This window comes from Bos taurus, chromosome 8 (genome assembly GCF_002263795.3).
Source record: "Bos taurus isolate L1 Dominette 01449 registration number 42190680 breed Hereford chromosome 8, ARS-UCD2.0, whole genome shotgun sequence".
Lineage (NCBI taxonomy): Eukaryota > Metazoa > Chordata > Mammalia > Artiodactyla > Bovidae > Bos > Bos taurus.
Genome location: NC_037335.1, coordinates 44,799,847 through 45,249,051, shown reverse-complemented (window position 1 = coordinate 45,249,051; position 449,205 = coordinate 44,799,847). Strand labels below are relative to the sequence as shown.

Genomic DNA, 449,205 nt, shown 5'->3' with positions numbered 1-449,205 from the left:
TGTGTATATAATATCAAGCCATCTGCAAATAGTGACAGTTTTACTTCTTCTTTTCTGATTCAGGTGCCTTTTGTTTTTTCTTGCCTAATTGTTTTGACTAGGACTTCTAATATTATGTTGAATTAAAGTGGTGAGAGTGGGCATCCTTCCCTTGATCCTTATCTTAAGGAAAAGCTCTCATGCATATGTTAGCTGTGGGCTTGTCATATATGGCCTTTATTATGTTGAGGTACATTTACCCTACCCCCAGTTTGTTGAAAGTTAAAACATTTTATCTTAATATATCCAGAGGAAATGGATCATGTGAGCTCAGATTGTTTCTGGAGCAAACATCAGGATATACGTGAGGTCAGTTTTTCAACTTCCCGAGGGGCCATTAGTTGGGATCTTTAAAATGTCATGACTAGGTAAAACCAAAAATTTGAAGCCATTTCTTACTTTAACAGTAGCTATATGCTGAAAGACAGTCATGAAGTCATAGTTTTGAATAGCAAGGAGAATTTATATGAAATTTCATACCTGTGCCTCTCCTTCCTCTTCTGGTATGTAGCTATTTTCATTTTCAAAAGATAAATCCATGCCAAGAATTCAACTGGATAAGACCTAAAATTACTTTAATCTCGGTGTGTACCGGAAGGTATGCTTTCTTTGGCAACCTTGTAGAGCCAAACCGTACAAACTTTACATTCATGAACAAGGTTCTATCATAAGAAACAGAAATGAGGCTTTTTAGAACATGGGGTCAAGTGTAGCTTGAGAAACATATTGTAAACCTATTATTTAATACAAACTATCAGACATAGGATGGCTTATTGGTTTTAGAAGCTATGCAGAAGATGGAGTGAAATATAAGTCCTATAGGGGTCAAGAAAAACTGTTCCAGGCAATTCAGAATCCATCACCAACATAACCAAAATAAGTGTTTTAACTGAGGTTGAGAGGAGGACTTTGGAGAAAAATCTCAAATTTATTATCTTTTAATTTTTATTTCTGGAATTTTTATTATTTTAAAAAATGAGTTAATTAATTTGGCTGAACTGGGTCTTAGTTGCCACATGTGGAATATTCAGTCTTCATAGTGGCATGTGAAATCTTTGGTTGCAACATGCAGGATTTTTTGTTGCGGCATTTAAATGCTCAGTTGCAGCATAGGGGGCCTGTTTCCCTGACCGGGGATCACACCGCAGGCCCTCTGCAGTGGAAGCGCAGAGTCTTAGCCACTGGGCCACCAGGGAAGTCTGGGACAAGCTCACATTTACATATACGATTCTGTTGTGTCATATGTTTGTCATATGTTTGCTTTGCATGTGGTCCAGGTGTCACAGGTTCGAGTCCCCATTTTACAGACCAGAAAACTGAGGCTCGTGTCAACAAACTAATAAGTGGCGGACTTTGGATAAAATTTTTTAAACTTTGATTAAAAAAAATTTCTTTTACATACCCCCATGCATCTCTGTATCTTCAGAAAGAGGTAAATAAATCATTCTGGATAGTTTTATTTTCCGGTGGCAAAGGGTCTCTTCACTCAGGAAGAGAGACATAAGAAAAAGCTTTCTAAAATTATGTAATATATTCTCCCCCCCCGCCCCGAACTTATACTGAACATTTACAATGTGTTCCTGAGAATCCATCCTTAATTTTTTAAAACATTTTTATTATCTATTTATTTTTGGTTGTGCTGGGTCTTGGTTGCTGCACGTGGGCTTTCTCTAGTAGCAAAGGTCAGGGGCCGCTCTAGCTACAGTGCATGGGCTTCTCATTGTGGTAGCCTCTCTTGATGCAAAGAGCTGACTCACTAGAAAAGACCCTGATGCTGGGCAAGACTGAAGGCAGGAGGAAAAGAGAACGACAGAGGATGAGATGGTTGGATGGCATCACCTACTCAGTGGACATGAGTTTGAGCAAACTCAGGGAGATGGTGAAGGACAGGGATGCCTGGTGTGCTGCAGTCCATGGGGCCGCAGAGTCAGACACGACTGAGCAACTGAATGACGACTCTTGTGGAGCACTTGCCCTAGGGAGCTTGAGCTTTAGGAATTCTGCCTTGTGGGTTTAGTTGCCCTGAGGCATATGGAATCTTCCATAGCCACAGATCTTCCTACATTGGCAGGAAGATTCTTAACCACTGGGCCACCAGGGAAGTCCAGAATCCGTCTTTAGTATGGGTGATGCAATAGATGAGATGGTGCTCCCAGGGTCTGAGGTATGAGGGGCACTGGCCCCATGTCCTGGTGCTTTTCCAGTTTGCTGGTCAGAGTGATTTTTATTCCTGTCCCCATTCTGTTCTTGTGCTTGCCGTCTTTTCACTGCCTTAAATGGCAATCTGCAAGAGTCTTAGGATCTAAATAATTAAACCAGGTAGAATTGTACATAAAGTAAAAGTAAATAGGCCTGAAACGATGTGCAAGGAAAAGCATTAAGAGCACAGTCCTCAATTTCTATTTTCCTGTTACCTCAGCCCAATTAAATACATCTTTAAATTTTATATTGTTTCCCAGGTAGGAGAGGGCACAACTTAACTGAGTTCCAGGTAAGTGAAGGACAATGAAACTTTCATTAGAAGCAAGAAACAGATACAAGTGTATACACAGACACACACAGACACACGATTTTATTTATTTTTTCACTGGCACTGACTTACCCGACTTAAAAATTTTCACTGGACTAAAAAATAACTGATTTTTAAAAAATGACTGTATTTTAAATACTCATTTAGCATTTGTCTGTATTGTTCTATTGTTGAGTTCTTTTTTCCCCCCACAAAGAATGTTTTTCGTTTTCCCTGTGCAAAAAGTCTTTGCTACATATTTGCATAAACTAGTCACTAATAAGTCTTTCTTTAGTAAGGGAGTAGCAGAACAAGAGCCTAACTTTGAGTTTTAATGTTCCCATGCCCTGGTTTCTGCATGTGTAAAATGCAAGGCTGTAACATTCAGATGGTGTAGCAGGCTGTCTGAGTCCACTAAGGCTGGGCAATAATACCAGAGACTCGATGGCTTATGAACATTTATTTCATAGTTCTGGCTGCCAGGAAGTCCATGATCAAGAGCAGACTGGGTGGCAGCTGAAGGCCTGCTTCCTGGTTCACAGACAGCTGTCTTCTCCCTGTGTCTGCACATGTTGCAAGGGACAAGGCAGCTCCCTGGTCTCTTGTAAAAGAGCACTAATCTCATTCATGAGGCCTGTGATTGGGGGTCAGGATCAACACCTAAACATGCTGCCTTCAGCATAGGCTTAGCCACTAATGGCACAATAAAAGATCATTATCTGAACATGAATTCAACTGAAATTCAAGTGGACCTAAACCCAAAACCATATACTCACTCTGCAGCTTATAAAAAGTGTCCACTGTCATCTCCTCTGCTAGAGGGAATTAAAGCTAGCCTGGAAAGCTGCCTGATGGGACTACTGCGTGTCTGACTTGGAAATCAACTCTGTTCTACCCAGTTTCATCCTCTCTGTTAAGGCGGGGACACAGAGGTCCAGAGAGTTTGAGAAACTTGCCCAGAGACAGACAACCTCTTTTGGGGCTGAGCCAAGTCTCAGCAACTAAACAAGGTGTAGGACCAGGGTTCCTTTCATTAACACCAAGATATTTTTGTTTGTTTGTTTTTAAAGAAAAGAAAGGTGCTTTAATTAGAAGAGCTGGCATTTAATTAGTAGATCTGTGTCCAGAGATCAAGTCCCAAGATTCTGCTCAGCCAGGACAGTTTTAATGGGAAAAATGGAGGGGGAAGCAGCTCAGTGAATCACCGAGGCAGGAGGCTCTGCATCTCCACTCAGTGCAGACTGCCTGGCTTTCTTGTCAGAGTTATCTTGTCTGAGTGATCTGCCTGCAGGATTGCTTTGGGGGAACTTTTGGGTGTAGAGAGCTAGTCTGACTTCTTTTTATCTAAGAAAAGAATCAACAGGTTAGACAAAGCATGGTGTACATTCAGGAGAGCAAAGCTCAGGAGTTATTTTCATTTGCTTAATGATCACATTCTTACAATTAGGTTCTTTTAAGGTAGGAGGGGAATAGAAATGGGGAAATAGGACAAGGGTGTGGAATTAAAAATTATTGACAACCTAAAAGTTGAGAGTTAAGTTTTATTTTGCTACACCAACATCTTTTCATTTGTGTGGGCTTTCACAGTTTGCCAAGCACCTCCTTAGCTCCATTGACCTCGTTTATTATACTATATCCAGGAGATTAGGGAGATGTTCCCTGCCCCCTGGTCTTTGGGAGACTTTTTGCATACTCAGACCTATGTTTCAATAGCTTATTCTATACCGATCCTTAAAAAATATGTATACACACATGTAAATGTGTATGTACATCTATATGCGCATATGGAAGACACTTCGTGTGTTGCCCCATCACACCCTGGGTCACAAAGCACAAAGAGAAAATAGTCTTCATTTGACAGTTCCCGAGTTGCCACTGATGCTTCAGTACTAAAGGGCTTAGATGTGTTTACACTTTCAAGAGGAGGAGGAACATTTTAGGCTTCCCTTTAATAAGTCTCATTTTGAGATAGTATGATGAGGTTGGCCAAATATTCTTCATGCAGTTTTTGTGGTAAGTCCTTCAAAGAATGAATGGTCAAGCCCATTTATTTCTCCTCCTAGAATTTATCCTTCCTGTTTTTCTTAGTTGTGAGGTTATATATAAAGGTATGGGCATACAGACATTATGAAACATAAGGCTATCACGTGAGGCAGGAAATCAGACAAAACATTCAAAAAAACTCCATGGAAATTAAAAATCTAAACTCAGGGGGCAGGGTGGAAGGCGACACAGTCTTTTCACAGAGCTGTTACATACAATGCAACTGTCCTCAAATGCAGGAATGGAAAAAGCTAGCCATTCAGCTGCAGAACAAGGCTGGGGTCTTGGCTTTAGAGCTTTTCACGTCTTTAGCACTGGGCTGGGCAGCAAGTGTCTTTTCCAGAGTAGGCCAGAGCAGATAAGTCCAGCTTGGTCTTTAAGGCTTGAGTCAGCTCTGTGGCCAGCAACTCGTGGAGGGACACGCCATCGTGGGAATATACCCAGTTTCTCCCAGTCCAGTCGTAACGCTTGGGGCCGCTACAAGACGAAACACAGAGTAAGTTCACAGCAACTGCGCTTCCAAAGAAACTGTCACCAAGAAGCTGACTGTAGTGAAGAACTAAAAAGTAATAAACAAGACATGTATTTGACTTCTTGTCTTAGGCTTGATTTAATATATCTGAGTCATTTTGCCGTACACCTGAAACGAACACAACATTGTGAAACCAACTCTAATTTTAAAAAAAGCAGAATTACATCATTATCCTCAAGAACAATTCATAGAACAATGCTCAAGACCTGAAAACATTTCAACCCTATTGACGAGTCTCCGTTTATCATATTCTGATCTTTTGCTTTTCCTATGATATGATATGCTATGATATCACATATGATAACCTGAAATGTCACTGACAGTTCGACAGTTCAGTCGCTCAGTTGTGTCCGACGACCCCATGAACCGCAGCATGTCAGGCCTCCCTGTCCAACACCAACTCCCGGAGTCCACCCAAACCCATGTCCATCAAGTCGTCCCCTTCTCCAACACCACAGTTCAAAAGCATCAATTCTTCAGCACTCAGCTGTCTTTATAGTCCAACTCTCACATCCATACATGGCTATGGAAAACCATAGCCTTGACTAGACGGACCTTTGTTGGCAAAGTAACGTCTCTGCTTTTTAATATGCTATCTAGGTTGGTCATAACTTTCCTTCCAAGGAGGAAGCGTCTTTTAATTTCACAGGCTGCAATCACCATCTGTGGTGATTTTGGAGCCCAGAAAAATAAAGTGAGCCACTGTTTCCACATCTATCTGCCATGAAATGATGGGACCGGATCTGAGTTCTCTGAATGTTGAGCTTTAAACCAACTTTTTCACTCTCCTCTTTCACTTTAATCAAGAGGCTCTTTAGTTCCTCTACACTTTCTGCCATAAGGGTGGTGTCATCTGCATATCTGAGGTTATTGATATTTCTCCCAGCAATCTTGATTCCAGCTTGTGCTTCCTGCAGCCCAGCATTTCTCATGATGTACTCTGCATATAAGTTAAATACGCAGGGTGACAATATACAGCCTTGACGTACTCCTTATCCTGTTTGGAACCAGTCTGTTGTTCCATGTCCAGTTCTAACTGTTGCTTCCTGACCTGCATACAGGTTTCTCAGGAGGCAGGTGAGGTGGTCTGGTATTCCCATCTCTTTCAGAATTTTCCTCAGTTTACTGTGATCCACACAGTCAAAGGCTTTGACATAGTCAATAAAGCAGAAATAGATGTTTTTCTGGAACTCTCTTGCTTTTTCGGTGATCCATTGGATGTTGGCAATCTGATCTCTGGTTCCTCTGCCTTTTCTAAAACCAGCTTGAACATCTGGAAGTTCACGGTTCACAAATTGCTGAAGCCTGGCTTGGAGAATTTTAAGCATTACTTTACTAGCATGTGAGATGAGTGCAATTGTGTGGTAGTTTGAGCATTCTTTGGCATTGCCTTTCTTTGGGACTGGACTGAAAACTGACCTTTTCCAGTCCTGTGGCCACTGCTGAGTTTTCCATATTTGCTGGCATATTGAGTGCAGCACTTTCACAGTGTCATCTTTCAGGATCTGAAATAGCTTAACTGGAATTCCATCACCTCCACTAGCTTTGTTTGTAGTGATGCTTCCTAAGGCCCACTTGACTTCACGTTCCAGGATGTCTGGCTCTAGGTGAGTGATCACACCATCGTGATTATCTGGGTCATGAAGATCTTCTTTGTACAGTTCTTCTGTGTATTCTTGTCACCTCTTCTTAATATCTTCTGCTTCTGTTAGGTCCATACCATTTCTGTCCTTTATTGAGTGCATCTTTGCATGAAATGTTCCCTTGGTATCTCTAATCTTTCCCATTCTATTGTTTTCCTCGATTTCTTTACATTTATCGCTGAGGAAGGCTTTCTTATCTCTCCTTGCTATTCTTTGGAACTCTGCATTCAAATGGGTATATCTTTCCTTTTCTCCTTTGCTTTTCACTTCCCGTCTTTTCACAGCTATTTGTAAGGCCTCCTCAGACAGCCATTTTGCTTTTTTGCATTTCTTTTTCTTGGGGATGGTCTTGATTCCTATCTGCTATACAATGTCACGAACCTCTATCCGTAGTTCATCAGGCATTCTGTCTATCAGATCTAGTCTCTTAAATCTATTTCTCACTTCCACTGTATAGTCATTAGGGATTTGATTTAGGTCATACCTGAATGGTCTAGTGGTTTTCTCCACTTTCTTCAATTTCAATCTGAATTTGGCAATAAGGAGTTCATGATCTGAGCCACAGTCAGCTTCTGGTCTTGTTTTTGCTGACTGTATAGCGCTTCTCCGTCTTTGGCTGCAGAGGATATAATCAATCTGATTTCGGTGTCGACCATCTGGTGATATCCATGTGTATAGTCTGGTGATGTCCATGTGAAATATCAGGGCGGTGTCTTTTGGATGATGGCCATTCATGCACTACTGGCATGATCTGCCCCTTACCTATGTTATTATCATCATTTCAGTACATTTCATAACATTGGGCATCCACTATCTCTATCTAGTTTCAAAACATTTTCATCACCCAAAGGAAATTCCACATCCATTAAGCAGTTACTCCCTATTCACTCCTCTTCCCAGCTCCTGGTAACCGTCTCTACTGGTATTTTTAAGCAAAAACAATTTGCTTAATTCAATTTGAAATCCATGAAGGTGAGAGTCTGATGGGCTAGTTCATCCGTCTCAAGCTCATCTAGTGAACAAGAACAGCACATGCACTTCACGCTGGGAACACTGTGTCCGAGTGGCCCGTGTGACTAGGTTTCGCAGTGTCTGATTATTCCAGACCAACACAACCTGTGCCCATTAATTCCACTTCCTCCGGGTCTAGTGGAGGAGGGGACGTGCCCGCAACTGATGGCACTGCAGGGTGACACCTTGATGGAGGAAGGAGCAGAGGACACTGCAAGCCCACAGGAAGCAAGGGGCTGCCAAGTCCAGCTGCGCTCACGGGAGCTTCTCCAAAGTGCAGGACTGGGACAGCTTTGCCAGGGAGGAGGAAAGTTCAGAAGGGAAGTATGTTTTGAAGGTTACGAAAACATCAAGGATTTCTGTATTATCAACCAAAGGCACTTTCTTAATGGGATAAAAGGGACAAACCAAAAGCACTGGGCTTTTACCATGTACAAACAGCCAAACACACAGAGGCATAATAACCTGGACCAAAGCCAGAGAGCGTTTCCTTGGCTCTGGACTCTGATTTGCTGCCAGGATACCAGGCAAGCATGAGAACGCCCAGGCCCCTCCACACTGCCCAGGGCTCTGTGCTCAGCCAGGGACACCCAGCTGTCCACCCAGACCTCTCCTTTATTCCATCCTTTAACGTCTTCAAGCAAGGTACTGAGGCAAAGCCAGTGTTTCTTCTGACCTGAAACGTTGTCAGTTAAAAAGCCCCAGGACTTCCCTGGCAGTTCAGGGGTTAAGACTCTGTGCTTCTAATGCAGGGGGCATGGGTTTGATCCCTGGTCGGGGAACTAAGATCCCCCATGCCATAAAATAAAATAAAAAGCCCTATAATATCAGAAAAGCAGCCCTAGGAAAGGTTATTTTGGGCCAATGTGAAAAATTGAGTGGAAAATAACTTTTTTTTTTGAGGAACACAGTATTTTCATGATAGTAAAAGGCTATGTGGCATATTTTCTTTCCAGATTCTCATCGTGAATTAAAAAAAAAAAAAACAACTTAGGATTTCTCAAAATTTGTTATCATCCAGAAGTATATTTTTCTAAACATGCCTGAGGTAGGATCCTGTTGCTGGTAGGTGTGTCCAAATACGATAAGGACTTTTCAGTCTCAAGATACAACAAGAGGGAATTCTTTTAGTGGAGCCAGCACAGTTGGTTCTGGTGCTCTGCCTGCTATTTTCAAAGCCACTGATCCCCAAATCTGATGGCTGGATTTGTGGTCCACCCAGTTTCTCATCCTGATTCCTCTGGAGATGAAGGATAAGGCTGCAGCCCTCATGCATGGCCACAGGAAGGGTCGAGGTGGCTGTTTGAGACCAAAGAGAACAGGCTAATTGGCCCACACAGGGTAAAATCTCCCTCAACTTCAACTAAGTTAGATCTAAAAGCAAGACAGTCTGTGAATAAGCACCTGGCTAGAAATGAGTGATTCCTTGGAATTGGTTTTTCTTGAATGATAACATTCTTCCTAGATGAGGCTGGGATGAAGGAAGCCTAATGCTTGATTTAGTTTGAACAAAGAATCACACATTACAGCACCATAAACAGTACAATATTAACTACCTAAAAGTGATGTCAATGCTGAGGCAGGGAAGGAGTTAAACACTTTTCTTCAAAAAAATGGAAACACTGTGAGGCTTTCAAAGAATTCCAGGCTAGTTGTATCTGGGCCTTTCCCAATTCACAGTCTGAGTGTTCTCTTTGGAAGTGCTAATGAAGGAAGGACCAGGAAGGTTGTTCCGAGAGCTCTTTGTGGGCGTCTCTCCCTTCACTTTCTTACAACCACTTCAACAGCAGCTAGAGGGATGAGGGACCCTCTCTCCCTGCACATTCTCAGGCCTTGAAACGCAGCACAGAAGGTCTCCAAAACAATCTTTTATTCTGCTAGATTGAAAGCACATCAATGAAAAAGGTAGGAGGCATGGAATGCCCTGGAAGTACAGTTTAAAACACTCTCCAACCTCCACAGAGCACACAGCCCAGTTCTGCAAGTGGAATTCAACTAACTTTTAATTGAGGTGCTCAAAACAGACCAGAGGTCAAACTTTAACGTGCTTTGAAGACAAACTGCAACTTGTTCACATGCTGTAATAGCAAAGGTGGCTTTTTCATGGAGAAAAAATGGCAAGGTGGGTTCCGAAAATTCTTCACTTCCAATCTTGTTAATATCCTGATACCTGCTTATAGCAGCCACATAATCATCAGAGTAAACCTTCCTACTGAGCCTGAGACATGCTGAAGAACCTCAGGAAAGGTTGCCTTACATAGGTGCTAATACACGAGGGTGACCCTTCTTAAACAGTCTACCAGGTCATGTTTCAAACAAGCTAAACCCTGAGAGACTTTGACTTCCGGACTTACCTGGATGGTGAAGATAACCAGATTTGCTTGTTTGGAGTCTGCTTGTTGATCACGTAGGTTCCTAGATCTCCACCCAGTTTAACTGTTAGAACACCACTCTGGTGCATCAGGTGGAAAAAAGCATGAGGAAGTAAAACAAGACAGGGTTAATACTGTGTCATAGTTGCCTCCTCTTTTGTTATATCTCAATTCTGCATTTATACCAGGGCACAACATATGCCAAAAAGGAACTGTCTTTAATTTAGTTTTTGGAATTAGATCACGCAGAAAGAGCACTGCTCTTGGAATCAGATGATGATTAATCACAATGACACATATGTCAGAGTGTTTTCCCTCATTCCCTTTGAGGTGGACAAGGCAAAGAATATCCTTATTCCCCTCCTGAGGTAAGAAGACAGGAGTGTTCAGTGGCTCTACTGCAGCCGACAAATGAAAGGATCAGCATCCTGACTGCTGCCTTAGTTTCTCAACGACGGGCCAGAACATATTAGAGACATTAAAAGACATAGGCACCAACTCTACTGCAGTCCCAGTCAGCACAAACGTCGGGCAGACCAAGTTCATGACCGAAGAAAGGAAGAAAAGGCAAGAGAGAAGGAAGCCATCCAGCCACCAGCTTTGCTGGTCTCAGAGCAGCAGCCTGAGCTCCGTTGGCAGAAGGCAGACCCTCTGCGCACCAGGGCTCTTATCCACTGCCCCCAACCCCCTCACGCCCCACCAAAGCAGCTCACAAGTTTCTCAGATGCCCCTCTCCAGCTTTATATTCCTCTCCGGAGCCTTGAATTCTTCAAAAGGCCGGTTGGTCTTATCTTTGCCCAATAAATGCTCATTTAAATTTGAAAACCCTCTTTCAACAAAGGAGCCTCTTACTCCTCAGGCCTGAGATCTCTCTAGACTGCACAGGATATTCAGGAAACAGCTCCACGGCTAAGCCTTGCTGCTCCCCAACCCCTGCAAGGCCCTCAGACAGGCAGCCTTTCAGAGTCCCTGTCCACCAACGGGTCCCCAGTGGTTCTTAGAATGTTTTGTGTTTGGTTTGCAAACACAAAGCGCTATTGAAAAGGTGGAGAGAGTGCCAATAATAATATAACTGATAGGCAGGGGATGGGGAGGACACTAGTGGGTTATATTTTTAATGATCTTTTTCCAATGAAAAAGAAATAAGCAAAATTATGGAGACGTTGGAAATATAAATGTTATAAACAAAATGAAGACATCCACAAAAATAGCATCTATTATTTTTCAGTACCTGCTCTGCACCAGGCACTGCTGGGCACTCTGTGTAAAACTGTTTACTCTACGATCACGATCATAACCATCGGGAGGTGGAAATCATTATCCCAGTTTTACAGATGAGGACAACAAAGGGAAAGGGTAACAAAGGAAACTTAGAAACTGGGAAAGCTGATCTCAAATCCAGGTCTGCTCCAGCCCAGAAGATGCTGTTCTTCCCACAACACGAAGTGCTCTCTCAGTCCTGTTAATCAGCGATATCAGCTCAGGTATCTGCTGCCAGTTCTTTTGTTTGTTTTTAATTTAGCTGTACTAGGTCTTCGTTATGGCATGCAGGGTCTAGTTCCCTGACCAGGGATCAAACCAGGCTCCTGCACTGGGAATGCAGAGTGCTGACCGGTGGGCCACCAGGGTGGTGTTCAGCTGCCAGTTTTAAAATGCAGGGCTATGATCACGCAAGTTTGCTTTAAATTTTCTTTTTTTTCCTTTGAAACCTATCTGTGTTATTTTGTTAGGACTATCTTTCACTTATATTTCAGTTTCTTACAACTGTATAATTTGGTAGTTTTTAGCATGTCACAGTGTTTTCATAAAGTGTGCAAACATCCTCACTGTGTAATTCCAGGCTATTTCTATCACCTCAAAAAGAAGGTCTGTACCCATCACAGTCACTCATTTCCCCGTCCATATATATAGTTTATGGCTTATTTTCCCATATAATAGACTCAAGGAATCAAGACATAATTTCTCCTGATTTTACCTATTTGCGGCCCTTAAATGCCCTGTTGTGACCCTACACCCAGGCGGTACATGATACAGCAGGAAAGGCAGGGGCTGGGTCTAGGAGTGCACAGTCTCACCAGCTTCCTTAGGACAACAGCTGCTCCGCCCCCTTCAGAGACAGTTCGCGGAGCGGGGGCTGATAGGAGAACTGAGGCGATTCTGGGAAGGTTACCCTGGCACCCCTCAGCTGGGACTATGGCCTGTGTGTTTTCCTCACTGTATCTGAGCTGCCAGCTTGCTCCTCACCTGCTCCTTCCCTCCACTACTTTAAGTCCCCTGAGGGCAGATTTGTCTTTTCATCCTAGCATTTTCAATATCTGTGCAAAAAACTGATGGATTTTTAAAAACCCAATGAGAGAACCAAGTGGATGATAATCAGGCGCTGTGATAACCCCTGGAACGTGAAGGGCAAGGTCACACAAGGCAACGCTCAACTACGCCCCCTCCTGTTCATTGTGCGCAATTAGAGTTTTCTACTGAGGTTTTTGAGTTGCCAAGTCGTGTCTGACTCTTTGCAACCCCATGAACTACAGCACGCCAGGCTTCCTTGTCCTTCACTATCTCCCAGAGCTTGCTCAAACTCATGTCCATCTAGTTGGTGATGCCATCCAACGATCTCATCCTCTGTCGCCTCTTTCTCCTCTTGCCCTCAATCTTTCCCATCATCAGGGTCTTTTTCCAAAGAGTTGGCTCTTTGCATCAGTTGGCCAAAGTACTGGAGCTTCAGCATCAGTTCTTCCAATAAATATTCAGGGTTGAGTTCCTTTAGGATTAACTGGTTCGATCTCCTTGCAGTCCAAGGGACTGTTAAGAGTCTTCTCCAACACCACAGTTGGAAAGCATCAATTCTTTGGCACTTAACCTTCTTTATGGTCCAACTCTCACATCCATATGTGACTACTGGAAAAACCATAGCTTTGACTAGATGGACCTTTATTAGCAAAGTGATGTCTTTGCTTTTTAATACGCTGACCAGATTTGTTATAACTTCTTCCATTTCCAAAGGAAACTAGCTGCATTACTGGTTCCCCAGGAATTCTTAATGCTTTTGGAACCGTCTACAAGTAACCCAGATAAAAGAGAGCTTTTTTTTGTACATTAATGTTATTCCTTAAGGAGCAATCTGAGTGTCTACTTAGGGAGAATGGGCAGATATCAATATGGGGCAATGGGGGAGAGAGGCAGTATTTAGCTCCTGACATCCAGACACTGACCAGTGGAAGCAGCCTCCAGTCATAAGAGGTGAGGCTTGATTCCGACTGGCAGCGTCAGTGGAAGCAAAAATAGTCATTTCCGTTGTTATAAGCTCATTTGTAGAAACAGACACATATGGGAATGGCATGTTGCATTAGGGGATTTCATCTATATGAATAGGCTTCCGTGGTGGCTCAGGGAAGCAGTAAAGAATCTGACTGCAATGTGGGAGACCCGGGTTTGATACCTGGGAGAAGGGAACGGCAACCCCCTCCAGTAGGCTTGCCTGGAGAATCCCATGGACAGAGGAGCCTGGCAGGCTACAGCCCATGGGGTCGCAAAGAGATGGACATGACTGAATGACTAACACACACCTATATGCGTGTGACTTCCCCCACTCCTAAAATGTACACTGACTTCCCCTTAAGGAATAAGAATAATGAATATACAGCGCTTTTACCTACATTGTTTCACTTAATCCTAAAATACACCTGGAGAAGAGGAGGTTACTGTTACTCACTTTACAGCTAAAGGACCTGTCCTCATGGTTAGATAATTCACTTAAGCATTCTAGGAAAAAAGTACAAATGCAGGATGCTAGGCCAGGCCCTCTGTCACCATATCCAATAAAGTGCTACCTCCGAGCAGGGGTGCATGACCTAGGACCCAGAGGTGGTCTTCAAGGCTCTGCAAACAGCACAGCCCTGGAAGCAGAAACTCCTAGGCATACACAGAAGTTTTTCTCAGGAGAGGATCCAGAGCAGTCAGATTCTCACAGGGTGTCCTGATCCCCAAATGGTTAAGAAGCCTCTGTCTATGGCAATAATATGCAGAAAACTCAGTGAATGAAGGGCATGGCAACCGGTAAATTCTATTTAAAGTGACTAAGAAGCTAGGGCTCCACCTGGAAAGAAAACAAAGGCAGCTTGGAGGTAACTCTAAATAGCATGGTGCTTGTCACAGTTTCCAGGGTCAAGTGCAGCGACTCCATGGTTACCTAGCCATGGGTGGGGCTTTGGCTCCTGCAGGCAGTTCCCTCTGATAACCATAACCAGTAAAGGATGAGGCCTGGACCCAGATACTGACAACCACATGACCTGCCCCACCCGGACAACACAAGAGCCACGAAGCTGCCCATGTCTCCCAGTCCACAGAAGGGAACAGAAGGGAACGGGTTTATCTAGAGTATTGCTTTCATTTGCCTATTTGGCCAGTAGCAAGTTGATAAAACAGTTCTATGTGCTGAGTGCCATCACTGAAAGTATGTAAAAGTAGGTGAGTCTCATTTCATTTATACAGTGAATCGACATTTCTTAAGTCCCTGCTATGTACCTGGCAATGTTCTAGGCATTGGGAGACCAGGAGTGGACAGTGTCCCAGCTGCCAAGGAGCTCACTGTAGCCATGGGAGCTGGTGTGTAAAGAGACAGTTACAGCAGAGGGTGTCAGTATCAAACTCAAGAGTGCTGGGCAAGGAGGGCTGGTGGTGTCTGCCTGGAGCATCTACGAGGCCTGCAGAGGAGGTGACATCTGACTCAGGGCAGGGAAAGGCTGTGCTCCAACCAACTAATGGTGTTACAGGTGCTCTACCATCTATAATGTAATGTCAACTAACTTATCTTATATGTGAAATACATAAGTTAGCACCTGGAGGACTCTGATCAGAAATTCACACCTGAGGTAGCCCAACAACAGAGGGAGCTACTAAATCTCTAGTATAGAGTGCATCTACACTAGAGATTTTCCTAATTAGCACATGATTTACTAGATATACTTCTTCCCTAGTGAGGAGAATGATACTCAAGACGCAGTGTATGGATCGGGTGGAAAAACTCAGGTGCCTCTTCCCTTGCACGAATGGGCAAGTGCAGCAGCTGAGCACTCTTCAGAGAGACCCTGTGAAGATAGGGAAGGCCCTGACCCCGCACTGAGCACAAGCTTTTGTTGCCTGCCTCGTGAGGGAAGCAGAATCCAGCTGCTACAATACTGGCACCTTCGCTTCTAATGAAACTGTCAAATAAAGTATTTGAGTCAAGCAGGGACATGCTTCACTAATCCTATAGGAACAGGTGGGGCGACTGCTTCTGTGGTGTCTCCAAGTGTGGCAGAACTTAGCCTGAGACTTGGTTTCCCTATAGTTACCGCACCTAGGAAGGAGGCTGGGGGAGATGAGACCTGTAGCTTCCCCTAGCTCTAATCATCCCACAGATGGGCAGGTTGGAGGGACCAGTCTGTAAGGGTTCCCTGGTATCTCTCCCTTCTGAGGCTGCCTGCATAAGCACGTCCACAGCCCAGCCTGAGCACTGCTGCATTTTCTGGTGCTGACAGCTTCCAACGAATCCACCTGGAAGGCATTTAATCCTTTCCTGCCCTGCCCCATTACCACCAAGTCCCTTACTGTCCTTACAACCAGGCTTGACACCTGCTCCATTTGATGGAGTCCTTTTTCTAGCCAGTACCCCCAACAGTAATATCCAATACCATTTCTATCACTTTAGCCTGACAGCTGGTTGTCCTAAATAATCCCATGATTTAATCCCAAATGCACACTTCATGACATTTCCTGGTATTAATTAATTGCTGTCAAGAGGATTAACTTCTGCAGGGGATTTGCTCCCACTGGTCAAAAAGAGCTGCTCCCTACGGCCTAGGCAATAATTCTCCATAAATCCAAAGGCTGACCCTAACTCAAGTCTGCCACCTGGTGGCCAGCTGATTCACACCAGCACTACCTGGGCTTCTAGGATCTGTTTAAGTTTCATCCAGCCCTGGATGAAGCATCTGGGGAGTTACTCTAAAAACTTCAAAAACCTCAATGCCTGGCTTGGGCCACAACCTAGACCAATCAAATATTCCTAGAGGTGGGACCCAAAGGTGCTCTTTAGAATCTCAGGTGAGCTTTTCAAAAACAGGCTTCCTAGGACTGCAGCCTGAATTTCCAGGAAGCGAGGCACATGTCTAGTCTGAATGCATCTTAGGCAATCTCTCACCCGGCTTAAGAACTAGCAGTCTAGCTCAGTGTTCTCCGTGCCTGCATGAGGAGGGCTGTCTTGCTACACAAACACATATGCCTGGCTTCCTTCCTGATTTACCTTCATAGGTATTGAGTGAAGGTTCAAAGTCTGTATTTTCAGGAAAAATGAGGGCTCAGAGAGGCTGAGTGACTTGCCTGAGGTCACAAGACTGGTGCAGCTGAAACCAGAACTCCAGTCTTTTGGCCCCATCCATAACTGCATGCTACTGGAAAGGAATTCTCTATCTCAGTGAGCTAAAATTCTTAGGGAGGATACAGAAGAATGAAGAGAAGAAAAGAGGTACCCCAAAGGAGACATCATAGTCTTCAAACGTGTATGGTTTGTCTGCAAGATCTTCAAAAAACTCTGCTAAGGAGTCCAGTGTCTCCTCGGCCAGTCTTTCATAGGTGGTATCGTCCAAAGTGCTGCAGGGGGAAGAGAAACAACGCCAATCATGCGATCACCAAACTGCTGCATTTTATTAGCATCAATTGATATTTATTTTTTACTTAAATTTTTTAAATAGATGGAAAATATCTAACATATACAGAGTAAAAATTTAAAGAGCATGAAAGAATTTAGAGAAGTCAGTCTTTCTTCCCAAACAGGCTAAACTATGATGAGCAATCTTCTGTATCCTTTTAGTCACCCCCTACACTGTAGCCCACCAGGCTCCACTGTACATGGAATTCTCCAGGCAAGAGTACGGTAGTGGGTTGCCATTCTCTTCTCCAGGGGATCTCTCTGACCCAGGGATTGAACTCCTGCACTGCACACCAATTCTTTACCATCTGAGTCACCAGGGAAGCCCAACATATACAGAGTAAAAATTTAAAAAGCATGAAAAAAGTAAGCCTTTCTTCCCAGACAGGCAATCTGTGTATGAGCAAGCTCTTCTGTATCCTTCTAGAATTTTTATATATTTTTTAATATACAAATGAAGCACCTTGCAGTTTTCATTTCATATGTCTTAGACATTGTTCCATATTAGCACGTATGGGTTTTCACAGTATTTTATCTTATGTTATTCATTCAGCTTGTCCCTTTCAACTGGCCATTGAGGTTGTTTCCATTGCTTTTGTTATTAACATTTGTTGGGCAAATCACAAAGTGGGAGAAAATACTTGCATTCCATATATCTGAAAAAGGACTTATTTCCAGGACATGTAAAGAACTCTTACAAATCAATAAGAAAACCCAACAGGAAAATACGCAAAATATTTGAACAGGTTTCATTAAAAAAAAAAAAAGATATCCAAATGGTCAATGAACATATGCAAAGGTGCTCAACCTTGCTAATCTTCAGGAAAATGAAAATTAAAAAACCACAATGAGATATCACCAGAACGGTTAAAACGAAAGAGAGAATATGAAGAGTCGGTCAGGAAGTGCAGTAACCAGAGCGTTCAGATACTGCTGATGGGCAAATAAATTAGACAAGCATTTTGGAAAACTATTGATACTTCTACAAGAGTTGAATACATTCAGGTGCTGTGACCATCAATTCCACTCTTGGGTATATACTCAACAGAAATGCATACCCAGGTTCATCAAGAGACACGCACCACGCTAGAATGTTCACAGCAGAACTATCCATTAGCCCAAATTAGAGGCTGCCCAAGTATCCAGACATAATACAGTAGATAAATAAACTGTGATACCTTCAAACCATGAAACACTACAGTGCAAGACAGAATTGTCTACAAAAATAACAATATGGATGAATCCCACAATAAATGGTGACTGAAAGAAGCCACACACAGACATACTTATTCTTAATACCATTTATATAAATTTAAAAGGCAGGCAAAACTAATCCATGTTATTTGAAATCAGAATGGTAGCTACTCTGGGACAAAGAGGGGTTAATAATTAGAAGTGAGCAGAAGGCCTGCTCTCAAGGGGTTGGTAACATTCTATTTCTTGAGCTAGTTCTTGAGTTACATGGTATGTTCAGTTTTTAAAAATTTATCAAGCTGAATACTTGAAGATATTCTATATAGATATTATTTTTTAATTAAAAAAATGCTATAAATCTATAGACACAGAAAGTGGTTGTCTGGGGCAAGGAGGAATGAGGAGTGATTACTAATGGCTATGGAGTCTCTTTTTGGAGTGATGAAATTGTTCTGGAATTAGATAGTGGTAAAAATTGCATAATTTTGTGAGGATACTAAAAACCACTGAACGGTACATTTTACTTTATATATATATTGGTTGGCTGGGTTTTTGTTTTGTTTCTGGCTGTACCAGGTCTTAGCTGCATCACAAGGGGGATCTTCATCGCCTCGTGCGGGCTTAGTTGTGGCGTGGTGGGATTCTAGTTCCTTGACCAGGGATCAAATCTGAGCTCTCTGCATTGGGCACAGAGAGTCTTAACTACTGGACTATAAGGGAAGTCCCAGTGGTACATTTTTAAATGGTGAATTTTATGGTATGTAAATTATGACAATGAAAACTGCCAGAAACCTCCCTGTATAGAATGTATCTATAGGTTACAAGAGGTGTCTTGGAAAACTCCATCACTGGAGAGTTTCTAGGAGGCCCAAAGTAAGACATTCCATGGACTGTAGCCCATCAAGCTCCTCTGTCCATGGGATTCTCCAGGCAAGAATACTGGAGTGGGTTGTCATTCCCTTCTCCAGGGGATCTTCCCAACCCAGGAATTGGACCCGGGTCTTCCACATTGCAGTCAGATCCTTTACTGTCTGAGCCACCAGGGAAGCCTGTGCATATAGGTGAAATCCCCTAACTCAACATGTCATTCCTGTGTGTGTCTGTTTCACCCACCTCAAGGGCACAATGTGCGGAAGGCTACGGGGCTGAGTGGTGGGCCTGGGGGGCGGGTGTTGGGCATTTCCCTCTCCCCCTCCTCAGTTAACGCTGATCAAGGGACATCTGAAGAGAAGCAGGACAGACTGATAGGTGCCCAGAGGAGCTTGGGGAACATAAAGACACACCTGACTCAGGCATAAAGCCCAAAGTCAAGAGCTTAGCAGGTGTTATCTGGCAGTGGCAGGTGGGTCATGGCAAAAGCGGGCTGCCCTACACATGGCAGGTCAAGGTACGCTTCCCAGAGGCCAGAAGTAGACCCTGAAGAAGGGAGCTAGGCATGGAGCGTCTGCCAAGGTCCCACCCAACCTCAGAGGGCTGTCTGGAGGGATGGGGGGACAGTAGCAGAGAGTATGTGCAAGGAGGGGCTGGAAATGGTGCCCCCGAGGCGAAAACCTAACCCATGCAGACGTAGCACTTGTTCAGAGGCTGCAGGGAGGGCCCAACGACACAGACATGGGAGCCCGGAGCCTGGAGGTCCCTGTCAGCTGCTGCCTGTGATAACCTGGAAGGCCCATACTGTCCTGCAGAGCTGGAGCTCTGGTGACAGTTTAGGATGTTCCTGCGTGTGGGTGGCTCCCTGCTGCCGTTAGCTGATGAACACAGAAATGGTGAGCCAGGAGAAGACCAGCCGGTCTACGCTGGGGAGCTGGAAGCAGTGCCGAGATGGATGAGCCAAGGGGAGAAGCTAAAGCCTCTCATTAAGCCAAAATAGGGGACCTAATTCTGTTGCAAAAAGCAGGTTAAGAGTAGTCTTTAGTGTTATGACCTCAAGGAAAATGCTCTTAGGTTGAGACAGGTGGCTGTGGGAGTGAGGATGCCAAAAATAAGTCAGTTGGAGACTCCCATTCCAGGTGGGACTAGTGGAAAAGGACCCGCCTGCCAATGCAGGAGACGTAAGAGACGCAGGTTCAATCCCTGGGTCGGGAAGATCCCCTGGAGGAGGGCATGGCAACCCACTCCAGTATTCTTGCCTGGAGAATCCATGGACAGAGGAGCCTGGTGGGCTACAGTCCATAGGGTCGCAGAGTTGGACATGACTGAAGTGACTTAGCACATACAGGAGGCTCCAGGTGGCTGGTATGTGAGACTGACTAGGTCTTAAGAGATCAGATGCCTACTAGGTTTCTGAGAAAATCCTGTTATCAAAGAAAAATCAGTCTGGCCGAGTGGAGCCTTAGGACAGCCTGCAGAAACTGTTACTATCAGCAGGGAGAGGGCTGTGAAGACTGCTCACCCCCAGGAAGGACACGTTCCACTGCCTGTGTCCCCTGAGGCCATGGGGAGGGACAGCCAGTGAGGAGCCTTCTGGGGGCAGAACTGGGGTTTCTTAGAGGAATGTCCCCCACAACCAGGGTAGAGCTTGTCCCAGGGCAGCCCAGGGGGCTCCATTGCTGCCCTCTTCAAATAAAATGTCATCTTTTACTTGAACACGAGCTACTGATGTACTGGTTATCTTGCCCCTCTCCGTGTGTGTTTGTGTGTAGGTCGGAGAAGCCATTCCTAGACCTGGAGACAGGACTGCATGTCATCTGGCCATCTCGGCCTTCGAGGCAGATGAGGGACTGTGGGCCTGTGGTTGCGGCCCCAGGATGTGTGTAGAAGGTTACAGGGGCCGGGGCAGGGGTGGTGTCATGCAGATTCATAGAGGGCTGGGCTGCAGCAGCGCCCAGCAGCTTTCCCCCAGAACCCATCACCTCTTCCCTCCAGGACACCCACTAGACTACCTTACTGGCCTCCCCTCCTCTTAGCTGGGGCCCTGGGACCAAGTCCTTCCCACTAAAATGTGAGTGAGGGACAAACACCACTGCTGGGCCTGCCATGCTCTCGTCCATTTCTGTGGAGTGTACCGTGGATGGGATGACCCAGGCTTGACCGGCAGAGGGCAGATGGTGCAGATAGGAGACAGGAAGGTGGAGGGAGTCCGGCTCTCTGAACCATTTCACAGAGGTACGGCCACCCTGCTCCCACAGAGAAGGGGGCCTGCTTGGAGCCATTTCAATTTGGGGTCTACTTGTTACTGAAACTTGGCCGGCCCTAAAGACTAAGATATCAAAGAGAATAACAAAACTCTGGGAACAACCTCAATGTCCAGCAATAGGGAATGCGTTAAATGAATCATGGCACATCCATACAACTTAGAACTATTTCACTAAACATAGTACAGTGGATAGTTAGTGATGTGGGAAGATGCTTATGAGCGCTACTTCTTAGGGAGAAGACAGGTTTTCTGTGGGATGGGTTTTGAGGTTTTTGTTGTTAAAAAAAAGTGAAAGGAAAGAAAAAGACAAGTATATGTATGTGTGCATATGTTATACATGGAGGGGTGGTGGAAGGAAGAAGTGATCTCTGACATGCAAGATGCTTTGTCTTACCCAGCATCACCCAAAGTTCCCGCTGTCCTCAAATTTATCCAGCAGACACTTTGCTTTTTGACATCCAGGGTCTGGTTGAGGCAGCGGAGGCTCAAGCTCTAAAAGCCAAAGTGAAGAACATTACCATTTTCCAATACATTACAGTCCATTAATGCGCAGTTTAAATATTATTATGGGTACACTCAGGAGTAACCAGGTTAAAGTTTTTCAGACTATTTCTTCCTCGGCAATTTTTTTGTCTTCTTTTGGTGCAATACACTGCACTAGCCCAGGCTCTCTCCCCAACGCAGGCTGTGCTCCCCAACGCAGTAGCCACTCACTACATGCACCTATTCAAATGTAAATTTACTGAAGTAAGATCAAAATTGCAAAGTCAATTCCCCGGTCTCATTAGCTACCTGTGGGGTGTCGTGTGGCACAGACTCAGGACATACCTACCATCACCGGAAGTGCTGCTGGCTGGGATGGGGTGGTGAACAAAGACGGGGTGAGGAGTGTCAGCAAAGTCTTAGAATGTGACTAAAAGGAGCAAGCACAAATGGCTGGATGGCCAGGATGTAGCTGCAGACTGCTGCCTGACAGATCTTAATAACACCATCTGCAGGGGACACTGTGACACACTGATTTCTTTCAATACCTAACTACTTCCTCTGAGCAGTGGGGTCTGAGCTATGACCAGCCGGAGAGCTGTCAGAGGGGATGGAGGCTCGAAAGGAGAGAGAAGTGGTCCAGCAGAATGGAGAGGCGGCAGGGGAGTGATGGAGAGGCGGGCTGCAGGGCTTCATCTGGGGGAGACGCCGAGGGGCCTGCAGAGCTTGGCGGCAAGGTTCACCTTCTCCAAAGGGCACCGTGGCTGCCACCAAGAGGAGGGGACAGAGGCTGTGGTTACTCTCTTGGGCCATCGGGGCCCTGGGCAAGCTGGGAAAGACTAAGGCTGAGACGTGAGGGGAGGAGGAGGAGGAAATGGGGGTGTAGGACACAGATGGCCATTTAAAAACATTGGCTTTGAAGAAGTGAGAGAGTGGCTGTGAAAAGCACAGTGTCCCACAGCATGTTCTGGAGTGTTCACCATCAACTGGGTGGTGATCCCAGACTTTAGAGAAGGGACTCATTTAGTCCTCATTGCCCGCCTAGGAGGAAAGTGTTGTACTGTGACAGTCGTCATTCATGATAGAGATGCCCTGTAAAGTTGGTGGATGAGCGAGTTGCTCCTGAGGGAAATACGGAGAGGTTCCTGTGAGCCTCTGGACTCGTTTTCACCAAATGATCAAGGCACAACCTGGTTTTACACGTGTTTCTGTTTAAAGACGCCTCTATCATATATGTTGTCGATTCACTGACCCTGGACTCACAGCCAACAGCACTAAAACTCACGTTTTGAACAAAGCTTACCCAGCCCGCCTGTTTCCTCCCTAAGGTCCCTCACAGCCTTCCTGCACAGAGCAACCAGACAGCACTATGCTTGGGGCCACTTTAAACAGTGAAATCAACCAGGAAAAAAAAAAAAAGCACAAAACTGTGCCACAAAACTAAACCATGAAGAACATGCCCAGACAGACTGTGCAAAAGACCCTCGTTTCCAGTGTGGGAGCTGAAACAAGAGGGCAGGGCCTGCTGTGACCTCAGCCAGGGTCATGCGAGTGTGGGTGACTCAGGCTTTCTGCTGCTCTGCGCACATCCTAGCATGACCCTGAAAGGGCCTTGAGTATTGATTTTGGGGTTACAGATACACCACAGTGAGGAGGTGGGTGCACAAGTACAGGATCCAGGAATGAGGAGGGTCGACTGTACTTGTATTTTACAGACGAGGAATTTGAGGCACGGCAGGGTCACTTGCCTAAGTCACACAAACACACAGATACAAAGCAGGGGAGCTGGGATCTGAACCCATGCTGTCTGGCCCCAAGGTCCTGGCCCCAAAGGCAAGAATCGCATCCTGGGAACGATACAGGGCTCGAAACACAGAGGGGAGGGCTTTGAGAACTCGGGGCTCACGTCAGTCAGTTTTCCCTTCTCTCGTGGATCTCGGCCTCTCAAATCCTAGCTGTCTTAGTCCGTCTGCTACCTTCACACACAGTGTTTCTCTTTTGTCCTTTAATTGTATATCTTCGATGGTTCTGATTGGAGAGCTAGTCTCAAGCAAGGTACTCATTCACAGCCAGAATAGAAGACTTTATTCAGCTGTTTTTTTTTAAGTTTCTTTTTTTTTTAAATGAATGAATTAAAATTTGGCGATGTCAGGTCTTAGTTGCAGCATGTGGAGCCTTCGTGTTGTGTCACACAAGATCTTTCGTTGTAGCACGCGGGCTCTCTAGTTGTGGCAAGTAGGCTCAGTTGCTCCACAGCATGTGGGATCTTAGTTCCGTCACCAAGGATTGAACCCATGTCCCCTCCATTGCAAGGCGGATTCTTAACCAATGGACCGCCAGGGAAGTCCCTATTCAGCTGATTGTAATCACAAGGGAACAGTTGCCAAAGACCCCCTCCATCATCTCCTACCTGCTTCTCCCTAATCTAACATTCTCTGTGGTGGTGGTGGTGTAGTCACTAATTTGTGTCCAATAGTCCGCCAGGCTCCTCTGTCCATGGGATTTTCCAGGAAAGAAGACTGGACGAGGTAGCCATTTCCTTCTCCAAGGGTTCTTCCCGACCCAGGGATCAAACCCAGGTCTCCTGCATTGCAGATTCTTTACCGAATGAGCGATCAGGGAAGCCCGACATTCCCTGGATAACTGCTTAACCTTTCAGACCTCTACTTCCTCCTCTGAAGGCAGCAGTCATGGACTGCAATACCCCAAACTTGGGGCCTGATGGTGATCAATCAGTTTGTTTTGAAGCATGTCAGGACAGTGTGGAGAGAGAGGACCTCAGGGGAGAAATCTGGCCTTTGCTAAGGAAGAAGCTGCCCCACTCTGATTGTGGGCTGCAGATGGACTTCAGGGTGGGCAGGGCTCTGTTATAAGAGCGCCCCCTTAAGCCCCCCGAGGCCAACCCTCCTGCTGCCAAGGTTACCTGGAGCCCCTGGACTGTGTGTCTGTGGCAGGTCTGCCCACTCGAGTGTCCAGGGCTCAGTGACTTCGTGAGCTCGGTACAAGGCCGGCTAAGGGGAGACGCTGCAGGAAATACTAGGTAGTTCCACAGGCTCCAGCTCAGACCCTGGACATGACCCAACCTAGGCCACTCTGGTGAGGCTTGGCCTGATGGCCAGCAGGGAGGCTAGCCCAGGGTCCCCTTGTCACCCTGGGCTATGGCAAACCGAAAGCTTGAAGAGTGAGTCAGTTCTCATCCACTTCTGGGAGGACAAACGGGCACAACCACTCTTGGCATCAAATGAGTTGAGTATCTGCTGGCTCCTCACTCAGCAAGGCCAGCCTGAGGACTTCACCCAAGACAAGACTCTGTTCACACACACAGAAACGCCCACTGCAGCACCATGCCAGGCAAGAGCAGCACAGAAGGAACAGGGTGATGAACATGTGCATTCTGTAGAAGGGGCACCTGTGACCAGCGTGGTCCTGACTGCCTGGTTTTCCTGAGAAGAGAAGTCAGTGATTCCAACTTTGAGCGTAGGCAACCAATCCCAGGGATATCTCCAACACAGTCAAATAGCACACCTCAGTGGAAGGGTTAAGCCTAAAGTCAACTTCCAGAGCTCCATGAACAATTTGAATTGGATTTCACCTGCCCTTTCACTACCCACAGTCCATCCAGTGGACCAGCCACTCAGAGCTGATCTCTGCCTGCCTGCCTTCCCGCCTTTGCCCATTCAGTTCTCTCCTGAAGGCCGCTCACCACCTCCTGCTATCTGCAGACCCTGATTAAACATCACCTCTATCCTCCCGTGTAACCTCCTTAATCCCATAGTCCTTTGGGCTTCCAAGTCGTGGAGTAACTGGGTCAGGCATTTCTTTGTAACCCGGGGGAGAGAAGTGAAATTAAGTGCTTAAGACTTTATATATGTTAATTAAACCTATGCCAGCGGTAATCTCTTCCCAGAAAAACAAGCCAGGCCTCAGAGGGGTTCCGCCATCCCTCGAGGTACCTCTGCTGAGTCCAGGAGCCAGAATTTGGAACCCAGGCCCGATCCAAAAAGCCCTGCTGCTCTAGCTGCAGTGCTCCGCAACTCTGACATCTTCACCTCGCTAGATGAAAGCATTTCGTTCATAAAAGCCCATGCTTGAAAGCATCGCTCTGATAGTACACATTTATATCATTATATTGATATATACACTATTTGACTTAAGTAGTTCTATATTCATAGCATGCTAATATTATACATAGAATACTTATATGTATATTATAGTACCTAGCATATATTATTACTTAAATTTAAGTTCTCGAAAAGAGCAGTGACAAGCTTAGAACTATCACTGGCCCCTAAGAGTCAGTCCCCGCCCACCTTTCCTGCTTTTCCCGCAATTGCACCGCAGGATACAATCGCCCTTTTTCTCAAGAAAGCGGAAAACAGTGCAAAAGTAACCGGGAGAAACGGAGACTGGGCACTGCTCAGCCGCGCGCCGCCGCACTTTCCCCGCCCAAGCGCGGCCCCGCCGGAGCTGGGGCGAGTGCGCTTGTCCGGCGCGTCCTCGGCGTGCGCGGCCTCCCTCCCGGCGTGCGGCCTGCGCAGCTGCCGGCGCGGATACTTACGGACTGGCTACGCGCCGGGGCCTTGGCGGTTCCGATTCGCAGGCCCGGGAGGCCGGAGAGCGAGAGGTCCTTCGCCGGCCGCGGGGCCCCGGCACGGGTAGGGGCAAAGCCCGGGAGCGCGGAGCGGGGCAGGAAACTGGCAACCGAGCGGCGCCCGAGCGTCCACATGCTCTTTGTGATCTGCGGCGGCTCCGCCCTCCTGCTCGGGAAATGGCGAGCGCCACCTGGTGGTCACGGATTGCAGCCGCAGATTCCCCTTTTCTGTTGGCTTGGGAAATGACTAGAAGTTAGACTTTAGGAAGAACTTCCCTGCATTGCTCTATCTCTGCTTTTAACAGAAATAGAAAGCTTGTTTAATGCAAAGCACGAGGCTTAACCCTTGGGCAACGTAGTGAATGCATAACCCAGGTCCCTGACATCGGAGACTTCAGCTTAGTGACCCGTTGGTGGAGAATTCTATACAGAAAGGCTTTGGGAGCTGCAGTTCTGCTGTGAACTGAGTGGGATGCAGGTCTTGAGGTTGCTTGAAAGCCAGTATAGATTAAAGCAGCTAGGAGAGTACAGACAGGAGACTGCCTCCCTGGTTTAAAAATCTGACCTCTGCCCACTTCATAGACCAGTGAGTGCTAAGTCGCTTCATTCATGTCCGACTCTTTGCGATCTGCTGGAGTGTAGCCCTCCAGGTTTCTCTGTCCATGGGATTCTTCAGGCAAGAATACTGGAGTGGGCTGTCATTCCCTTCTCTAGGGGATCTTTGCCACCCAGGGATTGAAGCTGGGTCTCCTTCATTGCAAGCAAATTCTTTACCGTTGAGCCAGCCGGGAAGTTAATTAACCTCTCTGTGCCTTCTCTATGGGGGTAGAAATGTTTCTACTTCACAGGGTTGTTGTAAGGATAAAATGAGTTAATCTGGAAAGTTTTTTCTCGGACAGGCCCTGGATCCTGTTAAGCCTACAAGAAATATTGTTAATACATTTTAAAATAAAATTTTACTTTGGTAGTATATTTCAAAGGAATACAAATTGTGAAAGTTCTTTCAATTTTGTATATGCTTCAGAAAATGTCAAATATGCATGCTAGAGAACATCATTTTTATGGGTAAGATAGTGGCCACCTTGGTACTTTGTGAATAGTGGGGATAAGACACATATATAAATACTTAGGACAATGACAAATGTTAAAGAGTGGCAGAGTTGCATGGGAGAGTATTTATAACTAGAAGTGGGGGCAATCAAGGAAGTCTTCGTGGAGGAAGTGGCATTTGCACAGGACCTGGAAAAATAGGGTAGAGGAGATGGGATCTGACTGGCTATCTGACAGGGCGTTTTTCTGGATGAGAGATGTTCTCCTGCATTCAGTTAATTCTAAGCAGCCATTTATAGAGTACCTGCTGCATATATGCCGGGGAATGCTGTTAGACATCCTATTATGAACAGGAAGGCCACCCACAACGCAGAATCATCCAGTCCAAAATGGCAGTGATGCTACATCAGAGAAGCACTCATGAAGCCACACTGGAAGAATCCATTTGAGGCAAAGGGAATTGTGTTGGTTGGTGACCTTTGCCCTGACCCCGCTGCACTGACAGTGAGGCCCTTCCTCACACACTCAGAATGCAGTTATACACTTAGAGAGCTGCAGCCTTATCAACCAGTGTGCTTAGCGTGTTCCGGCATAGAAGGGTGCCTGCTCCAACTCCCAACAAAGCTGGTATCCCTGCCCTATCTTTTGAGTCAAGGAAACAGACTCAGCATAGCAGAACAGAAAATACTAAGGTCTCCCAGAAATTTGTCCTTCTCCAGGTCCTGGGAGGTGGTAAAAGAGAATTGGGCACACCAGGTTAGAGATGATTTTCATGTTTAAGTCATAAACATGACTTAAGCTCCCACCCCAGCTAGTGCTTTCTGCTTTGCACAGAAAGCAGTGTGATTTCTCTTTACAAAGCAGTGATTTAATGTTTTGCACAAATACTATATACTTTATAAAATGTTAGGAAATTTGAAAAAATACACTCAAAAGAGAGCAAGAAATCACCCCTTGGAATAACCACAGTAAACCTGTAGTGAGCATTCTTCCAGACAACGCAGTAGGTGTATTTATTTGGTCTGTAGAACAAGGATGCAAGATGAAACTAACCTCATTCTTTTTTAAATACACAAGTCTTCCCAACTAGAATATGAGTTACCTGAGAGGAAGCAGCTTGCCTTTGTTCCCTGATATGTCCCCAGAGCCAGATAAGGGTCTGGCATAGAAAAGGTCCTCAATAAATATTTGTTGAATAAATTATTACTATGCAAATATTATCCATGGCACAATCTTTTTTTTTTTTTAAGGTTTACATTGTCTTATTTGTGTGGCTGCATCAGCTCTCAGTTGCAGTACACTGGATCTTTGTTACGTCACGTGGGAGCTTTTCCTGGGGGCACACCAACTTTCTAGGTCGTGGTGGCCAGGCTCCAGACTGCACAGGCTCAGTACTTGTGGCACAAGGACTTAGTTGCCCTGTAGCATGTGGGAGCTTAGTTCCCTGATCAGGGATTGAGCCCACGTCCCCTACTTCCCACGGTAGATTCTCAACCACTTTATCACAGGGCAAGTCCCACAACCAGTTTTTATATTTGATACATTGTATTTCATGGAGAGTTAAGTGTGTTTTTTCATGGATTTTTAACTGCCTCCCCTTCACTTGTGTTGTCTGCTTTGACTGTATTCGTCCCTTCCTCAGCTTCCCCAGCATTGTGTGAAATCCCTGGAACATTCTGTCTCCCAGAAACCCCTCTCAGGGAGGTTCCTCCCTCCTGCTTCAACCTGGAATGATTCTCTTTAGGCTTAAGGGGCTGGGGCACACAATTCCATCCTGAAATTCCCCATCTGAATTCCATGCCTTCCTTTCTCTGGGGTTATTTCCTTGTTTGGATAGAGAACAAGCTCCAGAAACATCCTAAGAAAGTGTTGGGAGAGGGAAAGCATCCCTAGGTTTTCCTGGGGAAAGGGAGCTGACCTTTGGCTGTCCGTGAAACTCAGCCCAGGCCCCCTCTTCACCATTCTGTCTGCTCCCTTCCTGGTCCTTCCACTCGCCATGCCCTTCTGTCCCTCAGGCCTTTGCACTTGCTCTTCTTTCTGAATGCTCTTCCTCAGGCTCATCGCAGGGGTACCCTTCTCATCCTTCAGTCCTCAGTCTACATGTTCCCTTCTTAAAAAGCCCTTCTCAGACCACTCTACCCAACAGAGACCTTTCCCTCTACCCCGTCTCTCTCTGTCACCTCCCTCCATTGACTTCCTTTGTAGAATGTATTCTAACTGGCGAGTACATTGTCAGTCTGGGTCTTGCTGGCTGATTGGATGTCGCCCACCTTAGAATATCAGCTCCATGTCTCTCCTGTTCACTACTATATCCCCCATGCTGGATATGGGGCCAGGTAAATAGCAGACACTTAGTAACTGTTTGCCAAATGGATGGATGAACACTGCTGCTCTGTGACCTGTTGGATAAGCTTTCTGTAGAATGAGGATGACAGTGGTAGCCACCACATAATGTGTGGTAAGAGATGAAGTAAGGAATACATTTAAAGAAATGGTTATCTGCACATAGTAAGACTCAACAATTATTCTTTTCTTTCTTTGTTTCTGGGTTCTAGGCTTAACTCTGACCCTGCTTGGGCAAACTTGAGCTAATCACAGAACCTCTTGGGCTGTCAGAGTTTGTTGAGTGCCTACACACTGTTCTAGTGCTGGAAATATGGTGATAAGCAAAATATAAATCCCTGCTCTCCTGGGACTTACATTCCAAGATGTCTGATGGTCTAAACACTTTCTCTGATATCCTTTGTCACTTAGGAACTGGAATTACCTGGCTAGGTTTTGCCTGGAGGAGGGGATGAGGACTGGCTTTCCCTGATGGTTTGGCAGATCTCCTCCAACTGGGCATGTTTGAAAGTGAATTTGCTAGCTACAGCATAGGATCTCAAGTTATCCCCTCTGAGAGCACAACAGAACTGGAGGAGTTGGCTGACTTCCAGCAGAGCCTTCTGCCCAGAGGGCCTTGAGAGGGGCTGGGGGGAGGGGAGAGGCACAGGTGGAAAAAACATCCAGGGGCCCCACCTGCCTGGGGACAGCGTTTCTTCTGATTTGCAGACCTATCTCTATCCTTCCAAAAATGAGTGCTGTCCCAGTTCACACAGGTGATAAAAACTGATATCTCCACATTCTCACTCATTCTTGCTGGGCCTTTGGTTTCAGCTCAGTGCCCTGATCCAGAGCCTAACACTTAACTTCTGGCCAGGAGGTGACTTCAGCTCTGGGGAAAAGCAAGCCCATTGTGTTTGCTTGGATCGATTGATAAGAGAAATTACTGAGGATATTCTTCTTTGACATTTGCCAGGGGCAAAGTTTCATGTAAGTAGGGTGCGTGGGTGGATGTGAAATAGCAGTTTGTCCCAGGAGACTGATTATGGGGCCAGAATCCTAATCCCAGGTCTGGAATGCAATCTAATACGTGACTTTGTATATTATGTAGATTGAGTTCATAAGATACTCAGCAAATATATCAATCAGTAATTCTAAAGTGTTTTTGACAATAAACACAAAACATGGGAATTATTTAAGTAATATGGTAAATAGTGAAACTTCCAGTGGACAGAACAAAAGAGGTTGGATCTATTTGCTGAGGAAGAGTCCCTGCAGGATCCCTCGGGGACAAGTGTGATAGTGTTTGGTTCTTGATCTGACAGATGTGGAAAGCCTCAGGCAGAGGACTCTCACTCTACAAAAAATTCCTAAGGGAGTCTGGTTGAGAGGATGAGAGGAGAGAAGCATAGAATAGATCTGAAATATCACTCTGAGACAGTTGTTCTTGTTGAATTTGTGTTAGGGCTTCCCAAGCAGCTCAATGGGTAAAGAATCTGCCTGCAATGCAGGAGGCACAGGAGATGGAGGTTCGATCCCTGGGTCAGGAGGATCCCCTGCAGAGGGGCAACCTACTTCAGTATTCTTGCCTGGAGAATCCCATGGACAGAGCTACATCCCTGGCAGGCTACAGTTACAGGGTCACAGAGTCGGACACAACTGAGCGATTGAGCATGCATGCAACAACAGCCCTTAAAGGCTACTCCTAATATAGTAGAAACATGTAAACTGTGGACTTAGATACGTTTTCAAAGAATAATTAAAAAAAAAAGCTAAAGTCATAATTCTCATACAAATATATGCTGAGTATCTGTTAAAGATTAATTAGAGAGGTGGGGTCCTAATGCAATATAACTGATGTCTTTATAAGAAGAAAAAGGAATACCAGGGGTACATACACACAGAGAAAAGACCATGTGAGGTGGCAAGAGGACTGTCGTCTACAAGGCATGGAGGAAACCACCCCACTGGCACCGTGATCTTGGACTTCTGGCCTCTAGAACTGTGAGAAAATAAATTTCTGTCATTTAAGTACCCAGTGTATGGTCTGTTATGGCAGTCCTAGAGAAATATAAGAGAGAACATGCAGGAAGGCAAAGCTGGTTTCAAAGAGGATGAAAGAGATGATCAGTGACCATGAGAGTACCAGGGCCCAGCAGTTGATCTGGGTGCCTCCCCTCACAACTGCAGGCAGGGCAGAGGAGTGGGCTGTCTTTTCTTTTTCTTTTTTTTTTTAATAATTTTACTTATTTTTGGCTGTGCTGGGTCTTCGTTGCTATGGGGGGCTACTCTCTAGTTGCGGTGCACGGGCTTCTCACTGCGGCGGTTTCTCTTGTGGGGCACAGGCTCTCGGGCATGTAGGCTTCAGTAGTTGTATCTCCTGGGCTCTAAACAGGCTCAGTAGTTTTGCTGCACAGGCTTAGTTGCTCTGCAGCACATGCGATCCTCCTGGATCAGGGATCAAACCCGTATCTCCCGCATCTGCAGATGGATTCTTTACCGCTGAGCCACCAGGGAGGCCCCAGGAGTGGGTAGTCTTGACAAGACTTAGCTGGAGAGGGGCGGGGAGCAGCTGGCTACCCACCCTTCTTTACCCTTGGCCATCACGATATTGCCCTCTGTTTGCCCTCTAACCCGATGCTGTTGTCAACCCCTCACTGCTTTCCGTGAGGACTTCGGCTCTGCTGTACTCCTCTCTCTCCTCTGCCTTTTCAGTCAAGAGTACATAGCTCAGTTGGTAAAGATTTTGTCTGCAATGCAGGAGACCCCGGTTCAATTCCTGGGTTGGGAAGATCCCCTGGAGAAGGGAAAGGCTACCCACTCCAGTATTCGTGGGTTTCCCTTGTGACTCAGCTGGTAAAGATTCTGCCTGCAATGTGGGAGACCTGGGTTCGATCCCTGGGTTGGGAAGATCCCCTGGAGAAGGGAAAGGCTACCCACTCCAGTAATCTGGCCTGGAGAGTTCCATGGACTGTATAGTCCATGGGGTTGCAAAGAGTCGGACACAATTGAGTGACTTTCACTTTCACTAGAGTAGGGGGTAGGAATTCCATATGGACCTGTAACTGGCATCTTTGTTGCTGTCCTTCCATTGGTTTTCAGAGGTGAGGTGGTTGATCAACTGAATTGAACGTATGTGTGTGTATTGGTGTTTTTTTTTTTTAATTTTTAAAAATTTTTATTGGAGTCTAGTTAATTTATAGTGTTGTGTTTCCGGCATATAGCAAAGTAAATCAGTTATACATATATCCACTCTTTTTTGGATTATTTTCCCATTTAGGCCATTAAGGAGTATTAAGTAGAGTTCCCTGTGTTATATAGTTGGTCTTATTAGTTATCTATTTTATATATAGTGGCATATACATGTCAATCCCAGTCTTCCAGTCCCACATGCATATGTATGTATTGTTAACATATTTTAATACTTTGGTAGGAGTTGAGGGGAAAGGGGCTTTTATGGTCCCAGGCCTGAAGGAAGAGACAGACGATTACCTAGGAAGCCATTCTAAGATTAGCCCAAGTCCCTCCGTGGGACGCTGTGTGCTCACTCAGTCATGTCTGACTCTTTGCAACCCCGTGGACTATAGCCCACCAGGCTCCTCTGTCCATGGCATTCTCCAGGCAAGAGTACTGGAGTGGGTTGCCATTTCCTTCTACAGGACACCTTAGGACTCTGTTGTCCAGCACAGGGAGCTCGGAGCCCTGGGACTGGGGTTACAATGGGGTTTCTTTTTTCTTTTTCAAGCTGCTAAATGCTTGGTAATATTTTTTTGGTGGGGGAGGGGATAGTGCTTCAGAACTGGTTCATCCTGAAGTGTCCCATCTGTGGGGACAACTGCTCCCCATTACCTGAGTATAAAGCACCAGCAGGGGCAGCCTGGGCCTGAGGCTCTCTTTGGAGTGAAATGAAACAGCCTCTCTAGGAAAGGAGAATTGAGTCAGAGCGTTTGGGTGGTGCCTTTCCTCCAGGCCCTTCAGTTCCATCTTTCATTCCGCAATGCTTGGCTGCCTGGGTGAAAGCCATACAAACTATTAATAATGTAAACAGGCTGTTAATTATAGGAAGTATTGTGAATTATGAGTGAAGCACCCTGTGTGGACTGTGACTTATCCGTAAGGTTATATGCTGCACAGGTCTGTAGGGAGGCCCTGGAAGATGAAGTGTGCAGGTCAAGGGCACAGTGACCAGTCCTTGATCCATGGCACCATTTGCTGACCCCAGGCAAGAAGACCCTTAATCTTCCTGGATTTCATTTTCCTCACAAGTAAAATGGTAAGAATCATGTACTAGAATGTTTTTTAAGGAGTGAGAGTGGGGAGAAGGAAATAGCCACCCACTCCAGTGTTCTTGCCTGGGAAATCCTAAGGACAGAAGAGCCTGGTGGGCGGCAGTCCATGGCTCGCAAAGAGTTGGACATGACTTCGTTACTAAACGGCAGCAGCAGTTGCTTTACAGTGTTGTGTTAGTTTCTGCTGTATAGCAAAGTGAATTGGCTATATATATATATATATATCCCCTCTTTTTTGGATTTTCTTCCAAGTTGGGTCACCACAGAGCACTGAGTAGAGTTCCCTGTATTACACAGTAGGTTCTCATTAGTTATCTATTTTATACATATCTATAGTGTATATGTGTCAATCCGAACCTCCCGATTCCTTCCACCTTGCCCTTCCCCTTTTGCTATCCATACATTTGTTCTCTACATCTGTCTCTACTTCTGCTTTGCAAATAAAATCATCTATACCATAAAAAATAAAAAAAGTGAAAATCCACATGAGCAGTGATTTTCTAGCAAGGGATTCAGGCTCATTTCTTGTAAAAACGGTGCAGCTGGGTGGCCCACTATACACCATTGAATGAAGCCCCACTACTCACCATTGAATGTATGCCAGCACTGTTCTAGGGGCTGATGATATAACAGCGAGCAAAACAAGCAGAAGTCTCTATCATCTTGTATTCTATTGTGTTGAGACTGATGATAAGCGAGATAAGGTAATGATGTGTTAGTTGGTGATAGGTGGTATGGAGAAAAATAAAGCAAGGAAGAAGGAGGGGAAATGTAGTGGCCAGGCCCAAAGGCCCCACAAGAATCCCCTCAGGCATTCATACTCTTGTGTGGTTCCCTCCACAGTGTACTGCATTGTCCAGGGATTAGTCTGTGTGACCAATAGGATATGGTAAAGGTGATGGAATGTCATGTCTGAGATTAGGTTTTAGAAGATGGTAGCTTCCTTCTTGGGCTTGCTTTCTGGTCTCTCCCTCTAGGGGAAACTGGTTGCCATACTGTGGGGATAGTCAGGCAGCCTATGATGAGGTCCACATGTAAGGAGCTGAGGTACCCCGTCAGAAGCTGGTGAGGAAAGGGGCTTGCCAACAGACTGCAACCTCATGAGAGACTCTGAACCAGAGCTTGGAGGAAGCCTTGTCTTCAGTGTTCTGGAGTTGAGGATGTATTTTCTGCATGGCTACCATCACTAGGGCCTGTGCTAAGTGCTTTGTTAGCACTTATAATTATCACACCTAATTCTCCTAGCAGCCTTATGTGGTATGCTATTATTACATCCATTTTACAGATCAAGGCTCAGGGGCTAATTCATTAGTGCACAAATCCTTCAGCTAAGACATGCCTGAGCTGGGACTCACACTTGGGCCTCTAAGCTGCCATGATATCCCTCCCCTCCTTTGCTCTTTTCAGACAAGGCTTGTGATGTAACACTGATGCACTTTCCCCTCCCTTGTCCTCCAAGTCATTCCTAAATATCGACATTTATTGAGCTCTGTGATCCCCAGGCCATACTTGTCCCTCTATTTCACCTCTGGAATATAAAAGGCAGCTCCAGTATTCACAAGGATGATAGTCTATCCCACTCCAGGTTCATGGTTCTGGAATCTTGTAAGAACATTTAACTGGAGATGTACCCTCTTGACAAAGTTTAAGTACGTGATGGTGGTGGTTTAGTCGCTAAGTTGTGTCCAACTCTTGGGACTCCATGGACTGTAGTCTGCAAGGTTCCTCTGTCCCTGGGATTTTCTAGGCAAGAATACTGGAGTGGGTTGTCATTTCCTTCTCCAGAGGATTTTCCTAACCCAGGGATCAAACCCGGGTCTCCTCAAGTACAGGCATATTCTTTACCAACTGAGCTACCAGGGAAGTGCAGGATACAATATTGTTAATTACAATCACAGCAGGTCTCTAGAACTTATTTATCTTGCTTAGCTGGCACTATATACCTGTTGAATAGTGACTCCCCACTTCCACCTTACAGGTCAGGTTTGTCTCTAGCCTCCTTTGTCCCCTACAAAGGATACAAACTTCTTGTTTTGTGTTGTTTAATTTCTAAGTCGTGTCCAATTGTTTTGCGACCCTGTGGACTGTAGCCCACCAGGCTCTTCTGTCCGTGGATTTCCCAAGCAAGAATACTAGAGTGGGTTGCCATTTTCTTCTCCAGAGGGTCTTCCCAACCCAGGGATCAAACCAAATCTCTTGCATTGACAGGCAGATTCTTTTACTGCTGAACCACCAGGGAAGCCCACAAACTTCCAGCATTGCCTTAATTCTGGAACTCGATCTGTGGTGCCATTGGTTGCCTCTTATTTCTTACTGTTTTTATGTAGTTTTCTTTTGTATGAGATGTAACTAATTATTAAGATAACGAGAGGTGGGATCTCTCACGTCTCAGGTCTTTGATCCACAGGTTATGGGGCATATTGGTCTTCCTGTTGGGAAAACAGATTTCAATCTAGGACACATACCCAAATGCTGTTAAGAGCCAGGCAGTCACTGGAAACGAGCAGCAGGCCCCGTGGAGCGCACAGCCCACTTGGACTGCCTTTCTATTTCCTGTTTCGCTGGAGACACAAAGATAAGTGCTATTTCACGTCTTTCAACACTGATGTGAAAGTCCCACAATACAAGCAGGATGATAAGCAGCAACAGTCATGGGCTCTGTGCCTTGGTGATAGTGGGGTGGGCCAGGGAGGGCTGTGGAATGCTGAGAAAATGCTTGCAAGAGGTATGGCTGCAACTCAGAACTACTGAATATTGTCCCATGGAGTGCAGGTCTACTGTGCACAGATATTCCAACAGACGACAGCAGTCTGGGTGATTTGGGTATATGAAATTGACTATCTTTCTTGTGTTTTGAAGTATTGCTGATTTACAATATTGTGTTGTTAGTTTCAGGTGTACCGCAAAGTGATTCAATTATATATGTAGTTTTTCAGATTGTTTTCCATTATAGGTTATTACAAGATATTGAATATGGTTCCCTGTGCTATACAGTAAATCCTTGTTGTTTATGTATAGTAGTGTGTATCTGTTAATCCTATACTCCTAATGTATCCCCACTGCCCTTTCTCCTTTGGTAATCACAGGTTTGTTTTCCATGAAAATTGACTGATCTTTTATTATTGAAAAATAATTAAAAAATACTTTTCAGGCCGGTATAGTGCAAGTCAAACAAAACATCTGTGGGCTCATTTGGGGTCTTAAACCTTGGCTGTACATTAGGATCATGTGGGGAGCCTTTAAAAGTGCTGATACCAAATCACACTCTTGAGTCAATTAAGTCAGCCTCTTGGGAGGCAGGATGAGTCATCAGTATGTTTTAAAATGCCCCAGGTGATTTCAAAGTGCAGTTAAGACAGAGCTACCAGGCCTGATGACCATCGGTATGTGACCTCTGGTTTCTAAGGGCCTGTTTCAGCAGGAGCTGTGGGTTCTCTACTCTACCCGGGCTTTTTCTGATGTTAATTGGCAGGGGTGCCAGGTCACCAGGTGTCAGGTACCCTGGGTGAGGCCTCCAAAGGAAGACATCAAGTGCTCTCCCTGTCTGTTTCTCTTGAGGTCTCCAACTCTGTCATGAAATGTGGGTTTTCATGGTGATGGCAGTTCCTGAGAAACTCACATGTTGTTTCACCTTAAATGGTAGCAAAGGCTTGTTTCATAGCGCACACTATCTGATTTAGCATCTTGTCCTGGATACAAGGGCTTCCCTGGTGGCTCAGACAGTAAAGAATCCACCTGCAACTGAGATCCAGGTTCAATTCCTGGTTTGGGAAGGTCCCCTGGAGAAGGGAATGGCAACCCACTCCACTCAGTATTCTTGCCTGGAGAATTCCATGGACAGAGGAGCCTGTGGGCTACAGCCCATGGAGTCACAAAGAGTCAAATATGACTGAGTGTCTAACACACGCACACACACACACCTAGATAGAATTGCTTTCTTTTTGTTTGCTCTTTTTCTTTTGGCCACACTGTGTAGCATGTGGGATCTTAGTTCCCAGACCAGGGATCCAACTGCCTCCTGAACTGGAAGGCAGCATCTTAACTCCTGGACTACTGGAGAAGTCTCACGGGTGCAATTTCTTATTCAGTCACCTGGCCACACTGTCTCTATGTTATATGTTAATGACTAGACATCATGTACCTTCCGTCACCTTGCAACTATGTGACAATGCCCTTTGGGTAGGTATACACACAAAATCATCTTCAAGGTCTTAAGACTGACTACAGCAGGTCTCCCCAGGTACCATGGCCTGATGGTGGTGTTAACCACGGTGGGCAAATAGCAGTGTCTGATATTCCTTCCCCATTCTCGGGTGGTGGTAGTTCTCACAGTCACATCCTTGACTCTGTTGTCTCATCTCTCTTGGATCACACACTTTGGCTTGCACTCTCATACCTCTTAAATCTGTGCCAGCAATTCTTAGTCTTTGCTGAGTTCCAAGCCCTTATTTTCAACAGTCTATTAGACGGTTTCACCTGAATGTCTTATAGGAACCGTGGACTCAAGGTGATCGATCCTGAATTTATTATTATTTTCAATAAATGTGTTACTCTTTCTCTCTCCATTTGCTTTTTCCGAGATCAGACGAGATCGGGCGCGTTCAGGGTGGTATGGCCGTAGACCATTTGCTTTTTTCTAAAGGAATTTACTGAAAGGACACACAAGAGAAGACCTGATAAACCAGAACTAAGGAGAGGAGCCCAGGACACTTGTGGATTCAGAGCCTCAGATACACATGGACAGCCTTTCAAGAAGCTGCCTTTGGATGACTCATTCACAGCCACCTCCAGTACACATGTGTTTCTGCTCAGATTCAGATTCCTGAGCAAGATGAACTGATTGGTGTTTCTTTGGTCATGTGACACCCCTGACTTTAACCCCTGTGGTTGAAAACCCACCAGAATCAGACAAAACAGGCTGGGTGCTGTTACTAGAAGGGGAAGAACTTCCAAGGAGCAGAAAAAGGATTTTATAAAAATCGTCCTCATCTTATTGATTTAAACATTATGCAGGTAGCAAGTAAGCAAATGCATTTGTGAAAAACCAAATAATGAAGAGTATAGAATAATACCTTACTTCTTACCTTACTCTCACCCCCAGAGGTAAGTACTATCAATTTATGGTGTCTCTTTATAGATTTTTTTGGTACATTTAGCGATTGTAAATTTGTCTGTAAACTTACATGTAAACTTACACAATAATATAACTATTTTAAAATGAATATGATGTACTGCTGCTGCTAAGTCACTTCAGTCGTGTCCGACTCTGTGTGACCCGGTAGACGGAAGCCCACCAGGCTCCCCTGTCCCTGGGATTCTCCAGGCAAGAGTACTGGAGTGGGTTGCCATTTCCTGCTCCAATGTATGAAAGTGAAAAGTCAAAGTGAAGTCGCTCAGTCGTGCCTGACCCTCAGCAACCCCATGGACTGCAGCCTTCCAGGCTCCTCCATCCATGGGATTCTCCAGGCAAGAGTTCTGGAGTGGGGTGCCATTGCCTTCTCTGATATGATGTACTGCCTTCACTTAATTTACAGACCTTTACCATTTTAAAACTTACAGCTCTAATATCTATTTTAACAAGTAATTCATGGTTAACGTTAATTTAAACAGTTCAGAAGTTAATAAAATGAAAAGTAAAAATTTCCTTTCTTCGAATCCACATTTTCATAAATTCCTAGTGCTATTCCCCAGAAGTTACCACTGGCAAGTTTCTTTTATATCAGAAGAAATACTGTAAGGTAAACAAGTAAGCAGGGCCTCCTAGGACTGCTCCCTTGCTATAGACCAACGTTATAATGTCAATTATCAGCCCATTTCCATAAATAAAGCAAAATCAATAGTATCAATGGATGGATGATTGCCAACATTTTTGTTACAAAATGTAGTATTTGTTAAGTTACTGTCAGTAAACTTTCTCCCTCTTCTAACTTCCTGACTCCCCAAATACATCTTTTTTGTGTAACAGGGCCCATGCCAATTTTTAAATCAACATTTTATAGATATCCTTGCTGCTTATAAATCTGACATAGAAACCGGTGTTCAACCCGACTCTGTGCGACCCCATAGACGGCAGCCCACCAGGCTCCCTTGTCCCCGGGATTCTCCAGGCAAGAATACTGGAGTGGGTTGCTAGAAATAAACTAGAACTTGTTTGTCAAAATCCAATTAGATAAGTATCTCTCTTTGGACCAGAACATGCAGTATTACATGAACATATCTTAGGGAGAAAGACATTTGCAAGTTTTTTTCTGTTTGAATTCTGGGGTAATTTTTTGTTCTCATAAAATATTTTACAGATAGAGGGGACGTTAGGTTTGATTGCTACAACCTTCTTATACCGTCGACCATTTGGAAACAGCTACATCAGCTGTAAAGAGGAGCGTCAGCTGGTGTGATGGCTGGTAAGCAATTTTGGGAGCGAACGCTTGTGTTGATTGTCGTCAGCTGGGCACACGAGGCAGGGCAGTTCTTACCTCTTCACTGAGCTCCACGCAGGACATTCTGGACACACTGTGGCCTGCTTCTCGGATCTTTTTCAATCTAACGAAAGGAATTCTGAGAATGCAGAGGGATCCCCATTCCCCTAGGCATGCTAAGAACTCCTTTGCTTCCTGAGATCATGAGAAGCGGAAGGAAAGTGGAGAGAAGTAAAAAGTGTAATTATCCTTTTAAAAACTTTAATTAATCTGTGGCTGCGCTGGGTCTCCATTGCTGTGCACAGACTGTCTCTAGCTGTGGCGCGCAGGCGTCTCACTGCAGTGGCTTCTTTTGTTGAGGAGCACATGGGCTTCAGCAGTCTTTCATTGTGGTATGTAGGCTCTAGAGCACAGGCTCAGTAGTTGTGGCACACAGGCTGGGTTGCCTCTTGGAGTATAGGATCTTAGTTCCCTGACCAGGGATCAAACCCTCATTCCCTGCAGGTGGATTCTTAACCACTGCACCAACAGGGAAGTCCAAGAGTATAATTATTCTGTGCTGGCTCTGGGACAGCTAAATACCCTTGCTATGTTGTTCTTGAGGGAATTTGGGTTTCCCTTTTGTGGAAGTTGGGCTCCTCTTGTTATCAACACTAGGTCTTTCGTCCTTCACCTCCCTTCCAATCAGACCCTCTCTGTATATGTGGTAAATCCCCATTCATTGGCCCACAATTAAAACATAAGCATTGCACACAGTATACACTTGCTTAACCATTTGCTGAATTAACTAAGAAGAATTCACAGTTAATGGTAGAAACCCTCTACTTGGAGTCAAGCAATTGGGAATTCCTCTTTATTTTGTTTGGTTCCAGCCTGCAGGGCTGGGTGAAAGGGTGTTGTGTTTACTTGTAGTAGCTCAAAGTGATGTAGCCAAGGTGTAAAATCAGAACCGCAGGTACACAGAACTGACCATCAAACTTAAGGGCAGGATGAAGAGAAATCGGGAGGGTAAATGCATATGTCTCTAGCTAGGCATTTGTGATGGGGGATACAGTCTGTTGTAAGGAATTGAGAGGGGCGGACAGTCAGGACTCTCTTTTGGTGGGTGTTCTGACATGGTGGCCTGAGGGAGTCCTGAAGGGCCCATCACTTACACACTGACTTCTCATAAATTTCTATGGTATGTTTTTTAATAATTCATAGAATATATAGAAAATAAGAATACTGAAGCCCTGAACAATACTATCAACCAGCCAGACCGAATTGACATTTGTAGAACATTCTACCCAACAACAGCAGAATAAACATTCTCAAGTGCACATGGAACATCCACCAAGATGGACCATATTCTGGGCCATGAAACGAGTCCCAGTAAATTTGAAAGAATTCATGTTATACAAAGTATATTCTCTGATCACAGTGGAATTAAATTAGAATTCAACTACAGGAAAATTCTGAAAGTCCTCAAACATTTGCAAACTAAATAATACATTTTAAAGTATGGATCAAAGAAGAAATCAAAAGGGAACAGAAAATATTTTGAAATGAATTAAAATGAAATCACTCCATATCAAAATTTATGGGATGCTATTAAAGCAATATCTAGAAAAAAATTTATAGTACTAAGAGTCTATATTAGAAAAAATTTCAAATCAAGGACCTTAGTTTCTACCTTAAGAAACCAAAAGAAGAGCACATTAAACCTAAAGCAAGCAGAAAAAACAAATTAATACGCGTTTTAAAATTTTTTATTTTTTATTGAGATGTAATTAACATGTAGCATTTTTGTTTTAGGTATCCAACATAGTTTGATATATATTAATATTGTGAAATAATTACCACTATATGTTGATTTGATACCTATCACTCACAGAGTTACCATTTTTTCCCTTTTGATAGAAGTTTTAAATCTTATTTCTTTGCAACTTTCAAATGTACTGTATAGTATTGTAAACTGCAGTCACCATGCTGCACATTACATCCTCAGATAGTGTGATAGTTTTTATCTTATAACAGGAAGTTTATACCTTTTGACACCCTCTACCCATTTCACCAATAGCCTGCCCTCACCCCTCTTTTCCCCATCCTCTAGCAACCACCAATGTTCCTTATCTATGATTTGTTAAAATACCACATAAGGTGAGCTCATACAGTTATTTGTGTTTCTGTGTCTGACTTATTTCACTTAGCATAATGCTCTCAGATTTCATCCATGTTGTTGCAAATGGCAGGGTTTCCTTTTTCATGGCTGAATAATGTTCTGTGTGTGTGTGTACCACATTTCCTGTACCCATTTATCCATCAGTGGATACGTAGGTTGTTTCCATATCTTACAATGATGATGCAATGAATACAACAGTACAGATATCTTGTCAAAATAGTGATTTTGTTTCCTTTGGATAAAAACCCAGAAATGAAATGGCTGCATCATATAGTAGTTTTATTTTTAATTTTTGAAAAATCTTCATTCTGTTTTCCCTAGTACCTATAGCAATTTATATTCACACCACCAGTGTAAAAGCATTCCTTTTTCTTTCTTTTTATCCATATTCTCTCATGATCAGAATAATTTTGTTATTCCTATCACAAGTTTATTTAAAATTTATGTACTTCAAAATTTTTTTTCTAATTCTATAAAGTATATTTTGTTAAGGTGTAAAATAATGATACTGATCAAAATACTTTTATGAAATCCTGAGTCTATTCTAGATCATTGTATCATTTTTTTAATTGGATAAATTTAACATGTAACATTATATAAATTTAATCATGTTACTTTGATGCATTTACATATTGTAATATGGTTTCATTGTAATAATACTTACCAGATTGTCAACTTATAGCGCAATATTATTATGTTTCAGTTCAGTTCAGTCCCTCAGTGGTGTCTGACTCTTTGCGACCCCATGAATCACAGCACGCCAGGCCTCCCTGTCCATCACCAACTCCTGGAGTTCACCAAGACTCACGTCCATCGAGTCAGTGATGCCATCCAGCCATCCCATCCTCTGTCATCCCCTTCTCCTCCTGCCCCCAATCCCTTCCAGCATCAGAGTCTTTTCCAATGAGTCAACTCTTCGCATGAGGTGGCCAAAATACTGGAGTTTCAGCTTTAGCATCATTCCTTCCAAAGAAATCCCAGGGCTGATCTCCTTCAGAGTGGACTGGTTGGATCTCCTTGCAGTCCAAGGGACTCTCAAGGGTCTTCTCCAACACCACAGTTCAAAAGCATCAATTCTTTGGTGCTCAGCCTTCTTCACAGTCCAACTCTCACATCCATACATGAGCACAGGAAAAACCATAGCCTTGACTAGATGAACCTTTGTTGGCAAAGTAATGTCTCTGCTTTTGAATATGCTGTCTAGGTTGGTCATAACTTTCCTTCCAATGAGTAAGCGTCTTTTAATTTCATGGCTGCAGTCACCATCTGTAGTGATTTTGGAGCCCCCCAAAATAAAGTCTGACACTGTTTCCACTGTTTCCCCATCTATTTCCCATGAAGTGATGGGACCAGATGCCATGATCTTCGTTTTCTGAATGTTGAGCTTTAAGCCAACTTTTCACTCTCCACTTTCACTTTCATCAAGAGGCTTTTGAGTTCCTCTTCACTTTCTGCCATAAGGGTGGTGTCATCTGCATATCTGAGGTTATTGATATTTCTCCCGGCAATCTTGATTCCAGCTTGTGTGTCTTCCAGTCCAGTGTTTCTCATGATGTACTCTGCATATAAGTTAAATAAGCAGGGTGACAATATACAGCCTTGACGTACTCCTTATCCAATTTGGAACCAGTCTGTTGTGTACTGTAATTTAAATCTCTATGACTACATTAGTACTCATTACAAGTTTGTACCCTTAAACATCCTAAATTCTATTCCACTACCCTCTGATCCCCTGGTAGCTACTGTTTTACTCTCTTTTTTTTTAAATATTTGTTTTTTTTTTTTTCACATTCCACATGTATGTGATATTATATAATATGTACTTGTCTTTCTCTGTCTGGCTTATCTCACTTAACAAAATGTGGTCAAAGTCCATCTATGTAGTCACAAAAAGCAGGATATCCTTCTTTTTCATGGCTAAATAATACTACATTGTATATACATCTCATCTTTTTTAATCCATTCATCCACTGATGGGTATTTGTATTGTTTCCATATGTTTCACAATGAGATATTGTAAATAAGGCTGCAATACGCCAGGATGTGGACACATCTCTTGAAATTGCTTTGGGTTTTCATTTCCCTTGGGTATATTCCCAGAAGTGGAATTGCTGGATTGTGTGGTTGCTGCTGCTGCTGCTGCTAAGTCGCTTCAGTCGTGTCCGACTCTGTGCGACTCCAGAGACGGCAGCCCACCAGGCTCCCCCATCCCTGGGACTCTCCAGGCAAGAACACCGGAGTGGGTTGCCATTTCCTTCTCCAATGCATGAAAGTGAAAAGTGAAAGTGAAGTCACTCAGTCGTGTCCGACTCGTAGCGACCCCATGGACTGCAGATCACCAGGCTCCTCCATCCATGGGATTTTCCAGGCAAGAGTACTGGAGTGGAGTGCCATTGCCTTCTCCGTTGTGTGGTTGATCAGTTTTTAATTTCTTGAGGAACTTCCATCTTGTTTTCCTTAGTGTTGGGACCAATTTACATTCCCATCAACAGTGTATAAGAGTTTCCTTTTCACCACATCTTCCCCAGCAATCGTGGTCACTTGTCTTCTTCATGTTAACCATTCTACCAAGCGTGAGGTGATATCTTATAGTTGTTTTGAATTACATTTCTTGATGCTAATTGTTGTTGAACACCTCATGGCGTTCATGGCCATTTTGGCCTGATGGTCATTTTGATGGCCTCTTTGGAAAAATGACGATTTAGTTCTTCTGCCCAATTTTTAAATAAAATAGTTTTATTATTTGTTATTAAGTTGTGTTCTTTATATATTTTGGATATTAACCCTTACCCAATATATGATTTGCAAAAATTTTCTCGTATTCAGAAGACTGCCTGTTCATTTTGTTAACAGTGTCTTTGGTATGCAAAGTTTTGCTTTTGATGTGGTCCCATTTGTTAATTTTTGCTTTTGATGTTCGTGCTTTTGGTGTCATGTTAAAAAAATCCTCATCAAGAACAGCATTGATGAGCTTCTTCCCTATATTTTCTTCCTGGAGTTATATGGGATTTGGTCTTATGTTTATATTTTTGATCCATTTTGAGTTAATTTTTGTGAGTTGTATTAGGGGTTCAATTTCATTGTTCTGCATATGTTTCTGCAGTTTTTCTAGCACCGTTTGTTCAAGACCCTATCCTTTCCCCACTGGGAATTCTTGGCTCCCTTGTTGAACATTATGTGACCATACAGGCCAGGATTAAATTCTGAGCTCTTTATTCTGTTCCATGGGTCTATCTGGCTACTTTAGTGTCAGTGCATCTTATACTGTTTTATTATTATGACTTTGTAGTGTGGTTTGTGGTTTTATCTTTTTGTTTTTTTCCTCAGCATTGCTCTGGTTTTTCAAGGTCTTTGTGGTTCCACACAATTTAGGATTGTCTCTTCTATGTCTGTGAAGAATGCCTTTGTTATTTTGATGGGGTTTGTGTTGAAGCTGTTGGAGAAGGCAATGGCACCCCACTCCAGCATTCTTGCCTGGAAAATCCCATGGATGGAGGAGCCTGGTGGGCTGCAGTCCATGGGGTCGCTAAGAGTCGGACACACTGAGCAACTTCACTTTGACTTTTCACTTTCATGCATTGGAGAAGGAAATGGCAACCCACTCAATGTTCTTGCCTGGAGAATCCCAGGGACGGCAGAGCCTGGTGGGCTTCCATCTCTGGGATCGCACAGTCGGACACGACTGAAGCGACTTAGCAGCAGCAGCAGCAGCAGTGTTGAAGCTGTAGATGGCTTTGGTAGTATGGCTATTTTAACAATATTAATTCTGCTATCTGTGAACAGAAGTTCCATTTTTTATATATCTTCAACAGTATTTGTTATCGTTTGTCTTTTTGAGACTAGCCATTCCAAGATATGAGGTGATACTTCATTGTAGTTTTGATTTTCATTTTCCTGATCACTGATATTTGTGCACATTTTCAAGTTCCTGTTGGCCATTTGTATATTTGGTTCTTCCACCCATTTTTAAAATCAGATTTAAGAAAATTCAATTATAGTGTTCCTTATTTATTTGGGTTATTAATCCCTTAAGATATGTGGTTTGCAAATATCTTCTCACATTCTGTACGTTGCTTTTTCATACTATTAATGGTTTCCTTTGCTGTACACAAGCTTTTCATTTTTATTATTTTAATTGAGATTATGTAAATTTAAGGTATAAAAAATGTTGACTTGGTACAATGGTAATCATATTGCAATACATAAGTTTAACATTAGCTAACACCTTTATTATATCACATAATTATCTTTTCTGTGGTGAGTATACTTAAGATCTAGTCTCTTATCAAGTTTGATATCTATAATATAATATTATCTTAATATCATTGTCTATAATCACTGTATTGTACATTAGATCTCCAGGATTTATTTATATATGAGTTTGTACACCTAAACAACATCTCTCCTTTTCCCTGACACCACCCCATCCCCACCCCTCAGCCTCTGGTAAGCATCATTCTATGCTGTTTTTTCAACTTTGGCTTTAAAATATATATATAGGTTGGTGATGGACAGGGAGGCCTGGCGTGCTGCAATTCATGGGGTCGCAAAGAGTCAGACACGACTGAGCAACTGAACTGAACTGATAATTGTCTGTGCTGGGCTTATTTGCAGCATGCAGCATCTTCGATTTTTAACTGTGGCATGTGGGATCTTTAGTTGAAGCATGCAGGATCTAATTCAACGACCAGGGATTGAGCCCTGGCCCCCTGCATTTGGGGCCAGGGCTCAATCCCTGGTCGTTGAATTAGATTGGGAGTTCAGAGTCAGCGCCTGGACCACCAAGAAGTCCCTAGTTTAGCTTTTTTTAGATTCCACATGCTAGTGATATATCATACAGTATTTGTATTTCTCTGACTTAATTCACTTAGCGTGATTATGTGATTTTTTTTTCTTTGATTCTATTATTGTGATGTATCTCATTGATTTTGTGCATGTTGAACCATCTTTGCATCCCGTGAATAAATCTGTCTTGATCATTGTGTATGATCCTTTCAATAAGCTACTGAATTCAGTTTGTTAGTATTTTGTTGAGACTATTTGCATCTATATTCACCATGGATACTGGCCTGTGGTTTTCTGGTAGTGTCCTTTCCTGGCTTTAGTATTAGAATGATGTTTACCTCGTTAACTGGGTTTGGGAGTATTTCCACCTCATTGATTTTGTGGGGAAAGTTTGGAAGTATTAGGATTAATTTTAAATGTTGGTAAAATATGCCAATGAAGTCATCTGGGCTTTTCTTCATCATGAAATTTTTGATTACTGATTCAATCTCCTTGCTAATAGTTGGTCTGTTTTATAGTTGTTAGTTGTTTTTTCCTTCCTGCGTTTTATTTATTTTTGCTTTAATCTCTATTATTTATTGCCTTCTGTTAACTTTGGGCTTAATTTGTGTTTTTTCTAGTTCCTTAAGGTGTAGTTAGGTTGTTTGGGATCTTGTTTCTTCATGTGGATGTTTATTGGTATACTTTTTTTCTCCTTGAACTGTTCTGGCTACATATGTAAGTTTTGTTTTTCCATGTTTATTTACCTCAAGATACTTATGTATTTTCCCTTTAATTACTCCTTTGATTCATTTGTTGTTCAGGAAAAGTTCTTTAATTTCCACGTATTCACAAATCATCCAGTTGTACTCTTGCTCCTGATATCTAGCTTTATATTTTTGTGATCAGAGAAGATACTTTGTATGGTTTCAGTCTTCCTGAATTTGTTAAGACTTCTTTTGTGGCCTAAAATAAGGTCTCTATCTTATAAAATATCCCAGATGAGCTTGACGTGAATGTGTATTTTGCTGTTATCAGAATGTTCTATGTAAGTGTGTTAAGCTCATCAGTCTGTAGTGCTGAAATTCATTATTTCATTATTGATTCTCTGGATGATGTATTCATTGTTGAAAGTAGGGTATTAAGGTCCCCAATTATTACTGTATTGCTGCTTATTTCTACTTTTAGCTCTGTTAGTTTTTGCTTTATCGATTTGGGTGCTCCCAATGGCAGCCCACTCCAGTACTCTTGCCTGGCAAATCCCATGGACAGAGGAGCCTGGTAGGCTGCAGTCCATGGGGTCGCTAGGAGTTGGACATGACTGAGCGACTTCACTTTCACTTTTCACTTTCATGCATTGGAGAAGGAAATGGCAACCCACTCCAGCGTTCTTGCCTGGAGAATCCCAGGGACAGGGGAGCCTGGTGGGAGGCCGTCTATGGGGTCGCACAGAGTTGGACACGACTGAAGCGATGCAGCAGCAGCAGCAGCAGCGTGTTGGATACACACAATTTACGATTGTTAAATCTTCTTGATGAATTGGCACCTTTATCATCATACAGTGACCATCTTTGTCTCTTTCCCATTTTTTAAAGCCTGTTTTGTCTAATAAAAGTATACCTAGCAACCTCTGTTTTCATTTGGGATGGTTACCATTTCTTTGCAATATCTTTTTTTATCCCTTCATTCTCAGTTTATTTATGTCTTTAAGGTTAAAGTGAGTCTGTTGTTGGCAATGTATCATTGGATCTTGTTTTTTGTTTTTGTGTTTATATACATTCAGACATTCTGTGTCTTTTGATCAGAGTTTAAACCATTTACATTTCAAGTAAATATTGATAAAGAACTATTAATACTATTGTCATTTTGTTAATTGTTCACTTGCTATTTTGTAAATCCATTTTTTCTTAGTTTCTTATTCTGCTTTTTTAAAAAATACATTTTGAGGTCTTTTGGTATCAGTCTGCTTTTACTTCTTTATCATGTTCTTTTGTGTAATTATTACGGTTTTTCCCTTGTTATCATGAAACTTGCATGGAATATCTTAAAATTCTCCTATTTTCCTAATATCCTATTTTAAACTGATAAAAACTTTACTTGAATAGAGTTCCTAAACTTTACAGTTTTATTTCTCCCCATCACATTTTCAGTCATTAATATGATATATTTTTTGTATTGTATGCTGCTGTTGCTGCTAAGTTGCTTCAGTCGTGTCCGACTCTCTGCAACCCCATAGACGGCAGCCCACCAGGCTCCCCTGTCCCTGGGATTCTCCAAGAGTGGGTTGCCATTTCCTTCTCCAATGCATGAAAGTGAAAAGTGAAAGTGAAGTCACTCAGTTGTGCACAACTCTTAGCGACCCCATGGACTGCAGCCTACCAGGCTCCTCCGTCCATGGGATTCTCCAGGCAAGAGTGCTGGAGTACAGTGCCATCGCCTTCTCCTTTGTATTGTATAGTATAGTAATTGCAAATTGTTGTAGCTGTGGTCATCTTTACATTTGTTTTTAACTTTTAAATTAGAGTAGTAAATGAATTATGTACCACCATTACCATATTATAGAATCTAACTTTGACTATATATTTGCTGTACCAGTGAGCCTTAGGCTGCTAGAAAATTTTTATGATGTTAATTTTTCAGTTTAACTTCCACTCAAAAAAGTCCCTTTAGCTTTTCTTGTAAGACAGGTATAATAAGGATAATGTCCCTCAGCTTTTATTTATTTGGGGAAGTCTTTATATCTCCTTCATTTCTGAAGGACAGTTTTACTGGGTATAGATTTTTGTTGACAGTTTTTTCCTTCAATATTTTGAATCTGTCATCCCACTATTTCCTAGTAAGAAAAGCTTTTGTGGAGAAATCTGCCAGTAGTCTTATTGGGATTCCCTTGTATGTAACTTCTCTTTTCAAAATTCTTTCATTGTCTTTGATTTTTAATAATTGAAGCATAGTTGCTTTAAACTTCAGGGTTGGTTTCAGGTGTATAGCATAGCAATTCAATATTTTAGCAGGTTATATTCCATTAAAAGTTATTACAGTTAATGGGAAAATTTTATTACAGATAACTTCCTGTGCTACACAGAAAATCCTTTTTTTCTTATTATTTTATAAATAGCATTTTGTATCTATTTATCTCCCATCTGTAGTTTGTCCCTCCCCACTCTTTGATAACCACAGTTTGTCTTCTCTGTCTGTGAGTCTGTTTTGTATGTACATTCATTTGTGTTATTTTTTAGATACTACATATAAGGAATATCATATAGTATTTGTCTTTTTCTATATAATTTATTTCACTAAGCATACTTTCTAGTTCCCTTCATGTTGCTACAAATGGCAGTACTTCATTCTTTTTTATGGCATATATATATATACACACACACACACACACTTATGGGCTTCCCTGGTAGCTCAGCTGGTGAAGAATCCTCCTGCAATGCAGCAGACCCTGGTTTGATTCATGGGTCAGGAAGATCCACTGGAGAAGGGATAGGCTACCCACTCCAGTATTCTTGGGCTTCCCTGGTGGCTCAGCTGGTAAAGAATCTGCCTGCAATGAGGGAGACCTGGGTTTGATCCCTGGGTTGAGAAGATACCCTGGAGAAGGGAAAGGCTACCCACTCCAGTATTCTGGCCTGGAAAATTCCATGGATTGTATAGTCCATGGGGTCTCAATGTGTCAGACATGACTGAGCAACTTTCACTTTCACATCTTTTTAACCCAATCATATATTGATAAGTCCTTGGGGTGCTTTCATAGCTCGGCTATTATAAATAATGCTTCTGTGAACATTGGGATGTATGCATTATTAGGGGAGGCATGTTTTTGATTTTCTGAAGATACACTCAGGATTGGAGTTGCTGGATCACATAGGAATTCAATTTTTGGTTTTCTGAGAAACCTCCATACTGTTTTCTTTTTAATTTTTTTTTTTAAATGATTTTATCTTTTTGATTGCACTGGGTTTTTGCTGTTTGCAGGCTTTCTCCAGTTGTGGTGGGTGGGGGCTACTCTTCGTTGTGGGGCGTGGGCTTCTCATTGTTGGGCCTTCTCTTGTTGTGAAGTACAGGCTCTAGGCACCCAGGCTTCAGCTGCAGCATGTGGGCTCAGTAGTCGTGGTACATGGTTTAGATGCTCTGTAGCATGTGGAACCTTTCTGGGCCAGGGATTGAACCTGTGTCCTCTGCCTTGGCATACGGATCTCTATCCCCTATAACAACAGGAAAGTCCCATACTGTTTTCCATAGTGGCTGCACCAATTTACATTCCCAGTGGTAGTGTTCAAGAGTTCCCTTTTCTTCACATCTCTGCCAACATTTGTTATTTTAGACTTTTTGATACAGTCATTCTAATAGGTGTGAGATGACATCTTGTTGTTTTGAATTGCATTTCTCTAATAATTAGTGATGTTAAGCATCTTCTCATATGCTTATTAGCCAACTATATGTCTTCCTTAGAAAAATGTCTATTCATTTCTTCTGTTCATCTTTTGATTGGATTGATTTTTTTGGATACTGAGTTGTATGAGTTATCTATCTATCTTGAATTAAAGCCTTGTTACTTGCATTGTTTGAAAATGCATCCCCCCATTTCTTAGGTTGTCTTTTCATCTTGTCATTTGTCTCCTTTGCTTTGTAAAAGCCTTTAAGTTTAATTCAGTCCTATTTGTTTATTTTTGCTTTTGTTTATTTTGCTGTGGGGAAGAAATCCAAGAAAATATTGCTCCAATTTATGTTGAAGAGTGTTTCATATATGTTCTCTTCCAGGAGTTTTATGGTTTCATGTCTTATATTTTAGTCTTTTAAACCATTTTGAGTTTATTTTTGTATATGGTATGAAGGGATTTTCTAATTTCATTGTTTTACATGAGATTGTCCAGTTTTCCTAGCACTACTTGTTAAAGAGAGTATCTTTTTTTGATTGTATATTCTTGCCTCCATGGTCATAGATTAATTGACTGTAGGTGGAGTTGATTTATTTTTGGTTCTCTATTCTGTTCCATTGACCTATGAGTCTTTTCTGTGCCAGTGCCATGCTGTTTTGATTACTGTAACTTTGTAGTATAGTCTGAAGTTTGGGAGGGTTATACCTCTAGCTTTATTTTTTTTTCTTCCTGCAGGATTGCTTTGGCAGTTTGGGGTCTTTTATGGGTCCATATAAGTTTTAGGATTATTTGTTCTAGGTCAGTGAAAAATGACATGGGTAATTTGATAGGGATTGCATTAAGTCTGTAGGTTGCTTTGGGTAGTATGGCCATTTAAAAATATTACTTCTTCCCATCCAAGGATGTCAAATATATTTCTATTTTTTGAATCATTTGTACTTTTTTAAATTAATGTTTTGTAGTTCTCAGTGTATAAGTATTTCACCTCCTTGGTCAGGAGTTTATTCCTAAGTATTTTATTTTGGGGGTTGCAATTTTGAAAGTGTTGCTTTATTTGCTTTGTTGTTTATTTGTTTAACTTCACTGAACTAATCTTGCTAAGTCTATTTCTCCACAGTGTGTAGCCTCTTATGTTCCTGCTCAGATTTTCTCTTTTTTAAAAAAATGTATATATTTGCTTATTTTTGCATGTGCTTGGTCTTTGTTGCTACACGGGCTTTTCTCTAGTTGCAGTGGGGGCTGCTCTTCACTGCAGTATGTGGGCTTCTCATTGCAGTGGCTTCTTGTGTTGTGAAGCATGTGCTCTGGGGTGTGCAGGCTTCAGTAGTTGTGGTGCACGGGTTCAATAGTTGCAGTTCCTGGGCTCTATAGCACAGGCTCAATAGTTGTACATGGGCTTAGTTGCTCTGCAGCATGTGGAATCTTCTGGACTAGGGATCAAACGTGTGTGTCCTGCATTGGCAGGCAAATTCTTTACTGCTGAGCCACCAGCGAAGCTTTGAAAGGTATTGTTTTTTATATGCCCTTTCTAATATTTCATTGTTAGTGTAAAGAAATGCAACAAATTTCTATATATTAATCTTGTTTCTTGATACTTTGCTGAATTCATGTATCAGTTCTAGTATTTTTTGTGTGGAGTGTTTATGGTTTTCTGTGTATGGAATCACATCATCTGCATATAATGACATTTTTACATCTTCCCTTCCAGTATGGATACCTTTTATTTCCTTTCTTTATCTGATTGCTGTGGCTAGGACTTTCAAGACTATGTTGAATAGAAAAGGTGAAAGTCTTGTTCCAGATTTAGAGGGAAGGCTTTCAGCCTCTCACTGTTGAGTATTATATTGGCTGTGGGTTTGTCATACATGGCTTTTTATTATGTTGAGATACATTCCTTTTTTACCCACTTCAGTAAGACTTTTTGTCTTGTGGATATTGAATTTTGTCAAATGTTTTTTCTGCCTCTATTGAGATGATCATGCATTTTTGTCTTTTCTTTTGTTTATGTGGTGATTGATTGATTTTGCATATGTTGAACCATCCTTGTTAACTTCGGATGAATCCCATTTGGTTGTGGTGCATGATCTTTTTTATCTGTTGTTGGATTCAGTTTGCTAATATTTTGTTCAGAATTTTTGTACTTGCATTCATCAAAGATATTGGTCTATAATTTTCTTTTTTGGTTGTATCTTTGTCTGGTTTTGGTATCAGGGTGATAGTGGCTTCATAAAATATCTTTTGGAGTGCTTCCTCCTGTTCAGTTTTTGGGAAGAGTTTGAGAAGGATTGGTATAAGTTCTTTGTGTATTTGATAGAAATCTCCTGTGAAGCTCTCTGGGCCTGGACTTTTATTTGCAGGGAGTTTTAAAATTACAGATTCTATTTCACCTCTAATGATCCATCTATTCAAATTATCTGTTTCTTTTTGATTGAATTTTAGTGGGCTGTCTGTCTCTAGAAGCTTGTCTACTTCTATGTTGTCAAATTTGTTGACAAATAATTGTTCATAGCATTCCCTTATGGTGTTTCGTTTTTGCACAGAATTGGTTGTTGTGTCTCTTTTTTCATTTCTTATTTTGTTTATTTGGGTTCTCGCTCTTTCCTTCTTGGTGAGCCTGGCCAGAGGTTTGTCAGTATTGTTAACCCTTTTAAAGAACTAGCTCTTGGTTTTATTGATTTTTTTCTATATTAAAAAAAAATTCTCTATTTTATTTATTTACTTTCTGATCTTTATTATTTTCCTTCTTCTGCTGACTTTAGGTTTTATTTGTTCTTCCTTTTCTAATTTTTTAAAATTGTACGTTAGGTTGTTTATAAGAGATTTTTTTTTATTTTTTGAAGAAAATCTGTATTGTTATGAACTTTCTCTAATAAGTGCTTTTATTGACTTCCATGGATTTTGTATGGTTGTGTTTTCATTGCTATTTGTCTCAAGGCATTTTTATTTTATTTTTACCAAAGAGCATCCTTTTATTACATTTATGATAATTGTGTGGAGACAGAGATTTCAGGAAGTTTCCAGTTCAAAAACCTCAGGCTCTCATCCAGTATAACAAAGTGTGTGTGTTATTTGCTTAATCATGTCCAACTCTGCAACACCATGGACAGTAGCCTTCCAGGCTTCTGTCTATGGGATTTCCCAGGCAATACTATTGCAGTGGGTTACCATTCCCTTCTCCATCAAGGTATTTTTAAATTTCCTCTGATTTCATTGTTGAGTCATTGGTTTTTTAATAGCATGTTATTTAATCTCCATGTAGTAATTTTATTTTTCCTCATTTCTTTTTCTGTGTCTGATTTCTAGCTTCATGCCAATATGTCAGAAAAGATGCTTGAGATAATTTCTATACTCTTAAATACATTGAGTCTTATTTTATGTCCTAGTATGTAGTCAGTCCTAGAGACCATGTCATGTGTGCTTGAAAAGAATGTGTGTTCTGGGTGTTTTTTTTTTTTTTATGTAATGTCCTGAAAATACCAATTAAGTTTAACTGTTTTATTGTATCATTTAGGATCTCTTTTGCCTTGCATAGGAAAAAAGGCTGTAATGGTGAGTCCCACTGCTCCCCTTGCACACTGTTCACCCAATTGTGCCTGACCTCTAAGGAGGCCCAGGCTTCCTCTGCATACACTCTCAGGTGTGGTCACACCAGACTCCAGCTACTTCAGGCTCTTTCTGTGCATCCTGCTCCAGTCCTCTCCCTGGGTCTGATTTTCAAAGCCTGATCTCCTACACCCAGCCCCTGCCCTTCAGTTCAGTTCAGTTCAGTTCAGTTGCTCAGTCGGCTGAATTGAGCTGACTGTGTCCAGCTGACTGTGTCTGACTCTTTGCGACCCCATGAATCGCAGCATGCCAGGCCTCCCTGTTCGTCCCCAACTCCCGAAGTTCACTCAGACTCACGTCCATCGAGTCAATGATGCCATCCAGCCATCTCATCCTCTGTCGTCCCCTTCTCCTCCTGCCCCCAATCCCTCCCAGCATCAGAGTCTTTTCCAGTGAGTCAACTCGTGGCCTTAAGGGCTGCTTTTATGTGGGAGTATCGTATCCCTGTATCGGGGCTTCCTTTCTGGCTCAGCTGGTAAAGAACCTGCCTGCAATGCCAGAGACCTGGGTTCAATTGTGTGTCCAGTATTTGGTGTGAAGGCTGGATTTGATGTGGACACCAGCCACGTCTTTTCTCAAGGTGTGCTGACCATGGTCACTTTGGTAGGGGGTGTGGTTGGTGTTGGTAGAGTTAAAGCCTATGCAGGATGTGAGGCAGGCCTTCCTTCTCTGCATGGCTGTTGCTGCCCTGTCAGGGATGAGGTCTGCTCCCCAGATGCTAGAGTCTGGGGAGGGGTGTCAGGTTATCCAGATTATGCTCTCTTTGAGTGTGTGTTATTCCTTCTCCCTACACTGGGGCCTTTAGCCCAAAAGAGAGGAGTGCTGAAGTCAGCAGGGCTGGTGTACTTGAAGAGGTCTGATGTGCTGCCTGCATAGGCATCTGTGGTTCCACTTAGATGCAGCCCAAAGCCACACCCTTTCCCCTGTTGTGAGCATCGAAAATCTAGTGCAAGGCTATGGTATAGAGTGAGCAGGCCCAGAACATTTGCTGTACTGGGGCCAGGGTTTGGGGCTTCTGGTTATAGGAATTGAAGTGGTTGTACTGGTGTCAAAGCTCTGGGCTGCTTTTGGGGCACTATTTGAGCAAGTGCCAAGAGAAGCTGCTGCTGCCCACCTGGATCACACCCCAGGCTTCTCAGCTGCTCCTGTGTCCCTAGATTGAGTCTTCTTCCAGGACCTAGAAGCCCTAGATCCAGTGGCAAGCAGTAATGTGGGAGTGTGCACTTGGCTGGGAGTGGAGATTGTGGTGTGTTGGTCACGGGCTTGGACTGTGTTGCCGCCAGAGATCTGGTCTAACTCAGTGGTGCTATTTGACTATTCACCAACAGTGGCCACCACTGCCTCACCTGGAGTACTCCCCAGGCCCCTTGGCCATCTCTGTGTTGCTCAATCAAGTCTTTTTTAAGAACGTGGCTTCCCTAGATCCCATGCCAAGCTGTGGTGTAGAGTGAGAAGGGCCAGGATGTTTGTTCAACTTGGACTGGGGGGCATGAGGAGGTGGCGGCTGCTAGTGCAGAGCTCTCTCAGCCCTGACGGTTGCCAAGCCAGCACCCATGCGTCCTCATGAGTAGAGCATCAGCTTCTCTAGCCCTTCTGTTTGTCCTAGTGGTTCTCCAAGCGGGTGGCTTGTCTCTTTCATGTAGGATTCCAGGGCTAGGAATAGTTTGTGTGTTCACTCCCCAGGGTAAGAGTCCACCCATCTCATCTTTCTTTTCTTCTTAGGTGCCTCCCAGGTGTCCCGACCTAATGCTTTTTTCCCCATTCTATATAGTTATGCAGGAATCTTTCTTGTAGACTTGGTTCTACAGGAGTTCTGCCACTTTCCAATTAGCTTTCCAAGAGAATTGTTCTACATGTAGATGCATTTTTTATATATTTGTTGGGGCGGGGCCGGTGAGCTCCATGTTCCCTTACTCTGCCATCTTGATCCTGCTGCCAGAGAGGTTCTTTATCTTTGTCTTTTGACAACCTGATTACAATGTGTCTTGGTGCATCCCTGTTCTAGTTCAAGTTCAATCTATTTGGGATCCTTTGGACTTCATGGATTTGGATGTTCATTTCTTTCCCCAGGTTTGGGAAGTTACTGCAGTTTGTTACTGCTTTAAAAATACTTTCTTGTCCCATTCTTGTTCTTCTAAGATTCTCATAATATGACTATTATTTTTAAAGTGTTTTCCATTGGTTTTTTTTGTAAAGAATTTTTATTGGAGTATAGCTGCCTTACAATGTTATGTTAGTTTCTGCTGTATAGCAAAGTGAATCAGCCATATGTATACACATATCCCCTCCTTTTTGGATTTCCTTCCCATTTAGGTCACCATGAACATGTCAGCAAATTTGGAAAACTCAGCAGTGGCCACAGGACTGGAAAAGGTCAGTTTTCATTCCAATCCTAAAGAATGGCAATGCCAAAGAATGCTCAAACTACTGCACAATTGCACTCATCTCACATGCTAGTAAAGTAATGCTCAAAATTCTCCAAGCCAGGCTTCAACAGTAAATGAACCGTGAACTTTAGATATTTAAGCTGGATTTAGAAAAGGCCTGCTGCTGCTAAGTCACTTCAGTCGTGTCCACTCTATGCGACCCCATAGACGGCAGCCCACCAGGCTCCCCTGTCCCTGGGATTCTCCAGGCAAGAACACTGTAGTGGGTTGCCATTTCCTTCTCCAAATGCATGAAAGTGAAAAGTGAAAGTGAAGTCGCTCAGTCACGTCCGACTGGTAGCGACCCCATGGACTGCAGCCTACCAGGCTCCTCCATCCATGGGATTTTCTAGGCAAGAGTACTGGAGTGGGATGCCATTGCCTTCTCCGAGAAAAGGCCTAGGAACCAGAGATCAAATTGCCAACATCCACTGGATCATCGTAAAAGCAAGAGAGTTCCAGAAAAACATCTACTTCTGCTTTATTGACTATGCCAAAGCCTTTGACTGTGTAGATCACAATAAACCGTGGAAAATTCTGAAAGAGATGGGAATACCAGACCACTTTACCTGCCTCCTGAGAAATCTGTTTGCAGGTCAAGAAGCAACAGTTAGAACTGGACGTGAATCAGACTGGTTCCAAATTGGGAAAGGAGTATGTCAAGGCTGTATATTGTCACCCTGCTTATTTAACTTATATGCAGAGTACATCATGAGAAATGCTGGGCTGGAAGAAGCACAAGCTGGAATCAAGATTGCCAGGAGAAATATCAATAACCTCAGATATGCAGATGACACTACCCTTATGGCAGAAAGCAAAGAACTAAAGAGCCTCTTGATGAAAGTGAAAGAGGAGAGTGAAAAAGTTGGCTTGAAACTCAGCATTCAGAAAACTAAGATCATGGCATCTGGTCTCATCAGTTCATGGCAAATAAATGGGGAAACAGTAGAAACAGTGGCTGACTTTATTTTTTGGGGCTCCAGAATCACTGCAGATGGTGACTGTAGCCATGAAATTAAAAGATGCTTGCTCCTTGGAAGAAAAACTATGACTAATCTTGACAGCATATTAAAAAGCAGAGACATTACTTTGCCAATAAAGGTCTGTCTAGTCAAAGCTATGGTTTTTCCAGTAGTCATGTATGGATGAGAGAGTCGGATTATAAAGAAAGCTGAGTGCCAAAGAACTGATGCTTTTGAACTGTGGTGTTGGAGAAGACTCTTGCGAGTCCCTTGGACTGCAAGGAGATCCAATCAGTCCATCCTAAAGGAAATCAGTCCTGAATGTTCATTGGAAGGACTGATGTTGAAGCTGAAACTCCAAAACTTTGGCCACCTGATATGAAGAGCTGACTGATTTGAAAAGACCCTAATGCTGGGAAAGATAAGAAGGCAGGAGGAGAAGGGGACAACAGAGGATGAGATGGTTGGATGGCATCACCGACTTAATGGATATGAGTTTAAGTAAGCTTGGTGAGTTGGTGATGGACAGGGAGGCCTGGTGTGCTGCAGTCCATGGGGTCACAAAGAGTTGGACATGACTGAGCAACTGAACTGAACATTCAGTAGAGCTCCTGTGCTATAGTATGTTCTCCTTAGTTATCTATTTTATACATAGGCGTGTATATAAAAAAAGGAAGTTCCACAGTTGTGTCCAATTCTTTGTGATCCCATGGACTGTAGCCTGCCTGGCTTCTCTGTCCATAGAATTCTTCAGGCAAAAGTACTGGAGTGGGTTGCCATTTCCTTCTCCAGGGGATCTTTCCAACCCAGGAATTGAACCCAAGTCTCCTTCGTTGCAGGCAGATTCTTTACCAACTGAGCCACTAGGGAACCCCAGTGTATATGTGTCAGTCCCATTTATCCCAGTTTATCCCATCCCCCTTTTTCTCTTTACTCTTCATTCTTTTTTGTTTTGCCCCTCTGATTGGTAATTTCAAATATCCTTGTCTTCTAGGTTATTAATTCTCACCTACACGTAGTTGAGTGTACTTTTTTTTTTTTTAAGTTTTTAAAAAAAATATTTATTCCTGGCTGTGCTGGGTCTTTGTTGCTGCAAACAGGCTTTCTCCAGTTGTTGCAAGAAACTCTAGTTGCAGTACACGGGCTCCTCATTGCGCTGGCTTCTTTTGGTATAGTGAGCAGGCTTAGGGTGCAGTGGGCTGCAGCGGCTGCAGCCCATGGGCTCGATAGTTGTGGCTCTCGGGCTGTAGAGCACAGGTTTAGTTGCCCCACAGCATGTGGAATCTTCCCAGGGATCAGACCCATGTCCCCTGCCTGGAAGGTGGATTCTTAACCACTGGATCACTAGGGAAGTATGGTTGAGTCTGCTTTTGAAGCTTTCTATTTTTCAACTATTGGATTTCAATTTTTTATGGCTTCTATTTCTTTGTCAACCTTCTTTTGTTCATGCATGTTTTTCCCAATTTTCTTTAGTTGTCTGTGTGTTCCTGCAGTTCACTAAACTTCTTTTAAGGGTATTACTTTTAAGAGTATCCCTAGCACGGGTGGTTAAGATTCTTTGCTTGCCACTGCAGGAGGCACAGGTTCCATCCCTGGCTGGGGAACTAAGATCCCACATGCTGTGTGTGTGGCCAAATATTTTTTCTTAAATTAGTAAAATAAAAAATTTTTATGAAGAGTAGTACTCTGAATTCTTTATCTGACAGTTCACAGATGTCCATTTCTTCAGGGTCAGTTATTGGAGATTTATGAGTTTTTCTTGGTGACATGTTTCCCTAATTTTTCGTGATCCTTGTTTCCTTATGTTGGTATCTGTGTATTTGAGTAAGTGGTCTCCTCTTCCAGACTTAACAGGTTCATTTTGGCCCAGCAGTCGGCTGAGTTTCAGTAGCTGGACGTGTCTGCTAGTAACATCCTTCAGTAGGTGGGGAATTACTCTCTGGGGCTCCTCTTGGTTGGGGCTTGTGCCTGAACTCCGAAGTGGTACGAGGTGGCTGAGAGCAGCTGGCTAGGACTGCTGGCTTGGCCCCCTACCCTAGCCAGGCTGTAAGGTGGACTCTGCAGTTTCCTGATTTCTCTGGTCATACTTACTATGTCGCTGGGACCGGGTACTATGCTCAGCCCGTAGATGGGACTGTGAATGAACTTCTGTGCCCTGGCAGGACAGGGCCCAGGGTGTGTGCAGCTCAATGGGACCTAAATTAGGTAAGGCTGTTGTTTTGCCAAGAGTTTTTACTTTTGAGTCAGGTTCAAAGGATTTGTTAACAAGATAAGGAGTAGATTCTCTAGCTTTCTTCTTGTTGATTTCTTGTTTCATACCATTGTGGTCAGAAAATATACTTGGTATGATTTCCATCCTCTTAAATTTGCTGAAACTTTTTTGTGTCTGTCACGTGATCTGTACTGGTGAATATTCTGGGTACACTTGAGAAAGTGTGTTCTGCTCTTGTTAGATGGGATGTTGTATATATGTCTATTAGGTTTATTTGGTCTAACATATGGCTCAAGTCCTCCTCGTTGGTTCTCTTTCTTGGTTCATTTTTGGGTTATTTTTTGGCTGCACTGGGGCTTTCTCTAGTTGCAGCACACGAGCTTCTCAACGTGCTGGCTTCTCTTGTGGAGTGTGGGCTCCAGGGCACAGTGGGCTTCAGTAGTTGTGGTGCATGCCTTAGGTACCCCCCGAAATATGGAATCTTCCTGCACCAGGAATTGAACCCTTATCTTCTGCATTGGCTGGTGGATTCTTAACCCCTGGACCACCCAGCAAGTCCTTGTTGGGTTTTTATATTTTTTGAGTGATCTATTCATTGCTAAAAGCGAGGGTATTGAAGTAGCCTACGATTGCTCTCTTTAGATTGTTAATATTTGCTTAATATATTTGTTTGCTCCCATTTCAGGTATATATATATATTTTAAAAATATATCATTTTGATGAATTGATCCCTTTATCATTGTATAGTGACCTTTTTGTCTTTTTAAACTTTTGAATAAAAGTCTGTTTTGTTTGATATAAATATAGTAATCCTTCTTTTTCTTGGTTTCCACTTGCATGGAATATCTTCATTCATTCCTATATACTTGGAACATATGCTGCTGCTACTGCTGCTGCTGCTGCTAAGTTGATTCAGTCGTGTCCGACTCTGTGCGATCCCATAGAAGGCAGCCCACCAGGCTCCCCCATCTCTGGGATCCTCCAGGCAAGAACACTGGAGTGGGTTGCCATTTCCTTCTCCAAATGCATGAAAGTGAAAAGTGAAAGTGAAGTCGCTCAGTCACGTCCGACTGGTAGCGACCCCATGGACTGCAGCCTACCAGGCTCCTCCATCCATGGGATTTTCTAGGCAAGAGTACTGGAGTGGGATGCCATTGCCTTCTCCGAGAAAAGGCCTAGGAACCAGAGATCAAATTGCCAACATCCACTGGATCATCGTAAAAGCAAGAGAGTTCCAGAAAAACATCTACTTCTGCTTTATTGACTATGCCAAAGCCTTTGACTGTGTAGATCACAATAAACCGTGGAAAATTCTGAAAGAGATGGGAATACCAGACCACTTTACCTGCCTCCTGAGAAATCTGTTTGCAGGTCAAGAAGCAACAGTTAGAACTGGACGTGAATCAGACTGGTTCCAAATTGGGAAAGGAGTATGTCAAGGCTGTATATTGTCACCCTGCTTATTTAACTTATATGCAGAGTACATCATGAGAAATGCTGGGCTGGAAGAAGCACAAGCTGGAATCAAGATTGCCAGGAGAAATATCAATAACCTCAGATATGCAGATGACACTACCCTTATGGCAGAAAGCAAAGAACTAAAGAGCCTCTTGATGAAAGTGAAAGAGGAGAGTGAAAAAGTTGGCTTGAAACTCAGCATTCAGAAAACTAAGATCATGGCATCTGGTCTCATCAGTTCATGGCAAATAAATGGGGAAACAGTAGAAACAGTGGCTGACTTTATTTTTTGGGGCTCCAGAATCACTGCAGATGGTGACTGTAGCCATGAAATTAAAAGATGCTTGCTCCTTGGAAGAAAAACTATGACTAATCTTGACAGCATATTAAAAAGCAGAGACATTACTTTGCCAATAAAGGTCTGTCTAGTCAAAGCTATGGTTTTTCCAGTAGTCATGTATGGATGAGAGAGTCGGATTATAAAGAAAGCTGAGTGCCAAAGAACTGATGCTTTTGAACTGTGGTGTTGGAGAAGACTCTTGCGAGTCCCTTGGACTGCAAGGAGATCCAATCAGTCCATCCTAAAGGAAATCAGTCCTGAATGTTCATTGGAAGGACTGATGTTGAAGCTGAAACTCCAAAACTTTGGCCACCTGATATGAAGAGCTGACTGATTTGAAAAGACCCTAATGCTGGGAAAGATAAGAAGGCAGGAGGAGAAGGGGACAACAGAGGATGAGATGGTTGGATGGCATCACCGACTTAATGGATATGAGTTTAAGTAAGCTTGGTGAGTTGGTGATGGACAGGGAGGCCTGGTGTGCTGCAGTCCATGGGGTCACAAAGAGTTGGACATGACTGAGCAACTGAACTGAACATTCAGTAGAGCTCCTGTGCTATAGTATGTTCTCCTTAGTTATCTATTTTATACATAGGCGTGTATATAAAAAAAGGAAGTTCCACAGTTGTGTCCAATTCTTTGTGATCCCATGGACTGTAGCCTGCCTGGCTTCTCTGTCCATAGAATTCTTCAGGCAAAAGTACTGGAGTGGGTTGCCATTTCCTTCTCCAGGGGATCTTTCCAACCCAGGAATTGAACCCAAGTCTCCTTCGTTGCAGGCAGATTCTTTACCAACTGAGCCACTAGGGAACCCCAGTGTATATGTGTCAGTCCCATTTATCCCAGTTTATCCCATCCCCCTTTTTCTCTTTACTCTTCATTCTTTTTTGTTTTGCCCCTCTGATTGGTAATTTCAAATATCCTTGTCTTCTAGGTTATTAATTCTCACCTACACGTAGTTGAGTGTACTTTTTTTTTTTTAAGTTTTTAAAAAAAATATTTATTCCTGGCTGTGCTGGGTCTTTGTTGCTGCAAACAGGCTTTCTCCAGTTGTTGCAAGAAACTCTAGTTGCAGTACACGGGCTCCTCATTGCGCTGGCTTCTTTTGGTATAGTGAGCAGGCTTAGGGTGCAGTGGGCTGCAGCGGCTGCAGCCCATGGGCTCGATAGTTGTGGCTCTCGGGCTGTAGAGCACAGGTTTAGTTGCCCCACAGCATGTGGAATCTTCCCAGGGATCAGACCCATGTCCCCTGCCTGGAAGGTGGATTCTTAACCACTGGATCACTAGGGAAGTATGGTTGAGTCTGCTTTTGAAGCTTTCTATTTTTCAACTATTGGATTTCAATTTTTTATGGCTTCTATTTCTTTGTCAACCTTCTTTTGTTCATGCATGTTTTTCCCAATTTTCTTTAGTTGTCTGTGTGTTCCTGCAGTTCACTAAACTTCTTTTAAGGGTATTACTTTTAAGAGTATCCCTAGCACGGGTGGTTAAGATTCTTTGCTTGCCACTGCAGGAGGCACAGGTTCCATCCCTGGCTGGGGAACTAAGATCCCACATGCTGTGTGTGTGGCCAAATATTTTTTCTTAAATTAGTAAAATAAAAAATTTTTATGAAGAGTAGTACTCTGAATTCTTTATCTGACAGTTCACAGATGTCCATTTCTTCAGGGTCAGTTATTGGAGATTTATGAGTTTTTCTTGGTGACATGTTTCCCTAATTTTTCGTGATCCTTGTTTCCTTATGTTGGTATCTGTGTATTTGAGTAAGTGGTCTCCTCTTCCAGACTTAACAGGTTCATTTTGGCCCAGCAGTCGGCTGAGTTTCAGTAGCTGGACGTGTCTGCTAGTAACATCCTTCAGTAGGTGGGGAATTACTCTCTGGGGCTCCTCTTGGTTGGGGCTTGTGCCTGAACTCCGAAGTGGTACGAGGTGGCTGAGAGCAGCTGGCTAGGACTGCTGGCTTGGCCCCCTACCCTAGCCAGGCTGTAAGGTGGACTCTGCAGTTTCCTGATTTCTCTGGTCATACTTACTATGTCGCTGGGACCGGGTACTATGCTCAGCCCGTAGATGGGACTGTGAATGAACTTCTGTGCCCTGGCAGGACAGGGCCCAGGGTGTGTGCAGCTCAATGGGACCTAAATTAGGTAAGGCTGTTGTTTTGCCAAGAGTTTTTACTTTTGAGTCAGGTTCAAAGGATTTGTTAACAAGATAAGGAGTAGATTCTCTAGCTTTCTTCTTGTTGATTTCTTGTTTCATACCATTGTGGTCAGAAAATATACTTGGTATGATTTCCATCCTCTTAAATTTGCTGAAACTTTTTTGTGTCTGTCACGTGATCTGTACTGGTGAATATTCTGGGTACACTTGAGAAAGTGTGTTCTGCTCTTGTTAGATGGGATGTTGTATATATGTCTATTAGGTTTATTTGGTCTAACATATGGCTCAAGTCCTCCTCGTTGGTTCTCTTTCTTGGTTCATTTTTGGGTTATTTTTTGGCTGCACTGGGGCTTTCTCTAGTTGCAGCACACGAGCTTCTCAACGTGCTGGCTTCTCTTGTGGAGTGTGGGCTCCAGGGCACAGTGGGCTTCAGTAGTTGTGGTGCATGCCTTAGGTACCCCCCGAAATATGGAATCTTCCTGCACCAGGAATTGAACCCTTATCTTCTGCATTGGCTGGTGGATTCTTAACCCCTGGACCACCCAGCAAGTCCTTGTTGGGTTTTTATATTTTTTGAGTGATCTATTCATTGCTAAAAGCGAGGGTATTGAAGTAGCCTACGATTGCTCTCTTTAGATTGTTAATATTTGCTTAATATATTTGTTTGCTCCCATTTCAGGTATATATATATATTTTAAAAATATATCATTTTGATGAATTGATCCCTTTATCATTGTATAGTGACCTTTTTGTCTTTTTAAACTTTTGAATAAAAGTCTGTTTTGTTTGATATAAATATAGTAATCCTTCTTTTTCTTGGTTTCCACTTGCATGGAATATCTTCATTCATTCCTATATACTTGGAACATATGCTGCTGCTACTGCTGCTGCTGCTGCTAAGTTGATTCAGTCGTGTCCGACTCTGTGCGATCCCATAGAAGGCAGCCCACCAGGCTCCCCCATCTCTGGGATCCTCCAGGCAAGAACACTGGAGTGGGTTGCCATTTCCTTCTCCAAATGCATGAAAGTGAAAAGTGAAAGTGAAGTCGCTCAGTCACGTCCGACTGGTAGCGACCCCATGGACTGCAGCCTACCAGGCTCCTCCATCCATGGGATTTTCTAGGCAAGAGTACTGGAGTGGGATGCCATTGCCTTCTCCGAGAAAAGGCCTAGGAACCAGAGATCAAATTGCCAACATCCACTGGATCATCGTAAAAGCAAGAGAGTTCCAGAAAAACATCTACTTCTGCTTTATTGACTATGCCAAAGCCTTTGACTGTGTAGATCACAATAAACCGTGGAAAATTCTGAAAGAGATGGGAATACCAGACCACTTTACCTGCCTCCTGAGAAATCTGTTTGCAGGTCAAGAAGCAACAGTTAGAACTGGACGTGAATCAGACTGGTTCCAAATTGGGAAAGGAGTATGTCAAGGCTGTATATTGTCACCCTGCTTATTTAACTTATATGCAGAGTACATCATGAGAAATGCTGGGCTGGAAGAAGCACAAGCTGGAATCAAGATTGCCAGGAGAAATATCAATAACCTCAGATATGCAGATGACACTACCCTTATGGCAGAAAGCAAAGAACTAAAGAGCCTCTTGATGAAAGTGAAAGAGGAGAGTGAAAAAGTTGGCTTGAAACTCAGCATTCAGAAAACTAAGATCATGGCATCTGGTCTCATCAGTTCATGGCAAATAAATGGGGAAACAGTAGAAACAGTGGCTGACTTTATTTTTTGGGGCTCCAGAATCACTGCAGATGGTGACTGTAGCCATGAAATTAAAAGATGCTTGCTCCTTGGAAGAAAAACTATGACTAATCTTGACAGCATATTAAAAAGCAGAGACATTACTTTGCCAATAAAGGTCTGTCTAGTCAAAGCTATGGTTTTTCCAGTAGTCATGTATGGATGAGAGAGTCGGATTATAAAGAAAGCTGAGTGCCAAAGAACTGATGCTTTTGAACTGTGGTGTTGGAGAAGACTCTTGCGAGTCCCTTGGACTGCAAGGAGATCCAATCAGTCCATCCTAAAGGAAATCAGTCCTGAATGTTCATTGGAAGGACTGATGTTGAAGCTGAAACTCCAAAACTTTGGCCACCTGATATGAAGAGCTGACTGATTTGAAAAGACCCTAATGCTGGGAAAGATAAGAAGGCAGGAGGAGAAGGGGACAACAGAGGATGAGATGGTTGGATGGCATCACCGACTTAATGGATATGAGTTTAAGTAAGCTTGGTGAGTTGGTGATGGACAGGGAGGCCTGGTGTGCTGCAGTCCATGGGGTCACAAAGAGTTGGACATGACTGAGCAACTGAACTGAACATTCAGTAGAGCTCCTGTGCTATAGTATGTTCTCCTTAGTTATCTATTTTATACATAGGCGTGTATATAAAAAAAGGAAGTTCCACAGTTGTGTCCAATTCTTTGTGATCCCATGGACTGTAGCCTGCCTGGCTTCTCTGTCCATAGAATTCTTCAGGCAAAAGTACTGGAGTGGGTTGCCATTTCCTTCTCCAGGGGATCTTTCCAACCCAGGAATTGAACCCAAGTCTCCTTCGTTGCAGGCAGATTCTTTACCAACTGAGCCACTAGGGAACCCCAGTGTATATGTGTCAGTCCCATTTATCCCAGTTTATCCCATCCCCCTTTTTCTCTTTACTCTTCATTCTTTTTTGTTTTGCCCCTCTGATTGGTAATTTCAAATATCCTTGTCTTCTAGGTTATTAATTCTCACCTACACGTAGTTGAGTGTACTTTTTTTTTTTTTAAGTTTTTAAAAAAAATATTTATTCCTGGCTGTGCTGGGTCTTTGTTGCTGCAAACAGGCTTTCTCCAGTTGTTGCAAGAAACTCTAGTTGCAGTACACGGGCTCCTCATTGCGCTGGCTTCTTTTGGTATAGTGAGCAGGCTTAGGGTGCAGTGGGCTGCAGCGGCTGCAGCCCATGGGCTCGATAGTTGTGGCTCTCGGGCTGTAGAGCACAGGTTTAGTTGCCCCACAGCATGTGGAATCTTCCCAGGGATCAGACCCATGTCCCCTGCCTGGAAGGTGGATTCTTAACCACTGGATCACTAGGGAAGTATGGTTGAGTCTGCTTTTGAAGCTTTCTATTTTTCAACTATTGGATTTCAATTTTTTATGGCTTCTATTTCTTTGTCAACCTTCTTTTGTTCATGCATGTTTTTCCCAATTTTCTTTAGTTGTCTGTGTGTTCCTGCAGTTCACTAAACTTCTTTTAAGGGTATTACTTTTAAGAGTATCCCTAGCACGGGTGGTTAAGATTCTTTGCTTGCCACTGCAGGAGGCACAGGTTCCATCCCTGGCTGGGGAACTAAGATCCCACATGCTGTGTGTGTGGCCAAATATTTTTTCTTAAATTAGTAAAATAAAAAATTTTTATGAAGAGTAGTACTCTGAATTCTTTATCTGACAGTTCACAGATGTCCATTTCTTCAGGGTCAGTTATTGGAGATTTATGAGTTTTTCTTGGTGACATGTTTCCCTAATTTTTCGTGATCCTTGTTTCCTTATGTTGGTATCTGTGTATTTGAGTAAGTGGTCTCCTCTTCCAGACTTAACAGGTTCATTTTGGCCCAGCAGTCGGCTGAGTTTCAGTAGCTGGACGTGTCTGCTAGTAACATCCTTCAGTAGGTGGGGAATTACTCTCTGGGGCTCCTCTTGGTTGGGGCTTGTGCCTGAACTCCGAAGTGGTACGAGGTGGCTGAGAGCAGCTGGCTAGGACTGCTGGCTTGGCCCCCTACCCTAGCCAGGCTGTAAGGTGGACTCTGCAGTTTCCTGATTTCTCTGGTCATACTTACTATGTCGCTGGGACCGGGTACTATGCTCAGCCCGTAGATGGGACTGTGAATGAACTTCTGTGCCCTGGCAGGACAGGGCCCAGGGTGTGTGCAGCTCAATGGGACCTAAATTAGGTAAGGCTGTTGTTTTGCCAAGAGTTTTTACTTTTGAGTCAGGTTCAAAGGATTTGTTAACAAGATAAGGAGTAGATTCTCTAGCTTTCTTCTTGCTGATTTCTTGTTTCATACCATTGTGGTCAGAAAATATACTTGGTATGATTTCCATCCTCTTAAATTTGCTGAAACTTTTTTGTGTCTGTCACGTGATCTGTACTGGTGAATATTCTGGGTACACTTGAGAAAGTGTGTTCTGCTCTTGTTAGATGGGATGTTGTATATATGTCTATTAGGTTTATTTGGTCTAACATATGGCTCAAGTCCTCCTCGTTGGTTCTCTTTCTTGGTTCATTTTTGGGTTATTTTTTGGCTGCACTGGGGCTTTCTCTAGTTGCAGCACACGAGCTTCTCAACGTGCTGGCTTCTCTTGTGGAGTGTGGGCTCCAGGGCACAGTGGGCTTCAGTAGTTGTGGTGCATGCCTTAGGTACCCCCCGAAATATGGAATCTTCCTGCACCAGGAATTGAACCCTTATCTTCTGCATTGGCTGGTGGATTCTTAACCCCTGGACCACCCAGCAAGTCCTTGTTGGGTTTTTATATTTTTTGAGTGATCTATTCATTGCTAAAAGCGAGGGTATTGAAGTAGCCTACGATTGCTCTCTTTAGATTGTTAATATTTGCTTAATATATTTGTTTGCTCCCATTTCAGGTATATATATATATTTTAAAAATATATCATTTTGATGAATTGATCCCTTTATCATTGTATAGTGACCTTTTTGTCTTTTTAAACTTTTGAATAAAAGTCTGTTTTGTTTGATATAAATATAGTAATCCTTCTTTTTCTTGGTTTCCACTTGCATGGAATATCTTCATTCATTCCTATATACTTGGAACATATGCTGCTGCTACTGCTGCTGCTGCTGCTAAGTTGATTCAGTCGTGTCCGACTCTGTGCGATCCCATAGAAGGCAGCCCACCAGGCTCCCCCATCTCTGGGATCCTCCAGGCAAGAACACTGGAGTGGGTTGCCATTTCCTTCTCCTTAGAACATATACATGTCCTTAAAACTGAAGTGAGTAGCTCTTGTAGGTGGTACATAGTTGGGTCTTTCTTTTTTTTTTTTTTGATCCACCTAGCCATATGTGTCTTTTGAGGTGAATTCAGTTTCACTTCTATTTAGAATAATTATTAATATGTAAGGATTTAATAGTGGTACTTTATTGATTGCATTCTGGTTGCTTTGTATTTCTTTTTTTTTCCTGCTGTTTCTGCCTATGTTTGTAAGTTGCTGATTTTTTATGATGGTATGCTTTGTTCCCCTCCCCACAAATCCTTTCTCCTGTTGTGAATCTACTCTAGATTTTTGTTGTGTGGTTATTATGAGGCTTACATAACAGATCTTCTAGATAAAACAGCCATTTTCTAATGACAGCAATTTGTCTTTGATCACCTACAAAAATGATACACCCTTTTACTCTCTCCCTTTATATTTTTGATGTCATAGTTGCCTCGTTTTACATCATATATTCACTAACCAGGTATAGTATATTTTTGATACTCTTTAACTTATAGTTAAGCTGTTAACATTTTAGTTTAAATGGTTCATCATCCTATTATAGAATTAGAATTTTCTAAATCTGTATATTCACCTTTCCCCATGTATTTTCTTCTTTTTTATTTTAATGTTACTGATTACTGTAGTCATTTCATTTCAGTCTGAAGAACTCCTATACCATTTCCTGCACAGCAGGTCTAGCAGTAACTCTATCAGCTTTTGTTTGTATGAGAAAATCTATTTCTTCTTCATATCTAAGGAATAACTTTGCCAAATAGAGGATTTTTGACTGGTATTTTTTCTTTCAACACTTTGAATATATTATTTCATTCTCTCCTGGCTTGTAAAATTTCTGCTGAGAGATTTGTTGATAACCCAAAGGGGACTTCTTTGTGCATTACTACTTTCCCTACCCCACCCCACCCCTGACTGCCATTAGGGTTCTTTATTGATAGTTTCATTAAGATGTGTCTTGGAGAAAGTCTTTGGCGTTGAGGTAACAGGGTGATTTATTAGCTTTATGAACTTGTGTGTTGCCAGGTTTCCGAGTTCTCAGCCACTGTTTTTTAAGGAAGCTATCTATACACTATTTCCTCTCTTCTTCTGGAACCCCAATTATTCTGATTTTTTTGACAGATTCCCATAGATTATGCAGGCTTTTTTCAATGTGTACTATTCTTTTTTCTGTTTTGTATTATTTCAAACTTATTTATCCTCTGAGTCACTTATTCTGTCTTCCATCTGCTTTACTGCAGATGCTCTCTACTGCATTTTGTATCTCATTCACTAAATTATGCAACTCCACAATTTCTGTTTGGTTCCTTTTTAAACATTTCTCTCTCTTTGGTAAAGAACTCATTGTGATCCACTTTTTTTTTTTTCAGACTTTACTGAGTTGTCATTATGAGATTTCTTGTAGCTCATTGAATTGCTTCAAAACAGCTGTTTGGAATTCTTTATCAGCTAGATTATGATGTTTGTTCCTTTGAGCTTTGTTGTTGCAGAATGATTGATATCTTGGGGGATAAAACATTTCTTTTATTTTATGTTCCTTGCTGTTTTCAGGTTTGAAGTAGCAGACACCTCCTCAAGTCTGTATTGGTTGCCTTCAGATGGGGTACTGTTCATTGGTGGTGGTATGCCTGGTGTTTCCTCTGCTTTTGAATGGGTAGGCTTGCCCCGCTGTCCTTGCTCCCTCTTGTGGCAGAATTCTTATGTTTCCCCAGGCTGCCTGCAGAAAACCTCTCTTGTTTTCCAGGAGAAGGTACTGTAACTCTAGCTTGTTTTCTCACTAGCCCACAGACCCTTGTCTGCTTTTCTGAGAGCAGTCCAATTACTGGACCTACTCTCGTGGCCTCACATGGGAGGATGCACAAGCATCTGACAACAGAGTGGGTGGAGGCATAGGCTTAGCACTTAGGGTGTTGGGAACACCATGGACCCAGTGGGGAGATCTTCAGGTTGGGGTACTCCCAGAGCTTACAGGTGGACTTCATGCTGAAGTTCTGAAGCAGAAGGAGGAACTATGTCCCCTTGACATTCTTCTCAGTTTCTTAAACTTTGTCCTTACTCCCTCCAGTTATGGAGGTCCCACCTCAGAACTCTATTACTGGAGAGAAAAGGGTTTCTCCATCCATGACCCACACAACTGAGATAGCTGAGCATGCACTGACCACTTTGCACCTCCATCAGAGGAGAGGTCTCCATTATTGCCAGACAGTTATCCCTATATGGTGTTGCTGTTGAGGAGGAAGGTTTGGCAGAGGTGCTTCTCCTCTCCATTATGTTCACATTTGTAACCTTCACACTCCAGCTGTGGTTGTTCAGTTGCTAAGTCTTTTCTGACTCTTTGGGACCCCGTGGGCTACAACCCTGTGCCAGAGTCCTCTGTCCTCCGTTATCTCCCAGAGTTTGCTCAAATTCATGTCCATTGAGTCGCTGATGTTATCTAATCATCTCATCCTCTGCCACCCCCTTCTCCTTTTGCCTTTGATTTTTCCCAGAATCAGGGTATTTTCCAATGAGTTGGCTCTTCATATCAGGTAGCCAAAGTATTGGAGCTTCAGCTTCAGCATCAGTCCTTCCAGTGAACATTCAGGGTTGATTTTGTTTAGGATTGACTGGTTTGACCTACTTATAGTCCAAGGGACTCTCAAGAGTGTTCTGCAGCACCACAATTGTAAAGCATCAATTCCTCAGTGCTCAGCTTTCTTTATGGCCCAACTCACATTTGTACATGATTTCCCTGGTGGCTCAGATGGTAAAGCGTCTGCCTACAATGCGGGAGACCTGGGATCGATCCCTGGGTTGAGAACATCCTCTGGAGAAGGAAATGGTAACTTACTCCAGTACTCTTGCCTGGAAAATCCCATGGATGGAGGCGTGTGGTATACTACAGTCCATGGGGTCACAAAGAGTTGGACATGACTGAGCGACTTCACTTTCACTAGAAAAACCAGACCTTTGTTGGCAAAATGATGTCTCTGCTTTTTAATATACTGTCTAGTTTTGTCATAGCTTTTCTTTCAAGGAGCAAGCATCTTTTAATTTCTTGGCTGCTGTCACCATCAACAGTGAGTTTGGAGCCCAAGATAATAAAATCAGTCACTGCTTCCACTTTTTCCCCTTCTGTTTGCCATGAAGTGATAGGACCAGATGCCATAATTTTAGTTTTCTTTTTTCATATTGAGTTTTAAGCCAGCTTTTTCAGTCTTCTCTTTCACCTTCATCAAGAGGCTCTTTAGTTCCTCTTTACTTTCTGCCATTAGCGTGATATGATCTGTATATGTGAGGTTGTTGGTATTTCTCCTTGCAATCTTTATTTCAGGTTGTGATTCATCCAGACTGGCATTTCACATGATGTACTCTGCATATAACTTAAGCAGGGTAACAATATACATCCTTGTTATACTCCTTTCCCAATTTTGAACCAGTCTGTTGTTCCATGTCTGGTTCTGTTGCTTCTTGACATGCATACAGGTTTCTCAGGAGACAGGTAAGGTGGTCTGGTATTCCCATCTATTTTAGGAATTTTCCACAGTTTGTTGTGAACCATATAGTAAAGGCTTTAACATGGTCAATGAAGCAGAAATAGATGTTTTTGTGGAATTCCCTTGCTTTTTATATGATCCAGCAGATGTTGGCAATTTGATCTCTGGTTCCTCTCCCTTTTCTAAATCCACCTTGTACATTTGGAAGTTCTTGGTTCACATACTGTTGAAGCCTAGCTTGAAGGATTTTAAGTATAACCTTGCTAGCATGTGAAATGAGTACAACTGTACAATAGTTTGAACATTCTTTGGAATTTCCCTTCTTTGGGATTGGAATGAAAATGGAGCTTTTCCAATCCTGTGGCCACTGCTGAGTTTTCCAAATTTTTTGGCCTATTGAGTGCAGCCCTTTTTTAGCAGCATCTGTTAGGATTTTAAATAGGTCAGCTGGAATTCCATCACCTCCACTAGCATTGTTCATAGTAATGTTTGTAAGGCCCACATCACACTCCAGCATGTCTGGCTGTGGTTATTCAGGTCATTAAGAGTTTTTTTTTTTTTATAGATCCTCTTGGAAGAAAAGTTATGACCAACCTAGATAGCATATTGAAAAGCAGAGACATTACTTTGCCAACAAAGGTCCATCTAGTCAAGGCTGTGGTTTTTCCAGTGGTCATGTATAGATGCGAGAGTTGGACTGTGAAGAAAGCTGAACACCGAAGAATTGATGCTTTTGAACTGTGGTGTTGGAGAAGACTCTGGCAAGTCCCTTGGACTGCAAGGAGATCCAACCAGTCCTTTCTGAAGGAAATCAGCCCTGGGTGTTCTTTGGAAGAACTGATGCTAAAGCTGAAACTCCAGTACTTTGGCCACCTCATGTGAAGAGTTGACTCATTGGAAAAGACTCTGATGCTGGGAGGGATTGGGGGCAGGAGGAAAAGGGAACAACAGAGGATGAGGTGGCTGGATGGCATCACTGACTCGATGGACGTGAGTTTGAGTGAACTCAGGGAGATGGTGATGGACAGGGAGGCCTGGCGTGCTGCAATTCATGGGGTTGCAAAGAGTCGAACACGACTGAGCGACTGAACTGAACTGAACAGTATATACTTGCAACCTCTTTTTAATCTCTTATTCTTCTCTTTGATTTGGTCCTTACCATTTCTGTTCTTTATCGTATGCATTCTTGCATGAAATGTTCCCTTTCAATTTTATTGAAGAGATCTCTAGTCGTTCCCATTCTCTTATTCTCCATTTCTTTGCATTGTTCACTTAAGGAGGCCTTCTTATTTCTCCTTGCTCTTCTCTGGAACTCTGAATTCACCTGGGTATATCTTTCCCTTTCTCCCTTACCTTTCACTTCTCTTCTTTCCCCTGCTATTTGTACAGTGTCCTCAGACAACCACCTTGCCTTCTTGCATTTCTTTGGGATGGTTTTGGTCACTGCCTCCTGTATAATGTTACAAACTTCTGTCCATAGTTCTTCAGGCACTCTGTCTACCAGATCTAATCCCTCGAATCTATTCATAATCTCCATTGTATAATCATGAAGGATTTGATTTAGGTCATACTTGAATGGCCTAGTGGTTTTCCCTACTTCAATTTAAACCTGAATTTTGCAATAAGGAGCTCATGATCTGAGCCACAATCAGCTCCAGGTCTTGTTTTTCCTGAAAGTATAGAGCTTCTCCATCTTTGGCTGCAAAGAACATAGTCTGATTTTGGTATTGACCATCTGGTGATGTCTGTGTGTAGAGTCATCTCTTGGGTTGTTGGAAAAGGGTGTTTGCTATGACCAGCACGTTCTCTTGACAAATCTCTGTTAGCCTTTTCCCTACTTCATTTTGTACTCCTATGCCAACCTGCCTGTTATTCCAGGTATTTCTTGACTTATTACTTTTGCAATCCAATCCCCTATGATGAGAAGGACATCTTTATTTTGGTGTTAGTTCTAGAAGGTCTTCTAGGTCTTCATAGAACCAGTCAACTTCAGTTGCTTCAGCATCAGTGGTTGGGGCATAGACTTGGTTTACTGTGATGTTGAATGGTTTTCCTTGGAAATGAACCAAGATCATTCTGTTGTTTTGAGGTTGCACCCAAGTACTGTATTTTGGATTCTTTTGTTGACTATGAGGGTTACTCCATTTCTGCTAAGGGATTTTTGCCCACAGGAATAGATATAATGGTTATCTGAATTAAATTCACCCAGTCCTGTCCATTTAAGTTCACTGATTCCTAATATTTTTATTTTCAATCTTGCCTTTTCCTGCTTGACCTCATCCAAGTCCTTGATTCATGGACCAAACATTTCAGGTTCCTATGCAGTGTTGTTCTTTACAGCATTGGACTTTACTTTCACCACCAGACACATCCACAACTGAGCGTCATTTTTGCTTTGGCCCGACCACTTCATTCTTTCTGGAGCTATTAGTAATTGCCCTCCATTCTTCCCCAGTCTCATATTAGACACCTACTGGCCTGTGGGGCTCGTCTTCCAGTGTCATATCTTTCTGCCTTTCATAGGGTTCATGGGGTTCTTGTAGCAAGAATACTGGAGTGGTTTGCCATTTCCTCCTCCAGGGGGCCACGTTTTGTCAGAACTCTTCACTATGACCTGTCTATCTTTGGTGGCCCTGCAGGGCATGGCCCATAGATTCATTGAGTTGTGCAAGCCCCTTCACCATGATAAGGCTGTGATCCATGTGACCCACTCCAATAGTGTGCTGGAATCTCTCCTCAGGCAGACTGGAATTCTATGAATTCTTTTGCCTGTGGAAATTTTCCCTGTGCTGTGCTTAGTCGCTCAGTCGTGTCTGACTCTTTGCAACCCCATGGACTGTAGCCTGCCAGGCTCCTCTGTCCATTGGATTCTCCAGGCAAGCATACTGGAGTGGGTTGCCATGCCTTCCTCCAGAGGCTCTTCCATCCCAGGAATTGAACCCAGGTCTCCCATATTGCAGGAAGATTCTTTACAGTCTGAGCCACCAGGGACAGCATATTATAGATATTTTTTCCCCCACTGCACTGAGAGGAAGTAAGGCAGGTTTACCCACTCCACAGCCTTTTCCATGATTGTTCTATCTATTTTTGAATACACCAGTGTGTGAGAGTCCTCCTGGATCCTTGGCATATGACAGATACTGTGTCCCACACTCTCCACCAAGGTACTTTTGTTCCTGGATGGATTTATAATTAGTTGTTTAAGAAAGGAAGAGCATCTTATGCTGTCACAATGCTGACATAACCCCAAGAAATTTTTAAATTTGATGTAGTCCCACATGTTTGTTTTTGTTGCCTTTGCTTTTAGTGTGAAATCCAAAAAAAAAAAATGTTGCCAAGACTGATGTCACGGAGCTTACCTGCTTTGTTTTTTTCTAGGTGTTTTCTGGCTTCAGGTCTTACATTCAAGTCTTTAATCCAAATGACTTGGTTTTTGTGTATTTGATGTTAAGAGAGTAGTCCAGTTTCATTCTTTGGCATGTGGCTGTCTGGTTTTCTCAAAACCATTTATTGAAGAGACTATTTCCCCCACACTGTGTGTTTTTGACTACTTTGTCATAAATGAATTGAACATGTATACATAGACTTATGCCTGGGCCCTCAATTTTGTCCCATTGGTCTATGTGTTAATTTTATGCAAATACTATACTGTTTCGATTACTATATCTTTGTAATAAAGTTTGAAATCAAGAAGTGTGATACCTCCAGCTATGTCCTTCTTTCTCAAGAGTGCTTTGGCTGTTTGTGGTCTTTTGTCATTCTATACTTTTAGAATTGTTTGTTCTAGTCCTGTTTTAAAAATGCCATTAGCACTTCAGCAGAGATTGCATTGATTCTGTAGATTGCTCTGCACGGTATAACAATGCATGGTCTACCTTTTTTTGTTTGTGTCTTCTTCAGTTTCTTTCATCAGTGTCTTATAGTTTTCAGTGTACATGTCTTTCATCTCCTGGGTTAAATTGATTCCTAGGTATTTTTTCTCTTTATTACAATTGTGAGTGGGGTTATTTTCTTTTTTTCTTTTCCCTTGATAGTTCCTTGTTAGTGTGTAGAAATGCAACTGTATTTGTATATTGATTTTCTAATGACCCAGATAACCACAATTGTGTGGTCACTCACCTAGAGCCAGACATCCTGGAGTGTGACATCAAGTGGACCTTAGGAAGCATTACTATGAACAAAGCTGGTGGAGGTGATGGAATTCTAGCTGAGCTATTTAAAATCCTAAAAGGTACTGGTGCAAAAGTGCTGCACTCAATATACCAGCAAATTTGGAAAACTCAGCAGTGGCCACAGGACTGGAAAAGGTTAGTTTTCATTCCAATCCCAAAGAAAGGTAATGGCAAAGAATGTTCAAACTACTGTACAACTGCACTCATTTCACATGCTAGCAAGGTTATGCTCAAAATCCTTCAAGCTAAGCTTCAGCAGTTCATGAACCAAGAACTTCCAGATGGTACAAGCTGGATTTAGAAAAGACAGAGGAACCAAAGATCAAATTGCCAACATCTGCTGGATCATAGAAAAAGCAAGGAATTCCACAAAAAAAATCTGTTTCATTGACTACTCTAAAGCCTGTGACTGTGGCTCACAACAAACTGTGGAAAATTCTTAAAATGAAGGGAATACCACACCACCTTACCTGTCTTCTGAGAAACCTGTATGTGGATCAAGAAGCAACAGTTAGAACTGGACATGGAACAACAAACTGATTCAAAATTGGGAAAGGAGTACAATAAGGTTGTATATTGTCACTCTGCTTATTTAACTTATATGCAGAGTATATCATGCAAGATGCTGGGCTGGATGACTCACAAGTTAGAATAAAGATTGCAAGGAGAAATATCAACAACTTCAGATATGCAGATGATACCACTTTAATGGTAGGAAGAGAAAAGGAACTAAGGAGTCTCTTGGTGAATGTGAAAGAGGAGAGTGAAAAGCTGGCTTAAAACTTCATTCAGAAAACTAAGATCATGGCAATCACTTCATGGCAAATGGATGGGGAAACAATGGAAACAGTGACAGATTTTATTTTCTTGGCCTCCAAAGTCGCTGCAGACAGTGACTGCAGCTATGAAATTAAAAGATGCTTGCTCCTTGGAAGAAAAGCTATGACATTAACTTAGACACCATATTGAAAAGCAGAGACATCACTTTGCTGACAAAGGTCTGTCTAGTCAAAGCTATGGTTTTTCCAGTAGTCATGTGCAGATGTGAGAGTTGGACCATAAAGAAGGCTGAGCGCTGAAGAATTGATGCTTTTGAACTGTGGTACTGGAAAAGACTCTTGAGAGTCCCATGGACTGCAAGGAGATCCAACCAGTCCATCCTAAAGGAAATCAACACTGAATATTTATTGGAAGGAACAATGCTGAAGCAGAAGCTCCAATACATTGGCCACCTGATGCGAAGAACTGACTCATTGGAAAAGACTCTGATGCTGGGAAAGACTGAAGGCAGGAGGAGGAGGGGATGACAGAGGATGAAGCGGTTGGATGGCATCACCGACTTGATGGACATGAGTTTGAGCAAGCTCCGGGAGTTGGTGATGGACAAGGAAGCCTGGTGTGCTGCAGTCCATAGGGTAGCAAAGAGTTGGACATGACTGAGCAACTGAATTGAACTGAACTGTAGGATCTTGCAGCTTTCCTGAATTCGTAAAAAAATTTTTTTGGTGGAGTCATTAGGGTTTTCTATATATAATATTCTATCAGCTTTACTTCTTCCTTTCCATTTTAGATGTCTTTTTTTCTTTTTCTTGCATAATTGCCCTGGTTAGGACTTTCAATATTATGTTGAATAAAAGTGGTGAGAATGGGCATTCTTGTCCAGTTCCTGGTCTTAGAGGAAAACTTTTCAGCTTATCACCATTTGAGTTAACTGTGGGCTTGTCATATATGACCTTTAATACATTGAGTTAAGTATTGGAGATGGTTGTTGAGAAGATGACTGTGGCTGACCTGTGGACTGGATCTAGGCAATTGGAGGCTCCTCTCTTCCCCCATCCTTGAAACGTACACTGTCAATTGTTTCTACACTAAGATCCATTTAAAGAATGGAGCCTTGAGACAATAATGTGTTGTTGAGAACATCTGGGCTGTATACGTGACTAAACTCCTTGAAGGCCTGAATATAAACTTTTTGAGTCCTGGCATGCAGGTGTGGAGATCAACTCATCTTGTGACTGTCCAAGACAAGCACAGTATGTAAGTTCCCTTGCTTATTAAAGCTTCAGCCAACAATCTTGTCTCTTTCCTTATTTCTCCTTTCCCTCTATGAATGGAAGATTGTTTTGAATTTTACCTGGAAAACTCCTATGGCTACAAACCAACAGTAACGTCCCTGTATATTCACTTTGTTGAGAGCTCTTATCATAAATGGATATTGAAGTTTTCATTTGAAAAAAGAAAAATATTTGCTTCTTCTGTACTTCTTGAGATCATATCATCTTTATGCTTTATTTTGTTAATGTAGTATATGATATCAGTTTGTGAATGTCAAACCATTTTTGCATCATCAGGATAAATCCCACTTGACCATGGTATTATGATACTTTCAATATACTGCTGAATTTGGTTTGCTAATATTTTGTTGAGGATTTTTGCTCTTTGTTCATCAGGGATATTGCCTGTAATTTGCTTGTAGAGTCCTTGACTGGTTTTGGTATCAGGCTAAAGTTGACGTCATAAAATAAATGTGTTTTTCTTCCTCTTATATATATTGGGAAGAGTTTGTGAAGGATTGGTATAAATTTTTCTTTAAGTTTTTGGTCAAATTCATTAGTAAAGCCAGTGAACAAAAGCTTGGAATTTTGTTATGTTGGGGGGTTTTTTGGATACTGATAGAATCTCCTTACTAGTAATTGATCTGTTTAGATTTTCTGTTTCTTAATGATTCAGTATTGGTAGGTTGTAAGTTTCTAGGAATTTATCCATTTTTTCTAGGTTGTCTAATTTGTTGGCATACAATTATATATACTAGTGTGTTATGATCCTTTGCATTTCCATGGTATTAGTTGTAATACCTCTTTTATTTCCTATTTTATCTTTTTTTTTTTTTTTTGACTCTTCTTTTTCTTTTCTTGGAAAAATTGAACTAAAGGTTTGTCTGTTTCATTCGTTGTTTCAAAAAACTACCTTTGGTTTCATTGATCTTTTCTATCGTCTTTCTCGTCTCTATTTCATTCATTTTTGTTCTGATCTTTGTTATTGCCTTCCTATTACTAACTTTGGGCTTAGTTTTTAATTTTCTAGTTCCTTAACATATAAAGTTAGGCTGTTTAAGATCTTTTTTGTTTCGTAATGTAGGCACTTATCACTGTGAATGTCTGGCTTGGAATTGCTTTTGCTGCATGCCATAAGCGTGGATATGTTTTATTTTCATTTTCATTTGTCTTAAGATATTTTTTGATTTCTCTTCATTTCTTCTTTGATCCATTGGTTGTTTAGGAGCATATTGTTTCATCTCCATGTTTTTGAGAATTTTCCAGTTTTCTTTTCATTGATTTCTAATTTCATACCACTGTGGTTGGAAAAGATGCATGACAGTTTTTCAGTCTTAAAATTATTGAATTGTTTTATGGCCTCAGTACAGTTCATTCGCTCAGTTGTGTCTGACTCTTTGCGACCCCATGGACTGCAGAATGCCAGGCCTCCCTGTCCATCACTAACTCCCAGAGTTTACTCAAACTCATGTCCATTGAGTTGGTGATGCCATCCAACCGTCTTATCCTCTGTCGTCCCCTTCTCCTCCTGCCTTCAACCTTTCCCAGCAGCAGGGTCTTTTCAAATGAGTCAGCTCTTTGCATCAGGTGGCCAAAGTATTGGAGTTTCAACTTAAACATCAGTCCTTCCAATGAACATTCAGGACTGATTTCCTTTAGGATGGACTGGTTGGATCTCCTTGCAGTCCAAGGGACTCTCAGGAGTCTTCTCCAACACCACAGTTCAAAAGCATTAATTCTTCGGTGCTCAGCTTTCTTTAAAGTTCAACTCTCACATCCATACATGACTAATGGAAAAAACATAGCCTTGACTAGACGGACGTTTGTTGGCAAAGTAATGTCTCTGCTTTTTAATATGCTGTCAAGGTTGTTCATAGCTTTTCTTCCACGGAGTAAGTGTCCTTTTATTTCATGGCTGCAGTCACCATCTGCAGTGATTTTGGAGCCCCTCAAAATAAAGTCTGTCACTGTTTCCACTGTTTCTCCATCTATTTGCCATGAAGTGATGGGACTGAATGCCATGATCCTAGTTTTCTGAATATTGAGCTTTAAGCCAACTTTTTCACTCTCCTCTTTCACTTTCATCAAGAGGCTCTTTAGTTCTTCTTCACTTTCTGCCATAAGGGTGGTGTCATCTGCGTATCTGAGGTTATTGATATTTCTCCTGGCAATCTTGATTTCAGCTTGTGCTTCCTCCAGCCCAGCGTTTCTCATGATGTACTCTGCATATAAGTTAAATAAGCAGTATGACAATATACAGCCTTGACGTACTCCTTTTCCTATTTGGAACCAGTCTGTTGTTCCATGTCCAGTTCTAACTGTTGCTTCCTGACCTGCATCCAGATTTCTTAAGAGGCAGGTCAGGTGGTCTGGTATGCCCATCTCTTTCAGAATTTTCCACAGTTTATTGTGATCCACACAGTCAAAGGCTTTGGCAGAGTCAAGAAAGCAGAAATAACTCTTTTTCTGGAACTCTCTTGCTTTTTCGATGATCCAGCAGATGTTGGCCATTTGATCTCTGGTTCCTCTGCCTTTTCTAAAGCCAGCTTGAACATCTGGAAGTTCACAGTTCACATATTGCTGAAGCCTGGCTTGGAGAATTTTAAGCATTACTTTACTAGCGTGTGAGATGAGTGCAATTGTGTGATAGTCTGAGCATTCTTTGGCATTGCCCTTCTTTGTGATTGGAATGGAAACTGACCTTTTCCGGTCCTGTGGCCACTGCTGAGTTTTCCAAATTTGCTGGCATATTGAGTGTAGCACTTTCACAGCATCATCTTTCAGGATTTGAAGTAACTCAACTGGAATTCCATGACCTCCACTGCTTTGTTCATAGTGATGCTTCCTAAGGCCCATTTGACTTCACATTCCAGGTTATCTGGCTCTAGGTGAGTGATCACACCATTGTGATTATCTGTGTTGTAAAGATCTTTTTTGTACAGTTCTTCTGTGTATTCTTGCCACTTCTTAATATCTTCTGCTTCTGTTAGGTCCATACCATTTCTGTCCTTTATTGAGCCCATCTTTGCATGAAATGTTCCCTTGGTATCTCTAATTTTCTTGAAGAGATCTCTGTTACTGCTAAGTTGCTTCAGTCGTGTCCGACTCTGTGCAACCCCATAGACGGCAGCCCACCAGGCTCCCCCGTCCCTGGGATTCTCCAGGCAAGAACACTGGAGTGGGTTGCCATTTCCTTCTCCAGTGCATGAAAGTGAAAAGTGAAAGTGAAGTCGCTCAGTCGTGTCCGACTCTTAGCGACCCCATGGACTGCAGCCCACCAGGCTTCTCCGTCCACGGGACTTTCCAGGCAAGAGTACTGGAGTGGGGTGCCATTGCCTTCTCCGGAAGAGATCTCTAGTTTTTCCCATTCTATTGTTTTCTGCAATTTCTTTGCATTGATCGCTGAGAAAGGCTTTCTTATCTCTCCTTGCTATTCTTTGGAACTCTGCATTCAAATGAGTGTATCTTTCCTTTTCTCCTTTGCTTTTCACTTCTCTTCTTTTCAAAGCTATTTGTAAGGCCTCCTCAGACAGCCATTTTGCTTTTTTGCATTTCTTTTTCTTGGGGATGGTATTGATCCCTGTCTCCTGTACAATGTCTCGAACCTCCATCCATAGTTCTTCAGGCAATCTATCAGATCTAGTCCCTTAAATCTATTTCTCACTTCCATTGTATCGGAGAAGGCAATGGCACCCCACTCCAGTACTCTTGCCTGGAAAATCCCGTGGATGGAGGATCCTGGAAGGCTGCAGTCCAGGGGGTCCCTGAGGGTCGGACATGATTAAACGACTTCCCTTTCACTTTTCACTTTGATGCATTGGAGAAAGAGATGGCAACCTACTCCAGTGTTCTTGCCTGGAGAATCCTAGGGATGGGGGAGCCTGGTGGGCTGCCATCTATGGGGTTGCACAGAGTCGGACACAACTGAAGTGACTTAGCAGTATAGTCATAAGGGATTTGATTTAGGTCATACCTGAATGGTCTAGTGGTTTTCCCTACTTTCTTCAATTTCAGTCTGAATTTGGCAATAAGGAGTTCATGATCTGAGCCACAATCAGCTCCCAGTCTTGTTTTACTGACTGTATAGAACTTCTCCATTTTTGGCTGCAAAGAATACAATCAGTCTGATTTCGGTGTCAACCATCTGGTGATGTCCATGTGTAGAGTCTTCTCTTGTGTTGTTGCAAGAGGGTGTTTGCTATGACCAGTGCATTCTCTTGGCAGAACTCTATTAGTCTTTGCCCTGCTTCATTCCATATTCCAAGGCCAAATTTGCCTGTTACTCCAGGTGTTTCTTGACTTCCTACTTTTGCATTCCAGCCCCCTATAATGAAAAGGACATCTCTTTTGGGTGTTAATTCTAGAAGGTCTTGTAGGTCTTCATAGTACTGTTTAACTTCAGTCTCTTCAGCGTTTTGGGGCATAGACTTGGGTTACCATGATATTGAATGGTTTGCCTTGGAAACGAACAGAGATCATTCTGTTGTTTTTGAGGTTGCATCCAAGTACTGCATTTCGGACTCTTTTGTTGACCATGATGGCTACTCCATTTCATCTAAGGGATTCCTGCCCACAGTAGTAGATATAATGGTCATCTGAGTTAAATTCACCCATTCCAGTCCATTTTAGTTCACTGATTCCTAGAATGTCAATGTTCACTCTTGCCATCTTCTGTTTGACCACTTCCAATTTGCCTTGATTCATGGACCTAACATTCCAGGTTCCTATGCAATATTGCTCTTTACAGTATTTAACCTTGCTTCTATCACCAGTGCTATCAATACTATTAACTAAATTCCAGATTTTATTCATATTTTTACTATTAACTAAATTCCACATTTTAACCAGTTTTTTTTCTGTTAATAACCTTCCCTTGCTCCCTGTTCCAGGCCTAGATCCAGGATACCTAGAATTAATTTTCTGGTCTTTTTAAATAAGTCTTTGGGTATTTTCACCTTCTTGGAGAAGTTGTGTCTGGAGCCATCTCACCCGCTCCCATCTGGAATGATATATTTATAGATCTCCTCCATTGTTGCCATGTTGGGATTTCCCTTTACATTTATCCTGGGGATTCCTTTCACCTCGCTTTGAGTTTGACCTCTTTTTTTTTGGATCCAGTGATTTCTCTAGTTCATGCCTTTCTTTTTCTTTATTTACTATCTCATTTTGGTTGAACATATCTTTTGGAAGTCTTTAGATAAAGGGAAGATGGAAAAGATTTTTGCATAGATAACTTATTCTACTTTCACTTTTAATTGGTTTTCCAGGGAGTGATGATTAATTTTATGTATCAACTGGGCTAGTGGTAGAACACCTATTTATTTAACCAAAGATTAATATTTGAAACACTGAAAATATCTTGTGGCTATAATTAAGATCTTTATTATTTTTTAATCTGTCTCTCTTTTTTTTTTAGCCACCCCAAGAGGCATGTGGGATCTTAGTTCCCCAACCAGGGATCAAACCCACACCCACTGCATTGGAAGCATGGACTCTTAACCACTAGACTGACAGGGAAGTCCCATAGTTAAGATCTTTAATCAGCTGATTTTAAAGGAGATTACCCTTTCAAGGTAAAGGGTAGCTAGATAAGGATTTCAATATGTATTTTAGTTTTGAAGTGACTAAATCAAGTTAAGGCCTTATAGCAAAAACTGAAGTTTCCTGGAAAAGAAGAGATTTTGTCTCAGGATTGCTCCATCAACCCTTGCTGTGTTTCCAGCCTGGAAATCTGCCCTATGAATTTCAGAATTGCCTTTCCCCACAGTTGTGTGAGCCAGTTTCTGAAAATAGCCTGTCATCTATGTCTACGTCCCCCCCATCCTATCTCTCTAGAGAACACTGGCCAGTATACAGGCCATATAGAATTATAAGTGAAAGTTGCTCAGTCCTGTCTGACTCTTTGTGACCCCATGGACTATACAGTCCATAGAATTCTCCAGGCCAGAATACTGCAGTGGCTTGCCTTTCCCTTCTCCAGGGGATCTTCCCAACCCAGGTTGGGAAGACCTGGGATCGAACCCAGGTCTCCCACGTTGTAGGTGGATTCTTTACCAGCTGAACCACAGGGAAGCCCATATAGAATTATAGGTTGGCAATTAATTTCTCTCAGAATTTTAAAGGCATAGTTCCATTAGTTTCTAGCTATCAGAATGCTATTGAGAAATTTTATACAATTTTGAGACTTGAGCTTTTATATAAAATTAATTTTACTGTCTGAAATTATAGAATCTAGTCATCATCCTTGGTGGTCTGAAGTTGCATGGTCAGGTTCATTTTCATCCATTGTGCTGGGCACTCAGAGTCCCTTTCAGTCTGGAAACAAACTCGTATCCTTTAGCTCTAGAAATTTTTCTTGACTTATTTGTTTGAGGGTTTTCTGACATCCATTGTCTCTATTTTCTCTTTCCGGAAGTCCTGTTGTTTTGATATCGGATCTAATGGTCTTCAAGTTTTCTTATTCCATTTTACCTATTTTTAATCTTTTGGGGATATTTCTTCAACCTTATCTCCTAATAACTCTCTCTCTCTTAGTTTCTAATTTATACAATTATGCTTTTAATTTCCAAGAGCTCTTTTATGTTCCCAGAATATTCATTCTTTTTCCATATATTTATTTACTCACTTAAAAACTAAAATATATATTGAAATCTTTATCTATATGCCCCAAACAATGAGTATTATAAATTACCATTTTCTTTGTTATAAATCTAAAAACTGAAAGTTAAATTTGCATGGTTTCTAGAATATTTGGTCTATAAAATTTAGTAATGCATAGATATTTGTTTTGATGCTGTTATGCATCATAAGCTGTTTGTAATTTTTGGAGAATAATTCTTTATATGTCACTTGCAAACATTTTCTCCCAATCTGTGGGTTGTGTTTTCATTTTGTTTATTATTTCCTTTGGTATGCAAAAACTGTTGAGTTTAAGTAGGTCCCATTTATTTTTGTTTTTATTTCCATTATTCTGGGAGATGGATCAAAAAAGAAGTTGCCATGATTTATGTCAGAGTGTTCTGTCTATGCTTTCCTCTAGGAGATTTATAGTGTCTGGTCTCACGTTATGTCTTTATTCCATTCTAAGATTATTTTTGTTTATGAAGTTAAAGAATGATCTTTTTTTTTTTTTTTTTTTAAACATGTGGCTGTCCAGTTTTCATGATAGGCAGACTACATAAACAGACATTTTTCCAAAGAAGACATACAGATGGCTAACCGGTACATGAAAAGATGTTCAACATCCCTAATTATTAGGGAAATGCAAATCAAAACTACAATGAGATATCACCTCACACCAGCCAGAGTGGCTATCATCAAAAAATCCACAAATAATAAATGCTGGAGAGAGTGTGGAGAGAAGGGAACCCTCGTACACTGTTGGTGGGAATGTAGATTGGTACAGCTGCTATGGAAAACGGTATGGAGGTTCCTTAAATAACTGAAAACAGAACTACCACATGACCCTGCAATCCCACTCCTGGATGTATATCTGGAGAGAAACATGATCCATAAGGATACATGCACCCCAGTAGTCATTGCAGCACTGTTTACAATATCCATGACGTGGAAGCAACCTAAATGTCCATGGACAGAGGAGTGGATAGAGAATATGTGGTGTATATATAAATAAACAATGGAATATTATTCAGCCATTAAAAGAATGAAATAATGCCATTTGCTGTAACATGGATGGCCTAGAGAGTGTCATACTGAGTGAAATAAGTCAGAGAAAGAGAAATTTTGGATGATAGTCCTTATATGTGGAATCTAAAAAGAAATGATACAAATGAACTTACAAAACAGAAGGAGACTCACAGACCTATAAAATGAACTTAGAGTTGCTGGGGGAAAGAGACGGGGAATTTGGGATCAACATTTATACACTGCTGTATTTAAAATGGATAACCAACAAAGACCTATTGTATAGCACATGGAACTCTGCTCAGTGTTGTGTGGCAGCTTGGATGGGAGGAGGGTTTTGGGGAGAATGGATACATGTATATGTATGGCTGAATTCCTTCACTATTCATCTGAAATTATCACAATATTGTTAATTGGCTATACCCCAATACAAAATAAAAAGTTTAAAAGAAAAAAAAATTTAGCAATGCAAATGCATGGCACAGAAGTTTGAATGTTACCATTTGTTTCACATATTAGAAACTTAAAAGAAAATTCTGTAAGTATTGATATCCTTAGTTAGTATTTAATAACAGTTTAAATAAATGTTTATATGATGCTCACATTATGGAAATGCCTTGTTTTATTTGAAATATAACGCATGTCCTTGAATGTGTTTCCAATGCATAGATGCTATTTTTACTGATTATTTTTGCATTTAATTTCATCTCTTTATGCAAACGTTTGGGTATGCTATCTCATTTTTCTTAACTGTTACACTAATCCTAGTTAACCCTAAAATATAACACAGGTCTATTTCCCTGGTTATACTAACATGCCAAGATGTTTCAGTTCAGTATGTAACCTTGTAATTTTAACATCTACTGTTTTCATACTTTCTTATTCTCATTTAACACATGCAGCTCTTAAGTTCTTATACAAAATCCAACTATCTTTTTTTTGTTTCCTACTTTTTCCCTGCATAAATCTCTTCCTTTGTCACTGCATTTTTCGTCTGTATAGAGCCTTCATATATGAGGTTGTATAACACATACAGGTTATATACATATGTAGGTGGTTATATAGCATAAGGGGTTAGAAGTGTGGGCTCTTTAAGTTGGCTAGCCTCCCTACATTTATTTATTTAACTTAAAAATTTTATTGAAATATAGTGATTTACAATGTTGTGTTAGTTTCAGGTACATAGCAAAGTGAGTCAGCCATACATATACACATATTCAAAAGGGCTTCCCTAGTAGCTCAGATGGCAAAGCATTCACCTGCAATGCAGGAGACCAGGTTCGCTCCTTGGGTCAGGAAGATCCCTTGGAGAGGGAAATGGCTACCCACTCCAGTATTCTTGTCTGGAGAATTCCGTGGCCAGAGGAGCCTGGCAGGTTACAGTCCATGGGGTTGCAAAGAGTTGGACACAACTGAGCGACTAACGCACATATTCACTTTAATTTTTTTTGAAGTTTTTATTTTGTATTGGAGCATAGCTGATTAACAATATTATGATAATTTCAGGTGAACAGTGAAGGGACTCAGCTATACATATACATGTATCCATTCTCCCCCCAACCCTCCTCCCATCCAGGCTGCCACATAACATTGAGCAGAGTTCCATGTGCTATACAGTAGGTCCTTGTTGGTTATCCATTTTAAATACAGAAGTGTGTACACGTTGACCCCAAACTCCCTAACCATCTCTTCCCCAGGGCAACCATGAGTTTGTATTCTAAGTCTGTGAGTCTCTTTCTGTTTTGTAAGTAAGTTCATTTGTATCATTTCTTTCTAGAGTCCACATATAAGGGATGTCAAACGATTTTTCTCCTTCTCTGTCTGACTTACTTCACTCAATAAGACACTCTCTCGGTCTAGGTTTTAGAGAAATTTGGAGGCTTTATACATTTTATTATTCATATATAATATAGGTTATTAGATTATGTTTGCTCAAGACTACCATGCCTATTTACTAAGTCTAACATGATACAAAGGGTATCCACTCTGTTTTTGGATTCTTTCCCATAGAGGCCATTACAGAGTATTGCGTAGAGTTCCCTGTGCTGTACAGTAAGTCCTTATTAGTTATCTGTTTTATATATAGTAGTATGTATATGTCAATTCCAATTGCCCAATTTATACTCCCTCCCTTACTCCCTGGTAACCATAAGTTTGTTTTCTACATCTGTGACTCTGTTTTGTAAATAAGTTCATATTTGTACCCTTTTTCTCAGATTCCACATATAAGCATTATCTTACAGTATTTGTCTTTCTCCATCTGCCTTCACTCAGTATGACAATCTCTAGGTCCACTCATGCAAATAGCATTATTTGGTTCTTTTTTATGGTTGGGTAATATTCCATTGTATATACATGTACCACATCTTCTTTATCCACTCCTCTGTTGATGGACGTTTTGGTTGCTTCCATGTCCTGGCTATTGTAAATAGTGCTGCAGTGAACACTGGGGTGCATGTAGTTTAGAGTTGCATTTCTTTAATAATTAGTGATGTTGATCATCTTTTCATATGCTTTTTGGCCATCTGTAAGAATGTTCATTTTCGTCACAGCATTCTGGTTGTGTTTCATGGGTGCCATATAATTTATTATCTTTGAAGATGTGTGGGAAATTAAAATTTTTTTATTGTGGTAAAAGTCTCATAATATGAAAACATACTATTTTAACTGTATTTAACTATACAGTTAAGTAGCACTATGTATGTTCACATTGTTATGCAACTCTCACCATCATCCATTTCCTGAATTTTTCACCTTCCTAAACTGAACCTCTGTTCCCATTAAACACTTAAGTTCCCATCGCCCTTCCCCACCACTCGGCCCCTGGCATCTACCAGTGTACCTTATGACTTTCTGAATTTGACTATTCTAGGCACCTCATATAAGTGGGATCAAACAGTATATTTCTGCACCTAATGTATATTGGAATGGATTTTTAAGGTTAACTTAATATAGCCTACAAACAGATTGTATATTCTATTTTTTTCTTCCCTGTGCTATACGGTAGGCCCTCACCAGCCATCTACTTCATACACAGTAGTGTAAAAACATCAATCCCAATTTTCCAACCCATCCTACCCACCCTTTGGTGTCCATATGTTTATTCTCTATGTCTCTGTCTATAATTCTGCTTTGCAAACAGGTTCCTCTGTACAATTTTTCTAGATTCCACATATATGCATTAATATATGATATTTGTTTTTCTGACTTACTTCACTCTGTATAACAGTCTCTAGGTCCATCCATGCCTCTGCAAATGTTACTGTTTTGTACCTTTTGCTTCCCTGGTGGCTCAGAATCTGCCTGCAATGCAAGAAACCCAGGTTTGATCCCTGGATTGGGAAGATCCCCTGGAGAAGGAAATGGCAACCCACTCCAGTATTCTTGCCTGGAAAAGTCCCTAGAGGAGCCTGGTGGGCTACAGTCCACGGGGTCGCAAAGAGTCAGACACAACTGAGCGACTAATACTGTACTATGGCTAAGTAATACTTAATTGTATATATGTGCCACATTTTCATCCATTCATCTGACAGTGGACATTTAGGGTGCTTCCATGTCTTGGCTATTGTCAACAGGGCTGCAGTGAACATTGGAGTGCATGTATCCTTTCAAATTATGGTTTTGTCTGATACATGTTTAGGAGTGGGATTGCTGGGTCATAGGGTAGCTCTATTTTTAGCTTTTTAAGGAACCTCCATACTGTTTTCCGTAGTGGCTGTGCCAATTTACATTACCACCCACAGTGTAGAGGGGTTCCCTTTTCTCCACACCCTCTGCAGCATTTATTGTTTATAGATTTTGTGATGATGGCCATTCCAACCAATATAAGGTGATACCTCATTGTAGTTTTGATTTGCATTTTCTAATAATTATCTATGTTTACCAACTTTTCTTGCATCTCTTGGCCATCTGTATGTCTTTTTAAATTTTTTTTTATTTTACATTGGAATATAGCTGATTAACAGTGTTGTGATAGTTTCAGTTGGACAGCAAAGGGACTGAACCATACATATATATGTATCCATCTCTCCTAAGCACCCCTCTGATTTAGGCTGCCATATAACAGTGAGCAGAGTTCCCTGTGTTATAGAGTAGGACCTTGTTGGTTATCCATTTTAAATATAGTAGTGTGTACACATTGATCCCAAACTTCCTAGCTATCTTTCACCCCATTCTACCCACCTTGGCAACCATAATTTTATTCTCTATGAGTCTCTTTCTGTTTTGTAAGTCAGTTCATTTGTATCGTTTCTTTTTAGATTCCACATATGAGGAATGTCATATAAGATCTCTCCTTTTCTCTCTGACTTACTTCACCCACTATGGTCCTCTCTAGATCCATACATGTTGCTGCAGATGGCACTATTTCATTCTTTTTAACGGCTGAGCAATATTCCATTATATATATGTATCATATCTTCTTTATCCATTCCTCTGTTGATGGACATTTAGGTGCTTCCGTGTCTTGGCTATTATAAACAGTGCTGCAGTGAGTGAACGTCAGAGTGCAGGTATCCTTTATTCTCTGGGTATATGCCCAGGAGTGGGATTGCTGGGTCATATGATAGTTCTATTTGTAATTTTTTAAGGACCCTCCATACCGTTCTCCATAGTAGCTGTACCAATTTATATTCCCACCAACAATGTATGAGGGTTCCCATCTCTCCACATACTCTCTAGCATTTATTGTTTGTGGATTTTTAATAATAATCATTTTGACTGGTATGAAGTGATATCTCATTGTAGTTTTGATTTTTATGTCTCTAATAATTAGCTTTACTGAGCAGCTTTTCATGTGCCTCTTGGGCATTTGTATGTTTTCTTTGGAGAAATGTCTATTTAGGTCTTTTGCTTATTTTTTAATTGGGTTGTCTTTTTGATAATGAGTTGCATGAGCTGTCTGTATTTTGGAGGTTACTCCCTTGTTGCTTCATTTGTAAACATTTTCACCCATTCTGAAATTGTCTTTGTTTTGTTTATGGTTTCCTTTGCTCTTCAAAAGCTTTTAAATTTAACTAGGTCCCATTTGTTTTTTTGTTTTTATTTTCATTAGGAGGTGGGTGAAAAATGATCTTGCTGCAATTTATTTGAATGAGTGTTCTGCCTTTGTTTTCCTCTAAGAGTTTTATAGTATCAGGCCTTACATTTAGGTCTTTAATCCATTTTGATTTTATTTTTGTGTACAGTGTTAGAGTGTTCTAATTTTATTCTTTTATATGTGACTATCCAGTTTCCCAGCACCACTTATTAAGAGATTATCTTTTCTCCATTGTATATTCTTGTTTCCTTTGTCATAGATTAGGTGGCCTTAGAAGCATGAGTTTGTCTCTGGGCTTTCTATCTTGTTCCATTGATTTTTCTGTTTTTGTGCCAGTACCATATTGTCTTACTGTAGTTTTGTAATATAGTCTGAAATCAGGGAGCCTGACTCCTCCTGATTCATTTTTCTTTCTCAAGATTGCTTTAGCTATTCAGAGTCTTTTCTGTCTTCATACAAATTAAATTTTTTTTGTTCTAATTCTGTGAAAAATGCCATTGGTAATTTGATAGAGATTGAGGGTGCATTTATATGTAAAAATTCACTGAACTATGCAATTAGTAGCTGTATACTTTATTATATTTAAGTTATACTTCCAACATTGAAAAAAGGTACAAAGTGTTGAGATTTTCTGAGACAAGTGAGATGCCCACAGGCTGACCAAGGGTGATGATGGTGGGGGAGGGAGCTGGGGATCATAGACAGCTTTATGGCACTGAAGTAGTATTTGAGTTAAGCCTCAAAATAGTGCTTCCTAACAGTTCTTGGATCTGTCACTGTAAATTTGATGGAAATTATAGCCTTTATCTTCATGGAAAAAGCCCCCATATACACAAAGGCATACTCGACTTGTGCATATTATTTCATGGTCCTAATAATATACATCTATGACCCTTATACAATCAATGGGTTGTGCGCTCAAGGACCCATGCTTAGATAAATGGGTAGATTTACAAATAGGAGGGGATAAGAGTGGGATTCCAGTTAAGAAAAACCCTGTAGGAAGAATGGGCATCTGCTAGCACACGTGGATACTAGAGACAGCAAGGCAAGAGACAGCAAGAATCCTCCACAGTCCATTTCAGTAGAATTTCCCATTGACAACTCGACCCAGGACTGAGTCCCAGCACCAGCTCTGCAAGTGAAATTACTACTTATACCATGGCTCCAAGATGTAGTTACAAAAGCTAATACCATGCTTGCTTATGAGAATCAGTTTGCCACTCCAGTACTCTTGCCTGGAAAATCCCATGGGCAGAGGAGCCTGGTAGGCTGCATGCAGTCCATGGGGTGGAGAAGAGTCAGACACAACTGAGCAACTTCCCTTTCACTTTTCACTTTCATGCATTGGAGAAGGAAATGGCAACCCACTCCAGTGTTCTTGCCTGGAGAATCCCAGGGACGGGGGAGTCTGGTGGGCTGCCGTCTGTGGGGTCGCACAGAGTTGGACATGACTGAAGTGACTTAGCAGTAGCAGCATTAATACTTTACATTGAGTATTTACCAGGAATGTCTTTTTGCTTTCTAATGATTTTTTCCATAGTGTATGAGTACACAGCCTCTTAAGCTTCTGCTGCTTGGGACACTCAAGAGACGTTTTGGATGTTTTTTGTTTTTTTTTTTAATCATTGTTGTTCTTCTGTCAGTATTGTGTCTGACTTTTTGTGACCCTATGAACTGCAGCACACCAGGCTTTCTGTCCTTCACTATCTCCTGGATTTTGCTCAAACTCATGTCCATTGAGTTAGTGATGCCATCGAACCATCTCATCCTCTGTCGCCCCCTTCTCCTGCCCTCAATCTTTCCCAGCATCAGGTTCTTTTTCAGTGAGTTGGCTCTTTGCATCAGGTAGCCTAAGTATGGAGCTTCAGCTTCAGCATCAGTCCTTCCAGTGAATATTTAAAAAAAATAATTTTCTTTATATTTGGCTGTGCTGGGTCTTTGTTGCTGCAGGGCTACTCTCTCGTTATGGTGCACAGGCTTCTCACTGCCATGGCTTCTCTTGTTATGGAGCACGGGTTCTAGAGCACGGGCTCAATAGATGCAGTGCGTGGGCTTAGTTGCTCCATGGCATGTGGGATCTTCCCGGACCAGGGTTTGAACCCGTGTCTCTTGCAGGTGGATTCTTTACCACTGAGTCACCAGGGAAGCCCCTACAGATGTATTAACTGCTTAAAATATTCATTGTCCCCCTCTGCTGTGTCTATTCCTATATGAAAAGTATATTTCCCAATTCTTTGACATCAGACTTGTCAGTGTCTTTTGCTTTGACCAGTGGGATGTGAGCAGAAGTTCTATAAACCATATTTAAGCACTAGCTTTCTGAGCTCCATGGTTCCATGATCACTTTCTTCTGCCATAAAAGTGGCATGTCCTAGAGGATACTCTGGATCCCCAATCCAGAGATTTGGGGATTGTTACCACAATATAACACAGTGAAAGCTGACTAACACCAGGACATTTGGGAAAAAATCTTGAGCAAATGGAGCAGGATCTGTTATTGAGTCTTTTCTCAGGGCCTGGAGAATTTTCTCTCAATTTTCATCTATCATGAGAGTCAGTTTATTTAGCAGTCTAGAATATGTAAAAATGAGGAATGTCAAAGTTACTTCTTTTTTATTAACGAAAGGAAAAAATATAAAGACCATAAACCACAATTGAGAACAAAATATTTTATTTCTCTCAATAAAACTATAGTTTACAATAGTATTTACTAAATAAATTATATAATTTCTCTTTTACAAGCAATAAACTAAATCACAAATATTTCAAAGACAATGTATGTACACGACATAAGGCCTTTTATAAATAGCTTTGCTTATCTCATTTCACTAGTAAACAGTGAAAAAATCTTTATAGAAGCTAATTTTCTATAAAGTATATGCAGACCTATTACACTGATCTTTATATGAAACCAATTTAAACTTTTAATGACATGGGCTATGATTATAACTTTGCAAAAAAGAATAGAATTTAGACTTTATTTACCATTTTGCATGGATGGATCTTTAAAAAATATATGCGCAGATTACATATGTTGCTTATGGATAATCACTGGATGCATGCAAAATGAAATAATGCAAGTGTCAATAGGAAAATAGCACTTCCAAGTCCAAAAAGGTGATTGGCAATGGTATAGAAAGCAGCTTAAACAGAGTTCATGCAGTTCTTCACAGTTCAGCAAGCAACAGCAAATGCCAGAAGAGTGTGGTATTTTTCACATCTGCTCATCAGCCTTTCCGCCAAGGCTCCCCTGACATCTTGCAGACTCCAAGTCCAGTTGATTATGATTCTGTGCGTAGTGGGGTTCAGCCGTTTCCTTTGGGTAATTCTGGAGTGGAGAAACTTCTTTACCACGACTGTGTTCATGTCTCCTCCATCTGCCAAGGTGGTCACCATTTTCACTTACTGGGTGGGGAAAAGGGGAAGGAGATGTAAGGCTAAGTTTTGGCATTGATTTATAATGGTGCCTGATGAGTAGGAACACAAGTTCATTCATTCTCTCAATGACTGGTACCTGAGAAACATGCAGGTAGAAGTGGGAGGGCAATAGGCCTGGGATGGATTCTTTTTTTTTAAGATATTTTAATTAATTAATTTGTCTGCACTTGGTTTCAGTTGAGGCACGTGGGATCTTTCAGCTGCGGCATGTGCTATCTATCTAGTTCCCTGACTAGGGATCGAACCTGGTCCCCTGCACTGGGAGGGTGGTGTTTTAGCCCCTGGACCACCAGGGAAGTCCCTGCGATTGATTCTTTTGCAATGATAAGCATCTAACTTCTGCAATATCTAAATTCCACCAAGATTTATCAAGTTCTACCACATCACAGCTCAGGGCTAGGGACTTGGAAGGAAATAACGCTGACTAAGCCCTCCAAGGGCACAGTGCTTTGGGGTTGTGCTGTGGTATATCGGTCCTGAAGTATATCAGAGCAACCTGAACATGGTCTGGAACTCATGGACCCTGTGCTCATTTTCACACACTGTCCCTGTGGTTGGGGAATAAAAAATACGTCCAGCAAATATCAGACCTAAAACGGTAGCTGCTTAAGATCAGAGGCAGCTAATTCAGCCTCTGACAGTTGTACTAGGCTATATTTATGAGAAGTGGTACCATGTTCAGGAAGATGTAACTGTATATATCTATTGATCCTCTAATTATTACAGGACAGTATCCAAGTTACCATCTTTGTACTTCATTTGTTCTATCTGTAAAATGAGAGTAATAAATCCTGCTTTATAAGTGATAAACTTTTTTTTATAGGAAAATAGTGTCTGGGTACAAATATACATACAGGGTACACACAATTATATACATATCATTTAGTGCCTGGCATATGTTAGTGTCCCCAACATAATGGTTAAGAAGGTTGTAGCTGGGACCACAGACATTGTGTGGCCCAACACAGTCATCTGGAGACTGAAAAAACTTGAGTCCAAAGTTTGAAATGACTGAAAATTATTAGGAAAGAAACTGTGTCAAACAGGATTTTGTTTAAAAGTGAGTATTTCCTCTTGTAATTTGAGACTTTTGAGTTGTAACTTTTATTTACCACTTTGTTTAATAGTTGAGACTGCTCCCTCTTATTAATCAAAATTGGAAAGGTTCACCTGCCTAAGTGTACAACATGTTCACACTACTACTCAAGCTGTATCTGAAAGATTATTTGAGTATTAAGCGGTGTGTGCTCTAGCAGTGGGCAAAGAGGAAGTTGCTCCATTTCTCAGGACAGATGCCTGTAAGGTCGACTTCATTTAGGCTTGACCAGTGGCATAAAAACACCCACATAAAACTACAAGTTTCTTCTAATTAGATTTGAGTCCTGCTTTCTTTAAAACCAAAAGGAGGTGATAGTTCAGCTCTACTTATCCAGTAGATCCCAGCTGGGGTTCCGTGTCTGGTTTCCAGTGCCAAACTGAGGCGGACACTGACCAATCTGAGCCCTGCCTGAAAGAACCATCAGCTGAAGGTCTCCAAACCCAGGACCCCATGGAATTGGTTAAAACCTGGGCTTTGGGGTCTAGAAAATAAAGAGATTTAAAGACAGAACGTAACAGTTGTCTTTGAATATCTGAAGACTCACTTTGGGGAAGAAAGAGGTACTCGCTGAGCTGTCACTGCAAGTGTGACACCGTCACCAACAGTAGTGGCACAGGCGGCCGTGATCCTCGGGGCAGGCAGGAGCACCAGAACATGTGAAGTGAGCAGGCTGGGAAAAGGGTCACCCTCTCAATCTCCTTCCATCAAGTGTTGTGATACTCACAGTGCCCCCCGCCCTAGGAGCCCATCTGTCATCTGTTGAGACTCAAGTGAATGTGTCAGTCACTCAGTCACATCTGGCTCTTTGAGACCCTATGGACTGTAGCCCTCCAGGCTCCTCTGTCCATGGAATTCTCCAGGCAAGAATACTGGAGTGGGTAGCCATTCCCTTCTCCAGGGGAGCTTTCTGACCCAGAAATCGAACCTGGGGCTCCTGCATTACAGGCAGATTCTTTACCATCTGAGCCACCAGGGAAGCCAAGGGTGAGAAAAAATGACTCCAAGACCAGAACTGGGACAAATTTGTAGAAGCCAGTTTTGCTTCAATGTGGAAATGTTTTCTAACTAAAGAAATGAGTGGTCTCTGAGGGAGGAGGCCAGGTGAACTGGCCTCTGGGTGGAGCTGAGGCAGTGGACCCAGGGTGGCAGGGAGGCACTCGATGACTGGTGGCCAGTGACAAGGGCTCGGGCAGTCGTGGGGGGTGGTCCTGGGTCAGATGATCACAAAGTTCCATTACAACCACAAGATTCTATTAAATACTGCTTGTAAAATAACTTAGAATATTGAAAATAGTTACTGGTTTATATAATAAAAACTACATGAAAAGAAATGTAATATTGTGTTTAACCAATTTTATGAGAAATTTGTAATTCAGTAAAAAAATCAAACAGTATTATAATGAAATATAATTTCCTTAGTATTAAAAATAATGAATTATTTCCAGCTCTGGTCATTAAAACTCCTGTATGTTCACTAAATTTTTAATTTTTAAATGTATTTAAAATTTTTTCTAGCTTATGAAGGGGCTTCCCAGGTGGTGCTAGTGGTAAAGAATATACCTGCCAATGTAGTAGATACAAGAGATGCTGGTTCAATCCCCGGGTCAGGAAGATCCCCTGGAGGAGGAAATAGCAACCCAATCCAGTAGTCTTGCCTGGAGAATTCCATGGACAGAGGAGCCTGGTGGACTAAAGTCCATGGGTCGCAGTCGGACATGACTGAGCACACACGTACATGAATAGTTTAGATTTACAATGCTGTGTTAGCTTCAGGTATACAGCAGAGTGACCCAGTTATACATTTATCTGTTCTTTTTCAGATTCTTTTCCCAAATAGGTTTTTACAGATTGTTGAGTAGAGGAGCTCCCTGTAGTATATAGTAGGTCCTTGTGGATTTTCTATATAGTAGTATGTATATGTTAATCCAAAACCCCTAACTTATCCTTTCCCCTTTGGTAACCATTAGGTTGTTTTCAAACCCTGGCATCTGTTTGTATTTTGTAAGTAAGTTCATTAGTTTCATTTAATATTCCATATATATGTGGTATATTTGTCTCTTTCTGATTTATTTCACTTAGTATGATAATCTATAGAATTGCCTTTGTGGCTGCAAATGGCATTATTTCTTTTTTATGACTGAGCAATATTCCATTATAATCTATACTACAATATTCCATTGTATATTGTACTCCGTCTTCTTTATCCATTCATCTGTCAGTGAACACTTAGGCTGCCTCCTTGTCTTGGTTACTGTAATTACAGCTGCAGTGAACATTGGGGTGTATGTATGTTTTTGAATTACAGTTTTCTCTAGATATATGCCCAGGACTAGGATGACTGGGTCATATGATAGTTTTATTTTTAGTTTTTTTGAGGAAACTCCATACTGTTCTCCATAATGGTTGTCCCAATTTACATTCCCACCAACAGTGTAGGAGGGTTCCCTATTCTTCACACCCTCTCTAGAATTTAGTTTTGATGGTCAGAAAGGTGATACCTCATTGTAGTTTTGATTTGCATTTCTCTAACAATTAGTGATGTTGAGCATCTTTTCATGTGCTTTTTTGCCATCTGTATATCTTCTTTGGAGAAATGTCTATGTAGATCTTCTGCCCATTTGTTGATTGGGTTTTTATTGATTGATTGACATTGAGCTACATCAGCTGTTTGTATAATGTGGAGATTAATTCCTTGTATGTCTTTTTTCCCATTCTGTGCATTGTCTCTTCATATTGTTTATGGTTTCCTTTGCTATGCAAAAGCTTTTAAGCTTAATTAGGTCTCATCTGTTTATTTTTGTTTTTATTTTCATTACACTAGGAGGTGATTCCAAAAGGAGTGTAGCAATTTACATCAAAGAATGTTCTTCCTATATTTTCCTCTAAGACTAGAGATCTTTTCAAGAAAATTAAGAGATACCAGGGGAACATTTCATGGAAAGATGGGCACAATAAAAGACAGAAATGGTATGGACCTAACAGAAGCAGAAGATAATAAGAAGTGGTGACAAGAATACACAGAGGAACTATACAAAAAAGATCTTCACGACCCAGATAATCATGATGGTATGATCACTCTCCTAGACCCAGACATCCTGGCATGCAAAGTCAAGTGGGTCTTACAAAGCATCACTATGAATAAAGCTAGTGGAGGTGATGGAATTGCAGTTGAGCTATTTCAAATGCTAAAAGATGATGCTGTGAAAATGCTGCATTCAAATGCCAGCAAATTTGGAAAACTCAGCAGTGGCCACAACGCTGGGAAAGGTCAGTTTTCATTCCAATCCTAAAGAAAGGCAATGCCAAAGAATGCTCAAACTATCGCACAATTGCACTCATCTTACATGCTTGTAAAGTAATGCTCAAAATTCTCCAAGCCAGGCTTAAACAGTATGTGAACCATGAAATTCCAGATGTTCAAGCTGGATTTAGAAAAGGCAGAGGAACCAGAGATCAAATAGCCAACATCCATTGGATCATGAAAAATGGAGAGTTCCAGAAAAACATCTACTTCTGCTTTATTGACTATGCCAAAGCCTTTGACTGTATGTGATCACAACGAACTGTGGAAAATTCTTCAAAAGATGGGAACACCAGACCACCTGACCTGCCTCCTGAGACATCTGTATGCAGGTCAAGAAGCAACAGTTAGAACTGGACATGGAACAACAGACTGTTCCAAATTGGGAAAGGACTATGTCCAGGCTGTATCCTTTCACCCTGCTTATTTAACTTATATGCAGAGTATATCATGAGAAATGCTGGACTGGATAAAGCACAAGCTGGAATCAAGATTGCTGGAGAAATATCAAAACCTCATATATGCAGATGACACCACCCTTATGGGAGGAAGCAAAGAAGAACTAAAGAGCCTCTTGATGAAAGTGAAAGAGGAGAGTGAAAAAGTTGGCTTAAAACTCAACATTCAGAAAACTAAGATCATGGCATCTGGTCCGATCACTTCATGGAGAATAGATGGGGAAACAATGGAAAGAGTAACAGACTTTATTTTTTTGGGTTCCAAAATCACTGCAGATAGTGAGTGCTGCCATGAAATTAAAAGATGCTTGCTCCTTGGAAGAAAAGTTATGACCAACCTTGACAGCATATTAAAAAGCAGAGACATTACTTTGCCAACAAAGGTCCATCTAGTCAAGGCTATGGTTTTTCCAGTAGTCATGTATGGATGTGAGAGTTGGACTATGTAAAGAAAGCTGAGCACCAAAGAATTGATGCTTTTGAACTGTGGTGTTGGAGAAGACTCTTGAGAGTCCCCTGGACAGCAAGGAGATCCAACCAGTCTTATCCTAAAGGAAATCAACCCTGAATATTCATTGGAAGGACTGATGCTGAAGCTGAAACTCCAATACGTTGGCCACCTGATGCGAAGAACTGATTCATTGGAAAAGACCCTGATGCTGGAAAAGATTGAAGGTAGGAGGAGAAGGGGGTGACAAAGGATGAGATGGTTGGATAGCATCATCGACTAGATGGACATGAGTTTTAGTAAACTCTGGGAGTTGATGATGGACAGGGAAGCCTGGCATGCTTCAGTCCATGGGGTCACAAAGAGTTGGACACAACTGAGTGATTGAACTGTATTGAACCGAAGAGCTTTATAGTAGCTTGTTTTACTTTAGGTCTAAGCCATTTTGGGTTTACTTTTGTGTATGGGGACAGATAATGTTCTAGTTTCATTCTTTTACATGTTGTTGTTCGTGTTCACCAAGTCATGTCCAACTCTTCATAACTCCATGGACTGCAGCACTCCAGTCTTCCCTATCCCTCACCATCTCCTGGCGTTTGCTCAAGTTCATGTCCACTGAATCAGTGATGCCATCCAACCATCTCATCCTCTGTCTCCCTCTTCTCCTTATGCCTTCAATCTTTCCCAGCAGTAGGGTATTTTCCAGTGAGTCAGCTATTCACATCAGCTGGTCAAAGTATTGGAGCTTCAGCTTCAGTCTAAGTCATTCCAAAGAGTATTCAGGGTTGATTTCCTTTAGGACTGGCTGATTTGATCTTGCTTTCCAAGAGACTCTCAAGAGTCTTCTCCAGCATCACAGTTTAAAAGCATCAATTCTTCAGTGCTCTGCCTTCTTTATTGTCCACATCTCACATCCATACATGACTACTGGAAAGACCATAACCTTGACTAAATGGACCTTTGTTGGCAAAGTGATGTCTCTGCTTTTCAACACTCTGTCTAGGTTTGTCATCGCTCTCCTGCCAAGAAGCAATCATCTGCTAATTTCATGGCTGCAGTCACCATCACAGTGATTTTAGAGCCCAAGAAAAGGAAATCTGTCCCTGCTTCTACCTTCTTCCCTTCTATTTGTCATGAAGTGATGGAACTGGATGCTACGATCTTAATTTTTTTACCATTGAGTTTTAAGCCAGCTTTTTCACTTTCTTCTATCACTCTCATCAAGAGGCTCTTTAGTTCCTCTTCACTTTCTGCCAGGAGGGTGGTATCATCTGTATATCTGAGGTTGTTGATATTTTTCCCAGCAATCTTGATTCCAGTTTGTAACTCATCCATGCAGCATTTCATATGATGTGCTCTGTGTATAAGTTAAATAAACAGGGTGACAATAAACAGCTTTGTCATACTCCTTTCTCAATTCTGAACCAGTCAGTTGTTCCATACAGGGTTCTAACTGTTGCTTCTTGACCCACATAAAGGTTTCTCAGAAAACAGGTATTCCCATCTCTTTAAGAGTTTTCCACAGTTTGTTATGATCCACACTGTCAAAGGCTTTAGCATAGTCAGTGAAACAGAGGTTGATGTTTTTCTGGAATTCCCTTGCTTTCTCTATGATCCAGTGAATGTTGGCAATGTTATTGGTGGTTCCTCTGCCTTTTCTAAGCCCAGCTTGAATATCTGGAAGTTCTAGGTTCACATAATGATGAAGCCTAGCTTGGAGGACTTCGAGCATAACCTTACTAGCATGGGAAATGAGTGCAACTGTCTGGTACTAAACGTTCTTTAGTATTGCTCTTCTTGGGAATTGGGATGAGGAATGACCTTTTCCAGTCCTGTGGCCACTGCTGGGCTTTCCAAATTTGCTGACATATTGAGTGTCTCACTTTAATAGCATCATCTTTTTAAGATTTTTAAATAGCTCAGCTGGAATTCCGTCACCTCCACTAGCTTTATTGGCAGCAGTGCTTCCTAAGGCCCACTTGACTTCGCACTCCAGAATGTCTAGCTCTGAGAGAGAGGCTACACCATTGCGGTTATCCAGGTCATTAAGATCTTTTTTGTACAGTTCTTCTATGTATTCTTTCCATCTCTTCTTGATCTCTCTGCCTCTATTAAGTCTTTACTATTTTTGTCCTTTATTGTGTCCATCTTTGGCAGAAAGGTTTCTTTGATATTGATATTCTTTGATATTCTTGAAGAGCTATGTAGTCTTACCCTTTCTGTTGTTTTCATTTCTTTGCATTGTTCATTGAAGGCCTTTTCTCTCTCTCGCTATTCTCTGGAACTCTGCATTTAGTTGGGTGTAACTTTCATTTTCTCCCTTGCTTTTTGCTTCTCTTCTTTCCTCTATCATGTGTAACACCTCCTCAAACAACCACTTTGCCTTCTTAATTTCTTTTTCTTTGGGATGATTTGGTTTGCTGCCTGCTGTACAATATTACGGACCTTTGTCCACAGTTCTTCAGGCACAGTTTACTAGCTCGAATCCCTTGAATCTATTTGTGACCTCCACTGTATATTCCTAGGGGAATTGATTTAAGTTGTACCTGATGGCCTAATAGCTTTCCTTGCTTTCTTTAGTTTAAGCCTGAATTTTGCTATGAGGAGCTGATGATCTGAGCCACAGTCAGCACCAGTATTGTTTTTGCTGACTGTATACAGCTTTCCCATCTTTGGCTACAAAGAATATAATCAATCTGATTTTGGTATTGGCCACTGGGTGATGTCCAGGTGTAAAGTTGGCTCTTATGTTGTTGAAAATGGGAATTTGCTATGACCAGTGCATTCTGTTGACAGAATTCTGTTAGCCTTTGCCCTGATGCATTTTATACTCCAAGGCCAAACTTGCCTGTTATTCCAGGTATCTCTTGACTTCCTACTTTTGCATTCCAATTCCCTATGATAAGTAGGACATGTTTTTTGGTGTTAGTTCTAGGTCCTGTAGATCTTCGTAGAACTGATCAGCTTCTTCAGCATCAGTGGTTGGGGAATAGCCTTGGATTACTGTGATGTTGAATGGTTTTCGTTGGAAATGAACCAAGATCATTCTTTCATTTTTAAGGTTACACCCATGTGCTGCAATGTTCCCAGCACCATTTATTGAAGAGTCTGTCTCTACTCTATTGTATAGTTTTTCCTCCTTTGTCATAGATTAATTGACATGGGTACAAGGGTTTATTTCTGGCCTTTCTATCTTGTTCCATTGATCTATTAATATATTTCTGTCTTTGTGCCAGTACTATACTTCTTTGATTATTGTAGCCTTAATAGTATAGTCTGAAGTCAGGGAGCCTGATTCCTCCAGCTCCGTTTTTCTTTCTCAAGATTGCTTTGGCTATTCAGGATCTTTTGTATTTGCATAAAACTTTAAAAATTTGTTTCAGTTCTGTGAAAAATGTCATTGGTAATTTGATTGGGATTCCACTGAACCTGTAGGTTGCCTGGCGTATTATAGTCATTTTGACAATATTGATTCTTCCAATTCAAGAACATGGTATATCTTCCCATCTGTTTGTGTCATCTTATGAGATGGTCGGATGGCATCACCAACTCAATAGACATGAGTTTGAGCAAACTCAGGGAGATCATAAAGGACAGGGAAGTCTGGTGTGCTGCAGTCCATGGGGTCGCAAAGAGTCGGACACAACTAAGTGACTGAACAACAACAACAATTTCTTTCATCAGCATCTTAGTTTTCAGAGAACAGGTCTTTTGCCTCCTTAGATAGGTTTATTCCTAGGTATTTTTTTCTTTTTGATGCTATGGTAAACGGGATTATTTCCTTAATTTCTCTTTCTGACCTTTCATTGTAAGTGTATAGAAATGGAACAAATATTTAAAGTTAATTTTTATTGGAGTATAATTGCTATCCCTGGTGGCTCAGATAGTAAAGAATCTACCTACAATACAGGAGACCCCGGGTTCGATCTCTGGGTCAGAAAGATCCCCTGGAGAAGGAAATAGCAACCCACTCTGGTATTCTTGCCTGGAGAATTCCATGGACAGAGGAGCCTGATGGACTATAGTCCTTGGGGTTGCAAAGAATTGGACATGACTGAGTGACTAACACACAATTACTTTATGATGTTTTGTTAATTTCTTGCTGTACAGCAAAATGAATTATCCTATGTATACATATACTCCCTCTTTTTTAGATTTTGTTCCCATATAGGTCACCACAGACCATGAGTGGAGTTCCCTGTGCTATACGGTAGAGTCTCATTAGTTCTGTATTTTATAAATCAAAGTGTATATATGTCAGTTCCAATCTCTGAATTCATCCCACCCACCTTCCCCTCTTGGTAACCATAAATTTGTTCTCTTCATCTGTGACTCTACTTCTGCTTTGCAAATAAGTTCATCTCTACTATTTTTCTAGATTCCACATATAAGTGATATTATACAGTATTTGTGCTTCATTTTCTGACTTCCTTTACTCTGTATGACAGCTCCAGGTCCATCCACATCTCTGTAAATGTATTTCATTCTTTTTAATGGTAAGTACTATTCCATTGTGTATATGCATCACATTTTTATCCATTCCTGTCAATGGACTTTTAGGTTGCTTCCATGTCCTGGCTATTGTAAATAGTGCTGCAATGAACATCACAGTGAACATAAACCTTTCGGATTATGGTTTTCTCTGGATATATGCCCAGGAGTGGGATTGCTGGGTTATATGGTAGCTCTATTTTTAGTTTTGTAAGGAACCTCCATACTGTTCTCCAAAGTGACAGTACCAATTTACATTCCTATCAAAAGTGTAGGAGGGTTCCCTTTTCTCCATACCCTCTCCAGCATTTATTGTTGATGATGATGGCTATTATCAACAATTATATCACCTCACTGGTATGAGGTGATATGTCATTTTTTTTATTTGAAAATGCAACAGGTTTCTGTATATTAATTTTGTATCTGCAGCCTTATGAAATTACTGATGAACTCTCATAGTTATCTGGTACCATCTTTTGGATTTTCTGTGTATAGCATCATTTTATGTTAACTTCTTTTCCAATTTGGATTCCTTTTTTCTTCTCTGATTGCCATGGCTAGGACTTTCAAAACTGTTCAATAAAAGAGGTAAGAGTGGACGTTCTTCTCTTATTCCTGATCTTAGAGGAAACTGCTTTCAGCTTTTCACTGTTGAGTATGATGTTAGCTGTGGTTCTGTCATATATGACCTTTATTATATTGATGTAGGTTCCCTCTATGCCCACTTTCTGGAGAGTTTTTATCATAAATGAGCATACAATTTTGTCAAAAGCTTTTTTTTTCATCTATTGAGATGATCGTATGGTTTTTATTCTTCAATTTGTTAATGTGTATCACACTGATTAATTTGTGGATATTGAAGAATCTCTGCATCCCTGGGATAAATCCCACTTGATCATGGTGTATGATCCTTTTAATGTATTGTTGTATTCTTTTTGCTAGTATTTTGTTGAGAATTTCTGCATCTACATTCATCAGTGATATTGGTCTGTAATTTTCTTTTTTGTGGTGTCTCTGTCTGATTTTGGTATCAGGGTGATGGTGACCTCCTAGAATGAGTTTGGGAGTGTTTCTTCCTCTTCAGTTTTTTGGAATAGTTTCAGAAGGATAGGTGTTACATCATCTCTAAATGTCTGATAGAATTCACTTGTTAAGCCATCTGGTCCTGGACTTTTGTCTGTTGAAAGTTTTTACTTGTGACTGGTCTGTTCATATTTCCTATTTCTTCCCGGTTCAGTCTGGAAGATTGTACCTTTCTAATAAGAATTTTTCCATTTTGTCTAGGTTATCTATTTTATTGGCATATAGTCACTTGTAGTGGTCTTGTATGATCATCTGTATTTGTGGTATCAGATTTAATTTTTTTTATTTCTAATTTTATTGATTTGAGCTCTTTTTTTTTTTTGATGAGTCTAACTAAAGGTTTATCAATTTATCTTTCCAAAGAACCAGCTTTTAGTTTCATTGATGTTTTCTATTTTGTCTCTATTTCTTTTATTTCTGCTGTAATCTTTATAATATTTTCCTTCTAATTAATTTGGATTTTGTTTATTCTTTCTCTAGTTGCTTTATATGTAAGGTTAGGTTGTTTGAGGTGCTTTTCCTTGTTTCCTGAGGTAAGACTGTGTGGCCATAAACTTCCTCTTAGAACTGCTTTTGCTGCCCAAGAGCTCACACTAATGAGTATTCCCTGGGGCCTCCACCAGTGTCCTTGCCCCCAAAGTGAGTCACAGCTGACCCCCAGGCCCTGAGGAGACCCTCCAAGACCCACAAGTAGGTCCGGCCTAGGCGCTTATGGACTCACTGCTTTGCCCGGGGTCCCAGTTCATGTGAAACCTGTGTGCATCCTTCAAGAGCGGAGTCTCTGTTTCCCTCAGCCCTCTGGAGATCCCGCACTCAAGCCCCACCGGCCTTCAAAGACAAATGCCCTGGGAGCGCCTCCTCCTGCTGCCAGAACCTCAGGCAGGGGAGCCTGATGTGGGGCTTAGAGCTCTCACTCCTGTGGGAGAACCTCTATGATACATTTATTTTCCAGGCTGTGGATCACCCACTGGTATGTGATTTGATTTTGTTGCTAATGTGCCCCTCCTACTATCTCACAGTGGCTTCTTCTTTATCTCTTGGTGTAGAGTATCTTTTTTGGTAGATTCAAGTCTTTTTTGTCAATGGTTGTTGTCCTGCAGTTAGTTGTGATTTTGGTGTTTTCATGAGCAAAGGTGAGCAAGTCCTTCTACTCTGCCATCTTCTCGAATCATTCCACTGGAATTTTTTTTTTAAACTGGAGGGTCTTGTTGTAATTTCCATAAACTTCATTAAACACCCACTCTCACCCTCCAGGTACAAGGATGTCAAAGTTGGTGAGAACTGCCAATTCTATACCCATGTTCTAATGTAATCCTGGAATGACATGTTTGGTTACCTGAAAGTATGCATTATAGGTCTTTAGGTCTTAAGCAGTATCTCCCTGATTATAAACTTGGCCACAATGAGAAGAAGGTGATTTGATTATCTCATATTTAGTATAAAGTGTTCAACAATTTTCCTTTCTCCAAGTTATAATCCACAAATCCTTTATTAACCATCAGTGAAGAGACAAAGTATCAGCTGTCTATCTACACTGGGAAGAAACTCATAGCTTGAGTTTATTCTTCAAAATATGGTACATGTAGGACCCCCTCCAGCTCTCCAACACAGAGATGGGCTCTTCAGGTATTACTTCCACAAACACTAGCAACTTCTTCTGAGGTACTGAAACTCAACCCTCTGCTCACCTGATGGCTTTGGAAGTAGAAACAGGAACTGGTGCTTTGGTGGGAGAACCCAGCCATATCTCAGGGAAGCATGGACAGACAGAATGACATTTGAGCTCTTGTCATCAACTGCTCTTGTATGTACATGTACATAATCATCTGTCCACACAGATGCCAGGGTTCCCTAAGCATGTGATGCTCTGCGAAACTGCGATATGTTTTAAATTCTGAGACCTGAAGGAAAAGGTGTGACAACGGTTGGTGTGAAAGGAGTATTTAGGTATTTCTGTGGCCTAAATCCTTAGCATTATTTATCCACATATGTTGGTTTGTGGGTGTGTGAGAGGTTCATATGTTTATTTCCACTTAAACTCAGGTACTTCTATGACTGAAACTGTACAATGCACACAAAGGAACACAGCAAAACAAAAGTAGTCTGTTTGCTAAAATCAAAGCCCTTTCTGAGGGTGGACCCCACTGTGGGGCAGCCAGGTTACCCCAGGGGTCCCCCTGAAGTAGATCACTTCATGATGGGCCAAGTTTTTGGAGGGTGACTTTTTAGAGTGCTGTGCCGAGGGTGTCAGGGGTGAGACGTTCCTCTTCTGAGGCCTCACTTCTAGGCTCATTTCCATCCCTCCCTTTTTTCCTGAAAGAAACACATACACACCCTCAGCCTACTGTTTAAAAGGCATATTTAGCCAATAGAATTTCATAAGATCTGGAACGTGCTGTGAGGGGATTTAAGGGCAGAGCTGAAACAAGGCAGAGTTTCAGGACTAAGATAAAAGATGATGATGTGGCTAAGATGACCACACTAAATAGTCCCTGAGGCCTCATTGTTCTGTGAGCGCCTGACCTTCATGGGTGACGTTCTTTTTTAACTATAGTTGCCTCACAGTTCAGCCCCAGGGTCCCACGGAAGCATGATCTTTTCCTCTCTGGGGTCCAAGGGCAGCCCCATTCTGATTTTAAGTTGAAATTCTTTGCCAAAATACCCCTGAGGAAGAAACTGATTCCTCTCCAGGCTATCATAGGTGGCAAGTCCCTTATTTCCTTTTCCTGTTCCAAGCCCCTCTTCCCCAGCCCTGTTTCCTTGGCCAATGTTCTCTCTGTTGCCATGAGAGCACCTACCAATGCATTCTGCCTCACGCTCGTCATTTTAGTCCAAACTGCATTGCCACAAACACGCAAGCAGCTCCACAGGGTCTCACCCCTGTCATCCCCTGGGGCCCGGTGTCCCCTCCTTCTCTGGGTTCACGAGATTGCCTTCTCAAAGACCCTTGAGTTTCTGAGGAGCCACCATGTACTCTGGAATTTTTCTTCAAACATCAGGCTCTGTGTTTTCATTTTATCATATTCATATCTGCCCCGTATTAGGATACTTCACAAGGCATGATCACTTGGAAATAGATTGGAGTAGGAGATTTCTCTTTGAAGAACAGTAGTGGGTGTCCAAAAGCTCAGCATTTTTTTAAGGAGGTGAACAAGTACAGACACTAATGCTACGGGAATCGGGACACAGTCTATGTATGGAGTCCAGTCACACTGGTATGGGCTTTTTATAGGTAGGAAGCTTTCTCCCAGCTAAGTTTCTTACCTTAGTACTTAAAAAAAAAAAAAATTTAGACTCAGACTCAGGGGTGAAATTATTCTTTCCCAAGAACCAGGGACGAAAGGGCCTTCATTGAGAAGCCTTGAGGCAAAAAGTGGACCTGGAATGACCTTGGAGGGTACGTACAATTTGGAAGAAAACTAGCACATTGTGCCGATCATGTAGAATGTTTGTTGAATCCTGAATGCTGGCAGCACACGGAGTCCCAGGCCTTCTGCCAGCCTTCCAATGCCCTATCAAAGTGTTCCACACCAACCAGCAGATAGATTACTGATAAGATGAGAACAGACCCAAGAAAAACCTGGCACTGATTCTGGATGTCTCGAGGGATGGATTTAGGATTATGGCCTCTCATTTCAAAACTGTTAGTATAGCAGCAATATTTTAACACAGTTCCGGGCCTGATTGATTTGTTTTCCAAAGACCTAAGAGAAGCTGGAGGGCATCAGTGATTTATGTGGCTGACAGTTCTACATTGGACTTTACAGTGACTGTTGCTAATTGTAAATCGAAATGGTTACCTTATTATCTAATGTATCACATAGCCCTGGGGCTGCAACTGAGTTCACTCTGGAGAATGTGGGGAGGGTAATATGGTACTGCTGCTGCTGCTGCTAAGTGGCTTCAGTCGTGTCCGACTCTGTGCGACCCCATAGATGGCAGCCCACAGGGCTCCCCCATCCCTGGGATTCTCCAAGCAAGAACACTGGAGTGGGTTGCCATTTCCTTCTCCAATGCATGAAAGTAAAAAGTGAAAGTGAAGCCACTCAGTCGTGTTCGACTCTTAGCGACCCCATGGACTGCAGCCCACCAGGCTCCTCCATCCATGGGATTTTCCAGGTAAGAATACTGGAGTGGGGTGCCATTGCCTTCTCCTAGCTTCATTCAAAAGGTAGCACTGCCTTGGGATGAGGCCACTGGTTTTTCTCCCTGTGCAGAAGGAAAGGGTGAGCTGCCAGAGACCCCCTAGCCATAGCCAGAGGCTGCAGCCCTATCAGGCCTTTCCCTTCCATCACTTTTCTTGGTACCATTTTTTTCTTCACAAAAACACAGTAGCCGGCATGGATTGCATTGTGCCTCCCAGTTCCCCTTGGCCCATTCATGTGTTCAAGCTTTAACCCCCAGTACTACGGGAGTAAGGGAGTTAAAGTCAGGTCATTAGGACTGGCCCTGATCAGATATAACTGAGATGCTTATAAAAAGGAGAAATTTGAACACAGAGATAGGCACACAGAAGGAAGACACAGGGAGAAAATGGCCATCCACAAGCCAAGAAGGGAAGCCAGAAAGAGATCCTCCTCTTACAGCCCTCAGAAGGGATGAACCCTGCCAACACCTTGACCTTGAACTTCTAGCTTCCAGAACTGTGAAACAATACATGCAATTCTGTTGTTTATGCCACCCAGTTTATAGCACTTCATTATGGCAGCCCTAGGAAACAGATACAGTACTATTACTGGGGTTTACAGAGTTGTTGTTGTTGTTTTTTTTTAAATAAGGACCTATATTTGAATTTTATTATGGTGGTGCTAGTGGTAAAGAACCTGCCTGCCAATGCAGGAGACTCACAAGAGACACGAGTTCAATCCCTGGGTTGGGAAGATCCCCTGGAGGAGGAAATGGCAATCCACTCCAGTATTCTTGGAGAATTCCATGGACAGAGGAGCCTGGCGGGTTACAGTCCATAAGGTCGAAAAGAGTCGGACACGACTAAAGTGACTTAGCACGCACACATACTTAACCGTATATTCTATTGGGAGCTACCACAAAAGCTTTAGTCCCCTGCAGGTAGAATGGCTGTAAAGAACAGGCTGTCAAAGACTGAAAATGAAAAAAAGGCTTTTTCACCCTATGTTTGTTGATACTTCATTAAAGATGCTGACTAAGCAGTAAAAAGGATTTTTCTGTGTTTAACCCCCAAATTGCCATAGGGCTTACAAAGAGGCTCAAGTGTATCTGGCCTTGATGGATGAGAAGGGCATGCTAGGATCCTAGGGAAAATTAGCACCTTCATTTTTATGTCTGATTGTAATTGCAGCCTCCACTCCAACTTGAAAGGTGGTAGATGTCTGTCAGAGGGAACTGCCTTTGCTGTTTGAAGGATGTACCCCAGCCAAACGTGGGTTCACAGCACCAAGAGGCTACCATAAAGTAAGTACATGGAGTGGAGACAGTCCTCCGAGCCTCACACTCGCACTTAGATTTCAATTCCAGGACCTCAATCAATCCTTATCCAGGTTGGTCAGAGGCACCTTCTTACCACGAGGTGGCAGTAGTGCCTGCTGTAGGAACCCAGTCCCATATCCAGTTGATAAATGAAGGTGGTAAGGTTCACCTTAGAATCAAATGCATTTTTCCTAACTGGCCAACCATCTTAGGCGCTCTTAGGGGAGAGCTTTCCCTTCCGTTTAGCACAGAAGGATTATAGGGTGTTCAGAGCTGAAGGACCCTGTCGACAAGCTGACTGGGTCTCAGCCTTGGATGTGTGGGGAGCTTTTAAAAATACCAGTGCCCTGCTCCACCCTCAGGGATTTTCTCTCTAACACACAGTATGTCCCCAACATATGACTGTATCTGTTAATACATTCATTCACCTGATACTTTTTTGCGAGGAGACCACAATAATTTGGGAACATATATCCAACCTCATGTCCCTGGTGGCTCAGATGGTAAAGAATCTGCCTGCAGGGCAGGAGACCTGGGTTTGATTGCTGAGTTGGGAAGATCCCCTGGACAACGGAATGGCAACCCACTCCAGTATTCTTGCCTGGAGAATTCCATGGACAGAGAAGCCTGGTGGGCTACATTCCATGGGGTCATGGAGAGTCAGACACGGCTCTGATGAGCGACTGATACACACACACACACACACACGCTAAAGAGCGTCTGTGTGCCCTTTCACATGTCCTCAGTAAGGTGCTGTAGTTGGTTGACTAGTGTCCCCTGAAAATTCACATCTACCTGGGGCCTTGAAATGTGATCGTATTCAGAAATACGGTCTTAGCAGATATAACCTAGTTAAGATAAGGTCATCTGGTATTAGCTGCTACTGCTACTACTAAGTCGCTTCAGTTGTGTCCGACTCTGTGCGACCCCATAGACAGCAGCCCACCAGGCTCCCCCGTCCCTGGGATTCTCCAGGCAAGAACACTGGAGTGGGTTGCCATTTCCTTCTCCAGTGCATGAAAGTGAAAAATGAAAGGGAAGTCTCTCAGTGGTGTCCGACTCTTCGTGACCTCATGGACTGCAGCCTACCAGGCTCCTCCATCCATGGGATTTTCCAGGCAAGAGTGCTGGAGTGGGTTGCCATTGCCTTCTCCTCTGGTATTAGGGTGGGCCCTAAATCCAGTGACAGGTGTTATCACAAGAAGAGAGGACACACAGAGAGTCCCAGGGTGGCAGTGTGAAGACTGGGGAAGAGATTATAGAGTATTGCAAGTGGAACAATGCTCAGGACCACTTGACCAGAAGCCAGAAGAAGCCAGGAAGCATCCTTTCCTAGATCCTTCACAGGTAGCAGGGCCCTGCCAACATCTTGACCTTGGACTTCTTTGACTTGGAGACACATTTCTGTTGTTTAAGCCTCCCAGTCTGTGGCACTTTGTCGTGGCAGCCCTGGGAGCACAGGCAGAGAAAAAGGGAAGCTGGGCGCTCGTCTCATCCGCATGCCATCTGTCACGTCAGAGGGGCCTTATTTTTTACTAAGTGGACAGTACGTAGGCATCCTCCCTTCTACTCACTTTTCCCATTCTTCCTCAGGTCCCCAGAGTGCGAATGGTATGAGGGACAGCCAGCTCATGAGGTCCCACAGGTATGATTTAAACTTACTTTCCCTAAAGTTTTCATTTCCCTAAATTCTTTTGAATTTGCTTTTTTTGTTTCCAGAAGGCTCAGGGCCTGGTAGTCCCCAGGTTCATACCATTAGAATCTGTTCTTCCACAAACACACTCTTCCCAAGAGTTGAAAAGGCTTATTAGGAGACTAGCAAACACTGGTTTCCTATGATGAGGGAGAAGATGGAAATCGAAAGCAGAGAAGCGACAAGAAGATTCTGGAGGGAGTGGGGAAGGAGAGAGAGCCTGGTGTTGAGAGGTAAAGACAAAGAATAACAGGGGCCCCCAACGAGGGCCTGGATGAATAGGAATCTTAGGCGAGCTTGAGAGCAAAACCAGCCTTGAGAAAGGTGGAAATCAAGCTGGCCTGTGAGGCCACGATTCACTATAAAGCCAGGACAGAAAGAAAAGAACTACCATAGCTCTGCAAATCTGTCATCCAATTAACTGTGGGCCTAATTTAACTGAAAAGCCAGTATGCCTTTATAACTCCAATTCTCTAAGCTAATCCTTAAACAGCAGTTTAATGCTGTTTGTTAAAAAAAAAAAATCCCACAGAGACCTAATCCAGACTGATGGGTTGCCTCATTAATTTGAAGCTGGCGTCACTCTTGTTTGAGGATGAATCCTTTCTAGGTGCCGTGGGGTGCAGGCAGTCAGATCCATTTTGTCAGCTTTTCCACCTGTCTCAGAAATGTTATTTGGTCAGTGACTTAAAAGGATCAAACCCTCTTTGAAAAGCGCCCTATTTTTTGCCCTTTCTGAAATCTCTTCCTTTCTCAACCATGTGGTCAGACAGTGGAAGAAACTGGCATTCTGGTGAAACTTCTAAACCAAAGGCAGCTACTGCCTCTCTCTTCCTATTTCGATCACACTAAGACCTACCAGAAACATGAGCAGCATCTCTGGTTGGTGGGGATGTTAGCTCTCTGCGGAGAAGCAACAGAATTGCCACTGTTTCAAATAAACATCCTTTGCAGCCAGTGCTGGCTCAGGCAAGGAATGATTCCAGAGACCGACACTTCACATACAAGTCATTAACGTCAATGTCAGGAAAGTCAAGTCCAGAAATGCATTGCCAAAAAGTTCCACTGAGTTTTCTAGGACCCCCATGACCTAATTTAAAGTGTCTTTCTTTTTCTCTCAAGCTTTTTTTTCATAGATAATAGTATGATAAGCTGTTAATTCAATCATTTTCGCTTCTCTGCCACCCTTCATCCCATGATCAGAGAGTATTATTAACCACCCTGAAGACACATTAAATAACCAAGCTGTCTGACAGCTGCATATCAGAACACTAATAGCCAATACTGGCTTGGCTAAAAAAAAAAATGGCTTAACTGTTTCTTTGCCCACAGCTGTTTTTGCACTTCAGCCATCGTGCAGAAACACATCTGGATGATCGGATATATTATTGGGAGGCTGCTAATACGTAAAGTGTAAAGCAAAAAGGGCATGCCTTCAAGACTAAATAACAGAAGCAAGAAAACTGTTATTTTGTGGCAGCCCTCTTTCACTTCTCTATTATTTAATAAAGCAGTTCCATTATCTCTTACCTGCCCACCCATTCCCAGTTAGTCATAAAAAAGGACACTCCCACCCACATTTTTCAGCTGCACTGCCATCGTTGCTTGTTCCTCTTTGCACTAACACCAAATGACAGCTACCGTGATCAGTGCCTTAGAATATCGGATGATTCAAAAAGCGGAATCCGGCCCTATTATGAAGACGGCATGATTGGCCATTTAAAATCAAGAGCCTGCTCATCTCTGCTGTATTCTTTTAAATACTCCAATCTGTGTCATCAACTCAATATTCAGTGGAAAACATCTCTTTGGTTATTGGACAGAATCTTAAAAAACCCGATGATGTGAGTATTTGAAACTGAATCAGATAGCCTGGAACGACAGCGTGAGGGTGAACAGCCTTTTTCCAAGAAATAACTAGGAACATGGAACCTGAAGCAAATGCTTGAATAAGGACAATGGAACAACTAGCAGCCATTTAAGGTAACCTATCCTTTTAATTTTATGTCAAACTACTGGAAAAGGCAGAATAGCTAGCCTAATTTACATGCACATAATGGGAAGAATCTTATTTTTTAATTAGAGGATAATTGCTTTACAGTGTTGTGGTGGGCTCTGCGGTACAACAACGTGAATCAGCCGTAAGTATACATATATCCCCTCCCTCTTGAGCCTCCCTCCAACCCTGCCCCCATCCTACCCGGGTAGGTTGTCCCAGAGCACCGATCTCAACTCCCTGTGCGATACAGCTGCTTCCCGCTACCTTTCTACACATGGTGGTGTATACGTCAACGTCAGCGCTACTCTCAATTCACCCCACCCTCTTCCCCCCATCCCAAGTCTGTTCTCTCTGTCTGCATGTCTCTTCCTGCCCTGCAAATAGGTTCATTACTATCATTTTTCTAGATTCCGTATATATGTGTTAATATACATTTTTCTCTTTCTGACTTAACTTCACTCTGTATTACAGGCTCTACATTCATCTACCTCACCACAACTCACTCAAATTCATTCCTTTTAATGATTAATATTCAACTGTGTATATGTACCACATCTTCTTTATCCATTCATTTATTGATAGACATCTAGGTTGCTTCCGTGTCCTAACTATTGCAAATAGTGCTGCAATGAACACTGGCTTACATGTGTCTTTGAATTATGGTTTTCTCAGGGTATATGCTCAATATTGGTATTGCAGGGTCATATGGTAGTTTTATTCCTAATTTTTTAAGGAACCGCCATAGTATTCTCCATAGTGGCTGTATCAACTTACATTCCCACCAACAGTGCAAGAGGGTTCCCTTTTCTCCACACCCTCTCTAGCATTTATTGTTTGTATATTTTTTCGATCATGGCCATTCTGACCAATGTCAGGTGATACCTCATTGTAGTTTTGATTTGCATTTCTCTAATAATGAGTGATATTTATAAATGCATCTTTAAAAAGAAATTTCTTATGCTGTCTGGTGTGCATAAATCAAGTTTATATTTTAAAGAGATATAAACAATATTGTCCATTAGTATATAAATAGTAGCACTAGCAATTGGTAGCACAACCAACAATTCTTAAAGGAGGAGAAACATTATAAGAAAAATTTGTGTTTGGTTACAACACCTAGTATAATATCACCACAGAAACTTTCAACTGCCCTTTCAGTAAAGATGGCTATGATTAAGAGGATTCTAATCAGGTCAAGAGGAAGGAGAGACAACGATGCTGGCAAGATTGGTTTTCCTTTCTGATGCTTTTCTTTGCTATCCATTCTTTCATAGTGTGGAGGCAAATGAAAATATTGAAGGGAGGGCAGTGAGTTGCGTCCTCTCAGATTGGAAGAGCATGCAAAATAATCTCCAGAGTGAAAACACACCCTAGAAATATAAGTTAATGGTGCAGAATTTTCTGAATGTGTTGCCACAAAAGTTGAAATACTGTGAAGGTTGATGGTAGAATGTGTGATGAAACTGCAATACGAAAAAACAGCTTATAGCTATTCTGAGGGGGAAAAAAACACCTTATTTCTGGAACTCCTTGTAGTTTAGAATAGGCCATGGCCAGTCAGAGCTGGAAGGGGTCTTAAGAGGTGATTTAATGATCCATTTCATAGATGAGAAAACTAAGGAGCAAAAAGGGTGATTAATTGACCATCAGTGATTAATGAGAGGCAGAGACAAGCATAGAATCTCAGTGCCTATTTCTAATTAGTCCCTGTCTCATTTGGTTCTGCACAAGTAGAAGGGAATAAGTTAAAGTACTAGAACAATGGTGTGGGAGACCAGTTCTGGGGATCCATGAGGTCACCCTATTTTCCTATTAATACTAAGATGTTATTTGCCTTTCTCATTCCCTCTCATGGGTGCACAGTGGAGTACAGTCACATGCTGGATCATGCCAGATGAATGTGGAAGCAGACACCCAGCTTCTTACAAGAGGGATTGCAAAAACGTAAAATAATGCCATTCTTTTCACTAAGCTTATTTTCATTCTGAAAAATCGAAATTTTCATAAAAATATATTTAACATTTTAATAGTTGTTTCAAATCAATATTTTTGAAATTTCTCATTTTAATTTTAAAAATACAAAATGTTGATAGATATAATCCACATATACAAAAGCTATTTGGGATCCTCAACTTTTAGAATATGAAGGGATCCAGTCCACATATACAAAAGCTATTTGGGATCCTCAACTTTTAGAATATGAAGGGATCCAGAGATCAAAAGGTTTAAGAACTGAGGCAACAAAAACTTGAAAAAATAGAAAGGATGAAAGAGGAATTTTATAAAAACTAAAAATCCTCACTCCTTCCTTTTTGGATCCACTTCTTGCCTTCGTTAGGAGCATGATTCCAGTGAGATGGATACATCAATCAGGAACAACTACAGTGATGGGGGCTTCATGGGCAATATTACAGTGATGGGGGCTTAGGTAGGAGCTGGATTTGAATTTTGGCTCTGCCACTTGAAAGCTCTGAGAACTGATCAGTTAAGCCCCAGGTTCCTCGTCTGCATGAATGGAGGCAAGTAGAACACCTACCTTATGAAAGGGTTAGTGTAAGAAAAGCATTGGTATAGTGCCTGCCTATGGTATGTACCCAGTTTGGCCATTATAATTATTGTTCAAAATACTATGCTACGAAAACCTACTGAATGGGAGAAGGCATCTGCAAATGATATGTCTGATGATGGTTTAATATCCAAAATATATAAAGAAGTCATACAACTCAATTTATATATATATATATATATATATGAAACCTGTTTGTTTATATATATATTATGTTATACGTGTATATACATATAAAAAACCTGATATATAGATTATGTTGTTTATATATATATACAACCAGGTTAAAAAATAGGCAGAGGACCTGAATAAGCATTTTTCCAAAGACTTATAGATGGCCAACAGGCATATGAAAAGAGGCTCAACATCACTAATCGTCAGGAGAATGCAAATCAAAACCACACACCTGTCAGAATGGCTGTTATCAAGCAGCCTTGTAAGGTAGGTGTTAATTCCCTCTTTTGGTCAATAAGAACACAAAGAGTTGCCAGAGCTACACCAAGTCCTTACTCAAAACCCGCCAACCCTTTCCTTCAGTAGGAGTTAACATAAATCCTTTAAGTCACAGGATCCAGAGATAAGAAAGGAAGTTATAAGGAGAGAAGTAAAACCCAAAAACCCAGATGGAACCAGCAGGGACCAAATGGTGATAAATCTGACCTCAAACAGACCCTGATTCTCATTAAACACTGATTTTACTACATTAGTGAATTAAATGACATACCCACTGGTGGTCACAACTGGAAATTAAGGACCAAAAAAGGATAAAAAGAGTGGCACCCTACTCCCTCAAACATCCCAGTCCCTTCCCACATAGACTACTGCACATGCCTCCACTTAGCTTCATCTCATCCCTCCTCCTCTTGTCTTTACTCTTTAAAATCAAACCCTTCTCACCACATGGGTGAGAAGCTGACTTGTGAACTATATATATTCTCACCTCTCCATTCTTCGGCCATTGAACAAGGCTTGCACTGCACTGATCTCAGCTTTGGCTTCATTATTTGGCTACACGAACCCACACGTCCCCCACACAAGTGGATACAATTGAGTCAAAATAGATGTTAGTTTGTGAAGAATGACACCAAGGTGCCCCAGTTGGCTTCAACAACAGGGGATTTGCTCTCATTACATATGATGATTTAGGATTTTATCCTCAATATTCTTCTGTGTGCTGTTCTATAAGAACTATGGGATGACATAATTTGTGAAAAGACACACTGTTTGTAGAAGTGATGGGGTGCCATTGTTTAAAACTCAGATATGCCTTACCTTACAGAACTTGTTCTTGTATGAGCTATGGCTTGGATCCATTTGTTAACGAGGAGGAAAAGAAGGGGAAGAAACCAGATCTTACTTACTAAATAGACATCAAGCACGGAGGCATCATCTTGCATTTCCAGAGCATCTGGCTCAGAAGTCAAGTAGATGGTCCCCTCTTCCAAGGTAAAGGTGGAACTGGAAGGTAACCCTTTACTGGAAAAATAAGGAAGAATGATGAGCATGTGGCCTTCAGAACAAAATCCAAGGACCCCTCCCAAGTGGTGGCTGAAGTGGGTGAGCTTTGGGGGAAAGAAAAATGTGGGGTGTTTGAAGGAGATACGGTCACACCTAGAGGTATGTGCACTTATGTCTGAAGAATCTGGCTTTATTGGCAGTGCCTTTTCTCTGTCAACTTCAGTGCATGAGACACTTTGTATTTCTGAGAGGTGATCTGTTGGCCCCACGCCTTGTGAGGGTGGACTTCTGGCAATCTAGAGGCCCATCTCCAGCTCTGAATAGTTAGCTCTCACTGCTTAAATCCTTTTCTCAACAGTATTGATGTTTTTCTAGCTTATAGACGATAACCTGATCCCTCATTAGCATTGATTTCTTTCTTTCTTCAAACCTAAAAGTGCAGCAGAATCCCCTTGCGGGCTTGTGAAAGCCCAGACTCCTGGGCTCCACCCCCAGAGTTTGATTGGGTCTGACATGGAGCCCATGGTAACAAGCTCCCAGGTGATGCTCTTGCTGCTGATTCAAGGCCGACATTTGGAGTGATAATGAATTACATAAATACAGAGCTCTGTTATCATGTGCTTTGTGAGGACAGTTGAGATAGACCCTTCCTAACAAGGATAACAACAAAAGCCAAGGGAACCCAGGTAGACAGCACTGGAGTCCTTTATGGAAGGGAAGCCACCTTGTTTGGTCATGATATGACAACCAGTGTTAAGGAAATGGTCCAATAGTGTAAAGAACCTGCCTGCCTACGCAGGAGATGCAAGAGACACCGGTTCCAGTGCTGGGTCGGGAAGATCCCCTGGAGTAGGAAATGGAAACCCACTCCAGTATTCTCGCCTGGAGAATTCCATGAACAGAGGAGCCTGCTGGGCTAAGTCCACGGGGTCCTGAAGAGTTGGAAACGACTAAGCGCGCGCACACACTAACATTCAGTTCAGTTCAGTCATTCAGTCGCGTCTGACTCTTTGCGACCCCATGGCCTACAGCTAACATTGACAATGTTTAAATTGGGAATTTAGTAGCTCAGGAATGTACAGTCTTCCCCCCTACTGAAATAAAAGTTAGTTATATTTGTAACCTGTGGAGATTTTCCATGTGGTTTTCAGGAACAAAATATCTACACACAATGGTGGAAGAGTCTGATGTTAGTGTTAGAAGAGGGTGGGCTAGGGGGCTGGCTGGCAGCCACGTGGGACAGACCTGGCTGGGGCTTTGCCTGGGCACTAGGGCAGAGAGCAGGAGAGGAGAAGTCTGGCCTCCCCACTCACCTCCCCATCACCAGGACCCATCACCCCCGGGGGCTGAGCTCTCAGCTCGCTCCATTGAAAACTCCCACCTAAAGTCACCCCCTGGGCTTCTTGTCTGAGCTTCCCAGATAGATAGGTGACTTACTGAGGACATTATACCCCTCAGTCCTCCATCTTCTGCGCACGACACATAATTCTACTTCTGTACATACCTATTAATTGAAGATACATGAAATAGAAGTTCTGAGCTCTTCAGTATTAAAAAAATTTCTCAAAAGAATTATATGGATCTTATGAAATCAGATTCATTTGTAGAACACATAACACAAAATTGTGAGAATCCAGACTAGTAGTAAGAGGAAAGGGAAGCAGGGAATCTCCCATAGGTTTTCCATTTGGTGATATTTGAGAATTTGGAAACTCAGGGATGAAAGCCACTTCACTTTGGCTTGATATAATTTCTCTTTAAATTCTAGACACAGGGAAAAAAAAGTCCTCTTGCTTTTCAAAAACCCAAGATGGGTTATACGAGGTGGCAAACTGTGTGTTTTGATTGATTTTTAAAGATCAAGGTGAATGTGGCTTCTCTCCACTGAGCTGTGGACTTTATATTGTAAACCTTTACAGATTTTTGGGTTAAATAAACCATCAGGTTTCAAGGGATGCTGTTTGGAGAGGCACTGCATGATAATGAATGTTGCTCAGGTTATTTTCTGGATCAAGAGCAAGGATGCTGTAATGGGCTTTAATTGGCTTTTGCCTTTTGACTACTAAGATGCCACTCACTAATCCCATGGGTAGGGAGCAGTCCTGCCTGGTTAAGCCTTATGAGAAAGATGAATGCTTTATCTACTTAAACATCAAAGCAGGAAACAAAGGGGTTGCAAAATATGTATAGTTCACATTTAATATAATTCAAAAATCTCTACTGGCTTCTGGGTTATTTTGTAACCATAATTTACTTGATGAGGTTCAAATCTAAGCTTCTCTCATCTTGCTTGAGTTTTTGGTCATGATTTCAAATTATTTCCATCCTAAGATTAGGGGTATAACCAAGATATTCTAGAAGTGCTTTTTCTTTTTAAAATTTAATTTTTTAATAGCATACCACCTGTAGTATAAAATATAGCAAAAAGTAATCCTCCTCCCTTTTTTTTTTTTTGGTCCTTCTGTGATTCAGAGTTCACCTCCCTAGGAGTAAATCCTTTTTGTAAGTATTTTTAAACCTAATATTTGTTTTACTTTTGGAAACTATGAATGAGTCACTAGCATGGTTAAAACCAAATACAAATAGAAAAACAATTCATTTTCTTTGGGGTTTAACAAGTACATTTATCAGCTTATGGTCAGTTGCTCAGTTGTGTCTGACTCTTTGCAGCCCTATGGACTGTAGCTCACCAGATTCCTCTGTCTATGGGATTTCCCCAGCAAGAATACTGGATGGGTTGCCATTTCCTTCTGCAGCTATTTTAGCTAAAATATAATAGATTACAGAGAAAGTACTATATTTCCTTAATACCATATGGTCAAATTTAATAACATCCTTCAAGCATATTAAAAGAAAAGACCTTCTGTTAATTTACCCTGTTTTGCACATGTTAGAATAATATCCTATCTTAGTAAGAAGAATATTCTGAGCATCCTTAAATTTGGGGGACAAAAATGAGATATCCAGAGTATATAAAAAACTCTTGTAGTACAACAGTAAAAAGACAACGCAATCAAAAATGGTCATAGGATATGAATAGACATTTCTCCAAAGAAGATACACAAGTGGCCAATAAATGCATGTCAAGATGCTCAACGTGATTAGTCATTAGGAAAATGCAAATCAAAAGCACAATGAGATACCACCACTTCACAGCTACTAGGATGGCTATAATAAAAAAGAGAGATGATATGGAAAAACTGGAGCCCTCCTACTTTGCTGATAGGCATGTAAAATGATGAAGCTAGTTTGGAAAACATTTTGGTGAATCTTCAAAACCATACAGCTCAGCAATTCCACTCCTTGATATATATGTAAGGAAAATGGAAAAATATATGCCCACACAAAGAACTGCCCGTGAACGGACACAGCAGCATTACTCATAACAGCCAACAAGTGGAAATAACCCAGAAGGCCACCAGTTGATGCATGGATAAGTAGTTCATACAATGCAATATTATTTGGCAATAAATATAGTAAAGTATTATCTATGCAGCAATACAGGTGGATCCTGGTAAGTGAAAAAAAGCTGGTCATAAAGGAACTCATACAGAATGGTGGAGAGATGCTATGCTGCAGGCTGGGGAAGCTGGGGACCATCTGCAGAGTCCCAGGGCCAGCGCTGCTGGTGCAGGAGCAGAGGTAAGGGGGCCTCTATCCTGGAGGATGGTCTGCCTAGAAAATGCAGACTGCTGGCCCATGGACCCAGGCCGGCTGCGAGAAGTAGGTTTTGGGCCCAAAGAGATTTTTTTAAAAATTTGAATGATTGCTAAATTAAGTAACAGGAAATTCCTATAAAATCCAGTCGTCCACAGATTCTAATGAGAAATGAGATGGGCAGGCAACTCCAAGCCCACATTTGTGAGTAGCGATGAGGCTGAGGCACGTCCTCTCCATTGTTCCAGGGTCCCTACTGCTGCTTCTGCGTCACACACCGGGCCTGTTCTCACCATTGGCATCATCTCTGCCTGGTCCCTCTGTGTGCATGTCAGCCCAACATCCTCACTGCACTGTATGAAGAAGCTGAGGCTTGAGAGGCATAGTAACTTGCTCAAGGTCACACTAGAGTTGAATAGAGCTAGAATATGAACTTTGTTTTCCAATTAAACACCTTTTCTATGGTCACCCCTGATGAAATTTTATAAATTTGTTACTGCAGAAATTGAGGGAGCTGAGACCAATGTGCCTAGAAGCTTGAGGATCATCCCATAAGCCAGCAAAAACAAATGCAGATTTGATGCTTGATGTGAGCTGTGGAGATCTTTTGTTTGAGAAGAGTTATGGCCAGAGAGGTTTGAGGAAAAGTAAGTAGGCAAAATATGCTGTACAAAGCAACATATTTATCTTTCTCAAAAAAGTTAAAATAGAATTACCACTCGAGCCAGCTATCTCATATATATCCCAAAGAATGGAAAACAGGGTCTCAGATATTTGTTCCCTCAGTGTTATGGGCTGAACTGTGGGCTTCCCTCCAGCCTCCATTTATATCTTTAAGTCCTAACCCCAGTACTTTAGTATGTGTTGGTATTTGGAGATAGGCTCCTTAAAGAGGTATAATTAAGGTTAAGTGACATAAATGGGATGGCTCTAATTCAATATGATTTGTGTCCTTATGAGAAGAGGGGGAGGAGATTAGGACTTGGATACACAGAGGAAAGACCATGTGAAGAGGAAGAAGATGGCCATCTACAAGCCAAGGAGAGCCGCCTCAGAGAAAACCAACCTTGGTAACACCTTGATCTTGGACCTCTAGCCTCTAGAACTGTGAGAAAATAAATTTCTGTTGTTTAAGCCACTTAAGTCTGTGGTACTTTGTTATGGCAGCCCTAAAATTAATACATCAATTTCACAGCAGCCTTATTCACAGTAGCCAACAGATGGTATAATTTCACCGACTTCCTCTTGTAAGTAGTCAAATTCAAAGAAGAACGTAGAAGGGAGGTTGCCAGGGGCTGAAGGGAGGGGGAAATGGGGAGTTGTTTAGTGGGCAAAGAGTTTCATGTTTTCAAGATGAAAAAGTTCTGGAGACTGGTTGCACAACAATGTGAATGTACTTTGAATGTTGAACTGTTCACTTAAAAATGGTTAAGATGGTAAGTTTTGTGTTATGGGTATGTTACCACAATTTTTAAAAAGTAACATATTAAAAATGAATATCTGATAGTTAACAAGAATAGAGGTATATAAGCTTCTAATGTTTTAACACTTAAAAAAGACATGTAAACATTTAGCCCTGTGTAAACAATTGGGCATTTATAAAGTCGCATTAAATGCTCTTGGAATAATCTGACATTAAATAGCAAAAGCTATGTAACCAATTAATCTTTTAAAAAATATCTGTTATCTTCATTATTCAGTATGTACTGAGTGATATCCAAGTATAGAACTGGCATTTTGCTTCCCTAAAAATCTTAGATTAGGTCCTATCTGCTGCCCAAGAAAGGATGAGAATACACTTCAGGGAAACAGATACCTCAGCTGATAAGGCATTACAGGCATGGCTCAGCTGGGAAAATATCTGCCTGCAATGCAGGAGACCTGGGTTCGATCCCTGGGTTGGGGAGATCCCCTGGAGAAGGGAAAGGCTACCCACTCCAGTATTCTGGCCTGGAGAATTCTGGGTCGCAGAGTCAGACACGACTGAGCGACTTTCACTTTCACCATCTTTGCTTTGAATTCTGGCTTTTCCTCTTAGCTGTATATGCAATACTGGATGTGTTTCTTAACCCCTCCAGTTACTGGAAACTCCAGGTTCCTATATGTAAAATGAGAACAACAACACTGAACATGCAGGATTACTGGAGTAACAGCAAACGCCCAACACAAATACCCATTTTTGCACATTGTATTCTAGGCGCCAGGATGCAGTAGAGATTAAACAGAGATCTCTGACTCATGGAACTTACACAGCATTGAGGAAAACAGGTAATGAGAGGAAAATACTTAAAATATATAGTATGTTGGTCAAAAGCACTAAGGAGAAAAATAAGGAGAGAGAGAGGTGAGTGAGCAGCACAGACCATTCCCAAGCAGCACAGTTTCCCTGCTCTGCCACTGGAGTTTTCAGGGCCTTAGGCATGAGTCAGAAACCAGGGGACACATCCAGGTCCCCTATGTCCCATGAGGCACTATCAAGGTCTCTGAAGCCTCACTGAAGCCCCTTTCCCTGGGTAGGGACAGGCACAGGCACCCCGACTCCCTTAGAGCTCTCTCTAAAGATCACATTCAAACTGCCAACTCTTCCTGGCTTCTCTAACTTTGCTCAAAGACTGTAGGTAGTCAGCTAAATGGTTTCTGACCACTTCCTTTGCATGTCCTGCAGTCTCACACCTTGCTTTTGTTTTGGGTTTCTGCTGAAACTGATAATCAAAATACTTCATTTTAACATTCTGCTGCTGTTTTTAGCAAAGAGGTTAGTAAAGGTTATACATGAAAATGCTTCATACAAGGACATAAAGTATTATCTGGGCTTTAAGAATCTTTATACTTGAATGTGGATGTGTTTGTCCATTGCTACTTAAAAAATTAATGAAGTACAATCCATAAAAGAGTAGGGAGATAATGCAAGAATAAACCATCCAATGTAAATAAACGCATCCACAGCCTACAGCAAATTCCTCTTCCCTTGAAGATGCCCCAAGTAGAAAGGTAAAATATGTTCTAAAAGGGATTTTCACTTAAATGTTTATGTCACTGATCGATTTCATGTTTGTTTCTCTCCAGTTCTGACACTGGTAATAGTCTTGCTATTGCTCGGTTTCCTTACTTTACTGTTGACTTCTTGGGCACAAGCCTGTTTGGAATTGGTTTCTAATGTCCCAGGCTGAGTTTTCCAGATTCCATTTCAGGGGTCACTTTCTCTTGGGAGGAGTGCCTTCAAAACTGAACAATCTACTCAGAAGGCCTGCCATTTTTCAGCCTCGCAGCTTGGGAAGATCCATTTTCTAGAAGCAATTTTATGTGAACAGGTTTGAGTCTGGCTGGCTGCCTGGGTTCTGCACCATCAAGTTTTGCCACAGTTCCCTCAATTTAGATGGTCTGAGGGCTAATTGCACCTAATTTGCAGCAAGGTACTCAGGAAACTGTTAATCTATCTAGTTTTCTTCCTCCCTCGTAAAAGCAGAGGCGCTGCCAACATTCTTCGGCTGCTCTGGTCTCTGCACACGTCACAAACTTGTCACAGGTTAAGCAGGATAAGGAGGGGGAATTTTATGTCCTCCTAGCTCCCTCTGGGAGCTGACGTTAGTGGCTCTCTGATGCCGCTCAGGCCTCTCTGTCATTTACAAAAATGTTCCTTTCTTTTACCAGCAACATTAGTTTGGCTTCACTGGAGAACATTAGCCTGGCTGGACTGCTGAAAACAGGAATAGGTAATTTTATAGCCTGGAACACTCTGATTTCTGTTTGCAGACCTAATGAGTGTTTTATAGCTGATTCTCATGGGGGCACTTGCTCAGAGAACATATGGTACAAAGCACAGTTTTTGTCTTTCAAAAGTTATCCCCTCACTGCCTTTTTTGTCAAAGTAATAACATAATATATCATATGATAGAGATGACTAATGATAAAATAAACAACCTCCTGCTCCCGCCTGTACCCCAGTCATCTCCCCAAGGGCAGTGCCTTTCACTATTTCTCTTTTTAGCCCTTCTGGTGGTTTCCTTCATATCTTTTGATGAATCAGGGAATAAAATATATTATCAACTCAAGGCAGCATCTATTGATTCAATACAAAGGATGTTTGCCTCCTCCTACTTTGCACTTCCTCCCAACATTTGCTATTTATATTTTATTTATTGTGTAACTGTAAATCATATACTTAATAACCTTTTCTATTCCATCAACCATATACCATATATCTTTAATTTCCCACATTATTTAATCTTTGTCCTTGTCTTCCCACTTTGTCATAGCTATTAATATTTATATTCCTTTATTCTTATCTTATAGCTATAACCAATTTTTCTGTGCTTTGTCCATGGATTGATTCTAAAAATAGAAAATCGCTCCATACAGTTTATTATTATGACTATTGAAAATCTTGTTAATGCCTAGGCAACACTGAGTTAGGTTTACATTTTCCTCTCTAGATTCAAAATCATGATTGCTGGGCCATGCGAAGAAACATGTTTCCAACATCAAGGTTAAATGGAGTCTTTTAAAATCTTTGCTTAAATTTATACCATGTTTAGGCTGCTTCATGTTTGGAGGTTTTTGCCCTTTAGAAATGGACTGAGTACCATGGGGGTAAAGCTAGGGAGCATCTGGACTAAGGGTGGAGGCCTGAATACAAGCCCTGCTTCTTTGATTATTAGTTACAATACTGGGCAAGCATGACCCTGAGCTCCCAGTTCCTCCTCTTCAAGTGAGAATGCAGTCCCCACCAAGCCCACCTCCCAGGGCCATCAATCAAGAGGACCAAGTCAGACCCTGCAAGTGAGAGAAAGGCCAACAGAGGGTAATGCTCTTCTGTCTAAACGACCCAGGGTGTCACTATGACTTCTACCTCTGGGACTCTGCTTGTTTCCTGGTGGACGGTAGGTGTTTCTGAGGAGTTTGGCTTTATTGTAACACTTGGGGAAGAAGTCTTTTTCTGCTAGTCTAAGTTTAGCTACCTACCGGAATACTGACTGATGATAAGAAATGTGGACAGGAAAGTTCTTCTCGCAGAGAAAACCCACAAGTACAGCCTAGTCTCATGTAAAGGCTACAAATACTTGTTCAGTCCTAGAGACACATGTGCTTATGAGCAGGTCCCTCCCTGCAGGACTCAGGCACTTCTGATGTGATGGTCAAGCCAAGGTCACGTGTGTGTCTTAGAAAAGCTCACTCTGGCTCGCGTGGCTCAGGGGTGGAGGCTGCTCCAGGGTATAGAGTTCTGAAGCCCTGGCACAGGGGTTCCCAGCTACAGCCAGGAGAGTGTCAGCCTGCAGCAAATCTCATGCCCTTGCCAGGATGAGCGTCTCCTTCACACGAGCTCCTGGGTTGATTGTATAGGCACATCTGCAAGACCCCTGGTGTGAACCCAGAGCACTGGGAAGCCCTTGGCCATGGCTACTGCATACAGACCACCACCCACCTTCCTAACCTACCCTGCCAGGCTTTCAGCAGGATCTGCTGCTTTCTGTCTTTTCTCCTTTTCAGCCATGAGCATGGCTGCTGCTCTTCCACGCTCTCCCACTTTGGCTATTTTTAGACAGGGAGGCTGCCTGTATCTAATGAAGGCAAGCAGAGTGGCAGGCTCTCTCTCTGGAATCGAATGACAGCTACCTATGGGTCTAGTGCTGGGGTTTAACTCTGCTCTCTCCCTGCATTAAGTGTCGCCCGAGGCACAAAGACCGCTGGAGACCCAGTGCAGAAAGCTGCTCTTTGAACTGGCAGGGGAAGAGAGCAGCAAACAGCGTGCTGCCAGGGCTATTAGTTCTGGGGACAGGAAGCCACAGCTGCTGAGAGAGCTAAAGCAACTGAGCTCCTGCCACCAGCAGCCTCAGAAGCAGGCAGAGGAAGGAAGCAGGGCCCTCCCTTTGGGGAAAGCGTGTGCATCTGTGGGTGGTGGCTGGAGGGAGAACGCTTTCAAGAAAGAACCCCCATCCAAGTTCAAGGAACTTTTCCACTATCTCTAGGAGATTTTATTTTTCTTTTCAATATCCTCCCACATACATTTTAAAGCTAGCAGTCCTCCTCAGATATTATTTCATTTAATCATCAGAGATCACCCTGTTAGGCTGGGTCTTATCCTAGTTATTTTGTACATGTGAGTTTTAAGGCTAACGTGTCTAACCACAGTTAATAAATGGTGGTACTGGATTTGAACCAGGCCTGATTGGGGAGCTATGCCGTATCCTATACATGCTGTCTAAGCACTGAGGAGAATTAGTCCTTTGCTGCGCTCCTAAGCTATCCCCAGCAATAATGATTCAGTTATAAAAGAGATATATATTTCTGTTTCCAAATGACAAATCTATTATCATAAATCAGTCTCGATTATCTGACTTGAGAGGCAGGATAGATATGAAAGAAGAGCAAAAAGAATTTTTGATACCCTCCCCATGGGCTCAGTCACTTCAGTCATGTCCAACTCGTTGCAACCCCATGGACTGTAGCCCACCAGGCTCCTGTGTCCATGGGGTTCTCCAGGTAAGAATTCTGGAGTGGGTAGTCATGCCCTCCTGCAGGGGATCTTCCGAACCCAGGGATCGCACCCACGTCTCCTGCACTGCAGGTGGATTTTTTTTTTTTTTTTTTTACCACTTAGCTACTGGGGAAGCCCCTGGATACCTTATACACAGAAATTAATTTGAGATGGACCACAGACAAAATGTGAAAGCTAATGCTTCCCTGGTGGCTCAGTGGTCAAGAATCTGCCTGCCAGTGTAGGAGACAGGTTTGATCCCTGATCCAGGAAGATTCCACATGCTGCATGGGACAACTAAGCCCATGGGCCACAACTACGGAGTCCACGTGCCGTAACTACTGAAGCCTGTGTGCCTACAGCCTGTGCTCCTCGACAAGGGAAGCCACATAATAAGAAGCCAATAAACCACAGCTGGAGAGTAGCCAGTGTTTGACACAACTAGAGAAAAACTCGCACAGCAATGAAGACTCAGCACAGCCAAAAATAAAAATAAATGTGAAGGCTAACACCAGTAAGCTTCTAGAATAAAACAAAGGGGAATGTTGCCTTGACCTTGGGTGGTCATGACTAGGAAGGGGCAGAAGGGAACTTCTGGTAGGACAGGAATATTCTTTATCTAGATCTGGGTGATGGTTACTGCAACATACACATTTGTCAAAATTTGTGGAACTGCATACTTAAGATCTGTGCATTTTGCTATATACAAATCATATTTCAACAGTAAACTGTCCACATCAAAAAGCTATCTGCTTTTCTATTCACAAAACTATAAATCATCCATTCAAATGTACACCAAGTGCTGACTTCACCCACTTACTGTGCTAAAAGTGAAAAGTTGGTAAACAGTTCACACATGGCTGAATCAACTGACTTAAGGAGCTTTCAAGAAAGTTGGTGAGATGATAAATATTAAAAAGAAAATGACTTATATGTATCATTATCAAAAATGCAAAAAAATCCCCAGTCAAAACAACAAAAAATGAAAAACCTTGACAAAGTAATTTCTAGTGGACTTCATAAAACTGAACAGTTTCTATTCTTGTAAGACGTCTTTTCCTGTTCATATTTGGTAGAGTCTAAAACTAGATTTGGTTCTCTCCCCAGAGCTCTTTTCTATGAAGTTGAGAGATAATATAGTTAAGTAGGTCCCAGAGGTAAGGCTTAGGGCTTCCTTGGTGGCTCAGATGGTAAAGAATCTGCCTGCAATGTGGAGATCCAGGTTCAATCCCTGGGTTGGGAAGATCCCCTGGAGAAGGAATTGGCAACCCACTCCAGTATTCTTACCTGGAGAATCCCATGGACAGAGGAGCCTGGAGGGCTACAGTCCATGGGATCCAAAGAGTCAGACATGACTGAGCCACTAACACATACAGAGGGAAGGCTTAGGGGGATATAAAAGACTCTAATATGAGTAGTCCACAAAAACCCATAGAGAAGTGGCTTGCACTGAACAGTGCTCTCTAGCTAGAGAAACACACCACAAAGGTAGCAGGAACTGAGACTTATGGCCTCCATGGAATGTGGAAGAATAAGCTAGAACAGGAGGCAGGGCAGATGAATTCCAGTACTAACTCAGCAATAAGTGTGGTGTGTGCTCTCTTTGGGTAAGCTGTTAAGCCGCCCGGAGTCCCAGTTTCCTCCTCTGTAAAACTCAGGGCTTTGAACTTGGTGAGGTCCTTCCAGCTTTCAAAAGCTTTGATCCTTAGCCTAGTTGGCCCTTGTTCAACTTCCCCAGAAAACCAAGCCTGAGGTCACAGCAGTCTATCAGGAATACAGTATGCAGAAATGGAGATGCCCATGCTGTATAAGCTAATGGAACCACTAAGGGTTTAAGATAAAGTGAACAAATAATTCTCAACCACAGCACCCTTAACCTCTACACTGCACCTCAATGACATAACTTCCACAGATGGGGTCTGTAGTCAGATATTCTGCAATCTCTTTCCACTTGCTTCCTATCAGGATTGGAAAAAACAAATCCAGAAGAAGTAAGCCTTATTCAGAGATGATACTACAGGTTAAATTGTGTCCCTCTAAAATTTGTATGTTGACAACCTTGCCCCCAGTACCTCAGAATGTGACCTTATTTGGGAAAAGGGCAATTGCAGATGTAATTAGTTAAGATGAGGTCATAAGAGGAGATCCGAACAGACATGCACACAGGGAGAAGGACATGTGAAGATGAAGGCAGAGATCAGGTGATGCCTCTTTAAGCTAAGGAATGTCAAAGACTCACAGGAAGTCACCAGAAGCCAGGTGACAAGCATGAAACAGATTCATCCCCATGGTCCTCAGAAGCAAGCAGCACTGTGAACATCTCAGGCTCCTGGCCTCCACCACGGTGAGAAAACACACTTCTGTTGTTTAAGCCACATGGTGTATGGTGTTAGCAAACTAGTACAGGTGTTATAAATGCTTAAAGGACAACCCTGCCTGGCCAGGGGGCTGGCTCACTAGCTTTCTCTCCCTTTCCTTAGCCCATAGCACAGCAGAGCAAGGTTACTGGTGATAAGTTGCTTCAGTCATGTCTGACTCTTTGCAACCCCATGGACCACAGCCAGCCAGGCTCCTCTGTCCATGGAATTCTCCAGGCAAGAATACTGGAGTGGGTTGCCATGCCCTCCTCCAGGGGATCTTCCCGACCCAGGGATCGAACCCGAGTCTCTTACACCTCCTGCATTGGCAGGTGGGTTCTTTACCACTAGCGCCACCTGGGAAGAACCACCAGTAACTTCAACCTTCAGGAAATTTATGATTTGGGTACCTGAAAAGAGTATTTACCATTCCCATTCTTTTCTAAACACCACATTTCCTGTTTTTAAAAAGCAAGTAACCAAATATTTGTTAAGCCTTTTATTATCTAACCAGGAATCTTTAGATAGCATTTGTGACTTAGCTATCAGACTTCACTCAGGGCCTCCTTGTGTCAGTATGCTAAACATGTACAGGGTGGAAATGACCACCGTCAGCAAGTGGCATCATTTAGTCCAAACCCATATTACTACCAGTCTGCAGAAGCTACTGGAAAGAATATGAGAAAATATTACAAGGCAGCTTTACCATCACAGATGTACACTGTAATTAGCACTGTTCAGGGCTATTGGAAAACCATAAGCACCATTGATTTTTAGTGGGCCTCCTAGCTTCAGCGAGGTGCAGAATGACTGGAAGTTTTCTCATACATGGCCAGGCCAATGCCAAATTAATTATAAGCTCTGACTTGAATAATCAGAAAATGTCACAGAAACTACTGGCCTCTGCCGGACAGGTCAGTACCCTGTCTTGAGTTGTTAGATACATAAGCAGTTTAGGGAGAGAGAAGAGCCCTAGTTTGTGAAAGATGGGAGGTGGCTGGCTGAGATGGGGGAGGTAAAAGAGTACTGGCATCTCTGAGAACTGGGACTCATTCTACTTAAAATCATGGCTCAGGTTTAATTATTTCTGACAGCGGTCTTTTCATACACTGAACCCCTTCCTGTAAGTTAAGGAATAAACTAGGTGCTTTAGAATCAAAGGTCAGGACACCCCGGTAGTTACAACAGTGGCTCTCCAATGACCAGGCACTAGAAAGTACAGGACCAGGAAGCTGCTGTTTTACCAACCCGGTGTTCCTGAAGCAGTTGCTCCAAGAACCTATAGTTTAAGAAATACTGCCTTACAGACACAGGAAGAAATATACGGCACGATCTCACTTACCTGGGACGATTTCAGGTGCTCTCACCACACACACACACACACACACACACACACACACCCACACACACCCACACCCACACACACCCACACCCACACCCACCCACCCACCCACCTCTTCCAGTTATAAGATAAATAAGTCCTGGGGATGGGGTGGATGGCATGGTGACTGGAGATAATGAAGGACAGGGAAGCCTGTTGTGCTGCAGTTCACGGGGTTGCAAAGAGTGTAATACAACTTAGCAACTGAACAACAACAAAACTGTTATGCCTTAAAGTTGCAAAGAGAGTAGATCTTAAAAACAAATCAAATCAAACTAACCAAAGCAAAGAGAGGCAAAACATACTCCCTACCTTTAGTAAATAAAACCAACTTTTAACCTCAAAAACAAAACAAAACAAAAAGTAACTATGTGAAGTGACAAATATATTCATTAGCTTGATACAGTAATCATTTCACTATGTACAGCAAATTATTATGTTGTATGCCTTAAATATATGCCATTTTTATTAAAGATATATACTGTAAAAACAGTTCTAGGGGAGAACAATTTGTAATCACCCATGCAAAACAGGAAATATGTAAGTTCCAAATATATTTAGCATGATAAAACTTTGATGAATTGGATGTGTATCATTTCCTATTTAAGTCTTGGGAAACTACTATTTTAGAGAAATTGGTCATCGGCATTCAAATTAATGTATCAGATGGTCATAAAATACTAAAATCCCCCAGAAAAGAAAACAAAAAGGAAAAAACAAACCCAAACTGGCTTAACAGAATGGTAAGGCAGTGGGAAGTACAGTCCAGACGTGGTGTGGTGCGTGTCTGCGAATGACTGGACAAGAATGGCCCATTCTGGGCAGCCTAGCAAAGCATGAGGAGGATGTAGGTCACTGCTGAAGGGCCTTACCCACACCTTCAAGGACTGACACTGGCATTGCCCTGCAGCTGGTATTGAGAGTGCCTGGAAGGGTTGGCATCCAGCTGTGTAGGCTGGACCTAATTGATGTTCAGGGGCTCTGAATATGACTGACTTTACTGAATCAGATATGAGGCATTTACCACGTGTCACACACAAGAAATCCTACCTTCGAGAAAGCACACATAAGTCAACTAATAAACGATTGGGCACTTTGCAAAACATCATAGAAAGGTAACCCATTATTTCACACTGTTCATAGACCTGACTCTTTGTTATGTGTAAATGTGCTTTGCAATCTGCAAATGCAAACAATAATGTTTAAAAGCTGTCACTGAACTTACACCCTTTCCAATTTATTCTTCCTACTGGAGAAGTCTATATTATCCACTTTAGGGGTTTGATTTAAGCTCTAGTTATTTTGGATAATGCCCATCTTTCATATGGCATGTCTACATCCCATTAAACATGAAATTTCTCAATGGCTATTAATAAAAATGCTCTCAAACTACTTACCATTTCCTTAGATGATGTAGTTATACGACATGTGAGTTGATTTAGGAAGACGTACCTGAAAGCTTTGATTCTCCCCCTGTGGTTTCCCTTTCTAACCAGTGTCACTTAGCTGCAACTTGGGCATTTATTCCATCTGAAATTATTCTTTATCCATATAATAACTTTCCTTATTTATCACAGGTTTACATGAATAATTTATATGCAAGTGTCTACTATGCCCCTTGCCCTTGGAAGGTCCTCTGCTCCAGTAAAGCTGGAGGGGCCTAAATATACTTCCTCATGTCCCCCTGTCTCTAACAATAAAACCATTTCTGAGAATTGAGTCTCAGAAATTATAAAGTCTGTCACTTGTGTTGAATACATGTTAGCTGTTATTAATATGATCACTAAAGATAATTATAATATGTATTTTTATGGACTTCATAAGGAATGGTGTACTGGTAAATGTTTAACAACTAGAATTTTGGGGAAAAGTGTGTGTGTATATATGTTTATATTAAACTTTACTGACAAAAAATGTGTAACACAGACTGTAAAAATAATAATAAAATATGCAGTAGTCTTTACTGTAAGTTCCACCAATTGATGGTCACATAATGCTTTTGTTGATTTTGGTAGAACTTCTACATCCATAGTTACTTTGTGACTGCAACTGATGACCATGTATTTTTAACATGATGTTGGTTGGTATTTTCCTTTACATTAATAAGACAAAAATGAAATAAAGACATCTGTAAGAAGTTGACTCATTTGTCAATGATATGAGCTACTTCTCTGATGAATGGAAAAACAGTTTTCAAATAATGGAAGACTACTTCCTCAATTTTTTATGCTACTGACAATGCAACTGTTGTAGATATGACACACTTTGAAGGTTTAAAAGGAGATAATCAAAATCTAGTCCTAACTTACACTGCTTGAAAACTGCTGTGGAATAAATCTACTTCAGTTTACCAATGTGATGTCACTGAATGAGGAGCTGGAATGAAATGCACTGTAGGTGACTACCTAGCATCCCACCACACAGATCCAACCTGCATAAACAACCTTAAGGTTAAATAACAATAGGCACATAGCAATTAGAAGGGGATCACTTTTGAGTATTACCTTTTGAAAAATACAACTTGATTTAGTTGTAAATTTGTCTAATTTAATTTCTAAATTAAATTTACTACTGTGGTCAAGAATCCCTTAGAAGAAATGGAGTAGCCATCATAGTCAACAAGAGAGTCTGAAATGCAGTACTTGGATGCAGTCTCAAAAACGACAGAATGATCTCTGTTCATTTCCAAGGCAAACCATTCAATATCATGGTAATCCAAGTCTATGCCCCCACCGGTAATGCTGAAGAAGCTGAAGTTGAACGGTTCTATGAAGACCTACAAGACCTTCTAGAATTAACACCCAAAAAAGATGTCCTTTTCATTATAGTGGACTGGAATGCAAAGTAGGAAATCAAGAAACACCTGGAGTAACAGGCAAATTTGGCCTTGGAATATGGAATGAAGCAGGGCAAAGGCTAAAGAGTTCTGCCAAGAGAACGCACTGGTCATAGCAAACACCCTCTTCCAACAACACAATAGAAGACTCTACACATGGACATCACCAGATGGACAACACTGAAATCAGACTGATTATATTCTTTGCAGCCAAAGATGGAGAAGCTCTATACAGTCAGCAAAAACAAGACCGGGAGCTGACTGTGGCTCAGATTATGAACTCCTTATTGCCAAATTCAGACTTAAATTGAAGAAAGTAGGGAAAACCACTAGACCATTCAGGTATGACCTAAATCAAATCCCTTATGATTATACAGTGGAAGTGAGAAATAGATTTAACGGACGTGATCTGATAGAGTGCCTGAAGAACTATGGATGGAGGTTCGTGACATTGTACAGGAGATAGGGATCAAGACCATCCCCAAGAAAAAGAAATGCAAAAAAGCAAAATGGCTGTCTGAGGAGGTCTTACAAATAGCTATGAAAAGAAGAGAAGTGAAAAGCAAAGGAGAAAAGGAAAGATATACCCATTTGAATGCAGAGTTCCAAAAAATAGCAAGGAAAGATAAGAAACCCTTCCTCGGCAATCAGTGCAAAGAAATCGAGGAAAGCAGTAGAATGGGAAAGACTAGAGATCTCTTGAAGAAAATTAGAGATACAAAGGGAACATTTCATGCAAAGATGGGCTCAATAAAGGACAGAAATGGCATGGGCCTAACATACCATACTTTATATTATGGGGCTCCAAAATCACTTCAGGTGGTGACTGCAGCCATGAAATAAAAAGACGCTTACTCCTTGGAGGTAAAGTTATGACTACCCAGACAGCATATTCAAAAGCAGAGACATCCATACATTACCATGCATGGATGTGAGAGTTGGACTATAAAGAAAGATGTGAGAGTTGGACTATAAAGAAAGCCGAGCACTGAAGAATTGATGCTTTTGAACTGTGGTGTTGGAGAAGACTCTTGAGAGTCCCTTGGACTGCAAGGAGATCTAACCAGTCCATCCAAAAGGAAATAAGTTCTGGGTGTTCATTAGAAGGACTGATGTTGAAGCTGAAACGCTAATACTTTGGCCACCTGATGTGAAGAGCTGACTCATTTGAAAAGACCCTGATGCTCGGAAATATTGAGGGCAGGAGGAAAAGGGGACAACAGAGGATGAGATGGTTGGATGGCATCACCAACTCAATGGACATGAGGTTGAGTAAACTTCGGGAGTTGGTAATGGACAGGGAGGCCTGGTGTGCTGCAGTCCATGGGTTGCAGAGTCGGACACAACTGAGTGACTGAACAGAACTGAACTAATTTCTAAAAATGGCTGTGCTTAACAACTGGCTCCCAAAATTTGACAAGTGAATCTCAAAAGCTACAAAGAGTGGGCTCCAGGACACCACTGGACAAACACTTAAAGAAAAATCTTAGGAGATATTTTGGACACAGCTTATCAGAGTTCCTGCTTCCATTGGAATCATAGTGATTCCATGACTGCTGGCAAAATATTACCAGTGAACAATAGAGGCTGGTGGGATTTCCAAATAATTTCTATCCATGCATCCATATGCAATTTCTTAATCAACAGACATTGAAAACACAATTACATCAACTTTAGACTTCGAAGAGTTCAAGCCCACTTCTTTCAGTTCAAAAAGTACAGACTAAAAAAGTCTACTACCTTCTTGAATGAAAAATCATATATATTAAGGGAATAAAATCTATAATGCTTGGATAGACAAAAGTTCGTTTATCTTGGTACTAATGACCTACTTTGTTTTACCAGCACTTTCCCTCACATTGTGGAAAAGATGATCTCAGATGATCCCCTGATGCAATCTACTGCTTTCCTACCAATTGCCAGGAACAACCAAACACCAGCAGTAATTGTCAAAGCTCAGTCCTGTCCCATTACAAGTACATAATGAATAAGCATCTAAAAGACGTGCACAGTGCCTGCTGTTGACAACCTGTAATTAACCCTGGCTATAATTCTAGATGTCACAGAGTTTCAGTGAAAAACAATTTCAGGGAAAACAAATGCTCCTTAAACAAATTTAGACTTCACTGTCTAAATTTGTTTATGATTTTAGAAAGTCAGCCTCATCCCTTATAATCAATGGAAAAGATCAATGGAAAGGTCAGTGGATTCAGAGTTGAAGGGCCTAGATTCTGGTCTTGATTCTGCTACTGCCTATCTCGAGTGATGCTAAGTAATGTGACCTCTATTTATCTTAGTTTGCTAATTTTTAAACTAAAAGTGTTGGGCTAAATAATGGCCAATTTTTAAAAATGAGGAAATCAACCTCCATAATCAAAAGCATTTCCTACTGCTTAAAAAACCCATATGAATTAAAAATGCAACAAATATATCCTCCATGTAACTCTCTTGAACAACTATTAAGCCCTTCTTGCAGATTTTCAATGTCACACTCCTCGTCATTCTTGCAAAAACACACACTGTGATTCCTCTAGTTTCTAAATGTACATTTGACCTTCTTTCAAATGTGTATTCTCAGTTTTCCCTATTGAAATTTGTTTACTTGTGAGAACAAGGCTCTCTTTTTCCAGTAGATCAGCAAGCAATTCCCAGAAAGGGCTAGGGTGTGAGGTGTCGGACATACCCAGGTACAAAAGATATCATGTCAATGTATTAAGAAGACAAGGTGTGGTGGTCTCAGCCCCTGGGCTGGGGGGTGTTGTTCTATCGTCTCTCACTGCAGTTCTTAAAAATGGCTAAACCTTAATTTAAAAATTCTGAGTCTGTGGTCTTTTCTCAGAACTGTCCAATTAAAAATTTTTGTAGTTTTAAGCATGTTGTGCCTGAGACTAAACAAAGACTGTAACCATCACACCTGAGAACAGTAATACTTGCCCCTTATTGAGGCACTGAACTTGGTGCTTTACATATATTATCTCACTTACAATTTTACCAACCCATCAAAGTGGGTATTATCAAGTTTCATACATGAAGCAAATGAAGCCCCAAGAAGCTACGTATTGTGGCAGGTTTAGCAGGCAAGTAAGTGTATGACAAGAATACACAGTGTACGGCAAGAATACACAGAAGAACTGTACAAAAAAGGTCTTAGTGACTCAGATAACCACAATGGCGTGGTCACCCACCTAGAGCCAGACATCCTGGAGTGTGAAGTCAAGTGGGCCTCAGGAAGCATTGCTGCCAGTGAAGCCAGTGTAAGTGATGGAATTCCAGCTGAGCTATGTAAAATCTGAAAACATGATACTGTTAAAGTTTTACACTCAACATATCAGCAAATTTGGAAAACGCAGAACTGGCCACAGGGCTAGAAAAGGTCAATCTTCATCCCAATTCCCAAGAAGGGCAGTACTAAACAATGTTCAAACTGCCGAACAGTTGCACATGCTAGTAAGGTTATTCTCAAAATCCTTCAAGCTAGTCTTCAGCAGTACTTGAATTAAGAACTTTTCAGATGTATGAGCTGGATTTAGAAAAGGCAGAGGAACCAGAGATCAAATTGCCAACATTCACTGGATCATAAAGAAATCAAGGGAATTCCAGAAAGACAGCTACTTCTGTTTCATTGACTGTACTAAAGCCTTTGACTGTGTGGATCACAACGAAATGTGGAAAACTCTCGAGATGAGAATACCAGACCACCTTACCTATCTGCTGAGAAACCTGGAGTCAAGAAGTATGAGGGTCAAGAAGCAACACTTAGAACCTTATATGGAACAACTGACTGGTTCAGAACTGAGAAAGGAGTATGACAAGGCTGCATACTGTCACCCTGTTTAACTTATATGCAGAGTACATCATGAGAGATGCTGGGGTAGATGAGTTATAAGCTGGAATCAAGATTGCCGGGAGAAATATCAACAACCTCAGATATGCAGATGATACTATGGTAGAATGGTAGAAAGCAGAGAGGAACTAAAAGAGCCTCTTGATAGCGGAGAAAGAGGAGGGTGAAAAGGCTAGCTTAAAACTCAACATTCAAAAAACTAAGATCTTGGCATACAATCTCATCACTTTACGGCAAATAGAAGGGGAGAAGGTGGAAGCAGTGACAGATTTTCTCTGCTTAGGCTCTAAAATCACTGTGATGGTGACTCAGTCAGTTAAGTTGCTCAGTCGTGTCTGACTCTTTGTGACCCCATGAACTGCAGTATGCCAGGCCTCCCGGAGTTTACTCAAACTTATGTCCATTGAGTCGGTGATGCCATCCAACCATCTCATCCTCTGTTGTCCCCTTCTCCTCCCACCAATCTTTCCCAGTATCAGGGTCTTTTTAAATGAGTCAGCTCTTCGCATCAGGTGGCCAAAGTATTGGAGTTTCAGTTTCAACATCAGTCCTTCCAATGAACACCCAGGACTGATCTCCTTTAGGATGGACCAGTTGGATCTCCTTGCAGTCCAAGGGACTCTCAAGAGTCTTCTCCAACACCACAGTTCAAAAGCATCAATTCTTCGGTGCTCAGCTTTCTTTATAGTCCAACTCTCACATCTATACATAACTAGTGGAAAAACCATAGCTTTGACTAAACGGACCTTTGTTGGCAACTGCTTTTTAATATGCTGTCTAGGTTGGTCATAACTTTCCTTCTCAGGAGTAAGTGTCTTTTAATTTCATGGCTGAAGTCACCATCTGCAGTGATTCTGGAGCCCCAGAAAATAAAGTCAGCCACTGTTTCCCTATCTATTTGCCATGAAGTGATGGGACTGGATGTCGTGATCTTAGTTTTCTGAATGTTAAGCTTTAAGCCAACTTTTTCACTCTCCTCTTTCACTTTCATCAAGAGGCTCTTTAGTTCATCTTCACTTTCTGCCATAATGCTGGTGTTATCTGCATATCTGAGGTTATTGATATTTTTCCTGGCTATCTTGATTTCATCTTGTGCTTCCTCCAGCCCAGCGTTTCTCATGATGTACTCTGCATATAAGTTAAATAAGCAGGGTGACAGTACACAGCCTTGACGTACTCCTTTTCCTATTTGGAACCAGTCTGTTGTTCCATGTCCAGTTCTAACTGTTGCTTCCTGACCTGCATACAGATTTCTCAAGAGGCAGGTCAGGTGGTCTGGTATTCCCATCTCTTTCAGAATTTTCCACAGTTTATTGTGATCCACACAGTCAAAGGCTTTGGCATAGTCAATAAAGCAGAAATAGATGTTTTTCTGGAACTCTCTTGCTTTTTCCATGATCCATCAGATGTTGGCCATTTGATCTCTGGTTCCTCTGCCTTTTCTAAAGCCAGCTTGAACATCTGGAAGTTCACGGTTCACATATTGCTGAAGCCTGGCTTGGAGAATTTTGAGCATTTGCTAGAGTGTGAGATGAGTGCAATTGTGCGGTAGTTTGAGCATTCTATGGCATTGCCTTTCTTAGGGATTGGAATGAAAACTGCACTTTTCCAGGCCTGTGGGCACTGCTGAGTTTTCCAATTTGCTGACATATTGAGTCCAGCACTTTCACAGCATCATCTTTTAGGGTTTGAAATAGCTCAACTGGAATTCCATCACCTCCACTAGCTTTGTTCATAGTGATGCTTCCTAAGGCCCACTGACTTCACTTTCCAGGATATCTGGCTCTAGGTGAGTGATCACACCATTGTGATTATCTTGGTCCTGAAGATCTTTTTTGTATAGATGGAGGAGCGTGGTAAGCTACAGCCCATGGGGTGGCAAAGAGTCGAACACGACTGAGCAACTTCATTTTCACTTTCTGTGTATTGTTGCTTAATTGTATATATGTTACTGTGTATTGTATTCTTAATATCTTCTGCTTCTGTTAGGTCCATACCATTTCTGTCCTTCATCGAGCCCATCTGTGCAAGAAATGTTTCCTTGGTATCTCTAATTTTCTTCAAGAGATCTCTAGTCTTTCCCATTCTGTTGTCTTCCTCGATTTCTTTGCATTGATCGCTGAGGAAGGCTTTCTTATGTCTCCTTGCTATTCTTTGGAACTCTGCATTCAAATGGGTATATCTTTCCTTTTCTCCTTTGTTTTTCGCTTCTCTTCTTTTCATAGCTATTTGTAAGGCCTCCTCAGACAGCCATTTTGCTTTTTTGCATTTCTTTTTCTTGGGGATGGTCTTGATCCCTGTCTCCTGTACAATGTCATGAACCACCATCCATAGTTCTTCAGGCACTCTATCAGATCTAGTCACTTAAATCTATTTCTCACTTCCACTGTATAATCGTAAGGGATTTAATTTAGGTCATACCTGAATGGTCTAGTTTTCCCTACTTTCTTCAATTTAAGTCTGAATTTTGCAATAAGGGGTTCATAATCTGAGCCACAGTCAGCTCCCGGTCTTGTTTTTGCTGACTGTATAGAGCTTCTCCATCTTTGGCTGCAAAGAATATAATCAATCTGATTTTGGTGTTGTCCATCTGGTGATGTCCATGTGTAGAGTCGTTCTTATGTTGTTGGAAGAGGGTGTTTGCTATGACTAGTGCATTCTCTTGGATTAGCCTTTGCCCTGCTTCATTCTGTACTCCAAGGCCAAATTTGTCTGTTACTCCAGGTGTTTCTGGACTTTTACTTTTGCATTCCAGTCCACTATAGTGAAAAGGACATCTTTTTTGGGTGTTAATTCTAGAAGGTCTTGTAGGTCTTTGTAGAATCGTTCAACTTCAGCTTCTTCAGCATTACTGGTAGGGGCATAGACTTTTACCATGATATTGAATGGTTTGCCTTGGAAACGAACAGAGATCATTCTATCATTTTTGAGATTGCATCCAAGTACTGCGTTTCAGACTCTCTTGTTGACTATGATGGCTACTCCATTTCTTCTAAGGGATTCCTGCCAAAGTAGTAGATATAATGGTCATCTGAGTTAAATTCACCCATTCCAATCCATCTTAGTTTGGTGATTCATAGAATGTTGATGTTCACTCTTGCCATCTCCTCTTTGACCACTTCCAATTTGCCTTGATTCATGGGCCTAACATTCCAGGTTCCTATGCAATATTGCTCTTTACAGAATTGGATCTTGCTTCTATCACCAGTCACATCCACGGCTGGGTTTTGTTTTTGCTTTGGCTCCATCCCTTCATTCTTTCTGATGTTATTTGTCTACCAATTTCCAGTAGCATATTGGGCACCTACCGACCTGGGGAGTTCATCTTTCAGTGTCCTATCTTTTTGCCTCTTCATAGTGTTCATGGGGTTCTCAAGGCAAGAATACTGAAGTGGTTTGCCATTCCCTTCTCCAGTGGACCACATTCTGTCAGACCTCTCCACTATGACCTGTCCATCTTGGGTGGCCCCACAGGGCATGGCTTAGTTTCATTGAGTTAGATTATGCTTTGGTCTGTGTGATCAGATTGGCTAGTTGTCTGTGATTGGCAATGGTGACTGCAGTCATGAAATTAGAAGGCAATTGCTTTGTGGAAGGAAAGCTATGACAAACATAGACAGTGTGTTAAAAACCAAAGACATCACTTTGCTGACAAAGGTCTATATAGTCAAATCTATGGTCTTTCCAGTAGTGATGTAAGGATGTGAGATCTGGACAATGAAGAAAGCAGAGTGCCAAAGAACTGATGTGTTTGAGAAGACTCTTGGGAGTCCCTTGGACTGCAAGGAGTTCAAACTATTCAATCCTAAAAGAAATAAACCTTGAATACTCACTGAATGACTGATGCTGAAGCTCCAAAGCTTTGGCCACCTGACATGAAGAGATAAAGACCCTGATGCTGGGAAAGATTGAAGGCAGAAGGAGAAGAGGGCAACAGAGGATGAGATGGTTGGATGGCATCACCGATTCAGTGGACATGAACTTGGGCAAACTCGGAGATGGTGAGGGACAGGGAGGCCTGGTTGCTGCAATCCATCGGGGTTGCAAAGAGTCGGACATGACTTAGTGACCAAATGAAAGTGTATGACCTCCCTCACAGTACCTGCCACTGCAAATTAAAACTCCAGCATGACCCAAGTAGGACTGATGCCTGTCTTGGTTTTGAATGGGGAAGACAGCAGTGGAACAGCTCTATGAGATTTTGTGCTTGGCAATTTCACTATTAATGGGATAGAATGCCCATTTTGAAGTGAATGTGACACTTTTCCGAGCAAAGCTTTTACTTCAACACTTGCAAAAAAAGGTCCATTAAGGACTATCCAACATATTGTGCAATCCTGTAAGGTCTTTTCAATGCTAAGCTAAAAGCCATACTTGCAAATGTACTGAAATATCTTTTGTTAGAAAAGCATGGGGAAATTATATACATGCTATGTATATATCACGACGCCATGGGAATACAACTAACTTTATTACTCAACTATCACAAGTTGATACTTGTGGTTACTAAATGTGATCCAGATGTAAACATCAACATGATTTTATGATGATGCCAAGCACTGGCAAGGTGGTGACACAATGAAGACTGCTGTACATTGCTGGGGTCAATGCATGTTGAAAACTACTCTGAAGAAAAGCATCCTCACTGACCCAGCAATACCAATCCTAGGTACACACCCCGCAGAAATGCATTCACAGGACACCAAAGTCATGTATAAGAATGCCTTTAGAAGCTTTATATAGTAGCCCTAAACCAAAAGCAACACAAATGTCCATTATCAATAGAACAAATGAAGAAATACTGATATACAGTGGATACTATTTAGCAAAGAGAATCAATAAATATAGCCACACAACATGGATGAGCCCCACAAACATAATATGGAGCTAGGTACAAGAGTATACAGTGATTCTGTTTATGGAATGTTCGAAATCAGGTGAAACTAATATACAGTGTTAGAAGTCTGGAGGGTGGAGGCATTTGGGAAGGAGAAGAGGGGGAGTGGTTGCAAAGGGCCTGGAGAGGGCATCTGAGAAAAACAGAAACAACAAACACAATTCTATTAATATCAGGTAGGGATTATTATTCTTACTTTATACAGATGAAAAAGGGACTTTTAGAGAGGTTATGAAAACACAGCCTACATTATACTTATTTAGTTATAAGTGGCTTTAGCCAGAATTCTAAGCCAGATCTGAGTCTCCTCATTCTTTTCTTCACAATATTAGTATTAAATATAGTGACTTCTTTTTCTTTTGCCCACTCAGCACCCCTTTCCACTGATGGTAAGAGCATCCCACTTAGCCGCCCCTCATTCCATGTGGTCCTATGGGGAATGCCCGTGACAGCACCTCACCCGGTGAGGGGGGCCTTTGACTCGCCTGTTCTCACTGGACACTGTAAGGGACCTGAGTCTTGGACTGTGTGATGAATAATTGATGAAGACTAGAGGAGCTCAGTAATAATACCAGAGGCAGCCAAATGTGAAGCTGTCTGTAGGTTTGATATCCCCTGAAAGCAAGCTCAATGGAAGCACAAGCATGACAGATTCCACACACTGCTGTATCCTCACCCTGGACACAGTGCCTGTGATGTCACAGACTCTCAGTAAATACTAAATGTATGAATGAATATTCAATGTATGAATGAATCCTCTGAACTGTTGCATTTCATGTTCTTCCCTTGGCTGGACAGTTTAGCCTTTTCTTTATATTATGTAAACTAATTGCTATTTTCCCAGTGCAATGCCAGATTTCCCTTTCTTTTGCAATGCCAGCTTCTCATGTTTGCAAAGAACCCTATCAGAGTATTATTTCCAGCATCGTTACATGTGCCATAATATTTGAGAATACAGCCCTATGCTAATCTGTCTTCTATAGCGATGTCTTTTCTGTTCTATTGTCACCCCCAAATAAGGACGCAGACAGAAAATTCTTCAATTGCAGCATCAAGGAACTATACAGTATCACAGGAGAGATAGTTTATTAAGTAGCATACAGATCCATGTGAAAAAGACCACCTACAATACGTGAGGAAGTAGTTTATTTCTACACTGCATTTGATTCATCCTAAACTTGGACCGGGAGAAATAGCAATAACCTCAGATATACAGATGACACAACCCTTGTGGCAGAAAGTGAAGAGGAACTAAAAAGCCTCTTGATGAAAGTGAAAGAAAAGAGTGAAAAAGTTCGCTTAAAGCTCAACATTCAGACAACTAAGGTCATGGCATCTGGTCCCATCACTTCATGGGAAATAGATGGGGAAACAGTGGAAACAGTGGCTGACTTTATTTTGGGGGGCTCCAAAATCACTGCAGATGGTGATTGCAGCCATGAAATTAAAAGACGCTTACTCCTTGGAAGGAAAGTTATGACCAACCTAGACAGCATATTAAAAAGCAGAGACATTACTTTGCCAACAAAAGTCCATCTAGTCAAGGCTATGGTTTTTCCTGTGGTCATGTATGCATGTGAGAGTTGGACTGTGAAGAAAGCTAAGTGCCGAAGAATTGATGCTTTTGAACTGTGGTGTTAGAGAAGACTCTTGAGAGTCCCTTGGACTGCAAGGAGATCCAACCAGTCCATCCTAAAGGAAATCAGTCCTGGATGTTCATTGAAAGGACTGATGTTGAAGCTGAAACTCCAATACTTTGGCCACTTGATGAAAAGAGTTGACTCATTAGAAAAGACCCTGATGCTGGGAAGGACTGGGGGCAGGAGGAGAACGGGACAACAGAGGATGAGATGGCTGGATGGCATCACCAACTCAATGGACATGAGTTTGGGTAGGCTTCGGGAGTTGGTGATGGACAGAGAGGCCTGGTGTGCTGCGATTCATGGGGTCGCAAAGTCGGACATGACTGAACGACTGAACTGAAACTTGGACCATCTTCCATTTATTTATCCAGGTACAGTTATGAAAAGGAAATCAATGCAAACAGCATATGAATTCATAGGAAATATTAACATCTTCTCAGGAAGAGATGGGTTGATTGGTTTTGAGCAATGATAATAAAATATAAAAACCAATAATGTGCATAGTAGCCTTTTCAAAGAAATCATATGCCTTTTTGCTTTGATTTTCATCTTCTTCACAGTGGAAAGGGCTGGAGTTGATGTAAAAAGAGTGCATTAGAGTAATGATGATGGCAATTGTTGCAAAGTCCACAATCTCTGAGTAAAGTCCCTAAGCCTGCAGTGAATGGGACATAGTCTGACTACACGTACCTTTCCATAGGAGAGACACAGCCTGGTTTTCTGTATTTGGGACATAAAGAAATTATGGTTGTCTGTATGTCCAATAAGGGCAGCTAAATATAAGCAAGAAACTTTTCCTTACCCTGGACACATACACATGGAAAACTTTTTGATTCAACCCCAAATTTTGGAAACTGGCAAATTTGAGCTATAAGGGCCAAAGTTATCCACAGCAGCCTTGTATGGGTCAAGGTTCCATGGCAGATTAAAATATAATCTATGTAATACATTAATCATGGTTAGGCCTGGCTGCAAAAAGTCCTATACTACTCAGCAGGTTACTTGTGTCCCTGTGTGTATAACACATATATTGAATACACCTAATTTCAACTAAAGCCTCAGAGGTAGTTTTAAAAGATGATCCTCGGAGCTTCCCTGGTGGCTCAGTGGTAAAGAATCCACCTGCCAATGCAGGAGACACAGGTTCAACCCCTCATCTGGGAAGATCCCATGTCTTGGAGCAGCTAAGCACATGTGCCACGTTTAGTCATCACATTTCCCTGGATTCCTAGAGACTGTGATGGTTTCTTAAACTTTTCTTAGTTTTGAAGACCTTGATAATTTTCAGGAGTATTTATTAGATATTTTGTAGAATGTTCCACTATTTTGGTTATTGAGCCTGTGCTCTAGAGCCTGGGAGCTGCAACTATTGAGCTCATGGGCTCCAACTACTGAAGCCCATGACCTAGAGCCTATGCTCTGCAACAGGAGAAGCCACGGCAATGAGAAGCACGTGCACCGCAACTAGAGAGTAGCCCCACTCTCCATAACTAGAGAAAAGCCCATGTAGCAATGAAGATCCAGCACAGACAAAAGTAAATACATCAAATTTAAAACCACCATTCAATATGCTAAGGCATGATTACTGTGTAGATTACTGTGTCACTGTGAGGGAATAAATGCCAATCATTTAAAAAAAAGAAAATGAAACTTCACACAATAGTTGGATTTTGTAGGTTTTCCCTAATGCTCTTTTTCTGTTCCCCGTCAGGCTATCACATTGCATTTAGTCATCATATTTCCCTGGATTCCTAGAGACTGTAATTGTTTCTTAAACTTTTCTTATTGTTGAAGACTTTGATAATTTTCAGGAGTATTTATTAGATATTTTGTAGAATGTCCCACTATTTTGGTTTGGCTGATGTTTTTCTCATTGTTAGACAGTATTTTGGGAGGAAGATCATAGAGGTAAAGTACCATTCTCATCACATCATATCAAGGGTATACAGTATTATTAACATGAGTGATCACTATGATGGTAACCTTGATAACCTGGTCAAGGTGGTGGCTATCAGGCTGCTCCACTGTAAAGTTACCCTGACTTCCCTTCCCGTCCTGTGTTCTTTGGAAGCAAGCCACTAGGTATAACCCACACTTAAGGGTCTATGGGGTCGCACAGAGTCGGACATGGCTGAAGTGACTTAGCCACAGCAGCAGGTATGGGGAGTTATGGTCCACCTCTTTGAGGGCAGAGTAGCCACATAAATTATTTGAAATTCTTCAGATGGGAGATTTGTTTCTTCTCCCGCATTTACATTTTTATTCAGTCATATAGTAATCTCTGGAGAAGGAAATGGCAACCCATTCCTGTATTCTTGTATAAAGAATTTCATGGGCAGAGGAGTCAGGCAGGCTACAGTCCATGGGGTCACGAAGAGTCAGCTGCGACTGAGCACAGCATATAGTAATATCAGTATGGACTTGTATGTTTATTTATTCTTTGACTTATAATTCAATACTGTGCTTGAACTGTTCCAGTTTTACCCACTGAGATTTCTTTCAGTTGGCTCCCATGCCCTCTGACATGTCCCCGTTGTTTTGCTCTTTGAACACCAATTACTTTTTCTTTTTTAATAGGGAAGGATAGGCATCTGTATTTTTGGATGGCTTATATATGGAACCACTGAGAGACTAGGCTCAATCTTTTAATCCTTAGTAAATACTGAGTTCTAGTATCACTTTCCAGTTAATTCAAAGGGTTAAGACTGACCTCAATACTTCATCGTTCATTTACGGGACAAACTTTGTACAGGGGTTCAGAAGGTTAGTCTCCTTAAATCATTCCCAGTGCATGACTGGTATTAATTCACGTTGAGAGGCTAGGTCTTTCAGAACTAGGCTGTCCATCAGAGGTGGTGAAGTAAACTGTACTGGAACTTCAGCCTTTCCTGAGAGATCCTCTGCTCCTTTGTACTTCATCTTGTACTTTCAAATTAAATCACATCTTCACAGTCACTGGTTAGGACCAGCCTACTGGTTATCACCAGTTAGAAGCAGTCCACTGCTATCACAGGTTGGAACCAGTTTCCCCGTTGGAGGTCCTGCAGTAATGTGGACAGAATGTGGAATAATTTACCCCTGGGGACCCAGGTGTCCTCTAATTACGCTAGTTGGGCATAGTCCTGAGCATGCAGTATGTCTACAAAAATGTCTGAAGGGCTATCTTACTAAAAAACTGGATATTTGAGAATATGTTAGATTCTAGGCACTAGATAGTCATACATATTTTCTCAACTTCTCCTCATAATTATCTTGTAGGAAGATATCATTATTCTCTTGTTACAGAGATTGGGGCCTGGGAGCTTAAGTCATAGAACTGGTGAATGGCAGAGTGGCATTCTAATTCAAAAGTCTCTATGCTACCTTCCCCTTCAGACTGGAAACTATGGCCATATAATCTTACAGTTTCCTCAAAGGAAGCCTGCTGTGCCAAGCGTGGGCAGTGTAAGCCTCAGGTCTATTTAAGGCCACATTCTTGCTGGTTTGGTTTCGCTCTGTTCATAAAAAAGGGCAAAGAGGGGTTAGATTTCCTCTCACAAGGCTCTGTATTGGTTGAAATCAAGCATTCTTCTCTTGGGAGTTACCTTAAGAGGAACCCAGAACTGCAAGGTTAGAAGGAAACCGAAAGGCATTCTCGCTAAAAATGCCATGCGACGTTTCTCTCCCCTCCCCAGCACCTCTCCCAGATGGTGGTTCAGCTTCACTGAAAGGCTCAGCGTTTTCTGAGGTAGGCTATTTCTTCTTTAACCACACTATTAAACTCCTCATTCTACAGAACAATCATTTCTTTGTAACTTCTAGGCTGGGTTTCCGACCCCACCTTGGGAAGAAGAGCTCTCAGTTGGCTTCCACATGCCAGCACCATCAGCTTCCTGGACTGTGTAGGGAGTTGGGTTAGCCCCAGGTCAGGCACTGCTTATTTTGTGGTGGATCCAAGGGAGCATCCTTCAAAGAAAGACAATCATAGACCCAAGATGCCAATTTATCCCAAGTTACTGTATTAATATATGCCCCTCTTCTGAGATAGCAAAGACTGGCTGTCACTCATGATGAATAAATATTAGCTCTGTACTTCCCTTAGGACCTTCACTTCTCTTAATGGGATCACAATCATCCCTTGGCAAACTCTTAAGAGACATTTAGTCCACTGTGTTCATGTAAAGTGCCTTTACGGGTGAGGTGCAACCACATGCATTTCTAAGTGTCTATCAGATTCACAGTTCAAAACAAACAAGGAAATCTTGGACGTGCCTGAATATAAAAGCAATCTCAAAGAACAATGATGGCTTAATGGCAAAAGAGAAGGAAGTTTCAAGAATGCCACTGGGAAAGAAAAATGTGACTTATTTCATTTCCTTCTAATATGAATAGCAGGTGCTCAGACACACTGAGCTGAAAAACAAGTGAGATGCGGAAAAATAAGTATTCTACCAACTGCCAGGAGCTGAGAAACAGAAAATATATTTTTATTCAAGTTCTTTTCCCCTTGGGGATCAAATCTCATGTTTTAATTTAATTTAGCTTGAAGAACTTGACGCACTGAAAGCTACTGTCAGAGCAGGAAGAAAGCACCTGAAAATTACCACCACCAGTTACTGAACACCCATGGTGGAAAGCGTGCAGCCTAAGGAACGGAAGTCTGAGCTGTAACAGCTGGGTGACTGAACTCCAGTATATGCCTGAAATGCAGAGTTTTAGGCAAAGACTATATAATGAAAGCTCCAACTGCTTTCATAGTAAAGCTCCCTGACAAGAGGAATGTCAGCCCTGTAATAACTGAACCAAAATAAATGATTATTGGGGTCTTTAAGGCAAGTATCACTTTGCTGACAGAGGTACAAAAGTCAAAGTTATGGTTTTTCCAGTAGTCATGTACAGATGTGAGAATCGGACCATAAAGAAGGCTGAGTGCCAAAGAATTTATGCTTTCAAACTGTGGTGATAGAGAAGACTTGAGAGTCCCTTGGATAGAAAGGAGATCAAACCAATCAATCCTAAATGAAATCAACCCAGAATATTCATTGGAAGGACTGATGCTGAAGCTCCAATATTTTGGCCACCTGAGGCAAACAGCTGATTCAGATAATAATACTGGAAAAGACCCTGAGCTGAGAAAGATTGAGGGCAGGAGGAGAAAGTGGAGACAGAAGATGAGATGGTTGGATGGCATCATCAACTCAATGGACATAAGTCTGTGCAAACTCTGGGAGATAGTAAAGGACAGGGAAGCCTGGCATGCTGCAGTTCAGGGGTTACAAAGAGTTGGACATGACTGAGTGACTAAACAAAAACAACAAAGCCAAGTATGTGGTGGGGGGCAACTAAGATCAGAACATTTGCCTGCAAGTCTGATTAAGAAGCAGGCAGAGCATCTCTCCCACTTCATATCATGGGGCAATTGCCCTTTCTCAATCTTGGTGCATGCGTGTGCACACACACACACACACACATACAGACAAATGGAGATTCATTCTCTACAGTGAAGAGAAGAGAAGGTCTCAGGACTGGGGTCCACCAAGTACCATGGAAGGCTAAGAGGCCTGGAAATGAGAAGATTAGGTGGGCATTAGCTTTCTGGATTCAGAACCAGCTTTCTTACCTCAGTCAAGTTCCAGAATGCTGGTAGCTAGCTTTTATTTTTCAGCCTGGAGAGACTGAGAGAGTCTTTCCTGGGGAATCTAATCAACTAGGAAGAAAAAGACACCCCAGCCAGACCACTGTACAGTAAAACCCACAGATGATAATCACCAGCCACATACATGGAGCTTTTAATTATCTTGCTAGCATCCCACTGGAGATGGCAATGGCACCCCACTCCAGTACTTTTGCCTGGAAAATCCCATGGACGGAGGAGCCTGGTGGGCTGCAGTTCATGGGGTCGAGAAGAGTCAGACACGACTGAGCAACTTCACTTTCGGTTTTCACTTTCATGCATTAGAGAAGGAAATGGAAACCCACTCCAGTGTTCTTGCCTGGAGAATCCCAGGGATGGGGGAGCCTGGTGGGCTGCCGTCTATGGGGTCGCACAGAGTCGGACGCGACTGAAGAGACTTAGCAGCAGCAGCAGCAGCAGCATCCCATTTGTCTGAAATGGTTTTATTGTGGTATTATACATATCCCATACAATTAATCCATCTAAAGTGTATAATCCAATGTTTTTAGTATATTTAGAGTTGTGTAACTATCACCACAACCAATTTTAGTGAGAAACCCCAAAAAGAAAATTCTACTTATGAGCAGGATACCCTCTAATTCCTCAGCACTAGGTGACTACTAATCAACTTTCTGTTTCCATAGATTTGTAGTGGTACCCTTTTAAGTATGAAGAGACAAGCAAAGACTACTGTAAGCCTGAGAAAAGTCACTATTTTAAACACAGAGTTGGAAAATACACAAAAAACTAATTAGACGGAAGCTGAGGTTATGCAGGGAGAAGAAAATGCCAAGATAGCCACATTAACTATCTTTCATATCCTCAGATAAGTAACTGTAACTATGAAACAAAAAATATGATACTTTAAAAATAATAAAGACAAGAAAGAGGTCCAGGAAAGCAAAAATATAATAGTAGAAATGACTCAATAATAAGGTTGGATGAAAATCTGAGGAACTCTCACACATAAAAGCAGAGCCCAGAAACAATGAAACCCAAGGGGAAACATGCTAAGACACATGTTAATCAATCTAACAAAAATTAAACACAAAGAGCAAACATTAAAAGCAGCAAGGGAAAAGCAATAAACAACATACACTGGGATCCCGATAAGGATAACAGCTGATCTTTCAACAGAAACTGCAGGCCAGAAAGGAATAGCAGGATATACTTAAAGTGATGAAAGGGAAAAACCTACAATCAAGATTACTCTACCCAGCAAGGATCTCATTCAGATTCAATGGAGAAATCAAAAGCTTTACAGACAAGCAAAAGCTGAGAGAATTCAGTACCACCAAACTAGCTTTTCAACAAATGTTAAAGGATCTTCTCTAGACAGAAAAGGTTTATAAAAACTGACCCAAAATAATATGGTAAATGGTAACAGGATCAGACTCATCAATAATTACCTTAAATGGGCTAAATGCTCCAACCAAATGACAAAGATGGGCAGAACGGATACAAAAACAAAATCCCAGTAAATGCTGTCTACAAGAAGATCACCTCAAACCTAGGAACACATACAGACTGAAAGTAAAGGGCTAGAAAAAGATATTTCATGCATATAGACACCAAAAGAAAGCAGGAGTAGCAATACTCAGATAAAATAGACTTTAAAATAAAGACCATTATAAGAGACAAAGGACACTACATAATGATCAAGGGATCAATCCAAGAAGATACAATAATTATAAATATATAGGCACCCAACATAGACGCACCTCAATACATAAGGCAAATGGTAATAACTGTTAAAGGGGAAATTGACAGTGACACAATTAATAATAGGGACTTTAATACCACACTCACACCAATGAACGTATCATCCAGACAGAAAATTAACAAGGAAACACAGCTTTAAATGATACATTGGACTAGTTAGACCTGCTGCTGCTGCTAAGTTGCTTTAGTTGTGTCCGACTCTGTGTGACCACAGAGACAGCAGCCCACCAGCCTCCCCCGTCCCTGGGATTCTCCAGGCAAGAACACTGGAGTGGGTTGCCATTTCCTTCTCCAATGCAGGAAAGTGAAAAGTGAAAGTGTCCGACTCTTCGAGATCCCATGGACTGCAGCCCACCAGGCTCCTCCGTCTAGACCTAATTGATATCTATAGGGCATTTCATCCCAAAACAATGGATTTCACCTTTTTTCTCAAGTGCACATGGAATATTCTCCAGGACAGATCACATCCTGAGCCACAAATTTAGCCTTGGTAACTTTAAAATAATTAAAATCATTTCAAGCATCTTTTCTGATCACAATGCTGTAAGATTAGATATCAACCACAGGAAAAAAAAAAAAAAAACTATAAAAAACACAAACATTTGGAGGCTGAAAAACACACTTCTGAATAACCAACAGATCACTAGAGAAATCAAAATATACATAGACACAAATGACAATGAAAACATGACAACCCAAAACCTATGGGATTCAGTAAAAGCAGTGCTAAGAGGGAAGTTCATCACAATACAGGCTGACCTCAAGATACAAGAGAGACATCAAATAAACAACCTAACTTTACACCTAAAGCAACTAGAAAAAGAACAAAAAACTCCCAAAGTTAGTAGAAGGAAAGAAATCATAAAAATCAGAGCAGAAATACAAGAAATAGAAGTGAAAGAGACTATAGCAAAGATCAATAAAGCTAAAAGCTGGTTCTTTCAGAGCATAAACAAAATAGACAAACTGTTAGCCAGACTCATCAAGAAAAAAAATGGAGAAGACTCAAATTAATAAAATTAGAGATGAAAATGTAGAAATTACAATAGACAACATAGAAATACAAAGGATCATAAGAGACTATTATGAGCAACTATATGCCCCAAAAATGGACAACTTGGAACAAATGGACAAATTCTTAGAAAAGTATAACCTTCCAAAACTGAACCAGGAAGAAATAGAAAATTTGAACAGACCAATCAAAAGCATGGAAATCGAAACTAATCAAAAATCTCCCAACAAACAAAAGCCCAGGACCAGATGGCTTTAAAGGTGAATTCTACCACAAATTTAGAGAAGAGCTAACATCAATTCCACTCAAACTCTCACAGAAAATTGCAGAGGAAAGAAAACTTCCAAACTCATTCTATTGAGGCCACCATCACCCTGATACCAAAACCAGAAAAAAATGCCACAAAAAAAGAGACTGCAGGTCAATATCACTGATGAACATAGATAGATGCAAAAATCCTCAACAAAATTGTAGCAAACAGAATCCAACAACATATTAAAAAGATCATACATCATGATCAAGTGGGCTTTATTCCAGGGATGAAAGGATTCTTCAATAGTCACAAATCAATCAATGTGATACACCATATTAACAAATTGAAAGATTAAAAGCCATATGATTCTTTCAATAGATGCAGAGAAAGCCTTTGACAAAATTTAACACCCATTTATGACAAAAACTCTCCAGAAAGTAGGCACAGAAGGAACATACCTCAACATAATAAAAGCTATTTTAAATGCTATTTCAAATCCTAAAAGATGATCCTGTTAAAGTGCTACACTCAATATGCCAGCAAATTTGGAAAACTCAGTAGTAGCCACAGGACTGTGGCCTGTGGAAAGGTCAGTTTCCATTTCAATCCCAAAAAAGGCAATGCCAAAGAATACTCAAACTACCACACAATTGCACTCATCTCACATGCTAGCAAAGTAATGCTCAAAATTCTCCAAGCCAGGCTTCAACATTACATGAACCGTGAACTTTCAGATGTTCAGGATGGATTTCAGAAAAGGCAAAGGAACCAGAGATCAAATTGCCAACATCCGCTGGATCATCAAAAAAGCAAGAGAGTTCCAGAAAACATCTTCTGCTTTATTGACTACACCAAAGCCTTTAACTGTGTGGATCACCACAAACTGTGGAAAATTCTGAAAGAGATGGGAATACCAGACCACCTGACCCGCCTCCTGAGAAATCTGTATGCAGGTCAAGAACCAACAAGTTAGAAATGGACATGGAAACAGACTTGTTCCAAACCGGGAAAGGAGTTCCAAATCACCCTGCTTATTTAACTTATACGCAGAGTACATCATGAGAAATGCTGGGCTGGATGAAGCACACACTGGAATTAAGATTCTGGGAGAAATATCAATAACCTCAGATATGCAGATGACACCACCCTTATGGCAGAAAGTGAAGAGGAACTAAAAAGCCTCTTGATGGAAGTGAAAAAGGAGAGTGAAAAAGTTGGCTTAAAACTCAACATTCAGAAAATGAAGATCACAGCAGCCAGTCCTATCACTTCATGGCAAATAGATGGGGAAACAGTGGAAAGAGTGTCAGACTTTATTTTTGGGGGCTCCAAAATCACTGCAGATGGTGATTGCAGATATGAAATTAAAGGACAGTTGCTCCTTGGAAGAAAAGTTATGACCAATGTAGACAGCATAATAAAAAGCAGAAACATTCCTTTGCCGACAAAGGTCCATCTAGTCAAAGCGATGGTTTTTTTTTTTCCAGTAGTCATGTATGGATGTGAGAGTGGGCCTGTAAAGAAAGCTGAGCACTGAAGAACTGAGGCTTTGTTGGAGAAGACTCTTGAGAGTCCCTTGGACTGCAAGGAGATCCAACCAGTCCATCCTAAAGGAAATCAGTCCTGGGTGTTCATTGGAAGGATTGATGCTGAAGCTGAAACTCCAATACTTTGGCCACCTAATGTGAAGAACTGACTCACTGGAAAAGACCCTGATGTTGGGAAAGATTGAAGGTGGGAGGAGAAGGGGATGACAGAGGAGGAGATTGTTGGATGGCATCACCGACTTGATGGACATCATTTTGAGTAAACTCTGGGAGTAGGTGATGGACAGGGAAGCCTGGAGTGCTGCAGTCCATGGGGTCACAAAGAGTCAGACATGGCTGAGAGACTGAACTGAACTGAATAAAAGCCATATATGACAAACCCACAGCAAACATCCTCAATGGTGAAAAACTGAAAACATTTCCTCTGAAATCAGGGACAAGACAAGGATGGCCATTCTCACCACTGCTATTCAATATAATTTTGGAAGTCCTAGCCACAGCAGTCAGAGAAGAAAAAGAAGTAAAAGGAATCCAGAATGTAAAAGAAGAAGTATAATTCTTACTGTTTGCAGATGACATGATGCTCTACATAGAAAACCTTAAAGATGCCACTACAAAATTACTAGGCCTAATCAATTAATATAGTAAAGTTTTGGGATATAAAATTAATACAAAGAAATCCCTTGCATTCCTATATACTAACAATGAGAAAATAGAGACATTAAGGAAACAATTCCATTCACCATTGCAATGAAAATAATAAAATACTTAGGAATATATCTACCTAAAGAAACAAAAGACCTATATATAGAAAACTATAAAACACTGATGAAAGAAATCAAATATGACACAAATAGATGGAGAAATATACCATGTTCATGGATTGGAAGAATCAATATAGTGAAAATGACTATACTACTCAAAGCAATCTATAGATTCAATGCTATCCCTATCAAGCTACCAACGGTCTTTTTCAGAGAACTAGAACAAATAATGCCACTATGGAGAACAGTGTGGAGATTCCTTAAAAAACTGGAAATAGAACTGCCATATGACCCAGCAATCCCACTGCTGGGCATCCACACCGAGGAAACCAGAATTGAAAGAGACATGTGTACCCCAGTGTTCATCGCAGCACTGTTTATAATAGCCAGGACATGAAAGCAATCTAGATGTCCATTGGCAGATGAATAGATAAGAAAGCTGTGGTATATATACACAATGGAGTATTACTCAGCCATTAAAAAGAATGCATTTGAATCAGTTCTAATGAGGTAGATGAAACTAGAGCCTATTATACAGAGTGAAGTAAGCCAGAAAGAAAAACACCAATACAGTACACTAATGCATATATATGGAATTTAGAAAGATGGTAACGATGATCCTATATGCGAGACAGCAAAACAGATACAGATGTAAAGAACAGTTTTTTGGACTCTGGGAGAAGGCGAGGGTGGGAGGATTTGAGAGAATAGCATTAAAACATGTATATTATCATATGTGAAACAGATCGCCAGTCCAGGTTCGATGCATGAAACAGGGTGCTCAGGGCTGGTGCACTGGGATGACCCTGAGGGATGGGATGGGGAGGGAAGTAGGAGGGGGGTTCAGGATGGGGAACACATGTACAACTATGGCTGATTCATGTCAATGTATGGCAAAAACCACTACAATATTGGAAAGTAATCAGCCTCCAATTAAATAAGTTAATATTAAAAAAAAGAAATCTCCTGCATTCCTATACACTAACAATGAAAAATAAGAAAGGGAAATTAAGGAAACAATTCCATTCACCATTGTAATGAAAAGAATAAACTACTTAGGAATAAATTTACCTAAAGAAACAAAAGACCTGTATACAGAAAATTATAAAACACTGATGAAAAAAATCAAATATGACACAAGTAGATGGAGAAATACAACATGTTCTTGGATTGGAAGAATCAATATAGTAAAAATGAGTGAACTACCCAAAGCTACCTATAGATTCCATGCAATCATTATCAAATTACCAATGGTATTGTTCACAGAACTAGAACAAATAATTTCACAATTTGTATGGAAACACAGAAGACTCTGAACAGCTAAAGCAATTGAGAAAGAAGAATGGAACTGGAAGAATGAACCTTCCTGACTTCATATTACACTACAAATCTACAGTCATCAAGATAGTATGGTACTGGCATAAAGACAGAAATATAGATCAATGGAACAAAACAGAGAGTCCAGATTAAATCCATGCGCCTATAGACACCTTATCTTTGACAAAGGATGCAAAAATATACAATGGACAAAAGACAGTTTATTCAAAAAGTGGTGCTGGGAAAACTGGTCAACTATGTGTAAAAAATTGAAACTAGAACACTTTCTAACACCACACAAAAAATAAACTCAAAATGGATTAAAGACCTAAATATAAGACCAGAAACCAGGTATAAAACTCCAAGGAAAACATAGGCAGAACACACTACGGCATAAATCATAGCAGGATCTGCTATGACCCACCTCCCAGAGTAATGGAAATAAAAACAAAAATAAACAAATGGGACCTAATTAAAAGCTTTTGAACAATAAAGGAAACTGTAAGAAAGGTGAAAAGACAGCCCTCAGAATAGGAGAAAATAATAGCAAATGAGACTGACAAAGAATTAATCTCTAAAATATATAAGCAGCTCAATACCAGAAAAACAAACAACCCAATTAAAAAGAGAGCAAGAGACCTAAACAGACATTTCTCCAAAGACATACAGATGGATAATAAAAACAAGAAAAGATGCTCAACACTGCTCATTATTCGAGAAATGTAAATCAAACCACAATGAGGTATCATCTCATGCTGATCAGAATGGCACTCATCAAAAAGTCTACAAACAATAACTACTGGAGAGGGTGTGGAGAAAAGGAACCCTCTTACACTGTTGGTAAGAATGCAAACTTACACAGTCACTATGGAGAACATGTGATATTCCTTTAAAAACTAGGAGTAGAACTGCCATATGACCTAGCAATCCCACTGCTTGGCATACACCCTGAAGAAGCCAGAACTGAAAGACACACATGTACCCCAATATTCACTGAAGCACTATTTACAATAGCTAGGGCATGGAATGTCCATCGACAGATGAATGGATAAGAAAGGTGTGGTACATATATACAATGGAATATTACTCAGCTATAAAAAGGAACACATTTGAGTCAGTCCTAATGAGGTGGATGAACCTGGAGCCTATTATACAGAGTGAAGTAAGTCAGAAAGAGAAAGACAAATACTGTATATTAATACATACATATGGAATTTAGAAACATGGTACCAATGATCATACATATAGGGCAGCAAAGGAGACACAGATATAAAGAACAGACTTTTGGATTCAGTGGGAGAAGGAGAGGGTGGGATAATTTGATAGAATGCCATTGAAACATGTACATTACCATATGTAAAACAGATGACCAGTGCAAGTTTGATGCATGAAGCAGGGCACCCAAAGCTGGTGCTCTGAGACAACCCAGAGGGATAGGGTGGGGAGGGAAGTGGGAGGGGGTTTCAGGATGGTGGTGGGACACAAGTATACCTGTGGCTGATTCATGCTGACGTATGTCAAAAGCCATCACAGTATTGTAAAGTATTTATTCTCCAATTAAAATTAACTAATTAATCAAAAAAAGAAACAAAGAGATGTGAGACAGAGAAAATAAGAGAAACACAGAAGGCCAGTCCAGCAGTTCTGATTTTCAAATGAAGAAATACAGAGAGAAAAGAGAAAACAGAGGCAAAGAAGTCATCAAAAAAAGTCCTAGAAATGAAACTCTCCTACACTGTTGTTAGAAATGTAAAATGGTACAGCTACTATGGCAAACAGTATGGAGGTTCCTTGAAAAACTAAAACTAGAGTTGCCACATGATCCAGTAATCCCACTCCTGGCATATATCTGGAAAAGACAAAACCCATAATTTAAAAACACACATGTACCCCAATGTTCACAGCAGCACTATTTACAACAGCCAACACATGGAAGCAACCAAAGTGTTCACTGACAGGTGAATGAATAAACAAGATTGGTGTATATGTGAACATACTGGAGTAGGCTGCCATTCCTTCTCCAGGGAAGTTTTCTGACCCAGGGATCAAACTCATATCTCCTGCACTGGCAAACAGACCCACTCCAGTATTCTTGCCTGGGAAATCCCATGGACAGAGGAGCCTGGTGGGCTATAGTCCCTGGGGTTGCAAAAGAATCAGATACGTCTTAGGGACTAAACAACAACAAAAAATCAACTATACTTCAATAAAAAAAGAAAATGTCCCAGGTCAAAAAACAAAGTAAAAAAGGAAAAAAGAAAATTTCCTATATCTGAAAGACATGAGTGTACAGACTGAAAAGATCTATTGAATAGACTATGCTGCTGCTGCTAAGTCGCTTCAGTCGTGTCTGACTCTGTGCGACCCCATGGACTGCAGCCTACCAGGCTTCTCCTTCCATGGGATTCTCCAGGCAAGAACACTGGAGTGGGTTGCCATTTCCTTTTCCAGAATAGCTGGTAGCTCAGCTGGTAAAGAATCCACTTGCAGTGGAGGAGACCCCAGTTCAATTCCTGGGTCAGGAAGATCCCCTGGAGAAGGGATAGGCTACCCACTCTCAGTATTCTTGAGCTTCCCTGGTGGCTCAGATGGTAAAGAATCTGCCTGCAATGCAGGAGACCTGGGTTCAATCCCTAGGTTGGGAATATCCCCTGGAGGAGGGCATGGCAACCCACTCCAGTATTCTTGTCTGGAGAATGGATAAAATAAGACCCACTCCAGTGTACTTTATAAGAAGAAAGTGAAGATCTTTAAACTTTCATATAGTGAAAACAAACAGGTAACATGTAAAGGATCAGGAAGCAGGACGGCTTTGAACTTCTCAACAAAACCTGGGAAGCCTGAAACAATGGAATAAAGCCTTTAAGAACCTAAAGGAAATTATTCCCAGAATAAAATCTTACATCCTGCCAAACTATTACTTGTGAGTGAACTTAGCATAAAGATATTTTCAGACATGCATGACCTCAAAAAAAAAAAGAAAGCTCTCTACAAGTCTTTTTTCTCAAAAAGATACCAGAGGATATGCACCACAAAAACAAGGGAACAATCCCTTGAAGAAGAAGATTTGAGAACTATGAAGCAGGGGAGCCACTATCAGAAACAAAGGTGAAGCAAGTTCTCAGTATGACGGCTGTGCACCAGGCTTAGAGGGCAGACTGAGTCAGATCAGAAGGTTCATGGGAGAGAGAATTCAGGTGATGATAGTGATGCAACGTCTGATGTATCTGAACAAATTAACACAAGGTGAACAGCTCTATATTCAATTAGAAGTATTACACAACTAAGTAAACAAACAAAAAAACAAACAGAACATCATTTATTTGGGGGGGGGGGTGGAAATACAAGGAAAGGTAATGAGATTTTACAATAAGGCACAGTTGTGAATAGGGCTTCCCAGGTGGTGCTAGTGGTAAGGAACCTGCCTTTACCACTGGAGACCTTTACCTGCCTCCAATGCAGGAGACATAAGAGGTGCACGTTTGATCCCTGGGTCGGGAAGATCCCGTGCAGGAGGGCATGCTAACCCACTTCAGTATTCTTGCCTGGAGAATCCCATGGACAGAAGAGGCTGGCTGGCTACAGTTCATGGGGTTGCAAAGGGTCAGACATGACTGAAGCAACTTAGAACACAATGCACGCACAGTTATGAATAGTCGTGATGACATAATAAGGTAAAAAATTATGATGCATTTCCACTAGGGGGACAGCGGTGTAGAGAAGAGTTAGTGAAGAGGTAGGGGTAATAAAAAAGAGCTATATTATCCTTTTCCAAAATGACAACATGAAGTAGCAACGCAAACATTTTATATAGAGAGAGGAGCTGCTGCTGCTGCTGCTGCTAACTCGCTTCAGTCATGTCCAACTCTGTGCGACCCCAGAGATGGCAGCTCACCAGGCTCCCCCATCCCTGGGATTCTCCAGGCAAGAACACTGGAGTGGGTTGCCATTTCCTTCTCCAATGCATGTAAGTGAAAAGTGAAAGTGAAGTCGCTCAGTCGTGTATGACTCCTAGCGACCAGGCTCCTCCATCCATGGGATTTTCCAGGCAAGAGTACTGGAGTGGGGTGCCATTGCCTTCTCTGATATAGAGAGGAGAGAAACAGCCAAAAGATCAGACAAAAATGGTGAAAGTGATTGCCTGTGGGAAGGAGGAAAGGAGGGTGAGGGGCAGGTGGGTGAGTGGTATAACTATTTGATTCTGAAATATATCTTTGATAAAAATAAAACTTAAATATGAAAACAAGTATGACAACAGTGCCACAGAATGTATGATATGTATGAATTATATGTATGATACAAAGTAGCATTCATGCTCTGATTACAATCATATAACAAATCTGAAAAGAGCTTGACTGGGATTTACAAAGGTATTAACAATTGTATTATGGTGGTAGGATTAAGAATAACTGCTTTCTTTTCTAAATTCCTGACACTATAAAGTGCTTACATAACTTGATAATCAGAAAGTGAGTTCATAAAGCTGAAAATGTATATTCCTTATCATGGACTGAAAATTGGTTCAGAATTACTTCTACTTTCCAAATCCAAGATCAAGTTACCAAGGAGAGATCCTGGGTGGCTGGTGTTTTCTCTTTCTTATTCTTTTTTCCTTCCAAGTCAGTATCGGGAATATTATGAACCAACTTTCTAAAAATTATCAATTAATCAGAAGTAATGTTTGTATTTAGCTTCTCCACTCAATGCCATGTGTCTCAGCTATAGCGTTTGCAACACAATGAAAACAATTGCTCTGTCAATTCTTAGGGAATGAGGCAAAAAGTATCTTCAAATATCCAGTTAATACTGCTTGAATAAAGAAAAGTTAATGTTTTAAAATTTGTGGTGTGAGACTTTTGCATTACAATGACATTTAATTTTAATGTTTAAGAAATGAAACAAAAGCAGCCCTGTGGTCTAACTATGAAGACACCTCATACAACATCTTGAAGATCCCATCGGATTTAACAAGTAATTAAAAACACTAATGCCTTTTCGTTGCAAATGTGACACACAATGAAATTTAGTAAGCTATCAAACAGGAGAAAAAAGTATAAAAATCATACCTAGTTCCACAACTTAAAGCTACAAAATCATAAATGCTGCTTGGATGTCTCTGAATGAAAATGAACACTGAGAATTTATTTGACTAGTATTTGTACAAACCCTTCTCTTATCTGCAGGATGCTCTGTTTACAACTTACTTCCATAGAGGAAGTTTTTAGTTTCAGGGGTAAATGATCCTGTGGGTAGTTTTTTGGTTGAAACAGTCTAACAGTTACTTAAGAAGCAGGAAATCTATCTCATTTAAAAAAAAAGAAAATCTTTAGCTTTTTCCTTATAGGCTGTGTTTGGCACTACCATTGGTGCCTTACACAACTGCCATAGCTCTCTGTCTTTGCGAACAGAACCCTCAAATTTTGAGTTTAGGTAGTGGATGGAGAACAGTAGTCACAAGGTAAGTAAAGTTCTTCCCAGAGTCCTCTGCAACAAGAAGTGGTCACATGATCTACTTCTGGCCATGAGTTATTAAGAAGATGCTGCTGGAGGCATGACTGGGAAAGCTCCCCCCAGTTCCCCCACCCACTGGATAAAAGAACAGACCATTGCAATATGAAACACCCTCACTTTTTTTTCTTTGCTCTTTTTGTTTCCTTCTGGAATGCATTCCCTGGAGTGAGGACACAAGGTCTAAGGCTGTGGCAGTCACTTTGTGACTCTGGGGCAACAATATGGCAAGAGCCTGTATCCTGAGACTGTCACTGGGCAGTGCAACCATCCTGGACTGTACACTTTCAGACTTTCTTCAAATAAATGACAAATATTCTTTTTTATATTTTAAAGCAGTATTGCTCAACCATTTTTTAGTGTCATGACATTCATAGGACATGATAATATTTGTACTGCTTGTGGGGAACATGGAGGAGATTGCTGGCACCTGAGGTGAATAGCCCTGGATTTCTTTCGCTTTGGCTGCCCTGAATCCCCTTCACCACCCTGAAGACCGAGGAGATAAATATCTCGGCTCATCTTTTTGTGGTTCACCAGTGGGCCTCACTACACAAGTTAGATCATTCTATATTCTGTTGCTTGGGCTGAAAGCACTTCCAACTAATACTGGGCTCACTTTTACTTCTTAATGCAAAGTGACAAAATTTCATAAGATAGCTTCTATATTCTCTAGCAACATATAATGCATAAGAAACAATGATTCAAGCCTAAATCACATCACAAGCTTCCACTGACTGGACTACGTGTTATTTAACTTGCGTTCTTTTTTGTCAGTTATGGGGCCACTTCGTAACTGACAAAGGTCATGTTTCATGAGATTTTCAAATAGGAAGGGCTTCCCTTGTGGCTCAGTTGGTAAAGAATCTGCCTGCAATGCTGGGTTTGACCGCTGGGTTAGGAAGATCCCCTAGAGAAGGGAAAGGCTACCTACTCCAGTATTCTGACTTGGAGAATTCCATGGACTGTATAGTCCATGGGGTTGTGAAGAGTCGGACACAACTGAGCAACTTTCACTTTTCACTTCAAATAGGAAAGCTTTCAAACAACGCAATTGAAAATATAGTCATGATTGAAGAACTGTCAATCTTAGAGGAATAAAATTCATTAGTATCTAGAAGTCCATTTATGGGTCAAGTTATTATATTTTTTTAATACAGTTTTAGGTTTGGGTACACAGGGCCTTGATAATAACTGACTTTTCTATATTCCTGTCATGTATGTTTCTAACTCTCTTTAACCAATTCCACTAGCTTACCCTATAGGGCTGACAGAAGCATTAAATAAAACAATACCTGTACAGTATCTAGCAGAATACATGGTATAGAGTAGGCATCCAATACATGTTCTTAAGATTATTATCATAACAAGAAATGTTAAAATTGTGCCTTAATTAATTGTCATGGGCTTCCCAGGTGGCTCAGTGGTAAAGAACCCGAATGCCAAGCAGGAGATACTGGTTCAATCCTTGGGTTGGGAAGGATCCTTGGGTTGGCAGAGGAAATGGCAACCCACTCCAGTATTATTGCTTGGCAAATCCTATGGACTGAGGAGCCTAGCATGCTACAGTCCATGGGGTCACAAAGAGTCGGACATGACTTAGTGACTAAACAACAATGGTAGCCATACAACTCATCAGTTTTCAAAAATTATCTTCCATATTTAGCAGAAGACTTTATAAATATTATTAGATAAGTGCTATAAAATATGCAGCTCTCACCATCCCCAGAATTCATGTAATTACTTCAGTCTTGGGCCAGCTCCCAGGTGCCCTGCCTTCCCGTCTTGGCAAACAGGTATCATGCTTCAGTTATGGCTGAGAGATGTGTGCTCTTCAAAAAAAATATCCAGTTCCCCAGTTCTCTAGAGAACAGACTGAAGGGGCTTTATGTGGGAGCCCCTTGTTTATTAAGAATTGCTTTTATGTCACGAAGGCAAGGAAATGACTTTTAAATCTGTCTCAGCCATAGAATGACACATGGGACTGAATGACAATCAGGGGCAAACTGGGGAACTCTGCTGTCTCTCAGTGTCTGGGGTGATGAGCTGAAGGCATCTGTCTGTACTTGAAAAGGTAGATGTATTAATTATTGTTACAAATATGGCCAGAAGCAAGTGATCGGTACACATCTTCCTGGAATCAAGCTTTTTAATAAAATGGCATTTCCCTTTTGGAGATTCCTTCTTAGTTCAACTAAGACTATGCACCTCAAATATTGCATTTGGATAATGAAGAAATATTTTCTGAGCCAGAGAAACAGACACTACCATTAGGGACATGGAGTTTTTACTCTAGCACATTTCCTTTGCTGTAGGCATCACAGATAGTTCTTGACAAGTCATCTTTCCTAACTTCCTTTTCCTAACTCACTTTGCATAGATCTTTCACTGAACTTCTGAATACTGCTTCTATTTTATCTATTCATGCAAATATGATGGTATGATGGTTTCTTAAGAGTAAAGATTTTCCATCTTTTCACCCTCCTTAGAATCTTATATAATAATATCCTGTGACTAGAAGGTCCTTCCCAAATGTTGGGAGATACTGAATTAAAGTATGTAAGAATGTGTATTATCTATGTTAATAGATGTGGTAAGATACTAGCCTGAGACACTGAGATGGGGCAATGTCCATTTTTAGGATCTAGATCTGATAGACTACTGCGACAGGCCCAGTGCAAGTCTATTTGCTAAGGGTTGAGGGAGATCTAATAAAGCAGATGAACTGAATTGTGTCTTAAATATCAGAGGGTATGTCTAGTTAGTGGTAGGCTAACCCTAAGGACTCATGCTTTATTCCCAGGGCTAGAGACACAGAGAAAGTCAGAGAGTGGGGTTTGCTTCCCGATTTCCAACATGTTGATAAGCTATAATTCAAAGCAAAAATACAAAGTACTCATGGCAAAACAGACTCTGAAACTCATGCACACCCAAACAGACACACACTTGTTATGGATAATCCATTATTGATGGTTTTCTCTGTTTTGAAAAAGGATGCCCTGAACAAGGAGTCAGAGAGTACAGGTCCGAGTACCAGTTTTGCTATTAAGTTACGTTGCAACCTCAGAATTCTCACTTGGCAACTCTCTGGGCCTCTATTAACATATAGACAGAGAAGCAGAGCCAGACAGAACTCATCCTATCTAATTGTACTGTCACCTCAAGCCCCTTAAAATGACAACAAAGGGTTAAAAAAGACATAAGCTTAAAAAAGAGCAGAAGATGGGGAGAGGGTAACAGACACGATATTTTGGAGCCTAGAAGGCATGTAGACAGGTAGTAACTGATTGCAAGCCCAAGAGAGCTGAATCCTAAGTCACCAGTGGGAAAGCAGAGACACACACACAGCCAGCCAAATACTCAGGCCCATTTTGGCAGAAAACTGGAAGACTTTTCCCCCAACTGATGAGCACATAGAACAGGGGACATATAGACCCAGAGACACCAGAGGCAGTTGAAGGAAAACAGTGTAATGAGGTTGAATGTGTGCCTATTATAATAGACGCTGAGACACCCAGAGCTCTTCCCAGTCACAGGTCCTACAAAGCTTACAGCCAGGCTTTTCTCTATCAAGCAGGAAACTAGAAGAATCTTTCTGTAAGGAATCAAACCAGGTCAAAGTACAGACTGGTGGTGACAAACACTGGCTTCACATCAAAGAATCCAACTGATGCCTTTTAGTGAAGCTTGGGCAACTCAAATACTGAAGCTTCCAGCCAGACTTTTAATTTCCCATTCAAACATGTGGTTGAGCAACAAGCAAGGTTTTTCAGAAATTTGAGGAAAACTGTGAACATGAAAGATGAAGACCAAAATAAACAGAAAAAGACAACCCACGTAAAAATTGAGACCAAAAGACAAGAAGAGACAAGAATCAGAGCAAAACAAAAAAAGTTCTGATCTCTTCAGAAAGAAAAGAGAAGAAATTTCAACTGTGAAATAAGGAAAGAGTCCTAAAAAAGATTCTCACAAAATATGGCAACAGAAATGAAAAACTCAGTGGAAGGATTAGGAGATAAAGTAGAGGAACTCCCTCAGAGGGTAAAATAGGAAGACAAATAGAAGGAAATAAAGAGAGGAAAGGAAACTGGAGGACAAATCCAGAAGATTTCATATGCACAAAAGGAGCTGTAAGAAGAAAAAAAGTGGAGGAAGGAAATTAAAAAAAAAAAAAAATTACAAAAATTTCCCCAAACTCAAAAGCATGAATTTGCAGATCAAAAAGGCCCTCTGAGTGTTCAACATAATGGTGGAAAATAGACCTGCAGTAAGGCAACCCACTCCAATGTTCTTGCCTGGAGAATCCCAGGGACGGCGGGGCCTGGTGGGCTGCCGTCTATGGGGTCGCACAGAACGGACACGACTGAAGCGACTTAGCAGCAGCAGCAGCAAAGCCTATCACCATGAACCACTGAGATACAAGGGGGAAGCTGAAGAGATAATAAGCTTCTAGGAAAAAACACAGGCCATATACAGAAGATCAGGAATCCGAATAGCACTGCATTTCTCAACAGTAACCGGAAATTAGAAGATAACAGAGCAAAGACTTCACAATTGAAAACAAGAAAGATGTACAGTGCAGAGTTCTATATCAGCTAATCTATCAATCAAGTGTTAGGGTTAAGAATAAAGATTTGTTTGGACATACAAGGCCTTGAATATTTTACCTGTGATGAATCCTGAGGAAGACACTAGAGGATGTGCTCCACAAAAATGAGGGAGTAAACCAAAAAAGAGGCAGATACAGGACATGATAAACAGGGGAATCAACACAGACCAGAGGTGATTAGGATCCCAGGATGGTAGAGAAGGGAAACTCCACGGTAACATATGAACTTCAGGCCCCAGAGGGCAGTCCAACCCAGATGGGAACAGGTCAGAAGACTTTGGGGACACTTCTGTAAAACAATGAAACGAACAGAACTGGATGCATGTAAATAGTGTGGGAAGCAATTAAGACAACTGGTGAAGAGTTTAGGCTTCTGTTAAATACAAATACATAGAAAGCTAAGCAAATAAAAGGACAAGATGATTATTTATTCCAGAGAAAACAAAAAGTCATACAGAAAAGGAAACCAAAGCTCAATATTTACATAGTTATAATAAAACACTCGATATAGATCTAAGCACAGTCATGATGTAACTATACTGGCAGACTAGAAGGGCGGGTGGGAAGGGTGCATGTATGGGGCAAAAAGACAGCTAAATATTCATCTTCTATAGTGGGAAATTATTAGTTAATGTCCAAACCTAATGTCGAGAAACAGCAATACAAGCATGCTGTTTAGAAATACGGAATTAATTACCAAATGAATCAGGTAGAAGAGCTGAAAGTGGTTACATCTGGGGACAGTAAAGTGTAAGGGGAGGTGAACAAGGACCGGCTCTTTTTCCTAATTAACTTTATACAACCATTTGACCATTTAACTCAGTGTATAGAATTTTGATATAAAAGAATTAAAGAATTGGAGGATATGATGTCAAAGTGTGTGTGTTAGTCACTCAGTCGTGTCTGACTCTCTGTGATCCCATGGACTCTAGCCCACCAGGTTCCTCTGCCCATGGGATTCTCCAGGCAAGAATACTGGAGTGGGTTGCCGTTTTCTTTTCCTATGATGTCAAAATACTCTTCTATTTCCAAAGCTCCATGATTCTTTTAGGGAAAGTTTAGCTACTAGGATTGGAAACACATCAGGAAGGTGAGCAGGAAAACTCACTTATTAACACGTCTGACCTCTCCTGTCACAACCCAGTGACGACAAAGAAAACGGCCAGTAATGGCAGTTAGAATTATTAGGAAATGAACCCAGATGCACTTACATATAAATAAAAGATGAAACACTTCTGCCCAGACTATGAGTACATAGAAATATTCTTCCAATGTGATGAGAAACAACAAAAGACAGAGAAATTAACCCATATTTTATCAAGTAGCCATCATGATGAATTTTCATTTTAGCCAAATCCTTAGTTGAGAAAACAAGTCTGGTTGTTTTTAAGTTCTTTTGTGACCTTCCAAACGCTAATTCTTAATATGGCTGGCCAGAAAATTAACTAATAAACTCCTTTATATCATTATATTTCATCTTTATTACTTTATCCTTGAAAGCAGGTGATTAAATAATTACATTTTGGATTAGTATTATTCTGATTTGAGATTTTATTGATGCCTCCTAATTCCCTCATTAGACTTACCTAACTCTCCTGACACCCAGACTATCATGAGCTTCAAGCAAAAGGCTGTTGTGTAGGTGTGTTTAGTTGGCCTGTGGGCTGGAGGTGGAGCGGGGGAGTCTGTCAAGTTTCTCTGAAATTAATGAGTCCTCAGTAGCAGGTTTATACTTGTGGATTTCCACAGTGAAATTGTACCCTCAAAGATCACCAACTCGTCTAAATTACAAGGAGATAAAGCTGGCTACTTGGGAGATAATTCCATAGATAACAAGATTAAACAGAGGATGTTGAGAATCAACTTCCTTCTAGAGCCTTGGAAGAAATGATGTTTGTTACTTTGTGTATATTCAGTATGTCAGAATTGCAAAATCAAACTTGGGATTCTGGCAGAGCCTGGCACCTGGGGGTCCCTGGATGGAGGAGGAAGGGAGGGAGCTAGTAGAGAGAACCTAGAAGGAGTTCACACATCATAGTCTCAGGCCCTGGCAGTCATCATTACTTTGTATTGTGGTTATCAGAACTAGATGAGAAGGCAAATGGGAACACAGGAGATGCACTAAAAGAGGGTACCCCAAAGAGAGGCTGTTGACAGCTGAAGTGATAAGGACAAGCCCACGGCGCTGCCCTGTATGGGGTCACTTGGACAGGAGTCGTCTAGGGGAAGATACTAACTTCATAAGGCTGGCTAAACTGAAGGGTGGAATTAGAGTGTGATGCAGACAAGTCAAACAGGCAGAGGGCGATGGTCAGGGTCGAGAGGGTGACTTCTAGGGGCCCAGAAGGATCAAACTGATCTCTAAGTAGACCAGGAGAGTCAACAAGCTCATGGGATCTCAAACAGATGGCTTTGCTTGGCCACTGAGTCAAGGGTCTCTGTAGACTTAGTCAAGTCCAGAAGAGCAGAAATGTAGTTTGGCCAAAGGTCACAGAGGCTGAGCTGAGAAGCCAGTCTAGGGCAGGCTGGAGTCTTCCAGAGGTATCGTTAACCTAAAATTTCTTTAAGGCAAGGGAATCTTTGCTTAGGATATGTCCAGGTAGAGCTGAAGTACAAGAAAGGCATTGAGGTCCTGTCTTCCCACTATCATCTGAAACCCCTTCCACTTTGCATGGCAGGCATTACATATTATATCCTCTTAAGTCCTTGAATGAGCCCATCTGTGTATTAGCTTAACCACAAGGCAAAGAAATTGTTTCATATCTCAGAAAAAATACAGAAGGAGAGGAATATCTTTCAAAAAACTTTTTTCTTCAACTCCACCATGAGTTGAAGAATTCCTTGAGCAGTGTGGAAAACCTAGATGGAGGAATCAATCACATTCTGAGATGCATTTCTCTAGAGGTTCAGTGAAGAAGGGCAGGGGTTTGGGGAGGGTCTACAGAGGTACATCCACCACCAGCAAGACATTCTTCCAGAGACTGCATTAGTGGCCGAAGTCAAGCAAATAGACATGATGGTTTGGTCCCAGAACTACAATGTAGAAAATAGACTGAAGAGGTTATTTTTGACCAGTTAAGATATCCAAAGGCTGGCCAACATTTTTCCACATTTTTTCCCCCTCATATGGCTTACTCATCAATTGGATCCATTAAAAATTTTTAATAATGCACGAAAAGCACCTAGAAATATTACCATGTAACAATTCATCAAAAAATGTGAGTGTTCTTTGAATTAATGCTGAATCCTAAATTATTCTTCATAAATGTCAGATATCTGAAAAGTTCACTTCAATTTCCTGCCTAGGCTGAAACATATGAGGGATCATTTGAAAAGCTAATCACTTCAGAAGTAATTTTATAATTTGTCAAAAAAAAACCAGTGTCATCTAACAAAATCCAGGCATAGAGTATATGATGTAAATCTGGGTTTCTTTTGGCCTGGGTTTGTGGAGAGGAAGCTAAACTAACAGGCATACTGTGATGCTGAATCAGGCTCCAATTTTCTCTGCAGGGGCCCCAATCACAACTGGAAAAGGATATGAACATGGCTCTTAGATTCGCCTGAAACACAGCATGCCTAAAAAGGTCCTAATTTCTAAAATAAGACATTCTTCTCTTGGGAGGCTGGGTAACAAAGCAGGCTTTGCCTCAGGATTCTCAGGACTGCTATTCTCCCCAAACATGTATCATCATTTGCTTGGTGACCTGCTTTCCTGACACTAAACCCTTCTCTTAACTCTAAGGAGAATGGAAATGACATTACATCTCTCCACTGCCTCAAATGTGTTTGCTTTAAACTGAGTTATAGCCAGTTGATAAGATGGGGTGGACTGGGGTCTTGGCAATAAAGTGCATTGTCTAGGGCAGGGGTGATGGCTACCTTGTCTATCGCCTGCTCTATCAGCTGGATTCCCCAGGTTTACAAACCTCTTTGTGGAATTCTTGAGCTCAAGAACCTTTCTTATCTAACCCATGTACCTGGAATTAGCTAAGACATTTCTTTGAGTATTTAAAACCAGCATCTACTCTAGTATAGTATCAGGGAAAGCATTATTGGCTATCAGACTTATTGGTAAATACTGAAGTCTCTAATTACCCACATTATTAAAAAAATTATAGCTACCTTACATTCTATTATTACCTTGGCACAGTAATAAATTGGCTCTGATTCCCTTTAAAAGAGTCTAAATTGATTTTTGTTCTTGCACACACTCAATCTTTATAAAACTTTGATTTTTATAATTCTTTTGTGTGAAGGATTTTATATCTATCTCAGTTTTCCCTTTGTGTGCTGAGGCTATTATTAATATTCTGTCTCAACTCTCCTTTGCAAAGCTGGGGCCAAGAGTTGGCAAACCACGTACCTCAGGCTCCTTGGCCAGGTTCTGCCAGTTGAGGACACTGCCAGGAAATGAGGCAAGAGGAAGAGAGAAGGCTTGGGTCTCTTCCTACATTTTTCTTTCTTTCTTCTTTGGTGATGTCTTTGGAGCTGGCCGTGTCCCTGCCACTCTCCCAGCTCTGTAGGTGACATCCTTTTCTATTGTCCCTGTTCCTCAGGGGGCATCTGGTCCCCAGGTGTGGCCTCCTTCCTGAGTTTGAGGTTCTGGTGACATGGCAGGGCTCCTGCTAGGAGCAGTTTCCTGCAGTTATTTAGTTGGGTTTCTGCAACTCCCTGCTTTCACTCTTTCAGCCTCCCACACTCTGTAACCCTTTCCTAAATTCTCTCTGAAATTTCAAGTGTGTTTTCTGTTTCCTTGACAGGACTCTGACTAACAGAGTACTCCATGAGGGCTTTTTGCCAAAAATAACTATATCTTGCCCCTTAGAGTGGGACTTATGGGGAAACTGCAATGTGTCAGGGTCTGGAATCACTTATTTTAACGAGTATTTTGAGGCTGCTTACTATATGCCAAGAGGCATAAGTGCTCTCCAAAGATTATTACATTTAATCTCTGTAACAATGCTCTGGTGGGTAGCATAATAATCCACATTTTATAAATGAGGAACTGAGGCACACAAAGTTAAGGTGACCTGCCCAATGTTCGAGAGGTGGAAGTGGCAGCTGGAGGACTAATGCCCTAACTGATGATTTATAATACTGAAAGTGAAAGAGAAAAACCTGACTGGGGCTGATGGTGGCAAGAAGGTCCATCTGCAGGCAGGAGTACTGAGATGAAGATGCATAAAAGCACAAGAGTCTGTCGAGGTCAGGTTCAAAATCTAGCATCAACAGAAGGGCTACAGAGACCTTCTGATGGGCTGGCAGAGCCCCCAGCTGGCATCTAGGTACAGCAAGGAGCTGCCATGGCCACAGCAGATACTGCAGGCATGCACTGTCCCTCTCTGGAGGTTATGGTTACAGAACTGGAATTACTAGCAAGTTTGTGCCCCCAACTTTTTCTCCCTTTGTTTTGTAAGTAATAAAGATTCCTTTGAACCTTACTATGTCAACAGAGGATTCAGGGTTTTCTAAATCAAGCAGAAACATACCTAACAAGTCTCTTCTCAGTGAACTTCTGCCATTTATGACCATGTGACGGCGGAGCCTGGTGGGCTGCCTTCTATGGGGTCACACAGAATCGGACACGACTGAAGCGACTTAGCAGCAGCAGCAGCAATGAGTATTATGTACAGGGTTATTATGCTTAGCAAAAAGTCAGAGAAAGGCAAAAACTGTATATTAACACGTATATGTGAAATCTAAAAAATAAATGAATGAATATGACAAGTATAGCAACAGATTCACAGATACAGAGAACAAACTAGTGATTCCCAGTGTGGGGAGAGAGCATGGGAGGGGCAAGTTAGGGGCAGGAGAGTAAGCGATACAAACTACCATGTACAAAACAAATAAAAGCAACAAGGTTACAGGGAATCTGACCAATATTTTGTAATAACTTTCAGTGTAGTATAATCTACTAAAGTATTGAATCACTATGTAATACACATAAAATTAATATTATAAATCAACTATAATTCAATTTAAAAAGTCTCTCAATGATCATGTACCAATTTGAAGTGTATCTGGAGAATTGAAAATAAAAACGTAAGGAAACAGCTATTTTAAGTTTCTTGTGAATTTAAACTAATATGTCATATTTTTAGTGTTTGAAAACCAAAACTAACATTTTTGAAAGTGAAAACCCTTACTCAAAATCACATGGAAAAAGAAAAGGCAAAACAGATAGGGAAGAAGAGAATGTGTGTGGATATTACTGAATTTCCATTAAAAGCATCATCTAAAAGCCATCTTGTCTGAGACAACTGTCCTTGTCTAAGGACAACTGTTGACTAGCTGAGGCTGTGCCTTAATACACTCCCTGTCAGTGCTGTGTGTGGATAACATGGCTCTATTTTTTTGCCACTTGACCTCAGGAAAGTTAGCTAAATTGCTAAGCATCCCTCATCTGTAAACTGGAGATCAGATAGGGTTGCTGTGAGAATTACTAAAGGAAATCAGCCCTGATTATTCATTGGAAGGACTGATGCTGAAGCTCCAATACTTTGGCCACCTGATGTGAAGAGCCAATTCACTAGAAAAGACCCTGATGCTGGGAAAGATTGAAGGCAGGAGGAGAAGGGGACGACAGCGGATGAGACGGGTGGATGGCATTGCTGACTCAATGGACATGCATTTGGGTGGGCTCTGGGAGATGGTGAGGGAGGGGAAACCTGGGGTGCTGTAGTCCATGGGGTCGCAAAGAGTAGGACATGACTGAGCGAATGAACGACAATGAGAATGAAGTGACTTGAGTCAAGAACACAGATCCTTAATAAGGCCCCATAACTAGCTATTTTGTAGTTATTATTGGATTATTAATGATGGTTTGAAGTATAACTAGTACTATGATAGAAAAGTTCCCATAACTATCATGTTTTTAGTAAGCAAACTTAGCTCAGTGACTTCTAGAATAAACATCATAGGTAGATATTAACATAAGCCCACTACTTTGCCAACTGGAAATACTTTAGTTATTAAATAGTGAAAATAAAAAATGCTCAGAGGGCCAGAATTCACATTAAGGAAAAAAACCCCAACTGACCATCTGTGCATAACATACACATCAAGGATAAGACCAGAGGTCTTCGGAGACCATGATGAGAAAGGTGGCACAGTGGAAAGACCGCGAGGCTTGGACCCCAGAGACCTGTGTTCCGATTTAAATCCTGTTAGCAGGCTCTGTGACTTTGGATATGTCATATAATGCATGTCTCTGCATTTCTCTTCCTTTATCTTTTAGACAACATCTGTAAAATAATGGGTCTCTAACATTCTTTGGGATGGCTCTACTTATATGTCTTTAAATTTGAACGATGAGCAATTTGTGGGGAGGAGCTTGTAGATAGAGGCAACTGTTCTACCCTCTCTGAGGTTTACCATTCTCTACTGGCAGGAAGAAAGGGCCAGAACTGTGCTTGGAACCACTGAGTCAGCCTTTGAGGTCTCAAATGTTGGACTCCACATTTAGGGAGCCTTTGCCAGCTGTCTCTCCGTGGACGAATGACCAGTGGTTTTCCTCTGACCTATCCGTCCTTTTCTCAATATTTCAAATGTCTTCAGTCTGAGCCAACTATTAGAAATAGCCACTGGCAAAACATGAGACTAGACAGAGTGGTGATGTTGGTAAAGACATCTTTGGTGGGGAAAAGATAAACATACTGGAATGCAGTAGGGCTTTCTGTCCTTATGCATTATAAGAGCTTCATGTTTGCTACCAACTGTGCAGGAAATCACAAAAAGAATTAAGATTCATGCGTGCATCCAATTTCCACAACACTAAACTCTTTTTAACTTCGAGGTAAAACACATTTGCCTCTGTATTCCTTAATGCTCAATTTATATAGATAAAAACAGAATTCTTATTAGGAAAGAAGAATTCAAGAATCAAAACTTCAGAATTAAAATCCCACCATTTGACTGGGAAGCAAGAACTTATAACAGTTCCTTTGTAATCTTATGAATTCCATGCTCTAACATAGGACTGTTGAGTAGAACTTGAAAATATATACTCCCAGTAATCAAGTCAAATATATACTTTAAAAATGATAGTATTTTTTTGTTTCCTAGTCAAATTTTGGAATGCACTGGAAAAAAAGAATAAATTGCTACTGGAATTTTTGAAGTCACAAAGAATAATCTTTTAAAAAAAAAGGAGTAATTCTAAGAGACAGCAGCAGCCCACTACAGTATATAATTCAGGAGTGGAAACACCTAGGCTCTAACTGACACTCTTCAAACTTAAAAGATTCTGAAAGGATGGACACAATGACAACTGCTAGTTGGAATATTCACAGCATATCTAAGTACAGTTATGTATAGTATGATGTGGAAGTGGGAAAACAGACCACTCTGCCTTAACATAAAAGTGATTCATAAAGAAAAGGGAAAACCTAACATGAATTATAACACCAATTTTCTTTACAGGCTGTCTGGATTAGGTTTTAAACTTTAGCGGGCCTGAAGAGAATTAGAATATTGTCTATGTATCGCCTCAAGAGACATCATGTAGGACTTGGAGGACTCTAAAGGAAAAAAATGATAGGAACAAAATATGACAACTTCTTTTCAATTGGCTGGTAAGGCTTCCCTGCTGAGTAATTAGGGGTGGGCATGGTGGGTGGGGAAGTAGGCATATTGATTCCCTGGGGTTGAATCACCATTATTTCTCTTCAGGGTTCTTTAGCACCTCTGTGCCTTTTTTGCACCTTTTCCTTATGACTTCCCTACGGCAGTCTTAAGATCTGAGGCATGTCTTTGACTTCTCTTACACATCATGGGTGAAGAGCAGAAATGCCCACAGGAGCAGGCAGGCCAGAGCAGAGGTGACCACAGCAGAGGGTGCTGACCCAGAGCGTCCATGTGCTCCTCTCCAGTGTGAAGCAAGGGAGCCCAGTGATGCCACAACTAGTGGGTTTTCAAAAGAATATGGGCATTTTAGTGAAATATGATATGATTACTTAGTGATGATTTAGTGATATGATTTTAAAATGTTGGTTTATTTAAAAAATATTCTCAGTTCACAACATGCTTTTCTCTGGCTTGCATCCCTTAGGCAGGACCTCCACTTGATTGTGGCAAAGGTTGCAAGGCTACTGGTGGGCCAGCTCGGGGGTGTGTACCTGGAGTGGATTTTCTAATGTCCCACCCACAGCACAACGCACCCCCAAACCTTTAAGACTTTGCGGATTCTCTGTATCAAATCCCTTTCTGCTTAAGACTGAGTGGTTTCTTGTTCTTGCAACTGAACCCAGATGGATAGCTAAATATATCAAATTGTAACTTGGGAGATACAATGCCACAGAAGATTTATTTCAAATAATTCACTTAAAAAAAGAGAAAGGGGAAAATATCATAGACAACACTGATGCTTTTCCCATCTAAATGATAACCTGTATCAGCATAAATAAAGGTATCAAGAGTTGTATACCACAGCCCTGGAACAGGCAAGGTATCTCCCAAGCTGGCCAGAAAGGATTGGGAGTTAGAAGGAACTCCGATTCAGATCCTCAAGGAACCTTATAAATACCCAAGAGTTAAATACCTCTGGTCAAGAGACTGAACCACAACCACTGCCACCAAAAACAAACATACGAAACCCTTGTATTTTTGTGCTGAAAATTCTAGTATGTAATTTAACAGCACATCCAACTATCCAATGGTAAAGAAACCACCACAGCTTCACATGAGAATTGATTTTGACCTTTCAAAGAACTTCCTGTGACTTTCCATCTTTTGAGCTGCTATTTACATTTGAGAGCAAAAGAACAGTTTTTCACAGCTGTACCATATGAACAGGAAAAACTGTTGCTTGACTAATTTACATAACAAATTTGAACTTTCAAGGTACATGTTCATGGTATAAATTACTTTGAATTTTTCTAATCTGAGGAAGCTACCCAAATTACTTTTACAGTTCAGATGAGTTGAATAAGTTACAACAGAGCCTTATTTGTTGGTCCTAGAGTAGAGTGATCCAAATGGAAGTCCAGGCAAGATTTGTGAATCACCTTGTCCTTCCTTCCTCTTTTTCAGACTGTCTCACCTGCTACCACCTAACCTGTATCTAGCTGACAGAGAAGGGAGCAGCAACAAAAAGGAATTTCTACAGAAGCTTCAACTGCCAAATCTTAACCTGCTGAAGACCAAGCTAGGATTTACAAGGATGCACACATTAAAAATGAATCTATCATATTGAGTCCTCTTTCTGGAGGTGAACCAAGCTGCTAGGTTGGAGGGGGAAAATAACTTACTGTATAAAAAGCACTTGTACAAATTTGATCTTGATTCTTGAGAGCTAAATTTTAATAAGAACCAGTTCAACATTTAACAGATAATTACTGAGAAGGTATACACAGTATTCCCTACCCTGTAATTGAAGCTAGTTACAAAAATGCCTATATAAAAGTAGAAAAAATAGCTAATCTCACAATGTTGTGATCTTTTGGTAAAGATATTTTCTATTACTAGAACCAGTGTTTGAAAACATTTTATTTACCTAATTTTTTATTAGAAAAATATCTAACAAAAATTAACTTTCTATCCAAGAAAGTTCAGTAACCCACCCCAACATTCAGATTCACAGTAAATGTTTGAGAGTCACTGTATTGGTTTCCTATTGCTTCTGTGGCAAACTGTCATAAACTTCATGGCTTAAAATAAGACAGATTTATTATTTTATACCTCTAGCAGTCAAAGTCCTAACATTCAAAGGGTTGGAAGTACTGTGTTCCTCTGTGGATGCTCTAAGGCAGACTGTTTCCTTGTCTGTTCTGACATTTAGACTCTGCCTGCATTCCTTGGCTCATGCCCCTTTGTATACCTTCAAAGCCAACAATGTAGCATCTTCAAATCTTTCTCCCTCTCTTATCTCTGCTTCTGCCATCACAGCTCCTTGTCTGACTCTAATCTTTCCTGATTTCCTCTTATGTGGACCCTGTGATTGTGCTGGGTCTATCTGGATAATTCAGGATACTCTTCCCATTTCCGGATCTTTAGCTTAGTCATATTGGCAAAGCCCCTTTCACTATATAAGGGAAGAGCATCAGAGGTGCCGGGGATTAGGACATAGACAGGAGGGCTGTTATTCTGTTTATCGTGGCTACTAAGATCACTCATACAAAAAGAAAATATTCAAATATCTTTGCAACTATTTGTGAAAATATTAACCAAGAGTGCTTGCTTTACAAAAATTCATAAGATTATTAAAACAAAAATGATGAAAGATTCACATTTCCCCCCCCATAGAATCAAGTATATATACTTTCTACAGGACACAATGATTAACTGTGAATAAAAATCATAAGGATTTTCCCTCCTACCACGGTAAAAATGCAGATTTTCTGTTTTTCTTACAGGGCAGGCAATGGTCACAACCTGGTTGTCAGGGATGACTGGATGACTCATTCAGAGACGCTGGTCTAGCTGTGACATTAACATGGTAGTAGCTGGTTGGTAATTTGATTGTACTAAGTATTACCTGTTTGAATAAAGCGTAGTCCTGTCATGTGGATAATGTTCATTGACATACAAGGAAGAAGATGAAATTGTGGTCGCCAAGGAAGCGGCTTCAAACAGCGATGGAGTACTAGGCACCAGATCTGGCCTGTGTCGGGATCCCAGTGCTGGTGACAAAAAGCAAAACAAGCCCTCATGAATCTCACTAATAAATGTTGTTTCAGTGTCTATGATAATCTAAATGAGTCAAAAGCGTTCATTTTACATATCAGGCTGCAAATTAAATTGTGAATTAATTGTGCTCCTCTGAACTGCAGCAGAAATGTAAATAGCTTCTTGGAAACAGGTTAAACAGAAAGGAAATTGCACTAATTTACAAAATGGCTAATGGAAATGACATTATGAATGTTCTTTTTCAAACCTAATAAAGTGATTTACTGTTTCAAAAGATGACATAAAAAACTCCTAGGAGCTTGAAGAGATAATTCAACAGAGATTAAAAGGATGATTGGCAAATGTATAAACAGTGAACCTGATCCCCCTTGTGAGGCTGTGCTCACATCTGCGATTCTCAGTGCAGATCTAAGAACTCAGATTTGCTAAGAGCCAGGAAACAAATGCTTCAGAGACTAACAGCCAGCTAGACCTTAACCTTGTTTGAGCCCACATGCATCTGTGAATATTATTCACAGCTCTCCTTGATATTATATTTTAACAAGCAAGTCTGCTTTTTTTTTTTCTTAATGAGAACTCATTTTTATTTAAAATGTAGGTACCTATGGAAGTACTCATGCAAGAGTATCCCCCATCAGGAAAGTAGAACAGTCAAGGCTATGCTCACTCTGAGTCTACATGGATTTTTTTTTTTTTGGACAGTTGAATCTGGATCATTTTAAATCATCCTCTCCCAATGGACAAATTCACACCAATTACTGGTCAGTCTGTCAGAGATAGTGTTTTGCTTAAGGGACCAACAGCAAAGATCAGAGTTCCTTTAAAAAGAAACATAAATTCCCAGAGATAGAATATTGTGAACGAATCTTGTTTTTATCATTCCATAGTTGGACCTTTATTCCCCTCATGGAGATACTTTATTTTTTAATTTTATGGAACTACAGCCGACACATATTCAATAACACTGGATCAGGTTGAGGTATATAACATAGTGATTTGATATGTTTATTGGATTGGCCAAAAAGTTCGTTTGGGTTTTTTCTGTAAGATGGTATGAAAAACCCGAGTGAACTTTTTGGCTAACCCCATATATATTGTGAAATGATCATCACAATAAGTTGAGCTAACATCCCATCACCACACACACTTTTAGCATTTTTTTCTGGTGATGAGCATTTTTAAGATCTCCTCTCTTAGCAACTTTCAAATATGCAATACAGTTATTATTAACTTGAGTCACTATGCTGTACTGTGGATTCTTTTTAATCCTTTCCCCAAAGCAAGCTAAAACAGATGATAATAAATACAATGTAGCCTTAAGGTGTTTGTAGTATTCTTTTACAGGCTCAGAATTATGTACTGTCATGAAGTGTATGAATGGAAATTGACCCTAATTGGCATAACAACATGTGAGGTTTTGGACTTTGGATTTGGAGGGATATAGATGGAGATGTGGGGTGAGTAATGGAGGGAAAAGGGGGAAGGCATAGAAGGCCTGGACTCTGGACTAGGAGACTAGACACACATTAAAGTGTAGGAGACGGTGCAGTTTTGCCTCTGAGTCAGATCAAAATAAAGAATTGCCATGATGACTAATAGATGATGAGCATATAAAATTACACAAGTACTCAACATTCAAAAATCAACAAGTCTAGCAGTTGACAAATGGCTGGCAATCTTCAACATACTTGATTCCACCTTCTCATTAAATACACAGAAAAATATGAAAACTCTCAAGAATATAGAAAAGTGGATCTGAAACACAAGCTCACATCAGATTCCAATGAATTGCTATTAAATATAAGGTGGATGGAGCTGGACTGAGAACAACTACTACAGACTTGGGTCTTGGGCATACTCAGCTTGACTTCATAAACCAGAGGCTCCCTGAGTGATAGATTATAGAAAAACACTACCTGTCCAGTGACTTGGGCCTGGGTCAGAGAGCACCCAAACACCAGATAGCTGACTCTTAGGAGCAGCTCCATGAACCAGAGCACTGTTTCCTTATGTGCCCATACCCTTCAGTTTTAAAAAAAACTAACTAGTATGGTGGGAAGAATTCTAGAATGTTCCCCAGTGACCTGCACCCTTATATAATCTCCCTTTGAGTGTGGGTAGAAGCTGTGAGAATGATGAGATATTATTCTTGTTATTATTTTATCTTATGTGGCAAAAGGAATCTTGCAGATTTAATTAAGGCTACTAATCAGTTAACCCTGAGTTAGTCAGAGGGTTTACCCTTTATTCAGGTAGGCCTGGCCTAATCATGTGAACCCTTTAACTATATTAAAGGGTCAGACACCGTCATGGCAGAGATTCCAAGTGTGAGGGGCACTGACTTGCAGGAAAGTCTCTGTCTGAAGATGGAGGGGGCTGCATGGCAAGGAACAAGGATGGTCTCTAGGGGTGAACCCGGCCCACACCTGTCAGATAGCAAAGACATGAGTACTTCAGCCCTACGACTGCGAGGAAGTGAATTCTGCCAACAACAGGAAGTGCTTGGAGGAGGGGGTCTTCTCCAGAACCTCCAGATGAGAACTCAGCCTAGCCGACACCTTGATGACCCGTTTCTGAGGTGACCCTGATAAAGTTGTGTTCAGAGGACCAGGTAAACCTTGCTAGTCTTCTGACTTACAGAACTGGAGATGATAAGTGGAGGTAAGCTGCTAACCTTCTGGTCATTTGTCACATGGCAGAAGAAAACGAATACAACCCAGACATACTGAGAATGACAGAGAACACATGATTAAACACCGGAGGGGCGTTCGGTGATGAGTTGGCGCACTCTGAAAGGGAAGTCCCCAAATGCAGAGCATTATAAAAAGACTGAAGCTTGCAGCAAACTTTGTAGATGCAGAGAATTGTCCAGATAAATTCATTTAAAAATAATACATCAACAGTTTCAAAGAATACGCTCAACAGGTTCTTCTTCAACCTTCTGAGACCTTTTCTGGTGAAATGCCTTTAGATTCAAAGCAGTAGATCCAGTAGTGCATTTGAAAAAAAGCACGATTTGTGCACTGCTTCCTATGTTTCCAGACTTTCTAAATGCTATGTAGTGTATTTATTATACTTATCCCCTTAGATTAACAACTGGACTCATAGCTTACACTTGAGAAGCAATATATACATGTTTAAATGAGTATAGCTGACAGAAGCCATATTGAGCACACTATCTGAAAGTTTGTCACAGTTTAAAAATGAGTTAATTCTAGAGAATTAAGCAGTGTGGTAGGGAGATACCAACACAGGGAAGCTAGGGAAAGAGCATGGATGTCAGAAACTGGAGCCATTAACTCAGAGTGAGGAGCAAGGGCAATTCAGTAACTCTTGTCGAAATTGCTAAATCTGGGTAAAAGTTAAAGAAATCCAACTTGGCACATATGGATAAGTGCTGCAAAAGGGCCAAGGATGAACACGCTATTTTAAAGACTCTTGAGGAAAATAAAACCCCAAGGAGAGATCTAATATTCTACAGGAAGTAAAAGAAACTTTCAGGAAATGCTGGGATTCCCAAAAGAATAAACTGATAATAAAATCTAAAATGTTACTTCCTCTTATAGGATTAGAAGAGAAAATCCAAATGATTAACTCAATAGATAGAGAAAAACATTTGATAAAATGCAACACTCATTCTTGATAAAAATTTTAGAAACCAGGAATAAAAAGGAACTTCCTTGACTTGGCTATGGGTATCTGATACATCAAACTACTTTCTCAGAAGTGAAACATTAGAATTCCCTTTAAAATCAGGATGAGGCAAGGCTGCCCACAAGCACTACTTCTATTTATCATTGTACCAGAAGCCCTAGTCAGCAAGTAAGAAAGATGTGAGGTCTATGCAGTAGCAACAAATAGCCAGAAAAACCAAATCTTAAAGATACATTATCTGAAAAGACAGAAAACACATATCTGTCTTTATCTCTACAACGATTTGAGAAATAAATCTAACAAAAGGTAGGAACATGACATGCCAGGAGAAAATTATAAAACTTCTATTAAACTCATTAAAAAGGACCAAAATAAATTGGTCATTCACTGCTATGCTGTTGGTCAGTTCAGTTGCGCAGTCGTGTCTGACTCTTTGCAACCCCATGTACTGTGGCACGCCAGGCTTCCCTGTCCATCACCAACTCCCGGAGCTTGCTCAAACTCATGTCCATAGAGTCTGTGATGCCATCCAATCATCTGATCCTCTGTTGTCCCCTTTTCTTCCTGCCTCATATATGTATATAATGTCTATGTGTGTTTGAAAAAAAAAATATATATATAAAAGCACAGACCAAGGTCTACTAGTGAAAATATCAAAACCTTCAGATTTGGTACCTTCAGGTAGTGGGATTATAGATCTTTGTTTCTGAATATTTTAGTATGTTCTAATTATTATTATTTTTTTTACCATAAACCAATACGGGATTGTTTATGTGTTTCAAAAATTTTACGTTAACTGTGTCATACTATAAATATCTTTTAAAAAATCAGTTAAGAAGATCCTTTTGTAGTTTATGAGTGTGATGATTGGGTGTTCATGATGCTGCGTGACATGTGCCTCCCTGCAAACCTTGTTAAGACACCTGCACAGTACTTCTCTGATGTAAAAAAAAAAAAAAATGTCAGTTAAGAGACTTTGTTTCTTAGAGAAACTATTTTCTAATTTTTCTACTGTGAGTTTACAATACTTGTATGAATAAAAAAAACAAGAAAAGAAAGAAAAAATTCTTGTGGTTTAAGTTCTGTGTCTTTACCTTCTTCATCAAGGCTGCTAAAACTCTGCCCTTCAGTCAGCAAATCATGCTTCTCATCCTTCCATTCCTGGCTAATTGAGGACACAATCTCCTGTGAGGTTGCCTTCAGGGCGGCGATGGAGTTGCACCGTTTCTTAGAAGGTGACGCCTTCAAAGCTAGAAAAAGAAAAAAATAGATAATTATTGTAAAACCACATTAATAATATTTTTAATTAAAATTTTACTCATGACTTATTAACATTTTAGTCATTATCTGAGTAGGATGCAAGGAGCTTTGTTTTACATACACATGGAAAGGGAGACAATATTATTTATCCAAAGTGACTTAAATCAAAATGTCTTAGAATAAATCCGGGTTGAGCTGTCTTTTCAGATTTTGAAATGTAGTCTTACTTGAGGTGAAATTCAAATGTTTATTGCTAAAGAATTATTTTTCCTCCTCTGAGCAATGTTTTTCTAGTGCTGAGGAGGCTGAGTGGGTTGATAAACGCAGATGGTAAAGTAAGGAGAATTCTCATGACCCCAGTTTTATTAACTTGGGACTGGGCATTTCTAAACATGCCAATGTTTAATCTTATACTTATGATACCCGATTTAGCCAAGTTACTTCTGGTTTGCTTTTTTTCTTTGAGTGACTTTCCACTCAAATTTCCGACCCTTTCAGTCTTTTCTAGGTCATGGTTACATTAGATGTATTATTCACTCCTGATCTTTGTCCAAACAGCATTCTATGACTTCTGAAGTGTGTTGGAAACCTGTACCAAGGCAAGTGTACTTCACCATCAATCATGCTCACTGAAGGCTGTGACTTTACTTTTGATATGTCAATGGGAGCTGCTTCAGCTGCAGCCAGACCATCTTCATTTATATTCTCTTTAATTATTCTTCTTGTCTGAACATTGTGAGAGCATTGAGGAAGCCTACCTACCTGAAGCCTGCTTATACTTCTCCCTGAACTTGGTCTTGGCAGTGTCTCTCTTCCTTTGGAGGTTTGCATGTAGGGGTAACCTGACAGCTGATGCATTAGACTGATTGTGTTTGGCCTTGGGAATCTCAGAGCTTAGATTATACAGCTCATCAGGGGCCTTCCCATCGGCGGCTTGCAAGAACTTAGCTGGAGAAGGGCTTTGGGACACACAAATGAGGAAAGCATCGACGGCAATCTCTCCACTTAAAGAGAAGGGGAGGTTTATGTGTCCCATGAGTAGTATTATAATAATAATAACATAATTATAATCAATAACATGTGTAGAGGGCTTGAGAGTTTGGAAGCCAACACTAACATTCCACATCTCAAATTATCCAGATGGTCATGTGAGGGAGGTAAGCCCTTTTATGGGTCTAGAAACTGAGAGTAGAAAAGTTGTGACCTGCTCAAGGTCCAGAGCTAGAAAGCATGAAACTCCAGGTGTCTTTCTTTGAAGTTGTTTAATTGGTGGTTCACTTCCTAGCTCTTTGGCATTCTATCTTCTGATTAAAGTGAGGGGTGGGAAAGATAAAACTAGAGTTTGTTTTTCTTTGAGGAGGAAGATTTTGAATGTTTAAAGACTGATTGAAATGGATTTTAATGGTAAATAAGTGGAACAAGTAAGTCACATTTTTTTAAACTCATTATCCCATCAAAACAGTGGTCACACTTGCTTGAAGTAATTATCCATATGCTGACTTTTGCTTTAACATTCTATCTGCTAACTTTTGTAAACCTTCATCTCTCATCTTTCAATATAGCAGAGTTGACTCTTGAACAACACTGGTTTGAATTCAATACTAAATACAACAGTTTCACATAATCTGGGGTTGGTTAAATCATCAGATGCTGAGGAAGCACACAGAAGGAGGCCGACTAAGTTACACAGGAATTTTTAATCGTGCAGGGGGTTGGTGCTCCTAACCAATCCTCCCATTGATATTCAAGGGTCAACTGTATTTTAAAATTTCTAAGTCAGAAGATCTCAGTGTGGTTCAGGGACTGCTAGGAACCCCTGAAATTCTCTTAGAAGGTCTGTGATGCTAAAACAATTTTCTTAATAATATCAATAAGTTATTTTTCTCACTCATATTCTCTCCCTAGTTTTCTACATGACCTGTGGTTATAATCATGGATTGAATTCAGAAGTAGACATGAGAATCTAGATGTCTTCTATTAAGCTGGAATTAGGGATTTGAAAAAATATAAAATAATGCCACTTTTCTCATACAATTATTTATTCTCATACAATAATTTACAATTATTTATTATTTATTAATACAATTACTTTTCAAAATTACTTTTTTGTTAATATTGACTTATGTTGACATGCAATTTTTTGCTTTTATCTTATAAGAATTAATGAATATTTAAAATTTCCCTCAATTTGAATTTCTAATAGGTTAAATATAGATATTTAAATAAATTTAGATAAACGTGAATAAAGGATCTTTGGGGTCCTAAGTCATTTTTAATAATGTAATGTGGCCCTGAGACCAAAAGATTTGAGACTTGCATTGTTCTAGGCCAATGCTCATTTCCTAAACTGAGGGAGAGCTAGGATCAGAAGAGTGCTGGCAGCGACATGGAAGGGTGAGTGAGGGGAAGATGCTCAGAGAACGGTCTGTACTTGTGACTTATAATGGACCAAAAGCCAAGAGCCCCAGTAAAGAAATAACTCTTGGCTCATTATCAGCATACATACAATGTGGAGCAGAGAAGACCCCAAACAAATTCCTGCAAGGGCCACACAGCACCTAAAGAAAGCCTTTACTTTTGTCGTAAATGGTGACTCTTCCTTAAAGGAATTATCTGAGACTCTCTCAGTGGATAAGGACTTGACTCTTGCAGAAATTGAATACCTCAGGGACTCGTTTTGATGGGAGAATCTCAAAGGATGGTTTTGGCTGGTTACTTTCTTTTGTGCCATAGAAACTCCTGAATTTGTCTTTAGCTCACCCATCTGCCACCCCTGAAACTCTTCTGTTCATTCCTACCCCTGGGCCTTTGTACATGCTGCTCCTCCTACATGAGATGTCTTTCTTGCCTCTAACTTGAAATGCTGGCTTGCATTTTAGGACTTAAATATTCTTGTCATTGTTAAGTTCTTTTGGGGAAGATCAATTTTATTTCTCTCTGTGTACCTACAGTAGCCTGTGCAAAAACTCGACTAACAGCTGCTTTATTACATTATAAATCTGTTTCATGTTCCAATCCCTGACCCGAAACAGGCTATGAAATTACCAATGGAATTAATTTTTTTCAAAAAAAGCTTTTATTAATGTTTAGCATAATGCTAGGTATATAATATGTGCTCACATGTTGGCTGAATAAATTAACTATTCCAAAATTTTAGGACAGTTGATTTTTAACTAATTAATGTATTATTCTACTCCTTCCAGAAAACTTAAGTTTTAGTACTTTAGACACATTATCTGGGTAGAGAATTTCAGTGAGGTTTCAACATTACAGTGACTAATATTTCCAGAAAGTATTATTGGATTTTGTAAACATTATTACATTGACAGCAGGACTCAATTCTGGGGTGGGATAAATGGATTTAAGAAGATTAAAAATTTTGATTAAAAAAAAGAAACCTGAAGACCAGGTACTGTTTTCTTGAGGTTAGGGGTAGCGAGGGGAAGTTTTCACCTACAAAGCAAGTATGCCTGTAGGAACTAAGAGCTTTAACTTAATCATAGTTGATAAAAGATGTTGAAGTTGCATTTTAAAGTGTCAACATTACTAATTAAATTGCTACCCTAAGTACTTTAAATTAAATTCCATTCATTCATTCAATTATTCATCAAATAATGATTGGTTACAATGTGCCAGGAAATGTGCTAGGGTCTGGGAATATATATGAGAACCAAACACAGTCCCCACTTTTCAGGTATGCAAAGTCAAGTGAGGAAATAGCTCACTATGGCAAAGTATAGTAAGTTCTATGAAAGAAGCATTGTCTGAGTTGAGAAGTGAAGGAAGACCAGGAAAGGATGGAGATTGTTACAGGCAAAGGGACAAGGGCTGTACAGATGTATAGGTAGCCTTGAATGTAGGGGTAACTGTAGGGTGCTCAGAGCTGCTGGAGCCTAGAGGATAGGGTAGAGCATGGAATGTGGGAGGGAAATCACAGGGGAGGGAGAGAGAGGCCGCCTCACACTGGGACTCAGAAGCAGAGTTAAGGATTTTGCATACTAGGTAATACATTGAAGTTCTTAACAAGAAAAAAACTTCTGAAACATGAGAGGGTTTTCTTTTTAAGCATGGAAATCAGCAAGAGGCGATTAAATTGATCCCTGAGGCTGGGGTGGGGTGACACTGGATTGGATGGGTTATATCCATACAGTGGAATATTATTCAGCAGTACAAAGTAAAGTAGTACAAGGTGGCTATGACTGGAGCTAAGAAAGCAATGTGAGGGCCACAACTTTATGCAAAAACAAACAAAACAAATCCAAATCACAAGAAACACAGTTAAAACAGGAAAGGCATCGTGGAAGAAGCAATGGACACTTGCTATTTCTAGGTACAACTAGGTATTGGTGAGTGACTGCAAGTCAGTGGTTAAGCCTTTACAAAGCTTGATGCCAACATGTCTGGTCTGGATAACTGAGTAAATTGTGGTGGCCTTCAGTGATGTGTGGACTCGGGATGTGTGGCAGGTTCTTGAGCACCCTGAGGGCAATCCAGAAATTAGTCCTAATTTGTGGACAACTGATTTTCAACAAGGAAACCAAGATAATCCAATGGGGGAAAGAACAGGCCATTCAAAAAATGATGCTAGGACAACTGGATATCCATATGCAAAAGAATGAAGCAGGACCCTACCTCACACCATCTAGTATAAATTAAATCAACATCTGTAAATAATATATCTGTTAACAGAAACTCCTGTCAAGAATATATAAAGAACTCTCTATAACTTAACAATAAAAAGACAAATAACTAAAAATAGGCAAAGTATTTGAATAGAAATTTCTCCAAGGAAGATATAAATACTCAATAAGCACAAAAAAAGATGTTGAATATCATCAGTCATTAGAAAAATACAAATCTAAACCACATTGAGATACTACTTTATACTCACTAGGATGTCTAAAATTAAAAAGACAGTAACAAACATCGGTGAGGATGCGGAAAACTGGATCTCTCATACATTGCTAGTGAGACTGCAAAATTGTGTAGCTGCTTTAGAAGAGTTTGGCAGTCCCTCAAAATGTTAAATAGAATTACCATCTGACCTACCAATTCCACTCCTAGGTATATACCAAGAGAAATGAAAACTTATGTCCACAGAAATCTTGTGTATGAATTTTCATAGCAGCATAATAGCCAAAAATGTAAACAACACAATTATCCATCAACCAGTGAATCAATAAACAAAATGTATTTTTTCCATACAATGGAATATTATTCAGCAATAAAAAAGTAAAGTACTATAAGATGACTAAATTTTGAAAACATCATGTTAAGTGAAAAGACCAAACACAAAAGGCCACATATTGGTTACTTCCATCCATATGACATATCCATAATATGCAAATCCAGAGAGAGAAAATAAATGAGTAGTTGCCAGGGGCTAGGAAAAGGAAGGAATGAAAAGCAACTGCTAATGGGTATGTAAGTTTCTTTTAGAAGTAATGAAAATGTTCTAAAATTAGATAGTGGTAATATTTTCACAACTTTGTGAATATTTTAAGAATCACCAAATCACATACTTTGGAAAGGTGAATTTCCCAGTATGTGAATTATATCTGAATAGAGATGTTATAAAATGTAGAGAAAAATGAGAAAAAAATAGATCTGGCCACCTGAGGAGTAAAAGACCTGTAATATTAAAAACATGATAAACTATACAAATTAGAAAGATTCACAACTCACACTATATGTCATGGAATTGAGGATGCCACTGACTGTACCATGAATTTATACACTGTTAAGAAAGCAAAAGCTCTGAAGATGGGGAATCTCATGGAGGAGACTCACTGAAGCTGGGGTCCCAAGGACTATCTCCTCCATAAATCTACCAGGGGCCACAAAGAAATGCATGTTTTTAACCACAGCAAAGGGTGAAGAGAGGAAGAAAATCTGAACCATAAGTTGGTGTTCAGACAGGATTTCAGGCTGAATAAATACTATGTTATGCTCTATCTTAGGCAGAAAAGACAATCAGAGAATTTAATTTGTAGTGGTCTCGATTTTAGACCAATTTTAAGATACCACTGAGATAGTCAAATGTGAAATAAAAGTTTTTCTTAGAATGAAATAAGGTTTAGAAAAAGGGACTGATATATTTAGTATGTAGAGTTCACACAAATCACTTGGATAAATAGTAAACACTAATATAAATGAACAAATATTTTGAAGCTCAATTCTCACAGGAACTAAAATGGCTAATAAACATGAATAATGGTTGAACTTTACCAGTACTTAAGACAGGCAAAATAAAACAATCAGATAACATTTTTTCCTTATCAGAGTAGCATAATTAAAAAAGAATAATTCTGGCTAAAGGCACTTGTGGAAGTCTAGAATGGCATAATCATTCTGTGCAATAATGTGCATTTTAAACACTCGGTACTTCTCTTGGAATCTATCCTAAAGAAATAATCATAAGCTTGGAAACAATATTTATCTAAAATGATGCTCATAAAAATACTAATTAGAAAAGGGAGAAATAATGTAAATGCCCAATAATGACAGAATTATTAAACAGATCACGGCATACCCATATAATTTTAATGTTGTATCATAATTGTAAACAGCTTCTTTGTTCAATATACAAGGATATGGGAAACTACTCATGTAAAAAACAGAGGACACAGACATAAAACTGTACACCACTGTGCCACTACCTTTGTATAAATACACAAAGTACAGAAATAAAGATGGGTAGGAAGAATGTCAAAATATTAGTGTGGAGGATCTGAACAGACATTTTCCCAAAGATGACATATAGCTGCCAACCAGAATGGCTATTATCAGAAAGACAACAAGTAACAAGTGTTGGTGAAGATATGGAATAAAGGGAAGCCTTGGGTACTGTTGGTGGGAAGGTAAAATGATCAGCCACTATGGAAAACAGTATGGGGATTCCTCAAAAAGTTAAAAACAGAACTACCATATCCAACAATTCCACTGCGGGATATTCATCCAAAGAAAACAAAGCACTAATTAGAAAGGATATATGCACCTTTATATTCATTGTAGCATTATTTACATCAGTCAAAATATGGAAGCAACCTATGTGCCCACCCATCAATACATGAGTGGATAAAGATCGATCTCTCTCTCTCTCACACACAGGAATATTGCTCATCCATAATAAAGAATGAAATCTTGCCATTGGTGACCTCATGGATAGATTGAGAGGGTATTCTGCTAAGTGAAATCAGTCAGACAAAGAAAGATAAATACAGATATTTCAGGTAGTGGTAGTGGTGGGGCAAATAGGTGAGAAAGATTAAGAGGTATAAACTTCTGGTTGCAAAATAAATGAGCCACAGTTATGAAATGTACCGTGTGGGGAACAGTCAATTATTATGTGATATCTTTGCATTGTGACATATTATAAGGAGACTTATTGTGATGATCAGTTTGAAATGTATAAAAATATCAAATCTCTATGCTGCATAACAGGAACTAACATAGTTTTGTAGATCAATTATACTTCAAAAACAAACAAACTTGTAGAAAAAGAGATCAGATCTGTGGCTATCAGAGACTGGGGGTGAGGTTGGGAGGAGGGGGAATTAGATGAAGGCAGTCAAAACTTCTAGGGAAAGAGAATAAAATACCTAGGAACAGACCCAACTAAGGAAACAAAAGAACTGTATACAGAAAACTATAAGACACTGATGAAAGAAATCTAAGATGACATAAATAGAGAGATATTCCATGCTCCTGGGTTGGAAGAAGCAATATTGTGAAAATGACTATACTACAAAACACAATCTACAGATTCAGTGTGATCCCTATCAAATTACCAATGGCATTTTTCACAGAACTAGCGGAAAATTTCACAATTTGTATGGAAACATAAAAGACCCTGAATATCCACAGCAAACTTGAGAAGGAAGAATGGAGCTGGAGGACTCAACCTTTCTGATTTCAGACTATACTACAAAGCTGCAGTCATCAAGACAGTATGGTACTGCCACAAAAACAGAAATATAGACTAATGGAACTACATGGAAAGCCTAGAGATAAACCCATGCACCTACGGGCACGTTATCTTTGACAAAGGAGGTAAGAATAGACAATGAGGCAAAGACAGTCTCTTCAATCAGTGCTGCTGGGAAAACTGGACAGCTGAGTGTAAAAGAATGAAATTAGAACACTTCCTAACCCCATATACAAAGAGAAACTCAAAATGGATTAAAGATCTAAATGTAAGACCAGAAACTTTAAAGCTCTTAGAGGAAAACATAGGTAGAACACTCTGACACAAATCACAGCAAGATCCTCTATGGCCCCACTTCCTAGAGTAATGGTACTAAAACAAAATAAACAAGAGGACCTAATTAAACTTAAAAGCATTTTCACTGCAAAGGAAACTATAAGCAAAGTGAAAAGACAATCCTCAGAATGGGAGAAAATACTAGCAAGTGAACCAACAAAGGCTTAATTTCCAAAAATACACAAGTAGCTCATGCAAGTCAATACCAGGAAAACAAACAACCCAACTGAAAAGTGGGCAACCTTCCAGTTCAAGATGGTGGAGCAGAAGGATGTACGCTCACCTCCTCCTGCCAGAACACCAAAATTGCAACTAGATGTTGAACAACTGTCGACAGGAGGATGCTGGAACCCACCAAAAAAAGACTCCACGTCCAAAGACAAAGAAGAAACCAAAGAGAGACTGTAGGAGGGGTGCAATCATGATAAAGTAACATCCTATACCTGCTAGGTGGGTAAACCACAAAATGGAGAACAATAATACCAAAGAAGCGTTCCCACTTCTGAAAGTTCAGAACCCCGTGTCAGGCTTCCCAGCCTAGGGATCTGACAAAGGGACTTGGAATCCCCAGGGAATCTGGCCTTGAAGGCCAAAAGAACTTGATTATAGGACTTCCACAGCACTGGGGGAAACAGAGACTACAGTCTTGGAGACACAGTCAAAATCTTCTGTGCACCAAGACTCAGAGGGAAGGAGCAGTGACCCCACAGATGACTGAACCAAAACTACCTGCCAGTGTTGGAGGGTCACCTGTGGTGGCAAGGGCTGGCAGGGCCTCACCCACAGGGATGGGGGCATGGGCAGCATCAAGCCAGGAAGGTCCCCCTTGGCACAAACTGTCTTGGGGTTCTCCATTAACTACCACAGCAGAGGAACCAGAGTTCAAATTGCCAACATCCACTGGATCATGGAAAAAGCAAGAGAGTTCCAGAAAAACATCTATTTCTGCTTTACTGACTATGCCAAGTCCTTTGACTGTGTGGATCACAATAAACTGTGGAAAATTCTGAAAGAGATGGGCATACCAGACTACCTGACCTGCCTCTTGAGAAACCTATATGCAGGTCAGGAAGCAACAGTTAGAACTGGACATGGAACAATAGACTGGTTCCAAATAGGAAAAGAAGTACATCAAGGCTGTGTACTGTCACCCTGCTTATTTAACTTATATGCAGAGTACATCATGAGAAACACTGGGCTGGAAGAAGCACAAGCTGGAATCAAGATTGCTGGGAGAAATATCAATAACCTTAGATATGAGATAACACCACCCTTATGGCAGAAAGTGAAGAGGAACTAAAAAGCCTCTTGATGAAAGTGAAAGAGGAGAGTGAAAAAGTTGGCTTAAAGCTCAACATTCAGAAAACGAAGATCATGGCATCTGGTCCCATCACTTCATGGCAAATAGATGGGTAAACAGTGGAAATAGTGTCAGACTTTATTTTTTGGGGCTCCAAAATCACTGCAGATGGTGACTGCAGCCATGAAATTAAAAGACGCTTACTCCTTGGAAGGAAAGTTATGACCAACCTAGATAGCATATTCAAAAGTAGAGACATTACTTTGCCAACCAAGGTCCATCTAGTCAAGGCTATGGTTTTTCCAGTGGTCATGTATGGATATGAGAGTTGGACTGTGAAGAAAGCTGAGCGCCGAAGAATTGATGCATTTGAACTGTGGTGTTGGAGAAGACTCTTGAAAGTCAAATCATGCTGCACATCTTAAACAGTGTTATATGTTCACTACAGCTCAATAAAACTGGAGGAAAAAATATTTGCTGTGGATATCTCTAGGTAGTGGGATATTAAATAATTTTCACAGTTTTCTTGGCATTCTTTTCCATTTTCTAATATTTTTACATTGGCACGGGTCAGGTTAAAGACTTAAATATAAAACCTGAAACTAACAATAGCATAAGAAAACATAGGGGAAAGTTCCTTGACAATGGTCTTGGGAATAACTTTTTGGATATCACACAAAAAAGCATGAGCAACAAAAGCAAAATAAACAAGTGGGACTACCTTAAATTAAAAAGCATCTATAAAACAAAAGAAACAGTCAATAAAATGAAGAGGCAGCCTACAGAATGGGAGAAAATATTTGCAAACCATGTTCCAAATAAGGGGTTAATATTCACAATATATAAACAATTCATACAATCCAATAGCAAAAAATCAAATAATCTGATTTAAAAATGGGCAAAAAAAAAAAAAAAAGTCCTGAATAGACATTTTTCAAAGAAGACATACCGATGGCCAACAGGTGCATGAAAAGATATGTAACATTACCAATCATTATGGAAATGCAAATCAAAACCATAATCACCTAATAATACCTGTCAGAATGGCTATTATCAAAAATACAACAAATAACAAGCATTGCCAGGATATGGAGAAAAGGGAACCCTGATACACTGTTGATGGTAACGTAAATTGATCAGCCACTATGAAAACAGTATGGAGACACCTCAAAAAGTTAAAAATAGAACTATCATATGATCTAGCATTCCCCACTTCTGGGTATGTATCTGAAGGAAATGAAATCACCATCTCAAAGAGAGATCTGCATTTCCACTGTATGTGAGGCATTATTTCCAATAGCCAAGACATGGAAACAACCCAAATGTCCACTGACAGATGAATGGATAAAAAAACTGACACATATATGAATATTATTCAGCTGTTAAAAATTAGGAAATTGTGTCACTTGTGACAATATAGATGGACCATGACAGCATTATGTTAAGTGAAATAAGCCAGAAAGAGAAAGACAAATACTGTATGATCTCATTTACATGTGCTAAAGAAGCTGAATTCATAGACACAGAGAGTAGAAGAATTGTTACTTGGGGCTGACAGGTGGGTGAAATGGGGATATATTGGTCAAAGAGCACCAACTTGCATTTCATAAGATGAATAAGTCTTAGAAATCTAAAATACAGCAAGGTGACTACAGTTAATAATTCTGTCTTATCCACTGGAAAGATGCTAGGAGGGTAGGTCTTAAATATTCTCATGATACACATACACAATCACAATTGGTAATTATATAGGATGGTGAAGGTACAAAGTAACGTAACTGTGATAATCATCTTGCAATATATATATGTATCATACCATCACATTTTATACCTTAAATTTACATAATGCTATATGTAACATTATGGGAAAATGCTATATGTAACATGTAAATGTTATATGTAACATCATCACGTCATTACACCTTAAACTTACATAATGTTATATGTAACATTATGTGAATGCTATATGTAACTTTAGGGGGAAAAAGCTTAAAAAAGAAAGTGCTTCACTTTCATTAACAAAGAACTCCAACAAATATTATTTTAAAAATCTGTCTTATATAAATAAAAAATATGAATTTTCCACTTTTTCAGCTTTTTGTGTATGGCTAAATTGTTATGGGGCTTCCCTGGTAGCTCAGCTGGTAAAGATTCCGCCTGCAATGAGGGGGACCTGGATTCAATCCTTGGGTTGGGAAGATCTCCCGGAGAAGGAGTGGAATGGCTACCCACTCCAGTATTCTGGTCTGGAGAATTCCATGCACTGTATAGTCCATGGAGTCGCAAACAGTCAGACACGACTGAGTGACTTTCACTTTAAATCGTTACTAAATTGGACCACAAAATACCTAAATGATAACATAAGGAACAATATTTTTTTTTCTTTTAATACAGTTAAAAACATTTCTACATAAATTATACACACCTGTTGTAGAAAATTTAATAAATATTGATGTAAAGAAAAAGAAAATAACACACAACTTCATGGGTCAGAATAGCCATTGTTAACTTTGGGTTTAGTCTGATCTTCCTTTTTTAATTCCTTATGGTTTAAAGTTAGGGTACTGATTTGTGATCTTTCTTCTTTTTGAATGTAGGCATTTATAGCTATATATTTCCCTCCCAGCACTGACTTTGCAGCATCCTGTAAGTTTTTGGAAAGTGCAAAAGCTGGCTTAAAACTCAACATTCAAAAAAACTAAGATCATGGCATCCAGTCCCATCACTTCATGGAAAATAGATGGGGAAATAATGGAAACAGCACAGAGTTGATTTTCTTGGGCTCCAAACTCCCTGCAGATGGTGATTGCAGCCATGAAATTAAAAGACACTCCTTAAGAAAAGCCATGACAAACCTAGACACCATATTAAACAGCAGAGACATTACTTTGCCAACAAAGGTTTGTCTGGTCAAAGTATGGTTTTTCCAGTAGTCATGTGTGGATGTGAGAATTGGACTATAAAGAAAGCTGAGGACTAAAGAATTGATGCTTTTGAACTGTGGTGTTGGAGAAGACTCTTGAGAGTCCCTTGGACTGCAAGGAGATCCAGCCAGTCCATCCTAAAGGAAATCAGTCCTGAATATTCATTGGAAGGACTGATGCTGATGCTGAAACTCCAAAACCTTGGCCACCTGATTCGAAGAACTGAATCATTGGAAAAGACCCTGATGCTGGGAAAGATTGAGGGCAGGAGGAGAAGGGGACGACAGAGGATGAGATGGTTGGATGGCATCACCGACTCAATGGACATGAGTAAGCTCCAGGAGTTGGTGATGGACAGGGAAGGCTGGCGTGCTGCAGTCTATGGGGTTGCACAGAGTCAGACATGATTGAGCAAATGAACTGATAATTTTTTGGAATGTGTATGTTCATTTCCATTTATCTTTAAGTTTTTTCTAATTTTTCTGTGCTTTTCTCTTTGATCCATTGGTAGTTGTTTGTTTAATTTTCACACATTTCTGAATATGTGAGCATGTGTTAATTCTCACATATTTGTGAATTTTCTAGTTTTTGCTCTTTATTTATTCTGTTGTGATCAGAAAAGATACTTTTCATGACTTCAATCTTTTAAAATCTATTGAAATATATTTTCAGGACTCACATATGGTCTATTTTGGAGAATATTCCATGAGACTAACTACATTTTTATATACCCCACTAGAATTTTGTTGTCCGTATAGGTATGCAGGCCAATAACTATATACATGTAAATGAAGCTATAAGGACTAAATGTGCTTTAATACATCATTTTTGTTTCATATTATCCCATTATTTAATTATATCATAATGTATTTAGCCAATATATTATATGGTTTAATATTTTTTCCAGCACAAAATTGGACTCTAATGATTATGGCATCAATAAGCACCTGGCAGATGCTTTTGAACTGTGATGTTGGAGAAGACTCTTGAGAGTCCCTTGGACTGCAAGGAGATCCAACCAGTCCATTCTGAAGGAGATCAGCTCTGGGATTTCTTTGGAAGGAATGATGCTAAAGCTGAAACTCCAGTACTTTGGCCACCTCATGCCAAGAGTTGACTCATTGGAAGACTCTGATGCTGGGAGGGATTGGGGGCAGGAGGAGAAGGGGACGACAGAGGATGAGATGGCTGGATGGCATCACTGACTCGATGGACGTGAGTCTGGGTGAACTCCGGGAGTTGGTGATGGACAGGGAGGCCTGGTGTGCTGCAATTCATGGGGTTGCAGAGTCGGACATGACTCAGCGACTGAACTGAACTAAACTGAAGATATTTAACTACAATTACTGATTACTGCTTTGGGGAGATAAATAGTTCAAATGCTTTCAATAAAAATCTTACAAAGTGAAGCCAGTCATTAAGTGCTGAGGGTAAAAAAAAAAAAGAAATTCATAAAAATCTTACCTTGAATTTTCTTGAAAACTCTGGAATTCATAAACTTTAGAAATCTGTCTGCATAAAAGCTGGGTCTATGAACCGAAACAGTGTCCTGAAAAGATAAATCAGGTACCACAGGTTTACCTCTCACACAGTTTGTTTCGAGTCAGTAGAAAGCTCTATGCAACCAGCTTTCTGTTAGCCAATGTCCTTAACCAGAAGGTATGGATGTTAGGAGCCAGACATGAGTGATGCCTGTGGGCGTGTGCACAGGAGCCGAGCTGGGGCAAAAAGCACAAGGATCAATCTGAGCAAAGATTCCAGATACTCATGGCGAAACAGATAATGAAGAGGGGCAGGGCTGAGATAGCAAAGACTCTGCTTTATAAACCCAAACAGCTAATCCTTGATCCACTGTCCACCACGAGGGGCTTTTAAATTCCACTTTTTAACATATAAGGCAACCAGTGCCTCAAGTGTCATCTGGAACAAAGACATAATCACTTTCAGTCAGAACAAAACTGGGACATAAACAAGCAAAACAACCCCAATGTAAGGTTGAGATAGAGAGCAAAAAAAAAAGTTTGCTGGTTTCACTTTCCAGTAATAAGGTATGTAAACACCACGACGATTCCTAGGAGATAAGGCTGACTGACGATCCCTGTTATGTTCGATTAGCTACTAATTAGATACAGCTGAATTGAATTAAATCATTAGCTCAATTCTCTCATGCTTGGTAGGAGTCATTAGGACTGAGGGGGCATTTTATTACAAGTCCAGGAAAGAAGACAGATGAAGGAGCTAATTCCATATATTTATTCAGCAGTCACTTATTTGCTATCTGAGATAGACATTCCTAAAAATAGTAAATTTGCTTATTTAGTGTTCCATTTTGATTTGAGGTTCATGGATTCCAACAGAGAAACTTCTAAAAATTTATATTTAAATAATATCGTCTGCAGTGGGTTTGGAAGAAGAAATACACATTGGACCAGAATCCAGAGACCCGGTTCTCGTGTTAGCTCTAATTTTAAAGAGCTCTGTGATCCTGGGTAAAGACAGTATCTCAGTGCCTCAGTCTTTTCATCTGTGAAACTGGGTGTTACATGAAGCATAAGAGAATTCTGTAATCAGTGTTTTATGAAGGACACAGCATGGAGGAATCCTCTGCCAAGTGATAATGTTCTCTAGACTATCAGTGATCCTGCAGATGTGATGGAAAACTTCCCACTGGTCTGACATGCACTCCCCCCAGTGTTCTGTCAGTTTCTGCTGGAAGTGGACATGGATTCACAAGTGCAGTCATTTAGAAATACGTAAGATGTAAGATCACTGAGTCAGCCCTTGCCTTCTAAGAGAGGTTAAACTGTGGCTCTTTTTGGTATGAGGAAGCGTTGTTTAAAGGAGAGGCACAATTGTAAAAAGAAAAAAAAAAGTCTTAACTATTGCTTATAATTACATAAATATATAGTCAGCACAGAGATTTTCTTAAAAAAAAAAAAAAAAAAGGACACTGAAAAACAGAAGACATATTTTATTTCAACAAAGGTAGGGGCTCCTTAGAAGTATCTGACCAATAGAGACTAGACCATTTGGAGCAGAAGTCTCATTTGGTAACAGGGAATTGAAACTGTCAATAAACAGGAGGAGAATCAAAGTGTTTACTCTCTCTCCCTTCCATGTTCAAGGCATTATGTAGTTGGTACTTTTCTCAGCTAGAAGGAAAAAAACTAACCTTCCATCTTGGCCTTTCCTTAAAAAAGAATCTTTGATTTGAATAAGAAGCCTAAATTTGATTCTCAGAAACAAACTTGTGAACCTGTTGTTTAAAAGTGCATTTTGACAAAGGTCATTTCCTTAGCCTGTGGACACAATGCAGATCTGACATGCTGAGAGGTTATTACCAGTCTTCCTCAGAACTGAGACAGCGAAGTGTTCTTTTCCAGGAACAGAGAAGAATAGCATCCATAATTTATCTTTTTTTCCAAAGAAAAGCATCTGCTAACATCTTAAAAAAATATGTGAGCAAATCTTTGACCAATACAATCTTTGGAAGTGTCACTCTGAGTTATTAACTGAGTGAGGCTGAGGCCATAAATGTTCTGTCAAGCAGCAGGAAGTTCACATTTAACTTCTAGATAGGAAGTTGTGTGTGTGTGTGTAGACAGACTGCTCTTTGATAATTGTTTTCTTCAGTCATGCCATTTCTGGGTGCAAAAGACATTCTTGTATCAGTTAACCTTTGTTATATTTAAATCCAACACAATTTAAAAGTTTTCCCTTCCCATGTCCTTATTATGTGTTATGCATTGTGTTGAACACCAAAGGGCATTATTTAACTTAACCCTCAAGTCAGCCTATGAGGCAGGGAGTGTAGCAGTGCGCGCACTAAATTGTGTCAGACACTTTGTGACCCCATGGACTGTAGTCCACCAGTCTCCTGTGTCCGTGGAATTTTCCAGGCAAGAATACTGTACCTCCTCCAGAGGATCTTCCCAACCCCGGGACTGAACCTGCGTCTCCTGCTTGGAGGTGAATTTTTTACCACTCTGCCACCAGGGAAATATTCTGAGGTACAGGTACTATTACTAGCTTCCTGCTATAAATGGGAAACTACACTAAGAGATGAGAAGCAAGCAATGTGTCTGGGTCACATGGTTAGTAACATGGTTTAAATGCAGGATTCCAGCCTATAGCTGACCACCATCAAATTCAGGTTCAACCCCCTCTGAAGCTTAGTTTTGGGAGAACTTCAACTGTCCTACTGGTCTTTCCAGTGCCTATGAAAAGCCTTTAGCTTTTTCTCATCATCTCCTAACTGGGTCCTTTAGATTGCACATCAAAATAAGACATCATTTTGTTTTCCTGGCCTCTACCTGTTCACCCACGTGGATGGCCTCTATTTGAAGAGCCATTCACATTTATGTTGTCTTTATTCTTAGATTTGAACTGATCTGCTAAGCCTGAGATTCTGAGTTTATAAAGATATTTGTTTCCTCTCCTTTTCAAGTGACACAGCTTCCTAGACATACACTAAGGTCTCTGAGAAATCAGAAAAATAATCCAGTTTCACAAGGAGCATGATAAATCACTCACCCCATCATAAACAAGAGCTTTCCAGGAATGTTCCAACTTCTTCATTAATCTAAATATAAACATACAGAAAAATAAAAGTAAGAATGTAAAATCAACCCCATTTGGTGAATTCTCAGAACCTTTCATTGAATTATTTTGAAATAATAAAAGACTATTCCCCCCAATTTTTTACCTATATGATTGCAGAATGTCAATAATGCCCATAAATAAGAGTAGCTTTTCTCCCTTATGGCTTTTAGCTGGAATGCCTCCCATTCTGTGAACAGAGCAAAAGAAAAATCATTTTATGTGAACAGGAAGTTAAAAATCATTTCTAATAAATAGACTGTAAATGAAAATGGTTAGTCTCTAAAATCATGGACTCTCATCTTTATTTTTTTATTTTTTTTGGCTTCAGCTAAAGTCTTCCTGGGAATCAAGAAAGATGTACTTTCCAAGAAGGAGAATAATACCACAGTTGCCAGTTCTGAAGAGTTGGATGGGAAGAATTCAATTAAAAAATTATTCTGACTTTAAAACCATGAGCAAGAATTTTTAAAGTATTTCAAAATACTGCCCATCAAAAATGCAACACTTTTATATGTTTACTGTGAAATTTTTAAATAAAATATAGGTGAGCACAAAGGAAAAAAAATATATAAAAATATATAAAGAATCCATTCCAAGGATGCAAAGATAACTACTGTTAACATCTTTCCTCTGTATTTATTCATCTGCATAAGTTATTACTTATTAGATGGATTTATAGGAAGGATTAAAAACTTTAGTATGTATGAATTTCCTTCATAAAAGTAAAATATGTCTGTGGTTTAGTCACCGTTGAAGAAGCTTACAAGATAGGCAGTTATAGTCAAGGAAAATGATTTCTTTCTTTCAGTCTTTTTGCTCGGCTAGTACACACACGTGGTACAGTCAACCAATTCAACAATTTTCTTTGGTTGTAACTGTTTCTGTTAGTCAATAAGCACTTTGTACATGTAACCTAATGCTGCACATCTGGCTGAACCAAGTGATCACATCTGTCAGGATGTAGGACTAGGACAACAGAATCCTCTTACACAGATAAAAAGTTCTGAATTGCAGACATCACTTCTAGCAAGTATTTGCTTAAATGCATGCTTATTCAAATTCAAAGTATATCCCCCCTGTTTGTGAAGGATGTTTTGAATATGTAGTAAATAGGAATAAAAACATTTTTAGCCATTGTTAAATTATGGAGCCATTTGAAAAAAGAAACCATGTGGGTGAAAGCATAATGACTCAAAAAACTGCCATTCATCCAGTTATCTGTGGATGAGAGGAAATTAGGCTGGCCTGATCCATTTTAGTGCCAGGTAGGAATCTATTCCTAAAGAGACACCATGAATGGAATATGATTGCATTTAATTACCCAGTGACGTTGTCTGCCGTGATCAAGGGGTGTGTGGGCAGACGGCTGCACTTACGTGTCTGGGTTCTCTGTGATGATTCCGTCTCCCGATTTCCCTGGACCCTGGATGGATTCCATTGCTGTTGAGTAGAGAACCTTTTGCGTCCCAGGCCGCTTAGCATCAGGCACATTTTGGGAAATTTCCTCTTCTTTTTCTTTGAGGGTATGGTCCAAGATGTGGATCCCCAGCAAAAGGCTATAGTCCATGATCTTGAAGCTTTCCAGCACCTGAGTAAGAAAAAGAACCAGGAGGCCCATCAGGCCAATGGCTTATAATTCTCATCTGCCCAGGATCAGAGAGATACATAGACAAGCAGCTCCTGCTTCCCTCCCAAGGGGGTGGCTGACAGAGGAAAAATCAAAGTAAAAACATTGGAGGTTATTATTAGGTCAAATGCAGTAACCACTGTCACCATGGTTCCAATATGATATTTTTACACAAATCTAAAGTAAGTACATCTTTCTTTAGCACTCCATGAATGTTTTACTAAGCATTTATTGAACACTTCCCATGAGTCCAGGTGCTAAATGGTTCATTTTGATTCAGTCCTCACAACTCTTTAAGCCAGGTGCTATTATTGTCTCTGTTTCACAGATGAAAAAAATTGAGGCACACACAGGAAGTAATTTGCTCGGTATCATACAGCTCCTAAGTGGCACTGCTGGGATCTGAACCCAGGTGGTCAACTCCAGCACCTTAAGTACTAGAGGACAGAAACCAACAATCAATGGTCTCTAAAAACCTGTACCCTCCTGAGCATGAAGACTCAGCTGGAATGGGCTTTTACCTGAATTCCGTTCTCAAAACTTTCATCTTCCTAAAGTTCAGGGGCCCCCTTTTCAAAGCTTATCTTTCAAAGTTACCATCAGTTCCCTGTAGGAAGTCTTTTTTTAAAAGTATGGTCTCAACAAAGAACAGGACTTACTGTTTAATTATCCACTCAGCAAACAGTGGGAAAGAGAAGCAATTAAAAGTAAGCTGGATGTAGCCAGAAAAAGGAGATGGGGGAAAAAAAATGGAGACATGATCGAGACGTGGGGCGGGCAGCAACATGGCTCTTGAGTATGGGTAAGTCTGATACTCAGGACCCTTCAACTGAGGAAGAGTGTTCAGGGGGAGTTCAGGAAAATGGGATATTCTCTATTATATGATAAAGTTTTTTTCCTAATGGTTTGTTTATGATTCTCCTCTACAACAGATTTTTTTGACACCTGGCATTTCTCACACAAAGCTGCTCAGGAAATCAAAACAGCCCAGAAAGAACAGCCTGATGGCGAATAGCTACCCCTGAACCAACATGACAATGTATCTCTGTACTCTAGTTAGGAAATGCCTTCAGAGATCAGAGTCTATAGATAATTGTTTAACCAGGGATTGAATACGTATGCATTACACTGAATTCTGTTCAAGTGTATATCTCGAACTTGTACACACTTGAACTTCAAGTGTATATCTTGAATTTAAGTGTATATCTTACACTTCTCCTTCTCCCTCAGTCAACTGCTTTTGATCAGACACTTATGACATACTTAAGAATGGTCGGGGCTTCCCTGGTGGCTCAGTGGTAAAAAACCCGTCTGCCAATACAAGCGACACAGGTTTGAGCCCTGGGTTGGGAAGATCTCCTGGAGAAGGAAATGGTAACCCACTCCAGCATCTTGCGCCTGGGAAATCCCATGGACAGAGGAGCCTGGCAGGCTACATTCCATGGGGTCACAAAGAAGTGGACACGACTGAATACTAAAACAACAACAAAGAAGGGTCTTTGTTGTCTGAGGATTCAAATACTTGTGGCTGCCACTTACTGGATGCCATTTAATGGTAGGCTTTGTGAACTATTTTTTGTGGGCTTTCCTTGTGGCTCAGCTGGTAAAAAATCCACCTGCAGTGAGAGAGACCTGGGTTCAGTCCTTGGGTTGGGAAGATCCCCTGGAGAAGGGAAAGGCTATGCACTCCAATATTCTGGCCTGGAGAATTCCACGGACTGTATTGTCCATGGGGTCACAAAGAGTTGGACACGACTGAGTGACTTTCACTTTTCATTTTTGTGAACTATGACGTATATGGCCTTTGGAAAATATGGTTATTCCTAGGTCTTATGTATCTTTGTTGGCAATGAGGAAACTTTAAGTGGGTTGGAAGTATTACTTAATCCTGAGTGCTCACCATTTACCTTTCAGTAAACTGAATTGAATACTTTCAGAAGGAGGCAGGCAAGAGATAAGAGTAGAATCTTATTATTTAAGCAGTATAGGCCCTGGAACTTTCTAAGCCAGGATATCACAAACTGGCCTGACAGCAAAGTGGAACCAGTTTCCCCAACCTGAGGAAGAGGGACTCCAAGACTGGAGGAAGAAGGAAGGGCGACAGGAGAAGCTCCTTACCACTGACCCAGTGCTGCAGCCTTAGACCCACGGGCTGGTTCCCTATGGAGGCACACCCATGCCTTGCCCCTCTGGAATACAACACAGAGCTGGGGAAGATGGGCCTGCATCAGGGTTGCCAAGGACCCAGCCTCTTAAAAGAAAACACTAACAGACACTGGATGCTTTCTTCAGACAGAAACAAGCATAGATAGATCTTAGCCTTTCCAATTCCCCACCATCCTGAAAGAAAGGCTTGGGAACAGTGCCCATCCAGAGACGATGTGACCCTGCACAATGACCACCGTCTGCAGATACCAGTTTTCCTGCTCTCATGTATCAGTGCTGGCATGTCCCTTCTTAGAACGAATGTTGGAGATGGACACGCAGAACACAGTGCACAAACTCTGTGACCCTAGGTAGATTACGTCACCTCCCCAGGCTTCAGTTTCCTCCTCAGTAAAAATGGTGGCAATAACATTAGCTACTGCACAGGGTGCTTGGGAAAACTAAATACGGTAATGCAGGTAATTTAGAGAAATTCCTAACACAAAGAAAGTGCTCAGTTCATTGTTAGTTATCATCATGGTTACAACTCATTGCTCACATGTGAGGTGTCAGCTGGAAGCAGACACCCTGGGGTTATACTTCTGAAAACAGATATTCATAAAAAGCCAACGAAAATATGACTGCACTTCCAGCCTGCTTGCTAGTATCCCTTTGGTGTGTCCCAATTCCTTTAGAAGTTCTGGGTTCATGGCACCGAGGAGCACCGCGTGGATGCTCAACAGGAAAAGGTTGGCTGACACAGCAATTCTGGCCAATGGGTTATAAAATAATGGCCTCGCAATCTGCCTGAGGGAACAGTCCTGTGTTCAGTGGGTGAAAATCACAGCCTTGTGCTCTGTACAGCCCCAAGTGTCCACTGGTAACCCCAAAGCAGTGACCTGGCTTCAAGAGCAAATTCTAGTCAGTCTCCAAGACAATGTACACATTTCACAGGCCTCCAGAGTGAAAACTGAAAGGCACTCCTGGACACCGTCATATTTGTTTCATTTTTCTCTGCAAAGTACCCAAGTATTAATTCTGCTTATAAATAAGCTTTCTTTATATAATAATCTTTCTTAAAGTTTCTTACAGTAATCGTCTAATGCACTATTCAAACAATGGCTTTATCTGTACCTGTAGTCTCCTTTCTTGCTCAAGGACAGGCCACAGAGAACATACGTATTTTTTAAGTGATGTGAAGTCAGGCTGGACAAAGCAAGAAGCAATTTCAATGCTTTATGTGGTCAAATATCAGGCTGGGTTTATTAAAAAAACATACAAGCCAAAACTTAGAGAGAATTAACTAAGAAAAAGCTATAAATAAGTTTGAGACAGAGATTAGATTTCTCTATACTTTTTAATTGGATTGCCAACATATCTGAAGGGTCTAGATTGTCCTCAAGAGGCCAGGTTTCTACTTTCCAAGTGAAAGTCTTAAAAAAAAAAAAAAAAAAGAGATAAGTTATCTTCCTATTGTGTAGAAATCTGAGCATGATAGTTGGATTTGGGCTTAGGCAAAGTCACCATCCATAACAAATGTTAAGAAAGAAAAAGATAAATATATAGACGTATATTTTAAATGAAATTCCCAAACTTGTGCAATGAAAAATTCTGGGAACAGATTTTAGTCATGTGCACAGCAGATGTGCATCAATTAGGAACAAAATAGTTGTTATTCATATCTTCCCGGATCGTTAATGAAAGGAATCAATAAATCTGCCAGAACCTTAACGTGTGAGTGTTAAGAGGGTGCAACATCCTGCAACACGACAGACACCAGTCTAGTATGCCACTCAGGTGCACGCTTTTTTCCCAGACTGTCGGCCTGACCTCACTGTTGCTGGTGGATCCTGTACCCGTGCATTTGCTTTGCAAAACAGCTGCAAGGCAAACACAGGTGCTTTCCCATCCAGCTGGGCCAGACCTTACTCTCTCACCTGTGAAAAAGAGAAAGCAGGAAGGATTCACAGACATATGCAAAACTGAAAGTAAGTTGAAATACCACAGTGTTTTTTTATCCTTAGAGCCAGATTATTTTTTCTCTTCTTTCTCAAGGACTATTTTAAGTCAGTAATAATACTGGAATGTGGTTTAAAAAAAAAAAAAAAAAAGCCAACGTCAAAGCAGCTGCTACATTATCCTGAAGACGTGCTCAAAACTACTTCTTCCAAGATAAAGCATATCCTCTAGGCTTTCATGGCTGGCACTGCATCAGGGGGGCTCTCATTCACATACAATCTCTGTAGACTTGGTGACCTAACATGGGAGATGCCACAGCTTAGAACAGCAGGCAACGCTATGCTCCTTTCACAGACAAAGGTCAGAAAGATGGGTGTTCTTTTTCCTTTTCCATCCTCTGTGCCATAGCCCTTAGCCCGCTGCACACTGCTTTCTGCTCCTCAACTAGATGGAGCCAGCATGACTGCATGGTGAGAAGACTCCATGCCTGAAAGCCAGGTGGCCTGGTTTGACTCATGGCTCCCCCATTGGGTTGTCTTTGAGCAGAGTATATAACCTCTCTGGGCCTGGTATCCTCATTCATAAAATAGAAATAATAGGGACACCTACCTCACAGAGTTAGTGTGAAGATTAGTTCATCCACGTGAAGTCTTAGGACAGTCATGACATAGAAAAAGCATCCAGTATGTGCTAGTTCTTCTTATTGCCCTTGCTCTCCACCACCTGTAGAATAAACCACCCCCACTGGAATCTCTACTCATCCTTAGCTATAAGGCCCACCTTCTCTTGGTTCTTTGCCTTCCTATTTGTTTTTCCCAGTACTTTCCTCTATGCTCTAGGAATATTCACCAGAGTTCTCTCTTCAACTCCTTTTTTTCTACTTTTCTATAGTGACATTCATTTAGTACTCTGGAAAAAAATAAGTTGAGTGTCTAGTCTGTGCCAGGCCCCACGGAAGTTGCCAGATCTTCAGGGGTAAATAAAACAGACAACTACACCATCCTCAAAATTACGCAAGCTTTGCATCACAGGTTGAAGCAAGGCCTGCCCCACAAAATGGTGACCTACTTTTAACTATGGGAAAGCAGCAACAGAGCAGGTAAGAAATGATAGCACTTGAATGACACAGCAGCAGGGGAGCTCAAGGGAGACATGGATAGATTTAAGAATATTTTAGGGGTTGATTCCAACTATCATTGGTCCACAGACAACTCCTAAGATGTTATCTTTAATCTGAACTAAGTTCCAGTCCCGTATATTTCCCATAGCCTTCTGCTGGACATTTCTGTACACTGTCCTGCTGCAACCCCAAACTTTTTTTTTTTTAATTTAATTTTTAATTGGAGGATAATCACTTCACAATATTGTGATGGTTTCTGCCACACATCAACATGAGTCAGCCATAGGTAGACATGTGTCCCCTCCTTCTTGAACCCTCCTCCGGCCTCCCTCCCCATCTCATCCCTCACCGGCTCCGTGCAACCTCCAACTCTTCTTTCTCACTTTTTCTCTGAAATCATCCTAATGTGGATTTTGGACTCCACGACTCCTTTTCCTTTCATTACGTTTCCCAATCCTGCAGCTTCTATAATCAAAATCATCCTCCTTGCTAATACTTTGATTTCAACTTCCCTTTCTTCTTCTGATTCATTCTTGACCCCTTCACTTGACCAGGTCACCTCACATCCCTCCTCAAAGCCTGCGGTCTCTCACCATTGCTCAGGTGACACTGAGATCCTTGCTACTGTGGCCCCAGCCAACATCTGCTATTTACCATCTGTCTAGAGACACCTCCCAGGCTAGTCAAACTGAAATCCCATAATTACCCCTAAATACGCTCAGGCCGTTTCTTCTTAAAGGTCCTCATTTCAAACCTTACTGGTTTTTCAAAGCCTATCTCAATTCTTGCCTCCATAAAGACTAGACTCATGATCTACACAAAATATCAGGAACACATCTCCCCTCTGAAAACTCAAGCACATTATTAGTACCTGTCTATGGAATAAAATACAACTATCCGTTTATCTATGCTTTTCCTATCATACATATAAGGCTGCTCCATTCACCAAAGACTTGTTTTACTTTGTGCTCCCTGCTTGCACTCTGATCAGAGCAGAAATATGCATTTTTACACTGCTTTCCATATGAAAAAGTAAGGGAAAAACAAAATATTCAGCAGCAAAGAATGTATAGCAATACATCTTACATTAATATCTCCAATATAAGAACTTGGATATTGCGCTTCACAATTACAATGCTTGTGAAAAATCTTCAGCACTGAAAGCATTTACTGTGATTCTGTGCTCTATGTTGTCAGAAAAAAATAAATAAAATAGCCTACAGTATTCTCAAACCTTCCCACACCAAAAGTATTTATATCCACTTTGTCAAGGACAAAAATCAAGCTGTTATTTAGAGACTCTTAATTTACTGTTTTGTAGGCACACAACTAAATGGCAGATAAAAGGCAAGCTTGTTTTCTATAAACTAGGCTGAGCTTGGAATCTAGTAAGAGTATCACATTTCTTTTAAGGAAGCGTTTGCAAAAAGGGCATGTCACAGGCTGGGTCAACTTCAAAGACCCATTAAGCATCCAGGAGTGCTTGGTGCTGAGTTTAGGTTGGAGGCTCTGTTCTGAAACACACTTCAGGGCTTCCTTAGCTTTCCTGTCCTCTATTTCTCTGCTCTTCCAATCTGTAAGATATGTGAAGTTAAGTTGGCACAAGACTGAGAAAGGATGATAATCAGGTAAGTCCAAAAGACTGCTGAAAAATGGCTCCATTTTAAAAATGGTACCTGGGCTTCCCTGCAGTTCAGTGGTTAGGAATCTGCCTTGCAATGCAGGGACACCGGTTTGATCCCTCATCCAGGACGATCCCACATGCCACAGAGCAACTAAGTCAGCAAGCCACAACTACTGAGCCTGCACTGCAACAACCGAAGCCCGTGAGCTTAGAGCCTGTGCTCCACAACAAGAGAAACCACCGCACAGAGAAGCCTGCGCACGGCAACAACGAGTATGCTCCTCTCGCCGCAGCTAGAGAAAGTCTGTGTGCAGCAGAGAAGACCCACCACAGCCAAAAAATAAATAAATCTTTTAAAAAATGGTTCCAGCACCAGGAGATATTCACAGGGGCAATAGAACAGAATTCATCTGTAAACCATGCCTTATGCAAAGTGGAGAAGGATGATGATTCTAGGAGGAAAAAGATGCTTTTTAATCAGATTTAAGGCAAGCAGAGTTTCTAATAATTTTCCACGTTAGGGGGGCTCTTATAGAAATTAATCAAGTCATTAAAAATTGTATTGAGCACCTATTATGTGCCTGACAGCAACTGTAGCCATGAAATGAAGAGACACTTGCTCCTTGAAAGAAAAGCTATGACAAACCTAGACACCATATTAAAAAGCAGAGACATTACTTTGCTGACAAAGGTCCGTATAGTCAAAGCTATGGTTTTTCCCGGAGAAGGCAATGGCACCCCACTCCAGTACTCTTGCCTGGAAAATCCCATGGACGGAGGAGCCTGGGAGGCTGCAGTCCATGGGGTCGCAAAGAGTCGGACACGACTGAGTGACTTCACTTTCCCTTTTCACTTTTCTGCATTGGAGAAGGAAATGGCAACCCACTCCAGTGTTCTCGCCTGGAGAATCCCAGGGACGGGGGAGCCTGGTGGGCTGCTGTCTATGGGGTCGCACAGAGTTGGACACGACTGAAGCGACTTAGCAGCAGCAGCAGCAGCATGGTTTTTCCCAGTAGTCATGTATGGATGTGAGAGATGGACTATAAAGAAGGCTGAGCACTGAAGAATTGATGCTTTTGAACTGTGGTGTTGGAGAAGACTCTTGAGAGTCCCTTGGACTGCAAGGAGATCCAACCAGTCAAAGGAAATTAACCCTGAATATTCACTGGAAAGACTGATGCTGAAGTTGAAGCTCCAATACTTTGGCCACTTGATGCAAAGAGCCAACTCCCTGGAAAAGACCCTGATGCTTGGAAATTTTGAAGACAGGAGGAGAAGGGGACAACAGAGGATGAGATGGCTGGATGGCATCACTGACTCAATGGACATGAGTTTGAGCAAACTCAGGGAGATAGTGAAGGACAGGATGCCTGGTGTGCTGCAGTCCATGGGGTCGCAAAGAGTCAGCCATGACTCAGCAACTGAACAACAACAGCTATGTGCTTGGTACTCTCTTGTTTAAAAATCCTTTGAGCAGTCTAGCTAATGTGTGATAAAATAAGAACACCACCATTTTACAACACCTAATGAGTCTGAGTGGACTCCAGGAGTTGGTGATGGACAGGGAGGCCTGGTGTGATGCAATTCATGGGGCTGCAAAGAGTCAGACATGACTGAGCGACTGAACTGAACTGAATGAATTAAAGCATCTAGTTAGTGGTCAAACATCTAGATCCAACAACCAATCTATAGGAAATGAAAGGGGAAAGAGGTGTATACTGAAAGAAATTATGAGAAACATAACCAGGAGAATCTGGACAATGGAATATACAAACCAATTTCTTCAACAAGTATCAATGAAATAATAAATGACCAGGGTAAAGGGGAGTGGTTAACCAGTAGACCCTATTTAAACCTTGATCCAAACTATAAAAAAACGGTTTTTCCCCCCTGATACAACTAGAAATTTGAACACTGACTAGTAAGAATTATTAATTTTCTACAGATATGATGAAGAGGTTGTAGTTACTTTTTAAAAACGGAGTCTTTAGTAACTAGGGATTATTTGAGCAAAATGATTGGCAAAAACATTTATGTTAATTCAGTAAGACAAAACAGTATCCTGAAGATTTTATGCAAGTAGACATTCCTGGACGCACTGGCTTAGGGTAAAATGGATGCAAGGCTATGCCACTCCTCCCCAAGTAGACTCCTTGGAATACAGCCCCAGAATTACTTGCATGTGCAAGTTCAGTTAAAGCCGAAAGCTGTCTTTTAAATTTAATTTAATTTCCTCAATACAGCTCAGAGTGTTCTTTGCTAATATGATAAAGAGAAAAAAACAGGCTGTGACAAGCCAAGCAGTTTTGACTGGTAGAGCAGACTGAAATAAATATTCAGTCTCTAATTTAGTGATGGCAATAATGTGGTTTTTCACTGTGTCTAATGTGGTGACTTAGAATATCAAGCTGTGCTTGATAAACATGTAAAAAGGTCTTTTTTGCTCACTTAAAAAGCTTAAAGAAATAGAAGCATACCTTATAGCACTAGAAAATCAATTATTTTAAAAACTGTCAAGTACTTCCCATTCTATCTTCTAGTTGCCATCACTAGAAGTGACTTGCTTCACTGTGGCTTAAGTGATGGGACAGTTGAGAAACTGGGCTGATAAGCTGTCCAGTGAGACTCAGAGGCCACTCATGGCCCAAGTTTCCATGCCCACTTCAATGTACGAGGTGCGATTCCTGACACCTTCTCACCACCTACTACGGTCCACTCCTTGCGGTGAACTGTCTCTGAGTAAAGAGGAAAAAAGTCTTCCTCTCTCTCCTCTTCACTTTAATAAACAAAGAGAGCAAAGAAGAATGGGAGAATCTGTCCACAATAAATAAAACCTCAATTGTGTGGCCTTAAGGTTTGAGGCAAGGGCCATACCCTATTCACTTTTCTCTCTCCCACAGACTTAGCACAGAGCCATATGCAGAGCAAGAATTAGAAACTATTTGTTGAATGACATGTAGTTAATTTAGCAGGAAGGTAAGGAAGGATTTGTCAACTGAGATTCCAGTGATGGTTTGAAGCCAGAGAAATCAAGCCAAGCCATGCTCTGAGATCATTCAAGGTTCCACAGGACAGGCAGAATCTCAGGTGTGGGAAAGTCTCCATTTGTACTGAAAAGCTTACAATTTATGAAGAACAATAAGTACCTACCCATAGGGTAAGTTTTAAGAAGTGACAGGAAACCCAGATTGCGGGAGGCATCACTAGAAATGAATTCTTCGGGGTCTTGAGGCATTTTAATTAAGAAACAATTATATATGTACACGGTCAAAATTAAGGAAAGTACAAGATGGCAGCTCAGTGCTACGTCCCACAGAGCATGAGGGTGAGGGTTTGAGGTGAAAATAGAATATAAAGTGCAATATTCTGCAATATGCTCTGGTGCAATATTCTAGTCTCCTTGTCAAGATGTGATCCACACCCTACATGTTTGATGACGTTTACCTAACAAAATGGACTGATAAAAGGTTAGTCTATACCAGTCCTGAGAGGGAGTTCAATTTTGAGTAAGATTATTATTTAAATTCAGACACGAATGTTTAAATTTGGAGAGACAAATAATAATTGGCAAGTACAAGACTGTGGATTTTAGTGAGCAAGAGTAGTCATGAAAAGTCCAGTGGTCCCTGGTTTTCCAGTGGTTAAGACTCTATGCTCCCAATGCAAGGGGACTGGGTTCAACCCCTGGTCAGGGAACTAGATCCCATATGCCACAACTAAGAGTTTGCATGCCACAGCTAAAGATCCCACATGCGACAATAAGCACTGATGATCCCAGGTGTCACAGCTAAGACCTGGCACAGCCAAAGAAATAATAAAAATGAAAAAAGAAAAAAAAAATAGAGTAGTCATGGAAAAATTAAGTGAGTCTAATTTTCCTATGCATCTGAGTGCAGAGAAAGTAAATTTGTAATCCCAAACCACTGCTTTCTCTGCTCCTGGAGAATGAAGTGGTTGACATATTTTCTCTAATTGCTAATAATCTAGAAAAAGTTATATAGCTCTTTCATAAACAGAAATATCAGAGGCTTGTGAGTCTCCACCTACAGAGAACGTCCGTACCATCTGAAGCCAGATTATCGGGTGAAAATATAGCAAACAATGAGATGGCATCTAGAATGGTTTGTTTTGGGAACAGCTGGGGTTGACTGGACACAAGCGAAGTTTAAAAATGAGGTCTTCATGTGGAGAAATGAAGAGAGGACGTTAACAAGATCAGACTGCGGCCAGGCTCACTTTCAGGGTGGATGAGGACACTTTAAATAAAGATTAGGTTTTAACCTCCCTGCAGCCCTACTACCTAAGGACAACTGATACATCCAGTGGACTACGCATTCTTTTTAAAATACTTTTTCCCCAAGTGTTTGTGTACACAAATGCACAGATGCATCTTTTATAAAAAGTTGAAATTTAATAAATTCATTAAAAACAGATTGTCCTTGGCCATTTCACTCTTAAGAGGGGAGGAAGAAATTCTCCCGTGGAGATTTTCTACCTCACAATGTAGAGGGTAGAATTTTGAGGAACAAAAATGAGGAGAGAAGTGTTACACTTGCTGGGTTGAAATACTCAAAAAATGTCTTCGAAGGAGGAACACTGATGACATCAAAGGGACAGTCACTTGCAGGAGAGGGGAGGCATATAAAATGTGCTGGCGATGGGGACAGGAACGAAGAGCCGTGCACACGAGCCAAAGCCTCTCAGAGGCCAGTAAGTGCTGATCTTTGGGGAAAGAACTAGAACCAAAGTGTGGCCCGAGAAGTACCCTGCCTTTCCCAAGACAGTCAAGGAAGCCCTATTTTTCCAGAATATGAGTATTTGAGTAAATGTACACTGAATACTGAATGAATAAAATAAAGCCCTATAAAAATCAAACTGATTTCACTCTTTAAAAGCATTTCCCCAGGGCATATTTCTGAACCAGTTTTTAAACTTTGTAACATTTTCCCAGGCCCTGAAAACTCTCAAATACTTCCTAAGTCTCTGGAACTCAGTCTCTTACCAGATTCCAGAAATTTCTCCTAAACTATGGAAGGTCAACTCCATTTTGTTAGTTGCTGGGGTTTGCCACCCCTCTGTCTCCCTGGGCTGGAGTATTTACAACTCTAACTTACATGGTCATCTGTGTGACAGATTTACCCAGGCATCCACAACAGATCCACCCTGGCCAACTTCATAGCCTTTCCAGACACATCTTCAAAGCCAGGGATATTACCATCATGCCCCAACTCTTCCATGGCCACTTCCTCTTCCTGCTCTCTGTGCTCTGGTTTCCCAGGATTTCCCCAGTGGAGGAGGATATGGTTGTGGGGACATTTCCTTCCCTTTGCTCCCTGCCCTCAGATTCTCTGTGAGTCCTCCCACTTGGGGCCTCCACTGACCTCACCTCTAGACCTAGGGTCATCAACAAAATCAAAGACAGGTAGGTTCTTTTCTCACAAAAGCAGGAAACCCTCACATACTATATGTATTTCATAAAGCCCAAAGACTTTAGTTACCTTGAATGGGCATTACTGTTATTTATATTTATTTACATGTGACAATTTACTTATAATGCAAGTTAGGTAGATACAGCACCACCACTGCCACACCTCAGGATACAGGTGAGCTCTAATCCTTAGGTCATATTTCTTTTAGGAAGAAAAAGTAAAGGAGTTTTAAAGGGGTTGAGGAAGATATTTTCAGTGTCCCATTTCTATTCTTTACTGTAGACATTCTTATAATGTTCCACTTGGTTTGAAGTGAGGGTTAAAAAAAAACCTACTGGCTCAATAATCCTTCCAATTCTGGAGTTAATGAGGATTCTTAAAAGCTGCTACACAGGATTCAACGACACACTTTGTGTCCCTGATCTCCCTCTCTGCCAGACTGGAAAAACAATCAACTCCACTGTAAACCATCACATTTCTCAGAAAGAAGTTTTGCTTTTAAGTTAATAGGATTTCACATGCACACATGTTGGTAACAGTTGGCAAGTGTCAATGGGCTTGATTATGTTTTTCATTAAACTTTCAAAATTAAATGTTTGGATTACTAATGTTACTTTGTGGTTCTCAGTCACTTGGCACTATGTTCCTCTTTGCCTCCTTCCTTCAAGTAGGTTGTGAGACACTTCATTAATTCACTGCACCGTCCAAACCAAGTTCTCTGTTTTGATGGAGTCCTTTCTTACCTCCTACATCAAGTCCTCACCAGCTCTGTGTTAGAGCTAGAAAATCCGTTACCAGGCACTTCCAACCCATCCTGTCTGCATCCAAGTTATCAATTAAACACTTTCATTTCCACAGACTTTCCTCCATTACTCCTACTACAGAGAATGTACAGATGAAAGAACCTGGATTTTGGAACCAAAGAGTCCTGGCTCCAGCAATCTAAGCTCTGCAGGCTTGGGGAAGCTGAACCTCTCCAGAGTCCCCACTTCATCTGTCAAAACAGAATCATGGCACTCACTCTGAAGGGCTGTTGTGAGGATTAATAAGACAATCTATCTGTGATGTCAAGCACTGCCTGGCTCAGAGCAAGTCCATAATAAATGTTAATGGAAACAATCTAGAGATGAACTGGGCCTTGGAAGTGTGTCCTTACTGTCCACAAAATCATGCACTGGGTATTAAGCTACTTTGGTATCTACCTACAGGTTATTTCTAAGACAGAACTCTCCCTCTACCCAAAACTGGAATAGCTCGTTTTGAAATACTGAGAATTACTTGTCTGGCTCAAACTGAGGTATCTCTTGCTGAGTAGAAAGTCAGGTATGAACAGCAACATAGACGAGTATTTTGATTTTTGAAGCTACCCTGAAATTCTCTAGTATTGACCATCTTGCCCCGTGTGTTACTGCAATTGGAGCCCCTTTCTATCACACACCTGCATGAAAGCTGAAATGCAGCCAGTGCCACAGCTGGACAAAAAGTGTGTTCATCGCTCAGTCATATCCGACTCTTTGTGACCCTGTGGGCTATAGCTTACCATGCTCCTCTGTCCAAGGGATTCTCCAGGCAAGAATACTGGAGTGGGTTGCCATTTCCTTCACCGGCAGATCTTCCTGACTCAGGGATCAAACCTGGTCTCTGGCCTTACAGGGAGAGACATGCATATTCTTTACCATTTGAGTCACCTGGAAAGGCCATCCATTCCAGTATTCTCACCTTAGAAATCCCAAGGACAGTGGAGCCTGGAGGACCACAGACCATGGAGTCGTGAAAGAGTCAGACACAACTTAGTGACTAAACAACAACAACAGACACTAGACACATGAGCAATATAAATGGACTTCAATTATTTTCCAATCCACAACACTGATATAATGATTAACTCTAGGTCTATTTCATATCAGACCATTGGTACACTATTATCAAAGCTTGCTCTTATTATATTTATCAATTAGGCAAGAGTTATCATTTCAAAAATGTTGTTTCCTCTTGTGCTGTGCTTAGTCACTCAATCGTGTCTGACTCTTTGTGACCCATGAACATCAAAAGACTAACACAAAAAAAACAAAAAAGAATCCACCTTCCAACATAGGGGATGTTCAATCCCTGGTCGGGGAACTAAAGTCCCACATGCCACGGAGCAACTAAGCCTGTGTGCCACAACAGAGATCCCAAATGCCGCAACTGAGCCCTGACGCAGCCAAATAAGTGATAATAATTTTTTTTAACTACAAAAAAAGTTCTCCTACTGAATAGGCTAGCAAAGAAATAAACTATAGAAAGTGGTAAAAAAAAAAAAAAAAAAAGGACTAACACTAAGACAACTGCTATTCTGCTAAGTGTTTTGAAGGGTAGGAAAGTGAAATCACACAATTCCTATTCTCCTAGAGAGCAGATTTTAGTAGGCAAACAAACCATGTACCCACGTAATCACAATATAATGTAGAAATACCAAAGGCTATAGAACAGAGTTAGATCAAGTGCTATGAGCATTAAAGTCACAGCATATTATTAGTGCTAAAGTCCTATACTTTGGGCCTCTCCTCAGAAATCCCTAGCAATTACATTAAGGCCCGGAGATGTATGATTAGCTTTTAGACTTAATGGTAAGTTCTGTTTCATTTTTACCCCTCTTTCCTATATCCCCAAACTACTTCTTTATTGGATTTATCTTTTGCTTTGCTGAAGTATATACTTAAGTAATTTTTTAACAACAGACTTAAATAAACACCTATAAGAATGGCTAAAATAAAATATAGTGATAACAGCAAATGTTGGTGGGGATGAAAAGAAACTAGATCACTCATACACTGCTGGTGGGAATGCAAAATTGTACAGCTGCTCTGAAAAAGTTTAGCAATTTCTTCCCAAGTAAACACATGCTTACCATACAACAAAGAAGCTGCACTTGGGCATTTACAGCAGAGAAATGAAAGCTTGTGCTTATGCAGAAACCTTCATGCAAATATTCATAGCAGCTTTATTTGTAACAGTCAAAAACTAAAGAAAGCTACATGTTATTCAGCAAGTGGTATATCCATACCATGAAACTCAGCAATAAAAAAAGGGCAAACCACCAATATACAAAATAACTTGAATGGATCACAAGGGTATCATGCTGAGTAAAAAAACGTTCCTCAGAGGTTACACCTGTATGAGTCTTGAAATGATGAAACTGAAGGGACGGAAAACACTGATGGCTGCAAGAGACTGGGGAGGGGCAGGATGAGGAAGCTGTGTGTGGCTACATATAAAACAGGGGCAGGAAGGATTTGTGTCAAGAATTGTCACTTGTTGCCTGTCAAGATACTTGACCATGTTGGTTTCAGAAATACATATATGCATCACACTGCATAAACTATATACATACATACCCATGCACACATACAAATGAGTGCACATAAAACTGGTGAAATCTGAAAAAGATCCCTGCATTGTACCCATGTCTATTTCCTAGTTGCAATATTGTACAAAAGTGCTATGAGATGTTACCATTGGGAAAGCTAGGTAAAGTGTATATACTTAAAGATCATATAAAGATCTCATATGAGATCTTTCTGTACTTTTTCTTCCAACCGCATGCAAATCTACAATTATTAAAAAAATTTTTTCTTTTAATAAAAGATTTATAGGTAGGAAGCTTTTAAAAGTCCTTGCATAAACAGAATCCAACAATATATTAAAAAGATCATACATCATGACCAAGTGGGCTTTATCCCAGGGATGCAAGGATTCTTCAATATTCGCAAATCAATCAATGTAAAACACATTAACAAATTAAAAAATAAAAGCTATATGATTATCTCAATAGATGCAGAGAAAGCCTTTGACAAAATTCAACACCTGTTTATGATAAAAACCCTCCAGAAAGCAGGAACAGAAGGAACATACCTCAACATAATAAAAGCTGTATATGACAAACCCTTAGAAAACATTATCCTCAATGGTGAAAAATTGAAAGCATTTCCCCTAAAGTCAGGAACAAGACAAGGGTGCCCACTCTCACCAATACTATTCAACATAGTTTTGGAAGTTTTGGCTACAGCAATCAGAGCAGAAAAAGAAATAAAAGGAATCCAAATTGGAAAAGAAGAAATAAAACTCTCACTGTTTGCAGATGACATGATCCTCTACATAGAAAACCCTAAAGACTCCACCAGAAAATTACTAGAGCTAATCAATTAATATAGTAAAGTTTCAGGATATAAAATTAACACACAGAAATCCCTTGCATTCCTATATAGTAACAATGAGAAAACAGAAAGAGAAATTAAGGAAACAGTTCCATTCACCACTGCAATGAAAAGAATAAAATACTTAGGAATATATCTACCTAAAGAAACAAAAGACCTGAATATATAAAACTATAAAACACTGGTGAAAGAAATCAAAGAGGACACAAATAGATGGAGAAATATATCATGTTCATGGATTGGAAGAATCAATATAGTGAAAATTAGTATACTACCCAAAGCAATCTACAGATTCAATGCAACCCCTATCAGGCTACCAAGAGTATTTTTTGGAGAACTAAAACAAATAATTTTACCATTTGTATGGAAATACAAAAGACCTCGAATAGCCAAAGCAATATTGAGAAAGAAGAATGGAACTGGAGGAACCAACCTGCCTGACTTCAGTCTCTACTACAAGGCCACAGTCATCAAGACAGTATAGTACTGGCACAAAGACAGTAATATAGATCAATGGAACAAAATAGAAAGCCCAGAGATAAATCCACGCACCTATGGATACCTTATCTTTGACAAAGGAGGCAAGAATATACAATGGAGAAAAGACAATCTCTTTAACAAATGGTGCTGGGAAAATTGGTCAACCACTTGTAAAAGAATGAAACTAGAACACTTTCTAACACCATACACAAAAATAAACTCAAAATGGATTCAAGATCTAAATGTAAGACCAGAAACTATTAAACTCCTAGAGGAAAACATAGGCAAAACACTCTCCGACATAAATCACAGCAGGATCCTCTATGACCCACCTTCCAGAATATTGGAAATAAAAGCAAAAATAAACAAATGGGACCTAATTAAAATGAAAAGCTTCTTCACAACAAAGGAAATTATAAGCAAGGTGAAAAGACAGCCTTCAGAATGGGAGAAAATAATAGCAAACGAAGCAACGGACAAAGAATTAATCTCAAAGATATATAAGCAACTCCTGCAGCTCAATTTCAGAAAAATAAAAGACCCAGTCAAAAAGTGGGCCAAAGAACTAAACAGACATTTCTCCAAAGAAGACATACAGATGGCTAACAAACACATGAAAAGACACTCAACATCACTCATTATCAGAGAAATGCAAATCAAAACCACAATGAGGTACCATTTCACGTCAGTCAGAATAGCTGCTATCCAAAAGTCTACAACCAATAAATACCAGAGAGGGTGTGGAGAAAAGGGAACCCTCTTACACTGTTGGTGGGAATGCAAACTAGTACAGCCATGATGGAGAACAGTGTGGAGATTCCTTAAAAACCTGGAAATAGAACTGCCATATGACCCAGCAATCCCACTGCTGGACACACAAACCGAGGAAACCAGAATTGAAAGAGACACGTGTACCCCAATGTTCATCGCAGCACTGTTTATAATTGCCAGGACATGGAAGCAACCTAGATGTCCATCGGCAGATGAATGGATAAGAAAGCTGTGGTACATATACACAATGGAGTATTACTCAGCCATTAAAAAGAATACATTTGAATCAGTTCTAATGAGGTGGATAAAACTGGAGTCTATTATACAGAGTGAAGTAAGCCAGAAAGAAAAACACCAATACAGTATACTAACGCATACATATGGAATTTAGAAAGATGGTAACGATAACCCTGTATGATGCTAAGTCACTTCAGTCGTGTCCGACTCTGTGCGACCCCATAGATGGCAGCCCACCAGGCTCCCCGTCCCTGGGATTCTCCAGGCAAGAACACTGGAGTGGGTTGCCATTTCCTTCTCCAATGTATGCGAGACAGCAAAAGAAACATAGATGTATTGAATAGTCTTTTGGACTCTGCCAGAGAGGGCAAGGGTGGGATGCTATGGGAGAATGGCATTGAAACATGTAAATTATCATATGTGAAACGAATTGCCAGTCCAGGTTCGATGCATGATACAGGGTGCTCGGGGCTGGTGCACTGGGATGACCCAGAGGGATGGGATGGACAGGGAGGTGGGAGGGGGGTTCAGCATGGGGAACACATGTACACCCATGGTGGATTCAAGTCAATGTATTGCAAAACCAATACAATATTGTAAAGTAAAATAAATTAATTAATTAAAAAATAAAATAAAATGGGGAAAAAAAGTCCTTGCATATATGACAATGTCTTTTTTGCAGTTTCACAGGGAAATCTGGCCTGGATAGTACAGAGTTCTATGTCCAAGATCATTTTCTCTTAGACCAGAGCACAGAAGGCATTGCTTCACTGTTTCTCAGAAACTTAATGATTTTTTTTTCTAGCTGAAACAATCTCTGAGTCCATAATTTGGTTTTATTTACTTATTTTTTCAACAACTTTATCTTTTTTTTATGTAGGTATTACAATGTTATCAATATAGCTAATAAGAGATAGCAAGACTCATAATTTAAAACAATGGAGCAAATAAATATATCATGAGATTATAGTGTTTTTAAGACCTAATTTGCCAAACAGTGCATTCATCTATATCTTTTCAGGGAAGTAATCTTTCATCTCTGGAACAGAGATATGGAGTCAATGATATCTCTTCCCATGTTTTAGCTGAGGTCTAAAAACAAAATTCAATTCCTTACTGATAAAGAAAATAGCCTAAATGTTAAGTGTTGTCATCAGTAAAAGATATACATCTTTTTTCTATTAGGTCAGAGGCATTTTTTCCTCCTTAAAGATAACTGGAAGGCAACCAATATATAAATATAAAAGAAAAGAATCTGTCTAAACTAAATGCAAAAAACATAATTGCTAAACAAAATTATAGCTATGTGGTGAGCACTAACATTATGCTAAATTAAGTATTATAGAAAATAACCTACATTGTAACCCATACAAACATGTCCAGAGCTGAGAAGAATCTAATCTACAAATTTAGAACTTGCCATACACAGAAAGAAATCCCAGTTTGCAAAATAAAAAGTCTCAGTATTAAGACTAGTTTCATGAATATTTCATTAATATTAATATTTATGGTGACAGATGTTTGTATAAAAAAAGAAAATTGGTTCCACACTAAATAAAAATTAATAAGTTTGCTGCTAAACAAAAAAATAATAAATGCAAAATAAGTCATTTAGGTTATTAATTATCAAGACTGTCTGATATGACTCCCACATGAAGGAATAAACTATTTGAATTGCAAACATGAATTCTCACTAATATACTTTGTATCAATGTCACATCCCCAGAGTTATCAATAAATACCATAGGATGTAGTAATGTATCAAACTAATTAAATGATTGAGACTTTTTAGATTTTTCACATGTAAGTTATGTCAGAGAAGAATTATAGTAAATTTAAAAAATGAATACCAAATAGTTCCTAATTGTTCTTTCCAAATTAATACATAAATTTCAAGTCATTTTAAATTTCATCATATGTATTGAATGTACACAATAAGCCAGGTACACAGTTGTAGAGAGGTATAAGCAATGAGCTTTAGGCTTTGAGACATTTAGTCTGGCTAAGGAGACAGGACATGTACCTAAAGGAAACAAGAATCAGCATCAAATAAATTCAAATGACTATAATACTGTTTCTATGGGAAAATAATTGAAAGATAAAAATACTTTTGTTGCACAAATGACTTTGAACATGGGGACAATCAGTTCAGCTTTTTAAAAAAACCCAAGTGATTCAAAAGGGAACTCATCTGTTTTATTATATATAAATTCTTTATATATATATATAAATATATAAATTCTTATATATATATAAAAATATATATAATTCTCAGGGCTGTATCTGGCAGGCATGGCAGTGAAACTGGATGCCTCTTCCAAAAGAGACAGAACTTTAAAAACAGCTAGATATGTAAAAGTCACCAAAGATAGATTTTTTTTGGAGGTGTGCCTAAACCTGTCTTCCTCTATCATCAGATAATTTATTCCTTTGTTCAAATATGTATTTCAATGAACTGTTACTAAGTACTGACTAAGCACCAGGCAATGAGGTCAGGTTTCATCCTCAGGCTCAAGGAACTACACGTTTTAATTCCAAAAAAGAGGTTAATCCTGGAGGCTTGGGGGACCCACAGCATGGTGGTCTTCGGGGAAGGTAGTCCTGAGATGAGTAGGCAGGGTCCAGGTGAAGGAGAGAGGTGAGACATGCCTGAAAAGACCAAAACCTTTAGAGAAAGTGTCCAGCCGATCAGAATGGCTGGGGAGTAAGGATGCTCTGGAGAAAGGGGAGAGACAAGGCTGAAGAATGACACTGAAGGAGCATCTGGGGAAGCAGAAGGGATCAAATCAGGAAGGGTCTGAAAGTTTCAAGCTATGAAGTATGTATGGCTTCAAGAGCTGGTGGTCTTCTGAACTTAGGATGACTTTGGGGGCAGCACTGGAAATATACTGAAAGACAACGCTAGTGAAAACACCAGGCAAGGAAGGGTCTCTGCAAGGGCAGAGGCTGTGCATCTGGAGGGAGCGGGTAGCCAAGAGTTATTTAGGAGGCAGATTGGACAGGATGTGGTGATTTACTGAGTGTGGAGAAAGAGGATAAGAAAGGAGGATGGGAAGGGCAGCTGCAGGGAACTGAAGTGGGCAACTGGCTTCATACTGATCACATTCCCCGGGCCAGAGAAGACAGGCAGAAGATCAGGCTATGGGAAGACAATGGAGCACCTGGAAAGAGCAGTGTTCACACAGGATGCGCCTCTCAGCTTGTCTGTCACACGGGGACCACAGGGGATGGTTTGAATAAATCCTACATTCTGCTTTTGATGACAAGTGACCTGTACTGTCCTGGTGGTACTTTCTACTGGCATGACTCTTACCCCAGGCCAAGTTCTCTTATGGGTGTAGATGGCTGTCATAGCAGGCAGAGGGTGAGGCTAAGGAAGAGGTAATGCTTCCAGAAAGGGAACCCCATTACATCCACGTTCATTTCCCCTAGACATAACCTATAGGGAACAGCGGTGTGGGAGTCAAGGAGAACCAAGATCTGGATTCCTGCTTCTGGGAAGAGTCCTTTTTCTGAATTCTGTGGGGAAGTGGGTTCAGCAAGGTTGAAGGATAAAGTGCATTCTGTTTTCTAGAGGACTGCCAAGCAGCCAGAGTGCCACGTGGAGGAGTTGATAGGGATGGACCAGAAGTGGGGTGGGGGCAGGTTTATAGGCAAGGGCCTGAGGCTGGGCTGGGAAAGCTGAGGAAAAGGACTCAGGGGTGCTCAGGGAGTGCAGGGGAAGATGGCCCTTGTCGAGAGCACTCAGTCTGGGTTAAGGTAGTTCAGGCCATTTTGGATGCAGAGTCCGGAAGCAGCTCTGATGGGGAGTCAGGGAAGTAAGTAGTCTGTGGGGAATAGGGCACGATGCATGTGGGTCAAGCTGGGTCAGTGAGTCAGGCGGGTATCGTCCAGCCAGCAGTCATGCAGGCAGATGGAGCCCTGGGTTCTGAGATGTCAAGCTGAAATATGAAAGAGGTGGGGGCAGGAAGTAGGAGTGACGACAGGAAGAAGTTAGGAGGCTTATCTTTTCTATCTGGGAACGGCAGAGAAGCTGGGGTCCAAAGGTCTGGGATTCCTGGCTTTACTACTTCTAAGCCCTTAAGAGGACCTGGCATCCCCAGAAAGGGGCTTTTGACATTATTTGGCTCCTGACTGCTTTTCTCTCCTACCTCACATGTTCCTTTACTATTAACTGTTACAACAGCAAACAATTCTAGTTCTAGGAACATGCTATACCATTTCATGCTTAACTCATATTACTCTCTTTGCCTAGAAATATGCTTCTACTTCTTTGCCTACCTGGAGAACTCCTCTTCTTCAAAACCAAACAATGATGTTACCTACTCTGATCCCTATAAATGCCTTAGAACATCATCATAGCACTAATACACAGAATGGCAATGGATTAAAAATAGAGGTCATTTACCCCATGTTGGCACATAGTAGGCCCACAATACATGTGTCTGATAAGTGCATGGAGGGATGTATCTGAATAGGGATCTAGCTCACCTTTCTTTGGCTGGGCTGCTGACACGGTAGTGCAGTCCCCCACCTCATTTCTAGAGCCCTAGCAGTAATGCCTCACTCAGAGGAATGTTAATAGCAGAGACTCTCCATCCTTTGGGGCTGGAACCAGCCCCAGGGTGATCTCACATCCTCCCTGGATCTCCATAGCACCTTGTCTGGCACTAAAGTCAGTTTTCTACAAAGTGAGGGAAATGTCAGGGTCAGAGACACTGCAGATAATGCCAACCACACAACCTATTCTAGCCCTTCAGGGGATGACCTGAAGAAAGAGCGAGATGGGTCTGCCCAGCTCTAGGATGGGAGTCCTCTGCCTGGGGTGGGATAGGGTAGGGATGGGGGATGATGGGCTCCAAGGGACTCGAACTGGTGTGTGGATGTTTCCCCATTTTTCTGGGGAAACAGTTCACAGCTTTTGTCAGTTTTGCAAAGAGGTCCCTGACCTTTAAATATTAAGAGCTACCATTCTAGAAACGTGCCCTCCGCCAGCCAGCTCTGATCTGAGAATCAGCTGCTGACTCCAGATCACAGAGGCCTTGGTCTTCACCAAGGCAGATCACAGAAGGGACTCAGTTTCCTCCATAGCATGCCTCTCACATGCCCGAACACCACCCCAAGAAGAGCCTTTTTGAAGATAAATGTGCAATTTAAGGAAGTTTCATTATCTGTGTCTTTTACAGGTTCAAATGCAATGAAAGAGAGAAAGTTAGGCTTATGATGCCTCTACTTTGACCTTTATGTTCCTCAGCACAACAAATCCTCAAAAAATAAAAAGGCAAATCTCCAGGGACTCATTGCTGAAGAAGAGTTGTGTTTGACCTCGTTCTATCAGGGCTGGGCTCAGGAAATGCTAATAAACAGACAAATCCTGTGCAATGGCTTTTTACATTTGACCTTTCCTTTTTTTTTTCTGGCATAGGAGCCTTAGACGACAGCAGGAAAAAGGCTTTCCATATTAAAGAGGCAAGAAATATACGCACACACACGCACGCACACACACACACATGCACACACAGAGAGCAAATCTAAAACTGTACTAAACTCTGGGGAACTGAGAGTCACTTTTCACCCACATCCTGTCAGAGTTGAAAAGCATAGAAAAAGGTTTCTACTAAAATGTATGTATGTTTTATTCTTTTTTAAAGAAAAATATGAGTCACTCATATGCACCCAGATATCTGAACAGCTCAGCTGGATATTTTTTTTTGCTTGGTTCTCACTGTTCTTCCCATGATTTCTGAAAAGATAGTTTAAAAAAAAATCCTTACATTTGAGTCTGTAAATTTCAGTTGTTAAGAACACATGCTTTGTCCCTAAACAGGGTGGGTTCTGCCACTAACTGGCTAGGTGATGCTGGACAGGTTTCTTAATCTTTTTAAGAACTTAATTATTCACCAATTAAAATAGGAGTATTATCTTCCAAATTAAAAAAAAAAAAAGAGGAGTGAACAAGTATCCTCTCTGTGCAGTCATCACAGAGTAGCTTAGTGACTCTCATGTGGGCAGTGCTGGGATTAGATGAGAACAAGGACCTGTTGGGGGACTTCCTCTGAAACACCCCAGGCCCACCTAGAGTGAAGAGGACACATAAGACAGCCTGCCCAGGAACAGTGGAACGTGAGAGGGAAGGACCAGGCTGAGAGGGCCTTTCTGCTCTGAGCTGGGAGTGGACAACAAATGCTAGAAGGACAACATGAAGGTTGGAGGTGAAGCAAATTTGGGGGCATCTGTGGTCACTTAACAAAAGAGGCCTGAATGTCTGATTAGTAAGAAAGAAGATGCTTGGTTCCACAGAGCACACCAGCCCTTGGGCCAACATCTCCAGGATCTGCCATGAGAATAAAAAACTAATAATAATAATTTGTGTTTAATTTACAGAACTATTCTCTTGCAACCAAAATCTAATCCAAACCAATAAATTACCTTGTTTCTTCATATCTCATCCCAGGATGGTTAAGCCTTTACCATTTCTACAAGTGTCTCATTTCCTTTGAAAATGTATGTTCATACCAAAACCTGATGTTAATTCTAGCATTCTTTGTAGCCATTAAAATGTACTGATAACTTTGAAAAAAAAAAAAAGAGAGAGAAAAATGGGAGTATGAATGGTACTGATGTCACATGGCGGCTGAGATAATGAAATGAAATATGAACTTAGGATATTAAGTGAAGTTAAGTCAGACAGAGAAAGACAAACATATGGTATCACTTCTATGTGGAATATAAAAAAATAATATCGATACAAGTGAACTTACAAAACACAAATAGACTCAGAGACATTGAAAACAAAGTTATGGTTACCAAAGGAAAAGGAAGGAGAGGGATAAATTGGGAGTTTGGGATTAACATATACACAGTACTATATATAAAATAGATTACCAACATGAACCCACTATATAGCACAAGGTATATTGTATATATATCTTATATATATAAGATATATATATATATATACAAACAAGATAGTATCTTGTAATAACCTATAATGGAAAAGAATCTGAAAAAGGATACACACACACACATATGTATAACTGTATCACTTTGCTGAATACTTGAAACTATCACAACACTGTAATGGTAAATCAATTATACTTCAATATTTTTTAAAAATGGAAAATCTTAGGCTAGCTTGGCAATCTTGAAGCATTCAATGAATGGCAGCTAAAGAACAGGAACTGTGGGGTAAATCCTCTACCAACGAAAGAAACGACTCCAAGAATGCATCTTTCTGCGTTTTCATAAATGTTCTAACACAGAGAAAGACAAAATACAGCGACAGTGGGCTGTGCTTCTCGGGGAGGATCCCCTACTTTATACATTACACGAGGAGTCAAGACTGCCTTCTTCACCTTCAGCTGAGCTCAAGCCTGGCAGAGAAGGGATCTTCCCTCCCCAGCAACAATGTGGGTCATCTGACCAGGTCCACAGAAGGCCCAGGAAGCCAAGACACACTGCATATTTCCCAGTGATCAGGCCCCATGAATCCTGTCCTCTCTTCTAGAAAGCCCTGATCAGGCCTGGACCCAAACCCTTATCATCATTCCTTCGGCCCATTTCCAACATGCTCAACTCAGCTGAGAACTGAGTAGTTCTCAAAAGTTCATCTGGACCAAGAAATAACACCCCTGACAATCTTTTGATCAAATGATCATCACCCTTCAGAACCCAGCAGAGTTACATTCTCATTGCATTCTCATCTATTTCTCCAAAAGGGCTTTTACCTACTTTCTGTAAATTTACCATGTCAGAAATATTTATCCTCAACTTTGGTTTTAGTTTTTTTCTTACTCATTGCTGGCTGAGAACTCGCATCCTTTTGATAAAGGATTTGGCTACTTTGCATGGAAAGGCCTTTGCTCTGTCAAATCTCACTCCTGATCATTTCTTACACAGATCATATAAAGCAGTTTCAGTAAATGAATCCATCCCATGGTTTGGCATCTACAACAGATTTCTAGAGATCCATTTATCAATTGCATTAAGTGCATTTTCTTTAAGCCTCTCTCCCCTGTTGGAATCTTACTTCGTCCATGTGGCTTTTCTCAATAATCACTGTGTTAAACCCAAATTTCTTTTCCTTTCATTTTAACTATCTTTCCCACAGAGGATGAAAAGAAACAAAAATCTTTGTGTCATTTGATCAAGGAAGGCTGACTTCTCTTATTAGTAAAATTAATAGACTCCAGACAACTGCATCGTCATCCACCAGTTCCTTCAACGACAAGGAAGCATGGATCAGCACAAGGATTGGGAATGAAGGCATTCCATGTGTTGGCCTTTGGACCTTCCTTAAAAAAGTACATTACCACAGATAGCTTTGCAAAGGCATTCACAACAATGACATTTCCTTACCCGGCAGTCTCTCTGAAGTGTCTTCATGAGTGCATTGTATGTTTCTGTATCAAAATACAATCCTTCATGCATGTCCTGCAGGAAATCTAAGTCCTTAAACGTGGGGCTAGATTTCTCTCTCTCTTTTCGGGATGCTCTTCGCTTATAGGTTGAGCCTTTCAAGTCATACGTAAAGTGCATTCTCATGGAGCGTGGTAAAACGTTGTTCATCACCACAATCCTGATGTTAATGCCCCCTGATTGCATGCAATACAGTCCATAAAATTTTGGCAAAAGAGTTCTTGGATTCTGGTTTAAATTCTAAAAAGAGAAAAAGAAAAAAAAATGTTTAAAATGTACTTTTACAAAGCAACACTCCACTATGATGCATTTTCATGTAAAATGATAATTAGAAATGGAATGTGATTACTCTTGTTAACAGTCATTGTTAAAATTTTGCTGTTCCAAATCTAGTTTCTAAGTCAGCTTATGGGAACTGCAACTTTATCATTCTGAACTCAGGGTGTTAAAAGTGGCGAAGAGTTGGACACCACTGAGCAACTTCACTTTCCACTTTCATGCATTGGAAAAGGAAATGGCAACCCACTCCAGTGTTCTTGCCTGGAGAATCCCAGGGATGGCAGAGCCTGGTGAGCTGCCGTCTATGGGGTCGCACAGAGTCGGACAAGACTGAAGTGACATAGCAGCAGCAACAGCAGAACTGAAAATGGACAGAATTTCCTTCTTTAATTAGTTACAACTAAAACAGGCAGAGATGTGATTAGTGCCATGTGTGATTTTTCTCTAAGGTAGCTCAAGAGAAAATTAACTGCTGGGGTACAAGGGTGGACATTTAAAATTTTAATAGCTCCTGAGAAATTGTCTTCCAAAATGACCAGACCAGTTTACAACCACATTTCATAGGGTTACATATATACCACCACTCTTAGCAATGCTGAATATTATCCCACTTTACAATCTCTGGAAGCAAGGTCGGTGAAAAATGAAAATGTGTTTTCAAGTTACTTTAAATGTGAATAACACAGAGAACTAGAGAAATTTAACATTCTTATGTATGTTTGCTGCTGCTGCTAAGTCGCTTCAGTCCTGTCTGACTCTGTGCGACCCCAGAGACGGCAGCCCACCAGGCTCCCCCGTCCCTGGGATTCTCCAGGCAAGAACACTGGAGTGGGTTGCCATTTCCTTCTCCAATGCATGAAAGTGAAAAGTCAAAGTGAAGTCGCTCAGTCGTGTCCGACTCCTAGTGACCCCATGGACTGCAGCCCACCAGGCTCCTCCATCCATGGGATTTTCCAGGCAAGAGTACTGGAGTGGGGTGCCATTGCCTTCTCCACTTATGTATGTTTAGCCACCTCTTAAAGATAATTTTGTGTTACTCTCCTTTGCTCATTTTTCCTTAGGTTTTTTGTCATTGTTGGAGTTCTTGATATATTCTGGATATTTATTACTTTCCTCTTCTACTTGGGATAAATATTTTCTTCCAGTATGTTGTCTTTTTTGTTACAAAAATAGACAATCTAACTTTGTTTTTTGGCTGCCTCACAGAGCATGCAGAATTTCCCCAACCAGAGATGGGACCCACGCCCCGCTTCACTGGAAACACAAAGTCTTAACCATCAGATCACTGGGCTATAAAAATAAGGAATATGTGTCTGCTTTTGTTTCACTTTAAAAGTATGGGAAAACAAAAAAATAATTTTTTGGGTTGTTGTTGCTTAGTTGTTAAGTCACGTCCAGCTGCTTTGCGACTCCATGGATTATAGCCCACCAGGCTCCTCTGTCCATGGGATTTTCCAGGCAAGAATACTGGGGTGGGTTGACATTTCCTTCTCCAGAGGATCTTTCCATCCCCAGGATCAAACCCATGTCTCTTGCATAGGTGGGCAGATTCTTAACAAATGAGCCAACAGGGAAGCACCAAAAACAGTTCACTAAAAGGCATTTATATAATGAAAACTCTCTCTTCTATCCTTAATCCCTCCCCCATTTCCCAGCTTTTGTGGAAACTGTTTCCTGTTTCTATCATTCTGGAAATAGTCTATGTGCTTATGTTAATTTGATATCTGGCATTATTTTTGGTTTTATAGATGTTTTGCCTTTTCATGTAGTTATATTTATGAACTTGCTTCTCATGCTTTTTTTTGTTTCTTATTTAGCAAGGCTTTTTATACCCCAAGGTTATAAATTTCTTCCTTCTTCTTACAAGTTTTTAATAGTTTTGGTGATTACATTTGGTTTTTACTCTGTATGGGATTAATTTTTCTCTTTCAGTTTTACTGAGATATAATTGACATACAGCACTAAGTTTGCATAGAGCACTGATCTGACTTATGTACATCATGAAACGAGTATCACAGCAAGTTTAGAAGAGAGTTCTTAGGATTGACTCTCTTAACAACTTTCATGTGTAACAGCAGTCCAAATCTTTTTGGCACCAGGGACCAGTTTCATGGAAGACAATTTTTCCATGCATAGACCCAGGGGTTTTGGAGGAGATGGTTTTAGGTGACTCAAGTACATTACATTCATTGGGCTAGTGAAAACTGTATTTACAGCTGCTCCCCAGGGCCAGCATCACTGCCTCAGCTCCACCTCATATATTCAGGCATTAGATTCGCATTAGGAGTGCGCAACCTAGATCGTGTGCATGTGCAGTTCATGGTAGGGTTTGCACTCCTCCGAGAATCTAAGGCCACCACTGATCTGACAGGTGGCGGAGCACAGGCCGTAACGTGAGTGACACAGAGTGACTATAAGTACAGATGAAGCTTCACTTGCTCACCTCCTGCTGTGCAGCCTGGCTCCTAACAGTACCAGTCTGTAGCCCAGGGTTTGGGGACCCCTGATATATAACACACAGCAGTATTCATTATATTTATCATGTTTACATTAACAACCCTAGTAGTTATTTATCTTGTAACTAGAAGCTTGTATCTTCTGACTACCTTCCTCTAACTATCCCTTCCCCCCACCTCCCACCTCTGGTAACCACAAATCTGATCTCCTTTTCTATGTGCTCGTTTTTGAAGTAAAATTGACCTACATAACTATGCTAGTTCCTGTTATACAACATAGTGATTAGATATTTCTATACATTTCAAACTGATCATCACAGTAAGTCTAGTTAAAACCTATCACAATACAAAGATACTACATATAGTCCCCACACTGTCCATTTCATAGCTATGACTTATTTATTTTGCAACTGGAAGTTTGTACCTCTTAATCTCCCTCGCCTGTTTCTCTCCTCCCCTGACCCTTCTTCCCTCTGACAACCACCTCTTTGTTCTCTGTCTATGATGCTGTTTCTGTTTTATGTTTGATCATTTATTTTGTTTTTCAGATTCCACATATAAGTAAAACACTACTGTATTTGTCTTTCTCTGTATGGCTATTTCCCTCAGCATGATACCCCCTAGGTCTATCCATGTTGTCACAAATGGCCAGATTTCATTCTTTTTTCTGGTTGAGTAATGAACATTACATATGTATATCATATCTTCTTCTTCCATTCAGTTAATGATGGGCACTTGAGTTGCTTCCATATCTTGGCTTTTGTAAAATAATGGTGCAGTGAATATAGGGGTGCATGTGTCTTTTCAAAGCAGTGTTTTTGTTTCCTTTGAATAAGTCCCAGGAGTGGTATTTCTGGATCATACATAGTTCTGTTTTTAATTTTTTGAGGAATCTCCATACTGTTTTCCATAGTAAAGTAGTTTACATTCCCATCAATGGGCATGAGGGTTCCCTTTTCTCTAAATCCTTGCCAACAATTTCTATTTGTTGTCTTTTTGATAATACCTACTCTGACAGATGTGAGGTGATATCTCACTGTGGCTTTGATCTGCATCTCTCTGATGATTAGTTATATTAAGCATCTTTTCCTGTGCCATCTGTATATCTTCTTTGGGAAAATGTCTAGTCAGATAGTGTGCCCAATTTATTTTCATTTTTTTGTTGAAATATATTTGATTTATAATGTGTTAGCTTCTGGTGTACAGCAGAATGATTCAGTTTTATACACACACACACACACATATATAACTGTATACATATATAAGTAACTTTTTCAGATTCTTTTCCATTACAGGTTTTTAGAAGATACTGAATATAGTTCCCTGTGCTATACAGTAGACCCTGTTGTTAATCTATTTTATATAAAGTAGTATATCTATTAATCCCAAATTCCTAATTTTTCTCTCTACCCCTTTCCCTTTTGGTAAGTGTAAGTCTGTTTTCTATGTCTGTGAGACTCTTTCTGTTTTAAAATTAAGTTCATTTGCATTTTTTGGGTTCCACATAAAAGTGACACCACATATTTCTTTATCTGCTTTAATTTCCCTTAGTAAGAGAATCCCTAGGTCCATCCATGTTGCTGCAATTGGCATTATTTACTTTTTATGGCTGATTAATATTCCATTATTTATATATGTACCATATCTTCTTTATCCATTCACCTGTTGAGGGATGCTAAGGTTGCTTCCATGTCTTGGTTATTGTAAATAGTGCTAGGAACACTGGGGTGCATCTTTTCAAATTAGAGTTTCTCCATCTATATGCCTAAGAGTGGGATTGCAAAATCATATGGTAGATATATTTTTAGTTTTTCATGGAATTTCCATACTGTTCTCCACAGTGGCTACACCATTTCACATTCCCACCAATAGTGTAGGAGGGCTTCTTTTTCTGCACATCCTGTCCAGCATTTATTATTTATAGGCTTTTTAAACACGGCCATTCTGACTGGTGTGAGGTGATACCTCATTGAGGTTTGATTTGTATTTCTCTATTTTGATTTGCATCTTTACATGTGCCTGTTTTTGACATTTTTAAAAGATATTTTAAGTGAGTTGCTTATTATTTACTTTTCAAGTTGAGTTTTATGAGTTTTTTTTATAGGCTTTGGATATTAACCTCATCATATATATCATTTATGAATATCTTTTCCCATATAGTAGGTGATCTTTTCATTTCATTGATAGTTTCCTTTATTGTGCAAAGTATTTTAGTCTGGTGCAGTCCCATTTATTTATTTTTTTGCTTTTGTTTCCCTTGTCTGCAAGTAACTGTATGCAAAAGATCTGAAAAAGGGGATTTTTTCTTTTTTCAAATGGATAACCATTTATTAAACGGTCTGTCCTTTCTCAATTGAATTTAAGTCCCTCCTACGTCAGGCAATAAGTTGTCAAATACACACGAGTCTATTTCTACACTTTATTTGACTCCATTGCTCTTTTTGTCTCGATCTGTACAAAAGCCACCACTTTAATACTAGTACAGACTTACACATTTCTGGTGTATGTTATGGCAGGCCTAACATATTCTCCTTTGCCAAAATGTATTGTCCATTTCTATAGGCTTGCTTTCCTGTTTGTTTTTAAAACTACTCTTAATATAATATTTGTTTTCACTTTCAAATGAACCAGCTCTGTTAAGTTCAGGGGAAAAAATCCTATTAGAATTTTTGATTGGAATTAGACTGGATTTATAAATTTATGTGGGCAATTAAAATTATAATTCTGGGTTCAGGAATGATGCACATTTATTATTTCAGAACTCTGTTTATGTCCTTCAATAACATTTTGTAGTTTCCTTCATATTGGTCTTGTTCATTTGTTTTATAGACATAAGCACTTGAGTTCTTATTAAATAAAATTTTATAAATTCTTTTTGGAGTATTGTTCATACGCTATACTTACTATAAGCTGCTTTCCAATCAGAATTATAGTATGTCTTCATTTATTTATATCTTTAATAACAATCATTATAAATTATTGTCATCACAAATGGAATTCTTTTTTCCCCCTTATACTCTCCAACTTTATATGATCTACATAATAGAATATGATGGATTTATTTACCAAATATCCTGCAAATCTACTGGATTTTCATTACCTCTGGAAACTACTGGTTTATTTTCTTGAAGTTTTGCTCATTTTCAATTTCATCATCTGTACAGAACAGTGTTTATACTTTTCTTCTATGTTTTTTTATACTCAAAAAGTTACTGCTGGAAATTCTAGCAATACATTAGAAAAGATCATTGATGGAAAGCATCCTTATCTTTTTCTACTACTTTCAATGAAAGAGCTTTTGTTCTTCTCCATGAAGATATGTGAACTCTGGGAGATTGATAAATGTTGGTTTTTATGCCTATTGATTTATTTACCTATTATGTAAAAATTTCCAATTTTAAGAATTCTCTCGGATATTTAGATGGATAACCACATAATGCTCACATTTTTTCTTGTTAATAAGATGAATTATATTATTATATATATTACATGGTTGGTATAAAATTACTTGATTAGGCTAAATTTTAAAATTTTACTTAATTTAATAGCCACATATGGCTATTGGCTACCATATTGGACAGTGCAGTTCTACAATAAGAGACTAATCTACCTAAGCTTAGAAATAGAGAAGTTTAAGATTTACTCACTTAGAAGATTAACAAAGAGTACTATGTGAGTTTGACTGCAATTTTAAATTATTTAAAAATGTGTATATGACTAGGATACATTTGAAAGGATATATACCAAATACTAGCAATGTGTATCTCTGAGAAAATAAATACAGTTGGTTGCATTTTTTCCTTTTCTGTATTTTCTATTTTCCCTAATATAAAGTAGATAATTTGTGCTAAAAAAATTTTTCCAGTGCTACATTTTTTGTGCTAAAAAAAAAAAAATTTTGTTCAGGATCAAAATCTTTTAAAATCTGTGTATGCTGTCCACTAAGATTTTTGTTTAGATTTTCAATTCCTATATTTATATGTGAGACTAACTTAGGGCAGTTACTGTTATCTTGAGCAGATTTTGGAATTTAAAAATATTTTTACACTCTAATGAGCTGTGTGGTGTATCTCATCAATTTTGTTTTGAAACAAAGATGACAGTTATCACCTCTCATAGCAAATGAATAGCAGAACTGTGGCTTTTAAAATCCTGCTACCATTCCAATCACAGAAAAGTAATAACTGCCATGAAAGTACAAAGAAATCAGAGGTATGAAAACAACAAATCTACTGAGGAAAATGTTTGCCTGGAAACAAACATTGGAGAGGGCTTCCTATTTCAACATGGGTAAGACATGTAATGCTCTGATTTTCTTCATTGGATGCGTCGTACCCATTCATGTATTTTTACTGCTTATGTATTTGTTCTTGTAGTATTCCATATGCAGTGAATGTCTAGTAGAGCTGTCTAACCCTGGAGCCAGTGGATCCTTGTTTTTTGTGACCAGTGACGATGAATTTATCATCAAAACAGGAAAAATCTGGTCTAAATGTTTAGCAAATCCAAATTCTGGGCTAGGTTATAGTTCCTTTGTCTCTAAAACATTGCATGGAAGGTGATCTTCATGTTGCATTTAACCTATGACATCCTCAATTCTGAAGTGTGATGGCTAAAAGTGGCTAATGCTGAATGCGTGGCCCTATAAGGTGCACGGGTTAAAGACGCACCCTCTGGACCCCCACTGTTTGTGTTCAAGCCCCGGATCTATAGCTCATTAGCTAAATAACCCTTGGCAAGTGATTCCATTTATCTTTGTCTCAATTACCTCATCAGTTTTACAACTTAGTCCTCAATGAATGTTAACTACTCATATTACTACTACATACAAAGTGCTCTGCAATACATTGCTTCCTTTATCCTGCATCCTGGATCCTGTCTTTATTACAACCACCATGGAAGACAGGTGTCTGCCAGCCTTCAAAGACTGAGGCTCAGAGCTTACCTTATTTACTCCTGGTCACACAAGTTAGTTGATGGCCGAGTGGGATATAAGCCCAGGACTACTACATAGTTCTACTTACTTCTCAAAATCTATTCAATCAATTTCATAGTATACTCTAAATGCAAAATAAACCTCACCAAGGAGAAAGAAACATGCCAGAGTTACTGAAAATAAAAAAAAGCATTAAAAAAAAAAAAAACTGGAGGAAAGTAATTAAATCTAAAGTAGAAGCTTTAATTACATGCACTTACCATGTAATAGCCTGGCAGTAGCTTCTGAAGGAACTCCGCTTCTTTATGCTGAACTGTTTTGATGATAAATTCATCGTCACTGGTCACAAAAAACAAGGATCCACTGGCTCCAGGGTTAGACAGCTCTATTAGAGGTTCACTGCATATGGAATACTACAAGAACAAATACATAAGCAGTAAAAATGCATTAATGTGTATGATGCAGCCAATGAAGAAAATCAGAGCATTACATGTCTTACCCACGTTAAAACAGGAAGCCCTCTCCAACAGCTTTAAGAGGAGACTCTAGGTATACTAACATGGCTCTTATGAGATTTCTAAAAATTTAGCTGATCCATTTACCTTAATAACAGAATCATGAATCACCATATTTGTTCAATAACTTCCCAAGAGTGGTGTTGACCAAGGCACTTTGTTTCTAGCAAGTGCCCAGAAAATAAGAATGGAAGGTGTGGTCCCCACTGTGTATTCCTCACTTGACACCAACACATATTCTTGTCTCACTGTTTACTCTAAGAGAGGTCATTCACTCATGATTTCAACAAAGAGATGACTCTAACACCTGCATCTCCAGCCAAGATCTCCCTAGGGGATCCAGACCTGTATGTCTAACTGTGTAACAGACATTTCTACTTAGTTATACCACAAACACTTCATATGTAACAATTTCAAAAGTAAGTTCATCTCAGCCTGTGGTTAGCCCATGTGGTGTCTTGGTAGTGATTAGAAAGAAGGAACTTTTTTTTTTTTTTCCCTGGTATATGCAGCTCCGAGCCATAAAAAGGTTGGTAAACAGATGAAGGGATAGATTCCAGGCTTCACTCCTTCACCTTAGCCAGGTATTTCTGGGTGGTGCACACCTTGTACAACTATACATGCTGACTAGATCATCTGTTCCTCCCCCATCCTCCGTCTTCTCTCTTTTTCCCTCTCTTATAGAAAGGAAACATCATTCACTCTGTTCTCCAAACCAGAAACTGAGACATCATCCTTGATGTTTCACATTTGTTCATCTTCCATATCCAGACTACTGCTAATATCTGCCCCATTCATGACATCTCTTTTTCAAATTCCTGAAATTCAGTGGTTTCATCATTCCATACCTTGATTATATGGCAAGCTCCACCTGTTCTAAGCTATTCACTCTTGACTCCTCCTGAGAATCCTCCACCAGGAAACCAGAGATCCTTCCAAACTGCATAGCCTTCCAAGCCTTCAAACCTTCCTGTGGGTTCCACTGTTAATAGAGACAATTACATCCAAGTTTCTCAGCACAGCATTCAACTCCATGGATGACAAAGCTCTGCTCTTCAGCCTTCTCTCTCATCCCTTTCCTCCTTAAACTCTAACTCCAGAGAACTATTTCTCATTTTCTCAAGTGTGCCACACACTCTTGATTATTGACTGTATTTTCTTCTATCAGAAACCACCTACCTCCATGCTACCTTCATCTAGCTGAATACCACCGAATAAAACTTCCTTAAAAAAAAAAAAAAACACCTTATTTTCTTGACAACAGACACTGGACTACCATTATATGACAACAAATTATTTTTGGTAGGATGTATATGCACTTAAACACTTGACATACGGATTTTATCATCCACTTGGCTTGCCGATTCTTCAAGAAAACCCTTAGGATGATTTGGTTAATATCACATATGATTCTAGTTCTATGCCAGAAATGCACTATCCATGTTCATTCAACATTTAAAAAGTACCTACTGAGTGCAGATAGATGCACTGCCCCAGGCGCTTAGGAAGCTTATACAGTAGTACGAGGAAACAGCCAACAAAAAAGTAAATAATTTACACATCAGAATGTGCTTAAGTGCTGTTGAGAGAAAGGACACAGGGAAAGGGGGATGGGAGTACCACCAATGATGAAGACAAGGTGGTCACTAAAAGCCTTATTGGGAAGGCGGCATTTGAGGAGAGGCCTGGGGAATATCTGGAGAAAGGGTACTGAAGGCAGAAGGAAGGGCAAAGGCTAAGATCTTGAGACCTGGAGAGTTCATGGCACAGCAGGGAGGCCACGGCTGAAGCAGAGGGGGCAGAGAGGACAGCTGAAGGGGAAGAAGCCAGAAGGGTCTGGTGGGACAGACAAATATATAGGCTATATACGGAAGTGGCCTTTTATTTAGGGGAGCTGAAAGCCACTGGAGGGTCTGTAGCAGAGGACCACTCACTCCCTCTGCTGTGCTGAGAGGCCCCAGTAGGAGGACAGAAGGAAGACTCAGTAAGGAGGCTGGTATAGTGATGCTGGCCTTCAGTGTCTGCTGGACAGCACTTGCTCCAGAAAACTCTGCCTGGTTCTGCGGGTCCACATCACCTGCTTCCTGGCACTGGATGCTCTCGTCACAGAAGATAGCACGTGACCGTGTTAGTCACTCAGTCATGTCTGACTCTTTGCAACCCCATGGATTGCAGTCTGCCAGACCTCTCTGCCAATGGAATTCTCCAGGTAATACTGGAGTGGATTGCTATTCCCTTGTCCAGGGGATTTCCCCAACCCAGGGATCGAACCCAGGTCTCCTGCATTGCAGGCAGATTCTTTACCGTTTGAGTACCACAAAGTACCTTAATGGCCTATTTACCTATTCCAAGTTCCCTCTAGACTATAAAACTCTATGAGGGCAGAAACCATGACTCTTAAATTCTGATATGGTTCAGGATCTGTGCCTTGTACACAGAAGGGACTCGATAAATTTTTGTAAATAAATGACTGAAATTTACCAACAACTGAAGGGCTGTCAGTCTCCCCAAGTAGTGCCCCAAACCAGCAGAACAGGAAATTTTAGGTTTATGAGTTTAGTGTTTACTACTTAATAATCCCTATTATTGACTTATAGAAACACTGTGGGCAGAAAAAAAGGTAAGGAAGTTAATGTGTGAGATCAGACCAGCCCTGGTGAGAGGCAAGAGCAGGGATTTAAGGAACTGTATTTTGAGGATGGAGGCATTTGAAATCACCAGGGCTGAACATCCTTCAAAGTGTTTTATCTGGGTTTGTGAATATGTAACTCCTTATCAAAGAAACATCTGAGAGGATACGAGGAAGAAGGGAAGGAGGGAGGAGAAGAAAGAGAGAAAATGGGAGAAAAATGACTAAAAGGCAGTGTCTAGATGTTACCTTTTAAATCATCCTGCTTTGGCAGCACTGTGGGTAAGGGAAACAGAATTCACCAGGAAAAAAAATAAGCAAGAGTTCACTGTCTTTCTTAACATCACTGGCAACTTCCATCCCCTACCTTCTCCTTTTTCCTCCAGCCTTGCTTCCTGGAGCTCTCTTGCTAAGCAGCACAGCAACCTAAGACCTCAAGAATTAGTTGAGGATATGCAAGGAAAATAAAAACAGTCATCAGCCTCCACACAGGATGCTGTAAAAGCCAAGAGGAAGCAGAGGGAACCTTTCCCGCTCTTGGGCAGAGTCCAAGTGGAAGGAAAGGCCTGGGTTTGGAATCAACCGACTGTTTGTAAAATCATGACTCTGCCAGTGGCTAGTCATGTGACCTTGAGTAATTTAGCACTTGGAGTCTTAGAAACCTCGTCTCTAAAATAAAGATGGTGATATATACTTGATAGCATCTCAGAGTGTTAAAAATAAATGTTTTTTAAATCCCTGGCAAAGAGTGACCACTTAGGCATGGCTGTTGCCATTTTTCACTACATGCTCAGCAGTGCCCTAGGATGTACTGAGAGTTTCAGCCTAACTCCCATGACAAGAAGGCTACTCAAAGGTACACACTAAGATGATCTTGGTGAAGCAAGAAAAGAGACGGGTGGGGGGTGATGAGATAAGTTAGGAGTTTGGGATTAAGACATACTACTCTACATAAAATAGATAAACAACAACAAGGACCCACTGTATAGCACAGGGAAGTCCACTCAATATCTTGTAATAATCTATAATGGAAAAAGATCTGAAAAAGAGTGTATATGCATATATATATATCTATATATCTGAATCACTTTGCAGTACACTTGAAACCAATACAACACTGCGAGTTAACTATACTTCAATTAAAGAAATTAACTTTTAAAAATTTTTCTTTTTTAAAGAAAAAGTAGGTGATTTGTGTAATGACAAATCTGAGACTCAGGAAAATAAGTGTATTTATTTATTTTTAAATAAATAAATAATTTATTTATAAATAATTTATTTAAATAAAATTTTCATTTATTTCCATTCTCATAAAAAATGAAGGCAGATCCCAGACTCTCTTAGGATTTTGATTCTTTGTTCCATGGGGTTTGGATTTCTGGCATAGAATCCTCTTGTGGGTAGGAGTAAATGTTGTGAAAGTACAAAAACAACAAAGAATGCAGAAATTAGGGGCTGCAAATAGAGAAATTAGGGGGTGATTCAGGAAGAGCTGTCTAGGGAAAACTGGATTCAGATGTGAACATCGGCTTCCAATTAAAGTCTCAGATTCTTCCAGAAGCAGTGACACAAACTGGAGACTCTTTCATTGGTTACTAATTGCCAAATACTCCTTTATTATGCAATTTGCAGATGAATATGAATGGAGAAATCAGTTGTTTTGCCCTCTTTCAATAACCATTTTGGGGTCACTTCTAGCACAGTGTCAGTCTACAATAAGTTGGCATTAGGATGCAGAACCCTTTCTACCATTATCACCTCTGATTTCTATGGCTTTTCACTTTGCAACTCTGTTACTGTTCTCTGCTAAGCTATCCTCTTCAAAATGTTGCCTTTTCAGAGCAAATAAAGAGGAGCTATGGGAACATGTTAATTAGCTGTGATCAACAAGCTCCTGTGTGCACCCTGATGTACCTTCCTGGCACCCTCACTGTGTAAGCTGTTGCAGTGTGTTCATTCCCTGCCTTCTATTTCCTGCAGGGCCTCCCTATGTACCCTGGAAAGAATGCAAAGCACAGTCCAGCTGGGCTCTGCCAAGGCAAATCAACTCTGTAAACTTGCACAGTGAGGTGGAGATCATTTTTCCTGCCACTTCTTCCCCTCAATGGTGTTTAATTATTTACCCTGCTCTCTTTCTTATGGGTGTCAATAAACCTAAATCACCCTGAACTTGGGAATACCCAGGCACCTGGAAAAGAAGGAAATTAACCAAAGGCTTGTTGCCTAAGCAGAAATGGGGTGAAGATGCTCTGGGGCCCCTTCCCCTGGGAGGTCTTTATTTAGGAACAAATAAGGAAGAAGGAGCATTTGAATTGCTTTGTAATACACGCGGCTGCACCCTCACCACGCTGTCTCACATCCAATTGTGCACGTTTCAACATGAATTTGTAATCAGCACGCACTTGGTGAATTTTAATAGTACTGAGAATGTAATCAGAGTAATTCAGGCTGAAATCCAGATGCAACAGCATAAGACTAAGCAGAAATACACATATATCACAGGGATCTGATATCAAATCTATCTATAGTGACCACCCCCTACATCTTCGCCTTTCCCCTCCCATTTAGGTCCGTATATCTTCACAAATTTGGGTTTAGATAGCCCTAGTTTGATGGATACCAGGATGTATTTGTGATGTACGCCTTATCCTTTTTTTTCCTTCACATGGTATTTCAGGGGACACCATCTTATTTCATTCTTCTGTTTTTTGGGCTTAACCATTCCAAAATGTGCTTTGTTAGGTGTATTTGACCTCTTTGTCTCATTTTTCAGAATGGATAACCACAGTTCGCAGTTTGATGGCTAGGGAGTGACCACCTTGAGACCATACCTTTTGGGTTTTTTTGCGGGGGCCGTGCCGTGCAGTTTGTGGAATCTCAGTTCCCCAACCAAGGATTGAACTGGGGCCCTCGGGAGTGAAAGTGTGGAATCCAGGGAATTCCTGCCATCTAACGACATCTAAGACTCAGTGGTTGGAAGCATGTGAGACTATGGTTCTGGCTTGGGCTGTGCCTCCACCCCTCAGCATGGGTAACCTTGGGCACCTCCCTTCACTGGTGTCAGATTCCTCATCTACAATGAACAGTTGGGCTAAAAAGTCTCTGAGGTTCTGCCTGACTCTCTGAAGCACAATGCCTCAGGCAAAAGACCCCTTCCTCATCTATCACACTCCAGATCACTGGGTAGTGTCCTCAGATACAGTGCTTTGGAGGTGAGCCTCCAGAAGCTCCAAGAACAATAAGGGGAGCTGCCTCGAGCCTGGGCTGAGGGAGGCCCTGGCTACGGGGACCAGGGAGCCATGTAGTTAGAGGCTCGTGGCCCTTGTTATGTCTTCTGCAGCTCCCAGAGATGGGTCCGGTTATGGAACTGTGTGTACAATTAACAAGGGAGGTGGAAAATGCAATCAAACAAAAGCACACTTAAGCTGCCTGGTCTTATCTCTGCACCTCCTCCACCAGCTTTTTACTACGAAAAATTTCAAATATGCATAAAAGTAGAGAACTGTGCAATTAACATTCATGTGTCTATCTTTCGGTTTCAACAGCTATCAACTCATAGCCTATCTTGTCTCTTTACATCCTCAGTCCTTCCCCTGCCTGCTTTCCTCAGATTCTTTAAAGCAAATCACAGACATTAAATCATTTCTCTGGTATTTTACTGAGTGTAGCTTAGTCGTGTCCAACTCTTTGCGACCCCGTGGACTATACAGTCCATGGAATTTTCTAGACCAGAATACTGGAGTGGGTAGCCCTTCCCTTCTCCAGGGGATTTTCCCAGCCCAGGGATTGAACCCAGGTCTCCCGCATTGCAGGCAGATTCATTACCAGCTGAGCCACCAGGGGAGTCCAAGAATATTGGAGTGGGTAGCCCATCCCTTCTCCAGCGGATCTTCCCAACCCAGGAATTGAGCTGGGGTCTCCTGCATTGCAGGTGAATTCTTTGCCAGGTAAGCCACTATTTGTCTCTAAAGGATGAGGATTCCTCTTATAAAAGAGAACCAAAATACCCTTCCATCCCTTTACAAAAAATATCTTCCACATAATCAAACATCTAGTCAGTCTTTACATTTCACTAATTTCCTAGAATTAAAAAAACATAACTAGTTATTTGAATTATTTGGCTCTGTCTTTCTAAGGGCTGAAACTGAAGCTGAAACTCCAATACTTTGAAACTCCAGTACTTTGGCCACCTGATGCGAAGAACTGACTCATTTGAAAAGACCCTGGTGCTGGGAAAGATCGAAGGCAGAAGGAGAAGGGGACGACAGAGGATGAGATGCTTGGATGGCATCTCCGATTCAATAGACATGAGTTTGAGTAAACTCTGGGAGTTGGTGATGGACAGGGAGGCCTGGCATGCTGCAGTCCATAGGGTCGCAAAGAGCTGGACACGAATAAGCAACTGAACTGAACTGATCTTTCTAATATTCTTGATCAAAACCTTCCCTTCCTGCTATACTGGGCCATTCAAAGTCCTATCTAATGCACTTGCATCTCTGGTCTCATGGTCCTAACACTGCTCCTCATCCTTACATGCCATTCCAACATCTTTCCTTTTTTCCCCACCTACTCAAATTTCACTGTAATTTTTAGGTCACGGTTAAACCACGCCATACCCATAAGAAGCCTTCCTAATCATTGATCCAAGAGAGAGCGACTTCTCCCTCCTTTGAAATCTTCGAGCATTTATTGTTTCTCTTCCTCTTCTTAATTACTGCCTGGTAGAATGGGTGGTTTTCCCACATCAATCATCATCCCAATTGGATTCTAAGTTCTTTGAGTGTCATGACTTGTAATTTTTTTGAATCTCTCCATAATTATTAGCGAAGCGTTTTAGTTACAGTTGCTGTTCAAAGTACCAAATAATCAATTAACGACCTTCTGCCAGGTACATGAAGGAGGACTTCTGCTTTGAGAAGCCATCACATAGCCTCCTGCTCCTTTGTAAACATTCTGACCCCATTATGAAGGTAATTTTTCCAGCTTAAAAGCTCATTAGGAAACTGTATAAGCTATGTGACTTGTTGCTTAGAAAAAGGCCTTCCCAAGGAAAGAAATCCTGTGAGGTAGACTGACTAAAGAATGGGCTTTGTAGCCTGCAGGTTGATGGCTACAAAGTGGGTTGATGGCTATCAAAGTGGGTTGATGGCCCACTAAATGGAGACCTGTCAGGTAGACAGCCATCTCATCACACTGATTGAATCTGTGTTATGAAATGCAAGTCTGGGGCATCACCTTGGTTGGCAGAAGCTCAAGGTAAGTCAGAAAGAGAGAATCCATTAACTTGTAACATATGGCAGAAGATGAGCTATCATCAATCTTGTTTTCAATAACACAGTATCAAGACCTCATTGGGTTCTCCAAACATGTTTCCTGAATAACAGTGACCCTCAGTAACTACCAAATGGCCAGAAACTAAAGGATCTTCCCTAATGTAAATCCTGCCCCACATCCTGCTAATGCCTGTGTTCATGTACTTGCGTGGTTAAGAGGGCAGGGTTGACATTGCTGTAGAAGCACCTAATCTCTCCACCAGTGGGGTGTGGAGAGTAGAGGTATGGGGTGTGGGGAGGCAGAGAGCGGCACAGCCATCTCACAGATGTGAAGTGGCAGCTTGTGTGGTTTTGATTTGCATCTCTCTGTTGATTAGTGATACTAAGCATCTTTTCATGTACCTGTTGGCCATCTGTATGCCTTTTTTGGGGAAATGTCTATTCACAGCCTCTGCTCATTTTTAAATCAGGTTGTTTATTTTTGATGTTGAGTTGTATGTGAAAGTCACTCAGTTGTGTCTGAATCTTTGTGACCCCATGGACTATACAGCCCAGGGAATTGTCCAGGCCAGAATACTGGAGTGGGTAGCCGTTCCCTTCTCCAGGGATCTTCCCAATCTAGAGAGAGAGGCCAGGTCTCCCACACGGCAGGTGGATTCTTTACCAACTGAGCCGCCAGGGAAGCCCGAGAAAACTGGAGTGGGTAGCCTATCCCTTCTCCAGCAGATCTTCCTGACCCAGGAACTGAACCAGGGTCTCCTTCATTGCAAGCGGATTCTTTACCCACTGAGCTACCAGGGAAACCCAAATGTGAGTAGTATGAGTGCACATTTAAGGCAGCAGGACGCCCACAGTACACACAGTTCTCATGCTCTATGAAGACTTAATATTATTTCCTTGAGCAACCAGTATACTCTTTCATTCATCAGGCAGAAGTTTTCCTTAGGGCTCAACTAAGGGAGAGGGTCATTCATGGGTTTTATCAGCTCGGAACAGAATCAGCTTTGAATTTAATCATTTGTAGTATATTCAAAGTATAAAACAGAGTTTAAATATTCTCTGTTATTAAGTAACACATGTTGCTGTACTTCTTCTGCAAAGGATTATTCTCAGATCTGGCTCAAGTCTTACTAAGATCATTCAGAATGGAATGAACAATAAATATTTGATGGTATCCTTCCTAAAGCTTCTTGAAAACCAATTTTCAAGAGCCCCAGGGTGTTAACAGTGATCAAATTATAAGATAAACCATTTTTCTCTTGAAACAGAAAGAAACTTCCTGGCTTCTTGAACAGGAATAAGGTAAAACTCTGAGGTCACATCAGACTTTCTCACAAAAAGCCTGCTGTGTTTGTACTGGCTGCATGCCAAAAGGCAGACAGGGAGAAAAGACAGACTTAAGGGTAATACATGCCCTCGTACCAAATAAAAAATACCTTCAGAAAGAGCCCACATGAAAAGCTGTTTAGGACAAAACTATCCAGCTTCTCTAAAATCATATTCAAATTGTAGGTCAAGGTGAACATGGCCATGGGCCATGGCAGGTTTGAGACAAATGGTACAAATAAGGCAATTAAAACAGGAAGACTTTCAAAAAGAACCCAATCAACAAAACTCACAGGAGTATTTATAGCTAATTATATCTCTTAGAAGAATTATCTAAAGTAGCAACTGAATTCCACTTATTTAAATATCAATTACCATAGTAGATTCTATAGCTATCAGGTAAAACTTAGAGTCAAACCACATTTCCTGAAGCTAAATTTATAATCGTTATAAAACTTGATCCTTTTGCTATGCTCCAGAGTTTTGTAAAGTAAAAGACCCAGGCTATTTGTTGCTGTTGCTATGAGACACTTGTTGCTATTGCTATGAGACAAATGTTGACGTCACACATTTCTGGAGAAGGAAGGAAAATGATAAGTTCTTACCAAGTAATCATCAGGCTTGATACCAAAAAGTTCTCTGAAATATCGGAATGCTAGTGGAGCATATGTCTTAAATCTGAAGTCTGGATAGTGATGTGCTGGGGTCAGATTGCTCCCTTCACTGCAGTTAAAATGTTAAAAAGAAAAAAAAAAAGAGAGAGAGAGAGATAAAGAACATCAGCAAAGACAATTTTGACTTCAAATTCTAGCTCTATTAGTCCTGTACCAATTTCCCCTCTAGTAAAACATCCCTTGATACTGAGTCTCTCTAAGCTAGTGTCACAAAGGCCAATGGCCATCAGGGAAAAACAGCTGCTAATCCAGCAAGGGACACTCCAGGCTCGCATTCCCTGCCAGTCACAATGTGTCTTCAGCCTGAAAATTCTTCATCCCCCTGTGCCTCCTTTCTGGGAAAAGCACTCCATTCTCTCCAATGAAACCACTGCTGTAATGCTTTAGGTATAAGATCCAGTGTTTTGAGCAATTTCAAAAATGCATTTTTTTTGGCCATGAATTTTGAATATTGCATAAACATTTTAAAGTAGGAATAAGTAAAATAACTTAGCAAATGTCTCACCAACAGAAAGAACCAACACAGTGGAAATAGATGGGTGCTAAACTCTTTCTTATATCCACAGTTACAGGGAAAAGACCTTAAATATTTAGGGATTTTAAAACCTATTTTCCATTCCCATACATATCATGATTTTTTTCCTCTTCTGGGTTCACCATCTTTGAAAATTTTTGTACAAAATTTATGACAGGTATAAGGTATAAGGAGATCAGCAAATACTCATGCACCTAACCTGTTGCTTAAGAAATAAAATATTATTCATGTCGTTCAATTGCCTTTAGTACTTTTTATGGATCATATACTCCTCCTTCTCCTTAGAGACATCCACTACTCTGAATTTTTATGTTTATGATGTTTACCATCCATTTTATTCTTTGCCTACATACAGTAAGACATTTCACATGACATTACCTAATTTTTTATTGTAAAAAAAAATTTATTTAGAGGTTCAGAATCCTTTTTCACCACATTCTCAGTGGGACACTGAGGCCGGTCTTTCCTGGATATTACACAAACACGTTGTGCAAATAGAAAGGCTTTCAGCATACAGCAAGTACTTAGAGTCCGCTGCAATTTAAGGTAGCTGAGGTCTGTCAGATTTGTTTGTATCAGTACCTGACACATGGCAGACAATAAGTATTTTGTGAATGAAAAAAATGAGTTTAAGATAATGCTAATTCAGTAAACTTGATTCTTAGATGAAGCTTAGGTTCAAAAGTCAACATAAAAGGAAAACAAAAAATCACATAGTCCAAAATCATCCTTAAAAACTATTTAGGAAATGACCTGTTCAATATATCATGTGGCCAGTTTTCCCCCGCATGGTTACACATGACCGTTTCTTTTGGTGACTTCCAAAAGAAGTAGTAAGCTTGTGTTGTTAGGGGCCATCCTATAACAACCAATCTTCTCTGGGAAGGCCAGGGCTGCACTCAGGCAGCAGCAAGGCACATACAGGACGGGAGTGACACAGGAATGGAGGCTGCTTGGGAGAAGAACTCACATATGACCAGATCATCCGCTCACTGAAATGGCTATTGTTGCCCGAAGCAAGCACAGTTGAATATTCATAATGCTTGTATGATACCCAGGCATGGTGTCCAAACATTTCCTCATTCCCATATTTTGGGATTTACGAGACATGCACTCAGTTATACGTCTTGTGGGACTGCCATAAGGAATGACTTTAGAACTTACATAATTATAACTCGAAAACATGGGCTGTGTAGAAATAAGAGATTAAGAGCAAAAAGGCTCATAGAGACCTCTGACATCTTTTCTCACTGTTGCAAGCAAGTACTGATAATCTGAAGCAGGCTACTTTCAGTGGGCCAAGAGTGTTGCCAATTTTTATTTTCTCCCACTCTCTTATCTCCTTTCTATCTCATGCAGTCAAAATAATTCATTCTATTACAGATCACCTTCAACATTCAAGAGTAAAATAAAACACCCGTTCCACTTACATGGAATTATTCTTCAGATGATTTATTCCGATGCAGTTGGGGACCCGATATTTTATCAGAGAGGATACAGTATTTATTACTATCATTTTTGGTTACTCAGAGCTTCCTGAGTTGTTCACCTTTCCCTGAATCTACCACTAATTACAACAGCTTTCCTTGGATTCACATCTCCCTGACTACTGTGCTTAATTCAGAAAAGGTGTGAAAAGGATAGTGTTAGGTTTCCCTGGAGATGAGACAGGCAGACAACATGTGTGCATACACACACACACACACACACACACACACACAGAGAACATCTCTAGTTAAAGAAAGGGAACCTTTATTTCTTTACATATCCACCCTGACCCCTGACAGCTGGTATAAAAAGCCATTACATCACTAAAAATGAAAAAAATAAATTGAATCTATTAATAGCTAGCTTTGGGCCACATTAAGATATAAAGAAAGGTATGGGTCAACTATGATACAGGCTTGCCTGTATGGGGTCATCAATAAATTATATTTGTATAATGGAGACAATGAACAGAGAACAAGGATAATACTTAACAGAAGCATTACAGGAAATGGCAATTTCTTCACAGCATAATTAGCAGATATTAATAATTAACTGCTGAGGTTATACAATCTTGAACTTCTCCACTTGCCTGAATGGAGAGGAACATTCCCTAACAGTGGATCATAATAAATGACCACTTTTCATTTGTTTTTCTCCTAGTAGATTATAGTTCATGAATTCTGCTTTCCTTTGACAAGTATTAAGATTTTGCATTCTCTCAAACACTGGACCCCCTATGTGGGAGCTGAGACGCTCCTAACTCCCTGTAGTTCAGGGAGACTTGCGTTCAATTTCCATCTCTGCCACTGACAAGTTGTGCTCTCTGAGACCTGTTACCGAGCCTCTAGAAATGACATGGCAGAGTGGGTGAAAATGTGAGAGAAAGGCCATGCCCCGGCACATGTGGAGCCCTCAGTGAGTTTGGATGATTGAGGTTGCATGGAAACAAGAGATAACCCAGGGTTGAACACGTCACATGAAGAATAAGGTGGCTAAATGTGTGTTTTTTTTTTTTTTAAAGCAGGAAAAAGAAAGTGACAAAATGAGAAAATACTGGGTTGGCTAAAAAGTTCACTCGGGTTTTTCTGTAGCATTGGGCTGAAAAACGCAAACAAACTTTTTGGCCATCCCAACGTGTGCAACTCATTTCACAAAAAGCTAACGTTCCAATATAAAGAGCTCTAAGATACAGCAAAGAAAAGACCAAAAAGTTATATATTAATATTTTTTAAAAATAGCCAAAGGTATAATCGGGCAGTTCACAGAAATGGAAGTACAAATGACCTAAATATATGAAAAGATGTTCAACCTCATTTGTCATAGAATAAATGCAAATTAACCATCACCAAGAGATCATTTTCTCCCTTAGATGAGTAAAAATTTAAAACTTTGCCATAGCTCAAGGGAGACTAGCACCCTGAGACACTACTAGTGGGAAAGTAAATTGATACTTTTTATTTGGAGGACATTTTTTACAACTGTCAAAATTACAAATGTATATATAACTCTTGATTTAGCAAATGCATTACTATATGCTAAACTAGTGTTTGTATAAAATGACATATGTGTATCTGGTTATTCATTATGGCACTGTTTATAAGGAATGAAGGATTAGAAGCAACTTAGATGTCTCTCAGAAGGGAAGTCAATTAAAGTTCAGTCACACACTGGAATATTATGCAATTATTACAAAAGAATGAAGAAGCTTATGTAACCTCAGTTATGCAGATAATACCACTCTAATGGCAGAAAGTGAAGAGGAACTAAAGAGCCTCTTGATGAGGGTGAAAGAGGAGAGTTAAAAACCTGGCTTAAAACTCAACATTCAAAAAACTAAGATCATGGCATCTGGTTCCATCACTTCATGGCAAATAGATGGGGAAAAAATGGAAGCAGTGACAGATTTTATTTTCCTGGGCTCCAAAATCACTGCAGACAGTGACTGCAGCCATGAAATTAAAACACACTTGCTCCTTGAAAGGAAAGCTGTGACAAACCTAGATAGCTTAATTAAAAAGCATAGAAGTCACTTTGTGGACAAAGGTCCATAAAGTCAAGGCTGTGGTTTTTCCAATAGCCATGTATGGATGTGACAGTTGGACCATAAAGGTGGCTGAGCACCAAAGAATCGATGCTTTCAAACTGTGGTGTTGGAGAAAACTCTTGAGAGTCCCTCAGACAGCAAGGAGATCAAATCAGTCAATCCTACACTCAAGCAACCCTGAATAGTCATTGGAAGGACTGATGCCGAAGCTGAAGCTCCAGTACTGTGGCCATCTGATGTGAAGAGTAGATTCATTGGAAAAGACCCTGATGCTGCGAAAGATTGAGGACAGGAGGAGAAGGAGGGAACAGAGGATGAGATGGTAAGATAGCATTACAGACTCAATGGACAGGAATTTGAGCAAATTCTGAGAGTGAAGGACAGGGGAGCCTGGCATGCTGCAGTCCATGAGGTCACAAAGAGTTGGACATTGACTTAGAGACCAAAACACACTGACATGGTGAGATGTGAGACACATTAAGTGAAAGAAGGTTGATGCAAAATACTGTGTATGGCATGCCAACACTTGTATACAAAAACAAAAAAATATATCTTTGGCATGTATCTGCATAAAAAAAACCCTTGAAGGATGTACAGATCCCTAGTAACAGGGGTCAGTAGAGCTAGAGCTAGACACTGGGTACAAAAGGACAGGAATGAAAGGGACACTATGTACAGTATTTCTTTTAAAAGCATCATGAGGATTAACCCTTCTATGTATTACCATTTACAACATTAAATTTTTTTTTTAAGTTGGGGGTAAAAGCCATAAGCCCAAAACAAAGCTCTGCACACTGGGTACCACACAGCAGAAAGGTTCAGTAACCCTTCTGCTTAGTAAGCTGCTCCAGTGAATAACAAATAGCAACCTGACATGAATGAAGCTCTACTGAAAGAAATGCAAATTACTGGACTGTTGGCCCCAGCTGGAGGTTGTCAGGAGGTACAGGGCACAAGAGCAACACCACACAGCAGGTGCAGCAAGGATCAGCCAGCAGACCTACGGGGGACCTACAGGGTACCTACGGGGTACCAGTGTGGGTGCTGGTCCACTGGTGTCCAGCACAGAGGCTCCTCTGCACATGCAGGAAATGCTGAGCCAAGGCAGCAGACACAACTCAATCAGCATTTATCCACTGGCCAGTGGGAAAGCGCCACCAAAGACCCCTGAGGGCTTTCCAGCCCTGAGCCTGGTGGCAGCCATCAGGAGCAGTCAGGCATCTAGATTCAGCAAAACTGAAGTCTGCCGAAGAGAAGACTTCTTCACAATTTAAGACTTAGGTCTCTTCAACCCGTTTAAAAAAGACCCCAGTTTCCTGTCTTAGCATAAAATTGAGGCTTTGGAAATTTCAGCTACGATGTTTTCAGCAGTGATTCGAGATGTTTGGATCCCGTGAGCTGGTAAAATTTCAACAATAAAAATCTGGAGGCCGAAATGTCATACATTTTTAGTTGTCTGATTTAGTATGAACAGAATGTTAGTTTCTAATTTTAAAAAACAGATATGAAACATGCAACAAAGGTTTACTGTATAGCACAGGGAACTATAGTCAATATTTATCATGACCTATAATGGAAAATAATTTCAAAAATAATATATGTGTATATGTATAACTGAATCATCTTGCTGTGCACCTGAAACATTGTAAGTCAACTATATTTCAATAAAATTAATATATATTAAGAAAAAATCTTTAAAAAATCTTGAGGCCCACGTAGGATCTCCAATTTTATTTTGCCAAGTAAGAACCTAAATAAGTAAGCCAACACACAGTTCTACTTTACCAAGTTACTAAAGAAAGGGTTTGTTAACCTCCCCAAAGGAGGAAGAAACTTCAAATAAAAAATAGTACTTTATCTTGTTCTTTTCTCCCTTATTTCATCAAGAAGCAGTTAGAGTTTATTATGGATCAGCTTTGGGATTTTGATATTTACTCTTTGGAGGTGGGTTCAATTTTCAATTTAACTGAAATTAATTTAAAGTTAATGCTTGTCCTCAGTCCAAACGTATGTTATTTCTCAATGGCAGTAAATGTTTGGGGTTACAATGCTGAAGCTTGAGGAAGCAGTAGCTAGCATCTGGAATTTCCCATTTAGCAGATAAGGAAGTCAGAGCCTAGGGAGGGAAAGTAATGACCTAAATTAGTCAGGAACAAACAAGAGGAGGAGATTAGATCTACACCAAGGCAGTGGAACAGTCAGCAGCAATTAGGTTGGCCTTAATTTCAACTTGATCTTCCTCGGTTAGTCTTCCTTTTTAGGATCCTGTTAAAGGTTTCAGGGTACAACCTCCCCAAATACCCCAATTATCTCCCCATCCCCATGCTCCCCATCCCTAATAATGCTGCAGGATCAGGTGGGCTGAATTTGATTAGCCATTTAGGGGTTCTCATTTGTATGTATCGTGAACACCCTGCTTTGCATGTGTGGTTTCAGAGCCTGATAACCAAGCGCTATTTTCAGTGGCACTGAGTGGAGAGATCTGATGCTCAGCAATGGGGTGAAATTGATTTAGTATCTCCAGGACTCTTAAGAGGCTCAGTTTTGGAGCTGAGGCCCAGAGCTTTGATGTTTTAGAGGCAACATTTTATATATGGTGAGCTTCCTTGATTTCAAACTGTTAGTGGCCTCCTGGCAAAACGAGTGGGTCAGCAACTCCTAGGTGACAGATTTATTATAAGGAATTGGCTCATGCGGTTATGGAGGCTGAGAAATCCAACGATCTGCCATATGCAAGCTGGGGGCCCAAGAAAGCTGGTAGTGTAATTCCAAACCAAAACCAAAGGTCTGAGAGTCAGGGAAGCCAATGGTATAAGTTCCAGTTTCAGTCTGAAGGCCCAAGAATCAGGAACACTGATGTCCCAGGGCAGTGATAATGTCTAGGGCCTGTGGGGCTCCTGGATACAAGCCCTTTCTGTATCCTCCATTTCTTTGATTATAGGAAACAGCCTTCATTCAGTCTCCCTGATCTTCCCTGAGTTCCAATGGGCAGATTCAAGTATTTAACTAAGGAATGGAGAGGATGTGAGGCCAGGGAGAAACAGTCAAGAGCAGCCTTGGAGCAAGGGCCTGTTTTCCCATCAGTGGATACACACAAAAATATCTTCGAGCTAATCTGCAGGTACTGAAGGCCCCTCCAGGTGGAAGGAGTTAATGATGAATGGTGGTATGCTGACCACAAGCATGAAGACCCCAGACCAGTTAGACCTGAAGGCAGACTCCCACTTACTTCCCCACCAACCTGTTAGAAGAATGTCCATGGACTGATCTCACCCTCTTTGAACAACTACTATAAAACTTCTCCCTATCCTCCCCAAGTGGGGACACATGGTTTGAGGGCATTAGCCCACTGTGTCCCCCTTTGCCTGGCAAAGCAATAAAGCTATCCTTCTCTACTTCATCCAAAACTCTTGTCTCCAAGTTTTGATTCACCACCAGTGTACCGAGAAGCTGAGCTTTCAGCATCAGCAGGAGATGTCCCATCTCAAGTAGGGAGTGAATCAGCCCTTTCGCCACCTTTTTGTTCTATTCAGGGTGATGCCCACCCAAACTGTGAGGTGATCTTTTTTTACTCAGTCTACTGATTCAAATGCTAATTTCTTCTAGAAATATCCTCACAGACACACCCAGAAAAAACGTCTTCTCAGCTATGTGGGCATCTCTTAGCCAGTCAAGTTGACGCATCAACTTAACCATCCCACCTCCCATGAGGCAGGATAAGTGAGTGACGTTGTCCTAATATACAGATGGTGATACTGAGACAAAGAAAACTTAAGTGTAATACAATTGGACCAGTGACACCACAGTCCAGGAACAAACGAGCGGTGGCACCAGTCTTCAGAGTGAACCTGTGTATGGCAGGGCATGCAGAAGCAGCGTCAGGCATTACTAACTGCCTCTGCCCACTCGGGCAAGGTGGAGACTGCTTAGTTTTAACATACAACCATTTAACCTAGGTAATAGAAATTGGTTCTCTCTCTTGCCAAATCAGACAGTGGCAGTGTCTTTCCATTCTCCTGGAGGAAAAACAAAACCAACATAATGAAACAAAAGACACACTCCCTGCAGGTGCCAGCCTCCTTCTGCTGAACACATCTGTGATGGGTACCCCTGAGCTGCCTTCTGGAACACAAGGTTGCACCATCTTTTGAGGCGAACAAGCTAACAGCCAGTCTTTAAAAGTGAGTAGCTGAAGACAGCTTAAATTCCAAAACTAAAGAACATATTCCAGGGTGTCATTTACTGGGAATGTGTGATATCGTCGTTCATCACCTAAATGCTAAACTTCTAAAGTAGTTATTAGCACACTGAAAAATTATGTTTACAAGACAATTTCAAATAAGTGAAAATGTTATGTAATATTCAGTGCATGCAACAAATTTTTCACTTTTGAATTAAAGGAAGAGGTATATAATCCTTATTGATAGGAAATTATCTTTCCCCTATACATTATCTATCCCCACTACATAAATACTGAGCAAATATTTGAAACGCTTTGACTTGAAGGGACCTTGTATTATTGGCTTTACCAGCAACAGTCACACCTCTCATTTAATCCTGAGAAGAATATTCTGGTAGCTTTCTGTTCTATCCACATCTATATAAAACCTTGTATGGAAAAAAAACAGGTATAGATCAAGGATTAGCAAACTTTGTAGAGTCTTTGTTACAACTACTCAACTCTACTGTTGTAGTGGAAAAGGAACCCTAAACAATATGTAAGTGAACAGATGTGGCTGCTACAATTAAACTTTATTAAAAAAAAAAAAAAAAGCATGGGGCCGGCTTTTTCTCATGAGCTGTAGTGCGCTGACCCATGGTACAAATGGATTCCTGGATGAGTTTATGTCAGTGAAACTTGAAATGCAGGTGGTTGACTAGTCTGTCAAAACCCTAAATGTAGCACTGATATTTGGCAATGCTTATATGCATCTTTGACATATATGTTTGCTTGTCATTGAGAATAATATCATAGCTCAGTTGGTAAAGAATCTGCCTGCAATGCAGGAGACCCCAGTTCGATTCCTGGGTCAGGAAGATCCTCTGGAGAAGGGATAGGCTACCCACTCCAGTACTCTTGGGCTTCCCTGGTAGCTCAGCTGGTAAAGAATCTGCCTGCAATGTGGGAGACCTGGATTCAATCCCTGTGTTGGGAAGATCCCCTGGATAAGGGAAAGGCTACCCACTCCAGTATTCTGGCCTGGGAAGTACAGTCCACAGAGTCACAAAGAGTCGGACATGACTGAGTGACTTTCACTTCACCTGGTGATTCAAATAAATCCCCAAGAAGAAAATCCATCAAACCTAAGGGCAGTCTGCAATGATCTTCACATCAAGCTAAATTCCAGTGAGTAGATGAAAATACAGGTGATTTCTTTTTCTTTCTTTTTTTTTTTTAACAAATTCTTTGATTAGATAATTATTCTTGAATATGGAAAGATATATTTATTGCCAGCTTTCAATCCATATTTTCCATCCCAGAGAAGGCGATGGTATCTCCTACAGAGGAACAGAGGGATGGATTCAAGCTGGCTGTCAAGGGGCCAGATAGGTAGATTTAGTTTCATAATTCTAGAAGTTTTGTTCTTTTTTTAATTCAAAAAGAAATACCGTTCCTGTGTTTCATCACCATAGTATAGGGAGAAACAAAACTGTGGACCCAGCCACTGCTGAGTTCAAATCCTGGCTTTTCCATTTACTGGTTTATCACTTTGGGTTAAGACACCTAATACCTCAGGGCCTTAGTTACTTCATATATAAATTAGATTTTTCTTAATGGTAAAGATGAAAAGTAATAACAATAATATTGTAGAACATACAAATATTATTAATAAGACTATGCTTAGTTCATAGTTGGTACTTAAACTTTGCCTCCTGTTGCCGCCTCTGGTTCATGTTTACATGGCAGAAACATGATCAAACATTCTCTATCTTCCTAATCCCATTTACACATGAAAAATCTACAACCTTGAGTTCTGGGTGGTACAGAATTTGGGGTCAAAAGATTAAGATATGGTCATGGTTCTCTTACTCATCTATTTTGTGATTTTGGAAGATAATGGAAACAGACAGTTAAAAAGAATTTTGTATCATCCTTAAAATCTTAAACAGGTCTAGAGCTCTTTTCCATCTACAAAATGAAATAATCTGTGGTGCAAATACATAATATCTAAAAATAACTTCAAGCCACTTTAAAATAAAGAAATAAAAAATAACACAGTGCACTTCGTTGCTAAGGGAAACAGATTCTGCAGTCTCAGAGCAGTAGTAAATTAAAACATCTCAAGGCACCCTAAGCAATTAGTTCTATGACCCAGATAAATGCATTGGACTTTAGAGCCACCAGAGACTTCAGAATGTTTCAACTGCTTGCAACAAGGGCCTCTCACCCTAGGCAAGTAGAGAAATATAAGCAGGGAGGGAGGGAGCATTATTTGGCCCCTTTACTGAGTTGTAACTGACATACAATAAAATGTACAGTTTGTCAATTCTCACATATGTGTATACCTATGAAACCACCACCAGAATCAAGAAACTGAATTTATCCATCACTTTGTGGGAAGGGTTTTGATCGCTATAATAATGAGATATTACTGGCATGGCCTGGGGATGACAAATGTTCAGTCTTGCACAAAGAATTAGCTCATCCAAAAAAAGTCAAAAGCACATTTGTTGAGAAATACTGGGACCAATCCCTTGGCTAAACCAAAGAAGAAACTTAGCCCAGATGAGGAAACTGAGGCAAGACCCCATGTGAGTTTCTTGTTTTCATGTAAATGCATCTGGAGCATATATGTTCTTTTTAAATTATTATTATTGGAGTAATAATCTTTCCAATTATTATTGGAATATAGTTGCTCCAGAAAAAACATCTACTTCTGACTATGCTAAAGGCTTTGACTGTGTGGATCACAACAAACTGTGGAAAATTCTTAAAGAGATGGGAATACCAGACCACCTTGCCTGCCTCCTGAGAAGCCTGCATGCAGCTCAAGAAGCAACAGTTGGAACCAGAACTGGAACAATGGACTGGTTCAAAATTGGGAAAGGAGTACATCAAGGCTGTATATTGTCACCCTGTTTATTTAACTTATATGCAGAGTACATCATATGAAATGCCAGGCTGGATGAAGCACAAGTAGGAATCAAGATTGGTGGGAGAAATATCAATAACCTCAGATACACAGATGACACCACCCTTATGACAGAAACCGAACAGAACCTAAAGAGCCCCTTGATGAAGGTGAAATGGGAGAGTGAAAAAGCTGGCTTAATACTCAATGTTCAACAAATAAAGATCATGGCATCCAGTCCCATCACTTCGTGGCAAACAGATGGGGAAACAATGGAAACAGTGAGAGACTTTATTTTCTTGGGCTCCAAAATCACTGCAGATGGTGACTGCAGCCATGAAGTTAAAAGACGCTTGCTCCTTGGAAGAAAAGCTATGACAAACCTAGGCAGAATATTAAAAAGCAGAGATGTTACTTGGCTGACAAAGGTCCATATAGTCAATGTGCAAGTTGGACCATAAAGAAGACTGAGTGCCGAAGAATTGATGCTTTTGAATTGTGGTGTTGGAGAAGACTCTTGAGAGTCTCATGGACTGCAAGGAGATTAAATCAGGCAATACTAAAGGAAATGAATCCTGAATATTCATTGGAGGGACTGATGCTGAAGCTGAAGCTCCAATATTTAGGCCACCTGATGTGAAGAGCCGACTCACTGGAAAAGACCCTGATGATGGGAAAGATTGGAGGCACGAGGAGAAGGGGACGACAGAGAACGAGATAGTTGGATGGCATCACTGACTCAATGGACATGAGTTTAAGCAAGCTCCGGGAGATGCTGAAGGACAGGGAAGCCTGGCATTGTGCAATCCATGGGGTTGTAAAGAGTCGGACATACTGACTGACTGACTGAACGACAGTAGTTGCTTTACACTGATGTGTCAGTGTTGGCTGTAGAATAAAGTGAATTACATATATATATATATATATAATCCTTCTCTTTTGGATTTCTGTCCCATTTAGTTCACCACAGAAAACTGAATAGAGTTCCTTATACTGTGTGTTCTTTAAACAAGCAATACAGTATTCGCTTAAATTTTAGTCTGAATCAAATGTTTCATGTCACATTGACATTTAAAAGCTATACAAACTCTGAATGATATATTTGAATGTGACAGTGGACTCTTCTCAATAGGATCAGCCAGCTGGGTGCTCCCTTCCCCAGGGACATGCGTGTCATTCAGTGGCTGCTGCTGCTTTCTTGGAATACAGAGTTAAGGTTAAAGATGCAAAATCCAGGTAGATACAACTTTGGTTCTCTATTCCTGAAGAAAAAAATCTCATTTTGTCTTAATAAAAATGCAGTGTGCTTATGATAAACTGTCCATCAACAAAAGGAATCAAAACTCTCAGAAGGGCCTGAAAACAGTGTTAGTTGCTCAGCTGTATCTGACTCTTTGCGACCCCATGGACTGTAGCCTCTGTCCATGGAATTCTCCAGGCAAGACTACTGGAGTGGGTAGCCATTTCCTTCTCCAGGAGATCTTCCTGACTCAGGAATCAAACCTGGATTGTCCACATTGCAGGCAGATTCTTGACAGTCTGAGCCACCAGGGAAGCCCCTAAAAGTGTCTATGAAGACCTTATTTATGCACTCCTTTTTGTATAGTATCTCATACAGCGTCATGCATAATTCAGTTGTTAAATATAATTTTTATATTTAAGATATTAATTTAAAAATATTGGGGGTTTTATGTGCTTTAAGAACAAAATCTGTTATCTATTACAGCAACTATTACTCTAAAATGGGAAGCAAAATGCCAGCTCAGTGATTCTCAAACTTTTATGTGCTTAGAATCACCTGGAGCAATTGTTAAACAGATTCCTGGGTCCTAGCCCCAGAGTTTCTAATTTTGTTGATCTGGGAAGGGGGAGCCCAAGAACCTGCGTGTCTAAAAAGTGCTAGATGATGCTGATGCTGCAGGCCTGAGGACCATATGCTTGCTCCTGGTGCCCAGCAACGGTTGGCTCTGTTGACTGGACAGCATGAGTAGAAGAGATCAGCCAGGATGGAACACCCTGCTCTTTGTACACCCATCTTTGCTGTAACTGCTCTAGTACCCTAACTCACTGCCAGCCATCCTTCCACAAAAGGCCTCAAAAACAAAAAAAAATAAGGTTGAAAGTTTTGAGAAGAGGCCCTAGAAGACCATGAGAATTAGAATATTCTGTAAACACATTTCATAGAATTTGAGCCTAACAGAACATACCAAAAGATTAAGATAAACTCATGACCTCCTGACTAATACATACATTTTTGAATGATAGACTGTTAAAAAACAAACACAAAGGACAATTTCCAGCTACAGAGAGAATAACAGTGTCATGAACAGACAGGATTATATCTTAGGTCTTGGGGTTGTCCATATTCTGCATGAAAACTAGTTCTCATAACTGCAAGGGAAACAGAGAAAGGCAAACTTCTAATCTTTCATAGACCAACTTTGTTCTTCAGCTAAGGGATTTAAAGCAAAATAAGGCACAGATGAACCTATCTGCAGGGCAAGAATAGAGATGCAGAGAATGGACATGTGGACACGGGGAGAAGAGCAGTGGGGCACAAACTGGGAAACCGGGATTGACGTGTATACACCACCATGTGTGAAACAGCTAGCTAGCGGGAACCCACTGCAGAGCACAGGAAGCTCAGCTCAGTGCTCGGTGATGACCTAGATGGGTGGCGGAGGATGCGAGGGAGGGGAAGTATGTATACAGATAGCTGATATACTTTACTGTACAGTAGAAAGTAACAAAACATTGGTAAAGCAATTACACTCCAATTTAAAAAACAATGCTGAGATGATAAATTTTAAAAGAATGAGGCTGTGTGGGTTTCTAGCTGACTTTCTTTTATTTATGTGCTCTGTTGTGACTACATGGACACACTCATCCAAAGGTTTTATTTCTAGGAAGTTGATGCCTGGACAAAGAAATAAATTTAAGAACCATTTCCCTGAAGATTTTTAAAGACAATGAAAACATGGAGAGGAAAAGTGTTACCCAACCATTCTCACTCAAGCCTAGCAATAATTGATAATAAAATTGGCTTATTTTAGAAAGAAATATTTACTTTAAAATAAATGACAAGTCAATCCTTGTAGCCACAAAGACAATATAATTGCTTCCAAACCCCTAAGTTGAGTATCTATTTTCTTTCTTTGAAAAGTCCTGTCAGTGGTAGTGACATTTCCAATTTAATAGTGAGTACTTCTCTTCTTATATTAACTGAGCATTAGACTTTTAAATTATTTGTTTTATTTTGGTATAGCATGCATAATATAAATTTGCCATCTTACCCATTTTTAAACATATACTTATGTGGCATTATGTCCATTAACACTGTTGTGTAACCATCACTATCATCCATCTCAGATTTATTTGATTTATCCCCCCCAGTATGGGGCTTCCTAGGTGGCACTAGTGGTTAAAAAAAAAAAAAAAAAAAACTCAACTGCCAATACAGGAGACACTAAGAGATGTGAGTTTGATCCCAGGGTTGGGAAGATCCCTTGGAGGAGGACATAGCAACCTACTACAGTATTCTTGCCTGGGAAATCCTATGCACAGAGGAGCCTGGTGGGCTACAGTCCATAAAGTCACAAAGAATCAGACATGACTGAAGTGACTTGGCACATTAGCATGCATATGATAAAGTTAGAGGTGACATGTATGGGTAACTTGGGTGTCTTTTCAAATATGCTGTCAAAATAGGGGAATTCCCTTAAGTTTTCCGGAGGAGAGTTAAAAGAGGAAACACATGAGAATATTCAGATAGCAGAACCAATTACGGGTTCCCCAACTCATTTCTTAAATTAGGGCTACAGCAAAAACTTGGCACCATCTGCTGCGTCTCAAGTGCCCTCTTTTTCTAAACCTATGCAGACATCACTCTGTGATTACTCTAGTCCTTTCCCACTGAATTTCAAAGTCTTTCTCCATACGGTCTTTCAGGCATTATTACAACTAATTAATTACAGCTGACCCACAGGATGAACTCTATCTACCATCTGCTATAAAAATGCAGGCTATGTTAAAAAAAATGCAAGCCATTTAATGCAACCGAAAGTAATAATTGGATTGCTTTTGGGCACACCAAAGGTCCAACATGAACACCAGTACGTAATGTACACGTGCATTGGTAGAAAAGTCTTGCACCAGTAGAAAAGTCTTCAATATGGGGATGTCACAGGAAAGGTTCCTTAGCATGGAAATATCACAATAAACAATGTTCTTACCTGGGCAGGAACACACTTTCCACCACATAAAAATCTTGCATGAGAACATCTCGGTCTGGCTTGGAGGTGAGATTACCCACTGTGTATCCTATTCCCAGCTGAATAGCACCTTTGATGGCAGATGATGCAGTCTGCAGGGAAAACAAGGATTTCAGCGTTAGCCTCGGTAGTCGGGACCTTGTTCAATGTCACAAGTAGCAAAAACAGGAGAGTGAGGTTAGATTTCTTCTCTTGTTTCTAAGCAACAAGGAAGCTCGGTTTAGAAAGATGACAGGATGCTTCTTTTGATGGAGAATCCTTTCCAAACATCAAGGACCCTTCCTTCCATGAAATGATTTTGGTGGTTATCTTTCCTGTAAATGTTCCCAAGGTCAATTACCATCCAAAATTTCCATCTTTCTTTTATTAAGAACTGAGAAACTTTCAACATATAGCATTGTAATTTCTACCAAAGGATAATTGGCACAGTCACATTTTTAAAAAGTCAGAAGTTCTGTAACATACCTATGGATCAGGAAGAGTATTTTGGCTTCATAAGAAATGAGAGAGTAAAAAATAATTTCAGCCTTTGGAATATATAAAATTTAATTAAAAAATTGCTTACTAGTCTTGGCAAGGGTCCATAATCAAAATTTCCTTCACTGATCTATAATAAAACACAGAGTTTTGGAACTTCAATATTTCAAATTTACTGCTCTTCTAATATTATTACACAGTTAAACTGACAATGTTAACTTAGAGGAATGACATATATATTTGTGTGTGTGCACATGTGTGAATGTATATATAAACAGTTTTAACCAACATAATAGGAAAAATAGAATAACTTAATTTAGGAAAATCAGAATACATTCTTCTTAATGATGCAAGTGTGGCATTTTTTTTTTTTTTATGCCTTGCAATGTTTAATATAGTACACACTGGGACAGAAGAGCCTGGCAGGTTACAGTCTATTGGTTGCATAGAGTCCGACACAACAGAGCAATTATCACTCAGACAATAGGAACTAAATAAATACTTAAATCACTGGTTCTCAGCCAGGGGCATTTGACACTGGAGACATTTTTTAGTTGTCATAACCAGTGGCGGTAGAGCTACTGGCATCTAGTGGGTAGAGGTCAGGAATGCTGTTACAGCATCCCACAACGCACAGGACAGCTTCTCATAACAACAAATTATCAAGCCCCAAATATTAGTGCTGAGGCTGAGAAACCATGCCTTAAAATGAATGTAATAAAGATCACCTGCTTAATATAAAATATTCTTTTTGAGTTAACATTTTCACTTTGCAAGTCCAAGACCCATCTCTATCTTCCCAGATGCTGCTTTTTTAAAAAAAATTTCTTCATGCTTTTAACATCAAAAAAATTTCTCTTCTTGAAAAATGTATCCTCTTGATTTCTATGATAGAACACAGTCCTGTGTCCATGTCTACCTTTTCTGATGGTCTCTCATTTCTTCACTAAATTCTCATATTTTGTTTGCTATAATTGCTGTGTCCCTAAAAGTTGGATCCTTGATTCTCAAATTTCCTTAGTTATGCAGACGATCATCCATTCATTCCTAATGGTTTCAAATACTGGCTCCATGCATATGACTCTCAGAACCTACTTGCACACTGTTTTATCATCACAAACACAGTACACGTGGCACCAAACCATTATCTTACAACCAACCCCCCACCTCTAAGCCTGGTGTCCCTCTCCCTAGGCTCTATAATCCTGTCACTGAAGGGTGAATCCCAAGCAAACCACATCTTGCGCAGGGCTGGGTCCCCAGGAAATATTTGCTGACTGGGCCTGAAATGGTCACGGTCATTCACACGGCTCAGTCACTTCCACTATACAATCAGTAACCCTCACTATCCCATGGAGTCATCGTTCAATCGCACTGCTTATTTCACTGCAAATATTATACCAGCCTTAGTGTGAGGACAACTATAATATCTATCCCCTTCCGTGCAGTTAAGAGAACATCCTGGAGCTTTTCTTCTTTACGTATGCCTTTTTACTTACGATCCCAGAGCAGCAAGATGGCAAAAGACTGAGAGTCAAGCCCAAATAGTGCAACTAGTGCTTCAAAAACAAAAAGCTGCTATTTTAATCTTCCCACTGCGAGCTCAGCAATGCCACCAGTTGGCATCAGTGACCTTTTGTACTGATAGCTCTGACTTCTGAAGGCTGAAATGAATTTTTCTCATTTTAACCTCACATAAAAATTCAGAAGGTTTCTCTTCTCCTATCCATCACACAGGGCAATATGGCACAGGACGTGACATCAGCATTTCCAGAAGACACGTACAGTCTGAAACTTTCTATTCCAGGTCTATCAACAGAAGCACACACTCTCAAACTGTTTTTCCTTCCCTTTACCACACCCCTGACTCTGCTTCCAGAAATAACCTGTATTTCTGCTTAATTCAGTCATTTAGTGTGCTTCTTGGACTGGAACACATGTGAAACATGGAATGCCCAATTCCTTGTTAACCACCCGTCAGTCTTATCCCAGAGAAAGCAATGGCACCCCACTCCAGTACTCTTGCCTGGACAATCCCATGAACGGAGGAGCCTGGTAGGCTGCGGTCCATGGGGTCGCTAAGAGTCAGACACGACTGAGCATCTTCACTTTCACTTTTCACTTTCATGCACTGGAGAAGGAAATGGCAACCCACTCCAGTATTCTTGCCTGGAGAATCCCAGGGACAGGGGAGCCTGGTGGGCTGCCGTCTATGGGGTCACACAGAGTCAGACACGACTGAAGCGACTTAGCAGCAGCAGTCTTATCCCACCCCCAGTAACAGAAGGTGGTCAAAGTTGCAGCAGTCTATATCTGGTATTTGCAAATGTTAGAAAGTCTGAGAATCACTGGGTCATTTGTTAAAATGGACCAAAAGCACAACTATGGAGACGGTAAGAAGATCAGTGCTTGCCTGGGGGTTGTGGAGGGGAAGTAGAGCACAGAGGATTTTCGGGGCAGGGAAAGCACTCTGCACAATTCCTTTATGATGGTGTGTCATGCACGCTCCTTCGTGTTTCTTTGTGACTCCATGGACTATAGCCCACCAGGCTTCTCTGTCCATGGGCTTTTCCAGGCAAGAATACTGGAGTGGGTTGCCACTTCCTTCTCCAGGGGCTCTTCCTGACCCAGGAAGAGCTCTTGTCGAACCCACATCCCTTGAGTCTCCTGCATTGTCAGGCGGGTTCTTTACCACTGAGCCACCTGGGAAGTCCACTTTTATGATAGATACACATAATTATGAATTTGTCTAAACCCATAAAATGTACTCCATCAAAAGTGAGCCAGAATATAAACTGTGGACTTGGGTGATTATGATGTGTCCATGTAGGTTCATCAGTTGTAACAGTGAACCACTCTGGTGGGGGATGTTGACAATGGGCAGGCTGTGCGTGTGTGGGTACAGGGGGTGATGGGAAATTTCTGTATCTTCCTCTCAAGTTTTTTGTTAACCTAAAACTGCTCAAATCTTAAAAAAAAATGTCAGCAAGCACTGAAAAACAAGAACCAAAGTGACTTATGGATTGCATCTCCAGAATTTCTGACTCGGAAAGTCTGCAGTGAGGCTCAAAAATTTGCTCTTGCTCTAAGGAGCATCAAGAAACTTTTTTCTCCTATGGTATAAGATTGAATTTTGAGTTCCTGAAGGAATAAGATTTTGGAAAGGAGCTCACTGACATCTGTTTAAATAAAAAAACCAGACTTATAACAATACTATTACTTTCTTTTCATGCTCCTTAAAATTCAAGTGCTCTGAAGACAGAAATAAGAGAAGTCTTAATAAAAGTCAATGTTTTTTATCAACTATTTGTGCCTGGGACTTGACATATGGATAACAGCAATAATAATCACAATCAATCATAATTATGGCATATACTTAAAGAGTGTTTACTGAAAACACTCTATGAGGCAATCACTATTCTAAGTGCTTTTGGTTATATTAACTCTTCTATCCTCACAATAACCCTGTGAGGTAGGTACTATTATTATCTTTTTTAAATTTAAATTTATTTATTTTAATTTTTTTTGTATTTTTTTTTCTTTTTTTTTTTAATTTATTTTTTTTTATTTTTTTTTATTTTTTTTTAAATTAAAAAAATTTCAGGTATACACGTGCTCCCCATCCTGAACCCTCCTCCCTCCCCCCTCCCCATACCATCCCCCTGGGCCGTCCCAGCGCACCAGCCCCAAGCATCCAGCATCGTGCACTGAACCTGGACTGGCATCTCGTTTCATACATGACATTTCACATGTTTCAATGCCATTCTCCCAAATCTTCCCACCCTCTCCCTCTCCCACAGAGTCCATAAGACTGTTCTATACATCAGTGTCTCTTTTGCTGTCTCGTATACAGGGTTATCATTACCATCTTTCTAAATTCCATATATATGCGTTAGTATACTGTATTTATGTTTTTCCTTCTGGCTTACTTCACTCTGTATAATAGGCTCCAGTTTCATCCACCTCATTAGAACTGATTCAAATGTATTCTTTTTAATGGCTGAGTAATACTCCATTGTGTATATGTACCACCGCTTTCTTATCCATTCATCTGCTGATGGACATCTAGGTTGTTTCCATGTCCTGGCTATTATAAACAGTGCTGCGATGAACATTGGGGTACACGTGTCTCTTTCCCTTCTGGTTTCCTCAGTGTGTATGCCAAGCAGTGGGATTGCTGGATCATAAGGCAGTTCTATTTCCAGTTTTTTAAGGAATCTCCACACTGTTCTCCATAGTGGCTGTACTAGTTTGCATTCCCACCAACAGTGTAAGAGGGTTCCCTTTTCTCCACACCCTCTCCAGCATTTATTATTTGTAGACTTTTGGATCGCAGCCATTCTGACTGGCGTGAAATGGTACCTCATAGTGGTTTTGATTTGCATTTCTCTGATAATGAGTGATGTTGAGCATCTTTTCATGTGTTTGTTAGCCATCTGTATGTCTTCTTTGGAGAAATGTCTATTTAGATCTTTGGCCCATTTTTTGATTTGGGTCATTTATTTTTCTGGAGTTGAGCTGTAGGAGTTGCTTGTATATTTTTGAGATTAGTTGTTTGTCGGTTGCTTCATTTGCTATTATTTTCTCCCATTCTGAAGGCTGTCTTTTCACCTTGCTAATAGTTTCCTTTGATGTGCAGAAGCTTTTAAGTTTAATTAGGTCCCATTTGTTTATTTTTGCTTTTATTTCCAATTTTCTGGGAGGTGGGTCATAGAGGATCCTGCTGTGATGTATGTCAGAGAGTGTTTTGCCTATGTTCTCCTCTAGGAGTTTTATAGTTTCTGGTCTTACGTTGAGATCTTTAATCCATTTTGAGTTTATTTTTGTATATGGTGTTAGAAAGTGTTCTAGTTTCATTCTTTTACAAGTGGTTGACCAGATTTCCCAGCACCACTTGTTAAAGAGATTGTCTTTAATCCACTGTATATTCTTGCCTCCTTTGTCAAAGATAAGCTGTCCATATGTGCGTGGATTTATCTCTGGGCTTTCTATTTTGTTCCATTGATCTATATTTCTGTCTTTGTGCCAGTACCATACTGTCTTGATAACTGTGGCTTTGTAGTAGAGCCTGAAGTCAGGTAGGTTGATTCCTCCAGTTCCATTTTTCTTTCTCAAGATCGCTTTGGCTATTCGAGGTTTTTTGTATTTCCATACAAATTGTGAAATTATTTGTTCTAGCTCTGTGAAGAATACTGTTGGTAGCTTGATAGGGATTGCATTGAATCTATAAATTGCTTTGGGTAGTATACTCATTTTCACTATATTGATTCTTCCAATCCATGAACATGGTATATTTCTCCATCTATTAGTGTCCTCTTTGATTTCTTTCACCAGTGTTTTATAGTTTTCTATATATAGGTCTTTAGTTTCTTTAGGTAGATACATTCCTAAGTATTTTATTCTTTTCGTTGCAATGGTGAATGGAATTGTTTCCTTAATTTCTCTTTCTGTTTTCTCATTATTAGTGTATAGGAATGCAAGGGATTTCTGTATGTAAAATCCTAAACAAAATTCTAGCAATCAGAATCCAACAACACATTAAAAAGATCATACACCATGACCAAGTGGGCTTTATCCCAGGGATGCAAGGATTCTTCAATATCCACAAATCAATCAATGTAATACACCACATTAACAAATTGAAAAACAAAAACCATATGATTATCTCAATAGATGCAGAGAAAGCCTTTGACAAAATTCAACACCCATTTATGATAAAAACTCTCCAGAAAGCAGGAATAGAAGGAACATACCTCAACATAATAAAAGCTATATATGACAAACCCACAGCAAACATTATCCTCAATGGTGAAAAATTGAAAGCATTTCCTCTAAAGTCAGGAACAAGACAAGGGTGCCCACTTTCACCATTACTATTCAACATAGTTTTGGAAGTTTTGGCTACAGCAATCAGAGCAGAAAAAGAAATAAAAGGAATCCAAATTGGAAAAGAAGAAGTAAAACTCTCACTATTTGCAGATGACATGATCCTCTACATAGAAAACCCTAAAGACTCCACCAGAAAATTACTAGAACTAATCAATGATTATAGTAAAGTTGCAGGATATAAAATCAACACACAGAAATCCCTTGCATTCCTATTTATTTTAATTAGAGGCTAATTACTTTACAATATTGTATTGGTTTTGCCATACATCAACATGAATCCGCCACGGGTGTACACGTGTTCCCAATCCTGAACCCCCCTCATTTTACTGATTCAAGTAGGTATAGTTACTTATGCGAGGTCACGTGGCTAGCAAAGAGGTGGAGCTGGGACTTGTACCTGGCAAGTTTGGCTCCACAGTCCAGATCCAGGTTATAAACAAGTACTGTGCTGCCTCTAACATCAGAATCTCTGACCTCATTTAACCCTTTCAAGGACACCAAAGAGAGGGAGAATCACACCCATTTTACAGGGGGATTTAAAGCTGAGCAAGGTTATATGACTGCCTCTCTCACATTGTTAGCACATGGCAGAGTCTGCCTGCAAAGCCCATGCCACTTCCCTGTCTCTTTTTTTCAAAATGAGTCTAGAACCAAAGTTAGAAGCTCTCTTTTAAGCCTGGCTGACCTCAGCAAAGGAAGCAGCTCTGTGGGAGCCATGCCTTTTGATGAAATAGGGATAAAATATTTTATTTGCTACTAATCATACTCAATCATGGGTGAGCCTAAAAGAAACCTGTAAACCACCTGGTAAACTGGTATGAACATCTCTGTTAAAGTCACTACTAATAACATGGAGATACAAACAAAAGGAGATATTTTGCTGCCGGGGAGGATGGCTACCTCTGGCTACCTCAGGGTTTCTTCCTCCCCATCTCTGTGTAAAATTAAATGCTTTAGCATAGATGCATTGGGTATAATTAAAAATCATCCTGACTATTTCATGGATATGTCTGATTGCACTGTGGCATGTGGTTTTCTAAGTCACCAGCAATAATGGCCGCATCATCTGACATTTTCCTATTGGACATTAGGCACAGGGACCAAGATGGGAGAAAGAACAGTATTTTCTGACACAGTCACTCTTGAGCAAGATGTGTTTTAAAGTTACAAAAACACTTAGAAATGCTAATGGGAGGGTTTCTGATTAGCAGACCAGTAAATCATGATGACTAAGAACCTGCTCTGTGTACTGCAGGTTTCTCTTCTTCTAGAACCAGCAGTTCTTTGCTTGTAAATTCGATGAGTTAGCAGCTTCAAACACACACACACGTGGTCCATCAAATTTTCTGTGTGGCTTTGCATGTGCTCTAAACATGTTGATGGCACCCCACTCCAGTACTGTTGCCTGGAGAATCCCATGGATGGAGGAGCCTGGTGGGCTGCAGTCCATGGGGTCGCTAAGAGTAGGACACACTGAGCAACTTCACTTTCACGTTTCACTTTCATGCATTGGAGGAGGAAATGGCAGCCCACTCCAGTGTTCTTGCCTGGAGAATCCCAGGGACGGGGGAGCCTGGTGGGCTACCGTCTATGGGGTCGCACAGAGTTGGACATGACTGAAGCGACTTAGCAGCAGTAGCAGCAGCAAACACATTGATATGTAACTATTTCCCCTCTGTGCTCGGTGGTGTCTGACTCTTTGCAGCCTCATAGACTGTAGACCACCAGGCTCCTCTGTCCATGGGATTCTCCAGGCAAGAATAATAGAATGGGGTGCCATTTCCTCCTCCAGGGGATCTTCCCAACCCAGGGATCGAAACTCACATCCCTTGAAACCCCTGCATTGGCAGGTAGATTCTTTACTACTAGCGTCACCGAAACACATAGGTTCAGATTTCAGAATACAGACAAACAGAGTCTACTTTTAATTCAGGACTTTTCAAGGGCTAAGTAGAGGCAACATATTGTATGGATATTACAAACACCTCTAAAGCATGTGATATTTGGAGAAAGAACCAGCTAATACCACAAAAGCAAATCTCATATATTTACATTCATGGCTCTTTACTACCCAAATCTGTTCAGGGATGATGGTAATACTAAAAGGAAAATTAATATCAGCTTGCATTTAGATAATATGCTATGGTTTTCACAATACTACCTTCTAATGACTGCATTTGATTGTCACAATTGTTATGTAGGTAGGTAGGGCTTTAATGCCCATTTTATAAAGAAACTTTGAGAAATTAACTTGACCCAAATCCCTTGGCCAAGTATGTGATAACGGCATGAATGATACTCTGGTCTACAGGCACCAGTTCAATGTCCTACCAGTGTGCACTGCTTTACCGGCCTCCATTCTCTGTGCAGGAGATGGATCTGACTGAAGCTGAGAAGTACTTGAACAAAGAGATGATAATGATGATTACTATCAATGAGACTAAACGTCCATGCAAACCTGCTATTAGGGGAGCAATGATCCTGACAATGGTAAGATTTTAATGATTTTACATTGGTTACAGGAAACTGCTTTCTAGAGCATATTGTCTATGAAATTAGATCACTTAATATGCAATCTGATATCACTGGTTTTAAAAGCAAGTATTAAAACATCTCAAGTCAACATTTCTCCCCACCTCAGGTGATCTGATGGCCTAATTATAGGATTATAGACAATATACATGATGCCAGAGTGATTTTTTTCTCCCAAAGTTCAAACTTTTTATTTTGTATTGGATTGGGGTATAGCCATTTAACAATGTTGTGATAGTTTCAGGTAAACAGTGAAGGGACTCAGCCATGCATATAGATGTATCCATTCTCTCCTAAACCCCTCTCCCACCCAGGCTGCCACATAACACTGAGCAGAGTTCCCTGTACTACATAGTAGGTCCTTGCTGGTTATGCATTTTAAATATAGCAGAGTATACATGACTTTCACAAAGTCCCTAACTATCTCAGAGTGATTTTTTTTTAAGTACAGATCTAATCTTGTCACCACCTTGCTTGAAAACTAACGGGTGTGTAGTATCCTCACCACAGGATTAACTCCAAATATCTTAGCTTGACATGGAAGCCTCCTTCCCAGCCTCACACTGAGTCCTGCATCCTAACATATAAAAGATTCTAGGGACTTTCCTGGTGGTCCAGTGGTTAAGAATCCGCCTTGCAATGCAGGGGACATGGGTTCAATCCCTGGTTAGGGAACTAAGATCCCACATACTGTGGGCAACTAAGCCCATGCGCCACAACTACCGAGCCTGTGTGCCACAACTAAGACTTGACACCGCCAAATTAACAAACAAACAAACATCTTTTTAAAAGATTCTAAACACACACTCTATCCTTTGAGCAAGATAACCTTACAGGTCCATGGACCCCGAACAACTGCATGTGAAATTTTCTGCTGTGTGCATTTTTCCCAAGGAGGAGGTCCAATGCTTTCTCTTTTTCTCACAAGATATATTTTCCCAAAACCACAAATGTGGAGATTAATTCTAAATCAGAGATGTACACTGACAAGCACCTTAAACCAGGACGTTAGAAAATGGTTCAGTAACACTTCTAAAGGGGGCGTCCCCCATGGCTCATGGCTTAGCAGTAAAAAAAAAATCCACCTGTAATGCAGGAGATGCAGAAGACTTGGGTTCTATTCCTGCGCATTGGGAAGATCTTCAGGAGGAGGGCATCCTTCCAGTATTCTTGCCTGGAGAATTCCATGGACAGAGGATTACAGTCCATGGTGGGTTACAGTCCATGGGGTTGCAAAGAATCAGACATGCCTGAAGTGACTGAGCACAACACCTCTAAAGAACGAGAGAAAACAACCCTTGTCTGGCTGGGGAGACCCTGCCACTCTCCTTCATTGCCACAGCTCAAGTCCAGTTCTGGGTTCTCTCTCCTGTTTCTGAACCTGAACTCAGGAAAGAAAGCAGAGATTTCTTATTTGTCCCAATGAGAGAATTAAGAAAAAAAGGACAGATTTCACAAAACTGACTGTAGGACTATGGAAATGGGATAGTTTGTTGACAGGCAAGCGGAATGTCTTCTGAAAGGAGGTGGGACCAACTCTTGCTATGGGTTCCTCAACCCATTTCTCCAGTCCCTCCTTGATTTGGTTTTCTACTGCTGCTGTATAAATGACCACAAACTTCATGTCTTTCAACAACACAATGTATTATCTCACAGTTTAGGAGATCAGAAGTCCTAAAATCAAGGTGTTGGGAGGGCTCTGTCCCTTCTTCCTTGCCTTGTGGTCCCCTCCATCTTCATAAGAGCAGCATCTTCAAATCTCTCTTAATCTCTCTCTGTTCCCCCTCTGCTTTTGTCTTAATCTCTTCCTCTGACTCTGACTCTCTGCTGCTGCTGCTAAGTCGCTTCAGTCGTGTCCGACTCTGTGCGACCCCAGAGACGGCAGCCCACCAGGCTCCCCAATCCTTGGGATTCTCCAGGCAAGAACACTGGAGTGGGTTGCCATTTCCTTCTCCAATGCGTGAAAGTGAAAAGTGAAAGTGAAGTCGCTCAGTGTGTCCGACTCCTAGCGACCCCATAGACTGCAGCCTACCAGGCTCCTCCGTCCATGGGTTTGTCCAGGCAAGAGTACTGGAGTGGGATGCCATTGCCTTTTCCACTCTGACTCTCTAGCCTCTCTCTTACAAGAACCTCTGTGATTGCACTGGGCCCATCTGGATAGTTCAAGATCACTTTCCCATCACAAGATCTTTAACTTAATCACACCTGCAAAGTCCCCTTTGCCATATAAAGTGCCATATAACAGGCTCTAGGGATTAGGGCATGGCTGTCTTTTGGGGACCCATGATTCTATATTCTACCCTCTATTTCAGGATAGACTTGAGAATTTTTTCCAGTGTTGCCTAAGTAAAGAGAAGAGCTCCCCTTAGAACTCCATTCAGTCACATGCTGTTCATTCATTTAGATCTTCATTCTCAAAGATCTGAGAATTTTCTGTGACCTAAGCACTATGCTAGATGTTGGGGAAAGCATAAATCAAAAAAAAAAAAAAAAAAAGGTCCTGTTCTTGCTCTCATCAGAGTTTCTAGGTTAGTGAGTAAAAGAGATATTAAAGATAAGCATTCATAATAGGCAGTGATACAAATAACAGGGTGATGTGATTAGGCCAAAAGTGAGGAGATCCACTTTAGAATGGGGGAGAGTTAGGAAAGGTCTAACAGGAAGCATACACAGTCTGAGACATGAAAGGTGAGAGCCAGTTGGCAGGTCATATCAACAGACGCTGGCTGTATGCCCATCACATGCCAGGCACTCATCTACAAACTGGGGATACAGAAATGACCTGGCCTGAGTGCTTGCCCTCAAAGAATTGAAAGTTATATTAGGAGGTCAGGGGAATCAATTTCCAGGCATACAGAAATAGCAGTTCAAGAAACTGAAAGCAAATCACTGTAGATAAATTAAGGTGAGCATCAAAGAGAGCATCAGAATTGGAGGCTGCAAAGATGAGCTAAATCTAGGGCTGAGCCTCATAGATCCTGCTAAGGATCTGATGTGTTTCCATAAGGAAAGAGTTATAGTCTAACCTGAAAAACTTCACTCTGGCTGCCATGTGGAGAAGAGACTAGAGAGAATATATGAGGAAAAGTGATTAGGAGGCAAGTGTCATGGTTCATGGGTTTGATTGCTGGGTCGGGAAGATCCCCTGGAGAAGGGCATGATAACCCACACTCCAGTATTCTTGCCTGGAGAATCCCAGGGGCAGAGGAGCCTGGGAAGGGTCATGAAGAGTTGGACACGATTGAAACATCTTAGCACACATGCATGTGTCATGGTTCACATTGAGATGTGGATGTCTTAAGAGTAGGGTGATGAACAAGAAGATGGAAAGAAGAGTTGAATTTGTATATATTTTGAAGGGAAATAAACAGAACTTGCCATAAGCTAGAAATGAGGGAGAGAAGAGTACTGGAATGCCTTCTAGTGTTTTCCTTGAGCAGTGGAGAGGACTGAGGTTGCTTTACTGAGTTGGGAAGACTGAGGGAGGAACACATTTTGGGGGGCAGATTGAGTTCCACGTGAGATGCCGGTGAGACATCCAAATGATGTCAAGGTACAAATCTGGAGCTTAGAACAAAGGTTTGGGCTGAAATTTTATATTTGAGTGTTTTCAGCATATAAATGGTATTGAAACCCAAAGGGCTGAATGAATAACCTTGGGAAAGAGAAGAGCAACTTGCCACAGCAACTTGAAGCCCATGAACTACAACCACCTTGCTCACTGCAAGTAGAGAAAAGCCTGCCAAGCAACAAAGACTCAGCACAGGGAAAAATGAATAAAATTATGAAAAAAAAAAGTCCAAGTACAGGTCAAGAATATTTGACAAAATTATTTGCTAAACTCTAGTCAATTTATGCCTTTATTTAAACCATATTTTTAAAAATGTTCTATAACTTTAAAAAATATTACATTAAGAAAGCAAGATATAAAATACATACAACACAATTTGAAAAGCTTGCAAATGTTTTATACACATCCACAGAGGAAAGCAAGACAGGAAGGAAATATATCAAATTGTATGATTATCTCTGGCTTGTGGGATGTTGGGTGACTTACTTTCAAGTCTTGTACTTCTCAGATTTTCTAAATTTTGTGTTACAGGTAAGAATGGAAATGTCCTTCCATGAAAGCATCTTTACTATGTTTATAAATACATTTTGAATGATGACAAAGGCATCTTTGGGATTTGCTATTTTAAAATGGCTTCTTCCCTGGTGGCTCAGTGGTAAAGAATTTACCTGCCAATGCAGAAAATGGGTTTGATTCCTGCACTGGGAAGATCTCCTGGATTAGCAAATGGCAACCCACTTAAGTATTCTTGCCTGGTAAATACCATAGACAGAGGAACCTTGTAGGGTCATAAAAAAGTCAAACATGACTTAGTGACAACATTTTTTAAAATCTTATTTTCTTTAGGACAAAGCCTTCATGCTAGAAACCCATGTAACTATTATACTCTTATGAAAGTGAAAGGGAAAGTCACTCAGTCGTGTCCGACTCTCTGTGACCCCATGGACTGTACAGTCTATGGAACTCTCCAGATCAGAATACTGCAGTGGGTAGCCTTTCCCTTCTCCAGGACATCTTGCCAACACAGGGATTGAATCCAGGTCTCCCGCCTTGCAGGGAGACTCGTTACCAGCTGAGCCACCAGGGAAGCCCAAGAATATTGGAGTGGGTAGCCTATTCCTTCTCCAGTGGATCTTCCTGACCCAGGAATCAAACCAGGGTCTCCTGCATTGCAGGCAGGTTCTTTACCAGCTGAGCCACCAGGGAAGCCCATGACAATATTCAGCACAGGAAATAACCAGTACTTCATAATAACTTTGTGTGCTGTGTGTTTAGTCACTCAGATGTGTCTGACTCTTTGTGACTCCATGGACTGCAGCCCGCCAGGCTCCTCTGTCCATGGGGATTCTCCAGGCAAGAATACTGGAATGGGTTGCCATGCCCTCCTCCAGATGATCTTCCCAACCCAGGATCAAACCCAGGTCCCCTGCATTGCAGGTGGATTCTTTACTGTCTGAGCTACCAGGGAAGCCTATACTCTTATGAAGTGTAATCATAATCAATTTTTTTTGTCATCCACTGTCCCCCTAAATTTATTCTGGGGTCAGGTCTTCCCTTGCCCTAAGGATGAAATTTCAGGCAAGTCTATGACCCCTCTGGTGACTCCCAGAATAAAATAGTCTGTCCTCTGTTCATATATATTCACAGATCAGTAAAAAATGGTCTCATGCAGATACCTGGTATGTCTAGCCCACTCATTAATAAAAGCCTTAAGTATACTGTTAGTAACCATCTCCCCTTCCCCCACCTGCCCTGGCATAAGCTGGTCACCAGCAGTGGGAAAGGTAGTGGGGAGCTTTTTCTCTATTCTGACTGATTGCCAGAGGAAGCAGAAAAGGTCTTACTTGAGGAGAGGGGTACAGTTCTAAGATGCCCCAGGCATTCAAGGCTCACCGGGTATATATGTAGCTCTCTCTCTATTGTGGGTTGCTTTCATAGGATCGACAATCACCCTCCAAATGGCAGCTGCATTTCCCCTTTAGGGGAAGAACTCATCTCCTCTGGCTGCTAGGTCCACATTGTTCCTCCAGGGCCTTACTTGAACAGGCTCAGTGATGACCACACAGCAGCTTTATCTCTAGTTCAGTGCCCTCAACTGGTCACATATCACTTATCCTGAAACCATGGGAATCAACAAACAGTCCCCCATCCTCCCTAAGAACCCTCTCTTAGCTTCGCTACCATCAGAGCAGCTGACCAACAATTCTCTTGTTCTTTGAATTTCCCAGAAAACACTACAGTCCACGGCATCCTCCAGGCTGCAGGGGTTGTATCACATGCATAGGGGTCTCACCGAAGCCCCCTGCACTCAGGCCTAAGATGACAGGCCAACCCTCCCCTAATACCTGCCCCACTGTGCGAGTAACTCATGACATATCAACAATCATTCCAAAATTCCTTTTCCAGTCTCTGCATTTCGCGTGGGCCAGCTAAGCTCTTTCACAGACTGTGGGGATTACTGAACTGGTCTTAGACCACTTCCTTCCCCAAGTTCCTTATGGTGGACTGGCACCCGACCTTGCAATCTAATTAAAAAGTCTTGCACCCTTTCAGCCTGTAGTATCCTCAACTAATTCACAGATCCTGCTGATAAAATGTCGGGGGGGGGGGGCGGTTTCCCTGGTGGCTCAGTGGTAAAGAATCTAAGAATCTGCCTGCCAATGCAGGAGACACGACTTGTTCCCTGACCTGAGAGGATCCCACATGCCACAGAGCAACTAGGTCTGTGCACCACAACTATTGATCCCGTGCTCTGGAGTGCAGGAGCTGCAACGTATGAGTCAAGGTGCCACAGCTACTGAAGCCCATGGGCTCTAGAGCCTGTGCTCCGTCTGCAACAAAAGAAGTCACTGAAATGAGAAGCCCGAGCACCACAACTAGAGAGTAGCCCCCTACGCTCCGCAACTAGAGAAAAGTCTGTGCAGCGACAAGACCCAGCACAGTCAGAAATAAGTGAGTAAGCAACTGATTTTTTTAAAAGTGAGGTTATGGTCAGTGGCATCAATTGGTTTCTCACTGTGTTCCTTTCCATTTGTCGTAAGACAGTCAGAGTCATCATTCTCGAGCTTTTTGTTTTGTTTTTATTACCACCCCCAGCATAAAAACCTTCATTTTTTTTCCCCACTATGTATAGAAGTGAACCTCGATTCACCTCGATTCCTTGTTAGGTCTTCAAAAATTTTCTACAATCTAATTCATACTAGTGCTAATTGCAAAATACATAAACTCCCAGATGCTAATGTCAGTAAAACAAACAAACAAGTAAACACACCCCTGAAATCTGGTGTCTTCATTCAACACAAGTTGATTCCTCAGTCAGGCATAGTCTACTGGGTATGTCCCTGACTGGGGCTCTGCTTCCCTCTGTTGAGTGGCATCCTGCATTCCTATGGCCCTGTCCTCCCCTAGGGTCTCCAAATCCTGCAGCTGGCTGACAGGAGAAGCAGGAATGGTGCAGGAACACCCACTCTCCACTTCTGACTACCTTTGCCAGAGGTCATCGTGCAGGATATTTACCCCAGGTCTGCTCCTCAGCCTTTCTTCATTCAACTCTGTGTCCTGGGACATTCCCTGTACAACTGCATTAAAGCACTTCCTACCCTTCTGGCTTCTAATTGGGTTTGGCCAATGGATGCTTCCACAGAATATTGGAGAGGCTGGAGAGTGATGTCAGGGTTTGACTCAGACTGGTGTGTCCTTCTGAAGGTTATGGCTCCTCTCCTTTCTTGTGGACCTCTCCATATGGCTCCTATTCTAACTCCTAGAAACTGTACCCTTCTCTCAGGCCTAAGAGAGCTTACAGGGTAGACATGGGCCTTATGATACTACACTATCCCTTGTAGTTTCCTTACTCACTCCTGCATCTGGGCAAACAGTGCCTTTCTTAAACTCCCTTCAAATGATCTAACTGGAGTCTGCCATCCATTTATTATCAGATCCTCTAGCTAAAGATGGGTTTCCCAGGTGGCTCAGTGGAAAAGAATCTGCCCTCCAAGCAGGAGACCTGAGTTCGATCCCTGGGTTGGGAAGAACCCCTGGGGGAGGAAATGGCAACCCACTCCAGTATTCTTGCCTGGGAAATCCCAAGAACAGAGCAGCCTGGCGGGCTACAGTCCAGGGGCCACAAAGAGTTGGACATGAGTGAGTGTGCACACATGCACACTTTGTCGTTGTGGAGTCACTAAAAGTAATGCTCAACTCTTTTCGACCCCATGGACTGTAGCCTGCCAGCCTTCTCTGTCCATGGGATCTCCTAGGCAAGAATACTGGAATGGGTTGTCATTTCCTTCTCCAGGGGATCTTCCCAACTCAGGGATCAAACCCAAGTCTCCTGTTTGGCAGGCGGATTCTTTACCACTGAGCCACCAGGGAAGCCCCAAGATAATGAGCCACTCGTAGTTGATTAGCAAGGATGAACCACATGGCCTCACCAAGACACAAGAAGAGCTGGCTTTGCTGCTGCTTTCCAGGTCCTGCTTTGCTATGGAAGAGGGAACACAAATTCCGGTGGACAACTTGCTGTTTAGGCTGCACAACACAGTCTTGACAGTCTTTGCACAAATCTACATCTTCAATCGAATTTTCCTGCTAACTTGCTATGTGATTCCTGGTCTCAACCCACGCCGATTCCCGTCTTCAATGTTGTCCCCATCTTCCTTTGCTCCCCGTTGAGTCTTCCAGGTCCAGCTCTCCATTAGTCTCTGCACACAGTGTCTGCTGGCCCAGCAGCTAGACACGACTACTCTCCTCTCCCAGTACGAGTGGTTTCATACTTTGGGTGTACTGTTACTTTCATGGCTGGCAACTACTTTTCTGATATAATTTCTGCAGTCACTGACATTTTCAAAAACAAGAATGCTGGAGCACCATTATAATGATGTCCTCCGCTGTGCCTGCATGGACCTTCTACGTGGTGAAATTGCCTTATAACAAGGTCATTCTGACACATTAGGCACTCAACAACTTTGGAAGAAGCCCAAGACAGATGCACTTTCTGTGTAATTTTTCCTTATTGCTAAGCAGCCGTTATAACAAGATCCCAGTGTATTCACCTGTTTGAAGAAAGGTTCGATTCTCTAAATATGCTAGAAAAGGCAGAACAAAGAGCACTTAATTTCGTGTTCTCTTGTAAATGATCTTCCCCTCATTTATATGATTGGCAGTGAAGCACATACTCTCACTGGAATGGAAAAGCATATTAAGCAAACATTTCTCATTAACAGAAAAATACTATACTCAAGGTGTTCAGCAGTGGCAAATTATGCACACTTAATTGCCCTTAAAAGAGACATGCCATCAACTGTAGATGAAATTTTTGATTTAGGACAGAATGGCATTATGAATGCTGCTATATTAGTCTTTCAGAAATATTACAGTGTAGACTGAGATATTCATCATAAATGTGACACAATGCAAGTACCCTCAATGCTACACTGAACACTCGGGAAACAAGCTTCACTTGTTTGTATATTCAAACAAAAACAGTATTTACTTGATGCAAATACAAATTTAGGTTCAATAAATAAAAATAACAAAGGATTGGATTTTCATCCTCCTAGAATCAGAAACACCTCAGGTCTCGAGTATTATATTTCCTGGTAAGGGGGGGTGTCAATTTTAAAGAGAAGCTATTACATCAGCGCTAAGCACTGTTTGTGGGGAAACAACACAATGCTTATGGCAGATGTTGCTAGCTGTCCCCAGTATCCATTCACCCCTCTTGTTTAGAAGTTTTTCTCAGTAAGGGTTGATTTTCGTCCTCCAGAAGACATGGAACAGTGTCTGGAGACGATTTTAGCTGTCACAACTAGGGAGTGTTACTGACATCTATTGGATAGAGACCAGGGATACTGGTCCTACAACGCACTGGAGAGTTCCCACAACAAAGAGTTAGCCAGTCCCAAACGCCAACAGTGATAAGATTGAGAACCCCTGTTATATGGTAAAAGAAACTTGGATTAGGTAGTTGTTAGGTTCTCTCGCAGATAGGTGTAGTCACGTGTCTCATTTCTGACCACTGAGATGTGAGAGAAAATGATGTGACCAACTTCCCAGTCATATAGTTAACACAGAGGAGAATGTTCTCTGCAGCTGCAATGGCCAGAGCCTAAGCAGCCCTGATTGATCTTATTTGGAAGCTGTACATTGAGGACAACAGAAAAACAAGATTGAAACCTGGGCACCTGTGACTCTGAAGAGGTGGTAAATTACCTCTGAACTGTTACTTGAGAGAGAAACAAACTTCAACTTTGCTTAAGTCACAGTTACTCAGGTTCTTGCCTTTACACGTAGCTGAACCTATACTCCAAGCACTTATCAATGAACATACGACCAAATGGTCTTTAGCTGAAAAGTGATGCAGACTCAGAGATAACTCCAACTGAAAGAGAAATGTCTGTACAGATAGCATTGCTTAATTAAAAAAAAAATAAAATTGTAGCCCACACTCACTGAACAAAAGTCAGACAACTCTTAACTACAGAAAGCAAAACACAAAAGTACCCTTTCTCAATCTCCCTCTTCAGAGTTAACTACTGTCACTTCTTTGGTATCTATCCTTCAGCACATCTTTTCTTTATAATAACACACTGAAAACATTAATATAAGCATATGTATATACATTAAAAAATTTTTAAATGGAATCTTATTATTCATGCTCTATTGCATTTTGTGTTTTTTTACACAATATCCTTCCATGTCTATCTATACAGATTCTCACTTTTAATGATTACACAGGTTTTCATAGTTTGTATGTAAACACAACTGCTTCAACTACTCTACTGGTAGACATTGGGGTTCTTATTCTCTCTTTTTAATGGCAAAATATTTTGTAATGAACATCCTTGCTCAAATAACTTTGAACATTTCTTTCTTGCAGATTTCTGCAGCATTAATTCCTAGAAAAAGAACTGCTGAGTTAAAGGATATGCACATTTATTCTTTTGTTGGTACTGCCAAAATGCCCTCCAAAAGAAATTTCATTAAAAAAAAAAAAGACTTCATCAGTTTGTATACTCATCAACAGAAGAATGAATTTGGCATCAAACCTTCACCAACACTGTTATCATTAATACTGTTAATTTTTGTGAATCTTGCTGTTTTAGTTTCCATCTTCCTGATCATTAGTGAGGGAGACCCTCTTTGTGAGTTCCCTGTATTATGCACCTTTAATGTCATACTCTTCTTTCTGTTTTAGGTTACACATTACACACTAATAACATGCTCAATTATATTGTATCAGTTAAACTACATTTACAAAATAATCTCCCTGGAAACTCTAAAAAGAATAAGATTCCATCCCTGCTCTTCAGTATTTTTATTGTTGAACTTCAGACTCTCACAGGGCAACAACTACCGTGTTCTTCGTCATCTACCAAATAGTTCTTCTTTGTTCCTTTTTACTATAACAAAATTTTGCACTTCTCTAGATAGCTTTTCCCGGAGAAGGCAATGGCACCCCACTCCAGTACTCTTGCCTGGAAAATCCCATGGATGGAGGAGCCTGGTGGGCTGCAGTCCATGGGGTCGCTACGAGTCAGACACGACTGAGCAACTTCACTTTCATGCACTGGAGAAGGAAATGGCAACCCACTGCAGTGTTGTTGCCTGGAGAATCCCAGGGAAGGGGGAGCCTGGTGGGCTGCCATCTATGGGGTCGCACAGAGTCGAACACGACTGAAGTGACTTAGCAGCAGCAGTAGATAGCTTTTCCAATTTGAAGTAGTACTTCAGAAGAATTTATGTCCATATTCACAATTTTCAAAATGCTTCTTTGCAGTAACAAATAAGAGATGTACTCCATAATCAGCTTATAGGGACAGGGGATTCTTTTGGAGGAATATATACCAGCACCTGGGGGCTGTTTGGGAGGTCGAGAAACACACCTGTTCAGAGAGAGATACAGAGAAACTGTAAAAGTGCATGTTTAACTGTCCCTTCAGAGTCTTACATCCTGTTGTGAGATGCAACCAGGTCTCTGGAACTGGAATTGTATGCACATGAGGGTAGTATCTTTCTTACCAAATCTCTGCTTCATTCCATTTAGGGAGGAATAAACGGGGCACATTGAGACCGTGTCATCACTCTATTAGCTAGCTGGCATTTTTCTGGGAGTTTACTGTCCTCTGGGCTTCCTCCTGAGTATGTCAGAGACATTTTCTCCTTTAGGTGCATGTTATCATCAGAACTACTCAACATAGAAGGTAATGATTTACCTAAGATCAAACTGGTTCAGAAAGACAAAGAAGTATTCAGAGCCACGCAGTGAGGAAGTGATAAAACTTTTAAACCCAGGTCTCTTAACCTGAGTTCATGTTCATAATCGTCACATCTGACATAATAACTGGACCTAGAAATAGAGATATCAGCTTTGCCAACTGGGTCTTTCAATTCAGCACAGGCTCAGCTAAATTCTATGGTTAGTCTAACGACTTGTTTCTTGGCTCTGTGGGCCTATTTCCAAACAATATCAAGCCAGCTTCTACTCTTTTTTATTTGTATTTTCCACTGACCAGCAAGGTCACGGTTCACTCTCTGTGCCCAGAGGTGTGGAGGCGGGCCAGGGCCAGGGCCAAGCCAAGCCTCACTCCTCCAGAGTTTGCAGGAGTTTCACAGAACTCTGCCAGTTCAGGTACCCAGAGACATGGGCACCTGAAGGAAAGGCTCCCTAGATAGGGCCAAAGTAGAAAAGTTTCACTGCAGTATTGGCATTTTGGAATCTTTAGAAACAGAACTAAAATCTAGGCTTGTCTACCAGCTTTCCATAGGGCAGCTAGAGGACAAACCACCAACCCCTTCCCCCCAAAAAGAAACCCTTGAGGAACCTCCACTCTCTCATCCATCCTTCCCAGCCTTCCATTAGACCCATCTACACTGAGAGGATATTAACGCCTGCCCCATTTACACCCCTACCCTTTTATGCTCTTGCTGCATATGAAGACACCCACGCTTACACACACACTGCTGTTGTTGCTGTTTCAGGGGATGGGAGGGGATAATTGCAACTTCTTAAGGGAGGCTAAGACCTGCAGGGAAACTTAATATACTTTTGGAACTACCAGTGGTATATAAGAGATTGTTGTTCCATCTTTTATTATCAACTTCAAGAGACCTCAAACCTTTCCTTTCACTCCACTGACTTCTTCAGCTTTTAAAAGAAGATTGTATTAAGGAGGAGAAATAATCCACTATCTCTCAAAGCTCAGTAGTGTAGGCAGGGCCATTGGTCACTATTCTGCAGTTAATTAATTCATGAAGTAAATTCTCTAACTTCATAAAACAGGAGGGCTTAATTGCTGTATCTTTACTTGAATAAACAGAACAAAACAGAAATGAAACTTCCTCCTAGGGTGGTGGCAGAAGTGGGAGTCACTGTTTTTTTCTTTTTTTCCATTTGTGCCTCAATTTGTATTAGTCATAATGTTTTTAATAACTAAGTTTGCTGATCTGTAAAAAATGATTAAATGAGAAAAATAATAGATGGTATAGAAGCAGGCCTAGAAGAAGTAAAAATAGCTTTGCTTCTTTCAAATCTCTTCCAGCTTATTTCTTCCCTCTTAGGTTAATTTTCAGGATAAACTCTTTCAGTGGCCCAGAGGGGACTTTTATGAATATATATATATATATATACACACACACACACACACAATAGCATATGATATCATAAGATATACATAACATATCCCAACACATGTTACCGGAATAAATAATATTTATGGAAAATAATACTAATATGCATATATATGTTTTTCACAGAAATAAATAATATTCATGAAATAGAAAGGCAAAGCTCAAGGATCGAAGATTTACAAGAAAAGAAGGGGAAGTTGAATGAGATGGAATCATACATAAAACAAAAATAATTTTACAAACTGAAAATACAGTAATCTCTATAGACAGATAATGAAAAGCATCATTTGCTAGAGACGTGTTGTTTGTCAATCTTCTATCTCTCGGCTCTAGGTAGCCCCTAACACTCCTTACAGAACAGAACCAGCAGCTGTCAGAGCTAAGGAATGATGGCTGCTGCTGCTGCTGCTGCTGCTAAGTCACTTAAGTCGTGTCCGAGTCTGTGTGACCTCATAGACGGCAGCCCACCAGGCTCCCCTGTCCCTGGGATTCTCCAGGCAAGAACACTGGAGGGGGTTGCCATTGCCTTCTCCAATGCATGAAAGTGAAAAGTGAAAGGGAAGTCGCTCAGTCGTGTACAACTCTTAGTGACCCCATGGACTACAGCCTACTAGGCTCCTCTATCCATGGGATTTTCCAGGCAAGAGTACTGGAGTGGGGATGGATGCTGACAAAGGATTAAAAAGAAAATGGCTGCTCTTTAAATTCCCATGATCAAGCTCTTTTCTGAAAGAAAGAGGAGTGAAGCTATTCCTCCTTTCACAATTAAGTTAAACGATTGTAACAGCAATTGTTAACAATGTTATTACTACTTGCTTGGTAGTGCTGCCCATATTTTTGGTAAACCACAGAAGAACAATGCCAGGAGAGTTTTTAACAAAGAGATCTGAAATGTTAATGCTAGTATTTATCTGATGGAGCTTTACAATTTGGAATTTAGGTGTTTCCTTAATACAAAAAGGTTGGTTCTAAGTATTTAAAGGCCCTAATAGAAAATTTTCTTTCGTAAAATAAATATGAACACATACTTCTATAATACTGCCTTAGATTCCGCTGTTATTGTTTTAAGTGTTTATTAAAGGCCAAGTTATTTGCATTATTGATTTCTTACCATAACCCTATTATTTCCCTTTTATAGGTAAATAAACTGAAGTTCAGAAACACTACATATCTGAAAGATAAATTCTAGGTCATTTTTCACAAAAGACTATACAATTAAAATGTACAGACAGAAATATCTGAGGTTATTTATGTATCTTTCAAGAACCTCAATAATCAGGTTAAAGTTAGAGGATAGTCTAAAACACTGTGCAGTTTCAAGTAGGGATTTAACATTCTTTGCCCATGTAACTAACCTCTATGTTTCAAGATCTAGGATTACATGGCATTCTCTTTTAGAATCATGGAACCATTTCCAAAACTCTCTTAGAACCGCATACATTTGAACAACAACGAAACCCTAGCCATTTTAGGAGCTCAGGACTTTCCCATGTGTTGGCAGCGCCCTCGATTCATGTCTGATGGCTTTTCCTCCCTTGCCTCTGGATCCCTCCCATCAAGGGCTTTCAAATAACTGTGGTTTTCCTCATCCCAGAAGCTAGGATTACTTCCTTCTGCCAGAAAAACTCCTTAGGTCTCTAGAATAGAAACATTATCAAAACCCAGCTGGACACCAGGGCTGCAACAGAGATGGAATGGGAGAGTCCCTGGCCAGGGGACTGCTGGTCACTGAGGCGAATGTGATGGACTGACAGCAGCCAGTACCTCCCCCTGCATCCCTGAGAAGCTCTACCATGGGGCCCTGCCTGCTTAAGATGCTTCAGCATTCACCACACTCCAGGTTGCTGGAGAAGCTTCTCCCAGATCCTTTCCATGGCACCATGCCACCATCTACTGTCCCAGGCCATCTCCTCCTTCCTCTCACCTAGAGCTGGACACTGGGAATGCAGAGCGAAGTCCAGACACGTGAAAAGTCCAGACTGGAGGTTCCTAGCTCTACCACCAATGCCTTTTCACCGAACGTAGAAAAATAGAAGGAAAAAAGTATTCACAGACAATGATTACTGCCCTCATTTCATAAAGCCCACCATATTAACAATTGAATATGAACAGACATTTGGGATCAGCAATAGGCAGAAAAACCTGAGTTTGGGGCCCCCTCTGCTGCCAGGGTGGCTGGAGACTGAGAAAGTTAGTGATGTAACTGAGCATCAGTTTCTGCCTCTGTAAAATGAAGGCATTTGACTAGATGATAGCCAAAATCTCTTACCCACATAATATTCTCTAAGTCTACTTCCTAATTACATTCATTTTGCAGTCTATGCAGTCACCAACCCGAAGTCATTTGTTTTGCAAGGTTAATGTATTACATTCCAACATTTTCTGCTTTTTCCACCCATTACAGTTGCTCCTTAAAAAACATAAGTAATTGCATCTTGCCTACTTTAGATTACAACCCTTCATGTAAGTAAGACTGATACTGAGAAAGGAGAACAGGGTAGTCATTTCTCACACCAGAAGGAGGAGGAAGCAACCTTGCTTCACCCACATGCAATTTCCAGAAGCCCCAGCTGGGTAAAGGCTAAGGGTGCTGCTTATGCATTTGGTCCTTTTCTTTTGAGCTCAGAGTGTTATTAAATTGATTGTGATGTTGCCTATGGTCATAAAAGTTGGTGTCAGAGTTAACAACAGATAAACACCTAGTTCAGGATTCTTCCTACAGGAGCTTCCCACCAGATTCAGAAAACTTTCTGGATCATCAGGTGATGTGACTGTTCTCAGCAGATTTCTTAGAAGCTCTTGATTTGATCCCAACAAACCAGCCTTCCAATGGTCCAGCTCAAGATGGATCACTGATGGCCCCAGCTGGTGGATGACCTGCTATTACAAAGAAAGTTAACTGACCCACAGGCCATTGCTCAATAGAGGGCTGGTTCCTCCCCTCTTTCTTGGTAACAGTTAGAGGAAACTGTGGTGGGTTTCTGCAGCTTAAACCTCTGACCCCATTCTCTCTCTCTCCCCAGCTATGCTAACCTGTCTGCCATCTAACCACAGCGCCTTGCTCAATGACTGGGCAGATGAGGTCAGATAGATAAAGACCATCTCAACACTAAGAGTCTATGATGCTATGGAAACATCAAGCCTAATGTGGGGGTTCTCCTTCTTTAGGCTCTGCAGTAGCTGACTCTCAGGATGCAAATAAGGAAGCCAGTTTTCTGTCTAGAAATTTGTGTTATGTTCTGTGGTATAGCAGATTCTGTGTTCCTTGAATCTGCTATAGAAAAGCAGATTCTCTGGCTGATTCCTGACCTTGTCCTGACCCACACCTCCAATGTTGGCTCTTCCAAGTCAACTTTGAAACAACCTGGTCCTGTGCACAATCCTTTCACCCTTTTTCCAGCACCAATATCTCACACTTGACTTTAGGCAGCTCTGTGGAGGGTTGCTTAGAAACAGCCTGGCTTGTGAAATAAACATAGCTGGTATAGTATGTGGCTTGGGGGGAAGTTTCTACAGTCCAGCTGGGTAAGAAAATAGCTTTTCCCAAGAGGAGCAGTGTTTCACTGTGAATTGAAGGGGATGAAAGCAGCCCCAGTCTCTTCAATCGGCCACCACTAACCAGGTCTGCTAGGCAAACGAACAGGGGGTCCTGATGCCAAGCACCACAGTCACACATACTGGTGAGTCTGCATCACCAAGCAGTGTTCATTTCATGGGAGGGGAACCACCTGCCACCAGTCCTACAAAATGAGCACGATTGGAAATACCTGTCTCTATCTCATGATTTAATTTGTTTGGAATTTAGCCACCTGGTAATGGGGGAAAACCTAACAATATGGAAATTACTAAAGATTCAAGAAGGAACAAGGAAATACAAATCATTCTTATTACACTCAGTGCCCGAGTAGCACATAGTATACAGGCAGGGTTCCAGCAGCCTTTCATCACTTCTTTCCCCGGACTCTTCTCCCTTTTCAACTACTGCTGCCATCGTAGACTTTGCCAAGACTCGACAATGAGGCCCTTACCAGCCATAGGGTCCCCTGAATGGGCTGTTTTTGTACAGAATGGATAAGAGTAGAGCATTCATTAGTCTTTATATTCTTAACTATCTTCTTTAATACTATGTCTGCTTATGCAAATTATATCATGATCCCCAAACAACTACAACACATCTAAACTGTCAACAACAGAATTCATGGTTGTGAAGAGCAGAGGGAAGCTAACTTTCAATTAAGAGTCGCTGAGAATAGAGGCCTGAAAGTGAGTACAGAGGGGCAGTTCTGGGACTGTGGGGCAAACTTACTCCTTTACCCAACCAGACTACAGAAACTTCCTTGAGGCATATATTAAACTGACATGTCTAAATTAATCAACTCTTTACATAGCCTTCTAAAGCCAAGTATTAGTTAAGTCACAGATTCCCTGAGGCCAGAGTTTCTCAACCTTGGCGTCACTGACATTTTAGACTGGATAATTCTTTGTTATATAAGTGGGGGTCTATCCTGTGTACAATGCTATACGGTGTTCAGCAGCATCCTTGGCCTCTTCCCACTAGATGCCAGTAGCACTTCTTCTTCCAAGTGAGACAACCAAAAATGTCTCCATATATTGCCAAATGGTGACTGAGCAGAGAGGGACAAACATCCCTGGTTGAAAACCACGATTCTCATAACATACACCAAGATAAATCACCCTCCAAACTGTAGATGAATGTGCCGCACGGATGCCTTCCTTTGTTGTATGCATATGCAGTGCCTATGTCAATAGAATACCTTAAATGTTAAGTTTATCAAGAGCAATGTCTTAAAGCTTCACAGTTGTTTTAACTTGCGTTTTGTTGCACCAAACCAAGTACAAAACCCAAGTTCTGAAGTTATTTACAAACAAAAAACCAATGATGGAGAAGCGGAACAAGGAAGTGCACTCAGTTCACCTTTGTCATGATTTCGGTCCTTAAAAATGTAGCTGGCAGAGTGTGGTGCCTCTCCCTGCCTTCCCGTCTACTTGCACCTGTACACACAAACGGGCTACTGCAGCCCAGAGCAGACGACTCTCCAGTTCTTCAAGATAAAACGCACAGGAAGTATTTTGGCCATCTGTTCAGGAGAAATGCCCACTTGGAAACTGACAGGAAGGGCCTCTCTGGGCTCAAAGGCACTAGCGATGAGTATGGTGCTCTGAGAAAGACTGAGAACTCAGAAACTTGCAACTTAAGCTGCAGCTCTGCTCCTGGACTCAGCACACTCTTGGCCAGAGAGAAGGATCTGGGCTTCTATTTCCTTGCATGTTAATGAACAGTTTTATCAGAGGCATTTCCAACTCTAACAGTTGACGTTTCTAAGAATATAATGCAGACAAATGTCACTTCCACCCACCTCACAATCCCTCTCCTTTCTAAATTAATCATTTCTGTTACTTCCACCTTGAGTGATAATGAGTATTCTCAATTAAACAGAAATAGCAAAAAAAAACGCATGAGATATCCAATTACTTTCAAGAGAAAGGACTAATCCTGTCATTAGAGGTGATGACCTTATTCCTTTTTTTTTTTTTCTTTTTGCCCAAGATTAAATCTCTGTGGACAGTTAATATTCCATTTTCAAAGAAGTACTAAAAAATCCATTCAAGTTTATCCAAACTGTGTGCTAAAAGATGGAAAATACCAGTCCCATGGAGCATATGAAATCACCAAAAGTATTTACAGCCCTTGATTCCAACCTCGGGATCACTTGACTCTATACCCCATGGAGTGATTTTCCATATATCATTTCCTTCTTCCAGACATGCTTCATAAACATGACCTGCTTCTGTAAACACCAAAGAAATCACATGGCGAATGGTTCTGTGGGAGATCCGTAATAATACAGGAAATGAAGGACACCATCTGTACTATCTTCAGCAGTGAGCTCAGCATTTAGATTTTCAAAACTGTGTTCAAAGATTGAAAAGCAAACATGGCTCATGTTACCACTGTAACATGAAACAGTCAATCTTTGAAAACAGGAGCTATATTTGCTTTTCAGTCATATGGAATAATATTAGAAGCCCAGTTTCATGATCACACCTTGTAAAATGATCTCTTATTTATGTACATTTATTACAGAAAGATTTAGGTCCTGAAGTTAAGTTTATTATGCTTATTGATTGGAGGGAGTTAAATAGAAGCAACAGGGGAAAGAGAGGAAGAGAAAAAAACACAGGAGACAGTCTATACCTCAGGGACCCCTACCAAGATCTACTGAGAGTCCTAGACAGACTAACAGCATATGATAAAGGGATGGCAAAGTGCTCTAGTACACAAAGGAGGATGCTCTTAAGTTATATTAAAGGTTGACCCTTACATATGTCCATGTCCTAAACACCTAGAACCTTGAAACCTAACGGAATGTTATCTAAGAAGGCAAAATGTTACCCTACAAGGTTGCAGATGCAATTAAGGATGCTAATCAGTTGAATGTGGGGTGGGGAGATTGTCCTAAATTATCCAGATGAGCTCAATGTAATAATATGGATCCTGAAAAGTGAAAAAAGAGGAGGCAAAAAGAAGAGCGAGTGAGATGTGAAAAGGACACAACTGCCATTGCTGGCTTTGAAGATGGAGGAAGTGGCAACAACAACAAAAAAAAGTAAGGACCTCTGCTGCTAAGTCGCTTCAGTCATGTCCAACTCTGTGCGACCCCATAGACGGCACCCCACCAGGCTCCCCCGTCCCTGGGATTCTCCAGGCAAGAACACTGGAGTGGGTTGCCATTTCCTTCTCCAATGCATGAAAGTGGAAAGTGAAAAGTGAAAGTGAAGTCTCTCAGTTGTGTCCAACTCTGTGCGACCCCATAGACTGCAGCCCACCAGGCTCCTCCCTCCATGGATTTTCCAGGCAAGAGAAGTGGAGTGGGGTGCCATTGCCTTCTCTGTAAGGACCTCTAGAAGCTGAAAAAGTGAGGAAACAGTTTCTTCTCCAAAGCTTCCAGAAAGGAATGTAGACCTTCTGGACACCTTGATTTTTAGTTCAGGGAGATGGTACTGGATGGCCATCATACAAAACTTTAAGATAATAAATCTGTGCTGTTTTAAGCCACTAAGATTGTGGAAACTTACTGCAGCAGGGAAACTAATGCATATATTATTTTTAAAGCACTCTCAATACTTTTAGGTCCTGTCTTTTTGAGGCAACCCAACCTTTTCATTCCATCAGGCCCAAAAGGATGGATCTATTTATAAACAAAATGCTCTACTGGGACCTGTCTGGAGTGGTTTATCTATTTATTTAAAAGGCAAAAGTCACACTTGCTGTCGGCACACAGTAAGTTTAAACACACCAAAGTCAGACCAAGAGGACTAACTGTCCTTTTATCTCCTTCTTTAACCTCAGTATTTGCAAAAAACTTATTTCCAAGGCACTCTTCTTACCTAATTTGCTCTGGGCTAAAATTAAGGAGATGGGTTTGTATCTCTGTGGTACCAGCAAATGGTATAAAATGGGCTCTCAATAACCATTTGTTGAATGAATACAAGTGATGAGTCTGACACGGAAGAGTACACATTGTCCTTCTGGATGAGAAATGGTCTCTATAGGACCTCTGTGGACTAGCAATAACCAAGTATGGACCCAATAGGAATACAGTGCTCTGGTCTTTCTCCTTTTCTTTCCATGAGACCACTTCCGTATGTTACATTCTGGCTACGTCAGGATTCCCTAAGGCTTGCAGAGCAAGTGAGGTTGGGTCACAGTGCCATGCTTTAAGTTTATACATACTTCAGTTTATTTTCTTACAAGATTGTCTTTTAAGTGTCATGACAGACTTTTGATCATTTTCTGGTGTATTAATTTTCCCTGGACCATAGAAAAGGGGGGAAATCTCCACATTTTCCCATAGAGGATTAGTCTTTTTAAATCCAGAGTCATTTGAGTTTCTAATCCACGGAGTATTGAAGAAAGGGTGGGAAAATATGCAAGAAATAATCACCTTTGTACCAAAGGAAAACCAGCACAGACTTTCTTAAAAGAGTTGAGGAGTAAAACGTAACCTCTTGCCCACCTTTCACCTCTTTCTTTCTCTTTCGCTCTTCCATAGCATCCTGCATGCACTTAACGAAGCAACGGCTGCAGGGCATGATCAGAGAATCACAAACAACAAATAAAACAGCATTAAAACCCTAAGCAACTTAAAGGGTGTTTGGTTGTCACATCCCCAATTTAACAAATGAAGAAAGAGAAGCCCAAATATAATATAAAATTACAAACAAAAGTAAAACTGAGTTGAATAAACACTATTCAGGTGGAAAAATGAGTCCCCTCCTTGTTTTCCCGCCAAACACAATTTCTGAGGAGAACGATTTCAGAAACCTGTCTACCCCAAGATAGCTTGCAGAAAGAACTAAATCTTAGGATAATTTCCATACAGATTACTCTAATATGGGAGAAAGATCAGCATGCCTATAGGAAGAAAGTCTAACAATCATCGCAATCTATAAAGAAATAATACAATTACCCTGTTCATCTGGACTGATACCAAATCTAAATTAAACAATATTTTCTGAAAAACATGGTTTTATTATTTTCAAGTACTTAGAGTATATCAAAAAGAGAACTGTGTTTCCAATGACTGCCTTTTCATTGTCTGCTTGAATCAATTTTATAAAAAAGTCAATATCCAATTAAAGTTGACAAAAAATCTTTTAGTAAAGCTAGAGTCAGGAAGAAACTTTCTTAATATGGAAAACAATTATTGAACTAAGTGACAACATTATACTATTGGAAGCACTAGAGGGACACTTCCCAAATGCATTTGACCAACGGATTTGCATTTACGTATCTACTAATGATGTATGTGTGTTAAAGAATGCAGTTTGAGAAACAGTGCAAGAGCCATTTGCCCTTTAAAGTCACGCACAAAACAAGCCTGGTCCTTTCATCATAAAAATTCTTTGATACGATTTTGTAAGATCCAGGTAGTAAAGTAAGACAAGAAAACCAAGTACAAAATGCTGATTATAAGGAGAAAAATGATAACTCACAGATAATATGATTATTACCTGTAATATCCAAGAATCAATCACGGACCTAGTGGAGTAGTTTCAAAAGATCAAGTTGGCAGTTTATAAAATGTACTCACACAAATCTAGATTTTATACATTTCTAGCTAGAAAATGGGAAAAAAAAGAATCCTATTCACAGTAGGAAAAAAATCCAAAACAGTAACAAAACATCCCACGTAATTTACTTAGAAGTATATTTAACCAAAAATAGGTAGAGAATCTTTGAATAAAAATTTACTGAGAAAAGGAAAAGACAATAAATATATAGACATTTCATTCTTAGAAGGGTAGAACAGTTAAAGATGCTATTTCTTCCTAAATTCATTAATAAATTTAATTTCAACAAATATCACAATAGAAATCTTTTTAGAGGAAATGACCTTAGAAGTCAAAGTTCAATTAAAGGGATAAATATAAAAGCATCAACTAGGAAATTTTTGAAAATTAAAAATACCATGGGAATGACCCAATCAAAAAATGGGCCAAAGAACTAAACAGACATTTCTCCAAAGAAGACATACAGATGGCTAACAAACACATGAAAAGAAGCTCAATGTCACTCATTATCAGAGAAATGCAAATCAAAACCTCTGAGGGAGTCTGAAGTGGGATAACTTTTTGAAAAGTAATTCAGTAATAGTGCTAAAATGTCCAGACGGTTTAACCTGGTTCCATGGGGTAAGGGGCCAAGTCCCTCCTATTTGTTGCTATATTCCTGCTGCCTAACACCAGCAGGTATCCAGATTTACCTACTGAGTAAGAACACATCAGGAAATAAGTATTCTAAGGCCTTGGAAAGCTGAGAACAAAGATGCTCTCCTGCTGGGGTCTCTGGGGGCCTCTCTACTCCAGGTGCCTGCTAAGGATGTGTATAGGTCAATAAAGCAGAACAAGTGTGGATGGCTGTAATGTTTGCTATTTAAGAGTAGACTGCTATTTTAAATTCCTCCTACATTGGGCTAAATGCCTGAGGGTAAAAGGTTATGCCTGGCACCCCACATGTGGCCAGACTTTGCCTTGCGTGTACCTAAAAGGATTCTGAGGGCTAAGAGATGCCCCACTGCCACATATACTCCATCTGCTTCTGCTCTCTGCAGCTGTTTGTTTTTCCCTCAGCTAGAGCAACCAGGAGCTTTTTCATTCTGTGCAGTTTCTTCTCACCCATTCCTAAACTTGCCTGAAGCATTTCAGAGCCGCCATAATAAAAAAAACTTTTTTTAATTAGCAATATGCCAATGAAAGCATTCAATGTGCTTTTAAAAGACTGCTTAAAATTAAATGAATGAATGAATAAGAAGTGTGAAGAGGAACATCAAGGTGGCTTGGGTAGGCTTATTCCGAATTCCAAAAGGAAACTGAATCTTAAGATATTTGCATATGTGAACACCCTGAAAAAATAGGATTTCATCTTACTAAGCAAAATTTCAGAAGACTTCATCCTTTGATTTTGTTTGCAAATACACCTTCACTGCTTCAAAATCTCTTTCCTATTTACAACTTTAAGACGCTCCTAATTTATAATATCTCAGCTATATCCAATTTCAGTGTTTGACAGAATATAGTGGGTGAGGGAATAGATCTGTCTTTAAGTTAAAAATAAGGAAATAATCTTGCGGGAGGAGGACTGTGCTGACTGCACTGCTTAGTTTTCCATGATTTTCTTGAAAATGCATGTAACGCAAAGCTGGAGTTTCCCTGCCCACCCCAACTTCCCCTCTCCTGCTATCTTCAATGACACACCTTCACCCCATGCTACTGCACTCTGTGTCCTTGAAGAGAAGGACTTCTCATTTCCCCAGGAGAATTCCACTGCCCCAAGACAAGCAGATAAAACATATAAAGGAAGAAATAGATGAGGGGAAAGGACTCCTAAGAAACCCAGTATAGTTTCTGCAAACTTTTTCAGACCCTAGGATAGAGTAAAGCTACAACAGAAATCTTCAAATTTTTATTTAATATGCTGGAAAGCAAAGACAGCATTTCCCCTTTCTGCACATAGGTTTTTTTTTTTTTTTTTAAGGTTTCTTTAACAGACAAAAGTTAGATTTCTTTTTGCCTTTTCTACAGTGAGATTCTTTTGCAGAATCCCACTGCCTTTTGAAAATGACCTGTCAATAGTAGGAACTGCCATCAGGAGAGGTCAGAGTCCCAGGTTATTTAGAATTCTGAATTTAAGCAGGGCCCCAGTAGGGAGAAGGGGGGACTGGTATCTGTTTCTTCACTAAGAACTGAGTTCTTCTCAGCTTGCCAAGTCCCTGCTGTCACATGGCTTAAGTTCCATAGGAGGTGAGTGGAAATCCAGCAACAATAACAGAGATTTAATATTTGTACACCCAACTACTGTCTTCAAAGCACTTTCTCATACACCCTCAGATCTAATGCTCAAACCACACTGGTACTGCTGGGCTCAGACATTCACTGTCCTGCACAATGTCGAGTTCATAAATGGCAGAGCCAGCCTGCCTGCCCGGCCCCACCCACTGTCACCCATGCTGGTGAGGAAGGAAGGCTGGAAGAGTCAAGAGCTGGCACTCACATCACTGTCTGTTTTGGGGTCCTGAGTGCAGCTTTAAGGCCTGCACTCCTCCATGATTTTATGAGGAACGTAGCTGCTTTTAAAACTGCTAAGTTATTATTTCCTCTCTTTCTCTTTGAAACAGCAAACCTGAAAAACTGTCCATCCTGTTTCTTTTATGTAACAACAGAAAAAGGGTATTTACTATGCTGCTGCGCTAGAGAAAGACTGCCAACCAACTCCAGATCTTGATTCCCCTGACAATTCCTGGCATCTATCTAGGGCAGCTTTTAATTGGGCCAACATCTGGAAAGAATAGAACCTTTATGTGACGGCGTTGGAAAAAGAATACCTTTTTTTTTTTTTTTTTAGTTTTTTGTTGTTGTTGTTGAAGGATAATTGCTTTACAGAATTTTGTTGTTTTCTGTTAAACCTCAACATGAATCAGCCATAGGTATACGGTATATCCCCTCCCTTTTGAACTTCCCTCCCATCTTCCTCCCCACCCCACCCCTCTAGGTTGATACAGAGCCCCTGTTTGAGTTTCCTTAACCATACAGCAAATTCCCATTGGCTATCTATTTTGCATATGGTAATATAAGTTTCCATGTTACTCTTTCCATACATCTCACCCTTTCCTCCCCTCTCCCCATGTCCATAAGTGTGTTCTCTATGTCTGTTTCTCCACTGCTGCCCTGTAAGTAAATTCTTCAGTACCATTTTTCTACATTCTGTATATATGTGTTAGAATATGATATTTATCTTTTTCTTTCTGACTTACTTCAGCATTGCTCATTCTTAGAGAAATGCAAATCAAAACTACAATAAGATAACACTTCACACCGGTCAGAACAGCCATCATCAAAAAATCGACAAACAATAAATGCTGGAGAGGGTGTGGCAAAAAGGGAACACTCTTGCACTGTTAGTGGGAATATAAATTGATACAGCCACTATGGAAGATGGTATGGGGATTCCTTAAAAAACTAATCCCACTCCTAGGCATATACCCTGAGGAAACCAAAATTGAAAAATAATATCTTCTAAAATTCATTGTTGTGACTTCCCTGGTGGTCCAGCGGCTAAGACTCCGCACTCCCAATGCAGGGGGCCGGGATTCAATCCCTGGTCAGGGAACTAGATCCCACATGCTGCGACTAAAACCCAGCACGGCCAAAAAAACAGATAAGCCCAAATTCCACTCCTGTGTTCCCCACTTGCCTCCCCGCAACATATCTCACCTCTAATTGCAGATCCTGAACTGTAGGTTCAAGAACATATCTCTCCGGAAAGTCTATAATAATCTTAGAATTAAGAAGAAAAAAGTGATACATCTCTTGAACACCATGTGCCAGGCACTGTGTGGGGCCCTACGGATGTCTGGATGATTGGGCAAGGCTCCTGTTCTCTAGCTGTTCCCGGTACAGTAGGCAGGACATAACTGCACGCGATTATTACAAAACAAAGTCATCCATGATGTAACAGAGGTAAGTGCAGGAGACTGAGAGCAGCCTGGGAAGCAGTGACTAACAGTCACAGCCTGGGAGCATGGGGAAGGGCCAAGAGAGAGCTGTTTCCAGAATGAAGGCATTCACAGTGATCAGCATAGACCTGGGATAGATACCTCAGTGCGGCTGGAGTCGGGTGTGTTCAACGTAGCCGCAGGAGGTGGGTTTGGACACGCCAGTGAGGGGAAGACTGTAAAGGATTTGTGTGCCATGGAGCATGGGTAGGTAACAGAAGGCCAGTGGAAAATCCTAAGGGAAGGACTTGGCCAATTTTGTTTATTTTAAAAATCTGACACTCTAGAGGAGGCTATATGGAGGTAAAGCCAAAATGTGGGTGTTCCTTAGTCTGGGGGCCTCGCTTTTCCATCTATCTCACTGTGAATCTACAGTTTGACAAACTGAAGCAGAACCCTGACCTCTTCCCTGAATCCTAAATCCACACTTCCAACGACCTACTTGATTCTCTCCTTCAGTGACTCACTGACACCCTGAAACTGACATGTCCAGACTGGAGACCTTGATTTTCCCTCACAACCCTTCCCCCATATCATTCTTTTCCATCTTGATCAATAGTCACAAAAGCCACCCAAGTGCTCAAGTTAAATGCTGGCTCATCGATCATTCCGGTCATGCCCTCACCCCCACTTACAACCACAAACCAGTCCAGTCCATCCTAACTCTGAAATATACCTTGAATTTATTCCTCTCCCTCTTCCTAGACTTCCACCTTAGCTTAAGCGTCTGCCTAGTTCTCTAAGCCAGGGTTTCTCAGACTAGCACTGCTGACATCTGTGGGCAGACAGTTGTTTCGGGGGACTGTCCTGGGCATCGCAGGATGTGTAGCAGTATCTCTGGGTCTAGTCGCTGGACACGACTTGCATCCCCTCCCCCCAGATGTGACAGCAATGTCCTGTGACCCTGGGGGACAACACCAGCCCCAGTCGAAAGCCACTGCTCTCACTTCACTCTCTCTCTCTTCCAGGCTTGGGACCCTCCATTACACTGGCCTCGCCTTTAGGTGCTTGAATTCATGCACCCCTTCCTGCCCCCAGGGCTCAGCGGAAGCTGTTCTATCAAGAAAGTTCTCAGTTCCACTCTTCTGTTAGCTGGCTCCTTCTCAAGCTTGTGATCCCAGCCCTGGGTCACCTCCTCAGAACCCCCTGAATACCCTGTCTAAAAGGTAGCAGCCCTACCCATGGTGATTTTCTTCGTAACGCTTTTAAAGGTGGTAATCATTTTATTATGTCTACTTTTTCGGGTCCGTCTCTACCGCAAGTACAAAAGCTGGATCAGGGCCGCACTATGTCTATCTTGCCTCTGCCTTACCTCCAAGGCCTAGCTCAGTGCCAAGCTAAATAACTATTTGCCAACTAAATAAATGAGTGAATCCACAGATGTATCATACAATCAAAGATATGTTTTACAGCCCAGGCACTGACCACACCCTTAAAAACAACAAAGCCACAATATGAAAAATTAGCTCAGAAGAACTAGAATGTCACCAAGACAGTCTATATATGAGCTCTGTGCTCAATAACCAAATGCAGCCTGGTCCATAATGCAAAGTAGATGACAGCACACCCTGGATGGAGAGAGAGCTCTGGCATGAGAGTGAGAGTGGCTCATCTCCTCTCCACCGGGAAGGAAGTGCAGCTAGACCCTATGATTGAACCCAATTCCTTATAACTCTTTATTTTCCTTGTAATCACACCCAATTTATACCTCTGGTGTCTAGGCATGTGTGTCTGTGTGTGTATGTATATATATATGCATTGGGAGTTGAATAAAATAGATTCAGGATAGAATATCTTATTACAGTCTCCAGAGACCACATCCACCCTCTTTTTCTCCTCTCCTTAGTGATGTGCTGTGTGTCTTTGGGGTGAAGGCTTCCAAGCAGAGAGTGAGCCTCTTCATTGTTCTTTCATAACAGAAATCTCAGACCCAGTGAACTGAACTCACCAGAAACGATCATCCTTTCACAACAAAAGCATTAGACACAGTGAACTGCACTCGCCAGAAAAGGCAGGTGTGCTTTTTGGGGGAACTTGATTCCCACAGGGGAAAATAACTTCTAAAATAGTCACCCTTGGACCCAGTGCTTCCTTTATCAGATCTTTTAGCCATTGAGCAGATTTTTAGTGAGTCATTACTCCCCCTGTGACAGTCTATGGAACAGTTAGCTTTTTTTTTTTTCCTTTTTTTTTTTTAATTTTATTTTTAAACTTTACAATATTGTATTGGTTTTGCCAAATATCGAAATGAATCTGCCACAGGTATACATGTATTCCCCATTCTGAACCCTCCTCCCTCCTCCCTCCCCATACCATCCCTCTGGGTCATCCCAGTGCACCAGCCCCAAGCATCCAGTATCGTGCATCGAACCTGGACTGGCGACTCGTTTCATACATGATATTATACATGTTTTAATGCCATTCTCCCAAATCTTCCCACCCTCTCCCTCTCCCACAGAGTCCATAAGACTGTTCTATACATCAGTGTCTCTTTTGCTGTCTCGTATACAGGGTTATTGTTACCATCTTTCTAAATTCCATATATATGGTTAGTATACTGTATTGGTGTTTTTCTTTCTGGCTTACTTCACTCTGTATAATAGGCTCCAGTTTCATCCACCTCATTAGAACTGAGTCAAATGTATTCTTTTTAATGGCTGAGTAATACTCCATTGTGTTTAGCTTTTAAAACAGTCCAGAATATGCCACCCCTCCAAGTAGATCTCAACCCTCCCTGTCAATTTGGAGTGCTGTGGTCAAGAATGATTTTTGAAGTTACGACTTTCTCATTTTCTTTCCCATGTTCTGGCCAGTGCCCATGGGATTGATTTGTTTTTTCATTTCAAAATGACTATGTACTCTTGTCAACTCAGTGGACATGAGTTTGAGCAAACTTCAGGAGATGGTGAAGCGTGGCGTGTTGCAGTCCATGGGGTCGCAGAGTCAGACATGACTTAGTGACTGAACAATGACGTACTTTCTAGAGAAAAGTATTTTTGAGGCTACAGTTCGGATTCTATATTCAGGGGTGAGGAGAAAATTTGGCTTCTGGACCACCCAATTAGGGAAATCACGCTTTAAAATTGTTGAATTTTGTTCATTTTTCCCATTCTAAAGACGGCTGGCTTTGTCTGTGCCACTGGCCCCCACTGTTCTACTGGATAATGGAGCGTTTTTCCATTTTAATGTCTGTCGTAGGCACCACAGTGTTCAGAGGACAGTGTGCTGGTTCCATGATCGCTAGGATCTGACGGACCCTAGACAGAGACAGTTGGGGTTAGAATCCCAGTTTTATCCTGCCACTTACTGGTTCTGTGGCCCAGAGTAGGTTATTTAACCTCTCAGTACCTCGTTTTGTCCTCTGTCCTAATTCATAGGGTTGTTGTAAGAGTGAGTTAATAATTCTAAAGTGCTTAAAATGGTGCCTAGCATACGTTAAGCACTTAATAAATGTTAGCTCTTATTACCAGCATAGCTTTGAAAGTGCTTGCAGTTGATAATAATTACACTTTAACTTGATGAAATAATAGATTTAAGGCTAGAATAAACCCACTTGAGTTTGATAAATAAGATGCTTCCAGCAACCAATGATCCTAATGTCATCAAATATTAAAAGTCCTGAATAAGCACATGGCATATGTCCTATCAGCATCTGTTAAGTAGTTAAACACCTAGAACCTAACACACATTGTCTATCATTTTCGGAATTTAGAATGAAGAATTTCAGAATTTTAAAATTCTATGATCTTATGCAATATCTTAAGAGCTACCTTTAAAAATCCTTAAGCACACGAGGAGAGGGAAGTGGGGTGGTAGTGATAAAAATGGTTAAGCCCTGAGCACTGGGACACAGGCTGGCTGACCAGACCAGAACCCCATTGGCCAAGCTGTGCAGGGAGGCATGCAGATGGCCTGTAGATATTAACCCTTTTAACTTGAAAACAAAAGTGCCCTTGTGCCCTGGGAGCAGGAGCTCCAGCTCAGATGGCCCAACTGGCTGTAGAAACACTGGAAACTCCAGCCTCCCAGCCTGCCATGAACACCAAATGTAACAATGCAGTGTTTCTTGTTGCCCTGGAAGGAAGCTGTGCAGTAAGTTTGGGTGTAGCCTATTATCCCCTGGAGTCAGAGTTTGGGGGAATTTCCATGATTAACCAGGATGCAGAAGCATAACAAACCTGGGTAGCTTAACAAACAGGATCAGGGCCATATGAGTGCTAAAAGAGGTCACTTAGGAATGAACAGCTAAGGTAATCACCCTGGGGTAGGATAGGGGGGCTTCTCCTATTTAGAAGTTTCAGATTGTTTTTGCTTAATTACCTGCCACATCTTGCTTGAAAGTCATCAAGGAAGATTTCAAATCACTTGCTTGAGGACTTTTCGAGAAAGAAGTCAGAAGGGCAGGTGATCCTCTATGAAAGCTGACAGACTTGGAGGGAAGATCTGTACAAAGGGGTGGATGGCAATGGTAGACGATAATACATGCTTCTACATCGAATGAGATTAGAAGAACTCCCCCTCTCTGAATGGGGCAGCTCATTTCCTTGTTGCTTAATTTAAAAAGTGCCAAGGAAGCCCACCACTAGAAGCACATCTTTCTCTCTTATTTCTGAAACCCCTGCTGTTGGGAAGGAAAGACTGTCTTCTTTCAGCTCCATCTACTCTCTGATGCCCAGGCCAGACCAGGGCCAGCTCGAGAATGCTAAGTGACACTTCTTCAGCACTGGGGGGAGGTAGTTGCACTGCCTGCCATGCTCAGTTCTAACAGAACTAATCTGATTAGAAACCAGAGGCTGAGAGATCCTGCTTTTGCTAATTCAACAGAGACTTCACTCTTTGGCATTCCATTTTTCCCAGGACTTGTTCACATTGTTAAATCATTTGATTCTCACAGTGCTGTGAGCTGGTAAAGGCAGGTATTAAGTACATTTCATCAGTGAGAAAAATTAAGATTCAGATCAATTAGGGAAAGTGCCTAAGATGATACAGTGTGTGCATGCTCAGTCATATCCAACTCTTCGCGACCCCATGGGGTGTAGCCTGCCAAGCTCCTCTGTTCATGGGATTTCCCAGGCAAGAATATTGGAGCGGGTTGCCATTGCCAAGGGATCTTCCCAACGTAGAGATTGAACCCACGTCTCCTGTGTCTCTTGCACTGGCAGGCAGATTCTTTACCACTGAGTCACCTGGGCAGCCCAAGATGATACAACTAGTATCTAAAAGAGCTGGACTCATATCCGTGAGTCTGTGCTCAGTCACTGACATCTATCCTCCACTTAAAAGGGCAGTTGGGTTTGGTTGAAAAACCTTCTCACTACTAACATTTTAATAGTTCTTTGCTGTGAGCTCTGCTTTGGCCATAGTAGGAAGCAGCATCCTGGCTTCTACCTCCTCGATGTCAACAGTACCACCCTCCAACTGTGACAAACAAAATGCATCCAGACATTGCTGATTGTTCCCGGGTCACTGGTTGAGAACCACTGGTTTAGGGTGTTGTGGAGTAAGGTGGATTAGGAATAATGTAACCTAGCAGGACCCTATGGCGCCTTCCCAGGACAGGCTTCCCCCCCTCCGCCCCCACCTCCCCATGCTCTGCTTCAGCTCCTCTCTAAAGTACATAGAAAATGGTCCTTGATGCAAATTTCCTGAGTTGTTTCACAGATGTGAAAATGCCCCACCAAATGGAAGATGTTAACTACTTGATGTCCATGAGCAAACAGCCCCAGGTCTCCTTGAGCCTAAGGACTGATGAAGGTAACCCCCATGACACCACCCTGCTCCCTCAGCATCAGCCAATCAGAGAATTGTTTACAATCTGATCAGGTATCCTGTGACTCTCCAGCTCTCTCGCCTGGCTTTTTAAAATGCTTTGCCAAACAGGGGCTCTGTGACAATCTAGAAGGGTGGGATGGGGAGGAAGGTGGGAGGAAGGTTCGGGAGGGAGGGGACATGGATGTACCTGTGGCTGATTCTTGTTGATGTGTGACAGAAAACCCCAAAATTTTGTAAAGTAATTATCCTTCAATTAAAAAAATAAAGTCATTAAAAAAAACCCCAGAAATGCTTTGCCAAAACCCTTCAGGGAGCTCAAGAGTTTTTAGTGCCTGAGCCTCCTTGCCTGGCCCTGTAATAAACCTTTCTCTGCTCCAAACTCCACCTCACTGTGTGTGGGAACATGAACTTATATTAACGCTAACACTCGGAATGCCACAGGATCACTCTTCCTATAGACCAGTGGAGGTTTACTGATGACAAGGGCTGCTCAATACAGAGACAAGGTTGTCTCTGCTCAGCTATAGAGTGTAGCTCCATCAGGGCAGAAGGCAAAGGTCTTATTTCTGGAAGTGGAGGCTAAAGGGAAGAAGAGCAGTTAGTGCTGGGACACATGCCAGCTCTCCGTTCTTCCCATCTCAAAATGTTATTTTTTCAATTTTTGAATAAGCAAAACATTTATATGGTTCAAAGTTAAATATGCATCAAAAGTACATACAGAAAAGCTTCCTTCGACCCAAGATTCCCACCACCCAGTTCTCCCCAGAGGCAGGCGATGTTGACATCTGCCTGTGTATCTTCCCATGGATGTTTTATAAAAGAGCTTGTATTTAAATAAATATTTCCTCTTAGTTCTAAGTATTGCTGAGTCATGAGTTCACTCATGTTTCAAAAGTCATCAAGTGCATGAAACAGGGCACTCAAAGCTGGTGCACTGGCACAACCCTGATGGATGGGATGGGGAGGGAGGTGGGTGGGGATTCAGGGTGGGGGACACATGTACACCCACGGCTGATTCATGTCAATGTACAGCAAAAACCACTACAATATTGTAAAGTAATTAGCCTCCAATTAAAATAATTTAAAAAAATGTCATCAAGGACATCTTCACTGACAGTGTGGACCGAGGAAGGCCTGGCTCCTCCCACCTGTCCCTGCCTGCCTCCACTGAGAGGGACACGGGCTGAGACAATGGATTTACATGACAACCTAGGTCTTAAAAATCAAAATGAAAAAAAGGACCCTGGGGAGTTTGGCTCAAGGACCCTGTTTATAGCTAGAGTGGTCAGTTTCCTACCAGGTCATTGTGAGTGGTCTCACTAAGTGTGCCCATCTTGGTGGGCATTGGTTAACATGATGAAGAGATCACCTGAAGTCGAGGTACTGGTGTTAAAGATGGACCCTCCAGACCTACAGCAGCCTGTGGAAGTCATCAAAACCAGAATCTCCTGGGGGGAGGAGGCCCTATTGTAGGCAGGCCCAGGATGGAAGGAGGAATAGAGGAGGGCGGGTCAGGCCTGGAATGACAACTTTTGGCTGGAGAGGTGAGAGGAGGAGAAAAGCAAATGGCAGCACTAAAAATTCCCCATGCCTGTCCACAGCCAGCCAACCTGGAAACACTGATTGATTCTGATGGACGAGTCACAAAATTAGGACATCCTATGGCTGGAACTTTTCATGTCCCTGATAAAGAATTGCTAGGTGACCTGGGATAAGCCACTGAGCCACAATGACATATTTGTTTTGGAAGGGTGGGAGTAGATGTGGGCAATTTCCTCACATCCCAAAGAAAGAAAACTCAGGCCTCCAGCATTAGTATTTTATTCAAGTTTAAACCACTCATAAAGTGAACTGATGTCCTGCTTTCTGCTTCCTTCTTTCCTTCCTTATGACATTGCTAAAAAAAAAAAAAATCTCATCTTCAAACTTCTCTAGTTCCACCAATGGTAGAAAATTTCTATCAGTTACTATGATGGAAAACTTTCAGGCCAACCTTCATTGTAATTTGTACTGTCATTTCATCATGCCACTAACCACCAAACCAATGTCACAGTACCTCACTGCCTAGAATTGTGCTATCTAATATGGTAGCCGTTAGCCACATGAGTTTATTTAACTAAAATTTTAAAAATTCCTTCCTCGAACACATGGGTCACATTTCAAAAGTCCAACAGCCACATACAGCTTGTAACTATTGTATTAATACAGATCATAGAACATTTCTACCACCACCAAAACATTTCCATCACCACCAAAAGTTCTAATGGATGGTGCTGGCTCAGAATATGAAATCCAAAGGCCTCCAACCAGCACTCAAAGCTAGCAGTCACGTACAGCCAGGCCACACTTTCAAAATTTCCTCTGCTTTCTCCAAACAATGACACTTAGCTTTGTTTAGACCAGACTCCTGTCCCTCCAACAAATTACGTTCACCCCCGATAATTCTGTGCCTGTGCCTATTCGATTCCCCGTCACTGAGACAAACGAGTAGATCAATCAACACTCAGTCCCTGAACGAGTGGGATTTTCTGCCATGACAAAAAGCAATGAGGCATCTAAGAAACTGTTATCCCAGCAAAATGTTCTGCTAACAAACAAGTCCAAAAAAAGGACATTTCTCCAGACGACTGTAATGAGCTTTGTGCTTGTCAGGATTTGTTAGAGGATTAAGTAAAATGCCACTTGTATTGGCACTTAATATCAATTTGACTTATTTATTTTTTTCATGTGGGTCTCCTATTTCTTTTCTCTTAAATAAATTGTACGGATATAGGAAGAAAGGACCGGGCCTTATATGCATTTCTTTTACATCTTTCTCTCCTATCTCACCTCCTTACCCAAACAGTGCAGAGATTGCAAACTGGCCCCCATGTGAGGACAAGATACAATTGATACAGTTTGTTGCTTTTTTCAAAGTGGTTTTCTTTGTTTTGTTTTGCGGGGCTTTTTTTTTTTTGGTAGAAACAGAAAGTTTGCTTTATTTAGGAGACTAGCACCTGGGGAAACAGTGGATTCCTGTCCAGAAACCAGCTGCAAAATTCTGCCAGACCATGAAGGTTTTTTTTTTTTTTTTTTAATTTTATTTTAAATGAAGGTTTTTAAAGGGAAAATCATTCAGGGAAAGGGTCAGAGTCTTTGTTATCTTCCACCTTGTACAGACTTCCTGAGTGTAATTTTGAATAATTTTGAATCAGTTGCCAATCTTTCAACAATTAGGAGTTTTACATCAGAATCCACATTCTTTATTTTGTGAAAAATCAGTTATCTGGCAACCCTGGGTAAGGCCTCACACAAAGGTTTATTAGCTAGTGCTTAAGGCCATCTGTCCCCTTTATAAAAGGAATGTATTCTCTTGTTTACCATGTTCTCTCTGCTTGTTTTATTCCCTTATTATCTACCTGGCCCCTGAGGCCTGTTCATTTACAATTCTTGCAGAAGATACCCAATAAATGAACTGAGAACAGAAACACCACACTCCTTAATAAAGCCAGGCAGCTCTTAATATCTGTTTTCATGGGCAACATGTTTAAGCAGCTAAAATCAAAATTCTTGTCTCAGTCATTAGCTAAAGACATTAACCTTCCCAACTGATTTTAACTATTCTTCCTGGGCTTGCCAGGAACTGATAATGGATTAGAGAAATGGTCAACCGTAGGAACAAAAAGCAGTCAGCCTAAACAGTCACATGAAAATAATTGAGACTCAGAGAGCATACCCGTGTTCCATGAACTCTGAGTGTTCCCTAAAAACACGTGGACATCACAGCACTTATGATGCTGAGTGTTGCTGGCAGCTGCCCAATGAATCTTGATACAGAAAACCTAAACCCTCTCATTAACTCTAACCCTACATCGATTTCTCCTCTTTTGAACCTTTGTTACAGACTACTGTGTTTTAAAATTGTTTTCATGTCTTGGTGCTCCCACCCTTATAAACTCTTTTGATATTCTTCTCACACCTAGCACCCAAGATAAGGGTGTTCTTAACCTGGACTGGTGTCAGTCACAGGCAAAATCCAATGGGTCATTTAAAAGAGCATACCCCATGGTCAAGGTTTCAAGACTGGGAAAGAAATTTAATTTTAAGGTATTTATAAAAAGGGCAATAGTTATGAAATGTATAGTGGGTTTGATGACACCAATCTAGTCTGCTATTACTCCCAGCTTTCTGTCATCTGCACATTTGCAGAGTATAAATTCGATGTCTTCATGAAGGTCACGGGTAAAAATATGAAGCTACACAGGGACAGCTTATGCATCTTGTTGGTAAAGACTAAGTGAATAAGGAATAAAACTTCTACTCTTTGGGAACATTAGTCTAACAAGGTACAACCTACTAATTATAATACTTTATCCATACTTTTCCACCTTGTCTGAAAGGATGCAACAAGAATATGCCAGCTATATTTAAATCAAGATTCATTAAACTAGAGAATTCTCCTTATCTGCAACCAATTTAATGATTCTTTCATAACAGGAAGTGCAGTTAATTTAACATAAACTCCATCTTTATGAACCTCTGCAGCTTTGTAAAAGACACGTGTTTCTTCTCTAAATGTACATAACTATACTAATCCATGCTCAAATTACGCTGAGGAACAGTTTCACGTCTGGTCTCCAGAATGGTTTCCCTCATTTTTGAAACCAGGGATGGTATTTGCTCATCTCCTGACTTTCGGTAAGTCTTCCAGTCTCCTAATTTTTCAAAGTTCACTCAGTGGTTTCCCTATCCTAGCTTCAAGTTCTTTTATCTGGGAAATGGTTTAACTGGGCCTAAAGACAAACACATCTCCGGCAGCTAATGTAACTCCTGCTATCAACTCTTCTAAGTCCACCATTAACACCTCGAGTTTAAAGACCTTTTGCTTAATGGAGAAGAACTAAATTGAATAGTTTAGCGGAGCCATTACCTGTCAGCAAAGCAACACTTTTTCTCTATGTGATCCCTTCTTCTTGCTTTGTATATCAACAGCATATTAACTGAGGGCTATAGTTCTAGGCATTGTGTTGTGCTGTGGTGCTTTTCTTATAAAAAGGCTAAACACCTCTTCTCTTGTTAATCTTCCTTTTAAAATCAGAGATCATTAAAAAGTTATGTCATCACACATGAAAATACATCATTGTTTTTGTCCTCAAGTTTCCTACAATGTGATTTTTAGTTTTTATAACCTTCCCCATATGCTGAGCCAAATTTCTTGTTAGAGACATTCATCATAGAATCATACCTATAATATTATTGAAAACCTACTTTACTACTTCTTGGGCTAGACACATTTAGCAGACTCCAAGATCGCTTGGTCACATTCCTTCTATCACTTGTGCATCACTAGAGAGCTCCTGTAAAGCAGAACAGAGTCAAGAATCACAGTGCATCTTGATGCGGACTGAGAAAACTGCCTGAAAGTGATCAAGCAATGTCAAGCTCGCAGTTTGACCATCTCTGTGTTGGTCTCACGTTTGACCGAATTTACAGAGTCTTGGGTATATCAGGTAGGATTTCATTTTCTACCTGTGCTAAAAAATAAATAATAATGTATTGCTGTCTCTGTTCAGATTTACAAATTTTATAAGCTACAACATGACATATGAGAGCTTGTGAATATTTACCCTACTCTTTGGAGAAGGCAATGGCACCCCACTCCAGTACTCTTGCCTGGAAAATCCCATGGACAGAGGAGCCTGGTAGACTGCAGTCCATGGGGTCGCCAGGAGTCGGACACGACTGAGCAACTTCACTTTCACTTTTCACTTTCATGCATTGGAGAAGGAAATGGCAACCCACTCCAGTGTTCTTGCCTGGAGAATCCCAGGGACAGGGGAGCCTGGTGGGCTGCCGTCTCTGGGGTCGCACAGAGTCGGACACGACTGAATCGACTTAGCAGTAGCAGTCCCCATACACATCACCACTTTGGGTGGCAGCCACTCTGTTGATACGTCTAGGTTTGGCTGAGTAGAAAAGTCAAAAGAAAAGATAAGCCAGGAAAAAGTACATATTATTCCACATGAAAATGGAACAGGAAATATATCATGTTAGTTCCATGACCTGAGTCTATGGGTAGATCACATGGCTCATGTACTTTATGACAGAACTTCCTGCTAGCTATCCATTACAGAGCAAAATGCAAAAGGAAATGTTAAGGTATAATAAACCTACGATACACAAACCATCTACTCCCAAGAGAGAAGGAGAGCAAGGTCTTTTAAAAGGTAAAATGTATAGCCAATTTAAAATCAGGAACAGTGGTGCTTGGGGACATATATTACCCAGTAATGCTTCTGAACATCAGCTTGGTTGCCAGGAACCAAGAGTTTATTGAAGTCAAAGAGTAGTCAGGCAAGGAATGTTGGGAAGTGTGGAAAGAGATTTTTGTGAAATGGGCTGAAGACATGTAATCTGAGAGGCTTAGTAAGGGGTGTGATGAAATTTCATGTTAAAAATCTTTTTTAAGGGTGGAAAATGTTTAAAATTTTGGTGGTAAGTAGCAAGTCAATTAAAAGATTCTTACGGTAGACACAGAACATTTCACACACATAGGACCTTCTTCTTAGGAAGGGTTTTCAAGTAACTCCCTTCTGTTGATATTCTATCACAGTAACTGTGGTGGGCAGAAAAATGTCCCCCACCGCCACCCTGAGATGTCCACATCCAAATTCTTGGGATCTGTGGATATACTACATTACATGACAACAAGGAGTAAGGGCAGTGAGGAAATTAAGGTTCCTAATCAGATGACTTTAAAATAAAGGGAGTATTCTGGATTATCCAGGGGAACTCAATATAATCACAGGCATTCTTTACAGCAGTGGTTCCGAACCTTTTTGGTACCAGGTACTGGCTTTGTGCAAGCAATTTTCTCGAAGAACTGGGTGGGTGAGGGGGTGATTTCAGGATAACTCTAGCAAAGCAGCTGCCTTGGTGGCTTAGTCGATAAAAGAATCCACTTGCAATGCAAGAGACTGCCTGCAATATAGGAGTCCTGGGTTTGATCCTTAGGTCAGGAAGTTCCCCTGGAGAGGGACATGGCAATCCATGCCAGTATTCTTGCCTGGAAAATCCCTTGGACAGAAGAGCCTGGCAGTCTACAGTTCATAGGGTCACAAAGAGTCGGATGGCATGACTGAGTGAGCAAACTACCATCAAGAGCATTACATTTATCGTGCACTTCATTTCTATTATTATTACATTAGTTCTACCTCAGATCATCAGGCGTTAGATTCCGCAAGTTAGGGACTTTTGATTTAAAGTATCAGAACTGGAACTTTCCTGGCAGTCCAGAGGTTAAGACTTATCTTCTAATGCAGGGGGTGCAGGTTCAATCCATACTCAGAGAGCTAGGATCCCATACGCCTTGGCAGCTCCCCCAAAAGCAAAACATAAAATAGAAGCAATATTGTAACAAATTCAATGAAGACTTTTAAAAAGTGTCAGAATGATAGGGCCTGATAAAGACTCAATTGGCCTTTCCTGGCTGCGAAGGAAATCATGACTCGGAGAACACCGGCAACCTCAAGCAGCTGGAAACGACAAGAAAATGAATTCTTCCCTGGAGCCTCCAGAAAGGAAGGCAGTCCTGTGGACACCTGGCTCTCGACCCAGTGAGACCTATGTCAGACTGGTGACCTACAGAACTGTAAGATAATACATTTATGTTGTTGAAGCCGCTAACTTTCTGGTCATTTGTTACAGAAACAGGAAGCTAAGGCAGTAACTTCCATACAAATGCTTTGGAGGAAGCAAAGGCTTATGGCAATATTAGCATTCTAAGCAATAAAACAGTTCCTCTTTCCGAGCTGAAAAAGAGAAAACAACACACTCATTCACCTTTTTATAGGTTTTCTCTTCGTTTTGCTTCCCAGGTGCTGTGTCTCCATTCTCAGCAGCAGACGACATCTGTAAGAAAGAAGTGGACCTATTTGAATTCAGAAGTTCTACACTGAAATACAATAGGCTAATAATATTGTTACCTAGAGAATCTGTTTCGGTTAATTACATTTTTGTTGTTACGGCTGTGGTCTCTAAAAAAGGAAGAAATCCCTTAAAATACTAAAAAAAAAAATTCTGTGTTCTCCAATCTTTCCAAAATAACGCTTTACTTATAAATCATTTTGGTAGCATACTTTACTCCATATGCTCTAAGAAAGGTGCCATGGAAGTCCAGAAGCCCAGATTATGTGTATAAGTTTCTTTCTACAAACTCTTAAACCCTTTTCTTCTGGTTATTATATGTCTCCTGTAAAAATATCTGGAAAGTACCAAAAAAATATGAATCACAACAAAACAATTACTCAGTTCTACTGCCCTTGGGCAACTCTACTACTCACGTTTTGGTATATTTGTTTCCCCCTTTTGTTCCATGTACTTTCATATGAAAAATATGATACCATCTTAATCGAGCATTTCTCACTGAACATTTATGTAATGAGCATTTTCCCATTTGAATATAAAAACCTCATTGTAAGAATAATTTTTACTAGTTGCAAGAGACACCACTGTGTGAACATGCTGTGCTGCTGCTAAGTCGCTTCAGTCGTGTCCAACTCTGTGCAACCCCATGGACGGCAGCCCACCAGGCTCCGCTGTCCCCGGGATTCTCCAGGCAAGAACACTGGAGCAGGTTGCCATTTCCTTAACATAAATGTGTGTTAATACTTTAGTTAACAATGCCAATATTGAAGAATAGTTGATGTGGTTCAGGGGTTTTGTTTCTACAAATAATGTAATAGTAATGATTTTGTGCTTCTATCTTTGTCCAACTTCAATGTTTTATTGAACTAGTTTCCTAGAATTACTAGGTCATTAAAAAAATTGAAAGCTCTTATCACATATTGCTAAATTTCTTTCCTAGAAGAATACACCCATTCACACTATCAGCAGTGAGTGGGAGCTGGTTTCATTACATGCTTAGCAACGACCACTTTCACTTTTCACCTTCATGTATTGGAGAAGGAAATGGCAACCCACTCCAGTGTTCTTGCCTGGAGAATCCCAGGGATGGGGGAGCCTGGTGGGCTGCCGTCTATGGGGTCGCACAGAGTCGGACACGACTGAAGTGACTTAGCATAGCATAGCATAGCTCATCATTTTAACTATCTTTGCTAATTTGACAGGTAAAAGAAAGTACCTCCTGATTTTAATTTGCCTCTTTGAAAATTGTTAGTGAAGGTTAATATTGTTTATATGTCTTTTTTTTTTAAGCTCTCTGTATTTCTCCTTTCAGCTTTTCTATTATTTTGTTCACTAATCTATTGGTGTTTAGTGTCTTAGGTACTGATTTTTTACCTATTATGGTCAGTAATATTAGTGGTTTCCTTATTGGTTTTTAATGTATTAAGGTTATTAAGCTGTTTACAGCATATTATTAGTATCTTCCATGCTCCTTTCTTTTAATTTGGTTTATAATTACAACATGGAGAAGTTTTATATTTTTATACTTAAAACTATTGACTATCTTTGTGATTTATTCCAATGCTTTTATATAAAAACTTTTTCATTGTGAGGTATCAGATATTTAAACATGTGTTCCTCTAATCTTTTAATAATAAGATTTTTGTATATTCTAATTCATCTGACTTCTTTTTTTTTTTTTCTTTTTTTTTCTTTTTTTTTTTTCCTCCAATTCATCTGACTTCTTAAAGTCAGTTACTTATGTGGTAAATAAGGGTAAGGACATAATCAGGGAGCCATGATATTTAAGGGCCACATCTTAAATTGCAATGAAGAGCATTCTATACACCATGGAGGAGAAACTTCTGACTTTCTCACAAGCCTCTGAAGCACATTTTAAATCCTGGGCTTTTAATAAACAGTGTGGGTGAAGCCTAAGAACCTGCCAGCCATTTCGCTATACTGGAACAAAATGACTGCCATGAGCTGGATGTGACTAAAAACCATCCAAGAAAATGGAAGAATGGGCCATGGCAAGCCAATCTCACCAGACCTATGACTGCCTACCAATCCAAGCATTCTCTTAGATAAACTTTCAGTTCCATTTAATCTGTCCATATTAGAATATAAAGTTTTCAAGGACAGATGTTTCATGCACTACTGCTTCCCACTCTCTATGTGCTTAATTTATTAAATGAATAATTGACTTTTCTAGTCTCTTCATTGGAGAAGGCAATGGCACCCCACTCCAGTACTTTTGCCTGGAAAATCCCATGGATGGAGGAGCCTGGAAGGCTGCAGTCCATGGGGTCACTAAGAGTCGGACATGACTGAGCGACTTCACTTTCACTTTTCACTTTCATGCATTGGAGAAGGAAATGGCAACCCACTCCAGTGTTCTTGCCTGGAGAATCCCAGGGACAGGGGAGCCTGGTGGGCTGCCATCTATGGGGTCGCACAGAGTCAGACACAACTGAATCGACTTAGCAGCAGAATTATCTGATATGTTTTATAATATCAGGCTCAGGGTAAAAACCAAACCCAATCCTGTATCATCCCTCTTGAAAGCTCAAATTACATAAGCACTTTAAGAATATACAGGGAGTAATCAAATATTTGATCCCAATTTTTATATTAGGGTATGTTAGTGTAATTTAGTACACACTACTACTAACAAGTAAGAGTAGGATTTTCTTTAATCTTCAACTGTTTAATAGAGCCCAGAGAATGAAGATCTCCGTAAAGAATGCCATTTCAGTAATTTCACTTTATCTAAGCCTTTGTAGCTATTAAAACTGAAAAACTTCAAGAGTATAGTTGAAGGGGCTTGAAAATACAACCTTAATGAGGGGTTGACAAATGACATAAATGAAGGACAGATAATTAGATGGTTTTTAGTATTTTGTAAACAATTCCCTTTAGGCAGCACAAAAGAGATAATAATGTTAAAGGGAAGCCATGAGATATCACCTGGGTTCAAAGGTTTTTTGTTTTCCCCCCTGTTCCTGCTGCTGCTACGTCACTTCACTCGTGTCCAATTCTGTGCGACCCCACAGATGGCAGCCCACCAGGCTCCTCCGTCCCTGGGATTCTCCAGGCAAGAACACTGGAGTGGGTTGCCATTTCCTTCTCCAGTGCATGAAAGTGAAAAGTGAAAAGTGAAAGTGAAGTCGCTCAGTCGAGTCCGACCCTCAGCGACCCCATGGACTGCAGCCTTCCAGGCTCCTCTGTCCATGGGATTTTCCAGGCAAGAGTACTGGAGTGGGGTGCCATTGCCTTCTCCGTTTCCCCCTGTAGGATGATGTTTAACAAAGCCCACGTGGACCTATTCACCAGGATATCCATGTAGGAGAGGCAAATGAGATGCTTGGGGATGCCCTGGTTAACTGTAAATGGCTATTAAAATGGTCACAGTGATAATTACTGGAGCTTCCCAGGTGTCTCAGTGGTAAAAGAATCCACCTGCCAAGACTCAGGAGAAGTGGGTTCGATCCCTAGGTTGGGAAGATCCCCTAGAGGAGGGCATGGCAACCCATTTCAGTATTCTTGCCTGGAGAATCCCATGGACAGAGGAGCCTGGTGGGCTATAGTCCTAGGGTTGCAAAGAGTCGGACACAACTGAAGCGACTTAGCATGCATGTGATAATTACTGTCTAGACTTGCGACGTTCTGCACTAGTTAAGGTACATCACATATAATAACTATGGAAGCCAAGGTAAGTATGGATTAAAAATAGTTTTTAAAAACTTTATAATCATATATATTTTTACATATGTGTACAAGGAAGGAGGAAAGACATCCACAGAAGTACTGGTAAGTATCTATAGATGATGAGATTGTGAATGCTTTGTGTTTTCATGTTAATTTTTTGCTATATTCTCCAAGTATTCTGCAGTAAGCACTGCTATATTTAAAAGTAATGAAAACATTAACACTTGTCAGATATTTAACCACACACAGTAATTAACAGCAGAGACCACATCTCCTGGGTTCTGACCCTTTCAGCATAACAACATCCACAAAATTTCCTCTTCCTATTTGCTTATTTTCTGTTTTTAATCTGATAATGTCAACGTTAAAGGCCATGAACTAGATACATGATTTACAGTATTTGTAAACACAATGAATCCACTGGAAATAATTAAAATATAGACTGTACTTCCTTACCTTTGTAAATGAAATGGCCAGTCATCTGTAGTTGGTTGTGCTGAGTGGCCTATTCATTGTTGAGACTGTTTCCCTTCCCAGGTTTCTGTTAAAATAGAAATCACTGGTCATTATTTATTCATACCTCTCTTTCAGCTCCCAGAAAGGTTAAGAGATAGCCACAGGGTTATATATATACACACACACTGTAGTCAGGAAGGGGCTTCCCTGGTGACTCAGACGGTAAAGAAGCCTCCTGCAATGCGGGAGACCTGGGTTTGAACCCTGGGTTGGTAAGATCCCTGGAGAAGTGAAAGGCTACCCACTCCAGTATTCCTGCCTGGAGAATTCCATGGACAGAAGAGCCTGGCAGGCTACGTGGGACCCCAAAGAGTCGGGCATGACTGAGCAACTTTTCACTTACTCACTCAAAATTAAAACAAAGGAAGCAATGTGTGCATAAATAAAGGGAAGATAAAGGTGAGGAACAAGGTGGTGCCAGCAGTATGGGCTGTACAAAGAATGTGCACTACGTAATCCTGTATAGTCATTGAATACCCTGGTCAGTCTCCAGCGGACTCTGAGATTCCTAGTGGTCATAGCAGAGGAAGACATAATCAGTTTCATAAATGCCCAATGCTCATAAGATAAAAACAAGTCAGTTGCTCAAATGAACCACTGGGGATTGAGGCTGGAGTGAACATTTCTCCTCCTATGGAATAAAAAGAGACCCCACATGATGTGTGGATAATTTTTCACTATTATCCCTGTGATAAGTCATGTGATTTTCATGAGGGTTGTTTCAATAACACAACTTCAAAGGATAGTTCAACAAACCTTTTCTCTTGCTATGTTTTTATACAAAAGAGATACTTGCTCATGGTAACCAATTTTAAAAATACAGTTTCAAATAAAAATGGGCTTCCCTGGTGGCTCAGATGGTGAAGCATCCACCTGCCATGCAGGAGACCTGAGTTCAATCCCTGGGTCAAGAGGATCCCCTGGAGAAGGGAATGGCAACCCACTCCAGGACAGAGGAGCCTGGTGGGCTGCAGTCCATGGGGTCACAAAGAGTCAGACAGGACTGGGCACCTCACACACAGAAAGTAAAAGTGAATAAGATTCCACCAGTGTCTCTCCAATGAGTTAATCAATGGGAACAGTTTGTTGACTATCCTCCCAAAATCTTCCCTGTCCTATACATACACATACAGACACTTATTTCAGCCATTTACTTTTATTGGCATTTTAAATATATTTCTTCAAGTCTATATTACATATTTATCTCATTTACAAATAACTGCATTGTTTCCACAAAATGGATGTACCATCATTGAAGCAAACACTCCCTTATGGGAAAACATTCAGACTGTTTCCAGGATGGGCTACTGTAGCCAAAGAAGGAATAAACAAACTTACATAAATACCTTTAATGTTCTAGTGCTTTTATTTCTGTGGGAAAGAATTCTGGCAATCAATCCCAACTTGATAAGTGCATTAAGTATTTGAAGGGTCTTTGTTACATTCCTTTGTATAAAAAGGGTGAAGCAAATCAGTTCCATGATGCATGAGTATCTGCTTATTGACATACTAATCAGCACTGGATGTTTGCCATGTTTAAAATGTTTGCCAATTTGATGGGCAGAGAATGACACCTCATTTTATTTATTTATTTTTTTAATTTTATTTTATTTAACTTTACAATGTTGGGCCACAGGTATACATGTATTCCCCATCCTGAACCCTCCTCCCTCCTCCCTCCCCATACCATCCCTCTGGGTCGTCCCAGTGCACCAGCCCCAAGCATCCACTATCATGCATCGAACCTGGACTGGCGACTCATTTCATATATGATATTATACATATTTCAATGCCATTCTCCCAAATCATCCCACCCTCTCCCTCTCCCACAGAGTCCAAAAGACTGTTCTATACATCAGCGTCTCTTTTGCTGTCTCGTACACAGGGTTATCATTACCATCTTTCTAAATTCCATATATATGCGTTAGTATACTGTATTGGTGTTTTTCTTTCTGGCTTACTTCACTCTGTATAATAGGTTCCAGTTTCATCCACCTCATTAGAACTGATTCAAATGTATTCTTTCTAATGGCTGAGTAATACTCCATTGTGTATATGTACCACAGCTTTCTTATCCATTCATCTGCTGATGGACATCTAGGTTGCTTCCATGTCCTGGCTATTATAAACAGTGCTGCGATGAACATTGGGGTACACGTGTCTCTTTCCCTTCTGGTTTCCTCAGTGTGTATGCCCAGCAGTGGGATTGCTGGATCATAAGGCAGTTCTATTTCCAGTTTTTTAAGGAATCTCCACACTGTTCTCCATAGTGGCTGTACTAGTTTGCATTCCCACCAACAGTGTAAGAGGGTTCCCTTTTCTCCACACCCTGTCCAGCATTTATTGCTTGTAGACTTTTGGATCTCAGCCATTCTGACTGGGGTGAAATGGTACCTCATAGTGGTTTTGATTTGCATTTCTCTAATAATGCGTGAGGTTGAGCATCTTTTCATCTGTTTGTTAGCCATCTGTATGTCTTCTTTGGAGAAATGTCTATTTAGTTCTTTGGCCCATTTTTTTGATTGGGTCATTCATTTTTCTGGAATTGAGCTGTAGGAGTTGCTTGTATATTTTTGAGATTAGTTGTTTGTCTGTTGCTTCATTTGCTATTTTCTCCCATTCTGAAGGCTGCCTTTTCACCTTGCTTATAGTTTCCTTTGTTGTGCAGAAGCTTTTAAGTTTAATTAGGTCCCATTTGTTTATTTTTGCTTTTATTTTCAATATTCTGGGAGGTGGGTCATAGAGGATCCTGCTGTGATGTATGTTGGAGAGTGTTTTGCCTATGTTCTCCTCTAGGAGTTTTATAGTTTCTGGTCTTACGTTTAGATCTTGAATCCATTTTGAGTTTATTTTTGTGTATGGTGTTAGAAAGTGTTCTAGTTTCATTCTTTTACAAGTGGTTGACCAGTTTTCCCAGCACCACTTGTTAAAGAGATTGTCTTTAATCCATTATATATTCTTGCCTCCTTTGTCAAAGATAAGGTGTCCATAGGTGCATGCATTTATCTCTGGGATTTCTATTTTGTTCCATTGATCTATATTTCTGTCTTTGTGCCAGTACCATACTGTCTTGATAACTGTGGCTTTGTAGTAGAGCCTGAAGTTAGGCAGGTTGATTCCTCCAGTTCCATTCTTCTTTCTCAAGACAGCTTTGGCTATTCGAGGTTTTTTGTATTTCCATACAAATTGTGAAATTATTTGTTCTAGCTCTGTGAAGAATACCGTTGGTAGCTTGATAGGGATTGCATTGAATCTATAAATTGCTTTGGGTAGTATACTCATTTTCACTATATTGATTCTTCCAATCCATGAACATGGTATATTTCTCCATCTATTAGTGTCCTCTCTGATTTCTTTCACCAGTGTTTTATAGTTTTCTATATATAGGTCATTTCTTTAGGTAGATATATTCCTAAGTATTTTAGTCTTTTCGTTGCAATGGTGAATGGAATTGTTTCCTTGTCTTTCTATTTTCTCATTATTAGTGTATAGGAATGCAAGGGATTTCTGTGTGTTGATTTTATATCCTGCAACTTTACTATATTCATTGATTAGCTCTAGTACTTTTCTGGTGGAGTCTTTAGGGTTTTCTATGTAGAGGATCATGTCATCTGCAAACAGTGAGAGTTTTACTTCTTCTTTTCCAATTTGGATTCCTTTTATTTCTTTTTCTGCTCTGATTGCTGTGGCCAAAACTTCCAAAACTATGTTGAATAGTATTGGTGAGAGTGGGCACCCTTGTCTTGTTCCTGACTTTAGAGGAAATGCTTTCAATTTTTCGCCATTGAGGATAATGTTTGCTGTGGGTTTGTCATATATAGCTTTTATTATGTTGAGGTATGTTCCTTCTATTCCTGCTTTCTGGAGAGTTTTTATCATAAATGGATGTTGAATTTGTCAAAGGCTTTCTCTGCATCTATTGAGATAATCATACGGTTTTTATTTTTCAATTTGTTAATGTGGTGTATTACACTGATTGATTTGCGGATATTGAAGAATCCTTGCATCCCTGGGATGAAGCTCACTTGGTCATGGTGTATGATCTTTTTAATGTGTTGTTGGATTCTGATTGCTAGAATTTTGTTTAGGATTTTTGCATCTATGTTCATCAGTGATATTGGCCTGTAGTTTTCTTTTTTTGTGGCATCTTTGTCAGGTTTTGGTATTAGGGTGATGGTGGCCTCATAGAATGAGTTTGGAAGTTTACCTTCCTCTGCAATTTTCTGGAAGAATTTGAGTAGGATAGGTGTTAGCTCTTCTCTAAATTTTTGGTAGAATTCAGCTGTGAAGCCGTCTGGACCTGGGCTTTTGTTCGCTGGAAGATTTCTGATTACAGTTTCAATCTCCGTGCTTGTGATGGGTCTGTTAAGATTTTCTATTTCTTTCTTGTCCAGTTTTGGAAAGTTGCACTTTTCTAAGAATTTGTCCATTTCTTCCACATTGTCCATTTTATTGCCATGTAATTGCTGATAGTAGTCTCTTATGATCCTTTGTATTTCTGTGTTGTCGGTTGTGATCTCTCCATTTTCATTTCTAATTTTATTGATTTGATTTTTCTCCCTTTGTTTCTTGATGAGTCTGGCTAATGGTTTGTCAATTTTATTTATCCTTTCAAAGAACCAGCTTTTGGCTTTGTTGATTTGATGTTAGTGGTAAGGAATCTGCCTGCCAATGCAGGAGACATAAGAGACATGGGTTCAATCCCTGGCTTGGGAAGATCCCCTGGAGGAGGGGATGGCAACTTACTCCAGTATTCATGCCTGGAGAATCCCATGGACAGAGGAGTCTGGTGGGCTGCAGTCCATAGGGTTGCAAAGAGTCAGACATGACTAAGGTGATTTAGTACACACACCACTAACGAGGCCTATTCTCTTCACAGGTTTACTGATGATTTCCATTTTCAGTTCACGTCCTTTGCTTATCTTTATACCATGCTTTTATACTTTTCTTTTATAATCTGTAAGATCTCCTAGTATATTAAACATTAACTCTGTCTCATGAGCTGCAGGTGTTGTTCATCTTTTGATTCTGTTTATGGTGTCTTGTCAGGTAGACATTTTAAATATTTACATAGTAAAATCTACTCATTTTTCCTATATGGACTATGGATTTACTGTCTTACTTGAGAGAGGTTTTCAAGTCTGGTGTTATACTACATGTATAACATGTATTCTCCTATATTTTCATTAAACATCTTTATAGTTCATTTTTAACATTTGATCCTCACTTCAAATGGAATCTAACTAACCTCATCTTCTTCCAGATGGGTAGCTAATTTGCCCAGCATCCTTTACTTTATAACCTATCTTCTCACTGGAAAGACATGCCTCCTTTAGCAAATATTAAGTTTTCCTATATACTTTAATATATTTCTGGACTCTCTGAGTCAAAGGCTTTTTGATATTTCTAAGCTAACATGTTGTCTTAAATGCAGTAATAAGACAGCATGCTTGTGATATCTGCTGCTACAAGTTCCCATACTATTTTTCTTCCAAGTTTATATTTTTATATGGACTTTAAAATCACATTGCTTGACCTGAAAACATGCCCACGCCGTTCACTCCCTATCAACTTGGCATTCTGACCAGAGTTATATTAAATTTATATACTAATTTTGGAAGCACTAATATTTTAGGAATTTTTAAGTTTTCTTATTCAAAAACATGGTCCAGTTCTGTCTTCAAATGTTATTTTATATCTTTTACTACATCCATATTTTTGTATTTGTCTTACATCTTACTAAATTCATCCCCAGATATTTTAGCTTGTCACACTTTTAAATAGGGTGACAATTTAAATTTTTCTATTTGTATTTCTCACCAGTTATTAATTCACAGAAAGAAAATGATTGGGTTTCATCTATTATCTTTCACCTAGTCATTTTACCAAATCCTCTTACAGAATTTTAAAAGATTTTAAGTAGAGTCTCATAAAAAAAAACAAAAACAAAAGATTTTAAGTCGAGTCTCAGTTTCATCATGTGCAATATTTATACATCTTATTTCTATTTCCTTTCTTATTGCATTCACTGTACTTCTTTAAGAAAACACTGAATAATAGTGGTTAACAGCAGCAGTGCTTGATATTTATAATATAACCTGCAGTAGTCACTGTCCTCCATAATGTTTTTGTTTGCTTGGTAGCATGGTAGCTTCTTTCTGCTATATTGCCCTTTACTTCACTTTTTATTAGGAATGTCTACTGAATTACATCAAGTGCATGTTCAACATTAGTTGATATAGTCGTTATCTTTTATTCTGCTATGACATATAAAACATTGAGAAATTTCATGATGAAAAATTATATATTTCTAAAAAACTCTAATTTGGATTGGATTTGCTACTATTTTAAAAAGGATATTTTTATAATTGAAATTGAATGGTTTTTCTTCCATCTTTATCAGGTTTTGTTAATAAAAAATGAATACTTTCATAAAATTGAAAGGCTTTCTATGTGCACTCAGTTTTTTGGATTATTCATTTCTTGAAATTTATAACCTTTCTTTGAATCAAATTTCTATAATTTATATTCTGTTGGAAAAATAATCAATTTCCTTTAGATTGTACAATTTATTGTCATATAGTTAAACATAATATTGTTATTGAATTCTTTTAATGTCTTCCTCTTTATTCCTGATAGAGTGTATGTGTGTGCATGTATTTAAAAATATAGATGTATTATATATTGTATATATATGTCATGAATATGTATTTTTTAGTCAGACTTCTCTTTTCTATGGTTTGCGTTTTGTGGCCACTTCCATTAATTTTAACTTTTACTATTAATAATATCTTCTTCAGGCTTTTTAAGAATTTCTTAGATACACTGCTTAGTTTATTTTCACTCTTTAAAAAAATCATATTAAAGTCACTTAGGCTAAAAGTATTCTTGAATATAAGAATGTGGTCCACTGGAGAAGGGAATGGCAAATCACTTCAGTATTCTTGTCTTGAGAACCCCATGAATGATAGGATACTGAAAGAGGAACTCCCCAGGTCAGTAGGTGCCCAATATGCTACTGGAGATCAGTGGAGAAATAACTCCAGAAAGAATGAAGGGATGGAGCCAAAGCAGAAACAATACCCAGCTGTGGATGTGACTGGTGATAGAAGCAAGGTCCGATGCTGTAAAGAGCAATATTGCATAGGAACCTGGAATGTCAGGTCCATGAATCAAGGCAAATTGGAAGTGGTCAAACAAGAGATGGCAAGAGTGAATGTCGACATTCTAGGAATCAGCAAACTAAAATGGACTGGAATGGGTGAATTTAACTCAGATGACCAGTATATCTACTACTGTGGGCAGGAATCCCTCCAAAGAAATGGAGTAGCCATCATGGTCAACAAAAGAGTCCGAAATGCAGTACTTGGATGCAATCTCAAAAATGACAGAATGATCTCTGTTCGTTTCCAAGGCAAACCATTCAATATCACAGTAATCCAAGTCTATGCCCCAACCAGTAACGCTGAAGAAGATGAAGTTGAACGGTTCTATGAAGACCTACAAGACCTTTTAGAACTAAGACCCCAAAAAGATGTCCTTTTCATTATAGGGGACTGGAATGCAAAAGTAGGAAATCAAGAAACACCTGGAGTAACAGGCAAATTTGGCCTTGGAATACGGAATGAAGCAGGGCAAAGACTAATAGAGTTTTGCCAAGAAAATGCACAGGTCGTAGCAAACACCCTCTTCCAACAACACAAGAGAAGACTCTACACATGGACATCACTAGATGGTCAACACTGAAATCAGATTGATTATATTCTTTGCAGCCAAAGATGGAGAAGCTCTATACAGTCAGCAAAAACAAGACCAGGAGCTGACTATGGCTCAGACCATGAACTCCTTATTGCCAAATTCAGACTTAAATTGAAGAAAGTAGGGAAAACCACTAGACCATTCAGGTATGACCTAAATCAAATCCCTTATGATTATACAGTGGAAGTGAGAAGTAGATTTAAGGGACTCAATCAGATAGAGTGCCTGATGAACTATGGAATGAGGTTTGTGACACTGTACAGGAGACAGGGATCAAGACCATCCCCATGGAAAAAAAATGCAAAAAAGCAAAATGGCTGTCTGGGGAGGGCTTACAAATAGCTGTGAAAAGAAGAGAAGTGAAAAGCAAAGGAGAAAAGGAAAGATATAAGCATCTGAATGCAGAGTTCCAAAGAATAGCAAGAAGAGATAAGAAAGCCTTCCTCAGCGATCAATGCAAAAAAATAGAGGAAAACAACAGAATGGGAAAGACTAGAGATCTCTTCAAGAAAATAAGAGATACCAAGGGAACATGTCATGCCAAGATGGGCTCAATAAAGGACAGAAATGGTATGGACCTAACAGAAGCAGAAGATATTAAGAGGTGGCAAGAATACACAGAAGAACTGTACAAAAAAGATCTTCAAGACCCAGATAATCACAATGGTGTGATCACTGACCTAGAGCCAGACATCCTGGAATGTGAAGTCAAGTGGGCCTTAGAAAGCATCACTACAAACAAAGCTAGTGGAGGGGATGGAATTCCAGTTGAGCTATTTCAAATCCTGAAAGATGATGCTGTGAAAGTGCTGCACTCAATATGCCAGCAAATTTGGAAAACTCAGCAGTGGCCACAGGACTGGAAAAGGTCAGTTTTCATTCCGACCCCAAAGAAAGGCAATGCCAAAGAATGCTCAAACTACAGCACAATTGCACTCATCTCACATGCTAGTAAAGTAATGCTCAAAATTCTCCAAGCCAGGCTTCAGCAATACATGAACTGTGAACTTCCTGATGTTCAAGCTGGTTTTAGAAAAGGCAGAGGAACCAGAGATCAAATTGCCAACATCTGCTGGATCATGGAAAAAGCAAGAGAGTTCCAGAAAAACATCATTTCTGCTTTATTGACTACACGAAAGCCTTTGACTGTGTGGATCACAATAAACTGTGGAAAACTCTGAAAGAGATGGGAATACCAGACCACCTGACCTGCCTCTTGAGAAATATGTATGCAGGTCAGGAAGCAACAGTTAGAACTGGACGTGGAACAACAGACTGGTTCCAAATAGGAAAAGGAGTACATCAAGGCTGTATATTATCACCCTGCCTATTTAACTTATATGCAGAGTACATCATGAGAAACGTTGGACTGGAAGAAACACAAGATGGAATCAAGATTGCCAGGAGAAATATCAAGAACCTCAGATATGCAGATGACACCACCTTTATGGCAGAAAGTGAAGAGGACCTAAAAAGCCTCTTGATGAAAGTGAAAGTGGAGAGTGAAAAAGTTGGCTTAAAGCTCAATATTCAGAAAACAAAGATCATGGCATCCGGTCCCATCACTTCATGGGAAATAGATGGGGAAACAGTGGAAACAGTGTCAGACTTTATTTTTGGGGGCTCCAAAATCACTGCAGATGGTGACTTCAGCCATGAAATTAAAAGACGCTTAGTCCTTGGAAGGAAAGTTATGACCAACCTAGACAGAATATTGAAAAGCAGAGACATTACTTTGCCAACAAAGGTCCATCTAGTCAAGGCTATGATTTTCCAGTGGTCATGTAGGGATGTGAGAGTTGGATTGTGAAGAAGGCTGAGCGCCGAAGAATTGATGCTTTTGAACTGTGATGGAGAAGACTCTTGAGAGTCCCTTGTACTGCAAGGAGATCCAACCAGTCCATTCTGAAGGAGACCAGCCCTGGGATTTCTTTGGAGGGAATGATGCTGAAGCTGAAACTCCAGTACTTTGGCCACCTCATGTGAAGAGTTGACTTATTGGAAAAGACTCTGATGCTGGGAGGGATTGGGGGCAGGAGGAGAAGGGGACGACAGAGGATGAGATGGCTGGATGGCATCACTGACTCGATGGATGTGAGTTTGAGTGAACTCCGGGAGTTGGTGATGGACAGGGAGGCCTGGCATGCTGCTATTCATGGGGTCGCTAAGAGTCGGACACGACTGAGCGACTGAACTGAAATGAACTGAACATAAATTTTGATGAAGTCTTCTGTTCAGTTTATTTCCAAATAAATTTGTCATTTTTATTTTGATTTAATTTGATTTTATTTTCAACTTGATATAGGAATCATCTGTAAGAGGGTTGCTTAGTGCTAAGCATTTATATTTTCATCATTAATACTATTATTTCATTCATTGCCACATTCTTGATTACTGCACTGGGATCAAAATATGGAATGAATAAAAGCTAGCCCTGGGCCCCCCAGAATATGCTTTTCCTATGGCCATTGAATAACTTTTTGAAAATGTTCCAAAGACACAAGAGAAAAGAGTGCATTTTCTGCATATAGGGTAGAAAAACACATAATCTTATAATATTGTCTACTTTATCAAATTATGAAAAAATATATTAAAATTCTCTGATATGGTTATATATTCTCATATATTTTTACTTCTTTTTTGTGCCTTAAGATTTCTAAAACTATGCTGGCCAGTGTACAAAGGATATGTGAATAATACTGTCCTTGTTGAACTGCACTCTTATCTGTAAAGTTATCTTTTTTTCTTATTTAATATTTTTGGTCTTGGGTTCCATCTTAGTTGACAGTAATAGCCTCATCTGCTTTCTTTTACATGGTGCGTATCTCCTCTTCCATTTCTTTAACTTCAGCTTTTTTATTTGTCATTTGGTTTCAACTGTGTTCCTGACATATAGCTTAAAACTAGATTTGGGGGAGGGGGTGGTGTTAAACTAAGAGTTTTCACATGATGATGATTATATCTGCAAAGATTATTTTCAAATAAGGTCAGTGTTCACAGGTACTGGAGGTTAGGACTTCAACATCTGTTTTTTGATCCCTAAAAACATCTTGCACCCCAAACTCTGCCCCAGTACCTGCTTCCACAGAGTCCAGTCCATGACATCTCTTCCTCATCCCTAAGACAAGATACATGAAAAAACTTGACTCTCTCAATGAATACTCCATTTTGAACTATCTCCTCTTTGTTGAGACGGCTCTTCTTAATGAACAGTTTATAGTTCATGGGCACATTATTATCATTTACTTAGACTTTGACCATAAGTTTTACAACATTTGTTGCTCATCATTGTTTCTTTGGCTCTTCATCTCCTGCTATCTGCACACCCGTGTTCTGATTCAATTTTCATTCATTTGGAACACTTCTCAAATAATTACTCAGAAGTGGCATGTGGACAGTCCACTCTGTGTCACTCCATGTCCAGAAATGTCTTTCCTTTGTCTTCATTTGTAACTAGATCTCTTGGATTCTTAACTCCCAGCCCTTTTCCTTCATGTCTCTGTTGATATGATCCTGCCATCTTCCTGGCTTACAGATGAGTAGTTTTGATGCTAGTCTGATGCTCCTGTCCTAATAACTTATTGGTTTTCTCCACCTAGAAACCCATGAGAGTTTTCTCTTTCAACATATAGTTCAAAAATTCCATAAGGACAGAAGGACAGATATTTCTTTTTCTGTCAGTCCTGCCCAGTGAAGGGAAATTAACAAGAAGCTATTACACAGGGATCTGCGACTTAACTCATGAATAATATGTAGGCTATCTAGTTGATGAATGAATGGACTCATATCCTTCAGGCAGTGCTCTATGAAAATTGTTTGTCATAACCAACCTTTTGATAAGAATTGGACAGGTGAGCACTCAAAATTATAGTCCCTGGCAAGAGCTTGGAATGCAGAAATTCTATTGGCCAAGCAAGGGCATAATCATAAGACTCACGTCTCCTTAGGAGATATGTTACTATGTAATCTGACACAAGACTTCCAGTTAGAATTTATTTTCTTAAACTATTTCTGACATAAAACAGAGCCAACTTATGGTGTCACATGATCCAATTAAGATACCAGTTCAGCTAACAATTATACACGCCATGCTGCTGCTGCTAAGTCGCTTCAGTCATGTCCGACTCTGTGTGACCCCATAGACGGCAGCCCACCAGGCTTCCCCGTCCCTGGGATTCTCCAGGCAAGAACACTGGAGTGGGTTGCTATTTCCTTCTCCAATGCATGAAAGTGAAAAGTCAAAGTGAAGTCGCTCAGTCATGTCTGACTCTAGCGACCCCATGGACTGCAGCCTATTTTTTGTAACTAGTTGATGACTTATCTATCCTTTCTGGTATTTTGGTATCTGGATCCTGTTAGTGTAAGAAATAAATAATTTACACTATTTCAGAGTCTTCTACAATTCTATGCTTTCAGTCATTTTGAGTCACATCAGCAGAGAGACAGACATGGGGACAGGTATAACACAACACGACATGTGCTTTGCTAGGGTTCTTGGAGAAAGAAATGCCTGAGTCAGCCTGCAGGGACCAGGGAAAATTTCACTTATCAGGAACACTGAAACTGAGCAGTTTTGGGAGGACACAAGGCTGGGAAGTAGAGGGTGAGGAAGACCTCACCACTGGACCACCAGTTGCCATGGTGGCTTAAAGAAAGCCCCAGTAGCATGAAGCATATTTAACACATTTTCCTGGATGTTCTCAAGGATCTTGAATCTTGCATTTTAAGAATATACCCAGGAGCAGGCTTAGGATGTTACTTAAAGGGTTACAAACATCTGGATTGCTCACTTCACCTATGATCACAAGTCCCTGTTCAATCCTTTGCCTGCATAAAAATACATTTGTAAAAATGTATATGGATTCATGAAAACTTCGAAAGTCATTCTTAGGAAAATGTCAGCCTTGTAAATAGTTTGCTGGGGAGGTAATGAGTATTACCCAGGCACTTAAGAAGAGGTTTGACGCTCTTTTAATGTGGTTTCGGCAACAAACAATAACAGGACAGGAAAAATCAAAAGCTTAAAAATGTGACAGGTTATTTTCCAAGGCTTAAATAAAAGCAACAAAAACACATCAAACTGAAAACAATCCTTGATGTATTTTCCAAAGTACATCAAGGATTGACCAGAAAAAAAAATTCTATTATATTAAGAAATCAGATGCTCATATCTATGGGGTCACACAGAGTCAGACACGACTGAAGCAACTTAGCAGCAGCAGCAGCAGCAACAGCAGAATATTTGCATAAACTCTCAACAAAATGCAGAAGATCAGCATGTTAAGTATTTGCGCAATGGAGACCACCTATTCACACATATGTTCAGACATATGATATGTTACACATTTGTAAGCTCAGAAGCCATAAAAATAGAATCTTGGTGCTCTTATAGTCAGTATGAGGCTCCCCTATTCCTACTGATGAAAATAATTTAAATGAGGTTGCATTTCATGTATCTAATATTTATATAACCAAGCTGCTGCCAAAACTGATTCCAAATGATGGCACTTGCTCGCTATCAATCCAAATGGAGACCAACCAAAACAAATTGCAGAGCTCTTATAGTCTCTCATAAAACACATTCATCCACTCTCAGGGTGGCTGAATACAGAGAATAGCTATAAATGGCATCGACAAAAGGCTCGGCATAAAACAAACCACTTGTAATTCATTTTCTCAACAAAGGTGCTCAAAGAATTCATATGTCTTTTCTAACCAAGCCTTCGCTGCAAACATTAGATGGAAGAAAGTAGCCCATGGAAACGACTGTGAAGGATGTGTTGGTTCCAGACCAGTATAACTCACAGCCTTTCAGTAAAACATTGCACAGTCCTCTCCTGCCCCGATTTTCATGTTAAATACACAAAGACCTACTGTGTGTTTGTGTGTAGCATAAGAGGGTGGGGGGAAGAGCAGAAGGTCAGGGATTTCCCTGGCGGTCCAATGGTTAAGATTCTGCCCTCCCAGTGCAGGGGGCCTGCTTTGATCCTTGGTCAGGAAACTAGATCCCACATGCACAACTAAGAGCTCACCTGCCACAGCCAAGGCTTGGCACAGCCAAACAAACAGACAAAAAGGCTGAGAGTCAGGAGAGCAAATTCATATATGGTCATGACACTTACACTTCCAAAAAGCCTCCATGAAGCCTTTATAATCATTGCTACTTTTGTCTCTTCCCAGAAATATCTGGAATAATCAGTAAGAATTTCACATAGTTGAACTTTCTACCTCTGCATAATGCTTAAATTTTTTCTTTCCTAGTTTTTACTAAACATCTAATATTGGGTAGATTTCACAATAGTATATTCTCACTGCACTGTAAATTTTATTTTTTTATTTACTAGATTATGTTTTCTGTCCACATTTTATTGCTAAGCTATTTTTCCTCTCCTCCCAGGAATATATGCCTCAGAAATTAATCAATTATTACAGTAATAATAATTGTGTGAACCAAATGTGAACAAAAGCATTGGCGATTGGTAGAAAAATGTTTGGACTCAGAAGCAGCCCCAAAAAATAATCAAAATCGACTGGGTTCTGCTCCTGCTGCAAAGTGCATGGCATTTCTGGGTTTATTTCATCATTTTTTTAGAGAAAACCAGAGACACAAAGGATAGCTAGTAGTTTACCCCAAAGCACTTTCTTTTTACCAGTGTTTCGGTGCGGTGTGTCTAGGGGAAGTCTGAAAGGACAAAAAGTGGGGATAGATAGGACCCTAAAAGAAACACACTGCTCAAAGGGATGACGAATGCTCCGAATAGTAAAAAGAGACTGAGCAGGAGAAAAATTCTGTCCAACAAAAAATTTCCTAGAGTTCTAGGCTGCTGCTGCTGCTGCTGTTGCTGCTGCTAAGTCGCTTCAGTCAAGTCCGACTCTGTGCGACCCCATAGATGGCAGCCCACCATACACCTTAATAAATCAACAAGTAATGAAAGAAGTTTCAAACAAGGCACAAATATAAAAATCAAGACAGAGGGAAAACTGGTGAGATGACCACTTATGACATTTACCTAAACATTGATTCCAGAACTTCTATGGAAAGTACTTGGAGGGAAACAACAAGGAATAATATGGTCCCCGTTGTCACAGTGCTTAAAACAGAGGCCAAAACAAAAGCACAGGAATAATGGGCAAGTCTTTAACAGGATTAGGAGCTAATACCCCATACTTGGCTTTGCCTCTAACAAGTATTCAATTATCACAGTCAGAAGGCTTACATGGAATGTTCTAAAAAATGCAATTAAAAATTAAAGACCAAAACATAAAAACCTAACCCCCAAACCAAAGTCCATGAGATCATAAATCAGCTGTTAATCCCTAAATATTAAATTTCCCAAGTTCTAACATGTACTCAGTTATGTACAGTTTTGAGACATCCTGAAAACATGGAGCTGTTTTCAATAAACCAACTGTTTAACTGGAGAGTCAAGACCAAAGGAGTTGGTTCAGGGAAGAGCAGGTGACAGGGTCTAAAGTAAGCAGTCCTTGCAAATGCAGGAGCTGGCAGGTGACTAGGGCTGGCACATATGGGAAAACTACCAGTGAGAGAAGATGACCATCCTGACCTAATAGTGGGCAATCAAGCTGAAGCCAATGGTTAGTCCCAGGCTAGATGGCCTTGGGAGCCCACCACAGATATGACAAATCAGATATGAACACCTGTTGAAGGCTTTTGAGTGGGAGGCCAGTAAGATTAAAAATAATAATAATATTGCTTAAGAGGAGACAGGATGGAATGGGAAGGGAAGACAGGATTGAAAGAGTGAACGGAGCAGCTGCCACAATGGTCATGGTGGTGAGAACCTAGAAGATGAGGGTTGAGCTGGAGACTGAACAGATGGAGCCCTGTGTGGTGCTGACAACAAAAATATGGTCAGAACACAGGCGTTGCCAGGGTCTGTGGGAGTATGAGGGTCAGTCAGGGTGACGGAGTTTTTGAGCCTCACTAACTGTGGCCAGTTCATGGGAGCTCTAAGAGCAGCTGTCTGCCTGTCTGTGGTACCCTCCCCACCTCCATCCCAGCCTTGGAATGAACCAAGGGGGCATGCTGGGCCCAGGCCAAGCCACTGGATTATCCGAATCAAGAACATTCTGACAACGCAGGGACTGAACCGTAGAGTGGGGTTGGTCCAGGGCCGGCCAAAGTCATAGGAGAGTGAAACTCAGAACTTGGCAATTTAAGCAGACTGCAGAAAGACGGACAGACAAAGCCCTGTGTTTCCAGACAGAGATAGTACTACTGCCTGCGGACACCCAGTCCTTGAATCTAGTCACAGTCCCTAGCTAGAAGCTGTCTACTGGGAGAGTCCTGTATCTTTGTAACATGCCCACCGTTCCCCTGAGCTCTCTGCAGGGGCTTCTAATCCCTATGGCCAAACTCTCCTTGACTAAGACAGAAAATCTACTATCAGTACGACACCAAGGGCTTAGCTGAGGTCATCACCCCATCCTCCACCTGTCGAGCGGTGACAACGAGGCAGTCATGAGAATGAGGGTGGAGTCAGAATGCCAGGCTTTACCAGCTGTCTGGCTTCCTCAAGTGACTGTGCCTCCTCATCTGAGAAATTGGGGAAGCGGCAGTACCTCTCTCACAGAGCAGAGGTGAGGAGACAGTGTCCCAGGCATATGGCACACACTCCATATCTAATGTTGTCATCACCACCATCATCATCCTCATCCTCATCAGCACTCTCACCAGCAGGAATCCTGTGAGGCGGAGCAGGTCTTGTCACTGTTCTGCCTCCAAACTTTAAGTGGGCACAAGGCAGACGCCCAGCATTCAAGGTCCTGCGATGTCTGGGGCTCATGGCTCTGCTCCACCAGCTTACCCCCTCATTGGAGGCGGGAAGAGCCTTTACACACACACACCCAGCTCCCCGCACCTCACCTGCTCCCTCTCAAGTCTCAAGAGAGCGCATGCTCTTCCACAGCCTCTCACCGAAGCCCAGTGTTGTTCTCCATGGCCCATGCATCAGTCAAGAGTCTCTCATCTCTGAGAACCTCCTTGAGTCCTTCTATCCTAGAAGAACACAGAGCTTCCTTGGCTGGGCTCACAGAATCTCTCCATCAACCACTTAACATTTTGGTGTTTATGTGAGCTCAGACTGCATTTGCTCTCAGTCTTGCTAACAGTACTTAGTATAGTTAATATATACAGAACACTTTTTTTGTGTGTGCCAGGCACACTTATAAGTATATTAACACATTTAATTCTCTCAGCAACTCCAAGTAACAGGCTTCTGTTATTACGCTCATTTTGCAACTGAGAAAACTAAGGCACAGAGAAGTTAAATAACTTGTCTAAATTCACACAGTTAGTTACGGGGCACAACCAGGATTACCAGCAAGCATGAAGACTGTCCAGTTCCAAAGAAGGGCTCCTAACCACTCTGTGAATACTGCCTGCTCCAAGACTTCACTTATTGTGTCAAGGCCCCTGCCTGATGATCTCTGCTTCTTGCCTTCTGCTTCACAGACGGATGAATGGCCCCTTCGTTTACTGCCTTCCCTCCTGTGCAATCCTGCACACTGATTCCCATCTTCTCTCTGCTCTGGAGCTCTCTCCTCCTCTCTAGTGCACAGCTAGGGCATGTTTTGTGTCCCCTCCCCCGACACACACCTGTCTGGAGCCCTCTCTCCACCAGTTATCCTTTGATCTGGATCTTCTACCTCATTCTCTCATATGGTTCTTTATCTTGGAAATATGAGCATGTCAATTCCTTTGCCAAGACCCTTCCTCCTGACACCTCTTCTTAACCCTGACGCTCTCTTCTGGTTGCAATCCCATCTCACTCTCCTCACACTCAGGTTCAAATCCTCCAAAGACTAGTGTACACTCCCGGCCTTCACTTCCACTTCCCTGCCCATTCACTTCCGGATGCACCAGCAATCCAGCTTCCCCCACAACCACTCCAGGTTCACAAGTGGAATCCTGGTTGCTTCACCCATGAAGTTTCATTTATCACCTTTCTGGACTTCTTTGAAACACTGACCTTAGGTAGCCTGCATACAGGCTTCCCTGGTGGACTCTGAAACCTTTGCTGAACTGATGACCAGACCCTCCTTCACCAACAGTCCCTCTTCCCATGGCTACTCCACATGGCCAACACTGTCATCTGCTTACCCTAAATCCTTTTTCCCTTGGTCTTTACTAACAGAACCCTGATTTTGTGTGGGGAGGCAATATGCCCAATTAAACAACACTTCTATTCCCAGACATTTTAGAAATGAAATGTTGGCAGATGTTTATGTCCAGGGAGACTTGTTAGAGGCAAACTCAGTTGGTGTGGGCATTTCTGCCACTTGCCATGTGCTCTTTGCCCTTTCTTTCACGGACAGCAGGCTTGAGAGAAAACCTGAACCAGGATTCCATACATACCCGACTTTCCCTTCCTCACATGTCTGGCTTTCCCCCTACCTCTCTGAACACATCTTGGTCTTTTTGGCAGGCTCCCTCTTCTTTGGCTGCCTCTTAAAATTCATGTTCCTCACGGTCTGTATTCTCTTCTTCTTATTCCCTCTGCATAATGCCCTCCATTACCAAAGGGTTCACCTATTTTGGATGATTCCCCTACAGTAACTCTTGAACCTACATCTCTTTCTTGAGCTCTAAATCTACATTTTCAGGGCTTCCCCCATGGCTCAAGTGGTAAAGAATCTGCCTGCCAATGCAGGAGATGTGGGTTCGATCCCTGGGTTGAGAAGATCCCCCAGAGGAGAAAATGACAACCCACTCCAATATTCTTGCCTGGGAAATCTCATGGACAGAGTAGTCTGGCAGGCTACAATCCATAGGGTCGAAGAGAGTCAGACACGACTGAGCATGTACATGCACAAATCGGTATTTTCAATTGATTTCAGGGTTTTTATATAGCTCTTATGAAGTGTTAGTCGCTCAGTCATGTCCGACTCTTTGCGATCCCATGGAAGGTAGCCTGCCAGGCTCCTCTGTTCATGGAGTTCTCCAGGCAAGGAGTGACTTGCCTTTCCCTTCTCCAGGGGATCGTCTAACCCAGGGATCAAACCCGGGTCTCCCACATTGCATGAAGATTCTTTACCATCTAAGCCACTAGGGAAGCCCCATAGCATCTTAGGGGCATTATAAATTCTACAGTTTACCATCCTTCTCCCCATTCAGAGGATGCTACCAGCATCCATCTAGTTGTCGAAGCCAGAAATCAAGGGGCCATCCTGACTCCTCCTTACTGCTCTCCCATAGTCCATCAATCAAGTTCTCTTGAATCAATCTCCTTAATGTTTTTGGACTCTTTATTGGCAGTTTCCCAGTTACAATCTTAATCGAGACTTCATTTCTTGCATAGATTACTGCCTCAGCCTCCTAATTAGTCTGCCCCACTGGGGCACACTATTGCTAGACGAATCCTTCTATAATGCAAATCTGTCTGTGCCACTCTCCTTTTAAATCCTCTGGTGGCTTCCCACTGCTTCAGGGCAGACTTTAAGAGTCACACATATGACCTGGCCTCTTCAATTCATCTTTCCATGCTGCCCACATGGTTGCCACCATATGGGATGACTTGGAGTTCCCAGAAGCCACAGCACTCTCCTGCTCCTTCCTTTGTATACCCTCCAGAGCCTGACATGCCACTGTTCCTCCTCCCCCTCCCCCGACAGGCATTCCTTATCCTGCAAGATGCATCTGAAGTATCACTTCCTTCCTCGAATCTACCCTTACTCCTGCCAAGTCAGGGCTCTGTGCCTCCCTGAGTTCCCAGGGTGCCCTGGTCCTGCCTCTACTGTGACACTTCCTGATTATAATTATCAGTTTAAATTTCTTTTATTTCCACAATATTGTAAGCCTTTTCTGGGCTTCTATGTATTTCTCTGTAAATCACAGAAACTAGCACAGTGCTTGGCACCTGAACAGACTTAAAAGTTGAAAGTATAATGAATGTACATATGAAAATGTCTGTCACCATCAGATAAGTTACCTTGAGTGCAGAAATGAGGTCTTATCAGTTAAGTCAATGCTTCATAACTGTTTTATTTTTCCTTTTATCATTGTTAATAAATGAAAGTTTGGTTTTCAGAGTGAGAAAACAATATGAAAAACTAGGATGGTGATTTAGCATCCCAAATACTTCTATAAGGTCTACCTTTTTCTACCTTCCTCCTCTCCTCCCTTACCTCCTTCCCTGTTTTAGGTTTATTTCACACAAGTTTATTTCATTTTCTTTTCTCTTTAATTAGGAATAGTTGATTTATAATGTTGTGTTGGTTTCAGGAGTATAACAAAGGGATCCAGTGTGTGTGTATACTTTTTTGATTCTTTTGCATTGTAGGTTATTAAAGATATCCAATATAGTTCCCTGTGTTATATATATGCTACTGCTAAGTCACTTCAGTCGTGTCCGACTCTGTGTGACCCCATAGACAGCAGCCCACCAGGCTCCCCCGTCCCTGGGATTCTCCAGGCAAGAACACTGGAGTGGGTTGCCATTTCCTTCTCCAATGCATGAGAGTGAAAAGTGAAAGTGAAGTCTCTCAGTCATGTCCGACCCTCAGCGACCCCATGGACTGCAGCCTTCCAGGCTCCTCCGTCCATGGGATTTTCCAGGCAAGAGTACTGGAGTGGGGTGCCATTGCCTTCTCTGGTTATATATATAGACGGTCTTTATTATTTATCTAATTTATATATAGTAGTGTGTTTGTGCTAAGTTGCTTCAGTCATGTCTGACTCTTTGCAACCCTATGACAGTACCAACCAGGTGGCTCTGTCCAAGGGATTCTGCAGGCAAGAATACTGGAGTGAGTTGCCATGCCCTCCTTCAGGGGATCTTCCTGACCCAGTGATCGAACCCACATCTCTTATGTCTCCTGCGTTGGCAGGTGGGTTATTTACCACTAGTGCCACCTGGGAAGCTCCATATATAGTAGTGTGCATCTGTTAATCCTAAACTCCTGACTTATCCCTCCCTCCATCTCACTTTCTTCAAATGAATCTCTTTTTGAGCATTTAAAATATGGCTATAAATGCAACTCATATCTATTATAGAAATAATGGGTAAGCATAGAAAATCACAAAGAGAATACAAGTGGTCAGCAATCTCACTGCCCAGAGACACCCACTGTTGCTCCTTCAGAGTCTCTTCTAATCTGCTTTCTGTGATGCTCACACACTGTCTTGCTCTCCATCCCCTCACTGCTTCTAGAATGGCACAGGGGCTGAAGTGGGCTGTGATACCCACATAGCCTGGGGCAAGCCTACTTCATTCATTCCAGCAGAATTCGACACAGCATTAGTCACAGGACAAAATAAGAAGACTCTGTACAGCAGACACTCTAAGGAGGGAACTTCAACCTGAGATTGGGCTTCATCTTCACACTCTACTGGGGTAGATCTATGCTGCAAAATAATCTTACTTTTAAGTGAAAACTGTCTAGATTTTCACTTATCTGTTGGATGAAACTCAGTTCACTCTGGCAAAGACTTCTTTTCAAGTGGGGTATTAAGTTCACAGGAGTAACTTTTAATCTTATTATTAACCTATTTCAATTCCTTTGAAAGTCGGGGGGTGGGGGGAGGGAAATCTCCCACCTTCAGCTTTAGGATTTATTTCAAATCCCACACACCTGGTAGGCTGCCTCAACGCTCACCACTGTGCTATATCTCAGTATTGAACATAATCTTGTAACATCAAGGAAAAGGATAAACTATGATGCTTAAATTCAGCCCAACTGTATGCAATTCAGGAAGATTGAACATTTTTGTCATTATTAGTGATCCATGGAAAAACATGTGCCCTATCCCTAGTGTTAATACCGCTAAGTCTCCTTGGAATTTCAAGTTCTGTGCCGCCCAGGCTTGTCATTTCCCCTTGAATAGCCCTACCTGAGCAGTTTCCATCACGATCTCAGGACAACTGTGTCTTGGCTCAAGGAAAGCAGGCCTCCTCCCTCCCCTACACACAAGATGTCCCTAATCTTTATTGTAATTGGCAAGGAGTCCATTGTTTCTGTCTCTTTTTTAAAAATCTCCTTTTACTATAATATAAATTCCATGAAGCAAGAGAATTAATGTGTCTTTTAGAAAATTGAGATCAAACTGTTCATGAAAGGTGAGTCTCTAGCCTAGAGTAGGTGCTTGAGAAATATTTACCAAGTAAACAGTGTTACAACCATACTAGAAATTCACCCCAATTATCACTCTCCAGAATATTGTTAATTAGGCTTCCTAAATAAAAAAATTCTTGCTTATTAAACAAGATTAAAATTAATAAGGGAATCATTATGCTTTGAGGAAGCTTAATTCAAATCTGGGCTTCAACAGATTATTTTATTCAAGTATTCACATTAGTTATTTTGTGGTACTCTATGGAGAATTTTTTAAAAATATCATGGATGTAAATTCATTTATTTTAAAAAATCTTGGCAGTAACACAGCAGTACTACATGCCTTATTTTAATGTGGAAAATATTTAAATAAGATTATTATGGCTCTCTTACAACATATCTATTTAGTCTAACTCTCTGGTTCCTTCCCACTAGTAATCCACTTTATCTGAAGTCTCAGGATGTACAGCTGAAGGCTTTTCCAATGCTAAGACCAACGGATGTGCACAGTGCTCTTGATCACATTTTGGAGCATTACTAACAACATGAAAAATTCACAGATAATTTGACTTACATACTCTTTGTCTATTTTATCTTTCAATCTCCTTATGAATCTATAGCCATAATTTCTAAGCTATTAAATTCAAAGCAAGAGAAAAAGAATGTCACTGAGACACAAGTAGTTACAAGAACACCTTATTAAGCCAAGTTCATTTCATTTACTCTTTTAGGATCAATTTAAGAACTTCCTAAAATGGAATAAACAAATAAATAATTAGGTTCTTAAAAGCCAGAAATAGAGAAATAAGAAAACATTAAGTAAAAAAAAATTTTAACTTAAGAATTAATTATCTGCTGTAAATGAACATTGCAATTCTTGTTGGCTGGAAACTGCTAGAATATACTCTGCTGTTTGCATATGTTACATGACCCTCTTCATTTTCCCCTTGGAGGATACTCCTCACTTATCAATTTGCTAAAGAGTTGCTTCTTTTGGATGAGGGAAGGGATAGTTAGGGAGTTTGGGATGGACACGTACACACTGCTTTAAAATGGATAACCAAAAAGGACCTACTGTAGAGGACATGGAACTCTGCTCAGTGTGATATGGCAGCCTGGATGAGGTGGGGGGAGTTTAGGGGAGAATGGATACACGTGTACGGATGGCTGAGTCCCTTCACTCTTCACCTGAAACTATCACAACATTGTTTGTTAATAGGCTGTACTCCAATACAAAATAAAAAGGTGAAAAAAAAGAGTTGCTTCTTTTGTAAACCCCTTTGTATTCTTTCCTCTATAGTCTTATAGCAGCAACTATGAAAATATGTCTACTATATATCACAGCAAAGCACTACAAAGTCTTGTCCTTTTTAAATTTTTAATGTTCGTATCCCCACCAACAGCAGCTTAAAGACTTGTCCACCCCTTTGAATCCCCAACCCCATCACAGAGCCTGGTACATAGTAGGTATTCACTGAACATTTACTGCAAAAATGAGTAAGTCATCTCTATTATTCCTTCTGCTAAAATCTATAAATTTGGTGGTCATTTAACTGTAATACTGACAAACATGATATCACAAAGGATTTTCATGTCATTTCTAGAACAGAAAAATACCAATTTTAATGTCAAGATTTCTGATACATTTCAATGGGCAGCTGGAGGCAATATTTGATATCTTGACTAATGACTAATTTAGGAAACGTGAGATCTCAAATTGCCACAGCTGTGAAAGATGAAAACAGCGGAGACCCTCAAGTCTGTGAGGCAGATATCTGTCTAAGCCTGGCCTCCTTCTCCATCACCACCCACCCACACAATCTCTGCACCCTCTTCACCTCCACAAAGTCCAGCCTTTCTCCCACTGAAATGATAGAACAGTAATAACTGACCTCCTGCTGACCTCACTAACTCTGAATTACAGATAAGTCAGGTATAGGATAGCAATAAAAACCTCAGAGCCACGTATTCCTAAATGACATTATCAAAACATTCTAGCCTGGATTAAAGAAAGGCTATTTCATACTCATTTAAAAAAAAAAACAACTGAAATATAGATTATTTTCAGAGAACTATACTTTTTTTTTTCCTAGTCACACATGGGATCTCCAAACATGACTGTCAAATAAATCACTCAAAACTGACTTGGAAAAGAATGCTTTAGAATTGGACAAAATTGAATTGAAATTAACATACCAACTATTTCATGTTGACAAGTTCAAGAAAGTTCTGTGGTCTTTAAATTGTAAAAGTTGTTCAGGTGTACATCAGAACATTGTAAGTGAAAAAAAAAAATTAGAAACATCCTAGGAAGCCAAAATCAGTTGGTTACCTATTACATGGTATAGCCACAGAGGGCAAAATGATGCAAAAGTATACATAAAACATTCACTGCATGTTATATTGAAAAAAGCAGTCTGTGGAGCTACCCATACAGTAGATGCCATTTTTGTGTAAAAATTACATGTGCATATTAATCAAAGAAAAAGCCTGGAACAACATTCATGAGAAGGTTAACGGCAGCACCTCAGTGAAGTATACTTATTTTTGCTTACTAGAATTATTTTAATTTTGAAATGAATCTGTATTGCTTTTATCATCAGAAAATATTTGCTTATTTTAGCCTACCTGGTTCTTTCTTTTTAATCTTTTTTCACATTATTAAAATATGCACCTTATGACAGGTTGCTTAAAAGAAAATGTCATCTGAACTCTTCTCCTAATTATACAGAATTTGATAGATTGTGTTAAAATTAAAGCAGATTTCTGAATTCTGGTCTGTGAAAATGTGAATGAGAGGAAAAAACCCAGCAATTTTCATGAGTGTTAGGAAAACTGAAAGGAGAGCATATTGACTTCACACACCATCATCTCTAGCCTGTGCAAGGGAAGGGTTTTAGTCTGGAAGAGTCCTAAAGCCTGAAACACTAATGTGCAACAATGAAATACCTTATGACATGTATATCACAGGTTTCCAGACGCAAACACACCACATTTCCTAAGCTCCATCTATCATCACTATTAAGAACCGAGTTCTTTCTATAGAGAAGAACTGGTTGTTAGGAAAGATATATAAGCCTTTGTCTCTTTCTTTCAGGAAATCTGCCATAAAGATAGGGGGTTATTACATATAATATATATATTCTTCAGGTTTCCATTTATTCAAATAAGTTTTCTGCTAAATAAATCTAATGCTTTCTCTTCTCTAATTCTAACAACTTTTTTTTGAGGTAGGAACTACTCCCACTTAACAGGTACACAAAGATTAACTCATTTGCACAAAGCAGGGAGATGGGCTAGGTCGGGAAAGCAGTTCTACTAGTCTGCAGATGCAGTGATTTTAACGCCCTCCACTGCCCACCTCCCATTCCTACTCTCTCAAAACAACAAAAAACCCCAAACCAACCAACAAAGTAAGGGTTATAAGCAGTAAGTACAGCAATTAAGAGGAAACCAATACTACCCAGAGCCAGGAGAAACACAGAAGTTTCCATGGAGTAAACGGGACTTGATTGGAGTCTTGAAAGGCAGAAACGCAATATCAGGAGAGAGAGGGAATTCCAGGAGAAAGCATTCTTCCCTCCTGAGTACAAATATGGCTTGGATGTCCTTGAGTCCTCTTGTATGAAAGACTGGGACAGACTCCCCAACCCACAAGAATGAACCTGACAATATTTTACAATCAGAATGAAATCGTAGCAATTCAAAGTGGGGAAAGCATTCTTCCTTCCTTATCATAACTGGTACTCTCCTCTCTCACTGATCAGCAACAATTTCAAAAAGGAATAAGGAAAAAAAAAAATCTGTCCCTAAATAAAACCTAAGAGGACAATGAACTACTTAAAAAAAAAAAAAAAAAACTCACAGTACTCACTGAAGAGGGAAACGTCTCTGGGTTAAGAAACTGGGCCAAACTTGCAGACAGAAATAATTGTGTCACGGGTGTGGAACTAAATTTCAATTTATAAGTGGAAAAAAAGCCATTAAGATAAATAAATGACAAGGGAATAAAATGAACCAGATGAATTCATGAAGGAAGTGAATCTGTAAACCTTTTGCTTGAACAGTCTACTCATGTTTGGAGTAAAAGCATTTACTTATAGATCTTTCTCCTCATAATAGTCCTAAATGGAAAAAAAAAAATGACATAAAACAATTTTACTAGACTTTGCTTTTGTCTCAAATTATAATCATACATATGTAAAGAGATATTTGAAATGCTTAAAAGCATTTTACCCATAAGAAGGGGAAGGGAGTGACCTTTTCACTTTAGTTCTTCTTTATCCTCAAGGATCTAGAAGAACTCAATCTCTTTCTTCAGCCATCTGGCTGTCTCCAATTCTGCTCATCCTATTCTCTCTTAAACCTCCTCTAATCAGGCTTTTACTCCATCATTCCAATGAAATGACTCTCACCAAGGTGACCTGTAACTTACACATTACTAAATCCAGGGCTCAACACTTGGTCCTCCCTCACTTGTCAGATCAGCTGCAACTGATAACATTTGATCACTCCATCCTCTTTCATACGTTTTCTTCACATAGTTTCCAGGACACCACACTCACAGTTTTCTTACCTCCGTGGTTGTTTCTTCTCAGTCTATTTTTCCTGACCTCTCAATGTTACAGAGTATTCCTAGGTTAGTTCCTATTCTTCTATTCTTTACACACATTCGTGTGACCTGTAATGATCTCATGTATTCTCTAGACTCTAAATACAGGCACAAGGCTCCCAGTCATGTATTTCCAGCCCAGTCCTCTTTTCTGAACTCTAGACTCAGATATCTAACTGCTTACTTGACACCTCCACTTGAATGTCTATAAAGTTTGTTTACTCAATATATCCAGACTGAGCTCCTAATACCTCTTGTCCCCATACCTCCCTTGCTCACCCCCCGCCAAACATTAGCAGCAAACAAACCAAACCCCCAGAACAAAAAATCCTACCTCACACATAGATTTCCACATCTCAGTTGATGGCAACTCCATCCTTCCAGTTTCTCTCTCCTCCACCAGGCATCTCACACCCACCTTAAATCTGTCAGCTCTATCTTCTTTGAAGGTAGAGCAAAATCTATTGGTTCTATCTTCAAAATATAATCTAGAATTTAACTACTTCTCCTCATCTCCAATGTTACCACCCTCATTTAAGCCACCACCATCTTTTACTAGATGTTGAAAAGCCTCTTAATTGGTCCCCCTAATGGGAGTAGTTCCTACCCCCCATCTTTACTGGCTTCCTCCCCTGCCGCTCATGGTCTACTGTCAAGACAGCAAGAGTGTTTCTTTTAAAACCTAAGATAGGTCATGCCATTTCTATGCTCAATCCCCTGCAAAAACTCTCCATCTCTCAAAGTCAGTGTCCTTTAATGGCACACAGACCTTATGCCACCTGTATCTGCAACAGTCCCCACCCTTGCCCACCTCTCTAAGCCCCTCCAACTATCTTTCCCTTCAATAACTCTGCTCCTGCCACCCTGACATCCTTGCTATTCCTCACTATATATATTATGTATAAGAATTTACTTATTTATTATGTTTAGTTGCTCTCCCTCCACCCTGTTAGAATATAAGCAAAATGTGTACTCTATACAGATGGGAGTCTTTGTTTTGTACACTGATGTATCCTAAGGGACTAGCTAGTGTGAGGCAGGTGCTCAAATCAAAATTACTTAATGAATGAATTTCTAGTCTCCTAGCAAACTATAAAGAACCCAACCATGTGACTGAGCTTGTTCCCCTAAGAATCTTATTACATTCCTTTCTCTTTAAAACAATCTGTGCCATTTTCCCACCCACTTATCCATCCATTAATCATCTACTCAATGTAAATTTGAGTAACTATAACGTTCTAGGCACAGGCATTAGAGGCAGAAGTAAAAGACAGGCTTTGCTTTTACGCAGGTTAGAGAGTCAAGAAACCACACATATACATGTCAGCCTGTTAAGTGCCTTTATAGAAGCAAGGCCTGAATATAACAAGATCGCAGAGGAAAGCTATCTAACTGACCAGGGCTGGAGAGGCAGAGGCATCAAGAAAGGCTTCTCAGAAGCTGTATCCCCCACGGTCTAAGTTAAGGAAAGAAGGTTGGTAGGGAGTGCAGAGGAAGAAGGAGGTACAGTTCTAAGTAAGGACACAGCTTGTCAGAGCGCAGCTAGTGCATGAGAGCAGGAAGCTGGGGGAACCCAGGCAGTGCAGTGTAGCTAGGGGGTTCAGAGGGTCTGTGGAGACATGCAAATTCTCATACTGCGTAATTGGACTTAATCCTGAAGTAAAGGGGTAGCCATTAAAGTTGATTTCAGGTCTGCATTTTAGAAATTCAGGTAGCAAGTAGTGTGGTAAAATGGGGTCTTGAGAAAGACTATTTTAATTGAGTTTTAAACCTAGTATAAAGTGGTAAAGAGTTCCAAGAACTTTAATTCTTGACTCAAAGTAATCTTCAATAATAACAAAAGATAATTATCAGTATCACTGGATTATTATTCACTATTTTTTAGAAGACATAAAAGATGAGACCTTAAAGGGAAAGATGCTTGAAAAAATTTTTAAACACACTGATTCAACCCCAAATCCCAAATGAAGTGGAACAAAGGAAAAACAAACATTCATGAAGAAAACCACCATCAATGTCACCCTCTAGCCCACAGGGAGTTCACAATGTCGTGAGGGCTCAGGTGCCAAAAGGTATATCCAATCCACTCATCTCCTCACTCCGATCCCCTTCTCAACAGCTCTCATTCTACTGTCCAAAAGACACCAACACTCAATAGCTACTCATCACTGAAGTTCCAGTAATCCTCCTGGCACTGCAACAGTAAAATCATTCTTTGTCCTGAAAGTAAGGGGAAGGGATTGTCTGAATCACAGGAATGGCTACATCAACCAATCATTTTACTTTGCAAGGGCACAAAAGATCTTTTTCAATTGTCTTCTTTCACAACCTGCTTTGCTAGCCAAGCCTTAGATGTCAGTTTGCTTTGGAAGACCGTTGTAGGCAATTGGAAAAGAACCAGAACTATCCCTGGCATTGATACAGAACTCAACTTTCACAGGTAAATAAAAGTGATATGTTCTCTGCTCTCTAGCTTCAGTCATGCTGTCTGAGAATTTAATGAGTGATTTTTACATCTACCCAAGTATTTATTCCAAAAGTTCAAATAGGAGAAATAGAAATCAGGCACAAAGAAACCCTATGTATGAGAACAAAATACCTGTTTCTGTTTTAGGGCAGCAACTGGAATTTGGAAATTGATGCAAAATCAAGGCACCAAACACTCTTGCCAACAGTACCTATATATGTGTGAATAATTTACAAAATCTAACCTACCTATGTGAAAACTAAGGAGAGGAAATCTAAAATGGAAATAAAGGTGAATATGGCTCCAAGCATACAGAACAAGACTCATAAAGTAGGTCAGGTGTGTATATGTGCGAATGTGAGTGTACATTGAGTTGTACATGCACAAGATTGGAGTATTTGATGTTATCTGCCTAACTTGTTATAAAACTATTTTCACTAACAAGCTACATATGTACAAATTTTATCTGCATCCACTTACTATTTCTGTGAGTTTGGGTAAATCACTTAACCTCCCTAAAGCTAATTTCCTTATTTTTATTTTTTAAGTGTAGTTGATTTATAATGCTGTGTGTTTCAGGTGTACAGTACAGTGATTCAATTATCTCTATCTACCTGTGCTTCTTCAGATTCTTTTCTCTTACAGGTAGAACCAAAAGTCACTTTTCAGGTGATTTGAAAATATTTATTGAACTTCCAAAAATGACAGCAACCTTTTAGAATAAACTGTGGCTTTCAATGGTTTGTTTCCAAGTATCTAATGCAGGGATGTGACACTGAAATTTGAAGTCTGACCACCAACTAAATGCACACTAAGTTTTCCCTTTTTGGGTCCTTTGGCTGAACAGTGAAGTGATTTTTTATGAAGTAAAGGTTAAAAAAAAAAAGTTTCTCAGGGATTGTTCAATTGTTCTGAATTTAAATCTCTAACCTCTGGGGATAGCTTCTTACAGAGAAAGAAGGCGAATTTGTTATGTAAGTAATAAAAGGTTTTTGGACCACTCTTTAAATCCTGCTGTTTAAATACTGAAAAGGAACCCACTCCAGTATTCTTGTCTGGAGAATTCCATGGACGGAGGAGCCTGGCAGGCTCCAGTCTGTGCCGCTGCAGAGAGTCAGACATGACTGAGCAACTATCACTTATTGAAATCCTGTTGCTTTTCCTCTAAAAATGATACATTTTTACCATATAGAGTTTATTTGAGGGAGGAGGGATCAAGTGGTTCTTGCTTGTTTCCCTAGGAGAATAATCTAAGGACACCCAAGGATACTGTATAACTCAAGTATAACAAAACATATATAACATATATACGTATTTTTTATTTATACACGATTTTTAAAACAATCTAAAATTTGTAGTTTGGGATTTCTTATTTCAAATAGCAAATCAGTTTTAAAATATGTAAACTATGATTTCCTTCTATTCTACTTTTTTTTAACCTCTTAGTAAAGAAAACAATCCTCCTGATTGCTTCCTCTAATATGATAATAATGTCTAAAGACACCATTTTAAGTAAACATATCATTTGATTCAAAACAGAAGTGGTAACACTAGCAAGCTGGAAAATAGGCTTCATCTCAAAAACAAAACCAAAAGTTTGTTCATAGGAAATGACAAAAAGACTTAAATTCAAAAGGAGAAGAAAATAAGAAAGTAACAGAGACTTGAGAAAATGTATTTGGATTTCTCATGTTAAATGGGAATAATCATTGCATTTACCTCATAGGGTTGTCATGAGGATTGAAGCACAGAAAATAGTGTCTAGGCCCATACTGAATACTCAATAAGCATTAGTGCCAATTATTATTACTACTGGCAACGATTCAAGTTATTAGACCATTTTCTATGAGGGAAAGGAAACAGTCTTAAAAGGATCACTGTCTTGTGAAAATCCTACCTGCCAAGCAAGGATAGCTCGACTTTATGAAGAAAGCACAGTGAAAAAACTCCTCAAGAGTCCTCAAATCCAGAAGAAGAGGTAATTACTGAGGGATCAGTGTTTCTGATTTGTGAAGGGAAGGTTATCATATAAATAAGAGATAAGACTTGTTCTGCATTTTCCAGAGAATTGGACATGAATTAAATGGGGGAACTTACAGAGGGAAATGTCTGCTCACTCTAAGAAGAATCCGATGTTGAAAACACTCATCTTATAAAAGGACAGGCTGCCTAGAGGGTTGAAGGGTACGTTGTTACTAATGTGAAAGGAGGAGTTTCACCCGTCAAGGATGATAAAAGATTCCTCAGCAAGTCCACACTAAATGACAACAATAATATAATGACAACAACCATCCCCACAAGGATAGTAATGACAGTTGATACTTCTACAGAAATTGCCAGCATTGCTGTAAGAACTTGACATATAGTGACCCACTTAATCCTTACCTCAGCCACCTGGCTCCACAGCCTGTTTTTAACCACTACAGTATGTTGCCTGCCTACTACTTCAGAATCCTGAGCAGGTTACCTAATCTCTCTGTGACTCCATTTCCTCACTAATAAAATGAGAATAATAATGGCACTAATTTACTCAGAGGACAGTGATGAACATTAAATGAAATAATACATTTGTTTAGCAGCTAGAACATAGCCTGACACGCAGTTAAGTACTCTATAATAAACATTTGAATATAAAGGTCATATTAACTTTTAAGAAAACTTTTTTAGTTGGATGGCAAGGTAGAGAAGGCATAAAGAACTGTCTTGGCTACAGTGAGCAATCTGACTCAAAAAAAGTTTTTTTGTGTTTTTCTTTTTTTAATCATCTAAATGGAATTCAAGGCTTGCTGATTTAGGATTGATTCTCTGAATAAAATGAACATGAAAAAACATGGGCAAAACTGATAAACTGAGTTCTGCAGTAAGATCAGACTCTCCATTTGTCATGGTCAAATGGAATGTAAGATCTTGAAAAAACAGCCTAGTCCGTGACCCACTGCTGACTTCTTGTAACATCTTCAAGATCTTGGCCAATCACTCAACTCCACTTTCAGCAAAACCCTTAATTGCTTCACACACTGGGCTTTACCAAGTACCTGCGTAACCAACTCCCAAACCTAGGTTAATCCAATCTTCTTCTTTTGCACCTGCCATCTAATGTGGCCTAACAAAACTCCTATTCACCCTTGTCACTCCTTTACAGATTCTCAGAGGCAGCATTAAACCTTTACTTCACTCAAACTTCGAAAGGTACTCCTGCCCTACCCTCAAATATCCTACACTCTTTAAAAATTGGAAAATAGAAGCAATCAGAAGTTCTTTCAATTTTCATATGCCTTCCCCCATACCCCTAAACTCCTGCAACATGAATCAACATTTACTGCTTTTGCTGTCTAGCCATTTCACTCTCTTTCCTATTGCAAAAGGGGGGGGGGGGCAGTGCTTTCCAAGACCAACTCCTTCTTCTATTCTCTGATGCTACTCAGGAAATGTCAGTTACATCACCATCTTTGGTTTGTTGCTTTGGCAACTATTCCCTCCCCCCCCCACCACCCCCAGTATCCCACTTCTCTCTTGGACCTTCAGACTTTTTCTACTGACCTAAAAACATGCCAATAAGAAAACAATTCTCAGTCCTGTTTCCCTCATAAGCCTTGACCCTTTCCCAATTATATGCCAACTATCTGAGAGAGGTCTCTTGTTGTAGGTATGTAGCTGGCTAAACAGATAAATGAGATCCACTGGAAGGCAACCCCATACCGATTATTCTTGATTACAATCAATCTTTTAAGTATGCTTAAAGGTTCTGACATCCTGCAGTCCCAGATCTGGTGACTACTAATTATTTTTTCCACTTGCACTGCTGTTTTTAACAAACATAACAAAGGAAAATATACAACAGAGGTTTGTTACATATGATGAACTACACTTGAACTCAATGTTATGTGCTTTGGGGCTTCTAGCACCAAGTTTATAGATTAACAATACTAATACCTTAAAAATGTTTTTTGAAGGATAATTCTTATATCAGCTAGCCCCTTACATTTTACAGTAATGACTGGAGTTATGAACAATAATGTAAATTGTCTATAAAAACTTAGAGGCTTATTGGATTTAAAACTTACCACCGATATAGAAAAACAAACTTACAGAAATAAAAGTTTCTCTATACCTTCAGGGAAGAGGATCTGGTAAAAGGTGGTAAGACAGGAGAGAACAAGATGTACTGAATGAGAAGCAAGCCAGTAAGGGTGGAATGCAAACAAGGGAAGGGAAAGGCAAAGGCCAGATTGCACAGGGCCTCCTAAGCTAGAATGAATACCTTTTGGTATACCACAAGAACAGGAAGCAGATGAAAAGCTTTAAGCTGAGAAATGTAAGGATCTGATCTGCAACTTTAAAAGGATTACTCTGGTTGATCTATGGAAGATGAACAGGTGGCCAAGCAGAGAGTGTGAAGGGACAAGTAGGAATCAGGAGGCCTAAGCAGGACACGATGGTAGGCTGGATCTGGGTGGCAGCTGAGATTAAAGAAGACAGATTCTAGAAGACAAGATCAATAAGATTTGGTAAATTATTAGATATGAGGGAAAGAAAAGAGATGTCAGTCAGATGTTGGTTTTCTGAAATTTATACACCTATATACATGGAATGCAGAGTAATATCTTGTACAATATAAACTGAATTATTAACAGAAATTACCTATAGGAAAGGAAGATGAATTTTACATAGTAGATACAGACAAATTTTCACTTTTTACTATATAGATACCTGCATTGTTTAAATATTTTTATAAGTAGAAAGTATACATTATTTCATACTTAAATTCAAATGCAATAAAAAGAAACAGCATTTTCCAGGGTGAAAAGGACAGGAATGGCATTCTAGGGAAAGAAACAATTTAATCAAAGATACAAATACATTAAAGTACAAGGCATATTTAAAGATTACAAACTGGTCTAGGGTTTACAAAGAAGAAAGGACATGTAACTGGGACAGGATGAGCAGAGGGTGATATACTGTTTTAGCGTATAGGCAGTTCATGAAGGACCTTCTATGTCAAGCTGAAGAAAGCATTCATGAAAATGTACAAAATGGTGAAGCATATAAAGTTTTTAAGCAGGAGGATGACAAAATCAAGTATTTTAGAAAGTTTACTTTACAGGCAGTACGAAGCCTGGATCAAAAGGGAGGTAAGAAAATAGGCTGGGAGATCACTTAGGCGGGGACTTAAGCTAAATTCAGGGGCAACAGAGATAGAGAAAGGGAGATATGAGACTCAGTTCGCAAGCAGACAGGACCTGGTGATTGAGCTGGATGTGGCAGCACAGGAAGAGGGAAAAGTCAAAGATGCTGCCCCTGGTTTTGAGTTTAGGAAATTAGACAAGATGACAATTTTAGATCATCCAAGAACAGGTTAAAAGAAAAGATACTAAATTTTGCTCTGGAGATGCTGAGGTTAAAGAACCTCTGGGAGTAGGTCAAAGCGCCCAACAGGAAGTTGGATATATAAATGTGAATTTGAGCAACAAGGTCAGAACTGGAGCACATTAACACTATTACCCAGAATATAGAACTTTAAGCCTGTGGACACAATCTTACCCTCGCTGTAATTCACTGAATTCTTGAGTTGACCGGTTCCATTTATTCTCATAGTTGTAAAAATTCCATATAATTGTAAAGTCTCTGTAGGCAATAACTTAAAGTGAGCCGGAACTTTTTCTCTTGGTTTCTTGGTCTCTCTTATTTTTTTCCCCTTTCCCTTTTGTTTGCCATTCTTTCTATCTACCTAGTTATCTAGTTAAGGAAGATACAGGAAATAAAGTATCATATAAAAAAAATCTGTCATTAAATATTTTCATACTCTGTCTTAATTGTAAAAAAAATTTCATAATTCTACCTTTACTAAAACCATAATGATTTACCTAGGTGACTCTCCCCTGATTTTCTCTGGCAACTCATTGCCCCTTAATTAACTGACATCCCCCAGGCAGTCAACTCCAGCTGTAGTTTTAACCACAGAGGTTCCTGAAACAATTCCACAGTCCTGTTGTTTCTTACTGGGAGAAATTTGAGTCACACTGTACCTTTTTCTAACTGATGATGCCCTAGTTTCTTGGGAGGTGGAGAGGAAGGACCTGTTGGCAAGGAAACAGCTGCTTCCTTCCTGAGCCAGGGAAAACCAAGAAGGTGACAGATGGACAAAGTGGAAAAGCAGCCAAAAGTTTCTTGAGCTCCTTGTTGGCAAGAATTTTCACTGAGGCACGACGGAATATCTTATTAAAGCATATCAATGACTGAGAGAGTTTCATCTGCCTAGGCGCTCTGCTCAAGTTCAACAGGGCTTCCCACACATTTTCTACAACTGATAAAGTCTGCAGTGGTACAAAGAACCTGGCCTCAGCCTACGTACAGTGGGCTAAGACTGCAAGGCACTGTCCCATTTAACTTCAGGAATATACCCATAGGAATGCACTATCTGGTTAAAAAAAAAAAAAAAGAAGAAATTCTGTATAGTAGTTATATTTGTAATGACATATTAAATTACTATTAAAATTTCATTAGAAAATGTTTAAATGTTTACTTTTGTATATTTAAAAGATCTGTTGCAAACTTTCATATTTTGCTCTTTTATCAGCTTCCCCCCCCTCCCATCCACTTCTATACCCAGATAATTAAATATTCAAGGACTCCTGGGTAAAACTGACAACCACTGGATGGATAAAACTAACACTTTAAAAATAGCTGTACATAGGTAAGTTATTGTTCTTCATCAAATAGAAGTTAGCAATCACTGACAATAACATTAAAAATTAGTGTGGGCATGAAGTATGGAATTTTAAAACATCAGTTTACTATGCTGATTAATTCAACATTTATATTTTCATCAGAACTTAATCCCATAAATAAATAGAGCTCTCAGTTTTTTAAAAAATCAAGGGATAACATATGTATTTAGACATATTAGCAGCGTAAAGATGTATGCTTCAACACACTTATTGGGAAAAAGTCTGAAAATATTACTACACTGAATTCAAGGGCATCCGCAGGAATCTGGCATAAAAGTTCTCTAGAATAACAACATTTCAGGAAATTCCAAAAAAGGAAAAGGGTCAAATAGGAAATAGCCTCAAATTAATCGACAAAGTTCAGTGCTTGTTCCAACTTGATTTTTCTCTCCATTGCAAAAACAAAACCGAGTCTCAGGAAGGGTGGGTGAATCACTTAGATGAAAGTTCATCTACTGGAATAAATGGAGAGGCCGCTTGGGCAGGCGACACAGGAGAGTCGGTGGTAGTGCTGACTTTCGCTGGTGAGTTACAAGAAGATCCGGCGCTGCTGCTGTTTCCATCAAGGGTATCGGAAGATACACACACACCCGGATCTGACAGCTGCGCAACGTCAGAAGAAAGCATGGTTGGTGATGCCTTGGAAAAATCTCTTTGGCTGATACTCAGTTTCCATTTCACATTTTCTTTTCAATGGTCCAAGAACACTTGGTCTAATGCAATTAATGGGACTCTGGCTTCTCCGGGTAGTAAATCGGGTCGTTGGGCTGGGAACAGGACTTGGAGGCAATCCATTGCTACTCACAAAACTTTGCAAGGATGGTGAAAAACACTGCTTTCCAATTCCCCGGGTAGGCGACGGTGCTGGCGACACCGGAATGAAATCGATGCGTTTCGGGGAGGCAGATTTCTCCACGTCGTTGTCGCTCAGGCTGAAACTTTCCTCCCAGGAGTGGCTTATCTGCATTGCGTTCTGCACCTCGCGCTCGTGGACAGTCTCTCGATTGATCAAGTCCATGCCCTCCTCCTGTTTGATCTGGTGCAAGCGGCTGCTGTGCATGCGGACTGGGGAGGCCGGCAGAAGCAGGCCGTGGCGGTTCGGGAACGTTGTGCTGTTTCGCCTGGCGCTCGGCGCCTCGGCCTGGAACACCGGAGAAGTGTCACTGAGGCCGTGGATCAGGGGGGCGCTGTTAGATCTCCTGAGGCCCCCGCCGCCGCCACTGCTGCTGCCCTCCGCCGGGCTCCCACCTGAGCCCGGAGGGAGCTCCAGGTCTAGCTCCATCTTCTCCTGGGCCATGTCGCGGGCACGGAGGCGGGGGCGGTGCTCAGTCAGAGACCTAGGATTCCCATTCCCCGCAGTCCAGGGCCGCGGCCGCCGCCACCGCCACCGAGAATCTGTCAGCGGGCTCGTCCCTCTGCGCATGCGTGCCCCTCCGCGCAAGCGCTCTGCAAAGTCTGTGCCTGGCGCTGGCTGAAAGCGTAAGAGCTGCGCCGCAGCTCTAGGGGGAGGGGCGAGGAGTGGTTGGGAAGGGAGTCAATATGTTTCTTCCGCAAATAGCTTTGAGTGCAAACTTGCTTTAACACATGTGAATAAGGTTATCATATTCAGGAGTATATGTTTATAAAGTTACAGCTCTGAAAAAGAAGCACTTTGCGACTTTGGGTTATATGGTGAGGAGAGGAGTTGGTCTTAATCCGAGAGGCCTTCTCTGAGGAAGGGCCAATCTCTGGAGATCCCGAAAAGCAGGCCAAAAGGATGCGGTGTATAACTCCCCGGGAAGCGAGGACTGCCAGCCCTGTGGCTGGCGGGAACCAGGAAGGGAGGGAGTGAGTATGGCCTGGAGTGTACAGTGAGCTAGCAAGACGTGATGTGGTGGACGTTTATCCTGAGAACAATAAAAACTCAGAAGGTTTTTCAGCATGGGTATAATAGCGACTGAAAAGGTCTCTGGCTGCATTCCGGAGAATACGTTACTGGGAGATTAGAACCCACAGAAAAAGACAGAGAGGAGGCAATCCTCTGGACGAGAATGATGGGTATTTCCAGTAAAGTGGTACTGTAGGAAAGGAGTTGGAAAGTGGTAAATCTGGGAACTATTCAGGTCAAGAAGGGAAAAAACCAACCTGTAATTGTATTACTATTGTTTTATTTACAGTCATATATCTAACACAAGCATATGTGCTCAATCATGTTCATTCAGTATGAGGGATTAAATGAAGGAAAAACCAACAGGACCTCGAACATTAAAAACACAATACTTGGGTCATGTAATTAATATAAACTTTCATATCTCATTAAAAATCAGTTTATACTTATTCTTTAGTGTATTCAGTCAGATTCTTTTTTTCTTCTGTGTGCCAACTATGTGCCAGGCACTGTGGTAGGAATCAGGCCCTATGAAAACATTTAATTTCTACCTGGGGCAGGGTCAGGGGGAGAGATAAATACGTGAGCTATTTTTTAGATAGTGGTAAGCCTTAGGAAAAAAATAAAATAGGGCGGTGTGACAGACCACTACTGGGAGAAGGGAGGGTGCAATTAGACAGAGCTGGGATCAAAATGACAAGAAGCAAGTCCTGCTGACATCTGGGGAATGAATATTCCAACCACAGAGAATAGCAGATGCAAAGGACCAAGGCAAACCTAAGTGTGGTGAACTGGCAAGAAAACAAAAGGGCCGAGCAGCTGAAGCATAAGGGAGAGAGTGATATGAGGGGGTAAAAGAGTTTGGATCTTAGTCTAAGTATGATGAAAACTCACTGCGAGTTTTGAGCAGGAGAATGATATTATCTGGTTTATGTTTTATATCACTTTTGCAAAACAGGCTGAAAGAGACTAAGAGTGCAGATAGAAAGATGGATTAGGAACCATGGCAACAGGGTAGACAAGAGATTATTGGACTAGGGTTCTATCAATGGTGATGGGGGAGAAGTAGATGGATTCAGGATATATTTTGAAAGTAGAACCAATAGGACGTGTAGATGGATTAGATTTAGATGGTGAAAGAAATAAATAATCCAAAGGCAACTCAGAGATGTTTTACTTAAACTGGGTAAATGGCAGCATCATTTACAGAGGCAGGGAAAGAGTTCTTTTAGAGTAGAAACTGAGTTCTGTTTTGGTTGATTTGATTTGGAGGTATCAGATATCCATGTGCCTAATTTGAACTGAAAGAGAGCTTAGTGATTTTTGTTTGGTCTCCTTTTTGCAGTTGAAGACAGTAAGATCCAGAGAGGCTGGCATAGTCAACATCACACAGCTTGTTTAGTAATGGGAACCAGTACTAGAATCCAGTATGAAAATACGAGACCATACCTTTTCCACTGTCTCTCAAACAGCTTTTAATTTGAAATCCCCCTATTTCATGTAGTCACCCAGCTAATGAAATAATGTTGATTATGCATACCTATAATTCTAGGAACTGATTTAAGCTTTCCAAGTGCCTGACACTATTTAAAGTGCATCACAGGCAGAACCTCATTTAATCCTCACAATAACTATAAAGGGAGTATCATTATTCCATTTTGCAGGGGAAACTGAGATGCAAGGATTAAGTAATGCGCCCAGGATGACAGGAAGCAGTGGGACCTCATCCTTCCGGCTCCAGAGCACAGGCACAGTGTTGCCTCCTCCATGTGCAGTAACACTTCAGACAGGGAGAAACCATTTCCAGATTGTCTACACCTTTGCAAGTGCAATGGTATTTGAGAGAGAATTTGAAGGACAGGTAGGATTTTAATAGATAATATTTTATATAGATTTGGCAGCATGGGTATAAAATAGTGAACTTGGCTAATACATGAAGTACATGGAGAAGAACAGGTAATGGGGAAAAGATGGAAATTAAAGTTGGAATCAGTACTGGAGCTCTGAATGCCAGGAAAAAGTGCTTGTATTTAACGTGTGGGACAATAGGGAACTGTTGAAGGTTTTTAACAAGAGGAACAACACAACAACTTCACTTTAGGGCTTGCCAGGTGGATGGATCATAGATAGAAGTGGAAGAATGGAAGGTGGAAAGAACCAACATTTTCTACATGCCCAGGGCTGCCAGTTACTTTAAACATTTATCATTTAATTTTCCTTGTAATCCTATAAATCAGATACTGTTATGCTCATCTTGTAAAAGGGACAATTGAGGTTCAAAAATTGCAAAAGGCCCTATAGCTACATGGAAGAACAAAGATCTGAATGAATCTGAATCAAGATGTCACTTCAAAACCCATATTCTTTTTGATGCTTTCTCCATGAATTAAAGATGGAGAATTTGATAGCTAACTCTGAGATGAGTGAAGCTGCTCAGTAATGTCCGACTCTGCAATCCCATGGACTGTAGCCCCCCAGGCTCCTCCATCCATGGGATTTTCCAGGCAAGAATACTGTAGTGGGTTGCCATTTGATGAAAAGAGGATCTAAACTAAAGTTGGGAATGGCAGGAAAAGGAGATGGGTGTGGAGACTGGAAGGTAACAACCCAGATCCTGACTGTCTGGATGTACAGGGGATGAAGAGAGAGGAGTCACAAACAACTGAAGTTTGAGCATGTACAACTGAACAAATGGTACAACAGTACTGAATAAGAACAGGTGAGAGAGGAAGAGCTCCAGAAGAAAATCAGTATTAGATGAGTAGGAAAAACGTATTCACCATAATCCATAGCATATTGCTAATTTGTATATTACTAAATTAATTCTAGCATGACTCAAATGTGCCAACATTGTTCATGCATGTCTGGATAAACAATAATTATCTTCACTAATAAAGATCAGGGATGGTGATAACCACAAAATCAAACATTTATGCTATTTGGTTCTTACCTGAACACACCTATTAGACATCTTCACCCATTTCCCTGTTTCTACCCTTGTCCACCCAACCTTCAAGGTCATCCTTAAAATAAAACTTGAATAGTCACTTCCCTGTTCAAAATCCTTTGGTGGATTCCCACTCAGGGAAAAAGCTGAAGTCATTACAATGACCTATAGTGCTCTGTCTGGGTCCCTGCCATCCCTCTGCCTACCCACCTCCAACTGCTCTCCCTGCTCACTGCCTTCCCTCCAACTGCAGAGGCCTCCTTACTGTCCTTTGGCCCACCAGGCATGTTCCCCCTCCACTCAGCTTACTTTTCCTGCCAGTGGACATCTACACTGTTCCATCCCTTCAGCTCTCTGTACAAACATCATTGACTAAGAGGTTTTCCTTGACCTTTCCTCATAAAAAGCAACAGCAGAGTCCACCACCAAGCCTACACTCCCATCCCCCCACTCTGTTTTAATTTATCCTCCAGGGCACCACATGACAATATGTACACAATGTTTTTTTGCCTCTTTGTCCTCAAGAATCCAAACTCCACGGGGGCTCCCTGATATACACCTAGTATCCAGAATAAGGCCTGGCATATAGCACTCAATAAGCAAGTGTTGAATCATTGTACGTTGAATCATTGAATGTTGAATCGTTCATTCAAGTGATGAATGAATACACAGACTAATATAGCTCTGTCCAAAAGGGAAGAGAACTCTAGTTTTTGAAAATCCAGCCTAATAGGCCTTTCTAGACTGATTCTACGTGCTCTTTACTTTGATAATTCTTCTCATATCAAGACTATCATTAGTTACAGTGCCCTCCAGCCCATGCAGGTAGGTTACCTGAATGAATCCAAGGTGTGAACTAAGACATTTAAGTTCTAAGTTCCCATTCTTTTTTAACCATGTGCTGATATACACTTGACAGAATCAAAATGCTCAGGGCTGAGAATTCTAAGCAATGTTACTCCTTCCTCTCAAAGGAATAAAAAATAAATGAGAGAAAACAGCAATTCAGTTATTAAATAAAAGGCAAAAATGCAATTCAGCCTGTTGCAAAAATAACACCAGATGCAGGATCTAGCTCTTCCCTGAATTAATTCATTCTTCTGGTTTTAACTCTGGGTATGAAGTAAATACCACACTTAAGAGTAAATCATAAAAAGCGAACACCTACTTAGTAAACTACTGTGCTTAATATTTTTTTCAAACTAACACATAGCTGCCTTTTAATTCCTAGGAGCAATTTAAAATTAAATCTTCAAGCATATGACAAGGCAAATATGCACTTCTGAATCCATACTGAATGTGAAATACAAAAATATGTGTACATGTATAATCTGAGATGAACTGAAAATGTCTCCATATCCCACATTAACTAATATCACCAATCTAGAACAAAAATATAGCAGAGGAAAAGTGTACTTTCAAAGTTTACGAACTCAGGAGTGTTTATTGGTACAATAACTTAGGGGAAATGTTTGGTAGTACATCATACTACCTACTAAAAGAAAATATATATACATGTTCTACGATTAAGAAATTCCACTTTGGGGTATACAGCCAAGAGAAATCAGTGTTTATGTCTACTAAAAGCCATGCACAAGAATGTTCCTTGCATTATTACTTGCAATAGCCCCAAACTGGAAACAACCCAAATGTCCATGAACAGAATAGCACTATACAATGAATTCTTTACTCAATGACATGTACATGTATAATGTTGAATGAAAAAATCAAACACAAAAGAGTACACACTTTATAACTTCCTCTTTATGAGGTTCCAGAACAGCCAAAAGCAATCTACAAAGGTAGAAGTCAAACAGTGATTACCCTTGGGACTAATATCCTGCTCTGGGTGCTGTTGACGCAGGCATAAACATATGTAAAAAATTATTTAAAAAGTGATTAAAATGTACACACTTTATTGCATATAAAGTTAGTCCTCAAAATGTATCAATATAGAAAAAAACAGAATGGGAACTGGAATGTAAATGGAAGACAAAACAGAATAAGAATGAAGATCCTTTGTTTAAATGCTAACCACGAGAGTCTAAACTGGAATGCTAAGCTTCCAAATCTCTTTGACACACAACATTATCAGTGGCCTTGACAGGACAAAGAAAGGAGACAGAAACATATACACACCCCCCTCAAGCTACATTTCACTGGGGCCCTAAACACCAATAAGTCTCCAGCAGCCTCACACAAACACTGGACACTTGTCTAAGGCGAGTTACAGATCACCGACAGAACCATTGGTTCTCCTTGGCACTGTTTCCAAAGAGCCCTCAAAGTTATTTATTTCTGAGACAGCATGAAGTCAAGGAAATGAAGCTCATTTCATAGCCTTTGACTTTCTCAACTGCAATCTGTGTATTCTGCCCAGTTGGTTCTGCCATTTCCTCCGAAGCATAATTCATCAAATGAGACAAAAGTAACATCAAAGAAACTCAGCAGGGGCTGTTATTACATATGGAAGGAATGAAAAATGTGCTTGAGGATGCGATTCTGGCCACAAGGATCTTACTTTGTTATCATAATGAAAGAAAAATAGATGATCTCAGGAACTGTGATCAATCGTTTACTGGACAGTTTCTGAGAGCCAGTAAGTACAGAGACCCTTCATAGCATATACCTCGAGGGTGCTAAATCTAATCCTTAAAACTTAAAAGCAGCAGCAAGGATTAGAAAATCAAAGCACGAGTTTACTAAGGGGCTTTTGACCCCCTCACCTTTCGTCTTTGATAACAGCTAAAAGGCTATCATGCCACTTGCATGGAGCCACAGTCTTTAAATGGAGGAAGTAAAAAGGCAAAATGGGGGCTGCAAAGGTCTGACAGAAGAACCTATGGCCTAGGGCCTCAGCAAAGTTCAGACAAACAAATAAATGTAGATTGTAGTTTTTTAAATTTTTTTTCAAGAGAGAATATCAGGGAAGATATTAAAAATAGCCATCCAGTCCCCACTCTCTAAGTCCTTCAAACAGAATAGAACAAAGAGTTGGTATCATTCTTTGTTGTTCTTCACCACTTCTTTACATTTTGCTGCTGCTGCTGCTAAGTCGCTTCAGTCGTGTCCGACTCTGCACGATCTCATAGACGGCAGCCCACCAGGCTCCTCCATCCCTGGGATTCTCCAGGCAAGAACACTGGAGTGGGTTGCCATTTCCTTCTCCAATGCATGAGAGTGAAAAGTGAAAGTGAAGTCGCTCAGTTGTACCCAACTCTTAGCGACCCCATGGACTGCAGCCTACGAGGCTCCTCCATCCATGGGGTTTTCCAGGCAAGAGCACTGGAGTGGGGTGCATTGCCTTCTCCATCTTTACATTTTAGGCAGCACCCATTTTTTTTAGTGTCTTCTTTTAAGCCATAAACCAGGGTTTTGATCATTGTCCTTTACTATTTACATGTTACATGTTTCTCTCTGCCTGTTTGCTATCTTTCTCCTAAAGGATTAACCCAACTAGCAAGCAGGGAAAAAAGAACTGATGGCTTTATGGATAGTGTATAAAGTTAACTTTAAAACATGCAAAAGTTGCAAATATAGTTGGGTTTATATACTTGGGCCTTCCAGTTGGGTATCTGGGACACTTCTAAAAGTGTTCAACATATTAGTGCCAGTATGACTATAGCAAAAAAAAAAAAAAAGTTCCAAACCTGGAGTCAGACAATAGTACTTCCAGCACAGTGACCTTAGACAAGTTTGTCAGCTTCTCTGGGCTTGCTTTACTCATTTATGAAGTAGAGACACAATGTCTGTTGTAAACATCAAATGATGTCCTTAATAGGCTTTGTAAGCAGTAAAGACTCCATACACACAGGCTTCTCTCAATGAAAATACTCCATGCTATGATCACAAAATGAGCCTGCCTACCCTTCCACTCCTTTCCTGATTTGGAACCAGTCCACTGTTCCATGTCCAGTTCTAACCATTGCTTCTTGAGCTGCATACAGATTTCTCAGGAGGCATGTAAGGTGGTCTGGTATTCTTATCTCTTTAAGAATTTTCCACAGTTTTCTGTGATCCACACAGTCAAAGGCTTTGGCGTAGTCAATAAAGCAGATGTTTTTCCAGAACTCTCTTGATTTTTCTATGATTCAACGGATGTTGGCAATTTTATCTTTGGTTCCTCTGCCTTTTCTGATGCTGAAACTGGTTCCAAATTGGGAAAGGAGCACGTCAAGGTTGTATATTGTCACCCTGCTTATTTAACTTATATGCAGAGTACATCATGCAAAATGCTGGGCTGGATGAAGCACAAGCTGGAATCAAGACTGCCAGGAGAAATGTCAATAACCTCAGAGATGCAGATGACACAATCCTTATGGTAGAAAGTGAAGAGTAACTAAAGAGCCTATTGATGAAAATGAAAGAGGAGAATCAAAAAGCTGGTTTAAAACTCAACATCCAAAAAACGAAGATCGTGGCATCTGGTCCTGTCACTTAATGGGAAATAGATGGGGAAACAATGGAAACAGTGACAGACTTTATTTTCTTGGGCTCCAAAATCACTGTGGATGGTGACTGCAGCCATGAAATTTCAAGATGCTTGCTCCTTGAAGAAAAACTATGACCAACCTAGACAGCATATTAAAAAGCAGAGACATTACTTTGTGACAAAGGTCCATCTAGCAAAGCTATGGTTTTTCCAATGGTCATGTATGGGTGGGAGCTGCCAAGTCGCTTCAGTCGTGTCCAACTCTGTGTGACCCCATAGACGGCAGCCCACCAGGCTTCACCATCCCTGGGATTCTCCAGGCAAGAATACTGGAGTGGGTTGCCATTTCCTTCTCCAAAGGAGAAGTGGGTGGGAGAGTTGGCCCATAAAGAAAGCTGAGCACCAAAGAATTGATACTTTTGAACTGTGGTGCTGGAGAAAACTCTTGAGAGTTCCTTGGACTGCAAGGAGATCCAACCAGTCAGTCCTTAAGGAAATAAGTCCTGAACATTCATTGGAAGGACTGATGCTGAAGCTGAAACTCCAATACTTTGGCCACCTGATGTGAAGGACTGACTCCTTGGAAAAGACCCTGTTGCTGGGAAAGACTGATGGCAGGAGGAGAAGAGGATGACAGAGGATAAGATGGATGGATGAAATCACTGACTTGATGGACATGAGTTTGAGCAAGCTCTGGGAGTTGGTGATGGACGGGGAAGCCTGGCGTGCTGCAGTCCATGAGGTCGCAAAGAGTTGAACATGACTCTGTGACTGAACTGAACTAAACCCTTCCACTACTTTCATCAAAAAGCGTCCTTTGTTTTCTTGCTTTTTAATTTGATTCTGTGGAAGAAAATTCTCTCATCTTCTTCTCTAAGACTATAGTAATTTTTAGAGAGACACAGTTTCTGTGGTCTAACAGATATGAACTGAGAAGCTCATCTGCAATCAAGTGGACAACTTCGAAGGCTGCAAAATAAGAAAAAACACATTTCTAAGAATTTCACTCTTGAGTCTGTCCGAGGAGAGATGAACCCCATGGCGGGTGGAGAGGCCATCAGGAACTAAAAATGTAGCTGCATCAGTGAATCCTATTCCCTGCAGCAAACAATTTGCCCATCCCAACAGCAGTAGCAACCTTCCCTGATCGCGCTGAACTTTTCAGTCGGGACTAATCCCAGAGGCTTATTCTCATTTATTCATTGTAAAACCTGTTTTGAATTCCTGCTGTCATGCTACTGTCCTTCCTGGCATATAATAAAATGCACAGACACACATTTGGCTGAGCCTGATAAACACCATGAACCCAGTCCCTCTCAAAATTGTTAGAGGAAAGGGGAAGAGATCAGAAAAAGACTCAAGAAGTTTCAAGGGTTACCATTCCTCGAGATGCATCTTTCCCTCCAGGTAGCTGATACCTTGTAGGTATATTTTGAGGACCAGGTCAAATGATCTGCAGAAGCTTGAAGCTGCTGCCCCAAATCTATAGATTTATAAACTACATGCTTTAGGGGAAAACTTTTAGCTTTAGAGGATGACAGCTGCACAGGCAAGAGTTACCTAACCTCTAAGATGCTTGAAGACAGTGAGTGCTATTACTGAGAAAGGGGGAAGTTCCTAATTTGCCCTTTTGCTTTTATCTAGCTTCACACTAATATGACTAGTAAATGCAACAAAAAACAGAGTATTAAATAGTGGGAAGGGTGCTCTATTGTCTCCTATCTCATACTAACTAATTTATAAACTAAATGCAACCATAATTCAGCATCTGCATGCTTTTTTACCTGCAGCTCAATTTATTGGTAGGAAATTAATTTTTACCACCGATGGAGTTCAATCATCTGAAAGTCCCACTTATTAGGAAGTGGTACAGATGTTTCTTCTTCACTCTCCATTTGAAAACTGAAAGTTGAGAGAGGAGACTTCTTCAGCTTTTATGGTTATGACAGTTTTTACCAGACAATGTTGTTGTTATCATTATCATCCTCCACTTAGAGCTTACATTTACTGAGGGCATATGTGCCAAGTACCCTTCTAAGTACCGTGGAGATAGCAACTCATTTAATCTCTACACCATTTCTAGGATTATTATCCTCAGTTTATAGATGAGGGGAAAGAGAAACAGAGGTTAAAAAAAGGTGCTTGAGATGACATAACCAGTTAAGGGGTAGAGGAATTTAAGCCCAGGGGTCCGGCTTCAGAGGCTCAACTCATGTAACACAGGTGGATTCCTCAAACCTGCCATGATCATGGTGCTCCAGGCTATTTTCAAGGAATCATCCAGTGGTTAAGAATACACCTGCCAATGCAGGGGACACAAGTTCGATCCCTGGTCCAGAAAGATCCCACACGGGGCAACTAAGTCCATGTGCCACGACTACTGAACCCAAGTGCCACCACTGTTGAAACCATGTGCCCTAGAGCCAATGCTCCACAATAAGAGAAGCCACCACAATGAGAAGCCCACGCATTGCACCAAGAAAGTAGCCCCTGCAGACCAAACTAGAGAAACCCCTCAGGCAACAATGAAGACCCATCACAGCCAAAAATAAAATAATTAAAAAAAAAGAATGATAGAGGACTTGACATGTACAGGGCAGTCATTCTGCAAATCAGACACACGAGGGACCAATGTGATTGCATGGATTTACTGATAACTTGCAAGGTTACAAAAATCAAGCAATTAATAAATGTCATATTTGTCCCAAAGCAGTAATGAAAACTAACGCAAAGGATTAGTACCACAGAATGTCAGCTGCAAAAGGGGCTTTAGACATCCCCTACACTAACCTTTATCAGCAAGGACATCGGTTCAGAGAGAGCCAAAGATTTCTTCAAGGTCAAAAAGGCCTTCAGTATGCTTTATTAAAGTCACAGAAATCACTTCCTCAGTGCTCTCCGGGTTCCCTTTCAACTTTTTCTCTAAACAACAGTATTCACTTCCATGGTTTCAACTATGACCAATATGCTGATGTCTCAGATTTGTATCCCTAAATAGGGCTGACCTATCTCTAGACTGTAATATATAATATATAAGACAATTCCTGTCTGTAATATATAAGACAATTCCAAACTTTATGTTTCACAGATCCATCAAACTCGTTTGTGGACACTCACTTCTCCCTGCCCCAGATCTACTACTTCTCTTGAGAATGAATTCACAGCAATCTCTCCAGACAACCACAGCAACACTCCATAGATTCTAAATCTCTCCAGCCCTTCAGATCTCCCATCTAACTCGTCACTAAGTCTCTCCAACTTCACTTGCTTAACAGTTGGCAGCCTCTCCTTTCTTTCTGCCTCTATTACTAAAGCATTCTGTCTGCCCCTAACTACTTCAGTAGCTTCAGTAAGTTTTGGGCATGTTAGGATGGCTCCAGTCCTGCACAATTTGCACAAATACTGCCAGAGTGAACTTTCTGAAATAATCTCATCAGAGTACAGCCCCTTCCTTTCACTAAAATCCTTCCATTACTGCACCTGGTATGGTAGGAGAGCAGGTAAACAGACTACAGAGAGGAAGACAGAGCAAAAAGAAGGCAGGCAGTGGAAGGGGCAAGGGAAGTGGCAAACCCAAGTATGTGCCCAAATTGCTCTAAAGCTCTACTCTCTTTGCAAAGTGCTGCTTAAACAGTCTTTAAGAAATCTGCATTGTGAAGTCAGAGAAACTGGGTTTAAATCTTGACTGTGTAACTTACAGGTGTGTGGCCTTGAGAGTCAAGTTACTTTCCTTCCCTGAGACTCAGTTTCCTCATCTAAGTGAAAGCGAAGTCGTGTCTGACTCTTTGTGACCCCGTGGACTGTAGCCCATCAGGCTCCTCCATCCATGGGATTTTCCAGGCAAGAATACTGGAGTGGGTTGCCATTTCCTTCTCCAGGGAATCTTCCTGACCCAGGGATCAAACCTGGGTCTCCCGCATTGTAGGCAGATGCTTTACCATCTGAGCCACCAGAGAAATCCTTTCCCTCATCTAAAAATGAGGGTAAACAGTCCCACTTATTGAATGATTGTCCTAAACATTAATTGAGGTTAAATGAAGGAAGCTCTTCCACAGCCAGACATGAGATATCTCAAAACAAATCCTGGGACCATAAACAGTGCATCTTATTTAACTAGACTGTTGCCTCACTTCTCCTTCCTAGGCACCACCCAGCCAGCCAACTCTTTCTGCTATATTTACTGAGTGCCGACTCTATATGCAGTTCAGTTTGAAAACTAAATAAATACTGGTGAGAAAGCTTCTCTGTTAGAACCCCGAGATTTTGAATTCCTTCAAACCATCAAACACTCAAAATCTCGTATGATTAAGGATCTGTAAAAAGTGAAAGTCACTCAGTCATGTCTGACTCTTTGAACCCCATGGACTATAGAGTCCATGGAATTCTCCAGGCCAGAATACTGGAATAGGTAGCCTTTCCCTTCTCCAGGAGATCTTCCCAAACCAAGGATTGAACCCAGGTTTCCCACATTGCAGGTGGATTCTTTACCAGTTGAGCCACGAGGGAAGCCTAAGAATACTGGAGTGGGTAGTCTACCCCTTCTCCAGCAGATCTTTCCAACCCAGGAATTGAACAGGGTCTCCTGCATTGCAGGCAGATTCTTTACCACTGTAGAGGGTATAATAAAGATGAAAACAACCTCAGGGAAGTTGAGAGTCCAGGGAGGAGGTAAGCAGCACATTATTAACTATAAACTAGGTTAGATCTCATGTCCTCAGCCTTAAGTGAGCATCATAATCATCTATGGAATTTTAAAAACAAACAGAACAGAGCCCCAGTTTAGAGATTCTCACTTAATAGGCCTGGGGCTTGATATTGGCATTTTTATTGAAAAAAAATTTTCCCAAGTGAATCTGATGTGCTCCAAAGGTTGGAAATGATTGGAATGAAAATCAACTCTACTGCTCATAAGTACTAATTAAAGTATTAACATTTGAGGAGGTTGCTATTAGCTGATTGAGGGGAAGAACAGAGGTCTACGAAGAACTCTTGAAAAAAGGTCCCCAAGGGTGTCTGTCCTAGTCTGTTTCATTTGGAGCATGAGATCCCGTCTTCTAATTACACTAGTTGAATAAAATCTTCAAGTGAGAGTTTTTGTTTTTCTGTTATCTGGACTTTTTCCTATTTATGTTTTGATCTCAAAGGACAGAATCTCAGCAAGATGGCCAAAGGCCAGGAAAAAGGAGCAGGAGCTGAGGCTCTTTTCCTGCAGCAAGTCTAACCAAAGGAGAAAAGAGCTGAAATGAAGCTGGAGGCTCTTCCAATCACACTGGAGACACTGGCTGACCCTGGTGGTTTAGTGGTTAAGAATCCACCTGCCAATACAGGAACATGGATTCGACCCCTGTTCTGGGGATATTTCACAGGCCACAGGCCAATGAAGTCCGTGTGCCACACTACTGAGGTTAGGCTCTACAGCCTGTGCTCTGCAACAAAAGAAAGTCCACATGCAGCATCGAAGGACCAGGGCAGCCAAAATGAATAAATAAATAAATAAATAATCTAAAAAGTAACAGTAGAACATTTTAACTGAGAATTTCCACATGTACAAGCTGGATTTAGAAAACGCAGAAGAACCAGAGATCATATTGCCATCATCCGTTGGATCACAGAAAAAGCAAGGGAATTTCAGAAAAACATCTACTTCTGCTTCATTGACTATGCTAGAGCCTTTGACTATGTGGATCACAACAAAGTGTGGAAAATTCTGAAAGAGATGGGAATACCGCATCACCTCACCTGCCTCTTGACAAATCTGTATGCAGGTCACGAACCAACAGTTAGAACAGGACATGGAACAACGTACTGGTTGCCAATAGGGAAAGGAGTGCATCAAGGCTGTATATTGTCACCCTGCTTATTTAACTTCTATACAGAGTACATCATGCAAAATGCCAGGCTGAATGAAGCTCAAACTGGAATCAAGAATCCCAGGAGAAATATCATTAACCTCAGATATGCAGATGATATCACCCTAATGGCAGAAAACAAAGAGGAACTAAAAAGCTTCTTGATGAAAGAGGGGAGTCAAAAATCTGGCTTAAAACTCAACATTCAAAAAACGAAGATCATGGCATCCAGTCCTTACACTTCATGGCAAATAGATGGGGAAGAAATGGAAACAGTGACTGATTTTATCTTCTTGGGCTCCAAAATCACTGTGGATAGTGACTGCAGCCATGAAATTAAAAGATGCTTGCTCCTTGGAAGAAAAGCAATGACAAATCTAGACAGCATATTAAAAAGCAGAGACATCACTTTGCTGCAAAGGTCTGTATAATCAAAGCTACGGTTTTTCCAGTAGTCATGTACAGATGGGAGAGTTGGACCATGAAGAAGGCTGACCACTGAAGAACTGATGCTTCCGAATTGCGGTGCTGGAGAAAACTCATCAGAGTCCCTTGAACAACAAGAAGATCAAACTAGTCAATCCCAAATGAAATCAACTCTGAATACTCATTGGAAGGACTGATACTGAAGTTAAAGTTCCAATACTTCGGACACCTGATGCAAAAAGCCAACTCATTGGAAAAGACCCTGACACTGGGGAAAATTGAGGGCAGGAGGAGAAGGGGACAACAAAGGATGCATTGGTTGGATGGCATCATCGACTCAATGGACAGGAGTTTGAGCAAACTCCAAAAGAAGGTGAAGGGCAGGGAAGCCTGGTGTGCTGCACTCCATGGGGTTGGAAAGAGGCGGACAGTACTAAGTGACTGAATGACAACAACAACGGCATTTTATTGCCTGTGAGTGAATACAAAGGTTCCTGAGTTTCCCTTCAGACATAAGAGTAGACTTTTCCTCACTGTAAAAATTTACAGACAGGCAAAAACAGAGTTCTAGCTACATCCCATGAGTGCTGCCTCTTACAGTCAGAAGGACATTTGGCGTATGTCAAATATGGCAGAAATGTTGAAGAATGTTAGGACTGTGGGTTTGTTTTTGTTTGGGGAGCATGGAGGATGATGTGCAGGAGATACTTGGGGGTCTTAGAAAGAGGACCCCAACAGAGACAGAGGACTGTGTATGAAGAATTCAGACTGGGAGGAGCTGCACACTAAGTGAACAGTCAGAAACTGGAGGCAGCAGTAGACTATGTTTCGGGAAATGTGGCTGATTCAAAGTGAGAGAACATTTTTCAATTTCTGATGGAGTGCCAAGTGCTTCCACATAAGGCTTAAAGGAAAACAAGAAATTAAATGTCACTGTGGTGGGTCATGGAATGGTTCTTGGGGATTTTCTTAAGCTCTTTTCCTTTCCTGAGAAGTGACTAGTGGTAACAGAAATACCAGTGATACAAAAGGAAAGATAATTGGGACAAAAAGTCCTGGAGTGAATGGAAGAAATGGAATTGGGGGCACAAGCAATAGGTTATAAAATTTATTTAAAGCCTATAAAATAAACCAGCTTTAAATAAGTCAAATCAAATTGTTGTTTGCTTCATCAACAACAGCTAGTTATAGTCTCAGAGGGCTGCTGGCACTTGATCTACTTCCTCACTGACAAAATCATCCACCTTTCTTCAGCAAAAATGAAAGGAAAATGCAGCTTCTACTATACTTTGCTCATCTGGGAGCCTGATATAGGCTGATATAGGCTAGGAAAAAAACCACAGCCTAAATGACAGCGAAAGCTGGTCCCATTTTTCCTACCTAATGTGCCTATAGAATGTGTAAAATCTAAATTAATTCAATTAATCTTAATGACATGACAAAGAACAAAAATTTCCCTGGGCTAAAATGAATTCTCCATGTGTTGTAGAATTCAAAAAGAACAATGCATCAAGGAAAATGTAGGCAATGGCTACTTTTCTGCAAAGATAGGCCCTCAATCTTGGAATTTTTTAAATATTTATTTATTTTTAATTGATTAATGGTTGGTTTACAATATTGGTTTGGTTTCTGACATAAATCAACATGAATTAACAATAGGTACATATGGCCCCTCTCTCCTGAATCTCCCTCCCACCTCCCACCCATTCCCACCCCTCTAGGTTATTAAAGAGGCCTAGTTTGAGTTCCTTAAGTCACACAGCAAATTCCCACTGGCTATCTATTTATATACATTAGTGTAAATGTATCCATGCTGCTTTCTCCATTTATCTTACCCTCTCTCTCTTCTTCCTCTGAGTTGTCCATAAATCCGTTCTCTATGTCTGCATCTCCATTGCTGCTCTGCAAACAAATTGGTCAGTACCATCTAACCAGATTTCACAAATTTGCATCAATATAAAATATCTGTTTTTCTCTTTCTGACTTACATCACTCTGTATAATAAACTCTAGGTTCATCCACCTCATTAGAACTGACTAAAATGTGTTCCTTTTTATGGTTGAGTAGTATTCCATCGTATGTATGTACCACAGCTCCTTTATCCATTCATCTGTCAATGGATATCTAGGTTGCTTCCATGTCTTGGCTATTGTAAACAGTGCTTCAATGAACATAGGGGTACATGTGTCTCTTTCAGTTCTGGTTTCTTCAGGGTATATGTCTAAAAGTGGTATTGCTGGGTTATATGGTGGTTTTATTCCTAGTTATTTAAGGAATTTCCATACTGTCTTTCATAACAGCTGTATCAATTTACATTCCCACCAGCAGTATAGGAGGGTTCCATTTTTTCCACATCCTCTCCAACACTTGTTGTGAGATATCACTTCACTCCAGTCAGAATTGCCATAATCAATCTTTGAATTTTTAAAATAACAATTTTCAATTGTAGAAATAAGATGAGGGAACCAGAGATGTATTACTGGTTTTGAAGAAGTTGTGTAAAGAAGCAAATATTTCCTAATTTATTCAAATGATTTCACCACTTTTCCCAATAGCATGACAAGTCAACTGTCTATACATGTACCCAGATCACTCTTTGGTTTACTATCAATCACTGAAATGCTTCCCAGGGCAGACAGAGGACTGATAATGCTACAAGAGAAAGAGCATTTGCACTCAGCAGACTGGAGAGCCCGGGGGGCATCTAAAGGAGACAGATAGCCACTGCACAATTCCAGCCAACTGCTGCCCTTTGCAGAAACGGTGTCATGCAATGCTGAAGCTTCTAATTTTTCAAGACATGCTGAACATTCAGATTTTTTAAAACATGGAGTCTCACAATTTGTAAATGTTACCAAAAAAAAACTAACACACTGGGTGACTCTGATCAAAACAGTAAAAAGGATGCTTTCGGCTATGGGGCACAAGCTTAAGACCTCTGAAAACCCATTCTTTCCCTCCTTATTTGATAGTCTCATCCATCTTTCCCCAGGACTGTCTGTCATTCAGGTTCTGCTGCCCGATGACATGTCCTTCCATAATATCCTTTGTCATTTTTCTTTATACTCAATGTGGTCTCCAGCCAGGGTAAGAGACAGCAGCAGCACCATGTTTCAAAGCTAAAGTGATGCCGGGCAGTGCTTGGCCTGAGGGCGGGGGCATGTCAGGAGCAAGTGAATGCTGGTGGGTGATACGACTGAAACCTCCCCTAGCAGGTGATGAGTACATCCAGTTTTTCCTTTTCTTCCTACCTCTGTCCCTGCAAGTACCAGTTATAGCTAGCCATGTGTCTTATTGACTTCTCTTATTGTTTCTAATAATTTCCCAGCTGATTCTCTTCTTTCTAGGTGCTGATGTGCTCAGTCGTGGCCAACTCTTTGCGACCCCATGGACTATAGCCTGCCAAGGTTCCTCTGTCCATGGAATTTTCCAGGAAGAATACTGGAGTGGGTTGCCATTTCCTTCTCCATTCTTTCTAGGTACGTACTTCAAATATCTACAAATAACGATGTTTGCAACTTCCACTTCAATGTTTATATCTGTAACAACTTTCTCTTATCTCTTGGCTGGTACTTTCTGAGTCAGGTTTGTTATTTCAAAGAAAGTGAGCATTCTTATACATTTGACTTAATTGGGAATGTTTCTCATGTTTCACGTGATATGACACTGTTTTGTCATGAGACTACATGGTATTTAAAATAAAACAACAAAGGAGACAAATCCACTTATTTTAATTTTACTAAGTTTAAAACACTTCTTTACAATCCAGAATGTGTTGTCAGGTTTTTTTTTCTGTTACCAAAGACTGATTTTATTTGTTCTTATGAAGTTAGGTTTATCAACAAATAATTTACATTTCATAAAATTCATCCTTGTAAAGAATATAGTTCAGTGTGTTGTGATAAATGTGTGTAGGCACATAACCATTGCCACAATTGATATATCACTGGATGCTCAATTTTAGAAAAGCATTTTTGGTACCTGTTAAGATGACAAATATATTTTTCTCTTTTGATCTATCATGGAGACTAGTTTCTCTAATACTGAACCAAGCCCACATTCCTGTGATGCACTCCACTTGACCAGGCAGTACTGCTAACTTTTTTGATGGCATTTTATTGAAGGGTTTTGCATCAGTATTCATAAGCCAGATTGATTTTCCATGTGTGACTGTACACATGTACATGTCCACACACAATGTCTCTGTGAAGTTCTGATATAAAGATCATTTAGGAATAAAATAAACCTGGAAGTTTTCCTTTTGCTCTTTGCTTAGAAAAACCTGTAATAATAATGTGAACATTCATGCAGTTTACATGAATTGTCCCTAGTAAAACCCCGTTTAATAAGTTATATGGTGGACTTTCCTGGTGGTCCAGTGGTTAAGAATTCACCTGCCAAGGCAGGGGACACAGGTTCAATCACTTGTCCAGGAAGATCCCACACGCTGCAAAGCAACTAAGCCCACACACCACGACTACTGAAACCCACACCGTAGAGCCTATGCTCCATAACAAGAGGAGCGCTGCAATGAGAAGCCGGAGCACCGCAGCTGGAGAGTAGCCCCCTCTCTGCAACTAGATAAAGTCCACACACAGCAACAAAGCCCCAGTGTAGCCCAAAACATTTAAACATAAATAAATTATACAGTCACCCTACTTAATATCATCAATATCCTCGCATGTTGGAAGAATTTAGTGAGACCATCTAGAGCTTGCACTTTTAGGAAGCACCTTTTGATAGCTTTTTCATTTTTTCCATGGTGACTGATTTAAGCTCTCTCTTCTAGGAACCACTTTGATAATGTAAATTTTCCTAGAAATACCACCTTTGGAATTTCTCTATGGAATTTCATATAGTACCTCAATATTTTTATGGTTATTTTCTCTTTTGGGTCTCTAATTTTGTTGATTTTTTTTAATTTTCTCTGGTAACAAAAGAAATATTTGTTTACTGCACAAAACTTTTAAAATAAAAACATATACAAAGAAAAAGTTTAAAATTACCTATAGCCCCAGTAATCAGAATTACTACTGATGCTGTCATGTGAAGCATTTCACACTGTTAGCTGTCTGCAAACCTACCTTCCTACCTCCCCACACACATTGTTCAATAACCTGCCTCTTCCATGTTACATGATGTGAACATATTTTCCACATCAATAAATACATATTCACACCTTCAACTTCAATGGCAACAAAGCATAATTATTATATATGACTTTCCTATTTAAATTCCTAACAAAAAGGGATAGGTAGGTAAGTTATTTTTTTTAATTATTTTTTAAAATGTGGCATTGAACGTTATCCAACATCTTTGCCTGGTCATCCAGCTATACTGGTAGGACAGATTATTTAAAGTAGAATTCTAGTCAAAGACATATGTGTTTAAAACAATTTTTTGATTATAAGGTTTATATTTCTTATAAAAAATAATCCACAAAGGAAAAATCAGCAAAGGACAAAGTAAAGATGGCCAGCAATTCATTCTCCAGTGAAACTTCTGTTCATATTATGTAGGGATATAACCACCAAGTCTTAGTGTGCACTTCTTTTTTAACTATAAATGGGACCATAGTATACATACTAGTTTGCAGCTTACTTTCCATATTATACCATGTTTTCCTGCACAGCATCATTCTAGACAGCTATAAGACGTTCAATGGATAAAATAATATTTTAATTATCTGCTGATGGAAATGTGAGATGTTTCCAATTTTTGCTATTATAAACAATGGTACTGGGTTGGTCAAAAGGTTCATTCTGGTTTTTCCACAGGATTTTACAGAGAATCCGCAATGAACTTTTTGGCCAATGCAATAAGTATTATTTTCTTTAGTTTGGTCTCCATTGTTCAATGACTTCCTTAGGCTAAGTTTTCAGAGGTGGAACTGCTAGAGCAAAGGATATGTGCTTCAAGGCTTCTCATGAACACAAGACCCCTGAGAAAGTCTGCATCAGTCAGCATTTCCACTCTGTGCTTTTTCTCCACCTCAATCTCGGTTATTTTTGTTCTTAAACTTAGACAACAAGCAGTGGCACTTGGGTTTGCTGTCTTTTGCATTTTAAAAATTATTAATAAATTGGACACTTCTTTAATGTACTTTTTGTCCCTTCACAATAAACTTCCAAATCCTTTTATATGATCTAGCATCTATCTATAAACAAAGTTGTCGTAATAAATCATATTTATTTCTTAAAATCTTCAGTCCTATTCTGGAGAATTATAAAGAAAGAAAGAAAAACATGCCCTGTATTTTTAGAAATAGCTCTGGTGCTCTTCTTGGAATTTTGCTCTAAGTTTATTCCAAGTAAGGGAGAGCAGCCATTTTCTCCTTGTTGTAGTAACATAAATGGGTACCAGAACATTGTAAAATGTTTTGCTGGAGCACAGAATTCAGTGTAGCACAGGTACATATTCAACTTTCCAATATAGTATAAGAATTTTAATAGATATTTCAGTATAATACAGCCTCATCTCTAACTGCTTCATGGAACAGACTGCTGAAAGAATACTAAAGGCAGGCCACATTTCATCACATTCTCAACATCTGTAATGTTCGAAGCATTAAAAATAAGAAGTGTCATTTTTCTCAGAGCTTTCATTTTTAAATAACCACCCATTATAAACAATTGTGACTGATTTCCTTTGGAGCATTAACTTAGTGAACATTCACGTTTTTAAAAAACAGTTAAGAACGAATGACCTGCAAGTGAATTCAAGATAATGAGCAGTGATTATAGCATTCCATCAAAGCATTTTTGTTTAAATGTTGAAAAACAAGATTCAGAATACATATTCCAAAGGCAGCAAATTTAGATAGGCCTTCTCCACTTTTTTTTTTAGTTTTATTTTAAAATGCACATGCCAAATGTGTGAAATGCTTTAGTGTTATTAATAACTATCATTAAAGAAATCAAGGTAGTTATTATTTGAAACAAAATCTTTTTTTGGAGAGGGAAACACTGACATTTATGATCAAGAGGTCATATAATAAAAGTAAGGGCAAGAAAAGGTTTACTTTATCAAGTGTAATTAAAATAAACTTTCTGTCTTTTTACCACTCTTATTTTCTGTTTTGACAAAGTACTGCCTAATCTGTCTGACCTTGGAATGCTTGATACAACGTGTAAAGTAACTCGAGCATTAAATGAAAATTCAGTAAAAAAAAAAAAAAAAAAAATTATATTCCTAAAGCATTCAGTAGAAAATACTAAAATTCTAAGGTCCTTCAATAGTACTTTGATCAAAGAATTACTAGACAAATATAGCAACTTCAGGAGACAAATCTTATCCTCATAACTCATTCATTGAGCTATAGGCCCCCAAATACTAACAGATTCTAAAATCTAGTATAAGAGATGATTAAAGCAACAGGTTAGGAAAATAAGATGACACTAAAAAAAAAATGGAAAGACCATTCTATGGAATTAATAGTACTGTGAATTCACCCACAATGGGTGGACTTAACCAACTAAATATTCCCAGAAACAACCCACCACTAATCTCCTAGATGCAATGAAAAAAATGATTACTATGGAAAGTTTATTGCTGAAATTAATATAAAAAAGCAACCGACTTTAAAGAAAGTCAAGGTAAACCGAAAAATCTTGACATCTGAAAGCATGCTGAAACAAAGGTGATGATTAAAAAGAAAAAAATCAGGGGAGGAATATATCCAAAAAAAAAAGAGTTATCTGTACAAGGAGACAGAAGAGAAAATCACAGTGTCTCTGGTATTTCCAGAGAGATGGTGCCCTGAGCCAAATGCCTTGAGAATTCTCATTTGTCTGGCAGACATGGAATAAGTGAGCAAGGCTGATCCACTGGGTTGGCATCATCTGTTGAAACCGGCCCTTCAAAACATTCATCTGCATTTGCTCCAACTCTTCATCCTCACTTATGAGACCATTTATGTTAACACAGGAGCTCAAGAAAGTTTAACAGCTCATGGGAAGAAGACACACCACCTCATTGCCATAACTATCACAGCATGCTGAGAGGTTTCCATTTTGAGTCTAAATTGATAAAAGTGGCATTTTTCTTCATCAGTCTCTCTGATGATTTTGAGTAGTATGAATTCAATCATCATGGTCTAATCAGCCTTGCAAAATAATGACAGAGTTTATAAATCCACAAAGCTCAAATAATATTTTTTTTAATTAACAATTTCCACAACAGTATGATGCTGAAACTCCTCAGCACAGGCTATGCAGACCTTGCCTCCTTTTTTCAATCTCATGTAATATGATTGTGATCAACATCAATGGCTGACTTTTGTTAAGCGATTTTTTTATATCTAAGGCCCTGTTCTAAGCATTTTACTTATGAGATTTCACTCATAAAACCCCACAAGGTAGCTGGTGTTTTTTTCTTTGTTTTATTAAATGGGGAATTAAAGCACAGAAAGGTTAAATGCTTTTCCTCATCACATTTCAACATGAATCTCACACTTCAGTCATACTGGAATATTTGCAGGTCTTGCAAAATGCCATATGTTTTTGCACACAATTGGCTTTGTCCAGAAAACCATTCCACTTTTTCTTATCTACATTTCCTGTTGATTCTTCAAGACTCGGGTTAAGCAGAGCCTCCTCTAAGAAACATTTCTAAATACCCTGACTTTCCTAAGATAAATTAGATGCTCCCTCTTCTGCAGCCCTATTATCAATATGTATCCACTCACACATAACATGAAGATTTTAAGAATCTGTATGTAAATCTGTCCCCAACTGGGCTTACATGCTTTCTCATAGGCAATGTCAGGGTCACTGATAAGGCCTCATAGTCCTTCAATGCACATATCCAGGGGGTGCCATTCACAGACTACAGAGTGATGTAAATGGTGACTCTTGGGGTTGTACAGTATAGCAGCTCTAAAGACAGTATCCCCATTGCCTTCCAAAGAATTTGGCATATTTCTAAGTAACTGAATGGCCAAACCAGAGCTCACGATAATCGTGAAACGGTGCTTAACCACTGAAGTCTCCCGATCAGTTCATTACCCTCTAAACCAACACTTCATAAAGTAATGTCTAAACAACAGTCAACCTAAAGATTAGTGTCACAGACTCAAATAATGGTGGTGAGAGCCAGTTATAAAAGTCTATCCAAAAGAGCAGACTAAAATGTAAACCAATACAGTTCAATTTTTCTATTTATTGAGCACATTCACAAGGACAGTATGATTCTAAATTCAGAAAAACAACATTCCACAACTTCCAACCACCTGCTCAGCAGAGAGAAAAAATTACACACTGAACTTTGGCAAACATTTGTGATATCTTTGATTAGAGGTGAAAAAAAGACAAAGCTTAGGCAATACATTCTTATTTTCTTTAAAAGGACACAGTTTTATTTTTCCATGGGTGGGAACATGGGCTTTGGTCAAAGAACTTTCCACACACAATTAGCTTCAAGAAACAGCTAGAGATGGAGGATGCTTTGCTGAAGAGCAATTCTTCAGTCATTCAAGGCCACTGCTACTGCTAAGTCACTTCAGTCGTGTCCAACTCTGTGCGACCCCATAGACGGCAGCTCACCAGGCTCCCCCGTCCCTGGGATTCTCCAGGCAAGAACACTGGAGTGGGTTGCCATTTCCTTCTCCAATGCATGAAAGTGAAAAGTGAAGTCGCTCAGTCGTGTCCGACTCTTAGCGACCCCATGGACCACAGCCCACCAGGCTCCTCTGTCCATGGGATTTTCCAGGCAAGAGTACTGGAGTGGGGTGCCATTGCCTTCTCTGATTCAAGGCCACTACTCAGCCTAATCCCTTCAGTTGACTTCCGCCTACTACTGGCTGACTATGCCTAACTCAGTGTGGGAGGGGGGAACAGAGAGACAAAAACAACTCACTCTGAAATGATTCATAAAAACTATGAAACCTCAGAGACATACCAATGTGGTAGGCAGAAAAATGCTCTTCAGGAGATGCCCAAGTCCTGATCCTCTAAACCTGTAACTATGTGTGACTGTGGCATAGGGGGAATTAGAGTTGCAGGTGGAATTTAAGGTTGCTAATCAGCTGATCTTAAAAGGGAAGAGGGAGGCAGAAGAGTTGCTGACTGAGTGATACAAAGTGAGAGAGGCTGAACTGGAAATTGCTGGCTTTGATGGTAGAAAGAGAACATGAACCAAGGACTGCTGCTGGCCTCCAGAATCTGCAAAATGCCAGGATGACAAATTCTCCACCGGAGCCTTCAGAAAGCAGGGAGCCATGCAGATACCGTAACTTTTGCCCAGTGAGACCAATTTTGGGCTTCTGACCTCAAGGACTATAAGAGCTGTGTTATGTCTAAGCCTTAATCCTGTGGGAATTTGTAACATGAGCAATAGGAAAGGAATACAGGGAATTTCATCTAAGAGAAGAGATACATGATTTCTGTAATTTCTATAGCACAGGAACATCTATTCCACCCCACCCCGCCATCCCCAAGAGGAGAGCCAGAAGCTCCTGCAGACAACCAGGCCTGATGTGGCCCTTCCCTTCTCTGCCCTCATCTAAAACTTATCATGAAACAGAACACTTCACACCCACCTATTTTACACACATGGTCTGAAATACATTCAAGTTGGTGTGGTGCTTTGAGGCTTTGTACATATAAGTTTCATAACATTTTATGAGCACCAGAGGGACCTCAGAGAAGAACATCTGGTCCATTCCTTATAATTAATTTATAAGTGAAGACATCCAGGCCAGAAGGCTTGGAGTAGTACTATTCTCCAAGTTACACAGCTAGTTAATCACAAAGCCATACACATCCTCTCTCTCTCTCCCTCCCTGTCTGCCACTGCCCTCTGCTACTAGTAACTAAAATGAAATGCTGTGCATACAACTAAAATGGCACTTGAGCAGTAGGTAACTAAGGAGGTAAATTTTAAATTTTATTTCATCTTAATCAAAATTTTTTTAAAAAACTAATGTTTCTGTTACTGGGAATGCTGGAACAATCTGGGAATGTGAGTATACTTTTTCAACTATAAAGCTTCCGAGATCTAAAAATAGGTCAAGTATTTCTGATGAAAATCCAGTGTCTGAATGCACTGAAAGTGTAAAATACACACTGGATTTAGAAGATCCAGTCCGAAGAAAAAAATATAAAATCTATCCTTAATTTTTCATATGATTAGATACTGAAATGAAAGAAGTTTTGATATATTATTAATAAGTTTAAATGTAGCTATTACTATTAATATAAAATTTTACTATTATAAATTATAATTTAATATATAAAATTAGATATAATATAAAATATATAAATATATTTACTATTATAAATTATATTACTAGAAAATTTAAATTTATAAATATATAAAATTATGTGTTTTATATATAAAATATATAAATATATTTACTATTATAAATTATACCATTAATATAAAATTTTAAATTACACATGTGGCTCTCATATTTCTCTCAGTGCTGTTCTAAAGGAATGGATTGAGATACACATGCATTTTAATCTGACATTCTAGAAAATGCAAACAACAAAAAATACCAGGCATTTGTTTGATGCAAAAAAGAAATTATAGAGGGAACATGTGAAAGAAAAATACACATATATGGTAAGAATCCTCAAACTCTGTAACAAGGTCACAGTAGAAGAAACATTTTTTTAATTTTATTTTTAATCAATTGGAATACAAAAATGATTAGAACAAAAATCGCTCTTCTTAAAACATACCTTGTTTGTTAGTAGGCTCTTAATTTACAAATAACATCGTAAAACAAAACTATACACATTGGAGTATTACTCAGCCATTAAAAAGAATACATCTGAATCAGTTCTAATGAGGTGGATGAAACTGGAGCCTATTATACAGAGTGGAGTAAGCCAGAAAGAAAACCACCAATACAGTATACTAACGCATATATATGGAATTTAGAAAGATGGTAACAATAACCCTGTATGCGAGACAGCAAAAGAGACAGTGATGTATAGAACAGTCTTTTGGACTCTGTGGGAGAGGGAGAGGGTGGGATGATTTGGGAGAATGGCATTGAAACATGTATAATATCATATAAGAAACGAATCGCCAGTCCAGGTTCGATGCATGATACTGGATGCTTGGGGCTGGTGCACTAGGATGACCCAGAGGGATGGTACAGGGAGGCAGGTGGGAGGGGGGTTCAGGATGTGGCAGATTCATGTTGATGTATGGCAAAACCAATACAATATTGTAAAGTAATTAGCCTCCAATTAAAATAAATTTATATTAAAAAAATCTATAAACTAAGAATGAGCACAGACTGCATAGCAGTCACTATACATTTTTAGAAATCTATTTTTTCTACAAATGTGTCAAGCTGACAAAATACAAGCGATTCACAAATTCTTTGCATGAAATTTCTAATCCAAGCTCTCCCTTTTTTTGGCCTTGGTAATGGATCAGCTATAAGTTTTCAGAACTAATACTATTAACACACCACAGAGAGAGATATGCTGATCTATCAGACAAGGGTCTTGAAAAATGTTTGTGTAAAAATATCACATGGCCAAAGGGCCTACAAAAATCCATAGAATTTGGCCTTAGGATATGTGGCAAAGAATCCACCTGCCAAGCAGGAGATGCAAGAGACACAGGTTCAATCCCTGGATCAGGAAGATCCCCTGGAGTAGGAAATAGCAACCCACTCCAGTATTTTGGCCTGGAAAATTCCATGGATGGAGGAGCCTGGCAGGCTTCAGTCCATAGGGTCACAAAGAGTAGGACATGACTGAGCACAGCATAGTAAACCAATTCATCTGACTTCCTTTTTCATGCAATTCTATATGCACAACAGGAGTGAGTCTACACTGGAAATATCCCCATGTGACAGATGACTGATCAAAAAGTCACAGCAGTCTACACAGCAGTTCAGAGGAGGCCAGCTTTCAGAGGCCACCTGGTTCCTCAAGAAAGGGGTAATTCGTTCAGGTGACCCTAAGCTTCCCAGGGTCATGCAGAATAATCTCAGCTTTGTTTTCCAGCCTCTCTGAGGACACTTGGGTCAGTGATTGTTTGAGGACCCTGGTGGACTTTGCTGAGCTCATCCTGGGAGTCACTCCCAGGACTCTGGCCTGTAAGGCTGCACGGATCACCTCATTCTCCATTTCCACCACCCAACAGTCCAGCTTTCCTGTTTAAAAGTGCTACCTCTAAGCAAAACACACGTGATTATAATATTCAGATAAAAAGACAATATACAAATCTATATATGCAGTATGACAGCAATCACACAAACACAGGAAAAAGAAATGCAAATATCAACAGCAGTATCTCTACTGGAAGGATAATATTCTTTATACTTTTCAATATTTTCTACATTTAGGGGCAGGGTGGGGGACCTGTATGACTCATACAGGCTGATTTTCCTTGGATTTTTTTTTTTTTTTTTTGATACAGGGGACTTTAACAAAATAACACTCATATTCCTAAGGTACTTGAATATATTTTGAGTCAGCATTCTCCTTTGACATTAGCACCTAATACATTTTGCAAACTGCTTGTGACATCATTAAGCACAGGTATACGTGGGTGGCTCAGTGGTAAAGAATTCTCCTGCCAATGCAGAAGATGCAAGTTTGATTCCTGTGTCAGAAAGATCCCCTAAAGAAGGAAATGGCAACCCACTCCAGTATTCCTGTCTGCAAAATACAATGGACAGAGGAGCCTGGCGGGCTACAGTCCATAGGGTTGTTAAAGAGTCAGACACGACTTAGTGACTAAACAACAAAAGTACTTATAAGTGTACTTTCAGTGTGCCACTCTGCTAATCCAAAAATCAGGATCAGTACTAAAAGTATTCCTTTAGGAAAGTACTCTCAAAAGTAAGACACAATAAGACTAAAACATTTCTTCTCTGAAGCATGAATGTACACTTCAATCATTCATTTACATTGTACATCTAAGGTCATGATAATACCGCATGAAAAATTAGGACCCTACATTACAGGAATTTTTGACCCACTTTTCTAACTTCATATATTTCAAATTATTTCTTGTAGCTTTTTAAAACTTCAGCAGAGCAGGGGGGTATTTACTGTATTAATAAATTAACCTAATACAAAAAGTACTTATTTGATTGATATGTCACCTTTTAGTCCTAGTGTGTGTGTGCTAAGTTGCTTCAGTCGTGTCCGACTCTTTACAATCCTGTGGACTATAGCCCACCAGTCCTCTGTCCATGGGATTCTCCAGGCAAGAATACTGGAGTGGGTTGCCATGCCCTCTTCCAGGAGATCTTCCCAACCTAGCGATCAAACCCACATCTCTTACATCTCCTGCTCTGGCAGGCAGGTTCTTTACCACTAGGCTCCAGGCAAATATAGGTACCATTTTCATAGAGTTTTATGTCTATACATCAAGAAGATCATACACAAATAATAAATTATTAAAATTATCTTAATTGGAGAGGAAGACTGGCACTGCCAAAGTGCTCTGGAACAGATCACAAAACATGCATGATAGACACTCCTTATAAAGTCAGAAACCAGACAAGGATGCCTCTTATTAGCTCTGTCATTTTAATATTTCTTTTACCAAAACAAATCACCTGTTTTATCGCCGAAGTGGCGAAAAATAATACATAATGGGAACTGAAAAATGTAACTAACATTATTTGGAAATGAAATGGTAGTTCACTGATACAACCCAGTAGAAATGCTTGAAAACAATTCAAGAGTCAATATACAAAATCCACAGCTTCCCAAATTTCCAGAAATAACCAGCAGGAAAATAAAACAGGGTAAAAGTCACATTCATAAAGAAAGAAAAAGATAGTAAACAAATAGTAATATATTTAAAGGGAGGTGTACAGAGCCAATATAAAGAAAGCCACATAACTTTACTGTGGGGCACAAAAGATCTGAATTAATGAAACGAGATATTATCCTGCTGAATGTGAAAGCTTAATTGTAAAGATTAGAATTTCCCTCCAAATAAATTTAGAAATGTAATATTGTTACAATTAACACTTCATTAGAAATGGTCTTCAAAACTTGACAAAAATAATCTAGAGTTCATTTAGGAGAATAGTCAAGAATATTTACAAAAATTTGGAGAAATAGGGATGACTAACTAGATGGCGCTTGCATTATCAGATATCAAATGTTATCAAAATGTGTTATAAGCTATTGGAATTGAAATCTGTTTTGATCTTACAAGAATGTCCAAATATAGTCTAAAATTCAGCATACAATAAAATGACATTTCAAATTAATGCAAAAAGGATGGATTATTAAATCAGATTCATCAACCAGGTATTCACTTTTGGAAGATTAAGTTGGATCCCCATCTCTTACCTTGCACAAAAATAAATTCTGGATGCAATAAAATTTAAATATGAAAAAGGAAATCACAAAAGAAAATTAAGGTAATGTTTTTACAATAATGGGGTGGGAAAGAGCTATCTAAGCCTAATACCTAGACCAAAATCACAGAAAAATATTAGATTTGATAGCATAAAAATGTTAATCTTTAAGAAAAATAAAACCACCAAGCACAAAACTGAAAGGAAGGTGAATTAAAATATTTGCAGAACGTGGCAGAAAGTTGGACCACATAGAAGTTTGAGCATCGAGGAACTGATGCTTTCAAATTGTGGTGCTGGGGAAGGTTCTTAAGAGTCCCTTGGACTATAAGGGGATCAAACCAGTCAATTAAAGCTGAAGTTCCAAAACTTCAGCCCCCTGATGCATAGAAACTCATTGGAAAAGACCTTGAAGCTGGGAAAGATTGAAGGCAAAAGGAGAAGCGGGCAGCAGAGGATGAGATGGTTAGATAGCATCACTGACTCAATGGACATGAACTTGAGCAAACTCTGGTAGATAGTGAAGGTCAGAGGAGCCTGGTGTGCTGTAGTCCATGGGATCGGAAAGAGTCAGACATGACTTAGAGACTGAACAACGACAACAAAATGGCAGAAAGGGAGTTAATAAGCTTAACCAAGAGCATTCTTGAGAATAGATTAAAAGTCTTGCTTTTAAAAATAGGCAAGAGACTTAAAACAATTTACAAAAAACAATCAAACAAAAAATTCAAACACATACAAAAGCAAATATGTGCAAATTAAAACATGATATCATGTTTTCAACATTAATGTATCAAAGACTTTAAAAAAGTGATCACATCCAATGTTTTTAAGGAAGGAGGCTGTTGGCCACTCCCACTGCTGGTGTGAATCTATAGATCCACACCTCTCTATCGTCTTTCAAGAGAGGAATTTGGCAATGCATATTTAAAAACCCTAACATTCTGTAACACTCACTGATTCAGTAATTTCATTTCCAGGAATTTATCCCACGGAAATGACTGTGGATGTTTAAAGCATACTTACATAATGACTAAAATACATTTCTGACACTAGTAATTTGTATACATTATGCTATATTCATTAAAAGGTGCAATGATTAATAATATTATTAGAGACTATATAGAGACAGAAAATATATTTCAAGTCAGCTTAACTTTTGTTGTTGTTTGGTTCTTTTTTTCTGTCTTCATCCTAACTTTTTACAAAGCATATTCTAAAGCAGAATACCTGCTATGATTATGTTTTTAAGAACTGCAGTGATTGGAAGTAGAAAAGATTGAAGGTAACATACCAAAATTATTAAAATTGGTTATTCTAAATTGTGAGGTTACTAGAGGTTTTATCTTCTTTTACTGCCCATTTGCTTTTCCACATTGTCTCCTCCTGCCTGCTCTCCCGGGGCTTTTTCACTTTTTTTAAAAAATGTCTTGTTTCCTCCTTTATTTTCCCTAAAAGCCAAAAGCAAACCAAACCAAAAAAAAAACACTACCCTGTTTGTTTTGGACACAGTTTGCCAGCCTCATTTTTGTGTCCCACGGGCCTATGATCCTGCTTCTTACAAACAACCCTTTCCAACTTTCTAATCTCAGCCAACCACACTTCATCACACTCAAATTAACATACAATAGAATCTTTGTCTGCACTCAGATAGGACCCTTTTCTACCCTTTACACAGCAAAATCCATTCCTCCTATATTCTTTCTCAAGTACTATCATGAAAACAGTATGAAAAATGGTTAAGGATAGTATGAAGACCAGTTATAAACAGAACCTGCAGCAGTCCCTCATCTTTTGAATCAGCTCAAAGAAAACCCAACTAATCACAGGATTTGGATGTAAAATCAAACGAAGCTTCAAAAGCACACCGAGTCTGGTCCCTGACCCTTACGGCAGGAAAAGCACTATTCTCCCCATTGGATAGGTGAGGTAAGAGAAACCCAGGGAAGACGAACTGGCGAAAACACTCACTGGAGACTAGTAGCAAACAGAAAGAATGAAAGCTAGGTGTTATGTTCATGGAAACAATTCTTCTACAGTATCAGGTCACATGAATCTTTTACAAAAGGAGAGAGGAAGAGGGGAAGGAAGGAAGGAAAGAGGGAAGAGAAAAGGAAAAAAAAAAAAAGGAAACCAAACCATATTCCAATGTTTATGGCTGAATGAATTACCTACATACGATTTTTCTAAGTGTTAAGTTGAAGTACAATATCCTGGGAGAAAAGAGAGTCCTCATACACTGTTGATGGGATTGCAAATTGTTGCAACCATTATGGAAAACAGCATGGAGGTTCCTCAAAAAATTAAAAACAGTTACCACATGATCCAGCAATTCCACTTCTGAGAATATAACTGAAGGAAATGAAATCACTGTGTTCACCAGCAATCCCTGAGCATATATATGCAAAAAAACATAATTCAAAAAGATACATGCACCCACTGCAGCACTACTCATAATAGTCAAGACATGGAAGCAACCCAAATGTCCATCAACAGAGGAATGGATAGAGGAGACGTGGTATAAAAAAGAATGAAAGAGCACCAATTGCAGCAACGTGGATGGACCTAGAGATGATCACACTAAACGAAATTAGAGAAAAACAAATACCATATGATATCATTTATGTGTGGACTCTAAAAGAATGATATAAATGAACTTATTTACAAATCAGAAACAGACCTACAGACTTTGAAAACAAACTTACAGTTATCAAAGGGGAAAGGTAGAGGGGAGGGATAAATTAGAAGTTTGGAACTCCACAGAAGTATATACATACTACTATATAGAAAACAGACAACCAACAAGAACCTACTGTAGAGCACAGAGAACTCTACTCAATATTCTGTAATAACATATATGGGAAAAGAACCTGAGAAAGAATGGATATATGTACATATACATAGCTAAATCACTTTGCTGTACACTTGAAACTAACACAATATTGTAAGTCAGTGATACTCCAATATAAAATAAAAAGTTAAATTTTAAAAATCCCACAATGGTGAGGATATATCTGCACCCCTGTGTTCACAGCAGCATTATTCACAGTAGCCAAAACATGATAACAACCTAAGGAGTGAACTGATGGATGAATGGATAAAGAACTTGTGATACACATCACACATACATACAATGGAATATTAGTCAACCATAAAAATGGAAGCAATCATGCCATTTGTGTCAGCATGAATGAGCCTTGAAGGCTTTATGCCAAGTGAAAAGTCAGACAGAGACAGGAAAATACTATAGATCTTACATATATGTGGAATCTAAAAGAAAAAAAACAAAGGAAAAAAATGATATTTGTGTTTACCAGAGGTAGGGGACAGGAAAAGGAGGAATTGGGTGAAGGTGGTCAAAACACACACATCCAATTATAAGATAAATAAGTACTGGGTATAACATACAGCATGATTATAGTTAGCACTGCAATGTGTTATATTTGAAATGTGTTTTAAATGTGTTATATTTGAAAACTGTTAAGAGTAGCTCTTAAGAGCTCTAGTCACAAGGAAAAAAAATTTTCTTTTTATATCTATATGGGATAATGGACACCAATTTACCACAGTAACCATTTCACAATACACGTAAGTCAAAACATTATGCTGTGCATCTTCAATTTATACACTGCTGTATGTCAGTCAGATCTTAATAAAAGTGGTGGCGAATCTTCCTGGCCGCCCCCTAGCTCCGGGAGGGATCTAACCTCTCTGGGCCTAGGTTACTCATCTTAGAGCAAACTGAATCTGAAGATCTCTAATACTGTACAGTTTAACTCCAGTAACTTTAAATGGTGACATTACAAGCTATGAGCAACACAGAAAACAACATATATTCAATTCAATCTATAGATACTGGGCACCTACTATGGGCAAGATATTGAATACCATGACAGATACTGTGGGGATATTGCCTCTAAATCAGCAATATAGCAACATAAAATTTTACAGCTAGAAAGAACTGAATTTTATAAACTAGCAAACAGGCACAATATTTCATTATATATATATATATTTATGTATATATAAAATATAAATATATATATATATATGTGAAAGTCGCTCAGTCGTGTCTAACTCTTTGGGACCCCATGGACTGTAACCTGCCAGGCTCCTCTGTCCATGGAATTTTCCAGGCAAGAAAACTGGAGTGGTTAACCATTCCCTTCTCCAGGGGATCTTCCCAACCCAGGGATTGAACCGAGGTCTCCTGCATTGCAAGCGGACTCTTTACGATCTGGGGTACCAGGGAAGCCCATATTATATATAAAAATATTTATATATATATGTCAGACTATCATATTCTTTAATAACTTTTGAAGACTAGATAAGGAGATGGGGAATTTGGCAGTGAGCTTCATTTTTAAAAAACTTACTGAGGTGAAATCGAGATAACATAAAAGTAACCGTTTTAAAGTGACAGCTCAGTGGCACTTAGAACAGTCACAATGTCGTGCAGCTGCCACTTCTGCCAGTTCCGAAACCTGTGCAGTGCGGCAGCACATCCTAGACACACCCCATTCCTGACCCCGACCCTTCCCCGGTGAACCCTTTGATTTCTGGAGGGACTTCTGACATCATTCAGCAAAAGTGGACAACTTATTCAACTCCAAAATCATTTAACAAATGCCGATCTAAGTCTCTATCAGTAGTGTCAAGCCATGCAATTACTTAGAAAAGCCAATCAATAGAACCATCCTTCAGAACTAATTAATTATCTTTTCAACAGCTGGATGTTTATTATCTGAATTATTTACTGTGTCTATGCTCTCATTTCAGGCTCCCTTTACGAGAGTCTGCAGAGTCCTTGCAGTGTGTTTGGGGCCTAGGTTCACAAGAGGCCAGTTCACAGGCACTTTAGGTAGGACCCCCACTTTGCAGACAGAGTTTGAGAGAAATGTTTGAACACAGGTACACACTACAGTTACGCACTATGAATATATACACACTATGAATATATTTACATATTACCTTAGAAATATTTATTGTACTAGCTGTAAAATTACAACTATAGGCAAACCTCAGAGATAGTACAGGTTTGGTCCCAGAACACCACAACAAAATGAATACTGCAATAAAGCCACATGAATTTTTTGGCTTCCCAGTGCATATAAGAGTTACATTTACATTATACTGTAGTCCATTAAGTGTGCAGTAGCATTATGTGTAAAAAAAAATACAATGTGCATATCTTAATTTTCAAATATTTTATTGCTAAAAAATGCTAACCATCACCTGAACCTCCAGTCAGTTATAATCTTTTTGCTAGAGGTGTGAAATATTGCAAGAATTACCAAAATGTGACCTAAGACATAAAATGAGCAAATGCCACTAAAAAAAATGACCTCTAGATTTGTTTGACGCAGGACTGCCACCAACTTTCAGTTCATTAAAAAAAAAATGCAGTATCTTCGAATTACAATAAAGTGAAGTGCAATGAAACAAGGTATGCCTGTGCCCGCATCTTCTGAGAGTTTCTCATGCTCCTGACACAGGTCTATGTACTTTCAGTATGTTATTTCATTTAGTCCCTGCCTTGATTAAGCAACTTGCCCCCAAACCATCCACTTTAGATGTGAAGGGCTAGAATTTAAAAGATGTAAGGGAAGGATGTAAGAGAAGGGGAAAAAAAAGTGCTCTGATTGGCTAGGCACAGTCCTTCCCTGAGCCTGCACTGCAAGAATTATCCCTGAACCATTTCTTTCAAAAATTCCCACGGCAATTGGGATAAACCAAAAGCCACATGGCTTAACTCTGAAAGACACTCCCAGGCAGTGCTGTGGAGAAGGAGCAGAGGCTCAGCTCCTCAGATATTCTAACTGTTCACCATCAGCAGAAATACATTCGCCAACAGTGATTTCAATCCACGTCAAAGACATTTTCATTTATCCCTGTGAAAATATTCAGAAATAGTTCTGCCCTACACAAGACCGCATCTTTTCCCTGGGGGCCATCTCCAGCACTCCCACCCCCCTCACTCTAGACTGTTTTCCCACAGTTCTCATCACCCTCCAATACACTACACAGTTGACTTATGGACTGTGCATATTATTTTTCTTCTGCACTAGAATGCAAGCTCACTGAGAATGGGGAAATCTTTGTTTTATTCACTGCTGTGTCCCTGTGCTAAGAAACACAATGGCCTAAACCACAGTTGGAACACATTCATTCCTATTCCTTACAAAAGTAGACGATGGTATTTATTCAAAACACCTTCTAACATTTCACCAAAACCCGCTAAATGCTGCTAAATATTTCGTACGTTTGCATGGAGACACTGACACATCCATAAGTGAATTCCACAGCTACGTCACTGAGAAGAAAGCTGTAATTATGGAATAATAGACATATCACTGACAGATGGAAGGGGGTTTTTCCTGTTGCTACAGCTTATTCACAGAATTATATGAAGAGTTCTGTGAGTTAGCATGACTGACAGATGATCAGAGCATGCAAATCAAGCCTTGACTCCTCAATACTTAGGAACAAGGTTGAGGAGTAGTGCAACGGAAGGCAGGAGCAATGAAAGATAGATGATTAATTTCAAGCACTGATCTTTATAACAGAAGTTACTAAATGTTTGGAAATGTTTTAAAATACTCATTATTTCTGCAAAGGAAACTACATAAAATTGTATAATAAATTAGGATTGCAGACCATGGATTAATAGGTGTTTTAATTATTAAACATTTTACTGGGTATCAATGGCTCAGAGGGTAAAGAATATACCTGCAAATGCAGGAGACATAAGAGACACGGGCTTGATCCCTGGGTCGGGAAGATCCCCTAGAGAAGGAAATGGTAACCCACTTCAGTATTTTTGCCTGGAAAACTCCATGGACAGAGGAGCCTGGCAGGCTACAGTCATGGGGTTGCAAAGTGTTGGACACAACTGAGCACAGCCACCTACCTACCTGCTAGGTACCAGGTGCTGTTTTGAGGCCTTCGCATATGTCACATCAGTTGAGTAACCTCGTAACCATCCTGTGATGTAGGTACTGTTACTATTGGGTTGGCCAAAAAGTTCATTTGAGTATTTCTTTTTTTTTTTTTTATATTCGAGTATTTCATAACATCTTACAGAAAAACACAAATGGATATTTTGGCCAACCCAATATTTTATAGATGAAACTAAGGCTCAGTGGGGCTGCCTAACCTGCCTGGGACTACAAAGTTACATAGTGATGGAGCTGGGATCAAACCCAGGAGTCATACTCCAGGTGCGTGGTTCCCAACAGGGAGTGGTTCTGTTTCCCAGGTACTACTTGTCAATGTCTGGAGATGTTTTTTTGTTGTCACAACTGGAGGGAAGGTGCTGATGGCATCTAGTGGGTAGAAATGCTACAAAACTTCCTACAATGCAGAAGACAGCCCCACAACAGAGAATTATCTGGCCCAAAATGTCAACAGTGCCAAAGCTGAGAAACCTTACTGTACAGCTCCAACTCTTAGCCACTGTTAAAGTTTTAGAAAAACCACCACTGACACAAGGACTAAAGGAGGACAATTATGTAGAACATGCTGGTAATAGGGAGCTATAAGTTACCACATAAAAGAAGTATATTTGTTTGCTTAGAAGGTTGTAACAGATGACCACAAATTTGCTGGCTTAAAATTACAGAAATTTATTCCTTCACAGTTCTGAAAATCCAAGTCCAAAACTAGTATACCTGTGCTGAAATCAAGGTGTTGGCAGGGCCAGACTCCCTCGGGAGGCGCTCAGGGAGAATCCATCCCTTGCTGCTCCCAGCTTCTGGTTGCAGCCAGCACTGGCACTCCCTGGCTGGTGGCCACATCATTTCAGTCTCTGGCTCCATCCTCACATTACAGTCTTCTGTTTCTCTATGTGTAGTCTCCCCTGCCTCTCTCTCTTATTAATTAGGCCACTGTGATGACATTCAGGGCCTAGGAAATCCAGCATAATCCAGATGATGAAAATCCTCATCTGAAGATCTTTAATTTAAAGATTTCCCTGGTGGTCCAGTGGTTAAGAATCCATCTTGCAATGCAGGGGACATGGGGTTGATCCCTGGTCGGGGAACTAAGATCCCACATGCCGCAGGGCAACTGAGCCTGTGCACCACAGAGGGCCCAGAAGAAGACCCAGTGCAGCCCCCCAAAGCACATCCTTAATCACATCTGCAAAGACTCTTCTCTTTTAAATAAAGTAGCATTTATAGATTGTAGGGATGAGGGCATGAGCATCTTTGGAGGGCCATTTTCCAGCCTACCACAAGTAGATACTACACTCACATTTTATCCATGATGGACTTTTAAATCCTGTGCCCAAGGACAAAAGGCTATCAAGCAGTCAAGGTGGGATTTAAATTCAATTCTATTCATCTCTGGAATTCAATTTCTTATCTTTATGCCACTTAGGAAACCTGAACAAATAATCTTAAACTCGCAAGTCTCAAGCTCCAAGTAGCGAATAATGCAAAAAATACTAAAATTCCACATATGCTCCAGGCACAATCAGTGAAAATCATGAAAGCACAAACTTCCATGATGTGAGGATCTCAAAGGTATTTGCATTAACTCATTATTTTCTTTACATTATTTAGTGATCATTTCTTATCCCCTTTGGAGGTATCTTAAATAGTACAAAGAACTACCCATAATCCTTTCATAGAAGAGCCTACAGTCTTTTCCCCCAAATATTAAGTAACAAGCAATGATTAAAATTTTAACTGCACATGTTCCTTCAGGATTTGTAATTATGGACTAAAATGCCAAGCTTATGGTGAGAGGAAGTTATTGCCAATGGAGGGAAGGATATGTTGGGTCTACATGTGGGTGGATACTATAGTTTTTGTAACCCCAGAAATTTTGTCATATTAAAAATACTGGGTATATAGCCTTTAAAAGGAATGAAGCATGTATACATGCTAAAACATGGATGAAGCTTAAAAACAAGCTAAGTGAAAGAAGGCAGACCCAAAAGGACACATACTATATGATTCCATTTGTTTGAAACATCCAGAATAGTTAAATCCATAGAAACAGAGAGCAGATTACTGGTTGTCTAGGGTATAGGGCACAGAGGGCAGTGGCACCCCACTCCAGTGCTCTTGCCTGGAGGATCCCATGGACGGGGGAGCCTGGTAGGCTGCAGTCCATGGGGTCGCTGAGAGTCAGACACGGCTGAGCAACTTCACTTTCACTTTTCACTTTCATGCACTGGAGAAGGAAATGGCAACCCACTCCAGTGTTCTTGCCTGGAGAATCCTGGGACGGTGGAGCCTGGTGGGCTGCCATCTATGGGGTCGCACAGAGTCAGACACGACTGAAGCGACTTAGCAGCAGCAGCTGGGTACAGGGAGTGGAGAATGGGGAGTGACTGCTTAGTGATATGAGGTTTTATTATAAAGTGATGAAAATATTTTACAATTAAATAGAGTGGTGGCCTCTGTTTTTTTCTTTAATGTGGTTAATTTTCTGTTATGTGAATTTCACTTCAGTATGAACACAGAATAATCAGAGACCTCTGTGCTAAGCAAACTCTGGAGTAGACAACTCATTTCTTTATGATATAGTGTTAAACCATATTCTGGATCAATTCCTAGCCAAAAAAAACTATGATCTATTTTTTTTTATGACCCTGGACAGAAGCTGTCTTCTACTACTCTACCTTTTAGACTTTGATAAGAAGTCTTCCAGAACTAGAGGTCATAAAAATTTTTAATTCACTTTTTTTCCCCTACTAGTGTAAAAATAATTATGCCAAAATTCATAGTAAAGTAATACCTAGAATAAAAACTTTACCTCCCACTCTCCTAAAATAAGTTGCCTACTTGGATTTTCCTAAAAGACAAATGAGACAATAAAATGAAAATGCTCTAACTCGGAAACATCTTTCACATGCAAGGCATTATTGTTAGTGTACATAATGATACTCATAAAAAAGACAGCATCAAGTAAAATACTGCCATGTTGCAGTGTGTGTTTTAAAAAAACATGACATGGCAGTAATAACTAACCAAAGAAACTGGTGGTCTATTACTGTTCAGTCAACAGACAGTAATTAAGCAGCAAATGTCAAGAGCTGCAGTTCTGATGTGATAATAACCAGCTAGGACAGACTAGAAGAATGTGCTCGTAGGAGATAAGCCTTCCTCCTCCTGAAGTGAGCACCTCAAGGTTGTTGCCTCAGGGAGTCTGGATTGCCCCAGGGGCCCTGTGCGGTGGAAAACTTGTCAAAGGAAGAATGTAAAGCTGACTGTGGCCGGGGTCAGGGCAGTCTATTGAGCAGCCAGGGAAAGGATGAAAGCTAAGGTGATCGCCAAGCCTAGTTCAAGCCCACTACCGTCCTTCAGAATCCAGTTGCTACTGTTCCCTGGGGAGGCAGGCCCAGGAGGCTCCAACAGTGTGGGCTGAGGTTGGGCAGGGGACAGGCCATCTTTAGGCATCCCACATTCATAGCACTGACTCTTAGATTCTCTTGCTCTGCACCCTGCAGGATAGACTCTGCCCAGGGAACTAGCATTTCCATTTCAAATGGCGGCTGGACTCCTGACACCTCTGTGTGATGGAGAAGTGGTGAGCCAGGCCATAGCACTGATGACAGGGACAAGCCCAGGAGAGAGCTGACAGGGCTGATCTCTGGCCATGCTGGCCAGTAACCCCTTCAGTGACCTCCCAGCAACACCTCCTCCTTCGTGGGGCTATCTGTTAAATGGGGAGGTAGCCCCACTCAGCCCTGCCTGCCTCAAAGTTCCTGTTAGAAAAGTGGGAGTGAAGGGGACAACAGTGAAAAGCAGACCAAAAGTAAAGCCATCAGCACTTCATAAACTCCACCGTGCATACCATGCCACCAAGTCCCTGGATGTTAAGAGTTCACACAAAAGAAAAGAGGCTTTGGGAAATGATTTAGTTGGCTTGATTATTTGTGCCTTCACTCATTTATTCAACAAATATTTAGTGAACACCAACTGAAGTTCCAATACTTCAGCCACCTGATGCAAGGAACTGACATATTGGAAAAGACCCTGATGCTAGGAAAGACTGAAGGCAGGAGGAGAAGGGGACAACAGAGGATGAGATGGCTGAATGGCATCACCAACTCAATGGACATGAGTTCGAGCAAGCTCCGAGAGTTGGTGATGGACAGAGAAGCGTGGCATACTGCAGTCATGGGGTTGCAAGAGTCAGACATGACTGAGCGACTAAACTGAACTGAACTAAATAAATGGAGTTGTGGGGGGCTTCCCTGGTGGCTCAAACAGTAAAGAATCTGCCTGAAATGTGGGAGACCTGGGTTTGATCTCTGGGTCAGGAAGATCCCCTGGAGAAGGAATGGCAACCCACTCCAGTATTCTTGCCTGGAGAATTCCATGGAGAGAGGATCCTGGTGGGCTACAGTCCAAAAGGTCACAGAGTCAGACACAACTTAGCACACACAGACATATATATAGAGAGAAGCCTGGTGGGAGAAGGCAACTTCTTTGAATACCCACTTTAGTATAATGACCTGCAGAATTCCACGGACTACATAGTCCATGGGGTGGCAGAGTGTCGGACATGACTGAGCAACTTTCACTTCACTCCCATCAAATTGGAAGCTCCATGAAGGACAACAGTCCTTACCTGTTTTATTTAAGTAAGTGAAAGTGTTAGTTGCTTGATCCACATAAATAAATGGGTTAGAAAATCCCTTTGTTTATGCCAAATAACTACAAAAAAAAAAAAAAAAGAGTGCAGTAGGGGGAGAGGGAAAGGGAGAAAAAAGAGAGAGAGAGAAAGGTTGGCGGGGGGGTTGGTGAGGGGTAGGTGAGAAAGAGAAAGAACCCAGTTGAACTGACCTTCTCTGCACTGAGAATCGGTTATGAACACTTTGATTAACTAGAATGTAAAGACACAAGCTGAGAAGAACACTGAAACACTGAACTACGCATCTGAAGAATTTGTTGTACGCTATAATCTACTTGTCCATCTACTGTTATTTCTCTTCAATAACATTTTTGAGGAAAAAGAGAGAGAGGAAGAGACTACGGCAAAATGAGGAGTATGGTTAACAGTGCCTTCCAAAAGAGTGTTAACAGGATGTCAAGACGGACAGGGCAACCACTAAGATAGACTAGATACTAGACTCCAAAATGAAGTGCCAGCCCTGGATGCAATCCTTCAAAGGACAGTGGCCCCAAACCATTGTCACCAATCTTGAGCTCCTCACCCACAGCGAGGGCGCAAATGGGTCAGGCTGTTGGCGGCTAAACTAAGGAGGGAACAGTTAAAGCAAGCAGGCTGCAGTTCTTCTCTGGAAGAGGCAGGAGTCCGGGCCCTCCCCTTGCTAGTCTAGTGAGGGGCCTCACAGGACTAGCAGGAGAGCAGAAGACTCCCGCAACATGGGAGACACAGTGACCTTGTTGGTGATGTCTGCCTAAGCAAAAGGACAAGAAGTAGGCTGGCGGGATGCTGATGGACAAGCCAGAGGAAATAACAGTTGCACTGGGATGAGCCTGCAGTTCTCAAGTTTGCGGGATCCAAGATGTGTGAGTCTTTCCCAAAGACCAGATGTGGACCACACCCTGAGAACACGTCTGGCACCATCTTCTCAGCTTCTGCCCAACAAGGGCCATCTCCTGCACAGCAGAGGAACCCAGAAGATGGAGTCCACACGGACCAGGGAGACTATGAAAGGACAGGTGGTCACATCAAGGAAACTGGAGGGGAGAGGTTCACATAGAGGGGACATTTCTGAAGAATATCTTTATTCCTGAGGATATTTCTGAAGAACCCACAAGGCATCCTCCCAGACAAAGAATAGATTCTAAACACTTACAACACAAAAGACAGCTCTCCTGTGATGCACCCTGCTAGTCAAAATTTTCCTGCACCCCTTCCTGTCTTGCCCACTCTTCTCCCAAAGCCAGAAGCAAGAGCTACTGAGTAAGCAAGGGGAATGTATCTAACCCCAGCCCTTTCTCCCTCCAACAGGCCCTTGCTGGAAGTAGGAAAGTGGGTATAAGTAGAAATAAAGTTGGAAGTTGGGAGCTTTGACTGTGACATGTTACTAGACATTTTCAGTATTTGGCACATTACACTGAAACTTTTTATTATGTAAGAATAATCGGAATAGTCATGGGATATGTTTTCATCCAGAAACAGGGGAAAATGGTTTCTGCTGAATACATTTTAATGGGAGAGTAGGAGACTAGATAAAGTTGGTTTTTGATAGTAGCCCATGAAATCTACTGTTGCAGGCACATTACACATGAAACCACTTTGTGGCAGCACAGCGCATGGCAAATATACTTTCCACAAAAGAAGTCCACTGCGTCCCAACTTGAACATGAAGATCCCTATGGGTTCTGGATTCCCCTTTGAACACCCTCGGAGAAGGCAGTGGCACCCCACTCCAGTACTCTTGCCTGGAAAATCCCATGGACGGAGGAGCCTGGTAGGCTGCAGTCCATGGGGTGGCTAAGAGTCGAACACGACTGAGCGACTTCATTTCCACTTTTCACTTTCGTGCATTGGAGAAGGAAATGGCAGCCCACTCTAGTGTTCTTGCCTGGAGAGTCCCAGGGATGGCGGACCCTGGTGGGCTGCCATCTATGGGGTCGCACAGAGTCGGACACGACTGAAGTGACTTGGCAATTGAACACCCTATGTCCTTGGCAGGCCCATAAAGAGTCTGCAGCAGCCACAGCAACCGAGGCTACGGATCTGCTGACCATCTCCTTACACCCTTCTCCTCTTCCAAACACACACATGGGTCAGGAAGGGATGTCTAATACCAGGAGCCACCACCATGCTCAGCGCTAATCCACATAAAATAGGCTGTGACTGAGTTCCCAACTTGGAGCCTCACAAGTCTTCTCCTGAGACACCACTCTAATAGGATTCCTTCCACTGAGACTGAGCTATGAAGCCAGAGCCTCAACTCACACCCAGCAGTAAACCAAGGATATCAGTCCCAAGATGGCAGCCTATCTAACTCCCTCCCATTCATTCTCTCTGTGTCTTGGGTCACCAGAAGGATATCACAGAATGCAGAGTAGTAAAACATGAAACAGCTCATCTTCAATAAACTGGCACTTTGGTCAAGCAAATGTGCAAAGTCAACAGTTTCAGCATCATTATCTGTGTGTGTTAGCAAATCGACAGACAAAGGCCAAATCTTTATGTTATAGGAAATACTGTTACCAAATACATGCTATACAAGGTATCTATATGCCCTACATTGATAAGAGTTCATTTAAAATCAAGATAATTTTAAAAGATGTTTCTGGGTCTGCGTCCACTAAGTTTCAAGCTCCATGAAGGAAAAGACTATGTCTCATTTGCTTTTGGGTCCCTTGGGGCCTAGCATAGACTCTGGTACATAGGGAGTTCAGTAAAGTCCTAAGGCTGAGAAGTGAATGAACAAACAAATGAATATCCTGGCTTCGATTTCAAGATAGATGTATGTTAACAGTGTAATTGAATAAATATGTTTTTAAAAAGGGATAGACCAGCTATCCATCATTTTTGACTACTCCATTCTCTCCACCAATTTTAGTGTGTGTATTTGAAGCTTATAATTGGATAGTTGAGCGTTACTCTGTATAAAAGACTTCCTGGGACTTCTCTGGTGGTCCAGTGGCTAAGACTCTGTGCTCCCAATGCAAGGGACCCAGTGTTCAATCGCTGCTCAGGGTACTAGATTCCACAGGCTACAACTAAGAGTTCACATGCTGCAACCAAAGATTCGCATGCTACAACTAAGACTTGGTGCAGTCAAATAAACAAGTATTTTTAAAAAATGTTCTAAGGCTACTCTTTCAACAGGCCCCTGAGACCAGATCAACTGGCCATTCACCCTCACTAGGCAACAGCAAAGATCCGTCATGGTATACGACTCCATCTAAGGAAATCCATGTTTTGAGTCTCTCAAAGGGAATAATACTGCTTTAAAATAGATACATTGGAAAGAACTGACTTTTATCTTTCTTGTGGAAGGATCTTGGGGGCGAAGCTGAAAGAGGAACGGTTCGCTAGCAGATGGTGGGGAGGCATCAGGCACCAAAAAAGAAAGGTCACAAGCTTTGGAGTTGGACAGGTCTGCAGCCAGTCACATGTTGGCTCTCCTGGGCCTCAGCTTCTCCATCTGTACAGTGGAAATCATAAGTCCCACCTCAAAGAACCACTGTGTGGAGAACAAAGGAACGCATATGGAGACTCTGATTATAGTATCTGGCATACAATGCAGGCTCAAACAAAAGTTCTACTACCATTATCTACACATAAACTGAACTACATACACCTACTTGAATATTCAGAGATGATTTTATTATGAGTGTCCACAACTCTTAAAGGATCTGAGATCCAAGACTCAGCTGTTTGAACTTGGAATGCATTCTCCATAGGAACAATGCTATAAATCACAGAATTTCAGAATTAGAAGCGGCCTCAAAGCTCATCTAGTGATGTAATAAAACTTTCCACCAAATGCAGTATCTCCTAACATAGTCTCCCTGGGGTTTAAGTTTCAGGTAAATCCATCAAAACTTACATGATGTATAACATAGCTGAAATACTACATGTAAGCACAAAAAAAATAGCAGAATATGATTTTCAAGTGTTGAGCAGTACTTTATCTTCACATGTTCTTCTAACCGTAGCTAAGATTATCTTCCTACTTGGAAATTCATCCATGTAGAAAGTAGGGAGACAATTTCTTACTTCTTACAACCCACTCTGCCCCTCCCCACACCCAACAACTACCATGATAAACTTACAGTTAACATGAGACAGGAACTTATCTGCAGCATGAACAAAATGCAGCAGACCCACAGAGGAGACAGAGACAACTGAGGGAGGAGAAGCGGGGTCAAAGGGAAGGAGATGTGGGCGTGGGGCAGGGCACAGGAAAGAAGACCTTGGTCACCAAGTTCACCTCCTTTACCACTTTGCCCAGCAACAGCCCTAGTTCACCTGGTTGTGCACAAATGAACACTATTTGTGGAGCTCATCTGAGACCCTGATGGGTCACCGTGCATATGCAGTGTTTCAGGGGTAATCTGTCAACCTCAGTCTGACCCCTGGCTATGCCCACTCTGACTTCTTCACTTGCAGTGGGCAGCAAAAAAGCACAGAGTGCTCTGGGGTATTCCACGCTGTTTGTCTTTGGATTGGCAGAGAATGGCTGTTTATACTTACAGGATGTTCACAAGCTAAGTGTATTTAGCTTGGCAAGTGTCAATAATGTTGCCTCCAATATGGAAAATTCAGCCGAAACTGCAGAAATGACCAAGGGAATCTGGTTTTGCATAAAAGCTCTAAGCACTATTCAGACAACATGGGACAACAATTATGATACAATGCTAAATGAAACAAAAGTTGTTTTATGAAAATGTATATACAGCGTGGTTTCAATTTTGAAGTACATGTACATGCTATATTTTATACATCCTTACATATCTATGAAGGAAAAAGACTCCAAAACATGAATAATTATTTTGTCTGTGTTATGGAAATATAGAGTGTGTTTATGTATGCACACATGTATATGTATGAGTTCATTTATTTACAATTTTCTATAAAGTCTAGTTAAATGAGTAACTATCAAAAGAGGTAAAATGGAATTTAGAAACTCTAATCAGAGATTTTAAAGCTAAAAGGATCCTTATAAATTACCCAATCCAACACTTCCTCCAACTCTTTTTAATTATATAGGAAGAACACCTCTGGTCCCACAGGTGACTTATGCGCCTAAAGTCCTCCAACTAGTAGAGAACTAGCCACACTGTGGCTTGAACTCAGATCCTATGACATTTATGGTCTGTGCCACTCCCATGAGATCATGGTGTGTCCTGGAGTCAGGGACTAATGAACTTCAGAAGGAAATACTCCATAATGAAGGAGCAAGTCTGTCTGTGCACACCTACACTTCTCACTAAATAAATATTTGCCAAGAGTCATATCCTAATTTTATGACCTGCAAACAATTCAATTGCTACAGGAACTCTGGTGACTTCATCGGGGCTACTGCACCAGAGTCCTGGTTTCAACATTTTTACTCCTGTGTTGCACAAAAGTTCACCTTCAGAGACTTTCAAGATGAAAACACATCAAAAGGCACCTCTGTGCTTAGGTTACCCATCTAGGTGTCCTAGGTGACGATGGAGAAGAAATGTCTTATATGTGGTCTTCCACTGTTGCTTAACACCACATACAACTGCCACTTAACTTCCATTCCACTATATCACACTGTATGAGAACTACTTAACATTTATCCACCTCCCAAACACGTAGAGAAAACAGATCGAAAAGCTTCTTTAGTAGCTCTCACTTTAAGTACTTCCTATTTATAAACATGAAGCCTTGTTAGGTGCAAAGTGCCATCTAAATCTGACAAAAAGCACAGTTTCAACCTGTTTCATTTCTACAGGGAGAAAAATCAGACATCTGATACAAACACGGGTAGAGAGCAGCCCTGGGCCTCATAGAAGAGGTTTCCTATTTTGTCCTGCTTATCTTGAGCTGATTGGACTGGGGAAGCTTTGGGGGCAAGGAGTGGGGAGGTGGCCTCCAAGGACATGGTAGCAGAGTTCTGGCCACAGCTGGCAAGTCAAAGAACTGTTTTTTCAGATAAGCAGAGAGACTCTAACCCTGGTCACAGGTACAGTGGCTAGCTCGTTTCCTGTCCAGTGTGCTAACCAGAAACATAATAGGGAACCCAAGATATACTTATGGTGGGCAAAGAGCATTCGGGAATCTGAACAATATACCTGTTGCCTGAGTTAAGTAGTAATTAATTTAGACTTAGAACCTGAAGTTAGCTGTGCACATCATATGAAAGAAAGCAAAGCCTAGAGCATGCACAGGCATAGCAGAGCAGGAAGCACCTACAATGGGCTACAAAAATGTGAAAATGCTTACACTATAAGACTTTACAGTAGAAGAATCCAAGGAGAAATTCAGGTAAGAGCTGGCTGAAAAGTACTGCAACCTGAGATATTTCAGGTTGCAAAATATTCCTCCCACCAAAATTATTTCAGTATTGAGGAGAGCCCTAGAAAGAGACTAAAATTCATATGTTTAACTATAGGTGCTAAATTCTTAAATACTTGTAAGTTTTAAAGACAGAATGTAATGGGCTAAAGTGATCTCTTTATTTTGTCAAAAAAAAAAAAACAAAAACCCACATCTAAAATGGAACAAGGATACTACCAAAGTACCGCTTAGTCAGACTCCCAATTCTGAGAATTTGAATGAAACTATCTCCAAAACAGAAACAGATTCGTGGATATAGACTTGTGGTTGCCGGTGGGGGGGCGGTGGGGGGGGGGGCGGGCTCAAGGAGGGGTGGAGGAGGAGTCTGGGGTTAGTAGATGCAAGATATTACATATAGAATGGGTAAACAACAAGGTCCTACTGCGTAACACAGGGAACTATACTCACTATTCTATGATAAACCATAATGGAAAAGAATATAAAAATGTATATATATACACATAAATGTATGGCTGAATCACTTTGCTGTATATCAAAAACTGAACATTGTAATTCAACTAAACTTCAATTAAAAAAATGTCAACCCTGAGAATCTAAGTCAAGAAGACAAATGGAGCAAAAGGTTAGGCTGTATGAAGATGCATAATACATTGTATTCTCTAAGAGCAGATTTAAAAACACTAGATCCTATTTTGGAGAAGGCAATGGCACCCCACTCCAGTACTCTTGCCTGGAAAATCCCATGGATGGAGGAGCCTGGAAGGCTGCAGTCCATGGGGTCACTGAGGGTCGGACACGACTGAGAGACTTCACTTTCCCTTTTCACTTTCATGCACTGGAGAAGGAAAGGGTAACCCACTCCAGTGTTCTTGCCTGGAGAATCCCAGGGACAGGTGAGCCTGTCTATGGGGCTCACACAGAGTCGGACACGACTGAAGTGACTTAGAAGTAGCAGCAGCAGATCCTATTTGATAACTAATGATGGGGAAAATCAGACAAGAGTAAATTAAGACACACAAAATAGTCTCAACCACTTTAAAAATGATAACATGAAGATACGAATGAGAAACAATATGAAGTTTAAAATTTGAAATTAAACATTCATTATGGCCACAACTAAATTAAAATACTACAGTGGTGTCAGGCAGAGAACAAGGAGGAAGGTCAAGGAACAGGACAAGATGGTTCAGGGTAGACTGGATGGGGGACAGAGGTGCTGTAGGCAAGTGCCCCTTGGGTAAAGCCATGGAAAACTTTTTGGAGTGGTGAAGCAGAGGCTCCAATCTCATCCAGAAATCCCAAGGGATGGGCTTGAGCCCTAAACAAACAAACAAACAAACAAAAAATTGGTCTTCCTAAGATTAAAGGGGGCCCAAGTACAGTGCTTCATTAATCTTGGATGTAAGGGTTAAGAAAAGGATGGGCTGATATCTTTGTGGATGTGTCTGGTGGTAAATGTAATGTCGTATGCTGTAACAAATAGTATTACATAGGACCCTGATGTTAGGTCCATGAATCAAGGTAAATTGGAAGTGGTCAAAAAGGAGATGGCAGGAGTGAACATTGACAACTTACGAATCAGTGAACTAAAATGGACAGGAAAGGGCGAATTTAATGCAAATGACCAATTACATCTACTTGCGGGCAAGAATCCCATAGAAGAAATGGAATAGCTCTCATAGTCAACAAGACTCAGAAATGCAGAACTCTGGTGCAATCTCAAAAATGACAGAATGACTTCAGTTCATTTCAAAGGCAAACCATCCAACATCACAGTAATCCAAGTCTATGCCCCAACCACTGATGCCAAAGAAGCTGAAGTTGATCAATTCTATGAAGACCTACAAGACCTTCTAGAACTAAAACCAAAAGAAAAAAAAAATCCTTTTCATCATAGGGGATTGGAATGCAAAAAGAAGTCAAGAGATCCCAGAATAACAGGCAAGTTTGGCGTTGGAGTACAAAATGAAGCAGAGCACAGGCTAACAGAGTTTTGTCAAGAGAACACACTGGTCATAGCAAACATCCTTTTCCAACAACCCAAGAGATGACTCTACAATACTGAAGTCAGACTTATTATGTTCTTTGCAGCCAAGGATGGGAAGTTCCATACAGCCAGTAAAAATTAAGACCTGGAGCTGACTGTGGCTCAGATCATGAGCTCCTTATTGCAAAATTCAGTCTTAAACTGAAGAAAGTGGGGAAAACCACTAGGCAATTCACTGTGATCTAAATAAATCCCTTAGGATTATACAGTGGAGGTAATGAATAAATTCAAGTGATTAAATGTGATAGAGTGCCTGAAGAACTATAGATGGAAGTTCATAACATTGTATAGGAGGCAGAGACTAAAACCATCCCAAAGAAAAAAGAAATGCCATGACGGCAAAGTGGTTGTCTGAGGAGGCTTTACAAATAGTTGAGGAAAGAAGAGAAGCAAAAGGCAATGGAGAAAGGGAAAGACATACCCAACTGAATGCAGAACTCCAGAGAACTGCAAGGAAAGACAAAAAGGCCTCCTTAAATGAACAATGCTAAGAAATAGAGGAAAACAACAGAATGGGTAAGACTAGCTATCTCTTCAAGAAAATTAGAGATACTAAGGGAACATCTCATGCAAGGATGGGCAGGATAAAGAACAGACAATGGTAAGGACCTAACAGAAGCAGAAGACATTAAGAGGAGGTGGCAAGTATATATAGAAGAACTCTACATAAAAGGTCTTAATGCCCCAGATAACCATGATAGTGTGATCACTCACTTAGAGCCAGACATCCTAGAGTGTGAAGTCAAGTGGGCCTTAGAAAGCATTACTATGAACAAAGCTAGTGGAGGTGATGGAATTCCAGTTGAGATATTTAATATCCCCAAAGGTGATGCTGTTACAGTGCTGCACTCAGTATGTCAGCAAATTTGGAAAAGTCAGCAGTGACCACAGAACTGGGAAAGGTTTTCATTCCAATTCCAAAGAAGGCCAATGTCAGAGAATGTTCAAACTACCATACAATTGCTATCATTTCCCATGCAACAGTTAGAACCAGACAAGAAACAACTGACTGGTTCAAAGTTGGAAAGGAGTATGGCAAGGCTACATACTGTCACACTGCTTATTTAACTTTTACACAGAGTACATCATGTGAAGTGCCAGGCTGGATGATTCACAAATTGGAATCAAGATTGCCAGGAGAAATAACAACCACCTCAGATATGGAGATGATACCACTCTAACAGCAGAAAGTGAAGAGGAACTAAAGACCCTCTTGCTGAGGATGAAAGAGGAGGGTGAAAAAGCTAGCTTGAAACTCAACATTCAAAAAACAAAGATTATGGCATGTGGTCTCATCACTTCTTGGCAAACAGAAGGGGGAAAAGTGGAAGCAGTGACAGATTTTATTTTTCTTGGGCTCCAAAATCACTGCAGATGATGACTACACCATGAAATTAAAGGAAAGCTATGACAAACCTAGACAGTTTATTAAAAAGCAGAGATATCACTTTGTGGACAAAGATCCATAGAGTCAAAGCCACGGTTTTTCTTGTAGGCATGTAAGGATGTGAGATTTGGACCATAAAGAAGGCTGAGTGCCAAAGAATTTATGCTTTGAACCGTGGTGCTAGAGAAGATTTCTTGAAGAGTCCCTTGGACAGCAAGGAGATCAAAATAGTCAATCCTAAAGGAAATCAACCCTGAATATTCATTGGAAGGGCTGTTGCTAAAGCTCCAATACTTTGGCCACCTGATGTGAAGAGCCAACTCAGTGGAAAGACCCTGATGCTGAAGGAAAAGAAGAAGGGGGCAACAAAGGATGAGATGGTTAGGCAGCATCATTGACTCAATGGACATGAATCTGAGCAAACTCCAGGAGAGAGTGGAGGACAGGGAAGCCTGGCGTGCTACAATACATGAGGTCCCAGAGTTGGACACAACTTAGTGACTCAACATCAACAGAACCTTGAAGGGAGGGGATCTGAAAGAACTTACAGATTAAAAGAAAATCAAGCCTCTTTCAGAGATGGCCTTAAAGGGTCTATTTAATCCAAAAAAAAAAAAAAAATCTGGAAGTTTCCATGTAGTCTAGAAATTTAGCCAAATTTACCAAGGAACATGAGGATGAACTTGTAATAGTATGACAGAATCTAAGAGTGGGAATAGGGCAAAGCAATTAGCTTCACTCCACCCTTTGCCATCCCCAACTTTCAGATAAGAAAGATGATGCCACCTGTTAACCCAAGATGACAGCTAGTACACAGCAATACCAGAGTTAGCATCCAGATCTTTTCCTCTTATTCCATCAATTTTTATATTATACCTTGCTCAAATATCAACCATGGACCCACCATTCTCCCATCATACATGAATTAAACCCAAAATAATCATTTTCACCAGACAAGTACTACTGCTTTCATTTTCAACTGGAGGAAGTCTAAGAAAGCAAAAAAAAAAAAAAAAAAAGGAGGAGAATGAACTGCAATTTTGATTTTAAAAACCTCAGTTTTTAAAAATTCTCATCATTTCTATTAAATCTATCTAGTTGGTTTTGGGGTATTTTCATCATTGGGGAACATGTATTTCACAGTGTGAATCTTTATTCTATGAAGCTAATTAATCACACAAAATATGACTTTTTAGGATTTCTATGCAAGTCCTAAGGTGCTTTCTTAAGTTGAGGTCAAAGAAAAATGTAAAGTTCTGACACTAGAAACTTCTTTCCAGGCTGACGCTCAGTCATTAATTATGCTATGGCTTATGAAAAGAATCAGTTGTGAATGTAATTATTCATCATCCCCCAACTTTTCTCTACTAGGTACATAAGGAGACCTGTGGGAGATTTTTGTCAAAAGCTTGACGTCTTTGGCATTTTCTTCCTCTACCAATCTAAAACTCTCACTTTAAAAAAATGTGATGAATTGGTCACTACACATTAGTATCATTATACTGGTTCCCAGGGATCAATGCAGTGCCTTCTACGGGCTCATCATCATTTGTAAAATGGTAATACAGAAGTTTTGCAAGAGAGCATTTCTACATTAATAGTTTTAGGAATTGGGCTTTTTCAAAAGCTACACAGAACATCTACATGTCTCTGGTCTTCTGGAAGCTTGCCCACTCTCCAAGATTTACTCAATAATCACTGGCAATGACTCAGAGATGATATCTGCTAACTCTTTCAACACCCTGAGATACAATCTAGTGTACCCTAGAGATGTGAACGCATTCAAATTACCTAGATGATCTTTCACTGTCTTCTAAATCCCTCTTAATTAATTATTTTTCCTTTTGCAGATCATTCTCTTTAATGGAAAGTAGTTCTGCATATGCCATCTACTGAAACTGGCCTTACTCACTTCAGCAAGAGTCTGTCTCCATCTCCATGCTTCTAGCTCCACATACAACTAAAAAGAAAAACAAGCCAAAATACTTCTTCAGAATAAAAATGACATAACACACATATCACACACTTTCACACACACACACACATGCACCAAAAATGTTCAACTTAGCCAGTAAAGAAATTAAATGAGCACAACAATTAAATGTAGTTTAGTAACAAACCACAGAAACATACCTTTTAAGTAACCAAATTAATGCTGAGGGGTTGTAAGTAAATGAACATACTTATATTTACTGATAATGTAACTATGTATTTGGAGAGCAAATACAAAATGCTCATGACCTTTCCTCCAGGAACCCTACACCTGCACATTTAAGTTAAAGAACATATTACAAAAAGAAAAGAAGGTCCGAGTATACAAATACATCTTTAGGAATCTCATAGGAGCCCAAACTGGATTCAGTCTAAGTGTCCAACAGGACAATGGCTAGATGAACCACAAAATACCAACTGTGGTCATCCCAGCCTGACAACAAAGACATTCACCTCCTAATCCCAGAACCTCGGAATATACAACCTTACATGGTAAAAGGAACTTTCCAGATGTGAATAAATTGTGAATTTTTAGATGGGGAGATTATTCTGAAGTATACAGGTGAATCCAGTGTAATCACGTGTCCATATAAGAGGGAGGCAGGAGGGTTAAAATCAGCGAAGATGTGATGACAGTAGCAGAGGTGAGAGACAGAGAGATTGATGGGGGATGGAGGGTGGAGAGAGAGACGAAGATGCTATGGCTTTAAAGACAGAGCAAGGGGGAATTCTCTGGTGGTCTAGTGGTTAAGATTCCATTGCAGGGGGCATTAGGGGAGCTGAGATCCTGCACGCTGCATGGCACAGCCAAAGGGGAAAAACAAAAACAAACAAACAAACAAACAAAAAAAACAAAAGAAAGGGGCCCTTAGAGGCTGAAAAAGGCAAGAGATTCTCCGCTATAGCCTTTAGAAGGAACACAGCCCTGCAGCATCTCAATTTCAGGAATTCTGATCTCCAGAACTTTAATACTGTGTCCTTCCAAGTCACTAAATTTGAGGCAATTTTTTTACGGCAATAATAAAGAACTAACACACCAACTGTTAAGCAGCCACTAGATAAATGGGCTTCCCTGGTGGCTCAGATGGTAAAGAATCCACCTGCAATGTGAGAGACCTGGCTTTGACCCCTGGGTTGGGAAGATCTCCTGGAAGGAGGCATGGCAACTCACTTCAGTATTCTTGTCTGGAGAATCCCCATGGATAGAGGAGTCTGGCTGGCCGCAGTCCATAGGGTCACAAGGAATTGGGACATGACTGAGCAACTAAGCATAGATATTATGAATCTGAGGACTGTATAGCAACAAATGAAAAATATTAACATATGCAAATTGAAAAATTGTATGTACATAATTATTTAAAATTATTGTGTAATCTACTATGTAAAATATACCTACAAATAGATCAAGATTCATAGATTAAAACCTGCTAATAGATTAAAAGACCTCTAAGCTGGTCTCCTTGCTTCTGCTCTTGGGCCCCTAACACCCAGAGCAGTCTGAGTGGTCCTCTTTAAATATGAAATCCACTGCTCAAAATCCTCTGACGGTTCCAATCTTCTCAAAGAAAAAGCCCAAGTCCTGAGAAGGACCTACAAAACCCAGGTCTCCAGCAGTGCATGCTCTGGGGAGCGGCACTCACACATATTTTATATGACCGGCATCCTGGAAGTGTGCAAGACACCCCCTTCTCCAGCATGGGTTTGCCCACATTCACCCCATCTCCCTCACCTTCACGCTTCCTCTGTCTTGGTGACACCACTCCAGCCTCACCAGCCAGCTCGCTATTTCTAGCACATATGAAGCACACTCCTTTGTACTTTTTGCATTCACTGTTCCTAATGCCCTAAGCACTTAATGTCTAGGTACAGGTTTCCTGGAACAAAGGGCATGAACATCTTATATATTTGCTCTCCAAACACAGAGCTACATCATCAGTAAATACCTGAGCATGTCTCTTTCCCTACAACCTCAGTAGAATTGCTTTTTATTTCTTAAAAGGTGTGTCTCCTAGGTTTGTTATGACATTTTGCTGTGTTTACTTCTTCACTGGCTAAGCTGTACTTTTCCCCTGTGTGTGTGTGTGCCTGTGCATCTAGTATGTAGCATCTGTAGTGTGTCATTTGAATCTTGATGATTATCTTGCTTCCGTCCACTCTCACGCTAAACCTTAGGAAAAGGCTTTCCTTGGCCACCTTATACTGACTAACAATCTCATTACTTAGCCCCAGAATCCCTCAGTCCCCTATTCCTGCTTCACTTTTCTCAAGCATCTATTACCATCTGTCATATTAAACAATACCTAATTTTACCTAGCTTTCTGACTTAGAATGTAAATGCCACAAGAGCACAGACTTTCCCAGATTTGTTTTTTGATCCATCCACAGAATCTAAACAAGCTCATGTGTTCTGCATTCAATACATATTTGTTGAGGGAACGACTTAAGAGTAGAGATGACTTCAAAGAAATGAAAAGAATTCCTATTTTAATAGAACTGTTTTAAAGGGGAACCCACACTAAATAACTGCATTTAGTGCACTCATAGCATTGTTTTAACAAACTAGCTGCTAGGTCAGTTGTGATGATGTTATTTTTAGAAACAGTTCAATCACAAGTTTTCTGTGCATACCTCTTTAAAATCCAAATTAATCAGAAAGTATCCTCTGAAGCCACACTAGTGGCTTTAGCTGCTATCTCCCCATCTCTCTCATGAAGTTTCATGATATTTGTATGATGAGAATTTCATTTTTTTCAGAAACTCTCATCTCCTTTGGGTCACATGTCCCTCAAAAGCCATGAAATTCAAGTACTTCCATTGGATGTTTTAAAATCTGCTCTGCTAAAGCTCTGGCAACATGTCTATGACAAGAGTTTTTTTTTTTTTTTTTTTTCTTTATGGTTACAAATTCCCAGATATCTAAGACAGTAATACATCAAACGAGTCGGGACCATCTTGTAATGTTCAGAAAGTAAGGGGGTACATCAAGGGATACAGGAGTTGACTGCAAGAGGAAACAAAAAAGGAGTCAAAGAGCAATCTGAGTAAAAAATAAAAGTAGTACAGGATTGTAACTCCAAGTATAATTAATATGAGTCCATAGTGATATAAATAAATGACGGAATAAGTAAATAAATGGAGAACAGACAAATCTCTCATGCAGAAAAATTTCACATAATTTTTACAGAGATGCCGCCTTAAAAGCAGAGAAACGTAACTCCCCACTCTTGCAGCGTGGGCTGCAAACAGTAGGGTACGGGAAGAGAGAGGAAAGAAAAGAATGATGTCACTGTGAAGAAACAGGCACACTGCATCAGCCAGGTGATCCAAATCAACTGCAACAGTGACGTCATGTGAATAGTATGTCCCCTTGATGTGAGAATCTTGATGTGAGAATCTCACTAATCTCACTAATCTCCCCCAAAACACATCACCCACTTTAATCATGAGAAAAAACAGGCAAACCTCAATTTAAGGACATTCTATAAACCATCTGAGAGTGATTCTCAAAACAGTTAATTAAGGTCACCACAAACAAGAAAATTCTGAGAAACTATCACAACCAATAGGAGATCAGGGAGACATGACAACTAGATGTAACGGGGTGTCCCAGATGAGACGAACAACAACAACACAAAAAACAGGGTGAAGCAGTAAATTTGAATGAAGTATGGGCTTCAGTTAATAATAATATATCAGTGTTGGATCATGAATTGGGACCAATATACCACACTCATGTAAGACAATGAAAGGGGAAAAAATCTCTGCGTGAAGTATATGAGTCTTCTATACTATCTTCTTGGGAGTTCTCTAAGTCTAAGAATATTTAAAATTTAAAATGTACTAAAAATCATTTTAAGACATCCTGATCACTGCCTTCAAAGGCTCCTCCAACTTCTACCTCATAAAGTAACTCTTGCTTAGTGGTTAGTGTTAAGGCTAACAACTTTTTTTTGTTGTTGTTGTTCCCTTTTAACTTCACCTAATGCTCTGCAGAATGGTTCCTTCATCAGACTAGATTTATAGATAAGCCTGTGTATCAATCCTGTTTCTCCTCTTCTCTTCCATAGATGGGAGAGATAGTCCCATCCCTGTGAGTCTCAGGACCTCATGGGAGCAAGGAAGCCCTGGGAGCAAGCATCAACCCCATGCTAAAGAAGTATGGGGAAAAGAAGTACGACCAGTCTACTTGGCACTGCCCACTTGGCATGGTGTAGCTTAGGCCCTTGTTCTTGTTCTTCCCTCCCATTTCCCTATTAAGCCTTCCCAGAGGCTGTTTCCCTATTCTCATTTCTTGCAGCTTCGTTAATCCAATGTGCCTCCCACACAAGAGTGATTTTCCCCTTCTCTGAACCCTCCTAAATCCCACCTTAGTCACTCTGCATTCTTAGCACCACTGATTTCATGAGCATTATCTCAACTACACTTCAAGCCCCTCACTGGAGAGAACTTTCTCTACTTTTCTGTAGACACTTTGTGCATTGATCACTCAAATTGCCTCGCAAATATCAGCAAATACTTGAGCACTTGCCACTGAATGTTTAATCTGCCAACAATGAAGTACAATGACCTCCATTTCAGAGCTGAAAACACTGAGGAATAAAGGATCTGAGTGACTTTACTAGGCTCACATGGAAGTTGTAGCAGCTGAATTTGAACCCAAATTTAAGCTCTTAATCACCATAGTACATTCTACTGCCTCCTAATTCATACTTACTAGATAAGTGATCCTTCACAGAATCTAGGTATTAGGTGGCGATCTTAGAAGGAAAGTTTAAAAACCCTTGGTCTGTGGATTCCAAATTGACTGTGAACATTTTTTTTTTCAATTGTCCCTCCCCAAAAACCCTAAAAGTTAGAGTTTATGTATAGCATAGGCAATAGGACTCATGGGAGATAGTACTTTTTAAAAAGTCTTTAGGAGATAGCATTTTATATACTCCATTATTTGTGCAAATTTCTTTCTGTGGATTTTAGTAATTCCATTGTATATATTCTGACACTGAGCATCATTAAAATCCTTATTTGTGCTTTTACTGAAAAATAAATTATTTTCAGTGGTTGCCTCAGGCTAAATAACAAAGTGTGAATTGGTTGCAAAAGGGGTACCAGATAACTTTGAGGGTGACAGAAATGTTATAAAACCAGATGGTAATGATGGTTGCACAACTGTATAAATTTACTAGAAGTCTTCCAATTACACACTTAAAATGAGTGAAATTTTGGTATATAAAGTTTACCTCAATAAAGCTCTTTCAAAAATCACTTCTTTAGGAAGCACTGTGGTTAGCCATCATTCTTTGCACATGAACCAGTTAGGAGGACTGATGGACACAGAATGAACCAACAGAGGAAAATAAAATATGCAGGCCTGGAGAGTTTGGACTGCACTGCCAGGCTGGCTCATACGCTTTGAGGAAACTGGGCAGAGACAAAGCAGCCCACTAGAGGAGCAACCAGCACCCAGGGCCATCCCACACGGGCACAGACAACATAGCGAGGTCCTTTTCAGCCATCTGCTTCTCATTTCCTACTGGCAATTTTGTGCTTGGATGATCACGATCAGCTTCTTAGAAGAGTTCGAAAAATAAATTACCACCAACTCAATTACACAAGTACATGAGTATTTACAGTTATAAGCTCACAGCTAAATTAAACCACCGTACTTTCTATGAGATGAAGATGATGCTGAACTCCTCAGCAGGTGTGAAGCACCAAAATTGGTATTGGGCTCCCATTTCACCAGCCCCATCACCACTAGCACCACCACCAGACGACGCCCTTTGAAAGGATGCCAGTGCACTGTGCCAGCATTCAACTGTAAAACCCACTCCACACAATCAAGAATTATCAGGCTAAGCCTATGGGATAGGCAGATCTCTATGCTCTGCCCAGTTCCTGCCATCACTCTCATGCCAGCGGCTCCTTAGCTCTGAGCACTCCCAGAAAGCCTTGCCCAGGGAAAATACTGCCCTTCCTACATCTGTTGCATGTGTTAATTACTCCTCTTTAGGGTCGGAGGAGCTTCTGTTTACCAGACACATGTCTGGTTTAGCTTTCAGATTTGGGACCAATGCCTCCAATTGTGATGTCCTTTTGCAAACAGTACGCAACTAGAGTTCTGAGTCTCAAAAAAAAAAAAAAAAAAAAAAACCCTGAATGAAGACTAAAACATACCACAGCTGATTCCTAAGTTGACGGAAGGGAAAATACCAGCAGAGAATTAAGTTAGACATGGTGAGGGAATGAATTTCCTTTGAATTCCAAATATGCCAAAAACAAAATGAATACAGAATTCCAGATACTTCTTGAACAGCCCTAAGTAAGTGAAGTCGCTCAGTCATGTTTGACTCTTTGCGACCCCATGGACTGTAGCCTACCAGGCTCCTCTGTCCATGGAATGTTCCAGGCAATAGTACTGGAGTGGATTGCCATTTCCTTCTCCAGCAGATCTTCCCGACCCAGGGATTGACCCCGGGTCTCCCGCATTGTAGACAGATGCTTTACCATCTGAGCCACCAGGGAAGTCCCTGAACAGCCCTAATATACAGCAAAAGTGACCCATGTAATTCAATCTGTCAGCAAGACTCTAGGATAAAGGGAACTGCTTTGAACAAGTTTTATTTATTAAAAAATAGACAAGAGACCTTTATGCCCTTAAGAAACTTTCAATTCTGCAGGGAAGATAAGACACGCCTGCAAATAGGTGAAAATACACACTGAAATGTGGTAAGTGCCATCAGAGAAGTATAAATAAAATGCTTATCTCCTTGACCTCCCTGTCTACTCCAGTGTCACAAAGGTTTCAGGATCTTCTGGAAGAATTCTACCTTGGGACTAGGTAACAGAAGCCTCTGGAAGAGGAAGATGAACAGAAAGCTGAAAGTCTTCTCTTCCCAGCCTCCTTTCATCCATGTAATAAAAAGGACTTCAATTTTCTTGTTATGAAGTACTTACTGAAATACAGTGAAAAAGAGGCAACTTTCAAAAGCAAAGAGCATAATTCTAGTATTATTACTCTTTTAAATAAAGTGTGACTCTCTCAGAGTGATCTCATAGCTGCATTAGCCCTGGGCACCAGCCTATTTTGGAACCTGGAGAGAACTATCACCACACTGCAACTTCAGAGGCTTAATTTGGAACCCTGAGGCTGGCTTTTACCCTAGCTCAAACCACACTTTTGCCACCCTTCTTTTAACTGCATTGCAGTGGAGTGAAAGTCGCTCAGTCGTGTCTGACTCTTTGTGACCCCATGGACTACAGAGTCCATGGAATTCTCCAGGCCAGAATACTGGAGTGGGTAGCTGTTCCCTTCTCCAGGTTTAACTGCATTGCTTTCACCTAATTAAGGATGCTTTCTGCGTGGCTTCCCCACCTATTGTAAATTCCCCATTTATTGTAAAGTTGAGAGGGCAAGGACCACTCATCTGTTTTTGTTATTGCCTCCTCACCCCACCCCCTCACTCTAACTGCTACCCCTTTGTCCTTAGCACCTTACAGAAGGCTTTGCACACCAAAAGTGAAAGGAAGTCACATGTACTTGGTTCCTACTACCCTCATCCCTTTATATTAATTATCTCAAGAATCCATTGAAGTGGGCACCATTAGCTAATTTTAGAGACTGTTCTTGTTAGGAAGACAGACTGAATTCTTTCAGACCTCGTCCACTATACACAACACAATGTCAGGTTCCCCTCACCTCACTTTCTTCTGCAAAACATACACATCATACTCCTACCCAGACATCAGGAGAATCAGAAATCATTTCAGACAGATACTCACACACCAAAATGCTACAAGTTTTAGACATCCAGAGTTCTAGAACGGCCTCTAAGATTCTAAAGCAGCACTCAAATGTGACCCATGACCCTTGAAACTGAACATATTGAAACTGAACACATATTAAAAAGGATCCAAAGGCTTGTGCTAAAGGTAGCTTTCCCTAAGAGTGATGACTATGGAAGTCATATCTATTTATCTGTTAATGATTGAAGGATGACTAAGGGACAACCAGCTTTCGACTATGCAAGTGCCCCATTCAGGCCCAATCTCAGGGATAATCATTTTTGCTGAAAAGAGAAGACATACTGGAGCAACATCCTAAGTTCAAAACAATCAGGAAATCCATTTTTTTTTCTGTTTTTATACTAGTTGATTTGTATTTAAAGTTAGTGTCTATATAAAGTGGGTGGGCCCACTTTAAGGACCCAATTTAATCCTTTAAATTTATTGCCCAGTTCGACTATAACCTAATGAGACAACCTCTAGAGTTTTATTTCTCGGTGTAGTCAAGGTCAAATTCCATTACAATGATTCCTGTGGGCTTACCGATATTCTCTGGTTTTCTGGAATTTAGTTGTACATCATAAACTGTGATCATAATCAGGGGTCAGTGGGTCAACAATTGAGAAATTTGCTTTTATTTATGGAATTTTTTTACTTTTGACTTTTACTTTATATTGGAGTATAGTTGACTAACAATGTTGTGTTACCTTCAGGTGTGCAGCAAAGTGACTCAATTATACATGTACTTGTATCTATTCTTTTACAAAATCTTTTCCCATTTAGGTTATTACAGAATGTTGAGCAGAGCTCCCTGTGCTATGCAGTAGGTCCTTATTGGTTATCAATTTTAAATATAGCAGTGGAATTTAAAAAATATAATTAGATACAAGTTATGATAATAGATCTAAAACCTTCTCTGCAGAACATTTTTAACCCCAAAGTAAATCTCATATGCTGATATGAGTCACTTTTTGGGAATTGATGTTCAATTAGCCTTGAGGAGTATTTCCTCCTTGTCTCATCCTCACCTTCACTGGAGCACAGAGTAAACTCTGTGCTGGCTGTGCTCTGTGCTGGCTCAGTTCTTGGCTGGGTATCAGAGCACTGGTATCAGTGCTCCAAGTTTTGTTAACCCTACATGTTATTTTCTACATCTTATGATATCCTTTCTTATGTGAATTATATTCTCTTACATTCGTCACATCATATTCATATAGAGCCAACCAAATATACAATAGAAAATAAAAATCAAAGCAAATTGTACAAAGTCATCATTATCAGTGTGCTTGGTTACAAACTGTCTTTCATAATATATTTTTCCAGTCATCTTACATAGGCTTTTTCATAGTATTTGTGATAGACATCACTTTGTGCAAGTGATAGAACATCGTTATGAGCTATTATAGTTCATTTAATCATTTCCCCAAATGTTAGATAATGAAGTTATTTTTAGCTTTCCATTATTAAAAATAACACTGTTTGAAAAAGATGTTTTTTCCTTTGATTTTCTTCCCCTGGAAAGAGAAATTATTGAATCAAAGGGTATATTCACTATTACAGCTTTTGTTAAATATTGTTAACACCCTTAGGAAGTATACTACTTCAAATGCGACCAATCATGTGCAAATATTTCCAATTTTAAAATCGCAATTTAAAAATTTTTTAAATCACAGTTACCTCAGGTTGCTTTTCCTTCATTATCTACTATGAATTTTTGCACACATTGGTCTTTTTCATGTTGTAAAAATGATAGTACTTAACCTTTGGCCATTTATCCAAATAAAGACTAGTTGTAACATATACATGCCTTATACATTCTGAATACTAACTTTTATACGTGTGTATATGGGTGCATTTGTATATATATATATATATATTTTACCTATTTCATTGCTTTTTAAAAAGCATTCATTTTATAATTTTTTTAAAACAATAGAACATATTAAGAAATTATCTTTCTTTCACATTTTGGATAAATAAATTAGATGAGATTTTTTATATCTTCCAGAAATAACCAAGACATAATTTGCTCTGTATAACAGAAATTAAGGATTTATACTTACTCTTTGGTGAATATTTATTTAAAAATACAGATACCTTGAGTAAGTAAATAAAAATAGTTCTTATAGGAAAAATACTATGTAGAAGACTTTAATGGAAAAGAACCTGAAAAAAATATATATAAACTATATAAATAATACATATATGAATGACTGAATCACTTTGCTGTACACCTGAAACATTGTATACAAGTATACTTCAGTAAAAAAGAAAAGTATTATAAAAGATGAATATGTTTAGGTATTTAGTATCTCCATTTGTCCAAATATTTTAAATTCAAGTTAAACTCTTCCTTCAGAGAAGGCAATGGCACCCCACTCCAGTACTCTTGCCTGGAAAATCCCATGGACAGAGGAGCCTGGAAGGCTGCAGTCCATGGGGTTGCTGAGGGTCAGGCACGACTGAGCGACTTCACTTTCACTTTTCACTGTCATGTATTGGAGAAGGAAATGGCAACCCGCTCCAGTGTTCTTGCCTGGAGAATCCCAGGGATGGCGGAGCCTGGTGGGCTGCCGTCTGTGGGGTCACACAGAGTCGGACACGACTGAAGCGACTTAGCAGCAGCAGCAGCAGCAAACTCTTCCTTTGAAATTCCTGATCTCTCTTTTTGCACCACCCCAAACAGTCCCCTAATGTATCCTTGCAACTGTTTATAGTTAAGAAAGACAATGTTTTAATGGTTGTTAAACATATGAACCTCATTAAACACAGGAAGCAATCAGTAACAGTGCCATGAATCAGCATCTCTAAGGAGACACAACTTCACTACTGTCCCAGCCAACAAATCACCTTTAAGGCAGGTACATATTAATATGGTGAACACAAACATTTTCCCTTGCTCACAGAGGACTTGACTTCCCTAGCAGTTCATTCATTCCTGCCTTCATTGACCAGCAAGATGCTCTCAGCTTCAACACTCTTCTTGAAATACTGCCTCTTCAAGAGATACTGGGTTGGCCAATAAGTTCATTCCAATTTTCCCATGTTACAGAAAACCTGAATAACCTTTTACAATGCAGGTAGTTTTTAACGATGTCCTTTCCCTTCCCTTCTCTCAAGCCTCTGAAGAACTTCTCATCATACTAAATATAAAATCTATCAGGTTCATGAGGCTCTACTTGTCTGGGCACCAAGTACCCCCTCCACTCCCTCAGCTCTGGCCATTTGTACAGATCCTCAAACAAATCAAAGGAGCTTTGCACTTACTATTCTTTCTGCCTGGAATGCTTTTCCCAGTATCATTAACAGATAGTGGATATTTCCCTTCTCTATTTAATTTATATCTATGCTTGTTATGGACTGACTGTTTATATCCCTTCAAAATTCTCATGTTGAAATTCTAACCCCTAATATGATATCCGGAGAAGGCAATGGCAACCCACAACAGTACTCTTGCCTGGAAAATCCCATGGACAGAGGAGCCTGGTAGGCTGCAGTCCATGAGATCGCTAAGAGTCTGACATGACTGAGTGACGTCACTTTCACTTTTCACTTTCATGCACTGGAGAAGGAAATGGCAACCCACTCCAGTGTTCTTGCCTGGAGAATCCCAGGGGCAGAGGAGCCTGGTGGGCTGCCGTCTATGGGGTCACACAGAGTCGGACACGACTGAAGTGACTTAGCAGCAATATGGTATTATGAGGTAGGGCCTGTGCAAGGTAATTGGTTTAAGAAGATAGAATCCTCATAAATGTGCTTAGTGCCCTTGTCAGAAGATACGAGAGTGCCTGTTCCCCCCATCTCTCTGCTCTCCCCCGTGTGAGGATACCATGAGAAGAAGGAAGGCTATTTGCAAACCTGGAAGCAGCCCCTCACCAGACACATCTGTTGGGATCTTCAGAAATGTTTGCTGTTTATGCCATGCAGCCCGTGGTATATTTGCTAGAGCAACCTGAGCTAAGACAATGTTCAAGTACAGTCCCTCAGAGAGGTCTTCCTTGACCTTGCTTTCTGAAATAACATTTCTCCACTACCACTACCATCACTCTACTCCTTAGTCTGCTTTATTTTTTTCTCTGCAGCATCTTACGCTAAATTCTACATGTATTTTTTGTGGATGTAAGTTCTTCATCGTCATCATTGGCTTCCCCCACTAGAATAGAATAATCCTAGTAACCTAAAACCATATCACTAGACACTCATCTGTTGAATGATTAGTGAACTATAAAGTCAAGTTCAATATTTCTTTAGGAGACAGCTTCAAAGAATAAGTCATCTTAGAATCAATGAGCATGCATTGTGTGTACTCTGGGATGTTACACCCTTCTTCCTACCATGAGACATCACACACTATCATAGCTAAGAGAGATGGTTCTGGAGCTGGACCACCTGGCTTTGAAACCTGACTGTGTGGCCTTAAGTAACATACTTAAATCTTGGCTTCATGGTTGCCTCACTTATAAAATGACAACAACACTACCGACCTCACAGGTTGCTGTAAATATTAAACAAGTTAATGCATGTCTACTGTTTGAAAAATACCTGGAATATAGTAAGTGTCCAGAGATTTCCCTGGTGGCTCAACGGTAAAGAATCCACCTGCCAATGCAGGAGACACCAGTTTGATCCCTAGGTCGGGAAGATCCTGTGGAGAAGGGAATGGCAACCCTCTCCAGTATTTTCGCCTGGAAAATCCCCATGGACAGAGGAGCCCGGTAGGCTACAGTCCATGACTTAGCTACCAAACAACAACAAAGTGTTAGGTACAGATCAGCAATGACTGTCATTTTAGGATCCCTCCTCCCTTTACACAGCTTTCCGAACATAGATTATTTCTCCAGTGTTTATTTTATAATATCCGGCTCTTACCCTCTACCCGCTTTACTTATTTCATGTTGTTTTTTATCTTTATGATCCAACATACCAACGATTTATTTTTATCAACAAAATGCATATACAAGGTAATATATCAAGTGACATAGAGGATCTCACGAGAATAAACCATTTCTTGATTTCCCTATTCCTGCTATTACTTCCATTCTCTGAAGATAATCATTCTTAAAATTTTCTGTTTTGGTCTCCTGGTGGTTATCTCCGTAACTCTTGATAACAGGCTTAAATATCTTGTTCTTGATTCATATCAAGTACTTTCCTCATACTGCTCTGGTTTCCATTCAAAGTTTAAGATATATCATTTTTTCCCCCCTCTGTTCATTATCATTGAATTTCAAGTACTCAGGTCTTCATTTGTGTTTCCATCAACTTTCTTTTTTAAGTGAATCTGTCTTAATTCACAGACACGATTGTCCCTATAAAAAATTCTATGCATACTACAAAAAAAGAAGTTATGAGAATCAGTACATTGAGTTTAACAGCTCACCAAAGAACTTATATGGATGGCAAATAAACATATGAGAAAATGCTCAACACCATTAGCCACTAGGAAAATACAATTTAAAGCCACAGTGAGCTACCACTGTACACCTATTCAAATCTCTAAAATGAAAAAGACTAACCACACCAAGTGAAATTGAAGATGCGGAGCAACTGGGACTCTCATATGCCACCAGTGCGGAAACGAGATGGCACAACTCCATCTCCAGTTGGTGGAATTCCACCAACTTTTAACAACCATATCTTACTCCCCATATCTTACTCAGGAGATGAGAACAGTGGCACATTTAGCCCTTTCTTCTCTGTTTCCACATTATACCTTCTGTCAGCTACAGTTTTGCTCTGTTGAAGTAGCTGCTGTTTGTAATCTAGCCTACAAACATAACCAAGTCCACCATACTTAGTCCATAATCAACTATTAAGGACAGAAAACCAAGAAAAGCACCCATATAATAATGATAATACCACTATGCTCACAGCCAGGCTAAGGAAGGAATTAAGACTTCAGCCTCTTACCAGAGATCCCAAGTCATGATTACAGATCCAATGTTGTTTCCCTACACCAATGATGTTAAACTCTATGAGTTCCCATCACTTTTGATCCGGTATTACTTACCTATGTCAGTAACCCCAGTCACTCCCCTGCCATTTGATACAAGTACTGAACTATAAATATATTATTAATTGAAGCTTCATTAGCATTTGAGGAATGTCTAGTTAACCTCAAGCAGCTTTAAGGACTCCACAGGTATCAAAAATGCTTTCTGAGTGACTTCTAGGAGCTTCTCCTACTCCATCTAAATATGCACTAACAAACACTGACCATTTTATATGTGAGGGACAGCACTGGGGCGAATGACCACCACATACCATTCAATCTAAACTGGATAAGCAATGAATTTTAAAAATACACTGAGCATCATATCCTAGTTTTGACTCTACCATAAATTATTTGCTGCCCATCAGCATTCCTTATATTTTCAATTGAAATATGGTTTATTTACATATTGGTTTCAGATATGCAGCATAGTAAGTCAATATTTTTATAGATTATACTCCATTTAACATTATCACAAAATAACGGCTATATTCCCCTGAGGTGTACAATATATCCGTATTGCTTATCTATTTTACACAGAGTACTTTGTATTGCTTAATCCCATGCCCCTATTTTGCATCTCCCTCTCCCCACTTGTAATTACTAGTTTGTTTTCTATATCTGTAAATCTATTGTTATATATGTTTTATTTTTTAGATTCTACATATAAGTGATAACATACAGTACTTTTCTCTGATTTATTTCATTAAGCATAATACTGAGTTTATTCACTTTGTTGCAAATGGCAGAATTTCATTTTTATGGTTAAGTAATGTTTCACTATATATATATATATTCATACACACACACACATATATATACACATATACACAACATTTTTATCCATTCATCTGTTGGACAATTGGGTTGCTTCCATAACTTGGCTATTACAAATAATGCTGCTCAATAAACATTGTGATATATGTATCTTTTCAAATTAATGCTTCTGTTTTTCCCAGAAATATACCCAGGGGTGGAATTGCTGGATCATATGGTAGTGTAAAGTTTTTTGAGGAACCTCCATACTGTTTTCCATAGTGGCTTCCCCAATTTACATTCCCACCAACAATGTGCATGAGGGTGAGTGTATGAGGGTTCTCTTTTCTCCACATCCTCACCCACATCTGCTAGACTTTTTGATGATAGCTATTCTGACAGAATCTGTCAATAGCTATCTGTCTGTAAAGTGTATCTGTAAAATGTAAAGTGCTATCTCAGATGGCTTTGATTTGCATTTCACTGATAATTAGAGCTGATGAGCATCATTTCATGTGCCTGTTGGCCATCTGTATGTCTCCTTTGGAAAAATGTCTATTCAGGTCTTTTGCCCATTTTTAACCAGGCTGTTGTTTATTTGTGCATATTTTGGATATTAACCCCTTCTCTTCCCTATCATCTGTAAATATTTTCTCCCATCCAGTAGGCTGTTTCCATTTCGTTGATGGTGTCCCCTCCTGTGCAAAAGCTCTTAAATTTAATTAGGTCCCATTTGTTTATTTTCACCTTTCTTTTGCCTTATGAAACAGATCCAAAGGAATACGGCTACAATTTATGTTGAAAGAATGTTCTATTTTCTCTTCTAGAAGATTTACAGTTTCAGGTCTTACATTTAGGTCATGCACTGATTTTTGTACACAGTGTGAGGAAATGGTCTAATCTCGTTCTTTCACTTGTATCTGTCCAGCGTTCCCAATACCACTTACTGAAGTCTTTTCCCCATTGTATATGCTTACCTTCTTTGTTATAGATTAACTGGAGAGTATTCTTTTTCTTTAACAAGTAAACAGACGTTTCACTTTCTTCAACAAATCTCCATGTCCAAAATTCACCTCTTTTTAAAGATAAAACTATGCTGCTCTCCTCATTCATGTTAAGGGTACATTTAAGTTCTGGAACTCTGATCAGGCAGACTTTAGCAGAGTCCTGTGGTGTCTCAGATTGGGGAGCAGACTTCTTTTATGGAACCCCATTACAGTAGATTCTATTAATACAACCTTTACTTCAGATCTCTTTACCCATGGGCTATAGAGGTGGTTGTTTGGAGCCTGGCCTTATCCTGTAATTCTTATGAAATAAATTCTCTAATGTGCATGATGATTTTTTTCTATTGACTTCAAAGGCCATCATTCCATTTGACCTCACAGCATACCTTTGAACTAGGCCAAGAGCCCATGTATATATTCTTATTCCATAGATGAGAATAGTCTAGTGAAGGCTGCTCAGTCGTGTCCGACTCTTTGCGATCCCATGGACTATACAGTCCATGGAATTCTCCAGTCCAGAATACTGGAGTGGGTTGGTAACTCGCTTCAGTCATATCTGACTCTGTGCAACCCCGAGATGGCAGCCCACCGGGCTCCTCCATCCCTGGGATTCTCCAGGCAAGAACACTGGAGTGGGTTGCCATTTCCTTCTCCAATGCATGAAAGTGAAAAGTGAAAGTGAAGTCGCTCAGTTGTGTCCGACTCTTTGTGACCCCATGGTCTGCAGCCCATCAGGCTCCTCTGTCCATGGGATTTTCCAGGCAAGAGTACTGGAGTGGGGTGGCATTGCCTTCTCCACTGGAGTGGGTAGCCATTCCCTTCTCCAGGGGATCTTCTTAATCCAGGGAGCAAACCCAGGTCTCCCGCATTGCAGGCTGATTCTTTACCATCTCAGCCACAAGGGAAGCCCAATAGATGAGAATAAAAAGGCACAACGAGGTCAAGCCCCTGACCAGAGGTCACCAAAATGTCAGGAGATGGATCAGGATGAGCCAGAACCTCTGCTTTTAGGGCCAGATCTCTCACTGCACCCAGATTCAGCCTAGGCAAATGAATGGGATGTGTGCATGCTTGCTCAGTCATGTCCGACTCTTTGTGACCCCATGGACTGCAGCCCGAAAGGCTCCTCTGTCCACCGAATGTTCCAGGCAAGAATACTGGAGTGGGTTGCCATTTCCTTCTCCAAGGGATCTTTTCGACCCAGGGATCGAACTCGTGTCTCTTGCATGTCCTGCATTGGCAGGTGGGTTCTTTACCAGCTGATCCACCAGTGAAGACCTATGATGTGTGCGTGCTTGCTCAGTTGTGTCTGAGTCTTTGTGACCCCATGGACTGTAGCCCGCCAGGTGCCTCTGTCCATGGAATAAAAATAGAGGAAGTACAATGCAATGAAACCTGGAGATAAACTCTGCTTGCAATAAGCAATGGTAGGTGTAGGGGAGCAGCTAAATTCCCTTCCTCTGAAAGTTTCAATAGTGAGAATAACAGATGACAAGAATTTTACACTGGTTTCATGGACTTGTTTTGCTAATTTCTTTTTTAATAAGAAATAGAACCTTTTAGGGAGAAGGCAATGGCACCCCACTCCAGTACTCCTGCCTGGAAAATCCCATGGACGGAGGAGCCTTGTGGGCTGCAGTCCATGGGGTCGCAAAGAGTCAGACACGACTGAGCGACTTCACTTTCACTTTTCACTGTCATGCATTGGAGAAGGAAATGGCAACCCACTCCAGTGTTCTTGCCTGGAGAACCCCAGGGATGGGGGAGTCTGGTGGGCTGCTGTCTATGGGGTTCCACAGAGTCGGACACGACTGAAGTGACTTAGCAGCAGCAGAACCTTTTAGTCACAAATTTATTGTAAGCAGGCATTTTCGGTTTGGTTCAAGAGGCCTCAACTGCTCAAAATCCTTAAAGAACTTTGAGTTGTTCACCTTTTTACCTTATTCCGCTAAAGGAGAATAACAATAAACAAAAAGCAGTAGAAGCAGCCAGTGTGTAGGAAGACACTGGAGCTGTCAGGCTGTGTGGGAAAGATGAAGTAGGAAAAGACATGGACCTGGCTGTCAGGACTGGGCCTGCAAGGAGAGAGAAGCTGAGAACAAAAGAAAAGTCAACCTCAAGGGAAAGTTCCAAGACAGTGGTAAGAGCAAGAATGCCAAAGGGAGTGTGTGCCTGAGAAATCACTCTTGGGCACATGTGGGGATCAGAAGTGGGACATATGTGGTATCGTGCAAGTCTGATACCATTTCCTTCAACAGAGAAGAAAATAGAAGAAGATTCAGTTTTAAAAAAAATAGAATGAGGAAGGCATAAAGAAATGAAATTGAAAGTGAAGATCAGGGAATGATGTTGGTTCTCAGACATGCTCTCTTCTTAGTCTGCAAACTCTTCCAGGGAAGTTTCATCTAATTCCGTGGCTTTGATCACAAGCAAGAGATCGTAACATTGTCTCCATCATGGGCCTCTCTCCTCACCTCCACACTTGTGCACTGGAATGTCCTGCTGGTGTGAACTGCTGCTCAGACAACCATGACCATAACACGGCTAGTGTCTCCATCATGAGCCCCTCTCCTTACAGCCACACTCCACCTACACATCCCACAGGCATTGCAAACGAATGTGCAAAACTGGACTCATCATCATGGCCCTCCCACCTCTGCCACCACATGTATGCTGCCTCTTCTCCATACTCTCAGTGGACCACCATTCTCCAATCTCCTCAGCTACTCAAGCCAAAACTAGAGAATCATCATCATCTACCTCTCCCATTCCCTTAAAATCCACATGCAGGTGGCCACCAGGTCTTATCAGTTCTCCTCTTCAATCTCAAATCTGCTCATTCACTACTGAGTTCAGGTCCTCCTCATCTCTATTGTAGCTATATCATCTGCTGTAACTAGCCTTTGTGTCTTCAGTCCCTTACCCATCTCATTCACCTTCCAAACTGTAGTCCAGGCTCCTGATCTAGCACAAAGCATGACTCATCACTTGTCTATGAAAATCTCCTAGGTGTTGCCTCACTGCCAATAGAAGAAAGTTCAAACTCCTCAGCACATCTGATAAGATGTCCATGGTCTGGCTCCAACACACCCCTCCAGCCCGATTTCCTTCCACCCACACATACCCAACTCATTATCAGATTACATAGCTCCCAAACATACCAGGAAATGTTATGGCTTTATGTCTTCTGTGTTGTGGTTGGTACAGAGTAAAAGTTTAAGAAATGGTAGTTGCTATCACTACTACAAAGATGACAATGACAACAACAGTGATGATGATGAGGATGAATGGTCAACTATGGTCTTATGGACAAAACCAAAGCATTTAGATTTGGGGCATAACAAAGCATCTAAGGATTTGGGGGCATGGTACTGATAAAATTATAATCTCTGATAGCAGGTATTATAACTGACTAAAAAGGGAGAGGGGGGAGGTATTGGAACCATTTGGGAAGCTGCTATGATGTCCAGGTAGGAGGTGTTTAATATAGGAAATACACGTGAAAATGGAAGAAAATTTAAAAAAAAAAATTTCCTCGTGACTTGGTAGCTGCACAGAAATAACGATGAGCAAAATAAAAAGACTGCTAAAATTTCAGGAGCAGGTTAAAAAAAAAAGGTATCTGATGAAAATCTAGAATTTAGGAATGCAGATCAATTCATGTTTTTAAAAGGTACAAGTATAGATTTTATAATATAAGTATTTTTCATAGAGGTAAGAGTTGGGCTCACAAGAGCAGATAAGTGACTGAGAGAGAGTGAAGCATGAATTATTAAATAGTTCTAAATGTTACAGGCCAAAAAGCAAGAGATGGACAAAAAGAGTACAATTTGGCCAAAAACAAGGCTGCTCATTGGGAAAGGAACTTGAAATCAGTTGGAAGACTAGCAGCTAGACTTGTTAACATTTTAGAAAGGAGGAGGACCTAAGAAGAGAAAGAAAAGACAACTGTGGCTTAAGAAAATCATTCATTGATTCAACAAACATCCACTGAGAGCTATCTGTGCTAAACACTTTTCTAGGTGCTGGGCATACAAGAGCCAACACACACGGTCCCTCCCCTTGTAGAAGTTCACTTTTCAGTGTGAGAGGCGGACAATGATGAAAACAACAAAAATGGAATATCAAGAAGTGCTTGCGACCATCTCTAAAGCTGCTAGGTGCGTGGGGAGGATACTTCAGGCTCAATTCTAAAAAGCTGCCAGAAGTCTTCTGACATATGTGGAGAGTGACTGTTCTGTATATATGGTTTGCATGAAATGAAATGATGCATCATGTTTACAATATAAGTTGCCATGTAGGAGAGGAAGTTTCTGAGAAACTGCAAAACTAAATAGTGAAGCCCACCTCCACACAAATCTTAAAGGTTCTATTTCCATTCAATCTTTTATAAACAAGCATAAGCAAAGGCATGTTTCTCTCTTAACCCTTAGCATGAGAGACTGATTTCTCATTTTCCAAAAATCTTCACCACTCTGCCTAAACTACCTGTCTTGGGGAAAACAATAAAGAGCATTTAAATAGAGCTTGCCAAAGCAATGACACTACTGTTTCCATATACGAATGCATTAAGACTAACAACAGTCTAGCTCTCACCACTTCTTAAAAATAAGTTAAAATTTTCATATTCACCTCCCTTGTTTTATTGTAGGTATTAAAGTTATTTTTTCCAATAGAAGATGGACATCAGAGAGACTGGAGAAGTTTCTATGCAATTTTTCCAATGGAAAATGAGTTACCTTTGGTAATCTATAACTTCCAAAGGCATAAAATATTAAAAATGAAAGTCTCACCATTACACCCATAAATTACCACTGTTTAAATGGGGGAAAAAAAGCCTATGAAAGTATGCTTTAGACCATAATGTAGTAAACACACACAAATATTTTATACAAATAAAAAGGAAACCATGAATATCTCAGCCTAAAAAGGTAGCACTTTATCTTAGCCCAAAAAACGATAAGAAAACCATACTCTTTATTGGCTGAAGAACTAAATGAATGAGAAAAACTAAAGCTTGCTTGCTTGAGATTTTCCCTAAAAAAGTCACTTTTTCTTTCTTAAAATAAGTTTCAAGTCAATGAGTAAGATGAGTCTATTTGGGAAACACAATTCAGATAACAAAGGTGTTACCTGGCTTCCAAGATCACAACACATTCTCAGTAACAAACAACGAGTGGAAGGGTTATCACTGTTGAAAGTCACAGAAACGGGGTCAAAAAATATTTTTAAAAAGGCAGGTAAGATTTTCAATATTAGCAAAGTGGGGCCACTGGGTTCAAGAGCAAAGAGCTTTATATCCCTGAATGAATCTGAAGTTATCATTTTATTATACAAATGAGATATACTCTATGCTGTAAAATCTTTTGAAGAATCAGGGAAGGTAGTGGCAACTTTGGGGAAATTTTCTATACAAAAATTGGCTATAATAAATTTGGATTCTTAAGTAAGCAAACCCTTAGCAATCAAGAAATTTGTTCTAGAAGTAAACAGCCTGCCCCAAAGTTCTGAGTAGTCAAGAGTAACCTGTTGTAAAACACATGAAAAGATGCTCAACATCACTCATTATTAGAGAAATGCAAACAAAACTATAATGAGGTATCACCTCACACCAGTCAGAACAGCCATCATCAAAAAGTCTACAAGCAGTAAATGCTAGAGAGGGAGTGGAGAAAAGGGAACATTCTTGCACTGTTTGTGGGAATGTAGATTGATATAGCCACTATGGAACACCGTATGGAGATTCCCTAAAAAACTAGGAATAAAACCACCATATGACCTAGCAATCCCACTCCTAGGCATATACCCTGAGGAAACCAAAATTGAAAAAGACACATGTATCCCATTGTTCATTGCAGCACTATACACAGTAGCTAGAATATGGGAGCAACCTAAATGTCCATCAACAGATGAATGGATAAAGAAGATGTGGTACATACACACAATGGAATATTACTCAGCCATTAAAAGGAACAACTTTGAGTTGATTCTAATAAAGTGGATGAACCTAGAACCTATTATACAGAGTGAAGTAAGTCAGAAAGAGAAAGAGAAATACCGTATTTTAATGCATATATACGGAATCTAGAAAAATGGTACTTAAGAGTTTACTTACAGGGCAGCAATGGAGAAACAGAGAGAGAGAATAGACTTATGGACATGGGGAGAGGGGAGGAGAGGGTGAGATATATGGAAAGAGAAACATGGAAACTTACATTACCATATGCAAAATAGATAGCCAACGGGAATTTGCTGTATGGCTCAGGAAACTCAAACAGGGGCTCTGTATCAATCTAGAGGGGTGGGATGGGGAGGAAGATGGGAGGTAAATTCAAAAGGGAGTGGATATATGTATACCTATGGCTGATTCATGTTGAGATTTGACAGAAAACAAAATTCTGTAAAGCAATTATCCTTCAATAAAAAATAAATGAATTATTTAAAAAAATAAGAGTTCCCTGTTTTAAGCTCCTTTCATTTTATGCTTGAATAGCCAATTAAAATTGGCAGACTTGATGTCTCAATGAATTTCAGGCAGAAAAAAAACATGCTGTCAAACTGTTCTTGACATATTTTTTAGGTTAGTTTCATTTTTCTTCTTACAGTACCTTAGGTTCTTGCTAAAATAAATTATTAGGAACTTTTGAATGAGCATTCTATGAAAAACTGTAGCCATGCCCCAGTTTAAAGGTCATATTGCATCACTGTAGGTGACTTACCCTGTATAGCAGACAAAGTGGTTTTATGAGTTGATTTTCCCCAACACCAAGTTCTATTAGATGCCTACTCTCCAATCTCACAATGTTTTTTGACAGAAATTAAAACTTTGCAGGGAGAGTCTTATAGGGTTGTTAACTCACAACCCTCCCTGAACCCACAAGGGTGGAAAGATCAGTGGATGGGGAATGACAGAGAGGCCCTCAATAAATATACACCTCTGGACTGAGCTTCTGCAAAGGCAGCACTGGAGGGGATAGTAGAATAGATTCATGTCTTCCAAATTGCAGGTCTCAGCCCAACAACAGGGAGTAAAACCAACATGGCAGATCAAGATCATATTTGGTAGAGGTTGGAGGTGGGATGGAACTTATCAGAAAATACTGAGATGGCTGGATGGCATCATAGACTCAATGGACATGAGTTGGAGCAAACTCCAGAAAACAGCAAAGGACAAGGAAGCCTGGCATGCTGCAGTCCATGGGGTTGCAAAGAAGGGACATGACTTAGCAACAGGACAACAAGAAGAGCACATCTCACACAGTCTAGGCTAAGTATTGTTCCATGAATCTTTGTTTTGAATATATTATTTATATGTCTATGTCTGTCCTGGCTTTCAACATAGAATGTGCTTCTTAGAGGGCACTGAGTTGGCCACAAAGGGTTGCGTATGTGAACCTACACCCCTCAAATTCATATTTTGAAATCCTAAACCACAGTGTGATGATATTAGAAGATGGAGCCTTTGGGAGGTGACCTGGCTATGAAAAGGGGTCCTTTATGAATGGGTTTAGTGTTCTTATGAAAGGGACCCCAGAGAGGGTTCTTGCTCTCTTTCCACCATTTGATGACAATGAGAAGTCGGCAGTCTGCAACCCAGAAGAGGGTTCTCACCAGAACCGGACCATGCTGGCATCCTGATCTCAGATGAACAGCCTCCAGAACTGTGAGAAATAAGTTTCTGTTGTTTGCAAGCCATCCAGTCTGTGTTACTTTGTTTCAGTAGACCAAGCTGATTAATATAATTTGGTATTTCTCTATTATTTACAGTTCAAGGGACTGAGTAACTGAAAAAGCCATGTGCAAAAATTAAAAGCAAGCTTAGCGTAAGCTAATTTCTGTTAACTGGTCTCTAAAGGATCCTACAATCCCGTTTCATATTCATCCTAAAAATACCTAGAAGATCAAAGATAATGTTTTTAGCCTTTAACTAACTCCTTACTCAACAACTGCTTTTCTCTTATCTAAACAGCAGTCTTTGGTTCCTGTTAGAATATCGCCTGTGTGCTCAGTTGCTCAGTCATGGCCAACTCTTTGCGATCCTATGGACTATAGCCCACCAGGCTCCTCTGTTCTTGGAATCTTCCAGGCAAGAAAACTAGAGTGGGTTGCCATTTTCTTCTCCAGGGGATCTTCCCACCCAGGGTCGAACCCCTGGATTTCTCTTACATTTCCTGGGATTCTTTACTGCTGAGCCACCAGGGAAGCCCAAGTGCACTATAAAATCTTGGTATTTGGTGAGGCTTGGGCAAGACCCTAGGATCACACTGGAGTCTTCATCCTGTGGCTGTAAGAGCAGCCAGCTATAGTTATGACCATGGCCTGACCACATTCCAGGAAACAAAACCATCAAAGTAGGATGTTGTTTGGAAGAGCAAGTCCTCAGACTTGTGCAAGAGTTCTAAAGCTACAGATCTGGAGAGCCCCAGGGGCCAAAATGTGTCTGCTTCCTGAAGGGCCTGCCTGGGTGTGAGAGGTAAGGATCCAGCCAGCACACCTAGGGTCCTTTCCAGCCACTTCAATTGCTCTGGCTGCAGTATGGATGATGGATTAGAGGAGGGCCAGAGTGGACTCAGGAGCCCAGGGAGGTGATGGTTAGAATCCAGCAGAGAAATGAGAAGTTGGACTAGGGCAGAATCAGCAGAAACTATGAGACCCAGATGGAAGAGGGAGGTATTCAGCAAGCAAGATTGACAGAAATAGGTGATAGGTTAGATGTGGTGGATGAGAAAGATGGGGTCAAGTATAGCTCCAAGTTTCTATTTCCTATGAGGCAGTGGCTAGCGATGTCCATCACAGAGCTAAGCAAAAGGACAAGGCAGGAAAAGATCAGGATTATGGTTTTGGACATGAAAAATTTCAGGTGCCTTTGAGATAGCCAAGTGCAATGTCAATTATGTAATCTAGTGCTCATAGAGAGGCCTAGGTTGGAGGTGTAAATTTTAGATCCACTTATGTCTTTCTTTTTAAATTCTTGCTCCAAAATTACATTTTGAGACACAAGTGTTTGAAACAGAAGAGAATGAGGGCTTTAAAATCAGAAAATCCAGAGATGGAACCGTCTCTTACCGACTGTGTCCATGAGCATGCACCTAGCCCAGTCAGGTTTCCAATTTCCCCTTTATCAGTGAGGAAGCTGCAGCCCACCATCAGGAGCATGGTGAAGATGAGGAGAAACAGCACTTGAGAAGTGCCTGGAACAGAGCAAGTCAGCACAGTGGAGCCAGAACCATGCTGTACTTTTTTGTATACCCCCTAGCACTTGATACTGTCCTGGCTAAGGATTCCATCAACATTTAGTATGTTGAACTGACTTGAAATACTCAGAATTGTCAGCAAAGCACTATTTCTTAGACAACCACTAGCTCTCAAAATCATTCTTCCACCGGGCACCCTACTGAAGCAACACCCAAACATAAGCTATGCCCATCATCCACATACCCTGGTGCATCTCCCAGCCCCAGGAGTACCCACCACTTGGCAGGGGCCAGTGACTATCCAGAGCTTGTTTGTACTATCTAAAGTCCTTGATACCCAATACAGTCATATGAAGTTGTTCTCTTGTGGTCTACAAGGATGTGAGAAAAGCCAAAACTGGCTCTATCTCTCCTCTGGTATTTCTAGAGCAGGCAGATGGCACCCTCTCCATACACCCTGAAATTCATCTGGGAATACCAAGCACTTCAGGAGGCTTAGATTTTGAGCAATGGGTTTACCATTTCCTGCCAATATTGGGATTTCCCAAGTGGCTCAGTGGGTTAAGAATCCACCTGCAGTGCAGGACACACAGCATAAGTGGGTTCAATCCCTAAGTTGTGAAGATCCCCTGGAGGAAGGCATGGCAACCCACTTCAGTATTCTTGCCTGGAGAATTCCCATGGACAAAGGATCTTCGTGGGCTAGTCCATGGAGTTGCAAAGAGACGTGACTGAAGCAACTAAGCATGAGCATGCACACACACACCAATATCGAGCGTGCATCAGAATCACTTGTCATTCAGATTGTTGATCCCCATCCCCAGAGTTTCTGACTCAGTTAGCCTGGGGTACAGTATAAGAATCTGCATTTCTAACAAGTCCTCAGTTCTAGGGACAACACCCAAGAACCTGGCTTCTTCCTGAGACTGGATAATGGCTATGTCTAACTAACATTTAAAAAGGAACCAGATGAAGTTGGGAAGCTTTACCTGGAGTGTCATAGGAAGTTGCCCTGTATATTATCACTATGGTATCTCACTTAAGAGTTACATATGTTTGGGATTTTTGTACTTTCAGACCTTATTTTAATAGTTTCCTAATGTTTTGTCTTATGCTTCATAATTTCTACTTATTTGTTCTGTTATTTTTGAAAAAGAAAAAGCAAGAACTCTTTATATAGAGATACCTCTTCATACTGATGCCAGAACCTAAACCATCACTGTTACCTTCTTCTGGAGGACCTAGTTGCCATTCTCATGGAGTTGTCACAGCCAGCCTTTAAGAACAATCTTCACAACGCAGACTGTTTGGCTTGAGAAACCTCAGTGGTGGTCCAATTCATCTTGACAAGATGAATGGGACCTATTCATTCACTGACTTACATGTTTGCTGGGCACCTATTTTATGTCAAGCATTTTCTTGATAAGCAATGTTAAGGAACCATGACATCCACCCTTAAGGAGTTTATAATCTTGAGTGTGAGTCTGAGTAGACATGATAAAAAAAAAAAGTAAAATACATAAATGTATAAGTATCTACTGTGATAGGTGAAGAAAACATATGAAGAAGGTCCCCTTTAGTTAGATGATCAGAGAGTCTCTAGAGGAGGTGACATTTAAATTGATTAACTTAGAGAAGCTTAAGGAGAAGGCAATGGCACCCCACTCCAGTACTCTTGCCTGGAAAATCACATGGACAGAGGAGCCTGGTAGGCTGCAGTCCATGGGGTCGCTAAGAGTCAGACTCAACTGAGCGGCTTCCCTTTCACTTTTCACTTTCCTGCATTGGAGAAGGAAACGGCAACCCACTCCAGTGTTCTTGCCTGGAGAATCCCGGAGATGGGGGAACCTGGTGGGCTGCCGTCTATGGGGTCGCACAGAGTCAGACATGACTGAAGCGACTTAGCAGTAGCAGCAGCAGCAGAAAAGCTTAAAGTCCATTCTTGTCTGTGTATCCTGAACCAAATTCACTCTTATGCCACTCTGGGAGCTTTAAAAATGTTTATCTGATAATTATAAACAGTAGAAAGAACAGATTTCCTATTTAGATTATTATTTCTGTTAAGGAAGAGAAAAAAATCATTCCTAGGAACATTGGTTAAAAAAAGTTGGCGGTCTGGTGAATAAATACCATTTATGATATAAAAAGAAGGATTACTATAAACTACTGAAACTAGTGTTTATCAGTCTGCCTGACATTTCTAAGAGGGTCTGGAAAATAATAAAATCAGAATAATCATGAAATGTCTCAAGGTTTTGAAGAGTAGTCTTCATGTAAATTCATAAGCTGTTCAGTATATATTTATTAAATCCCCACCTTTTCCCATACATAATGCTAAGTTCCAAGAATACAAAAATAAACAAAATGTGATGCCTAACCTTTCCCACTGGCAAATATCAGCTAAACACCTATGATGCACTTACCACTTCCTCAAGCTGGTCATAGTTTTGCTTCTTTTTATTGTTGTTTTGTTTCCTTACTTTATCAGTAAATGCTGTGACCAAATGATCAAGAGATAATTATGCTGATAGTAGTATTTTTTAAAGTATGCTTTAAATGTTGAAAATCCTGGATAAATAACAAGGTCCTATTGTACAGCACAGGGAACTATGTACAATATCCTATGATAAACCATAATGGAAAGAATTTTTAAAAGAATGTATGTGTGTGTGTATATATATATATACACACACACACACACATATATGCGCAACTTTGCTGTACCTCAGAAATCAATAACATTGAAAATCAACTGCTGCTGCTAAGTCGCTTCAGTTGTGTCCAACTCTGTGTGACCCCAGAGACTGCAGCCCACCAGGCTCCCCCGTCCCTGGGATTCTCCAGGCAAGAGCACTGGAGTGGGTTGCCATTTCCTTCTCCAGTGCATGAAAGTGAAAAGTGAAGTCGCTCAGTCACATCCGACTCCTAGCAACCCCATGGACTGCAGCCTACCAGGCTCCTCTGTCCATGTGATTTTCCAGGCAAGAGTACTGGAGTGGGGTGCCATTGCCTTCTCCGGAAATCAACTATCCTTAAGTAAAAAAAAAAAAAAAGAAAGAAAGAAAGAAAAAATTCACTACTCAATAAGTAAAATCTACTGAATTTCTTGTGTAAATCTATGAAGCAAAGAAACACATTTTTATGGCTAGCTATAATTTCCTCCTAAACCCCTTGCTCAACATTATTGGATAGCAATGGCTTAAGTATCACCTTTATCTTACAAAACAGAGGAACTTTCTACAGTCTTGTGTCTTTAGTCCTGGGATTTTAGTTCCAATTCAAGGTAATTATATTGTATTTCCTGGGCCTGCAGTGCTTGCAAGCCCCATCCTTGCCTGAAGAAACTCTACTGAAAGACACAAGCCCATTTTTAGTTGAGCAGTACTACACACAAATGCTATGTAGTTCAATATAAAATTTTATACCTGACTTTCTAAAACCTTTAGAGAAACAGGTCTCAAGAACTTGCTCACGCATTAGTCAACTCCTCCAAACATACTGAACACCTACTGTTATTTCATCCCATAAACAACGCAGAAGACTTTCTAAAAGAAGAGTACACACTTCAGGGAGTTGTCTTTCAAACACAGGTTTAACTTAAAATTATAATACCTAAGAACTGTCAGTTGACTAGACATGTAAAGACATCTCAGTTATTATGTTTCAAATCTTCCCAAGAGTAACCTAATTTGGGTAGGGCTCCTGTGTTTTCCTATACTATCTCTTTACATACCTCTGATGGACTTCCCTGGTGGCCAAGATAGTAAAGAATCTCCTGCAATGTGGAAGACCTGGGTTAGACCCCTGGGTTGGGAAGATCCCCTGGGGAAAAGAATGGCTACCCACTCCAGTATTCTTGCCTGGAAAATTCCATGGACAGAGGAGCCTGTCAGGCTGTATAGTCCATGGGGTCACAAAGAGTTGGACATGACCAAGTGACTAACACACACACACACCCCTCTAATGAAGTTAGACACAAGTAGATACAATTGAGAATGGAATACATAAAATTAAGCCTGGTTTCCCTGGTCTAATCTTTTATCCTGAAAGGAACCTGACTGAATAAAACGCTTCATCAATAGCAGCCAATTTTGACTAAACAGTACTTCAAAAATGTCATCAAGAGATTAAGCTTAACATTAAAAACAAAAAAGAAAAATACTAAATAAAACAAAAGGCTAGGTTTCTTCCCTCCTCCATTTCCCTGGCATTTAGAAGAACTGCCTTAGATAAGTCCACAAATGAACAGCTGAGCTACATAATGTACAGTTCTAACTGGGCAGCTTCTAGAAAAATAAAAGGACTCCTTCCAACCCCAGTTAATGTGCTTGATACAAAAAGAACATGTTTCTGCAACAAATATATTTCAGGCTTGATTTTTACAGAGTAACTAATGAAGGCTCCAGCCATAGGAGAAAAGAATTATTTTTCCAGGATATTAATGTTCTGACTCACCATTTAACAGAAGTACAACTTAAATGAATATGCAAATTAAATGTATACATATTTATGACTTTATCCATGTATGACAAGGCCTGTGGCTTCTGGCTTTATTAACCAGGAAGAAAAGTCTGGAAAACTACCATACATTTGTATTTCTATTCAAATAGTTCCTTCTCCCCAAGCACTGGTTGAAGCAAAGTACTAACTCTGAGTCTAGTGATATATATAAGCCAAGAGAATCATAGTGAATGGATGAAAATGGACATTGTCTCCTTTATTATCTGTTTGGACAAGAAGATGTAAAAATATAAATATGAAACCAAAAATGTGACACCTTATGAATAATTACTAGTAAACAGAAATTTTCTGTTAATCTCTATGATTTCTAGAAGTCAAAAATGCACTCTCACCATAGAATCCCTAGTAAAACCTTGAGTAAGAATCTTAAGAATTTCACATTAGCCGTAGTCCTCCTGCTCAACATCTGTGAGTCTACAAGCAGTCAATTCACCTCTCCAAGCCTCAGCTATTTTACCCATAAAAGGCCCAAGATTCTGAATTCTTTATCAGAAAGAAATCTACCTCAATCCTCCACGGCTGAATCAGTAAGACCCATTCTAATTATTTGTCATCATTCTTCTAAAAGTTAAAACACTCTTTTGTGCATATAGGAAGGATGGGTGGAAAGAGAAGAGGATTCTTAGAGGGAACAGAAGCGAGGTTGATTTTGTTAATTAGGTTCCTCCTCTGAAACCACGAGTCAGTATTAGCATATACTGAAATTTACCCAAATATAAGAATGGTTGGTATCTTCATCTCAAGACATATTCTTTCAGGAAAGGGCAGAAGTCAATTTCTAGGAATGTATATTTCAGCCAGTTGCACATTACTAACAACTAAGGCAGGCAAGAGGCAAGCAAAAGAGAATGACATAGATGTCAGTTTATGGTCTACACCGAGAAATAAACACTCATCTTTATATGATGTAATTGGGAAGGAAAGACACAACATGCGTCTGCCAGCTCCAGGAGGCACACCTCCCATAGGTAAATTACCTTATGGGGCAGCAGATGTTGGGAATTTACATGATGAGATGCTTTCTAAGGATGACAAGATGCTTTGTTTTCCTCCTTCATTCAACTCTTCATTGACTACTTACCATATCAAATCCCAAAGCCAAAAAAATAAATGAAGGTATGAATTGACAGTCTGTAATATTCAGGTAAATCTTGACATTTTAGAGTAGTTCAGCCCCTGAGAATATTTCCAAATAAAACAATACTATTAAACAACATAGATGCTAAGCTAAAGTGCCCTTGGAATTTTCTTTCCCTTCATTAAGTGGTATGTGATGAAGGGGAAGTGTGTGTTAATCGCTCAGTCACGTCTGACTCTTTGTGATCCCATGGACTGCAGCCCACCAGGCTCCTTTGTCCACAGCATTCTCTAGGCAAGAACACTGGAGTGGGTAGCCATTCTCTTCTCAAGGGAATCTTCCCGACCCAAGGATCAAACCCAAGTCTCCTGCACTGCAGGCAGATTCTCTACTGTCTGAACCACCTCATTAAGTGATATGTGATGAAGGGGAAGTAAATTACAAGTGGAATAGGTAATTCGGATTACCTTAACACAGGGTGAAAAATTTTCTTTCCCCTAGAGAAATGATTTTAACGGATTACAAATATATTGATAAGCATTATAGAATGCTTAAACCAGAAAGAGAAAAATAACTCAATACAAACTTCTTGTTTTATATGTGAGAGACTTGAGGCTCAAAGGTGGTAGGATTTGGTCCAAGTTATACAGCTAAATCCCTGGAGGAGAAAATGGCAACCCACTCTTATATGTTTTTGCCTGGAAAATCCCATGAACAGAGGAGCTTTGTGGGCTACAGTCCATGGGGTCACAGAAGAGCCAGACACAACTTAGAGACTAAAGAAAAACACACAGTCAAGTATACTGCCAGAACTAGAACCCAGGTCATGAGCAAGCATGCTTAATAGTCCCCGATGTATTGTATCCCATGATGTCTCCTCATTGTTGTCAGAAGTGAAACAATGTCACAATCTACAAAGCCAAGGACTAGACATCAAGAGCTCTGAGTTCTAGTCTTGTAAACTCTACTAGATTAGACATGATACTATACAAAACTAATCTCTTGTCTAAACCTCAGTTTTCTCAACTGTTGAAATTTGAACAGTAATTCACAGTGAGACAGTGCAAACCGCAATAAATGCAGAAATGTCTGGCCATTGTAAAAACCTTATACAAGCACAGAAGTAGCACTGGGTGGATGATAATAGTGGTGGTAATGATTTCAGATAACCTGCTGCTGCTACTAAGTCGCTTCAGTGTTGTCTGACTCTGTGTGACCCCATAGATGGCAGACCACCAGGCTCTGCCGTCCCTGGGATTCTCCAGGCAAGAATACTGGAGTGGGTCGCCATTTCCTTCTCCAATGCATGAAAGTGAAAAGGGAAAGTGAAGTCACTCAGTCGGGTCCGACTCTGCGTGACCCCATAGACGGCAGCCTACCAGGCTCCTCCGTCCATGGGATTTTCCAGGCAAGAGTACTGGAGTGGGTTGCCATTGCCTTCTCCTTCAGACAACCTGGCTTCAACTCTAATTCCAGCCACTTGTTACCTTGATAAGTCATTAATCCTGTGAGCCTCATATTCCTCTTGTGAATATCTGGTTAATAATTTTTGCCCTCCTCCCTGAAATGGTCAGAATTAAAAGTTTTTCAGAGAATGTTGTTATTGTTTCAGTTGCTAACTCAAATCCGACTCTTGGAACCCCATGGACTATAGCCCATGGGATTCCTCTGTCCATGGGATTTTCCAGCAAAGAATACTGGAGTGGGTTGCCATTTCCTTATCTGGGGAATCTTCCAGACCCAGGGATCGAACCTGAGCCTCCTACATTGGCAGGCAGGTTCTTTACCATTGAGCCACCAGAACAGCCCTTTAGAGAATATGAAAAAGCATTTACAAAGCAAGGCATTGATGCAAATGTGAGGTATTACCAAATCCCTCTAGTCTTATTTGGACAAAGATATAACAAGATTTTATTCATTTTTTAAAGTGTTCCTCCCCAACTAAGACGTCATTATGCATCAGTCTCAGTCTTACCAGCTTTCTCATCAGTTTTCCTAAGTCCTCACAGAAGGCACCATTTCCCTCAGCTCAGAGATTATGCTTGCTGCTTACTCAACTTCCCACTGGCAAGGACTTATCTGAGAAAGGTTTATTTCTAGGGCCTCCTTTCGACTGGAAATGCCCTGACAAAAGCTTCCATGAACACTATTACACTTCATCACATTAAAAGTGGTAAGGAATCCAACCCTTTGGCTTTTCTCCACTCCCAGCACTTCAGCCTTTACATAGAAGAGACAGAAGCCTGGGTGGATGCTTTTCACCGGGAGGGCAACAAGGGTTACCCAAACCCATGCTCGGTAGTACTGATGGGGAGACTGCTGCTTCTTTGCGGGTGACTAGCACATTCTTAGGCCCAACCGGCCTCTCAAGGGTCACTCACCTTAGAGCTAGGGCCCCTGGCAGGCTGAGAATATCATAGAAAAATAGAAGAGTGGGGGAGTGGGGGTGCGCAGTATTTTTGGTCTGCAACACGCTAGTTGCCTTTAAAAAAAAAAAAAAAAATCAGAGTAACTAGCATTTCCTTGCTGAGAACCCAGATTTCAGTTGATCAGAAGAAAAAATTCATCAGCCTATCCAAACAACTCTGGAACAGGTTTCCATCCAACCACGCCAGGCACCACAGACAAGTGAGTTGGGGGTGGGTGGGGGGTAAGAACTGACAACAGGCTTATCTGCATAGATGAACGATAAGCTGCCATTTGTTGTCTTCTGTTTTGGTGACTCTTGGCACCGGTTTGGCAAATCAAACCTCGGAGTTCTCCCTCTCCGGTGCCCCCACACTCCCACCACCCCGCGTCCCAGCTGTTGAAGCGTCACGTTGACCCGGCTGGGGAAGAGAAGCAGGTAAAACGCAGAAGTCTGTATATTGCTGCATTTAGGTTGAAACCACGCCGCACCTGTTCAATCCGGCTCCAGCGCCAGAAATGACCAGAACACCGACTCGCAAGCCCCTCTTGAGATCCCAGGGGCGCCTAACAAGTTCGCCGCTGTTTAATATCCGGGGAGGGTGGTGGGAGAGCTCTCTTGTTGCAGCCAAACTCAGCTGGCTACCCAGAAAAAGGGAAGGGGGCTCCGGTTCAAGTGAACCCAGAGTGATCCCCAGTGTCACTGCGGCCCCGGGGATCCGGGTAGTAAGCGGAGTGGGTGCCCGCGGGGAGCGCGCAGCCGTGGCCCGGAGGAATGAAGGTCCCGCTTCGGTGGCCACGCGAACCCCCTCCACCCTACCTCCAGCACCAGACGGACAAAGTCTGAGCGTCGAGAGATCGCCAGGATTCATCCGAGACTTAGAGCCCCCAAGCTCGAGTCCAAAAGGAGGGTCGCGGGAGGAGGGGCAGGGGACGCGCAGGAAACTTACCTCACCGGGACAGCCTTCGGGCACCTCCGGTGTCGAGACCAGTTGCGCCACAGCGTGCAAGTTATCGGGACGTTGTCTCTTCCCCGGGTCGAAAGGAGAGCCTTGCAGGCAAGGGGCGGGGGGGAGGGGGGGTGGTCAGCGGGGCGGGGCCCGGGCCGGGCGCAGCGCGCGGAGCGGGCAGGTGCCGGGGCCCCAGCCGCGGGACCAAACTCGCCCCGGACGCGCCTCAGCGGGGGCGCGCGGCTGCGAGTGTGCAATGCGCGCGCGCCGCGGCCGGAGTGTGTCCCCGCTTTCCCCTTCCTTCCCCGCTGGTCCTGCGGCCAGACTGAGCCCCGAGCGGCCGCCGAAGCCCCCGCTGCTCTGAGCGGCTCCACCGCCGGGCGCACTCTGGCCGCGGCGCGTTCGGGGTCGGGGGCCGGGGACTGAGGAGCAGGGCGCCCCCGGGCTTGGGCGCAGGTTCCTGCGCAGAGCGCGCTGGAGTCGGAGCGAGGCGCGGGGAGAGCCGGCTGCGCGGCGGCGGCCGCGGCTCTGAAAGGCTGCAGGCCCCGCCCGCCGGCCGCCCAGGCTCTTCCCCTTTTCTCTCCACCCCCTCGCTCCATCCCCGCACGCCCTGCAGGGAAGCCAGACCGGTTTGCAGCTGCGGCGGCGGGATCCTGTACCGCAGTAGGACTGGGCGTCCGAGTCGACGTTGGTGACAAGGCGCTTGGTCCCGCGGCCGCGTGCCTAAGACAGAGAGAGGGGGTGGAGTGGGCCCCTAGATCTAGCGGCTTCCTGCAGGGCTGCAGGGCTAGCCAAGGGCTTCTCGGCAGTGCTCAAAGTCTTGCAGCCCTGGAAAACAGGGCTGTGCTTGGGACAGGGCTCCCTCTTCCTCAGGCCACTAAACTCTTCGACACCTGGTCTTCTGCCCGCTGGACTCTGCTTGCGCCGAACCCCCCACTTTAACCAGGAAGGGGCAAGGCAGACAGTACGTGTTCCCAGGAAGTAAGACCTACCCAACAGATAGAAATAGGTAGGAGAAATAGGGTCCTGGGAGAGAGAAGGCTGGAGGGACGTCAGGCACTGATGGTCGGTGATGAGGGTCCGGGCCAAATCTTTCTGACAGTGCTGAGTGGGCGTGGGGCCCTAGTAATCTCACCCGACGTCAGTCCAGCAACGGAGAAGACACCGGCCAAGTCTAAAGGACTCTCTTGGGTCTGGGGGAGGGGAGGGAGCTGCTATCATGGAAGCTATACCTGCTGCTACTGCTGCTAAGTCGCTTCAGTTGTGTCCGACTCTCTGCGACCCCATAGACTGCAGCCCACCAGGCTCCTCCGTCCCTGGGATTCTCCAGGCAAGAATACTGGAGTGAGTTGCCATTTCCTTCTCCAGGGGATCTTCCCCATTCGGAGATCGAACCTGCGTCTCCTGCATTGCAGGCGGATCCTTTCCCTTTACCCTTATTTTAAAAACAAACACATTCGTGGGAAACGTGGGATACATTCTGCCCCAAGAAAACCAACCTTTCATGTCCTTATCCTCGACCGCCTAATGGGTGAGCCAAAATGAATTGTTTGAAAGGATACTCTGTTAGTTCTCAGCAAATGAAAAAACCTCTTTTTTTTGAGTTGAAATCTTGTACTTCTCAGTTCAGAATGGAGGGCAATAATTCCTTGGTAACGCATATCTGTTAAACTTTTTCTAGCATACCTCTTCCAGATGTGTCAGGCCACCCCTGGGAGTTTTAGGGCATCACTTGTTTAGGACCCTGTGACTTGTGTCTGGTTTTGGCACCCTAGGCTCTTCAAAGCCTAAGAGTAGGAACACAAATCTAGTCCAGCATGATCACTTCACAGAAGTAAAAACTGAGACCCCCAAATATTAAGTGACCCACAGGCCAGAACACAGGTTCCTTGATTCTCAGAAATGCTGGACTAACAAACTTCAGCTTGGGTCTAAAGAGGCCTGGGTGGAGGAAAGAGACACAGATCAAAGAACCCTTCATCTGCCTGGTGTGAATCACCGTGTAGAGGGCAGCAGCATACCGCTGTAAGTAGCAGACTGCTGGGATCTGGGGATGGTAATCCCAGTTTCTCCTCTGCTTCTCAGATATTTGTTCTGAAATCCAAGGAGTGAAAAAACAAATCTGCTTCCCAGAGAGGTAATGATAAGTGAAAATACAAAGTTAGTTCTCGATATTTCCTGGGAATACAGAGGAGACAAAAACAGATAAAATCAAAATTAAAATAATGGCTCAGATATGGTCACCTATGCTACTTACAAATGGACACACACCTTTTCCATTAAAAGCCTGTTTGATTCCCTTCTGTAAAGCACAGAGGCCAACAGCCTTCAGTTTCCAGAGCAAACTCACAAAGCAGAATGCCCACTGGCTATTTAGAGAGCTAACACTATTAAACAGGATTCTAGGTGCTCTGATTTTTTTCCAGTAATCATGTATGGATGTGAGAGTTGGACAATAAAGAAAGCTGAGTGCCAAAGAATTTATGCTTTTGAACTGTGGTGTTGGAGAAGACTCTTGACAGTCCCTTGAACAGCAAGGAGATCTAACCAGTCCATCCTAAAGGAAATCGGTCCTGAATATTCATTGGAAGGGCTGAGGCTGAAGCTTTGCAAAGCTTCAATACTTTGGCCACCTGATGCGAAGAACTGACTCATTTTAAAAGACCCTGATGCTGGGAAAGATTGAAGGCAGGAGGAGAAGGTGATGACAGAGGATGAGATGGTTAGATGGCATCACTGACTCAATGGACATGAGTTTGAGTAAACTCTGGGAGTTGGTGATGGACAGGGAGTCCTGACTGCAGTCCATGGGGTCGCAAAGAATCAGGCAAGACTGAGCCACTGAACTGAACTGAACTATTAGCAATAATGGCTTAGCCATAAACTCTGGAAATATTTAAAAATCAGATAATGCTTATCTAATTGTTTTACTTGATTTTGAGTATAATTTTTTCAACTGATTTCAGATCTTAGTCCAAAATCTTAATAATGTTATTTAGTACTCCCCTGTGAGAAACAGGCATAGATTTCTTATAACAGATTTAATAGCATTAATGGCTCCAGTTAATGACCTCCCTTTAGCCATGTCCTTTTTTTGTAACTTTGTAGTTCCCTCCCACTCTGTGTTCACTCATGTGCTGTACTTTGATCAGTGAAACAGTAGCAGACTTGATGTAAATGAAGGTTTGAAAAATGTTTGTCAACAAGGAAATACCACTACCTATCTATTAAAATTTCCAAAATCCCAGAACACTGGCAAAACCAAATGCTGGCAAGAATGTGGAGCAAAAGGAACTTTCATTCGTCACTGGTGGGAATGCAAAATTCAATGGCCACTTTGAACAACAGTTTTTCACTTCCTTACAAAACTAAACATACTCTTACCATGTAATTTGGCAATCACACTCCTTAGTATATACCCTAAGGAGCTGAAAACTTATGGCCATACAAAAACCTACATGTGGATGTTTATAGCAGCTTTATTCAAAATCGCAAAAACTTGGAAGTAAACCAAGACTTGCTTGGTAGGTGGATGGATAAACTGTGGTAAACAGAATTTTATCCAGTGCTTTTTTTAAAAAAAAAAAAAAAGAGCTATCAAGCCACGAAAACACACAGAAGAAACTTAAATGCACATTACTAAGTGAGATAACTCTGTCTGAAAGGGCTACACATGGTATGATTCCAACTATATGATATTCTGGAGAAAACAAAACTATGGAGACAGAAAAAAGATCAGTGGCTGACAGAGTTGGGGAGGGAGGGATGAATAGGCAGAGCACAGAGGATTTTTAGGGCAGAGAAACTACTCTGCATGATTCTTCAACAATGAAGATGTCATTACACGTTTGTCCAAAGCCTTAAAATTCATTAAGAATGAATCCTAATGTAAACCATGGTCTTTGGTGATAACGATGTTGTCTGTGTAGGTTCACCAGGTGTAGCAAATGTGCCCCTCAGGTGGGGGATGTTGATGACGGAGGGGGCTATGCACATGTAGGGGCAGGCGGCATATGAGAAATCTCTGAACCTTCCCTTCAATCTTGCTATGAACCAAAACTGCTCTAAGAAAAGAAGTCTATTTTTTTTTAATTGTATGCTTTTCTGCTTCTGTTCTTGGAATTCTACCATCACCAGGAGAACAAGCCCACTGAAGGATGAAAGACCCTGTGGAACAGAGCTGAGTCATTGCAGTTGAGGTCATCCTTGACCAGCCAGCCCTCAGTTGGCTGCAGAGGTACAAACAAGTTCAAATGAGATCTGCCAAGCTTGGTCCAGATCAGCAGAACCAAATCAAAGATTTGGGAGAAATAAAACATGGTTGCTATTCTAAGTTATGAGTTCAATTAATTATCCATTGCTGCATGGCAAACCACTTCTAAACTCATAGCCTAAAACAATCACCATTTACTATTTCTCATAAGTCTGTGAGTCAACTGGGATCAGCTGGGCCTTGGCTAGAGTCACTCAGTTGGCTGCATTTAGGTGGCCTCTCAGAGAAGGCGATGGCACCCACTCCAGTACTCTTGCTTGGAAAATCCCATGGACAGAGGAGCCTGGTGGGCTCCAGTCCACAGGGTCGCTAAGAGTCAGACACGACTGAGCGACTTCACTTTCACTTTTCATGTTCATCCATTAGAGAAGGAAATGGCAACCCACTCCAGTGTTCTTGCCTGGAGAATCCCAGGGACGGGGGAGCCTGGTGGGCTGCCGTCTATGGGGTCGCACAGAGTCGGACACGACTGAAGCGACTTGGCAGGCGGCCTCTGGCAGCTGGGCCAAATTAGAAGGTCTGAGAAGTCTTCACTCATACATCAGATACCTCCATCTGCCTCTCATGACCTTTCTCTTTCTGCATGGCTAAGTTATGGAACTTTGGACTAGTTACAAGTCCTTTCTGACTCTCTCTATGAAATGAGGGGAGTTAAGTTTATCCATATTGCTAATGCATATTTAACCTTATCTTTGATGATATCTCAAGGGCAAATTGAAGTCCAATAAATACCTAGAAGGGTGTTAGAGGGAATTTGGGGCAATTGGTCAACCATGGGTATTTCTAGCATTTCATCTGTTACTTATTTTTCAAGGAAAAATTCGCAAGAAGCCACATGAAAGACACGCACTGCCTCCATGGACATCAAACAGTAAAGCAGGAGGTTGCATCCTTCACGACTCCTGAAGAGTCATCTTTCATCACATTGTCCTCTCTTTCTAGAAACTTCATTCTAAGCAGATAAGTTAAATGCTTAGCTGACTCCCCTGTATAACTTGAGATGCTCATTTCAGAGGGTGCATTTACCCAGGGGACCTTATACTCTCTAATTTCAGGTTTGCTCTTAAAATTAGCAGAGACTTGAAAGCCTCACCCCCAACTCCCTTCCATCTCTTCTTTCTCTCTGTGCCAACTTCCTTTCCTCTAGCTTTGTTTTCTTGTCCCACTGCAGCCTTTCTTCCCTAATCCTACAGCACTGAACTAGGAGCCCTAGGCCTACTTTCTCATCCCACCTCTGTTCCAGCAGCAGTGAAGTCTGTATTTTCTCTTCGCTCCAGATTCTTTGAATTCAGATTCATGTGTGTATCTGAGGGTGTATCATGAGATGCTCTGGGAAAGGTCACTTACAAGCCTGATAGACATGATCCTTATATGCCTTGTGCAACACATAAACAGTACAAGACTTGGAGGGGGTGAGTGTTAAGGACTCAGAACTCTTTAGAAGAGGTACACTTGTGTCTCAGTCCTTCTCAAGCAATTCCCAACATCTAGGTACTTTCTCCTAAGGTGTTTTCTTTATTTATTTATTTTTCTGTTGGAAAACATGCAACTCCAGCACCTACAAGCCCTATTTAATTCATTACTCTTTGCCTGGATGTTGGTATCATCCTCTCAAGATACCAGCTACTGTTTCCATCCTTTGGCCAGAAACAGTATGAAAACTGGAGGCCCACTGTTAGCAGGCATGCAGGTCTGACCCTAAAAATGTTTGCCTAAATATCTGATAACTCATCTAAAAACTATGAAAAAGAGTTAAGAAAGATTTCTGTAACAAATTCATACCAAAATACAAAATTACATGCATTGAGATTATAATTATGTGGGAAAATGTGCACATGAACAACTACTCAAAGAAAGCAATTAAAAAGAGAAGTGCCTGTGCTGCTGCGTGGGTAGGGGATTCTAAGGTTAACAAATGTTTTGATGTTACGTTGTTTTTACATTTAAAAAATACATATGCCTCTTCAACTTCTAATTTCTGCTAGCCGGAAATTCTTCTAATTTCTACAGTCTGTTTGCTGTGGAGTTCAGTTACTCTTTTTTCTCTTCGATAGTTTTTTTCTTGTTACAGACCTCACACACACACCTTTTCTAATGTTCACCTTGTCCAGAAGTTGCAAAAACAATGTAAACTTAATAGTTTCAATGTGAAGCCTGAACAAGAAACAAAACAATAGCAGAATGAAGGGAATGAGGAAGGAAAGAGAGAGACTTGGTAGGACGGCACAGAGAATCCAGCTGCCTTTAAGAAAGCATACTAACGGATGTAAAATTTATACACACAGCTTGTGTATCAAGTCCAAACTTCGGTTTTAAAGAACCTGAAAGACAAGGTCTTCATAATTCATAGGAGAGAAAGAAATCCCCTTTTGGTTGGAGATACTGATTGAAAAGCTTAAAGTAGAGGAAGAAGATAGAAATGAATTAGCGGTGTTCCTCAAAACTTCACAAAATCAATTGCAATGATTATACCCCAAGGAACAGTGTGTTAGAATAGTCTATCTAAAGTCACAAAAACCAGCTACGGAACCAGGAACAAAAGCTAGGGTTGCCATCTTATCCCTACATTAGGAAGTGGTCAACAGAATGGGCTCTGGACTTTTCATGACTAAGCACCAGTTTTTCATGTCAAAGTCTGCTTTGTTCTAAAATGTGAAATACTCGGTTTGTGGTCTACCTTCTTGAAACATTTAAGTTTCTCATCAACAATGAGCACACTTGAAATGAAATGGGACACAATAAAAGAGTGACAGGTTGACATTCCTGATGGTCCAGTGGTTGAGAATCTGCCTGCCAATGCAGGGGACATGGGTTCAATTCCTGGCCCAGGAAGATCCCACATACTTCAGAACAACTAAGCCCATGTACCACAACTACTGAGCCCACACTCTAGAGCCTTCAAACAGCAAGTACTGAGCCCACACTGCAACTCCTGAAGCCCTCGCACTCTAGAGCCCATCTGTAAAAAGAGAAGCCATCACAGCGAGAAGCCTGTATACAACTACAGAGTAGCCCCTGCTCACTGCAACTAGAGAAAGCCTGCACTCAGCAATGAAGACCCAGCCCAGCCAAAAATAAACAAATAAATAAAAGTGTATAAAAAAGAGTGACAGGTCTAGAAACAATACCAGGAAACAATGGAATCTACAAATAAGGTTGAAAAAGAAGGAAAGGTAATGAAGTCAACAAAGTCACTTGAGTTTCCAAAGTAGAGGCAACGACTGGCCACTCAAGATGCCCTTGGTGTAAGGGATGCCTTCCTGTAGCCATTTCAGGAAGGGCTCGGGTACTGACAGTCTGAGTGAGATGAGCTCGCACCCCGTGTGGAGGGGCAGCTGGTGGGGCCAAGATGCTGATGACATAATACATAGCTGATGAAGAGAAGCGAACATTAACTTCAGTCAACCAGTGAAGCCTCCACTAAGATTTCTCTGATTCCCCACAACACCTCACCTGTGAATACACCAGGAAGACAGTTTTGATTTTTGCTTTCATTCCCCCCACCCCCAAATTTTGGACTTTCCCAGACTTGAAACCATTTAGGCAGAACCTTACTACCAAGTGTCTCCTCTTGGTAATATTTGAATTTGAATGCGTGGCTAGCAAAAGGGAGCCCTTATTGTGATCCCTTTTTAAAGACTTTGTCTACAAGCTATCACAGCAACCTAGAATATTTTGCTGGGGTGGGAGATAGAAAAAGGAAATGTGTTAATCAGGGTATGCAAATGATGTAAGATACAAGCCCCAATCCTCAGGTAATGTGGACTACTATAACAAAAGTTCATTTCTCGTTCATGATTCTGTTCAATATGGTAGTGAAGATTGGCTTCCTGCGTTCAGGGACCTTGAGTGCTTCCATCTGGTGGCATCTTATCTTCAACAAGTGGCCTCCAAAATCCCTACTGAACTGGGAGAGAGGGCAAAAGATTTAAGATTCCAGCTATGGAAGTGGCAAATATCGTATCCACCCATATTACAATGGGCAGAACTTGGTCCATGGTCCCACCTACCAGCATGAAGCCTAGAAAGCTATGTCTAAGTGCTGTCCTTAGGAAGAAGAGGGGAGCATGGGTGTCAGTGAGCACTGTATTTTCTTCCCAATGTGCTGAATTAAAGATG

General features: G+C 40.7%; 3 protein-coding genes, 2 long non-coding RNA genes and 1 other non-coding gene across 20 annotated transcripts; 3 read left to right on the top strand and 3 right to left on the bottom strand.

Moving 5' to 3' along the window:
* Positions 1-4,075: 4,075 nt before the first annotated feature.
* FXN (frataxin) lies at positions 4,076-26,398 on the bottom strand. The gene is made up of 5 exons (NM_001080727.1): positions 26,209-26,398; positions 21,562-21,659; positions 16,659-16,779; positions 10,132-10,229; positions 4,076-5,068 (listed from the first exon to the last, which is right to left on the bottom strand). The coding sequence occupies exons 1-5, from the start codon at positions 26,374-26,376 to the stop codon at positions 4,900-4,902; spliced, it is 654 nt and encodes a 217-aa protein (NP_001074196.1). The 5' UTR covers positions 26,377-26,398; the 3' UTR covers positions 4,076-4,899.
* An 87-nt stretch (positions 26,399-26,485) lies between these two features.
* LOC101902390 (uncharacterized) lies at positions 26,486-127,562 on the top strand. Of its 5 annotated transcripts, none has more exons than XR_001500824.3 (8): positions 26,486-39,005; positions 40,199-40,303; positions 111,798-111,910; positions 113,519-113,570; positions 115,442-115,601; positions 119,463-119,629; positions 123,801-123,945; positions 124,262-127,562. It is a non-coding gene; the product is annotated as an uncharacterized lncRNA (long non-coding RNA). The 5 variants fall into 5 exon arrangements; XR_001500822.3 differs by adding an exon at positions 123,547-123,697 and having other exon boundaries at positions 123,801-127,562; XR_001500823.3 differs by adding an exon at positions 122,114-122,143 and having other exon boundaries at positions 123,801-127,562.
* PIP5K1B (phosphatidylinositol-4-phosphate 5-kinase type 1 beta) lies at positions 94,817-440,893 on the bottom strand. Of its 7 annotated transcripts, XM_015472493.3 has the most exons (16): positions 440,814-440,893; positions 407,048-407,095; positions 317,251-317,335; positions 313,021-313,089; positions 264,217-264,347; positions 248,776-248,893; positions 238,688-238,840; positions 230,697-230,996; positions 204,127-204,338; positions 202,854-202,937; positions 202,682-202,730; positions 199,613-199,697; positions 185,496-185,651; positions 180,596-180,740; positions 119,545-119,659; positions 107,951-108,793 (listed from the first exon to the last, which is right to left on the bottom strand). In XM_015472493.3, the coding sequence occupies exons 4-16, from the start codon at positions 313,087-313,089 to the stop codon at positions 108,770-108,772; spliced, it is 1,641 nt and encodes a 546-aa protein (XP_015327979.1). In that variant the 5' UTR covers positions 317,251-317,335; positions 407,048-407,095; positions 440,814-440,893; the 3' UTR covers positions 107,951-108,769. The 7 variants fall into 7 exon arrangements, with proteins under 7 accessions (XP_015327980.1, XP_059745437.1, XP_024851929.1 ...); XM_015472494.3 differs by lacking the exons at positions 107,951-108,793; positions 407,048-407,095 and adding an exon at positions 94,817-95,567; XM_002689633.6 differs by lacking the exon at positions 407,048-407,095.
* On the top strand, positions 185,241-185,345 carry LOC112447933 (small nucleolar RNA U13). The gene has a single exon (XR_003036198.1). It is a non-coding gene; the product is annotated as a small nucleolar RNA U13 (small nucleolar RNA).
* On the top strand, positions 299,422-313,158 carry LOC112447800 (uncharacterized). Of its 5 annotated transcripts, XR_009495573.1 has the most exons (4): positions 299,422-299,634; positions 300,396-300,593; positions 310,529-310,688; positions 313,056-313,158. It is a non-coding gene; the product is annotated as an uncharacterized lncRNA (long non-coding RNA). The 5 variants fall into 5 exon arrangements; XR_009495575.1 differs by lacking the exon at positions 310,529-310,688 and having other exon boundaries at positions 299,426-299,634; positions 313,056-313,070; XR_009495574.1 differs by lacking the exons at positions 310,529-310,688; positions 313,056-313,158 and adding an exon at positions 301,347-301,361 and having other exon boundaries at positions 299,426-299,634.
* On the bottom strand, positions 347,521-354,345 carry PABIR1 (PP2A Aalpha (PPP2R1A) and B55A (PPP2R2A) interacting phosphatase regulator 1). Its single transcript, NM_001101196.2, is given in 2 exon segments — positions 347,521-353,578; positions 353,580-354,345. Coding segments are annotated over 2 exon segments (864 nt in total). The 5' UTR covers positions 354,246-354,345; the 3' UTR covers positions 347,521-353,380.
* Positions 440,894-449,205: the final 8,312 nt, after the last annotated feature.

What these genes read in the sequence shown, in the direction of transcription:
- FXN (NM_001080727.1), bottom strand. Translation starts at nt 26,376, where the DNA reads ATGTGGACGCTCGGGCGCCGCTCGGTTGCCAGTTTCCTGCCCCGCTCC. An exon ending in CCCCGGCGCGTAGCCAGTCC is followed by an intron (nt 21,660 to 26,208) that starts GTAAGTATCCGC and finishes TTTGGCTTTTAG; the next exon opens with AGCTTGAGCCTCCGCTGCCT. An exon ending in GGAACTTTGGGTGATGCTGG is followed by an intron (nt 16,780 to 21,561) that starts GTAAGACAAAGC and finishes TTCCCCCTGCAG; the next exon opens with CACTTTGGACGATACCACCT.
- PIP5K1B (XM_059889453.1), bottom strand. Translation starts at nt 299,239, where the DNA reads ATGTATCACTTTTTTCTTCTTAATTCTAAGATTATTATAGACTTTCCG. An exon ending in CACTTCAGAGAGACTGCCGG is followed by an intron (nt 204,339 to 230,696) that starts GTAAGGAAATGT and finishes TTTCTTACTCAG; the next exon opens with GTGCTGGAAAGCTTCAAGAT. An exon ending in ATCACAGAGAACCCAGACAC is followed by an intron (nt 202,938 to 204,126) that starts GTAAGTGCAGCC and finishes CTCTGTTCACAG; the next exon opens with AATGGGAGGCATTCCAGCTA.